At 32.9% G+C, this 497075-nt stretch overlaps 4 protein-coding genes across 9 annotated transcripts; 1 reads left to right on the top strand and 3 right to left on the bottom strand.

Moving 5' to 3' along the window:
* Window positions 1-42735: 42735 nt before the first annotated feature.
* Window positions 42736-489378, top strand: LOC124539275 (protein madd-4). Of its 6 annotated transcripts, none has more exons than XM_047116602.1 (31): window positions 42736-42915; window positions 97018-97054; window positions 235434-235466; window positions 307419-307518; window positions 357687-357785; window positions 370983-371126; window positions 396053-396235; window positions 398890-399006; window positions 431098-431242; window positions 444000-444129; window positions 445453-445568; window positions 446483-446583; window positions 460729-460881; window positions 461029-461153; window positions 463187-463429; window positions 465389-465509; window positions 466301-466422; window positions 468623-468704; window positions 469162-469329; window positions 473726-473908; window positions 474674-474826; window positions 478119-478297; window positions 478658-478764; window positions 480970-481079; window positions 483436-483528; window positions 483908-484173; window positions 484248-484356; window positions 485259-485415; window positions 485607-485752; window positions 486122-486290; window positions 486736-489378. In XM_047116602.1, the coding sequence occupies exons 4-31, from the start codon at window positions 307471-307473 to the stop codon at window positions 486840-486842; spliced, it is 3876 nt and encodes a 1291-aa protein (XP_046972558.1). In that variant the 5' UTR covers window positions 42736-42915; window positions 97018-97054; window positions 235434-235466; window positions 307419-307470; the 3' UTR covers window positions 486843-489378. The 6 variants fall into 6 exon arrangements, with proteins under 6 accessions (XP_046972558.1, XP_046972559.1, XP_046972556.1 ...); XM_047116603.1 differs by having other exon boundaries at window positions 465386-465509; window positions 483457-483528; XM_047116600.1 differs by having other exon boundaries at window positions 465386-465509.
* Window positions 253968-260527, bottom strand: LOC124539214. The gene is made up of 3 exons (XM_047116511.1): window positions 260518-260527; window positions 256822-258301; window positions 253968-254164 (listed from the first exon to the last, which is right to left on the bottom strand). Exons 1-3 carry the CDS (start codon window positions 260525-260527, stop codon window positions 254074-254076), a joined length of 1581 nt encoding a protein of 526 aa, XP_046972467.1. The 3' UTR covers window positions 253968-254073.
* LOC124539277 (cilia- and flagella-associated protein 298) lies at window positions 348063-351857 on the bottom strand. The gene is made up of 4 exons (XM_047116608.1): window positions 351609-351857; window positions 350627-350797; window positions 349294-349537; window positions 348063-349106 (listed from the first exon to the last, which is right to left on the bottom strand). The coding sequence occupies exons 1-4, from the start codon at window positions 351813-351815 to the stop codon at window positions 348850-348852; spliced, it is 879 nt and encodes a 292-aa protein (XP_046972564.1). The 5' UTR covers window positions 351816-351857; the 3' UTR covers window positions 348063-348849.
* LOC124539276 lies at window positions 463404-465062 on the bottom strand. The gene is made up of 2 exons (XM_047116607.1): window positions 464216-465062; window positions 463404-463922 (listed from the first exon to the last, which is right to left on the bottom strand). The coding sequence occupies exons 1-2, from the start codon at window positions 465014-465016 to the stop codon at window positions 463473-463475; spliced, it is 1251 nt and encodes a 416-aa protein (XP_046972563.1). The 5' UTR covers window positions 465017-465062; the 3' UTR covers window positions 463404-463472.
* Window positions 489379-497075: the final 7697 nt, after the last annotated feature.

Genomic DNA, 497075 nt, shown 5'->3' with positions numbered 1-497075 from the left:
AAAGTCGCTTACCGCTGTCTGTCTGTCTACCCTGTGTATGCTTAGATCTTTATAATTACCCAAAGGATTTTGATGCGATATATAGAGTGATTAGAGAGGAAGGTTTTTATATACAATATATGGATAATATCATAATATAGTAAAGAAACAAGTAAAATTCTGTAGTATATTTAGTATCAGCATTACAGTCGTGCGAAGAGAGGGCGGGTCGCTAGTGCAATAAAACTACTCCATTTCTGAATATGTTGGTCAACCTATCATATCAGGTTTGGTGGTAGCAAATGTTTTCATTTACACATATGACTTTTTGGATTCTTCGGTCGACTAGTCAAAAGACTGTTACTTTTATTTACACAAAATAATGTGGTTTCTCTTTTTAAATATTTTGTACGTGATGGTTTCAAGCTCAAAACAATGTTCTTTTTTTAAATAATTAAATATATTTTTTAATCTTATCAGCTGCTTGATCAAGATTATGAAGCATACATCCAAATATACGGCCTCTTCTATTTAATTTCCACTACACATAAAGTTGTATATAATATTGTCATCAAATTCTTCTTTTGAACATTATATAACAGTACTGTTTAATATTAATTTAATCTTTGTAGCCTAATCATTTTTTATTAAAGCTAAACCCTACATAAACGTTGGGCGTTTTATTAAAATTTTCTCATCAAAGTCGTAACGAGAGATTCAATTACCTGTAATCTGTGTTATTAAGGAAATTGGCTTCTTCGACATTGATTTTAATAGTTTAAAAAAAAACTGAACATCTTTAACAAAAGATTATAGAGCCGCACCGTAAGAAAAAACTCTTCATAGAACACGATCGTAAAATATTAAAAAATATATTCGATACTGACTACTATGATTACATCATTTAAAGGATATATTCGTGTACGTATCAATATATCTTGTGACCTTACGTCTTGTGAAGTGAAGTTTTAATTTCTCATAGAATTGATGTTTTGTTTTTACGAGCCGAGATGGCCCAGTGAAAACCAAGCAAGCATCACTGACTTCTTATTTGCTTAATTAGTGTTTAAAATTCATCTTGTGCTTAGCGGTGAAGGAAAACATCGTGAGGAAACCGACATGTTACTCATTTCGACGAAATTCTGCCACATGTGTCACATCTATTATTATTGGCTTGACCGGAGGTTTTACTAGAACTTAGTAATCTGTGATCTTATGTCCAGCACCTAGATCGATGAATCGACAATTTTATTACATATACTTTACTATACTTTATAGTACAGCACATAGAGAAAATAAATACAACAAAAAATAATTACAACATGGGTCCAGCCTTAATAAAAGAGGCGTACAATTTTGGCAACCTTATCGCTACATAGCGATCTCTTCCAGACAACCAACGGTGTAGGTTAGGTTAGCTCATATATATAAAATAAAGCCTACTATTAAAATTATTTACAACACATAGTATAGATAAGTAAGTATAATAAGCAGTAGTGTTATAGATATAAAAATAAAATGTATAATTTGTTTGGTCTTTTAATCCTTCATCCGCTTTATAGAGACGTTATTCGGACAGCTGCGGGGATTGACACATTTCTCACACAACAAATACCTGGATCCATTATAACGAATCGTTATTTTTAACGTTGCGTATAATTTATATAACGTACGTTATTTATGTCATAGATAACGATTGCTGAAATACTCCACGTTGGACCTCTTTATTGAAAATAACCGTTTCGTCTATTTAGTTTAGTTTATGGGCAATCTCATTTATCGTAGCCAAGAATCCAATGGGTTAGTGGTAATGAGAGTACATTTTAAAAGGTATTCAATTATAGTGCATATCGTTTTGAAGTAAATTGTATCTGAAAATAAAAGTACGATATCAGTAAATTGATGTTAAATATGAGTACAGTAAGATGATGTTTGATTAACTTTTTCTTTCGTTTTTGTCGCTTATGCTTTGGTATAATTATGAAATACTAGTAATCGCCCGCGATTTTGGTTGTCATATGTATATTAGGCAAGAAAGTAGCCTATGTCCTTTCTTGGATTTCAAGTTTGCATCATACAAAATTTCATCAAATTCGGTTCAGCGGTTTGGACGTCAAAGAGCGACTGGCAGACAGACAGATAGTCAGAGTTACTTTCACATTTATAATATTAATATAGATAGTCCGGATTGCTATCTTTGTGTGCTCACTCACACACTCACAATCTGTAACAAAAGAAATCCCTGTGAGCTATCACGTTGAGGGTACGTAACGTACAAAGATACACGTATTGTGTAATAATTATGTGCACAAATACATGCACATAATCACCACACACATTCACAATCTCTCTGTCTCATGCAATGGGACAGCAAATAGGAAAGAGTTCAGTCGCAGTACCAATATTTCTCTTGTTTCCAACTTTCAGACTCCAGGATGTTAAGGCGAATTTTTCGCTAGAATAACTCTGTAATTCTATCGGCTCGCCTTAACTCGGGGTCACATCGGTCGTCGTCTATAAATCTCAAAACGATATACTAACATAACTCTTTTTTGTAATACTAGTAAACCCCCGCCTTTGATCGCGTTTTAGGGTTTGTTGTCATGTGTCAAGCAAAAAAGTAACATATGTCCTTTCTTGGAGTTTAAGTTTGGTTCATACCAAATTTTATCAAATTCAGTTTAGCTGTTTGGTCGTGAAAGAGAGGCACACAGACAGAGTTACTTTCACATTTATAATATTACTATAGATAGAACTGGCTTGTATTTTCAAATAATTGAACAAACATTGAGGTGTCATTAAATGTATACTTACTAATAACATAAATACGAAAGTATTCAACTTTTAACTCTTTATGACTTTACAATTGGATCAAATTTGATGAATTTTGATATGAGCTAAGCTTGAACTACACATTTAAAATAATATAACATTAAAAAAAAACTTCTGTCAATACACACTTTTCAAAAAGGACAACAAGCTCCAACTCCAAGGAAGATCTATCGCTGTTATTAAATAAGAAAAATCGCAAATCGCCACTTAAGAAAGTCACAGGCAACTGTGAGTCCGTGAATGTTTTTTAGTTTAATAAAAAATAATCAAATAAGTATGTACTTGTATTAATTTCATAATTAGAACCTACGACCGCCTGAACAATCAAGCGATCCCGTGGGCGAAAAATATTTCTTAAGCATAAAATATGTCTGATTGGTATTTTCAAATGGTATCAATGTGAACAAACTTAGATGTCTCATTATTCCACTATATTAAATACAATATATTTACAAAAAGAGAAATCAATTGTATAAATCCGATTAGTGTTACCGCCTCGGATCACGTCACGAATTATATCGATTTAACGTGAATCTATTTTATATTCCAAACTTCAAATATATATTCCAAACCGTGAATAATATATTACTATTGATGGTATTTCTCTGGAAAGATTTATTAAACGTTAAAGATTAAATGTAGTTTAATATTATTAAGCATCGGATTTGATAAGAAAATTTTTTCATTAGAAAATAAAATTATGATATTTTTGCATGAAATCTATATCATAGACTCCGACTCCGCAAAGACAATAAATCTTTCTTGGGCAAGGTATCCCCCAGGAAATTTAAGGAATATTTCTATAATAAAATTCCGCAGACATTTTTAACTTTGCCGTCTCGTAAATTCAAATCGTTTATAAAAAAATACATTGGTAAAAAGGCGTATTATTCGATACAAGATTTTGTAGATGATAAAAAAGCGTGAAATTAATACCTGTTGACTTCCAGGCAGGATATATTAATTTAAATAATTGTATTAACTAACATGACTGTATTTTTTTAAATGTTGAAAAAGAGTAACTACTGAGTTTCTTGCCAGTTCTTCTCGGTAGAATCAACTTTCCGAACCGGTGGTAGCTTCACTTAATTATTAAATGACGATTCAAAAGTGCTTGTAAAAGCCCACTTGAATAAAGTTTATTTTGATTTTGATTTTGAAAAGTAACTCTGCCCATCTATCTATCGCTCTTTCACAACTAAGCCACTCAACGGAATTTGATGAAAATTGGGATGAAGCAAACTAGAAATCCAAGAAAGGACATAGGCTACTTTTTTTGCCTAACACATGACAACCAACACCCTAAAATGTGGACAAAGCCGCGGGCGACTTCTAGTAATTCATAAATTGAGAACGAATTGAGTCAAATTTGAGTGGTGGTATTATTGTAAAGTTTAATTTAAAAGTTTCAGAACCAAAAAGGCTTCAGTACTGATACGCCTATTATATTCTTTTGACTTTCCTTTTTATGTATACAGCAGTGGGGGTTTATAGTAGGAAGTAATTATTTACTTATGATAATGTGCTTAATGTCTCTAATGTTGGTTTAAGTGATGAGTTTATTCCACCCAGGTCTGTCTTCAAGGTGAAGCGGGTGAAAAAATCGTTGATCAAGTCTTTGACTTTTCTTTGACCGATGGTCTTATACTTAGACATGGATGGACAATTTTTCGTATATCAGTGCGGCAGCCCAAAAGGTATCTTAAAATATTATTTAATTGGAGGGAAGATTCATAGACATTCATTCATCAACACTTATTGGGCGTTTGCTTTGATTACAACACGTTGCTTTAATGCGACTTATATAAGCGACACTTTTATGTTTCTTCACAGAACACCAGATTTGTGTTTGCTCAAGTTTAAGAATGCAATCATTGGTTGCAATGTTTAAGCAACCTTATGATGTTGGCAGATTTTTTTTTAATGGTATACATAGGTTGACGGACGAGCATGTGGGCCACCTGATGGTAAGTGGTCACCATTACCCATAGACAATGACGCTGTAAGAAATGTTAACTATTCCTTAAATCGTCAATGCGCCACTAACCTTGGGAACTAAGATATTATGTCCCTTGTGCCTGTAGTTTCACTGGCTCACTCATGGGTGGTACCTATCCAGGCGGGCTTGCACAAAGCCCTACCACAAAGTAAATTTTTATTTAAGTTAATTTTTTTTCAATTTTTATTATTTTGTACCCAAACATAACAATATATATTGCTATATAATATTTAAAAGAAGTCACCAACAATCCAAAACAGTTCAATCTATATATTAATATCTGTAGATCATAGTGAGCTTGTCGTTCTATCACGTGAATATATCTTCGTGTTATTAAAAAACTTTATCACATACGGCGGCCGAAATCCGGCTTACAACTGTCAAACTTAAATTGACTGTGTGAGAAGTTTGTTGTACTTTGACGCGATTGTGTATTAATTATTTTACTCGACGATTATAATCATGTGTGTGATTAAATTTTGTAAGAACGACCTTTTATAGTATTGATTTTGAAATTTAAAATAAGAACTCATGGATGTTTCGAATTTGAACTTGGAACGTTTTAAATTTTGTTTTTATTACCAGCAAAATACAGCTAGGCAATGTTTACAGGGCTTAACTATTTTTCAATATCTTAACACGACACTCACACTCTCACTTTGTAGCTTAGCCTCACATTGATTGTAATAAAATAAATAAATATGAGACAACATCACATACATTACTCTGATCCTAATGTAAGTAGCTGAAGCACTTGTGTTATGGAAATCAGAAGTAACGACGGTACCATAGACACCCAGACCCAAGACAACATAGAAGACTAATGGTAATCTACATCGACTCGGCCCGGAATCGAACCCGGGACCGGGAGTGGCGTACCCATAAAGACCGGCGTACACATTACTCGACCATGGAGGTCGAGGTCGTTCCATGTGTTAGAGACACAAACATAATCCACTTGGGGTTCTTTGTGTATGTTTGTCATCAACGCTCTTAAAGTATATAAAAAAGGAAATTTGGCTTAATCTAAAACTCTTTATTAATAAAACTTAATATTTGTGTGTCGGTCTTATAAGCGTGATGAAACTTTGATTAGTGTTTCTGAATGCCGAAGACAAACAAAAGACAGAAAACATGAATTTACATTTGTTTTTTTCTACTTTAATTTTGTTTAAACTTTTTATGTACACCATGCTTGTTTATATGAAACTAGCGACCCGCCCCGACTTCGCACGGGTGCTATACTGATTCCAAATGTGATACATAATTTGTTTATTTCAGATATCACATTAAAAACGTCTAAAATTGTCAGTGTTTCATTACTCCATGTCCATGTATTATATACAAAAACCATCCTCTCGAATCACGCTATCTATTAAAAACCGCATCAGAATTAGATGCGTAATTTCAAAGATCTAGATTCTAGGCTTAGGGGCAGATAGCGGTAAGCGACTTTGTTTTATACTATTGTAGACCCAGCTTCAAATGAACAGGAACATCAAATAATTAACAATATTTAATATGGTGTACAATAGTTATTTTTACAGTTTTCTTTACAATCATCCATTATCTTCCGTATTTAAAAGCAGATTAACAATTCCCATGTCAAATTTAATAATATTCTATTTCCACTTTTATTTATAAAAATGTCAAACCAAAAAGTATTCATTACATTTATATAATTCTGTGACAGAATATAGCTCAACAGCTAGAAGTTATATAACCTTTAATGATTACTTATAAATATTATATTTAAAATACTTTATAGGCTTACACTATGTAATGATGTTTTTGTCCTCGCGTAAATAATACACGTGACTTGGAAGCCGGGAGACATTGGTAGACAGTCAGTGGGACCAAATCCTCTTATGATTTCCCAACTTAAATTAACTATGTGGGAAAATCGTCTACTTTGAAGGGATCTCGTTTGAAATATATCTTTTTTTTTTAAGGTATACGTTGGAGGACGAGCTGATGGGCCACCTGGTGGTAATTGGTCACCATCACCCATAGACAATGACGTTGTAAGATATATTTACTATTCCTTACATCATCAATGTGTCATCAACCTTGGGAACTAAGTTGTTATGTCCCTTGTGCCTGCAGTTACACTGGCATCTATTTAAATTTAACAAGATTTGTACATGATTTTGTTTGATACTCTGTTTCGATGTGGTGTCATAAGGTCGCAGACCCGAAAGTCTCAGTGTCTCTGGTAGCCAAAATCAATCAAAATAAACTTTACTCAAGTAGGCTTTTACAAGCACTTTTGAATCGTCATTTTGCAATTAAGTGAAGCTACCATCGGTTCGGAAAGTAGATTCTACCGAGAAGAACCGGCGAGAAACTCAGTAGTAGGTAGTAGTACTCTTTTTCAACATTTAAAAAATACAAAGTTATGTTAGTTAATACAATTATTAAAATTAATATATCCTACTTGGAAGTCAACAGGAACGTAAAAAAACGTTATTGGGGTTTTCTGTTAAGAAAATTTTGGTAACAGTCTGGAGTATGGAATTTCGTATACTTACGAGGAATAATATTGTTGTATATCTAAAGCTGAACTCTGGTCTTGTTGGATAAATTTCTTATTCTGTAGGATTGAGGAAATAGTGAGAGTTACGGCATTTTTGTGTGCAATATGTGTACATTAACCCTATATAGATAGACTTAACGATACACATAAAGAACTGATCTTTATCTTCGAAAGCACCATTATTTAAGTTAAAGTAAAAATCCAATCATAAATATATATTTAGAAATGTTTGCCATTTTGGTCAAGCAAATGCGCCACTTGATGGTAAGAAGTCGAAGGTCCATAGGTATTTGTACTGTAAGAAATATTTATTGTTCCTTAGATCAGCAATTTTAAATAATGCTGTTTGGCGGTACCTACACCTATCCAGACGTGAGGCGAGATGGCCCAGTGGTTAGAACGCGTACATCTTAATCGACGATTACGAGTTTAAGCCCAGGCCAGTACCATTGAATATTCATGTGTTTAATTTATGTTTATAATTCATCTCGTTCTCAGCGGTGAAGGAAAACATCCTGAGGAAACCTGCATGTGTCAAACTTCATAGAAATTCTGCCACATGTGTATTCCACCAACCCGCATTGGAACAGCGTGGTGAAACCCTCTCCTTAATGGAAGAGGAGGCCTTAGCCTAGCAGAGGGAAATTTACATTACTTTACTTACTTACCCAGATGTGCACAAAACGCTACAGAAAAAAAGAAACTAGGAAAAAGTAAAAAAAAAGATATTAGATTTTAATAATATCATGTTTTTATATATGTCGTTGGAATTATGATACTTTAATAATAACGAAACAAATATTGACATCACATGGGCAAATAAGCTCGAGAAATAACCCAAAACATGTCATAGCCATTATATATATCGTTTTATCGGGTCGCTCGTTACGGCCCGATCACAATCGTCAACTTATAATGATAGAGGAAACTTTGTATTTGTCATTGAACGAAAATCGAAAATATTGTACGACGTACATTTATAAAGAAACACGAAATTCACAATACAAATGTTGAATTGAATGCAGATAAATCTGAAGCAGAACGGCTTATAACTCATATTTTAAATGCGAAACTCTGTATATCTATTTGTTGTTAGGGCATAGGCTACTTTTTGATACAAAAAAATAATAGACAACTATGATACATGTAGTATATTGTAATCTTCCCTGAAACGCACACTTTAATTGATATTGTTTTAGTAGTTTTTGATTAAAATCTTCAAACAAATAAAAAAGAGTCTTCTAATTTATTTGTTAGCAAATAAGGCGATTGGTGATAAGTTATCACCAGCGTCTATAGATATTGGCGTTTTAATAAATATTGTCTACTATATCGCCAATGTGCCACCAACCTTGGGAACTAAGATGTCCCTTGTGCCTGTAGTGACGCTTGTACCTGTGTATACTTCTAACAGTAATACAAGAATACTAAGTCTTGCTATTTATGGATACAATAAGTGATGATAGCATAGGACCTATCCGGATGGATTTGATAGGACCTGGAAGAAAATACTCAATGTCAAAATATTCTTTAAGCATCTGTATCGTTACGTTAATGGGTTAAATTAAATGTAAAGCAATCAGGAATCCGGATTGTAGATTCTAAGGACATAAACTATCAAGAAACTTAGTAGTTACTCTTTTTACGAGATCATGAAATATGTACCACCCATAATCATTTTCATATTTCAAACGATACAAAGACTCAGTAATTAGTTCAAAACCGCTTAAACGCTTTCCTTAGTTTGTGACTGAGTTTCTTAATAAGTAACTATGAACACCGGAATAAAAAATTGAATATCAAAACTCAAATTGAGATTTTACCCGGTATTAATCATGCAGGCATATTAAACATAACATAGATACAAAATAAAAATAAATAATACTGAAGACACGGACCACATATCTATCGAGATACAAAAAAAAGGAAAACAAAATCATTTTATACTTTGCTCTCCTTGTATCTTCGTTTAATTAGCTACAATCAGGTCATCTATTATTCTATCCCCAAATGGAAATAATAAGTATTCAATGAGGAAGTATAATTAAAGGCATCTTATATCTCGTATTTATATAGATTAATTATTCTTATAATCTGCGGTATAATGTCAGTTCCATTTGGCCATTTGCCGTCGTTCATTAAAACAAATCTGATATCCACCAGAGTTTAGAAAACGTCAAACAACAATAGCAGATACGAAATCGGCTACCGCTGAATTATACACAAACACCCGTACGCAAAACAGCAACGCAAATCTGAAAGGCCGGCAACGCACCTGCAAGCCCCCTGGTGTTGCAGATGTCCATGGGCGGTGGTAGTCACTTTCCATCAGGTGAGCCTCCTGCTCGTTTGCCACCTATGCCATAAAAAAGCATAGAAAACTAATGATTTTTTTCTACATCGACTCGGCCGGGAATCGGAGTCGGGAACTCGGAGTGGCGTACCCATGAAAACCAGTGTATGCACCACTCGACCACACAGGTCGTCAAATACCTATTTCTGAAACATGATACATAGGCATTAAGAGCAGTGTCGGGGAATAGGCTGCAAAACGACCTTTGACCAGTCGTGAGACAATCTTACTTTTACAACTTTATTGTCTTAAATCTATATTAGTTTTATTCTTTTTAAACCTGCATATTATAAAGCTTAAAATATAAATTACAAAAGATGTAAGATCAGATCAAATGCTTAATAAGAGCAATATTTGAAGCCAGCCAATTCTAATAGCAATTAAATTCGAGGAAACGTCGACAGTTTTCGAATGTGTATGTGCCTTGGGATTGTCGCAGTAATGTAGTTTGCCGGCAACTCTATCACTATCTACATTATAACAGACTTCAATAAAGGAGGTACTTTATTTGGATGTTGTATATAATATATTTTTTCTTGTGCGTGAGAGGTTTATCCGAAATGGTCCCGCCCAGTTTCGTAAAGATCTGATGACGCGTTTTGGAAAAAAGCGGAACTCTTCAATAAGTCCCGGTAATCAACAGCGATTAATGGTTTTTTGTTGCTACGACAGTTTACTAATTTATTTTTTAATAAGTGCCAAATTCAGTCGGTATTTACAAGACTTCTAGTAATTTAAATGTTGGAAAAGAGTAAATACTCAATTTCTTGTCGGGTCTTCTAAATATAATCTATATTCCGAACCGGGGGTAACTTTAGGTTTATTACAGTTTTGTATAATGATGATTCTAAAGTATTGAGTTGAGATAGGTCTAAATATCCTTAACAGCGCATAGTCCTGTAAACGATTCTAAAATGCTCAAGATGCTTGAATAATCCTTGACAGCCCATATATTTAATAAAGATTTAATTTATTTATGTATTCATAAAAATGTACTCGTACCTTCTAGTAGTCGAATTGTTTGTAACATAAAATTTAATCAGAAATTCGTAATAACTGTCCATGCTAAGGTTCGCTGTGAACCCTTTTCCTTTAATGAAGCCGGATTCAAATATAAATTGAGATGCATTTTTATCTAGTTACGAAGCTGAATGACGTCGATCCACTAAATTTGTAAGATCCAGATACATCGTCGTAAAATGCATCCAAATGTAAATATTTAAATTTTTAAGTAAAATTTTACTAAAGTGACCGCGCTGCTCAAAGACTTTAACGGTCAGGGTTACAAACTATGAGAATGTAGCGATTTCATTTTCTACATTAACTATAGAGGATATCGTAATTAATTATTGAAATAATATAATATTATTTTACTCAAATACCTACTTATCCTCCATTTGCTTAGGAATTGACTATTTTGATGATGTTAGTTATCATTTTAAATAGCATATGATAAGAATGCTTCTAGTAATAATCAAGTGTGTTTTTAATAAAAAAATAAATTATGTTTAGCGTTTTCTTACGCGATTCTTAATTCTTAGACATTTTTGTGGTAAAAAATAAAGACACTACACACACCTCAAATCACTAGTTGGCAAGTTAGTGCCAACTAATGGTTTGAGGTTTTAATTGGCAGAATATTTAATTGGCAAATATTTACACGATAAATTGTGTTTGCGTAGTTACTTGTGTGAATTCTTTATAAAATAATATTTATGATCTGTGTCTTAGTCTTTAACCTACCGAAAAAAGGAGATTACTATACTATTTAAATTCGAAAAAAATACAAGAATTACATCCTAAAAATTGAAAAAAGCCGCATGTTATATTTAAGGTTTTAAATTGTATTTATTTATTCACTCAGAGTTTCTATTGTTATATATATAAAACATTATAATTATTTAAGAATTTCAAATAAATTATATTTAAATATGTCTAATTAATCTCTCGTCACTTAAGGCACACACTCTAAGGTGATCCGAGTGATCGTTCCGTCGGTACAAATAAAAAAAAACTTACCGATCCAATTTCATTACCGGACTATTTTACGGCTGGAGGGTCCTTTTGATTATACAGAATGATTTTCAATATTACTTTAATGTTTGAAGTGAAATTTATTATATTTTTTTTAATATTTCAAAATTGGAGAGGTTGGTAAAAGTGCTCGTAACACCTAGGCGTCTTTGTTCGTCTGCCAACATCTTTAAATAGTATAAAACAAAGTCGCTTTTTGTGTCTCTTTGTACTCTTAAATCTTTAAAACTAGATAGTGTGATTCAAGGGGAGGGTTTATGTATATAATACATGAACAATATAGTAAAGAAATACTGATAATTTTAGAAGTTTGCAAAGTGATGTCGTAAATTAACTAATTCTTAGTATGAGTATTGCACCCGTGCGAAGCCGGGGCGGGTTGCTAGTACTTTATAAAAGAAAATAAGATTAAGTTTTTAAAAAATACGTTAGTATTATTCGTATCTACATATACCTTATATGACACGTAAAGTATGTTTAGTAAATAATTTCTCACTATATGTTTTTGAATAAAGAACAAAATATATAACTTGTAAATTAAATTTAAGAGCTTATATACTCTATACTTTTATTAATTCTTTATGAAATTTATTAGAGCCAGTGATAGATAGGTAAATTGTCAATTGGATGGTGAATTCTTTCTGCTCAGCCTGTGTCTACGACAAAGCCTGTATTAGGCATATATTATAAATACAATTTTATGCACTGTAAATGCACTTCGAATCACACTAAGTTCCTCCAGTTTCCTAACTTTAATTCCTTGTGCCTATATTTTTATCTTACTTGTCTTTCAAACAACAATACAACCTTAGATTATTTATATATCTAGAAAAAGTGTCACACTACAAAACTAACTGAAACAAACGAATCAACTTTATTGTGTTAGTGTGTAACAAATAAATGTTTGATACTATTTTTTCGACGCGGTCTCAAAACTGACAGGCTATCTCGACGATTTTTGTCCCAGTGATTATGGGACGATAGTTGCACGTTGAAGAACGGGTATGGACTTATTTTGAAGAGCTGTAGCCGTAGATGTGTAGAAAATTAAAGGTTAAAAAAAAAGTTTTAGAGAGCGGAAAAAAATTACTGGCCGGGTAGAGAGCTGTGCTTTGGCTGTATATAGAAGATATAAAAAAACAACGTAAAACGTACGAATAGACGTCAGTTTACAATGAAAGTAAATCGAAACGAGACCTGTTGTAGGTTTCGTAAGTTATATTAAAAACTATTGAATAAACGCTAAGTTTCGCAGACTACCCATTGGAATCAAAGAGTAAAACAATAGGGTATTAGTGGCTTAGTTGTGGCAGCCCTGGGTTATATCAAGTGCTACAAGCGAATCATACGCCATACAAATTCTAAGATTTTACAAGATGATTATAATTCGATAAGGTTCTAAATTGTTAGAATCTTTGAAAATCTTAGAAATTTTGAATGTAATTTAAATGATAAAAAAACGATCAATGTTCGTGACGTAATTATAATTGAAATTTCAACATATTTTTAAGCTATCATTTTCTTTAATTATTTTATATTTTGTCTTGATCATTTCATATTTAATTTTTAAATATTTTACTAAGTTGCCGATAATCTAGTGACTAAAGTTACAGATTCTTATGGTTCATATATTAAATAAATACATATTGGACAACATTACCAACATTACTCTAATCTCAATGCTAAACGCACTTGTGATATGGAAAATTAGAAGTAATGACGGCACCAAAAACACCCAAGACAACATAGAAAACTAATGATATTACTACATCGACTTGGCCGGGAATCGAACCCGGGACCTCGGATTGACATACCCATGAAAACCGTCGTTGCATGATGACGTCATCTCAGAAGCAATCAAATCTGTTGTACATTGGTTAATTTTATATATTATCATACGTAAATACTTGTATAGCATTTTTATATTTCAATGAAAACTTTCCTCTCGAGTATAAAACAAATGATGTCAGTCACATTGTATAAATTCTCGTTTTAGGTTAAATAACTTCTTGAAATTTTATAATAGGCTTAATAAACAAAGCTCTAGAGAATTTCGATTCTATAATTCAATTTAGGCAGCGCTCCTAGCGGTGGTCGAATTCAACTCGGAAGTTTGTTTTTGAAGTCCTTAATTACAACGTAACAAAAGTTATACATACTTTTATAATTACTCAATTATATAAAGTGTTACAGGGCAAAAGGCTTCTCTTCTCATAACAGAAAGCTACGCTAATACGCTGTTCTAGCTTGAATCGTTTTCAACCGACTTCCAAAAGGAGGAGGTTATCAATTCGTCTGTATTTTTTTTTTTTTTTTATGTTTGTTACCTCATAACTTTTTACTGGGTGGACCGATTTTGATAATTTTTTTTTTGTTTGAAAGGTAGTGCTTCCCGTGGGGTCCCATTTTTTTTTTATTTTTTTCCGATGATGGTATCCGTATGAAAACGACATAAGTCTTAAATTTGCATTATGTATGTGCGCGATAAATAGGTGAATAACTCAAAATTGGTTGGCACAATTTTGATGATTCTTTTAAAATTATAAAGGACATACTTTAAGGGTAGTTTGGTGAAAGTTTGGTAAGGTTCTGAGTATAGGATCCATGACAAATTAAGGGAACGGGAGGGAACGGAACAATTCTGAGGAGCACGTTAGCAATACTCGGTCGAATCTTTTATTTATGGGTTACTTGGATATTTAAATCATCTCCCGGAACGTGGTTATGTTCATGTAATTGTCATAATCGAATATTATAATTAACTAGCGACCCGCCCCGACTTCTCACGTTTGCAATACTGATACTAAATATACTACAGAATTTGTTTAGTTACGACAACACATTGCAAACTTCTAAAATTATCAGTGTTTCTTTAGTATGGTGTTCATTTATTATATACATAAACCTTCTCCTCGAATCACACTATCTATTAAAAAAAACCGCATCAAAATCCATTGCGTAGTTTTAAAGATATAGGGACAGAGAAAGCGACTTTGTATACTATGTATTGACGGAACTCCTAAACGGCTTACAGTTAGGGTGCGATTTGGGGCAGAATTTCTTACTGTCTTTAATCAAATTTTGTGTATATGATGTGATGTCATATGATGTACGAAATATAGTTGGTCTTTTTCAAAGTTTTTTTGCTGAGTTCGATTACAGCTCTTTCGAGGGATCCTTGTAGTTTACGCCGCGTGACGTATTAAATCCGCATTTTCGAAAGTCTATTTTTGCTTTATTCGCAAGTTTCCTTTGAAATTGTCCTCGAAGTAGTTTCTGACTCATATAAACGGAACGCTTAATCTATCCATATTAAAAAAAAATTAGTTAGTCAACATCAGCTTCACTTAAAATCAAAAAATAAATAAAATTTTAACAAAAAGAAAAACCGACTTCAAACAAAACACTATTTTAAAACAAATGAATATGCACGAAAAAGTAATAAAAATAATCGCGTATTCAACATATTTTTTAGAGTCTTCCTAAGTTAAATGAAATGAAAAATATTAGACTACTTAAAAGTCGATTAACGATTATATCATGTAGTTATAATTATTGTTATATTTGGAGTCGGTGTCAGCCAATAAAACCCTACAGTATATCTATCAAAAAACAATACGAGAATACTTTAACAAATATGTTTTTTACAAATTACCTTTTACACAATAATATACTGGATCAATCAAGGGGCTCGTATCGCTTCTTTCTTTTGATTGTTGGGACAAGGGCACCGTGGCTGACACCGGCTCCAAATATACCAATAACTATAACTACATTATATAATCGTTAATCGACTTTTAAGTAGTCTAATATTTTTCATTTCATTTAACTTAGGAAGACTCTAAAAAATATGTTGAATACGCGATTATTTTTATTACTTTTTCGTGCATATTCATTTGTTTTAAAATAGTGTTTTGTTTGAAGTCGGTTTTTCTTTTTGTTAAAATTTTATTTATTTAAATATAATTTAATAGGCACGTTTAATATTTGTCTTATTTATAGCTTGCCATTATTATAAAATAATCTCTAAAAGATCATAGATAACATATAGAAAATCACTATAATCTCGCTCAGAGAAGTTTCTCTTCACAACATTTGTACGTAAACTAAATTTCTAAATGTCTGTGAAGTTACTCGAGACACAGTACTATAAAATTAGATGCTATCGAGTGATCCATATCACTGTTATTCTTACACCCCATCACGAAAAGTGTGTGAGAAGCGTTTATGTCATATGCAATGCTGATACTAAATATTTTATAGAATTTGTTTATTTACGACATCGCATTAGAAATACCTAAAATTATCAGTGGTTCTTTACTATATTGTCTATGTACTATGTACTGAAACCTTCCTCGCGAATACTCTATCCATTAAAAAACCGTATCAAAATCCGTTGAATAATTTTAATGATTTAAGCATGCATAGGGACAGACAGTGGTAAGTGACATTGTTTTATACTATGTAATGATAATGATTATTCTTTAACTGACTTGTAGATAACTGACTTCAATAACCTTCCGAAGATATGACATTATAATGTATAAGTAACTATTATTAAACGCGGCTTCGCAAGTATTACGATGGCAAAAAAGGAACCTATGTCCTTCCTTAGGGCTCAAACTCAAGCTTTAGATCTTGAAGAATTTCTTCAAGATCAAGCATGAGTCAATTCCATCCACATTTCATTTCATTTCAAATTCGTTTCAGCTTTTACAATTAGATAGCCGGATATACAGTTACTTTTTCGTTTATTATGAATGATAAGATAAATTTAACGATAAAAATAAGTCGTCATAACAAAACAGTCAGATAATATTCTAATATTACCGTCCACGTATCGACTTCTCTCTAAAATAAGAAACTATTCTAAAAGGAGCAACCTGTATAACAGATATAATTACATGCACGGGTTGTTCAGAGTTTATAGTATCATCACGATACAGTATCAGTCGCTTGCTTTAAATATGTCTTACAAAGAAACCTCTTATTAAACAATTGTAATTTCAGTAGTTCGGGATGGCAAAATGAAATCCAGTTTTCCAATAATGTTCCAATCTCTATATATATTTTGTTACAATGCCTTGCAATCGTCCATTTGTTTTTTAATGACAATTTAATCATTTTTAAAATTAGAAATACTGTTACATGTCAGTACTAAATATTATGCTACATAAAATGATAATTAAATAAAAATATATTGATCAATTACTTACAAACATAATTGTATATATAATAAAGTAAATTTAATCGTTTCTGTTATATTCATAATATGTAATAATAATTACAAATAACACCGTATTGGAAGCTAGGGTTACTCTCTAACACTATGTGAAACGAAAATTTAGAAATTACCATTAAAACAGTAACTATGGTATAATAATATTTAACATTTTAAATAATACTTACAATTGAATATCCTAATCAAAAAGAAAGAATCTTCACGAGCCGGCGTTTTAATTCAAAAAGCTTAGAAGACGGTTCTACCGAAACGAGTCAGCATAAATGTCCTTGTAATAATTCCCAACAAATATTCTACCGCCAAACAGGCAAACATAATAATGTTTTGTTCCAGTTTGAAATCGGTGTGAGCCAGTGTATAGCCACAAAGGATATAGCTTTTTAATTTCCAAGGTTGGTAGTAGTTGGTGATTGGCGTTTGGCGGCATCGGTCATACATATATACTTACCCGCCCATAGACATTAGCCATATATGACGCTTTTAAAATTTCTTATACAGCCAATGCGCCACCAACCTTGGGTCAAATCTATCAAGATATGGTTACTATTTCTTAAAGCGCCAACGCCGGTTATTTCTCTTTTGCTGATCTCGATAATCTCTTATCCAATCTAGGCTGTTTATACTAATTTTATAAATATGAAAGTAACTCTGTCGCTCTTTGATAACCAAACTAACGAACCGAATTTTTAGGATTTTTTTATGCAGTAAAAGATATAGGTAGAAAATATTGGTTCCCACGGCTTTGCTCGCGTTTTAGGGATTGGTAATTGGTTGTCATATTTTAGGCAAAAAAGGAACCTATGTCCTTTCTTGGAGTTTAAGTTTTCAAGTTTTACTTGGTGGTAGAGCTTTGTGCAAGCCCGTCTGGGTACCACCCACTCATCAGTCATTCTACCGCCAAATAACAGTACTCAGTATTCTTGTGTACCGGTCTGAAGGGCGAGTGAGCCAGTGTAACTACAGGCACAATGGACATAACATCTTAGTTCCCAAGGTTGGTGGCACATTGACGATGTAGGGAATAGTTAATATTTCTTCCAGCGTCATTGTCTATGGGCGATGGTGACCATTTACCATCAGGTGGCCCATATGCTCGTCTGCCAACCTATAATAAAAAAAAAAGTTTGCTTTGTTGTAGTAATTCCTTCGTATTCTACAAGATCATCTATATCAATTCTTTATCATTTAATATCCTTTATATTTGTTGTCTCCATAACATTGTTTTTTCAGGCAATTATTCAAGCTGTAGAAAACTTATGCAGCTAATATGATTTCACGGTCGTGTCCAACTTGAATTAAATGTCCATGCAGTGCCAGGTGGATTCCAGCTACTTATAAAAAATACCGCAGCGCTACGTGCATGAAATAATACAACGTTTAACATTGACTTCGCAATAAATTGAATTAAAATCTACAGGCTCATTGTCAAATACAGTTAGTAATTGTATTTGAACTAAAATATGTATGGATTTCTGATTCTGCTAAATGAGATGTTAAAATAAAGTAAATACCTCAGTACTAGGGATTCTCTCTATTGAAAAGATGATGTAGAGGCTAATTTGCAGTTTTGATGTGGTAAATATACCTTACACATGTTATGGGATTTGACGACCTCCGTGGTCGAGTAGTGAATATACCGCTTATCATGGGTATGCCACTCCGAGGTCCTTGGTTCGATTCCCGGCCGAGTTGATGAAGAAAAAAATCATTAGATTTTTATATTGTCTTGGGTGTTTATGGTACCTTATTTATGGAATTTGTGAAGTAGCGATACTTCAGTTTATCCATAACTCAAGTGCAAACTCAAACTCAAACTCAAATTCCTTTATTCAATATAAAAGCATTACACTTACTTATTGATTGTCAAATAATCACTACCACCGGTTCGGAAAAAGGAACACCCTGACCTGAGAAGAACCGGCGAAAGAAACTCAGCGGGTCTTTTTTTTCTGTTATTTTTTTTTTGTCAAATTTATAAGGTACATAGTAGTATATGATTAGAAATAGCCAGGAGGCGATCGTTTCATTCCCAAGGTGTGCTATCAAACATAAACTCGCTAATTGTATAGTAACCTTTTGCACACAAGCGTTCCTTAACATTTTTTTTAAATTTGGCAACAGAAGCATTTTGAACGCTTTCTGGGATCCTGTTGTAGAAGCGTATACATTGCCCCACAAAAGAGTTACTGACTCTATGCAGTCGAGTAACAGGAGTAACAAGATTGTGTTTGTTCCTTGTACCAATGTTATGAGAATCACATTTTCTCATAAAAACATTAATATTTTTCCGTACATACAAAACATTACAAAATATGTATTGAGAAGCAACAGTCAATATCTTAATTTCTTTAAATCTATGCCTTAATGATTCCTTGGCTCCTAGGTTATAGATTGCGCGAATAGCCCTCTTCTGCAGCACAAATATAGTTTGGATAGCGGCTGCGTTACCCCAAAGCATAATACCGTAGGACATTATACTATGAAAGTAACTAAAATATACTAGTCGAGCCGTATCAATATCAGTAAGTAATCTAATTTTTTTGACCGCAAATGCCGCAGAACTCAGTCTACCCGCCAATCCGTTTATGTGGGGGAGCCACTGTAACTTGGCATCAAGAGTAAGGCCAAGAAATTCAGTTGTTTCAACTGGATCCATCGATTCCCCATTGATAAGTACATCGGGTTTTACATTTTGCACATTTGGTGTGCTAAATTTTACAATTTTATTTTTTTTATTATTCAGTCTAAGATTATTTACGCTAAACCAATGTACTATATCGGACATAGCATTGTTTACATCGTCATACTGAACCTGTTTCCTATTAATTTTAAAAACCAAAGAGGTATCATCAGCAAACAATACTATATCATGTTTGTTCCCAACAAGAAAGGGCAAGTCATTTATGTATATGAGGAATAGAAAAGGTCCAAGAATTGATCCTTGTGGGACCCCCATACCAACTGAGACCCCAGGAGACCTTGTCCCTTTAACGTCAACCCTCTGAATTCTATTGTTAAGATAGGAAGTCAGAAGGTCGAGTGCACATTCTCTAATTCCGTAGTGATATAGTTTCCTGACCAGAGTTTCATGCTGAACACAATCAAAGGCTTTGGATAAGTCGCAGAAAATCCCCAAGGCATCCTGCGACCCCTCCCAGGCCTCATAGATATTTTTTATAAGTTCGATACCTGCGTCGGTAATCGAGCGACCCCTCATGAATTCAAATTGTTTTCTGTGAATCAGATTGTGTCTATTGAAATATGCTAATAATTGATTTAAAATAATGTTTTCAAATATTTTGCTGAGGGTAGGTAATATTGAGATAGGCCTATAGTTATTAGGATCTGAAGTGCTACCAGATTTAAATATTGGAATGACTTTACTATGTTTCATCAGGTCAGGAAATATACCACGCTGAACACAATCATTGAATATTATTGCAAGATAAGGTGCAATCACATCAATAATTGAGTTTATCACCTTTACAGAAATACCCCATAGATCAGCAGTTTTCTTAATGTCTAATGATTTAAATGCACAAATTATGATATTGGTGTTTACAGGGGTAAAATTAAATTTTGATTTGCATTCTCGTACATTTTCTTTCATCAATGATTCGGCAACAGCTGGAGAAGAAATAAGTAACCTAGTTGTAGAAACTGGTATGTCAGCAAAAAATTGTTCAAAAACTGAAGCAACTTCCCGTTCACTATTTATGACTTTATTATTATAATTTAAGTTTAATTCGGAGCTCCGATTACCACTTCTACCAGTTTCACAATTTATAACTTTCCAGGTCATTTTTATTTTGTTATGTGCATTCTTAATTCTATTTTTTATAGTTAAAGACTTAGCCAGAAAGCACACTTTTCTAAATAATTTTGAATAGTTACTTACATAGTTGGCAAAAGTGGCACTATGATTGTACGTCCTTTCATTATAAAGCTCGTACATTCGTTGCCTACTTTTATGAATTCCAATAGTAGCCCAATCATTGAATTTCAAAAAGTTATTTGTATTAACTGTTTTAGAAGTGAATATTGCATTAAACTTGTTTCTAATTAATTTAAATAGGTTATTATACAAAACGTTGGGATTATCACTAAGAGTTAGGTGAAGGAGATTGGCCATAATATTACTTCTAAACTTCTCAATACGACTTCTGGTCAAAGGAACAAACATTATTTTTTCACAATTGCTTATTTTATTAATATGAAAATTAAATAAAGCCTGTTGTCCACAGTGATCTGAATTTAGTTTATTAATAATCATTTTATTTTGTGGAATATGGGTTGCAAATATATTGTCTATGCAAGTTGCTGTGGAATCTGTTATTCTAGTTGGTTCTAAGAACAGATTTACCAGATTATATGAATTTAACAATGATCTGAATCTAATACTTGTGGTTGTATTATGCAGTAAATTTATATTAAAATCTCCACAAACAATAATTTCCTTAAATTTAAAGTGTTTACTCATAAGTATTAAAGAGCCACCGCGAATAGCTTTATTCCTACTGAACAAACTAGCCAACTGGTGCCCACTAAAGTTAAACATGACCTGATAATTCAGAAGCCAATGTTCAGTTAAACACAAAATATCAATATCATTACAGGTCAAAAATAATTCAATATCTAGGTCCTTCCCTAACATTCCTTGAATATTTTGGTGCACCAGGTTTACAATTTTATTATTTGTTATTTTCCTTTTCTTTTTATTGGCTAATATGGTAACTATACTATTGGTGCCAGAGACTACCTCTATTGTCTTAGAGTTTAATTTAAATTACTTGGAACATATTCCAAAATATATGGTCTTGTATTATTATACTGCTCAATAGAAGCAGTTGTCTGGTCAACCAAACAGTTGGTTGATTTTGTAACAATAAAATATGATAGCGTGCTTGCTATCTGTCTCTTATAAAAAATTGATAGGTGACACCTATCACATGTCAATAAACATGAACTATTATTAATTATATTATTAATATCACTAAATTCAATTTTATTATTGATGTCATTTTTTGATACATAATAACTATTTGTCATTATATGTAACCTATTATTTAATTTAAACCTAATTGCATTTTCCTGTGGCATATCTTTAATATAAGGAAATGTGAACATTAATATTCTTTCTACATTTAAATTTAATAATTTAGTGTAATAATAATCAAGAATTTTTTTGTTCACATTTCCCCTTCTCCCAACTAGTATGATTAGTGTAGTAGAAGGACAATGAGTACAATTCAAAATACTATTCATTATATGTGAGTAACTTGCACCTGGCATACAATTATTTGTTACTAATTGTCCCCTACACATGTCATTGAGCAAAACACCCATATCTCTTCCCATTCCATCACTATAAATTTTAGTACATTTTTTGGGAGGAACATGATGTGTTTTGCTTGGTATGGCGCTGACATGAGCTGTTGACTGAGATGGAGGCACCATACCAGAGCACAGCCCAGAACGATCCCCAGAGTCAGAAGCGCCCCGACAATCACAAGCATAGTGGTTTATGAGAGAGTCAAAGCGCTCCGAATTATACTTACTTAAGTCTAGTAGATTGTTCATGGCTGCGATATGACCAGTAATTTCATTTTGGGACAATTCATATTTTTTTGATATGGTGTCTAAGGAGCTTTTTAAATATGATATCTCAGCCTGAAGAGCAGTCACATCAGCCTCATAACCTTGTCTCATATCTTTCACATTCTTATTATACTCAATCATTTTTTAATTTGAGTGTATTTCTTTCCTTACAGATTTTTTCATAATTAAGGCAATTATTTCTAGATTTTATCAATTTTTGTGTTTTCTTAATATACCTATCAATTTTAATATATTTCTTGAATTTATTATTACTTAATACTAGACTGGAAGAACCCATGTCATCACCAGTCAAATCAATTGTCGAAATGTCATTGTTACTGGTGAGCGGGGACACTAATGTGGCTTTATATCCAACCAGTTCATCATATAGACACTGGGTTTGAGAGGCCTTCAAGTTGAGGTTATTGTTTTCTAATTCTGATGTATATAGTTGGGCCTTATGTAATTTAGCTTTTAAGTCATTGGTGAGCATAAGAGCTTGCTCATACTCATCTCTGCAACTATCAAACCCACTGACTATTTCTTGCAAATTATTATTTTGTTCTTCCATTTCTACATATCGTAAATGTAACTGCGAAAGCTCAGATTTTAATGCGTTGTTTTTACTAAGAATTTGCAAGAATTCTTGTTCATTATCATCCCTTTCTTTTAACAGTAGATCACACTGAGTCCTGGATGCTTTTAGTTCCTGGAGCGTCAGCTGGAGTTGTTCCTCGGCCTGGCGCGCCTTGGTGCTACGAGTCATCATGTTTTATAAAAATAGAAGTTATTAGATAAAATAATATAGACGGCGTCAGTGTGATCAAACAGTTGCTATAATATTGCTAGTGCTTTAGCTGCTTACATTGGGATCAGTGTAATATATGTGATGTTGTCAAATATTTATTTATAGAATTTCAACAGGCTCATGCAGGATTTTTAGAGCATATTTTCCTCTTCAACACGTTTTTATGTAGTTCCAAATTCGAATCCTCCTAATCACGTTCATATTCGTGTATTCCATTCACGCAGCCAACTAAAAACACGCCTGCCATGAATGAATGAATGAATTTATAGCCAGTGTCAGTCGGGACGATAGAAGAATTTAAGAATTCTTATTATAGTATTATAAGTAATATTTTACCTCCGAATCGTTTCAAACATAAAAGTTGAATAAAAGTGACCCATAGTGAATGACTCAATGATGCACTCGCCTTTTTGGACATTCGTGTAAAGAATAATGGTCACGTCCCATCCATCTGGTTCCTCTCCAGTCTTTGGTATTTTCTAAGCCGTGGTAGTTTGTTACAAGTCAGCCTCAATGGTGTTTGACACTGACATTATAGCTCAATTATAGGATTTGTAATCATTATCAAATTACAATAAATTCAAGATACCTATAAAGTCAAATTAAATCAAAACAAATCTACTTTATTTAAGTTTAATTAGCACTTTTAAATTGTCATTTTAAAAACTGTATTAAGTGAAGCTACCATCGGTTAGGAATGTAGTTTCTACTGAGAAGAACCGGCAAGAAATTTAGTAATTATTCTTTTCTTACACGTAAAGAAAATCGTGCATGTATTTCTTTACAATTGATTTTAATGTATGAATCGGAAAAGTTAAAATTATCAGTGGAATTTTATTCTAGAAACGGATAGCTAGTTAAAGGATTTTTACATATTTAGTTTTAAACAAAAAACAACGATAAATTACAACCTCCAAAAACCGAATCATAACCAAAACGTGTATGAAAGAAGTTACGAATATACTTCGTCAATAAATAAGTCTGATAAATTGTATCGAATGGATCGAGAAATGTAACAAGGAAGTCATATTGCTCGTTCATGAATGAACGAAATTCGTTCGCGATGTGATTTGTAGGTATTAATAAAAACTGTTTGATTCTCATATCGAAAATTTATTGTTAAGCTTTATTTTTGGAATGGTATGACGAGATTTTCGAGTGAATGTAATAAGATGTATGTAGTTAAAGATATATCAGTTATCTTAAGAGTGATTGCCTAGTTCTATCTTATATTGAAATTGAAAAAAAATAAAAAAAAAATAAAGAAAAGGATAACAAGGGTCATAACATGTTAGTTCCAGAGATTTGATTTTAAGAATGGCTAATGCTCCTTACGATTCCAATATCTTTGCTTCACTTAATTGTTAAATGACGATTCAAAAGTGCTTGTAAAAGCCCACTTTTCAATAAAGTTTATTTTGATTTTGAATTTGATTTTTTGAGTGGTGGTGACCTCTAACCATCGGGTGGCCCATTAGCTCGTCCATCTACTTATATAATATAATATGTAATACTGTAACAGGTGAAGAAATAATGTGCTATCTTAGTTAAAGCCAGAAATATATGAGTTTGAATATCTCTTATTTTTGTGTTTCTTAGTGTTCACTTAACGTAAGGTAAGTACCTTAATATTTCAAAATCTATCTTCCATAGATAATTTTCCAGTAAAAAGAAAAATATATCGTATATAAATAGACCAGAAAAACAAACGGTATGTGTGACCGCATATTACACGTATTACTGACTGCTGACCACAGGACTGCGTGCCACGGTAACTGTCAAACCGCGGAAACAGTGGATATCATGGTTAATTGTTAAAGGATTCATAATTTCAATACTATATTAGCTTTGTATGCGGTTTTATACGCTTTACTGTTTAGTTTATACAGGTAACGTGGAGTTATAATCAATTTTAGCTAACCAATATTGGTCACGGAATTTATATGGTGAACTAAATTGAATAGAAAGGGGTGAATATTATTGAATATTTATTTTATTAAGAGTTGATGGTTGATGTCGATGTTTCTAAACGTTTTATTTGTAAGTTGTTGGAGGGATTGATTCTTGTATGATCTTCTAATTTAAATGAAAAAACATTAGGTTAGTTGTTTTTTAGAGTTCCGTACAAATGATAAAAAAATGTAACTCTTCTAGAATCATCTTTGTATCTGTAGCTTTTGGTTGTTGTCATTTCATCTGTCATTACCTGAAAATGATTTTCATTCTTGGATAGATTTAATAATAGTGGAAAAATTTGCATATATTATCATGACATATCTTTACGAGAAATTAATTATTTTTATGTTATAATTTAAAATTAAAATTTAACTCATCTATAGATTATATTTCAAAATTAAAACCTATATTTCATATAACCAAGCCTAATTTTGTAACGAAAAACGTTATATCACGTAACTCAATTATATTATAAGCCTTAACGAATGTCTGTCCGTGTATGATAAAGAGGAAAGCACTGCCTGCGGAGCCCTTAACGCGAGTCCGACACCCACTTAACCCTTTTTTTAATTAAATACTAAATTAAAAATTATTACGTTTACTTATTTGTGCAATGAAACGTTTTACGAATCAAAATCAAAACATACTTTATTCAAGTTGTCTCTTTAAATTAAATCATTTTTGAAACGAAATTTTTAATGAAGTAAATGTAAAAATGATAAAAAAAGGCCGTAGTTAAAATTAATTACATCTTTTTATAAATATGATAATTTTTACGCTTATTTCGTACTACCGCTATTGCACAAAGTAATTTTTCTTCAGGGAAGGTCATTCGACTGTAAAACAGCAAGAACATTGTTGTGTTCCGGTTTGACGGGTGAGTAAGTCAGCTTAACTATATTAAGGTACCTACATATTTTTGCGGTATCAATGTATATATCGTAACCACTTATAGGTCTAACTTCCAGTTGACCTACCTACTTTTGTAAAAATCATATCTACGGGTTAACGTAGAAATTATTAAATTATATTTTGAGTTTTTTGATGATTGATGGATGAATATAGAGGTGCTTAATTAGAATAGAGGTGCTTAATTATAAAATTTGGTTTCTTTAACTTTTAAAAGCCGCCGTTCATTGTAGTTTAGTCTTTACTAGGGACCCGTCCTGGCTTCGACTGCAATACTGATACTAAATATACTACAGAATTTGTTTATTTACGACATCTCATTACAACTTGTAAAATTATCAGTGTTTCTTTACTATATTGTCCATGTATTATATACAAAAACCTTCCTCTCGAATCACTCTATCCATTGAAAATACCGCATCAAAATCCGTTGAAAAGATTTAAGTATACAAAGGGACATAGGGACTGAAAAAGCGACTTTGTTTTATACTATAAATTATACTACAATTTGATTCGATCTTTCGTATATAAAAGGATCATAGTGACGAGAATGTATACAATATTGATAGAGCAATAAATACCCCTGAAACGTGAAGGACGCTTTCGAATTTTGTAGATGACAAGATCATTTTAAATGTTAACGAAGGTTTCGGTGATATTTCAGCATGAGTTATAAATAAGGAAAATATTTATCCCATAACAAATATTTTATAACTTTATTTTTTTTTATGGCATAGGTGGCAAACGAGCAGGAGACTTGGACATCTGCAACACCAGGGGGCTTGCAGGTGCGTTACCGGCCTTCAAGAAAGGAGTACGTTCTTTTCTTGAAGGTTTCCATGTCGTATAGGTTCGGCAAAACCGCCGGAGAAAGCTTTATTGTATTTTACTGTACTTGGGTAATTTTTATTCTCAAAACTTGCTCTACATAGAATTACATCATTCGATTTACACGAGTAATTTGTGTTTGTTTCTTTGCCTAATGATATCATTATAATATACTTTTGTACTTTTAAATGTTACAGTGTTACCATTTTGTGTTTTGGTGGTTTTTTATGGTATAGGTTGGCGGACTAGCGTATGGGCCACCTGATGGTAAGTCACCCATAGACAATGAAGCTGTAAGAAATATTAACTATTCCTTACATCGTCAATGTGCTACCAACCTTGGGAACTAAGATGTTATGTCCCCTGTGCCTGTAGTTACACTGGTTCACTCACACTTCAAACTGGAACACAACAATACTGAGTACTGTTATTTGGCGGTAGAATAACTGATGAGTGGGTGGTACCTACCCAGACGGGCTTGCATAAAGCCCTACCACCAAATACAAGTACAACCGACATACATATATGTCGTGAACGCATACGGCATGACGCTCTCTTAATTATCATGTCCCGTCATGTACAGTCAGAGTAAGAAAACCTTTGTTAGTTTTCAAATTCATTCCTTTATCAAGTTTTAAACTCTTAGTACCTTTTGAATCCAAACATCAAATCATTGCGACGCAATATGTTATTCTCAATCGGTGAAGCAGATTACCGCTCAAACGAAGCACACTTACACGAACTTTTCCTTACCCCGACTGTACAATATACATACATCGTCTTTTTTAGTCGAGATGGCCCAGTGGTTAGAACATGTGCATCTTAAGTGATGATTGCGGGTTCAAACCCAGGCAAGCACCGCTGATTCATGTGCTTAATTTGTCTTTATAATTCGTCTCGTGCTCAGCGGTGAGGGTCAATCGTGAGGAAACCTGCATGTGACAAATTTCATAGAAATTCTGCAACATGTGTATTCCACCAACCCGCATTGGAACAGCTTGGTGGAATATGTTCCAAACCTTCTCCTCAAAGGGAAAGGAGGCCTTTAGCCGAGCAGTGGGAATTTACAGGCTGTTGTTGTTGTCTTTATTCCATGTGTGTGCACACATACTATAAACATGTATATATTATTAACAAAGTTAGGTTATTAACAAAGTTTTTATTTATTGGTTTTCTTTAATAATAAATACCTTTAAACTAAATTTCACAACATCGAAATAGATGGATGTCGTGATAGTATATTTTCTTATCTCTCCACCAAACTATTGCAGTTTTATTTTTTTCTACTACAGGTTTTACTATAATGGTACCTGTATATCTATAGTGACATACAAAAAGTGTTGACTACGACAGATAAAACAATGGCTAGGAAAATATAAATTCGCCCGAATTCCGCAGGTCAAAAAACCCGAATCCCGGGTTGCGGGATACCTAACTATTGTACACATCTGACATCTAGAATATTCTATTCCGGCTGACCTGATGTTTGAATAGCAAGATTTAGAGACATTTTGAAATGAAATTAATTCCTCTATTTAATTTGGACGAAGCTAGCTTTGTACAAAGTACATTGAACTAATTTAAATAAAGGTGGATTCCAGTATTAGCATGAGATATCAAGGCGATGTAATATGTGGCTTGAATATCATAGTGCAAAATCTAATTCAAATTTAATACTTTATATTCATTTTATATTATATAGTTATATCAGAAATCAAAATCAAAGTATACTTTATTCAAGTGGGCTTTTACAAGCACTTTTGAATCGTTATTTAACAATTAAGTGAAGCTACCACCGGTTCGGAAAGTAGATTCTACCGAGAAGAACCCGCAAGAAACTCAGTAGTTACTCTTTTTCAACATTTAAAAAAATACAGTCATGTTAGTTAATTTTTAAGTTAATACAATTATTAAATTAATATATCCTGCCTGGAAGTCAACAGGTATTAATTCCACGCTTTTTTATCATCTACAAAATCTTGTATCGAATTAATAATCTTGTATCTTTTTCACCAATGTATTTTTTATAAACGATTTGAATTTACGAGACGGCAAAGTTAAAAATGTCTGTGGAATTTTATTATAGAAATGGATACCTTGCCCCAAGAAAGATTTATTGACTTTGCGGAGTCGGAAACTTGGCGTTATAAGCTTATCCTTACTTCTAGTGCATATACAATGATTATCACTGATTTTATCAAAGTTATCAATGTTACTGTGAATATACATGACATTGTTGTAAATATATTGCGACGCAACAGTAAGTATTCCTACTCTGTTAAAAACATCCCGAAGAGAGTCTCTAGCTCCAAGATTATAAATAAACCGAATTGCTCTTTTTTGTAAAATAAAGACAGATTCAATGTCTGCAGCGTTACCCCAAAGTAATATGCCATATGACATAATACTGTGAAAATAACCAAAATAAACTAAATGAGCGGTATCAATATCAGTTAGTTGTCTAACTTTTCTAACCGCGTATGCTGCGGAGCTGAGTCTCCCTGTTAGGGACGACAAATGGGGACTCCACTGAAGTCTAGAATCCAATTCTATTCCCAAGGACACGGTAGTATCGGCTACATCAAGCGGGCCACCGCTTAAAGATATATTATAATTTTGCTTCCTAACATTGGGTAGGGTAAAAACTACACACTTTGTTTTTTGAGTATTCAAAACAAAATTATTTACATTAAACCAATCTTGTATCTGTGATAAGGCACCGTTCACATCGTCATAGTCAGTTTTTTTCCTGTCAACCTTAAAAACCAGTGAAGTATCGTCAGCAAACAATACTATATCACAAATACCTTTAACAAAGAAAGGAAGGTCATTTATATATACTAGGAATAGAAAGGGACCCAAAATTGAACCTTGCGGAACACCCATTTTTAGCGTAGATCCAGTAGACTTTATTCCATATATATACATATTACAAAAGAGTATCCGTCGTTTTTTCTATTAAACATAATATTATATTTTTAATCTGGTAAGACGAACATTGACTGGTGCTCTTTATGGCGAGAAAATTGATTTTCGAATATTCATATTTAAAGTAAAAAAAAATGATGGATGAAAACAATTAAATATAGTTGGTGATAGGGCTTTGTGCATGTATTGTTGTGTTCCAGTTTAAGGGGTGAGTAAGCTATTATAATAACACATTTTTAATCCCAAGTTTTATGCACATGTTATGTAAGGTACAGTTAATATATCTTAAAGTGCTAATTTCTATGGGCAATAGTGACAGTTATATCATTATTAGTAGTCGCTCGTGGCTTCGCTCGGCTTTTGGTTGTTGATTGTCACTTATTAGACAAAAATAATAGCCTATTTTCTTTCTTCTAGTTAAATTTTGCATCGTCATGTCAACAGACAGACAAAGTTGCTTTCACATTTGTAATATTAATACACATATAGATTGTGGCCAATAGGTCAATGTGTAAATTTATGTTCCATAACGAATGAGAAATAAACAGAATCAATATAAAAACGATCTGAATAATAAACAAATGTGGTCGCTAAAAACTCATTGCGCTCTCGACCGCAGCGAAGCGAATAATTTAAAATTTTATTAAAAACAAATTAAACTTTCGCAAGCATTCAAATACGATTATAAGGAAGGATCCGACGGATTTAATTACTTTTATATATGTACGGCTTTAGAGGTAATTTTTGTATATAACGGAGTAGCATGTCAGAGCCCGTTTTTAAAAACATGACGTCAGCATTGCTGACGTCACGAGTTTTAGGGTTTCGATCTTTAACCATCTTTGGTGTTATGAAATTAAACTCAGCAAATAATCCTCTCTGATTTATTTCAATATGAGATCCTATCGCTCCGACGGCTCGACCAAGCCTGTCGATACCGGCGGGCGCTTGGTCTTTTATAACAAAAATAGGTAGGTAGACTTATTCACTCAACATAACATCTGTATACAAACACTAAAATAATTCACTAAAAATTATTAATTTAACAATCAAACAGTTTTAAATTATTAAAATAATCGTTTCTGGACACGTGTTTTTCTTAAATTCGTGGTTTAATGCGTAGTTACTATACGAGATTCTTTTTTCAAAACATGTATAGGCCTCGTCTCGGCAAACGTAGTGTAGGACGCCCTCAGGCACGGTGGAGTGACGATATACGCAAGGCGGCAGGCAGGAGCTGGATGCGAGTAGCCGGAGAAAGACCACAGTGGCGTGCACTTGGAGAGGCCTATATCCAGCAGTGGACAAAAACGGGCTGATGATGTGATGTGATGTGATGTATATAGGACTAGCCAACGGACCACGGAATGGCAGGTGGCAGGCATATACTGATGTTATGTGACTTGGGTCTTCGTAATCGCCGTCTTACAAATTTTTCGACGTCTGTTCTCGGTGGAAGCTTTCCGAAACAGTGGTCGAGTTGATTTCAAAAATGCTTAACAGTGAACTTTATTTAAATAGGATGAATTAGGTTATTTGTATTTGGAAGTAGCAAAAACACGCTACTGATTCTAAACTTACTATTAATACAATTGCAATGAGACTCTGTTTGAAAATTCGTTACTCAATCACGCATGAGCGAATGTATTCTGATTAGAGTTTAGTTTAGAGATTTAAAAGCAACATCCAAATATTTGATACAGTAGGAAAACTGACTGACTGGTTGATTTAGTGGCTATAGGGGGTGTTCAGAGGTATTAAGTAAAGGATTTCGGAATAGCAGTGCACGTTGTTTTTTTTTTACACATAATATTACAACAAACAGAGTCGAGATGGCCCAGTGGTTAGAACGCGTGCATCTTAACCGATGATTGCGGGTTCAAACCCAGGCAAGCACCGCTGATTCATGTGCTTAATTTGTCTTTATAATTCATCTCGTACTCAGCGGTGAAGGAAAACATCGTGAGGAAACCTGCAAGTGACAAATTTCATAGAAATTCCACATTTGTATTCCACCAACCCGCATTGGAACAGCGTGGTGGAATATGCCCATATCGAATATGCTTTAGCCCAGCAGTCGGTAACTTACAGGCTGTTACTACTTCTACTACTACAACACACATACTATTATTATTTATATTCACCTACCCGGGTTTGTGTATAGGAACTCAGGATCTGCGATCTTATAAGCTATCAATTAGACCAGCGATATATATACAAGTATATAATTATATACTTGTATATAAAACAGGGTCATGATTTGTACATTGCCAAATATCATTTTTGTTGTATTAGTTAAGCCTTTATGTTAATAAGTGTTTTACTAAAGACGTAGACATTTTTAAAACGTTTAAAGCAGGAAAGTGAGTGATTCCCCTATTAACCTTTGAACTGCACTAACTATAGCGTAGAACGCTCTGTCTGTCAGACTGTCAGAGCTTCGTTAACTAGCTCACTGGCGATATAAAATACGTAAATAGCACTTTCGATGCACAGATAACATTTTAAAAATGTTTACTAATGTTTATTTATTAAGAGCGACCCGCCGCTGTTTTATACAGCTGCAATTTATTAATGAAGAAAATAATATTATATAAATGCAATGAATAATTAATAACATTAAATGCTTAAATATACAAGTATGAACTAAAACTAGTTACTGTATATACAAATCTTGATCGCGTGGAATGGTGGCAAGAATGCTAGCAGTTGAATCGCAATTCTGATCCTCTGGGCAAAAAACGAACCAGCCCTCCTGTCACCAGTGGAGACACGTGCGTTTCGACAGAAAAAGGAACAAAAAAGTAATTAGACACAAATATTTAGATCTCTTTTTTGTTTCGGCTTTTAACATTGTTTCCCGGATACGAGAGATATGATATGCAATAAACTGCTTAGGATTAAATTGAAAATTGCATTCTTATTTTTGCTATAGTACCATCAACGTACAATAGATGGCGCGCGAAAGTACTTTACCTAAAGTGATAATGCATACTTTCTTAAAGTGATAATGCAATACATGAAGGTAAAATCACGTGGAGTATCTATTCGGTTTTTATTTTTTTTAAATGTAATAATAGCTTAAACTTAAATACTAAGTATAGGCTCATCCTTTTGAGCTAAGGCTAAATATTTATTTGCTTTTTTTATTTGTAATTAAAAATCTGTTAATTGAAGAATGCAAACAGGTTATGGTAATTTAGGATTTTTAAAATATCCATTGAATGAAATGGGTGAGAAATATGTTTCATGTTAAAGAACTTTTATTACTCATAAAGAACCTTACAGTTCACTTTTACAATGAGCAATACATATAAATTGTATACAAAGTTGATTTTAGTGGTAGAATCTGTAGCAGAACATGTCCACACTGACAAAAAAAAAAGAAAAAAAATTTAAAAATAGAATAATATTTACTAATTGTATTCACATACATATTCACTTACGAAAAATTCGGTTTCTTTTGTTTTATTATTAAATTATCTGTATTACATGGAAATGCGGAAATCCGCGTTAATCGTGCTTGGTACACGGTAAATATACCAAGAGTTCATACCAATTATAATACATAAACATTTTGGAACATTGCTCTGTGGTTCGTTAAGTTTATTAAACAAATATTATTTTGTCTGTTAGTGTAAATAGTAAAAACAAAGTCGCGACTATGAAGCTAATGATTTAGTGGAAATTTGAAGCGTTTTGTCAATTTGATTCTGATAAAAAACGTCGGGTGATTTTTTGGTTTTAGTTAAGATAAGTTCTACATTTCAATTATGTAACTAAACGTTACATTATTTTAATATTTATCATATCTATCTGTCAGATTGTACATTAACATCCTGGCACTATGAACTTAGGTAAATTAAAAAAATATATAAACACGAAAAAAGTCTTAATCAGTACATTATCTTATATTTAATTGACATTTTAATTTACTTCGAGCTATTAATGTCGGAGTTTCGTTAATTTTTTTATATAAAACCTATTTAATAGTAAATATAATTTTCTTTATTAGATATTGTCAAAACTCTTTTAAAGCTCTTATTTATACGCATATAAAATAATATTTCCTCTCCGATGCGTATATTTTACACTACTCATGTTAAATGCTAATCTAGTTACAGGATTATAAGTATATAATCTAGTCTCTAGTAGATCTACCAATTTACTAGATACTAGTTCCTAGTCTTGTACTATTAATAATGCGTAGACAATAATTGGATCTGAAATGTTATAGTAGTATAACTAACCATTAGTTATTTTACTATTACGCCATCTCAGATATGAGTTACTAGTATTTTTTATATAATTTACAACATTTATTTAAAGTAAAATATGTATCCATAATCTATAATAAATAATATATAAGTAATTCTTTTAATTCTTTATATGCCAATCAAGCGTGCCCTGCTCCGTTAAGGTAGCATGCGTAAGCGATTCTGTGGCGTCCGCTGAAAGACGGAGAGGGTACCGCTGGTTTTTTAGTGAGTAAACCCGGTGTGCTTGGGCGCACTCGGCGTCCAGGGCTCCGGGGAGTCAACTTTCCATCACGTGGGGGAAGCGCGTAAAGCGTATTTCAAGCAAAAAAAAGCGTACCCTGTTCCGCGCTCGATCTGAGACAGTACAATCACCATCGTCTCACATACAACAGAAGCACAAGTGTAATTCAGCGGTTATTGTATGCACATATCACATCATATCGGATCAGAACTGATGTTTCCTCGTGAACTATGTGATGCTACGTCACTTTGGTACTTGACTAAAGGGATAAATTATAAAAGTACACCTAGCCCTTGGCAGTAGTGGTGCAAAAAGCTCCATTCAAAGTATAGCATTATTGCTTCCACTGGTATTAGGTTCATTTTTTGTTCAGAGGATCGGAATTTCGATTCAATGCGGAAATACTGCTAGCATTCTTGCCATCATTATAATTATCATTTTTTTTAAGTAAATATGAGATAACATCACATACGTTACTCTGATCCCAATGTAAGTAGCTAAAGCACTTGTGTTATGGAAAATCAGAAGTAACGACGGTACCACAAACACCCAGACCCAAGACAACATAGAAAACTAATGATAATCTACATTGATTCGGCCGGGAATCGAACCAGGGACTTGAGTGGCGTACCCATGAAAACCGGTGTACACACCACTCGACTACGGAGGTCGTCAATATTTCTTCAGTAAACATATTTTTAGCAATCAGAAGGAAAGTAAAGTAAAGTAAAGTAAAGTAACAGCCTGTAAATTTCCCACTGCTGAGATAAGGCCTCCTCTTCCATTAAGGAGAGAGATTAGAACATATTCCACCACGCTGTTCCAATGCGGGTTGGTGGAATGCACATGTGACAGAATTTCGATGAAATTAGACACATGCAGGTTTCCTCACGATGTTTTCCTTCACCGCCGAGCACGAGATGAATTATAAACACAATTAAGCACATATATATAGTGGTGCTTGCCTGGGTTTGAACCCGCAATCATCGGTTAAGATGCACGCGTTCTAACCACTGGGCCATCTCAGCTCAGAAGGAAAAATAATTAAAAAAAAATTAACGAAACAACCTATAGCTAATTCACTTGAAAATAATGTTAATTTTTAACAATAATTCAAATTGTAATCAAATTTTGAGCAATGTCAAACAACCGTTAATTTCAGATATGACAAACACATAAATAAACACAAAACCACAATTATAAATAAACGATCTTACTGCTAAGCAGTGAAAGTACCGACACTCTTACCGACCGACGACTGATGAGAAAGTGACCTGCAGTCTATCGAGCGGTCGTTTTTATACGAGTCGGAAGGTACGCCAACTACCCGCAATAAGTTCGGCTTATAATATATTTAAAGGCTTAATGTTTATAATTTTTATACAAGCGATAAATTGTACTGCGAAAAATGTTTCATTCAAATAAATTGGACACAAACACGTGTTATAGAACCGAGGGTTATTGAAGAACGTAAATATCAGACTACACAGTTACCCTGACTGATCGTTGCTACTATATGGTCTTGTTCAAGCGTAGGAGGTTTGCTCGTGTGTCTTCCTACGTAACGGCTAATAGATCAAACAAATTAAAGTACTGGATTCCTTATCCCAAAGAGATCTAAACTTAAATTGTATTTAATTTAATCTTAACTATTTTTTTTATTGTATAGGTTGGCGGACGAGCATATGGGCCACCTGATGGTAAGTGGTCACCATCGCCCATAGAAAATGACGCTGTACGGAATATTAACTATTCCTTACATCGTCAATGTGCCACTAACCTTGGGAACTAAGATGTTAAGTCCCTTGTGCCTGTAGTTACACCGGCTCACTCACCCTTCAGACCGGAACACAACAATACTGAGTATTGTTATTTGGCGGTAGAATAACTGATGAGTGGGTGATACCTACCCGGACGGGCTTGCACAAAGCCCTACCACCAAGTAAGCTACCCGCCCTAGATTAGCACGGGTGCAATGCTGGTACTAAATATACGACTAGATTTTTCTTGTTCTTTTCTATATTGTCCATGTTTTATATACAAAAACCTTCCTCTCGAATCACTCTATCTATTAAAACCACATCAAAATCCGCTGCGTAATTTTAAAGATACAAGCATACACAGGGGCAGACAGCGGTAAAAGACTTTGTTTTATAGTTTATACTAATTAAAGATAATCTGTAGTCAACCCGTACAATTATTTTAGCATATACTGTCTTTATATATTTATTACCAGTAACACATAAGTGACATACGAGAGCCGAGATGGCCCAGTGGTTAGTACACGTGTATCTTAACCGATGATTGCGAGTTCAAACCCAGGCAAGCACCACTGAATATTCATGTGCTTAATTTGTGTTTATCTCGTGATCAGCGGTAAAGGAAAATATCGTGAAGAAACCTGTATTCCACCAACCTGCTCAAAGAGAGAGGATGCCTTAGCCCAGCAGTGGGGAATTTACAGGCTGTTGCTGTAGTTGTTCTAATTTTTCGCAACTCATGATGTAGATAAATCGTTTTAAATTTGTATCTAAAATTATGTTTGGTGTATCTCAGCTTGGAAATATATATGCGTGGAATTAAGATACATTCAAAATTATATTTGTAAATAAGTTTAATTTGTAAAGTAAAATGATTCTGAAGTAATCGAGTCACAAATAAGACCCTGTATAAATAAACAAGGGCGCAATCAACGCTTCGCAGTAAACCTACCGGTCCTAAGGGAAATATTGCATTTTCGCAACGAGCTAATAAGAGAGAAATTAGAAAAAAAAGCGAATTTACGAAGTAAGATAAGTTACTAGAACACTAATGTGTAAACGGCCTTCCGTATCCGTACGATCCTTTGTTCATATAAATGTATACGATTTTATCAATCAAAATACTAGTTCACGTCTACGGTTCCGCCCATTTTAGATATAAAAAGTAACCGTGAAAATGCAATAGAAAGATGAGCTGAGTATCTTTTCTATGTAATATTAGTAATAAATAAAGTTATTAATATAATTGTGAATTGAGAACATACGATAAAAATGAATAACAATATATATTATATAGAAAAGTCATGATCGATAAATTTAATCAAAGTAAAAGTCAAAGTAAAAAATCTTTATTCAATATGGAAATGTTACACTTGCTTATTGATTGTCAAAAAACTACCACCGGTTCGGAAAGTAAACACTACCAACACTCTTTAAAGTTCGATTTTTAAAATATTTTAAAAATCGAATAAAATTATTACAAAAATTAATGAATACAAAATAATCATAAATAATCAAAGTAAAATTAACATGATTTACAATAAATGTTTTTCTATATTCATATTATGTGAAACGAACCTTATAAAACAATATGGCCGACGGTAGTCATCCTATTTTGACGGATGAGCTAATTTATATGCAGGAATTATTATGCTTTCTGTAGTACTTTTATATTACACCAGCAACAGACTTAGTCTAGGACTCAATTATTTATCTCATGATCTAGATACTTGACGTTTTGTTTATGTCTTTCTTATTTATGATTTATATTGTATATTTTTCATTTTGTACTAGTATGCTTATACGTCAACTTGACAAATGATACATACATATATGGATACTTGTAGTCGAAGGAGCCTTAGAATTCAAGTGTGCCTCATACCTATATGTATTGACTATAAATTTCATCAAATTTGTTTGAGTTGTCTGGAAGAGATGGCTAATAAGCCATAAGTCCGCCCGTTGTACAACACTTTTAATGTACTTCTTTTGTTTTTTTTGTTAAATTCGTTTTTTGTTTTTGTTTTTTATTTATGGTGTGCAATAGAGAATAATCTATTCATTCAAATTCGGATGAGCTTTTTGGTCGTAAAAGAGCGACAGAGAGACATAATTCCTTTCTCATTTATAATATTAATATAGATTTCAATAAATATTCAAATATAAATACAAATATTTTCTATTCAATTGAACCTTGTATTGAACAATATAACTTATTTATAAATTTAATTTCTACATACAAAATCTAGCTCAAAAAGAGCTGAGATGGCCCAGTGGTTAGAAATCGTTTTACTTTACTTTTACCTATTGTACAAACAACAGTTGGTTACCTTAAACGCATTAATATATCGTTGATTCGATTGAGTTAAAACGTTTAGTTTATGTCATGTAGCGTATACCACTCGTAGAAAAATTAAGTTAAAAAAATCTTAGATTTATATATTTTAGGCGATTGGCTAATAATATTGTTTTATTATGTACTACAAATAGTTCTCGATGAAAATATCTTCATTTACAACACTTTAATATACTTTTTTAATATGTGCCAAAAAGGCACAGATTAATTCTCCAATGACAGGTGTGATATCTATTATTCACAAATATTCAGAATGCCATTTCCACGAATCCGCAATGCATATTATATTTTTTTTACGATTTCGACCAATGATATCAGTTCAATTTAACATCAAAGATGTTCATTTGTCATCCCGACTGGAATAAGCCTTAAATACTTTTTGCAATAGTACCATCAATGTATACTAGATGGCGCTAGTCGTTAATATTTTATATTTATGCAAAAATATTCAACGAATCCTTACTGATCATGCTAAGTATTATAAAAATTAATTGCAATAGATTAAGGTACGATGGGACCGAGATGGCTCAGTGGTTGGAGCGCGTAAATCTTAACCGATGATTGCGGTTTCAAACACAGGTAAAATCCACTGAATTTTACTTAATTTGTATTTATAGACATCGGCGGCGAAGGAATACATCATTAGGAAACCGGCATGTGTCTTAATTCGAAATTGAAACGAAGTTTTGTCTCATGTGAATGCATCAGCCACCACTGGAGTAGAGTCCGAAACTTCTCCTTATCAAGAGGCTTTAGCCCAGCTGTGGGAAAGTAACAGGCTGTTACTACTACTACTAAGGTAATTTAAAAAATCCTAAAATTACATAATTTACATTACACATTTTTGATTATGTGGGATATAAACACGTGTAAACAAAGCAATTAAACTAATCGATTGTAATAAAACTGATACTTTATGTTCAAACTGGTTTTAAAGGAAATTGAATTTCTATAAGGTCACCCGTAACTTCATAACATTATGTTATTAATTGATTGAGAAAGACATATATTATGTTAAGATGTTTCAAGATTATCTGTGCCCATTTAGCACAGACATAATAATAAAGATTTATAAATTGCTGTAGAATAAAAAGTTTTTAAGGAAAATTTATAAAAGTATAATTTATATTTTTGGCATAATACCAGTTGAGACAACATCAGCCTATTAGTTTATTGACACCGACTATAAAAAGAAAGAATACCTATATATTTTTGTTTCATACATTAAAGTCATTTTTTGTGAATTTTGTGTACTTAGTTTAGCTTACTAAACACTGATCTGATCTGATGAAATGATCTGATCAAATGAGGAGACTAATTTTAACTCCTGTGAAGGAGTGAATCTTTTTTATTCACTTGGAGCGTAGGAAGAATCAATAAAAATATAATCAAAACTGAAGCTGTTACCCGCAGCTTAGCTCGGGTAGAATATGAATATATTTACAAAATAACTATATAAATATTTCATTGATGTAAGACCATTTGATTTACAAAACTCTTTTCCAATTGAAAAGTGGCTTTGTAAAGGACAAAGGGCTCAGGCTCTAGACTAAAAAAAAAGTAAAGTAACAGTCTATAAACATTCCCACTGCTAGGATAAGGCCTCCTCTTCCATTAAGGAGAGTGTTTGGAACATATTCCACCATGCTGTTCCAATGCGGGTTGGTGGAATGCACATGTGGCAGAATTTGGATGAAATTAGGTTTTCTCACAACGTTTTCCTTCACCACCGACCACGAGATGAATTATAAACACAAATTAAGCACATATATATAGTGGTGCTTGCCGGGGTTTGAACCCGCAATCATCGGTTAAGATGCACGCGTTCTAACCACTGGGCCATCTCAGCTACAGGCTCTAGACTATTTGTGTACCAAATTCCAATCCTATATTTGTAGCTTTACACTACCACATTTATAATATCAGTACAGAAGTATGAATAGAATCGCCCGAAAAAAACGAATAGAGGTTTCTTGTCAACATTTTTCTATATTTAAGGCGCCAATACATACTGACTGACAGAACCCGATGGCAAAGCTTTCCTCCCTAGTAAAACATTCTGCAAGAATAAATTCGTCTGACCGCAGAAGAAGAACGTGAAATACCAACATATGATATACGATATTGAGTTTATTAATTATGTAATTTATAGGATACAAGTATCAGAATGGCGTGCCACTGTAAATCTACTGCCAAATTTTCAACCTTCAATGCAGGTTTGCAATTCGGTTACGAAATTGATTTAAACCGACCAGTTAGTACTGGAAAACTCACACTGCTCCATTTTATCTCATCATTCGATTACGATATATGATTAAGTTCTGTTTTCTATCTCAACTTATTTTTTATGACATATTTGCCCAAAGAGAATGGTGCTGTAAGAAATATTAACTATTCATTGCATCGCTAATGCGCCACCAATCTTGGGAACTAAGATGTTATGTCCCTTGTGCCTGTAGTTACACTGACTTACTGGAATCCTACAAACCGGAACACAGCAATACTGAGTATGTACTGTTGTTTGGCGGTGGAATATCTGATGAGCGGGTGTTACCTACCTAGACAGACTTGCACGAAGCTCTACCACCAAGAATAAAGTAAAGTAGCAGTCTGTAAATTTCCCACTGCTGGACTAAGGCCTCGTCTCCCATTGAGGAGAGGGTTTGGAACATATTCCACCACGCTGTTCCAATGCAGGTTGAGCCACCAAGAATGCTACGATAGATTTACACATTTTTCAAGTTTAATTCCAGTTCTTATCCATATATTTATATTTATTTTAAACATTTGATCTATGTGAAATAAAATACGTTTGAAACCAAATGGATGTTTATATTACATTTAAATCTACAATGAAAGGGAAAGAGTCTGGAAGACTACTTCGTTTTATTGTTAGTTTTTTTTGAAAGCTCTTTTATGCGGCTTACGGTAGCGAGTGCACTGGCAGAAATCGTCACGTCAGGAAATAACGTTATGCTCTCTCCAAGTAACCTTTCTCTTTCATTTATAGACGGTTTTGTTTTTTAAATTAATTCACATTAAATTTCAGTAAAAATAAATGCTATATATTAATAACGTCAGCCGAGTTTTAAATCTTACAATTAATTTTAGAGAGCTAAAAAAATACTGGCCGATTATAGACAACTAATGTATTTGACATTAAGAATTACCTTTAAAAAAGGTCTCATTACATTTCAATTAATTTAAAACTATTGTCATAGGATTTGAAATACTTAAATAATCTTTTGAAAAATTGCTAAGTTTCGCGGACGACCAACTATTATTAGCTAATTTACTTGATTGATATTCAATACATCACACATTTTTTTATGTTCATATTTTCTTCGTTGCCACAAATGTTTTTGAAAAAAGAACTAAATTTGTTCTAGGCTCAAACCTATTCAGTAACAACCGCCACTGCATATAAGTTATTGTTAAATTAATTATTTAGTAATAAAACCTCCTTTCTGTCAGATATTCGCGAATTGTTCCAATTATTTGTTTTTCTTACATCTGAGAACGATTTAATGAATCCGTCAATGGTTGGGTTGGTACCTTGTTTTATACATAACACTTGTTTATTTTACTTACATAACTCAAAACAATAATTTGCTATGTCGTGACATACATGTCCAAATATATTAATTATTATAGAAAATTATTTAATTCTTATTTCAGACTTTTTTTTTTTTTGCTTTAATTGGAGTAATTAATGTGTAATTTGAAGTAAATAACTGTTTGTTACTTAATTAAAAGTTTTTCTAAGTCGGATCGTTAAAACTTTTTTATTTATATTATAGACAACAATTATACACTTTTTTAAAGTTTAGAATTTAGTTTTTATTCAAATTATCTCTAATATTAAAAAAAGAATCACGACAAAGTTTATTAGCATGTATGTAACACCGAACGCTATAGAATGTGGCAAAGAAAATCAATGTACAGCCTAATATTAAAAAAAGTTTTTTTTCTTTCCAAATTTTATCATAACGTAACTAAATCTTTTCGTTTTAAAACGAATAAAAATTTTGAATTTTACATAAGAACAGATAACGCAATGCGACGTATGTCATTTCGTAGTACTACTACCATGCGCAAACGGCAATCGGCGGAGAGACGTCTTCGCAGTCGGTCGTGTCGCGAGCGTGGCGTGAAATAGAAATATTCCGTAACGTAATATTGTGACTTCGTTTACGTGAAAATAAAATAAGTGAAAAAGTATTTACAAGTGAAGTGATTTATTAAAAGTGTTTGTGATTTAAAAAGGATTTTTGTTTTCCGGCTGATGTAAATAAAGGTAATTTTTAAATGTTTTTATATTTTAATAGTTCACACAGATTAATTGGGTTATTAACTTATGCTATTATAATATTTACAATAAATCCTACGTTTGGTATTAAAATGTATGGTATATGTAAAAATATTAAATTCTATTTTTAAATTTGAAGTTGAATATGCTGTAATAAATTTTAAATATATCAAACTGTAAAGAACTTTATTTGAATGCAAAAATATACCATTCAGAACTTCACTTCAAATATCGTGCTTGTTTATTATATAAATTAAAAAAAGTGTAGTAAATAATAAAAAAAGAGTCTCTATGAAGGAGTTTTCATAGGCACCTTAATTAATTATTAAGTTGGTATTTTGTAAAACTCATTCCAAAAATGTATTTTACGAGCTGTTACTGCCTTAGTTAATTGCTTTCTCTGTAAATAGTCTTGTGACCTATTTACATTCTTCGCTAATTTTCTAAAGACATTTTGAGTACCGAAAATTGTTTACAGGCTCTATATTAATTTCTTTAAAAAAGTTTAATTATAATTAAAGAAAGAATACGCATTCGTTATTTTTTTTTTGTGGTAAATAAATATCAAGTTCTATTTTCAAATTTCTCTTAAAAGACTACAGATTGTACAAATGTTAGTTTTTTTTAATACCGTCAGATTCTACGATAAAATTTATATTTATCGTTATCTCTTATTAATTTAAGACAGAAATTAAATAACTTGTAACTTTAAGTTATATGATTTTATTCGCGGTAATGTGATCTGTGATCGTTGTTGGAAACAATTCGCTAATTTTAACCACATCAATGATAATAATTAATTAATGTTTGAAATCAATTTATACGTCTACGTTCGCGGTATAATATAAATGATAAAAAGCTGTGGAGTTTGTAATGTTTAATTTCCGTGCCGGATAAGCAATCATGCAATTATTTCATAATGTAACTTATTTTAGAAAAAGAGCAACTCATTTACTGATAGGTTTTCTCCAGCTCCTTAAATTTACTTGAAATAATGAAAAATGACGATTCAAAATTTCTTCTTCCTAAGAGCGTAGTTGATTAAAATATTTTCTTATTGAATGCTTATCAACCTTCTTGGTTTAAAGACCTGACTTTAATACAAATGTGTCATATATTACCTGTAGTAATAACTACATATAATATGTTTAAAAAAAAACAGTATTTCGCGATCTTTATGTCGTAACAACGTAATAGCTTTGCCACGCCGTTTCGTTTTCGATGAATAAATATAATGGACGTGCAATAAGAAATGCAAAGTTTATGATAACGTTTACTGCAATCGCATACAAAACAAGAGATTCTATCTTTATAGTACGACTAAATTTAAAATAATGGTCGCATAAAAAAACTCCATCGAGTTTACCGCCTCCAAAATTTGACGTCGTACGCCTCGTCTAGCGAGCCTGGCTGCCTTAGCGAGCGAACTCCGTAATCCTTTTTCGTTTTTTGTCTCGAAACTTGTTGAGATTTACATTACACCATTAATAAATGAGCTGAGATGGCCCAGTGGTTAGAACGCGTGCATCTTAACCAATGATTGCGGGTTCAAACCCAGGCAAGCACCACTGTATAATTGTGCTTAATTTGTGTTTATAATACATCTCGTGCTCGGCGGTGAAGGAAAATATCGTGAGGAAACCTGCATGTGTCTAATTTCATCGAAATTCTGCCACATGACCATTCCACCAACTCGCATCAGAACAGCGTGGTGGAATATGTTCCAAATCCTCTCCTTAATGGAAGAGGAGGCCTTCTCTCAGCAGTGGGAAATTTACAGGCTGTTACTTTATTTTACTTACTTTACATTAATAAATAAAAAAAAAGTTAAATCTTTATTCAATATAAATTTTTTGTATGCTTACTTATTGATTGTTAAAAAATAATTTTACAATAAAATTGTATGTTTATATCCTACTCATATTATAAATGAGAAATTTTCTGTAGATGGATGTATTTATGTTTGTTAGTCATTCACGAAAAAACTACGAAACGGATTTGCATGAAATTCCACAGTAATATAGGTTGTACATCAGAATAACACAAAGGCTGCAATTTGTAACGATTTTATGTAATTTTGTCAAAATATTATAACGATACATATCAAGTAAAGTAAGTTAATATAAAAGGTTAGCATTAGGTTAGTTCTTGATAATTTTCATTAAATTTAATTATCGCTCTACATTTCAATACAAACTACTTAATGTTATAAACTTAAGATTATTACGATATACGAAGATTGTTAACACTTCTAGTTCTTACGCTGGTTACAAAACGATACCAAAGTATCATTAATTATATCATTACAATAAAACATGAATGATTTAGGAACGCGAATGACACGTTTATTATATTTATATAAATCAATCAATCAAAATAAACTTTATTCAAGTAGGCTTTTACAAGCACGTTTGAATCGTCATTTAACAATTAAATGAAGCTGAACTTGGTGGTAGGGCTTTGTGCAAGCCCGTCTGGGTAGGTACCACCCACTCATCAGTTATTCTACCGCCAAACAACAGTACTCGGTATTGTTGTGTTCCGGTTTGAAGGGCGAGTGAGCCAGTGTAACTACAGGCACAAGGGACATAATATCTTAGTTCCCAAGGTTGGTGGCGCATTGACGATTTAAGGAATACTTAATATTTCATACAGCGTCATTGTCTATGGGTAATGGTGACCACAAAAAAAGCTACCACCGGTTCGGAAAGTAGATTCTACCGAGAAGAACCGGCAAGAAACTCAGTAGTTACTCTTTTTCAACATTTATAAAATACAGTCACATTAGTTAAATACAATTATATATGTATGTAATGTATCCTGCCTGGAAGTCAACAGGTATTAATTCCATGCTTTTTTATCATCTACAAAATCTTGTATCGTAACAGAGATTTAAACATTTTAGGTACTGTGTGGTGAAGTTACAAATTATTGTTATATTATTGTTATTATGTCAATACGAATATCACGATTATTAATTTATGCAAAACATCCTAGTTTCGGTGAAAGGGTAACTCTGCATTATTTTATAGGGAAGGTTTGAAAGCTATACCACCGCTTTGCCGTTATTGATAGTCATAGGTACTTGGTATATAGGTCCAAAGTTCACCGATAAATTTATACATGCATATAAATGGTTTAATAGTTTCATAGTATTGCCAGTTATTTCATTTAAAAATTCGCATCGCGTTTCAAAGACATTTTTATGTACACCCACAACCTGCAAATAGATTTGAGGGTCTCCATATCCAAAACAGAGGCCCTCCTCTTCCACGGTCCACGTAAAGGACCCCCACGAGGGGCGAGTATCACCGTCCACGGGACGGTGATCAAAGTGCAGGCCCAGATGAAGTATCTGGGCCTGATCCTGGACGGACGATGGAGCTTCGGGCAGCATTTTGTTCATCTCGGCCCGAGGCTCATCAATGCCGCCGCCGCTCTTGGTCGCCTCCTTCCGAATGTGGGGGGGCCGGGGTCGCTATGCCGGCGTCTTTATTCCGGCGTAGTGAGGTCGATGGCGCTGTACGGTGCCCCGATCTGGATAGACGCCCTCACCGCTAAAAATCGGGCCCTGCTGCGAAAGCCGCAGAGGGTCATAGCGGTGAGAGGCATCAGAGGGTACCGTACGGTGTCGTGGACAGCGGCGACACTTCTCGCGGGTGATCCGCCCTGGGAGCTCCAGGCGGAGGTGCTCGCGGAAGTGTACCGGTTCCGGGTCGAGGCGAGGGACCGCGGCGACCGTCCGGGGTCGGCGGAGGTCGGGCGGATCAGGGCTTTAGCCCAGCAAGCCCTGATCGCCCGATGGCAGGAGGATCTGGGGTCTCCCTCGGCGGGCCTAGCGACAGTGGAGGCGATCCGTCCCCACTTGAGTCGCTGGGTCGAGAGGAAGCACGGCACACTGTCGTACAGAATGACGCAGGTACTTACCGGACACGGGTGCTTCGGTAAGTACCTGCACGGGATAGCGCGGCGGGAGGAGTCACCCTCCTGCCACGAGTGTGGTGCGCAAGTGGACACGGCGTACCACACCCTGTACGAGTGTGCTGCGTGGGGGCCCCAGAGGCACACCCTTACGGCAAGTATGGGCGGAGACCTCTCGCTGTCGAGCGTTATCAACGCCATGCTCGGTAGCGAGATGTGCTGGTCGGAGATGCGCTCCTTCTGCGAAAGTGTCATGTCGCAGAAGGAAGCAGCGGAGCGGGAGCGGGAAAAGAATGCCGCCGCTGACTCGCTCCGCAGAAGACGACCAGGGAGAAGGAAAAGGCGCTACGCGCACCTTCTCCCTCCGCCTCAATAGGCGCCGTAGGGACCAGGGGGGGTCCCAGTACCCTGGGAATCCCCCCTAGCTGTTGGAGGCCCGTATAGACGGGCCGACCGTCAGGGCGTCACGGTAGCATGCGTAAGCGATCCCGTGGCGTCCGCCGAAAGACGGAGAGGGTACCGCTGGTTTTTTAGTGGGTAAACCCGGTGTGCTTGGGCGTACTCGGCGTTCAGGGCTCCGGGGAGTCCCACACACCCCCCCACTTTCCATCACGTGGGGGAAGCGCGTAAAGCGTTTTTCCAGCGAAAAAAAAAAAAAAAAAAAAAAAAAAAAAAAACCTGCAAATAGATTGTCTAGCTAAAATTTCCAATATCGGTTCGCTTTGGTGCCGACGTGCCCTAATTTTTCGTTTAAGGGCCAGATTATACTTAGTCAAGTCCAAGACCTAGATAGCTTTAAATATTGGTATACGATCTACCTAATAGTTTTTTGAAGTTTAAACTTCTTTGGAAGTTTTCTCTGAAAGTTCAGTGGCGCTCACCTGGGCTTGAACCCACAAAATATCGGTTAAGGTATACGAGTTCTAATCTTTTCATGTCGGCTTGTGATAAAAGAAATTTGATTATTTACTGCGTGATCATATTTAACTTTGGCTATTTAGGATATCGTACACATATTAACAATATTTACAAACAATAATAATTATTATCACCCGAAATAAATGTTACATGTACTTACATTATATGGCACTAAGTCATAAAATATATTCGCAGCAAATGAAGAAATCGAAAAAAAAAAAACGTATTAATTCTAATACGCTGCATACAGATAACGTATGCATAAAACATTTTGTTTAGGCTTTTGTCAGATTTTAAGTTCTGACGATTATAACATCGATCAGACACAAACATGTCTCATAAATTATTTTCAGTAATAAACCTATTTTGTTATTATACGTCAACCCTATTAAATCTCGCCTTGATACCATAAGCTACTTTGTCAATTTCGTGTTTATATAATAATTATCTATAAATAGTTTAACGAATTTGAAGGGCCTGTTTCGAAAATGACAGCTATACTACAGACTAAATAGAATGCTATGAACAAAATAATGAAACCCATTAAACTGTCGTTTTTTTTTTAATTCATAATTTCGATTCTAGCAATTTGGCATTAAAAATATATATAGCAGCAATGATTATAAAATTATTTTTCATGTAATTCCTAGAATTAAATATTAATCGTATTACGTTTGATTAATTTTGTGAAAAAAATTAATTTATTATTATTTTACTTAAAAGTAATTCTGAAATATAGGGATATAAGGTTATAAGCATTTACGGAATATCTCTCACTCTCTTTGTTTTCTCAAATATTACAAACGTTTATGTCTACTATGTAGGTTACCTCACGACGTATTTCTTCACAGCTAATGTGAAGGAAGACGTCGTGAGGTAACCTGATGTCGCCCTAAAATTGGAGCGTTTCGGGATTTTTAAAAAAAATGGAAGCTTTCGTCCATTAATGCCCAACAAGAAGCTGAAAAAAAAACAAATGTAGACCCTATCTTGCATAGTACCTAACATAATTATAAAGACTTATGTAGCAGTCTTTATCTGTACGTTTTGGTAGCTTTTTTTATTAAATATAAAATATTCTCTTGGTAAGTGGTCAATACTATAGACAATGTCGCTGTAAGTAATATTACACCCGTCATCATCCCTTAGGGATGATGGTGTAGGCATTATCGTTACCAACCTTAGGAAATAAGATGTTATGTATAGAGTTCTACTACACGATCGAAATTAAAATTTGTACACATTTTTTGGTTCTGGTAAATATATTTCTAATTTATTGTTTATTCATTATTTCCATTATTCATTTGTTCTAAATTCAAATATACCTCATGAATGAAATGAACACAATTATGACATAGGAAAATAAAAACTCGTCTGATGATCTACCTGAACCGGTGATAGATTTTTACTTTGACTTTAAATATGTAAATATAAATTACCTTTTATATTGAGAATTTCATAAACTGAGTTCAATTCAAACGAATTGAAAAAGAATGAATATTAAACTAATAAATAAAAACTCGGTATATTTTTGTGTACCAATTGCTTATATCCTTATTACTTATTAATGATGAATTTAACTTGACCTATTCATAAATTCAAACAATTTGTTAGAAAACCATTAGTAATAAGGCATATTATTCCATATAAGATTACATAGCTGATAAAATATCGTGGCGCCAATACTTTTTCTTTTTCAAGCAGGGTAAATTACGTAAATTTTATTAATTGACATAACTTTGTACTTCACATATTGGAAAAGGATAACTGATTTTCTTGCCGGTTCTTCTCGGTAGAATCTTTATTCCAGCTAGTAGTTTAGTTTTACGTTTTGTACATTTTTTTATAAAATTATACCTCAAAAGTGTTTGTAAAAGCCTACATGAATATAGTATATTTTGATTTTGATTTTAAGTCCATGTTTTGGTTAAGAAAGAGCCCCCCATCCCTACCCGTGGGTGTCGTGAGAGTTACTAAGGAAATTGTTTTTAAGCTCACCTATAAATACCATCGAAAATTTAAGCTACTTAAACGGTTACCAGGCGCCAACCTTATTAGCGCTACTGAGAGTTACGTCAATACTTGTACTTCTACTAATTATTAGTTTATGAATGTTAGGAATTACTTATATATAATAATTAATATATTTGTATAAAAAAGTATGGTACACAACTTAGATGTAGTATCGGCATATTCAATAAAAACGATTACTGCCGATTTATACAACCAACTGAAAATAGTACCCTATCGCGCCATTCGACGCTATTCGTCGCTACGACGTTACGCGTCATTTCAACCTGAGAAAGCAAGCGCATGTTAAAATTGATGAATATAATTAGGCCATATGATGTTCCAAGTTATTACGTTTGCGTAAAGATCATATTCACATAAGAAATAAATATTGATAATATGGGATAGCGTACTGAATTCGGATGTGATCGGATTGACGAATTTTGCCGATGCTACATCTAACTTTTGTCGTACTATAATGTGATATTTTTATGATATTATGTAGTTGTAAAGGAGCCCGGAAAGGCGTATTTTAACGACAGATACTAATTTACGGAAGAAAAAAATATATAGTTTGTTCAGTCAATCTGTGTCGATGTACAAGAAAGAATCTCAACTCTGATCTAAAGTTTCCGCTCTAATGAGATAAAAGAAACATTTTCCTCTTAGTAATGATACAAGTTTTCGTATGACATCTTTACGTTGGAACTACCTACAGACTTGTACGGTGTGGGTATTATTTATTCTATAGTTCTTGCTTCGTATAGGTAGCACAAGAACCCAGTACTATAATGTTTAGATATTGAAGTATAAACAAATCCTAGTATTTATTCAAGGCTTAGGTCGGTGGTCAGGCTATTAGGCAAAATTATGGTGAGTGGTTACTGCTAATAGACATAGGCTCTGTTAAGGAAAACTATTCTTCATAACATTAATGTGCCACCAATTTGCGAATGAAGTTGTTATGTTCCTTGTGCCTGGAGATAACCGGGCGTACACAATTCAAACCAGAACACAATTATTCTTAGTATCGCTGGTAGGCGGTAGAATGTGTAATTAATGGGTGGTGTCTACTCAGGCGGGCAGGCACAACGGCTTACCACCAAGGTAAAATGTCTTTGCTAACGTATACAAATGATCAAAGTATCATCAAAATCGAGTCTTATGAATGCATAGAAGACAAACATATCAAACAATACTGTGTAAGGAAAGCTTTTCTCGATCGAATTAATTAAATTATATATTATCATTGCTACCACTTTTTATTTCAACTAGGTTAAATATTTCCATCAAACATTCCTTTTTTTTATTACATTCCACTTTTAATTTTGACATTTGTTAAATAATACACGTGGCGTAGAGTAAAACCTTTTTATTAAAACATGCCAATTTTCCTCTTACTGTACCATAATATTCACTTAATGCTACTCAATAAAAACAATCGTTGATTAAACATAAATACACACGTCAAACATAGATTCGCTAAGACGCCCTTTTACGACGAGATGGGCGCTTATGATAAAGTTCGCTTAATTAAGTCTCGCAAACAATAACCATGAATTCGAATGTATTTGGGATATTCCTATATTAACTCCAGTCATCTGTGTAATACTGTCAAGTTAAATAGTGTATCACTTACTTGTCATGCCTTACATTAAACCTATCTTTTCTAACTAGTGAATAATATATAAGTGAAAGTTTGTTCGTTATGCGTTCACGTCTTAGCTACTCAATCAATTATCATGAACTGTAACGCTATCAGGGGTAAGTAAAAGAAACGGTGCCTAATAATACAGACCATCACACCACTTCTCATCCCTTATATGCCTTTTATATTTACTTTATTCAATTATTAAAAGAAGCATTACATTAATTATTGATGGTCAAATAAAACAGTACCACCGATTCTGAAAATAAAACCTGACCTGAGGAGAACCGGCGAAAGGAACTCAGCGGGTCTTTTTCTTTTTTTGTCCATTTTATTATACATATACACATTTGAATACGAAAATAAATAGTATTTAGCATTATTTCATTATGAATAAGTAATTATCATTTTTATTTTACTAATGTAAAAAGTCATATGTTCATACAATGTAACAATTAATAACCTGTGTTTATTCACGTACTGAGTTGATTGAAAACTGTGAAAAGCAAAAAAGTCCTTTTTCAAAAATGGCTGATCCCCCGCTGACTACACCACTACCATTAATCTCATTTAAGCCTTAAAAGCTCAACAGTACGCCGTCCGACTTTCGATATGAAAGACAAGTTTGATATTAACTCATGAGCTTTTGGCTTATAGGTAAATGTAAATATATAGAAAAATTTTATATATGTAATTAATAATTTTATTATATATTTTAGTCATAGAAAAAATCCATGATGATGCTAATATATTAAAACCTGCAAAATTGCATTTTATTTAAACCGGTTCTTGCTATTTTAAATTAAAGATAAAACATCGATCCTTGATGTAGATTCTAACAAGTTTCTTTCACAAAATATAAAAATTAAAACTTACTTAATACGATGAAATGATGGTGATGGTAGAATGAGGCTCATTGTTCTATTAATAATATTAAATATTCCTATTATAATCAATGAACGATACGAACGAACGAAATTTATCCATTCATTCATCATTAGCCCGTGTCATTTATCGTGCTCTCATATCACGCCATTGAGCTTGATCTTCAGCTCTCTTCATTCAATCCCTGCCCGCTGCCTATCGAATGATTGAATGAAGTTAGTTAACAAATGAAAGTCTGTACAAGGAAGGTATTTATATTGTTTTTTTTTATGGTCACCCCAATTTGAGAGAATTCCTTTTCTTGTCATTATAATTAATTGGTATCTCTTTACAGGAAACGTTTTATATACATTCGTATTTAGAACGTTCTGATTTCGATCGAGACAATTGAAATACAATTAAAACGTGTTATTTTATTATTGTTTGTAAGAATACTGTTTAATTAAATTATATTTATAAATAAAAGGAAATAGGTCATGGGAGCTTTTTTTTAAATTTACATCATCCACGGTCTCACAGTTGCCTGTGCTTTTTTGTATTCTATTTTTATATATGTTAGCGTTTTATATTTTATATTTTTACTAAACATCAGCTGATATTCGCTGGACTTCAGTAACTATTATATAGCTGTTAATAATAGTTAGGGTAGATATTGAGGCTATATGAATTAACAATCATATAAACATAATAACAATCATACTCATAAATATATGCATAAGTATGAATTGTAATTAAAAAATCGAAATTAACTTTTTCTTTCGGAGGATCTACGGGAAGTATACCGTATAGTAACCTCCCCAAAACAAAAAAAAGAGATATTCGAATCGTTTCCATCATTCATCTCCTTCGTTTTGTAGAGTTGGTTTAAAAGCCTTATCTATATTCATATATTAATATATAAATGTGAAACTCTGTCGGTCTGTCTGTCACTATTTGCAAACGTGAACTCCAAAAAAGGAAAGTCCTGTGTTAGGCTTCTTTTGCCTAACGCTGGACAATGTTACAATCAACACTTTACAACGCAAGCAAAGGCACGAGCGACTAATATTTTAGTATATTATATGAGAAAAATAATAATTCCCAAACTTCTCAACCGTATAATATGCATAATATTACATAATCGTACAAGAAGTTTATGTACAGAGCTCTCAAAGATTTTATGTCGGTTTTTATGTCAGACTAATGTGATGACTTTTGAAACACAACCTAGTGAAAACATACAACGCCGACCCTAAATAAATGGGAAAAGAGTGAGCGAATACTAAAAAGGTTTTATGTTAATAAAATACATTTTTATTATCTGTTGAAAATAATAATAAAGATTACAAATTTCTAGTCTATAATATAGGGTTATTAAAACAAATAATCTATCAAAACTAAATTTCTTATTATACTAAAATTTGTCTTATAATTTTACAAAACAAAAAAAATATATTACATATTTTTTTCCAAATGAACTTAAATATTGATACAGGAATATATATTATATACCCTTACCCTGAAGAAACAACCTGATTAATATAAGGACACGTTGTAACCTTGGTATCCCGGAATCTAATCCCGGGTTGGCCCAAATAAATTGTTATTTAACTTTTTGATCTAAGGCGGGATAAAAAGTATCCAAGCTCAACTCATTGAATTCTTAGTAACAAACAAGATAATTTTATCACGAAAAATTATGTTAAAGTGCAGTAAATAAATACCGCAAAGCAGTGTTACCATAAAAAAAATAATTATATTAATGTCGTTATAAAATTTGTTCTTAAACAAAAACATGAATTAAAAATTTCTCAGCAAAAGAACGCGGTTCCGAGCCGCATATTGAAAGTACGAAAGTATTTATAATTATTTTTGACCCAGGTAACCGTATTACTAATAAATTTCTTTTTTATTTGAAAATGTATTTTTTAATGAAGATTATTTTTTTAGAAGTATCAATGGTTACTCTTTTGCAGAAAATAAAATGAGCTACATTTAGAACTGTTAAATTTGGAAAAAATATTTTTAATTTATAATATATTATGGAGAAGGCTTTTTTTATTATTAGATAATAAAAAAAAAACCCTTAACTAACTAACTCTTTCTAAACTCTTGCAAAGAACGAACGCTGTTTCAAAGATGTATGCCCAAAAAGTGTAAGAAAAAAAAATTATTAATTAGAAAATAATGTAACGAAATATACGTAATATTGATATAATTATAGCAAAAGCGTCTTAAAGTTTGGCAAGCAAATGGCGGAATGATTATCGTGCCAAAAGTAATTGGGCCAGTAATCAGACGGATATTCGGATATTATTTTAAATTTTCTTGAGACACTTACATACATAGTTATATACACATTAAGTCGATTTTATTTATATAGGCTGTACGGAGATAATCTTAGTATTATGTATTTAAACGGTATATTCTGGAAGAACAATCTCGAAACTCACCTTGAAACGTTAGAAAGTGATAGCGACTTCTACTGTAACAATTAAATCTTTTCTTATCTTTAATTCATTAAAGTGTAATATTTACTTTACTTTTTAATCAAGATTCTACAGAAACCGCTTATTCTAAATTGAGATTTTATGGTTCGATGACTTTAATATTAAATAAGGAAATAGTAATAATAATTTAAAAAAGGCGTTATTATATTAACATCTAAAAGATAAATATAGTACGTTAAAAATAGATTAAACTTTGTTGATAAAGATTTCTTTAAATATCCAACCTTAATAATAAGGCAAAGGTACAAATGTTTTCGTTTTCAATAAACTTACACATACGATCTCTTTGGTCCGAAAACTAATTGTATAGTAACAATACAATTGAAACGTACGTCTGTCCACACATGTCTATCCCGCCCCTTTGTGTGCTATTGATAAAGTCTGATTGTTTGACAGTTACTGTTTGTCAGTAGGCGCTGGGATAGATACATTTGTTTATAAGTATGTATGTAGATGTGTGTAAATTGTACGTGTTTAAACGAAACGTATCATAAACAAACGTATCGTTCTATTTAGGTCTAGATGTACGATCTTTTTTGTTGTCTTTCAATGTGTGAGTGAGACAATGTAATTAAATTACCATCAATTAACTAGATAATAAAAAAATCTGAGCGATACACATTAATAAAATAACGATCTGTAGATTAAAAAATATTATCCTTACTTAAAATAATATAAAATTAATTATTTTTATAAAAAAAATATTCTTTAAGTAGAGTGGCGTGACAAAATGTCCTGTTGGCCTAAGGCCTCCTCTTCCTTCAAGGAAAAATTAGCTAATGACACCGTTGCTGTAACGAGGGTTGGTGGGTAAACGTGTGGCAGAATTTCACTCTGATGGTTGCACAAAAAAAAATGAATAATTCTAATCTATTATTAAAATGTATACAGATATAGTTATTTAAATTTGTAGATATTATAGATATTAAATTTAATACTTGACGTATCTAATATGAATTTATAATACTATTTAAGATTAAAGTAAATACAGGCTAAGCTTAATAGAAATGAAGTAGAATTTATCGAAGTATCTTAATTTAATTTGACTAAAGTAGCAAGACCACAATGTTGTCAAAGTCTACCAACGAGATATTTGACAAGATTTACACTCCAAATTACAACTAATTCCTTGTTATGCCATTTTGTCCTTTACCTTACCCTGACGTCAAAGAGACAAGATATTAGGGTGTAAAGGTCTTAAAGGATTTCAAAACGGTGTATAGTTAATAGCAGAACTATTAAGGCATTTTATTTTTATATTTACTCGTAACTTATGACGTTTAGTAGTTAATATATACGCTAAACGCTCATTGGTCTCTTTTTTGCATTATTAACTGAACTGACCAATCATAGCATTGGTTTGACTTACAGAGTTTTGAAAACTGTAGGTGATATGGTTTTCCAATAATTAAGAATCATGTCAAATTTGGGAGATGGTGTCATCTTATATTTAAGTACCATTTTGCAGTCCTTTTTAGTTTTGTCCAATAAACTGACTTCGGTACATCTACTACTAATGAAGTACCCTGAGTGTCAGATATTAATTACAAACATTAATAATACAATAAAAACTACAGCCTGTAAATTTCCCACTGCTTGGCTAATGAGGCGCCTTTCCCTTCGAAGAGAAGGTTTGGAACATATTCCATCACGTTGTTCCAATTCGTGTTGGTGGAATACACATGTAGCAGAATATTTATGACATTCAACACATGCAGGTTTCCTTACGATGTTTTCCTTCACAGCACAGGACGTTAATAATAATTTATTTTAATTTAAAAAAAACTAGTTCTATAACGGTGTGATCTATAGGTGAACCCTATATAAATCTTGACTGAAGGTCGGAAACCCCGATCGTTTCAAATTCGGGTTAGTACTGAGTTTTCGTGCGTATAATTTGTGTTAAAAATTCATGCGTTGTGGTGAAGGACAACGTCGTAACCTGCAAGTATATGATAAAATTTAGTACAGTCAGGGTAAGAAAAGGTTCGTCACCTTAAGATCTAATTTCGTGTGCTCAGTATGCGCGATAATCTGCTTTACCGATCGAGAATGACATATTTCGTCGCAATTATTTGATGTTTAGATTCAAAAGGTACTAAGAGCTTAAGACTTGATAAAGGAATTAATTTGGAAACTGACGAAGGTTTTCTTCCTCTGACTGTACATCCTATTTGTAACCAACCCAAATTTAAGCGTGGTGAAATAAACTACAAACCTTTAATAGGTAGAATTTAGCCCAAGAGAGAAAAAAATAAAAAGTCTCTTATTAAAATAAAATTAACATATCCTATACTCTTAAGAGGTACTACATTAATACATTGTTGACCTCGCTCGATTAAGCGTTACCGATAAATATGCTCGAGTAGGTATCACACCTCCTATGCCCTGTGTTTATGGAGAAAAGCATCATAGGTGTCCTAGGCACAAGGGCTCGTGACGCATTAATTATGTAAAAAAATATATCCTTCCTTATTTAATTCCTTCGATTTATATTATTAAAAAATGTTAATAAAAAACGAATAATATAATTAACTAGGGTACTAACCATATTGATTTATATTAATAGCAATCGTTTTTAAAAACAATGATTGTGTCTTGTAAAATACAGACCAATCCTTTCAATATTGTTGTTTAACATGTTTTTTTTTTTATTTTACAAAAAGGTTTTATTGCATATGAGACCTCTTTACGTATTCATGCCTTGATATTACTGTTCTAATATCTTTATAACAGTGACGCAAACTAGGCTAGATCATATATGTCAGATTCCAATAGGCTTAAGGTTATCAAATCAAAGACCGTAAATTAACGCTAATTCATTAGAAGCGCCACACATCGCGCGTCGACGCGAAACTAAAATTAGCTTAATGACTCCAGTGTATTCAAAACCAACTGTTCTTCTGATATCTTATACCAATTACCCGTCCTGATTTCACACGGATATAGCAGTTATTTATAAAACGTATTACATACATTTACTTGGTGATAGGGCTTTGTGCAAGCCCGTCTGGGTAGGTACCGCCCACTCATCAGTTATTCTACCGCCAAATAACAGTACTCAGTATTGTTGTGTTCCGGTTTGAAGGGTGAGTGAGTCAGTGTACCTACAGGCACATGGGACATAACATCTTAATTCCCAAGGTTGGTGGCCCATATGCTCGTCCGCCAACCTATAACAAAAAATAAAATAAAAAAAATAATACAGATATAGCCTGCAAGCGACCCACACCGGCTTCAATATATATGTATACTAAAAATACTACAGAATTTGCTTATTTACGAAATCACATTAGAAACTTCTAAAATTATCAGTGTTTCTTTACTAAGTATAATTCATTTATTATATATAAAAAACTGCATCAAAATAATTTGCGTAATTTTAATGATCTAAGCATACATAGGCACAGCTTGCGGTGACTTTGTTTTATACTATGTAGTAGAAATTAACAAACATTCCTCCTGAATTACTCTATCTATTAAAAACCGCATCAAAATCATTTGCGTAATTTTAAAGATCTATGCATACATTAGTACAGCTTGCAGTGACTTTGTTTTATACTAAGCTGTACGTATACGTATTTCATGCGATTTGCATTTAACTCAGCTGTACACTGCCCTACTAAGGGATTATGATTAATATATCTTTATTTATAGTACAATACTATAACACTAAACTACTTATATTCACTTTGATTTTCTTTCCAAAATTCCGTTTAGCTTATCATGTTCAGAACAGACAGATGATAAGGCGAGTTTTGTTCTGTAATATGTAGTCATCTTTATAAGAAACAGAACTTATTAAAAGAGGATGACGATTGAATCAAATCTTAAACCTTATTATAATATTGTATAAAAAGAAAAACATACTTATAGAAATAACGAGAACCTGTTTTTATTTATAAGCACCAAAATTAATCTTTAATCATAAATTCGTTCAATAATCATCAATCGTGTTATTTCCCCTGGGCTTCTTGTGACGGCCTCTTTTTTCCTTCTGAATTATACCAAAATTTCAGAATACAATTTAGTATACAAAATTTTATTAGTTTTTAAATGAATCGAATCGAATTATTTGGATAATTTTCAAATAGTGCTGCTATCCAAAAGTCTTGTTAATATGAATGCGAAAGATTCAATGTATGATTGTTGCTCAATCACGCCAGAACGGCTGAACGCAACTAAATGAAATTTTGGCACAGATCAAACTCAAATTCCTTTATTCAATATGGAAGCAATACACTTATAGTAAGACACAACTTAGATGTAGCATCGGCAATTCTATAAAACCGATTACTGCCGATATATGCAACCAATAAAAATAGCTCCCTATCGCGCTATTAGTCGCTATAGATTCTCGCGTCAGTTCAACCTGAGAAAGCAAGTGCATGTAAATCGATGTGTCGTATTTTCTCAATCTTTTGTCCATCTCAAGAGATGTCTTTTTCGAAATTCTGTTTGTCTAAATTGCTTTCTTATCTATAAGGGCGCTTTCTCTGTATTTAGTTTTGCTTGTAGCTTTGCTTGTAGTTTTGCATAACACATATCAAATCAGTGCAGCAAAAATCAATAGTAAAATGTCCTCTTGTAAAATCAAAATGGCGTCCTTAATCATGATCAATACTCTCTGTATTGGCCATGAGTTAGTTCTCATCGGCTGGGTAATTGACATTGTATGAAAACTCCTTACATGTGCATCAAAACTCCTTACAGTAAATATATCGTTTAATATTAAGGTTCAAATGGAGGTGATGGGTAATCATACCCAATTCGTCATTTTACTTAAAACAACCATTCCTTGTACATTAAAATAACTCGGGCTTAAAAATCCTTTAAAGAAATTCAATTCTCCCAACGGTTTCATCTCCTTAACAGAACACGAAATGAATTAAAAACATAAATTAAACGCTGGAAAAACTGAAAGGTGCTAAGTCGGATTACACGACCTCCGGTCAAGATCCTCGTATTTTATATCTGCCTGGTCATCTGGGCTCGTATTATAAATGATTAAAATATAACTCTATAATAAAATAAAAGTTAGTACAGTAAAGTAACAGCCTGTAAATTTCCCACTGCTGGGATAAAGCCTCATCTTCCATTAAGGAGAGGGTTTGGAATATATTCCATCACGCATTCAATGCGGGTTGGTGGAATGCACATGTTGAAGATATTTCGATGAAATTAGACACATGCAGGTTTCCTCACGATGTTTTCCTTCACCGCCGAGCACGAGATGGTGGTGCTTGCCTAGTTTTGAACCCAAAACCATCGGTTAAGATGCACGTGTTCAAACCACTGGACCATCTCCGCTCTCTGTATGTCTGTATGTTCAATATGAACTCCAAAACTATTGAACGGGTTTTCATATTATTAAGGTTTTTGTGTAAATAAATGTGTGTGTAATGTTGGAATAGAATGACATTTGTTTATTGTTACAAATACAAATTAAGCACATATATGTATATGGTGCTGGCCTGGGTTTGAACCCGCAATCATGGGTTAAGATAACCACTGGGCCATCTCAGCACAATAAAGCTATTGAATAAATCTTATTATAATTGCAAACGCCTCAAGCTTTGTTAAATAAAGTCATGACTGTACGGTGGCATGCATTCCGTACAAGCAATTAAATCCTGATTTGAATATTGTGTATGTAGCCGGAGATCTCGAGTAATGTATTAATCCAGGGCTATTAGTTTATTGTGTTCTTTATGCCTCGAGGGTAAGGCTAAGTCTTATGCCGTGACGAATATATAGAAGCGCGAAGCTCATACCCGCCGCACTTTAGTGTACAAAAATCAAAAATTAAAAATCAAGGTATACTTTATTCGATTGCAAACACTTTTTAATCGTCATTTAACAACTAATTTAAGTGAAGCTACCAACGAATAACCGGCGAGAAAGTCAGTAGTTACCCTTTTTCAACATTTAAAAATACAGTTACGTTAGTTAATTACAATTATATATGTATTTAATTAATGCAGGTAGAATAAAGATCTTAGACACTAAAGTAACAGCCTGTAAATTTCCCACTGCTGGGCTAAGGCCCCCTCTTCCATCAAGGAGAGTGTTTGGAACATATTCCACCAAGCTGTTCCAATGCAGGTTGGCGGAATGCACATCTGGCCGAATTTCAATGAAATAAGACACATGCAGGTTTCCTCACGATGTTTTCCATCATCGTCAAGCACGAGATGAATTATAAATACAAATTAAGCACATATATACGGTAAAGTAAAGTAACAGCCTGTAAATTTCCCACTGCTGGGATAAGGCCTCCTCTGCCATTAAGGAGAGGGTTTGAACATATTCCACTGGGCCATCTCAGCTCATATATATGGTAGCTTCACTTAATTGTAAAATGACAATTCAAAAATGCTTGTAAAAGCCTACTTGAATAAAGTTTATTTTGATTTGATTTGCCTGCCTGGGTTTGAACCCGTTTAAAATCATCGGTTAAGGTGCACGCGTTCTTACCACTGGGCCATCTCAGCTGTGACAGTGAACTAATATTATTCTTCAGAAAATTACAACGAAAATCATGAATTTTTTGATTGGATTGAAAGGATAAATTGAACGTGCTCTAAGTCGCAGGCGACAAGAAATTCCTATAATATGATGCTAAATAAAATATATTTTCCGACGCTCCTAGATACACAGCTATAATGAATCAAGTTTATGATGCGATGTGCCAGCTGCATTATGATATATTCGCGCTGATAACATTTTATATTATCATATCATATAATATATAGTGATGTTTCGTTTGTTTGCGTGTTTGTTTCGGATTATTGTTATTATAACACTACTAGTGACCCGCCCCGGATAGCAATACAGATACTACATCACATTAGAAACTTCTAATATTATAAATGTTTCTTTACTATATAGTCCATGTATTATATACAAAAACCTTCCTCTTGAAACACTCTATCTATTAAAAATCGCAACAAAATTCGTTACGTTATTTTAAAGATTTGAGATAATTTTGATAATTTGTTTTACTATATAAAATAAAGTATACTATATATAAATAAATAAAGTAGACTTTATTCGTAGACATTTACAAGCACTTTTGAATCATCATTTAAGAAATATATTAAATGAAGCTACCACCCTTTCGGAAAGCAGATTCTACCGAGAAGAACCGTCGAGAAACTTTCTTTAAGCTTTTTTTTATGTAATAGGTAAAAATATAGCAATTTTAGTTAAATACAATTATATATGATTGTAATATAGTCTGCCTGAAAGTCAAATGTTACTATTAAATAAATATTAAATTTTACTATATTCATTTCAATTGCGTTCTTTAAATCAATAAATGCTTCACCACTGGACGTAAACTTTTATTCATATTAATATTTGAATCTCAAATTTCTCTGCTTAATTTCGGTTTGGTGAATATTGCATATATTTCAATCCTTGCAGTTTTTCTTGTAAATTTTCTCTTAACAAGCATCACATTAATTAAGAACGTGGAATGTCACACGTTGACCGGATTGTAACAAGTGATCTTCGCTTAAGAATTAAGATTCACGTGTTTTATACAAGTAGTTATCACGTGTGTTTATTTTGCATAGACCATAGATTTAATATGCGTATAGAAGGGACAACAAAACATATTACTTTTTATTTATCTAAATTTAAAATGAATGTGTGTTTAATGTAAGAGATTTTTTTTTTGTTTTAAGATCTATATTTTGTCTGTCTGACGGCTAAATCGCTAAATCGAATGTGATAAAATTTCGAATTTCGAACTCCAATAACGAACAACTTTTCGTGCCTAGCACTAGACGACCAACCCGTTAAAAGTAAGTGTAGCTGTGGGTGACAACTAGTATTCTATATTTAGGTATATATACAATAAAGTATTGGTAGCGAATGGCGATTATCTATTTCGCGGATTCACATTTTAGATTGTCAAAAGTTCTTTTCTATAAACAAGACAGCGTATCAAAACTATCTATAATATTTTGAGTAGTTAAAACCACAAAACGTCATAAATAAACAATCAAACTCCATTCCACTTTCGCCATTATAGTTTAAGCAAGGATTGTTCTTTATTTGTGTCCAAATATAAGTAGGTGCTAGTATGCAATTAGGTCTATTTTCGCACAACGCACGTACTTTTTATACAATGCGAACTATTTAAATCTATCTCATGATTTATTCCTTTTACACCGTCTGCGTATGTAATGAAATATGTCTTAGGATTCATTGATGTATAAAGTGACTGGAAACGATCTTCTATTTTTTTACGCGACTGTTAAAATAAAGAGTGTTATGTTTTAAGAGATCGTGTAGGTTGTAAGTTTCTTTATTCCACGATAGTTTTTAATACCTAAGCAAATTGGATGTGTGGCTTACGATCTTAACATGATTTCGAGTAGTCGTCAATGTGAAAAGAAAATTCATTGTTTTTTTTTTTTATTTCAAAGGCAAAGAATCGTTTATTATATTCAAATTTCGAACTAGTTCTTTCGCATGAAACAAGTTGCAATAAATTGAATTCTTTTTTCCTTTTTATTTTATATTAATGATTTAAAGATTAATTTCATTCATCTCTTATCTTTGACCACACAGAAATAAGATAAATTTATTACATATAAAAGTGCCACGAATAATTGACCTTTAAAATAATGATGACATACTTGATTATTATCACCCTAAATTATAAGGTGTTGAACATAAAATTGAATTTATTGTAAACCGGATTTTTGAACGTAATTTTTTAAAAGCCTTTCCGTGGTTCACATAAAGTTATAACGGGAACAATTTTACGGCCGTACTTAACGTTTTATGTTTACTCTCGAAGGATATTAGATTCGAATCCTTTTTTTTGTTGTAGAGGTTTTAGTTTTTTTTTTAATTCGTTACTAAGTGTCTATTCGTTTCTTTATAGAAACTAATTAAGATATTGGAAAACAAAACGAGGCAACTAATGGTAAGTCACCATCAACCATAGATATTGGCGTTATAACCAACCATAGGGACTGAGACGTATGTGCCTTGTGCTTGTAGTAATTCTGGCTTAGCCACCCTCCAAACTCTTTAAATTGGTATTTTTTTAATTTATTCTTAGTGAAAATGTTATTAATATCAATTCATTAGATTCCATTAAAAATATTGACCTCTCACCCGTATCTTTAAGGTATTTGGTATAGCTCTACAAATGTAAGTCGTGATTGTTGAATACAATTTTAGCTATGTAAAGATATAGAAAGCTATAAAAAACGTGATTCTCGGGGCGACCACTATTTGAAATAAGCCAAGCGCTTTGGTTTAGAGTAAGGAGGAGATTGCCTGCTGCGTGAGAGAAAGGGAAGCAAGATAGGCGCCGTAACGCGTTACGTAACGAAGCGGTTCTCCCTCCTATAAGAAGTTCAGTCAGTCTGTAGTCATTAAAAACATTTTATATGAATTTTGCAACATCAAATTAAAGATTTTAAATGTAGATTTTGAATGAAAATTACTTTTGTACTCAGTATTGTTGTGTTCCGGTTTGAAGAGTAGGTGAGCCAGTGTAACTACAGGCACAAGAGAAATAACATCTTAGTTCCCAAGGTTGGTGGCTCATTGACGATGTAAGGAATAGTTAGTATTTCTTACAGCTTCATTGACTATGAGTGATGGTGACCACTTACCATCAGGTGGCCCATATGCTCGTCCGTTAACATATACCATAAAAAAAAGATTCCACTAAAAACCTCAGTAGTCTACTTTGATGATTTAATTGCATAAGTATTTTATTCTATATTAATTTAATATTATAAATGTGTAAGTAACTTTGTCTATCTATCTGTCGCTCTTTTACTACCAAACCCGAAATTGATGAAATTTGGTATGAGGCAAACTTGAACTCCAAGAAAAAGGCTACGTTTTTGCCTCACACATAACACCCTAAAATGCGAGGAAAGCCACGGGCAACCACTAGTTAAGTATAAATAAACAATAAATAATCCTTCATTAAAATTAAGTAAATCAAACTTTCATTTCTGTAAAATCTTTTTTTATTATTTATCGAGCAATAGTTTTTCAATCAACGTTTTCCTAACATGATAATTCAAATTTTTAATTGAACCACCAATTGGAAGAAGGGAATAAACGTCATTTTTCGACATATTCACTTCTATACATTCTTTAGACGTAGGGCTAAATATTATACATTTAAGGCAGGTCTGTTGGTGAATATATCAGGATTGTTTTTTTTTCTTAATAATCATTGATGTCCTATAAGTTTATAAGTTGAAAGCAAAAAGTTGTGACGTTTTTTTTTATTATCTCCGTTCCTATTTTTTGGATTTATTCCCTTCTTCCAAAAGGTTGAATTGCCAAAGAAGTAGTAATAGAGAATGTTAAATTATTAATTTTCGTACGTGTAACACATCCATTGATTTTTTTTATGTTATAGGTTGGCGGACGAGTATATGGGCCACCTGATGGTAAGTGGTCACCATCGCCCATAGACAATGCCGCTGTAAGAAATATTAACTATTCCTTACATCGTCAATGTGCCACCAACCTTGGGAACTAAGATGTTATGTCCATTGTACCTGTAGTTACACTGGCTCACTCACCCTTCAAACCGAAACACAACAATACTGAGTACTGTTATTTGGCGGTAGAATAACTGATGAGTGGGTGGTACCTACCCAGACGGGCTTGCACAAAGCCCTACCACCATGTGATTTTGATTCGGTAACATAACTCATCGACGAATTTTATTTAAGTTTTCGTTTACAGGAAAGAATCAATAAAACTTCGGTCCAAATATGACGTGAAAACTTTTGCCTGTGTTTTATCTCGCTGTTAAGATTGCTGGCGTGCCAAGACACAATTAAACGGGACGAGCGTCGTTAGCATGTACAACGCGCGCTTCCTACCAACAATGCGTTAGCGGGTTTTAAAATTAAACTCGAATTAATTGTTACTTTGCGGGGCGGGATTTGACCCGGTTCGTTTGTAAACTTGAAACAACGCCGTGTAACTATGTCAATTGATATATTATGCTATTTTAAGGGTGTTTTCTTTCTTTGATTATGTATGTACACATATATTAATATAGTTTCTCCAAAAACATGCAGTCGTACTTTGAGTTACATTACGTTGTTATTAATTTGTCTAAATATATGCTCCCATTTTAAAAAATAACTATAAAGTAATTACGCGATAAAAGTGATCTATTACGATTCCAAAGTTTAATCTATAGGAGAGGAGGCCTTAGCCCAGCAGTGGGAAATTAATAGGCTGTTGTTGTTGTTGTTGTTGTTTTATACACTAACGTTTGATATAAAAACGTCTTACATAAGCTTACAAAGTTTCCACTGTTACATTAAAACATTAAGTGAATTTAATAAGAACAGGCTTTTGTAAAACGTATCTAAACACAAAAAATATCAAAGAATATTAATGACAAAAAGAGTTATAATATTATTAAGATCGAACATACACTAAACGTAATTATTTCTTTATTCTAATTACACAAATAAACTTAAGAGGAACATTTCAGAGTTAGCCTAATGTAATCTTACGTAAAGTTACGAATTCCGCACACAAATATGCTATAGTCTAGTGAAATGTAATTATGCTACGTTACTTTATTAGTGTCTTCAGTACGCTGAGACAGACATATTCCTTGAAGTGTTCTCCTCTAATTTGTCGAAATGAGACAGTGGCGGTGACACGTCTTAAAAGACACACAGTTATTCTAAAAACTAACGCTTTGTAAAATAATCACGTGCGAAGTTGGTAACTTTTCGTGGAAATCTCGGTCGAGTTCCCCGGGAATGTTTCAGCGTATTCGTCTATGAGATTTGGTGCATTTTGAGTAAGGATTATTGTTTTATAACCCGCTAACCAACGTGACTTTGGATCGATAAAATATTTTTAAAAGAATTTATTTGCTACGGTCCTTTTGTCGAAAACTCTAATTTACCGATTTACTTTGACAAGGTTACACCTCACCCTGCTTGTACGCGTATTATTATAAATTAAAGTAACAGCCTGTAAACTTTCCGCTGCTGGGCTAAGACCTCCTCTTTCGGTAAGGAGAGGGTTTGGAACATATTCCACCACGCTGATCCAATGCGGGTTGGTGGAATGCACATGGCAGAGTTTCAATGAAATTAGACACATGCAGGCTTCCTCGCGATGTTTTCCTTCACCGCTGAGCACGAGATGAATTATAAACATAAATTCAGCACATATATATAGAGATGCTTGCCTGGGTTTTAACCCGCAATCATCGGTTAAGATGCACGCGTTCTAACCACTGGGCCATCTCAGCTCTCATTATAGACAGCCACATTTGTACTATTATGTCTTTTACAATATATTACGTTCAATTCAGCTCTATCCCAATCGCTTGACCATAGCTTGCGGTCGCCTGTATCTAGCCTCTTTACCTTTACGACCACCTTTCCCAGGTCATCGGTTCACCAAGCGGTTTTGTAGTTTAGGGACCATTCGTTAATTTTGTAAGACTATTTTCACTATTTTTTTATGCCTTCCCCTGTTTAATATGTATTACATAAGAATATATGGAACAAAACGAATAGACGTTTGGTTTATTTTAATGTATTCTATTTTTAAAATAACAACTTTTTTAAATATTTTTTATAATTTCAAATGTTCTAAAGGTACGCATTCGAATAAATGTTGGAAATCGCGTGGTTTACCGTGCTTTTTCAAATAACTTCAACCTTGCGCATTTCTTTGATCTTCTGTGAGACCTATCGAAATTCCTTCCTTTTTTATGGTATAGGTTGACGGACGAGCATATGGCCCACCTGATGGTAAGTGGTCCCCATCACCCATTAACAATGACGCTGTAAGAAATATTAATTATTCCTTACATCGTCAATGTGCCACCAACCTTGGGAACTAAGATGTTATGTCCCTTGTGCCTGTAGTTACACTGGCTTACTCACCCTTCAAACCGGAATACAACAATACTGAGTACTGTTATTTGGCGGAAGAATAACTGATGAGTGGGTACCAAGTAAACCTACCCATCCTACCCATTGTTAGAAAATATAAGACATGATCGACCCCCTCCCCCCAAAATCATCTTACGTAATAAATGAATACCCCCTGAATGTTAAAGAAAGAAATAATTCTTAATACCGTAACAAAAACAATCCCTAATATGTAAATGTTTTCAAATGAAAGTTTTAAATTTATTTCGCTTAAATTGAATGATACATCAAGATTGTAATCGAAATATAAATCACGCTATTGAAACAGAATTTAAAGTAAACTCTAATAATTGAATTAGGCTGAGCATATTTAAAACAATTAATGCAAAGTTGAGATGAATCTGTAACGATATGAAAATAACTTTGCTCATATACGTACGTATCCATTGTACTAGAAACTGAACGAAATATTTGCTAACGACACAGCCTGTAAATTTCCCACTGGTAGGCTCTAAGGTCTAAGGTCTCCAAGAGTTTCTCCAAGGTCAAGGGCTTCTCCCTTTTGAGGAGAAGCCAAGCCGAGAAAGGGCGGTGGAATACACATGTGGTAGAATTTCTATGAAATTAGACACATGTAGGATTCCACACAATGTTTTCCTTTACCGCCGAGCATAAGATGAATTATAAGCACAAATTAAGCACATGAAAATTCAGGTGGTGCTTGAATGGGTTTGAAAGACTCCGAACTGTAACTGAGATTTCTTTGAAAAAAGAAGTCCCATTAAGTTAATCGAAATTAAAAAAGTCAAAGGCACATTTATATTTTTAATTCATATTGTGCAATAAGATGGTGCATGGTGGGACTACCTGTAAGTAGTAGAACTTTTGCTTTCATAATTTTGTTTCTTTTTTTCGATGTGATTTTGTATCTACTGTTGGTTGTCCTAATATTAAAAATTAAATTAATACTTGTAGTCTAACGAGGCTGTCTAAAATAAGTTTCTTTTGTGAAAAATTATATTTTCAAATATAACGTGCGACGACTTCAAACAGCAATGGAAACGATATCTAATATTGTACGTCGCTCGTGAGGACTTTGTGATTTGTTTGAGAATGGTAACATTTTAACAAAGCTTTGTTAATCAAATCCATGGCTGATTTTGACTGCGGTTTATAGGGGTGTTACTAAGGGTACAAAGGGAGGGGTGTGACGGCGTTACATTGTGATATATATACCATGAAATAAATTACGTAACTTTGTACAAATCAGTCATTATTTATTCTACCATTTACTATACTATTATTGTGTTCCGGTTTGAAGGATCAGTGGGTTAGTGTAATTAAATCCACTAGGGATATAACATCTTAGTTTCGAAAGTTGGCGGCGCATTGCTACCTGAGCTGTGACCCCTTATCATCAGGTAGAACATTTGACTGTCAGCCAATCTTTATGCTAAGTAACGGATTTAATAAAAAATGTTTTTTTTTTTATTTAGTAGGTATGTTCTGAATTTGAAAAAGTAAAATATAATATGCAACACTAGGTTTTACTTTATATGCGTTGGTGTAACGATTTGTAAATATTTACCGTTGAAAATCAACTCGATAATGTTAGGGTTCGCGGTATTATTGAATTTTTAATGATAATTAATTGAAAAACTTTCATACACGAAACAAACTTTGTTTGCTTTTCGTATTAATTAACGAAACTTCTATTGTACTTGTTACATATTGATATTATAAAACTAGTAGAGACCGCGACTTTGTGTGCCCTTGAAATCAACATAAAAAATATTGTGTTAGCCTAAGTTACTCCTAATTAAATCAGCTATCTGACAGTGAATGTCCCGTCAATATCGGTCGAACAGTTCCTGAGATTAGCCGCAACAGATAGACTAACAAAAATTTTATATAACGTTATTTTGCTTTGATTAATTGTATAAAAAATCGTTTTAACTGAAACAAAATAATTCACAAGGCACATAACAGCTTAGCTCTCAAGGTTGGTGGTGTACTGGTGTAATGGTTAATGGTCTTACAACGTTAATGGTGAGGAATTATCGTCACTACCTATAAATAATTATTTAATTGTAGTTTTTGTTGTTATGATAATTTCTTTTTCAAATTACTATTATGACATATATTTACGAACTTAAACACTCACAATTGAAATTTGCTTATAAAATAAGATAGAGTGTTAAGTTGTCTATTTAGAGCGACTTAGCGATTAATTCGCGGTTTAAAATTTCATCATTCATCAATTCTTTTCATAATGGTCCGAAATAAGTATGACTCAAAGAATAGACCAAAATTCATAAAATAGTTTTATACGTTACTAACTAGACAGAATTTGCTATCTTTTTCAATCCCTCGCTGCAGAAAAGGAAAGCAATATTTCGAATCCTGTCAAAATAATTTTCCTACGATATTGTATGCAGCACAGTCGGATTTATTAAGTATTTAGACATGGGTTCAAATATTAATAAAAATTAATTTCGTACTCAATGGAGTCGTGTGTGTTAATTCCTATGTCTTTGTGTGTATCTATTTGGATGTGTTAGTTTATATCTTAATCATTTCTTACGATTCTTTTTGTAGTTGTGTGAGTACCACTAGTTCAAAATATAATATATTAATGCTTAGATGGACAGATAATAAAGTTGTTTGTATGTTTTGTTTTCAGTCATGTCAATGAACCCTGAATGCGAGCCATTTTTGTGTTCTTTATTTAAAATTTAAAATGTATGAAACTATATTTATGTGAAAATATGCTAAGTAGATATGCGTTTTCATTATGTTATTTGCATTCATTTTTCCTTTTAAATTTATTTTTGAGAAAGCTTATACGTTATATTAATTACACAACAAATTTCGCTAGCGTTCCTACGAAATTCTATAACGTATGGCTGTTATTTATTTACTCGTACTAAATATAACTGACACACGTTTTAAAAATATACCGTATTAACAACGTGATATGGTTCACATTTGGTTGACATAATTAATTAAGTTGAATTAAAAATTAAATGTATCTGTCATAAAAGAATCTTATGATAAGCGTGAACTCTCGATTTCATCTACAAGATAAAATGGACTAACTTAATACTGCGTCTCGTTTCATATCAAATGAACTTTATATAAATAGAGATAAGATTGAAATTTGTACGATTATCAGAATCTTATGTGTCATCAAATTCGTACGGAAAAATTTACATGTTTATGTGGAATTTTTGATTTGGAATAAATAATTATAAGGCTGTTCGGAAGACTTGTTCGTTTTATATTCTGGGTTGACACGAAATGATGGGTTTTCATTAAAATAATCACCGTCCTATCACGATACTTGCTAAGATATCAATCTTAATGTGTCATAAATAACTTGATATTTGTTTATCGAATATAATCATCACCAGTCCGAACTCGTCCACTACAGCTGGAAGACTAATCCTAGGGTATGCTAGTCTGCCTGATCAGCCCGATATTTGCATGAGACGTAAGGATAAGCTTATATCGCCAAATTTTTGAGTCCGCAAAGTCCTTGTTGGGGCGAGACATCCATTACTATAATAAAATGAACCCTAAAATCAGTAAGTGATATTTTAAATAGTCATATACAGACGCTTTTATTAACATAAGAATTAACAACATTAAATGCTTAAATATATATACAAATATGAACTAAAACTAGTTACTGTATAAATCTTGACCGCGTGGAATGGTGGCAAGAATGTTAGCAGCATTTCCCCGTTGAATCGCAATTACGATCCTCTGGGCAAAAAACGAACCAGCCCTCCTGTCACCAGTGGAGGCAATGAGGCGAGGTGTTATACTTTTGATATACTATATATATAATATGTAGGTATGAATATACATTGTCATTGGTACGATTGAAAACAGACGAAAATATGATTAAAGAATTAATTGAAATCCTAAAGCAGAATTTTAAGTTTTCGAATTCTTGATTTCAAAAATATTTCAAGTATTAATTTCATGTTTCTTAATGAATTTTATTAATTTCGTTTTCGTCTAGTCGTTAAAAAGTTTAAAAAATCCACAAAGGCGATGTATATCCCGTAATCCGGGATAGCGCTCAGCGTTAAGATACCGTCGTTTATATTTTATACGCGTTTAAAATTCATACTCGGTGTCATGTTGAAAGTTCACTTTGCTACCCTTTTCGAGGTTTTTGGTAAGGACGCGTTCATAACGGCGTCGAGAGGTAGAGACAAATTGAAAAATTAAAATTTGTTTCTTTCGAGATTTTCAGTCCACCATTGTTCCTCGATGGAGCAGGGAATACTAGGTTACACGTGTATTTTTTACTTACTAAAACCCTGATGATGTTTTTCTTGGGTGCAGCTACAAGCTTCCTTCCATGCGATCTAATTTTTTGCAGAAAAAAAACATCTATATTTTCTGTCTTAAACGACCAGTAATAGATTTCAGGAAACCAACTTAAAAGCCAAAACAATACTCAGGGCTATTTGTAGACGTCCGGCAAAATCCTTTCTTGTATTTGTGCCTAAACACAGAATTTCTGCTCTGATGATCCTATTACATGTCAAATCCGATATGACCGTAAATACAACACACACATGACAATGGATTTTACGCGCTTTTTGAGTTATTGAAACGTACACATTTCGAAAAAGCTCAGGTTGTTACTGAGAAAGTTTTTATCTGCTTAGCCTGGAGTCCGACCTCTATACTTGTGGCTGTATCCCAAAAGCAACCAGGCTGATCCTAAAAAACAACATCATGAGCAAGCGAACAAGAAAATGATGATGACGATGAATGTAGTTCTTTCAACCTTATAATGATTATAGGTGATCTCCTCATCGTCATCCTTCTGCCCTTATCCCAATTTTATTTGAGTTCAGCGCAGTCTTCTCCTTCCATACTCCTCTGTTGGAAGTCATCTCACGAGTAACAGTAGTTCTAACCATATCATCTTTCACATATTCATGGTCAAAATTCAAATTTTAATTCTGATCAAGCTCTCATTATATAATTGATAGATATTGATCCCCTTGTATATATACTATATCCTTAAATTAGGCGTGAGTCCATTCAGATTACGTGATTAGATTGAACAAAGAGACAATGATCGGGTATTGTTTTGAACTGAGCCCAATCCTCTGCAATCTCTTAGATGGCTGATTTCAATGGCAAACCACCTGGAGGCATTATAATGTACAAGTATTCACACACACCGGACTGTTAAGGAGAATACTTTACAGGAAAATCCTACATTTTGGTACAGTACCAAATTTAATCCAGGTTTTCTAAAGTCTAATAAGTAAACTGCTGGACCAATGGGATAGCGTAATTTAATGCTATCTTCGCCTCTTGAGAATATCTGTTATTTGACTTTTGATTATTTTGTAACATACAAATATGAAGCTGGTACTAAATGTCTTCTAACAATTTTTGGTACAGACTATTTCGAATGAATACGTAAACTTTAATATACTACCATATACAATACAACGTAAGAAATTATGATATGCAGACGGCTGCATGGCTCAAGTTATATTTGGTGGTCACCATCGCTTATAGACATTTGCGCTGTAAAATTTATTAACTATTCCTCACAATCCGCCCCCTACCTTGCGAACTAAGACGTTAGATCCGATATACCTGTATATACTAAATATTTGATGCGGCATTTGTCGGAGTATTTCTTTTGTAACACCGTAAATAAGATAAAAAATTAACAGATCTAAAGTGATCAATACTATTCATCCGAAAAAAGTCTTAATATTTAAACTATCTTCTTGTCTACTGATATTATTATTATTTTTTGTTTCTTTTTTTATGTTATAGGTTGGCGGACGAGCATATGGGCCACCTGATGGTAAGTGGTCACCATCACCCATAGACAATGACGCTGTAAGAAATATTAATCCTTACATCGTCAATGTGCCACCAACCTTGGGAACTAAGATGTTATGTCCCTTGTGCCTGTAGTTACACTGGCTCACTCACGCTTCAAACCGGAACACATCAATACTGAGTACTGTTATTTGGCGGTAGAATAACTGATGAGTGGGTGGTACCTACCCAGACGGGCTTGCATAAAGCCCTACCACCAAGTAAAGTTTTGTTTTAAGACGAATTAAATCTTAAGAGCAATTTTATTATATTTAATTAAATGTATTTTTCATGTTGCTTTATTCTATGCGATACTTGAATAAACGAATTCCTGTAGAACAGTTTCGCCTTTCAGTGTTTCGTTCGAGTCATCAATCAGAGAACTGGTTTCGGAATTTCCTTAGTTACGAAATCACTTTCAGGATATTGAATGAAACAGTCTATGCAACGTCTTGTTGCAAGGAAAATCATTTCTAGAACAATTTCAATTCTGACTCAGTTCTACAGAGGAAATTAATAGTTGTAGTATATATTTTAGTACTAGTTTTCGCCGATATCTTCACCCTCTTGTTAGGTCGTAAGATTTGAGTAAGAAAGTAGACTAGGTTCTTATTTTATACAAATACCTTGCTTTATACATAGTTCTATCAAAATTGATTCAGTGATTTAGTCGTGAAAGCATAACAGTTAGTTTTACATTTATAGTTTATTAGTGTAGATTTTCTTGTATTAGATTTATTGCTTTCTCGTATATATTATGAAACTTAAGTTAATTAATTTAGGTTTAAGGTGAAAAAATTAGTAATTAATAAATATCCCATGATTTATTTACATTGCATATATTTTATGCAATGTAATTTGCATTAGTGACTTGAAATATTACATGCATGATAAAATAGTTATGTTATATAATAGGTTGGTTACTTTTAAGACGTGCTGGAATAAGTTAAAAGTTCCTACCAGTTATAATTTAAATTTAGACTTAAAAATATAACTGAGATTCCATATATAATTAATTAGATGTGATGTAAATAACAGTTATCCACCTACGTATTCAATTGGCTTATATCCGCTAAGGTTGTAACATCAGCCATTATTCAATCTTTAAAATAAACCATCTGAATTACAAATCCAGTGTCATATTCTTTATTTAAATAAGCTCTTAAAGCATTTTTTAAAACTCAGTAGTTACTCTATATACTATTTTAATTACAGAATATGTAATTAAAGTACAGTCCACGTATTTTTACCTTTAATAACATCTTGTATTGAATAATATACCTTATTTGTCATGGGCTTTACATTTTTAGTAGGGTAAGTTAGAATAACTGAGGAATCTTATTATGGAAATGATCATCGTGTCCCAAGAAGGATGTATTGACGTTGCGATGTCGGAAAATAGTTGTTATTAGTTTATATTTTCTCCTCGTGTGATTACAATGATTTTCATCCTTTTTTCAAAAAGATCTATATTTTGTTGTGGATACACGTAATGTCATTGCGTAATACTCAAATATAATGAAATCTACATATATTAATCTAAATTAATATTATAAATGTGAAAGTAACTCTGTCTGTCTTTTGCTCTTTTTCCGACCATATCACTGAATTGAATTTGATGAAATTTGGTATGAAGCAAACTTGAGCTCCAAGAAAGGACATGGCGACTTTTTTGGCCAACACATGACAACCAACACTATAAAACGCAAGCGAAACTGCAGGCGGCGACTAGTATTTTATAGTAAATATTATATTAATAATTATTATCTATGTACGGAAGAGAACTCGTGCATCTTAACCGATGACTTCGGGTTCATATCCAGGCAAGCACCTCTATATATATGTGCTTAATTGTGTTTATAATTCATCTCGTGTTAGGCGCTGAAGTAAAACATCGCGAGGAAACCTGCATGTATCTAATTTCATCGAAATTATGCCACATGTGTATTCCACCAACCGTCATTGGAACTGGAGAGCCCAGCAGTGGGAAATTAACAGGCTGTTACCTTACTTTTACGGAAGAGTATCTGTCACTTCGTCTATTAAGCATTATATTTTTAATTTGGTAGCATATACATATAGTACAGATACTCGTAATGGCGTGAAAGTTGATTCTGATATATAGTTCTAACTATCGAGCAAGACATTATTTATAACGCTTATGTAAGTTCTATAAGAAAACGTAAATGTAAAATATAATATAAATATTGTTTAATTTTTGATTTAAAACTAAGTTCTTACTTTTCTGAAAATATTGAGAAGCAAAAGTTAGTATACTCACTTTCTTAAAGCCAATAAATTTCCTTTAACTATTGTTTTCATCTCTCTAAATACTTATTTGCATTTGTCTTTCATCAGAAAAATATAATTACCAGGTTATAATTTGCAGATAAAAACGTTATATATATTAATATATACATTATACATTAAGGCCTTCTTGGAAATGCATCGCGTATTCTGGTATAATTTTATTGTATGTTGGTAGCATTGGTTTAGCAGTTTTTCAATTTTTTTTATTTAAACGTCAAAATAGCACCGCCGTCAAAAATCAAACGTATGTGACTACACCCTTGTCCGGCCCTTTCGGTCGCTTAATAAATTTATGAAATAATCCGGGACTCTTTCCCGCTTTCCGGGACGTTGCAATTAAAACGGCACGACTTCACTTTTGTTATTTTTGCATTTGACTTTGTGAATTTCCAGTTCTTTTTAATGAATGGACAAGTGTTTTTGGTTTGACTTTTTAACTGCATATTTAACTTAAATAGGTATTTTTGAGGGTAGTCAGTTATTTAATTAAGTTACTTAAAATATTAAAGGTAGTATCTTGTACTAGCCGGCCGTCCCGACTTTGAACGGATTGGATAGTAAATTTCTTTCGCGACCTTAGCGCCACCGGTTTTAAATATACACAAAACTTTTTATCAAAATTCGACTACATTTAAGTTAAAGAAATACGTATGGTGTCGCGAATTATTCATTCATTTCATATTATTGGATAGTCGTGTTATATACCGCCATTGAGTCAAACAGCGTACTGTTTGAAAATTATATTGTTTTGTTGCTTTTTTCCGACATGTGGAAACAATTGTCTTTCTATTTCAACTTATGTCCACAAAAACCTTAATTAGTTGTATACGTAATGTAATAACATCCTTATGAAAATTCGTTCGTTTGGTTTTAGAGTCATCTTGAACAGACAGACAGACGCGGCCGGAGAACTTCGCTTTATAATATGTATTGATATTACGACTATTTCTCATTTTCAATCTTTAAATTTAGATCAGTCACGTGACAATAGAAAATTTCTTGATATAAGAAAGAAACGGTAACAATCGTTGTACAGACACGAGGAAAAAAGGTAAACTAATAAAACCTAGTTTCCAACTTCGCGAAGTTAATACATCCTTCCTGGGACACGGTATTCTTTTCTATAATAAGATTCCACAGTTATTTTTAACTTGGCCTATTAAGAAACTAAGTACATCATGATTTCTAGGCAGGATTTAATTTAAAAAAAATAATTGTAATATATACTGTGCAATTAAAAGCGTGGAAAAGAGTAAGTTCCTTGCCGGTTCTTCTCGGTAAATTCTGAACCAGAATTCAGATTTTAATAATAAATATTGGACATCACATACATTAATCTGATCCCAACGTAAGTAGCTAAAGCATTTGTGTTATGGAAAATCAGAAGTAACGACGGTACCATGATAACATAGAAAATTAATGAACTTTTTCTACATCAACTCAGCCGATGTACTCATGAAAACCGTCGTACCTACGCATTACTCAAGCACGGAGGTCGTCAAATTTAATTTAACACTTTAAGATATATTAAGCATTCTCTACATCGCCAATGCGCTAGCTACCATCTTTGGGAACTAAGATGTTATGTCCTTTGTATCTGTAGAGATGAACACTGATGTCTCACTCTTCAAACCGGAACACAAAAATACTGAACTTTTTAGTGGTAAAATATCTTATAGTGTACCTATCTAGTCGGGCTTTTACAAAGCCCTACCACCAAGGATGATTATCCTACTTCAGTAAAAATTGTTTTAATTTTTGATTGTGTGTGCTTGGAATTAAATACGAGGTATATTGAATTTAATAATCTTATCACACTGTGCATAGACACGCCTAAATGAAGTTACAGAACATTTCCATTCCGGAGCTCAAATTCCAAAAATATCGACCTAATATCCGAGATGCTGATAATTATTTCAGATAAGTGCGTAATGGGACTTTATTCGAACAAGAATCACTCTATGCTACATTAAACCGAAGGTCAATTTAAATATAGCAATATGCTAGCAAAACGAGCTCCTTTATAAAAGCAAGCCTCTTAGTGGTGTCAGTAATATATTCTGATATCGATGAATTTTGCGATTTTACTTATGCTTTTTTTAATCATATTACTTATGTATCAAGCTCGAGATGAGATAGCCCAGTGGTTAGGCGTGCATCTTAACCGATAATTCCGGGTTCAAACAAAGGCAAGTAACGCGAAATTTGTATGTAATTTATAATTATAATTCATCTCGTGAAAACTACATTTAATTAATTTCAACGAAATTCCGCCACATGTGTGGCCACCAACTCGCATGGGATAAAAGTACAAACCTTCTCCTCAGAGTGAGAGGAGGCTTAAGCCCAACAGTGGGAAATTGACTGCATCTAGCAGTTATGTTATTACTGAATATTGCTATTAAGTCCTAATATCTCGTATTTAAATGAATAAAATACTGAATCTTTATTATCATATACAAAATGAATACTTCAAATTATTAATTATGAAACGAAGTATAAAATATGTCAAAGCGGCGTTATCGCCTAACGCGATCTCTTTCAGATTATCTCCTTTAGAGTAGCGAAAGAACGAAACAGGACATGCGCTCTTTCGATTAAAGATAAAAACTGTGAAATAACTTCAAAAAAACATTCATATTATTTGATTAAATTGCATCTGAACATTAGTGAAACAGCAAATTTTTAACACACAAACTTCAAACAGCCGTTTCACCCCCTTAGTGGGTTTCATAAAATCTTAGCGAATCACGCCTTTAAGGAGCATACCTGTTTAATTTCAAGTTTGTAGGTGTTAAGGTTTCTGTGATTTCATGATTAATCAAGGACTTTTTTTATGGTATAGGTTGGCGGACGAGCATATGGGCCACCTGATGGTAAGTGGTCACCATCACCCATAGACAATGGTACTGTTAGAAATATTAAGCATTCCTTACATAGCTAATGCACCACAAACCTTGGGAACTAAGATGTTATGTCCCTTGTGCCTGTAGTTACACTGGCTCACTCACCCTTCAAACCGGAACACAACAATACTGAGTACTGTTGTTTGGCGGTAGAATAACTGATGAGTGGGTGGTACCTACCCAGACGGGCTTGCACAAAGCCCTACCACCAAGTGGACTGGTATTTCAATTATTAATATGTTATAAAATCCAAATACAACACATATTAAAATAGACACGTCTTCATTTTATACGGTGTTTGCTGTTACATTGTCTTTTAATATCTAATGACATATATCAATATGACAACGAACAAACACCATTGTTATGATTATTTAATTTTCTTCCGGTATTAAAATAGTGACAACCTATTATGAAATAGAATGTACATACTTGAAATCAATAAGTTAACATTAATGAATAGAAGACGTTACAGAAATAAAATACACACAAAATAATTTGATGTTTTACCGTAAAACATAACAATTTAAACATTATGACGATGTCAAGAATTGATTTTTTTAATTTTGAACGAAACAAAAGAAAAAGAAAATAGAGCCAGTGTCAATCCAAGTCACAAAGTTAGGTGTTAACCGATAAATTATATATATATATGTCTGTTTTATTTTTAGATACGGTGATAAAATATAAACCCTTGAAACATAAGCCTTCTTTATTGGGCAGTCGTGAAAACATGTGAAGTGAAATAGAAAAGGCGTAAAGTCGTCTATCACAGGGACTTTACATTTAATTGGTGGTGTAGCGAGCCACTTCATCATCACTACTTGGTGGTAGGGCTTTATGCATGTCTGGGTAGTTACCCCACACACAACAGAAATTCTACCACCAAACAACAGTACTTAGTATTGTTTTGTTCCGGTTTGAACGGTTAGTGTAACATTTTAGTTCCCAAGGTTTGTGGTGCATTAGCCATGTAAGGAATGGTTAATATTTCTTATTCAGTTATCGATAAACTTTATAAAGTACCAGCTCAACACTAGACTCTATCAAGAGTGCCGGAATTATGCAAAAACCCTTTTTATAACTGATAGCTTAATAGGATATCTTAATTTTGATACGGGTGTGATGCTGTTAATATATTTCTTATCATATTCTCATCTCTATGATTATAAGTATTATTTTTTTACATCAATATTGTTATAAAAGTAAGTACATAGAGGATCTTTTATTCTTTATTTGTATTATCTATATTATTTATTATTACTATTATTAATAAGAAAGTAACTCTGTCTGTCTGTTTGTGCGTCGATTTTTTAACGATGACCACTGAAGCGAATTTGATGAAATTTGGTATGAAGCAAATTTGAACTCCAAGAACAAGGACACTACTTTTTTGCCTAACACGTGACAATAAACATCCTAAAATTATTATTGAACATTTTTTTCGTAGCATCTGATGTGCGAAGTACTCCTATCACTTCCTTCCTTTGAGGTTGAACTTTCCAAAAATCATAATGAGCGTTTCCAATGCCTTTTAAATAACATGACCACAAATGATTGAGATCTATCAACTGTCATTTCGAAAGGTACGCCTGGCAAAGATTATTCATGAAGTGTATTCAAGTAATAATTACATTTAAAAATAATTTTAAACAGCTGTGACGTCACAAGATGGCGTCAAAGCTTTCATTGATCAAAATGAATATTTGTTGGATGCGTGTTGCTATTGCGTTAGTTTGCTGAGTTTCAAGTCAATTCGACTTATGTGAGTTATATATCTCGTGATGAGTCAGTCGTATTTAGCTTAACTCTATACATATAATAAAATTGGAGTGTCTGTTTTTAATATTAATAACTGCTTTTTAATACATGCATATGTACATATACGGTACATACATCAAAATAACATTTTTTTGACTATCATCTATCTGTTTGTTCCGGCTAAGCTCCGGAACGGCTTGACCTTTTAACGAGATTGACACCGGTGCTGCTGCTGTAATTAAGAATAGCTCAGGTTACTTTTAGAATTAGAATTATACATAAAGTCACGATGAACTGCCATGCCACCACTCCACCTACACCTCGGATGCCTTCCACCAACGACTTCAATATCACTAAAGCTGCTTAAACATAATTAATAAGGAATAGTAAAAAATGCGAACTGAACAATACCTTTTTGATAAATTCCAACGCGCGAGGTTGCAGGCACAAGTAGTTTACCTATATACATAGATTATTAAAATATTTTTTTACATGCTTAATATTTCATAATTCTATGTTATATTATTAGTATTGATACTTAGATAATTATAATTGAACCATTTTTTTTTGTTAGTATATTTCGAAACACAAATAAATAATTATTTTGTTACTCAAAACATTCAAATAAATGTATTATTATTATTTTATTACAACGTCCACAAATAAGTCAATTGTTGGAGTACGATTCTGTAAGAAGTGTCATAGCTTATTCTAGACGAAGACTGTCAACTTGACTTCCCAAACTAAATCTATTTATCAGCTTGATATGCGAACGCGAGCCCGAAAGATCTGCAGTCTAAACCATCTCTATCTGACAATATAACTAGTGAGACTAAATTTCAAATATCTAACACAAGCCTATGAGACAATTTGTATATTACTAGCGACCCGCTTCGCTTCGCACTGGTGTAATGCTAATATTAAAATTGTGTTAACGACATCACTTTAAAACCTCTAAAAGTATCAGTGTTTCTCTGCTATATTGTGCATATATCATACATATAAACCTTCCTCTTGAATCAGTCTATCTATTAAAAAGAACCGCATCAAAATCCGTTATGTAATTTTAAAGATCTAAGCATACATAAGGACAGACGGTAAGCGATTATACGATTCTATACGATGTAATGATAATTATAATGTTATAATGTTGTCTTAAATTTTCGCGATTATTACACATTTAAATAAAACTAATTATAACGGATGAATCGCGTATATTAATTATTTTTAAACATCCCGACGTTTCGAGCACTTTGCAGTCTACCCGTGACCACGAACACTGCAAAGTGCTCGAAACGTCGGGATGTTTAAAAATAATTAATATACGCGATTCATCCGTTATAATTAGTTTTATTTAAATGTATAATGTTATAATGTCTTATGTTCCGTAACGATATCTGTTTAGCTTATTTTAAGATACGATAAGTTTCTAAACCAGAAACGGTAATTGTAAAGATATTCTAATATAATTTCACTCGAATTTCTATCCAAACGAATATTAAATACATAAAGCTGCTCATTATTACCGTTATTATTAAATATTCCACCCTGAACATAGCCTCGGATTGTCCCTAACAGCAAGAATTCACTTAATACTCTCAGGGTCTACAATGGAATATAATATTTGCTTCCCTTAATAATAAACCTAACGTTGTAATGGGAAGATATACCTTCAACTATAGCGAAGCTATATGACGTATGAGTAAGAGGAGACGAGCCAAATAAACAACTTTTGACAGCTAACTTAACTTTACTTGGTGGTAGGGCTTTGTGCAAGCCCGTCTGGGTAGGTACCCAGTCATCAGTTATTCTACCGCCAAATAACCGCCAAATAACCGCTTTAGTGAGCCAGTGTAACTACAGGCACAAGGAACATAACATCTTAGTTCCTAAGGTTGGTGGCACATTGACGATGTAAGGAATAGTTAATATTTCTTAAAGCGTCATTGTCTATGTGTGATGGTGACCACTTACCATCAGGTGGCCCATATGCTACGTCAACCTATACCATAAAAAAGCTAATTGAAGCGATTTCATTGGTCGAGAGCTTGATGACTATGATATAATTAATACTATGGTTTTGCTAGAAAATGGCGTGTTGAACGTCCACGAAACTGTTATCGGAATTTTTCAAGTAAAATAAAAGTGCATGTAAGTAATTACGTATAATTGTGTTATGTTATAAGTAAAAATATATTCATCATAAATTCTGAGTTGTGCATAATATAGCTGAGTTGTTAGCTAATCGCATGAAATACGTTAATAAAGGTTTGTTTACTTTTATTCCTACTACGATTGGAATAGGCTTTACATATAAAAATGAATTCATATTATTTGGTTATAATCTAAATCGTTATAAAAACTGTAGCAACACTTTCCATATTAAAATTAACTCGCGTATGTCACTCGCATATGTCACAGGTATGGCTGCAGCTTTACAGATAATTTTCCGCCTAATTCTCCTCACTGTGTTATGCTTCGCACCTGCGATCTCTAAATCTACGGTCTCACTGACCGATACAACAATGTTTGTTCTAATTATAAAGTTTGGGATCGTAGTTGTGGCTGCAACTTTATATCAGATTTTGTCTATATCAGTGTCGCGTAAATATCGGACGGATAAGATAGTATCAGGGATTTTACCCTGAAACTAGAGTATTACGATTGTGTCATGCGAAATCTCTTCGTTATCTTGCGTTGTCCAGGTGAAAGCTTTATTGAAATTGAGGTGAAGGTTAGAAGTAGATATATTTTTGTGAAAATGAAACAATATTATTAATTTTTTTGTCTCCTAAAGGTCTTATACGCCTTCTAAAACCTTAAGGAAAATGTGTTTTGTTAATTAGTAATTAGGACGACTGTGATAAAAATAGTATTCAAAACCAAATATGGGTACCTCAAGTATTGTATTTCTAACAATTCAAAATAATTATAATCTGTTATAATTTTTTAACACTTCCATTGACCACTAAAAATATGAATCCTAAAGTAATGTTTCTATCATTAATCTTACACATACTTAATCTAACATGGACACATTTAACCGCATATTTCATGTTCAATTCATTAACTAGGCAATTAATATTACAAAATCAAATATCTAACGACCACTCGCATGGGCCCGCATAAAAGTGAGCTTAAGGATGTCGTAATCCCTCTGACGTAGCTTCTTTCATCTACCGGACACTAGTCAAGCCTTGACGAATAATTTGAGGGTACAAAATGCTGGCTATGTTTCATTTCCTTGCAAAGTCTCTTAGAATACTTAAACTCAATTATTTAACACATTTATTCGATAAAGAAGAATTAAACTTACTTATTGACAGTCAAATAGGACACTACCACCGGTTCGGAAATGAAAAAACCCTGCCCTGAGAACTGGCTAAACTTACTAATTGTATAATACATTTTCTCAAACCAGCCTTTTTCAAAAAAAATTAAAATTAAAATCATCAGTAGCATTTTGAACGCTTTCTGGGATCCCGATATAGAACCATATACATTGCCCCTCAAAAAGCTTACTGACTCTATGCATTCGAGTAACAGGAGTAACAGATAGAATAGAAAGTTTACGTTTCTTTCTTGTACCAATAAATGAGAATATAAATATATGTATTATTAAGTTGTTCTATTGAATTGAAGATCAAATTCATTTAAATCGGTTATTCGTTCAAACGTGACTGAGAGCTAGATTTAACTAAAAGGTATAACAAGGTAGCATCGTCTTAGTGCTGTGAATGAGTCTGGAAGTATTAATCAGAGTATGAATATAAATATTTTACGAAGACATTTTTATTTATCTGAAGATGATTCTTTTATATTTTGATCTTTGATTTTGAATTTCGAGTCTTACATGTCACTGTGTACTTAAATATTTACTTTTGTTAATAGTGTTGATTAGGGAATTGTTAATTTAAAAATATATCAACGCTTTTTTAGTTAAGTTAAGCTCTAAATTTCCATACTAACAATTTTGTGTATTTTAGTCATCTAACAAGTGATAAATCTAAACATTTAATTCAATATTTTATTTAAATTTTGATTCAAAGTAATGAAAAATTTTATAGCATTAAATATGTATGCGCTAGCTACGTTACCGGTGAAGAGTAAACCTAATGAAGGATGACTAGAGGATTACTGCCGTATTTTAAACGGGCACGCAGATATTTTTGGGAAGACGTTTTAATTCTATTTTATGACATATAATATTTTATTGCTATCATAACGTAACCTTTTGTTTGAAAGGTATTGTATTCGTAAAATGTTTTTATCTCCCACTGCTAAGCTTAAGTTAGCTTAAGGAGACTCCTATTAATGAGAAGACTTGTTTAATCTAAACTGTTTCCAATATGATTTCTTTGACACGTTATCAGTGGCAGATTATCAAAAAAAATTCCATCATCACAGAGTACGAAATAACCACAAATTTCAGCCCATGATTCATTAATCGTTTACGTGTGATTCACGAATCATTTACGTGTGATCCAACGTGTGTACGAACTTATGAGATACTTCACTTGGTGGTAGGACTTTGTGCAAGGCCGTCTGGGTAGGTACCACCCACCCATCAGTTATTTTACCGCTAAATAACAGTACTCAGTATTGTTGTGTTCTGGTTTGAAGGGTGAGTGAGCCAGTGTAACTACAGGCACAAGGGACATAACATCTTAGTTCCTAAGGTTGGTGGCACATTGACGATGTAAGGAATAGTTAATGTTTTATACAGCATCATTGTCTATGGGTGATGGTGACCACTTACCATCAGGTGGCCCATATGCTCGTCCATATACCATAAAAATCTATACCATAAAAAATAAGAAAATAAAAAGAAATTCACTCTTAATCATAATTCGGAACATTACTTTTATTTTTATTCAAAATTGCATCCGTGCGAAGCTGGTCTGCTCGCTTGTGTTACCAGTAATAATATACATGTTAATTCATATGCAGTTTCATTATCAGAACAAAAGTGTTATGATTTTATCGCATCAAATAATCGTGTTCTATTTTTTTCATAATAGTATACCGTTAATAAAATTTAATACTTTCACTACATGGAATCACGTAAGAAACAAATTTATTTTATCGTCGAATTAATTAATACTATTGAAGCTCTGACCCATTTTGGTATTGTTACGTCAATGTAATTTAATAGTTCTATCATTTGTTCTCGATTAAAACTCGAATAAGTCTGGTATTCGATTTTTGAATTATCTGCTTTATGTTGTAGCATGTAATGTTTAAGACAAATTCAAATTTTATAGTTGCAGTTGGTGTGTTTTCTTAAGAATATTAATTTTATTATTTTTCAATGAAACTGGTAGCCGACTAATCACATCTAAGTAAGTATTTCCTAGCTAATCGGAAATGGTGATGAAAATGATTTGATGGCAAAGTAACAAATGATAGTGCTTATCAAGAGTGTAAGATAGTTTTTGACGAATTAAAAATATATAGTATGTATAAATTTACTTTTACAAATAAATTTACTTTTACAATACAAAACATATTTATTGCGACATTGAACGTCAGTAAATATATACCTATAACAATGGTTTTTAACGCATGATTTGTCTTCCCAGAACACTACTAAATAAAAATGGAAAAATTCATAGAATCCATGAAACATTCGTCAGAACCTACAGTTAAATAAATTAATTGTGAAAAACGCACATGGTCGTATAGCAAAACAGCAAATTTCTGTTGTCAAAAATCTTTTACTATTCAAAGTATTTCCAATTTAGCCTCAAACCCGTATACTTGGTATTATTAAACCTTATATAACCTTCGTTTCACCTTTAACTTATATTTAGGTCAAAATAAATGTTAAGCGAAAAAATACAGAGATTCTTTTCGAGCTCCGAAAAACAAAATATATTCCTTTGTAAATATTCTTATTTATATTTATTATTATATTAAATAACTTACTTTTTAATAAATCGAAATTCATAATATTTGCGTTGAATAATATTTCGAGTTATGAATTTGGAAATTCATTCGTCGATATTCAAGCTTATATAAGGCAGTTTTATTATAATGTTTATTTATAAAAATATTGGAGCATTATTGTATTTGATTTACTAAATACATAGTCAAGTAATATTCATTATAAACACCCAATGAATTCGCAGTACTTCATAAACAAAATTTGTCCACAGTAAGCATTTTCAAAGACCAGGTATTAGTGCACAAGGTTGTGCGCCAACACAGGTGTTTTACGTCCTTTCTCTTATAGACCGATAGGATAAGACCTGCGACTATGTTTATGTAGTATTCAAAGAGCACAGGACTCGGGTATTGATAAGGTCTTTAACCTCAGTTTGGATAAGTCATCAGTGTTCTTTTACTGACTCTGAAATTAATTTACAGAATTCTTGATGGAAATTGTGAACTACTTGAATACACGAGGTAACACAGATAAACAATAATTCTCATAGTATTTAAAATCATGTCGGTTGGGTGTTATAAGATTAAGTGTAAAGTTACTACAATACTAAAATTCTAAATGGACACTCTGCTTTAATGTCAAACTTCTCGTTAACTATTAATTGTTGGTACTATTATACTATCAATTTGTAAGCGACTATTCTGTGACTTCTAACTAGCACATAGTAGTGAATATTCCCAAAGGCCATGATTACAGCACCAACTACAAGTAACTTAGAGTGAGTTTAATTTGACACAAGTACTTATCGACCGCACCGTTGATTTTATCGTATGTTCTAACTTTGAACTCGGGTGTCCTTCCAGGAATTAATGGACTTCGATTAGTATTATATAGAAAATAGGTTTTATGTAAATCTATTTTTAAATCAACGTGAAGTTTTGATATAAATTTTATATGACCAGTAGTTGCTTGTAATTTTTTTTTGTATAGGTTGGCAGACGAGCATATGGGCCACCTGATGGTAAGTGGTCACCATCACCCATAGACAATGACGCTGCAAGAAATATTAACTATTTATTAACTATTCCTTACATGGTCAATTTGCCACCAACCTTGGGAACTAAGATGTTACGTCCCTTGTGCCTGTAGTTACACTGGCTCACTCACCCTTCAAACTGGAACACAACAATACTGAGTACTGTTATTTGGCGGTAGAATAACTGATGAGTGGGTGGTACCTACCCAGACGGGCTTGAACAAAGCTCTAACATCAAGTATAGAGTGCTACATCTTATGTAGACTATTTTATTGTCCGAAATAAAAATACCTTAATTACATATAATTACATTTTTGATTAACAAGAGAATTAAATTAAAGAAATAGCTGTAGAATTGATCAAGGTAGTTATCGAAATATCAATTGATTATGTCGTCTTGATGGGTTTGGTAGCCAATCTCAAAGAAGACCAGCCAATTACAAATGACATATTATAGCGTTGTGCAAAAGTTTGTATGCAAAGGCTAGTACACTCTCATAATCCTATGGGACGGTAAATCCGGTGCGATCGAATAAAGTTCAGATGCAGGACCAAAGGCGGTACGTGCTCTCCGCGGCAGTCGAATGTACACAATCGTTTTTCCGAATCGATACGACTTGGGAACCTTGAAGAAAAGAGTGTACTTCTTCCTTAAAGACTGGTAACGCACCAACTAGCCCCCCAGTGTGTCAGTGATGTCTATACGCGGTGTTAGTCACTTTCCATCAGTTGAGCCTCCTCCTCCTTTGCCGCCTATCACATAAAAAGTCATAAAATTTCTGAACATAAAATCCAATAAATAATCGGCATAAATTGGGGTTTAAACCCGTAACCTCGGGAACGTAGGCCTTATGTCAATACTTTAAACCAATCAGGCAGTCTTAATCAGTTATACTATCACTGAACATCAATGTTTTGTATTATTACGATCCAGTTGAATGGATGAGTGAGCTGATGACGTCGAAGCCTCAAGGGACCATTTTCTCAGATCCCATGGTCGGCAACACATGACAGCGTTTTGAGATGCAGTGTCTGTGGTTGAATTAAATTTATCATCAAACCATTACTTCCCTTGCCTTTCATATAATTAAAAAAAAAACCATAAACGCAATTAAAGAAAGAAATGTTTTCTAAGAGTTATTTTTTGTCTTCTTCCTTGTATTTTTAACGAAATTTATAGAACGATCGCTTTGAAATGTGTCTTTGATATCTTTCTATTATATTCGTTTGTTTTTCGATTGAATGAATATTGCGGGAATGGGAGGAATGAATTGATGGGATGGGTTTAATTTCCTTTAAATAGAATGAATTTTAAGTGTCACTTTATTACCAAAATAAGACGTCAAAGAAAATGTCAACATGAAAATTCTTACATCGTAAATTATTTCTTTATATTATTATTATTATTAAATGTTTAATTAGTAACAAATATATTAAGTGAAGCTATCACCGGTTTGGAAAGTCTATCGCGAAGAACCAGGAAGAAAAACAGTAGTTACTCTTTTTTTAAATTTAAAAATACAGTCATGAATCTTACTATGTTATTCATATCACAAATACGTTTTTGATTAGTTAAGCTTGGCATTAAATAAAATTGCACATTGAATGAATGTAATTTTTTAACAATAACAAAAAAAAAAAACAAATCCAATTTCCTCAAATTCGAGTGCTACGGTAAATTTTCGTAGAATCCTCCAGCGATTTGAACGTGATTAACAAACATCTAAATATCTAAACTTTTAAGTGCTTACCGGACCTGGGTTTCGATTTTAACAGTTTACTGCCCAATTAATGATACTGCATCCATAATTATTCTTTTTTTAAATTAGGAGCAATGAAAAAAAAAAAACAATTAACGAATAAAAACTTTGATATTTATAAAAATTAAATTTGAAACCAATGTTTCTCGTTCGAAATACAAATAAAGAGATCGCCTTACAGAAGTCGTTCTAATGTCGATAACGACAGAAAACATTCGTAAACAAGACTTGCTTAGTGCGTTGTTCGAAGCGACGCGAACCATACACAAACTAATATTTTCTTTGCAACTTGTAAATACTTCTTACTGGGTGTTATCTTTCGTTCTTGCTCTTGTATATTTTCTTTACTTATTTCTTTATGGCATTTATAACACTTTGAGAAGAATATAAATTGTTTTCGCTTTGTAAGAATATACTGCGAAAATTATTTACGTCAAATAAACTGTGGCTACAAATACATAGTATAACTCTATGTAATATCTCATGTTACTATGATTATTTAAGTCCATAACATTTTTTAATTACAATTATATATAGCAAATATGTAAGAATTATTAATAAAAACATTTGTTTATAAATTTAAAATAAATATGAAATGCATAAAATGAATGTACTTCAATTAAAAAGTTTCACAAACTAAAAGAAAACATAAGTCAAATCGTCATTTGACATCGAATTGGCGCGAAATCATTTTTTGAAATCTTTAATAATGATTATTTGCGATAATATTTCAGGATTCTGTCCTTATCATTCATCCTCACAAAGAGGTCCCTGAAAAGAGTTTTTTTTTTTAAATTTGTATTCTAATAATTGTGTAATCTGTAATTCGCAGTCTTCTGCTTATGAAACCGGCGAAACGCCGTAAACTAGAGATTCCATTTGATCGAAATCCATTGGATGCTGCATGATGCACTGTAGAACATGCTGTGTGTGCTGTGCTCTGGTTTAGAGAGTGTTAGTTTTTAGAGAGGACTAGCTTATTAAAACTTTAATTAGGCAATATTACAAAATGATTTACTTATAACTTAGCTATTAAACTGCTTATGTATTTAAATTTTATTTTAAACTTTTATTAAGTAAGTTAAGGGAGTAAGTAAGATTTTTTCATCGGAAACTATTTTTAAATAATTTTGTGGGAATTATAACCTTTTTTTTACCTTTAGTACAAATTTGTTCATGTTCGAATACAAATTCCCACCAGCATCCTTTCTGGTAATTTTATTTTAACTGATTTGAAATAAATTCCTAGTTTTTATACATTTTTGGAAAGCTAAGAAAACGGTTATGTTTTTAAAATAATCCGCAGAACAAGTTTTATATTGATTATTTTAGTTTTTAAGGCATTTTTGAGAGAAAAAAATTAGAAATAATAACGTTTCCCGCCTCCCATTTTTTAAATTTGGGCTCATAATGATTTTTTAAATAGTGACAAATATCCAGTGTTTATTCGTTTCTATAAAACAGAAGAAAAAAATACATTTTTATTTATATTTTTTTCTGAATACATTTATGAAGTTGCATTTTTGACAATTGTTTGAAAAAAGCTAAAAAACGTGATAACACAAAAATGGTTCACTTTTGGATGATGCATATGGGGGTTAAAATTATAGCAAATAGTCACCCCTATCACGTCCTAGCGGATGTACGTTGAATTACCACTAACCCTGTATATTACAATATTCTTTAATATTATACCTTTATTGCATTTTTTATTCTTGAAGTGTATTTTATATGGTATAATAATATGGTTAGTATGTAGATTTATGTTCGGTCCTTCTGTTTTCAAACATTTCGAGAATTCAATTCATTCATTCAATAATTCCGAGATATTGATTTTCTCTAAATTTGGAGATAGCTATTTTCTCCGCTTCTAAACAAGTCTGTGTCTTTGACTATTCTGGTTTAACAGCCAAAAATGTACATTTTTAAATACAGAGCTATTGGGATCACTGACCCCATTACTTTTGTCCCAATAAAGATTCAATAACCGTTTTTAATTATTATTTTTCTTCAAATAGAAACGGGGAAAGTAGGTGGGAAGGCCTTGGTCACCTTCCAAAATTGGAAACACTGACGAATATTAATAACGCCTTAAAACAATATGTACCCATCTACGGCATTAAGATTTACATTGTGTCTAATATAATTTAAACCGGAACTTGACAATATTTTGTATTAATCTTTATGTGCGGTTTGTTTCAAATATACGAAAATATATTTATTGTTAAAATAAAAATCGCGCTGAGTTTCTTTCGCCGGTTCTTCTCAGGTCCGTGGTCTGGTGTTGATTTCCAAACCGGTGGTGGATTTTTGACTATCAATAAGCAACACTTTTATATTAAATAAAATTTTGGACTTTGACCTTTGTAGATTATTGGGTATACCCTGCCCAGAAGCTCAAAGATTTACCACTAAGTTAATATTCTAAGACTTCTAAATTTGAGACTTATAATTGGTTCTTTCAGTCATTAAATTTTGTAATTTTGAGGTCTAAATACGTTTAACTAGATGCATCTGGTTAATTGGGCTGATTTCCATGCAATATATTCCTTATTTCTTAGCTTCCAGTCCTGGCTTCACATGGATAAAAGGGGTTTACTTACAAAAGGTGAAATTTATTATGTATATATTGCCTTTCTTTATTTAACATGCATATTTTATATAAAAGTCTTGCTTTCGAATCGTTCTGCTTATTTACGAAAACTATATTAAAATCCGTTCCTTAGTTTAAAAGATCTGAGCCGACATATGACGTAAACGATTTTATGTTTCACGAGATTTTGTAACAGAATAGAATTGCATATTTCCTCCTACCTGGTTCCATATAATAAAATTATACACTAAAAAATTATGTCACAGTAAATAAAATATCACGAAATGGAAAGAGGTGGTAAAGGAGATTAGAATAAAACGAAATTCGGCTTATAAAGGTTATCGATTGAAACGATTCCTAAATCTTTAGCACCCAATAAAATCGGCTTACGTCGCTTGTTGAGACATTACTGTAAGCGTAATAAAATAAAGATTTTACAACAACAACAACAGCCTGTAAATTTCCCACTGTTGTTTTATGGCCTCCTCTCCCTTTGAGCAGAAGGTTTGGAACATATTTCACCATGCTGTTCCAATGCGGGTTGGTGGAATACACATGTGGCAGAATTTCTATGAAATTAGACACATGCAGGTTTCCTTACGAAGTTTTTGAGATGAATTATATACACAAATTAATCATATGAATAATCAGTGGTGCTTGCCTGGGTGAACCCGCAATCACTGGGCCATGTCGGCTCAAGATTTTACAATCACAATAGAAATTTCTATTCCGTTTAATTTTGAAGTAATTTCATTATTGTCTTCCTTTATCTTATAGACAAGCGAGCTAGGACAAAAATCTTGTTTTCTCGCTGACTTGAATAAACTTTTTGAGTACCATATTTCTTTTTTAAGTAGCTTAATGAAAATCTGTTTCAGTTGTTGTGTGATTTCGTTTAACCGCGTGGTAAGGAACGTTTATTTTTAGGGTACGCAGTAGTAGTAGAATTTAACTTATTTTTTATCCTTTTAATTTGGTTGTTTCTTTGCTATATTGAGTATAAGCGATTACAATCACAGGTGGTAAAAAAAAACAAAATACTCGCTCACATTCCTTCTGCTTGTAGTTTTTATTTTCATCAATAAGTAAATGATATGTTTTTATATCAAATAGATTTGAATTTACTTAAAATGTCCCATTGACGTTGACTGGCGTTCTCATTTATGAGTAGATTTGGTTTTTACATTATCCTGATACACCTTTGGCAAAACTTCATTCAAAACATTCCTTTCCTTACGATCCTTACAACCGAAAATAAAAGATGAACACAAATTTAGTTATAGCATAGCATGGAAACTTGTATTTGTCCAAATTCAAACCTCTAAATTTTTGGTTAAGTCACGTGTTATAATCTCTGGGTCGTACGTGAGTAAATTGAAATATATGAATCACTACATAAATTATAGTTTTCACGTGTGTGAAGTATTGATATTGAAGTATGAAAATACTGCACTGGCTTCATTTTGTTCATTCAAAACACACATCAAATAAAGTCATCCAATTTTGAGTTGGTGGACTTGGATCACTAATAGTGTAAATTTTGAAAGTGACGTCATTTTTTCTTTTTATTTTGTATTTCAGCTTAGTATTGGATATATTATTATTGGAACTTTCCATATTGGGGCAGCGTGGTGGAATCTCCAAATTTTCTCCTCAAAAGGAAGAGGAGGTCTTAGCCCAAAAGTGGTATATCCTGTGTGTTTATTTGAATATAAAACCATTTCATGTAAGTCAATTCCCAGCGGTAGAATAAAACAAAAATAGTTCCAACAACTTTTTTCGTTCAGAAATCTCTCGAGATTTTTTTTACGCTTCAATCCAAATTTCTCCGTGTTCGAGTAATAAACGAATTTACTAGAAGACTTTTATACGAGGCAAGTTTTAAACTTTCGATTCTTGTGTTATGCGAAGATATTATTCTTGCTGAGTTTGTTTGTTTGGAATTAATATTACCGAACTAAGTACAAGAGTACATGTACCTCGTACATTATTAAAATTTTGCTTCGAGAGTCCACAAAACCTACCTATCCATTGGATAATGGTCGATTCAATTCAACTGGGTAATATTTCACTCTTTAAACTAGCTTTGCTTTTTGGCAGCGTAAATGAAATAAGTGTGTGTAAGAGGGAGATCAGAGTTAGGCGTCTTATGCTTTCATGGTGGTCGGGTTTTGTGCAAGCCCGTCTGGGTAGGTACCCACTCATCAGTTATTCTACCGCCAAATAACCGTACTCAGTATTGTTGTATTCCGGTTTGAAGGGTGAGTGAGCCAGTGTAATTACAGGCACAAGGGTCATAACATCTTAGTTCCCAAGGTTGGTGGCACATTGACGATGTAAGGAATAGTTAATATTTCGTACAGCGTCATTGTCTATGGGTGATGGTGACCACTTACCATCAGGTGGCTTATATGCTCGTCGGACAAAATATACCATAAAAAAGGATTCTACATAGCGACTTTGATTATTACTTACTATTGCATTACACATTAGTTAAGATTCTACATAATTAGGTATTATTAATTGTATATGTTATTAATGATTAAAAAAATATACTTGAATGAAGTGTATATTGATTTTAATTATGTTTTTATAGCTCATTATTACCTTCCGTCTAATTGCCTCCACTGCATGATCTTTTTTTCACTTAACAAACTTTCAACTTTCTTTCTTTTCTTTAACTTTCTGAGAGAGCCTTGTTAGCGATTCAACATGGAAATGCTGCTAGCATTCTTGCCAATATTCGTGTCATGTCATCTGACTGAGTTGTTTTGAATTTTTCAATTTATTAACAAATAAATAATTGTGTAAATTCTTAAAGTATAAATGTTATACATAATATTAATAAGAATTTAAAGCCTAAAATTATAAGTTTTTAATCAGCTCTCCAAAATAATTACTTCGCTTTCCGATTAAACGTTTTGTTTGATCAAACGTTGAAATTAGTTTCCATAGTTATAGTAGTTGAAGATTGTGTTATGATGATTCGAAGCAAATATTTATGTATTTCAAAGCATAATTGCTTTCTTAACTATATCATTAATTGAATTCTTGAAGAACATTCAACATATATTTTTAAATGTACTATGTATGCTGCTATTGGAGAGGTGGCTATAAAAAAGAAAAAGTTGGTAGGGCTTTGTGCAAGCCCGCCCAAGTCATATCACCCACTCATAAGATATTCTACCGCTAAACAACAGTACGTAGTATTGTTGTGTTCCGGTTTGAAAGGTGAGTGAGCCAGTGTCGTAGCATTATAATTCCCAAGGTTGTTGGCGCATTGACGATGTAAGGAATGGTTAATATTTCTTACAGCGTCCTTGTCTATGGGTGACGGTGATCAATTAGCATTAGGTAGCCCATATGCTTGTCTGCCAACCTTTTTTATAAAAAAAAATATCCGCTAACAGACAGATTTACATTGGCCCGTAAAATTGGTATGGATTAAATTAAAAATTTCGAAGTAATGTTTGTAATCGATTATTTTGTAATTGTTTTTGATTTTCATTCTTATTTATCTCAAGAAGGTAGCGGTTCCGATTGAATAGTGAACGCGGAGATCCGGAAGCTTTGACGTCTGGCAATTGTTTTGATGATATTCATATAGATTATTCATATAGGCATAGATTTAATTGGTCATCCCTTTGACATTTATACGTGTTAAGTCTCATCGATTTCGGAATATTAAACCGTAACAGATTTAATTGTTATTGTTGTTGTTTTGATTGAAGTTATATAATAATACTAGTAGACGCCCGTGGTTTCGCTCGCCTTTTAGGGTGTTTGTTGTCATGTGTGGAGCGTATGTCTTTTGTTGGAGTTCAAGTTTGCTTTATACCAAATGTCATCAAAATCGGTACAGTGCTTTGTTCTTGAAAGAGCGACATACAGGCAGACAGAGTTACTGTCACATTTACAATATTAATATAGAAAGTAAATTAAATATAAATAAATATGAGACAACATCACATTCATTACTCTGATCCCAATGTAAGTAGATAAAGCATTTGTGTTACGGAAAATCAGAAGTAACGACGGCACCACAAACACCCAGACCCAAGACAACATAGAAAAACCAATGATAATCTACATTGACTCGGCCGGGAATCGAACCCGAGTCCTCGGAGTGGCGTACCTATGAAAACCGGTGAACACACCAGTCGACCACGGAGGTTTTCAAATTACCTAAACTTTTCAATAAAATAAATACAATAGAATGCCACGTGCTCTTTACTTAGTCTGAGAGTATCTTAAATTCTTCTCACTGTATTCCTTCTTATAAGTGGTAGGCATGGTATAGAGAGTAGCGTACCTTCTAACACTTCTTAGTCCGTAATTAGTTTAAGTGACGTTATAGCTGAGTGGGGCTCACTATTATTATTTATTCCATGATCAAGCGTTGCTGGAATTTATTGGCTATTAAATACAATGCTACTATTTGTTTACGATGTATCGAGTTCGAGGTGAGATCGACTTATATGTGTGTTCTATAATGGAAGTATATCAACAAAATATAACACCTTAATAATCTTGATGAAATCAAAAACAAGATGTGAAGTAATTGGTTTGAGTGGTTACTTCCGACTGTAATCACTATGTAAGGCGCTGACTGACCAAATAATCTAAATCGTCATGTCATGTAATTGTTCTCTTAACCGCATGCTTTTAAAACGTATTGCACTGAAGGTAATATACGAGTAGTCATTCAAATGTCAATAATAAAACATGCTTTATTTAATTTGGCTTTTTATAAGCGCTTTTGAATTTGGAGTTCCGAGAAATTCTAAATCAATGAAGATTTGTCATAGAGTTCAACGTAAACTGCAAATGCAATCTGTCATCATTTTGCAATCCAAAATCTCAATCGTGATGTCAGCAACATCAACAAAATTGTGATGATGCTGGGTTACAAACCCAGATATGTATACTGAAATAACTTACATCAAATAATAAATAAGGTACAGCAACGTCACATCAGCACGGCTGTGGAGTCGTCATGATAAAGATTTTTAGTAGACGTAAATTGACCATCAGATTTTAGATGCTATGGAGAAAAACTCAGAAGTTACATTTCCACAGCTACAAACACACACAAACACAATAAAGCGTAAACAGATAATCCGCAAAGAGTTTTTATTCAGAGCACGTAATTAATTCACTTATCTTTTTTTCCAGATAACGGCCAGTTTCTTCCTGGATCAAGCGGATAGAGGTAATTCTAAATTATATTCATTCTATATTTAAATGTAATATATAAGATATGCAACTGTTTATATATACATTGATATCTCAATGTATATATAAACAGTTGCATATAGACAGTCTATCTACAGTCTTAAATTGAAAATCAGAAAATATTAATGAAATGTGGATCTTGACGTTTTACTTCACCATCGATCACGAAATTACTAATAAATCCAGATTAAAGCCTCATCCTGTAAGATTCGTATATTTCCACCCTTTGTTCACTCAGGGCTTTAATAAAATATCTTAACCAATAATTGCGGTTTCAAACCCAGGCAAGCACCACTGAATATTCACGTGCTTAATTTGTGTTTATAATTCACCTCGTGCTCCGCGGTGAAAAAAACACCGTGATGAAACCTGCATGTATCTATCTAATTTCATAGAAATTCTGCCACATGTTTATTCCACCAACTCACATTGGAACAACGTAGAGAGGAAGCCTTAGGCCAACAGTGGGAAATTTACAGGCTGTTGTTGTTATATTTATTTAATCATCATAACAAATAGTAAGGGTATCCTCTAAAAGGATTCCAGCCGAACGTTACGACTGTCTCTAAGTGGCTTTCTGCCCGCGTTACAGATCTCCCCCTATTTTATTATAACCGCTATGATTACATTCTCTCGTTTGCAGTCGGCGAATCAATATTTCTGCCTATTTAGATGCTTTGCTTAACCGTGGGGGTGCTGATAGAGGGTAACGTTTTATGTCATGATACGTGATAAAACGAAAATTGATTTTTCTTATTAAGCAAATCTACATATATGTAAAATAGAAATAAAACGCATTGATTATACAAACTCCTTAAGGGTGTACATATCCGCTAAGAGAGCATTTTACAAAACTCCCTAAGAGGGTTAAAACGGGGGTATGAATTAAGTGTGTGTTTCTCGTTATTTTATAAAATATATTTCGTGGTAATATACTAGAAGCATTCACGTATACGTCAACAACACGAAATTCTCTACACGATTGGATGAATGGTACAGGAACGCTTTTTTACACGAACTTTTTAACCCTTTATGTTTTTTGGGATAAAAAACCGGTATTCTATTACATTCTCCGTACTGTAAGGTTTTTCTCTGTAAAAAATCACTTCTATCAAACTCAACGTTGTTGATTCATGAAAAAAAAAAACAATAATATTTATCACTGATAATGTTGTATTGGTAAGTATTTCATTTTAAATTTAATTTTTTCTACTGGGTAAAATTTTACTTGAAATAATTTATTATGGGTCTGGGTTAGTGTGGCCCACTTTTCAGATATTCTATGGCCAGTAATACTAAGTATTGTTGGGTTTTTGGTGGCTCATCTGACCGTCAGCACACCTTTTTTTGAAAAAAAAGTTGGTTTAAAATACTTAAGTACGGGGATTATTGTGAGGTCTTCTCTGTAGAATTTACATTTTAAACGTGTAGCTTTACGTTTCATTATTCTAGCAAAATGATTTTTCAAAAGTGCTTGAAAGCCTTGAATAAATCATTTTTTGATTTATTGTTATATTAAACTAGTATATTATACGATCACTGGATATAATGTTTTGTAATAATGTGCTTTAATATTGCTATAGCTTCTTTTGCTTGGTGGTAGGGCTTTGTGCTTTGTTTGTGGCCTTGGTACCACACATCAAGTATCGCCAAACAGCAATATTTATTATTGTGTATCCGTTGAAGGACATTAGTTCCGAAGGTTGATAGCAACATATCAGAAATAAATTAGTATGCAAACTAATTTAGCATACAAGAAAAATACAAGTTTATATTTAAGTACTTTGCAATTAATATATTATTGGCAAATTACTAAATAAAACTTTAAATATAATCAGAGCTATTGCTGAATATGTTTCTTTAACCGAGTTAATGTTTCTTACTTCCATTTAAAAAAATATATTTTACTTATCATAATTTCGTATAGGATCATATGTTATGAAAAATTTAGAAAGCACTGCCTTATTGTATTCATCCAGATTAAAAGAATGAAAGCGCGTGTTTCACAACCGAAATAAAATCTTTTCACATACATTCAGATATTAACTCAAGAATTCTAGGTTGCACTATAATTCAAAATAAGAATACAATTTTAAAATCACTTCAATTAAAGAACCATGCGTTGTTAAATAAATGAATATCTATAAAAAAAGAACGTAAAGGGTCATTTTAAAATATACAAGGCGCACTTACAACAAACACTCGTAAAGAAAACCGATAAACCAACTAATGACGTTATTATGTAGTGTTCGTGTTAAAAGCGGTAGTAAAATTGGTTAAGAGAGAGTTTAAATTTAAAACGTTAATAGATTTAAAGATAAAGTAAACGAGAGTAACCCAGACTTGATAGTGTGAAGTGCCGATGTATTGATACATTAAAAAAGACATAGTAATAATAATTTAAACTAAAACAAGCGTGACGTCGAACACACGTTTTTTTTTTTAAATAACTAGCAATGCTCTGAACTAATTAAGGAATTACTGAAAGCCTAAAGTCAGGATCGTACCTGCGATTATTTAGATCGATAGGCGGTCCGTAAACCATTGCGCTATTGATGCTTTAATATGCGCTTGTAACGAAGAATTTTTAATTGTATATTGTATACAATTTAATAAATAAACAGCTTTAGTAAAGTGTTACTCACGGCTGGGTCCTTCTCCTAAAATGAAGTGGTTTATCAACCACGCACCACAAATTTGACTGCTTTTCTTCACAATGACAGATGCAGGTTTTGTCCTTATCCGTCGAGCACGAGATGTGTATAAACACAAATTACATGGAAATTCATTGGTACCAGGATTTGAACCAAACCACTTGATGTTACCATTAACAAAGGTTTGAAAGTAATTTCGTAAACAATCATTTTGTTTTTAAAGAAAAGATGCAGATATTTGTTGAGTCAAAAATTGTCTTTCATTGAGTTCTGTCTTTGCGCACTATAATAACTCCTGCGCATCGTCTGACCGTCATTATAAAACCAGATAAGTAGAGGTCTGTTACTGCGAAAGTACTAGATGATAATATTTTTTTTTTATGGTATAGGTTTGCGGACGAGCATATGGGCCACCTGATAGTAAGTGGTCACCATCGCCCATAGACATTGACGCCGTAAGAACTATTCCTTACATCGTCAATGTGCCACCAACCTTGGGAACTAAGATGTTATGTCCCTTGTTCCTGTAGTTACACTGGCTCACTCACCCTTCAGACCAGAACACAACAATACTGAGTATTGTTGTTTGGCGGTAGAATAACTGATGAGTGGGTGGTACCTACCCAGACGGGCTTGCACAAAGCCCTGCCACCAAGAAATAATTTGTTTGCAAATAGATACCTAAATTTAGTAAGCAATGTGGAGCAATTTTTTTCTAAAACGGCTTCGAAACGTCCAGAGTTAGAAAAGCGTATACAGTACGCCCATCAGGAATCCATTAGGATGTCGAATGCGTTGTTTCCGAACTATTTTGTTCAACGTATTGTAACGAAACGAAACAGTAGGAATGCCAAAGGCCTTTTTGTTCGCGTTCCCTCCCGATGTTTCGGAGTCGATAGATTGTTTTTCGCTTGGTTAATTTTTCGTCTGGCTTCTATTGCAAAAACTGTATCGTGTGGAGTTGAAATTCATTGAATGAAAGAGAATATTGGTACAGTTTGAATACGATATAATGTGATTACGTTTATCTGCTTTTCATTTTGGCCAGAAGTACAAACAATAAGTTTGTTTAAAAACTTTAAAACCAAATATTTAACATATTTTTTATTGGTATTTGGTAGAGCTCGATATTTCGACATTGTCTAATAAATGTCTTGTTCACGAGATATATAATCTTATACCTAAAAAAGAAAGCTCTTTAATGTATTTTTTTAATTAACATTTAATGCTATTTTTTCGTATTTTTGATAGGATTTCACATGTATATTTTCGTGAGAATTTAATTTAATTTAAAATATAATTTATATCTAACTAGACACATACACATATGTATGCATGTTAGTTATTAGTTATACATTATTTCATTTCAATTATATTTTTATTAGACTGATAGTATTTTATTTCTATATTTATATCTGTTACGTACAACCCTACCTCTTTCTGTTTCTTTCCTCTACCTTAAGGGTTGCCTGAAAGAGATCGCTGTTTTAGCGATAAACCGCCTCTTGTGCGTCTTTCTTAAACGTGACCAAACTGACAACCAACTGACGTGACAAATGTGTTTACTAGTGTACAAAAAGAGTATTTTGATTTTGATTTGGCTTTATTGAAGCTGTTTTCCATGGAGCCGAGATGGCCCAGTGGTCCAATTAGTCCAATTAGTGGCCCAATACGTGCATCTTAACCGATGATTTCGGGTTCAAACCTAGGCAAGCACCTCTATACATATACATATGTGCTTAATTGGTGAAGGAAAACAGCGTGAGGAAATCTGCATGTGACTAATTTCATTGAAATTCTGCCACATGTGAATTCCACCAACCCGCATTGGAACAGCGTGTTGGAATATGTTCCAAGCCCTCTCCTTAATGGGAGAGGAGCCCATTAGCCCAGCAGTGGGAAATTTACAGGCTGTTACTTCACTTTTTTTACTTTTTTTCCATGGTCAGTGGTGCAAAAGCGATGCAAATATATGGTGCTTACAGCGTCAGTATTTATGGAGTATGATGATTACGAATATTTAGGTGATCTGTTTGCCTGTTTGTCAATATCATGACAAAAAAAACTAAGTATAGAAGGCTTTAACCTAATAGCTGGACGTTTACGGCCTGTTAATTTTGTTCTTTCAATATGTTTGGATATTTTAAACGTTTTAAATTTTAATATAAAGTGTTTAAATACATGTTGATAACATTTCAGTTCAAAAATACTTTCTAAGGATACACTGTTTTTCTATGGGATTTTTAGAAGTAAGCCGCGATTTTCGAACGTTAAACGGCACCGAGGGGAATATAACCCGCAAAATTACATTATCCCTTCAAGCTGATACTGAATGTTTTTATAGCGACAACTTTTCTGCGTGTTGGCATTATAGGGTCCGATTCAGGAATGTTTTAATGTATGGATATTTTTGTCAATCAATAGTTGTTTTTTCTAATTGAGAGTGTGTTTTGAAAACACGGAGTTTTCAGTACCCAGCATCACTCTTAAGGGGAAGAGCAACAGGTAACCTACGAGTATATTTTTTTATGTTACCACATCATTACATAGGACTGAAATATTGAAAAGTTTGCATTAGTTATTTCAGGATTGATATGTACAGTTATGTGGTGACCATTTACCTTCAGATGATCCATTTGCCAATCCTGCTTTTAGACAAAGTTGATTTTATTAAATAATTTAATTGAAATATATTTATTGCATGATAAATGAAATGAATAACACTATTAATAATAGGTATAAAGATGAACTTTCCCCCTTTTTTCGGGGGAATCACCGCTTAATTTTTAAATATGAGACAACATCACATACATTACTCTGATCCCAATGTAAGTAGCTAAAGCACTTGTGTTATGGAAAGTCAGAAGTAACGACCGTATCACAAACACCCACACCCAAGACAACATAGAAAACTAGTAATAATCTACATCTACTTGGCCGGGAATCGAACCCGGGACCTCGGACTGGCGTATCATTGAACACCACTCGACCACGTTTCAACAACATTTAATATTGTAATATGACATTTCAATAGCCAATAATATATTATTGTATACCAGACTATTTTGAGGTGATTAGAGCATACAAATTAACGAAACAAACACCAAATATGAAAGTGGAAAAAAGTTTTACTCTACATTGTCCATTGTCTTACACTTGTCTCTGGTTTTTAAATATTTATTTTATTCTTAGTTTTTTTCTTTTGCTGCTATATCAAAGTTTGAAAGTAAATTGGCATCGGCGTGTGTTTTCAAAGGGCCTCGTGTTTTTTATCCGAGTCATACTCTAATCGTCGAGTTGTTTACGAAAGTGAGTTCGGTGGAGGGTTCGGCCTCATAGATAGCGATTTAGTGGCGGATTTACAAATTTACTTATTTATTTTAAATTATAGAAATATTTATTATATTTTTTATATAAATATAATAATATTGTAGCATATTAAATATATTTAAAAATATATATCGAAAACAATCCAATTTAGAAGATATAATAATATCTCTTTGAAATCACCTTTTTATCAACTATAGCGTTCTTCTATTGAAATTGCCAATGTTGTATATTGTCTAATATCACTCTGGTCCCATCGGATTGTAAGAGTAAAGTTCCTGTGTTTGCGTTACATACTACATAGCCTTAAAAAGGATCATTACCATTATTGTGACAAAATTATAATGAATTGCATAAATTTCCAAATACTACAGACATCAATGTCCACAACACTGAATTATAGCTAATTTAACACGAAGCAGCACGTGCCAAAATGCAGCTATTACGTTGGCATGATGTTAATCGTGTAATAAGAAATGAGTCATATACGAAGTTACAGCTTGCGTAGACCAGTTGATAGCTAGCTTATGTCATGGCTGTGAGTTTGTGAGTTATGGACGCTATTGTATCGTTGGTTGTGTTGGAAGTTTTTGCTTCGTGTAGTCATGGTTAAATACTGTTTTAAATTTAAATTTATATTCACACATACAATTTATTTTCGCAGTTACAATTGCTTTTGATTTTACATAGATTTATATAAATTATACAGGGTTGGTAATTCGACGTATATCCGTTATGAGGTGATAGGGGTGACTATTTGCAATAATTTTAAGCCCCATATGCATGGTGCAAAAATTAACCATTTTCGAGTTATAGCGTTTTTTAGCTTTTTTCAAAATTTGTCAAAAATGCAACTGTTACAACAAAAAAAAAATTAATAAAAAGTTAATTTTTGCACCATACATATGGGGCTTAAAATTATTCAAAAACTGTATAAACATAATATTTTTCTATTTTTTCAAACGTTATTATTTTAAATTCGTTACATAGAAGAACCTATCAAAAACGAGATTCATTTGCATTTTCATAATTAATTTGTATTAGAAAACTATGTTCTGTTATTAGTTATCGGTTACACTCGCGTTTTAGAGCCTGACCAGCAGGTATTAGGTTTAAAATGATGTCCTTCTTAAGACTTATTTTACTTCATAACAAACTCTATTAAATTTGGTTGAGTTAGGCCGAAAAAGACCAAAAAAAAGAAGGAACACTAAAATTTTAGAATAAAAATAAAACAGGGCATAGTATCCCTTAAAATTATTTTTTAACATTAATAATTAGCGGGTTCGAGATTTGTGCCGAATAATAATAGAAATACGTAAATCTCTTGCAGTGGCACTCCGCCTTTAGCTGAGTCATAGTCTGAGGGTAAATTACGTACAAAAGGGTACAGTCAGCAGAAAACGTTTCTTATAATGTTGCAAAAATGTATTTAGTAGACTAAAGTTTATACTGCAGTTGACGGCTCTGTATTAAAAGCTTTGTTTAATAGTACAAGATACTTTTATAATTTAGTAGGAGTAATATTTCTGAGATACTGTAATTTGCTTGTTATACTCTGAATTTTAATATTGTTAAACAATTTTGCATAAAGTATTCTTAGTTAACCTCAAAGGAACATCTGGATCTGCATCATTGATTTAATTCGTTTTTTTTTTGTTTTTTTACAGTCCCCAGATTTTTCACCAGGTTTTGTCTTTGTTCAAATCCAAAAAAAAAATAAATAAAAGGCTACCTTATAATTTTTTTTGTAGTATTTTGAATGAATGATATATACCTAAATATATTTTAACCTTCATATTTGTTTAAATAATTTGTTTGAAACAAGACAACCTTTGACTATATGAAAAAACACATAAAACATAATTTTGTTCTTCTGAGATTTTATGAGATTTCCTTTATTTCTATAAACTCCTTTGTTCCTAAAATATCATATTTGGTCATAAAATAGTCGCCGATCCAGTTCTTAATATTTAAAAACTATGAAATAATATATCAGAGTTATCATAAAAAATATCCCTTGTTCAAACGAGTTACATTATTGTCGAAATGTGAAAAGCATTCGATAAAATATACAAATCAAATAAAACATTTTGAGAATTTTCCGTTAACATTTAGAATAACGCTCGAACATAACAGAATACTTCAGTTTGAATTTCGAACGAAACAAATGACAGCTAACGGGCGAGAGCCCGCGCTTGGCGGAATTCGAAAGAAGAACGTTATTTTTTTCACGACGCCTCATTTTCTGACGCAAACAAGTGTAGAAGCACTTGTGTTTTTCGTGTTTTCACCTTTTTCTAAGATATTTTTTTTTCGAGTTCTTTGTATGGGCGTAAGCGTTCACTTTCTCTAATGTGTTGTCGGACTATCACAGCTGATTGCAATGTGTGAACGAAATCCTTTGGACTTTTTCTCCGATAGCGATTTTCTTTTTTTCAGATATCAAACGCTTTTCGTGTATATGCCCTGAGAGTAATGCTTGCAATAAAGGAATAAGTCTTTTTTAATCAAAGAGTGCTTCAGAAAAAGGTTTTTCTATAATTTTATTAAATGCTTCTCGTTGATGAAAACTTCGAACTGTTATATTTTTTACATTATATTAAGAAAACTGTGCTTTTATGATGTCACTGCATACTAAGGGTGACACGTCATAATCTATTCATCTTTCTCCAAGGAAATGAATCAAACATGACAATTTTTCGTGCTCACAACACACATACACATACATAAATATAACACAACATATGAGAAATATTTTTGAATAAAAATTCCTTCTTGTAAAACAACTGACAGTTCTAGTTTAATATAAAACAATAGAATATTAAGTCTGTTTGGTTTTTTGTTACAATTTCCACAACAATCAGATAGAATACTGGGCTGATATCGGCTACATAGGTAAATCTATTAACAGATCAAGCAAATCGAAGTTGACCTACTTCTGATTAGCGCATCAGCATAAAACAAGCGAATATGCATCCGCTCATTAAATACATACAAAAAAATATTGTTTCATTATACACAACTTGAAAATAGTTGAAACAGTCTTATGCAATATAGTTCAATTGGGATAATATCATGTATTGAAACGTTCATAATTGTCCATGGTATGATTTTGTCGTGTCACGGTAGCATGCATAAGCGATCCCGTGGCGTCCGCCGAAAGACGGAGAGGATACCGCTAGTTTTTTAGTGGGTAAACCCCCACCTGGGTGCACTCGGCATCCAGGGCTTCGGGGAGTCCCACACACCCCCCCACTTTCCATCACGTGGGGGAAGCGCGTAAAGCGTTTTTCCAGCGAAAAAAAAATGGTATGATTTGTCGTACGTCGTACTTCCCTTCTCGTTTGGTAGTTACATACGCCAGTTGCCGCGGCCCACAGTGAGTGCACCGCACTAAACAGTTAAATCAAATCTATTTTATTCAAGTAAACTTCACAATGAAGCGTTTTTAAATCGTCGATATTTAAATACCACCGTTCCGGATAGCAGCCTCCAGCGAGGAGAAACAACAAGAAAATTGTACAGTTGCTCTTTTCAAATAAACATTAGCTAATGTAATTGACTATTATCCAACTACCATCCTACCAATTATATAATCAATCTCTTGGCTGTGTTTTTCAAGTGTCTGAAGACCAAACGAGCACTATCAAGAAGAAAGTGATTTTCAGTTAACCAACCCTATTTTTATCATATTAATATCGTCGAACTATGTATATCTTGTGCTCACATAATATCGCTGCTTAGTTTCGCATAGCCGAAATTTATACATAATTACCTCCCTAATAAAAATAAAGTTGAAATTTGCAAAAACCAAAAAATACTTTCTCATCAGATGCCCACGATGTATTACTAAAATAATGTATGAATTTCAGCTTTCTCGGGTCAGTAGTTTAGGATGTGCGTGGGTACACAGAAAACTATTTTTATTTAATACAAATTATTTTATTAGTATAAAATAAGACTTTATTTGAATGTATATATTAGAAACTATTATAAAGTAAAACGTGCAAAAATTACACACTGTGTGACGACACGGGATAGATACTCAGTGAATGAATGAACGCTAAAGCGCCAAAAAAGTACTATCGAGAAACTAACGCAATAGTAATATTTTGTCTCTTAAGCTTGTCTTCGTTTTAGTGAGCCCACTGAGTAGTATATCAAAATATTATTCAAATGTTTCAATTCTTTCTCATATTTATTATTTTATATTTATTATAGAATCAGATATTGATTCGACCTTTGCCTTTCATTCTAATGAATTTGAAAGAGATATAAAGACAGTTACGATCTGACATTTGAACTTGGAGGTGTTATTGGTTGCATTACTAATGTAGAAACGCTATAAAAGGCAAGCTTTTATTGAAGTTATAAAGTAACTAGCGGCCCGTCCCAGCTTCGGTGGACATAAGTTTTTTTTACTTTTTATTTATATATTTTTATGGAAAATGTTGGCGGTCGAGCATACGGGCCACCTGATGGTAAGTGGTCACTATCACCCATAGACAATGACGCTGTAAGAAATATTAACTATTCCTTACATCGTCAATGCGCCACCAATTTTTTGAACTAAGATGCTACGTCCCTTGTGCCTGTAGTTACACTGGCTCAGTCACCCTTTAAACCGGAACACAACAATACTGCGTACTGTTGTTTAGAGGTAGAACAACTGATGAGTACTGGTGGTACCTACGCAGACGGGCTTGCACAAAGCACTACCACCAAGTAAAAGAATTTTTAACCATTGTCGTTGTATTACAACTTATTTACACAAAAACCTAAATAAATTATGTACCAAAACCTTCCTTATGAATTCTTTTAGTGAACACTACATGACAATCTTTTCTCTAGTTTTGTGTTACGTTCGTGATAAACTCCAGACAGACGCGGCCGGAGGACTTGGTTTACAAATAACAACAACAGCCTGTAAATTCCCACTGCTGGGTTAAAGGCCTCCTCTCCCTTTTGAGAAGAAAGGTGTGGAACATATTCCACCACGCTGTTCCAATGCGGGTTGGTGGAATACACATGTGGCAGAATTTCTACGAAATTTGTCACATGCAGGTTTCCTCACGATGTTTTCTTTCACCGCTGAGCACGAGATGAATTATAAAGATAAATTAAGCACATGAATCAGCGGTGCGTGCCTTGGTTAGAACTCGCAATCATCGGTTAAGATGCACGCGTTTTAACCACTGGGCCATCTCGACTCACTTTGTTTTATAAAATAAATAAATATTATATTATTATACTTTGTTTTATAATATTTATTTATTTTATAATATGCAATGATATGTAGTGAAGTGATAAAATGAAAAGAGCTCAAGTACGATTACCTATGTTGAGAGAGAAGTTTCTTTGGTTATCTCATCACGAGACTTTGCTGGCATCATGTATTGTAACTAAAGAAGAACAAATATTCTAAATTTCAGCTCAATCGACTGGTGAGATAGTAGATAGTAGGAATATTAATGACTTTTACTATACAGTATAAGAGTCTGCACTTGAAAATTAGGCCATACCTATAGTTCAAATTATCAGCCATGAGTGACTCTCAGTTCATTTCCTTGTAGACTGGTATGACTTTAAGTCGTAAGATTTGAATCCGAATTGAAGCGAATCCCACATACGACCCTCCACTTAACGCATTATATCTTTCCTGCAAAAAATAAATGCTTTCAGCTATGGCTGGTGATGTTATGTAATCCTTTCTGCTATGGACAATGGCTCTATTTTGTATATAGTCTATATTTAATAAATTCAAGATATTTAGCGTACACATAATTATAATAGACTGAATGTTTATTGCGTAAAAGTAAAGTTAAGTAAAGTAACAGCATGTACATTTCCCACTGCTGAGATAAGGCCTCCTCTTCCATTAAGGAGAGGGTTTGGAACATATTCTACCACGCTGTTCCAATGCGGGTTGGTGGAATGCACATTTGGCAGAATTTCGATGAAATTAGACACATGCAGGTTTCCTCACGATGTTTTCCTTCACCGCCGAGCACGAGATTAATTATAAACACAAATTAAGCACATATATATAGTGGTGCTTGCCTGGGTTTGAACCCGCAATCATCGGTTAAGATGCACGCGTTCTAACCACTGGGCCATCTCAGCTCAGTTTATTGCGTATATGTATGTATATTTGAACGAATTTACGGAATGATAGAATGTATTTACGTAAAGCCATCAGATCAGATCCGGACGCATTTGTGGTATACAGTGTATGAGCTACTCTTACAGATTGACTCCCTTCATATCCATATTACACAGAGTATTTGAAATTAGAGACATTGTTTTTTTTTTATTTGCAATAAAAGTTATACCATTGATAATTATATTTAAGACCTTATAAGAAAACTCAATGTAATTGTGGTTGAAAATTGAAATAATTATCACAGACAAATAGGGATTGGAATCTTTCAACTGTTCTGTATAAGTTGTAAACTATTTAACCCTTGCTATTATCCGATCCATTAAAGAGACTTAACTTTGATTTTAAACAATGACAAAACACATCAATGTCAAGTGTAGCTAATATAATTTTGGTATAACTGAAAGAAAACAATCAATAATGCATAAAATGCCAGCGGGGCTAAGGTGAATCTTGTAAGGAGATTTTAGAAATGTTTCTACCATACCTACTATAAAAACTCCAATATGGTTTGTTAGATACACATAATAGACCTTTGATGTTTTCCTTCACCGTCGAATATGAGAATAACCTAAAAGCACATGTAAAATTTTGTGTAGCTTGCTCGAATTGAACCCACAATCATCTGTTTAGCTTGACGTATTGAAGCCACTGATCAGATCAGACACTCAGTGAGTGTAAAAAAAGATATGTGTACCTTTATTTGACGACATCCATGAAAAGCGGTGTACACACTACTCGACCATGGTGGTCCCGGGTTCGATTCTTGGTCGAGTCGATGTTGAAAAAGTTCATTACTTTTGTATGTTGTCTGGGAGTTTGTGGTACCTTCGTTACTCTGATTTTCCATAACACAAGTGCTTACATTGGGATCAGAGTATAATGTTAGTGATGCTGTCCAATATATATTTATCTATATTTATTATGTTACATTATGCAAAATCATGTCAACTCATTATATCCACACCTAGTAAAATATGTATATTTTAATTCAGACTTTAATATATAATGTAGTCTTTTTTTCAAATTCATGCTCAAATAAATATATATTTTCTCTGTACAAAAGTTGTCTGTGTTCGAGCAAATATGAAAATATTCATGATTCGACCAGATTTTCCTCTCGGCCAATGATTTTTAAATTTATCTTCGGTAAGGGAGTGTTTTTTCATACGAGCATGGGATAAAAAATAAATTAGACTCTATATCCCTCGGTTTGAATAAAATACGTTGTGGAATAAAACTTGGATGTCCGTTGATTTAACATTTTGTGAACGTGTACCGGCATTGATGTATTGCTAAGCCTTTTTCAACGAGCCAATGAAGTTAAAAGGCGATATTTGTAAGCGATATAGTCTTGTATTACTGCAAGACTATATCGCTTCCGTAAAACGAACTTTTGACGACCTCCATGGTCGAGTGGTGTGTACACCGGTTTTCATGGGTACGCCACTCTGAGGTCCCGGGTTTGATTCCCGGCCGAGTCGATGTAGATTACCATTAGTTTTCTATGTTGTTTTGGGTCTGGGTGTTTGTGTTACCGTCGTTACTTCTGATTTCCATAACACAAGTGCTTCAGCTACTTCCATTGGGATCAGAGTAATGTATGTGATGTTGTCGCATATTTATTTATATTTATAAACTTTAAAGATGGTTTTTAACTTAAAAAAAAAAGTTTAATGGAACATAATTAATTGCATCGGCAATGCGCCATTAACTTTGGAAACTAAAATGGGTATAAGGGTATGTCACTAGTTAAACTACCGTTTTTTATGTGATAGGAGGCAAACGAGCAGGAAGCCGATGGAAAGTGATTTTAGGTTATATTTCTACCACCACCAAATCATGATTCATTAAAAACATTTATATACATTTACATAAACATCATGATAATCTATTCAAACTTTTGCATTTAAAATATTAGTAAGATAAGTTAAAACAGCTAAACGTCAGCATGGTAATCCTAATAAACTTTGTTTTCACGGAAACTTTCATTAACGAGTCACTTGAGATTGAAACAGAACGTGGTTCAAGTAATCTTCACCAGTCTAGTTGACATTATTGCCCCCCAGGGAGATTATATCATGTCATGTGAACAGATTTCACACGATTTTAGACAGATGGATTTAGCTTATGCGTTAGATAACGGTTGATATTAAAACGTCGTATTTTTCAATGAAAAGAGCCCAGATTTTCCAGAAGAGCCGGGATGGCCAAGTGGTTGGAAGGCGTTCATCTTAACCGATGATTGCGGGTTCAAAGGCATTCATGTGCTTAATATGTGTTTTTAATTTTTCTTGAGCTCGGTGGTGAAGGAAAACATCGTGAGGAAACTTGCATGTGCCTTTTTTCATAGACATACTGTGAAGTCTACCAACCAATCGGAACAGCTTGGTGAAATATGTATCAAACCTACTCTTCAAAGGAAGAGGAGACCTTAACCCAGCGTGGGAAATTTACAGGCTGATGTTGTTTTTGTTGTTATTTATCAATGATAATGACTTAGCTGAGTTAGCTCAATAATAATATAATGTGATATAAGTTTGTGTCTAAATATACCACAAAGCGGCTGAAATGTATTGAGCCTATCGTACGTGCATTCCAGCTAATTACTCATCCGATGAATAAATAGTTGAGCGACATCTACCTGACATATAAGAAAAATATCATGTCATTAACTTCATTTCGCTTTGGGTTATTGAAGCACGAATATTGACATATCTGAGTCATCGCTGTGGTTAGCGAAGGTGGAACATTGCGCCGCAATAATATTCGTCATAAAAGGGAAAACCAGCAATAGAAATTTTTGTAGAAACAAATAGTGAATACGGAAAATTTGGATTCTCTTTAGCTATGGAGACGATGGACTATTTGAATAAGGCTTTGGAAGACGAACCTAACTTGGGCCAATGAAACAGTTGTAATGAACGAACGTTGAGTAAAATTGTAGATAGCAGAAGAGCTGAGCATCAGCAAGGACCGAGTTGATACATGCCTAATCGTTTGTATATGAAGAAAGTCAAGTGTGCGTGGGGTCCCTAAAATGTTCACGTCACTTGACGAAAAGCGACGAGTTGAAACTGCCAATAAAATTATAAACTTGTGCAACGACAATTTGGGAGATTTTTTTTCTCGTGTCATTATTACCGTTAATTAAATATGAATCCGAAAATATAACATTTATAAAAAACCAATAAATGCAGAATATTATGCTGGACTTTTAAATATATAAATTAAATATAGTTCGCGAATGTATTATTGAAAAAAGAAGAAATAAGTCAAAACCTGCAAAAGACATTGGTTTCGGCAAGACTATACGCCAGCTCACACAGTGACTGTGACTGTGAGCTTGCCTCACAGTCATTGTGAGGCAAGCTTTGACTTCGATGAAGAAATCCACCTTACAAGTAGTCTAGCTCTGGCCTCTAGCAATAATTTTATATTTATATTTATTTTTAAAAATAAAAAAAAAAACATTCAGATGTATACAAGCTCTCTATAAAATGTGTCGAAACTGCATTGTAGTCCAGGGGAGCTTTATTGAAAAATAATTTTTATTAAGACTTTTAATGTCCTGATCTCAAAACTTTTCTACCAACTTTCGTATATAAGAACAATGGGGCCAGTTTGAGTTATCAGCAGTTCTATTACTTGCCTTATAAGATCGACCTCTTCCACTTCATACATTTGTTAGAGAATAAACATTACACATTATGATATAATGAATATTAAACATATAAAATAAGCAGTTGTATACATACGTGTTTAGTTTCACTTAAGATGATATATAATACATCACTAGTACACCAGTACTTGTAAATAAAAATATATGACAGTCATCGCATTTTATCGCATTAATCAGCAGAATTTTCCTCTAGCCCAAGGGTATACCTGAAGGTTCAACCATTTGTCCTGAAAGCCTTACAAAACTAATTCAAATTCATGCTATAGAACATACTGCTTAAAAAATTTGCCATTCATTCATTAATCATTTATATCAAATGGAGATATAAGTCTTTTCAAAGAAGTTAGCGTGTATTCGTCACAGTAGGCACCAGGAACATATCACACATTCACCAAAATGCTATTGTATTTTGTGTAAAGCACTTACCCAAGACATATACATTTTTAGTTGATGTTGGTTTGTTTTGAGCTAGTAAGAGAGAGTAGTTAATATATCTTATCAGTGCCAATGTTTTGATGATTTACCATCAGACCTATCCGTCCGTTTAATTATCATAAATTCAAAAAGGGCAACTTTGCCAGATTTACAAAAAAGTGTTCGAATTCCATCCACGAAAACGAACATCGTCGAAAAAAGCATCGTTTAAATATTCTTAAAGCATAAAAGTGTAATGAATTTCTCTGATTCACACTAGAATCGGTTAAAAATTCATGTGTATTTTTCGTACAGGTCTGAATTCGAGGTTGAATCGATAAAAGCCATTGACGCTGAGTGGTTGGACGTGAAGATAGGAATGGTGATAAATACAGAATCATATCTGCAAGCTGATTGACGTACTAAAACTCACCAGTATTCATCTCTTTAAACTCGTCACATATTAATTCGCTTATCATGAGTTTAATACAGCATCCAATTTTAACACCATTGCTCGTTGGTGTTCACAGGATAGCTCTTAATATGAAACAATAATTGACCGTTCAAGTACTGGGAAGTGAGTTATAATTAGTCATCTCTTGTTTTTAATGAGAATTAAATTAATTTTTAATCATTTATTTTAAATATGCAATGAAAAGAGAAATATATTCGGTTTATTTTTGGCCATTACGATTGTGATTTAACAGGAAAATGCTGTTAGTATTCTTGCCACTATTCTAAGCGGTCATGATGACGCACATTTAAAGCCTTAATTTGATCAATTATTACACTTTGACAAATATTTAAGAAGTTTTTTTTATGTATAAAAGTAAATATAAATTATGTATATTTACTTTTATACATATAAATTAAATATTATAATTATATATATTGTTCAAAAAAGTATTTTTAAGTGTGCAATTAAATCATTAGGCTTAAAGTAAGAAGCAAGTTGACTTATACTAATTCATTATCAGTAATCGTGTGTTCAAAGACATTTTTTTTAAATTGAAATGATATACATAGGCCTTTGTATTGATAGCTGTGGATCTCATGCCAGACTTAGTCTCCGGAGTCTGTGCCTTTCTACGTACCAATAGCATTTCGTCATTCGGTCATATGTATTCAAAATGAGTCTCCGTTTAATTTGATAGCACTCGCTTCTATCGTATTGGCTGTCATTCAAAGGATATTTGAGAAATTGTACAGAAGGTTTAGTTATTTGGTTTCCAAACGCACTACTCCATTGTTCAATTTATACACATTAATTTTATATGAATGCAGCTCCTATTTATAGTTGTCTTGCCGGTTCTTCTCGGTAGAATCTACTTTCCGAGCCAGTGGTAGCTGGTCACTTAATTGTAAAATGTCGATTTAAAAGCATGTGAAAAGCCTACTTTTATTTTGATTTTGATTTTGTCTTTTATTATTTTATTGGAAGTAGCTTTTCAGTTATTCTTACTATTAAAATTTCTAAATTAAAAGACACTATTAATGGTTCTTTAAATTGATTCAGCTAGTATTATCTAAACCTATCTGGCAGTAAAACTTTGACAATTGTTCTATCATCATTGATTCAACGATTGGTAATTAAACAAAGGACTTGAATTTAATAAAACGTTGCGTGTCACCGACGAGATCACTTCAATTTCAGCTACTTCATCACTTTATTCTTGAATTTCCCTGATTTTGCAAATATAATCCAATGCCTATGATCACCAGTCATTCCAACACACGATAATAGACTCTATTACATACTCGAAATAAGGTCTAAAATAATTTAAAACGTTCCAAGCTTTTTTGTACTAACACTCCAAAAAGTCGGCATGCAATAAAATCGACAAGTGAAAATCAATAGGTTCTCGAACGCACCTTCTTAAATAGGGGCTTAAGAAATCCTTAATTCAGCTCGCAGAATACACATTCAAATGCCAACGAATCTACAGAGCAATTTTAACTGTATGGCATTGAATTACGGTTCTTTATATATTTTTTTAGATAATACACTTGTGACCTTATGACATTATCGTTTTGATGTATTCTTTCAGTTGCGAGTATATTTTATGAAGGTCTCTAATGGGGGTTTATTTGTGAGATAAGAAATGCCTGTTAGGAAATGAGAATTTTATTGAATTGAAATTGAGCAAGCCTAATAGGGTATTGGAAAATACTACACCAAAATAGTTTCTTTTTTGTTTAAACTATTGAATCTCTACGGACCTGTGCCGGACCTGTGCCTGTGTTGTCTGTGCCTTTGACTGAGTTTATTTCTATAAACATATAACATTTAAGGTATGACATAATTTTGAGATGTAATATGATTTTTTGCAATTATCAGAGTCAGTATAGGTATTAAGTAATATAATATTACCATTGCTACAACTATTATAAAAGTTTAATAATATTTGTGCTTCATGTAATCTTTTATTGTTTTATAACCCAACAACAACAGCCTGTTAATTTCCCACTACTGGGCAAAGGAGTCCTCTCCCCTTGAGGAGAAGGTTTGGAACATGTTCCACCACGCTGTTCCAATGCGAGTGTGAGATGAAGTTAGACATATATTTATATACAGTAACAGCCTGTAAATTTCCCACTGCTGGGCTAAGGCCTCCTGTCTCGTCGAGGAGAAGGTTTGGATTATATTCCACCACGCTGTTCCAATACGAATATATTATATATATGTTGGAATACATATGCAGCACAATTTCGATAAAATTAGACATATGCAGGATTCCTCACGATGTTTTCCTTCACCGCCGAGCTCGAGATGAATAAGCACAAATTAAGCACATGAAAATTTAGTGGTGCTTGCTTGGGTTTGAAACCGCAAGGTAAGATGCACGCATTATAACTGGGCTGTCCGGCTCACCCAAACCCAAAAAGGAAATATGATTTCTTCATATTGTAACGTACTGTGTTTATATACTATAAACAAATCTTACACGCGAGTCGACGCAATTTCATGATGGGTAATATTTTGTTTCATTAATTTGCTATCAATGAGCTTAAATATACGAACGTATCAAATACCTCACATTTTCCATCAAACATATAACATGATACAAATATAACTAAAAGTCGAATCCACATGCTACAAGATATAAATTATATTTCCAGTGATAGTATTTACGTTTGATCTTGAACATTCGTGATATTGAAATGTCTTTGAATGTATCTGGTGTCGGCTCCAGGAAGCAAGGGTGCTCATATTGAATATCAAAGCAAATTAATTGGTACCAGCTAATACTTGCTGGAACGAATGATTACGTATTAAATCTCTAAACATTTTATATACAATATAGATATATTTGAATACCTCATTATTTTGTATATTTATGAACGCGGAGGTGTTTTTAGGAATATCTATTAGAAATAACTATGAATTTTGAATTGGAACATGATGTTAATTTATTTTTTTCATGTATTCACGATTAGTTACATCTAAAGTATTTGAACTCCAAGTTTCTAAATGAAAGTTTTATAAACAGCAGAGCGTTTATGCATTTGAAGGTCAGGTTTTAAATTTTGTTTGTTATTGGGGGTAAATACATGTGTTCCCTTTTTCAATGGTGGTGATCAGCTTAATGGCAGGGTTGGGCGTATCAGTTAAGTTACAAGAACAAAGGGCATATTAGTATTTTAGTTCTCTTGGTATATTGGACCACCATCATTATCGATATAGTAATAGTTTGCCATAAAGTGTGTGACTATTTGCCACCAGAAGACCTATTTTCTTGAATATTTCTATTATTAAAAATATATAGCAAAGCTTTTGAATGATTTCTTGATGTAATCTTTTGTTTTCGTAGTAGAACACCAAACAGTTCGTCATAAATTCAGCCTTCAGGTCGAATATTCTCGAAAATATTACTAACAGCAAGATGCTAACGGTTTTTTATTCAAGTCTTAATGAAAAATATGAACAAATAGAACTCTTTCTCAATAAGGCTTTGTCTCCATGAACGCTGAGATTACACAAGGTATAGCAAAACCCGATATTGGATCATCACGAATACCATTATGCGAGTTTTTATTGGAAAACTTTCGGAAACAAATTCGCTGTGACTTGCGAAGAAAAATCGGAACCGCTATTCTTGGGGAGAATAGTTCCTTTTAAAGTATTCAGAACTGGGTGTGCATTATTCTGAAGAATTTATCTTCGGCAAAATGTTGGGTATTGAGTAGAAATTATTTCTATTCAATGTTACGTACTTGTATTTTATTTTATTTGAATTATTATATCCTATTCATGTCCAAAATTATAGTCTTTATAGCTTAATCCTGATTAAACATGAGAATCACCATTATATGACTGGCTGCCTTGTTTTCCAAGGCCATTGTTCCTGGCAGAGTGGGTTCGACCATGAAATGTTATTGAATTTTTCTGCCCAGAAATTCTCTATAAGAGCTTGGAGATTTTAAGGTGACGGTATTAAAATGCCACGCTTTTCCTTAAAAAGTAGAGCTTTCTTTGGTTGGACCGTATCACGAGAATAAGGAGGAAAGTGAATGCACTCAGGTAAGGTTTTGGTACTGGCCAGCTATGGTCATAATTTAATTACGTATCTTCATCATTATGTTTATATAACTAATATATTACCTTTTTTAACAATAAAATTAGTATTTTAATCTTGATAGTCACTTGAGTCCAATGTGTCTTTTATAATTAAACTAATAGTGAATTTGTCAGCAACGTTTTCATTTATAAGTGACATTCATTTAATAATAATCATTTAATGTACTTGCTGTACAAGTTTAACTTGGTCATTTTTTATCTCAAGACTAACTCAACATAATCTGTGTAACAACGAAGCGGGAACTTGTATTCGAAGTAAGGAAATTATTCTTAAACTTTCAAGAAGAACATTACAGTCTAAACGCTATCACTAATATAATGTAGCAAAGAAACTAGTATCCTAACTCTTGGAAATTCTTCTAATTATGTATCCGGTCTGAAGCATCAGAGCTTATTTGAAACATAACCTGGATTTTTTCTGAGTTAGTAAGTATTGGCTCTTTATTATAGGTATGTAAATTGAATTTGGTTCTGAAGGAATTACTAGGAACGTATGAGAAAGTTTGAAATTGGGACCAGTAATCGAAGCTATGCGGAAACCGGCTGTCATGGTATGGACATATTATGCGGAGGTATGAGGACCATGTTGTAAGGTAGGTCTTGCGCATGGATGTGCATGGATATATAGGTAGAGAACGAAAAAAAAAACCGTTGGATGGATTGTGTGAAAGAAGATATAGTAAGAAAAAATGTCACTTGTGAGATGACGTCCGAAAGAGAAGTATGGAAGGAGAAGACATGCTGCATGAAGGGGGATAAATGATGATTGTGCCTGTTGGTCAGCTAGCTCACTTACCTATAAACCGGGACACAGGAATAAGACAATAAGTATTATTTAGCGATAGAATACGCTCGCAAAAAGTCCTACAAACAAGTAAAGTGGTAGCTTTTTATATTATTAATTCTGGTCTAGTGGTTTATCAAGTTAAAAAATCCAATATTTACGCACACAAAGAAACGTATACAGTACAGATAGGCTAGTACGTGTGTACTTCTTTCTTTTTTCCGTTTTATGGCTTTTAGCTGAGCATTCGCAGGTAACTATGTAATTCTATTCGCTTACATTGAGTGATGTGTCTATGAAAAGATAGCAGGAGTTTTTATATTTTTTTATTCTGTGTTTCTTTGTTACTTAGTTTTTTTTTTTAAATTATTTTACAAAACCTGAGATACAAATTTTATCTGATGGAAGTGGAGTTAATTTTCATTTTAATCAGATTTTTTTTATTTTAAAATTTCGATTTACAAGTACTTTGTATCAAGCGAGTTTTAATAATCTTTAAGTTAACTTTGATATGCAAAATTGTACTATCAATTGGATAATTGAAACCTATAGTTCAAATATATATTCTATGTCTTCCTATTTTAATAAATAAATGGAAAAGCTTTGAAATGATCTAGCCTTACTCGACTTTTAAGAACTGCCAAAAGTATTAGGCACATACATTTTACTTAATACTTTTTGAATTGGTTTATTACCATATTGTATTCGAAGTGATTTCAACTTCATTATTACTACTAGCACACAGAATAGGTTCTATTTAAAGAAAACATCCTAAGACGATTTAAATTTATTAAAAAAAAAACATAAAATTTAAATGAATTAATGACCGAAGTTACTCTCCACCCTCTAAGTAAACGACCAAAGGCTTTTGACATATCCTTTTCTCAATTAGCACAAAATAAAATTAAGCAAATGTGTGTTTCCCCCACATCCTCCAGACACGGTCGATTACGCACCGATCGCACTGAAAGGTCGTGTTTAGGGTTGCGGTTAAACATCAAAGGGTTGTTTAATGTACCCACAACCCGTGAAGGTATGGGCGGTTTTTTTTTATAATTCTTTAAAACTTGATCGTCCGTAAGTATCTTGTCTGTGGTATTTATTTAGCATTTTGTACTCTAGATATTTAGAGATACTCATAAACAAATTTAATAATCACATAATAAAAAAAAACACTTAGTAAACGACAAATTTTGTTCTATAGGTTGTCGGTTTGGCAAATGGGATCTGATGTCAAATTGTCATCATTGTTTGTAAATATTGGTGGTGCAAGAAACATTTGCCGTTTCTTATATCACACCAATACACCACCAATCTTGAGAGCTAAGACAAACTAAGTATTAGTGTTGGACGAATATCTAATGTGGCCAAGATTGGCTTGCTCAAAGCTTTATTACTTTTATCAAATAGAATTTTAATTATTTAACACCTCGCCTCATTGCCTCCACTGGTGACAGGAGGGCTGGTTCGTTTTTTGCCCAGAGGATCGGAATTGCGATTCAACGGGGAAATGCTGCTAGCATTCTTGCCATCATTCCACGCGGTCAAGATTTATACAGTAACTAGTTTTAGTTCATATTTGTATATATATTTAAGCATTTAATGTTGTTAATTCTTATGTTAATAAATTATTTGCCAGTTATATTGTTGGTTTGGCAAATGGGATTTGATGACAAATTCTCATCACTGTCTGCAAACATTGGCCAGTTCTTATACACCAATGCATTACCAATTTTTGAGGCTAAGTATTGGTGTTTGAAGAATATCTAACGTCGCCAAGTTTGGCTAGCAAAAATGCCTGCCCTATCATTATTATTTGATAATATTATTTTAATTGTTTGACAGTCGTGTTGGCATAGTGGCCATATCGATAAGGCAATTCACATCACATATTATTACATTTAATATAACCTTTTATGAGTCTGGTCTATACTTCCAGTGATCGAAGTATTGGCTACGACTTAGTTCAAATACCTTGCAATTCAGAGGCGATACCGTCAGCGTCTTGGATACAATGGCCCAGCGCAATCAGCTTATTTTCCAACAGACTATTTCGAAATATGTATTCCTTGAAGATCATTTTGAAGCATCAATATTATTTTGTAAATATTATAAGAAATTAATGTATAAACAAAATTTGACTGGACGAGCCACCTATTTTAATTAAACTTTTTAATTCTGTGAGGATGTGTAATTAAAAATTTCTCCTTTCTTTAAGTATTTCGTTATTAAAGATAATGAAATACTGAAAGAAAATACTTTAAAAATTGCATTGAAAATGCGTACATTACATTTTTCAATAGTTTTTCATAATTTTATTTTCAGTATTAAACCATTAATTTTATTTAAATTTACAATTTTGTTCGGTAAACTAAAAACTCCCATAGGTTATTTAGAGAAGTGGAGCAGTACAAGCGAAAGAAACTCAGGGCACTTATTAATTATCAGAGTACGATAGATAAAGAGTCAAATACTACTTAATAAGTAGTTCAATTATTTACAAAAAAAATAATCGATTTTATGTACCTTAATAGTACTAATATCAAATAAATACAAATATTAAGCATTAGTCTGGTTTTCAAAAATTCGACATGTTTATAAAAGATTTTCATGAAATCGTCCAAATCCTCTTCTCCACAAATCCAAAGTACACTCACCAACAATTATCCACAAGCGTAAAATCCACATAACAACGTATGTACAAACCAGGGCTATAAACTCCAATAGTACCACCAATAGTACTGAACAAACCCCGTACAGTCCACTACATAAATCACTATCCATAGAACCATAACATCATCAGGAATTAGACACAACGACGGGCGATCTGATTGCAATTTACGATTAAGGACTACACATCTATGTACATATATATGTATACTGGACAAGATCTTTGATAGCTTTGGATAATGGTCCATGCCGGAGATTTAGTAATAAGAAATATGTCAATATATCAGTGATTAAGGAACTTCCTCGTGTAATATATTATTGTCTCTTTTGTCTAATAGTAATTTGTTAATATTTTTGACATAGTGCTGAGTTTCCAGTCTGTTCTCATCGGTAGAATGCGTACTCCGAACCTGTTATAGCTTCACTTGCAACAATGTTGTAAATTGACAAAAGTTCTATTCCTAAGCATCTATACGACTAAAGTATATTTTGTAGGGAGTCACACAGATATTCCTTTAAAACTTGACTCCGATTTTATTCGCCATATTGGACATAAATTACGTCATAGAATTAATACGCCGTATGTATTTGGATTTTGTCTAAAGTAAGTTAAATTTTTTATTGATTAGCAAAAAAAAAAACTTTGAGAATTTAACGTCATTCCAGCCAACTAAAGAGATACGACTTGGGAACTTTCAAGAAAATAATCTGCCCATAATTTAGACAGACCATACACCTGGAACCCCTCTAGCGCTGCAAATTTATATGAACCGTAGTCACTTCTAGACGGCAACTACTGGCCTTTCACGTCATTTATTTATGTTCCTTAATTCTGGACTTTAGTTTGGACGGTTAGATTAATTGCGTGAAAATCTACATGTATGCGATTATGTGCGTTACATATAGCTTAGATGACGTAATCTTCAATATATTCCCCTTAAAAGTAGAGGTTCACGGCTGCCATTTGGATCAATCAAAACGTAGTCTTATAGTTCATTGGCTTACTTTATATACAACAACAACAACAGTCTGTAAATTTTCTACTGCCGGGCGAAGGCCTCCTTTTCCTTTGAGGAGAAGGTTCGGAACATATTCCACGCTGTTCCAATGTGGGTTGGTGGAATACACATGTGGCAGAATTTCGTTTGAATTAGACACATGCAGATTTCCTCAAATCATCTGTTAAGATGCACGCGTTCTTACTACTGGGCTATCTCGGCCCAGTAGTAAGAATATATATATTACTTATAATTTATGTATTCTATAAACGGATTGAGATGCTTGATTCTATCATCTATATCACATATTTTCATCAGTCCAGATGAATGGGTTCTATTCACCAGAATTACAAATTGTAATAGTGTTTGAAACGAGAATAACTGATTATATTTTTAAAGAAAATTATTACAAAACAAGGATGCGTTTCATTTTCTACTATGTATGTTAAGAAGTCTTCTACTGTATTCTTGTGTCGAATCATTAAAAGCACTTGCAACTCAACACGTGACCCAAGTAAAACTCTTATTTGTATAAAAAAAATTTGATTTTTAAATGAAATGATGATTTTTATATATTAATCGCCGCCGCACAGCTTAACCAGTCAATAATTGTGTAATAACATGGCAGGCACTTATTTACCACCCTACCATCCTGTGACTTACCATCACACATAACTCCATACATCTCTTTGTATTAATAATTGTCTCGCGCGAGTCATTTGTTTGAACACGAGGCGAAGACGTATATTGGTATTGTAACAAATAACAACCATCCCTCAAGACCGCAGATCAATGTAGCATGGCGTGTACAACGCTGGGAATATGCGTATGGTGCTAGTTACAGCGGGGACCATTTTAACGCTAATTTATAAACGTCGTATGTGATTTTATTAATATCATTTTTATTGAAATTATAAAACGTATGTCGCATTTTGTAAAGTACGCCGTTTGCAATAAAGTATCTTGAATAGTATTCATAAATAAAGACTAAATTCGACGTGATTATTTGTTTTTAATATATGAAAAATACTGAAATCGTCGTAATATATATTTATGTAATCAATTATTATATCAATATCGTTCATTTATTTCATGCTATTTTTGTTTTGTATTTTCTGTACATTGTATTGTTTGTTTCTAATAATACTGTACTGTTTTGTGTTTTAAGTGCTCATATACATACAAATTAATTTAAAATTGGAACAATTTTTTTTACATACCACATTATATAACAGTAACAATATGACAAATGAATTTACTGAAACCATATAAAAAGTTAATGATTGCGTTTACACATCCCTGAGGCATCATAAAGTACTTTATGCTTATCGTCGTGTGGAAAATTCAGATTTACTTGTAATTAATCTTGCTTTGTTAAAGCCCGTCTGTGAAGGTTCCACTCTAAATATAGTTTACTAAACTAGCGACAAAAGGCTATTTCAGTTTCCAAGGTCGAAGACCTCATTGATGAGGTAAGTATGGTTATTATTTTTTTAATTGCAAATGTGACTTGGCGATCCGCTTACCTTTCCTCATTGTCCGTCTGCCTATAAAATGTAATAAAAAAATAGTTAGACATCAACATCATTTTATAATATTTATATATAGATGTGGGTATTTTAGTATTATATAATATACATATTATTATTTATTCAAAATTCAAAATAATTGTACTCCTTCCCACATTAGTTTTATAATCGCATCTTGGCTAAAGGTTGCCTGGAAGATTAAATTAAATTTAGTTTTAAGTATTGGTGTGCAACGGAAATAAATAAACAAGAACATATTAAATAGTTTTATACAAAACCGCATATAAAAGAAAGAGATAGGGAGAAAGAAAAGAGAGGGAAAGGTTATGCGCCCATAACGGCTTTTTCTTCCGTGATGGATTCTGTCAGTACACTCAACTGTATACTGGATGTTATTTCTTTTTCTGAGTTTGATTCTTTGATTACGCTGTTTATAAAATGTATAAATGTGAAATTATTAATGATGATAACATAAAAGCAAAAATATTCGCGCTCTCAATTTGATCGCAACTTCACGGTATAAAGTTACGGTACTAGTTACAGCGTCCATAATTTCAACTTAAAGCATTTCTGTAAAATAGTCGTATTATTTATTGATTAAGTTTCTAAACTTTGTCTACACAATATGTAACATAAGAAACTGAGATAACTTGTGGTTTCTGACGAGCAAGTCATACCGCAGGATCATTAATCAATATAACCTAATGAATGTGGCGTGGGTAATGTTTGTACAGTGTTAGTTGTAGCGGGTAAGACAAACATGAAGCCCGCAGTGAGACCACACCCCTCGCTTTATTGCAAAAGTTTGAGATCGAGAAACAGAATGTGCGTTTTAAGTGGCAATTTCGCTCATTTGTACGATACAACATTTTTCATGTTACGAATTGAAATATAACACGGATACATGGTGCTTTTAATGTAATCAATATTAATATTATGTATGAGAGAGAGCAGAGATGGCCCAGGGGTTAGAACGCGTGCATCTTAACCGATGATTGCGGGTCCAAACCCAGGCAAGCACCGCTGTTTCATGTGCTTAATTTGTCTTTATAATTCATCTCGTGCTCAGCGTTGAAGTAAACCATCGTGAGGAAACCTGCATGTGACAAATTTCATAAAAATTCTGCCACATGTGCATTCCACCAAACCGCATTGGAACAGCGTGGTGGAATATGTTCCAAACCTTCTCCTTAAAGGGAGATGAGGCCTTAAGCCCAGCAGTGGGAATTTACAGGCTGTTGTTGTTGTATTATGTATGAGAAAATAACTCCATCTGTCTGTCGGTCTTTCACGACCTAACCGCTGAACCGAATTTGATGAAATTTGGTATGAAGTACACTTGAACTCCTAGAAAGGACATAGACTACACCCTAAAGTAAAACAAGCGATCGAAGCCGGGGCGACTACTAGTTTTCCATATTGAAGTAATAACTTCTAATGGAATAGTAAACTGCTCCGTTACGTAACGCGTTACGGCGCCAATCTGTTTGACTTTCCTCATCTTCTTATACATTCTTAGTCACAGTCCTTCAACATATACATTAGAATTTCGTCTATGTACATTGTATATACATAAAATTCAAATAATGCAGCGAGTCTTTTTCTTCCATACTTCTCTGTCAGATGTCATCTCACAAGTAACATTCTTCCTAACTATATCTTCTTTCAAATAATCCATCCGCTATTATCATATGTATCATTATAAACTAAGCTTTTGTCAAGTGTTGGAATAATACAAAAACTCTCCTCACAATCAGTACTTTATTTCTCCTGAAGTGGTTCACAAACAAAAATGATTATTTTACGATTAAAGTAATGACCATTTCTAGGCTTACTCCTAGTATTTAATGTTTACACGCCCATTCTCCGACTGTAGCAACATCCGGTTTTGATTTGTTTAAAAAAACAATTTAGTTTAGTCAAAACCGGATGTTGACGATCAACGTAAATTGTAACAACTATTTAAATCTTACTTTAATACATTAAAACAATTAAATATGATCATATTAAAATATATATGCTAACACAAGTTAAAAAATTTCAAAATTAATGGTTCAATTTAGATTAGTTTAAGTTATTCACTTATGTCGCGTCCCGAGACTCACGAGTAAGCGCGAAAAAAGTTTTAATTTACGACATCACTTTCGAAACAAAAATTATCAGTGTTTCTCTAACATGTGTGCATGTGTTATACATATAAACCTTGCTCTTAAATCAATCTATCTATTGAGAAAATTTGCATTAAAATCTGTTGTGTAATCTTACAGATTTAAGTATATATAGGGACAGACAGCGGTAAGTGACTTTGTTTTATACTATGTAAAGATTTCGCATATTAAATGTTGTCAGACATCTCAGGCTCGTCTTTTGCGGTGAGTTTCGAGTTTCTTATAGAATACGTGTATAGAATAGTGTCGATAACGTTAATTAATGAAACTAAAAGTAACAGTATTATATTATGCATCACGTTAACATTGAAATAGCATGTGATATCAATATTATAATGATGTTGAATTATAATAACTCATATTTTTTTTGCCATGCTTTGCTGTGCTTTGGAGACTTTCAATATATAAAATGGTAAGTTTATTGTAGTAACTATGCACAATAGATTATCAAAAATCTATGTCACAATATTTGATTAAGACCTCCTTCGTTGAAATTACCACTTGATGGTGAGGCCTTGTGCAAGCTCGTCTAGGTAGGTATCACCCAGTGAAACAGATTCTATCACCAAACAGCAGTACTCAGTATTGATGTATTCCGGTTTGAAGGGTGAGCGAGCTAGTGTAACTGCAGGCATAAGGGACATCTTAATTCTCAAGGTTGGTGCCGCATTGGCGATGTAAGTATTGGTTAATATTTCTTTCAGCGCCCATGTTGGCGCCCAGCTATGGGTTGAGGTGACCACTTACCATCAGGTGTCCTATGTGGTGGCAAATGGTGGTCACCATTTGTTCTACCGCCAACTCATAACAAAAAAATAACTTGTCCTTGCTTTACAAGTAACGTTTAATTGAATGTTTTCTAAATATAAAATTGTTGTTATAGCCAACTTACTTTGAGCTAACGGAAGGTTTTTAAGAAACATTTTGAAGTACACCTCGTAATGAATAAACTAATTACATCAATAGTCCCACAATCAAGAGTTCAAATCTGATTGGTTAATCTTTCATCGTACCAATTTCTGGTACAACATTTGACATGGTTACCAGGCAAGGATTAATCATCCCATCGGATCATAAGTGCCAAACCTTCTTCTGATAACATGCTCTACGCAGTTCACTAGATGACCTCCAGAATGTCCCCCGTGGCCCTTGACCGAAATCAGTCAGTCCTCCTGACCAATTCATCGCAACCATCTTTAGGCTTAATTCGAGGAGAAAATTGCAATTTCCAGAATTCCTTGAAAACAGGTAATTCTCAAGCTTCTTTATAAAAAAAAATGTCGGGAATTCAGTCAAGAAAAGTTAGGCGAAACAGTCATTACAAAATATACAGTAATAGATGAAGACTCATGAAGCGAAATAGGAAAATTTAAACTTTCGTTACATTGACTAAGTTACTCGAATCGACGCTGAAAGTATACATTAACGAGAAACTTCCACGGCTCCCTTGATTAAAATTGCCACATTTTTACATAAAAAATATGCCTTTTATACATCTTTTCCACTTAATCCTGACGAAATTCAGACAGTCCTATGGGAATTCAATTAATTTTTCTTCTTCGAAGTAGATTCAGAAATACTACGCTACGTAATTTATTTATTAAGGCATTGTAATTATGGAAGATAAGTATTGATAAATAAATATGTAAAGTAAAAAAGTCATGATGATACCATATTATGTTTGTAGGTATGTATACTTTTGAAATATGTCGGATTACCGTTCCTTCGGTCTGAGAGTGAGAATATAGTGAATATTTTTTTATAAATGCCCACTCTCAATATTCTCTACTCTCAAAGCAAAAGTCCAGTGCTACTTATTATCAAGGGAAAAAACTAGGGGGAAGTGAAAAATATTTTTATACTTTTCTCGTCTCCCAAAATATAATAAAAAAATGATAATAAGTTGTTTACTATGAATGAGTAACTTTATTTAATAATCGTATATCTACTTTCATACTATGAAAAATTTAGAAAATATGGCGGCATTTTTATATTGCCCACGGGCAGCGTTGATTGATCATATATTAGTACATACTTATCTAACATCCTCTGGCAATTGCTCTTAATCAGGAGCTTGGTTTGGAGCTTAATCGTTGGTCATTCAGGAGAATATCATCATCATATCTTCCACTATTACGAAAAAAATATGTACAGATATGATAACAAAAATCCTTATTCCTTTTTATGTATTTGCTTTGGTGATAATATTTTACCTTCGTTTTTGATCTTGTTCAATTTATAACAAAAGAATAAGGTCGTTTTCATTAGAGTTACGGGGTTCTTATTAAGAATCATTAAGTCCCCAAATACATCTATAAAAAAGTAAAGTAAAGTAACAGCCTGTACATTTCCCGCTGTTGAGATAATGCCTCCTCTTCCAACGAGAAGAAGGTTTGGAACATATTACACCACGCTGTTCCTATGCGGGTTGGTGAATTGCACATGTGGCAGAATTTTGATGCAATTAGACACATGCAGTTTTCGTCGCGACGTTTTCCTTTACCGCCGAGCACGAGATGAATTATAAAAACAGATTAAGCACATATATATAGTGGTGCTTGCCTGAGTTCGAACCCGCAATCATCGGTTAGGATGCACGCATTCTAACCACTGGGCCATCTCAGCTAAAATATATATATGCAACAATGAATTAAAAATAGTTACGGTAAAAATCTTGACCGGGTGGAATAGCGGTAAGAATGCTAGCAGCATTTGTCTGTTGGAACGCAATTCCGATCCTCTGCGAAAAAAACGAAACAGCCTTTTTATTACTTGAGTTATATGAAACTGTCATATCTAATATAAGTTTGATAATGTTTTGTTTGTTTTTACAAATCTAATATATCAATTTTATTTATTTTCTCGGTGACTTGGTGATAAACAAATATTACGAAAGAGCTTTTACATCAAATATGTTTTAGAAACAAGCTCTATTTTCTGCTTCAATTTTAGCATGAAAATTTCCTTCTATCATCTCAAAGCGCTTAACCGCACATAAAGCGTTTCGAAAGTAAAGTTTTAGAAATATTTTTATTTAAAAAACAAAGTTTTGCTCGAAATTACAATATATTTTTGATATTTCTTGGAAAATTTTAAAAGCATAGTGAAGATAATACGCAAAGCACTGGCAATTATTTCTTCATAATCAAGATATTTTTAATTTAAATAGGCGTTAAAGTCTGTAGCAGTTTTAAATCAACATTTTACAGATATATTGAAACATAGCTAAAGATTTAACAACGATTTAAATCTTTAGCACTGTCTTCAAGATAATTTTGTTATAAATATGTCTGTATGACTTTCGCCCCGAGTCTAGTGAAAATTGAGTGTGTGCACTTTTAAAAGCTTATTCACTATAACTCCTTAAAAAACAACGATACAATTGATTTTGTGTTTTCGGTTCCGAAGTGCTTGTTTTTTAACTGTTTTTGAACGCCATACAATACCTTTACTAAGTTTATTCTTTAAGATTTTTGTTTCACCCGCGTTGAACTTAGCTTATCAAATTTCATTGTCATCGGGGTATTTAAATGTATTCCCGTCCTTTACATTTCATCCCTTTATACCACCTCTTTTAGATATATTTAATATCTTTTATAATAATATTGTAGTTTATATTCCCGTACATTTTTATTTTTAAAATTTTAATGTATAAAAATATCCTTGGATTATCCTTGAATATTCATTGGAAATCAAGTTTGCTTCAAATTTCATCAAAAACGGTTGAGTGGTTTAGCCGTGGAAACGTAACAAACAGAAAAACAAAGTAACTACAGCATTAAATATTAAGATAGTTAAACACGCCATCTCATTTCCCACGATTATCAGGAATCAGTTAACAGTAATTTATTTAACGTTCTGATAATCAAATAAGTTTGTGCGTGATCTCCTATACTTGTAAGTTACGGGTGCTTACTAATAGGAAAAAGTATTTTTCTAGTAATACCAAAAAATACGCTTCTAGTATGTGCTTGTTGTGTATCTTATGTCTGAATGCCTATTCATTCTATTAAACTTTTACTGGGTTCCTCAACCTCTACTAAACAATATAAAATGGATTTTAAAAACCAGTGAAATAAGGCTATTTCACTGGTTTTTAAAATCCATTTTATATTGTTTAGTAGAGGTTGAGGAACCCAGTAAAAGTTTATTTTTTTATTTCTAGTATACATATTTGCCGAAAAATATCATATTTAAATAGCGCGCGAAAACGCTACTTGGACAGTATGACACTGCTATAGGGTCGGTGACGTCACTTTCCCGTATTTTAATCTGTGGTACATATAGCAGAAAAGCTAGGTTAACAAGTAAGTGACTTCGTTATAAGCCCGGCCAATCAGGAGCGTTTTGTGTCACGTGACAAACATTTGAAAAAATGAATTTTTCTTTATGGATTTTTGAATAAATTATGTATTATTTTCAATTTTCAAATAGCCTTTTGTCAAATAGCCCATTGTAGAGAGATGTTATAAAGTCTCACTTGATGGTAGGGCTTTGAGGAGGTCTTAGTATTTATCAATAACTTATCATATATTCGACTTACCAACTCATGACGACCTCCGTGATCGCGTAGTGTGTACACCGGTTTTCATGGGTACGCCACTCCGAGGTCCCGGGTTCCCGGCCGAGTCGATGTAGATTATCATTAGTTTTCTATGTTGTCTTGGGTCTGGGTGTTTATAGTGCCGTCGATAACTTCTGATTTTCCATAACACAAGTGCTTTAGCTACTTACATTGGGATCAGAGTAATGTACGTGATGTCCAATATTCTACTTGCAAACTTCAATACTTACTTAGTGAGGCAATATGAGTGCAACTACTCACTTTAGTACCCAAGGTGGCATATTGAAGATGTACTTGTTGGTCGATACTTCGAACTTCCAGGGCTAACTATGTGTGTTGGTGATCACGTAACATGAGCTGGCACGATACTAGTTTTTCTCCGTTTTTTATATCAAATATAATAAATCTGTTACTATGACGCATTTTTTTAACTATAAGAAACTGGGTTTTTAGCGCAAACCAACATGTTATATATTTACTTGTAGCTGTACCGGGTAGATTTTTCAAGTTTCAATTTTCGAAAACGATTATCCATCAGAAAAGTAACTATGGCCTTGACAATTAAACGATGTCTACATCAGTTCAATTAAAAAATATAATTTTATTAATTATAAAAACAGGATTATATTTCCGTAATGGTGGCAGATTTTAAATTAAACAATTCTCTCTACTAAAATATAAAAAAAAAACTTTTAAACTAATTTACATCAAATTCAACACAATATTCGTAATTAAATAACTTATTATACAAATAAAGCACTTATATGTGTAAGTAAAAAATACATGATGAAGCTTAAAGCGGTTTAAGCTGAAAGGTCTGGGATATCCATTATCCGAGAACTGTAATTGTATAAAACTCACCAAACCAGCATTTTAAACAATGAATGGTATTATTAAAATTAAATTTAAAATTAGGCATTTTATCATTAGTCCTGACATAATAGGCACTCGAAAAATAAATGTAAATTAAAAAAAAATCGACGAATGAATTTGAATTTTAAAAATAGAACACAATAATAAATTATGTCCAATATCCAAACGCGAGCCAATAAACAATCACCAAATCTGTTTCAGTAATTGTGCAAACAGAAGTACACAATGAGCGATGTTAGTGAAGTTATTCGTTCGGTTATTCTGATATATTCATTTGTCTCACTCATCTACATAAAGGCAACTACTGTTATACAAACAAACGAAGCGTTTAGGAGCATCGCTTTTGGAGCCGTAAATACTAAACGCGACATACGGATACACAAAACGAATTCGATATTTATTATATAAATTTAAAATAAGACAGTGTGTTTTCTAGTTATTGTACGACACAACTTAGATGTCGCCTCGGCTAAATTCGTAAAACCGATCACATCCGAATTAAGTATGCTATTCCAAATTATCAATATTTATATCTCATGCGAATATGATCTTTACACAAACGTAATAACTTGTAATATCATATGACCTAATATATTCGTCAATTTGACGCGTCGATTTACATGCACTTGCTTAACTTAACAAATGGTTATCTAAGTATTATGTGGTCGAAGAGAATAATGCTTTAGCAAATGTGTATATTTTACCACTTGTAAACTTTTCATATATATTTTTATATTATATGGGTTGGTGGACGAGTATTTTACAACCTGATGATAAGTGGTTACCACAGCCCATAGACAATATTTCTTATATTAACTGTTTCTTACATCGCCACCAACCTGAGAAGTAAGAAGAAGCTCACTCACCCTTCAAACCGGAACACAACAATACTAAGTACTGCGGTTTGGCTGTATAATAATTGATGAGTGGGTGGTACCTACCTAGACGGGTTTGCACAAGTTATTATTATTATTAAACCTCTACCACCAAGTATATTAAAAATAGTTAACTCAACACTAACGGTAAAGATTTATAAAATATATAGTCGTAGTTATTTTTTACCTATATATCAAAAATCTTCGAATTGACCTATATGTGTGGGATAAATCAATACATTTAAATATGTCAGATAAATTAAATTCATTTTTGGCAGAAAGCAATAACATCACTAATATACTAATAAAAAAAATATATATTGATTTCGAATTAAGAATGTTAATTCATAAAACTCGATTAATTTAAAATCCGTGTGTCATTCGTCGTATACTTTTTCATCACGATGTAACCAGTTTGTTCGTGTTTAGTTTGACGTTTATTTCTTCACTGGCAGTTAACGCGTTGAGATTAAGACGTGTTTTTGTTTACGATTCTGTTATCCGAGATATCGATTATCGATTCCGAACTCGCTTTATAGTTATCGTTCTGTTATCGTTCCAGTTTTAATTCGGAGCTACTTTCGTTTGAATTTATAGTATTATGATCATTCGACGCTGTTGATTTCTTTCATTGCGACGTTGGACATGGCAAAGGTTTTGACCTTATTATCTCACCATGCTGAGATCATTATCAGGTAAGCGGCATGAGGCTTTGATGCCATCGCGCCCCATTCATGCCACTCAAGATTCACTTGTACATATATATGTGAGGCTTCTGTGTATAAGCTGCGTACTGTCATTATGATTCTACTTAAAATAATAAGAAAAAGGAATTTTTAACTTTTTTTATTATTTTTTTTTTTTTTTTACTTTTAATGCATTTATTTTTATAGTTTTTTAGAAGTTGTCGATTGCGTAGTATTCAGGCACAAATTCGAATAAAAGAAGAATTCTGTTTTGTCCATTTATTAAATTAACATTTGAATGATTATTGCCGAAACTTATTGCATGTGGGTTACAAATTAACATAACAGCCCGCCCGAGCATCGAACTTCCTACCATTATGCAAATAGAAATGTTAAATAGATCATAAATATTAAAACCAATACGTATCAATATCAAATATTGAAGTAAATAGCTTCCAATTTTACTATTTATTTGCTCATATAAGATAAAGAAAATATTCGTACAAAAATATGTTAATTTATTGAAATATAAAGTGTTAAGCATGGCAATAAATACTTTTTTGTTTACAAATTAGTATTTCATCCAAAAAGTTTTTTATGTATTAAAAACATATTTTCGCGAATGCTTGCCAGTATTTATGTAAAGACATACATACATGCAATGTTATCCCTACACATTTATAATTCTAAATTTAAATATAAACAGAATATTCGAATCGAAACATTTGTAGATTTGTTAAAAATACGGTGTCTGATTATGTTAATATATCGATTTAAATTCGATATTTAATCGACTCGAGTGATTGATTGATGATAACATCGCTTCGGATCAGTTATTCAAATAACTATTAATTATTATAATTTGATTGGATCGTAGACGTGATAGATTTTTTTTAAACTTCGGTTTTTTATTTATGGTATCGTAGCATGCTAGAGTTATGGGAAAAAAATCTCGACAAATTATTATCAACAAGTAAAACTGTCGTCACACCACACCATCTGTTATTATACTAGAACCTTCTTCTTATTAATAACGGAAACCCAGAATACGGTTGCTTATTTATTAATGTAGACTTACATTTGACTCAAACACGACATTTTGAAATTAAATCATTTCTTTTTATTTAATTTTACAATAATTATATAGTAATTGTAATTTTGAATAAAATAAGTAATAATTAGTAAATAAGTAAAAATTATATTCGATAAGAAAATTACTACTTAAAAGTACTGAAAAGTTTGTTTATTGTATTTTATGACAAAAATAAATTTTGTATAACATAGTAGTTAAACGACTAATAAATAAAAATAAACAGAGTTGTAGTTTATAGCTTGTATAGCAATAAAAAATGCTAGCTTCTGTAAATCAAAAGGCACAGATTACAAATTATAATTTTAAATTTATTAATAAAAGATCGATTATTGATTGCGATTAGATTATTAGAAAATTTATTGCGCTCGCCTTATGTGTTATAATTATACCTCATAACGAGACAAATAAATCAAAAAGGAAACTTAATTTGACATCGTTTAAAGGTAAATATTAACGAAGATAATTTAGTTACGTCACATTTTTTTTTAAATTACTGTGATCGTTTTTGGTGAGTTTTGAAATCAACGTTCTAAAATTAAAAATCTTTTTTTTTTTAAATCAAAGTCCTTTAACATTTTTGGTTCAGAATAGGTAGAGCATTAATTATTATTATTTTTAATTTCCTGTCTCGACTTTGTACTGATAAAATTCAAACTAATTTAAAAGAGGTCCTTTCCTCCCGGAATCGAAATGTCTAATAATCCTTTCTCATTGAAAGGACTTACTACGTTTTGGTGCTATTTCTTTTATATTTACAATTATACATATTCTGGGTAAGTAGTGGTAAGTGTGGTAAGAATATTATGTACATATTTACATATTTAATCATCATCAACATTATTTTCTAATATTTAATTGAGACCAATTGGATAAGTCAGATATTCTACCGACAAAGCAGAACTTAGTATTGTTGTCTTCCAGCTTAAAGGGTGAGTGAACCAGTGTAACTATAAAGAAAAGGGACATAATATATTAATTAGGGTGGGGGCATTGCTGATGTAAGAAATGTTTGTTTCAAAGCGCCATGTATATAGATGGTGGTTACCACTTAGAATCAAGTGGCCTACTTGTTTGACTGTATAATATACGACGATAACACAACTGTAATAATAAAATTCCGCAGACATTTTTAACTTTGCCGTTTCGTAAATTCAAATCGTTTATAAAAAATACATTGGTAAAAAAGGCGTATTATTTGATACAAGATTTTGTAGATGATAAAAAAACGTGAAGTTAATACCTGTTGACTTCCAAGCAGGATATATTAAATTTAATAATTGTATTTAATTAACATGACTTTGTATTTTTTAAATGTTGAAAAAGAGTAACTACTGAGTTTCTTGCCGGTTCTTTTCGATAGGATCTACTTTCCGAACCGGTGGTAGCTTCATTTAATTGTAAAATGACGATTCAAAAGTGCTTGTAAACGCCTACTTGAATAAAGTTTATTTTGATTTGATTTGATTTGTAAACTCAATAGCTTGGTGTCCGTATATAGTTGAAAGAAATATTTTTATATACGTAAAAATATATCGATTTACAAAAACACTTAAAGAGAATTGGTCGGTTCAGTCTTGATCGTTATTTGTTTATTAGATACAAATCCTTTTCTTATTTTCCTTTTGTCAAACTTGCACGACCAATATGTCGCGTTATTGCTTCTATTTATTTGCTAACGTTATTTGACAGCTTGAGAGTAAACGCCGACAGAACTCTTAGACCAGCTTACCACTTGAAACTAGAAATCAACTCGTGTAGCTCCATATATAGAACTTAGGAATCATTATTTTTAAAATAACAATTATTACATGAAAATGAAAACTGCTTAACTCGAGTGAAATAAATATAACTAAACAAATAAGGTTTATCATTTATTAATATTTTACTCGTATGTTTCCTGCGAAAATTCGAAAGAATTGGAGTCGACACAAATTTATTTTTATTTTATTTACGTATTCCTTTTTTTTTTCGTTTTGCCGCTCTCTAGCTGGCCAGTATTTTTCCGCTCCATGATATTAAATCTTTGTTAAATTGCAACATTTTAGAAAATTACAATCAAGAATCTTCTTTATATTTCTGCACTATAGCTGGAGCAGCTATGTGCAGCTATTATCCCATAATCAGTGGGACAAAATCGGCTTACGCTATTAATAAGATTGTTAAAAAGTTTTTATTAAGTTTATCGTACCTTTTTACGAAATTATTATTTAAAACACAAGTTACAGAACGCATCCGAAACGTCAAACATGGCCGCTCGTGGAAATACATGTCATTGAATTTTATGGTCTTAGTACAGATTACATGAATTTTGCGGATATGTGTTGTCGACTAAAAATTAATTAATTTTTAAATGTCTATAATTGTGGATTGGGCACGATTATGTGTGTCATAAATCTGCACGAAATTATTTGTACAGAAGATAGCATTCATAATTTTTTTTCGGAATATTAGTGGTAGTAGTCATTTATTTATTTAACAATATTTTAATAAATACATAGAGATACTTTGAGAGAGAGCCGAGATGGCCCAGTGGTTAGAAACCTGCATGTGTCTTATTTTTCATCGAAATTATGCCACATGTGCATATCACCAACCCGCATTGGAACAGCGTGGTGGAATATGTTTCAAACCCTCTCCTTAATGGGAGAGGAGGCCTTAGCCCAGCAGTGGGTAATTTACAGGCTGTCACTTTACTTTACTTACTTTACTTTAGAGATACTTTATCAAATATTGTCATTAGCTCAGTTTTATCAAATAATCTAATATTAATTTATATAAGAGAAAAGAAGAAATATATGTGTGTGCAAAAATGTATCTCTAGTTTATTGCTTATAAAGTCGTACAACTAGTAACATATGACGACCATAGCTCTATGAAAGGACGTCGCAACTTTCACAATTACACTAAGCACTAGTAAAGGGCTTTTCACATTGACCTGAAACATTTATTATCTGTACCATTTACTCGATATTACTCGCCTGTGGCTAAGTAATGAATAAAGATATAAGAAATTATTAGAATTGACTAAAATTGGGCCGACATGACCCAGTGGTTAGAACGCGTATATCTTAATTGGAAATGAATTAATGTTTATGTGCTTAATTGTTATGTTGAGGAAACCTGCCTGCGTGTGTCTAATTAACTAAATTTTGCCACATGTGAATCCATTAACTATTGTTGTTATAAGACCACCGGCCGAGATGGCCCAGTGGCTAGAACACGTGCATCTTAACCGATGGTTTCGGGTTCAAACCCAGGCAAGCACCACTATATATATACGTGCCTAATTTGTGTTTATAATTCGTGATATACATCGTGAGGAAACCTGCATGTGTCTAATTTCATTGAAACTGCCATATGTGTTTTCCACCAACCTGCATTGGAACAGCGTGATGGAATATGTTCCAAGCTCTCCTTAATGGGAGAGGAGGCCATTAGCCCGGCAGTGGGAAATTTACAGGCTGTTACTTTAAGACTATCCATATTATACAGGATAAACAATTATATAGATTAAGCAATTAATAACGCAGATTATTTATGTAGATGGTCGGTTAGGTTGGACTTAATATTTATTGACTTTTAGGCAGGATATATTATATGAATTGTCTATTACTGCCATGACTTTTCTTCTCGTTTCGTCTCGTTAGCATCTTCATCCTGAAGCTGTAGCTTTACGTTTAATACAGTTTTGAACCGACTTTTTAAAAAGGAGGTTATCAGTTCGACATGTGTGTATGTAACATTGTTAGAATTTCATTATATTTGAGTTTGGTGATTGATAATGAATTTCGTAAGTGTAAGTTTGTTCATGAATTTCTCGAAAATCAAAAGTAGTATTGAGATGATCATTTTTAATCTAAGTTACGTACATTTCAACTTAGGGAACAGTGTAATTTTCATTAAAATCGGTGTAGTAGTTTCAAAGACAATTTTTTTTATTTCACTAGTTGTTTCTAATTTCGAAGTCGGTTTAATTTGTTACAATTATTATCTTTAAACGACGATTCAAAAGTATTTATAATACTACTCAAATAAAGTATATTCCCGGTAGAACCTACATTACGAAGCGGCGGTACATTCAAAAGTGTTTTCAATAGCTCCCTGGAATAATGTATATTTAGATTTTGATTTTGAATGTACTTTATATGTATGTATGTCCACTTGTAGCATCGATTTTGACTTATCGTTAGTTTCCTCCATTTGAAGGGTAACTAGTTCAAGAGAACATAGCTTTAATGAAATAATAATTGTTCTATGGAGATCATTTGATGACCTCCGTGGTTGAGTGGTGTATACACCGGTTTTCATGGGTATACCACTCCGAGGTCCTGGGTTCAATTCCCAGCTGAGTCGATGTAGATTATCATTAGTTTTCTATGTTATCTTAGGTCTGGGTGTTTGTGGTACCGTCGTTACTTCTGATTGTCCATAACACATGCTTTAGTTACTTACATTGGGATCAGAGTAATGTATGTGATGTTGTCTCATATTTATTTATTTATATTATTTAGTTTTTTTGTTGTTTAGCAAGTAGAAGAGATGTTTAATGTATCAGAATCCTGTGGCTTAAAATATATTATGTTACAATTATTTTATATATCAAAATCAAAATATACTTTATTCAAGTAGGATTTTACAAGCACTTTTGAATCGTCATTCAGCAACAAGTAACCGATGACAGCTTCTATCATCGGTTCAGAAAGTAGATCCGAAAATAACCGACATGATATATATATTATTTTGTAATATATTTTCTAATTATATTAAAATATGATTCTGTAGAATCATATCGAAACATATGTCGTTAGAAAAAGCATGTTTAAAAAGGTTTTATGTGTCTAAGTATTTTTTTTTTTATTATTTAGTTGTAAGCATGATGACATACTAATTCATGAATATTATGGCGCGGAATCAAATCGCGATTGTCAAAAGGTAAGATATACGATAAATCGAGGATTCAATTATTTGGAACATAAATTTGGAGTCCATAGAACTCCTTATATAAAAGTTACGATATAAAAATAACAACTCCATATAAATCTTTATATCCCAAACTTTCCATATATATAAAACATTTTGAAGTAATATATTATCCGTAACAGCTAGAATATATTGTACCGTTACGTTGTGGAGCCGTCAACGAGGATATGTCAAAACTTCTACAATTATACTAAGCACCGATAAAGGAAACACGAACGTTACCCTGCGACGGGTCAGGGGACTTTTGGGTTGTTCTGATGAAATTACGGTTCGAAAAGTGTGAATTATTATATGTTTTATATAAATTAAAAGAAAAAAAAAAACTTTCTATAATGTTTTGGTAACAGGCTGGTTAACTTTTCGTCTGAAGTTTTGCGATATATGTATATTGAGGTTCTAAATGTGAATTAAAGTTTAATTTTAAATTTGGATCAAGATATTTTTTTTTTTAATTCTACGGTATGTATGTATGTTCAGAATGTGAATAATTGTGTATAAATAGAAATATGAATATAGGAATTTTAAATTTAGAACAAGACATTTTTTTAGTGATAAATATGGCGGATGGAATTCTGGAGTTGAATAATTGTTGTATAAATCGAAATACAGGAATTTTAAATTTGGAACAATAGATTCTTTTTGAATAATTCGTTTATTTATTTTGATGTTCTGAACGAGTAATTGTTATATAAATAGTATTTTATTTTAAATTTAGAACAAGACAAACGAGGTAATTAATTTCATGTGCTCTCCTTAATTGCTATTGGGAGCTTAAAAATTATAGTAACAATATGTTTGTTGTATTTCCTATATGTGAATATTCTTCTGAAAATATTTTAACTTATTTGATAGTATCCATAGAATGGAAAAATCTATACAAAGCACGTGTAAGTCAAAAACTCTCATAGGCTTTGCAGGTTTCCATTGTGGAGTTAATAATAGCTGAGAGCCCATCGATATTGATTTCAGCTTTGTTTGTAACGCTGAAAGGAATATCGTTTTAATTAGTATTTGGTTTTCTTTATATTATTTGTGTAAAACAATTTATTTTTGTTTAATTGAATAAGACGTCAGAAATAGCCTATTGACCTATAATATTGTTATAAACGTGAAAGTAACAATTCTGTCAGTCTGTTTGTTGCTCTTTCACGAAAAACCAATAAACCGAATTTGATGAAATTTTGTTTGAAGCAAACTTAAACTCCAAGAAAGACCCTAGACTACTTTTTTAACAGCTAGTTTGAAAAAATGAAAGTGAAAAAATGTTTATTAACAAAAAACAACATTATACAATGAAATGTCCGGTGGTACCCACACTAGTATTCCTGTGATAGTTTTACAGTACATGTTTATTGTTGTCGCTCGGCTTAGAATATAAATTATATAATTCTTTAACATAAATTGCATAATTTAAGTAGGATTAACTTACAGATGGTGTTATGTTAACGAATAATTACTATACTAAGTGCAAGAAAAGTTTTTTGGTGGTATCATAGGTCAATGAGAGTCAAGAAATAATTTTTGTTTTGGCTTGTTTAACGGAACAATGTTTAATATCACATGCGTTGCCTACTTTATTGTAAATAAAAAAGTTTATATAGTATGACGCAGTTCTAACAAAGTCATTGCATCGAAAATCCTGGAAATAAAATATTATGCACAGAACTTATAATAGTGCACAAATTTGTGCATTATCTTTTCTCCCACCTACATAGCCTAATTGGACGACGAATCTGACAACACTCTATATAACTCTAGGCCGGGCATGGGGCTAGGAACATTGTCAAGTTCAAGACTCTAAACTTCCAGGCCAAATATTTTTTATCAGCACAACTCGGGGTTTGAACTCTGGACCACGGGATCTGAGGCCGTATATTTAAAGCAGTTGACAAACGAGTCAGTCAACATACAAAACATTAATTCTGTAATAAAAACCATAACATAACCATCTTTCACTCTCCTCTGCCCTTAGACCCGTAAATTTTGCCGAACTTTCTAAAACGAAATGATTTTACAAATTGCTTTTAACATGTTTCTTGTTATTAGTAATAAATGTTTGTAAAATATATTCAACTGTAATCTCAGTGGAATAAGGTCTCATTTTGAATACAAATACTGAATAACATCTGATGATTTAAGGTAAAAATGTAATACGTTTGTTTAATGTGGGTCTTAATTAATATAAAAAGTGGAATTAATTCATTAGTTAAGCCAGTGCTTTAGAGTGTGTTTGATCTGATTAAATGTTTTAATTACGGGATGAAGTCTTTTAAACTGTTGGAAATTAATAATAATTAAATATTTATTGATAAAAGTCTACCTTAGAACATATGATGGCGACATAAACTTATGATGGGAACCTAGTCGATTTTGGGCATGCCTCATAAGGGAGATTATACCTATTATTGTACAGGAGATTTAACTTCATTAGTGCATAAGAATGAATAACATTAAATGCTATAACATAAAATATGAATTAAAACTAGTTACCGTATAAATCTTGACCGCGTGGAATGGTGGCAAGAATGCTAGCAGCATTTCCCCGTTGAATCGCAATTCCGATCCTCTGGGCAAAAAACGAACCAGCCCTCTCGTCACCAGTGGAGGCAATGAGGCGAGGTGTTATACTTTTGATGAAGCTTTTGGCATTACTATTCCAACTACTCCAAGGGCCAAGCGTTTTGATAGCAAATATAATATTCTATATTAATATTATAAATGTAAAAGTAACTTTGTCTCTCTGTCGCACTTTCACAAACCAATGAACCGAATTTGATGAAATTTGGTGTGAAGCTAATTTGAACTGCAAGGAAGAACATTGGCTACTTTTCTACCTTGCACATGACAAAAAACCTAAAAGGCGAGTTGAGAACTATTATATTATAAATTTATTTTTTCATAAGCCGTTGGGACGAAAATAACACTGTGACAAAAGACCTCAGACGACTTTACTTTTTCACCGAGATGCAACTTTAAAGACGATGGTTTTTCTTTAAATGACCTGATGTTTGGTGATTGCCACAGGTTATAGCTAGCATTTTAAATAATATCAACCATTAGTAATGCACTGCCGAACTTGGGAACTCAAATATTATGTGCCTTATGCTTGTCCTTACTTGTTCACACAGATTTCAAACCGGAATACAACTATATTAAGTTTGTTGGGTAGAATATGTGAGTCCTTAACCAGCAGGGTTGCAGAGTAACCTATCAACCGAGTACAAGGTTGCTAGATGATATAGATTTAGAATTTTTTCAAAGATAAACAAAACATTGTGTATTGTCCCGACGGATCGAAGACATGTTCTGAAATTAACCGCCTACTAAACTCTATCATTTATTTTTATCGTTTATTTCGTACTCAGCGGGGAAAAACCTTGTAAGGAAACTATGTGTTCGTTGATAGCCTGTGAAATTATTTGGGAGAAAGATATTTTTGAATCAAATCTAAAGAAAATATCTGCGTTCCGGATACATTTCATTAAATAAGTTTAGATGTTTGAAGAAAGTTTCTTCTCCTATATCTCTCGATTGCAGGTCTATAATGGATATATGTTAATGGAGTGGGTTCGTAGCGAACCCCTTTTATCACAATTAATAGATAGATCAATGACAAGATTATAATCTTACTAATATTTCCCACTTCAGAAACACCCAAAATTGTGTATTATATACTTAAACATAATATAAATTGGCTAAACTAGGTAATAAAGTATAAATGAGCGACGTAGTCACCCAAATGTCTCAGCGCTTTATATCAGAATAAATAAATGAAAATGTACTTTTGATACAAAGTTTTGCAGAATTGTATGAAATATATGGCTGCCACCGATTCGGATAGAGTCTACCGAGATCAACCGTCAAATAACTCAGTAGTTATTTTGCTACAACGTGTGTAGACCAAGCTATTTTTTTAAATAAATAAGAGACAACATCACATACATTACTCTGATCCCAATGTAAGTAGCTAAAGCACTTGTGTTATGGAAAATCAGAAGTAGCGGCGGTACCACTTTTCAACATCGATATGGCCGGGGAATCGAACCCCGAACCTCGGAGTGGCGTACCCATGAAAACCGGTGTACGCAGCACTCGACTACGGAGGTCGTCTAAGCTATGTCACAAAATGTTTTGATTTAATATAATATGTACTGACTGAAAGTCAACAAGTATTAGCTCCATGCAATTTTGCCCTCTGAATAATCTTGTATTGAATAACATATTTTATTTATTAATGTTTCTTTTGAATTTAAGAGAAAAGTTATTGACTCATCAGAAATTGAATTATAAACCAAAATTTTTCTAAAATGTCATCAATTTCCCGCTAATTTATTTTAAATTTAATGATTACATCTGCATCTCATGTATAATGTATGCCTATATGACACATGGGGGCCCGCACCATCATTCGCCATAACTACGAAGTTTCATAACGATATATTTATTCGTGCCACCATGTTGAAATATTGGAGTCAAACTGGTTTTGAATGGTGTAAAAATTCACTCGGTATAATATCGTCGCATATGGAATTTAAGAAAAATAATAAATTAATTTAAGATAATAAATTCAGATCATAACATTCTTTGTTATTTTAAGAAGCAACAGTAATATTTTAGGTATGCCGTTATTCGCTGATTAGAGTTCTTATCAATTATAACAAAACGACAACAACAACAGCCTGTAAATTTCTGACTACTGGGTTAAGGCCTCTTCTCCCTTTGAGGAGAAGGTTTGGAACATATTCCACCATGCTGTTGCAATGGGGAATTTCTATGAAATTAACCACATGTTTCACGATGTTTTCCTTCACGACCGATCTGAAATACTAATAAAGAACATGAAAATTCAGTGGTGCTCGCCTGATTTTGAACTAGCAATGATCTCTAACCACTGGGCAATCTCGGGGCTTTAGTTATTAATTTAATATTATTCGTTACATTAGGGAATTGTAGGTATATCAATGGCAATAGGTAATCGGTTATATAGCCTTTGGTAGGGAAAAACTCGCAGCATTAAAACGAGGCATTGATATTCATTAAAACACCACAAATTGTCAATTTGAAGTTCAAAAAAAGATATAAATAAACAAATATATCATGTATGTTGTTTTAAAACCGGATCTTTAAAATATTTCTGTTATGGTTAATTTAATCGATGGTTTATTTACGAGGGGACAGATTAAAACAAAATCGGCACATTTTATTGGCCCTTGTCGCTCAGCGGGGAGTTCGTTGTCCCTCCTTCGCATGTGGCGAGACTACACGGGGGAAGTAGTTACATCAAATTTAGTCAAGTAATTTCGACACTAGCGACACAATATTATTTAAAAAAATAATAACCAATATCGAAAAGGAATGATTTCAACTTTGAGTTTCTTTTTAATTTAAGACATTTTTAACTTTGCGGTTTAGTAAATTCAAATCGTTTGTAAAGAATACATTGGTAGAAAAAGCATATTATTCGACACAAGATTTTATAGATGATAAAAAAGCGTGGAGTTAATACCTGTTGACTTGCAAGCAGGATATATTAATTTAAATAATTGTATTTAACTAACATGACGTTGTATTTTTTAGATGTTGAAAAAGAGTAACTACTGAGTTTCTTGCCGGTTCTTCTCGCTAGAATCTACTTTCCGAACCGGTGGTAGCTTCACTTAATTGTAAAATGACGATTCAAAAGTGCTTGTAAAAGTTACTTGAACAAAGTTTATTTTGATTTTTGATTTTTGAATTTATCTCAGTACATATATTTCAAACTGTAGGCAGTATATATCAATTGCTAGTAGTCGCCTGCGGCTTCGCTCGCGTTTGATAATGTCGGTTTTCACGTGTTAGGCAATAAAGTAGCCCTTGTCCTTCCTTTGAGTTCAAATTTGCTTCATATCTCACAACCAAACCCCTAAAACACGCGAAGACGCGGGCAAAATCAAAATCAAAATATACTTTATTCAAGTGGGCTTTTACAAGCACTTTTGAATCGTCATTTAATAATTAAGTGAATCTACCACCGGTTCGGAGAGTTGATTCTACCGAGAAGAACCGGCAAGAAACTCAGTAGTTACTCTCAGTACTCTTTTTCAACATTTAAAAAAAATACAGTCATGTTAGTCAATACAATTATTTAAATTAATATATCCTGCCTGGAAGTAAACAGGTATCAATTCCACGCTTTTTTGTCATCTACAAAATCTTGTATCGAATAATATGCCTTTTTTACCAATGTATTTTTTATAAACGATTTGAATTTACGAGACGGCAAAGTTAAAAATGTCTGCGGAATTTCCTTATAGAAACGGATACTTTGCTCCAAGGGCGACTACTAGTATCAATATAAAACATAATATAATTTGAAGTGAGACAAAAAACAACGTAAAATCGCAGTTATGTGTATCGTAGTTCATTTCATGTAGACACACTGGCATGAGTGAAAAGAAAAACAGAATATCGAATTATTAAATGTTATATCCTTATCAGCGTGTGTCAAAATAGCTGTTTATAAAAAATAAAGAGAATTCATATTTGGCTGAAATATTTCAAAGCCCGATAACCTTTATGTGTTCTGCGGAAATTCCACCACGTGTGATCGAGCATTCTTTGATCTCCCACCATATCGGTCGGACAAATTATATTTTTATGTCCCTTTTGACAAATTGGGTATTTTACGAGGTTCGTACCTATGTGCCGACGGCCCTTTAGATAATAATAAACTTTTGTGTTATTGTAAGGATCAAGACTTATCAGATTCGATGGCTTGCTATTTTCTGGTTATCCCTCGGTGTAAAATAAATTAATCTTATATAAATTCTCAATATTGCTTCTCACTGTTATGGTACACGTATAGTACGACACAACTTAGATGTAGCATCGGGAAATTCAATAAAACCGATTACTGCCGATTTATACAATCAATGGAAATAGCTCCCTATCGCGCCATTTGACGCTATTCGTCGCTATAGGTTTACGCGTCAGTTCAACCCGAGAAAGCAGGTGCATGTAAATCGACGAATATATTAGGTCATAATATGATATTACAAGTTATTACGTTTGTGTAAAGATCGTATTCACATAAGTAATAATTTGGGATAGAGTACTTAATTCGGATGTGATCGGTTTCACTAAGTTTGCCGGTGCTATATCTAAGTTGTGTCGTGCTATAATTAATGCAGCTTATAGTTCGATGAGGTTATGTCAAATTATAGAAATTTCTGCATCGCGATGGCAAGATTCCCGTATTGTTTTATATAATGCTAATAAATTCCTTTATTATAAACATGGTTATCACCTATTAGTTATATTATTGAACAATACTATCGTGAAGCATCTTTCGGATGATTTAAGTGGTTCAGTTATAGAATGAGATTCTATTTTAAAATAAATATGAGACAACATCACATACATTGCTCTGATCCCAATGTAAGTAGCTAAAAACTTGTGTTATGGAAAATCAGAAGCAACGACGGTACCGCAAACACCCAGACCCAAGACAACATAGAATACTAATGATAATCTACATTGACTCGGTCGGGAATCGAACCCAGGACCTCGGAGTGGCGTACCCGTGAAAACCGGTGTACACACCACTCGACCACGGAGAACGTCGAATATATTTAAGTTGCAATATTTGTTTGTTTAAACTAGTGAGTGTGATTAGATTTACTATTTTACACGTTGGATTAGTTTAGCTGAAAATACATTTTTATGGTAAGACTACACACAGATTTAGTACCCGGAATTGGCACCAGATAAGGGATTCTTCAATTTCTGAATTGGCGCGAATTGTACTTACACGAATTAATAATTTTAGTTTTAATTATTTATTTAATTGTTTTGATTTTATTTGTGTTTAATAACAATATTATTAATTTATTGAAGTGTCATAATCTTGGTGTCCAAATGAGATGTCTAATGTATTTCATTTATTTACAACTTAATTTTATTTTATTATATATTATTTATATAAGAAACTTATATAAGAAATTTATATAAGAAACGTATATAAGAAAAATATAATAACAATGGAATACTTTTGTTTCAGGTAAGCGTCATATACAACGGATCGTTTAGCTAAGACCAAGTGATCGTAAGTAATTATAAGTTTTATAACTGTTGGGTTTAATGACTATTAAAATACTCTATGAAGACTATCAATTCAAATTCCAAAATAGGCGTTTGTGTAACTAACAGATTTATTTGTAATTGTGGTTTAATTAATCACCAACCTCCCTCTTTCTGACATCATTATTTTTTCGTTGAAAGAAGACAACGACTCACGTTAGTTTCACATTTTCTTAAATACTTTATCACTACGGTTATAAAATGACTCAAGATAACCCAGTGGTTAAAACGCGTGCATGTCAATCGATGACTGCGGGTTAAAACCCAGACAACCCCATTCTATTTTCATGTGTTAAATTTCTGTTTATAATTCATCTTGTACTCGGCTGTAAAGGAAAACATCCTGAGAAAACCTGTGTCCATCATGAACATTGAAACAGCATGGTGGATATACTCTTAACCTTTTCCTCAAATGGAGCCTCCATTTGAGGAAAAGGTAACTGTTTGTTGTATAAAGCGGTGTATGTTAAATGATGTATAACTTACATGTGTTCCTAATCTATTTTAAATACAAATAGATTTTTTTGCAATATTAATGTGAATAAAAGTTACCAATTTCTAATATTTTAAGTTGACGGTCAATGCTCTATATTGTTATGTTCGGGTTTAAAGGCAGAGTGAACAATGTAATTACATGACGCCATAGACGCTAGAACATGACGTCATAGTGACAATATTAGGACAGGTTTATATTTCTTGCAGTGCAAGATACATAATTGTATTTAATTAATATGACATTGTATTTTTAAATCTTGAAAATGAGTAACTACTGAGTTTCTTGCCGGTTCTTCTCATTAGAATCTACATTTCGAATCGGTGGTAGCTTCATTTAATATAGTTGTTAATTACATTTGTATATATAGTGGTGCAAAAAGCTCCATCATAAAGATAACTCCTCGCCTTATGGCCTCCACTGGTGACAGGAGGGCTGTTTCGTTTTTAGCCCAGAGGATCGGAATTGCGATTCAACGGGGAAATGCTGCTAGCATTCTTGCCACCATTCCTCGCGGTCAAGATTTATACAGTAACTAACTTTAATTCATATTTGTCCGTATTTAATTAAATGTTATTAATTCTTATATTAATTAAATTTATTGTTAAGTGAAGATTCAAAAGTGTTCATAAAAGCCAGCTTGTATAAAGTATATTTTGATTTTGATTATCTGACGAGCTGATCACTGGACCTTGTTTCCGAAAAGTCTTATGAATCCGACAGCTGACCTTCATGATCTGATATATATGTAAATTTTATGGACTTAATTAAGAGAATTTTTAAATTGATGGCAAATTAATTACAACCATCAATAACCGAGATTGGATACGGAGCCCTTTGATCCGAATTAATATTGTACAATAGCGTATGCTATACGAAAATAAAAGTAACAGCCTGTAAATTTCCCACTGCTGGGATAAGGCCTCCTCTTTCAGAATATCGATGAAATTAGACATATGCAGGTTTCCTCACGATGTTTTCCTTCATCGTCGTGTACGAGATTAATTATAAACACAAATTAAGCACATATATATATAGTGGTGCTTGCCTGGGTTTTAACCCGCATTAATCGGTTAAGATGCACGCGTTCTAACCACTGGGCCACCTCAGCTCTTTTGCGTATGCTATACGAATTCATAATTTTTACGTAGATACTAGATACTTGATTGCAAGAAATTACTAATCATCATCATCATAATAGTATAAAATAATGACGCTTACTTCTGTCAGTTCCTATGTATGTTTATATCTTTGAAATTACACAAAGGATTTTGATACGATTTTTTTTGAATAGATAGAGTGATTCGAGATGAAAGTTTTTGTATACGTCACCGTAAGATTAAATACATCGTTAGATCACAATCTATTTGGTGAGATTGTATACTGTCAAAAGATTGTGAACGTTTATACAACTTACAATGTAACAAAAATATACAATTTCGATAGTTCATAATATTTCGATTAGATTAGGTGAGAGTGTTTATAGTTTAACTGAAATTAACTTCGATAGATTATAATCTACCGAAAAGTGTTAAATTGTGAACAGTATCTTACGGTTCACAATCTTTCGACAGTTCATAATCTCTTTATTTACAATTTTACGGTAACATTACATGGTCAATATAGTAAAGTTAAAAAGATGTACACGTTGGCAGGATAAGCATATGTATTCTAGTCGTATACGTCGTTTAAAGTCAAAATATGATGTCCTTACTTTGTGCTGTTGTAGCAATTTATAGTATTTGTAAAAAAGGCTTTTTCTTCCGCCGAAAAGATTTTAGAACAGATTGGTTTAAGCTTGTGTAAAAATAATAACGATATCGAAACACATCAAGGCCGAACCTGTGCCTTTAACATCGCTAGGCGACCCGTATACCTATTCAATCGAATTTATTTTATAAATTACTAGCGACCTGGCTTCGCACGGTTCAATTTATCCCATACCGGTGTACGTTATAGTACTAAGAAATAATGTAGCTTTTACTGGTGACATGTTTATTGTGACTTTTTTATTCCGGAGATTAAACCAAAGTAGTACTATATCTATAAAATATTAATAAAGATCTAGATAGTATATAGAAGTGTCTATAAATTCGAGATAATTTCGTTATATTTTCAATCGAATTCAAAAGGGGAAGGTTATCAATTTGTTTGGATTTTTTTTTGTTACCTCATAACTTTTTACGGGGTGAACGGATTTTGATATATTTTTTTTATTATTTTATTCAATGGAAATGGACCAAACCAATTGGTGGTACGTTTAAAGTATTCGTTCGTAGAAGGTAAACAATATTTTGTTTGCTATGTACACTGTGGTAAAGAAAACATTTTTTTCTTTTTTTAATAATAGACAGTACAAAAGCTCAAGCTATTTCTTAAGCGATCAATTCTCCGCAATCTAAGTAATGTTCAATATCTTTTAATTTCGTTTACTATCTCTTTACAAGCAGCAATAGGATAGTGTTCGTTTTATTTTCATAAGTTTACATTTTATTTTTATGAAAATTAATTTCTTACTTAGAGCTCTTGCTTTGTCTAGGTAGGTACCAGATACTGATTATATATTCTATTGAAAAATAGCTATGCTTAGTAATGTCTTCCAAATATGTTATTGAGCCAGTAAAACTACAGGCATAAGGGATATATTATCTTAGTTCTCAGGTTGATGGCGTATAGGCGAAGTAAGTGATGGATAATATTTCTTACAGTGCTAGTCTTTAGGAGAGCACGGCTAATTACCAGCAAGTGGCAGATTTGCCAGCTAACCTATTTAAAACAAAGTTTTCGATTTAATTTTTTTATACTTAGCTCACACAATTTCATTTAAAAACGCAAATTCGCAATTACGGACAGAATTTATTTAAATAATACGGACCTGTTAACTTGTTTATTTTAGTGACGAAATAGTTTTGTTCCAAATAAATTGAATCGACACTTATAATTAAATTCTGCCGTCGTACTATCTATTGTATTATTTTATATTGTTCTATGTTAGTAAACACATTTATAGAATTATTGCAATGTAGGTACATCACTTTTATATAATATGTAAAAATAAAAAAATAAAAACATAAAAGACTATTAAGCCTCTGATCCACTGCTGGGTAAAGCCTTCCTCTCGTTTTTTAGCAGAAGGTTTAGAGTTTATTCCATCACGCTGCTCCAGTGCGTATTGGTGGATACACATGAGCCATATTTTCGTTAAAATTAGACATATGCAATTATGCAGGTTTCCTCACGAAAATAATTATAAAAACAAATAAAGTACATGAAAATTGGTTCAGAGATGTGTTGTACTAGGTCATGTCGGCAATTCAATGTAATAAAGTTATGTTACATTTACGAGAATTAATAAAGGATATTTTTAATTTGCATTTTTAATGCATTGAAAATAATATTTTAAATTAAAATCTCGATGCTTGTATGCCCGTTTTTATTAGATGGGTTTTATTTTTTCGCTCTCATGGATGATTTTTTTAACAAGGGTAAATATGAATGAAACTTTTTTTATTATTTCTTATTTTTTACTTCACTGTTAGACGTGGATTCTAATAAAAAATATACTTTATACGTACAAACCTGTATATAACTATATATAGTAATAGATATTATGTATATATTTATTTAAATTATACGATATAGTAAAGTAGTATCTAGTGCATTTAATCTAGTATAGACATTGGCGTGAATTTTAAACATTCCTTGCGTCAACAATGCGCCAGTGGAACTTAAGATGTATTCCTTGTGCCCTTAGATACACTGGCTCAATAAACCGGAATACAACAAAACTAAGTATTGTTGTTAGGGTGTATGAAATTTTGATTAGTACTTAGGTACCACCTTAGAATGACTTACACAAAGCCATGTAAAATTTTAGTCTTCTTCTAGATTTAGAACTTAACCAAAGTGAATATAATTCATGGTGTTCAATCAAAGATTGCAGGTTCGAACCCCGGATATTATTTTTTTGTTATAGATAAATATTAATATTTAGTTACATTTTTTTTGGTATAAATAAACTTTAAGCTTCCATATTTACAGAACGAGGGAACTACGGTGAATGTATTCTCTAGTAACATAGAACACGATTGTCACTTGTCTAAATGGGATATACAGAAACGTCGATGACAAAACGTCGTATCACCCGAAGTCACTTGTCAACATTTCATGCGTGAAATACGAAGTGAGTTTTTACAGGCTGCATTGGCTCTGCACTGCAGTAACTAATACTGCTACGTTTTGTATTGGTAAATAGGCATATTATTTAAAATGTATATAAGAATGTATTATTATGTAGAGTCGAGATGGCTCAGTGGTTAGAACGCGTGCATCTTAGCCGATAATTGCGGGTTCAAACCCAGGCAAGCACCGCTGATTCATGTGCTTAATTTGTCTTTATAATTCATCTCGTGCTCAGTGGTGAAGGGAAACATCGTCAGGAAACCTGCATGTGACAAATTTCATAGAAATTCTGCCACATGTGTATTCCATCAACCCGCATTGGAACAGCGTGGTAGAATATGTTCCATAAAACTTCTCCTCAAAGGGAGTGGAGGCTTTTAGCCCAGCAGTGGGAATTTACAGGCTGTTCTTGTAATGTATTATATATATCTACATATTATAAAAGAAAGTAACGTCACGATGTTTATACTCTTAGATCTTTTAAATTATGCAACGGGTTTTAATGCGTTTTTCATTAATAAAAAGAAATGGATTCAATAGGAATTTTCAATTTATATGTAGACGATAATTTCAATTTTTCTAGCCGGAAAAGAATTTTTGTTTATTTTAATATTTGATTTTCAGTCTGAAAGTTGTATAGCCGAGATGGACCCGCGGTTAGAACGGCTGCATCTTAATTGATGATTGCGGGCTCAAACCCGGGCAAGCACCATTGATATTTCATGTGCTTAATTTTTCTTTATCATCTCCTCATCGTTATTAAACCTGCCTGTGTCTTATTTCAACGAAATTCTGCCACATATGTATTCACCAACCTGCATTGGAGCAGCGTGGTGGAATAAGCTAACCTTTTCCTTAAAGATAGACGCTTAGCCTATAAGTGGGAAATTTACAGATTTACTGTTGTCTTACAAGTTAAAAAAATGCAATGCAGCGCTAACAGTTGAAGATTATCGCGGGTTCTGCATGCAACGGTTTTTTTCCGAAGAAACAATAATCCATATACCAGTAATCCTGTGCCAACCATAGTCTTTTGCTCCTGTATTTGTGTTTTGCTCACCCTTTCAAAGCCAAAGCAATACAACACATTGCACTTTATTAAAAAAGAGTTGAAATCCGGGTCTTCCCTCGCGTTTTGGGGTTGGTTGTCATGTGCTAGACAAAAAGGTAACCTATGTCCTCCCTACGAATTAAAGTTTGCTTCATACGAAATATCATCAAATTCGGTTCAGCGGTTTGGTAGTGAAAGAGCGACATACAGACAGAGTTGTTTTTGTATTAGGCGGTAAAATAATTGACAAGTGGGTGGTAGGTATTTAGATGGTCAAAGTTATACCACCAAGTAAATGATTGTATATTTAATTCCATTAAATTCCAGAGTGTGTGGGCTTGCGCCACCCGCTTGGAAATGACTATAAACATTATACAGGATGATTATAATTAAATCGATGTATGTCAATTTATATCCTACGTCTGTGGAGAGGCGTCTCAGCGGGTGATAGATTTTTAATACTTTTTAAATTTACAATTAATTCCATTATCAACGAGGTATGTAACTTGTAGGCCCATGTGACTTATATTTATTTTTTTCATTGAAATTATTATCTATGATAAAAGAAGCTACCCACCCGACTTTACACGGTAACTGATACTGATTAGACCTCAGAATTTGTTTATTTACGATATCACATTAGAAACTTTTGATATTATCAGTGTTTCTTTACTTCACTCCATATATTAAATAAAAAAGAATCAAAATCCGTTGCGTAATTTACACACACAGTGGTAAGTGACTGTGCTTACGTAAACGTAACAGCCTGTAAATTTCCCACTGCTGGGATAAGGCCTCGTCTTCCATTAAGGAGAGGGTTTAGAACATATTCCACCACGCTGTTCGTTAATGCACATGTGGCAGAAGTTTGATGAAATTAGACACATGTTTTCCTTCACCGCCGAGCACGAGATGAATTTTAAACACAAATTAAGCATATATATATATATATATATATATATATATATATATATACATATATATATATATATATATAGTGGTGTTTACCTGGGTTTGAACTCGCAATCATCGGTTAAGATGCACGCGTTCTAACCGGTGGGCCATCTCAGCTCAGACTGTGTTTAATACTATGTAATGATAACCCTTAATTAAAAATAAGTATGGTAAGAAATAGCTAATTGACGTAAGAAAGATTTAAATAATTTCAGCAGTGCGGTTCTGTAAGAAATCACTTTGAATCTCAATCGGTGTCAACTGACTTACGTTGATACGCCATTTCGACCCGTGTATCCTATAAATTATACAATTATTATAATTAATGTCGCATATCACATTCTGACAACTTAAGCTCGTGTTATTCTGTGAATTTCAAGTTCATTTTACAGAATACCTCTGCAGCAAATGACAGCTTATATTTTTCAGAGTGTCAGAGTTTCGATCTTTAACCATCTTCGGTGGTATGAAATAAAACTCAGGAAATAATTCTCTCTGATTTATTCCAATATGAGACGGTCCGATCGCTCCGACGACTCGACCAAGTCTGTCGATACCGACGGGCGCTTGATCTTTTATAACAAAAATAGGTGGGTAGACTTATTCAATAAACATAACAGCTGTTCACAAACACTGAAATATTTTAGACTAATTTAACATTTCAAAATTCACTAAAATATTAATTTAGCAATGAAACAGTTTTAAATTATTATTATTATTAAAATAATCATTTCTGGACACGTGTTTTTTCTTAAATTCGTAGTTTCGCGCCGACATATATAATTGTAATTAACTAACATTTCTGTATTTCATATGTCGACAAAGAGTAACTACTGAGTTTTATACCGGTTATTTTAGGTAGAATCTACTTACAGAAAAGCTTCACTTAACATAGTTGTTAAATGACGATTTAAAAGTGCTTGTGCCTTCTCGATCTTTATTTTGATTTGATTCTAAAACACAGTGAGGCTAGAAATAGTCTAGATTTAGGTATGAAAAGTATGTGCCTATGTCCTTATTGAAGTTCAAACTTCCTAAATACTAAGTTTCATTAAAATCAGTGCAGTGGTTCAGTCGTGAAAGCGATAAAAGTGTCACTGAGTTATTTTACATTTATAATATTAGTATCGACATTTTTTTTTAGATTATATTTTTCTTAACACACGTGTCGCATTAAACATCAAATACTTACTGATTATTCTCTTGTAAGAAGCTTTTACTTGAGCAGTGCTAGTTGTGAGTATAATTTGAAACAGACGTAATCTCACTTTATTTATATTGTAATAGTAAACGAATTTCTGTTCTACAATTCAAGGCTAACATTTCCTCAAAACACTCGAAACTAGATATTTAACTTAATTAGATTATTCTAAAGCGGGCCGGGAATGTGCTCTACTGATTAAAATATTAAGTTTCACGTCTTACAAGATTAGCATTTGATCGGGGTATTAACGTAGCTTCGGATCGCCTTAAGAGGATCAACCTTTTGTTCCTACACTGCTGGAAGTTTCCAGCCTCAAAATTGGCATGTGTTCATGTCTTGAAATTATTGGATCATCATTCAAATGACCTTGAAAATTGTATCACTGTCAACGGTACATGACAGTTTGACTAATACATAATTACAAAGCTGTTTGCTATCGATTTTAACTATATCACCATATATTATAAAACAAAGTCCCCAGTCGTGTCTGTCTGTATATTTGCGATAAACTCCAAAGGTTTTGAACGGATTTTCATGAGGTTTTCACTAATGGACTGAGGGGTTTATAAAGAATGCTTAGGTATACAATTTATGAAGGTTTTTGTTTAAATCAGTTGAAATAGAAAGACAAACGTTAAACTTTTCGCAAAAAAGCAACAAAAGAAATAAAAATAAAGGATAAATGTATAAAAAAACATTTTACCCGTGCGAAGCCGGGAGGGGCCGCTAGTAATATTATAACTGTCATAATAATAAGTTTAATATGTAATTCATTGAAGTGTATTCATGGATATTACTAAAGACTTCAGAGGAATCATTCAACATCTCATTTGTTTGATCGAATCGGTCATTTTTATCGGCGACAAGATCGCTTGATTTACGATGCAATTAAATGCACGATTTTTAAACTGTAACATAGTATTAAGCGTAAAAGCGTTTTATGATGCTGTACTAAGCTATAAATGTACTGACGTTTGACAGAATGACACACAAAGACCGAACTATTTAGTTTTAACACTTCACTTAAGAAATATATTGAAGCTATAATCGAGTTAATTATCCCATAAATACAACTTAATTTGAATGTATAATTAATTAAAATGCTATGTCGAGCAAACATCATTACGGTTGCACAACCTGCAACGTGTGCTTGGGTATTATTGTAAATTTTAAAGAGCGATTATTGCCTTTATTTCTTTCTATTTAGGGTTATATTCGATTGTATGTATTATTAATATAATGTTAGATACTTCGACTAATATTTTACGATTGTATAGTACTTTGTTTAAATAAGACAAGCCGTGGGTGTACTCGGAAAATTAAGATTTATAGTTCGCATTAAGTTTATTATAAAACATGTTTTGTTTTAAGTGGCAATCTTTGCATTTCATACGATTATCATTAATTAATTATAGTAATGTTTTCTATGAACCAACAAAAGGATGTAAAAGGATACACTGAAATAAATACTATTGAAATAAATAATGTTTAATATCTCTTACAAATGTTTTTTCATCATATTTATAATGGTATATTTATTGTTATCTAGTAATAATTTCAATACTCTTAATTTTCTTTCATTTCTCTAAGACTTTTATGAACGAAAAATAATTAAAAAAGACTATTTTTATATCAAACAACTTAAACTTACTTCGTGCATATTATACATTGATAAATTATAGCACATCATCAATATGGTGGATCCTATCAGAGGAAGAGTTCTATTTTATGTATAATGAATATCTAAAAAATATACTTTAGTTGTACAGACCCTGACGAGTAGAACTACTTCTGCCATTTTATAACTTTGTCACAGTGAAGCTACAACGGGTTAACAGAACAGAAAACTTAGTTTTTATTCATAATATTAATCGAATTATTGTAATACTAGTGTGTGTGGGGTAGCTATCGTAGGGCCAGATGGTACAGTGCATCCGGGCCCCGGAGTTCAGGGGGGGCAATAAACTAAACCTTAATCTTCTGAAGCTAGACAATCACGAACCTGCGCACAAGATTTCTAATTTGGTATCTGTAATTTTAAAGGGTAATTGTTAGTAAAAGAGGGGGTGAGGGCCCGATTCTATTTCTATTCACCGGGGCACTAACCTAACCTAACTAACGCCACTGAATACTATGTATATATGTATATCATGTAAGTTTGTATTGATATAAAATATAACAACAAAATAACACAATATCCTCTAAGACGTGATACAGTGTAACTTTCGCGTTAACCAGATTTAATAGCGATGCAGGGATTTCCGTTGCGAGTGTTGCTAACTTCCTACATTAATTTTGAACAAAAACGTTCACGCGAGAACTGCCACTTTGCCAGTTTCGGAGTTATTAGTTGACAAATAAATGCACAATTTGTGTACTAGCTACTGATGCATATATATTCAATGCGTTTTTTTTTTTTAATTTATTAAGAGAATTTTATCCTCTGATCCTTAATGACCAAACCTAAAAATTAAGATGTTATTCCCCTGTGCAGTGACGGACTCAGTCCGTCAGAGGCCTGACGCCAAAGCTAATACATAATTGTGTATAAATAAGTGTATATATTTATTTATCAAATTATGTGTAGATTTTGATCTTGATGTAATCATGTAAGCACATTTTTAAAGTATTTTTGAGGATCAGTGAAACGTGAATGCATTTAGGGGGGCCCCAAGACTGGAGGTCGCTTCCGCTCCCCTATTAGTCCAACATTGACCCTCTGCCTAAAATTGGAAAACAATAATATCAAGTAATGTTTTGTAATTTTAGATGTCAATAGTGTAATTAGTATTTGTCATAAAATTGTCATCATTACCGACCACTTACCGTCAGGTGGTCCAGAAGCTCGTCAGCTTCTATAATCTATGATGGAATGATCCTACATAATGCCTTTGATGACTAAAGTGCATCGTCTTTCCGTAGTACAAGGATAAATATTATGCTTCACCCACACATCGCTACTTATACCGACCACACTCAACGCTGCGCTAAACAAACACTTCAAATATTTATACTATACAATCGAAAGTTTGTGTGTTTGTCTTGCCCTATCATAAACAGGACTTTAAACAATCGGTCTGTGTAACTATGGAGGTTTTAATCTTATTTTTAATTAATATTTATTAATTTATTACACATGGAGCTGATTATCCAGTGGTTAGAATGCGTGCATCTTTATCTTAACATTTACTATATAAATGTATCACTTTGAATAAAGTAAAAAAAAGTAAAGTAACAGCCTGTAAATTTCCCACTGCTGAGATAAGGCCTCCTCTTCCATTAAGGAGAGGGTTTGGAACGTATTCCACCACGCTGTTCCAATGCGGGTTGGTGGAATGCACATGCACATTTCGATGAAATTAGACACATGCAGGTTTCCTCACGATGTTTTCCTTCACCGCCGAGCATGAGATGAATTATAAACACAATTAAGCACATATATATAGTGGTGCTTGCCTGGGTTTGAACCCGCAATCATCGGTTAAGATGCACGCGTTCTAACCACTGGGCCATCTCAGCATCTCACTTTGAATGTTACCTATTATTATTATTAAATATTATTTTAAGTGCGCAGTGACAAGTCGATGGTGTAACTTTTACTAAAGAAAAATAAATAATAATGGATTCATAATCAGTGTTTATAATTCATCTTGTGCTCGGCGTTGAAGCAATACCTTGTGTCGTAACCTGTATGTCTTATTTTAAAAAAATCTGCCTAATGTGCATCGATCATCTCGCATTGGAGCAGTGTAGTGGAATATGCTCCAAACCTTATCCGCAGTGAGAGAGGAGGCCTTAGCCCAGAAACGTGTTTTTGAGGCTGTTACTGTATTTCATTGCACAATAATATTTTATTATAATGTATTGTGCGTAATGTTGTCTTAAATTTTCGCGATTATTACACATTTAAATAAAACTAGTTATTACGGATTTTAATCGCGTATATTAATTATTTTTGACTAGACCCGGGTCTACATGAGACCACGAACGCTGTTAAGTGCTCGAAACGTCGGGATGTCAAAAATAATTAATATACGCGATTAAAATCCGTAATAACTAGTTTTATTTAAATGTATTGTGCGTTTTGTATTAGTTTATGTCGTCTACCGATTTTGGCTAAAGCGGCTAATAACAAGGAGTCAAGTACTGATAAATAAATAAATAAATATGAGACAACATCACATACATTACTCTGATCCCAATGTAAGTAGCTGAAGCACTTGTGTTATGGAAATCAGAAGTAACGACGGTACCACAAACACCCAGACCCAAGACAACATAGAAAACTAATGGTAATCTACATCGACTCGGCCAGGAATCGAACCCTGGACCTCAGAGTGGCGTACCCATGAAAACCGGTGTACATACCACTCGACCATGGAGGTCGTCATAAATATAAATATGTACTTATATATGTGCTAAGGTTTAATTTAATAATAGTACTACTGCGCATCATAGCGTGTAAAGAGTATGTAGGTAAGTCAGTCTGTGACTGGGTGTGCTTGGATGTTTATTCTGTGTGCCGATAGTCAAGTGACTTAATATGAGGCTATAGATTATAGAAAATTGTTATTTCATCTTCAGCCTGTATTAGTCCACTGGTTATAGGCCTTCCCCAAAGCGTGCCACTGAGACCGATCTTTGATCTTTCTCATCAACTTGCCACCAGCTACCTTCATCATCTCTCCACTGTGCCATAAGGACTAAGCTTGCCATTCGCGTTCTCCACTCTAGAACCTTCTCGCACAAACTTTGCCATTTAACGATACCAAATTAAGATGGTACTTACGATAAATTTCAACTTGTATGAAAATGTATAGAAACTTAAAATCGACGAGTGGACTTTCAAAGTGTTCCTAATATACATCCATTAATTCTAAGCAAAAATGCTAAGAGCTCCGTGACGTGTGGCTCGATGACACTTCGTGATTAATAGCGTTATTTTATACAAAATAAACGGCGAGGTTAAATTTAAAAATTAAATAAAAACGCGCCTTAAAAAGTTACGTAAATAGAATACGTATCAGTAGAGATATTATGTAATAGTCTTTTTACGGCGTTACGGTATTTTGATACGCGTATCCTTTTTTAAGAGCCGAGATGGTTTAGTCTTTAGAACAAGTGCATCTTAACCGATGATTGCGGGTTCAAACCCAGGCAAGCACTCTATATTCATGTACTTAATTCATCTCGCGGTGGAGGAAAACATCGTGAGGAAACCTGCATGTGTCTAATTTCATATAAATTCTGCCCCATGAGTATTCCACCGTCCCGTATTGGAACAGCGTGTTGAAATATGTCCTGACCTTCTTCTCAAAGGGAGAAGAGGCCTCAGCCCAGCAGTTGGGAATTTACAGGCTGTTGTATCCTTTTAATATAATTATTGTTATAGTCAATGTTATAAAACAATCTTTATTAACATAAGAATTAACAACATTAAATGCTTAAATATATATATACAAATATGAACTAAAACTAGTTACTGTATAAATCTTGACCGCGTGGAATGGTGGCAAGAATGCTAGCAGCATTTCCCCTTTGAATCGCAATTCCGATCCTCTGGGCAAAAAACGAACCAGCCCTCCTGTCACCAGTGGAGGCAATGAGGCGAGGTGTTATAATTTTGATGAAGCTTTTTGCACCACTACTCCAAGGGCCAAGCTTGTAATAATAAATGTTATAATAATTTCATTAGTTTATATACTTATATCCTAGCTAGCCATCATTAATTCGTGTGGGTGATTCATGTTGTTTTGATTGAAAAATAAACTATTTGATAGTAAATAAAATGTTTTCGTTTTCACCGCCCTCAGCGAATGTTTATTTAACACCAGACTTACAAAAAGTTTAATTACATCGTCAATGCCCATCTGACCTTGGGAACTAAGATTTCCCGATGTAATTACACTGGGTGACCTTCAATCCCGAACACAACCACACCATATGGCGGTATTTATTTTATTATTTCTGTTAAATATATTCTGTCAGTGAAGGGATGTCTGAAACTTTTGTTAAAACAATCCTCATTCTCCATAATATTTAGAATCAATACCAGAGTATTTAGTCTAACAACGTATTAATTTATTAATAAAAGTCCTATAATAACAGGCCTGTTCAAACTAAGGACACGGGTTTGATTCCCAACGGAGATAACTTTGCTCAATAACAGCCTTGTACCCGACAAATTATTCAAATCATTTGCAGACCACGGATAGTATAAGGCTGGACGTCCACATGAAACACGCGATATCAAGCTATATATCTTGTTAAAAAATCTACTCCTAATATTAGAGGCAGTGGTTTCTTTATTTAAATGACACTTCTTCGAGTCGAGATGACATGTACATCACACACGTACATCACTGAATTTTCATGTGCTTAATTTGTGTTTATAATTCATCTCGTGCTCGGTGGTGAAGGAAAACATCGTGAGGAAACCTGCATGTGTCTAATTTCAAAGAAATTCTCTCACGTGTGAATGTGAAATCTACCAACCAGCATTGGAATAGCATGGAGGAATATGCTTCAAACCTTCTCAAACGGCGAGGAGGCCTTAGCCCAACAGTGGGAAATTTAGAGGATGTTGTTGTTGTTGTTGCGGACACTTAGTCAGTAAACATATTTTATTGATAAGTAGGCAGACTAACAAATGGGCCTGATTTTAAATAATCACCACACATCTAGGTATTGTGACGGCAAGAAATATTAACCAACCAATAAAAGTATTGGTCCAGCAACTGATGTTCTTCTGTATATGCCTAGATACTGACATTATGATCTCTTCTGTCGTAGTAGCCATTTCGTTAGCCGAAATAATTTTAGAGGTCATCATATATCTCAGACGCGACATTTCAAACCTTCTTTATCTTCCACATCACGATTTTCTGATAGCCTGTTTTAACGAAGGCGAATAAGATTCTAATCATATTTGTGGAGGACTGTATTTATTTCAAAGGTTGACCAAAGGAGAGGGACAGTTGTTTGAACGCGTCCCGCGGGAAATGTCTACGATTATCGAAAACATGGTCACCGTAAGTAAATGTTTACGCCAGCTTTTGCCTTTGATTTGCTTAAACAGCAATAAACACGTACGAACCGATAACACCCTGTATAAGGTTTTAAAATTGACTGTATACAGCTTTGATTATTTGTTGAGGATTGAGTTTGGTCTATAATTATTCCGTTTGTTAAATATGTTTTATAATATATTTATATGTTTGTAATATATTCTAATTTGTACTGAACTGTGGTTAGCTACTTATACAATCTATATATACTTTAATACTTATATTATTTATTTATTTATTTATTTATAAGGACAACTTACAAAACATACACCGTCTATAGGTTTTAGAATAAAGGTAATTACATTTTAGCTAAGTGTTGTTTCAATTAAAAGTTATCACGGCATGGAAAAGAACAGTTTTTTCTATTAGGTAACTTAACACAACTTTTTTTTCTACTTAGAAGTAGTTATACAAAAGGGGAAACAAAAAATACTACCAAAATAATACAATATAAAATGCAAATTATAAAAGGCACTAACAAATTACCAACTGATTGCTATACAATTAAAAAATTAAAAATAACGTAATATATAAAATAAGACGTAAGCTTGAAATTCAAGAAAGTAAATAAAAACGTGAGTAAAGACACGGGCAACAATTTGTTTAATAATTTTATTTCTGAACCAATATATGTGGAAAACACTTAGGCATATAAATCTAAGTATAATATATTACAGTCGAAACTCTAATATAAAAATATAATCAAAAATCAAAATAAACTTTATTCAAGTAGGCTTTTACAAGCACTTTTGAATCGTCATTTTACAGTTAAGTGAAGCTACCACCGGTTCGGAAAATAGATTCTACCGAGAAGAACCGGCAAGAAACTAAATTTATATATTTGTTTATTATGAAAATGTTTTGTCACTCTTAGAGAAAATAAAACTACACACAGACAAAGCTACATTTTATTATGTATGTGTAAGTAGCGTTATACGGCTGTGCAATTAAGCTAGTTGGGGTCACAGGGTCTAGGGTCGTTACAGCGAATAGCACACAAGTGTCTGAGAGGTCTGCCTCCCTTCTTTGTAATCATTCTTGGTTAAACACCGTTTGTATCTGACGTTTATTAAAAAAAACTTTTGTGATCATATAAAGTAGAGCTTCCATTTATCAAAACATTATATATACAAATTCTTAAACATTTTAAATCGTAATATAATATTTTGAATTAGATGTAAACCTACCACCGTTTCGGAGAGGAACTCAGTATCTAGACTTTTATAGAAACTTTTTAATTATTATATTTAATAATATTTATACACATATATATTATATATGCTCTGAATGTATTTATATATTCTACAGAGAAGAACTAACAAATCTCAGTAGCTACCTTTTACTACAACTCCAAAATATAACTGCGTTAATTAAATTCGATAACATTTTTATTAATATTAAAAATCAACCCGAGAAACGAACCCAATCTTTCACGTAATTTTATTGTTGCTGTTATAAAGAATATACACACGAGGTAGACTTGAATGAAAAAGTCTGCAAGTGAAAAATTCAGCATTTCACATGTTACGTGCTGAAGCTGGTCGTAATACGCGTCATTTTCGTCTCGTAGGCGCAAGGCAATTCCACTTGAATTCTCTCTCGAGCATTCGACCTAGTTCCGCAGTACAAGTGACAACGTGGAGCGAGAACATAAATGATATGCTCGAATTTTTACCATTGTCTGGACTTAGGGTTAATTACTGGGTTTAAAAATCGTCTTAATATGTGTTATTTAGAGCTGAGATGGCCCAGTGGTTAGAACGCGTGCATCTTAACCGATGATCGCGAGTTCAAATCCAGGCAAGCACCACTATATATGTGCTTAATTTGTGATTATAATTCATCTCGTGCTCGGCGGTGAAGTAAAACATCGTGAGGAAACCAGCATGTGACTAATTTCATCGAAATTCTGCCACATATGCATTCCACCAACCCGCATTGGAACAGCCTGGTGGAATATGTTCCAAACCCTCTCCTTAATGAAAGAGGAGGCCTTATCCCAGCAATGGGAAATTTACAGGCTGTTACTTTACTTAATTTACTATGTGTTATTTAATTAATTAAAGTGTGGTATGCTCTAGTTTTTTGGAGTGTCGTCAGTTATATATATTTTTTGTGATATAGGTGGCTACGAGGCGAACGTTATCCTTATTTTTCTTTTTTAAATTGGCCGAGAAGTTATTTGCAAGGCGACTATCTTGGTATGAGTATGTTATGCGGATGAATGAGGAACATATTGTGAGGAAGGTCTTGGATATTTACGTGGATGGATGTAGATGAAGGGAACAGAATAACGATGGATGGATTATATGAGGAAATATGGCTGGAAATAATTATACTTGTGAGATAACGTCAAAAAGAGAAGTATGGAAGAAGGAGGGTTAATTATGAATGTGGGAGTGACAAACGAAAAGAAGGCTTGCCGGATGGAAAGTGATCATACAGTCCTTTATGTTATTCAGTATTCTTTTTGGGCTTAATAGATAATTATTGGGAATGTAAGTAATGTTGGTTTATCAATAAATAAATTTTTAATAATGTAAACACAGCATTAAATGTGGATTAAATTAAATCTATGACTTGACAAAATATGTGTTCAGAAGCTATACGATCTCTTACAGAACTACTAAACTATGCCAAGATTATTTCTCAATACTTACTACTTATTTTGTAAAAGTTTAAAGTCAGGCAGTCATCTTTGGAATTTAAGAAGATACTAGAAAGGTTTTCTTGAAGTTCTTTGGAAAAATTTCGCTCCATAATTTTATACTTGGAAATATTTGACTGCGGTTGCGTGGCCCTTATAAGCACCGGACGATTTTGGGTCAAGATTCATGTAAGATTTTCAAAAACACTTAATGTACATAGACCGACTTAGTATAATACATAATGTACTAACGACCCGCTCCGACTACGCACGGGTGCAATTAAAGTGAAAAAAAATTTAAGACGTCACCTTAAAACTTTTAAAATGATCAGTCTTTCTCTAATATATTGTGCATATATTTTACATATAAACCTTCCTCTTGAATCAATCTATCTATTAAAAAAACTTCATCAAAATCCGTTGCCTAATTTTAAAGATATACATATATACTTTGTTTTATAATATATTATGTATTAAAATACAATAAATACATACATAAAACGGTATTGACCACAAAAATCGAAGTTGCTATATCTGCTTAAAAAGTTCAAGAAAAATCGAGAATTTTTTCAGATATTTCAGCAATAAACGCTGTAATCTTTCCAGTTGCTCCTTAACTAAAACGAGACATCAGTCATAAGGTCTGGTAAATCCCTTATCTGTCAAAATCTGCGCGATATGCCAACTGCGGTACTCTATGCGGTGACCACGATGTGATTCATATGAAGGATAACATTCTTACAGACAAATTACATTGTGGTAGAAACTTTTAACTTTGTGATTGAATAATATTTTATATTTTATACTTTGTCTTCTTGAATGTAAGTACTACATTCAAATACTAAAATTTGTATAATAGTAGTAGCCTGTAAATATCCCAATGCTGGGCTAACGTCTCCCCTTCTTTTTGAGGAAATGGTTCGGAGCATATTCCACTACGCTGCTCGAGTGCGGGTTTGTGGATTTACATGTAGAAGAATTTCTTTAAAATTACAAACATGCAGGTTTCCTTACGATGTTTTCCTTAATCGCTGAGTACAAGATGAATTATAAACATAAATTAAGCGCATGAAAATGCAGTGGTGCTTGCAAATTGAACCCGCAATGATCGGTTAAGATGGACGCTTTCTAACCACTGGGCCACTGGCTGGTCTTTTGATCGGAACTTTTAATTTTTCTTTAAGTTTTTTGTTTAAATACTAAGTTATATAATTGCATGGGTATAGTCTTTCAATATATATATTTAAAATTAAATGTAATTGAAATTCATTTCGTGATCGGCGCTCAGGGAAAATATCGTAAGAAACGTGTCAAGAAGGCGTCTTGTTCCAGTCATGTCATGTCATGGAATACACTCTGAATCCCTCATTTTAACATGAGATTTGTCCGTAGCGAGACATTTATGAAATGAAGTCGCGTTTTTTCACTTCCCGAAGTTAAACTTCTAATGGCGTGATAAGAAATTTATTTTTTATTTATAATAGGTTTTTTTTATGATATAGGCAGGTCAAACAAATGGGGCACCTGGTGGTAAGTGGTTACCACAGCTCATAGACAATGGCGCTGTAAGTAATATTAACCGCACCACCAACCAAGAAATTTCTCTTTTATGCCTGTAGTTGCACTGGCTGACTCACTACTATATGGCGGTAGAATATCTCATGGGTGGGAGGGACCTACGCAGTAAGGCTTTCACAAAGCCTACTAAATGAAAAGTTAGGCGGTGTTCAATGTACTACCTAATGGTAAATCAAAATCGCCCATATACATTGTGGATGTAAGAAATATTAACCATCGTTTTGCTCCAAAAATCATGGAACTAAGACGTTACATCCTATGTGCCTGTTATTATAACAGGTTCACTCATCCCTAAAACCAAAACAGCAATACTAAGTATTGTTATGGAAGAAAAAGTAGGGTGTTTCACTTATTCAGATGTACCAAGTAATTTAAAAGTAAATTCTGTTTTGATTTATAATTGAAAGGAAAATATATTCTTACGTTTGAATTGTTTGCACGCGTTTTTCATTTGTTTATATAATAATAAATAAAACAATATTTTTTAAATAACTCACTGAAAATGAAAAAAACAACTCAACGCAGTAATTGTGACGCTCTTAATATATTTAAACTCGTCGGTATTTTTGTGACAATTATTTTTCACGATCTCCTTTCAATTATACAGTTGTGGTTTTTTATATTTAATTAAACGTTCACACTTTTAATCAACAGTGAGCTGTATATGTGTGTGTGTATAAAACATTCATTAAAGTAAAACAGTCGCTATGACCCGGTGACGAACGCGTTCATCTTAAGCGATAATTGCGTGTTCAAACTCTGACAAGCACTAAGTTTCATGTGCTCGAATTAAATTTGCATGTAACGAAAAAACATTTTACTTTAACGATACCTAAAATTAACTCAAAAAATCAAGCTCTTAGAAAATACTATTATCTGTTATTTAATTAATTGCAAATCAGACCAGATCAGACCAGATTAAGATCAAGAGATAAAGTTTAAAGTCATCTATATTTGTTAGCAAATATGACTTATCTTAATCTTTATATAGTAGCAAATGTAAAAACTGATTTTTCACATCGCTGTAAGACTTCTTGTTTTAAGCGCCGATTACGTGAACAAACATTTGGGTAAACTGTGAGAACGTTCGCAGTTAAAGTCGATGGTAATTTATAAAATCACACATTGTTATTCACGTGAAATAAATTCGTACGTGTCTTCCTCTTGTGCCTTTTGACGACCTCCGTGGTCGAGTTGTGTGTACACCGGTTTTCATGGGTACCACTCCGATAGGGTTCGACTCCCAGTCGAGTCGATGTAGAATTAGTTCATTAATTTTCTATTTTCCTTTGGGTTTGGTTATTTGTGGTACCGTCGTTTTGTTCTGATTTTCCATAGCACAAGTGCTTTATCTACTTACATTTGGATCAGAGTTATGTATGTGACGTCCAATATATTTTTTTGATTTTCTAAGGGTATATTATTGAAAAAGTTTATCTAGCCAAATTTTACGTCGCAAAACTGTCCCGTGTTTTGTCTGGAATGGTGAACAAGCAACTATAGGAACAAGGATCATAACATATTGGCTCCAAATGTTTGTGACGTATTGGCGAAGTAAGGATTATTGACCATCATACGAAAAATACCCCTCCTTTTTTCTAGTTCTAGTATCTAGTATTGAAGACACAATATAATTTCTTGTTATCTCTATAGATTCTAAGTGTAATGGAATCTTTATACTGATATAAGGATTCCATTACAGAGATCTGAATCTCTAGTAGACTTAGGACTTCGGGCTTAGCTGTGAAAAAAAAAGTGTTAACCGGTGTAGATACAGCTTGCCTTGTGCATTTTACTTATTTCTACAGCATAATTTGTCCTATGAAATTTTAATTTATGGGGAATATGCGTGCAATTTCTGAGTTGGGACTAAACGATTTCTTAAATTATAATTTTAGGATTACATCTCCTTTCGGTATATATGTGACTAGAAGTCGCCCGCGGCTTCTCTCGTTTTAGGGCATTGTTTGTCACGTGTCAGGCAAAAAAGTAGCCGATGTCTCTTCTTGGAGTTCAAGTTTGCTTCATACCAAAAATTAGAGTCGAGATGGCCCAGTGGTTAGAACGCGTGCATCTTAACCGATAATTGCGGGTTCAAACCCAGGTAAGCACCGCTGATTCATGTGCTTAATTTGTCTTTATAATTCATCTCGTGCTCAGCGGTGAAGGAAAACATCGTGAGGAAACCTGCATGTGACAAATTTCATAGAAATTCTGCCACATGTGTATTCCACCAACCCGCATTGGAACAGCGTGGTGGAATATGTTCCAAAACATCTTCTTCTCAAAGGCAGATGAGGCCTTTAGCCCAGCAATGGGAATTGACAGGCTGTTGTCATACCAAATTACATCAAAGTCGGTTCAGCGACAGAGTTACTTTCACATTTACAATATTAATATAGATGTTATCTTTGTTCATAAAAGTAGAAAATATTTTTACAGAAATTGCAACATGCTGTTAACATTGAGAACAAGAATAAACTTGTAACTGCTTTTACCCACAGGGTCAATAACTCTTTCGTGGGACGTATACCTACACTCTTAAAACGAACTATAAACGACTTATCCCAGAAAGCGCTTAAAAATATTCAATTGAGAGAATCGTTAAGCAAAATTTTGTGTTAAATGATAATTAAAAACTAATGAACTTTTAGACGATTGGCAACCTTAGGAATGGAAAGACATTAGGGTAGGGTATTCAAATTAAGAAAAAATTGGATTTTCTTATTGTAAAAACCCATAATTGTTTTTGAGATAAAAACCGCCGAGTTTCTTTCGCCAATCCTTCTCAGGTCCGAGGTGTTTATTTTTCGAACACTTAGTACAGTTTTGACACTCAATAAGTAGGTTCTATATTAAATCAATGTTTTGCCTTGACTTGATTATTTTTTGGGCTTAGGTGTTTCAGAATTGGTTGTAGATTATTCTATTTGGACTTTATCTTCCAATGATTTGTAATTAAAAAACGAATCAAACCATTACAATAGTGTTACGGTGAATGGGTCAAATGTGTTAGTTAGTAATTTTAATGAAATAGAATAATATACGTTTTCTTGATTTTGAGTTACCAATTTTTGAATAACAGCTGTCCAAGAAACGAAATTCTATGATGAAATATATTTGATAAGAACTCTTAAGATATTTATGAAGTATATATTTTTTACTTGAATATAACGAGTGTAATATTTAAGGTTGTTAAAGTCTTGTAAGGTATCTCGTCAGCTAATGAGGGGATTTGCGTCTAACCAACCATGCTGAGTCTGAAATTACGTTAGACGTACACTAAATATACTTTTCTGAAATATAAGTAATACCTCATTTTTTATAGAAAATGAATTTCATAAGGTCTTACTAGAGCTTTATATTTCGTTTTGATTTCATAAATTCTATTGTAATTAATTATTTATATTTCGTTTGCTGTTTGTTTTTATCAGCAGCTTCGATGTGGGCATCTAAGTGAATATTTAATTTATAAACTAGCTGTGTGCAAGACTTCTGGATTTTATCTCCTTTGTTGTAAAAAAACATTAAACATGTATTCTTTTTTTAATATTTAATTTAAGTTTTTTAGTCTATAGTACAATAAAACTTGTAGATGTTACACTGAACTGGGCTGGTCTTCCTCTCTCATTTGAGAAGAAGATTTGGAATTTATTCCAGTCTGCTCCACTGTGGGTTAATGTAAAGATATGTAGAAGAATGTTAATGAAAAATTAAATAGATGTAGCTTTCCTCACGAGATAAATTATATATACAAATTAATTACATGAAAATTAAGTAGTTATTTGTTTGGTTATACTATTAAAATACTGGACATTTTGTAGATTAATTGTTTGTGTTGGATTAATTATTATCATTAATAAAGAGTGCTTTTGGAATCGATAGTTAATGATAAATACTTGGATATCGAATTCTTTTAGATGTTCAATTATTTTTTTCCTTGAGATTTGTTTTAGCTTGTGAATGCTTTAAAGAACCGAGATGGCCCAGTGGGTGGTGCATCTTAACCGAAAATTGCGGGTTCAAACCCAAGCAAGCACCGCTGAATATTCATGTGCTTAATTTGTGTTTGTAATTCATCTCGTGCTCGGCTAATTTCATAGAAATTCTGCCACATGTGTATTCTAACCCGCATTGAAACAGGGGACCTTCTCCTCAAAAAGGAGGGGAGGTTTTAGCCCAGTAGTGGGAATTTTACAGGCTATTATTGTTGTTGTTGGCTGTTTGTTAATGCTCTATTATCACGCTAATCCATTTGTCCTGACTGCTTCATACTAATGCTTTGACCGTTAAAATTATAGCAGGATGAAAGGCCATTGATTGAGTTAAATAGTTGTAAACAAGTTATCAGCAGTTTGGTTGGTATGAATTAATTTCGTATCTCACTCGTAAAATATTGACAACGATTAACGGTGATACGCCATTTTGATATGTGTATCCTAAAAATTGTTTTATTTGAATTACTATTATCAATGTCGCTTATGACATTTTGAAATTTCACGTTCGTTTTCTGCGGTGAGTGTCGACTTTCTTCTTACATAGTACCTCAACAGATACAATAGTAACACGTTGATCTAGTAACTAATAAGTAATAAAATGCTGCAAATTCCGGGTTATGCTAGTAAAAATCTATTAAAATTTTCGTATCAAATAAATCAATTAAAATTTATGAATAGGGTGACCACCGTTTCTTATTGACGTGGTAATATAAATTATGAATATATGATTTAATTAGTATACAATATATAATTAATATACGTAAGTCGACGAAAAAATGTCAAACTGACTGTAAATAGTACCGCCCAAAAAAAACTCAAAGAAATTTTGACCATTCCTTCCATCACCAAACTTGGGAACTAAGATGTCCCTTGTGCCTGTAGTTACACTTGCTTACTCATTTTTGAAATCGGAACACGACAATTAAAATCTAAATTACTTGTACTCAATAATAATATGTCTTCTTTACAAATGTATTTTTTACAAATTATTTAAATTTATAAAAGGGCAGAAACGGATACCTTGCCCCAAGAAGGATTTATTGACTTTGCGAAGTCGGAAACTTTGTGTTATAAGTTTATCCTTACTTGTGCACATACAATGATTATCAAATATTTTATCAAAATGGTAAGTACTACTGTTTGGCGGTAGATTATCTAATGGGAAAGTGACATTTATCCAAACAGGATTGCATAAAGCCCAACCTAACTTAGTAGTATTAATTAGATATATGTTTATTTTAGTTTTTGTACATTCCGTGCTGGTTTAAAATGAAATCGTATCGAATTAATTTAACCAAAAATCAATCAATTTCCGAGTATTATTTCGAGCTCTTTATAAAATCGACAATAACAAAACGTGCAGTCCTGATAGCGGATATCGCGTCGAAACGTTCTGATTTTTTCATACAACAAAGGGTTTTTGTTAACGTGTCATAATTTTTTTTTAAATGGACAACAATTGTTCATATTTAAACTTGAAAATATATATGAATCAACGACCGGCTCCGCCTTCACACGAGTGCAACGCTGATACTAAATATACTACAGAATGTGTTTTTACGACATCACTTTAGAAACCTCTGAAATTATTACTATTTATCTGCTAAATTCTACATGTATTAAATATATGAACCTTCCTCTTGTATCAATCTATAATTATCCTTACATGGTATAAAAAAGTCGCTTACCGCTGTCTGTCCCTATGTATGCTTAGATTTTTAAAATAATGCAACGGTTTTTTTAATAGATAGATTGATTCAAGAGGAAGGTTTTAATATATATATATCTAATAATATATGACCAATATAATAGAGAAACACAGGTAATTTCAGTATCTAAAGTGATGTCGTTGGACGCAGCGGTTTGTTTTGCCTAATTACTGGAAAACTGTGAACCTTGTAAGAGATTTTGTAGTATATTTAGTATCAGCATTGCATTCTATAAAATAGGGAGTTTGCCAAGTATTTCCTATGCTGTACCATTAAATGTTTACCATTAAAGACGGAGGCGAATGAGCACGAAAAATTTAGCGTAATAGGTGTGCCATTCGAGCTGAGCTCGCGTCTACTCGCAACCATTTAAACATCAGTCTTATTTTTTTATTCCCGTCCAAACTTCCGCCGATAACTCAGAACTCGTGTGACTTCGCATTCATCACACAAAATCCCTGTCCAACAATTTGCGTCAGGTTTATGTAAGACATTTTCTCGTGTAACTTAAGTAACAAATCTCTTTGGTTAATCGTCGAAATTTAGAATTTTATGCGCGCAAAAGTTATTAAGAAGGACATATTATCACGGTGAAAATTTCATTGTCACAATCTTACAAAATATCTCAACAAACTTTTTGCTATGCTTTGGAAAACATTACGGGAGGTTGTTTGAGCTATTTATGTATTTATATTATACTAGTAGACAACACGACTTCTCTCGCGTTTGATAGTGTTGCTTTTCATGTATCAGGCATAAAAGTAGCCTTGTATGTCCTTTTTTGGAGTTTGGGTTTGATTCACAACATATTTCATTAAATTCGGTTCAGCGGTTTCGCGATGAAAGAGCGATAGACAGATAGAGTTACTTTCACATTTTTAACATTATTTTTTTTAATCTTTTTTTTTTAAGGAGTTTGGTCACATGTCACTCCTATAGGAGCTAAAATTATTACTATATAAGCTATATAAATTTGCATTTTGTGGATCAAAGAATGCAGCTCCTGTATCCTCCCGACTTTTTGATGCATCCGTCAACAGATAATACTCGTGAGGAAATTTTAGTTTTTTAATATTAATGTAGACATATCTATCGCAGATTGTAAAATCCTCTTTAAAATATTTTTAGGAAACCAATATGAAAAATATTTCCTATTCGCAGAAGTGTGAAAATAAGCTCTTATACTTCTTATTAGAAGCAGTCGTAGATTTACGGGTTTAATCAGCTTTTGACAAGAGAACGAGAAGTTAAGCAATTAGTCGTACATTTAGTACGACTAATTGCTTAACGCTTCTCGATCATTACTTTTTTATAGGTCTTAAGATATCTCTATAGAGTTCCTTTTACCTTCTGATAATTGTCGTACCCAATAATTCCACTAGTTCAAAATTTGTATGGGAATTCTTGAAAATTATTGGTAACATTTTTTTGTTATTGTACAAATGTCAAAGGACTAAAATCAGTGTTGCCAGAATTGCCACGACTATTCCCGAAATCGATCATCGAATTATTACCCAATATAAACAAATGGAAAACTTGGCTGAAAGTTTAAAGCGAGTCCGCAGATATAGCAATTCAAAAGGATATATATTTCCCGACCGTGATGTTCGTTTATCGGACCAAAATTTATTGTCTTTGCCTTGAGCAAGAACATTTACTCTTTTAAAGAAACATTCGGGTGCTTTTTTCTATCTGATTTTGTCTCACAAAGGTATTATAAAGAAAGCACTAATATGACGGTTTCTTTCATGTAAATGGCTTTTTTTTCGATATTCAAATCCAGTCATTATCATTGATTAAATTTTCTTTGATTTTTTTAAATTTGAACCATAAATTTCAAACGACGTGATTTGCGTCTTGACTATAACTAATCATTACCGTAGTGCATACCATTTAAAATGAAATTAAAATGTATAAATAATATAATATTTCTTTAAAAATATAGCGACTTATTTATGACATATAGCGGTGTGATTCCGTCTTTATCTCAGCTATCTTCGTCTGAACGTTACGGATTACTAATAGAAAGATCGACACCGAGGAAAAGTTAATTATAAGTAATAAGTATTAACTACCAAATGGCCCAACTGTTATGCAGTTTTTATATACTAAGTAAAGTAACAGCCTGTAAATTTCCCACTGCTGGGATAAGGTCTCCTCTTCCATTAAGGAGAGGGTTTGAAACATTTTCCACCACGCTGTTCCAATGCGGGTTGGTGGAATGCACATGTGGCAGAATTTCGATGAAATTACGCCGAGCACGAGATGAATTATAAACACAAATTGAGCACATATATATGCTTGCCTGGGTTTATAGTTTATACATATACTTAGGTAATGTTATTTATTTATACTATTATTTATTAAATCCGAGTTCGCACAGGTGTACATATTGATACCAAATATAGTAGAGAACGTCTAAATGATCAGTGTTTCTTTATTATATTTTCCAGTATAATACGCAAAAACCTTCCTCTTGAATCGCTCTATCTATTAAACAAAACCGCATCAAAATCCGTTGCGTAATTTTAAATCTCTAATTATATAGTTTCCTACGGTCGTTACGTTCAGCGTATTTCCTATTATCTGAAAGACAAGCGTTACTTGCGACTTTGTTTGCGGACTTAAAGACTCCATATAACAGTTATAAAACTGTTTTAATTACGAACAAACTATACTAATATGTTACTGTTAATCTACACATCTATACATCTAATAAAATTGGAGTGTCTGTTTGTAAAATTAAAATAGCCCTTTTTTACTACATGAATATGTATGTATACACGGTACATATGCCAAAATAACATTTTTTACAATTTTTGTCTATTTGTTGCAGCTAATCTCTGGAACTGCTGGACCGATTTTGACGGGATTTTCACTGACAGATAACTGACGTAATAAGGAGTAACTTAGGCTACAATATTTTGTTTTTGTTAAATTCATATGCGTACGAGGTTGCGGACACAGCTAGTTATGTATATAAAGACGCTATATATTTAAATTGTTGTATGAGTTGCGTTGAGTTTAGTGAGCTACATATTATCATTACGTCGCTTACCGTTGTCTGTCTATATGTATGCTTAGATCTTTAAAATTATGCAACGGATTTTGATGCGGACTTTTTTAATAGAGTGATTCGAGAGGAAGGTTTTGTTATACATGGACAATATAGAAATATAAAGAAACGCTGATCATTTTGGAAGTTTCAACAAACAAAGTAGTATATTTAGTATTTAGCATTGCAATCGTGCGACGTCGGGGCGGGTCGTTGGTAAAACATAAAAGAAATGGAGTACGTAGAAAATTCTAATAAAGCAACAAAGTCAATTACAACATTAAAAGTCAATGCGTTTATTGTTCAAAATATTTTGCCAGTTCGTTTACTTAATTTTTTTTTGAACCATTCGATGTCCAGAATCTCTTCCAATACAAGAAAATTCCGATCGGTTGCTAATGAAAGTCTATTCCACGAAATGAGCTCCCAAAGGAAATGGCTCTTGTGTACTCATTGGTTAATGCGGGTGACCTTCGTTAGTCAAATATTTTCTTAGGGTCGCTTTACATGCCGGATTTGTCTCGTTTATCTCGAATCCACCAATGAGGTGCGAGCATTTTGTTTCACAGGAGTTAGACTCGTGGAATTATGTAGTGATAAAGATTACTTGCTAATTCTAGTTCTATTCTGATGACCTCCGTGGTCGAGTGGTGTGTACACCGGTTTTCATGGGTACACGCCACTCTGAGGTCCCGGGTTCGATTCCCAGCCGAGTCGATGTAGATTGCCATTAGTTTTCTATGTTGTCTTGTCTGGGTGTTTGTGGTACCGTCGTTACTTCTGATTTCCATAACACAAGTGCTTCAGCTACTTATATTGGGATCAGAGTAATGTATGTGATGTTGTCTCATATCTAGTAGTATAACAGTTTTCAATTTATATAAAAAGTTTTATAGGTGTGTTCAGTTGCCTATCTAATTGGAATTTGGTGTTATCAGTACTGATTAAATTTGTACTGTAATAGATATCAGTGATTATGTGTTCTTTAAGGTAATATTTACTTTAGTATTTGAAAAAATATATTTATAGCGGTGATATTGACGGTATAATGGGATTAATATTCGCAAGTGATCATTTCCATACAAACATATTAGCAAAGCGCTAACTGTCATACAAAACTGACCTTTAAGTATATAGATGTTGATGTTTCGTGAGTTCAATGTCCCATACACTTATAAGTGTCTTACGAATATCCAAAATAACAAATAAAAATACTTGTTCTGTTATTTTCCCATTATCGTCAAGTGTGACCGGTGACGAGCGGTGGTACAAGTGGTATTTCCTCGTCTGCATTCCTATGTATATCATAAGGAAAAATAAAATAAAGTCTTCACAAACAGTGTATAACAGGTCTAAGAGGCATCTTAGTTCTTACGTTTGATGTCTCTTAGATGATTTAATGAGTGGTTATTATTTCTTACGACTCTTATATCGATAGACAATTATATAATATTTTCTACATATCGTTAAATCTGTTAAATACTACGAAAGTTAACCCAAGATTGTGGGTTCAAAATCCAGGCCATCTCGCCTTAGTGATAAAATTACTAACGAATTTTATGAAACAATATTCAATGAATACAGTGTGTTGATATGAATAAATCTATTTGAATTTACTTGCAAGTTCAGCGGCAGCTAAAACACAAATATTGTCACAGCTCTGAGATTTGTTTAATTTGACACGGCGTCATTGCGTCTCTTGTCAAAGACTGCGTTACAGATATGACAAACTGATTATTTGACCATTATGATGACGAATTAATGTATAAAAAAAAAAAACTCATATACGTAAACTTTTTAGACTAACCTTTTTGGTTAAGTAACGTTTAATGTTGATAGATAATGATCTAGAAATTTTCTTTCCTTTAAATGATTAAATCTAATGTTCTTAGTAAATAATTTATTTCAGAATATTTAAATTAAATTTTATATACATATATTTTCGTGGTTCTGACTACTTTGTAGCTTGTAAGTACAAAGATATATTAGATACAGAATATAAAGGGCTATTTATGCATGAGTTTTCTATAGTCATTCGTCTACAAATCGCCTGGATTGAAAATATGATAATTTTTTTTTGTATACAATATACTATATTGAAAGCGTATTCATAACCCAAATAACTAACACTTTTTATTCGAGATCGGTATTTTTTTAAATAAATATTGTATAGTTTTATCTCGAACCAACTTTACACAGTTGTTTTTTTTTTTTTTTGTTTTAAATAGAAAGAAGGTATTTAATATGCTCCCCAAAAAGAAATGATTTTACAAATTTCACCACAGAATTTGAGATGTATTTATTAATCTTTGGTCTGCATTGCGGTTAAAGATAAGCTAGCCAAATAGAGAAGGAATCTCGTGGATAGTTTATGATTTTATTACGGGTAAACGACCTACTTAATTTGGTTGGATTTGATCTATTTAATGTATTCATCTTCGTGACGTAATGAAATGTTTGTTATTGTTTACATAAACTGGAATAATAAATTTAAGGAAGAGATTTATTAAGACAACCTTTGCCATTAAGGGTATGTATATATTTCATAGTTGCAATTAATGTTAAGGATTTCCAAAAAGTATGTATATGTATAAAATAAAGATAAATTAAAATATTACAACTGGCTATTAAACTGTCATAGAGTTTGCTTTTTTTAAAAGTAAATATGATTTCTTCGAACCAGTTTGAGCCGGTTAAACACAGGTGTAACTATTCGTCTTTGTGTCCACAAATTTCTCAAGAACCGCTACATTGATTTGAATTAAACATTGCATAGTCATTATATACATACAATCGCGAAGGTTCATTTATAAAACAACGAAAATTAATTACAATTACCTTTAATAATTATTTTTATAATTTATTTTATTTTATAAATATTTATAATAAAAAAAATACTCAAAATATAGTTAAATTAAACATTTAGGTTCATTAGAAATTCCTTTAATATATATATATATATATATATATATTTTATCATTTATTTCACTCATATATTTTATATTATAACAAAAACAATACATATTATGGTCATATGTTTCAATATGTTTCAATGTCATATGTTTCAATATCGTTTTAATGAAACTTCGAGGGTGTGTTACAAATGGCTTTAATACATATTTTTTATAACTTAATTCACTCGTGTATTTTACAAGAAAAAATTAGAAAAAAAAGAATGCGTCATAACATAGGTTATTACTTCTGGTAGGATGTCGTCACAATAACAGCTTTTTGACACTGTCTTGAATTGGCGAATCGTATTGATGATGTAAATACAGAAACTCTTCTGATAAACTCTTTTATGCTTGAGGCTTCTCTTTTCGGAGCATTAATGGTAAACAAAAATTCTAAGTCAGTTCAAACAACGCCCACGAATTGAGATAGAGTGATTCTATTCTACATTGCCGGAAACACACCACAATTAAATAAATTACGCGTGTACGTAAATTTTGCCTAACCACAAATCTGCGTGTGGCTTAAGGATCTTTTGTAAAGAGAAACCGCAATAAATAATATGAGGCAACACTAACGTACTCAACTTTGATTCTGTATATAAACTAGTTTCCCGTCCTGACTTCGTCTAGGTAATTTAAAAAAAAGTGGTCACCATCACCCGTACACAATGACGCTGTAAGATATATTACCTTACATCGTCAATGTGCCATCAACCTTGGGAACAAAGATGTTATGTCCCTTGTGCCTGTAGTTACACTGGCTCACTCACCCTTCAAACCGGAACACAACAATACTGAGTACTGTTATTTGGCGGTAGAATAACTGATGAGTAGGTGGTACCTACCCAGACGGGCTTGCACAAAGCCCTACCACCAAGTAATAAGAATCTTATCTACTATCTGATCGCATACATATTTTGTATCGAAATCAATGCAACTATTTAGATGACACTGTAAAAATATGTCGGATGCGGGGGTGGCGGGGGCACATAATTTTCAACCAATCAGCGCGCGAGATGCATTCCGTTCTACGCCAGTTCACAATTTCACTGCTTCCCATCGATAGATAACAATATAGCTAAAATTAAACTTTAAATTGCAATTATATTACACGGTTCACGATATTTCGACAGTTTACAATCTCACGAGGAAGATTATTACAATCTTTCTCGTCTCATCTAACGATGTTTGTAATCTCACGGTAACATATATATGAAAAGTTGATATATATCTCGTCTGTATGAAATTATATATATAAAGATAGGCAAATAAAAACAATGAAAGATTTGGGCAAGTGAGTTCTTTTTTTTTATTTTTTATAATAATTATGATCGAAAGTCGCCCACCGGTTTGTATTATTACGTGTTTAGTAACAAAAAGCTTTATCTGGTCGTAAAGTTAACAAATAACCCATTAATGTTCTACTGCTTGGCAAAGACCTCATTTCCTGGTTAAACGTAATTAAACAAAATATTTGACACTAAAATATAAAAACTAAATTTATTACAATGTTTCTAAATTTTACGATCTTCTCAATTCTTTTAAATGAGATGTTAATTAATGCTATACTGATCTTCCAAAATGGACGTGACCTTCAGAAGGACGTAACTACCAGAATCATGTTATGCTATTTTTGTCTTAATTAAATAAAAAATTAATACATTAAATTAAGTTCTCATTTGTTCTATTTGTCAATATTGCGAATGAAACTTTCGACCGGCTCCGGCTTCGCGCGGGTTCAATACTGATACTAATTATGGTACATGTTTATTTACGACATCACATTACAAAATTGTAAAATTATCTTGTTTCTTCACTATATTGTCGATGTAATATATATAAAAACCTTCCTCTTAAATCACTCTATCTATTAAAAAAAACCGCATCAAAATTCGTTCCGTAATTTAAAATTTCTAAGCATACACAGGAACAGGCAGTAGTACGCGACTTTGTTTTATACTACTCGTATGTAATGATTCACTCGTGAAGTCGCGCCCCTCCACTTCAAATTACCGGCGTGTATTAGTATCAGTTGGTCTCACAAGATCTTAGTGTGTGTGAGATGACTTCACTTTTTGAAGAATCGAGCCAAAGAATACAAATTACATTATATTTGTTAATGCACACTAATACATTTGTGGAACGTGAAGGGATGTGCCTTCGAGAATGAACAAATATATGCCAATTGTGCTGTTTCATATCTCACACATTTGTGACAGTACAGTAGTGAGATATTTTTTATTTCATGCGTATCGTTCATACATAGTTAATGGATGTAAGGATAGGACTTCATCGACGACTCTTCGTGTACACCGGTTTTCATGGGTACGGCACTCCGAGGTATCGGGTTCGATTCCCGGCTGAGTCGATGTAGATTATTTATTTAAACCTTCTCCTCAAAGGTAGAGTGAGGCCTTTGCTCAGCAGTGGGAAATTTACAGGCTGTTGTTGTTTGTATATTTTAAAATTGTCCATTTTTAAGCCTCGAAAGATGAATCTACATGATTTATATAAACATGACGAGAAAACTTAATATTTACTTCACAACAATAAAATACAGTGAGCTTTTTCGCACTTCAAGTTTGTCGTTGAATTTTATGTTATTTGAGTTTTTCTCAGCATAATACAAATAAAGATTTTTTTTCTTCAATCCACAAATACCAAAGCACAAAGCAACGCGTCTGATACTGTGAACAAACAGACAGACAAATATCACATTTCTTCTATCGACAGTAAACATTTGGCTTGGCTACGCTCATTTACAAATAACGTGGTCGCGTTAAATCACGCAGACGAGCGTTTATTAAACGACGAGCGTTTTAAAAACGTTATTAGTATTTGTAGTAAACAGCTTCGAAAACTCAATAGTGGTTGCTTTCGTTACACAGTATAAAACAAATTCGCTCAGCGCTGTCTCTTCCTATGTATTCTTTAAAATTATACAACGGATTTTGATGCGGTTTTTTTAATGGACAGATTGATTCAAGAAGTTTATATGTATAATATGCACATAGTAGGAAAATACTGACAGCTTTAGACGCTAAGCCATGGTTGCTAGTAGTAATTAAAAATTATATCTACGTAAAGGACACATAACACTAGTGAGTACCTTTATAAAATAATACGTTTTGGATTTGTGTTTTGTGATTGTGAGGTAATTATTGTCCTCTTTAACTTTTATTATAAGTTTGTTTACAAGTGACAAATTAATTTCAAATATCATAACGAACTATTTATTAAATAAATTGTTTTTTTGTAACCAGTATTTTTCACCACTGAAGAAATTTTTAGGATGAAAGTTTTTTAGGATGAAAGTGTAAAAACCGCTCGTCTGCCTCACCCCAAGTTCGTTAGCCTAGCACCTTAACTCTAATGTGAATTCCAGCTCACTTTATCACTTCCTAGTAACCGTTAGTAAACTTTTACATTGTGAAATATACTTATGAATCTCTCCTACTAGTTATAATAGACTTGGCTTGACAAATATTATCAAAATTTTCGGTAAACATACTAAAGTTATAATATTACTTAGATGATAACGTTCACACACATTTATACTTATTCGAAGTATAACTACAAGGTTATAACATCTTAGTTCCCAAGGTTGGTGGCGCATTGGCGATGTAAGGAATGGTTAATATTTCTTAAAGCGTCATTGTTTCTGGGCAACGGTGACTTACCATTAGTATATATATTATAGTCGTCGAACTTTAACATTAAAATACCTATTTATCTATAACTAGCGACCACCTCCCCGGCTTCGCACGGGTGCTATGCTATAAGTATACCTACTACAGATTTTTTCTTGATTCTTTACTATATTGTCCATGAATTGATTCTACTTGGTGGTAGGGCTTTGTGCAAGCCCGCCTGGGTGGTTACCACCCACTCATCAGATATTCTACCGATAAACAACAGTACGCGGTATTTTTGTTTTCCGGTTTGAAGGCGAATAAGCCAGTGTAACTACAGGCACAAGGGGCATAGCATCTTAGTTCCCAAGGTTGGTGGCGCATTGACGATGTAAGGAATAGTTAATATTTCTTACAGCGTCATTGTCTATGGGTGATGGTGACCACTTACCAACAGGTGGGCGTTAACCTATTTCATAAAAAAAACTAGTCACCAGACTTTTTCCAACATACGAAATTATATGGAGATCATAATTTTTATCAAAAAGCTTCCTCTTGAATTACTCCAGCCATTAAATAAAAACCATAGGGAAAGACAGCGGTAAGGGACTTTGTTTTATACTATGTAATGATAATGATGATTCTTTAGCAATACATAGGATGACATCCACATATAAAACAACTTACCTTCTGAATTTTATTACTAATTGCACACTTTATGTCACATCTCCTCTCGATTCGAATTTTACTTGAAATCGTTTTACCTAGAAACGAATTAAATTCTCCGTGCCTTGTTCAAATGCCTTTATCGGCCATTTTGCTGTATATAGATAGCGGTTTAACATAATTGAATTGATTAATTCATTTACAAAGATCGAGTCATCTCGATTCGGCCGGCTAATTTATTCTCACAACCCGGTAAGATCGTAAATACAATCAAACGAATAAGATGTAACCACTATGAAGACTCTATGCCATAGAGTAGGAAGTGTGTTAGAAGTGACATTGTTTAATATAGGTATTTTAAAAATTTAACAGAGTTTACTCCAATATAAGCACTTTGATCTTATGAGGATTGTCATAGAAAATGGGATTCTTATGGTAAAAAATTTAAAGTTTGAATACATCTTTGTTACCTAATCACAGCAGAATAAATAATCAGAATTATGCATGGCACAGAGACATGTTTTGTTTGAAATAACACAAAGATACTTTTCGGCTCGGAAAATATACCAAAACTTCTCGGGTTGCAGAAAGTAGTCTTTAATAAAAACAAGATTATACAGACGATAAATATAGATAAGCGTGGAGCTAATACTTGTTGACTTGATATTTGTTACAGGCAGGATATATTACATACATATATATATTTGTATTTGACTGCTGACTTTTAAATGTTGGAAAAGGGTAACTTCTGATTTTCTTGCTCGTTTTTCTCGGAAGAATCTACTTTCCGAACCAGTGGTAGCTTCATTTAATATAGTGAGACGTGTAGACGAATCAAAAGTGATTTTATATCAAAGTTTAATTTTATTTATGCGTGCCACTTCTAAACCATTCCCAATTCTGTGCTTCGAGACCGAATAATATAATTCGTGAGAATGAAATAGAATTTGTTTGTTTGTTGTTGATGTAACGAGTTTTGAGGAGTTCAAATCGTATAATTCCAGTTTTATTTTCTTTAAATTTTGATCGTTTTCGAATGATACATTGTTTACTTGAAACTTTTGTTTTGTTCGACAAATTGACGTATTGGCTACATTATTGTTGCCTACTCTGTTTTAAACTTTTAAAGATAATTGATTAATTCGTTTGGTGAATTTATTGGCTTTGTGCAAGCCCATGAAGCTAGGTACCACCCACTCAGTAGTGGATTAGTTGTTGAGACTGAGTGAGCCAGTGGATAGTGGTGAGCCATTAGCAATAGGTGGTCCATTTGCTTGTTTACCTATGCTTTAAAAAGTATAGATTTAAATTCGTATGAAATACTGATACTCAAAATATGTTTCCTATGATTATTAAAAATTTTTTATCATTATTTCGTTAATAATTACACGTAATATGAAGTTTTCGCTCTCATCACTTTTTTTAACGGTCCAAAGAAGTAAAACTTCAATAACTTTTATATTGTAGTTGTTAAGACAATATTTGGTACGTCTATTTTATGTCAAAAAAGAAAGTCAAAGAAAGAAAGAAAAAGAGTGTAATTATTAATAATAATCACAGCCACACATTAGATGAGTTACATTGTAATTCAATACAAAATATAGATCTACAAAGTATAGAGAGTATAAGTCTAATAATTAGTAAATTTGTTTGTTTCTTAAAAAGTCATAGAATAAAATTATTTACTTATAATGTTACTAATGAAGTTAACTTGTATTTCAATAATGTTCGTTTGTATTATACGAGTATGCGTATGCGCATTGTTAATTCGATTGCGTTGAAACTTTGTAAAGTTATTGTTAACACTTGTGTAAAGGTTTCTTGTTTGTCATAAACGGATAATATGTAACCACGAGTTGTATGGGATCGTTTCTAAAAAAGCTAGTAAATAAATAAACAATTAAGAGATAACGATCCAATAAAAACAATGTTAAAAGTTAACAACAACAACAACAACCTGTAAATTTCCCACTGCTGGACTAAGGAGAAGGTTTGGAGCATATTCCAACCCGCTTTTCCAATGCTGGTTGGTGGATTACACGTGTGACAGAATTTCAATGAAATTAGATACTTGCAGGTTTCCTCACGATGTTTTCCTTCACCGCTGAGTACGAGATTAATTATAAATACAAATTAAGCACGTGAACAATCGGTGATGTTTGCCTGGGTTTGAACCCGCAATCATCGGTTAAGATGCAGGCGTTATGGATTTATTGTTCTAATAATTTTGGTGCGCTGGCCGTTATTTGTAAATGTCTTTCAACAAATTAAATTTGAACGAAATGAAATATGAAGTCATGTTCTTATCGCTACTAATTTTCCCATTTGTGTCGCTTACGGAGGGCAAAGGACTAAATATAAATCAAATGACGGTACGACGCCGCTTGACGGGAGCTGCTTTACTTGCAAATAATATATCCAACAGAAATTTATTATCTCCGACGATTTGTTGCTGGAAGTGAGAATTGTATTATGTTTCGAATGGTCCCTAATTGTTTTTTATATATTTATGATATAGGTAGGTTGGACCAATGAGCATCTGTTGACATGTGGTCACCCCCATATACAGGGGCACTGTAAGAGATAAAAATCATTTCTTACATCACCAATGCCATAACCTTATCAACTAAGACTTAGCCTCGGGTGCTAAGATGTTGTGTCCCTTGCATATGTAGTTACACTGGCTCACTCACCGTTTAAACAAGAAGACAACACTATACAATAATATACTTAAGCAATGAGTATTACAAATTCCATTTTTTTGCTCAACTTGCTTATTGAAACACAGTAACACTAATTATTGTTAAAAATACTATAAAGTTACAGGGCTGAAAAGTTTTCTTTAGACGTTTAAATGTACTAACATCCGCTATGCAAAAAGTAAAATAAGTAAAAAAAAGTAACAGCCCGTAAATTTCCCACTGCTGGGTTAAGGCCTCCTCTCCTATTAAGAAGTGTTTGGAACATATTCCACTACGCTGTTCCTATGCGGGTTGGTGGAATGCACATGTAGCAGAATTTCGATGCAACGATAATGAATTTTCCTTCACCGCCGAGCACGAGATGAATTATAATGAGGTTGGTGCAAAAAATAATACTAAATAGCAACAATAAAATCAGTAATAAGTATTCAATCACTAGATAAAATCCCGGAATTCAAGACATATTATTTCCGACAATTTTGGGACACAATTTTAAACTTTGTCAATTAAAATATAAATCAACAAAACATTTAAAAGTAAAAAATGAAAGAAAGCGATTTGCATCCAGTCTTAAAAATGGTGCATTGGCGCGTATCCAGACGACAAATACGAAACATTACGAATAACGTTTTAGTGAAATAAGAAATTTCACTAAAACACCATGTATCTACCATTGTGTTAATAACTTGCAATTTCAACTGTGGCACTAATCAAGATTTTATAATGATGGCTGTCTAAAAAGACGTGTATATAGAGGAAGTTTAGCACCAAAAATGGGTCCGCTCTTCATAAAATCCTCCTACGTGATTTTTCGATTGGATTATATCGAAAAATATCAAAAATAGGGGGAAAAGTTTGGTATAAAAAAGATGGGAAATTTTGTTCTCTACAAAAAAGATCTCTTTGGTTTTTAACGCAAAACTTACCGTTTCCGAGATATATGCAAAAAAACGTTTTCCAAGATGGCGGCTAACGCTCGCAGTTTCGGGCGACAGAAACTCGGTTTTATACTTGGGGGGTACCGTCCGACATGATCCAATCGAAAAATCACGTAGAAAGATTTTATGCAGAGCGGATATCTAAAAATCTTGGACTACATTGTTTTATATATAATACGATATCATTCTCTATTTAGATGGACTCAAAACTGTGTGCCATTAAAATACTATATAGTATCTCGTTAGACCAGCTCCGATTGTCTTGTTACGTCTCGCTGAAGTTACTTTGGTTATTTAACAAACAAATGATTCAAGACTTCTAGAATTTTCCGCGTCTGTTTTATTTTACTTATCGTCTAATGAACTCTGAGGAAATGTAAAACTTTAAGTAAAATATTCTTTAAATGTTTACGTCTCGTTTTTAAAGTTTAACTTTGTACGAATTTAAATATTTACAAATGAACCATTCTAGTCGTAATTTATGAAATATTGTATATAAAATAAAGTCGTAAAGTAACGTAACAGCCTGTACATTTTCCACTGCTGGGATATGGCCTCCTCTTCTATTAAGGAGAGGGTTAGGAAAATATTCCACCACGTTATTTCAATGCGGGTTGGTGGAATGCACATGTGGCAGAATTTCGATGAAATTAGATATATGCAGGTTTCCTCACGACGTTTTCCTTCACCACCGAGCACGAGATGAATTATAAACACAAATTAAGCACACATATATAGTGGTGCTTGCCTGGGTTTGAATCCGCAATATTCGGTTAAGATGCACGCGATCTAACCACTGGGCCATCTTAGCTCTTTATTGTATATATTATGATTATATATAAAAAACCTAAAGTATAATCAACCTTAGTAGGTACAGAATTGGCCGTTTTAATTTTGTAAGTTCTAGTCTAGACTAGCCGGAACCGAAGTTCCTCTTGGATCAACAATAGCTTAAATAGATCAGATATAGTAATAGCTTTAAGAATGCGATCTGGTCGTATCATATTGAGCAAGTTTGCTTATATGATGAATAAGACGGTATCCGTATTGTGGGGAATGTGATAAAATCAATCATCATCATCATCAACAGCCTATTTTTGTCCACTGCTGGACATAGGCCTCTCCCAGTGCACGCCACTGTAGTCTTTCTCCGGCTACTCGCATCCAGCTCGTGCCTGCCGCCTTGCGTATATCGTCACTCCACCGTGCCTGAGGACGTCCTACACTACGTTTGATAAAATCAAAGCTTTACGGAATGAAATATTTGTGTGCCATGGAGTGATTGGAAAAGTCAGGGGATTCAATTGCGCCCTGGAATGTTCCAAAGGAGTCAGGGTTCTCTAGAAACTTATAAGGATGTTTGAGAGTAAGAAGATCCAGATCATCATGTCTTAAGCCCAGTTTTCTGATAAAGGAAGACGTATACAGTGTCATAGTAATTTGTGTGACCAAGCTCTTTAAAAAGAAAAAAAAGTGCGCGTGTGAGAGGATAAGTTGACTGTATTAAGAGGAATAAAAAGAGATATGTTGCCATAAATAACCTCACATCCGTGATAACGGTAATAATACAACCGGCGGTAAATATATGGTCACCACTGCTCATTTATATCGGTACTGTAAGATATATTCATTCCCCCCGGTGTTGCAGATGTACATGGGCGGTGGTGATCGCTTTCCATCAGGCCTCCTGCTCGTTTGCCCCCTATAACATCAAAAAAGAAGAAAATAAACAAAAATAAATACACTTAGATTATTTAAAGTGTTGTTCTATTAGAAACTAAGCTTTTAGTGAAGCAATACAATCGATATTTGTTTCGAAAACAAAGGGCTTGTTTGATAAAGAAATATATGTTTCCCTCTGCCAGTAGTCAGGAATACTGCGTACCGTCTCAAATTCCCTGAGCAGATATTACCATAACACAACATTTGAGCGGTAGCATTACAACTATATTGTTTAGAAATGTTGTTTATTTTGTGCGAGATAAAGATAGATATAGACAAAGAGAGATAGACGATAAGATATGAGTAAGCCCGTGACTTTGTTTATGTTGAGTATGAAGATACAACTATTTGTTAATCTTTAAGATATTTTGTAATCACTTTACAAGATTATATTAAGCTAGCTGTCCTAGGGAGTCCCTATGCACAGTGGACTAGTGGAGTGTAGTGTACAGTATTTGGACTGGATTTTATTTATAATTCTAAAATAAAATTGGCCTATGTTACTTTTTATTACATGTCAAAATCGGTCCAGCCGTTCCAGGCAGACAAAAATAGTAAATTAATTTGGTGTATATGGTATATGTACACATACATATATATTAATCAGTAAAAAGCTTTTACTATAATATTACGTAGTTTATACGCTAAGAAAATCGATCGTATTCTTATACAGTCCTTAACATTATGTATTTTTTGTTAATCTCATTCAATTAATGTTTTTAGTTCAACTGTGTAGTACAGTATAATTATGTTTCAGCCACTGCGGCTATCCTCAAGAGAGACTAGCCAGCTGTACAGGATATTTTACAATAAAAGAGTTTGTGCGCAAACACAGGTGCACAGGTATACATTTCCAAGGAAGTGGAAATACTGCTGAATTTCCATAATTTTTTAAACTTTAGTCTGGGCCTGTACAATGTCATATGGGTCCAGAAAAGTTTCATTCGCCCTTTGAACTGGAATAAAATGATGTAGTGATGCCTACCCAAACTTTCCAAACCATCATTTGATATAGTATATTATTTTATATGATTTAAAATATTTCACAAATTTGTTTCGTATTATTTTAGTGTCAACGAAACTCTTTAATGGGTAAACACTTACCCTACACGTGGGCACAACATAAATTAAATTCAACTCGACCTCTTGTTCAGTGCACTTTCTTTCTGATTATTTTAAGGTCAAGATTTTAAAACCTACACAATACTCTACTTCATTATATAAGAGCATTTTTTGTTTCTAAAGTGATTATATTTTGCAGTTCATTTCACTTTATACTTTATTGTACACAGAGTATATAAATAAATACAACATGAATCCAGCCTAAATAAAAGAGGCATACAATTTTGCGACCTTATCGCTACATAGCAATTTCTTCCAGGCAACCAACGGTGTAGGTTAGTATAGCTTATAGAATATAAGGTGGGTGGTACTGTAATAATAACAAATATAATAACATGAATCTATAATTAAAACTAATAAATAAATGTAAACAGAGAATAGACAATTTATATATCAATTAATATAAAATATAAGTATATAATCTAAATATGATTTTAATAAATAAAAATTTTAACAAAAAAAAACCGACTTCAAACGAAACACTATTTCAAAACGATGAATATGCGCTAAAAAGTAATAAAAATAATTGCGTATTCAACATATTTTTTAGAGTCCTACTAAGTAAAATGAAATGAAAAGTGTTAGACTACTTAAACGTCGATTTACGATTATATAAGGTAGTTATAATTATTGGTATATTTGGAGCCGGTGTCAGCCACGGTGCCCTTGCCCCAACAATCAACAGAAAGAAGCGATACGAGCCCCTTGATTACTCCAGTATATTATTGTATAAAAGGTAATTTGTAAAAAACATATTTGTTAAAGTATTCTCGTATTGTTTTTTGATAGATATATTGTAGGGTTTTCTTGGCTGACACCGACTCCAAATATAACAATAATTATAACTACCTTATATAATCGTAAATCGACGTTTAAGTAGTCTAACACTTTTCATTTCATTTTACTTAGTAGGACTCTAAAAAATATGTTGAATACGCAATTATTTTTATTACTTTTTAGCGCATATTCATCGTTTTGAAATAGTGTTTCGTTTGAAGTCGGTTTTTTTTTTGTTAAAATTTTTATTTATTTTTTGGTTTTGAGTGAAGCTGATGTTGACTAACTATTTTTTCTTAATATGGATAGATTAAGCGTTCCGTTTATATGAGTCAGAAACTACTTGGACGACAATTTCAAAGGAAACTTGCGAATAAAGCAAAAATAGACTTTCGAAAATGCGACTTTAATACGTCATGCGGCATAAACTACAAGGATCCCTCGAAAGAGCTGTAATCGACCTCAGCAAAAAAACTTTGAAAAAGAGCTAATATATGTCGTACATCATATTACATTACATCACATACACAAAATTTGATTAAAGATAGTAAGAAATTCTGCCCCATATCGCACCCTAACTGTGAGCCGTTTAGGAGTTCCATCACTACATAGTATAAAACAAAGTCGGTTTCTCTGTCCCTATATCTTTAAATCTACGCAACGGATTTTAATGCAGTTTTTTTTAATAGATAGTGTGATTCCAGAGGAAGGTTAGTATATATAATACATGACCAATATAGTAAATAAACACTGATAATTTTAGAAGTTTGCGATGTGATGTCGTAAATAAACAAATTCTGTAGTATATTTAGTATCAGTATTGCACCCGTGCGAAGCCGGGCTGGGTAGCTAGTTGATTATAATATTCGACTATGATAATTACATTAACATTACCGCATTACGGAAGGTGACTCAAATATCCAAATAACATAAAAATAAAAGATTCGACCGAGTATCGCTAACGTGCTCCTCAGAATTGTTCCGTTCCCTTCCGTTCCGTTACTTTGCCATGGATCCTGTGCTCAAAACCTTACCAAACTTTTACCAAATTATCCTTGAAGTATATATTTTATAATAAAAAAAGAATTATCAAAATTGGTTTACGTGATTTTCAGTTATTCACCTATTTGTCGCGCATATACCCAATGCAAATTTAAGACTTATGTCGTTTTCATACGGATACCATCATCGGAAAAAAATTTAAAAAAAATGGGACCCCACGGGAAGCACTACCTTTCAAACAAAAAAAAATTATCAAAATCGGTCCACCCAGTGAAAAGTTATGAGGTAACAAACATAAAAAAAAAAAAAAAAAAAATACAGACGAATTGATAACCTCCTCCTTTTTGAAGTCGGTTGAAAATATATATAAGAAAGCTAACTAATTCATAAAATGTTATATCTATAAATGGTATTTTTTGTAATTGTAGCTTTCTGTTACTCTGTTTGGAGTTCGAATATTTAAGGAGTGGATGATACCTACCCGAAGAAGCTTGCTCAATCCCCATTAATATGTTTTAGTTGACGACCTCCGTGGTCGAGTGGTGTTTACACCGGTTTTCATGGGTACGCCACTCCGAGGTCCTGGGTTCGATTCCCGGCCGAGTCGATGGAGATTATCATTAGTTTTATATGTTGTCTTGGGTCTGGGTGTTTGTGGTAGTGTCGTTACTTCTGATTTTCCATAACACAAGTGCTTTAGCTACTATCATTGGGATCAGAGTAATGTATGTGATGTTGTCTCATATTTATTTATTACTTATTATTATTTATATGTAACATTTATATTTATTTATATCTCATTTGCAGTCTATCTATAATCAACTTTAAGCCGCGTTCTAAAATCCTTGTGCAACGATATCCGCATATATGATTCGTTATTATGTATCAAATTCCGGCACAGTCGAATGCGTAACGAAAATTGGCAGCGATAAGTAGTTCTAATTATCTTTAATTAGCTGTTATCGCGTTAACCAGTGGAATATGATTTCCTGGTTTAGCGGACATGCATGTTGGTGCTTCGTAATATGATTAGCGTGTTTTGCATAACACCATAAATCGGATTTCGATCCAATTAACGCTGGTAACAAAGGGATGTGTTTCATCGTTTTACCGTTATGGAAACTCGGTGGTAGGGCTTTGTGCAAGCCCGTTTGGGTACCACCCACTCATCAGTTATTCCACCGCTAAATAACAGCACTCAGTATTGTTGTGAGTGAGCCAGTTTAACTACAGGCACAATGGACATAACATCTTAGTTCCCAAGGTTGGTGGCACATTGACGATGTAAGGAATTGTAATATTTCTTACAGCGTCATTGTCTATGGGTGATGGTGACCACTTATCATTAGGTGGGCCATATGCTCGTCCGCCAAACTATATCAAAATAAAAAAGTTATAACAATATTATTAATTTATTGAATTGTCATAATTTTGGTGTCCAAATAAGATATCTACTATATCTCAATTATTTTATTTTATTATATATTATTTAATAGTGCATATATAAGAAAAATATAATAACAATGTAATATTTTTGTTTCAGGTAAGCGTCGTACACAAGGAATCGTTTAGCTAAGACCAAGTGATCGTAAGTAATTATAAGTTTATTAAGTGTTTTGTTTAATGAATATTAAAATACTCTATGCCGTGCGATATATTGACGATGTAAGGAATAGTTAATATCTCTTACAGCTTCATTGTCTATGGGTGATGGTGACCACTTACCATCAGGTGGCCCATATGCTCGTCCGCCAAATTATACCATTAAAAAAAATTCTAGAGATGAATTAAAGAATTTTAAATTGATTTCAACCCCAAATAAAAAGAGCAGGGTGATGATGACTTATCAAGTTTTCAATGAATGAATTTACAATAAAATAAAGAACGAAAATAAGAAAAAAATCAACTAGCGTGCTAGCTATGCTGTCCGTATGTCTTCCATTCAGCTTCCAAGTTGAGTATGAGAAGTAAACCACATCTGGTTCTAGGTAGAATCTATTTTCAACCGACTTCCAAAAGGAGGAGGTTATCAATTCGTCTGTATTTTTTTTTTTTTTTTTTTTTTTTTTTTTTTTTTTTATGTTTGTTACCTCATAACTTTTCACTGGGTGGACCGATTTTGATAATTTTTTTTTTGTTTGAAAGGTAGTGCTTCCCGTGGGGTCCCATTTTTTTTAATTTTTTTTCCGATGATGGTATCCATGTGAAAACGACATAACTCTTAAATTTGCATTATGTATATGCGCGACAAATAGGTGAATAACTGAAAATCACGTTAACCAATTTTGATAATTCTTTTTTTATTATAAAATATATACTTCAAGGGTAATTTGGTGAAAGTTTGGTAAGGTTCTGAGCACAGGATCCATGACAAAGTAACGGAACGGAAGGGAACGGAACAATTCTGAGGAGCACGTTAGCGATACTCGGTCGAATCTTTTATTTATAGGTTATTTGGATATTTGAGTCACCTTCCGTAATGTGGTTATGTTTATGTAATTATCATAGTCGAATATTATAATCAACTAGCTACCCACCCCGGCTTCGCACGGGTGCAATACTGATACTAAATATACTACAGAATTTGTTTATATACGACATCACATCGCAAACTTCTAAAATTATCAGTGTTTCTTTACTATATTGTTCATGTATTATATACACAAACCTTTCCCTTTAATCACACTATCTTTTAAAAAAAACCGCATCAAAATCCGTTGCGTAGATTTAAAGATATAGGGACAGAGAAAGCGACTTTGTTTTATACTATATAGTGATGGAACTCCTATACGGCTCGCAGTTAGGGTGCGATATGGGGCAGAATTTCTTACTATCTTTAATCAAATTTTGTTTATGTGATGTGATGTCATATGATGTACGAAATATAGTTGGTCTTTTTCAAAGTTTTTTTGCTGAGTTCGATTACAGCTCTTTCGAGGGATCCTTGTAGTTTACGCCGCGTGACGTATTAAATCCGCATTTTCGAAAGTCTATTTTTGCTTTATTCGTAAGTTTCCTTTGAAATTGTCCTCGAAGTAGTTTCTGACTCATATTAACGGAACGCTTAATCTATACATATTAAAAAAAATTAGTTAGTCAACATCAGCTTCACTTAAAATCAAAAAAATAAATAAAATTTTAACAAAAAGAAAAACCGACTTCAAACAAAACACTATTTTAAAACAAATGAATATGCACGAAAAAGTAATAAAAATAATTGCGTATTCAACATATTTTTTAGAGTCTTCCTAAGTTAAATGAAATGAAAAATATTATACTACTTAAAAGTCGATTAACGATTATATCATGTAGTTATAATTATTGTTATATTTGGAGTCGGTGTCAGCCAATAAAACCCTACAGTATATCTATCAAAAAACAATACGAGAATACTTTAACAAATATGTTTTTTACAAATTACCCTTTACACAATAATATACTGGATCAATCAAGGGGCTCGTATCGCTTCTTTCTTTTGATTGTTGGGGCAAGGGCACCGTGGCTGACACCGGCTCCAAATATACCACTAATTATAACTACATGATATAATCGTTAATCGACTTTTAAGTAGTCTAATATTTTTCATTTCATTTAACTTAGGAAGACTCTAAAAAATATGTTGAATACGCAATTATTTTTATTACTTTTTCGTGCATATTCATTTGTTTTAAAATAGTGTTTTGTTTGAAGTCGGTTTTTCTTTTTGTTAAAATTTTATTTATCCATACTGGTGTTCTATTAACTTAATGTAGATTAATTTATATTAATTTTAATAATGGTATTAACTAACATGACTTTGTATTTTTTAAATGTTGAAAAAGAGTAACTACTGAGTTTCTTGCCGGTTCTTCTCGGTAGAATCTACTTTCCGAACCGGTGGTAGCTTCACTTAATTGTAAAATGACGATTCAAAAGTGCTTGTAAAAGCCTACTTGAATAAAGTTTATTTTGATTTTGATTTTGATTTTAAGGGGGATTTTGTAACAGAACAGAATTTCTGTTAATGATTTAATCGTGAGCAAATTTTGAAATATATAATAATAAATTGCATTATATTTTTCCATATTATATTATCAAGCAGTTTTTTATTTTTATTTTTTTTTATTTTATTTAAGATTCACCAGTGGTAAATACATCAACACGTACAAAGGTATACAATTTTAATACAACTTAAAACTAAATGCATTACCTATTAAGGTGAATACCACTTGCAAAGATACAGTTGGAGATGACGAACTTACAAAAGTTTGAAAGTCTTTCATTACAAAGTTAACTCACGATGGTAAGTTACTCGACAAAAATCACCATGAAAAGTAATTATCCACCCAACCTATTCATTACATTGTAACTTAACAAACAAAATCACAATATTGAAACAAAGAAATACGTACTGTTATTTAGCCGGTGAATAATTGCCAAAAGTACAGAGTATTGCAGAGTTTCTTATGTAATTTATTTAATTGGTTACAGTTTTAATCTAACAATCGATAGCAAACTATGTTTCGTTATAGAAGTTATAAAAAAATATGTGAGTGAATTTTATTCATGGGCGCCTATATATGCATATATATGTATCATGAATCCTCTTTAATTTTCTGCACATATATGAGTGGAGCTCTTATAAATGAGACTATAACCGATTTTATGTGCTTTTATCGGACGATAATCATCGGGATAAAAATCGGCTTACGGTATTAATGTATAAAATTTTAATTATATATTAAAGTAGTAGTGGTTTTTTTTTCTTTGAAGTGCCGAGATGGTCCAGTGGTTAGAACCCGTGCATCTTAACCGATGATTGCGGGTTCAAGCCCAGGCAAACACCACTATATATATGTGCTTAATTTGTGTTTATAATTCATCTCGTGACGGTAAAGGAAAACATCGTGAGGAAACCTGCATGTGTCTCTTTTCATCGAAATTCTGCCACATGTGCATTCCACCAACCCGCATTAGAACAGCGTGGTGGAATATGTTTCAAAACCTCTCCTTAATGGAAGAGGAGGCTTTATCCCAGCAGTGGGAAATTTACAGGCTGTTACTTTACTTATTAAAGTAGAGGTGAATAATATTACATTTATCATAATAATAATAAAAATTTGTTTATAATAAATTTTGAATTACTCCATAGAAGCAGACCATAATGCATAATTACACCTACCTTATATTTTATTTAAGCGCAGAGGATTATAGCTGGAGAGTTCCCGGATTGATATATTATCTCTAGCCCACGTTGATATAATATATGACATATGTACATACAATATATGATACAGAAAAATATATTTAAATCGCCTGTAGCAGCTTAACGCAATTCCATTATGATTTCCGATGAATACACAAATCGGATGACAAATTTTGTTCGAATTATAAAAACAAGAATACAATGTCATTGACTTATGAAGAAACTAGCTAGTGCCTTCAGCTTTGCTTGCTTGGATTTTTTTTATTGATAGGTGGAAGGAGGCTCACCTGAGGGAAAGTGACTACCACCGTCCATATACATGCCGTATGCCATATGTTGCCGGCCTTTGATTACATTACCTGAAATTTCAAACCCTATTTTACCCTGTTACGGATAGAGTTTCCAAAATTTCTTCCTTAGTGGATGTCTATTCAATAAATGAAAAAAATAACAAAAAGAAAAAGTGAATTCAAACAAAACACTATCTTAAAACCAAATTAATATGCACTGAAAGTAATAAAAATAATTAAGTATTCAAAACATTTTTAGAGTCCTCCTAAGTCAAATGAAATGGAAAATATTAGACTACTTAATAGTCGTTTTACAATTAAATAACTTAGTTATAGTTAGTGTTATGTGTGGAGGCGGTTTATTAATCAAAATCGGTTCACCCAGTGAATAGTTTACCAGTTACCTCATGTAACAAACATAAAAAAATATATAGACGCATTGATAACCTAACCTCCTTTATGAAGTCGGTTGATAAAGCGATTCTACTCACTAAATTTCATAGCTCTAACTTTTATAGTTAACGCTTGGCAATGATGAATCAGTCAGTCATGACTTGATATTGGACAAATATTGGACAACATCACATACATTACTCTGATCCCAATTTAAGTAGCTAAAGCACTTGTGTATGGAAAATCAGAAGTAACGACGGTACCACAAACATCCAAACTCAAGACAACATAGAACACTAATGAGTTTTCTACATTGACTCGGCCGGGAATAGATCCCGGGATGGCGTACCCATTAAAACCGGTGTACACACTACTCGACCAAGGAGGTCGTCAAAATATTATATGTATATATATGTATAATGTTATTCTACCGCCAAATAACAGTACTCAGTATTGTTGTGTTCCGGTCTGAAGGGTGAGTGAGCCAGTGTAACTACAGGCACAAGGGACATAACATCTTAGTTCCCAAGGTGGTGGCAGATTGACGATGTAAGGAATAATTCATATTTCTTTCAGCGTCATTGTCTATGGGCGATGGTGACCACTTACCATCAGGTGGCCCATATGCTCGTCCGCCAACCTATACCATAAAATATATATATATATATATATAGATAGATTGCAACGTTTCCTTTTAGAGAACACGTAGTGAACCTGCACAGTGCTTCCGAATATTTTATTTCTACAAAACAATGTTCGGTGTCGACGATGTTAATGTAAACGTCACGCCCACACACGAATCTGCTCCAAAAATTATTGTTTGTTCAACTGTACTTCGAGAATGCATACTAGAATAATGGGCATCAAGAATACATCATGAATACTTATATCATAAGGAAGTAAGATTGCTTGTTTGTATATAATTGTTGGCAAAAGTATAAATTCTCTATTTTAAGTACTATTAACATATTAAGTAAAGGTTATATTATATGTTTATTTATTGTTACATTTATGTAATACTAGTTGTCATCCGCGGCTTCGCTCACGTTTTAGGGTGTCGGTTGTCATGTGTCTCTTGAGAGTCGAGATGGCCCAGTGGTTAGAACGCGTGCATCTTAACCGATGATCGCGGGTTCGAACCCAGGCAAGCACCGCTGATTCATGTGTTTAATTTGTCTTTATAATTCATCTCGTGCTCAGCGTGACATCGTGAGGAAACCTGCGTGTGACAAATTTCATAGAAATTCTGCCACATGTGTATTCCACCAACCCGCAGTTATATACCTACCTAATAGTAACTTAAGATTAACTTCGCATGAATTTAACCCGTACAAATCTAGTAAGGGAAATGAGCAGCAATAGATAAAGTAAAATGATAACAAAGATAAAAGGTAAAATACTCTCAACATCCACGATAAAGTACAACCTCTAGCCAATAAAGTCTAGCTAAAATTATACCAAACGATTTTAGCTCGTGAACTGCGCTGATGACCCACTTGCCTAATCTGACCTGAAGTTAAATTTAAGTAATGACATTATATCCGGGGAGTTGTTTATTCAACCGACGTAATTATTAATAAGTAATATAACGTTAACTGCAAGATTCAGCTAGGATGTAGTCCAGGGTCGGATATATTAAATATGTAATTGTTTTATTGTATATCATTAAATAGTATGAAACAAAGTTGCTTACTTCTGTCTGTCCCTATGTATGCTTAGATCTTTAAAATTATATTTTGATACGGTTTTTAATAGATAGAGTGATTGGAGAGGAAGGTTTTTGTATATCATACATGGATAGTATAATTAAGAAACACTGATAATTTTAGAAACTTTAATGTGATGTCGTAAATAAACAAATTCTGTAGCCGTATTAAGTATCAGTATTGCATCCGTGCTAGGCCGGGGCAGGCGCTAGTTTCATTACAAAGTACGTTTTCATACACTGGTTTTTGTCCAGTCGAAATCTGACCGTAATTATTTTATTGAAATGCTTACAACTATATAATTTTTGCAATTAAAAAAAAAAAAAACATTCTTCTACTCTTATCCATTTTTTCAATTGGTGACACTGAAACTCACCAACAATTTTATGATACATGCAATAATGCAATTGCCATCTATATTGCTTGCTCGGATTTAAACTAGCTACTTTCGTTTTAGGCATGACGTGTTCTAACAACTGTTTCACGGATATCCTTAACAATATCCTCATCTTATTGTAACATTTACGTTCCATTTTAAAAGTATTTATCTCTAACAAACATTCCTGGAAAAATTGTTTACAATTTTTATAGAAATTTAAACTTTATGATTACAATATTAAGGTTCACTTTCAATTGACATTATAAACATGACTCTACGGTTCAGAACGCATCAAGTGATAACTATAATATTGCATTTATATAGTCCATATTGTTCAAGAAATAAGTGCTATATTGGCATTATCATCATGTGATCATTTATTTGCTAAAGGATTGAGTGTGAAATGTGGTTATAACTATTATGATAAAGTTTTTATGTGATTAAGTTAACGTTAAGTTACTTTAAAACAATTATTTAAACAGCTTGGTTGTATTATGTTACGTTTTGTTTAAGACTATCAATATTTGTATCATAATTGTTTTATGAAATTGAAACGTGCAATGTTCAATTTAATTTGGATTTTTATATACTAGTGATAACCTGGATCATCTCGTTGTCATTATCACCGATGATCGCGGGTTCAAACCCAGGCAAGTTCAACTGAATTTTCATGTTCTAAATTTGTTTTTAGAACTAAACTCTGGCTCAGCGGTGTAGGAAAACGTCGTGAGGAAATCTGCATGTGTCTAATTTCAACGAAATTCTGCCACATTTGTATCTATTACCCCGCATTAGAGCAGCCTGGTGGAATATACTCCAAATCCTCTCCTCAAAGGAAGAGGAGGCGTTAGCTCAGTTGTGGGAAATTTACAGGCGGTTACTGTATACTTATAATCCGCCTTTGCACCAGTAGAAAAAGAGTTTATAAAATTTTCATTAAAATATATTTATATAAACGTCGTAGAGTTTTAATATGATGTGAGAGAAAAGCGACCACTTACCATCTACCAGGTACATCTACAATGGAAGAAAACCTATCCCAAAAAATCAGCATCCCATTACGACTCCTTTCCAATCTTAATATAGCTGACCCATTTTTCTAAATGCGCCCGTCACATTATTTATGAATGCTTAACATTCCAGGACATACCATTATGACCTTAAACACAACACGATAAGATTCACTTTCTCGTGGATTAACGTAAGGCTCCACACGCAAAGGCAAAAAGGGTTTCCATTTGATTAATCACATTTACGCAAATAATGCCCCCAAGAAAATAACTACAAAAGATCTAGAGAAGTTTCTGTTTCTCTAAGAAATTCTCGGTGACCTTTTTGTTATTTGGGGGTCATACGTGTAATTTCGGAAGTAGATATTTTGTTAACAAAACACGTCACATTATTACAGTTCGAACTTGTGAGTATAGTACGACACAACTTAGATGTAGCATCGGCGAAATTCGTAGAACCGATCACATCCATTATCAAAATTTGTTTCTTATGTGAATATGATCTTTACACAAACATAACAACTGGTAATATCATATGACCTTATATATTCGTCAATTTGACACGTCGATTTACATGCACTTGCTTTCTCGGGTTGAGCTGACGCGAGAATCTATATCGACTAATAGGGTCTATTTCAGAGCTATTTCTAGTGGTTGTGTAAATCGGCAGTAATCGGTTTTATTGAATTTTGCCGATGCTACATCTAAGTTGTGTCATACTATACTTTCATATATAATATAATAAAAACAACTTCGGGATATTTCTATTTACTTGTAATATATGTTAGAAACATTATGATTAAGTTGATATTATGAATACTTTGCTTTAATCATGATTAAATAAATACGAGAATGTAATTGGTGAATTGGAGGTTATGTGGAAGGAGAGAGCGTATGATTTATTTCTGGATATTTCTATATTCGCTACTCTTCACATATATATACAATTCGCCTTCGGAACTATACTAATATATCTTGTACTTACACTGGTTTACTCACCTTTCAATAATACTAAGTATTTTGTATATAGTATTCCTTACATCAAGAATATATTTTTTTAAATTAAGAACTTGTTAAATTACGGTAAATTCATCACCACCATCGTCCAAGCAGGTCGGTATTATTTTTTTTAATTTACACAAAATATATTTTAGGTTGTATAAATCATATGCCTTTGCCATACTTATACTATGCCATTTGTCATTATCGTCAGACATTTCATTCTCTCATTCGTTTATATGACCGAAGCTTAGCTTATGTTCCATGTACTTGAGTAATCGTTTTGCACTGGATTTATTGTGGCTTTCCTAACATTGTGCCGACGACTATCACCAATTTTTAAGGAATTTGCAGCATTTCTGTTACACAGAACAATGTTATTGATAAAAATGGTCTAGATGTATGCACGGGAGGTGAACATTGTAATCGATTGAAAGAATCATCAAAGGGAACCAATAAATTCGAAGAAAATTAAAAAAAAAAACAAAAATATCTATGTATACTTTTTACTTTTTAAAATAATATTAGGCAGAATATTAAAGTACATGCGCCACTAACACAACAAAGAAGAGAACGATGCCAGTTACGGTCATCCCTTCATGGTATAGGAATCGGTTAGGGTTATCCCGTCACGGTATAAGAGTTGGTCTTAACCCAATATGTTTCAAACCTTTTTAGTTTCTATGATAGACTCCAAAATGATTTAGAAGGCATGAACACGTTCTTGATTCATTTCTTCAGTGGTTAGAACGCGTTTTAGCCGATGATTACGGATTCAAATCTAGACACGCACTGCTGAATTTTCAAGTGGTTAATTTGTATTTAAAAGTCATTTCGTGTTCGCTGGCGGTTAAAACATAATGAAACCTGGATGTTTCTAATTACGTCACGTGTATCCAAACCGCATTATAGCGATAGATTAAGTCTATTTAATTGTAGAAGACATTTTTTCACTCACGAAGACACGTACATTGACGTTAAATTATAACCATGTATTAGTATGGGTGACAATCGTGCTTACAAGATGTCTTAGTGTGTGTGAGATGTAAAAATGACTTATTTTAGAAAAAAATGTATCGATTGATGCACACCGATAATTTTACATAAAGGAACACGTCTCCGTGAGTGAACAGATCTGAAAGCATAGCTAAGATACTGGTATGTAATATACTCGTAGGATTGGTATTTGCGGATAGATGAATGTCGTATTGGCCGATTATATACACACACATACACAATCATATATATACACATATTCACACACACATATATATTCTTACTCAAATGGAAAATCTTTCTTCACGCTTGTGAATTGGTAACATTACGGTAAATATTTCTTACAGCGCCAATATATATAGTTAACCGCTGACCATCATTTCCAATTTCCCCGTCCAACTACTACTAAAAAAGGCAGAAGATAAAATACCCTTTTTATTTCAATACAAATTCACGTAGTACGAAATATTAGCTACGAATAAACATAATTCAGACCATATTAACGATTAGCTGAACTATTTATTACGACACTAGGGACCGTATATTACGGCCACCTGCTTGCTTAGTTACGTATTTTTGAATTATGTTACATTGAACGGCTGAATTTTGAGATAGACCTAAAATATTCGGATGATTTTACAATGTTTAAATAGCAAAAACTCGCCAGGCACTCCCCTCCCCCTGCCTTATCAGCGGAAGCAATAGAGCGAGCTGTTATATTTATAATAAATAACCTAGTTCTGACAGCGAACTAAAAAATATTTTTATATAAATAAGATTAAGACGAAAGCGTCTTAAATAACTAAATCGGTATTATTTCAATATTAGCGGCCCGACCCAGCTTCGCACAGGGGGTCATAAGTACTTAAATTTTAGTAAGGATTCCTAATCGTTTCTAGCAATAAAAATAACCTATGTTACTGGATAATATAGCTTTCGAATGATGAAAGATTTTTTTAAAACGGTTCAATAGTTTTTGAGTCTATTCATAACAAACAAAGTTTTCCTCTTTATAATATTTATTATTTTTATGAGTATATGGGCCACCTGATGGTAAGTGGTCACCATCACCCATAGCCAATGACTCTTTAAAACATATATAACTATTTCTTACATCGTCACTGTGCCACCAACCTTGGGAACTAAGATGTTATGTCCCTTGTGCCTGCAGTTACACTAGCTCACTCTCCCTTCAAACCGGAACACAACAATACTGAGTACTGTTATTTAGCGGTAGAATAACTGATGAGTGGGTGGTACCTACCCAGACGGGCTTGCACAAAGCCGTGCCACCAGGAATTAATTAATGAAGTAATTAGGTTAATCTTTCAATAAATTAAATATGTATGCTTATAATCTCGGTGCTACAATAATTTGGTTACTTAAATTGGTTCAGCATCTTGGATATAACGTGATTTTCACTTCAATCTCTGTTGCCTTGTAATTGTTCAAACGTTAATAATAAGCTTTGAGACAAAATAACTTCAGTAAATTCGACGGAATTAGTATATTTCATGTGGCTGTTTTTTGTATCTATTTAAATCTCTATCGTGACCGTTTGGAGGAAATAGACCGAGCTCTATCTACACTCAAAAGTCGTTTATCTTGACTTGAAACGCGCAGCCAAAATTACAGGGTCGATAGAACGAAATTTGGAACATAAGTTTAAAACGCAAACATTCGATAAGGACGGCTTTTGGAAAAATTTTCTTTATTGGTGTGTCGAGGCTATTTAGGTTTTTCCTATATGTCCCACTTTGGCGGAGATTATTTTTCCTCTTCAGGAGACGTTTAATAGTGCTTATTTACGTGTGACTGGGTGGTACTAATTATCATTATATCCGAAACAAGTTACTTTCCTCACAAGACAAAATGTACAAATACAAATCTTTTCTGAACCCAAATGACTTGGAAAACTTCAAGAAAAGATCCTAATCATAATCTAAAAGCCAGCACCTGCCAGTCTTTTAGTCTTATATATGTCCATGGGCGGTGGTTGTCACATTATAACACGTGATGCAAAAAAAAAAACAATTGAAGCGCACAAAATTGTGCTAATTGCTTGGATTGCAACGTCAGATCCTCGGTTGTGATCCAAATATACTCTAGGCTAACCCGGTTCTAGGGACTATATGTACTGCAGTATTTCGTCAATAGCAGTTAATTTTTTTTCAGTGAGATTTTGTAGTGCGAATTTTACAACATTAAAATTGCCCGAGAACATTATCGGATACGTGCTTCATTGTATACTGTTATGTACTTCTTATTTATAGCTAATATAGCTGGGTATAAACAATGTATTTAACAAAAGCGCATCGTCTGCTTGTGTGAACGATAAGTTTACGAGTTCGAGTCCGATCGCGCGTAGGCGTTGATGTTATCTTAACACGCTATTGGGTCTTGCATCCATATAATGCTATACATTTTGTTCTTGGATTAAAGTTTAATTAGAAAAAACTACTTAAAAGACGACAGATACCTGATTTACCGAATCCAATTTTCTGCGTCATATGTTTCTGTATTCAGCTCATAAATCAATGAATGCAAATCATGTAGCTTACTAGTTGTATGTAAACCTATTTTGTTCAAAATTATATATACCAATTTATTCATGTCTTCAGGATAACTATGTGATATGAACATTCGGTAAGAAAGGTTTTTGGAAAATTTTACTTTATTGGACTAGCGGGGCTACCTAGGTTTTTTCTATGAGTTCCATTTCTTGGCAAAGACTGTTTTAATCTTAGCGTTAATGATAATATGCTATAGACCACAGGTCTTCAAACTTTTTTCTCTTAGACAACTTCATCTGCTTAGTTAATATCATTAGTCCATTCATTATAACCGAGTTATTCAACAATTGGATGTAAAAATACATTTGCATTCTTTGTCTCTCATGGTTCTTCAAGTCTTCAATCCTACTCGTCTTTATTCTTTATTTTTACCTTTACTTTGTATAATTTTTGCCCGTATGGGTAAATTTTTTTTATTTAGTATGGAAGTGTTACCCTTCCTTATTTATATACAAAAATCTATTTCGATAATCTGGTTCGAACATTAACACCTCGTACCTGAAAATAACCATCGAAAGAAACTTCTTTACTACTGAATATTTTCAAAATATTCAATTGTAAAATACAAGCTTTTTATCAGCCTTACGTGGGTATTTGTACTCAACATTGATTACGGCCTTTATATCCATCCCCTATACTAACATATATATTGGACTATACAAATTAAAGCCATCAAAAAACTTGTACGTATTTTACTAAACCCTCAATGACTTCGGTTCATATCGTATGTAAGTCAATTTATATAGCGTTATCACAAATTCACAGTAAAATATCGTTAGCCGAACTCACTGTTCTAAATCTCAAAATTATCAGAAGTTAAATCGGAACATTGGTCAAACGGTGGGCGTTTAGAATAGATTTGTTCGTAAAGCTGGTTTATCGGCATCGTGTGAATCTCTCGGATAGTTTTATCAGATCTTACGTACTGGTTATAAATTATTTTATATACTACACAAATATTTGTTGAACCTTGCGCCGAACTTGGCGTGCTTGTTAATTAACGGGAGTTTGAATAAAAATAATGAATATTTTTGAATAAATTGCGCTACTTTTGACATTTCTTTTTTGCTTTTTTTTTTGGAAAGGCAAACGAAGGAGACCTGTACATTGACCAGGTTATTGGAATTGATAAGTAATTAATGTTTTTCATTTAAGAGTACAACATTTTTTTTTGAAGTATACAATATTTATAAATAAATTGTTGTAGAATCAATAATCCTTTTGTGGGGCCTAAACGGTTATATAACAGGATCCAAAGAAGCGCCCAATATACCGCTGTTGTTAAATTAAAAAAAAATTAAGGGGTGTTTGTTAAAGTGTATCATGCAATTGACGAATTGATGATTTCTTTTTTAAATTGAGAATTTGTAAACAAAACAACCCGCTGCGTTCTTTTCGGCGATTTCTCTCTGGTCAGGATATTTTCGTTTCCAATCTGGTGGTATTTTCTAGTTTGACAATACGACTCTGCTTTCATCATTTGGATATTCTAGTCCTGGAAAAAAATGGTACTACACGATAAAAATCATCAAGATATTGAACAGACACAAATTTTTGATAATTTGTTCGTTATTCGTGTGAAGTGTACAACAAATTGAATAAATTTATCATCGTATAAAACAAATTGTACATCTCATAGTCAACTATCCTGATTGTCTGCTGGGAGGCACAAAACACAAACAGAAGCTCACTAACCACGACAAACAGTTGTAACTACAATGTATTTGACTGCAGCGGAGATCAGGACGAAGTGATTACCTCCAACTCACTCCGGAGTTTTCGACGTTTTGCTGAATCCTGAATAAATGGAAGCTGAAGTCGTTTTAGAAATGTCTTTGTATATTTATACATATATATTATGTCTTATTTTATGTATTATAATAGCGGCCCGTCCTAGCTTCGCACGAGTGGACGTGTTTTTTGTATTTTTAACTTTTATTTAAAAAAAAATCCTTTTTTTTTTCAACATTTAGCTTATATAACTAAACCTGCCTTATAAATTCCTCTTTATTGAAACGGCATGAAAATTCCTCAGAAGTTTTAGAGTTTATCGCGAACTTACAAACTTGCGACTTTTTTTACAGTATGTAATGATAACGAGTTGTATTGCTTATTTGGTTGTCAGCCCAGATATTCCCCAAATTTTAATTATTATAATAAATAATTAATAATTACTTCCTGCTCAAAAGAGTATTATGTCAAGCGGCTTTAGATGCTGGTGTTGCTGCTGAGAACTAGCGGGCATTTGGAAGAAAAACCATTGTTTTTGAATAAGGTATATGAATGATCTCAAACCTTTTCTTTAATTAGGTCATATAATAACAAATAAATATTGGACAAAATCACATATTATGGAAAATCCGAAATAACGAACGCACCACAAATACCATCGAGTCGGACGTGAATCGAACCCGGGTCCTCGGAGTGGTGTACCCATGAAAATCGGTGTACACACTACTCGACCACGGACTGTAGGTGGTATACTAGATTGTTTTTGTTACAGCTACATATAAGTAAGTTTCACTCCATCAATATAGTTCATAACGTTGCTCAAATTACAGATGAAATGATCAGCACTAGAGGTGTGCCGAGAATCACGGTAATAACATTCAATCCGGTAAAAGCGATCATATTATCTTGTCCAAGTTAGAAGACGACAGCGGTTCAGAGAATTTGGGAAAAACAGCCTGGAAAATTTTGCTATAAGTAATTTCTGAAACGAATTCGAAGAATTCATACAAAAAGTGATACTAGCTGGTGTAAAATTAATTATTTAAAGAATGAGATTAATCTTCATTCAAAACCATCGGTTCGAATTTTTAATTATACGGCGAAGAAATTAATTTTATTTTTATTAAAATCTATTTTTGAGTCTACCTTTATTTGTCAAAGTTACATTATAAAGCTTAATAAATATAAAAATTATACCTTTTTATATAATCATATTTAAATAGGATACATAATAAATAGGCTCTCAATAACTGTCCTTACATATTGTTATTTTACTGATAGTTCATTAATTGAACCATTTCTGTCACAAGTCGCTATATTCTCACTCCTTGCATCGATGAGTATGACCTAGGTAAGTAATTTCGTTGAGCGGTAATCATATTCTTTTTATTTCAGCCTAGATCTTGTAAGGGCTGTAGAAAATTGAGTGGATCATTGAAAATTGTTAGAAAATTATTTTTGGTAGGGACTAATATAAATGTAGAGATTTTATAATCTTTATCACTTTAATTCTTAATGATTTTATTTTAAGGGTTTTTAAAGAGCTCAATGGGATTTGAGGTTTTAATTTATTTAAAAGACGTAGACTTAGTTTGTCTTGGGTTAAGATTTACCCACTTTAGACGTAAAAGGGTACTCGAATGGAGATTTCTTCTATTCCTTATAAGACTTGGAAATCTGCTTAATGGTAAATGATCATCATCGATCATAGGCATAAGCTTTCTAAGCAATATTAACCTTGTCTTAAATCATGCCAATCCTGTATCATCTTGGTAATCAAGGAGTGACGTCATAAATCCCTTCAGTCTATTCTTACATTGGGTCACTCTTATTATTAATTGACGTCGGACGGTAAATATGTTTTGAATGAGTGATACCCTACCCTGATACCGTTGTACTACTACTAAGCAAATTGAAAGGTAACTTCAGTAAATCTTTAGTAAAAATTAGTTTCTGGCGTAAAAATAAACTTGGTGGTAGGGCTTTGTGCTAGCCCGTCTGGGTAGGTACCACCCACTCATCAGTTACTCTTCCGCCAAATGATTACAACAGTACTCAGTATTGTTGTGTTCCTTTTTGAAGGGTGAGTGAGCCTGTGTAACTACAGGCACAAGGGACATAGCATCTTAGTTCCCAAGGTTGGTGGCACATTGACGATGTAAAGAATAGTTAATATTTCTTACAGCGTCATTGTCTATGGATGATGGTGACCACTTACCAATCAAGTGGCCCATATACCATAAAAAAGCAATCGGAATATAAGATTGACACGTTCAAATTCCATTCAGCTTTATATTATTCATATGATAGAAGGGAAAATACTTGGAATCTTATCACATTTGAAATGAAATATCCTGAAACTAGAAAAGTAAAGAGGATTCGAATGCTCACTGAATTCGAAGTGATCAATGCACGAATTCCTGCTATTTGTCACCTGCTTTTGTCCAACTGTTGAGCAATTCCTCGAGAAATGTTATATTGAAGTGGAAGATCGATCTCGAATGGTACGATTTATAATCTGAGTATTGGAATTGGTTTGAAAATATATTGGACAACTTGGAAATCTTATTAATGTTAATTTTGTTTATGATTTACTATGTGTCGTTTTAATATGACCAAATTCCACAAAATTTTAATGAAATCCGTTCAGTAGTTTTTTCGTGAAAGAGTAACAAACATACATACACAGTAGCGGATTTACAAATCTGCCGCTAGTGGGCTAGTAGGCTATTCAATTTTTGCCGCCCCTACTTTTTTTGCAATATTTATGATTTGTGTTCTATCGTCCTCATTACATCGGTTTATTCCCATTATTGGTATGATTATAAACTAGGTGATATTTCTGTCAGTTACTAGATTACTTTTCCAACCCGCTACGTAGTGACGAGTATACAGATTACGGACGTAATCTGTATACATATAATTATAAGTTCTTTTTTATTTCTGTAATAACAAATTTGGACTGAGTTTGCCGACCCTCTAAATCTGCCGCCCTAGGCGCCTACTTAGCCTATTGGTAAATCCACCACTGTACATACGTATGTACATCCATCCTCACAAACTTTCGCATTTATAATATTTGTAGGATTAGTAGGACTCAAAAAATTCACAGTACACAGTGCATATTGATTAAGAGTTATACATTAAAAAACATGTCTACCTTAATACAGCTTTTAAGTATCAAATATAATTATTATTGATCACTTCATTGAAACAAACTCATTCATTTATGTGAAATAAAATAAAAAGCGACATATTTAAGCCTCGCCAATAAAAAAACAAGTGAACCGTATGAAATATTGCCGCCAGTTTTTACAACGTTTATATTTATTACGACCACAAAGATTTTATTATGAAATCGCGGGATCTTTCTACCTGCTTGCCGACAATCTTTACAGCTTTCTCCTTTACACTTATCGTTATTGTTATTGTGCGAAGAGTATGAACGATAAAACATTTTATTGAGGCAATCGCAGGTCGAGTTCTTTTAACAGTGTTTACATTCTGTGATAATTTTTCACACTTACCCCTGTTTTTGTCGTCTCCTTTAAAATTGTCACTTGGGACTAAGTAAACTGTCTTATCATTAAAATGAATGGCATCTGTTAGTTCGTTAGCGAGTCTGTTTCCTTGATTTACAACACATACTTTATTAAAGTGCAGAACATCCGCTAGATTTCTTTTTTTTTTTCTGAATAGATTTGATATGTAAACAATACTAAAGGTCGTAAAAAAGACCACCCTTTCGTAACTTTTTTAAATTAGTGCTGTGCCATCTCGGTTCAGATAAAGGTGCTTACCTATATCTGAGCCGAGATGGCTTTTTGGTTAGAACGCGTGCATCTTAACCGATGATTGCGGGTTCAAAACCAGGCAAGCATCACAGAATATTCATGTGCTTAATTTGTGTTTATAATTCTTCTCGTGCTCGACGGTGAAGGAAAACCTCGCGAGAAAATGTCTAATTTAATACAAATTCTGCCTCATATATATTCCACCAACCTGTATTAGAACAGGGTGTTGGAACATGTTCCAAACCTTCTCCTCAAAGGAAGAGGAGGGCTTAGTCCAGCAGTTGGAAATTTACAGGCTGTTGTTGTTGTTTGTTGTTGATTTCTGTTTCTTCTAAGATATGAAGGTTTGTTTCAATAAGCTTGTTTTAGTACCATTTACAGGATTGAACCTGCGATTTGTAACTTATTAGGCAAACAAATGCTACTGATCAGTTACAGATTCATTTCGATAAAAGATTGGAATTTTGTCAATGTATAGGACATTGACACCACTATCATTTAATTAACTCGTTGAATCTAGTACTCCATTCATTTCAGTCAAAACACTGCTATTTAATGATTAAACATCTATGTAATAGATTCAACCATCCAGGTAGCCTTTGCACTAAATCTAACCAACATGCCAAATGTAATTTGATTAATAGAACATTTGTATGCTATTGAAGATATATTTATATCGTACGTGGAAAGGAATAAAGTCTAAAGCGCCAATTTGCACTTTTGGGAAATGAGACTTAAAGTTAAGTTAGTAAACCTTACTTTTGATTGTCGATATTGATATTAGTAATTCTAGTTTCAATTTATAATGGAAATATTTCTACCATGATTTCCATCGTCATTCTATTGAAGATTGATGCAGGACAGATGCAGTAGCATTTAATGGATACAATACAATGAGATAAGGCCTCCTCTTCCATTAAGGAGAGGATTTGTAACATATTCCATCACGCTGTTCCAATTCGGGTTGGTGGAATGCACATGTGGCAGAATTTCGATGAAATTAGACACATGCAGGTTTCCTCACGATGTTTTCCTTCACCGCCGAGCACGAGATGAATTATAAACACAAATTAAGCATATACATATATAGTGGTGCTTGCCTGGGTTTGAATCCGCAATCATCGGTTAAGATGCACGCGTTCTAACCACTGGGCCACCTCAGCTCAGCACAGCTATATGTATATATATTTTTAATGAATAAGTTTTTACAGTCACACAATCTCTTGCTTCAAAAAGCAAGTTGAGTTCTTATGACGACCTCCACGGTCGAGTGTTGTGTACACCGATTTTCATGGGTACGCCACTACGATGTTCCCGGTTCGATTCCCGACCGAGACGATGTAGATTATCAATAGTTTTCTATACTTTGGGTCTGGGTGTTTGTGGTACCGTCGTTACTTCTGATTTTCCATAACACAAGTGCTTAAGCTACTTACATTGGGATCAGAGTATTGTATGTGATGTTGTCCGATATATATATATATATATATATATATATATATATATATATATATATATATATATATTCTTGTCCTTAGTATGATTCTAAATAAATAGTCTAGAAAATTGTCATAGAAAGGAAAACACATACATCCTGATTTTTTTAATTAATCACACCCTCTTGTACATACTATTTAATACAATTATTGTGTTCTAGTGTAATGAAATACTAACTACAATTTATTATGAAACTAAAACTTTAAAACAATTTCAAATTAGGATTCGAAGAAAATTACAATTTGTTTGGTAATAACCGATGTTAATACGATTTTAATGATGAGAAATGGGCCCTTTTCCGGCGGTTATCGTTAAAACTAACTAATATTAAATATTGTTGTAATTTTGTATTTTTACCGCGCTCGGACACTAAACACACAATAAATTATATCAAATCTCTACATTGGTGTGAGTTATAGGCGTTTATACGGCGGGTTTGACTTTCAAGTACCAAGAAATAAGTGTAGTACTGTTATAAGTAAATATTTTAAGTGAAACATTTATTTTATATAAACATTAGACAAAATCACATCCATTACTCTGATCCTAATGTAAGTAGCTAAAGCACTTGTGTTGTGGAAAATCAAAAATAGCGACGGTGCTAACAACACCCAGATCCAAGACAACATAGAAATCTAACGATTTTTTCTATATGGACTCGGCCGGGAATCGAACCCGGGAGCTCGGAGTGACGTACCCATGAAAGCTAGTACACTTACCACTCGATCACGGATAAGTTATGTTTTATCATATCTTAAACAAAAAATATAGTTTATCATAAAAAATTTCTATCACTTAGATGGGATAGATCTTTGACCAACAGCAAACACAGCGTTGCAATACTTCTTTGAAAGCGAGTGTAGTCAGGAGTACAACAAATTAATCAGCATCAATTTCTAGAAAAAAAAAAGTTAATGTCTTTGCTAAATGATAATTTTTATTGACGTGTACTGGCCTAGCTAATTGATATACATATTCTTACTAAAAGGAAATACTTCCATCAACTACAGAAGACTGAAGGGCTCTTATATGTTTTCAAATTCGATTAAATCCTGTTATTTGTAACTTGTACCACTTCAAAGGAGCTTTGTTACTTCATAAATTAAAATAACGCGTTTTGTTGATCGTTATTAGAGATCGCTTTCAGCAATTAAGCGAAAGAAATCTTTTAATATACGAGCCGAGTGTTTGGATACAAGACGTGTTGTTTAACTAGAGAATGAAATTTCAAACCCAGACACAACACTGAACTTTTAAGTGTGTGTAAAAAAAGTAGCTGTTACCCTTGTCTTTGCTTGTATAGAATATGTATATTTACAAATTAACTTAAAATATTATGTTGATGATTGGAAACAACTTTACTACTCTTACCTTTGTTTCCAACAATGTAGCCTATCCTTTCTCGGACTCTAGAATATTTGTATACTAAAATTTAATTTCGAACCAGCAGTTTTGGCGTGAAAGACAGACAGACAGATTTGCTTTCACATTTATAATATTAGTATGGAACTATGGATTGCACTTGGAGGCAAAAAAATCATTCCTTGGAAACACACATGGAAAAATTGTCAGATGACTGTCTGATGTAAGTGTATCCACCATGGGAGCAGTGTTGTAATAAGTTCTTGTTAAAAAGGAGGTCTTTCTCCAGAAGTGAAATATTTACATGCTGTTATTAGTTTACCTCTTTACTTTAAGCTGTGAATAGAGAATCACATATCACATTCACAAAAGAAATAAAATATAGTGTTTAAAGCTTTTAAGAATCACATATATCCCTTTATTGAACTTTGAACTTGAGATTCCGAAGTATATTTAATGAGTCATATCAGCTTAGAATTTATATAATCCTTATGAACTATTGACGTGTACTATTAAAAATTCTCAGTTCATAATGTATTCACCCGGTCACAATGAAAGGTGAATGACCAGCGAATGGGGATATGACTTGGATTCCAACGTTGGTGACATATTGGCCATAAAATACACGTCTAATATCAGTCATGTGAACGGTACCAAGTACCAGGTTATCATAAATTCTCGGTACGATTACAGCTCTACTATGCTATAATTGTGAAGGCGTATTTTTGTCCTTCTGTTATGAATATTTTTGACAATTGAATTTATTTTGTTCGATCCAATTTCAATGACATTGAATATTTAGAGGATTTAAATAGCGTTTGATTTTAATTGATTGAAAACGCAAATTTAGTAGTTTAATTCCCAAAAAATTAACAGCACTATTCTTTTCTTTATAAGAATACATTAAACTAGTAACACGGCTCAGCTTTGCACGTCTAAATCTTCTGTCAGTATTTCTCTAGTATGTTGTGAATGTATCCTATAAACCTCCTTCTTGAATCGAAACCGCATCAAAATCTAGTGTCTTATTTTAAAGATCTAAGCATACATAGGGACAGATAGAGGTAAACAACTTTGTTTTATAATATGTAATGATAATGATGATACAAGTAATCAAGTTAGGTTACGGTAATGTAGGGCGTATTATAGCTTATTTGAAAATATATTTTAAAAGTATGACAAAATATGTAAATGTTGAAATGTTAATTGGATAATAAAGATTAATATTGCTATTAAATATTTAATATAATTTAATTAATTAGAGCGAAATTTCCATAGCACTTACCAAAACTTAATACATTTATAAATCTCCAATTCTAACATTAATAATGGCTCTTATACCGGCTCGACCATTTCGTTATGACCGAACAAAGGCCCTTATACGTAAGAACTTTGCCTCCGAAATTTCCTTTCAATTGACTTATTGATTTTATTAAACCACTTTATCATCGAGCGCTCTCGACACAAACCGAAAATTGTGTTAAATTACGCAAGTACTTTAGTTTCAAGTTATTCTCAATAATGATCATTGGAAAACGTGTATCTCTTTGATTTATATTTGTGTGTTGTTTTAAATGTTTTATTTGTTTTATTAACGGTGTCAATAGATGGCGCTGAATGTCGCTAATCTAAATCACGCTATCAATGTTTTTAGAACAGTATATATATATATAGCTTGGAAAAATGTAAGCTTTTCCAGTGATAGCTTCGTCTGTATTTGTTTATTTATATGTGATATATCGCAGTTGTGTTATTACTATCTTGTCTCTCTTTCTGAATATGTAATTAAAAGTGATAAAAAGAGATAAATCACTTAATGACTATTCGCCGTTGAATGGTTTTTACTGAGGCGAACGATTTACAAACGTTTGCCTTTATATTTAAAATTTACATTTAAAAAATCAGGAAAGTTAAAAGGGTCATAAGCGTCCACTGATCGTGTGAATTGTCCGCCGTTTTTGCGATCATCACGTCTGTCAATAGCACGGTTTTTATTAATACGCCACTTTTTTCCGTATATCTTAAAGCTGAAGTACATATATTATCAGATACTTATCATTCCTTCCTATTCCATTTTCAAAACTATGATCTTTACTATTTAAGTTTATTATCTTTTGGATTTTTTTATGGTATAGGTTGGCGGACGAGCATATAGGCCGACTGATGGTAAGTGGTCACCATCACCCATAGACAAAGACGCTGTAAGAAATATTAACTATTCCTTACATCGTCAATGTGCCACCAACCTTGGGAACTAAGATGCTATGACCCTTGTGCCTGTAGTTACACTGGCTCACTCACCCTTCAAACCGGAACACAACAAAACTGAGTACTGTTATTTGGCGGTAGAATAACTGATGAGTGAGTGGTACTTACCCAGACGGACTGGCACAAAGCCCTACCACCAAGGAAGTATACATGTGTTATTATAAAAATACTAGTTGTTGCCCGCGTCTTCGCTCGTGTTTTAGGAGGATTGCTGTCATGTGTTTTTCAAAAAAAATAGCCTATGTGCCTTGGAAATTTCGTGCAATTCGGTTCAGTGGTTTGGCAGTAAAAGAGCGACAGACAGACAGACAGACATAGTTACTTTCACATTTAATATATTAGTGTATAGATAATATATAGATAGTATGGATTGCGAAAGAATTTTAATTTAAGTTTGAATTTAATCATTATGACAGTGGTATTATGTTTTATAAAGTATTCTTGTAACTTGTTAGATCTATCACTGGATATTAAATTTATACTGAATGACTGCTGAAGATTATATGTGTCCCAGTTGATAGTAAATGTGGATTTTAACTGAAGATTACAATTTAAAATCTAGACAAGGACTGCTCATGATCTATGTGGTTAACTTGTGTTTTTAATTCTTCTCGCGTTTTATTGTGAAACATTGAACTGAATTTCTTCCATGCGTTCCAATAGAACGGTGAGGTGCCATAAGTTCTAAGCGTACTATTCAAAAAGAATACTCTTATTTTGACATTCATGGAACATTTAACAGCTGTTCATTTTGTTCATTTTACTTTTAGAAATTCACTTTAAATATCAGAAACAAGTTAAGTCCTTTACTTCCGTATTTTTGCCTTAAATTAATTAAAGTATAACATTTTAATGGTAAAGGTTAGTGATGAAGAAAACCATTATTATCCTTTTTTTACAAGGATTTACCAAACAGACTGTTTAATTAATCGGCGCGACGTAAAACATAAAATCACAATGTAATTTGTTAAAGCGTAAACATCGGGGAGACCTTTACAAAAAAAACTTGTATAAATAAATAAAAAGAAAACATCCTCCGATACAAATCTCGTATAATCTGAGTGGAGGACAGTTTACGAGGATAGCGCCATCCCTTTATACCCTAGCCCTGATTGCCTCACCCTCAGGGTACCGACAGAAAATGAAATAGCCATACCGATTTATGAGTTTTTTTTTCGCGTCCTCATTGCTCGTGACAACGGTCTTACGTCAAATTTATCGTTTGTTGAATTCAATTATCGTAAATAAGAAAAAAAAAACTTTGGCCCACTTTTTTTTTAGGGCGTTTTTGTCCAAATTAAACGGTTTCAATCGTTGCGACTTTAATTGTTTCAACCGTCCGCTTCGTTTTGATAATTGAGATTAGAAAAGTATTCTATTTTTAAAACGATTTCGATTTATCGTTTTTTTTTTTTGAATATTTAAATACGAGAGTTGAACTCGAATCGATTCGTTCACGTTTATTCAATTTAGGAACACCAGTACCAAAAATATTTTGACGCAGTTTTTTTTTATGTTGTCAATCTATATTAATGTTATAAATGTGAAAGTAACTATAGCGCGTCAAGTGTAAGTTGGCGTGTGGCAAAAACATGTACTAATTTTTTTTTGTTCATTTAATATCTTATTTGTTTATTTAGCCTTATTAAGAAAACTTACTTAAAATCTATTAAAAATGAGACGTAGAGAATTATTTTCTAGGAAGATATTGATAAAATAAACAAAAACGTGGCAAGACAAAGGTCGCCAACTTATACTTGACAGTCTATATCTATCTTTCCGTCTCTCTTTCACGACCAAACCGCTGAACTGAATTTGATGAAATTTGGTATGAAGCAAACTTGAACTCCAGGAAAGGACATAGACAACTTTTTGCCTGACACGTGACAACCAACAAACTAAAACGCGGTTGAAGCCGCGCTCGGGTTCTAGTTTTATAATGGCTTACAATTATCAAAATAAGAAAGAAATAGTCAGAAGGCGATCGTTGTCCGCAGACATTTTTAACTTTGCCGTTTCATAAATTCATATCGTTTATAAAAAATACATTGGTAAAAAAGACATATTATTCGATACAAGATTTTGTAGATGATAAAAAAGCGTGGAATTAGTGCCTGTTGACTTCCAGGCAGGATATATTAAATTTAAACAATTTTAGTAACTAACATGACTTTGTATTTGTTAAATTTTGAATAAGAGTAACTACTGAGTTTCTTGCCGGTTCTTCTCGGTAGAATCTACTTTCCGAACCGGTGATAGCTTCACTTAATTGTTAAATGTCGATTCAAAAGTGTTTGTAAACGCCCACTTGAATAAAGTTTATTTTGATATTGATTTTTGAACTCATTAATTGTTTAACCATGTTGAAAACAACACAAACTTTCCTTTATATTTTTGTAACTATTCAATGTTTAGTTTGACGCTACCGCCATCTTTGTGTTCTCTGTCTGAGCTCTCATTTAACAACATACCCAATTATCATTTTCAGCCCTTATTAACTTTACCAGCTATTGGAAAGTTTCAGTTGTCATTTGAAATAAAAAAGTAGCTTATTATTTTATTTATAGCAATTAGAATGTTAAGTTAAAAATCGAAATATACTTTATTCAAGTAGGCTTTTACAAGAACTTTTGAATTGTCATTTAACAACTATATCAAGTAAATCTACCGCTGGTTTGGAAAGTAGATTCTAACGTGAAAAACTGGCAAGAATCTCAGTTTAATACATCGTGTTAGTTAAATACAATTATATATGTATGTATTATGTCGTGCCTCGAATTCAACAAGTATTAATTCCACGCATTTTTATCGTCTGTGTAATCTTATTTTCATCTAGTATTTAATAATATGCCTTCTTTAAAAAAATTTTTGTACAAAGGATTTAAATTTAGGACGTTCTTTGAACTCTGATATAAGAAAAAAACTCTGAGAATAAATTTCATAATAATATATTACATAAGAATAATTTTAGATACATCTCTACATAAGCAAAATAAAGCTAATATACTATACAGCGTTTCTCCGTTGAATCGCAATTTCGATTCTCTGCGTGAAAAATTGACTTCCTGTTACCAGTGGGGGCAATCTGACGGGTCGTTAAGTGTCTTACAAATTGCTTATCGTGGCTTGTAATTGTTTTTTTATTTTAGTAAATAATGTTATGCTGACAAATTGGATATGTATATGATAACCGGCTACTATGTTCCTTCAAACACAAAGGTACAGATCTTTCGATATGTCTCTGATACTATAAAATTTACATTCTATTGGACCATGAAAGTGGCAATAGAAAAGTCACCTGTGTTTGTATTTACACGCCTCGCTGTCTTTTTCCCTATATCTTTAAAACTACACGACGGATTTTGATGCGGTTTTTTTAAATAGATAAAGTGTTTCGAGACGAAGGTTTTTTGTATATAATAAATGAACAATGTAGTTAACAATCAGTGACACTTTTAGAAGTGTTTTGTGTAATGTCGTAAAGAACAAAATTCTATTGTAAATTTAATATCAGTATTGCACCCATGCTAAGACAGACCGGGTCGCTAGTTTTGTTAAAAAGAACGAAGATGGTACAGAAGGGTCGAGATAGCCCAGTGGTTAGAACGCGTGCATCTTAACCGATGATTTCGGGTTCAAACCCTGGCAAGCACCACTATATATATGTGCTTAATTTGTATAATATAATAAAATTCATCTAGTGCTCGGCGGTGAAGGAAAACATCATAAGAAAACCTGCATGGCACATGCAGGTTTTATTTAATTTCATCGAAATTCTGCCACATGTGCTTTCCACCAACCCGCATTGGAAGAGCGTAGTGGAATATATTCCAAACCCTCTCCTTAATGGGAGAGGAGGCCTTTGTCCAGCAGTGGGAAACTTACAGGCTGTTAACTTAAATTTTCGCGATTATTATTATATATTATTTATTATATACACATCTACCCGTGACCACGAACGCTGTAAAGTGCTCGAAACGTCAGGATGTTCAAAATAATTAATATACGCGATTAAAATCCGTTATAACTAGTTTTATTTAAATACAGGCTGTTACTTTACAGAAGAGTAAATTATCAATGATTAAGGGTTGAAACGATGCAGGTATCATTTCATTTTTATGTTATTAGCTTCCTTCATCAAAGCGCAAGGGAAAAGTGAGAGCATTTATCTCATAGCCGTTGGTCAAGGGAATCATCGTAATATTGAGTCTGTGTCGGATAAAGTCTCCCACCCAACACAATAAAGCCGCGTGGTGGTTCAACTATTTATTACTTAAATTATATCATAATATTTATTTTACAAAATATTTGAAAACAGTAACAGTAATATCCTGTAAATTTCGTACTGTTGGGCTGAGGCCTCCTCTCCCACTAAGGAGAGGGTTTGGAACATATTCCACCACGCTGTTCTGATGCGGATTGGTGAAATCCATATGTGGCAGAATTTCGATGAAATTAGACACATGCCGGTTTCCTCGCGATGTTCGCAGACCACCAGATGAATTATAAAAATATATCACATAAATGTATAGTGCTTGCCTGGGTTTGAACCCGAAATCATCGGTTTAGATGCGTTCTAACCACTAGGCCATCTCAATTCGTATCTGTTCGATATATTCGAAAAGCGACTAAATAAATAATACCGAGCGACCTTAGTCGATAATTTATGACAGTGTAAAAATAACTTATAAAATTCGTCACAAGACATCGGTATTTTGAGCTCGTAATTTCGTACTGTTTATTTGCACATCAATTATGTTGATAGCCCTGTCCCTTCCCGCTAAATAACAATAACAGTAAATAAGTCTAAGTGTTTAACATACTAAATACATCTTAAGATACATTTGGGTTACTATGATGTTACACACGCATTTTATTAACACATTGCTGTGTGATTCTGACAGAATTCAAATTGAAATTTTGGACCCTTATGGTTAATATAGTCAATGTGAACAAGTCATACCCTGTGAATGAAAAGGCTACAAATAACGGATAATAAATAATATATTCATATAGGTAGTTGAAAGAAAGGTAAGTTTATTTTGAACACGGCACAGTTGTAAAAAAAGTATAAAAATATAGAAAAAAAAAAACGAAAATAAATGACATATTACTTAATTTTTTACTTCGTGGTAGGGCTTTGTGCAAGCCCGGTGGATACCACCCACTCATCAGATATTCTACCGCTAAACAATAGTACGCAGTATTGTTGTATTCCAGTGTGAAGGGTGAGTGAGCCAGTGTAACTACAGGCACAAGGGACATAGCATCTTAGGTTGGTGGCGCATTCAAGATGTAAGGAATAGTTAATATTTCTTACAGCGTCATTGTCTATGAGTGGTGGTGACCACTTACCATCATGTGGCCCATATGCTCTTTCGCCAACCTATTCCATAAAAAAATACTAAAAATGAACTAAAAATTATAGTCAATGTGTTATAAATAGGTGTACAATTCAGCTTCGAAGTAAGGTTCCGAGGACCCAAAGCTGAATTTCAATCAGTTGCTACAAATTGTAAACGCCAATAAAGTAACCAAAAGTCAAAGTCAAAGATCTTTATTCAAAATAGAAGTGATTACAGTTTCTTATTGACAGTCCAAAATCTACCACCGGTTCGGAATTTAACACCTCAGACCTGAGAAGAACCGGCGAAAGAAACTCAGTTGGATCATTTCTTTTTGTTATTTGAAACAGTCTGTAATCCGTAAGCAAAATTAATGACAATATATATTTTTCAAATGGTTAGACGTAAGATAAAATTAACTGCGAAATAAAATAACGCTGAGAGTTATTAAATTCATTTCAAATATAAATTTTAAAATTAGAATCTATTCCAATTCGATTTTTTTTTTTTCAAGAATATAAAACAAATGAATAGGGAACTTGTATTTCATATATATTTAATTAACCAACGAAGGGGGTTAAACGGTTATTATAACAAAGAAAAACAATAAAGAACGCGGTTACAGAAGAAATTAATTTCAGGAGTAATCGTTGGACGGCTGCTTTTGACGCGCAATTCATTACTGTATAGAAAATATTGTGGGAATGAGGGTATGGCGCGACTGTTCGAGATTAAATATATTAATTTCGATTTGATGGATGTTAAGTTGCGTTTAAATTTGTTACGTACGTTGAAATATTTCTGACGCCATGTTTTACTATATTTTTAACATACATAGATTTATGTGCTCTTTTCTATTGATTATTTTTAATTAATCAAGATATTGAAGTCACCTCAATCAAACCACTGTTTATGGATATCCATGATATGTTGATACTTTTAAAAGTTTGTTTGAGTATTTACGCGTCAATTTGTACAAAAGAATATGTAAGATGATTTAGATAACGGTTAGAATACTTTCATTAATGTTGCGGGTTCAAACCCAAAACGGCACTACTAAATTTTAGTGTCCTTAACTAGTGTTTATAAATCATCTCGAGATAGTAAGTGAAGAAAAATGTATCGCAAGGAAATGTCTACTTGTGTCTTCTTGCTACGTGAGTTTCCACCGACCAGCATTGAAGTAGCGTAGATCAATAACCTTCAAACCTTACCCTGAAATGAAGGAGGCCTTTTACTTTGCTATTACTTAAAAATATTATTCATTAAAATGACTTAATTCCCATTATTTTTATGCTTTGTTCCAGAATTGTGGAACAAACGGATATGTTGCTTTCATTTAATACTGGATGTGAATCATAGTAATAAAAAATACAGCAAATATTTAATGTTTACTGAGCTGGCTGACAAAAGCAATGTGTTGTGTCGATTTTCGTGTCTTTTTTTGCAACCTTTTTGTTCTTAAATAAATTATTCTACTCAAAATTGTAGATCAGTCTTCAGATATCGGATTTGTTTCTAAATATTAACAAATGGATTCTCAGTTATACACAAAATAGCTGACATACTATTAAATCGCTCTAAAGCTCGCTCATCATTGGACGTACCTTTACCTGGCCGTAGTTATTAATATTTTCTTGAACATTTCTTTTTTATTAAATATTTTGATGACTCTACATTAATGGATTACATTCTTCTTTCTTAAACTATGACACTCTTTTTTCTATTTAATGATGTATTGTTATAGAATTCGATTTATTTTTAATAATATATTAATTATCCGTTGTTAGCTCGGCCCCGTTATGCTCCACAAAGAATTTTCAGTTATGCAGGACATATTATAGTGGAATAAAGTAAACTAAAGTAACAGCCTGTATATTTCCCACTGCTGAGCTAAGGCCTCCTTTTCCATTAAGGAGAGGGTTTGGAGCATATTCCACCACGCTGTTCCGGTGCGTGTTGATGGAATGCAAATGTGGCAGACTTTCGATGAAATTAGACACGTGCAGGTTTCCTCACGATGTTTTCCTTCGCTGAGCATAACATGAAATATAAACACAAATTAAGCACATATACATAGTTGTTCTTGCCTGGGTTTGCGTTCTAACCACTGGGCCAACTTAGCTCAATTGTAGTGGTGAAGTATAAATAATTTACTTGCTAGGAAGCTAGTAGGCTGACTCTAGTGTTAATGCATTTTTTATGAGTGGCAAAGGTACAGGAGGCTCACTTTACGGAAAATGACTACAACCCTACGGACATTGACAACAACGGCATTCACGGCCCAGGTTGCATAGGTTCTACCGGTCTATACGATATAAGTACCCACTTTTCTTGAAGGTTCCGAAATCATATTTCGATGTCTACATGTTTGTAAATTTCTGTCATAATAAATATATGAAGCTTATGTTTTATATGCCTAAGAAAAAAAATGCATAAAAATTGTATGTTTGTTTCCTTAAAGTTAATGTTTCTTGAAAAAAAAAGCATAACTAAATGCTAAACCTTATATTGGAACACGGCTGTCTATATTGCTATTATGTTCTTTCAATATCAAAACACAATATACTATTTAAATGAATCAATCGAAATTCACATTTCTGCCATATAATTAGGGTTGTTTTTTCTAAATCACTCCTACGATAACATTTTGTTTCAGATGACAAAAGCGATTTAGTTAATACTTTCAATTTTATTAGACCTTAAGGACAATGTAATAAGATTTATTATTGTTTGCTATCTTTGAATGGGTAAATAAAATTTAGTTTTCTCTATGGTGTTTGATTTTGACAAGCCTATTGAGAATTGAAGATTCTTGTGAACAAAGGAAATGTCTGGTCTTGAATTTTAGGTCACTTGTTCTTTGGATAAGGAAGGAGGATACAGGGCTGAGGGGTCTCTATTACTGGTCGGTCGTTAGATTTGGGAATTCATCTCTGTCTGAAGCTGTACCGAATTTTATTTCTGTAGACGTCACTAGGATTGAGATATCCGTTCCGTATGTTTCGTTTTCGTGATTGTTTCTCTCTCATGCCTTCGAAATTGTCCCTTAAGAGTTGAGGAATTCATTAGAATTAAACTCATACAGAATTTGTTTTGACGTAGTGGTATTAGCTCCAAGTTTTCTCTTCAAACAAAGAGGAGTTCTTAGGCTAGCAGTAAGACATTTAAAATAAGGAAACTCAGAAAATAGGTTACCTGGTGCTAAGTGACAAAGTTACTAGACCAGAGCGCTGTAAATAATATTTAATATTCCTTACTTCACCACTGCGCCACCAACCCTGGGAGCTAAAATGTTGTCCCCTTGTTCTCATTTCAAACCATAACACGATTGCCAGTTTTCTGCTTATGAATGCGTTGGGTACGAATATACAAACATTAATTCTCAATATATGTCATGTGTCAAAAGCAATAACTCTTTGAAGTCAAAACCAATATAATAACCGCCCAAAACTACCTAAAATAGCTTAAACGAAAATTCGTGATAAGTTAGAACCAAATTGCACTTACGTTCTTTTATAAACTGTATACATATACATGCCTTAGAACTACAATGTCTTTTGATTAATTAAATCATTAAAAGGTCCATCAATTATTTTCACCTTAATTTTTTTCAAACAATTTTCCCAATAACGGTACTACTTCGTTATCCAATCTTATTAAGAAATTAATTCATTTATTCCGATAATTAGTATTCGACCTCCGTTCGCCGCATCTGGCCTTTATTAATGTCTATTCCCTTAGGGTTCCGTATAATTAACCGATTTGTGAAAATATTGGTACTCTTTACCTTGAGTATCGCCTCCATAATAATGAAACAGTTTTATATAATTTGTTGTTCTGAAAGAAAAGAAAATTCTTCTATTGTTACATTCTTGACGACATGGTTAAAATTTCCCCTGTCCTAATTGACGAAACCAAAAGCACAGATCCTTTCCAAGAGCGTAAGCAGTCTTGGTTTTGTGCCATGTTGAATGGTCATTATATAGATATGGTTTCACTAACCTCATATATGAGACAACATCACATACATTACTCTGATCCCAATGTAAGTAGTTGAAGCACTTGTGTTATGGAAAATCAGAAGTAAACCAAGACAACAAAGAAAACTAATCTTAATCTACATTGAATCAGCCGGGAATCGAACCCACCTCGGAGTGGCGTACCCATGAAAACCGGTGTACACACCACTCGACCATGGAGGTCGTCTAATAATATACTAAGTACTATTGCGATAACTAACTACTATTGCGTATTTTGCAAAATAACTTGTATAGATTGGGTACATCTACTGAATTGCACGAAGCCTTAACATTAATAAAGTCATAAATAAAGTCATAATTTTGATATACCTTTTATCTTCTCCCTTAATTCCTAAAGGTTATATGTAAATAAAATTAAAATAACACCCATAAACAATAAGAGAATTACAGGAACATTTTGCTAAGCCTTTGGGTCCTCTGAACATATTTATATTTAAAAGCGACTTAAATCATAATTTATTGAAGCAAATGTTTCTTTCAAAAAGGAAAAATTTATACGTATTAAATATTTCACGTATTTTGTATCTCGAAGGTTAAAATTCTGCGAATTTTGTTCCTAAAATAATAAATTGTTTTCATGGACAAATAAAACGTTTAAATTATTGTGCCATGTAGAAAAGGATAAAATACTACAATTATTTTATTAATATGAATATGTAAGGAAAATATTTACGTATTCTTTATAAATATCTTTCAATGCATCGTCCTATAAATATAATAAATAATAATAATAAATATGAGACAACATCATATACATTACTCTGATCCCAATGTAAGTAACTGAAGCACTTGTGTTATGGAAATCAGAAGTAACGACGGTACCACAAACACCCAGACCCAAGACAACATAGAAAACTAATAGTAATCTACATCGACTCGGCCGGGAATCGAACCCGGGACCTCAGAGTGGCGTAACCATGAAAACCGGTGTACACACCACTCGACCACGGAGGTCGTCAAGTATATAGTATCCTATATAATACTGGATTAAAAAATAAATAATCTATATTATAATATTATAAATGTAAAAGTAACTCGGTCTGCCTGTCTGTCTGTCGTCTCTTCACTACGAAACCGCTGAAACGAAATTGATGAAATTTGGTATGAAGCAAACTTAAACTCCAGGGAAGGACATAGGCTACCTTTTTTGCCTAAAACATGAAAACCAACATTATTATAAACGGCCGAAACTAAATGGTTTGTATTTTCTTTAGTTGTAAAATGACAAAACCTTGAGCTGATATAAGATAATATCGAACTGAAAATTGTACCACAGTATTCTAAGGAATTACTAAAGATTCAAAATCCCAGTGGAATTCTTAGTAATGAGATGAACTAAGCTCAGCATAGGAAAATTATACATTGTTATAATACTCGACTAATATATTTTGGTTATTTTAGGATAATGTATTTTATTATTTTAATTTGGTATAATGCTTTAGATGTAATGTTATTTTCAAATATTGTCTGGCCTGTATGTAAGCTTGAATTTGATGTCAACATATGTCCTACAAAATCGAAGATTTTGATTAAAATAATGACGAAATAAATTTGTAATATTAAGTTTACGGATTCACGGAATAACAATTTGAAAAACATATCACACATCTTTCCGAAGGTTTTCGATTCAATAATAAAATCCCACAGATAATTTTACGATTTTGAAACAATAATATTTTAAAAATGTGGTTTCTAAATTGTTTTCCTCAAACTTACTTGGATAAAGTAAATGTTTTGATTTTGATTGAAACATCTGACAGTTCGATCCAGTATTTGCTATTGTTAGCTGTAAAACCTTTGTTATTTCTGTCCCTATAGTTCCAACGAAGGTTCATCAATCAGCACCCAATCAAGGGATAATAGAGTCGCAAAAAGTTACTTTGTTTAGATAAAATTGAATATTATTAGAAAGGACTATTTTGGCGCCCAAGGTGGGACTTTGAACAATTTAATTGTTACTGAGAAACTATTATCAATATTGTTATACCATGAATTCATAATATAATTTGTTATGATATGACACCTACATCCATAGCGAAATGAATATAAATTAAATATAAAAAAATCAATTCGATCAAAATCAAAATTAATTGCAGGGCATTTTATTCTACGTCTTTTAGGAGGTTTAAAAACGCTGTTATTTTATATTTGCTCCATGATGAAAACCTATTTATTGACTTCCAAAAATCGTGTCGCGCCTTGATATACATAAATTAATCGCTGCTATCACTGACCGTTCGTTGTTTTTTTGATATCTTTACATAATTTAATGAAACATGTGTTTTGTTGTTGTTGTTAATTTCTTGTTTAGTTAATATCTCTTATTTTATTATACATATTTATTTTTATTTGTGTATTGTGTACTATTATATTACTACTAATATTAGTATTTATACTACATATAAGTAAATAGTTACTGTAGCCTTCACATTTATATCAATATTATGATCCTTTATTTTTCTTGGTGGTAGGGCTCTGTGCAAGCCCGTCTAGGTAGGTACCACCCACTCACCAGTTATTCTACCGCCAAATAACAGTACTCAGAATCGTTGTGTTCCGGTTTGAAGTGTAACTACAGGCACAAAGGACATAACATCTTAGTTCCCAAGGTTGGTGGCAAATTGACGATGACGTAAGGAATAGTTAATATTTCTTACAGCGTCATTGCCTATGGGTGATGGTGACCACTTACCATCAGGTGGCCCATATGCTCTTCCGCCAACCTATTCCATAAAAACAAAAAAAAAATTACCCAAACGTGATCGCGGCTTAGCGATAAGGCCGCCTGTTGCACCTCATGCAACTCTTGTGTAACAAAAATGTTAATTTTTGTTACACAAGAATATATAAGAAAAGAATATAGAAGAAAAGTTTTAAGATACCCAATCTTAGCAATAAAGAATAAATAAATATGTGTTATGTAACTAACATTTATTACTTAACATTATTCTTGTTTTTCAATGAGCAGTAAAAGGATACAGTCCAATTACCACAGTGAATTTAATGGAGGTCGGCATTGTCTGTCCAATACTGTATGGTTGTCAGCACAATGATGCTTGCGTACCATAACTTTTTATGATATTGCAAAATATTAGGCTTACGCCTGTCATGTTACGAACAGATGAAATGTGTGAAACATTATAAAATTAAAATTGGGATTATGAATTTAGGATGACAACTTTGTTTAATTATTGTTTTAGTTCAATATGTAGGCTGTATGTAAGTTGATTAAATTTTACTTTATCATCATACCCGACCCGGCTTAGCAAGAGTGCAATAACTGATACTAAATATACAGAATTTGTTTATTTACGACATTACATTAGAAACTTCGGAAATTATTAGTTTCTTTACTATATTGTCCATTATATACAAATTTTTCCTCTTGAATCTCTATGTATTAAGAAAAACGCATCTAAATCTGTTAGGTCATTTTAAAGATCTAAGCATACATACAATAATAGTAGCAGTGTCTACTGTATTTTAAATACGTTTGTGTTATATTAAGCTCTTTAGTTCCACTCAGCAAATAATTTAATTTATATAAAAATATTATGGAATAATATTGCGCTTAGTGTAGAGAACATTTAGCATGTTGAGCATTACATCTCGGAAGTTGAAAGCGTTTAATGGAATAGAAAAAAGAATGTTTTTTATCACGAGGAATAAATGCAATGAAATATTTAAAAAGTATAAAAACCACAAACATTAAAACCTCCTTGCAGTCGACTTAAATAAGCAGAATCACCCTCATAAACCGTTACTATTGTAGCATAACAAGTTGAATTGACCGTCTTTTTGTACGCTCTCAACGCTCAGCAGTTTACAATGGAATCAGCGTATCCTTTAGTTGACAATCCAATTTCGCTTCACAAGCCTCAGGGGGCTGGGTTATTCGAGCCACCGAGATAACGCCGATGAGGATTCTTAGTACGTGATATTATTTTTTCGAAACATAAGCTAAATAGAATTTAACAAATTTCTCGATCGAATAAGGCATATTTGTTTTGTGTTCTCCAATTAAGAATATTCCAGTACTTTAAATAAAACTAGTTATAACGGATTTTTAATCGCGTATATTAAATATTTTGGACATCACGACGTTTCGAGCACTTTACAGCGTTCGTGGTCACGGGTAGACTGGACGGGTAGTATACCAAAATCATTAATATATAATCCAAAATATTTAATATACGCGATTAAAAATCCGTTATAACTAGTTTTATTTAAATGTGTAATAATCGCGAAAATTTAAGACAACATTATATTCCAGTACATTTGAATTTCAAATTTTTGATTGATATGTATTCTTATATATAAGTTCCAATAATCAATTAATCGAACTAACCAAATGAACGGTTGGTTTCTGATTTTTGAATTGAAGTTATTGCGTTAGTTTTTAATCGTTACAAATCTCGATTCTCAAGATAACCGTTTTCCGAATTTTGTAATAGCGTCACGAATTGCTGGATTGGAAGGATTGTGTAAACTCGAATTTTCACGCAGAAATCTCGAAAAGTTTCTATCGTCTTATTACAAGTGTAAATTTTAATAGATTATAGGTATCAGAAGGGTTAGATAAAATGCTTTAAAAATAACATAAGTTCTAACAAAATATATCTGATTTTGTTAGTGCTTAAAACTGTAGATTTGAACGTCCTTAGTACACACTAAAATGTTCTTAATGTATAAATATATTACAAACATGACAATTCTTCTTTCGTAGTCGCCTTCGCTCGCATTTTAGGGCGTTAGTTGTCATGTGTCAGATAAACAAGTAGCTTTGTCCTTTCCTGGAGTTCAAGTTTGCTTCATGCTAAATTAAATCAAAATCGGTTCAGCGGTTTGGTCGTAAAAGAGTAACAGACAGAGTTACTTTCACATTTATAATATTAATATAGATTTATTACTTGGCTTAGAAAAAAAAATTAAAATATTTCAATAACGAAAAAATTAATCTAGTACTTTACATTTGTTGTATACTTATATCAGAATTTTTTTCCATTCGATTACCAAAAATAGGCGAGTTGTTATCCGTCTCATACAGCTTTTTTCAAGTCATTATTAAAAAAAAAAAGACAAAAAGTGAAGCTTGGCGCTTAAAGTGTCTTATCGCGACCCGCTCGGCCAACAAAACGGGCCAAGTTGAGGAAGGCTTCGATGTAGGTTAAATCATCTAACAACTGACCCGGTTTGCACGTTAGAAAAGATTACTACCATGCATAGGCCTCTTTGTAAAATTGGACATAATTGACATGTGATTGACGCAGGGCTAATTAACCTGCCTTTGAAATGGCTGTTTATAATTGTGGACCTATGTCATTTCACCCCATGGCTTGGGGGTGATGAAAAAGACTGTAACTGTTGAGTTTCTTGCCGGTTCTTCTTGGTAGAACCTACTTTCCGAAACAGTGGTAATTTCACTTAAAAAAGTTGTTAAATGACAAAATATACTTTATTGAAGTAGGCTTTTACAAGCACTTTAGAATCGTTATTTAATTTTTTTTTATAAAGTGGCGCTACCACCGTTTTAAGAAGAACCGGCAAGAACCTCAGTAGTTACTGTTTTTCAACATTTAAAAATACAGTCAAGTTAGTTAAATACAATTGTATATTTATGTATTGAATAATATACCTTCTTTACCAATGTAATTTTTTACAAGTGATTTGAATTTATGAAACGGCAAAGTTAAAAATGTCTGTGTATATACCAATCAGCGTGTTCAAATATGTTACAATGTTCTTCCTTAAGAGGACACTGTCATCGGTGGGATACTTGTTTACTTTACTTTAATAGAAAAAACAAGTCAAACTATAACTTAATAATTTAATTACTGTTGGATACGACAAACAAACAGTTTCACTTTCACATTAATAACGTAAAGTAGAGTAACAGCCTGTAAATTTCCCACAGCTGGGATAAGGCATCCTCTTCCTTTAAGGAGAGGGTTGGAACATATTCCACAACGCTGTTCCAATGCGGGTTGGTGGAATGCTCATGTGGCAGAATTTCAATGAAATTAGACACATGCAGGTTTCCTCACGATGTTTTCCTTCACCGCCGAGCACGAGATGAATTATAAACACAAATTAAGCACATATATGTAGTGGTGCGTGGGTTTGAACCCGCAATCATCGGTTAAGATGCACGCGTTCTAACCACTGGGCAATCTCAGCTCACATTAATAACATTAACTAAACACAGATATTTCCGATAATGCTGTTAATTCAAGCCATTTATTACGATCGGAAGTCAGACGGCTATCGGTCATAATCAATTGCTAAACTGACAGTTATAGAATAGAATATTAAACAGTTCTCAGGTATTTGGAATTAGTCATGTAAAATTTACTAAAATCTTAAATTAAAATACCAAATGTTGTAGCGATGGAAAGTTCTGGAAGATGCTAGAAAAATAGAAGTATGAAATTCAACTAGGCAAACTAATGTATTCTATTTCAATTACAACTCATTCTAACTTAGAAATGTGTCAAATTGTGTCACGACCTCGTCTTTAAATTAAATTGTAATAAAAATAGTCTTTTAAGAACATAAAAGTATATGATAATTATTAGTTTTGTTTAAAAATTATAAACATAATTTGTGGTAACCTTTCCTTGGAACTATAAGAATCATCAATTCACCACAAATCATATTGTGTTGTTACCCTTTTTTACTCCAAACTGGGTTACAATTTGTACAAAAAAGTCTTATTCGATTGTAGTTTTTTTTTTTTTTATTTAAAAATATCATGTAGTACTTATCAATTGTGTTGTTATCAAATGTAGTACTTAAAACTACGCATTAGTTATCTGGGATATTTATGAGTAGAGTGCAAAGTATTATAATTAAGAATTATTTAAGTAAGTAATATGGATTATGTCATTGCTGTTCTGTTTTCAGTTTTATTTGGGTCATATTCTTTGTGAACCCATGAAAGTAAGTCCCCTGTAAGAACTCGCAGAATGTCATAAAAATCTAAACTGGAGTGGTCAGTGACAAATGCAAGGGTCAAACGGTTGACATCTTGAAGGCGGAATTAAAGAAAAATGGCGGAAACAAGATGGCCGACAACTTGACTTGACTTCTTTTCTTTTAATGTAAAATTATATTTATTTGTTAAAAAACGATGGGACTATTTAGTTCTATATATAAAAATAAAATATATTTTTTCCTAATTCTTTATTTAAATTCTCAAAATTGAAAATCTTACTTTCGCCAAGGATTTAGTTAAAATCAATTTAAAACTTTCACCCTGACACAATTTCATCCTAATAAAAACGTGTAGAATGATAATGCGAGCCCACTCATCATCCGAATCGACACATCAGTACCATCAATGACCTTTTACGGTAGATTTATTGCTGGATTGTACAAAACCTACCAAGGATAATTTGTACAAATCCCTGTCATATATAGAACATAGCCTTAAGTAAAGGAATTATCTTTTCAAGTAACTAATAAAGTTTGTCACAAATTTCGATACAATTTTATCAGAACTTCGTCGTCGAAAATTTGCCGATAAACAATTGATTTAATCTTACTTGGTCCCAATTTTAAACATGATTTTTCAATTTGCATTCCCCTTAAACGTAAATAAGCATTTATGGGTTTGAATAAAAACTTTTTAATACTTTGTCGTAGTAAAGATTTTATAGATGTCTTTTTTTTATTAAATAAAAATTGTTAATGTACTCTAAACACTCATATTGTATCTCATTCTCGTAACGTTGGAAAGCGACTTATCGTGTGATATGCGATTTTAATACTTATATTCTATATATGTAATAATCATAATATTTAATGTCGCATATGACCTTTTGATATTTCAGTTTTTAATTCGATGAACAGAATTCCAAACCAAAATACGTATTTCCAAGTATTAATTCTTCAAACAAGTATGACGTATTTTCTCTTTAGCTTTTCCTTTATCGAAATTTTAATTAGAAAAAAACAGTAAGAACGTAAAACCTAGAAACGACGCTGTAATTAACAATCTTGATTTAAATAATAATACGCGCGTTGAGGAATATGACATTTGACTCGTGAAAAATATTAAAAACGAGAAAATTAATTTGAATCGTTCGAAATTAAAACGGAGCACATTGCAACGCTCTGACGACTGTTACACCGTATTGAGTTAGAAAACGTTTATTGCGTTTAGAGGTTTGAAACTTATTTGTCTCGTACAAATAACTGTGTAATTAAAACGACTCGAAATGTATTTTACAAATGAAAAACCGAGATGAAGAAAAAACAGAGTCAGTTTAAATGAGTCAATTGAGATACTGTAATTATTTATCTGTGTTTAGTTGAAAATTTAGTCAGCTTTCTCAAAGGTTTATTAATATCGATAGAGAGGATATGTATGTAACATATATTCATAGATGGTTTTGATTCTTTTGAGACCAGGGTTTTTGATTCCATCTTTCTTGGAACCAGACGGAATTTACTACATATTTCTTTAAATATGATAATCAGATGGGAATTGATTATTGCATATTTTTAAGGCCAAGGACTTTGACTCTATTTGAAGTTATATTATCAGCATAAATAAACCAGACAGATTAAAGTAACGTAACGCGTTACGCAACAAAGGGGTACAAATGCTACAAACCTTTCCATATCACTTCAAAATTACTTAGTCTTATTTGTAATATTTAAAGTAAACAATTGAAATTAGTTATTAGCTACTTTTTATTAGGAAATATATACCGAATATAAAGTCATTTAATTAAAGGATAATTAATATATATATACATAATGATTCGAGTTACTCGTGTCGGTGTGATAGGGTGTAAGTTTAATTTGTAATTCGGAGTTCGTTTGTGGTCGGGGCGCACTTTAGTCGCGAGTGGACCGATGACCTTTTCATGGCACGACGCAAAATAATTAAGCGATGTTTTGGGAAATTTGCCGTATGTTACTCCCGATGCTCCAGTGTAGGATTGCCTTTATACGTTAACTTTAAAACTATTTTGATTATTTAGTTACGTGGAATGATGTCTTTGTCAATCCTGAACTGATTTCATTTTTTTATAAAATCAATAAAAGAGCTTGATGTATTTAAGACTACAATATTGATTATTCGTGTCCTTTTTTTTTAACGCCGGAAAAAGGCATTAAACGCTTCCCCCGCGTGATGGAAAGTGGGGGGGTGTGTGGGACTCCCCGGACCCCTAAACGCCGAGTACGCCCAAGCACACCGGGTTTACCCACTAAAAAACCAGCGGTACCCTCTCCGTCTTTCGGCGAACGCCACGGGATCGCTTACGCATGCTACCGTGACGAAAGCTATTCGTGTCCTATGACATTATTAAAAAAAAATTATAATGATTAGTAAAAAACAAAAAAACTAAATGTATTTTAATCACACTTACATAATAGTACAAACGCATGTGCAAGTAAACATTTAAAAGGCAATAAAATATATGTAAGGTAAAATGCGTATGAATAAAATTAGTAAATATTATTCTATATTTAAATTTTAAATTTAATGTTGCTTTAATATTGTACTGCCACAGAATCTTCCATTGACTCAACTTTGTATATAATAAATAGTAATAAATAAATATGAGACAACATCACATACATTACTCTGATCCCAATGTAAGTAGCTAAAGCACTTGTGTTATGGAAAATCAGAAGCAACCAAGGTACCACAAACACCCAGACCCAAGACAACATAGAAAACTAATGATAATCTACAAACATTGACTCAGCTAGGAATCGAACCCAGGACCTCAGAGTGGCGTACCCATGAAAACCGCTGTACACACCACTCGACCACGGAGGTCGTCAATACAAGTTATATGTGTTGCTCATTATACAAGTTAAAGGTTCTTTATGACTAATAAATTTATTTAACCTGGATTCAAAAATTAAGTGGTAAAAAGCTTAGTCCTTGACTACTATGGTGTATGCATTATATTTACATCATATCATTTTCGGGTCGCTAAATAGTCTGTGTTGACAAATTGCAACTCGCAATCGAGTTTGATTTGTGACCTAAGAACTGTATGTTTGTGTGTGTAACTGTAAACGAATGGTTGCATTGATTGTTAATATGTATAAGATATACTAAAATATTATTCTTATGATTATAAGGCATATATTATAATACCTTGATCAAAATACAATTATTATTAGACATATTCAACTTTGTTATCAAATTACTTTTTCATAATATAGTTAAATAGAAAACATTTAAATACATAAGCTTTATAATATAATCGAAATCCATTTTTTAATACACAATAAAGAAAAAACTTAAACTCGAAAAGCCACAGGAAGTCTGCAGAATTTAAATAAAAATGCAATTCGTTGTTCTAATAAAATTCGATGAAACTTATACAAACTATTTCATTAAATTGACGGCTCTGATATTTGTATTGTACACAACTTAGATGTAGCATCGGCAAAATTCGTAAAACCGATCCTAATTACGTACGCTATCCCAAAATATAAATATTTATTTCTTGTATGAATATGATCTTTACACAAACGTAATAACTTGTAATATCATATGGCCTAATATATTCGTCAATTTGACACGTCGATTTACATGCACTTGCTTTCTCGGGTTGAACTGACGCGAGAATCTATAGCGACGAATAGCGTCGGATGGCGCGATAGGGGGTTATTTCTATTGGTTGTATAAATGGAAAGAAATCAGTTTTATTGAATTTACCGATGTTGCATCTAAGTTGTGTCATACTATAATATATAACAGCAATAACATATAAACCTTATTATTTTGGTATAATACGCCTAAATTGAGTTGGACTCTTCAAATTTACCTAATTTTAAACGCGTAATACTACCAAAGGTGGTGTTCTAAGGGTTGAATCTTATTTTATTGCGGGTACAAACCCAGGCAAGTACTGAATTTATTTGTTTTTACGATTCATTGTTATTAAAGGTGGAGGAAATAAACGTAAATAAGCCTGCATGTGCCTAATGAAATCTGCCACTGTCTCCAATCCACATTCGGAGTCAGCTAACCTCATACCTGTGATTAATAAGTAAAGTAACAGCCTGGAAATTTCCCACTGCTGGGCTAAGGCCTCCTCTCCTATTAAGGAGAAGGCTTGGAACATATTCCACCACGCTGTTCCAATGCGGGTTTATATTTAATTAATAAGTAGTATTGATTATTTTTTTTTCTAATTTCAGATTTTGCTGACATCCACCGTATAACAGTGTCATGTAAGTATCACTTTTATTTTCTCCTGGTTTAGGTATCTATATTTATAAAATAACAAGTCCTGACTAACTGATTCGTTTCCGAGCGTAAACTATTAAAGTTAAGGCTATGTAATTTGGTGAGAGGTGAAAACTTATATTTTTCAACTGACTTCAAAAAGGAGGAGGTTATTAATAAGTCTGTAATTTTTTATGTTTGTTGTTTAAAATATAACAATAATTATAACTACGTTATATAATCGTTAATCGACTTTTAAGTAGTCTAATGTTTTTCATTTCATCTTACTTAGGCGGACTCTTAAAAAATATGTCGAATACGCAATTATTTTTATTACTTTTTAGTACATATTTATTTGTTTTAAAATAATGTTTTGTTTGAATAGGGGTTGATAGTTAGTATGGAAGTCAATTTTTTTTACGTTAGACACAGGAAACTTTATTTTTTGGAGACCAATTACTAATGAGTAAATACTTATTTTAAGCGTGTATATTCTATGCTAATTAGTGAAACACGGTGTGTATTTTGTAATGTGGTATACAAAGATGTCTTAAAATAACGCAATATTTTAAGTTAATCTGTAAATATATTCACTCAAATGCGATCAAAGCTGCGGGCGACAGCTAGTATTATATAGAAATGAAAAAAGGCTTCAATATTTTTTGTTCTTATATTGTATGCGATTTAAAAGGGCGTATGTAAAAGGTCATAGATGTGAACGATGATCGAGAATAGATTTTCAATCCAAGATCATCGTTTGTGATGATAATCTTCAAGAAGAACTGAGACTTCACTTAGGGCAATTCCACTAATATATTACAGTTATCATACGCTTCCAATTATATTACGATCTAACTTCGAAAAAGACAAATTGTTAGTAGAATAACCCCAAGTTACTGAACTGACAAAATATAATTAAGTTTTCAGCGTCAAATATTTGTATTCTTAAATTAATTGAGTTTCTTGCATTCGTGCCTTCACGGGAATTTGATTTGTTAAACTTTTTATGTTAATTTCATATACTGTTGAATATTAATAATTCTTATGCCAATAAAATTGTATCATTTTGAGTTAAAGTTAACATATAATAACATAATTTTTATAACGCAAGACCCTTAAAGTGGATATATCGTATCAATTGGAGCATATTGTGCATTAATACTAATATGAAACTTGAAAGAGCTGCTACTTTTATAATAACAAATTTTATATAACAACAACAGCCTGTAAATTTCCCTGGGCTGTGCTAAGGCCTCCTCTCCCTTTTAAGAGAAGGTTTTAAAACATATTCCACTACACTGTTCCCATACGGGATGGTGGAATACACATGTGGCAGAATTTCGTTCGCGTTCTAACCAGCCACATGTGCGTTCCACCAACTTGCATTGGAACAGCGTGGTGGAATATGTTCCAAACCCTCTCCTTCTAATGCGGGTTGGTGAAATACACATGTGGCAGAATTTCTATGAAATTTGTCACATGCAGGTTTCCTCATGATGTTTTCTTTCACGAGATTAATTATAAAGACAAATTAAGCACATGAATCAGCGGTGCTTGTCTGGGTTTGAACCCGCAATCGTCGGTTAAGATGCACGCGTTCTAACCACTGGGCCATCTCGACTCTACTGGGCCATCTCGACTCTTTATTTTGCGTACAACAAATATGCACCCTCTATTTTAATTCACTACAATGCTTGTTCTAAAATTAATTATATTATGTAGTAATGTCAAACTTCAACCTATACTAGGTTCTAAAGGCAAAACTTCGCCTGTAATTAATATAGTGAAACAAGACGCAGGTAACATTAGCAATTTGAATGTTTAATGTGACGTCACAGAACTTGTCAGTCCACTGGGAGGGCGGCCATTTTGAATGCGGCTCCGAGTAGGTTATTATGAAAACATAAGGAGTTGAAGATTTTTTCTCGTTTGCACTATGGTATGTTCGTACCTACACGTACGTTTCTATTCGATGTTCGTAATATTCTCTAAATTTAAAATCTATAGTAATATTATAAATGTGAAAGTAGCTCTGTCTGTCTATATGTCGTGACATCCAACATGACAACCAACACCCTACAACGCGAGCGAACCCGCGGGCGAAAACTAGTATGAAAATAAATGGGCTTGAAAACCGATTGTTAATAAAAGATTAATAATTGAAGACATCCAATTAATACATACGCAATAGTAAAAAATAATATAGTATACGTGTCACATATAAACGAGTAAATGGAGGGAAGTGACGTCATTAAAGAACGTCATAATATTTTCCGGCACGACGTGCTAGGCGATCTAAATAAAGAGTACCAATAGATGTTTCACATACATATCGTCGACATAAACCATACACATATAATTTAAATGAATAAGAAGTAAGTTGCTCTCATGAGCCGAGATGACCCAGTGGTTGATTGATGATTACGGGTTCAAACCCATGCAAGAACAATGTGTGAGCAAAAGTGAAGAAAAACTTCGAGATGAAACTTGCATATGACTAATTTCAATGAAATTCTGCCACATATGCATTCCACCGACCAGCATTGGAGCAACGTGGTGGAGCTTCAACCTTTTTCCTCAATGGGAGAGGAGGCTTTAGCTCAGCATTGACATTTACAGGCTGTTGATAATGGTGAGTTTCACTCAACACAACTTATCTTCAGAACACAAGATGTAAACTCAAATTAAACGCCGCTTATTATGAATCAGCTCGACGATATATTAAAAGGAGGTTTTATGTAAAAATTAAAAAAAATCATTTGACTGGCATTTCATTGTCCACGTCCCTTTAATACCACACACATCTTTCAACCAGACACATAATTAAAAAGTGTTCAAATCATTCACGGTCTACTTAAAATATCCGTCATACATATTATTGTTGTACCACCTACGTGACCCAAAAACATTAAAGCGCTTTTATCAAAGGAGCGCTACATTTTTTTCAAACAAAACATTTTCATTTATTAAAAAATATCTCATCAGCCGCTTTAAGCGCTGAAGTTTTACGATACAGGAATGACCTATTGATGTACTGGATAAAGACGAAGTGTACAAGAGTGTGACCTGAAAAACTTGCACTCCGCCACAAAGGGGTAAAGCGCGCCGCGGTCATTAGCGGGTAACTGCGCGGCTATTAAACCAGCGAATTATTTTCCCGATACACAAAACGGAGGTGAAATTTAAAATTCATATAAAGAGGTAATTGCTGTTCGAAGCTTTCTTTTTATAATTAAACATTTTGTTCCAGTATAATAACAGTTTAAAAACTCATTTCGACATATATTTATACATCGATTTGATTAATAATATTTGACACTTGATATCAGGAATCCAATGATTATGTATGATAAAGAGACATGAGAAATGAAAACATCATTATTAGTAGTCGCCCGCGGCTACGCTAGCGATTTAGGATGCTGGTTGTTATGTATATACCTGTTAGCTTCCAATGAGGATATATTAATTTAAATAATTGTATTTAACTAACATGACTTTGTATTTTTTAATTTTTAAAATAGAGTAACTACTGAATTTCTTACCGGTTCTTAGATGAATCTACATTTCGAACCTGTGGTTGCTTCACTTAATTGTGAAATGACGATTCAAAAGTGCTCGTAAAAGCCTACTTGAATAAAGTTTATTTTGATTTTGATTTTGGATTTTATGTGTCAGGCAATGATATTCTAATAAACAGATATGTTATATCCATACTAAACAATAGAAAAAAGTGTGCCGCGCAGGGGACCGTTTATTTTAGTTTATTTTTACATTTCGTTAAAAGTAAAAAGGATAGCTTGATAAAAACATTAAGTAAACGGGATAACTAGATGTTTTAATTACGCAAAACGTATTACTACGTAATTATGACGTATTATAACGTATTACTACGTAAAACAACTAGAGGCAAACGTCCCAAGTAGGACGTTTTCTAGTGTACACTTTTTGCGCGTTAATAACATATATGTTTACTACAACATCATTGGTGTCAGGCAAAAAAATTGCCTATGTCCTTCATTGGTGTTCCAGTTTGCTTCATACCAAATTTTCAGTTCAGTTCAGAGGTTTAGTCGTGAAAGAACGACAGACAGACAGAGTTACTTTCACATTTATATAGATTTATAGTTAACATTATAGCTATTGGTAGTTAAGCTGTATATTCAATTCAACAGCTTTAACTCGCTGTACCATATAGACTTAATGTGTTTACCGAAAGTAATCTAGAAACTTGCATTGCTACAAAGCGCTGTAAGGATGTTAGTGGTTCACATTATAGTTATGATGCAATTGTGTGTATTTAATCTGATTGTTAATGTTTACTTAATGTTTTTCTTTTGAGTGAATTTGCATATCGTTATTGGTCGTGATTTTTTCTCAATGCAGGCGAGAATGATAACCATCAAAGAGTGAGTAAAATATAGTGAAGTAAAAAGTAAAAGTAACAGCCTGTAAATTTCTCACTGCTGGGAAAGGTCTCCTCTTTCATTAAGGAGAGAGTTTGAAACATATTCCACCACGCTGTTCCAATGCGGGTTGGTGGAATGCACATGTGGCAGAATTTCTATAAAATAAGACACATGCAGGTTTCCTCGCGACGTTTTCCTTCACCGCCGAGCACGAGATGAATTATAAACACAAATTACGCATATACATATTATAATGGTTCTTGTCTGGGTTTGAACCCGCAATCATGGGTTAAGAGGCACGCGTTCTAACCACTGGACCATCTCAGTCTAAGAGTCATATATACTATATGTTTACAGTACATTTTAAAATATTTTTTAAGAATCAAATATACTATAAACATATGGACATACACGGTCTTAAAGATATAAAAAGAAACAGCAATAAAACTTAAACATTTCGATCTTTTTGAAAATGATGAATAAAAACTTATTTTGTGTTCGTATTTCATGGCCACACAATTAAAATACTTTTTACGCTCCGCAAACAATTTTTCATGTCACGTGAGAATATGTTTACCACGATTCCAGTTCAAAACATCCAACCGAATATAAATATAATATACAAACCTGTTTTATGCTCTACTTTTTACATACAAACATATTTATAATCTGTGCCTATAGTACGCACATCGGGATGATAACACACTTTTTTGGGAATAAGAATTTAATTTTATGATTATTGATTATGTTAACTGGTAGAGCCTTTTTCAAGTCTCTCTTGGTACGTTAAGTCAAAGTGAACCTTTGTCAGTTTTCAAATTAATTTCTTTATCAAGTCTTAACTCTTAGTACCTTTTGAATCTAAGCGTCAAATCATTGCGACGCAATATGTCAATCTCGATTGGTTAAGATTGTCGCTCATACTGAGCACACGAAAATAGATCTTAAGGTGAAACTTTTCTTACCCCAACTGTACATCACATATTTTACAGAAAGCACAAGGGACACAACATCTTAGTTCCCAAGTTTTGCTGCGCATTAGCAAATTACTTCTTAAAGCTCTGATTTATATAGCCAACTAGCAACCCGCGTCGGCTTCGCACGAGTGCAATGATATGACATCATGTGATGTTTCTTTACGAAATTGTCCATATGTTTATATATAAAACCTTCTTCTCGAATCACTCTATCTAATAAAAAAACCGTATCGAAATCCGTTGCGTTGTTTTAAAGATTTAAGCATACATAAGGGGCAGAAGGCTTTTTCTGAATTTGTTTAATACTATGTAATGATGATGACTATATAATATAACCTCCTTGCGCAATTTTTCAATTAATAAAAAAAAACACATCAATCAATATTAGAATCAAGTTTAAATTTAGATCCTCAATGTAACAACGAAATTTTCCTTACTCATTACCTGTTTATTTATTTTTATAATACGATTTGATCACGAATTTCGAAGCGTAATTAGTAAGTCCAAAATAGATGGAACCAAAGAAAACACGAAAGAATTTAAATTCCAATAAATCACGTGGATGTAACTACAGCTTTATTTATTGCTTTAATATTGTAAAAGCGTTTGTTATGGCCGTCTTTAATTCTATAATTTACATTTAGAATCCGATGTGTACTAATCTTTAGTGTATTGTTAGGAATGATTGATTTTTTATTTGTAACTATAAAATTTTAGGTTTGTATTGATTATTTGAAATCATAACAATGTTTACAAAGCTTCCTTTAAATTATTATTTCTTAATGAAAAATCACTTACCCTTTTTCATTTTTATTGTTGGAATAGCGAAAGAAAAATAAATGATATAAATTTAATTTAATTTTATAGCTCTCAGAAATAATTTAAATTTCCAGAGATTTTTTTTAAATTATTGGATCATATATTTTAAAACAAATTTGACTTCTATATCTACGTGTTTCAAGAACACCTCAAGTTTTCGAGCTGCAGTAGCAAAAATGCGTGAAATTTCAACGAAGTTCAAACCTGATCGAAAACTTTATGTGTTTATGCGGTCACAGTAAACCTATCGAGAAGTAAAACACAAGTAGCAGTGCTCTAAAAATTCAATCTAATCCTTACTTCTCATCTCAAGACGAGATGGATATTATTGTACATCAGCGGGTGATGACAGTTGCTTTTACGGCTTCCAACATCATAAGACATATAGTTGCGACGTTATTTTGAAATATCGAGCATTCTTAACGCAAGTTAACAACCTCTAAGAAATTTTAATGATGACTTTATGATATGCTTAAAACGAACCAGCCCTCCTGTCACCAGTGGAGGCAATGATGCGAGGTGTTATACTTTTGATGAAGCTTTTGCACCACTTCTCCAAGGGCCAAGAGTTTCGACAGCAAATGGAACAAAAAAGTAGTTTGAAAAGTACTTAAATCTTAATATTATAGAATGTGATAACCAGAATGACAACTATTGATGGATTTAAAGCCCTGTTAAAGCATATTAACGAAGCATGTATGACGCACTGTAATTTATCTCAATACATTAGAAAGTTACATAGTTCTAAATAAGTGTTAATTTTTTTTAAATAATAACTATTCTTTGCTTGTTAAACATTTATATGCTTTTTTAAAGAGTAGTGACTCATATCACGACTTGGATTCGACCATAATAAAAAAATATATCATCATCTAACTTAAGGTTCGACATCGAATAAATACGATATTGAGGGCTATTGAAAATCAATCATAGTTTAAAAGAATAAGTTCAGATCTATGTATAGAAAAAACTGTTTTTTTTTTTTATTTTTTTTATGGCATAGGTGGCAAACGAGCAGGAGGCTCACCTGATGGAAAGTGACTACCACCGCCCATGGACATCTGCAACACCAGGGGGCTTGCAGGTGCGTTGCCGACCTTTCAAAAAGGAGTACGCTCTTTTCTTGAAGGTTCCCATGTCGTATCGGTTCGGAAAAACCGCCGGCGAAAGCTGGTTCCACAAAGTGGTTGTGCGAGGCAGAAAATGTCTGAGAAATCGCGCTGTTGTGGATTTTCAGACATCAAGGTGGTGCGGGTGAAACTTAGAATTTTGGCGAGATGTCCGAAGGTGAAATTCAGCAGCCGGGATTAATCCGAACAATTCCTCGGAACATTCCCCGTGAAAAATTCGGTAGAAGATGCAGAGTGATCTGACGTCTCTACGCAAAGCCAAAGCATCAAGGAGATCGGAAAGGGCTTGATCGTCGATAACTCGAGCCGCTATACGTTGGATGCGGTCAAATAGAAGGAGCTGGTACTGGGGAGCACCCGCCCAGAGGTGAGAGCAGTACTCCATGTGAGGCCGAATTTGCGCCTTGTAAAGTTTTAGGCGATGGGCCGACGTGAAATACTGTCTCGCCTTGCTGAGCACGCCCAGCTTTTTTGAAGCCAATTTGGCTTTGATCGGAATATTATTTTATTTGTTTACAAATATGATTTCATTGATATGAAATTTCAAGGTCGAATTCTGGATGCGTAAAGATAAATATTTACTTTATCAACCGACTTCAAAAAGGAGGAGGTTATCAATTCGTCTGTATTTTTTTTTATGTTTGTTACCTCATAACTTTTCACTGGGTGGACCGATTTTGATATTTTTTTTTGTTTGAAAGGCAGTGCTTCCCTTGGGGTCTCATTTTAATTTTATTTCTTTCCGATGATGGCATCCGTATGAAAACGACACAAGTCTTAAATTTGCATCGAGTATATGCGCGACAAATAGGTGAATAACTGAAAATCACGTTAACCAATTTTGATGATTCTTTTTTATTATAAAATATATACTTCAAGGGTAGTTTTGATTTTGATTTGATTTGATTCTTCTCCTTCCATACTTCTCTGTCAGACGTCATCTCACAAGTAACATTCTTTCTAGCCATATCGTCTTTCACACAATCCATCCATCGTTTCTTTGGTCGTCCTCTACCTCTATATCCATCCACATCCATGCTCAAGGCCTTCCTCACAATGTGTTCCTCATTCCTCCGCATTACATGTCCATACCATGATAGCCGCCTTCCAAATAACTTCTCATAATGTTTATGTAATTATCATAAAAATCATATTTGTTAAAGTAATCTCGTATTGTTTTTTGATAGATATACTGTAGGGTTGTCTTGGCTGACACCGACTCCAAATATAGCAATAATTATAACTACATTATATAATCGTAAATCGACTTTTAAGTAGTCTAATATTTTTCATTTCATTTTACTTAGGAGGACTCTAAAAAATATGTTGAATACGCAATTATTTTTATTACTTTTTAGTGTATATTCATTGGTTTTAAAATAGTGTTTTGTTTGAAGTCGGTTTTTCTTTTTGTTAAAATTTTATTTATTACAATCCACCATATAGTATAGATGGATATGACAATCGACTTCATACGAAAATCTATTTTAATTCGTATTCCAAAAGAGTCAATTATTATATCGTGTCGCTTATAACTTTCTGACATTTCAGAATCGAATATATGGTGAGTTCTAAAATTGTTCTTGCGGAGTATCCTAATGTTCGTGGCACTTTATTCCTCAGGGCGGAAGCAGTTATTACATTCCGAATGTGTTATCAATAATGTGTTACAGTGCTTCTCAGTAGGTCCCGCTGCGGATGAATATGGGGCATAATTTATTCGGTAACTTATCCCACAGTCATGCCTCCAATAACCGATTACATTAAAAATCGAACGACTTAGATAAGTTTGAGTAACCGTATGAGCATTCCACACTTATCTTGGAGACATACTGGAATATTTTCCATATGATTCATTATATTTATTGGACGTCAAGTGAAACAAGAGTATCCTGTGTAACACTTGGATTTCGGTTCTGAGATATTTGATTAATATTGCTTGATGTACTAATTCGATTTCGAAAATTCATTTTGACAGCCCACTTTTTAGGTCACGGGTTCTATAACTGTAAATTACGACTTATGATAAAACAATAATTTATGTATCACATCACATTACCATGATCATCAAATTACACAACTAGGATCTGCAACAATTTGCCGATTATTTCACTTTCCAAACTCCAATATTATAACTTTATTTAAAACTAGCGACCCGCCCCGTCTTTCCATGGGTGCAAGACTGATACGAAATATACTACAGAAATAAAAATATTGTTGTTGTTTCTTTTCTATATTGTCCATGTATTATATACAAAAACCTTCCCCTGGAATCACCACTGTATCTATTAAAGAAACCGCATCAAAATCCGTTGCGTAGTTTTAAGGATTTAAGCTTACAAGGGGACATAGGGACAGAATAAGCGACTTTGTTTTATACTATATAGTATATAAACATTTAAAATTACATATTTTCAAAGATAGGCCTTACAAAGCTTTTTCCTTGTAATTATAATAAGTCATTAAACTAAAAATTATATATTTACCTGTACCGTTATGTAAAGCACGTTTTATTCGCGAAATGAAATGGTTAAAATTCTTTGAACGGCTTAGATGTTTAAGGGTTCAGGAATTTTTAATATATTTAGTTAGCTTGTCACACTGTTTGACAAGTATTTCTAAAATGGATTATTATTTTAGTTATTTATTAGGAAAATGTTTTGAATTTATTTATTTTAACAGTTGAAATCGTCCAGGAGGTTGCAAGTACATAATTGGTGATGTTAACTCAGTTTAAAATATCGTAAAACCTACCTATTTATCAAAATATTTTCAGAGACTTTCTTTATATATATATTTTTTTAAATATAGAACAGGATGTAAAAAGAAACAAATTAAGTCCTTTGATGGTCAGTATTAATTATATTATATCAAATAACTTTTGGCGGTTTGGAAAAAGGGCCTTCAGGCGGTAAGTGGTTATATGCACTACCTGTAAAAAATATAAACCGTTCTTTACATCGCCTTGTTTGAAATAAAGACTAGCTGTACGCGTTTGAATTTAACAAAAAAATATATTATTATAGCCTGAGTTACTCCTTATTTATATCAGTTATCTGCCAGTGAAAGTCCCGTCAAAATCGGTCCTTTATCCGCCGGATTAGCCGGAACAAACAGACAGACAAAATTTGTTAAAAATATTATTTTGGTATATGTACCATGTACACATACATATGCATTGAGTAAAGAATGGCTATTTTAATATTACAAACAGACACCTTAATTTTGTTATATGTATAGATGTGGTACTTACTGTATATATGTAATCGAGAAGGATTATTATTGCAATGAAAATCGTGATAATAACGATAAAGTAATGCGTTACGTTATTGTGTTACTTACACTATAACTTCCTCAACAATCGTTCCATAGTTTTTCAATTACTTAACGTATCGTTACTACAATGAACGTATACAAAGAACGAACTCAAATTAATGTTCAAACAAGTTTCATTGTTTGAATACACAATCGATTTAACGAGATATAATAGAATCAATTATGACAAGAATTTCATTATACTTTGGGATCTTGTGGTACTTTTATACGCCAAGAGCTGGCGAACAAAATACAAGTATGTGAAAGATATTTCTCGGTAACCTAAAACGTGTCGATTAAATTCCTAATTTAAATTTTAAGAAATTGTTGTAGTCAACTATATAAATACATTCTTAGATCTGTTTTTATGCAACAATATAGACGAGAGTGCACAATGGTCAGAATATCTTTACCGATGATTGCGGGTTCAAACCTGAGCGTATATCACAAATTACTGCTTATTATTGCTGCTGTGTGAAATAAGCTTAAAAAATTGTCCTCAAATTTAGAGTAAGCCTTAGCCCAAGAATAAGACATTTACAGACCGTAATCTCCTTTGTAAAACAAATAACTCTTTAATTATTTTATTCCATAATTCATCGTTTTAACGAAAAAATAAATTATTTCAACTTATATATTATAACATGTATATTTTGAAGCATACGAATTATATATATCTAAAATATATTCGAATTTTATTCTGAGACTCTCAAGTATTCACAACTATTATTATTTTAATTATTTAATTCGTTCTAATATTCAAGATAGTGTTTTGATTTAGCCCATCGTTCTTCGTTTGAGCGCTATAATTCAATGAATTCTAAGAATCTAAGGATTTTCATAATTAAACGTAGTGTTAATTCAATTAATAAACGTATCAAGACTAATTCATAATGGATTTAATTTATTTCAAATATCAAAGAACGTTATTATTAATGAAAATGGTTGAGGAATTATTAATTTTCTTTTTTTTTTCGGCTTATGGCCAACTATAGGTACGTAACTACATATATATGTAAAATAAAAGAGATATTTTATAGCCTAGATGAAGTAGGTTATCTAGGATCTAAGTAGCCACAGTGAAATTGGCGCCAGAAGAGTAACAAAGCAACTCTTTCATCACCAATCCACCGCCAAACTTTGAAACTAAGATGTACTTCCTTTGTGTCAGAAGTTATATTGGAATTAGACGCTCTTAAAATCGAAACACCGCAACCCTACTGCAGTTTGACAGATTATCATACACTATGTTAATCATATGAAAACATCTTTTGGGTTTTGCTAGTAATATATGACATTACATACATACTATAGTTACTTCTGTAGAAGGGATCTTGTTTTTCTGACAATTTTCTCAAAACGCTCGTACAGGGTTAACCACTAATCGTCCTCCTACAGCTTAAAACTAAATACGGGCACGCTATCTGGGTCTGTTCACTGTAATTTCTTGTTATTTGCTGTTCTTAAGTACATCAGGATGTATATCTATTTGATTTTATTCTTTTTTGTTATTGTAATAAGGTCGATTATTGAAAGTACAACTTTTGATATATTGGGTATGCAGTTCTTTAATTCAAAAATTGATTGTTTTAAGTATGAGCTGTATTCGAACCTGCTATTCAGATACAATCCGTTGTGACCACTTGACGACATGTACCATAAATCAGTGGCTTTCATTTATACATAACAGAAATTTAATTGTTTACGTAAAATTTTGCCGTTGGAAATAATAAAGCGCTTTTCATGAAACAATGAAGAAACACTCATCAATGAAATGTATTATATTTTCACGTCGACATTTTTATATTGTGTTCGAAAACAATTATTTAATACTTATATGTATAAGGTTTAATATTTCATTGGTATAATATCAAATCTGAGCCGAGATGGTTCAGTGGTTAGAACACGTGCATCTTAATTGATGATTCGGGTTCAAACCCAGGCAAGCACAACTATATATAAGTGCGTAATTTGTGTTTACAATTCATCTCGTGCTCGGCGGTGAAGGAAAACATCATGAGGAAACCTGCATGTGTCTAATTTCATTGAAATTCTGCCACATGTGCATTCCACAAACCTGCATTGGAACAGTGTGGTGGAATATGTTCCAAGCCCTCTCCTTGAGAGGGAGAGGAGGCCATTAGCCTAGCAGTTTCATCAGCTTGTCAACTAAAAATAATAATCGTTATGCTGTCCGGTAATAAGAAAAAACACGCAGGTACAACAACATAATAAATCAAATATAACAACACGTGTGGAGATACAATAAAGATTATTTAAAAAGTTATTAAATGTTTTAGACAAGTTATAATTTAGCAGTGCTATAATTTGTCGCCTCGGTATTCACAACTTCATTTTTTTTAATAATTCTTTCTTATATAACTCAATGACTGTTTATAATTATTTTATTTATCAATACATAATATACTTTTTTGGAACGTATAAACAAACGAACAAATCGTAAGGTTCGTAAAGATACAATAATTAATAGATGTCAGCTCTTGTACTATAATTAACGAAGGCCAATGATTTACACGGTTTAGAAATTAGGCTATTGTTACATCATAATCGGCTTCGTCGACGTCATTACGTTACTAAAGTTCACTTGTGATTTATGACTGAATTCGTGACTAAGACATTTAGTTCAAAACTTTCGATAAATATAATGAACAATTTTCAAAACATATTCGATGTCAATAATCGTCAGTATTAATGCTAGAGGTAAGAACGCGTGCTTCTTAACCGATGATTCCGGGTTCAAACCCAGGCAGGCATCACCGAATTTTTATGTGCTAAATTTATGTTTATAATTCATCTCGTTCTCTACGCTTAAGGGAAAAATCGGGAGGAAGCCTGCATGTGTCTATTTTCAACGAAATTCTATCACACGTGTATTCACCAACCCAGTGTGGTGGAATATCTTAAAATTCTATTCAAAGGGAGAAGAGGCACTTAGCCCAGCAGTGACAAATTTGCAGGCTTTTACTGTGAAAAAACAAATAATATAATAACAATGAAAATACATTAGTAGTACTACCTCAATGATATTCTAATAAACAGATATGTTATATCCATACTAAACAACAGAAGAAAAGTGTGCCGCGCCGGGGACCGTTTATTTTAGTTTATTTTTACATTTCGTTAAAAGTAAAAAGGATAGCTTGATAAAAACAATAAGTAAAAAGGATAACTAGATGTTTTAATTAAGCAAAACGTATTACTACGTAATTATGATGTACTATAACGTATTACTACGTAAAACAATTACAGGCAAACGTCCCAATTAGGACGTTTTCTAGTCTTCACTTTTGGCGCGTTAATAACTTATCTGTTTACTACAACATCATTGTACTATCTACTAATGTATTTTCATTATAGGCGTTAAGCCGCGAATATAGTAATAAAATATAAAACAAATTCATTTGGATATAAATAAAGCAGACTCTTAAAGTGTCCTTTTATATTGTACACGGATAAAGTCGCATGCTCAGTTATTTAGTAATAAAATGCATGCCTTATCAAGAACAACTCCATCCGATATTTAAGCGTCTATTTAAAGAATTTAAAAACTTGAAGTCTCTTAATCTTAGAGTTTTATAAACGTAAAAGATAAGATTCAAAACAAATATTTCATTTAACCCTTCCTTACTTAACTTATATAAATATCGTTATAGCGGGATTAAGTAATTACATTTTTGGTTATGATTATGACGGGAAATTCAGTGATGTCGACGTTTTTCAATTAAAGAGAGCTAGGTAAATATAGCCTCTCAATATCTTTTTGGACTAAGGCTAATTTTTTAAGAAGATTTCTAACTTCTTCATGCGCTGCGCTATACTGTTACAATGCGTTTTAGTGTTGCCATATTTTAATATGACACATGGTCTTTCTTGAAGATGGTTTGTTTGGCAAAAAGAAAAGAAATTAAAAAGAAATCATCAGTAAAAATTGACGTCTTTTAGTCACTGGGCCAGTTCAGAAGGTTCGATAATCTCAAGAAATAATAAGTGTTTCGATTTCCGATATGTTAAACACTAACTACAACAACAAACACTGATCAAAGTGCAATTAAATAATTCGAATTTAATCTGAATCGTCATTGGTTGATCGTAACTGCTAACATAACTTACGACCAATGGGCGTTAAGTTTAAAATCTAATTAGCTAATCAGAGTTTGACCAGTGTTGCAAGGTTTGTTGTTTATTCCGAATACCACAAACTGTGCCCTTTTATAAAGAACTTACTAGTTTAACTTATGGTTCCGTGCATGCTTGCCTAGGTAGGTTATCATTGATTATTCAATAGCCTTTCTTTGAAACGCTGTGTTGGTTCGAAGGGTAAGTGAACCAGTGTAATTGAGGCCTTAATATTCTAGATCCCATTACAATGTATTGATATGGGGATATGATTATGTTTTATAATATGTCGATGAAAAGAGACCACAAGAGTTGATTTTGATTTGAACTCCATCTCAATTACACTAAGTGTTCGGCTCCTTGCTGTATAAAGTTTTTTTTTAAGTAAAACATACCCAAAAAAGTGATAAAGGACTGATTTTTTTAGACATTAGTCTCTTATATATAAAAACTGTTTTGTTTAATCTCAGCTTCAATTTTTGGCAATATATAAATATAATATGATAACTAAGTTTTGTTTCAGTGATCAGGCTGAGTGAGCTTACGTAATGTAATTCAATTTAAAACAAACTTAAGTCAGTCATTATATATTGCAGATAATATTATGATCGCAGTCGATAGTTCGTTGTTCGAGGAAACAAAAGGATAAGATACCTCTAACTAAATATTACATATATATTTTATGATATTGGTAGGTAGGGGAAGAGTCACCTGAGTACCTAGTCACCACCGCCTGAAGATATTAGCGCATTAATAAATTCCATACATTTCCAACGCGTTACTGTTGTTTTTTTCGGTAGAAATGAATGAAAAACGATTTAAATAAAACTAATTATAACGGATGAATCGCGTATATTAATTATTTTTAAACATCCCGACGTTTCGAGCACTTTGCAGTGTTCGTGGTCACGGGTAGAACACCACTTAGTTTTATTTAAATGTGTAATAATCGCGAAAATTTAAGACAACATTATGAAAAACGATTACATAGAAAATGCAACGACATATAATGTAAGAATAATAGTGGTACAAGCTTACATGTCAATTAAAAATATTTTTAAACTAAGAAGACATATAATTGTCAACTACTAAATAAAGTAGGTTGCGTTCTTATATGCCATGCCAATCATATTGGTAGGTAGAGGTCACCTGTTGCTAAGGGGTCATCATCCCCTGAAGATATTAGCGCATTTAGAAATTCCATACATTGCCAATGCGTTACCAACCCCTGTGGCTAAATTATGGCATACAATCCCTTGTTACTGAACACGGCTCACTCAGCTTTCGAACTGAAACACAAATATACCAAGGATACTTTTTCGGTAGAATATTTGATAAGTGGGTGGTACGTACCCTACTCCTACAGGCTTGCACAAATCCCTACCATTAAAAAATCAAATCCAAATCAAAGTATATTTTATTCAAGTATTTTACAAGCACTTCCAAATGGTCATTTAACAAACTATTTTAAGTCAAGCTACCACCGGCCCGAGAATGTAGATTCTACCGACAAGAACAGACAAGAAACCCAGTCAATCATATACATACATACAATAATGTTCCTCAATAATTTGAACAACTGAAACGTAACATTATCTCGTATGAAAGGTTACAAAACCCGAATTTTATATTCTCCCTTCCAAGATAAGTTTCTTGAAAGAACGAGACATATCTTTATTTGGACGTGCCGATAAAAAAATAATGTCCGACATTAAGGGGAGGGCTTAATTTAAATATTTTTGACGCATCTCATCTCCCTCTCGCTCTCGCGGTGAATATGTATTTGCATTCCTTACGTTGGTTACAATAAGTCACTCGGCCGCAAGGGTAATGCTTTTTTAAGTGAACCCAAGTCGAATTTCGTTCGGGTTCTTTATAGATTGTAAGGACATTACATTCACGGTCCATTAGGTCGATCGAGTTTTTATGGTAAAGTTTGAACGATTCGATTTTGAATGGACATCGATACGTTTTATTATAAAATGTTATTGCTTTATAAAAAAGGGTTGGGGAGTCGTTACTATTTTTTTATACTAGATGGCGTTATGTTCTATGTGCTTTGTTTAGTATATATTTTTGTACGGGTTGATTATCACTACATAGTATAAAACAAATTCGTTTTCTCAGTCTCTATATCCCTATGTTTAAATCTTTAAATCTACACAATGGATTTTGTAGTATTGCACCCGTCCGAAGCAGGGACGGGTTGCTAGTAACTTTACAAAACAATATGGAAATTCCAAAAGTGCACTACTCATAATGCACAATGAATAAAAAGTATCAAAAAATATCGTCCTAAGATTATATAGAAAAGGAATGGCGAGGAACCCAGTATTCACTCTTTCTACTAGTTCTAATGGATTTGTTAATTTAAAACAATTAAATATTATTTATAACGTATAAAAATCAAAGATTAACTCCGAATGATTTAGTCATTAGGTATTTTCTTATTTATTATATCTTAAAGTAAAATAAGTGGACATATAATTTACTTATTTTTCCAAATTAATTAAATTCTAAAAGTAGTTAAATTGCATCGCATTGGTTATTTCTGTAACATAGAATATACAAATTTTAGTTGTTTGTAGTGTTTTTATAAACAGTTGATAAAATTGTGTTAATTAAAATTGAAAATGAATAGACCTTATTCAGTAAAAAATAAGGACTATAATGCATCAAAATCTTCATCTCCTTGTGAGGCGTCCCATACAATCTGATTTATTGTATTTTTTGTGTATTATTTTAAATTAGCCGCTATCACTTCGAGTCGGTTAAATGGGGTTCTGTAGATTGACTAATGGGTTTTTAACAAATGTCGTTACTAGTTAGTGGTTTGAAGTTGAAGTTTGAATATTCTTGAATAGTTAAGATGAATTATACAAGCCGTGAATGAAATCTTTAGACAAGGAAATATTTATTCAAAACTTTTTGGTACAATATTTTAATTTATTTTATTATAAGTATTAAAAGCTGTTTATTACGTTAGTTTAGTTTTTTTTCGGTGCAAATTTTTTTACAGATCCGACTGTGCCCAGAGTCTAAAACATTGTTATCAATATATATGTGCATTAATTGTTGTTATTTGTTATTATTTGTTTATTAGTAAAAAGAAAATATTCCGAAATGTTTTTGAAAGAATAAAAGAGGCTGAAAAATATTAATTATATTCAGTAATTATAAATCGTAACGTGACAGCTTCATTTTTAATATCTGTCTGACTGATCTACATTTAACGACGAAGTGTGACATTTCTGGTTCATTAGCTATTTTTAAAATGACTTTGATTTCGAGTCCTTATAAATTGGGATAAATCACTCATATTTAAGGTAGGATTAACATAGGTATTTTTTTTTTATTTCCATCGCGCAAGCAATGCACAGGTAATATGTACAAAAAATAATAAATAATTATGAACACATGTACTAAAAAATGAAACTTTATTTAAAACTGTGTTTATATTTGTATACAAACCGTGCATAAAATAAATGCGAGAAATTTATTAGTTATTATTTTATTTCTATTTATTAATAAATTTATTTAATTGTTAAATAAACTGTATTTACGATTTGTTAGGAATATTAATCGTTTTAATAGCGAGATGCCGGGGCAAACGTATCGCTCATATTAATTAAATGCAACGTTTTTCTTTTCTTTACAGATACTACTAGTACCAAAAGAACATATGTTTAGTATAAAAATATCACATATAATACATTATTATTTTTATCACGACTTCGTCTGATAGACGTTTTTATCCTATATTTTTTAACGAACGCATCCGAGGTATTAAGACAATAAATAAAAAAGGCTTAATTAGTGACGGCGTTATCAGCTGTTTATCCTTCGTGGGCAGCACGCGGGGTAGGGCTCCGTCTCGTTTCCAACACTGAAGTAGCCGGGTTCCAGACTCGATACGCACCTTGAGAAAGAAAAGTGTTTTAAATTTTTTTTTGACTGTGTTCTAAGGAGGTTTCATTTAAAATTTGTAACGAATAATACAGAGTTCTTAATATTTTATGCTAATTCTCATAATATCTATTGTAGTTCTTAATGGATGTTGTAACTTTAAACGAGGGCGTAAATGAGCAATGTTATTCTTATTTGGAATTTTTCATTTTATTTATGAATTTAATTGGTATTTTACTTCTCGGTAAGGTTATACAAAACTTCATGATATCTAAATGGTGATGATATTCATGGTAAGGTCAGCAAAAAAAGTTACAAATTTCATATGATCAATCGTAAAATGGTATTTTGTAAGAACTTTATAATTAATTATTAAAGTTAGCTTTATATCATTACTCTTCACGACCGTAGTTTTGCGGTGAGTTACAAGTGCATTGTTACAGAATAACTCCACTGTCTCTTATAAGGATCACATGTCTAAAGCTTCTATATGAAAAAAAAACTGTTCTTGTTTTGACTTAAAAAATATTTGGTATTTTTTGTTCATATAAAAAAACAGAGATAAAATACTCGAAGTAACAGCTGTCTAGACAAAGGGTCGACATTCCAATGTTTTTTTGGTGCTAATTTGTCAATTTTTTCAAACCAGCCGCTCCTAATGTCAGTTCTTAAGATTTGTCATCTTAAAAAGTTTGTTTTTTGTTAAGAGTTCTTAAGGATTATTTTATGAGAACTTATTTATGAAGTCTGTTACCAAGTTCTAACTTATCGTTGTCTTACAATTGTATAAATATTATTATATATCAGTTATTTTCTTGTCATTGATACACCTTAATTTGAAGAACATTCCTTTAAATATAAAGGCCATATTATATTTATATATACATAAGTCTTACTTCTTAATTTACACGGATAATATTAACCCAATCGACAGCGCACAAGTCATTGTATATATTTTTAGGTCTTAAAGTTAACAAATTAAATAAAGTTACTTTAGAGAATGGACTGTATGTTTCTGGTATTATAATGCTGTGAAGACAAAAACAGAGTTATGTTGATAGCGAAAGAAGAACAAGGACAGATAGATTACTTTAAGTTCTACTTAAAATATCTTCATACAGCATATTATAAGAAAATAAATTATAATGTAATTACTTTAAATCTGTATTTACATGTCTTCAATTTTAATAGCAATATACACCCTAAATATCATAGATTTATTATATATTATATTAGATTATTCAAGATATTAAAATAACGTATAGAAAGACACACAGCAGTCATTAATACATAAAATATGTTAGTACTATAAACTTTTTATCGCTTAGTAACAATTTAGTCCAGAAATTACTAGGAAGGAGATTGGCAGGTGATGCAGAATATCATAATGTGATTTGCAAATACTCTTAATATTTAAAGGTACTCAAATGGAAGAGCTATGTTAAAGTACTACCTTTTCCAAGCATTGGAATACTGTTGTCCTGTCTCCTAAAGATTGTAAAGTAAAAAAAGTAACAGCCTGTACATTACCCACTGCTAGGCTAAGGCCTCTTCTTTCATTAAGGAGCGGGTTTGGAACATATTCCACCACGTTGTTCCAATGCGGATTGGTGGAATGCACATGTGGCAGAATTTCGATGAAATTACACACATGCAGTTTTCCTCACGATGTTTTTCTTCACCGCCAAGCACGAGATAAATTATAAACACATATTAAGCACATGAACTGTAAGCGGTGCTTGTCTAGGTTTGAACCCGCAATCATCGGTTAAGGTTCTAACCACTGGGCCATTTCAGCTCTTATAAAGTAATATAGGGTTACAAAATTTAAAAAGACACATCACGTTGGATATGAGATATCTAATGAAATACGAATAGTTGCTACGTTCGAATACGTAGTTTTATGCATAAAAAACTTCCAATTGCAAAAGTTCACGTAAGGAAATTCATTTCGGAGAACCTTGGGCACGATTCTTTAAACATGTACAGTCGGGGTAAGAAGAGGTTCGTCATCTTAAGATCTATTTTCGTGTGCTCAGTATGAGCGATAATCTGCTTTACCGATCGAGAATGACATATTACTTCGCAATGATTTCATGTTTAGATTCAAAAGGTACTAACAGTTTAAGACTTGATAAAGGAATGAATTTGAAAACTGACGAAGGTTTTCTTACTCTGACTGTACCACAGTTGTGATGGTTGGCAGTTTTTATGACCTCAAATTATTGATACGTCATTTTTATCGAAACGAAACTCCTTATCACACGATATACACTCAGGTTGCGAGAAAAATAAGTGCATACTTTGATTTTCAAATTTATAAAACTTTTTGCTGTATGTATGTGTTGTGTGTTTATAAGCATGTCTATGTATAGGTATATTACTAAGTATCAAATTGTATTATACAAAGTTCTCGTCAGCTGTATTTTAGAATAAGTAATAATGAAATGTTTATTTTTATAACTTAAAATATTTATTCATGTATTTTTTTTATTTGTTAATTATTTATTTCACATTGATTTTTTTCATTTGTTATTTTTTACAACTGGAACGAAGTTTTATTGTAACCGAGTGACATTATTTTTTATAAGTATCAAAATAGCCAATATAAGAAAAGTAGTATAAGTATTTAAACTAGTATGTACTTCAAAAGCGATCAATTTTACTTACGTTGTTTTTTCAATGTAAGTTTCATACACTTCCTCTGATATTCCATCATGATGTCTAGGATCAATGACATCGAGTACACCCCGTTTACTTCGAGTTAATTCATCTAATTTAATAACCTTCCCCACTTTTTCCAATTTCAATGTTTTTCTCAAAGACAGCGGCTTCAAAATTTTTGATTTTTCTAACATATTAGCTTTGACTTCATCCAGTATCTTGGCAGATAGTGGTTCAGTTTGCCATTCAGGTAATTCTTTATTTACAGGTTTAACATCATCTATTCTTACATCAATTTGTTCATCGTAATTTCCTTCTAATTCTTCTGGATTTGCAATTATAGCAGTGCGAGGTTCTTGAGTAGCATATGTCCCATAATACGGTTGAAGATATTGCTTATTTCTATTGTAAGCATTTAATTGTGCCCAGGGATAATTTGTGTAGTAGTAACTAGCTGGATGTGTTAAATTATGGTGTACGTAAGAAAATGGATAGGGCAGAAATATAGGTTGGGTATCATAAGGTTTCTTATATGATTCTGCATTGTTATTTGAGTAAGGATTGTACCAAACGGGTACAACTGTATTTGCTAGGTTTTTATTATCATTTCTACACGGTTTCGTTTCTTGACGACTGATTTGTTTTGAATTATACGGGTTATGTAAATATGATAACATTCTATGGAAGTTCGATGCTGGGTAATAATGCGACAATTTTTGGAAGGCTCTCTCTTGATCCGGTCTCTTGTAGTAAGCGTCACCGTTTGGATAAGGGTAAGCTGTTTGTACAACGTTGGTTCCCTGTGTTTTCAAATCGACTGGTTTATTTTTACTGGTGTGTTGAAGGGGCTCATACCAATAGGATATTGAATCTTTTTGTGCTTGAGATGGAATTTTATTTTTAATCTCATCGTTTTTAATACTATTCATCGTATCGTTGACTATTTTTTCAGCTTCTGCCATATCTAATTCTTTGTGAATTTCTTGCGCTATATTGTATATATCAACAATAGCTTCTAAATCGCTTTTTTTAATCGTATGGAGTATTCCAGTAATCTTTTCTATTTCTGATTCGGTTAAATATCTATCGGCCTGTTCAGATTTGTTGTTTTTTAATTCTTCTTTTAAATCATTAATCTTATCATCAAAATCTCTGTGAAATACTGGCTGTTTCTCAGGGTCCATTTTTTTTAAAACAAATGAATTTTCACTCGGACTAACAGACATATCGTTGCTGTCGTCGTTGCTTGTAATACCGTATCCTTCATTAAGTTGGTGGGAAGTTATGTTTATTGTTATGGGAACGTACTCGGTTTCCGTTAAATTCCTCTTCCTGAGCTTACAAGTATAGTTCCCGCAAAATGTTTCTGATCTCCAAGTAGAGTTGACCGGGTACAGTTTCTTCGTATCTGGATCCTGGCAATATAAACCTGAAACGTGAATCGTTCGAATATTTTTAAATATGGAATAGTATTTTGAAATACGAACTTAAATTGTCAATTTCGATAAATGTGACGTCAGAATTAATGACAAGTTAATACTATTGTTGAAATGCAACGTGACGTTGTAGAATCATTCGTTTATATTTTGCACAATTAAAAGCTTTAGCGAAACTATAATTATAGTTTCAATATAATTGAATACTTATTGTGTATTATAATTAAAACAATAACATTTGTTGCAATTCTTTTTTTAAATAGAATTGATAGAATATGTAATCACTTGCGCTGTTTTATCTGTGGTATTTAAAATAGAACATGACAATAGAAAATTGTCTATCATCATTTATACATTTATAGTACGACACAACTTAGATGTAACATCGGCAAATTCAATTAATCGGTTTTAATTAATGTCTATTCAAACAACCAATAGAAATCTCTCTATCGCACCATTCGACGCTATTTGTCACTATAGATTTTCGCGTCAGTTCAACCTGAGAAAGCAAGTGCATGTTAATCGACCTGTGAAATTGACGAATATATTAGGTCATATGATATTACAAGTTATTAAATTTGTGTAAAGATCATATTCACTTAAGAAATAAATATTGATAATTTGGGATAGGTATAGTACGACACAACTTAGATGTCGCATCGGCAAAATTCGTAAATCCGATCACATCCGAATTGAGTACGCTATCCCAAATTATCAATTTTTATTTCTCATGCGAATATGATCTTTGCACAAACGTAATAACTTGTAATATCACATGACCTAATATATTCGTCAATTTGACGCGTCGATTTACCTGCACTTGCTTTCTCTGACGCGTGAATCTATAGCGACGAATAGCGTCGAATGGCGCGATAGGGAGCTATTTCTATTGGTTGTGTAAATCGGCAGTAATCGGTTTTATTTTCATTCCATTGCATTTTCCGATGCTACATCTAATTTGTGTCGCACTATGCGTACTTAATTCGGATGTGATCGGTTTAACGAATTTTGCCGACGCTACGTCTAAGTTGTGTCGTACTATACGTTGTTGTGTTTGAATTATTTGTCAGTTAAACAAATAAATATTCGAGTATAATTCCAAATAGTTTTGTATCAATTATTTTGTTCTGATATCGCAAATAAATCAACTAAGAAAATATCGTGCTACCTTTTATTAATTGAAATATCGCAAATTGAAGGAGAATATTCGTAATTGGAAATATATATTATTTTATCGCATTGAAATGTTATACGAACGTTTATATGATTTCAGATACAATCTATCTTTTGTCTGTCTGAATGTAATAAATCTATAACGCTTTGCTTGTGAACATGAGATGACATGATTAATATCGGTCATCAGTATAGATTGAACAAAACATATATTACCTTGCTTCAGAAAACTAGTATTACAGATTTATAGAAAAGTAATTTGTCTTTTTATAAAAGTATTCCTAAGTAAACGTAGTGTTGTTTTGAGTGAAATTAAAGGTAATTATAGAGTTCGACCACAGATAACCGAGTTAAGTCAAACATTACAGTGGACTTCTAGTGATGTATTTTCAAACTAGGGGTGTGAAAAGTTGTAACTTATAATATTTGTATATGACAGTTTCAAGAGTACAAAGTACTGAAACAAAATGATAAGCTTATTTATGTAAACACCGCATGCAATAAGGATTTAAATAAAAATTTGAAAACAAGAATAGTAGAAAATAAGTAAAAATAAAAAGTAAATCAGCGCTAGACTTAATTATCAGAATAGTACAAATGAAAAAATTACGAAAATCTGCTTAAAGCTACAAGGACTAAATTCGGAATTCAGCAAGAAAGTTCATTTCACGCCCAAATGTAATGTGACTCTATATTTGTTTGAGTTAAAAATAGAGCAGAACCCTTCAATACATATATATATATATATATTTTAATGTAGATAGTATATATATATATATATATATATATATATATATTTATAGTGTATATATATTAAATATGATAGTAAGCCACCACTCAGGCGCTGTAAGAAATATCAACCATTCCATACATTGCCAATGCGTCACCAACATTGGTAGAAAAATGCCTTCCATACTTCAAACGGCAACACAATTCGAATTATTGCCGCTTGGCTGTGGAATGTCTCATATGGTATTTATCCGAACAAAACCTTACCACCAAGTAAAATTACTAATATTAATATTTAGATGTACTGATGCTATTTGTATGGCGAAGACCATCCACATCAATTGTTTTACCGCCAAATACTAACTTGATATCATTACGATAAGTCATCAAAAATTGCAAATTAGATCCTATGGTTGGTAGTTTTTTTTATGGTATAGATTGGCGGACGAGCATATGGGCCACCTGATGGTAAGGGGTCACCATCACCCATAGACAATGACGCTGTGAGAAATATTAACTATACCTTACATCGTCAATGTGCCACCAACCTTGGGAACTAAGATGTTATGTCGCTTTGTGCCTGTAGTTACACTGGCTCACTCACCCTTCAAACCGGAACACAACAATACTGAGTACTGTTATTTGGCGGTAGAATAACTGGTGAGTAGTGCATTGATGGTGCTATTACTACATTAATCTTACAGTGCAATTCGCTTTGGGTTGAAGTAAATACTCTTTTGTATTTAAAATGCTCGTCTTAAACAAATTAAAAAAAAAAGAAACAATATATACTGAATTTTATAGGAACCTCTTTTAAAAAATTATTATTTAGTATTAAACTTACCCTTTATATATGGTGTTGCATAAACAATATGTATGAACATAAATAAACTGTATATAATGTAATAATCAGTCATTTTAGAATTATAATTTCGAAATACCTACGTCAGGCTTTGATAGAATGCGAACGGTAACTGCAGAGGTGTCGTTTTGACATATTGTTATGATTTAAACGTGTCTTATACAGCGCTTCTCAATGTGTTTTTTTTGATATCCAAATATGAAATAGTTTATTAGTTATCTTTTGGTATAGACATTAGAATCGTTAGAGGTGTTAGTGAGGTTTTAATTATTAATTTCAATACAAAAATATGTGAAAATATTGAAAATAATTTAAATATCACTGAAATATTTCTCACGATACTGACACATCGGTGAAAACTTTATGTAAAAGTAAAGTAGTAAAAAGCCTCCTCTTCCATTAAGGAGAGGGTTTGGAGCATATTCCACCATGCTGTTCCAATGCGGGTTGGTGGAATGCACATATGGCAGAATTTCGATGAAATTATAGACATGCAGGTTTCTTTACGATGTTTACCTTCACTGCCGAGGACAAGATGAATTATAAACATAAATTAAGCACATATATAACATGGTGCTTGTCTGGGTTTGAACCCACAATCATCGGTTAAGATGCACGCGTTCTAACCACTGGGCCATCTCAGCTCAAAACTTTCTGTATATATAATGATATGTTATATAATATATATGTTCCTTTTAGTTTGGTTACACTTTGTATGTAGTTCGAAACCATTATACATAAAGAACTTGAGCTCTCTTTATCAACTTAAACTAGAAATTACTTAATTCCACGGAGCATATTACTGATCGTGGTAATTCTAAACACTACGCATATATGTTTGAAACTTAATTTTGGAGTGTTACAAAGTTAATAGAAACGAACGTGATAAATTTGAATTTCGAAGGATTTGAACGTCTAGAAAATTCTTAATGTCTGACATACGAATATCGCAAAATAATGGCGATGAAAATAAAAAAAAAAAACTCTTATTAAGATTCTAAATTCAAAACATCCCCTTACATACTCACTGTAAAAATTAATCAAATACTTTAAAAGAGTATTTACTTTTATGTATTCTATATGCATCTGATAATTATAATGAAACCATTATTCGCGTAAAACCAAATGAGCTTAAGTTGATATTCTAAATTTAAATCTGACACATGAAGAAATTCGATGTAATAAGTGTAATTAAATCGAAATTTCAGTTCATTGCCAATTTAGTTTGACCCATTTAAAAAAAGAATGTTCTATTATTGACCAAACTCTGAGTACGTATTTTATAAGTTTGAGAATCGCTTCGCCAAGTAATTTCGCGAACGTGTCGTAATTCGATATTAATAATCGAAACGTACTACGCGTATTGATCGAATTATTTTAAGATAAGATAATTAATTATAACACAACGTTACAATAAATTTATTATAACAGTATAATACATTAGTTTTATTAATACCATATTAGGTAATTTATGTCATTTTCGTGTTCAATTAATTGGAATATTTCGGTGAAATATTATTTTATTGTGTATATAATTGATTGTCCGAAGTTTGAAAGCCGCTGATAACATACACTAACGTGACATAATTCGACGCTCGTAATCAAATACAATACATTCCGTTTAGTGATAGTATTTTATATTAAAGAGTTACTTATTTTATTTCCATTATTATTATTAATCAACAAATTCTCTTTGTATTTTATTTAATAAAATAAAGCGTTAGATTAGTCATGTATACATATAATAAAATTGGAGTGTCTGTTTGTAATATTAAGATAGCCCTTTTTCACTCAATGCGTATGTAACATTTTTTACAATTTTTGTCGGTCTGTCTGTCTGTTTATTCCGACTAATCTATGGAACAGCTGTACCGATTTTGACGGGACTTTCTTTTGGGACTCGACAAGAGTGACGTCACAACAGTCACCGTGACAAAAGTTACCAGTGCGCGCTAGTTCTAAGGAAAGAGTTGCTCTTTACGTTAAAACATTCGTAAATGAAGGATTGACACAATCGATTAGCTAGTTTTTAACAAAAATGCATATAATATTACTTGATAACTTATGTGCTTAATAGCAGTTTACATTTCTGTGTAGCGGTTTATGTGTGTGTGTGCAAGTGTATACATGCACAAGGGACATTAACGGTTTGCTTATGGAATGATTAATGGTGTTTGTAATGCTTGGTTAATGCAGTGAGACCACATATATTTATAAAAATCAATGGTTGTATGATAAGTCGACTATGAGTTCCATTGTAGGTATATATAATTGAAATTAAAATATACTTTATTCAAGCGCCGAGATGGCTCAGTGGTTAGAACACGTGCATCTTAACCGATGATTTCGGGTTCAAACCCAGGCAAGCACCACTATATATACGTGCTTAATTTGTGTTTATAATTCATCTCGTGCTCGACGGTGAAGGAAAACATCGTGAAAAAACCTGCATGCGTCTAATTTCATTAAAATTCTGCCACAAGTGCATTCCACCAACCCACATTGGAACAGCGTGGTGGAATATGTTCCAAGCCCTCGCCTGAGTGGGAGAGGAGGCCATTAGTCCAGCTGTGGGAAATTTACATTTACCTTACTTACAAGATTTAACGAATACTTTTTAACTGTGAATAGTTACGCTTCGCAATAGATATACATTATGTTATATTACTATTACATTTATATTATATTTTACAAGTGCAACCAGCCTTAATGCCAACGAGTATTACCTCCACCCTTATAAATAGGGATTTCTTTTTTATAATACTTTTTAGAACTTTTTAGGGGAAAACATTTAAGAAATATGAGCAGAAAATTCAATATTTTCAGTGAACTTAAGAGCGTTAAAGCCGTGTTAGTAGGTTACACGCTTTTTGTTTAGTTGTGTTCGAAATAGACATACATATCTAACATATAACATATATATAATTATATGTTATAATGACATCAGGTCAGCTATATATGTACTGTATTGTACTGAATATACTTGCTCGGGATCGATATAATTAAAAAAGAATATTTGTATGTTTGTCTATGAGTCCAGCTTCATAAATCTGTGTGTGTATGTGTGGATAATTTAGCGGGGAAACTTTCCTGTCTCATATAAATGTTTTTTTTTCTTTACATTTTTATTTAATACGTTTTGATGTAGATTTATTTACCTGTGTGAAGCCGGAATGGGTAGCTTACAACTGAGGAGATATCTGATTTTCTTTGTATACATAGTGATTAAGATTTTGTATAACGTTTCCAGCTCTTAATAAAAAAGTAAAGTAACGCATCCAAATATCATACAAATACATCGAGACCTCTCGTTTACAGGAGCTCCTTCCACCACACAGAAGTTTTTTTTTATCGAAATTTTTTGCCGCTTAAATTCCAAATACGAATTAAAATTAAGTAAAAAAAAAAGTGGTGTTTTCCAATTTGAACCCACAGTCTGGCTAAAATATACTTGTTCTAACCACTGGGCCATCACGGAACTACCTTTTATTAAATTGTCCTTTCCTTCCATCCATTAATTAATTAAAGCATTCTATTGTACTAAATTATCTCTTAGGCATTCTTTGTATTTTACTTCGAGTACCTTAACAAAGTGTTAAATATACAACATATCACATAATTAATGTTGTAGCTTTAAAGTGTTATCTTTATCTATCTTTTTTCATTCGCTGCATCGTAATTACTCTTATCTGTGCTGGGCGTGGGTGGAAGTGAGCGTTGAGTTTTGTTTCGCAAAAAATACGAAGATAAGTTTGCGAAAAGATTTAAACCACATGAGAAATAGTTCTTTTTATCCTTAGTTTGTATAAACTGGTTGTCTTGCGGCTTCGCTTGCATTTTAGGGGTTAGGCGCGAAATGATATGTATAAAAAGTAGCCTATGTCATACCTTGAAATTGTAGCTTGCTATATATAAAATTTTATCGAATTTGGTTCTGTAGTTTAGGCGTGAAAAAACAAAGAAACTGAGTTACTTTTTGCATTTAGAATATTAGTGTATATTGTTTCGCTTGTGTTTTTAAATTCAGAATTTAAAAATAGAACACCTCTTATTTATTTTTAAAATCGGTTCATTGGTACCGCAGTTTAAAAACCAAGTACATACAATTTTAAATCTATATAATATTGGTATAGACGATATCAATGATATAGAATATCTGCGATTTTTTACGTGAAAGTGACAGACATACACAGAAACATGAAATCTTTGAATGTCGAAAGAAATGCCATATGGAATTTGTTTATAATTAAACAATTAAACAACATTTCAAAATCAATAAGTCATTTTGTTATTAAACATATAACAATAGAAATATATACAATCAATAACGCTACATACCGTGATCTTAAATCATTCAATGATTGATTTAACTGCCTCGGCTTTACAGTAATCATTTTATTTTTATCAACCGACTTCAAAAAGGAGGAGGTTATCAATTCGTCTGTATTTTTGGTTCTTGTTCGGGTGTTCTTGGCTGACGCCGACTCCAAATATAACGATAACTATAACTACATTATATAATCGTAAATAGACTTTTAAGAAGTCTAATATTTTTTATTTAATTTTACTTGGGAGGGCTTTCAAAAATGTGTTGGATACGCAATTATTTCTATACTTTTTAGTGCATATTCATTTGTTTTAAAATTGTGTTTTGATGGAGTCGGCTTTTTGTTTTTGTTAAAATTTTTAGTTTAAAATAATTTGTAATGTGATCGGAATTGTGCCCTGAATTTGGTCTAACACACAAAAAATATAATCAAGTCTGAAAGTCTGAATATCAGTCAAACCGTTTCAAAGAGGAGATATGCTTTTTTGGCGTCTCATCATTAATATTTATAATTCACTGAATTGCTTGTTTACTGTTATATATAAATTAGTTTTTTGTGGAAGCTTGATTGGTTTTTGCACGAGTTAATTGTTATACAGTATATGTGTTGTTTACTGTATGTTTCCTAAAAAAAAATAACCTAATCTATCTTATATTGGCACATACTTTTTTATTCCGCTGTACTTAATACCCCTAAGTACCGTTAATTCCCTCCTTCAAAAGTCATCCTATGACAAATAAAGATACATTTACAAAACGTCTTAAAAGCAGCGGAAACAATACGAAAACCCTCTTTAATGATTCCGTCATTAACGCTTTGAATCCCGAGCTAATTCTATCGTATAATTCAACCATTAATACTTTTATCTTCGGCCTGACCTTAAAGTTACAAGCAATTTGTGGCCCTTCTGAGAGCTAATTTGTTTTTTTCAACACCTTCCAGTGTGAACCCCCGCTGCGAAGGGAAACGGTTCGCCCAATAACTACAGGTACAAATCCAATTCACACAATTTACTCCTTTACTTTAATAGTTATATATTGTGATTACTTTATTTTTTTATTGTAATTAACGAGAGGCGGTTACAATTTTAAAGTTTTTTTTTTTTATGGAATAGGTTGGCGGACGAGCATATGGGCCACCTGATGGTAAGTGGTCACCATTATCTATAGACACTGACGCTGTAAGAAATATTAATTATTCCTTACATCGTCAATGTGCCACCAACCTTGGGTACTAAGATGTTATGTCCCTTATGCCGGTAGTTACACTAGCTCACTCATCCTTCAAACCGGAACACAACAATACTGAGTATTGTTATTTGGCGGTAGAATAACTGATGAGTGGGTGGTACCTAACCAGACGGGCTTGCACAAAGCCCTACCAGCAAGTAATACCATAAAGTATATAACTATTTTGCCTAACACGTTACAACCAACCCAGAAAACGCAAGCGAAGTCACAGGCAACAACTAGTTATAAATATAATAACATAAAAATAATGCTTTTACAGTTCATTATTGTACAAGAAACGATGTAGTGTAATGATATTATACGTTCGTTTACCTTATTTCACGCCATATCGTGTAGAACTAGGAAGTTAGCTATAGAGTAGGGTTTTTTGTGCATATTTATATGGAATATGCGTTTGTCTTCCATCTCACCTGATGGAAAGTGTAGATGAAGACGAAGGTGGTACACGCCCATCCAAAAGAAACCTGTTCACTCTACTGTTAAAGGCTCCCGGAGTTCAACTTGTCAGGAAAAATAGACGCAGGCAGGTCGTTCCAAATCTTAGCGACTATTACCAAAAACGAGCTGACAATGAGGTTTCTAATAGAAACAAAATAAAAAAAAACTTATTTAACGAAAAATATTCCAATGAAATGAAGGCTTGTCTTTAGTAATTTTAGTCAATAAGACTCAATTTGGCTTGCATTAAATGATATAATTGCCCGTGCTGTATACCACCCGCTGTTAGAGATATCCTTTTTGATTCCTTTAAGAATTATCATTGAGGCTTCGAACACTTTATTATTAAACCATTTAAGGATCTTGCATATTAAAGTACAAAATATTGTTGATTATAAATGGTTCTATATTTTTTGTTTTTGTATGAAAATGGAAACGTTTAAGCTTATTAACACACATAAATTAGTAATTGAACTTTTTTTGTTTAACTTACGAAGTTGATCAGTAGTGCATAAGGAAGTTTACTTAATTAAGCTAGGCCTTTGTAGAAACTAGTCTAGTTTACCTATACTAGCAGTAAGTCGTATCGACATAAACAGTAAATACTTAGCCCATTTGTAAGTCAACCTACCTATTTTAAATAAAAGTAGTAGTCGAAACGAAAGACACATCAAAAATCCTGCGATCAAATGTCATAAATATTTATAATATATCCTGTATTTTTGACCAATGTCGTATCTTAAATAACTTTTTTATTACATAATTGTATGTAAAATCTACAAATATTTTAACATGAATAACAAAATAGCAACTTTGATATTTGTGCAAACAAAAACGATTTATGGCTTTAAATATACAATAGGCGTACCAGAAAGCGATTTTCATGAGCGTGTGTGTTCGTAAAAGTTGGCAATTCGATTTTATGTCAGATATCCATGCGATGTCTGACATATCGTTGACAGAACTGATAAAAAAATAATAATATTATAAATTTATATACCTATCTAAATATTAGGTTCTAAATATAAATAAATATGAGACAACATACAACAGTAATGTATGTGACATTACTCTGATCCCAATGTAAGTAGCTAAAGCACTTGTGTTATGGAAAATCAGAAGTAACGACGGTACCACAAACACCCAGACCCAAGACAACATAGAAAAGGGAAAAAAATCAAAAGGGAGAGTTAGTTTCAGAGGCTTGACATTATATTTTGTCCTAAACTTTATTATTGACGTGTTTGATTAATCGTTTGTCGTACTATCCTCCTTAATGATGGCCACACTGGTCATAATTGGTGGTAGGGCTTTGTGCAAGCCCGTCTGGGTAGGTACCACCCACTCATCAGTTATTCTACCGACAAATAACAGTACTCAGAATTGTTGTGTTCCGGTTTGAAGGGTGAGTGAGCCAGTGTAACTACAGGCACAAGAGACATAGCATCTTAGTTCTCAAGGTTGGTGGCACATTGACGATGTAAGGAATAGTTAATATATCTTACAGCGTCATTGTCTATGGGTGATGGTGACCACTTACTATCAGGTGGCCTATATGCTCGTCCACCAACCTATACCATAAAAAAAATAGATTTGAATTACATTTCAGTTTAAAGAAGCCATATTCACCAGAGCTTAAAAGACGTGTTTATAAATGCATTATTCCGAATACACAACCCGGCCAAGCACTGAACTTTCATGTACTTAATTTATGTATAATCACTTGCATGCAGCGGATAAAAAATTTTTCTAGTGTTAGCAAACCAAACCGTAATACAGCAACATAGAGGTAGAGTAGTCAAAAGGGAGAGTTAGTCTCAGAGGCTTTACGTTATACTTTGTCCTAAACTTTACTATTGACTTGTTTGATTAATCGTTTGTCGTACTATCCTCCTTAATGATAGCCAGACTGGCCATACTAACTGATCAGAGTATATAGTACTAATAGGTTACTTATGGGATCCTTCCATTTCATCGTTAACGCGACCGATTTCCTAACTTAGAATTTCTTTCCTTTATTATCTCCTATAACCTTTATTGACGACCTCCGTGGTCGATTGGTGTGTACACCGGTTTTCATGGGTACGCCACTCCGAGGTTCTGGGTTCGATTCCCGGCTGAGTCTATGTAGATTATCATTTGTTTTTTTATGTTGTCTTAGGTCTAGGTGTTTGTGGTACCGTCGTTACTTCTGATATTCCATAACACAAGCGCTTTATCAACTTACATTGGGATCAGAGTAATGTATGTGATGTTGTCTCATTTTTATTAGCCCAATATTTATTGTTGAGTGGGAGTTGAGTTTTTATCCAAGACCCGATTATCTCCAGCTGTACAAAGTATGATTAATGAGGCAGTTAGATCAGATGCTATTCTCTGAAATACTAAATGTTAAGACAAAGCGAAACTATTATATAAGAGAGCCCATTAATACATCAGAACTTGTTCATTAAATGAAGACACGTAACAATATGAATTACAGAAACAAGCAACACGATTAATAAATATGAATTCAACTCGCTTAAACCAAAAGGAAAAGCAGTCGTATTTGGTCCATTTACAGAGAATCTGTTTAAGACTAAAACGCTGTGTTAAGACACTGTGTTTTAGTTGGAATACGTTCGTGTGAGGTTTCGTGATACCAACAATAACCGCTAATGTACAATCGTCACGCCATTCTAACATTTCGACCTGGTTCCCAACGTTTATCCACCGATTTGTACATTTGTGTTCAGATTTGCGAGTATTGTTTTTTGAAAGGGTCACGTAAGGGTACGGTTGAACAAACTTGGAGCTTTTCACGAGTAAAATGGTTCTATTGACGGTAATAGCAGAAAAAGTACGTGGAGTAATTCCTTTTGTTATCTGAAGTTGTTTGTTATGTAATGCCTTCGTATTTTCCAGTTGATTTATGTTCGGATTGGCCTATACTTAACGACTATTTCGCTTTGAACGCGTGAAGTGTTTGATGCACTTGACAGGAAATTCGGACTGATTGACCTTTTAAATCTCTTTGACAAAGTTCTCGTACAATCACTTCTTGTATTATTGCTTTAAGGCTTTTAAAAGATCAAGATGTTTTTAGCATAACTGCCATTTTTTATTAGACAAAATATAGATCTAAGAAAAATTAGACAGTACATCACTATATATTTTTATAATAGATTTTTTAATAGACTTATAAAGATTAAATCTAGTTATCAGCTGATTTATTTGCTTCATTAAATATTATTTTAATATAAAAAGCATCGATATGGCGAGGATCTTTGTGAATATTTTCTCCGTCTGAGATTTTTATCACCTTAAATGTATTGGATTAACCGGTCTTCGTAACCACCCACTCAACAATAAATAAGGACTGCTAAGTGTAAAAACAGAAAAACTGTAAATAGATTGGTTTATGAGACACAAGCAATATATTCACAGGCTGTATTATATTTTATCATTTTTTTTCCAGTTGATCTGAGCGCCATTCTGCCAATTTCACGTATGAGATTATGATAGGAGTTGAAATAATGCAAAGCAAAATATATCTAAAAAAACGTGATGAGGATTATTAAGTTTTATTATTGTTTATGGTAAATAATAATAGGCATGTACGGTGATATGTTATATCGCTGTATAGCAGGTGTTGTCACCGTATTGTCTTTGGCTATGAATAGAGATGATTACTAAACACCTGCCTTGTTTGTTTCGTCTGAGATTTATAAATATTTTTTCTTATTTCGTCGATACGAGAGCGCTATCTCGTTCCGCAAATTGTATAAAAATTTATATTATTCTTAACACTTGTTGCTGGTGAAGAGATAGACGTTTCCTTCCAAACAATTTACGACAACTCGAGCGAGTCACTCGCCTCGATAAATTGTGATTTATAGATCGCTGGCTGTATTTTTTGTATCATATTTAAAATTTCAAAATTCTATATTCTTTGTTATACCGTCATTTAAAAATTAGTAGATGTAATTTGTTTAAAATATAAGTAGGTAACTGTCAATGGGATCTGGTGGTATGTGATCACCACCGCTCACAGACATTGGCAGTATAAGAAATATTTTGATTCCAAAATATAAGAAGCTATATCTTACACTGGCACACTTTTAAACTGGACCATAATAATACTAAGTTTTACTTTTTGGTGGTAGTTGTGACTGGTATCCAGACAAAATCCATCAATCCACAAAGGTACCACCCAGCGGAGTGTGTAAATTAAATTTTATATAGTCGGGTAAGAATTGTTTGTTTACATACTTAATTTGAACCGTGGATATCCTCATAGATTTATGATGGTATCTCATAAAGCGTTTATTTGAGAGTACATGGTTGAAGGTCTGTCTCTAGTTGTAAAATATGTTAACCATTAAAATTATTACCAGTCCTTAAATTCTATGTCGTTAAATATTTTATGTCTGTTTGTTTCAAACGTTCGTTAATATTCTCCCGAATAAAACCTTCAATTAAGGATGTAACTTAAGCTTATTTCACCAAAGGTTCAATGCGGATTGGTGAAATACGTATCAGAATATGCAACCGACCAGCGAAATTAATGGTTAAGCAAATTAAATCTTCTTTTTTCTCGCACGGAAAAGTCTTGAATGTATAGTTACGATCCTTTTCACTTACCGGAGTAACTTACCGTAGAATTAAATGTTCTAGAAGTAGAATACAAATGGACTTAAAGTGAACGATAGATAATGGTGTGCTGTAATTTTAGCTCGTTTCGTCGCATAAACATGACCGTAGCTTTATACCGCTTTCGTTTCGGTAGCGCAGGTGTGTCTCAACAACAACAAACAAAAACAACAGCCTGTAAATTCCCACTGCTGGGCTAAGGCTTTCTCTCCCTTTGAGGAGAAGGTTTGGAACACATTTCACCACGTTGTTCCAATGCGGGTTGGTAGAATGCACATGTGGCAGAATTTCTATTAAATTTGTCACATGCAGATTTCCTCACGATGTTTTCCTTCACCGCTGAGCACGAGATGAATTATAAAGACAAATTAAGCACATGAAACAGCGGAGCTTGCCTGGGTTTGAAACTGCAATCATAGGTTCTAACCACTGGGCCATCTCGACTCTAGGTGTGTCTCACCCCTAAGCATTTAAGGATCTGAACTTTACGAGTCGCCTCGTAAAACATTGCGAATGACATATTTATTTATCTTCTCTCATTATTTTAATTAAATCATTCCCCTGGCCCGAACGGAAATAACTTAATTTACCCTAAATAATGTTCTTTACAATCCAATTAGGCATAACAATGTATGAAGCTAAAGTAATTTATCTTTAAACCGCTCAATGATTGAGTTATTCGACCCTATATTTTCCACTGGCAACCGTGGGAGTAACCGCTAAAGTTATGGCTGAAACTTGAGATTCTTTATCGATGACTGGCTGTTACCTGTGGCTTTGGTCGCGTAGAATACGAATATATTTACGAATTTACTTAAAATATTACGTTGATGATTGTTGATATAGAGGTCTTATCCCTTTATTTTAAGAATAGTATAGCCTATGTCCTTTCTGCCTGAGCCTGAGAGGTCCAGCAGTGTTACTTTTGTATTTGTAATATTCGTATAGATTGCGGGTTGTAACCCACACATGCTTATAAATTATCGTATTATGCATACGATTCATCTTGTATTTGTATGTGTGTGTCCACAGTGAGTATCGAAGCTGAGGTAAGCAAAAATAAGTGGATTCAATTCTAAACCTTTTCAAGAGAGGGGACACCATAGCCCATTAGCGTGACAGTTATAGGCTGTTACTTCTGTAACGGAGTACTTTGCCCTTGTTACAGTGAACTGGTAAAATCTCTACGTAAAGAAAAATCGGTTCCCCCTTCGAAATGACCTTTCCCTCTCTTTCTATTTCTCTCTATCTCTTTTTAACTTATACGTTACATCATTTAAATAAATTTGTTGTCCTTGTTTTAATTTTGTCTATTAATGAATGTAAAACATGGTTAATTTGTTTCATTGTGACTTTTTTATTTCAAATGTAAATACATAGTAAAGGCAGCTTCGTTCTAGCCGGGTATTCTATGATGCCTCTGTTTTTTTGTATTAACAAATTTATTAACTCGTGTCCACGAGTAATAAATTTGTTCTAGAAGTAATATATTAAAACAACACGTTACAATAATAAGCGACACACACAAACTTAAATAATTATGACGTGACGAAAATTTCATTAATAATGACTGAAAAATTTACATATTTAATTAATAAAATAAATTCAGTTAACTAATAATTAAATAATAATTTTAATGACGTTCATTTTCAAAATTCGTTTACAAATAATGAAATGAGGTTTTATGTTATTCTTTTTTTTTAAATTAACTACTGATAGAGGCATAACATCATAGTTCCCAAGATTGGTTACTGACAATGTGATAGATAGTTGATATCACTTAAAGAGCCAATGGTGGTGGTAACACTTACCCTCAGGTAGCCTGTTTGACAGCCTACCCATTTAAAATATATACTGATATTATAAGTGAGTGTACCTGTCTTTTACGCTTTTACCACACAACCACTGAACATAAATTGATGAATTTTGTTACGAAGCAAGTCTGAACCCTAAGAACATACCCTACTTATTATGCATGATGAACGAAATCTAAAAAGATAGCGGAGTCGCGGGCAATAACTAGCAAAATATGCAACAATTAAAAGTGCTTCATTGACCAAGTTACCTTTGTTCGCTAATTTCGTACTTTATATAAAAAAATATTAAATTGACATAATTAATTTTATTTTTCTGTAACATATTTGAATTGAGCTGAGATGCCACACTGGTTAGAACGCGTGTATCTTGACCGATGATTGCCAGTTCAAACCCTGGCTATCACTAATATATATGTGCTTAATTTGTTTTAATTCAACTCGTGCTCGGCGGTGAAGAAAAACATCGTGAGGAAACCTGCATGTGTCTAATTTCATCGAAATTCTGCCACATATGCATTCCACCAACCCGCATTGGAACAGCGTGGAGGAATATGTTCCAAAACCTCTCCTTAATAAAAGAGGAGGCCTTATCCCAGCAGTGGGAAATTTACGGGCTGTTACTTTAATTTTTACTACTTTATATTTAATTTCATTAATACGATTTAATGAAAATTTAATATATTATACCATCAACTGGCATTGAAATACCACAGTAAGTCACCATATTCCATACCATTTCATTTCTAAAATAGCCTATGCTCCATCAAGACTAGTCAAACTCTTATAATATTAGTATGCATATTTGTTTCATATTATATGAAATAATAATTATGTTTCATATGCACGTTTTAATTAAAAACGTAATTCGAAATTCGAACGCATTCCAAAATGGAAGTATTAAATATGGCGTGAACAATTTTGACACTTGACACGACTTTGATCGTACCGGCTACATTTTGTATAATTATGTTTTGAAATATGTCATGACCTTTGAACATTTTGACGCAAGGCTCACGGGAATTCAGATAAGCATTAATGTTGAATCAAAGCGTTGGATCGCAGTGCATAACGTTATGAAGACAAAGTTTGTGTTTTTAATGCATTATTTATACACGAGCTTTAAAACTTTAATGCTTAATTTCATAGCAATATCTTATTTATAGTTAAATAACATTTAAATGTCTCACAAATGAGTAAATGCTTATTTGCTTAGAAAATAACGTTTGTAATTTATTCCACCACGCTGCCCCAATACGGTTTGGTTGGACACAAAAATATCATATGATTTTTTACGAAGTTTTCCTTCAGTGCCGATTCCGACACAAACTCGGATAAAGCATATGAAAAATGATTAGCGCTTGCTTGCTTGTATTTCAGCTTTAAACATTACTTAAGGTGAGCATGTTTTAATAACAGTTGGTTGTTAATAGTAAACAGTTGTTAAGATTTTTAATTAATTCAATCCCTAATGAGCCAGGAGCATATTATTATAAGTTTCTGCTCATTCTATACCTAGACTGTTTTGTAAAATACTTGAAATATATGGCAAAAATTACATTTACCTGAATCTATATATATCTATAAATATATATGTACTAGTAATCGCCTACGGTTTAAAGGCAAAAAATAGCCTGTATCCTTTCCGGTTTGGATGCTTTCAGTGACTGACAGACAGACAGTCAGACCGACAGTGTTACATTAACATTTATCATATTAATATATATCTATCTATGTTTGTTAACAAAAATATATAGAAATCGAACTCACAAGCTCTGCTTTCATAGCAAGCCTAAATAAGGTATCGTCATTTGTCACAAATAATATTTATCAAAACTTTGACGAGGTATCTTTCGTGTATAATAATTTCCTCCTAAAATAAACAAATAATGTTCTCGATCGAATTAATTTATCTGTCCAACGGCATCGTTATCCAAATTGGAGTCTTTTGTACTTAACTATTTTAATTAATCAGTCTCTTCCTCCTGTCAACCTGTTGAAAAAGATTCCATCAATAATATTCCAATAAAAAACTCTGGAATGCAAGAGGGGAGATAAAATCGGTGTGATAGTTTTATAAAGTAGATCATTTCGAAATAAATGTTTACAATTTTGTGTTTAGGTTCGTGTATATTGGTTTTTTTTATTACTTAAATTTATTTAGTTGAGTGCTCAGGTTAATAACAATAACAGAACTACGTTGAGTTTTGAATAAAATTGTTCATGTTTTAATTTTCTAATTATAAATGAGTGTTTCTATATTCATTACTTAACGATTTATATAGATTTAAATAAAACTAGTTATAACGGATTTTAATCGCGTACATTAATTATTTTTAAACATCCCGACGTTTCGAGCACTTTACAGCGTTCGTGGTCACGGGTAGACTACCCGTGACGCGATTCAAATCCGTTATAACTAGTTTTATTTAAATGTATAATAATCGCGAAGATTTATAGACAGATAATATTAAACCGTATATACCTATAGTGGAATAAAGGCCTTTTTCATTATTTTCCAGTCAATGTTTAAGTTAAAATGAACTCGCTTACAGCCTTGTCTTAAGCACAACAAGTGCTTAGAAGATATCCGTGTTCTACCAATATAGTTACCAGACGTGGTTTCCATACCAATGCTAAAGTAATTGGTGTGGCTCAGACTTTACAATTATCCGCGAGGCGCATGAACGCGTGACGTCTTACATCCAAACCATACGATGATTAAAACCAAGCCCGTCTGAGAATTAATGAAATAAAAAAAAGGAGAAATTTGAAAAAGGAATTGTCAACAAATAACACGGTGACGTGTGAAAGAAAAAAGGAATATGTAATAAAGGACAATAATTTGTGACGTTCGAAATGAGTGATTTCGAATGTTTCCAAATATAATTGCCAGTACTTTTTATACGTAACAAATGGGACCGCACTAAATCTCAGTAAGTATGTAAATGGGTCATCTATTTTAATTAGTCGACTCGATTGCGCCTACATTTGATGTATGGACTCAGTAGAGTTGCATTAGTGGTAGACATGGCATGGTATTAATAATGTTTAAATATAATTTATTTTAATAATGATATTATTAATATTTCTGTCAATATGCTTCATTATCAAATCAATCATTATCGATATTACGACTTCAGCGTTATTATTATCACTACTCATTTGAAATAAAATGATAAATATATACAAATACATACATATTAGTCTAGTATACCAGCGTTTGCCATATGCGAGTAATAGCTACAATATGTTACTATGTAATTATCTTTCCCTCTGTTTGTGTGTATTTATGGATATTTTGCGATTTCTGTGATTAATTTAAATAAAAGTTATAATGACGAAATGTATCCATATTGTAAATGACGCACAAATGACTATACATTTATATAACACCTAGTCAATATAAAAAGCTTTTTTGTTGTTGTTTTGCAGGAAAATATTATATAAAAAATATATTGTACATTCTATTACTTTGTTATGTCTATGGCACCTCGTTACTCCTTTCAATTTAATAGGTAGATTCTTCGAACGATATCGATTCTGACGCCCTCACTAGCTTCTTAAGCAATTGTATGGTATTTATTGCTTTTACTTTAACATTTTTATGTTAATTAAAATAGTGAAAAATAAATATTTAAATTTGGAATAATAGGTTTTAATTACATAAATTCAACTTCATAGTCTGTTATTACTCTAGCAAAAAAATTTTACTAACGATCGTAATTTATTTAATTTTTTTTAAGGTATAGGTTACGAACGAGCATATGGGCCACCTGATGGTAAGTGGTCACCATCACCCATAGAAAATGACGCAATGACGTATTCCTTACATCGTCAATGTGCCAGCAACTTTGGGAACTAAGATGTTATGTCCCTTGTGCCTGTAGTTACACTGGCTCACTCACCCTTCAAACCGGAACTCAACAATACTGAGCACTGTTATTTGGCGGTAAAAGAACTGATGAGTGGGTGGTACCTACCCAGACGGGCTTGCACAGAGCCATGCCACCAAGTGAATCCATACTAAAATCCATACTTTCTAAGAAATGGGTATTAATTTGGTCTGTCTGGATAGATTCAACTAACCCATCATTGTTGTTATGTTCCGGTTTAACTGTAAGCACAAGCAATATAACATCTTATTTCCTTAGTTAAGTTTGACGTTATAGCTTATCACGAGGGTACATGGGCTGTTTGTTAAAAAAATAATAAACATTTCTTGGAAAGCTTGGGAGCTGTTCAAAATCGAATCATAATCAGAATATACTTTATTGAAGTAGGATTTTACCAATGTATTTTTTTAAGTGATTTAAATTTATTAAACGGCAATGTTAAAATGTCTGTGTAATTTTATTATTTTACATCTATTGTGCCAATAGCTACACCTACCAAAATAGTCTTGCATAAAGCCGTATCACCTAAGACTTTGATTAAGATCCTAACTGGTTTTGGCTATAATAAGAAATCTATCTCAGGAATACATGAAAGCAATTTGACGCAACGCTGCGCCACTATTTCATAAATAATTAATTCTGTTTGTAAATAATGGTTATTATCGGATACTATTTGTATACAAAATCATAATATGAAAGCAATTGTAATAAACGATTAAACTAATAACAATTAAACTACAAGCCAGTGAATTCGCTATTGTCCGTGTATTAATTTATCTTGTTAATTTAATTTTATTATATTGTATTTCAATATATGTTAATGTTTTGTGTTTGACAGATGAACAGTTACATACTCATTTATATATAGATCTGATCATGTTGCTTTGCTCGTGAAAATGTAAAAATATTTTTGATTCTTTAAAAGCGATTTTAATATTGGGTCTTTACTTTATGTTTTTTTTTTTATTTAGGGCTAAGGCAACATATTTGTCAGTTTGATTTATTTGATAGATAAATTAATAATGTGATATCAATGTACTACAGTGCTAACAAAAGTATACTTGTTTTATATAAATATATAAATGCTAGTCCGACTTCGCACGAGTACAATGCGGATACTAAATATACTAATAAAATATCTTGTTCCTATACTATGTCGTCCATGTATTACATACGAAAACCTTCCTCTCGAATCAGGCTATTTATTAAAACCGTAACAAAATCTTTGCGTAATTTGAAAGATCTAAGCATACATACAGACAGCGATAAGCGACTTTGTTTCATACTGTAATGACGATATAAATGTTAACAATCGCGTCAACAAAACAAATGATTTGCTGACCATACTCAACTCCGTGATCAGCTTGTATCTTTGAAGATATTCCATGGTGTAGACATTCAATACTATTTAGCACACAATGTTAAACGATGAAACTGACTAGTCACTTCCAAAATGTAAATAATATTATTAGATTGAGAACACAATATATATTGACTTGTACATCAGAATTAGATAACAGATGCTATCTGGGCAAGAGTGGCATGCCTCAACCATAGACAGAACCCGCATAAAAAAAGATGCGTCGTGAGACACGCTGTTAAACAAAGCTTCTTAAGCTATATACATATTATATTGTAAGGAGTGTCATCCCTACCACACCAATCTACCTGCTACAGGCTTTATAAGGTGTGCGATTCCAAGACTAGGGTAGACTCTTCTGTCTGTCTTTCCAAGACTAGGGTAGACCCCCCACCGACTTCGTTCTGAGCCGAGGTGCGATCTTATAGGGACATCCTTAGGACGAACTTTAAATTCGAGCCCCGCGCTCAATCTCAGGGCAGGGGACATTAGTTCTCGCTAAAGACCGAAAGACCGGTGACGCTGTAAAGGCCAGTAGGGCCAACAGAAATACTACACACATAAAAAAACAAAAAAAAGACCAGAGCCCACTTATCATCTCGCGCTAGACGACTAGTATTTCGCTAATTGTTATTATTGTCAGCTATTTTAATAAAAGATACTGTTAAATTCTTTATTTTGATAAAACATAAAATAAGAGTATTTTGTCGGTCGATTGTTTTTTTTTTTTTAATAACTAACCACTTCTGATTCTTATAATATATTAATTAACAAGACATATTATATCAGGCACGGTGGAGTTAAGGTTTACGCAAGACGGCTGGCACGAGCTGGATGCGTGTAGCCGAGTAGCACAGTGGTGTGCATTTTAGCCTATGTCCAGCAGTGCACAAATATGGGCTGATGATGATGATGATAACATAATGTATTATATAATTCACTAAATTAACATTGTTTGGGAAAAACTCAATGACAATTATAAGTATTATAATATAATTATCATAGAATTATTTTAATAGAATATATAACCGTAAATATATGTATGTAAAACAAAGAGGAAGAGGAGAAGATCGCCTGGAGGGCTGACTTTTTCCTTATGTGACGATAATTGAGATTTCTGTAAGCCGCGTAAAATAAATTCGTACCAAGAATGTATAAAATGTGAATAGCATCGCAATCTTTCAGGTCACCAAGGAGTTACACGATCAGTAACAGATATATACTACGTAATACCTACATTAATTATTTAAATTTATAAAAATTATATTAAAACTTTTTGTCGAAAACTTTTTTATTCCTTTAGATTTTTCATTAGTCTATATTCTGCATGAATAATAACTGGTAAGCTCATTAACATGATTTCTTTACTTAACTTAATGTGACGTAAGTTCTTGGTTAATTATTTTATGGTTCGTGATGTAAGTACAACAATCTATTTAATTTAAAAATTCTTTAAGTAAATAAATTTGTAGTAAGTAAAGTAAGTAAATTACCCACGGTTGAGCTAAGGCCTCCTCTCCCATTAAGGAGAGGGTTTGGAACATATTCAACTATGAGCGTATTTCTGATACTTTTCATAAATTCCATACCTCAAATTGCAACCTTTATGCTTAGGAACGATTTATTGGTAAACATAAAAGTAGAAAAGTAAAGTAAAGTAACAGCCTGTACATTTCCCACTGCTGAGATAAGGCCTCCTCTTTCATTAAGGAGAGGGTTTGGAGCATATTCCACCACGACGATTTTGACGATTTCATGAAATTTGTCATCTTTATGACGTCAGGTGTATCAGAACTGTTTGATGTTTTTCATTTATCTTTTAAAGTGTACATGATTTAAAATAATTGAATGAAGTGTTTTGTTTTTTGTATACATGGTTAAAACATAAATAATATACGATGATTTAACAATGATTACGTAACGATACGCCTGATTTGTCCGGTCATGGAAAGTCAGATTATTTATATGACGAAGAATTGTCATTCACACTTTCTAAACGTTTTTCAAAAAGCAACACCAAATTTGAACAGAAAATTCGCATATTTTAGAAGACCGAGCACGAGACTAGATCAAGTTAATCTTAGAAGATAATTGAATGTTCGTGTTTTGTTTTGTGTCTGATTCGTCTTGTGCTCGCTCAGCAATAGGAAAACATGTAAGGAAATTTACAAATGTTTGATATAATTCGGTCAATTATGTATCCACTGCATTAATCGTTAATTTCAAGAGAACAGAAAGCTTTTGCCTTGCTTTAAATAGAAGGAAAAGAATGTCAATTTGGCTATGATATGACAATGGGAATATTGTCTATATAAATAGGGTAATGCTTGTATTTTGTTTATATGGAGATTCAACGAAAGCCTTAATGAGCTACAAATTTGGCATGTCTCCTCATTTGAGTCGTCATATTCGTGCTTCGTAACGATTGTTTGGTATTAACTGGAATTTAATGGGACAGTGCCAGTGCAAGCTACATTATCAACAGTAAACTTACTTAATATACTGGTACCAGTAAAAACTCTATGATTCTCTATTTCTGTCATGATTTTGTATTTGAAAGAAGAAAACAAGCATTTTGTTGATTTTATGCAACAAACCACGTTATGGAAAAATAGGTGCTTTAAATATGTTACGTTAAAGAAAAGCGTTTTTGTATTATTTATTTTTTTATTTTAGTTAAGTTAACGCATCATAGTATATAGAAATAAAGTAACTATAAAATCAAGAGACTTTATGTGTAAGATTAAATGGCTTGAAAACCAATGGCGTAATAATCTCTGTGGCCAGAACTGTCTTAAATATACAGTACCTATAGTATTCTTGGTGAGGGCTTTGTGCGAGCCCGTCTGGGTAGGTACCACCCACTCATCAGTTCTTCTACCGCCAAATAACAGTACTCAGTATTGTTGTGTTCCGGTTTGAAGGGTGAGTGAGCCAGTGTAACTAGAGGCACAAGGGACATAACATCTTAGTTCCCAAGGTTGTTGGCACATTGACGATGTAAGGAATAGTTAATATTTGTTACAGCGTCATTGTCTATGGGTGATGGTGACCACTTACCATCAGGTGGCCTATATGCTCTTCTTCTTTTCGCTTGAACCTGAACCAATTTAGATGAAATTTAATATGTTGATTGTTTGAATTTCTAGCACGTAGTGTACTTTTTTTTCACTTCTGGAGTGAAGAACTGCGTGTTATAAAGGTTTCCAATATCCTATATATATGTATATACTAAATATTAATTTGCTTACATAATCATCTATAATAATTAGATATTTAATTACATAGTATATTGTGTAAAATGCCTGGTTTAGGGCCTCGAAGCGCCCACTTGAATAACGAATAATTTAATTAAGATTTTAATTCGTCGCTAGAAATATATTAAGAATTATTTTTTTTTCAAATTAATGTCTATTCAAACAAACGTAGACAAAATTAAAATTAATTCAAGTCTTTTTGAAATGGAAAAGCATTTTCCTTACCTTTAAGTTACGAATTTATATTCATGAATTCTTCTTGTTCGAAACAAACATTTAAACGATACAAAATCATAAGTAACTCAAAAGTAATCCATCAGAGAGAGGCGAGTGCTGTATTACTCTTCAGTTTGCAAGCCGTTACGAGTTTTATCTGGGAAGTTTATTGCTAGTATAAATCACGGAATATCAAGGCGTTAACAGCCAGGAAACACTATTACTGTACACTCGTAAATGAACAATAAAGAAACGAAAATTTTTATTTGCTTTACGTGTATTTCGCTACCCAAAAACAGCGTTATCGTGGAATTATTTCAATTTACTATTGGCGTCAGGCGTGCGAATAGAGCAAGAGCTGAGTAAGAGCGATAATTGGAAATCAATAATGAGGATATTTGTACTCGTATTGTCATATCGTGAATTAGTTACAAAATGATTTGTTTTTGTTTTATATATTCAATGTTTTATGATTAATTAATTTAGTCGATTGAGATTGGGGTCGATCTTCTTAGACAAGTGGCGAGCTGATCCTAAAGCTATTCTTACTAGGTTAGCCGATAAAGTGGTCAATTTCTTCGTAGCAATCCGAAGTTTGTAAGTAGAGAGTGTTAATTCTCGTGCCTCGGAAAACACGTTAAGACGTTCTGGGTCTGAGCTCGATTCGGTATTATGGGAGTGAGGGTATGGAAAGTGCACCTCTTTACATATTCTACCAATTTTCTTGGTGGTAGGGCTTCGTGCAAGCCCGTCAGTGCAGGGGAGGTACCACCCACTCATCAGATATTCTACCGCTAAACAACAATACGCAGTATTGATGTGTTCCGGTTTGAAGGGTGAGTGAGCCAGTGTAACTACAAGCACAAGGGACATAGCATCTTAGTTCCCAAGGTTGTTGGCGCATTGACGATGTAAGGAATAGTTAATATTTCTTACAGCGTCATTGTCTATGGGTGATGATGACCACTTACCATCAGGGGGCTCATATGCTCGTCCGCCAACCTATTCCATAAAGTAAATAATCGAACTATTTTCCAGTAGCCTCTTATAAATGTGTCAGTCAGTTTAAGTCATATTTCTGTTTCGTTAGTAACACAAAATCTAACTGTCATTGGTCAGAATCTTCAATACGACACGCTGTTAGTTCATTTGTTTGAATACAGCTACACCGGAAACGGATGTTGCGGCGACGGTTAGCTTCCGCCGACATTGTAGAGCTTTCGCAAAGCTCTGAGCTTTTGGGGATAATTTCATTTATGTTGAGAAGCTGTCACTTGTATCGGACGGGAAAGTCTTTGTGGATCTTTCTGTGTTTTCTTATTTATTATGATATTTAATATTCAACAAATATTATGTAATTATTTGGGTACATAAATATGTTTAAAATATTTACGTTGACCATTATTGTTTATCTTAGTCATTATTATTATTTATTACATCGTATAAAGTCGCTCACCGTTGTTTTTTCTTATGTATGCTTAGATCTTTAAATTTACACAACGGATTTCGATGCATTTTTAATAGATAGATTGATTCAAGAGGATGGTTTATATGTATAATACATGTAAAATACAGCAGAGAAACACTGATAATTTAATTAAATTTACGACGGTATTTTATATATTAAAAGTCTTAAAGGTCTTCAAAAAGTCCGACATGGTACATAGTGTATATAAACTCTTGGATAACCCAGAATAAACATTTTTTATCTTTTACTTTTTACGAGACATGGCTTACTTTCAAAGATTTTATAAATACAGCATTAATCCTTATCCAATTAAGTATCCTAAATACATTATGCATTTAATATTGATCAAGGCCCTTTGGAGCATGTAATTTTTATGAATGCTTTCGAAGATATTACAACTTTAAAAAACATGGAAATAGCGGAAGTAATACTCGTATTGTGTATGTAAAAAAAGCTGAGAACGTTGCAAGACATTCTGTAGTATATTTAGTATCAGGATAGCACGCGTGCGAAGCCGTGGCAGGTTACTAGTTTAGTTTAAAAGTAAAGTTTAAGGGTAAATTATTCGTATAATGGATCTCATTATTCTAAATTTTATTTAAAACATAGAACTACCGACGAATCGATCAAATACCAAACGCTAAGTGAGTGCTTTCTATTAGATATTGCAAATATCCAAAACATATTTATATACTCGCCTTAATAAGCTATTGTGTGGAATATTTTGAGAAATCTCGTTAACAATAGCACGAGAACGAATCTTTGATAACAATGAAGCCATCACGATCTGACCTAAAGATCTGGTTACTTATTAAGCGAATATCGTTACCCTTTATATTACCAAACGTGTCTCTAAAGTATTTTATTTGATGTCAAAATTTAGGTCTGTAACGGTAAAAATATTTTCAAAAGAATCGTTTTCTTAGATTAATGTGATTGGTACTTAGAAAAATATTTTTAACACTGTCCCATGTGCTGACTACGGGTAGTACAATAGTTGATAACATTAGTATTAATATTTAGTAATATTAGTGTGTATTAACTATCAATGTATACGATTACTTTTATTTGGTGATGACGATTTGTGCAGACCCGATTGAGTGAGTACCACCAATCTGATACCTCCAAACAGCAATACTTAATATCATTGTGTTCCGGTTTGAAGAGTGAGTGAACCGGTATTTTAATTCTTTAATTGCCAATCCATAAGAAATGCACTTAGCAATTGAAGAATGGTATAATTTTTATACGGCGTCAATGTAAGTATAACCATTACCCACATTATTGGTGTCACATAAAATACAGTTTAGGCGTATTACATTACCTTTGCTTTGAATAAGAGCAACATCTATGTTTCTTTCTAGTTATTTTGCTAGGGTCTATATTTCGAACTATAATATAGCTTTACAATTAAATTGTCTTGCAAAATATCAATACTTTTATAAAAACCTAGTAGGAATTAAGTCCTATAATTTCACATTCATTTTTTATATTTATTTCTTATACATGTTGTTCGTGCCTCTGTCACAAAGTTTATGGAGTTTTCACGCTAACTTATGATACGTTTGATGTGCGCAGTTGTTGAAAACATGTATCCCAACCGAAAGTTTGGAGATCAACTACAAAGACGAAGGACGTGTGGCAACTCAAGTATTCAACGGCTGTTGCAATAATTAATCTTATGCAGTGAGGTCTATCTTATGGAAATGCATAATTCTGGATGCTAATTGTGTATGACATTTAGTAAAGTAAAAGTAAAGTAACAGCCTGTACATTTCCCTGGCCTTTAATTAAGGAGAGGGTTTGGAACATATTCCACCACGCTGTTCCAATGCGGGTTGGTGGAATAAACATGTGGCTGGATTTCGATGAAATTAGACACATGCAGGTTTCCTCACGATGTGTTTCTTCACAGCAGAGCACGAGATGAATTATAAACACAAATTAAGCACATATATATATAGTGGTGCCTGCCTGGCTTTGAACCCGCAATCATCGGTTAAGATGCACGCGTTCTGACCACTGGGCCATCTCCGCTCACGATATTTAGCTTAAACCTAATTTATGTGGAAATCTTAAATAATTTTTTTGTCCCTTTCGCTGCCAAAACAATGAGGTCTTGGAGAAGTGGTGTAAAAAGTTCCATCGAAAGTATAACACCTCGCCTCATTGCCTCTGGTGGGCACAGGAGGGCTGGTTCTTTTTTTGGCCAGAGAAATGGAAATGCTGCTAGCATTCTTGTCATCATTCCCCGCGGTCAAGATTTATAGTCAATATTTTTTTTATTTCATATTTGTATATACGTACATAATGGTTATTAGTTTTTATGTTAATAAATAATTTATGTGGATAGTATAACGATTTATACTTTTTTCATTGAGGTTATGAACAGATAATTTTCTTCCAATAACTCGTACTTCAAGGATTAATATTTTTTGTTGATGGTAATTTGTATTGTCAAATGTAAATACTATTCTCCATACTAAACTTGTATTAGCTAATACTAATTTAATAGCAACAAAAAGGTTTGGCGCCCCTGCACTCGACGCGCAAGTCTCATTGTCTTACCTAAAACTCGCACCAAGTTCGGTCAAACCGCAATAACATATGACGGTGCGCAACTTTATAACAAGATACCCTCAGTTATAAAAAATATTGATTCGCTAGATAAATTTAGAAAGCAACTGTCTCATTACATTAATACAAATACATCTGTCTGAGTGAATGGAGTAATGGTATTTTAAAATCGAGGTGATTTTTTGTTTATGTATTTGTGTGTTATTTCCACAAATGATAAATGTAAGTACGACAACGAATGTTTGTAAATTGTTTGTATTTATTTTTTTCAATTATGTTCTCATGTAAGTGATGTACATAAGTGTCTTTATGAGAATAAAAAATCTTTAAACCTAATATTATAAGAGGTAGTTTTTTTTATGTACAGGCTAATCTACAAAATACTAACAATTAAAAAATTGTTACTGATTGGTTGCCAGCGAAACTTCATGTTTATTCAAAGTGTTTTTTTGGAATTTCGTAATTTTATTTTAAACTGCAAGTCACACATCTACATTTGGCGCTAAAACGATGAAACCTTATTTAAATATTTTTTGAATGGCAAATAGTAATTCATTAGTTCAGTTAGAATTGAGTCGATAACAATTTAATTTGTTAACGTTTTCCGTTTTTTTCATACAGCTGTAACACCGCTCTCTGACCGACGTAACTTTTTGCGCTCTCTAAAACGAATTATTTGTTCAATTGTATCAATTAAGTAAATTACAATCAAAAATACTCTCCGGCACAGCGACGACTGGAGCTCTTCAAAATGACAATTTTTTTAATGTGCAGCTATGGTGCTATGGTTACTGGGACAAAAATCGGCTCACGCTATTAATATACTTCCTTTGAGTGTAGTGTAGAGTCGAGATGGCCCAGTGGTTAGAACGCGTGCATCTTAACCGATGATTGCGGGTTCAAAACCAGGCAAGCACTGCTGATTCATGTGCTTAATTTGTCTTTATAATTCATCTCGTGATCAGCGATGAAGGAAAACATCGTGAGGAAACCTGCATGTGACAAATTTCATAGAAATTCTGCCACATGTGTATTCCACCAACCCGCATTGGAACAGCGAGGTGGAATTTGTTGCAAACCTTCTCCTCAAAGGGAGAGGAGGCCTTTAGCCCAGCAGTGGGAATTTACAGGCTGTTGTTGTTGTTGTTGTTGCTTGGAGTGTAAATTTGCTTCACAACCAATTTCAACAAATACGGCGACGGCAAAAATACTGACAGAGTTACTTTTACATTTATAATACTAGCAAAGAAGTATAGCTTAAGTAACCTTCGTTTTATTATTATTCTAAATTGAAGCATATCACAATCAGATCAGATTTTGTATTATGACAGCATATTTTGATTCTTAACTGATAACCCTTTACTATTTTCCTATTTACCCTACAAGACAAAATAGATCTAAGTTTTATCATATAAATATGATAAACAAAAACGTTTGTAGTGAGCGAAATACAATTTGATAAGGGATCTAAAGAATAGAGGATGAAGCCGGTAAAAATAAGTAAGATCATAAAATAAACACATGATACAACCGAAACAATGATGAAGAATATGTATGAAATAAATAATGAGCTGGATGATTGATGATCATGACAGTTTGCGACTCACCTTCGCTTGAGAGGGTGAACATATAGTGATAAGCGGGAGCGGGTGAGCGATTTTCATATTCGTCTATTGATAGATTAATGTGGAAAAGCAAAGAAAATGTAACGATGTCAAAGGATTTTAATGTCGTACTAACTTATTCGAGACTATTCTAGAATACAATTAAACTCGTTTGACACACAAACGAAAAAAGAACAAAAAAATATATAGCCAGTAAACATTATTAAAGACCTATTTATTGATAAGTCATTTTGTAAGACCCAATGCCTTATGACATTGTTTATATTAGACAGCTCTGATATCTATTAGATAATTATGACGTCATTTTAAGCGATTTCAGCCACGACAACCAACGTTACGGGAGACTAGCCAACTAGGAAATTGCAGAGCATTTTTCTTTCGATCACTCTCATAAGTGACGGTGGGATGGCAAATCTAACATGACCGAAAGCAGCCTTTAGTACTATCGTATTTTGGTTTGAAGGTGCCTGAGCTAGTGTTACTACAGGCACAAGGGACATCACATCATCGTTCCCAAGGTTGGTGACGCATTGGCGTTGTAAGGAATTCTTAACATGTCTTAAAGCGCCAACGTATATGGCCAATAGTACCAATATTAGTACCCATTTGCCTGTAACTTAACTATATAAAAATGTACGCTATTCTGCCAATTAAACAATACGCCCGAGTATCTATCAAAATTTGTTATGATACATTTATTCAGTCTGAAGTGAGTGCTTAATTGATACGCAGATTGATGAACGCCATCTAACTGCTTGTTGGTACAAATACAACCGCATTTTTTTAAATTTGAATATAGAATATTAATTCTCTAAATTTATTTAACGTCTTTATGAGATAAGCGTGGTACAATTTTTAAAATATCCAATGAACAAATTAATTATTTTTAAGGGGATATTTATATTTTAATAATTGTAATTTTATTATATTAAGCCCTTGATAAGCTTTGAACCCATTTATAAAATTATACTAGTGATGGACCGTGGAAACGAACTAAATTTAATTAATTTAATTTTTTCATCAATAATAATTATTATTTATACTTAATAAGACTTGAGTAAATAACTTTAGAATACTAAATCTAACGTAACATATATTTTTTAATTTTTTACAACTCCGGGCTCACAGTTGTCTGTGACTTTTTTACCATTTATTAAAATACATTTTGGCGTTTTAAAGTTTTATTTTAATGAACATCTTCAATATTCGCTGGACTTCGAGCTAGTCGTCTTCTTGGAAGTATCTCTGGCGTAGTAATTTTTATTTCTTAAAATGTTAGTTAGTTTTCATAACAATCATGGCTTTTTTACTGGAATTTTGTATACAAGATAATACTGAAAGTTTCTTCGTACTAGAGCTCTGTGCGAGCCCGTATGTGTAGATACCACCCACTTATCAGATATTCTACTAAACAACAGTATTCAGTATTGTTGTGATCTGTTGGCTGAAGGGTGAGTGAGCTAGTGCAATTACAGGCACAGGGGACATAACCTCTTAGTTTCCAAGTTTGGTGGCGCATTGGTAATGCAAGGGATGATTAATATTTCTTACAGCGCTATTGTCTATGGGCAGTGGTGACTGCTTAGCATTGGGTTACCCATATGATCGCCCGTCAACTTATATTATAAAAAAGTATGAACATTTCTGAAGTCTCAGCTAGAACTCGTCTAAAAAATGCCTAAAATTTTAACGAGCCGACGTATGCCGTAACACGCTCGCGTCGAGTGTGTGGCCCCGCCTTGTGCCAAGTCACGGCTCCATCATAAAGTACACGAAACCGTGCAGTTTTACACACTTTTGACTTTGATAATAATAATGTAAGTCATTACTTACCTTGTATAGAATTTGCCTAGTTACATATTTACTCGACGTTAGGTAGATTAATGTATACAATATTCAACTGTTTACGCTGCACAGTAGAATAAGTACTAACCCATTCCTGAAACATATAAGGTATTTGCCCAGTAATGGCACATTTACGGACAATTAGTCTTTACTCTATATGCAGATTCACAAATCAAAAAATCTGGTTAGCGTGGAGCATTATATGCCTTTCTTGTCATAATCCATTTTTATTCAAACGTCGAGTTAAGCAAATTGTATGCATGTCTTGTCTTGTTTTTACACAAGGACGTTTGAAGTTATGACAGAGTTAAATAAAAATGTTTTTCTAATCTATATAAAAGCTTTTATGTAATGAATGTATTATATAAATGTTATTTCAGTTTTTGTATAAATCTTAAGTTGTATGTATTTGTTATATGTCGCTCAAGGGTGTTACCGAAAACGAAATAGTATTTATGTTGTAGCTTGGCGGAGGAAGTATGGGCCATCTGATGGTTAGTGGTCACCACCGTCCTAAAGAATAGTGCTGTAAGACCAAACCTCCAACCTTGGGAACTAAGATGTTAGGTCTCTTGTGTCTGTAGTTACTCTGGCTTCCTCACCTTTCAAGCCTGAAAACAACAACATTGTGTATTAGCGGTATGTACATGTTGTTTAGCGGTAGAATATCTGATGAGTGGGTGGTTCCTACCCAGGTGGGCTTGCACAAAGCTCTACCACCAACCAATATATATTATGTATTGACAAATATAAATATACAACAACAGCCCGTAAATTCCCATTGCTGGGCTAAAGGCCTCCTCTCCCTTTGAGGCGATGGTTTGGAACATATTCCACCACGCTGTTCCAATGCGGGCTGGTGGAATACACATGTGGCAGAATTTCTATGAAATTTGTCACATGCAGGTTTTCTCACGATGTTTTCCTTCACGGCTGAGCACGAGATGAATTATAAAGACAAATTAAGCACATGAATCAGCGGTGCTTGCCTGGGTTTGAACCCGCAATCATCGGTTAAGATGCACGCGTTCTAACCACTATGCCATCTCGACTCAATATAATGAATCGATAATTATGAATAATTAATCTGAATAGATCAGATAAAACAATCATCGTATTTGTTCCAAGTTTGTAACCGCTAACGATCTCATGTCGTACAACGTCACAGCAACGCATTAGCTATATCAATCACCGCTACTCGATAACAGATGGCGTTGCACTTTGGCCGGTTTCCAGCTCTCTGATTGGCCATTCGGCTTATATGCTATATATATTACTGAAGTACTGATTTGTTACTCCCGAAACGAGACGGTTATGAGTTGTGGTTGTTATAGCTTGGTTATGTGATTAAAGATTTTCAAATATGTTAGTTAACTTTTGATTACATTTAAAATTTATATTAATATGATAAATGTGAATGTAACACTCTTTGTCTGTCTGTCTGTCGCTTTTTTCACGAACAAACCCTGAAACGAATTTGATGAAATTTGGTACGAAGTAGACTTGAACTCCAAAAAAGGACGTAGACTACTTTTTTTGCCGAACTTATGACAACCAAACCCCAAATCGCAAGGGAAGCCGCGGGCGAAAACTGTCACTGTGACTTAATTTTTTATTTTTGATATATGTATTAACAAAAGGCGTCGTTTCATAATCTCGGGATGCAGTATTCGCTTTTGATTTTGTTCCTATTTCGCTTAGCTGCTTCACTTAATCTTACAAGTTCATTGACGCTCGTGATCTATTTTTTGTCCGTTGAATAAAATCTTAACATCAGAAATGGGAAAGTAAGTTTCTTTGTCTGTTACGCTTCTACGTCTTAACTAAACAGAGATACAGGACATAGAGTACCTGACACCTCCCATCCCATATAGACATGAGCAAAGCTTCGTGCGAAAACTAGTTATTGAATATTCTAAAACTGGTTTTGTTTAATTTAGTAAGTAAAACGGTAAATGAGTTTATCACGTTAACCTCATGAGGATACACACATACAAGTCAATTAGTGTATCAACCAGTAATTATGTGTCCTACACGTCCTTGCACATTATTATATCAATCGTAGCTATTCGATAACAGATGGCGCTACAGTTTGGCTGCGTTCCAGCGTTTTGATTGGTCATCCGGCGTGTATTGTTTAAAGTCAAACACATTTTGTGAATTATTGGGACGAAACCGTTTGTTTGAAAATATCTGATTAACGATTATGTTGATGATATATCATGTTTGTCTTCACAGTGCGATATCTTACTTTTATTTAGTACTAGCTTTCGCCCGCGGCGTTATTCGTGTTTTAGGGTGTTGGTTGTCATGTAAGGCAAAAAGAGCGTTGGTCTTTTCCTCAAGGAAACACAAAAACAAGGACAAGAAAAAATAAATAAAAAAAACCTATGTCCATCCGTGCGAAGCCGGGCCGCTAGTAACTATTATATTCAATACTAGCAATCTACCCCGAATTACACGGATGCAAATTATTAATACAGGAAATGTTGTATGTATACTCCTAACCTATAGAGCACTCAGAAATAATGTAGCTGTTTTAAAAAAAAAAAATTAATTACTTGTCTTTTATACATACAAATAATCATTTTTTTCCTTCTCATAAGATTGGTATAGATTATGTTTTCTATATTGGAATGCGTTCGCGGTATGAACTTTGTACTTTTTTTTTCTTAATTAATCATAGCGATTAATTATTTTATCACCCAGAGGATCGGAATTGCGATTCAACGAGGAAATGCTGCTAGCATTCTTTCCACAATTACACGCGGTTATGAATTGTATATTATATTTTTAATTTTTACTTATATGTAAATAAATTAATTATTATGAATAAATATATTTTTTTATCTAATGCAATTGGGAAATGCCACTATACTAACAAGCGAGGCCATTAAAAACTATTATTACAATTCAAACAAACAAAACACATAAGTTAATAAGCGAAACACTATATAATAGTTTGTAAGCTACTGAAATATCGCTCATACACAATGATTTCAAATTTCGCTATTGTAATGGCCCGATCACACTGAGCCGGTAAAGGCAATTAGAATTGCCATTTCAATATTATTTAATGCAAATGTACGATAACGGTTATGTTAGAGTGAATCGTTAAAACCGATATTCTGATATTGTGGTTCGGATTTCAAAACGTTTTATTGTAACTTTTGTATCAATATTTGATTTTAACATAGGTTATATAAAAAAAAACTTTTTTTAAAATCGAATTTAAAAATATTCTTTTTTCGAATAGGCTCATAAAAGAACTTTTGATTTGTCATTTTGTAGTGTTGATATAATGTAATGCTTTTAAATTCCTTATATACGCTAGCTAATTATGAGCAAAATAAGTTTTATTTTAGTAGGCCTTTACAAGCACTTTTAATGGGCATTTTACAAAATATGCTATATATAGTTATGCTACACATAAGAACCAGCATAAAACTCAGTCACTTTATTTCAAAATTTAAAGTATAAAGTTATGTTAGTTAAATACAATTATACTATATGTATTTAATTCAACTGTAATATACGTTTATAACATAAATGCTCGGTTAGCGTAATGTAGGACGATATCCGACCCACTGGTCCGACGACATTCGCAGGATCGTCGGTGGAGGCTGGATGAGGAAGGCAGAGAACCGAGCGGCGTGGAGCGCTCTGCGGGAGGCCTATGTAAACAGTGGACAGCAAAAGGCTGATGATGATGATGACATAAATGTTTCGACATAGGATTGAACAAACATATAAAGTTTCAGCCACATAATTAAAGAGAAAGTGACTTCAATTCAGTTTCCAAGATTTTACAAAACATACTATCAAGCATTCCATAAAAAAATCATAACTGCTCGAGATGATTTCGTACTATCTAAAGAAAATAAGAAGAAAAATTTCAGTCCTCACTTAAGGATATTGCGATCGAAAGTTGTAATACTAAAGTTAAAAGTGAAACCTCATGCTTAACGAGAACGCATTAAACTAAGATAAAATAAAGATAAGCAGGAGTGTAAATTCAAAGTTATTACACGAATATACTAATACAAAAAATATGAAGTAAAATAATTAAATTAGATAAGATCGCGCTTAAAATGCAGTACTAACTATTTTTGATAGGTCTTTGTTATTTGCCATCGCACCGTACAATTCGGCCTTCCCCCAAAAACGCCCATGAAATCAAAAACAATAGTTGTATTCCATGTACTAAAACTATATTCGATTATATTGTCAAAATCAAATAAAACTATATTATTGGAGCTCTTACACTTACCCATTAATCTGGTACAATAGAAAACTACTTCAAAAGCTATTAACGATAACACGCAATCACTAACATTATTTTTGATATTCTGCACAGGAGTCTATACGATACACGATTCCCTGACATAGTCTGATGGTTAGGTGATCAGCGATTTTATTTAAAGAGATCATGTCGACGAATTAAGCTCCCTCGTACTACTAGGCGACATGTAGCATTTTGCGTAGAAACTCAGTTGCCGATTACGACCTAAAACAATCATTAATGTCCAAAAGAAGTTACATATTTCAAACCGCAGAATAGTATCGATTTTTCAAAACAACGACTAATTCGCCGATATGAGCCCGTGTAATTTAATGGATTTTATGTGTAGATTACTATTTATCATATTAATAAACAACTAGCTTTTGCCCACTACGATGCCCGCATTCATTCGTTACAACGGAGTTTTTACATGGAGATGGTTTGTTAGTAAGATCACTAAAATGTGACTCGAAGATTATGAATCCATACCTGGGTAAGTCCTTTTGGATAAAATTATAACAAATGTGTTTCCATTCATATTGGAGTCGCTTTGTGGAGTAAGCTTTTACCAAACACGACTCTTCTACCAAGGCATGAGTCCTTTTTTACATGAAGAGTGTGAAGTCTAGGAGTGAAATAATTAGATTAACCGTTACTGTTACTTCAAATGACCTTGTTATTTTTGTTCGAGTGCGGAGCAGAGTCCACTGGATTGCAGTTAATAGGATTAAAATAATTACTTATAGAGTATTTATTGTATATTATTTTAAAATTAAAAAAGACAATGTGGACCGCGTCTTCCAAGAAGGCGACAAGCTTGAAATCTAGCAAAGTTTGAGTTTGATCAAAATTTAAATTATAGAGCGTCAAAACATATAAAAGTAAAAAATAATTAAGTCACGGGCAACTATGAGCCCGTGGATGTTGTAAATAAAATAAATAAATAACCTTTTGTTAGTTTAAGGAAAATGCGAATATCTCCAGCACATAAATGTATTTAAACAGTTTTAGTGGATTTCCGTGTATCATTTTTGCATATTTTATTTGTCTTGATAAAGTGTTATCTAAAATGATAAGTCATTGTTCAAGTACGAGGGGTTAAACGAGATTATTATGAATATAATAATGTAACGATATTCTTATCGGTTTGGCGCTTTATGGGTTTTTTATCACAATAAAAGTTACGTTCGCAAGATAGGTCGTTCCTCTCTGGTCTAAATTAATCCGGCTCGATGGACCAATTTGAATACCGAAATATATCGTTCACTACTTAAGAATCTAAAGACTATTGAAACCATTTTACTAGACCTATTGAAGTTATTTATTAATTTGAGTATAAGTGAACATAATATTCGCATAGTTAGTGTGACACAAACATTATATGCGATTTAAATGATAAGTGCTGCCATCTATTATTTTGTCGGGAAATCTTACAATTTGTGAAGTTACAATAGTTTATATGATTTTGAAGAAATAGAGTAGTGACTGTTGGATCAGACCTCTTTATTTCGGTACCAACAGATTGTGCAGTAATAATATTTTGTATAGCGTATCGTTTGTGTATCGATTTGAGGTGAGTTTACAATTAAGCTTATTAAATTTCCTCCCTTGATCTAATAAACTGATAAAATTGATTTCCTATACAACTTAAAAAATATTTTTTTTCGTGTTTCTACATGAGTAATTTTGTTTGAAAAAAAAGAAGATATTTTAGAAGAGATGTTATATATTACAACATTTTTTGTGATTTTATTACATCGTCTGGACTTCGTTTGGCTGTATTAAAGATTCTGTACATACATATATTTCTATATAATCTCTAACCTTCCTTGATAAATGGACTATCCAACACTGAAATAACTTTCCAAATCTAACACACATAAACAAACAATGCCCTTATTTTTATAATATTAATAATACAGAAGCATTGATAATTATTATCAAATTACCGATATTATTAGTAATACAATAGCTATGGATTGATTTACGAAGAAACTGCTGAATTTTCTATTTCAAGGCAGTTTTTCGAAGCAGAATTAACATTTCGAACCGAAGCTATACAAATAGGCTTTTCACATATATTTTTTTACATTTTTGTGTTATCTTGAAATCGTGATACTATGAAAACTATGATATTAGTAATAATAGCGTAAAAATAACACTCCTGTTCAAGTTGGGTTAAGAAAAAAAAATGTCTGTTCGTGTATTTCTGTTTCGAGTGTTTCCAATTGTGAGAAACAAATAAACATCAATCAAAATAAGGATACGAGTGGAAGTTAGAAATACCACTCGTCGTTGTTTGTTCGTTCTGAAACTTGACAAACTTCGCCATCGTACCAGCGATTGGAAAGAATCACTTGAACTATTGATTCCGTACACTTACACCGAATTCAGGCAATCGTTTCTCGACAAGAGAACATCTAGATCTATATTCAGATATCTTACATCAAAGGCCTCTGTTAAGTATATGTACATTGTACACGCTCACAATAGAGAAGTAGAGAGTAGTAGTGTAGGACACAGAACCTATTTACTTCCCTATTTATATATATGCATTGTATTGTCATCTTATATAATAATAGCGTGAAGTGATTTTTGTCCCAGTGATTATAGGACGATAGCTACACGTAAAAAAATGATAATAATCATTTTGAAGAGGTCTAGTCGTAGATGTGTAGAAAAAGAAAGAATGATATATTATAGCAATCAATAATAATTGATAGCAATCAATGTAGCTCTGATTTAAGAAATAATTAATTTAAGGGAGCGAAAAAAAGTTACTGGCCACGTATAGAGCGGCGTTGGCTGAAAAAAAAACCAAATGTAAATCGTGCGGACAGACGTCGTTAGTTTAATGACATTAAATCAAAACAAAACATATCCTAGTGTTCGAAATTTAAAAATTTAAATCGTTTGAACAAACGAAAAGTTACGCATGCGTACTAGTCGGGGCTGAACGAACGTGTAAAATTGAAGCTTTTTATGTCATCAGTAGGCAGATATTGGGGCCGTTCAAAACTTTGATCGCGTTTTATATAACCAATGTTCCATTATCATTGGGAACTAAGATGCTATGTTCATGCTCGTTACGACCAAGTAAATAAGAAGAAATGATTCTAGTTTGAACGAATTGACAAACATTATAAGTTAAATAAAACCATGCATTAACCTGAATGCTAAATATTTACAGTTTGATCATTAATTAGAATTTATCCAGCGGTATCTAAGCGATATGCCTCACTATACAGTACGGAACAAATTTTGAAGGAACATAAATCAACCGCTTGCTAGTCCGTATTTTTTAAATCAGTAAAGCTGTACTCTAAGAAAAAAACTCGTTATTCAGCGCAGATATTGAAATGTCAAACAGTGGTGTGCGATATTGAACATAATAATTATAAAGATATAAGTATCAAAATAGAGGATCAACTAAATCAGCTGTCAAAATTTCAAGAGCTATGTAAGATATTACGAAATAGAAGAGCTGTTCTTTATATAGCCGTTTTCGGCGCGGCTTTTACATTACTATAATCTATCACTGTGCCAAATTATGTATATTTGGATTAGTTAAGCCATTTCAAACTTTCCAAGCTTTCGTATTCATGATTTCAATTAGACAATAATGTACATTATAATTATGTAAAGTCATTGACAAACGCAACCAGATTAGTAAGCTGAAGAGCCAGTGCGCCGGCCATATTTGTCGTAGAACCGATAACCGTTGGGGAAAACGTGTTCTAAAGTGGAGACCAGTCTCGGCAAACGTAGTGTAGGACGTCTTCAGGCACGGTGGGATGACTATTTACGCAAGATGGCTGGCAGTAGTTGGATGCGAGTAGCCGAAGAAAGATCAGAGTGGCGTGCACTTGGTGAGGCATATGACCAGTAGTGGACGAATATGGGCTTCTAATAAGAGGTCATGTATTTAAATAAATAAAATAAATATAAATATTGGACAACATCACAAACATTACTCTGACCCCAATGTAAGTAGCTGAAGCACATGTGTTATGGAAAATCAGAAATAACGAAGGTACCGCAAACGCCCAGACCCAAGACGGCATAGAAAACTAATGATGATGATGAATAAAGCACCTTCTAATTATGTAAATATATATAATTTAAAATAGGTGGGAAGCTTTGCTTATGGACCTCATGGACAATGTCAAGCGGAAAGTACCGTGTGGGGCTCGCCCCTATGAAATATTTACTAATGATGCATAAACGTCCCCATGGGAAGTTAAGGGTCAAACAGACGATTGTAATTCTATAGTTGTATTCTATTCATTTTACAAAAATATTAATAAAAGTAAAACTCGTTACAGTTCACGTTCACGTAACAATATATTGATTTAAATAAACCTCGCGTGACTTCTGTTAAACCTCCTTGCTGACATATTGAAATTTTCGAATATAGAATCCATCAGATCGAGTTCTGCCATTTTTTAAACAAACAGTACACATTGAAATAATAAATCAATATGATTGGTTAAAATGTACGTGAAGTGACATCTTATCGCGAGATATTTATTTCACTCTGACGGTACGTATAGAAAATTTGCACTAAAATTCGATTTTCAAATTTAGTTTGTTTTTTTTTTTTTTTAATTTATGTTCCAAGTTGTTGCGTTTTCAATATAGAGGATACAACATAATTACCTACTTGTCCGAAGAATATCCAAACTGACTGTCAGTTGGAGAATTATCTAGTGGTGACGTAGAAACGGAAAACGTAGCTTGGACATGCCGGAATAAGTGGATTGACGATATAGTTAGCGTCGCGGTAAGCCAGTGGATGTCGTTGTAGTAAGACCGGATATTGCGGAGATTCTTAAAGGAGGGTTTTGTCCAGCAGTCTTCTGGACATCTTCTGTGTGAAATGATGACACATTTATATTTCGTACATCACTTTCATCATTTTACTTAATTTTCAAAATTAAAGTCTTGATTAAAACAGAAACATTATACTTACTTAAATTTCCTCTGATCTTTATACTTCGAAGAGGTATCGAAATTTCATTAATAAAATAATGTTCCATTCCAAAAAAGTTTTCTGTTTAATCGCCTTTTTTAAAACAAATGCCTAAAATGATCAGCGATCGTTAGAACCGCGCGTGACGTTCAAATATTCAAAATGGCGGATACTGGAGCTGTCATACTGAAATATTCAAAAATGGAACTGCGAATTCGCAGTTTCACATATGGTATATTTTTCAATGAGTGTTTGATTCTTTCTGTTCAATAACCAAGAAATAAAGCATAAATTATATCAATAAATAACTTGATAGACTCTGAAATAAGATAGATACTAAAAATATGATTAATTAAATCATACTAACAAATAATAAAAAGTAATACTTTTGGACGGTTTTCAGCTACAGCGCTTTTGCCAGTAGACAAGTTTAAACTAGTTAACCATGCAGGTTATATTATAGTGCAAAAATGTAATAATGATAAGTGCATTGTTATAATCCGATGAGCTGATCACGAGAGAGTAAACACTCGGAATTTGAATCGCTCTGCTATTGCAACCCCAACGACGAAGTGAGAAAACAGATATTTTAATAAGCAATATATGCTATTACGTTTGGAGGGTGAGCCAGTGTAACTATCATCTTAACACTCAAGGTTGGTTTACGAGATGGTGACCACTCACCCGCCTACTGTTATTAAAATATCTGTTACTAGTAGCCGTACTTTAGATCGTTGGTTGTCATGTGCTAGGAAAAAAGGTAGCCTAGAAGTCCAAGTGTCCTTCATACCAAATTTCATCAAAATTGGTTCAGCGGTTTGGTCGTGGAAAAGCGATAGACAGACAAAGTTACTTTCACTTTTTTGTAATATTAATAAAGATTAAATAACTTTCAAAGAAAAACTGACATATATTTTTAATCGTGGTCTGAAACCATACTTTTATAAAATCGGTACAAGATCAGCGAAATACAAAAAAAGTATCATGTTCTAATTCCCAATAATAAGAAAGTATAAATTACACTTGACATTCTGATTTCAATGATTTATTTAAAACGTTCAATCAGAAGGAATGTAATTTAGAGAATTTCACGAATTTAATGAATAAATTTCGTAAAAATATCCATCAATCAGGCATTCAATCACGCTCTTTGGATATAGACGAGGCTCACTTAGTGTTAAAAATTCAGAAGTTTCCAAGTATAGCGTTTGGAATTATACATGAGGAACGTTGTAGCGTCGAATAATCCAGCTAATATAGTTACGAAGGAAATGTTACACGCTATGAAACGCACGCTATATTGTTAATGGGACACACCACTGTTGGTATAGTAACTAAGTATTCCGTAAATCCTGGGTTTAAACCCAATGTCGGGACGATTAACGTTATTGTTTTTTTTATGGTATAGGTTGGCGGACGAGCATATAGGTCACCTAAAGGTAAGTGGTCACCATCACCCATAGACAATGAAGCTGTAAGAAATATTAAGTATTCCTTACATCGTCAATGTGCCACCAACCTTGGGAACTAAGATGTTATGTCCCTTGTGCCTGTAGTTACACCGGTATTGCTTTTTTCTGTCGAAATTCTTAGTTCTTGTCCCGATGGTTGTTGGAAGTGCATTAACTCGTGCGTTGGAAAGCTTTTTAGGAAATTGGAGAGATATATTTATATAATATGTCTTACGTACGTAGTTGACTGGTCTCATTTGAGTTTGTCTGACGTGCCGATGATCATAATCAGTATATAACATTTATATATTATATAATAAATATGTTTGTAATGGATATACTTCCTAACTACTTTTTATTAGTAATAATAGAATTTCAGTATGTATATACATATTTTTGTACTCACAACCTGAAATAAACACTGAAAAACCAGACATGACTGGTATATGTATAAATGATTCTTGATTTTGAATAAAGTCAAATCATTTACTTTCGATTTAAAGACAGATTCAAAATTAAAAGTAAAGCACTGCTTTGTTGAGGCTCATAATATGGGGTCTTTTAAATTGGCATGGTTGAGGATTAAGGTAACCCATAAATGTCTCACAGGTGGGTCTTTCGACAATCATCATATATTATTACTCACATGTTCTTATTATTACGGGATTAAATTGAACGTAAATCTCGTTGACATTATTTAGATTTACCAATCTAATTAAAACGCTGATCTGTAATTGGTCGCCTATAACGTCATCGTTTGTTTTAGACCAATGACAATCATCATAAGACAAATAACTGACTCCTGTGGGTGACGTGTTCTTGATGTAAACCATCCATTTACCAGATATAAAAACAATGGTAAGTGGGGTGTGGTTTTATATGAAATATTTTTCACAGTTTATTATCACTGTTGGAGCCAAATGATCTTTGCAAACAAGTCCAAGTATGTTTCTTTATGGTTATGTATGTAATGGCTTTTGAATGGAATTTTATGATGGTGCCTGGCATCGAAACGTAGCAAAAAATACAATGATAGTACAAGTATTAACTATTCTTCACATATTGACGACCTCCGTGGTCGAGTGGTGTGTACACCGGTTTTCATGGGTACACCACTCCGAGGTCCCGGGTTCGATTCCCGGCCGAGTCAATGTAGATTATCATTAGTTTTCTATGTTATCTTGGGTCTGGGTATTTGTGGTACCGTCGTTTCTTTTGATTTTCCATAACACAAGTGCTTTAGCTACTTACATTGAGATCATAGTAATGTTTGTGATGTTGTCTCATTTTATTTTTATGTTATGCACGACAACTTTATCCTCATTGTAAATTCCACGGTTATAAAGTAATTGAGTTGTATGCGTATTGAAATTGATTGTTTATTATTTAAGTGGCAAATTCCGAAGTAAATAGATTTTTCTATCGAGAAAATTGTTTACCAGTTTTATAAAATGCTGACACTACTATAATATCTTCTGCAAAACCTGTGAGCAAACTATACTCCGTAACGCGTTGGTAATGCAAGAATACTTAAAATCAAAAACACAAAATCAAATCAAAATCAACTTTATTCAAGTAGGCTTTTACAAGCACTTTTGAATCGTCATTTTACAATTAAGTGAAGCTACCACCGGTTCGGAAAGTAAATTCTACCGAGAAGAACCGGCAAGAAACTCAGTAGTTGCTCTTTTCCAACATCGAAGAATACAGTAGTTAAATACAATTACATGTGTATGTAATATTTCCTGCCTGGAAGTCAACAAGTATATACATATCATGAGTAGTTATAGACAGAAGTCAAAACAAATCTTATTACAGAGCAAATAAATTGGATAATTCGTGTAATACATTTAAAAGATAACAACAACTTTATGTAGAAGTATAAAAAATAACGCTATTTGCGATGCGTAATAAAAAAAGTTTCAAATATTGTGTTACGTAACGAAACGGCGTATTTGTTACAGTGAAATATTACCCGCCGAACTTTCGTGATAGATCGCGCTATGTAAATATTAGCCTTCACTATAAATACGCCGCATAAAGGGATTGGGCGTGAACAATAAAATATTGAATATCAGTTTTGGCCGTTACTTTAACTTTTTTTTGTCATAAAAAATAATCTATGCCATTCTCTTGCCAAAAACTATATCTCTGCAAAAACTATACCAATTCTGTAGTCGAAAAAAAAAATTCTATAGATGTATTCACTCACGAAGGCGCGCCCATCCATGCCAATCTATAGCGTTCTTTTACAAGAGGTCTTAGTGTGTGTGAGATAGGTATCACGCACACATCAACAGCAATACTTATTCTTGATGTGTTTCCATTTGAAAAATGAGTAAGATGGAGTAATTACATGTACAATGGATATAACATCTTTGGTCCCAATATTGGTGGCGCATTGGCGATGCAAGAAATGGTTAATATTTCTCACATTGCCTATTGTCTATGGGCGATGATGACCATTTACCATTAGGGGGCTCATTTGCCAGTTAACTTACCGATATCATAAAAAAAAGTAGATAAAGACGGCAAAAAATGGGAATAAAATTAAATTTGTCAGTGCAAGCCAATGATTTAAGATGGAGGGGCATGCCTTCTTCAACGAACACATTTATACCAGACAAGCAAGAATTTAGAGTATCAGGAGTTTTTCCGAAATAAAATTTATCCTAGTCACTCCAGTCACTCTTCCGTTCGATACAGGATAAACTTTTAGCTTAAGTATAATAAATAAAAATTCACATCCGATATTGACAACATCCGTGGTCGAGTAGTGTGTACACCGGTTGTCATGGTTACGCCACTCCGAGGTCCCAGATTTAATTCCAGGCCGAGTCGAGTAGAAAAATCATTAGTTTTCTATGTTGTCTTGGGTCTTCTCTGTGGTACCGATGTTACTTCGATTTTCCATAACACAAGTGCTTTAGCTACTTACATTGAGATCATAGTAATGCATTTGATGTTGTCTAGTACTTATTTATTAAAGAATTTTACTATAAAAAGTATAAGTAAAGAAAAATAAAGGTAACTAATATTATTGTTTTAATAATTCAGTTTTTTTAAACGCGACTGCATTGAGTTGATAACGGCTACATGTCGCTCTTGATAAATGACTGTTTGACTCCGTTATCCAACGTTATTCAAATATGTTAAAATTTATACGCTCTGCTATCAAATATATATTTCACTTTACTACTATTTCTAATGATTTAGTTTAACACACAGACAGTATGTGTATATGCTATGTAAATACAAGGGAAAATCTTAATTTGTGGTAGTTAATGGCGCAATGGTGTTATAAGTTTATGATTTCTTAGAGCGCTTATGTGTAAAGGCAATGGCCACTTGCCAATTTGTTATCCGTTTGCCAGCCTATTTAATAAAAAAATCTGGTAACTTAATCATTATCATTACATAGTATAAAACAAAGTCGCTTAAAGCTGTCTATATGTATGCTAAGTATTCCGATCCAGTTATTTCTAATAGATAGATTGATGCTTGAAGAAGGTTTTTGTACATAATACGTAGAAAATATAGTAAAGAAACACTGATAATTTAGATATTATCTGTATCAGTACCAGCATTGCATCCGTGCGAAGCCGGGTCGGGTCGCTAGTGTATTTATATTTGTGAGAGAATGAAGTTGATTTCATCTCATATCTCCTGTGTCACATATAATTTTCTTAACATTATTGATTTATTTGTCACCAACTTCAGTGTCATCAGTTCAAGCACAAGAGCACAACAAAGAATTTTGGTTACATGTGGTTGAAATAGTATTAATTGCCTTCATTTCACGCGGTCATGATTTGTGTGCTACCATTTTTTAGTATCTAGTAATTTATAAATAACTCTTTTTTATATGTATTTATGGATGTTACTTATACTCTTTCACGCCAAATGTACTGAATGTTTATTAATGATTTTTTACAATAACATAGCGTTTATATCAGAATAACAGATATGTTTCATTTTATAAATATATTGTATGATTAATACCTGAAAACCAACCCCTAAATCGCAAGCAAAGCCGGGCGAAAACTAATTATGAAGTTAGGTGATGTAAAGTTAAGAAAGTGATGCAATGGGTAATAACAAAAAGCGCAAGGTTGTTCTACAATTCAGAATCATATTTCAGGAATTATTCAAGGTCGTGTTTGAAAATATGATATTCAATAAATCTTTAAGTATCTGACTGAACTAATCTGACTCTCCAAAATTAACTTGAATATTGAATTATGTTCAAAAGTACACTGAGGTAGAAATACCAGTCGGTAATGTAGTTGAAACTTACCGATTGTTGAACTGGGCTGACGTGAACTGTTGTGTGCGTTCATTATAGCAGAAACAAGAAATGTCTGTAACATTTATTGAAATTTTCGACATGGATGTACAACAGCAGAGCAGAGATGGCCCAGTGGTTAGAACGCGTGCATCTTAACCGATGATTGCGGGTTCAAACCCAGGCAAGCACTGCTGATTCATTTGCTTAATTTGTCTTTATAATTTATCTCGTGCTCAGCGGTGAAGGAAAACATCGTGAGGAAACCTGCATGTGACAAATTTCATAGAAATTCTGCCTGAAAACCCGTTCAGTAGTTTTGGAGATTATCGCGAACATACAGGCAGACAGACGAGGCCGGGGGACTTTGTTTTAGATAAGTTCAAACACACAATGAGGTAGAAATACGAGTCGACAAAATACTTGTATTAATAATCTATCAATATATCAATTGTTTATGAACTTGGCTGAAATGTTTTGCGCGTTTATTATATTAAAAACTAGCTGTGCCCTCGACCTTGTACGCATTTGAATAAAAAAAAATAATGTAGCTTAAGTTAGTCCTTATTATATCAGCTATCTGCCAGTGAAAGTCCCGTCAAAATTGGTCCAGCCGTTCAAGACATAAGCCGGAACAAACAGACAGACAGACAAAAGTTGTAAAAAAATATTTTTGGTATATATACCGTGTATACAGACAGTGAGTCAAAAAAGGGCTGTTTTATTATTACAAACAGACACTCCAATTTTATTATATGTATAGATGAGAAATGCCTGTAACATTATTTGTGAGTTTCGACATGGTTGTACAACTGGTCTATTCTGTAAAAACTCGGAATGAGTAGTAACGTTCGTGTTATGTTGAAAACTTATGAAGAAACATTATTTTGATGCGTATATTCTTTATTTATTACAATGAATGAATCTCTTTTACTCGCGTTTGCGGCGATTATAACATTTCTTACAGTAGCTCTTAATATAAAACGTAAACGAAAATTGGAACGTTTGCGTTAATGTAAAACCTTATTAGAAAAATATACGCTTTTGATTCTTTATTTTTGCACAAAACGTTAATTTTCGTTACTAAGAATAAAGAGTGCCCTTAATGCTTGTTTTTTTTTAAGTTATAGTTTCCAGTTAATAAATGAATTAACAATTTTGTATTTCTTTTTTATTATTATATTGATACTAGTTTATGCCCGCGGATTCGCTCGCGTTATATGTGTCGAAAAAAAAAAACATTGTCCTTCCTTGGATTTCAAGCTTGCTTCATAGCAAATGTTACGAGACTAACCTTAGCATTCAATACGATTTTATGACATTTGATTCAATATCATAATTTATATCACATTACTATTGCATATTATGAATATAGCAGGGGCTATTGAATTTACTTTATTATACTATTATTATTGTATTTAATTGATCAATAATTTGTAAAACTGTATATAATATTATTTTATACGGCATAGCATTTAATACTGGCATGTAACACTATTTCTTATGTTTAATATGATTGAGCTGTCATTAGCAAACAATTGAACGATAGAAAACAATTGGACTACGAACTACTGAAATTACTCAAATTTTGTCAAATTCGGTTCATTGATTTGACAGCGAAAGAGTTACTTTCACACTTATAATATTAGTATATATTCTATCTTACATATAAACATACAATAAACACACACACACACACACACACACACACACACACACACACACACACGCACACACACACACACACACATACAAACACACACACACAAACACGCACACACACACACACACACACACACACACACACACACACACACACACATTAACAGGCATTCTGAAGATCAAGTAATTTATACGATATTGGTGAGCTCCAAAATATATTTTGAAAGCAATCAAAGTAATTTGAGTTCCTTTTAGCAAGCGGCAAAAATATCCTAATTGATCACCAAGTAATGTAATATCGGCAACCTTTAAATTGATTTCGTACAAAACAAAATTTTATTAATCAATCAACAGAATAAATATTTTGTTTAGTTCATTTTATAAAAATATAGTCTAAAATAACTAAACAATCTTTGTGTTTATAGCTTTACTAGTCGTTTCCCGATTTTGTTTGCATTTTTTTAAATTTATTTATTTTAAGTCACTTTTTAACATCTAAGGTCATTAGCGATCACAGTTGCATAACAACAGCAACAATTATTGTTGTTAATGTATTACTTATTCCAATGGAATCAAGAGAAATTTAGAAATATATATATTTTAAATGAGATATAACATTAATTAAATGAACTTGGGGTGGTTGGTTTTTGTGCAAGCACATCTCGCAACCCACTTATTATATACTCTACCGACAAAATGCAATACGTATGTATTGTTGTTTCGATTTGTAATTTGAGTGAGCCATTGTACCTTTAGAAATGAGGCATATTAAATAGTATTTCATAAGATTGGTGACGCACTGGCGTTGATTTTTAATAACTCTTTCAACACCAATGTCTAAGAGCAGCATACTTACAATTTCACATCAGGTCGCAAACTCACTAATCCATGAACATATAACAACATAAACTGATTGAAACATGCCAATTTACAATAATGATTTTCAATAGTTAATACTTATGTCATTTGTCATCAATATGCTTTTCTCAAACGATTTGGTTTTTTTTTTCAAAATAAAGCTAATGATTATTGTATTTTGTTTCAGGTTGATATGTCGTGAAAGGAGAATATGAAACCGTCAATAAATTTTTGACAAAATGGCGGCAAGGATCTTCTTTCTCCTTCTAGTGCTTCTGGTGACTGCTGTGAGTATTAATCACATTAGTAAAATTTAGTTTATAATTATACAACAAAGGAACCCTTGTTAAAAACAAATTATTATCATAACCGATAACAATTTAATCAGTAAATTTAAATTAACTTTTCAACTATTCCTTACATCATTAAATCATCAACTATATTATAATCTAAGATGTTATAACCCTAGTTCATTTAGTTACACAAAAAAACAAGAAGAACAAGGAGAAATTAATTATATAAAGAATTGATAAAATTATATAACATGATGATCTTAAGGCAATACAATAACGACAATGATTGTTGTTATTGTATTGCTTTAAGTAATATTATTGTATTATAACAATGATTGTTGTTATTGTATTACTCATTTCATAGGTATCAAGAAACACTTAGTATAATATTTATATAATCAAATATATTACGCCTTTGTTACTAAGTATTCCTGTATTATATGGGCGACACCTACTCAAAAATATTACTTTTTTTTAGGTGAAACTCTCAATTATTTGTTAATATCAATATCCGGAATCCATCTTGAGTTATGTGTTTGTTATCATCTGGTGCTAATAAAATAAATTTTATTTCATTGACGCTATAATGTGTAGTAATGAGAATGTCTAAGTAAAATAAATTACATTCATAATTATAGCTATGTACTAACTGTTATGAAATTAAAATGACATTCAATCGCACACATAAACTAGTATTTAATTTTTTAAACTAGATTAAATTAATAAGAAAAACTTTGATAATTAAAGTATTGGAATAATGTTGATTATATATGTTATTCATTAGCAACGTTGAAAAAGTTTTTATGCAAAGAGTTTTTATGCAATACTATTTTCATTAACACACTGATACTTTTGCAGGCTTAGCTGAGTGGATTATACTCTTTATTGTTCAGTTCTATTTTCAATGGGGACTATACAAGTGTAATTAACGGAGCAAGGGACATAACTTTACTCCATGGTTTGTTATGCATTAGATATGTATGAAGTGGCTTATACTTTAACGTGGCACGGGTGCTACACTGATACTAAACTGTATACTATATCTAAAATTATGACTGTTTTTTATTATATATACAAAGATCTTCGTCTCGAGTCACTCTATCTAATAAAAAAATCCACATCAAAATCCGTTGCGTAATTTTAAATATCTAAGAATACATAAAGAAAAGACAAGTAAGCCAATTTTCTTTAAACTATGTAATGAAGACACTGACTCATAGACCTGACAATTCAACACATACATTTTTTTAATACTTTCGGAGTAGGCATGACTCCAGCTTTTCGTAAGTGGAAGTGGAATCCAAATCCAAATGGAATCCATATGTAATGACGCGAACACTTAAAATCAGTTGAGCCTAATGCCTGTCAGCTTTCGTTCAATAAATTTAAATATGGAACAATAAAAAAACAATGTAATATTTAAATTATCTGTTCGCAGTCGAGGTGACAAATACACAGCTTTAGTTAACAATTTAGGTTCGGGAATTACTCGAACGTCGAAAAGCGAACCTGACAACAAATCCTATGGGATTTTAGTATCTATTGTTTTGATTTATTCATAGATCTATAATCTAAGAATATATTATTCATAGATCTATAATCTAAACATTTAAGAATATTGTTTGTCTTGTAGTACAAGACTAAATATTACTTAATTTTAATGCTAAATATTCCTAACTATACATATAAACTAGGCAGCTCGCGACTTCTTGCGTTTAAATTTAACAAAAAGGTTACTGCTGTGGCCAAAGTTACTCCTTATTACTTTAGCTTTCCGCCAGTGAAAGTCATGTCAAAATCGGTTCAGCCGTTCCAGAGATTATGCGGAACAACAGTGAGAAAGAAACACTAAAAAAATGAAAAAACAAAATTTTGGTACAGGTGTATCGTGGAACATACATATGTATTTAATATAGGTATGTATAGATAAATAGTTATTAAGTTTCGTAGTGCGTCAATTATAAATATAAATTCAGTTTAATAAACACTGCAAGTATAAATGAAGTTATGAACCTGATGAGACCACATGAAAACATTTGTAAGTTGTTAGAAAGCTTAATTTTTTTTTATTCCGTAAATCCTTGGCGTTTTTTAAATAAAATTAAACGCTCAGCGAAGCAGACGCGACGGTCAGTCGGAAGAGTTAGTAATATTATGAGTGCGTAAATGATTTAATTTGTTTGATTAACTGTTTGTAATATTATGAATGCGAGTTTTATTTATCTATGTTTGGTACGCTTTCACGAATTAAATACTCAACCAACTCATGATAAAATTTCAAAGTAGCTGTGCCTGTGAAACTTTACGCGTTTGCATTTAACAATAAAAATATATTATTGTAGCCTAAGTTACTCCTTATTATATCAGTTATCCGCCAGTGAAAGTCCCATCAAAATCTGTCCTACCGTTTCACAGATTAGCCGAAACAAACAAAAGACAAAAATTGTAAAATAAATAAAAATTTGGTATATGTACCGTGTATACATACATTGAGTAAAAAAGGGCTATTTTAAAATTACAAACAGATACTCCAATTTTATTATACGCATAGATATACAATGTGTTGTATTGCATACACAAAGGCGGAAATAAATTTCAAATAAAATTAAGTTGAAAATGTCTAGCACATAGTATGTACCTTACGTATAGTTACTGTACTTAGAATAACTGTCAATTTCATGTTATAGATTTTGATTCATAATAAGCAATGTAGGCTTGTATAATTATTGCCCGTGTGTTGATATATCGTATACGAGGTTGAATTTCCAGAAAATATCTGTGAGCATGCCTTCCGTTTTCCGATATTCCACGAAATGAATATAAATTGCTCAAATATTTCTCGCTTGTAGGACACATATCGAACTTAACTCCCCTTTTCATCCACATTCCGGAATGTCACGGCTTTTAGTCTACTGCGAAATTATTTCAAATATATCGTGAGGTACTAATATATTATGTAATAATGTAAAAATTAATACTAAATTAATCAAGGTGCAAATTATAATGAAACCAATTAAAACCAATCATAAAATAATTTTCCAAAACGATTCTTAAGTGATGGCGTTCAGTGGAGGTTTTCATAAGATGAAACTTAAAACTCATCGCAGAAAACGTATGTGATATGTCAAAGGATGATATGCGAAATTGATTGTTAAAAATATTTAATTTATAGAATACACGTATCAAAATTGCGTATCGCCGTAAAACGGTTGTCATCTTTTTACAATTGAGATCCGAAGACTACTCTTACTCGCTCTGCTAAGTAACGTACAACAAAAAAGAAACCAATATGATACTTATTTTTGGAATCGGTCAAAAATAGACAGCGTTTAATATTAATTTATTTTGCTATCAAACACATCTTCATCAAACAATAATGAAAACAAATCATTTACTTTAAATTATCTTAAGTAAAATTACTTGTAATGTTTTAATTCATGTCGAGTTCCTCCGCTTATATTATTTTTTTCATGTAATGTAATTTAACTTTCTATTAAAACGATACATTTTACTTAATGTAAAATAAAAAATATGTTAACTTTGTGTATTTAATGCAACATAGCATTAAATACACAAATATAAACCTTATAATTTAAATTGAATATGTTTGCAACGACATTGCTCTCATATAGATGTCATTATAAGTAACAGCTTATACGACACCTTTTGACGAAAATGTTTCTATCACTCTTCTCCTCTAAGGGTTTGCGTATTCATATGATGTATCAGAATTTGAGTGTAATTATATACATACAGGTTTTCACACAATATTTTTCCAAAACCCCAAGGACGATATCAATTATAAATACGAATTAAGCTCATTTAAATTCCTTGTAGCTGCATAGGTTTGAACCTGCAATCATTAATTAAACGTGTAAAAAAAATAGAACATATAAAATTAATATTCTGTTTTTACATTCTTTCTTTAGTGCCTGTAAAACTCCTTCAATGTTCCACTGCGAGGCTAAAACCTCCCATTCTTTTAAAAGAAAGTAGGTATTTTATTTTGTAAAGCATTCTATTTCCTTTACGATTTATCTGACCTGCAGGTTTCATCACGAAATTTTTAACACAATTTAAACATATAAAAAATCAGTGATGTGTTCCGCTATTAAATAGCCATGACAGGCTAAGAATCACAGTTTCCAATTCCTGAGTTATCGGCATTTTTTGTAACATTAACTACAGGCACAAGGGACATAACATCTTAGTTCCCAAGGTAGGTGGCACATTGACGATATAAGGAATAGTTAATATTTCTTACAGCGTTATTGTCTATGGGTGATGGTGACCACTTACCATCAAGTGGCCTATATACTCGTCCGCCAACGTATACCATAAAAAAAATAGGTGTGACAAAATTAACGATAAATTTAACGAAAAATATAACGATATAAAAATAACGTTATATGAATTTCACGCGTGACTTGAACTAAAAGCACAGCGCCGATGTAAACCAAACACGCCATTATCGAAGATTTTCACATATTCTCTCCCTTCAAACATACGGAACGATTGAAATACTTCTCTTTGATTCGACGAAAAAGATCAAAGATTTTTCATGGAAAAATGAAAAATTGCTCAAACAGATTCAACGGTCTTTGGCTGATTGCAGTGAAGTAAAATATTCTTATTGAGTAAATACTTGTGATGTCTCCTCGAATGTCGTTGTCGATAAACGATAAATTTAACGTTAAAACATCGACAATTTATTGACACAATTTAGCCCGTCTGGGTGGGCACCACCCACTCACCAGTTATTCTACAGCCAAATAACAGTGCTCATTATTGTTGTGTTTCGGTTTGAAGGGTGACTGACCCAGTATAAGTACAGGCACAAGGGACATAGAATCTTAGTTCCCAAGTTTGGTGGCGCATTGACGATGTAAGGAATAGTTAATATTTCTCACAGCGTCATTGTCTATGGGTGACGGTGACCACTTAACATCAGGTTGCCCATATGCTCGTCCGCCAACCTATATCATAAAATATGCTTAAGCAGCTTTATTTCTGATATTTTTAATCCTATTTTATTAACTTAATCTTGCTTGTATGTAGGTAATTTTAATTAATTTTTCGACGTCAACAGAATGTTGTAATTATCTATAATTAAAATATTTAATAAGCTTCTTGCTGGTAATTTAAATATAATAAATAAAATCAAAGTAAATACATCACGAATTGCACTCATATTTTAGTATTATTTTCATCTTTATTTTATATATATACAAAAAAATCATGTCATATTTTTCAAAGATAATTTCATAGGCGTATCTAATAACTAAAGTATATTTCGATTAAATATAATTTGCTGTCCACATGGGTAAATCATGAGGTAATTTTGTTTACTTAATAGATCTTATATTTTTGCCACTTATTTAAAAATACAACATCCCATACTTCCAAAATAAAAAAAAAAAACAATAATATGAAAGTAATATTTCTTATCGATATCTCGATTACTTAGAACGACAACACTACCCCATATTGATTTATTGCACAAACTTTATACAGTGTGTCTAAAATGGTTCCATGATTTGGCGTTTATTGACGTCTTTTGAAAATACTTGTTTTTGACAGGGCTTTATGTTTGTAATAAGCTTTTCGAATAAACTGAAAATAAACGTCATGATAATAATTAAGCTGTTATATTGAGAAATATAGAGTATTTAAATTCCTTTAGTACTCAAGTTAATACAAAGAATACTTGTATAATAATATAATAAATTTGAAAGTAATTATGTCGCTCTTTCACTGTCAAACAAGTCAAACGAATTTGACTATATTTTGTTTGACGCAAACTTGAACTCCAAGGAAAGGCGTAGGCTAATTTTTTGCCTAACATATGACAATTAACACATAAAATGCGTACGGAACCGCGAACGACAACTATTAATATTGTTACAATCTTACAGAGGCACGAAAGATCTACAGACACTAACTTCGTGCCTCTTCTGCGTTGTATAAATAACACAAAAACCTAAAAGTTTTGTATTTGTCTATTTGGGGCTTGAACTCAAGAGCGGAATTATAGCTAGCCACAAACAACTCGGTCGGTATTATACTAGAGAGTGACTTTTTGACTAAGGCCATTTAAATTTTGAATCCACTCATAATAAAAATTAATAAGTTATGAAAATACCTTTGAAGTGATTAAGAAATCAAATCAAATTAAACTTTATTCAAGTAGGCTTTTATAAGCCCCTTTGAATTCTACCGAGAACCGACAAGTAACTCTTTTCCTTCATTTGTAATACATTATGGTTGTTAAATACAATTGTGTACATTATATCCTGTACGAAAGTCAACAAGTATTAGCTTAACATTAATCTAGAACTAGAGTATGAAGCATTATCAAATCAAATCAAAATATACTTTATTCAAGTAGGCTTTTACAAGCCCTTGAATCGTCATTTAACAACTTTTTTTATATTAAGTGAAGCTACCACCGGTTCGGGAAGTAGATTCTACCGAGAAGAACCGGCGAAAAATTCAATAGGTACTATTTTTCAACATTTAAAAAAACAGTCATGTTAGTTTATTACAATTATATATGCTTGTAATATAGGATATATTACTTGCCTGCCTGGAAGTCAACAGTCAAGTCAAGTCAAGAGACATGTAGGTTTCGTCACGATATTTTCCTTCACCATCGAGCATGAGATGAATTACAAACACAAATTAAGAACAAGAATATTCAGTGATCCTTGCCTGTGTTTGGACCCGTAATCGTCGGTTAAGATGCTCCTTTAACCACTGGGCCATCTCGTGTTCGTGCATCTCTCCAGCTATTTATAGTTCAATACTTACTTTGACGACTTCCGTGGTCGAGTGGTGTGTACATCGGTTTTCATGGGTACGCCACTCTGAGGTCCCGGGTTCGATTCCCGGCCGAGTCGATGTAGATTACCATTAGTTTTGTCTTGGGTCTGGGTGTTTGTGGTACCGTCGTTACTTCTGATTTCCATAACACATGTGCTTCAGCTACTTACATTGGGATCAGAGTAATGTATGTGATGTTGTCTCATATTTATATTAATACTAGCTTATAATTTCACATAGCTTATCATTAGCACATAGAACTCTCGTTTAGTGAACGAAAGCTGTCGTCTAAATTATTCGCCTTCCCCACCCATTCCAGTCTAGCCGCCTACTTCAGATTATATTATCTATTTCAATAACTTTTTAAAATTGAAAAAGAAAAATTTTAATATTAAATGGCAAATTAATAGCGACAAAGGAGATCTGATGAAAAAAGGGTCTATATTAATATCTTCAAAACGGTGAACTTAACTTCTGATAGTTCTGGAATCGTCGGATTTCTAAGCGAATCAGAACAAAAGTTTATCGTAAAAATACTTTATTTCATATCTTGGACTCCAGAGTGAACTGGACACAGTTGGCACAATGCCTGCGATTTAAACTTTTCGAAAAGTTCATTTTTATTGTTACTTCCCCGTTCCGCTTATGACAATCGCCGAATATTTCACTTCTCATTTCGACGTTTTATCCTTGGTCAGATCTCATATTTGAGACATAAATTTGGATAAAGTTGTCTTTTAAACCTCTTCATGAACCTGCAGTCTTATTCTATAATATTTACCGTAGTTCGAATCTTATGAGTTGAGAATTAAAGACGCATTTCACATTTTTACATATGACTAGTTGTGAGTTTCGAGTTTTGTTTTGTTGTTACAGAATAGTTTTATTGTGAGTGTGTATAGTACTTCTAAATACCCAATGTTCATTATATTTTTTATATTAGGCCTTGAGCATGGATGTGGATGGATATAGAGGTAGAGGACGACCAAGGAAACGATGAATGGATCGTGTGAAAGACATTATGGTTAGAAAGAATGTTACTTGTGAGATGACGTTTGACAGAGAAGTATGGAAGGAGAAGACATGCTGCGCCGACCCCGAATAAAATTGGGAAAAGGGCAGGAGGATGATGTCTTATAATATTATTTTAAAATCTATCAGCTTTTTTGAGTTAAATTATTCTTTATTAACGTAAGAATCAATAGCATTAAATGCTTAAATATATATAAATATGAATTAAAAATAGTTACTGTATGAATCTTAACCGCGTGAATTGGTGGCAAGAATGCTAGTAGCATTTCCCCGTTGAATCGCAATTCCGATCCTCTGGACAAAAAACGAACCAGCCCTCCTGTCACCATAAGGCGACTTGTTGTATTTGTATTTTATTTTCTGTCAGTTTATTTTAAGAAATAAAATATTCTTAAGTCTACAACTTCAGAGTTTTAAATTACCAATGTTAAATAATATATTTTTTATTTTAATACTTCTTTAATTTTTATGCTGACTGGTAAAAAATACATGCAAATACATTCAATACACACACATACAAGTACATCATACAAGTACACAAAAATACAAAGACATAAAATAACTTAAAATCTTAACGCACACACAACATGTCGGAAATACGAACACAGCTCATACATTTATGTATAAAATATCTATGTAATCAAATTTAGTATCTAAAAAAAGGCCTCAAGACAATTTATATACCCGTATAACTATTTAAAAAAATAAAGAAGCCTTTATATAAGTCTTTATATAATTAAATCAAAGCGAACTAAAAACACTCTGTATATAAAAAAAAAAAAGTATTGTTGAGTTTGTTTAACAACTACGAATGTCCATTAGCAAAGTTGACTTCGGGTTTCTATAATTTCCATTTCACGTTCGAAAAAAAAAAAAAATTGGAACTAAAAATTAATATTTAACGAACGTTTCAAACCAGATGTCGGTTGAACATCGGTTGAAAAGTCAGAAACTAAAAACGCGGTGTGTTAATTAAAAGTTTTCTACACGCTTATACCGTTTATTTGCAAGCGAGAGGTGGTAAAGCGAATTTTTCGACACGAAAACAAGGTGCGAGCTAAAAGTCGACTACAAAAGTATTATTGGTTCCGTAGTTTTTGTATGCATAATATATTTATTGCAATAAGTATGCAATTCATTTGATTCGTACTACTCTTTTAAATTTATACTACTTTGAGTATACTACTCGCGTTTTAAGAATTGGTTACCATGTGTTAGGCAAAAAAGTAGACTATGTTCTTCCTTGGGATCAAGTTTGTTTCACAACAATTTTCATCAAATTCGGTTCATTTGTTTGGTCGTTAATGAATGACAGACAGACAGACATACAGAGTTACTTTAATATTTATAATATTAGTAAATAGTAAAGATTAATAAATAAAGCTGATTTTCTCCAGAGGTTAAAATAAAACAAGAATTTCCATTTACAAAATTAATGATTATAATTCTTCTCGCAAGGAAAATATCTTGAGGCAACCTAAATGTATTGGGTGATAATGGAAAATATATCCACCAATCAGAATTGGAGGAGCGTGGAGGAAAAAGCTGTCGAAACGAGGAGGCTTTGCTTAGCAGTGAAACATTTACTGGCTCGTCTACTTCTGTTATATGAGCGTATTTTTGATACTTTTGATAAATTCCATACCTCAAATTGCAACCTTTTTGCTTAGGAACGATTTATTGGTACAAAAAAGTAAAGTAACAGCCTGTACATTTCCCACTGCTGAGATAAGGCCTCCTCTTCCATTGTGAAGAGGGTTTCGAATATATTCCACCACGCTGTTCCAATGCAGGTTGTTGGAATGCACATGTGGCAGAATTTTGATGAAATTAGATACATGCAGGTTTCCTCACGACTTCCTTTCCTTCACCACCGAACACGAGATGAATTATAAACACAAATTAAGCAAATATATTTAGTGGTGCTTACCTGGGTTTTAACCCGCAATCATCGGTTAAGATGCACGCGTTCTAACCACTGGGCCATCTCAGATCATTGGTAAACATATGTAGTATATATTCCAATATATCTTTGTATGTTAAAATCATACTTAATTGCTGTATAAATTCATTTTAGCCGAATATTATTGTACACACTATATGAATTGGTACATATATATAATTTCATAATTAGAATTTAAATATACTTTATTCGAGTAGGCCTTTACAAACACTTTTGAATCGTCATTTTACAATCTACATTAAGTGAAGCTACCACCGTTTTAAAATGTAGAGTTTACCGAGAAGAACGTAGTTTTCACATATTTTTTGATATCTGTTAAACTAAGACATTTAATACCTAAGCTGTCCAAGACCAATTTTGACCCTCACATTCCTTGAAAATCACGAAATAATTAATGGCGTGAATTGTCTTATTATTTTTTTGCTTTGAACATGTTTTTAAGTTTTGACATTTAAAATATTAAGTTATGTTAGCCAAATGCAAATAAATTAGTATATAGCACATCCTGTTTAGAAGTCAACAAGTATTATCTCCACATCATATTGTCATTGTACTCCTGTATTTTATAATATTATTTTTTATTAATGTACTTTCTACAAATGCTTTGAATTTATGAATCGGCAAAGTTAAAAATATCCGATAGGAAGTCAGCCGTAACTGGCATAAAAGTGCACACAGACGTCAAGGCCCTTATGTGTTTTCTGAAGCATGGAAGCGATACTGATACTGAGAAATGATTAACGGAAAAACCAATTTTTCTTACATGTTCTGAGGTTCAATGCAGTGTTATAAACTGGCTAATAGACAATCACAGCTATTAAATATACGTATATGAATTATATATCACATAATGACGACCTCCATGGTCGAGTGGTGTTTACACCGGTTTTCATGGGTACGCCACTCCGAGGTCCCGGGTTCGATTCCCGGCTGAGTCAAGGTTTGTAGATCATCATTAGTTTTCTATGTTGTCTTGGGTCTGTGTGTTTGTGGTGCCGTCGTTACTTCTGATTTTCCATAACACAAGTGTTTTAGCTACTTATATTGGGATTAGAATAATGTATGCGATGTTGTCTTATATTTATTTATATATTTATTATTTGAAAAAAATAATCTACCGAGATATCGTACCGGTAATCGTCTACCGAGGTACCGACTTAGATACTAGTATTGGCCCTCGGCTTCTCTCGCGTTTTAGGGTGTTAGTGGTCATGTGTCAGGTAAAAAATTAGCCTACCTTAAGGAAATTTGGTATGAAGCAAACTTGAACTCCAAGAAGCGACATAGGATATATTAATGCCACATTAATGGAAACTGTGTTTAAATTAAAAAAAAATAGTATCCAAATGATAGATTTTAGGTATAATATAAACAAAAAACAAAGACCAATATTAATATCCGAACGAATTTATCATTTAGTATAAATAAGACGTCCCATTAAAGATGATTGGTCCAATTCTCATCCCAGCATTACATAAGTCGTATCGCACCCGAATTCGACCTCACGCCAATAATACTTAATGTTATGGTCGGAGTAGATTGCGCGCCATCTATATAATATTTACGCGAAGCCTTATTCGCAACGGGTAAAGGATATTGCTCTGCCAAGGGAATCGCCAAATCATGGTATTATGGCCTATCTTTAAACGACTTTGGACGGTTTTATACGAAAAGAACAATTAAATTTAAAAATAATGTTTTTGTTCTATTTTATACGAAAATGAACGATTGATTAGTTATTGTAACAATGTCTCGCAGTTTACATTTACTTCGTAAGACTTAAATTTAATTGCGTTGTAAGAGGGTTTCCTTTAAAAATATAAGATATTTTAAACAAAATTTCATTTTGTTAAATTAAAAAGAGTTCTGAATGAAATTTTAATTTATAACACATAGCGTATTCATTGAGATCCTTCTTCATAATTAAATTCGACTAAAATTTGAGTTTTTGTGCTGACGTTCATGAAAAGATTAAACTATTTATGAAATTTGAGTATTTAAATACCCAAAAATGTTATGATATTAAAACAGAGTAAGAATGTGATACGTTTTATAAATTCTAATTAAAATATTTACTCACAATAAGCCTCAACTAATATGACCCAGTCGTTATAAAATATCTTAATCGTAAATTGCAGTGACATGTGACGAATTAGCGATTGACACATTTTCAATATAGTTGGTTAAATAACGATTGAAAAGTGCTTGTAAAAACCTACTTTAATAAATTATACATATTTGGATTTGATTTGATAGCATTGAGAAATTTTAGTTTTCGTGTCAATTTTCAATCCAGATATCCTCCTGCCCTTATCCCGATTTTATTTGGGGTCGGCGCAGCATGTCTTCTCCTTCTATACTTCTCTGTCACACGTCATATCACAAGTAACATTATTTGTAACCATATCTTCTTTCACACAATCCATCCATTTTTAAGCTGACCATTTGACCAAATATCTTCTTTGCTAATATTTAATTTCGTGCTAAACGGAGAAGGGAAACATGGCTAAAAAACCCGCATCTATCGGATTCAAATCTAGCACATGTGCATTAATCATTGGAGTAGTGTGGCATTAGCTCTAACTTATCCTTAAGGGAAAACATTTCCAGCAGTTTTACAATTACGATTTATTCGTTTCAAAATAAAAAGCTACAGAATATTTTAAAACCTCAACAAAAATAGTTTTCAGAACTTCCTTGAAGGTGTATTCAGCTCTTTAAAACTACCTAGAGATGTTTCTGGGAAGTTTATTCGAATCATTACAGAGTTGTTAAGAATTTAAATCAAGATATTTTAATCTGAATAATACTATTAAATGTTTAATGGTATATTTTAATATTAATTGTTTTTTGTGCTATATAGTAGTAGTATACTTAGTAGTATATTTGGTAGATTTACCGCCTAATTTTATTGTCACACAACAATTTGTGTTACTGAAACGGTTTAATTACAAGCGCAAGGGATACACCATCAGATCACATGGTTGTCAGCACATTAGCGGTATTCGACCACTTATGCAAACAGGTGGCCTATTTGCCAGACTATCTGCATTACAAAACAGAGCCACGCTTTACGAATTAAAGGTCAAGTTTCGGTGATTCGAAATTTGAACGCCATTTAGCATTGCTTAAATAATCAGTTGTCAGTTTGCCTTTTATAGGAATACCCGACTCGACCCGGCTTCGATATCACAGTAGAAAGTTCTTAAATTATGAGTGTTGCTTTACTGTATTGACCATGTATTATAGGTGAACAAAAACCATCCCATCGAATCACTCTATCTATTAAAAAAATCGCATCAAAATCCGTTGCGTAATTCCAAAGACCTAAGCTTACTTTGGAACAGACAGCGGTTAGCCACTTTGTTTTATACTATGTAAAGATACAAAACATAAAAAAATGTTTAGAAAGCACAATAAATGTGAATAATATAAAAAAAAATTACAAGAAGTCGTTACAGCATAACACTGTTATTTTTAGTAAACGGTTACCATGTCGCTTCGAAATTGGGGCTCACAAAATTTACTCGGCGCATTCGTTAATATTATCTTTTGTATTGTGATAATTCCATAAGTTTCCCGTTTTAATTGTTTGTATCGTACAAGAGCGCACTTGTCGTTTGTCACATGTTTCTGACATTGATTTAGTATCTTCGGTACAATGGGGCCGAGCTATTGTGTCCCCTCGTACAAGATTATTCGCTTAGTTCAAATGAGGGTACTTTCAAATACATTATACACTGGACAATGATGCCTTTATTGTATTTTGTCTTGTATCGTTCTTTGACATATTTATGTCACGATTTTTCTAAATATACTTATATAATTTTAATTGAAATAATAATATTTAGTACGGCTTTGATTTTTAAATACGTAGTAAAGTAAAGTAACAGCCTGTACATTTCCCACTGCTGAGATAAAGCCTCATCTTCCTTTAAGGAGAGGGTTTGGAACATATTCCACCACGCTGTTCCAATGCGGGTTGGTGGAATGCACATGTGGCAGAATTTCTATGAAATTAGACACATGCAGGTTTCCTTGCGATGTTTTTCTTCACCGCCGAGCACGAGATGAATTATAAACACAAAATAAGCACATATATATATATATATATATATAGTGGTGCTTGCTTCGGATTGAACCCGCAATCATCGGTTAAGATGCACGCGTTCTAACGACTGGGCCAGCTTAAATGTTATTTCATTTAAATACGTTATTTAAATGAAATAACATTTATTAGTATGATTATTGATACGGTTATCGACACCTTATTGTGGGACGTCACTTCCTCTCGTGACGTGGTGTGTCGAGCTGGTACTGCCTGGCACGAGAAAAACAAAAGGCGTTGGATTTTGAACGGGGATGGAAGAAGAAAAGGAGATTCGGAAATGGGCGGTAAAAGGATTAATATAATTAATATTCAATTAGCGGATAATTATTAAATGTATCGATTGACTAATTAATATACATATTAGGGACATAAATTAATGTTATGTATATTTAATAATAACATTTGTTTTAGTATTATTACTATACAAGATTTTTTACTAGCAATTTATAGTTTCGATATATAAGAAACAGTGTTTTTACCGATGACATGCGATCCAAAATCAAAGTATCCTTCAATCAAGTAGGCTCTAATAAGCCCTATTGAATCGTCATGTTACAGAGTTGAAATAAATATTAAGCTAACTCCGGCTCAGAAGAATTCGACCAATTAGAACCGAGAAAAAACGCATGGTTACTCTTTTTTATGATTATTTAAAATTACTGAAAATATACAAGTCCAATAAAAAAAACATGAAATTGTATATAGTTTATAAAACTTTTTCGTAGGTATTTGGTACATCTATTTGTCAGTTACCATATCATATCCTAGTAAATGAAGTATAAGTATAATAAATGAGTCGGTCATTTCAAATTGAAGAGAGAAACTTCGTTTTCTTCTATTTTTACAGAATGATAAACTTCATTTATTTTTATATTTTTTAATATAAACTTAATTTTTTTGTACTATGATTTGCAAGATTTATAATTATATAATCAATACGCTCATATTTTCCCTGAGGATGTTACATTGACTTCGGAAATTTAAAAGCTTGATGTTATAACTTTCCATGCTTATAATGAATTTCGCTAATTCCATTTCATTTATGAAAAATGTATTTACTATTCATAGATACATAACTGTATTATGGAATATTGTTGTTATATATATTTTTTATGAGAAGAAACAGTCTCAATACCCCAGAAGTAATATGTAGTAAGACATAACTAATATTCGTTACTTGTCTAACTTTTCAAACCGCGTATGCTGCTGAGCCGAGTGTACCAGTAACGGTTGACAAATGAGAAATTTATTGGAGCTTGAAATCTTAAACAATTCTTAGAAATACCACCGTAACATTTGTACTAATATTTCCGTTGCACAATATCAAATGTTCTTATTGTCATTACCTTTGGCGACGGTAAGAAAATGGTCAGAATTGCCTATGGGCATCGGCAAAGTCAGAAATTTTATCCATAAAAACATAAGATGTTATGTTTGTGCCTGTAGTTACACTGACTTACTGACCATTCAAACTGGACACATTACACACAAATTTGACATATATAAAGAAGTCCTATATGTAATGTTCACATGTGAGATCCATTTACCAATTAGATTAAATAGATATTGTATCTTAATATCAGTTCACCGTATACACACACCGTCCTCACAAAATGGACGCGCGCCATTTTTAATATACATGTATTCTTTTCCCGCGCTTTGGCGATGTGTGTCACTCGAGATGACAGATGCAAAATTACACAGATAATATATATTTATACAAAATTTAAATCTAATATTTAAAAGAATATATTAGTATAGATCTGTGTAAACTACACTATACTCACGTAATATTTTGATTAACTTCCACGCAAGCGAAACCGCAGACAATAGCTATTAATTATATAATAATTACATAAGAATCATTAGTTAAATAAATCACATAAAAATATATAGTTTACTTCCAGGATTCCTACAAAAGAAAGTTTCCAAGAGAGAAGTTTGAGGACTGTAAGACAATACAAAGTTTTACGGATTAATCCCGTAGCAAGTTCCTTTAAGGACTGTGGTCATAAATATTCAGCGAGCGGGTCAAATACATTCTCACGGACGTGTAAGAATTACACGAATATCTTAGCCGATCATTGAGCTTAACTGTCAAAATCTTTTGACATTTAACCATGTTCTTTTTTTAAATTCGATATGGATTCGACAATAGAAACGTGACAGTATCTGAACGTTACTTCATAGATGTTATAGATATAATAAGGCCTTAAGTGGGCTGGACTTATTTGTCGCAGAACCGATAACCGTTGGGGAAAACGTGTTCAAGAATGGAGACCGCGTCTCGGCAAACGTAGTGTAGGACGTCCTCGGGCACGGTGCTGTGACGATATAGGCAAGGCGGCAGGCAGGAGCTGGATGCGAGTAGCCCAAGAACGATCTCAGTGGCGTGCAATTGGAGAGGCCTATGTCCAGCAGTGGACGGAAATGAGCTGATTGATTGATTGATTGATTGATTGACTGAAAGCCTTATACTATACTTATAGGTACATATAGATGAAATTTAAAAACAGATACTGTATAAATCATGTACGCGTGGAATGGTGGCAAAAATGCCAGGAGCATTACCTCGTTGTATCGAAATTCCGATTTACTGGGCGAAAAATTACACAATGAATATATGTATTTGATATATTTTAATATTAAATATAATACGTATAATATTAAATGAAAAATCTTATTCATTTGCGGTAATTAAAATAAATAAAAGTAATTATCGGTCTGCTGGAGGTCGGCACTTGGTTTATTTTTGCCATAGGAGTGTCTTTATTCATCATCATGATAATGATGATGTGTCTTCATTCGTATTATAAAGAGATATATTTGTTTCTAAGAGTGGAGATGGTCCAGTGGTTACAACGCATGCATCTTAACCGATGATTGCGGGTTCAAGCCCAGGCAAGCACCGCTGATTCATGTGCTTAATTTGTCTTTATAATTCATCTCTTGCTCGGCGGTGAAGGAAAATATCGTGACGAAACCTGCATGTGACAAATTTCATAGAAATTCTGCCACATGTGTATTCCACCAACCCGCATTAGAACAGCGTGGTGGAATATGTTCCAAACCTTCTCCTCAAAGGGAGAGGAGGCCTTCAGCCCAGTAGTGGGAATTTACAGGCTGTTGTTGTTGTATATTTGTTTCTTTATATGTAGGGGGTAATCTCCGGAACTTATGTTTATGTTATATCTGATTCTATTTTTTTTTAGTAAATTTCTAAGTGTTATATGGTGTTATCAATAATATTTTTTCATTATTATCAAAAAATAACATTGAGTAATGATGATACCTTACTTATCTCTGCTGATATTGGTTTCGTATAAATTCTTGAATAAACATTAGATGTATATGTGTAAGATAATAGTCTGTAAATGTTCCACTGTTGGAATAAGGCTATTCTTTTCTTTTTTGAGGATTTTTGGAACTCATTTTATTTTACAGCATTGAGTCGGTGAAAATGTGTATGGCATATTTTTATTGGAAACATATAGGCTATAATTCATCAGAAGATAAGTAATTAAGTCGTTCTAACCTATGCTATAAAATTAATTATATAAGCTAACAAGATACATACTTTATATGTTTTATATTATGAATGAAATAAATAAAACAACTCGATTCTCGGTATATAAATAAAATAATAATTTTACATTCATGAGAAATAGTTACAAGATTTGAATATAATTTAAACATTCTCTATGAGTCAAACTTTTTCCTTTTCACAAAAGCGGTTGTAACTACGGACGTGGTCCGAACGACGATACAAAACAATTTTCTGTGCTGATTTTATTTATATTTCAAAAAGCTGAGTCTGTTGGCAAAACTATTGTTTCGACGAACTTTCACGTTGACTGAAATGAACATTTTATTTCGTTTTTATGAATACCGATTAATATGACGTGTAACAAATGTTATATAACATTAAGCTTGGTAATCCCATCGCTGGGATAACTCCATGTTTTGGAGCTGAGTCTATCCTTAGATTCGTAGACACAAATTATTTATTTCTTATTAATTGCATCAATTTAAAAGTGTCATATTTAATAATTCTAAACGTTCAGAGCACAAGTATGTTTTTGATGTAAGAGAATTACTTTAATTTTGAACAAATTTAATTAAAATCGTTTTATACAAATCAATCAATATTGTCCAGGCTTCATAACAGAAACAATAACTGCGGTCGATTTGATGTAATTGCAGCGTATTCTGCGAAAAAATGTCGGTAAATAGAACAATTATTCATGTAGAGATAGAAAAAAAAGTTTGACGATTATATATATTTTTATAAGGCACTGTAAAAATAATATTATTTATGATCCCTTTTGTTTACGAGGATGTATGTATAGTAAAATTAAAAATGCATTTGTTATGTATTTTTACATTAATTCAATTATGGATGGTATGTTCATTGATGAGTTTAGGTCTATGCCTGCGTGGTAATTTTTGTTTTTTTTTTATGGTATATGTTGGCGGACGAGCATATGGGCCACCTGATGGTAAGTGGTCACCATGGCCCATAGACAATGACGTTGTAAGAAATATTAACTATTCCTTACATCGTCAATGTGCCACCAACCTTGGGAACTAAGATGTTATGTCCCTTGTGCCTGTAGTTACACTGGCTCACTCACCCTTCAAACTGGAACACAACAATAATGAGTACTGTTATTTGGCGGTAGAATAACTTGTGAGTGGGTGGTACTTACCCAGGCGGGCTTGCACAAAGCCCTACCACCTAGTGAGTTTTTTAATAATTTCAGACCAAATAATTAAATTTTTGAAGAATTTAAAGTAACTGTCGATAACATATTGAATAAATAAGGCGTATAATTCAATACAAGAATATATTAAAGATTAAAAGCATGGAATTTAATTGTACTTTACAGACATACTCTGTAATTAAAATGGAGGTCTAATAATGGTCTATACGTAAGAATCTACTTCCAGAATCGGTAATAGGTAACATTTAAATTTACAATTTAACATGACGTTTCAAATATGCTTTTGTGAGCCCACTTGGATAAGGAATATTTTAATATTGATTTTGGTCAAGGGAAGGAAAAGCAACGCGATCGTTTCGAGGGTTTTTCCATAAAATGTTATTGGAATCAGGGAATGAAGGAAACCTCAGCTAAATGTGGAATGTAACATACATTCCACAAGTAAGTCCAATTAGTTATTAGTCTATAATAAATCAAGATACTTGGTGGTAGGGCTATGTACCCGTCTGGGTAGGTACCACCCACTCACCAGTTATTCTACCGCCAAATAACAGTACTCAGTATTGTTGTGTTCCGGTTTGAAGGGTGATTGAGCCAGTGTAACTACAGGCACAAGGGACATAAAATCTTAGTTCCCATGGTTGGTGGCGCATTGACGATGTAAGGAATAGTTAATATTTCTTACAGCGTCATTGTCTATGGGTGATGATGACCACTTACCATCAGGTGGATCATATGCTCGTCCGCTAACTTATACCATAAAAAACATATGTGCAAATCTATACTAATATTATAAAGACGTAAAATTTGTATGTTTGTAAACTTATATAGGGGGTAATCTTTGGAATTCATAATCCAATACTAAAATTTTTTTAACTGAAAAAAGCTACATTATTCCTGAGTGATATAGGCTATAAATTGTATATTATATAACATATTATGTTTGCACTGAATAAATAAATCATCAAAAGATCAAAGATCCAGCCATGGAAAAGTCAAAGTCAAAAATCAATAGAGAAGCTTTTCGCTTGCTTGTTAATTGCTGAAAATCTACCACTGGTTAGTGAGTACTTCGGGACCTGAGAAGAAGAAAAGAGTAAACATATTGGTATTGATTTCTTAAAAACAGTCTAAAAGCAATCATCTGACTCCCTAAGGGTGCAATCAACTACGAAGTCATTAGTGTAATATCTTTTAGAACACACACGCTCTTTAACGATTCTTTTGAGTTTAACAATCCTAGTAGCTAGAGTTGGATGTTAAATTTGCATAAATACCTTCCTAAATAAAATTTGACTTAACACGAAATTGCTCAAACGAAAATTACGTAATAAATTTTCTTACCTAAATCTGTTTCTCCAAATATTACAATTTCATAATCACTGAAATCCGAAGTTACAGTTCAGGTTAAATTGAGTTATTTAGTTTCGTTGCTTTGAAATTTAATGTGCTTTATATTACTGCTAAGAGGAAATGCTGACGAATATATTTTATTTAGTATACAAGCAGCTTTGTAATATCCAACTACGCGTATAGTTTAATCTACTATTAACACATCCTGAACCAATTATTGACTTTAGACGTCATAAAAATTATAAATATAAATTATTATTCATAAATTCGAGCATTTATGCTTTAACAACAGATTTGGGTCAAATAAATTAATGTTCTCATTTGGTTCTAATTTTATAACTTAAAAATGAAATATATTAGAGGCACGTATTTCGTAAACGTTTTTAAATTTAGCATTTCAAATAAATGTAAATAATAATTGGAAAATACATCGAATAAGAAATGTAAAGTTGTTTATATACACACACTGAAACGGTCTATTACTCACACATACGTAACTAAGCAACAAACAACAACACTTCAAACATTAGATTTTTTTAATTTATTTACAAATTCTAATTTGATAAGAATCATACAATTGGAACACTAAAATTTTATAATTTACAATAGAAATTAAAACGTGGGACGTTTAGTTTATTGAACTGTACACTGCTTAACAATATACAGACAGATAACTTGGCTTAACTTAATTTTGCTATAATAAAAGAAAGGTGATAAATATATAATCATATCCATAATGCTTCTCAAACAAAACAAAAACAACACTTTGTTAAAAAAATATATATATTTTTATGTCAACGCTACTCATCAATATTCATAGACGTCAGGTAGATTTATTAGGGCCAATCATATGATAACGTTATCGGGCCGGGGGTAATTTCGTACGATACCCTGGATTACGAAGGTAAATAAAGAGTGATGTATGCAAAAAGCTTTATCACTAACAACCGACCGACCCTGGTTTTGCATGGGCTTAATACAAATGTAATCGAAACTTGAAAATAACTTTTAATGTACTTCTGCTGAAAAATGCGTTTGGAATTTGAATTTACCAACGATGGCTTTACAACTTTTGCTATATATTGTAAACAGTCTCCCGGCTGCATCTGTCTGTATGTTCGCGAAAAACTGCAAAACTACTGAACGGATTTTCATGCGGTTTTCACTAATAATCAGACGGATTCACAAGGAAGGTTTAGGTGTATAATGTATTAAGGTTTTTTGTAAATATGTTGAAATAGCACGACGAAATAATTTTTCAACGTCGAAAAGTACCTACTCTTATTTATGCTATGGGTTGGCGGACGAGTATATGGCCACCTGATGGTAAGAGGTCACTATCGGCCATAGACAAAGGCGCTGTAAGAAACATTAACTATTCCTTTCAGCGCCAATGTGCCACCAACCTTAGTAACTCATGATTCCGCATAGGTTATTAAAGTTGACCAAAAACAAAAGCTTTCATGCTAAGACGATAATCGAAAAAGAATTCCAATTATCTTCTCGTGATGAAATAATTTATAATACGTTAGGCGTCAAACGCATTCGCTTCTATTTTTCTACGACAATACGATATGACCGCATAACACAAGCCGCATATTAAATTTTTCCCGCTCGCTAAGTTTATTGAAAGAGATTTCTTATAGTAATAAGAGTACCTACCAGTTCTAATGCATACGAGCTTCTAATTCCGATTTTGACTTTTTAAATAGATAATGAGACAACATCACATACATTACTCTGATCCCAATGTAAGTAGCTAATGCACTTGTGTTATGGAAAATCAGAAGTAACGACGGTACCACAAACACCCAGACCCAAGACGACATAGAAAACGTAACAAATACTCTACAACAACTCGACAAGTAATCTACATCGACTCGGTTAGGAATCGAACACGGGACCTCGGAGTGGCGTACCCATGAAAACCGGTGTACACACCACTCGACCACAGAGGTCGTATAACGTTTTACTGCAATTGTTTGATTTTTGGAATAATGTTCTTTTGCGCAGCTTACAATAAAGTGTATTGGTAGAATGCGTCACGTGAGTGAGATGCCGTATGCATTCAGGACTTTTCCCCTTTTCTCCCTTTTTTACTCATACGGTTTCATATTATATATTTTTTTTTAATATTTTATGCAAGTAATTCAATATACATAGCGAAAGGAATTCCATTTCAAACGTGTCACGTGACTTTAAATTTCTTATACTGATGCTGGTGGTGATTTATACATTTTATACGTATCTCAAAAATGTAACAAATAGATTTCCAATTCAAAGCGTTTATCTAACGACATCTAAAACTATACTACTACTATTTGACATGTATGTAATACTCTTTAATAAATAAGGCAACGCACTTTTGTAAATTCTAACTGAAAATAATTTAAACTCTAAACTGACATGAATTAAGTATCTGAAAATAATAAAAGGGACGAATAAAGATAATGAAGGTGTAAGGAATGTTAAAGGGCGTCAATTGTCTAGACGTGCTTAATTATAAAATTCTTATGAGTGAAAAATCTTTATTCATCGTGCCATACGTGATTCTAATAGTCGAAGCTATGCCTCGTTCAGTGACTTGAGCGAGTCGCGTTATTTCTTTTATCAAGTTTATTATTTTGTTGTCTTACTGTTATTCTGCTTAAACCTATCTCACTTTGTCAACTGACTGATGCATGATCGTTCACTGTTAATGCAGCTACAAAATATCAAATCAAATCAAAATAAACTTTATTCAAGTAGGCTTTTACAAACATTTTTGAATCGTCATTTTACAATTAAGTAGATTCTACTGAGAAGAACCGGCAAGAAACTCAGTAGTTACTTTTTTCAACATTTATAAAATGCAAAGTCACGTTAGTTAATACAATTATTTAAATTAATATATCCTGCTCGGAAGTCAACAGGTATAAACTTCAAGCTTTTTTATCATCTATAAAATCTTGTATCGAATAATATGCTTTTTCTAACAATGTATTTTCAACCGACTTCAAAAAGGAGGAGGTTATCAATTCGTCTGTATTTTTTTTTTTATGTTTGTTACCTCATAACTTTTTACTGGGTGGACCGATTTTGATAATTTTTTTGTGTGAAAGGTAGTGCTTCCCGTGGGGTCCCATTTTAATTTTATTTTTTTTCGATGATGGTATCCGTATGAAAACGAGATAAGTCTTAAATTTGCATTATGTATGTGCGCGACAAATAGGTGAATAACTCAAAATTGGTTGGCTCAATTTTGATGATTTTTTTTTTATTATAAAGGATATACTTTAAGGCTAGTTTGGTGAAAGTTTGATAAGGTTCTGAGCATAGAATCCATGACAAATTAAGGGAACGGGAGGGATCGGAACAATTCCGAGGAGCACGTTAGCAATACTCGGTCGAATCTTTTATTTATGGGTTACTTGAATATTTGAATCACCTTCCAGAACGTGGTTATGTTCATGTAATTGTCATAATCGAATATATTAATCAGCTAGCGACCCACCCCGACTTCTCACGGGAGCAATACTGATACTAAATAAACTAAAGAATTTGTTTTTTTACGACATCACATTGCAAACTTCTAAAATTGTCAGTGTTTCTTTACTATATTGTTCATTTATTATATACACAAACCTTCCCCTTGAATTACACTATCTATTAAAAAAAACTGCATCAAAATCCGTTGCGTATTTTTAAAGATATAGGGACAGAGAAAGCGACTTTGTTTCATACTATGTATTGACGGAACTCCTAAACGGCTTACAGTTAGGGTGCGATATGGGGCAGAATTTCTTACTGTCTTTAATCAAATTTTGTGTATATGATGTGATGTCATATGATGTACGACATAGCATACGAATAGCTCTTTTGCAAAGTTTTTTACTGAGGTCGATTACAGCTCATTCGAGGGTGGTACCTCGTAGTTTATGCCGCATGACGTATTAAAGCCGCATTTTCGAAAGTGTATTTTTGCTTTATTCGAAAGTTTCTTTTGAAATTGTCCCCGAAGTAGTTTCTGATTCATTTAAACGGCAAGCTTAATCTATCCATATTAAGAAAAAAATGTTAGTCTACATCAGCTTCACTTAAAATCAAAAAATAAATAAAATTTTAACAAAAAGAAAAACCGACTTCAAACAAAACACTATTTTAAAACAAATAAAAATGCTCTAAAAATTAATAAAAATAATTGCGTATTTAACATATTTTTGAGAGTCCTCCCAGGTAAAATGAAATGAAAAATATTAGACTACTTAAAAGTCGATTTACGAATATATAATGTAGTTATAATTATTGCTATATTTGGAGTCGGTGTCAGCCAACCCTACACTATATCTATCAAAAAACAATACGAGAATACTTTAAGAAATATGTTTCTTACAAATTACCTTTTATACGATATTATACTGGGTCAATCAAGAGGCTCGTATCGCTTCTTTCTTTTGATTGTTGAAGCGTGTGCCCATGACTGACACCGGCTCCAAATATAACAATAACTATAACTACGTTATATAATCGTAAATCGATTTTTAATTAGTCTAATATTTTTCATTTCATTTTACCTGGGAGGACTCTCAAAAATATGTTAAATACGCAATTATTTTTATTAATTTTTAGTGCATTTTTATTTGTTTTAAAATAGTGTTTTGTTTGAAGTCGGTTTTTCTTTTTGTTAAAATTTTATTTATTTACAAACGATTTGATTTTACGAAACGGCAAAGTTAAAAATGTCTGCGGAATTTTAGTATGGAAACGGATACCTTGCCCAAGAAGGATTTATTGACATTGCGGAGTCGGTATTATTGACGTATATAATTATATACATCAATTATCGAGTGAATTTCTATCTGTAGAATGTATTGTAATTGAGTATTGCAATACCACATACTGATACAATTTACAATATCATTAAAACCCCAAAGATCCACAACGGTCATTTTTAATATTATTTTATTAAATAATTACCAACGACAATTATACTATATTAGTAACATCCAAACCCACACAATAATAAAACTTGGTGCATATAATGTTGTCTTAAAGTTGTCTTAAATTTTCGCGATTACACATTGAAATAAAACTAGTTGTAACTACCCGTGACCACGAACGCTGTAAAGTGCTCGAAACGTCGGGATGCCAAAAATAATTAATATACGCGATTCAAATCCGTTATAACTAGTTTTATTTGGTGCATATAAATTTAAAAGAATCGATTGATAATGATTTTTTTTTCCAAATCGGTGGTAGTGTTTAATTAGGCTATTAATAACTAAGTGTAATGCTTCTATGTTGAATAAAGGAATTTGAGTTTGAGTTTAATCTTACTTGGTGGTAGGGCTTTGTGCATGCCCGCCTGGGTAGGTACCACCCACTCATCAGATATTCTAACGCTAAACAACAGTACGCAGTAATGTTGTGTTCCGGTTTGAAGGGTGAGTGAGCCAGTGTAACTACAGGCACAAGGGACATAGCATCTTAGTTCCCAAGCTTGATGGCGCATAGTCGATGTAAGGAATAGTTAATATTTCTTACAGCGTCATTGTCTATGGGTGATGGTGACCACTTACCCTCAGGTGGCCTATATGCTCCTCCGCCAACCTATTCCATAAAAATATAATATACTCTTCAGAGAAATACTAAATTATCGTTTAATGTTTGCATTATTCTATACATAAATACATTGCTTTGATTTACTTTTGAAGTTCTACAAATCAAACGAACAAAGTTATCGTGTATTTGTTATAGTTTTGGCAGCGTTCGCTTGGAAAGCGCCCAGGCCGACAATTTCCTCCGACTATATTGATATAACAAATAGCCTATCGTAGAAATTATACAACGAATAAAACATAAGCCATGTTTTTCCTAAAACTACATGTTATCATAATGTAAGAGTTATATATCAATCGGATTAAAACATTAGTTGTGGTTAGAAAATATAAAAACAAAGCACGACTGTTATTCTGAATGCTATAACAAATAAAAAATTCGACGATATTTTAATGTTCAATAATAATACTTGTAGTAAAATAAGTCGGTTTATTATAATTAATTTATGTTTTATTTATTAATTTTTATGTAAATAAAAGGAAAAAGTCGGTGTAGCAGAACATAAAATTCGTTCACTCATGTGTGTGAGGACATTTTCAAGCATTTGATAGGAACCTGTTAGCGTAGCTTTAGTTATTCGTTTTTACGTATAACTTACCGCAGATCTGAAATATTTCAGAAGACACAGCGTGTTTCGGAGTATATTATTTGTATATACGTACTAAAACATTCCTAGAAAAGCGCTGCATTTTTAATATAAGTTTCATTTATGTAAGTGTAAATAAATCAATTATTAGATTTCACTCATTTGGTTTATTAATACACGCTTATTACATTAAAATCACTCATGAATATGTAACAACAATAATTCTAGCGAATTCGATAATACTTAAATATGACTCATAAATTTGTCATCCAGTAACTTACACAAGTACACCGACGCATGTGAATACAGCACAGCCGTTTGGCACGTTCTCCTGATCACGTATACTCGGTTACCGTGAAATAATTATTCATTACCGAACCACCAAACTCCTCCGATATTCAATTCAAGCCTGCATGCTAATTTGAATAATACTCGCGATTGTTAATCACGATTGTCAAATGTCAAATGTTTATTATTGAATCGATGTGTTTGTGATTTGCAAATTCGTGTGTAAGTACACACACATATGCATAATATACACGCACATAATGATAGGTACACACTAATTAAGATTAGATTTTCTACCAATTTTAAAAATAGAATAATAGTTACTTTACTTGAAGGTAGGGACGTCACTTTTCATATACAGGGTTATTGGTAATTGGAGTAAATTTTGTAGGAATTTTAAAGAGCGACCTTTAGTACGAATTCCTTCATGTTCGACTACGAATTTCCACCAGCGTCCTTTCTGATCATTTTATTTCGATTGATTTGTTCTTCTTTTTAAACATTTTTGGAAAGCTAAGAAAACGGTTACGTTTTGTTCATGTATTTGTTTAGACACAAAGAATAATTGACAGACCACGATCATATAAGTTGAAATAGCATTAAAATACTCGCGATTGTTAATCACGATTGTCAAATGTCAAATGTTTATTATTGAATCGATGTGTTTGTGATTTGCAAATTCGTGTGTAAGTACACACACATATGCATAATATACACGCACATAATGATAGGTACACACTAATTAAGATTAGATTTTCTACCAATTTTAAAAATAGAATAATAGTTACTTTACTTGAAGGTAGGGACGTCACTTTTCATATACAGGGTTATTGGTAATTGGAGTAAATTTTGTAGGAATTTTAAAGAGCGACCTTTAGTACGAATTCCTTCATGTTCGACTACGAATTTCCACCAGCGTCCTTTCTGATCATTTTATTTCGATTGATTTGTTCTTCTTTTTAAACATTTTTGGAAAGCTAAGAAAACGGTTACGTTTTGTTCATGTATTTGTTTAGACACAAAGAATAATTGACAGACCACGATCATATAAGTTGAAATAGCATTAAAATAATATATGTACATACAACGGCGAACTATTAACAGATTACGAAAAAAAAAAAAAAAACAATTTACAAAATATATATTTTAGAAATATGTATCGATAAAACAAGTGTTTTTTACAATGGTGTTGTGAGAAACATTAACCGTTCATTACATCGTCAATACGCCACCAATCTTGGGAACTCAGATATTATATCCCTTGAGCCTGTTACACTGGCTCACTTACCCTTCAGACCGGAACACAACAATACGAGGTACTGTTGTTTTACGGTTGAATATCAGATGAGTGGGTGGTACCCAGACGAGCACTTACCATATTACAAACCGTTTAAATTAAATTTAAAAATCGTCAAGTTATATACAATATTTATTTATGAAAAATAAAAAATGCATTTTAGTAAAAATATCAGTTTTCCAAGTTCTTGTTAAATTTTAAACCATATAATGTTATAACGAAACCATTAAAAGTTCGCGCTTGGAAATCTAGACGAGCTATTGCACTATACTGAAATTTCTAGCTGGTACTTGCAGAAATTATTAAGGAATATTCCTAGATTTATGTCGAGTTTTGGTTAAAACTTACATTATTAAAAAAAATCTTGACACTTATTTAATATAAATAAATAATAAATATGAGACAACATCACACACATTACTCTGATCCCAATATAAGTAGCTAAAGCACGTATGTTATGGAAAACCAGAAGTAACGACGGTACCACAAACATTCAGACCCAAGACAACTGATGACATTGACTCGGCCGGGAATCGAATCCGGGACCTCGGAGTGGTGTACCCATGAAAACCGGTGTACACACCACTCGACCACGGAGGTCGTCAAATATAATAAATATAGATTATATTTATAAATGTAGATGAATATTAATATTGATGGTTAAAAGTAAATTTTATACTAAATTACAGATAAGGTAAACCTTTTAGAAAAGAGCGTACTCATTTCTTAAAGGTCTGCAACGCACCTGCACGCTGATGACAATAGACGGTGCCCATGGTCATCTGCCATCTAGTAGTCACTTTCCATTTTGAATTTCCTGCTGGTTTGCCACCTATTACAAAAAAGTACATTTTCCATAACAACGGCTTTTTATAGACTACAATTTTCCATTTTAACACTACGCAAAATAATCTCAATCTAAGAAAAAATAGTTTGCCAATAACCAATCAGTATTTGTGGTCTAGTTCCGCAGTTAATGTCCACACTTCTAATTAAAAAAGATAATACATGACTACACTTTATGCCGAGTTAGCTAGTAAAATAAAAAGTTAAGTCTAAAAAAATCTGAATATATTCTTTAAAATAAAAAAAACGAATTACCTAGCCACTCGGAATTTTTAATGTAACTTTACAAATTATTGAGTTTGTTATTCACAGTTTGCGCTATACTATACATAGATATAATTAAAATATAATCTGTAAAATATGCATTTTATTTATATAATATAAATATTGATAATTCGGATGATATTAGAAAGAATGATACATGTTTTTTGAAAATTAATTAATCTTACTATAATATATATTCCAATAATATATATTAGTCATAATAATACGTGATAAGTTTTTAGTTTATTATGATTTTGCAGTTACTTCTTTGCCCGGGATCTATCATTCTGATAATAGGGTCAATTTAATATGCAAAAGGCTATGTGTCATATTATTATTATATAAAGTCTGTCGTGTAACACTAGACGCACCGTACAGGAGAATCCATTTATCTATATAAGTAAAAAAACCAACAATAACATATGAAAAATTACAATTCCATATACATACTAACATACTAATTGTACTTTATGTTATAGGTTATAACCACAAAAACATCAAAATTATAACTTTACGAACAGTATCTATCATTCAATGTGATTTAAAATGATCTAATAAAAAATATAAACATATATAAAAGATATGATAACAATTAAGTTTATATTAAATTTAATCATTATTTTTACGTCTAACGATAACAATATTTCGGTATAAAGGGCACAATACAATTTACTACATAACACGTGAAACGATTATTTTTTATAAAATATTTTGTAATAATAATTATCCTGCAGGATATTTTCGCATAGCATGGCTTAGCAGGTTAAGTGAAAGCATTAATATACCGTACATTTATAATTATTTTGCAGCAAAATGCAATGTCGGTATTTCGCAGAGTACATGTTTACTGTAAGAATTTCGCCAGCACGAGTTAATGTTGGTTTGTTTAAATTTTATTTTAAGCCAGTGTTAAGAGAATAACTTAATTCCGTAAAGGATTTTCAACTTTATTTTCATGAAAGCGTAGTTATGTTTACAATGAAAAATTACTGGGCGTAGTATTTTCTCGTTGATGATTTTCATTAGGTACCCTTTCATACAGTTTACACGCAGTACAGCTAACATCCCACATGTTCGTTGTACTAAAATAAATAAAATTTTAACAAAAAGAAAAACCGACTTCAAACAAAACACTATTTTAAAACAAATGAATATGCACGAAAAAGTAATAAAAATAATTGCGTATTCAACATATTTTTTAGAGTCTTCCTAAGTTAAATGAAATGAAAAATATTAGACTACTTAAAAGTCGATTAACGATTATATCATGTAGTTATAGTTATTGATATATTTGGAGCCGGTGTCAGCCACGGTGCCCTTGCCCCAACAATCAAAAGAAAGAAGCGATACGAGCCCCTTGATTGATCCAGTATATTATTGTGTAAAAGGTAATTTGTAAAAAACATATTTGTTAAAGTATTCTCGTATTGTTTTTTGATAGATATACTATAGGGTTTTATTGGCTGACACCGACTCCAAATATAACAATAATTATAACTACATGATATAATCGTTAATCGACTTTTAAGTAGTCTAATATTTTTCATTTCATTTAACTTAGGAAGACTCTAAAAAATATGTTGAATATGCAATTATTTTTATTACTTTTTCGTGCATATTCATTTGTTTTAAAATAGTGTTTTGTTTGAAGTCGGTTTTTCTTTTTGTTAAAATTTTTATTTATTTTTTGATTTTAAGTGAAGCTGATTTTGACTAACTAATTTTTTTTTAATATGGATAGATTAAGCGTTCCGTTTATATGAGTCAGAAACTACTTCGAGGACAATGTCAAAGGAAACTTGCGAATAAAGCAAAAATAGACTTTCGAAAATGCGGATTTAATACGTCACGCGGCGTAAACTACAAGGATCCCTCGAAAGAGCTGTAATCGAACTCAGCAAAAAAAAACTTTGAAAAAGACCAACTATATTTCGTACATCATATGGCGTCACATCACATACACAAAATTTGATTAAAGATAGTAAGAAATTCTGCCCCATATCGCACCCTAACTGCGAGCCGTATAGGAGTTCCATCACTACATAGTATAAAACAAAGTCGCTTTCTCTGTCCCTATATCTTTAAATCTACGCAACGGATTTTGATGCGGTTTTTTTTAAAAGATAGTGTGATTCAAGGGGAAGATTTGTGTATATAATACATGAACAATATAGTAAAGAAACACTGATAATTTTAGAAGTTTGCGATGTGATGTCGTATATAAACAAATTCTGTAGTATATTTAGTATCAGTATTGCACCCGTGCGAAGCCGGGTTGGGTAGCTAGTTGATTATAATATTCGACTATGATAATTACATAAACATAACCACATTACGGAAGGTGACTCAAATATCCAAATAACCTATAAATAAAAGATTCGACCGAGTATCGCTAACGTGCTCCTCAGAATTGTTCCGTTCCCTTCCGTTCCGTTACTTTGTCATGGATCCTGTGCTCAGAACCTTACCAAACTTTCATCAAATTACCCTTGAAGTATATATTTTATAATAAAAAAAGAATTACCAAAATTGGTTAACGTGATTTTCAGTTATTCACCTATTTGTCGCGCATATACATAATGCAAATTTAAGACTTATGTCGTTTTCACATGGATACCATCATCGGAAAAAAAAAATAAAAAAAATGGGACCCCACGGGAAGCACTACCTTTCAAACAAAAAAAAAATTATCAAAATCGGTCCACCCAGTGAAAAGTTATGAGGTAACAAACATAAAAAAAAAAAAAAAAAATACAGACGAATTGATAACCTCCTCCTTTTGGAAGTCGGTTGATAAAGAGAATCATATTATATATATTGCATAACATATTGGAATATGAGATAATGTGATGTGTATGAATGTCCGAATGTAACTGACACAATCATATACGTTTTTATAGAAATATTACTCTTATAAATACATTTTAATATTTTTTGTATCTATTTTATTTTGGCATGTAAAAGGCAATGTTAACAAAAAGAACTAGATTTTAATTTTACTTGTATCCTCGCGGCTTCGCCTACGGAATTATTAGTATCCATTAATTACCCGTTGTATTTTTCTTGTACTTCTTCCAATGTTTACAGAATGACAGGAACGCTTAAGCGATTGCTAAACAGCAATATTTAATATTGGTTTGTATCGGTTTTAAAGGTGAGCGAGCCAATATACTACTAACAACTACTTCCAAAGTTAGCGGTGCATTGTTAATATATAATAAATAAATTTCGGATATCGTTACATACTTTACTCTGATCCCAATGTAAGTAGCTTAAGCACTTGTGTTACTGAAAATCAGAAGTAACTACGGTACCACAAACACCCCGACTCAAGACAACATAGAGAATTTATGAACTTTTACTACATCGCCTCAGCTGGGAATCGAACTGCACACACTACTCGATTACGGAGATCGTATAGTGTGTGCAGTAATAGTATTTCTAATACCTCTTGTTTGATATATGCACTTACCATCAGGGTGTCTTTCTTCGCCTTCCTATTACTTAAAAAGAAGTTAAAACGCGAGGACAATTCATACAACAAATCATCCAACATATAAACCTATGAAATTTAATTGACACTTCACTTTATCCGATGAGGGGATATTTAAGCACATTCCTGTTGAACCGTATAACATACCCTTGCATTCATCACTGGATTACAGGCTTCCGTATAATACCTGTAATCAACCACAACCGGTTACATCCGGTTGCGACCGGATCCGGCCGCTAATGAGCAACGTAATTATGAAAACGTCAAATAAACCATACGAGATGATGTTTAACTAGAAGAGCCGTATTCGGTTCAGAGATTAAGGAGGCTTACATGAATTGATGGGTACGCTAATGACGTCAGTTTGTTTAAAGATTTTTAGAATTCTAATAAATTTATTTGGAATTTGTAATAACATTATCTATTGAATATAATGAATTAACAAAATATTTATTAACATTAATTAATAATATAAAATGCTTAAATAATAATAATAATAAATATGAGACAACATCACATACATTACTCTGATCCCAATGTAAGTAGCTAGAGCACTTGTGTTATGGAAAATCAGATGTAACGACCGTACCACTAACACCCAGAACAACATAGAAAACTAATAATAATCTACATTGACTCGGCTGGGAATCGAACCCAGGACCTCAGAGTAGCGTACCCATGAAAACCGGTGTACACACCACTCGACCACGGAGGTAAATATATACATATATAAACTAAAACTAGTTACTGTATAAATCTTGACCGCGTGGAATGGTGGCAAGAATGCTAGCAGCATTTCCCCGTTGAATCGCAATTTCGATCCTCTGGGTTATAAACGAACCAGCCCTCCTGTTACCAGTGGAGGCAATGAGGCGAGGTGTTATACTTTTGATGAAGCGTTTTGCACCACTACTCCAATAAATATATAATAAAATGTATATGTTAATCTAATATTAGGTGAATTTTTTTTTTAATTTGTTGTGAGCAACATGGTGAGTGCACTCCCAATTCTTGTTAACTGTTGACGAGGCACCTGACACAGCATTGGAAAATACACAGATTATTACATTCATTATATTTTTGTTAAGGATTTTTTTTTTTTTCAACAAAGTCAAGGTATCCGATTCTCAATTTTCTAAATTCATGTATTATGTTTTTTTTTTTACAAATCATTTCCGAATCTCGATTAATGAGCGACTGTTTGTTACTAATAACATTATGTAAATTACATTGAATATTTAATTCTATAAAACAAATCCTATTAATAAAATTTTATTTTAATATATTATTTATTCGTTTGATATTAATTTTATTTCTACTACCGAACATATCATCACTATTCTTGGAAAAGATATATACAAGTTACATAACGATTTTTTTTGGTTTTTAAGGCATTTTTGAGGAAAAAAATATTGAAATAATATCGTTTTCCGCTTCCCATTTTTAAATTTTGATCGAAAATGATTGTTTAAATATTCACAAATATCCAGTCTTTATTCGTTTTTATAAATCAGAAGAAAGAAATATATTTTTATTGATATTTTTTTTCTAAATAAATTTTTGAAGTTGCATTTTTGACAAATTTTGAAAAAAACAAAAAAACGTGATAACTCAAAAATGGTTCAATTTTGTATCATGCATATAGGGGTTAAAATTATTGCAAATAGTCACCCTTATCACCTCCTAATGGATGTACGTCGAATTACCAATAACCCTGTATATATACTGATTAATATATATCACGAGTTGAAAGCTACGTTATTCTTAAGTGCTATAAGGCGCACCTGTGCCGTATATATTATTTCATGTGAAGCCGGGGCGGATAGCTTGTAAATAATAAGCATATGTTTATCATTGTTTTTTTTTTCTTTGAAGATTAAACCTCTCTTTCTTAATATGAAAAATATATTCTACTAATCCTTACCTTAGTAGATAATAATAATGTTTATTTCTCTTGAAAAAGTATACCTTACATGATTAAAAAAAATATATCCTACCATATTGTACCCTCAGAGTAATAAAACCTTCGTCAGTTTCCAAATTAATTCCTGTATCAAGTCTTGAACTCTTAGTACCTTTTGAATTTATACATCAAATCATTGCGACGTAGTATGTCATTCTCGATCGGTAAAGCAGATTATCGCTCATACTGAGCACGCGAAAATAGATCTTAAGGTGACGAACCTTTTCTTACCCTGAATGTATTTATTTGGGTCTAGAATTTGTGAAGCAAAAGGTTTTTTTTTTATATAAAATATTCATATCAGCATCGAAATGAAAACCGGCGAGGCGTTGTCGTATCCAGTTACTAAAATTCCATATCATAATGAGAATGTATGGAAATGTTATTAATTTAAAATTGAGTTTTACGCGTAAACATTGTTTCGTTAACGACTTACCTTTGTAACAATAAAATTTGATTATTTGTATATTCAACAAGCAACCCGCCCCGGCTTCGCACGGGTGCAATACTGAATTTATTTTATTTATGACATCACATTAGAAACTTCTAAAATTATTAGTATTTCTTTGCTTCCCTCCTCTCGAATCACTCTATCTATTAAAAAAACGCATCAAAATTCCCTGCGCAGTTTTAAGGATTTAAGCATAAATAGCGATATAGGAACAGAGCGACTTTGTTTTATACTATGTAGTGATTACGACTAGGCATAAAAATTGATACTTTGACGACCTCCATGGTCGAGTGGTGTGTACACCGGTTTTCATGGGTACGCCACTCTGAGGTCCCGGGTTCGATTCCCGGCCGAGTCGATGTAGATTACCATTAGTTTTCTATGTTGTCTTGGGTCTGGGTATTTGTGGTACCGTCGTTACTTCTGATTTCCATAACACAAGTGCTTCAGCTACTTACATTGGGATCAGAGTAATGTATGTGATGTTGTCTCATATTTATTTATTTATTTATTTATACTGTATATCCTGTTAATATTCTAATATTTAATTAATCTGGGAGAACAAATTTAGAACTCGCTGTTGAAAACGTATTTATAATTAATGTTCCTGTGTCATTTATTATTCAGTAGTGTTTTTATCTTCAATTTAAAAATATTCCTTGTCATATTCCTAGTTATTTCCTACTTGTACTAGACATACTTCACAAAATCTACCTAGAGCCCATAAGCTATAGATAGTCTGACGTGCAACCATCCACTCATCAGTTATTCTACCGCCAAACAACAGTACTCAGTATTGTAGTGTTCCGGTTTGAAGGGTGAGTGAGCCAGTGTAACTACAGGCACAAGGGACATAATATCTTAGTTCCCAAGGTTGGTGGCGCATTGAAGATTTAAGGAATAGTTAATATTTCTTACAGCTTCATTGTCTATGGGTAATGGCGACCACTTACCATCAGGTGGCCCATATCCTCGTCCGTCGCTTATACCAAAAAAAAAATTACGCCTAGGTATATTTATTTTGTATAATTGCAATGCGAATGTTCTTTGTGAATGTAGTTAAGACTAACAGACGCAACGTTTTAACAAGAACACAACAACAGCCTATAAATTCCCACTGCTGGGCTAAAGGCCTCCTCTCCCTTTGAGGAGAAGGTTTGGAGCATATTCCACCACGCTGTTCCTAAATTGGTACACATGTGGCAGAATTTCTATGAAATTTGTCACATGCAGGTTTCCTCACGATGTTTTCCTTCAACGCTGAGCACAAAATGAATTATAAAGACAAATTAAGCGCATGAATCAGCGGTGCTTGCCTGGTTTTGAACCCGCAATCATCGGTTAAGATGCACGCGTTCTTACCACAGGGCCATCTCGACTCTCTCGACAACAAGAACACAATATTAGCTAATTGCTTCTTGGCGGTAGAATATGTGCGTTTAGTCCGTGTCTTAATTTATTATTCCATCTCTAAAAACGTGCAGTGAGTAACATATTCTCACTCGTATTACATTTGACGTTTCTGAATGATTGCCAGACAAAATGAATTGCCATCAATTAAATTGCAATCCAAAAATTTAAACAATTGCATTGAAAGTCAACGGCGTCCATTTCTGTGTCTTAAGAACTAACGCGCACTGGTAACTTTTGTCTCGGTGACTGTTTCGTCACTCTTGTCGAGTCCGTGAATATGTACAGATGCAGACACAAATGTCACGTCGTAATGCGCGCACCTCCATACATATTCATGGACTCGACAAGAGTGACGAAACAGTCACCGTGACAAAAGTTACCAGTGCGCGCTAGTTCTTACTTTATAGCCAGATACATATCGAAAACTCTTCTTGTAATTTCTTATGATTTAATCTAATGTTTCCTCTGCATTGAATGTACATATCCTTATAATCACTTTCCTTTTAGATATAATTTAAATATGAAAACTTCTCTTACATGACACACTAGCTGTTGCCCGCGCTTTTGTAACATTAGCTTTCAATACGGTGTTATGACATTTGATTCTGTATCATAATTTATATCACATTATTATTGCATATTATGAACAAAACAGTGGCTATTGAATTGACTTTATTATGTACAATTATTATTCTAATTAATTGATCTATAATTTGTAAAACTGTAATTAATGTTTGTTATATGGCATAGCATTTGATACTGGCATGTAACATTATTTCTTATTTTAAAAATGATTGAGATTTCATTAGTAAACAATTGGACGATAGCTTGGCATTGTAACAAAAGATAGAGAGGTTGGAGCATCATTGTAGAACAATAGTATTATTTTGATCATCCCAAACTACTGAAATTACATTATATTTACAAATTAACTTTAAATATTACACTGATGATTGGTATACCTCTTTGTTTCCAAAAAAGTCGTTTATGTAGTAGTGATATGATCTCTCTCGGGCTCAAGACTATTCATGTATCAAATTTCATTTCAATCGGTCCAGTAGTTGTTAGACAGACAGACCGAGTTACTTACGTATTTATAATATTAGTATGGATTTTATATACCTAGTCATCTCAGCATACTAAACTGAATGTAGTTCCATTCATTATGTCATCGTAGCCTTACGTTAAAAACGTAACCTATTTTAGCAGTCCTATTCTGGTTAAAGTTAAAATCGTGACTGTTGTTCTATCAAAATCGGCTGAAGTTAGCTTTCAGTGATACACTATTCCGATGCTTGTATCTTTGAAATGTTATAATTATAGTAATCAATATCGCATATAATTTTCACATCCCGCGGTGAGTTTCGAATTTAGAATAGAATTCTCAAAATTACATCTTGACAGGTAATTTTCGTATAATTGACAGTATCAGAATTCCAAATAACTCACAAATGAAAACATACATGTCGTTAATACACGAACGAGAACATTTACAACGTCAATATACAAAACTGTATAAGAATTTGTCGCTCCATTGATGTTAAAATATAATAATGACACTCATTTTATTTATAAATTGCGTTCAATTGAATGGAAAATTTGTGTCGCTGCCGTGTTACCAGCAACTTATCATTTTCCAGTTGAATTTTATCGATGGCGAAATAATTAATCAATGTTTTTATTGATATTATTAATGTAGACAATTAAATCGTGGCGATGATATAAGAATAATTAATTCTTTATACTGGCAATACCGCCTTAAATAGATAGCTAACACAGAAACAAAATTGGAACGTAATTTGAACCGGGTTAGCTAAAATTATGCTCTACCAGAGGATGTTATGTGCTACTAAGTGTAACTAACTTGGATGGCTTGATATGAGACTCTTTTTTCGCCAAGAACTAGAACCAAAGAATTGTTTTCGCCTTTTCGATTCTTTAACTTGTTTCATAATCCATTTTCTTCTCACTATATCAATTACTAGTGACCCAGGTTTCGCACGGGTGCAATGCTAAATATACTAAAATAATGTGTTTATTTAGGACATCACTTTAAAACCTCTAAAATGATCACTGTTTCTCTACTGCATTGTGCATGTACCATACATACAAAACCTTCCTCTTGTCTTCTTAAAAAAAAGCGCATCAAATTCCGTTGGGTAATTTTAAAGATACATAGGGACGGACAGCGGAAAGCGACTTTGCTTTAAACTATGAAATGAAGACACTGACCCGTGGGCCTGACTCTACAACACATACATTTTTTTAATACTTTCGGGTTAGGAATGACTCCACTCCACCTTTTAGTAAGTGGAAAAATGAGCTACACTAGTCGCCTTCGCCATGCCAGCCGGCAAGAAGCCTTTTGACGCCTCATTTCTTCAAATGAGGTGTAAAGAGGTTATAACCACCAACAAGAGGACACGTGTGCTGGTAGAGAGTTCCATTTTTTGGTAATGCGACGAAGAAAAGAGTTTCAGATTTCTGCACTTGAGAAGTAGTATATTAAAAATAGCAATTCCTAGTAAAGTTCTAAGTTAAGTTCCAAATATGAATTATTTCTTCTATCTCTCTTCTTTGGAATTTCTAATCTGTGAAATAAAATCGTCTGTATTGTAAAATCAATAAATGATGGATTCGAGTGTTATGAAAATAGAACTGGCATTATTGAAAATTAATTGATTTGAAGTGGCTGGTCGGATGTAATTATGTATTGTTTCTAACAATCATTGGAAAACTATATTCTATTCAAGCATCGCAAAGAATTGAGAACATAAAAATGTGAATATCAAAAATGAATGAAATAATTTATGACGCGTTGAACTCGCCATATGTATTTATGAGAGTGACATGGAATTCCCGAGATGTCGTAACTCATGTACAATTTCTTATTAAATTTTGTTGTCAGATTAATGCGTTTTTATTAAAATGATATGAGCTTGTACGTTACTTTTTTATGACACAGCTTGACAGACGAGCAAATAACACAGCTGGTAAGGGATCACCATAGACAATGGTGCTGTGAGAAATATATCATTCCTATATCATGCCTTACATCACCAATGCGTGACCAACCTTGGGAATTAAGACGTTATTCTTGAGCCTATAATTACCCTTCAAAGCGGAACACAATCATCAATAATACTGGTGTGTGAGCACAGTTGGTCGTAGAATATCTGATGAGTGAGAAGTATTCACCCAGACGGATTTGCACAAAGCCTTACCATCTTAGCTATTTTATTGTAACCAATGACAAACTGTTACCGAGACACAAAGCACAAACGTTACGAGCAAACGGCCAGATACCATCTAATTAGCCGAGAAAGGCCATTGGTTAGAACGCATACATCTTAACCGACGATTACGCATATGAAATAAAGATAACTGAATTTTCATGTACATTTTTGTGTTTCTAATTCACGTTGTGCTCGCTGATGAAGGATAAAACCGTGTAAAATTTTACAGAGTAACCCTAGGATTCCATACGGTTTTATGACATTTGATTCTATATCATAATTTATATCACATATTATGAATATAGCAGGAGCTATTGAATTTACTTTATTACATACAATTATTATTGTAATTAATTGATCAATAAGCATAGCATTTAATACTGACATGTTACACTGTTTCTTCTTTTAAATATGATTCAGCTGTCATTAAAAACAATTAGACGATAGCGTGGCAATCTAACAAAACACAGAGATTGGAGTATCATTGTAAAACGATAATATTATTTTGGCCATTCCGAACTACGCGATTAAGCCTACATGTGTCTTATTTCAACGAAATTCTGCCACCTATGTAACCACCAATCCGCAGGAAATTTTATCCCGAGTGTATTTTGTTAAAATACATTAAATTAAGTAAAGAAATTTGTGCGGGAGATTCAAGACAAAAACTTAACGTCATGAAGAATTTTCATCGATTGCTTTGTTAACAGTCACCATAATATTCGCTGCTGTTTATGAGTAAAGTAGTAAAGTGAAATGGGTTTAAACTTTTCGCTGATTAGTTTCAAACATAAATTTCATTTTACTACTTCTCTACCTATTTTCGTATAAAAACTTTAAAGTAAATTAACAGTTTGTGTATGTCCCACTGATGGTTGAAGTCCTCCTCTCCTCATGAGGGAAGGTTCAGAGCATACCCTACCTGTTCCAATATGGGTTCAGTATTCACCTGTGACAGACTGACATTGAAAAACACATGCAGGTTTCCTCACAATCATCGCTTCGATCTCGGCTAAAACCTTATTATAAGGAAAATGGTCTTTCTCGCAAAATGAGGACAAGAAAATTGATTCAAAGCCTTTATTAAAATATGTAAAAGAAAAACAAGACATAATTCTTCAGTACGTCAATTATATATAAAAGCATTAACGTTACCTGTCCAAACCCTTTTTCAGTTGGAAATGTGTATGATCGATGGTTTCCAAGGAACAAGAGATGAAAGAAATGACGGAGATGACGTATGACTTTTTGATTAGGATTCAATGACATTGTCATTTGGGAATGAAAAATGTTTTATGATTACAACAATGTATTTTATACGAGCATACGAAGATATAATTACAGTCATTTACGAATCTATTTGTAAGAAAAATTTCATTAATTATGAGCTGTTATTAGGTAATAGCCCTTGTAGTATGTATTACATTGATGCTAGGGAGTTGATTTGTTTTCAAGCTCTTGCTGTGTGATTTCTATAAATATAACTAAAAATAGAGGATTTATCAGGTGATCCCTAAATTTCCTTTAGTATGGATTTCGTTAAAATTTTAATTTTATTTGAATATATTTATTAATTTAAAAATGCACACAATATTAGAAAGCATTAGTGAAGATTATTTTTTGCACAATATGTTTTATGTTATTAGAACAAAGCTTTTTTGTATTAAGTAGGTGAATACGAGACAAGTTTAAAGCAATCATTAATTTAGAGTTGGACAGTTATTTTTCAACATCAACTCAACCAGAAAACGTATCAACACTGAACAAACTCGTAAAAAAGTTCAGCTTTTATGGCATACATTGGACAAAGAACACAATACTCCATACTAAAACTTAAAACAAATATGTTCTAAACATTAAAAAATTATTGCACTCATGCTTGATACTACTTCTTCGTCAGAGGTCTCCATGAAATATTGTTTAAGCCATGAAATTGACGTTTCAAGTTTTGACCATCAGCCCATTTCGAGTTCAGATAGTTATCATCGTCGTCCTGTTCCAATTTCTTCCATTCCTCTTGTTTCCTGTACGCCTGCAGCATGAGCTGCTTTCTCTCTTCTTCAGTCATGATGGGTTCTCTTCCAGGAGCTCCTTCAGACGAGGAGCATAATTTGACTGTCACTTTGGATTTATCATTTTTACCTAAAAATAATTCGTTATTAATAATTTTGGCATTCTCTAAGGAATAAATGCTATCAAAAGCAATACACAAAATAAACTTACTTACATAAAATAAATTCAATTAAAATCAAAATGGTCTTTATAAATATTTACACGAAGCTTTAAAATAACACAACTTTTAAGTATCGAATATTTTGCTCATGCTCACCTAAGTGATCGCTCAACTTGTTACCGTTGAGAAGTTTCTTTCCACACGCCCAGAGGCACGCTCGAGACGGGTCGATGACCTCATTAGCTGCTTGAGTTCCAGACAGATCTTCAACATTATCTAGCTCCATCCGAACAGGGTCGTGAGGTGGTAGACCGGCTGGGAAAACGATCTTTGTAGCCCCTCGAAGCTCATCGAGGGCTCGGCATACGTCTTTTTGGGTCAAGCACTTACGAAGATCAACCTGTCATTAAATCGTTACTATTATTTTAAGACTATACTCCTGGCTCTCTGTATTTTAAAATAATAACATATCACTGTTGGGTTCAATAATTGTAATACACTTGTTGTGTTTGCTACACATGAAATTTTAAATAAATATTTACAACTTAAAAACAACAAAACCCAGATAGAAATATCTGTCAAGTCCCTAAATATTTTACGGCTCTTAATATATATTTATTCATAGATATTAAGTGGTATGTACGTACGTACAGGATATGATAATTTTTATGATTATTTTTATTATTTAGATGCCATTACTATTTTAAATATGAAAAAAATAATTTTACACGTTGATAATATATAGATATATAAAGATGCATTGCCAAAATTTTTTCATAACGTTATAGTATTAAATTAATTACGTAATTATATTACGTAAGAGATGCTAAATAACATTGCGGTTTTATACCTTGCCAAATATTAAGCAAGATTGCTCCAAGACAAAAAATTGCTGATAACTTTTATTAAATAGAACAAATTTGTCAGATATTTGGCAAAAGTCACGGACGTCTGTTAAAAGAATTGCACCGACGGAGCGATTTCTGGGAAATGGAACTTGGCGAGATCTGGTTTAATCTGGTTTATGCTCAGTAATCAATATACCGCAAACATTTATAGTTATTATACCAATTATATGTACCTATATGTCTTTTCAATGACAGGTTGTGTATTTTTTTTAATTTAATAACAATTATCAAAATATAATTTAATTATAAAAATGTTAACAAAAAGAAAAACCCACTTCGAATAAAACACTATTTCAAAACAAATTAATATGCACTAAAAATAATTCCGTCTTTAAAAATATTTCTTTAAGTTCTCATGTGTAAAATGAAATGGAAAATATTAGACTACTTAAAGTTGACGATTATGTAACGTAGTTATAATTATTGTCATATTGAAGCCGATGTTTTAAAAGCACTAGCTTTCAAAGGAAAAAAAACACCATCTGGTCACCCAATAAAAAGTTATGAGGTAACAAACACAAAAAAAAATCAAGACGAATTGATAACCCGCTCCTTTTTATAGTCGTTTGACAAATACTCACGTGTTTCTTGCTGATAAATTCTTTCGCGGCTTCGGCAGCTTTCTTTAATACATCTTGGAGTTGAGGTGGTGGTGCCAGCCCACATCGGCGTCCCATCTCATCTTTGGATATTATATACTCCGCTGGAGCACAACGCTTAGCCCAAGGGTCTTCCAGTTTCAATTCTTTTATCTGCAACATTTTTATTAGTAAAATACATGAAAGTCATTCCATAATATAGTTATCAGTTGTTCATTTATTTTATTTCTGATCAATGAAAACCATTGAATGGATTTTTATGAAGTTTTTTTTTTTGCAACTAAAGAATACGACCATGGTCAAGTAGTGTGTACACCGCTTTTCATAGGTACCCCTCCGAGGTCCCGGGTTCGATTCGACGTAGAAAAAGTTCATTAGGTTTCGATGTTGTCTTGGGTCTGGGTATTTGTGGTACCGTCGTTACTTCTGGTTTTCCATAACACAAGTACTTTAGGAACATTGGAATCAGAGTAATGTATGTGATGTTGTCCAATATAAGAAATATAAAAATATAAAAGTATCTATGAACATGAGCTGAGATGGCCCAGTGGTTAGAACGCGTGCATCTTAACCGATGATTGCGGGTTCAAACCCAGGTAATAATCACTACTATATATATGTATGTGCTTAATTGTGTTTATAATTCATCGGCGGTGAGGGAATACATCGTGAGGAAACCTGCATGTGTCTAATTTCATTGAAATTCTGCCACATGTGCACTCGACCAACCCGCATTGAAACAGCGTGGTGGAATATGTTCCAAAACCGTCTTCTTAATATAAGAGGAGGCCTTATCTCAGCATTGGGAAATTTACAGGGTGTTACTTTACTATGAACATTCCAAAATATATATGTAGATTCATGACTGTTTTAATGAATCAACATTGTGAATAATAATTATATAAGCATAACTATTCTATGCCTAAATTACTATTTTCTTTGGAGTATATTTAAATATACATACTTGTTCCTCCGTCAATCCTTGCATTTCCTGCGGTAGGGATGTACCGTGCTTTTGCAATTCTTCCAATTCGTAGCAGATTCTTGTCACTTTTAACCTTCCATTGAATATGGCTATGATATCAGCAACGACATCGTCGACTGTATTATTCACGTCCGTTTCGTATAAAAATTGGCTTTCGTCGCCCCTTTTTATATGAAGAATCACCATTTTTAGCTCTCTCTGTTTTATCTATTCACTATAGACTTTTCGTTCGAACTTTCGAATGCAAACACGGGGCACTGCTATCGAACAAATAACCGTTGCCATGGATACCTGTTACGTTTCTATGGTGACATCTTTTTTCTTTTTTTTTCAATTATGCGGCATATTTTTTTAATAGTTCATCGGTATGTAATTGAGGAAAAACTTTTCTATGGATCGTTAATTGAAAAACATACTATGTTTGTATAGTACGACATAACTTAGATGTAGCATCGGCAAGATTCGTTAAACCGAACACATTCGAATTAAGTACGGTATCCCAAAAATCAATATTTGTTTCTTATGTGAATGTGATATGTACACAAACGTAATAACTTGTAATCGTATGACCTAATATTTTTGTCAATTTGACATGTCGATTTACATTCACTTGCAGATTTTACATATAAGTGGTGTCTTACTATGATAAGAATAAAATTTTCTGGATATTCTTCTAGCATTAGAAATATAATATAAACAAAGATATCTTTAAATCAAATAAAGTGTATTGAAGTAATTGTAACCATAGTGTATGTAACACACTAATTTTTTTTTATCAGCTCTTCGAAATTACGACCTCCATGGTCGAGTGGTGTGTACACCGGTTTTCATGGGTACGCCACTATGAGGTCCCGGGTTCGATTCCCGGCCGAGTCGATGTAGATTACTATTAGTTTTCTATGTTGTCTTGGGTCTGGGTGTTTGTGGTACCGTCGTTACTTCTGATTGACATAACACAAGTGCTTCAGCTACTTACATTGGGATCAGAGTAATGTATGTGATGTTGTCTCTCATATAATAATATATAATAAAATAATTCACACCTGAGTTCAGGTTTTTGTGCTTTTATCATACCGCTAGAGTGAGACAATATTATATTTAACGTATATTTATCTTAAAAAAACGCGACAGAATTATAAAACGAACCACCTGCATCTCGCTAGAACAGGTGCAGCATTTAGATGTAGACTAAAGTAAAGTTTTGAATGGCCCGAGCGGATATAAACTTAGCGAATAATTTTATATGCGAAATAAGAACTTAAACTTCTAACTTGAGAATGTAAACGATAAAAAGTTAGACTTAAAAGCCTAATGTACAATTGAGGTGAACTTCCTTACTTATTTTCTAACTATATTACTATATGATAGCTTGTAGCTGTATTAAGTTTTTTTTATACTTCATTTTTACTTTAAGAATTGTAAACTACTGCAAATCAGGCCGCTCTACATTGTTAACTGAGATATTTAGCTGTTTTTTTTTTTATGAAATAGGTAGACGAATTGAATGGGAATTATGGTGAGTGGTCTATGGTTGCTCACATTAACGGCGTAATTTTTTTATCATTCCTTACATTGGCAATGCGTCATTTAGTTTGGAAACTTAGATAATGCCTGATGCTAAGTGGTCACCACTGCCCATAGACATTGGCACTGTTAGAAATGTTAACCATTCCTTACATCGCCAATATCCCACCAAACTTGGAAACTAAAATGGTATGTCCCTTGTGTACACTGTACACACTGGCTCACTCACCATCCAAACCGGAACACAACAATACTAAGTACTGTTGTTTGGCGTTAGAATATCCGATGAGCGAGTGCTACCAACCCAGACGGGCTTGCACAAAGCTCACCAAGTGTCATAAACTCATGTCATTTTTTTTTTATAAAATGTTGAATATTTCCGTCGTTCCGTCACATTGTGTGGACAGCGCGGCTAATGGGGGATTGAATTTTTATAAAGACCTCCTTTTATTCCACTGACGTAACATTCAGTACCATTTCAGTCGGTCTATTGAAATATTGAAATATTTATGAAATGCGCGTTTCAGCGTCCGCCATATGAATAGTAGAATAATCTTTTAAATTTCCTCTGTGTATTTATTTATTAATGTGTTTGTATTGTTAATTAATCGTATGTTTAATAATTACAATATACAGAGTCGGCTATGTTTTCTACGGTGTATGAGGTTTTACAACAGAAAATGGTGAAGTTGATTCCGTTGCAAAATTTAAAAAAGATTTACCGTTTATATTTAAAAGATCATTTTACTATTAGTGAGTTTAGATACGATAAAACACTTTATGAATTAAATTACGTTTTGGTTCTTTAAATATTGGAAACAGTAAGCAATTTATAGTGTCATAGGTCGAGCAAATGGGCCACCTGATGGTAACTGCGCACCACCGCTCATACAGAATGGCGCTGTAAGAAATATTAATCAATTCTTATTATCTTATAATTATCATTATAATTATCATTTGGAACTAAGATGCTATATCCATTGTGCCTGTAGTTACACTGGCTCACTCATCCTTAAAATAGGAACACAATACTACTACTGTTCTTGTTGTTGTTGTTGTTGTTGTTGTTGTCTGGGTACCACTCATCAGAAATTCTGTCGCCAATTTCTGATGAGTGGTACCCAGACAAGCTTGCAAAAGCCCTACCAAATTATTTAATTGTAAAATAAAATAAAATAAAAACGCCGAATTTCAATTGCCTGATATTCTCTGGGTTATTTCTTCCAAATCAGTGGATATACTTACCATAAATAAGTATAATGCTTCATATAATACATCAATTTAAATTTGAATTTAGAGTAGGCGGTAGTTGACAGGTCTAAACTCCTGTTAGGTGTGGTATGATCTTTATTTATAAACCACGAAATAGAACGTAATAATTCATTATTAAGGATAAATATAGGGTAACTTCGTTCAAGCATATTTTTTAGGAAAGGCATTAAAAATAGGACTTTCCCTTTCTGTCACATGTAATTTAGTATTTGTCAGAAGAAGACAGATGTTAGTCACTACACAACGTTTATAGGGAGGATTATTGAAAGGCATCGTGTCAATACCTGTCATATGAAAAAGGTATTCTATTTTTGAAATAAAATGTTAAACAGTCGTTTATAAAATGAATTCTATTTTTGAAATATATTTAAATAAAGAACGAAGTTGCGGGTAGCGCCGCTAATGGACTATATAACTAAACACTCATCCCTTGTCCCACGAAGCATCGAATTACTCAGCCCACTGAGCACTCGCGGTACATTAGACAAAGGTTCCAGTCGAGATGAGGATAGCAATTTATAAAATATTGTATCGAATTGATGAACCAATAGCTACCCCTTGAAATACTTAAGAGAAAAACGATAATACAGTTCTGTATTGTTAAGATAGTGAACGAGAAACAATTGATTTTGAAATAATTGAATTTGAACTCTGTGCTATTGTGAATAGATAACCAATTTCGTATATAGATTTATAGGTTTATACGATGTTTTGTTTGGAATTTAATTGAAAAATAAGGAATAAAGAATGCCTCGTTAATTATAAATATATTATTTTGTCTTATTATACTTTTTTGTGCATCTACTTACAATCAATTGTGTAAATGTGTAGGTTTGCTGGTAGAGACAATTAGATGAGACAATATTTTATGTAATTTAATTTTATAGTACAATAAAATACGTAGATAAGTAAAGATATATTAAAATATATTACCATACCAGTAAACATTTACAAAATTTCAGGCACTTTACTAGTTACTGTTCGATTGATTTTAAATTTAATTTTTGGAATAGGTTGGCGGACGAGCATATGGGCCACCTGATGGTAAGTGGTCACCATCACCCATAGACAATGACGATATAAGAAATTAACTATTCCTTACATCGTCAATGCGCCACCAACCTTTTGAACTAAGATGCTATGTGTTCTGCCTGTAGTTACACTGGCTCACTCGCCCTTCAAAGCGGAACACAACAATACTGCATACTGTTGTTTAGCGGTAGAATATCAGATGAGTGGGTGGTACCTACTCAGTCGGGCTTGCGCAAAGCCCTACCACCAATAGGCAATACGAATATTCAATAAGGATTAAATTGACAGCTACTACTGGTACAAGAGCTAACAATTCCGAGAAGTAACGCCATGAAGTTTATATATTCCTAGTATATTCTATATATATATATTACATATATTAAATAATTATAACGAATTAATATGCTATTGAAGTATTGTTCTACGGCCAAACAGTAACACCCAATATTGTTATGTTCTGAATTGAAATGAGCCATTGTAACACAGTTCTGGAACAGGTCTGTACAGGCCTAGATCGTAGTATCTTGGCTTCCAAGGTTGGCGGCGCATTGGCAATGTAAGGAATGGTTAATATTTCTTACAGCGACATTGTATAGGAGCAGAAATGATTACAAATCATTTACCAGGTGACCCATTTGCCAAACCTATAAGATAAAAAAAGTTATGGTTGAAGTTACTACAATAAATAGAAAGACTTCTCATTATTTTTTAACTATGTTTTGGTAAAGAAGATATAATTTTCAATACTAGATAATACAGACGATATAAAAGTGTGGAATTAATACTTGTTGACTTATAGACAGGATATATTACATACATATAGTAAAAGCATTCTTGAATAACGTTTATTTTGTTTTTGTTTTTTTTTTTTTTTTTATTCGAAACTGTAAGAGTGTTATTCAATACGATATTAAAATAGTATTTGACGGCGCCTCACTATGTAATCGCGTGTTAAAACATCAACAATATAACGAATATTTAATATAATTTATCACATGATGAATGTAAGCAAACAAAACAGTCGACAGAATCATTTGCCTATAAATTTGAAACTCGTGTATCTGGATGCGAATTTAACCAATACATTTCGACGGCAATATGAAAACATTAAACTGCAACCGACAGCTTTATCGATATTTTCTTTAGTCCACGCTCCATTGGCGATACACACGCTGCATTTAGGTCTCGATAGAGGAATTTGCAACGGACATCGCTTCAGTGTGATTAGATTTACTTGTATTTCATGTTCAGGGATGGATGGGTTTAATTAGAAATTTATCTGATCAATTGCTATCGAATTTGCTATGTATTTTTTTATTTATTTAATAAAGGATATAAAGCAATACTAAAATCTACATTTACTTGTACACAATTATGATGTAAATCCCCTAAGGGGTCTGGCACAGCGTTCTTGCCTTTCCGGGGACTGAAAAAGCAAGAATTCTGTACAAACTTGTAATATTAGGTTTAAAGCGTAGAAAACTAATTATATAGTTTATATGGTAATAATTTTAGCTCCTACAGGAGTGATATGATCACTATGTGACCAAACACCTGAAAAAAAAGGTTAAAAAAAATCTACTTTTACTTTCTGAAATAATCCATAAATTCAAATTAAGAAGCTCTAGTTATTAATTATTGAAACTACTTAACTGTAAGTATCGTAATGAAATACTAGCGTTGGATTATAGTTGAACGAAAATCATCGTGATCATCAAAATGTTCTTTATTTAAATTGGCTCAGTATGCACTTTTTAATAGTCATGTAAAAGTATTTAATCATTTGTGAAGCCCTCATAGGTTCAGAAAATAGATTCTATTGAAAATATATTATATTCCATTTATAAATAATTATATCCTGCTTTCAAATTGACAAATCCTACTTTTACTTTTACAATTTTATACTATTTCAAATGATAGCGACCAAGTACGATATATATGTGTATATATATATCGTACTTGCTCGCTTTTTAAGTTGATACTTAGTTTCTGAGAAGTTATGAGGTCAACTCGTATCTAACAAACTCACTCTCGTTTATAATATTAGTTTAAGATTTAATCGTCTTTTTATTATTATGTATATATTTTTATTTAACATGTACAAATGTTGTAATTGCGCAAATGTTGCGAATTAATTTGGAATCGGTTTCACCTATTTAGTGGAATTACACAAAACTAGAATACTTTTCTGATTTACCTTAATTACAATATTAAAATTGCTTGTTTCAGTTTCCTGGTCGTTGTGCGCACAGACACGGTCATGATATATCCACGGATTTCCCAGAAGTATTAGATATTCATCGTGATAACACAACGCATCATGAAAAGGTAAGTTACAGCGCTTATAGACATAATATTTCAGACTTACCTGAGATTACCTCATGGTAAGTTTTAATTTGACAAATCATTTCTGTATTTATTATATCAGCTAAGGTGTACCAGCCAATTTAATAGTAGATACATATCTATAAATGAAGGAGGAAGAATAAGATGTGGAAATGCATAGTTACACTGACAATAGGCTGTAAATTATTAACCCACGATATTGTATTAGTCTTAGTATAATGGAACCCGTTTCAAAACAAACTTAAATTCCTTAATTAAATATTGAAAGATTACACTTATTTATTGATAGTCAAAACAAAAACTACAACTGGTTCGGAAAAGAATACGAAAGTAAAAGTTACTTCGAGGGAAAGAAATATAAATAACTCAAAATTTCTGTGAGCTGAGATGGCCCAGTGGTTAGAACGCGTCCATATTAGCCGATGATTTCGGGTTCAAATCCAGGCAAGCACCACTATACATATGTGCTTAATTTGTGTTTATAATTCATCTTGTGCTCAGCGGTGAAGAAAAACATTGTGAGGAAACCTGCATGTGTCTAATTTCATCGAAATTCTGCCACATGTGCATTCCAACAACTCGCATTGGAATAGCGTGGTGGAATATGTTCCAAACCCTCACCTTAATGGGAGAGGAGGCCTTAGCCCAGTAGTGGGTCATTTACGGGCTGTTACTTTTATTTTATTTTTAAATTTTGTTAAACATTCTACAATAAGTAAATGATCTCGAAACACCAACGCTGCTAAAGATGAACATCACGATTGTGTTAGATTGTATGGATTTATTTGTTTAGGTAATCCAATATTATATGGGATGTATGCTCACTGGCTTTAAACAAACAAATTGTTACACAACAAATATTAGAACATTCTATGCTAGTTCAATAGATTATGTATTATATGTACTATCTAATTTTGGCAAATAAATCATAAATCCAAGGAAATGTTTATCATCTGCCAATTTTCCACAGCTGGACAAAAAACTTCTTTTAGAGAGAAAATTCTCTAAACTAGACAGTTTTTTTCATAAAGCGCTTGCATAGGGATATCTTCATATTTAAACCCGGTGGACCTGGGCGCACTAGGCGTTCAGGAAACCGGGGAGTGCCACCCCCCCCCACTTTCCATCACGTGGGGGAAGCGCGTAAAGCGTTTTTCCAGCGTAAAAAAAGGGATATCTTAATGTATCTCAATGCTTGATTAGTTTTGAATCTACAATCTTCGGGTTTTTAGCCATTGGACTATACATCAGCTCTACCGAAAGCTCTGGCAAATATTTTGATATAAAAATCCTGTAGCCAGCGAAGAAGCTCAGTGACAAGTTAAGCTCCAATATTTTTTTTAAAAAGAAGGTAAAGGTTTTGCTCATCAGAAGTTCGCTTAACGTTAGCATAAAAATCCGGTAGTATATCTTTTACACAAAGTGCTATAAAGACATCAAAAACTGTAGCAAAAACAGTGGAGGGCTGACAAATTGGAGTCGACTTTGGAGTTGAAAATTTGCATATGCCACTGTTGCTACTGTTGTTACGAATCAAGTTGTTTATTTATGGAGAAAGTCATGAAAAATAGCGTTGAATTGAATAAAATATACGTACTACTTATCATCAAATAAATTGTCCATTAGATGAAAAAAAAACTGGTATTTAAAGATTTAATTTTGGAATATAAGTGACTTAAAAACTTATAACGAAAATTGTTAAGATTTTTTTATTCCAAATTGAGGACATCAATATATACTATTATTTTTAAAGGTTTTTTGAAGCTGATTAAAAGCAACCATCGTACAGACTCCTTACAGACTCGTTCTCTCAAACAAAATACTGTGTCGTATTCAACATTAGAGCCACGATACACTTGTCCTAATCTATATCTGTACAATATAATATAATATATAAGTTATGTCTGACAATCTCCAACTCTTGAGGGTGTTTACAATTAGATGAGATTCTACAATTGACTAAGACATGACATTGAACTAAGGTACATTTAAGGTACTTTATTGAAATAGTTACTACGAAAATATGGAAGGCCAACTAACATTAGTATTTGAGATAATTTTTTTCTAACGATTAAGTGGCCTAGCCTGAAATAATCCAAGACATGGTTTAATACATTTCTTTGGCATAATTTTGAAATTGACTATCTTGTTATAGGTGGGTTTATCTTTGGCTTGTTTGAATTATATTTTTTTAGGAAACATTGCATGACATTAATATACCCGTGAACTAACAGTTGAAACGATTGATAAGGTAGTGTTCTATAGCACATTTAGTATTCATATAGTTCCGATTGACTTGGTAAATCTAGCATAGTTACGCATTCCTAGACGTAAACGCTCTAGAAGGGTTTTAGAAAATTTCGACTCCTGAACTTCTCCTTTCAATTTCACTCGTACGAAGTCGGAGCGGGCTGTTTGTCTATGGTATCAGTGAACTAAACACTTGCGTTGTCGTAAAGGAAAACTCAACAAGCAACATATCCTAAAGTCCTGGGTCAGGACGCCGGGCATCCTCGGCCTTGAAATGCTCAAAAAAGTCTGAAAGCTCACTTCAAACTGACTTCACTTAAAACTGAATCCTACATGTGTCTAATTTCATATAAATTCTGCCACATGTGTATTCCACCAACCCGCATTGGAACAGCGTGATTCAATATGTTCCAAACCTTCTGCTCAAGGGCAGTGGAGGCCTAAGCCCATCATTGCGAAATTTACAGGCGGTTGTTGTTGTTGAATTACTATTATACTTCTAGTTAGCATTAATCCGCTCGTCGACACGACTTGTACCAACACCTAACCCTTTGATATCGTACGTTTTGATTGTAAATGTTGCTTGGTTGTTTTTATTAAAGCCTTGTTTAGCGCCTGCGATGATAATACAGCAAGACAGGTTGTTTTGCATGTACTCAGGATTACGTTCGCTCTTCATGGGAAATTGACTGCTTTAGCTTCGACCTATTTAATACGGGCTCATAAGTTTTTGTTTAGGAGACGATTATGTAATATATTTTAGTGGCTGCCAGATTCAGCTTTTCGCCTGCAAACTAAGGGTCTTCATAAAATGTTCAAATAATATACATCTTTATTCGTCGGTATTGTATTTGCGACAACCTAGCAAGCATACTTAAAGATTATTGAATTATACAAACTCATGAATCATTTCATTTATAAAAATCGTATAGTATCGAATAGTTTTTGCGTTCATCTCACGTAAATGCGGTGGAAGAACTTTATTTTATAAGTAACTAGCGACCCACCCCGTCTTCGCGCACGGGTGCAATAATATGACATAATAGTAAATACTTCTAAAATTATCCGTGTTTCTTTACTAAGTTATCCATGTCTTATATATACAAACCTTCCTCTCAAATCACTCTATCTATTATATATAAAAAAACCGCATCTAAATCCGTTGCGTAGTTTTAAAGATTTAAGCATATGTACACAGGGATATAGGGGTAGATTGAGGTTTTTGTTTTATACTATGTAGTAATTATTATCTTGATCAGAATATTAAAAGATACAATTATGTCAAGTTAGAAATAAAAAGCATACTTATTCAATTTCGTTGAAGCATTTTCACACAGCGTCTCTGACTGCAAAGAAATGTAAATTGAAAAATAAGGATAATCCTACATTCATACGTTTTAATAAAATACAATCGTATTATTATTACGGTTCACAATTATCTTAATAATAATTAATAGTACGAGTACGTTGTTACTTTTTTATTAGATTGTACAAGCGGGCGAAATAATAGAATATATATTATTTATAATGTGCTATAAAATCTAATTTAATTCAAACTTTATAGGAGTTGTATTAATTAACATCATCATGGTAGTATGTTGATGTGAATATTAGGCCTGATTAATGTAAAGGTCGTACCGATTATAAATATAAAACCTGTTTGATTTTATTGATATTGAAACAACTTTTGCTTGTTTAAATTAGATTAATATGTATGATTTTCAATTAATCAATATATTATAATAATAGATCGTCTGGGTAGGAACCCAATATAAATAGTCTGGCACATAACAACGTAGCTCCTAAAATTAGTGGGAAATGTATGAAAAAACAAAAAAAAAAATTTTACAATATTTTTTTATTTACAATAATTAGTGCCCTGTGATGGAACCCGAGCCTAATTCCGATTTTTTAGTTCTATAAGAAATGGCTCATATTTCTTACTGCGCCATTATTTATGATCGATGGCCATTTGCTTACCGACTGCAAACGTTGACTTACAAGTCGAAAAGAGATTTTTTATATGACATGTCTACCACATTCGTAGTTCTATAGCCAGTTATCTGAATTACGACGATGTAAGAAATGAATAATATTTCATAAAACGCATATGTCTATGGTAGTGACCACTTACAATCACAAGTCCGATTGTGACTCTACCTACAGATATTTTAAAGAACGAACATAATTTAGGGGAGAGTTATAATTAAGATTGCGATAGTAATATTCCGAGGCAATGTAAGCCAAGAATTAATTAAATATCCTTGTTATTTGTTTATCAAGGATAAATCTATACTAAAATTATAAATGTGAAAGTACCTCTGTCTGTCTGTCGCTCTTTCACTACTAAACCGCTGAAGCGAATTTGATGAAATTTGGTATGAAGCAAAGTCGAACCCCAAGGAAGGCTTTTTTGCCTAACACATAACAAACAAAAGTCTAAAACGCGAGTTAGCTAAACATTAATTAATCTATGAGACATCGTTTGAGAAAAGACGTCGTTTTATTACCTCAGCTGGTGGCAAACGGTCATTTACCGCTCTGAGTATCAGAATTTCGATTCACCGGACAAATACTTCTTCTATCCTATCACCATTAATGGTTAAGATTCCAACAGTTGCTTTTGTTATTTCTTGTGCACAATAAAAAAGAAATGATACGTTTTGTTTACGAATAGTAGAACTATGCGAAGCGTTATTTAGAAGCTATCAAGGTAACGGATCAAAAGGTTACGAAAAACGGATAAATCTTAAATTTTTTTTCAAAGATTCAAATTTAGAATGTCCAACGATTGGTGTTAAAAAACGCGAGGCTTACATTCATACAAACCTACTTTCTATCAATATAATAACTGAGATGGCCCAGCATGCATGCATCTTAACCGATGATTTCGGGTTCAAACCCAGGCAAGCACCACTATATATATATGTGCTTAATTTGTGTTTATAATTCATCTCGTTCTCGGCGGTGAAGGAAAACATCGTCAGGAAACCTGCACGTAGACACATGTTGTCTAATTTCGATGAAATTAGACAATTTCATCGAAATTCTGCCAAATGCCATGTTCCAAACCCTCTCATTAATGGGTAGGGAGGCCTTAGCCCAGTTATGGGGAACTTACAGGCTGTTACTTTACTTACTTTACTTTACTACTTTCTATCAAAATGTAACGTTGGAAAGTCCACCACGGATCTGTAACGATGATAATAATATATATGAAATAATTTTAAAAGCAAACATTCCACGAGCTGCGCTCGTAATACATAAAGAGCGTTTCTTTTGGTTGGAAGGCTTGAAACCTCCGGAGGCATAAGAAATGTATACTCACATTTACAATACAGCCGTCGTAATAATCCGGACCACATTTCGGTGTTCTTTTTTACATTACAGAAATGTTTTACTGGGTGACGTATTGTGTGTGATGTTCTTTGTTTTGTTTTAAATTTAAAAAAGAACGATAATTGAATTGTTGTAAAAAGGGCTTATGTGCCAAGTTGTTATAGCTTTTTTGTATCTCTGCCTATCTATCCTGATTAATGATAATGTTGGTCTGATCTATTTCAGCCTTGGTGGTAAATCTAAGTTAGCCTAAACTAGTCTATCCGTGGTAGAGAGGTCATCATAAACCTAACCTGAGGTAATTGATTTCTCCATTCTCATAGCCCAATGTAAATCTGACAGCTCCGGCGTAGTATATAATAGTTCAAGCGCAGGATCACGAACACTCTTTTCCATCCAAATTCCGGCTCTTATCTTAAGATTTTTTCCTGACCTGAGTTTTGAATCCAGATTCTCGAGACCTCGATCTTATCACTCATTATACCAACGAGAAAGTTAGTTGACTGACTATCAACACATCGAATGCTGTTTGAGGAAGTTCTGAACATATATTTATTTATAATGTAAGCATAAATTTTGCCTATAGGAATTCAGACTAGCTAAAAGCTAAGTTGTAATAAGTACAAAAGATTTTTGAACTGGCAATATTCATGATTTCTTAACAACAATATAAAAAAATATGTTCCCTGTGAAGAGCCGAGACGGCCCAGTGGTTAGAACGCTTGCATCCTAACCGATGATCGCGGGTTCAAACCCAGACAAGCACCACTAAATATTCAAACTTGAATGTGTCTAATTTCATAGAAATTCTGCCACATGTGTATTCCACCATCCCACATTGGAACGTGGTGGAATATATTCCGAAACTTCTCCTCAATAGGGGTGGAGGCGTGCTGGGCTACGACAGTCGTAAATTATAGGCTGTTATTATGGTTGTTGTTCTTGTATAAAAATATATATAATAAGTAGGTACATATATCATTAAAAAACAGCATCGAGTTAACTAAGGAGATGTTCTTGATCGCGTTTCAGAGCGTGTTGTATTTAATGGTTTGTTAGTAGGTACATACAAAATCACGTACAAGAATAACTGTAAAAAATAATAAGTTATTATTTTCTATTCTAGTTCCGACGAAATAAAACTTGTCCCTCTTCAACTATGAAAAGACGTACGAAATGCACAGCATAATTGGATTACGTTTGATTCAAGAATTCTTTGTATATTTTAAAAGAAAATTCGAATCATTTTGTACATCTATAAATTGTTTTCTAGCACTTTTATTTTGATATCATCTTGTAGAACCTTGTCTCTTTAAATCTATGGTAATAAATCAGATGGTTTTTCGTTATTCGTAACTGAAATAACTATAATAAAATATAAAAAGATTTTAGTATACTGCAGCTATTATACAGCATTTTTAATAGTATTGACCTCTCGTTTCCTTACATTGTTTTTCGTTGTATTGAAAAGAGAAAATCATCGACATTATAGGACGTATCGTATCGTAGTTGGCGGGAAAATGGGCCACTGATCATAAATTGTTATCACTATCAATAGACATTGGAAAGAAATTATAACGATTATTTACATCATACCAATGCGACATAAACCTGGGTAGAAATATGTCCTTTCCCTTGTTCCTCTAGTGATACTGGGCCAAACGCCCTTTAAACCAGAACACAACAGTATTAAGTATTGCTGTTTGGCGGTAGATTATTTAAAGGGTAAATGGTAGCTATCCAGATGGCCTTGCACAAAGCCCTACCACAAACATTCGAAATGATAATTGTTTGTAACGATGAAAATGTTTATAACTATAATTAAACGCCTGTATAAGAATACCGATTATCCGAAAGCTGATTAGGATTGCAAATTAATCTGATCGAGTCTGATGTTCAAGTGAATGTTATTTCAGTAATTTATCCCATCTATGACACTTCGTTTTTCTTTATTAACAGTCTATGTCCGATTATCCGAATTCTCGATTATCCGAAACGACCCCGGTCCTAATTAATTCGGATAATCGGGGTTCCACTGTAATAGGTAATATCCAAGAATGGAAATTTAATGATTTCATTGAATAAGAAATTAAATACGTTCCTATTTAAGCTAGCCTATCGTTTTCATGTCAAGTTAATTCTACCAAAAATAAAATCACAGTTTATTTGTAGGAATTCATTCCTTATTTCCAACCGTTTAAGGTTAAAATCCCATTTCGACTATCAACCCGTTAAAGCTTTGAAAATAATTATTATTCCGGTCAGCGGTATGTAAAAAAGGCGCGTGATCAAAATCTCATATTGTTGGGATCGAGAAAATACAAATATGTTAAAGAGAAACTCACTTAGATTGATATTGTTTGTATATTTATAGCTATATAAAGTACATTTAGAACCCGACCAAATTAGCATAAAAATAATTTTCTTTTTGAAATAACAGCACCATTATGGGTATTTGGTTTGACAAAGTACTTAAATACCGTGACGAATATACAATAAGACTGTTTTGTGTTTGTTTTACTACAAATATTTATTTTATAGTCACGTAAAGCAAAGAAAATAAAGAAATTTGATTGGTCGAATTTAGAATTCCTATGATTGCTGATACAGATACAACCAATCTAAGTATCAGCTACAAAAGGATCTATGTAGATCAACCACGCTTTTCAAAAGAAAAAATAAATATTTTTTCATTATTTAGTTAAAATGCCTTTATATCTATACTTAGGTATGCAACCTAAAATTGTTTCACAAATGGCCTGATCCCATTTTGGAAAAAGATACAACGCTCATTCTATTAGCTTCAGTACTATGTATATGTGGAGACATACATTTTGGGTTTCCTGGGTATGTTTTCTTTTACTGTTGATCATAAAGAGAGATGGTTTGTAAGTACCAATTAAGACCAACAATATTCATAGCTGCTTGACCAGGTTTTAGCCTATCTCGACTCTTATGGCTAATTCTCCTTGTGGAATGCCAGTAAAGGTCTAATGAGAATATTCAGATAAAACGTTATCCAATTTTATCTTAAACTTTGCTAGCCAAAACTATCGTTAAATGAATTTCGGTAAATTGGGCTATTGCAGCATTCTTTAAATTAAATCAACAGAATTTATGTAACTGCACAGTATATTTTACAGTTCATAGTCACGTTTGCATACAGTCGCTCTTTCCACTGTGAAATGATCGTATTTCGAAGAGATCAATCTACAAACGGGAACCCATCACGCATCCAACAAGCGATTTTACGTACTTTCCAAGAAGTGGGAATATACAATTGTCAACTCCTTTGTGGGCTGTTTATGTGAATATTTTGTCGAAAAACTCAATCATTTATACATATAGACATCCATATATTCATCTACTGATTAAATACGAAACTACTACAGAAACCAATACTTATATATTTTGATCACTAAAGCTTGATAAGCTGAGATGGTTGAGTGGCTAGAACGCGTGCATCTTAATTGATGATTGCGGTTTTCAACCCAAGCAAGTACAACTGAATTGTCATGTGCTTAATTTTGTGTTTATAATTAATCTCTTGCTCGGTGGTGTACGAAAACATTGTGAGGAAATCTGCATGTGTCTAATTTCAACAAAATTTCTACCCCAATCCCCATTGGAGGAGCATGATGGAATATGCTCCAAACCTTCTCAAAGGGAGAGGAGGCCTTAGCCCAGCAGTGGGAAATTTAGAGGTCCTAGTCGTTCTATTGTGAGATATTTTTATTGGTATAACTTAAATTACAACATACGCTTAATCTTAAACCCAACGAACTTCAAACTTGCTTCGATAACAATTTAAATTACAACCTCTTGTTATCCCTATCGGCCGTATCAAACATCTGTTTCGTGTATTAAATTAAATACCAATGCAATATCGAAACGTTTTTTATTTAGTACCTCTTACTTATAATATTTTCTTGGTCATCATTTTGCGATATTTGCTGCTCACAGACTATATATGTTAATTATTTATAACTATTAAGTTGTAACTGGTATTTATTATGTTCTAGTCTTTTAATTGTCTTTTGAGAATTTAATGCCAGGTATATCTAACTACAATAGACATTATGTCATAGTACAGTTTATTTCGACGGCATTCATGGTCGAGTTGTATGTATACCAGTATTTAAGAGTACGCCACTCCGAAGCTGCGGGTTTGACTCCCGACCGAATAAAAAAAAAAGTAGAAAAAGTTCATTAGTTTTCTGTGTTATCATGATGTTTGTGGTAATGTCGTTACTCCTGATTTTCAATTACACAAGTGCTTTAGCTACTTACATTGAGATCAGAGTAATGTATGTGATGTGGTCCAATATTTTTATAATATCTGGTGTTTTTTTTTAATATTTTGCTTCTCTTTATAGGTTGAAATGCGGCCCATCAACAGAGCAACGCTCTGTCTATTTACCGAAAATCTAAAGCTAAATTACCAGACAGTTTTCCAATTCTAACTCCTCGCCAGACACAATAATATTTGCTATTATATTATACATGTTTTCCACCAACTTAAGTATAGCTGAAATATGAATAAAATATACAGTGATTGTCGCAAAGAACTAGAAAATAGTTTACTAGACAAAAAACAACATACCATCCCGTTTTGAGACTCCAGATCTATATGCAGATTTGATAGCATAGTGATATCATGATATCATATTTATATAGTATAAAATGTTCAATATCTTTAATACTACTTAAACTTAAAGTTAGTTCATTGTTCATATAATATTTTTTTAAATAGTGTCTGGTGCGAGCTAGAAACGGCAATACTGTCTAGAAATTTGACCCGATCTTCCTAAATGAACATAGAAAATTCTGCTAATAATTCAACCTAAAACGATTTAAATTTGCACTGATATTAAAATATGATCCCAGCAGCCATGCTCATTCCCATCAAGTTTTAAAAATATAAATATGTATTTATGACTGTAAAGTCATGTAAAATATCTGACTCACTCGCGCAAAAATGAAATTAGAAAAAATGTCACGGCCATTTTAAAGAAATTTCTTTAGAACAAATTATGTCCTGTCGTTTTTAATATTGACGCTGTAACGAGATAATCATCTAATCTTTGCTGCGCTGAAGCATAATCTAGTGCTTCAGATAGAGCCTAGCTTGTCACGGAATCCTAGGAAAATAGCCAGACTCCATTACTCAGTACTTGAATCTTGGCGGTAACCCAAAAGAGATTAGCTGAGAATATTACTTCTAGCTAAAATACTTACTGTAAACAATTTATTGATTTGTCTTTGAGAATTCCAGAACGTATTTAAAAATGTAATCTAGAGACGAATTAATCTAACAAATAGATTAAATTCTTTAACTCTGTCTACAGAGAATAGATTATTTTGACGATGTGACACAAAGTGGACGAGACGCGAACGAGATTGATTGGCCAAAAATACAAATTCAAAAACATTTTGAAGGCAAATATAAAATTTGGAAGTTCCATGTTATTAATCATTACAAAACACAATAATACAGTATAGTTAGTATTTAGACAAATTGTAATTATTATATATATTTATATATCTTGTTATATTAAACAAGCTTTGAAATCCCGACGGTGTGTGATCCGTACATCCTGTGTATCTTTCCATTATTTGATTTGGCTTAGCTGTTTGATCGTTGAGTAGTTTGATTCATCTCTTGGAAACCTCCATTGGATCAAGTTGTTGGAGTAAGCCGAACCATCTCCTCTTTATTATAGTCCCTTTATTCGGAAAGGCTATATGCTATCACTGTATGACAGAATTTGTAATATAGCCGAACGTAGTCGGGACAAGAGACTTGTCACAACATAGTATAAAACAAAGTCGCTTTCTCTGTCCCTATGTCCCTTTGTGTACTTAAATCCTTAAAGGAAGGTTTTTGTATATAATACATGGACAATCAAATCAAATCAAAATAAACTTTATTCGAGTGGGCTTTTACAAGCACTTTTGAATCGTCAAACCGCCAAGAAACTCTTACTATTTTTCAACATTTAAAAAATACAATCATATTAGTTAAATACAATTATATATGTATATAATGTATCCTACCTGGAAGTCAACAACAGGTATTAATTCCAAGCTTTTTTATCATCTACAAAATCTTGTATCGAATAATATGCCTTTTTTACCAATGTTTTTTTTTTATTAACGATTTGAATTGACAAAACGGTATAGTCAAAAATTTATTATTTTATATTAAATAAGTTAATATAGTAAAGAAACACTGATAGTTTTAGAAGTTTGTAATGTTTATAATATAATGAAATATTTAGTATCAGTAGTGTAGCCGTGCGAACCCGAGGCGGGTCGCTAGTTAATGATAAAATTGGAAATAGTTTTGCTACATTTATTATCAAATTAATATTAAACCGTCAAAATAGAGGAGCATTCACAATTGGGTGCTGTTTAAATTTAATTCTAGCAGCTGAATAATGTACTAAGATATTTAAAACGTAATTATATTAACCCGAAGTGATATTTAGAACTTTGGTACATACTAATTTAAATATGTGACCGTTATGGTCTATAAAAAATATCTAAAATGTTATTGAACTAAGAAGTAGTAATTTTTTTTTAATTATTTTAAATTTCGATTAGCGTTTTGCAACTGGCACAAAAACCAATTTTCGTTTTATTTTTTATTTTTATTATAAAAATAATCTATACATATAATAAAATTTGAGTGCCTGTTTATAATATTAAAATAGCCCTTTTTTACTCAATGCATATCTATTTATACACGGTACATATACCAAAATAACATTTTTTACTATTTTTGTCGGTCTAATTATTGCGGCTAATCTCTGGAACGGCTGGACCGATTTTTGACGGGACTTTCACTGGCAGATAACTGATATAATAGGGAGTAACTTAGGCTACAATATAATATAATTATATTCAAAGGCGTACAAGGTCGCGGGCACAGCTAGTCGGCAATAACGAAGTACATATATGTATGTTCAGTCGTTCATCGTCACGACATATGAGTCGGTCTTACCTGGGACCGAATCGATATATATTTTTTTTAATAATAGTACCAACGCCCCAAAATTTTGAAGGAATTACTAACTACTACTATTATAATCATAAAACACTTACTAATATTCTTATTTATTCCTCCTTTTTAAGCTTACCACTTAGGTTAGGAGTGGGTACGATAATAGGCATTCAGTTAGGATCCTGCGACTTGTTATATCGCCAAGCTCCACGTATACGATTGCGCTAATAGCATCAAATTATGTGTTACACAAAAATTTGATCTATAAACTTTGAAGCCACCTTTTCTATCAATACCTAAGTGTTTTTTTCATACACTAAATAATATATTAATTTCTTTAATAACACCTCGGCTCATTGCCTCCACTGGTGACGGGAGGATGGTTCGTTTTTAGCCCAGAGGATCCGAATTCCGATTCAATGGGGAAATGCTGCTAGCATTCTTGCCACAGTAAATAGTTTTAGTTCATATTTTTATATATTTAAGCATTTAATGCCATTAATTCTCATGTTAACAAAGATTTCTTTATCCTAGAGATTTTTTACAGTGTTATTGCGCAAATAAAGATATATAATATTTAACAGGAAAGAGGCGGATGGTCACAGTGGAGCGAATGGTCACTTTGCTCGAGAACCTGCGACGGTGGCGTCTCCAGACAGCTCAGAACATGCTCCTCGCCTTCCGGCTGTCGTGGAGAGCCAGTACGATACAAAATATGTAACATGCAGGTAAGGCATCTCTTATATAAAAATTATGTTGTTCACTACAAAAAATTTTTACACATTTTTAACTTTAGGTACTTTAGTTTACATAATCCCAGATTATACAGCATGTTGGTATTTATGGACTTTCAAGCAGAATATATAAATTAAATTGTATTTTTATACTTCTGTTACATAAATGGTGGAAAATACATTACAAGCACTATATTTGTATTGGGTTTTTTGATATTATTTTTCTTTACTGTCAGCTGAAAATGCAGACTGCAACCATGTCAACAAACAAAAGGAAATGAACAAATGGCATACTCTCTATTCCCTTCTCACATTTACTATACTAGAAGAGAGAGAGAAACTAAGAGTATATTGGTGCAGGATTACTACTTTACATGTTTTTCGAGTCAGCGAAATAATACTGCGAACTATCAAACTTCGGGCTTCAGAGAATTTCTTGACGGAAAAACCCGATAACTTTTTAATGGTCCGACGTAGGATTTTAATTTTGCAGCCCAAGATCTCTTAGTCTAGCTATACATACATGTACAGCTGTACAGCTAGCTAGATAGACCAGTGAAACTGTTTAATATTAGAGAATGCGAATGGTGGAAAGATACCACACCTTCCAATAGGGCTTGTTCAGAACATTAGTACCAGTTAAAGTCTAATTTATCATTTAATTTCCACTCTATTTTGAAAGTAACACTAATGTGGTTTCAACCTATAAAACTTTGATTTATACCAACACTTACCGGTTACCTGAAAATTAGTTTCAGAGATCGTAAATTTTTGCTGAAAATCGTTGAAAAATTATAGTCCGTTTTCACTAATGACGATTTTTTACATCGAGTTTTGGTTTGACCTAAATAATTTTTTTTCGTAATGTTTAAAGTATCTAAGTATAGTATGACACAAATTAGATGTAGCATCAGAAAATGCAATGAAATGAAAATAAAACCGATTACTGCCTATTTACACGACCAATAGAAATAGTTCCCTATCGCGCCATTCGACCCTATTCGTCGCTATAGATTCTCGCATCAGTTCAACCCGAGAAAACAACTGCATATAAAGCGAGGTGTCAAATTGTCGAATATATTAGGCCATATGATATTACAAGTTATTACGTTTGCGTAAAGATCATATTTACATGAGAAATAAATATTGATAATTTGGGATAGCGTACTCAATTCGGTTGTGATCGGTTTAACGAATTTTACCGATGCTACAACTAAGTTGTGCCGTACTATCCTTACTAATATTATAAATGCGAAAGTATCTCTGTCTGTCTGTCTGTCTGTCTGTCCCGCTTTCACGGCAAAACTACTGAACCAATTGTAATGAAATTTGGTACACAGATAGTCTAAAGCCTGAGAAAGGACATAGGCTACTTTTTAACTGGAAAAAGGGTTATAAGGGGGGGGTAATGGGGGGTCAAAGTTCGTATGAAACTTTTTTTTGGAATGGACTACGGCTTTGAAATTTGGCTTAAATATTGTTTATTGAAAATAAAGAAATATGTGCTCAGCGGTTTTTGTGTATTTTTCTTTTATAGGGGGGCAATGGGGGTGGGGGGTCAAACGTTTTTCGAAGCTTTGAAATTGATACTTTCGCGTTTATAATATAAGTATGAATTTAAAACAATGAAATATGAGCACCACAGTTATTGGGTATTTTGCTGTTAAGGGAGGTATTGGGGGGGGGGCGGTTCAGAGCTTTGTAAAACCTTTGACCCCCGTCAAAGCTTTGAAATTTGACACAAATATTGTCCTTTTAAAGCAATGAAATATGCGTACCGCGGAAGTAACTCTGTCTGTCCGTCTGTCTGTCTCTCTACCTGTCTCCTCGCTTTCACGCGAAACGCGAAGCAGATAGTTTAAAGTCTTTAGAATCTGCGGCTGCGAGCCTGCGAATCGCCACGCGTGGAGGCAGGGCTTGGCGCAACGCGCCGCGTGGTTTAGTGGGGATAACACTGTGACACACGCATGCGAAATTGAAATTTTTCCGATACAAATTCATTGGTATTCACTTCAAATTGATTACAAAATCGTGAATCAAGTATCTTTTCGTTTTTGGTTTTCTTTAGTTGGGTCATCGCATTGTATTTTATTCGTTAAGAATAACGAATAAAATACAATGCGATGAATGATGTTGGTACATTTGGATACTATAATTTCTTGGTTTTGGTTTTTTGATTGTTGTTATTAAATGTTAAGTAGGTCTTTATTTCGCGTGTGTATTTTCGTAAAACATACGTAGTACGTACTTTTGTGTTTTTAATGCTCTCAAAAAAAAACCTGTAAGTTTAAATTACATATTAAGTTTATTTGCTTCGACTACTTTCTTGAGTTAAATATATATTGTAAGTTAATAGTATTAAGATTTTGTTCATTGTCAATAACAATAGTTAAATAAGAAAAAAACTGTAAGCTTAAATTGCATATTAAATTTATTGTTTCGACTATTTCCTTGAGTTAAATATATATTGTAAGTTATAGTATTAAGATTTTCTTTATTGTCAATAAAAATCTATACTTATAATAAATCAGTAGGAATGTCAATTCTGTACATGAAATATTTTTCCAAAATAACTATCAGAGGTTGAAAAGGGATCGATACTGATGGCAAAAATGCAATCAGTAAAATTTTTGTCTGTCTGTCTGTCCATATAACCGCTATGGAAACAAAAACTACTCGACGGATTTTAACGAAACTTGGTACAATTATTTTTCATACTCCTGAGCTGGTTATAGTATACTTTTCATCACGCTTCAGTCAATAGGAGCAGAGTAGTGAAGGGAAATGTCAGAAAATGGGAGAAGTTACTCCATATTTTAAGATTTCGTCGCGTGTACAACCTTAATGGTTAAAGCTACATAGAAATTGTGTATTACGGAAATGTTCTCCTTAAAATTATGTAAAAAATATCCCATGACAGCCTTTGTCTATCTTTTATGGTTGACTCACAATAACACGCGTCACTCCCAATAGCTTAGTAGTTCAAAGCTTTCTGATTATATTTGTCTATTCCTGCGTTTATAACACTCTCAATCATCCCAAATAAAAAAAGTTAACAGTATTAACTATTAAATAAAAAAGAAGCATAGAAATCGGTATAGAAACACCAAAGTTATACGTGAAATACGCTACTAATAAAACTATCGCACGTGAATACTAAATCTATACTACTATATAAATATCTAGAGTCTGTCTGGCACTTATTTTTGTAGTAATTCGTCATAAGTATTGTTTTTATGATTGACTGACATAATTTTTACCATTTTAGACATTTTTGTCCGTCTGTATGTTCTGCTATAACTCGAGAACAGATGCACCGTACATCTTTATAAAAATTGGTATAAAGGAAAAACATGTGCTTGCGCAAATGATGTGTGGATGTGTATGTATGTGTATCATCGATAAACTCAGAAACTATTTGATCGATCATTAAGATTAAATGAATAAAGAGATTATGCTATCCCAATTGATGTAACTCGCCACTAGGTAGCGCTGCGATATAAATATATCAACACCGTTCAAGTGATTGTCACGAAAATGAGTACTTTTTTCACGGAGAAAGTGATTATTTCATCCGTATTATTAAAAATAACCAACAGATGACCCTTACGAGTATCACGATGCATTTCTATGCCGTTCAACCGATAAGTATAAAATATGAAATAAAAAATGAAATCATCATTGAATCAAATAATTTATATAAATAGAAACCACGATGCCATTGAAGAAATAAAAGATCGAAACATCAACAATATATGAGCAGCGTCATCCAAAAGAGCTACGGAAACAACATACCAACAAGAAATACGTTAAGAAACAAATAGAATCCGAATTTCTACTTCGAGAGTTGCTAAAACCGTTAGTCAACGTAATGATCAAGTTCCAGATCTTCGAACAAGCATCTTCATCAAGAAATACTGAAAAACCTGACGAGCGAGCCCAACAACTAGATGATCAACGATTAAAATAAACTAAGTCAAGAACTAGAACCAATCTCAATAAATCCCGATGTGATCATTGGTTCAATGAATATAGTATGCCCATATTATCACGCTATGATGTTTAAAATAAACTGCTGGTATAGCGCTACTCCACTGGCAAAATGTATTTACCACAACTGGTTGAACCAACAGAACCTCTTCTTATCTACGTTACGGGAACTACTGAGGAGTCTGAATATTTCCTTAAGAATATTAGAAATTACAATTCTTCCTTTGAAATGACATCATTTGGAGCAACAAATATTGTACAATTCAATAATTTCGCGTCTACGTTTAAAGTGTGTCATATGATTGGTTCACTTCTTCCACTGTCTTAATAAAATCTCCAGTTTCTGGACATTTATTCCATGGACAACGTAGAAAAAGATTGATCTTCGATGCATATTCAGTACCACAACTAATCGAGAAATCATCGCTAAATTTAGGATTAGGTATGCTTTATCAAAATAAATGTTTAGTTAAAGATTTTAAAACTGCTCTGGAAGGTGAAACAACAAATGATTCAAAGTCATTATTAATGCAGATAGAACGCCATTGAATGCAGAGCATGAAAGGCGTTTTAATGCTGCCGTAGCTCCTGAAGTCACAGCTGTAGTTGTCGGTACAGAATTTACAAAACGAGGTGTTGTTATCATTAATCGACACAAAAACAATCAAGGTGTCGCTGAAACACATCAATCGTATGACAATTATTACGATTATTCAATTATAGATGGATATCACCTCGGACTGTATCATAATATTCTCACGACAGGCTCTGTGACATGGAAGAGTTAGTTGTATGGATTTTTTTGCATATCGTATAATGATTAGAGATAATCAATCTAACCATATTCTGAAGTGTCGTCAACTGTTTTAACAATTCATTGTTGACATGTACGCTATGGTCGAGAACGAACGATTAAACTACATTCGATACAACCTATCAAAACTCTGAGCCAAAGAGTACATTTATTTACGAGATACAATATCGAATGATATAGTATCTTCTGATATTGGACAAAGATCTTCGTACAGTGGAAGTCCAAGACATTACACGAATATACTTAGGATGCTTTGATGTACGTTCGCAAGTATTGACAAGGTTGTAAATGTAATAACATCGATATTCGATAGAACCGGATAAAAGAAGACGTGTTGGTTTGATGCAAACTTTTACAGACTATAGTAATTTAATTAAAATTTTTATCGTACCTATATAACATCGTATAAGTTTATGGGTGTTATGACCAATCTGCAACCTATCCTATCGAGAACATCATTGAAGAAGATGAAATAGATGACGAATATTAAATATATTTTTTTATAAGAATTTGATTAGATCTCGAATGTTTCTTGATTTGTTGCTTTATTATTTGTACATTGTTGATGATCAGTAATTAATTACAAAATGAAAAATTAAATATTTATTTCTGCGACTAATGCCCAGCGAAGCGGGCGGGTATAGCTAGTACCCATATAATACAACAGTAAAATCCTATCAACTTTCCACTGCTGGGCTAAGGCTTTTAGGCTTTTAGGAGAAGGTTTGGAGCTTTACACCACATTGCTACAATGCCGCTTTGTGGATACAGGTGTGACTTTTCTGAAATAAGCAGGCAGGTTTCCTCACGATGTTTTCCACGCCGAGTACGAAATGAATTATAAAAACAAATTAAGCACATGAAAATTCAATAGCACCTGTGTTTAAACCCGCAATAATCGTTTAAGAACGCGTGTAGCATTCTAACCAATGGGTTATTTCTGCTTTATCATAAATTTCGAATTTACTTTGGTATGTAACAATTCAAAAAAAATTACCTGACGTGTTTAATAATTAAAGATCTGAAACTAGGTCTGCAATAGACTTTAGTAGTTTAATTTCAGTAAGTGTTTATTGTGAAGTGAAAACGACCCTTTGCGCAAATATGGGTTAACTGTAAAACGCTCATAATATTATTATTATTAATTAACCTGAATTCACTCGCGTAATGTATCGGAATTCATGAAATGTTTCAGAGAGACGATACTATAACAACTGGATGCGTTATTAACGCGTTTGTCCTTTGTATGTTATAATTATCACTAAGTATTCGAAATGAATCTTATTCATGAACTAGCGACCCGCCCCAGCGTCGCACAGGTGCAATACTGATACTAAATATACTACAGAATTTGTTTTGTCGACATCACATTACAAACTTCTAAAATATTATCAGTGTTTTTCTACTATCATTATACAAAAACCTTCCTCTCGAATCACTCTATCTATTAAAAAAACTACATCAAATTCCATTGCGTGGTTTTACAGAATTAAGCATACATAGGGCAGAAAAAGCGACTTTGTTTTATACCATGTAGTGATTAATAAAAAAAAATATATAGTATAAATTTGTTTTTTTTTTATTGGTAACACCGTACTCGTTAATAGCGACGAAATTATTTCGGCTTGTTGACGAAACCCAGAAACTAAGAAATATTTATGTGAAAGAAAATAATAGTGTTTTTGTTTTTGTAATTGCTTACCATTTTCAATATAATAAAGAAAATAGCTTGGAGGCAATCATTTATCAGAAAGATGCATTATTTCTATGAACTAATTAACTGTATTATAGCCGTTCACACGCAATCGTTACATTTTTAAATAAGGATCCTTCTTTTCCTGCATTTAAAATCATCTTTTTTTTTAAATATATATTTATTTTATGTCAAGATTATGGTATCACATCAACAGCCTGTAAATTCCCACTGCTGGGCTAAAAGCCTCCTCTCCCTTTGAGGAGAAGGTTTGGAACATACATGGGTTGGTGAAATACACATCTGGCAGAATTTCTATGAAATTTGTCACATGCAGGTTTCCTCACAATAATTTTCCTTTACCGCTGAGCACAAGATGAATTATAAAGACAAATTAAGCACTTGAATCAGCGGTGCTTACCTGGGATTGAACCCGCAATCATCGGTTAAGATGCACGCGTTCTAACCACTGGGCCATCTCGACTCAGATTACTTTATTATGGTATATTCAATCATAATTTAATATGTTCTATGCCGTATGTTTATTAACAAAACAGCTTTACTACAATATTAACAAATATAATCATAGTAATTATTATGAGCATAAGCCCTTGCATGCCATTGTAAATATATCAAATCATTATTTGTGAGGTAATGCAATTAACATAATTAAAGCATTAAAGCTAAGGACTAAAATCGCTTAAAGACTATGAGATTTTGATATATGATGGAGTTACTGCAATTTGCAACGTTATAACAATTAAAATAAGGATCAAATTGCTTTGATAAGTTTACTAGATATATAACAAGTTGCGTTAGTGTTTGGACGTTTAATGTTGTCTCATGCAGGCGTGTAAGCTTTATTGCGTCTCAGGTGTAGATATTATGATGTTGGCCCAAAAATGTATGGACACAAGTGAAGACTACAGTAGGTTTTACCCATAAATATTGCTTAGAGGGATTATTGAAACAATTATGTCTCTTTCTTTCGCATGTGAAACCAGTTATGTTGGAAAGAGATAATCTTTATGAGTATGGCCATTATTTCGTTCTAAATAATTGTAAATATCTTCGATACTTTATTAATGGTTTGTAAATGTTGGCCTGAGGAGAGCTTGGACAACTGCTGGGCTAAGAAGTCCTCCTCCTTTAAAGCTAATTCATTACTTTTAATTTAAAAGTCTTATTGATTGAGGGTACAGAATCAAATCTTAGACGAACGTAGTCTCGACAATCATTAAGTTTAAAAATCGAATTTCCAACAATCCAATAATACGCGCTTAATATGACGAGATCAACCGAAGTTCCTATTTGTTAAAATAAAGTAATATTTAAACGCACCAATCGCAAATCTTAAGTGGATCAGAATAACACCAAGTAAACCAACTACACGACGGAGCTGTAATGACGAATCTTCTTGGTGATTTATTTATTTACACGGTCTAATTTTGTAACGGGCTTGTATTATCTCGTGGAAGAAAATGCTGGTGCTGAAATGCCTCTGTTTTTAATTAATGTCTGCATGTAGCGTGTTCCTGTGTTTTAACAACTTAAAAAAAGAGGTTCTCAATTCTCCCGTATATGTTTTTTTATGGGTTCGTGTTTACTCTTTTGTTTATGAATCGATTTAGTCGATTGTACTTTCGTTGGCTTCAGTATAGCGTCCAATTTCACCTCAATATCATGGATATAAAAGATTGAGCATACATCCAGAGTATTTAACATCATTTGTTGTCATTACATAATATAAAACAATGTCGCTTACCGCTGTCTGTACCCATGTCTGCTTAAATCTTTAAAATTACGCCACGGATTTTGATGCGGTTTTTTTAATAGATACAGTAATTCTATGAAGTTTTTGTATTCTGTATAACACGTGGACAATATAGTAAAGAAATACTGATAATTTAGGCATTATCTACAATGTTAAGTGTCAGTATTGCACCAGTGCGAAGCATCGGGTAACTAGTTTTTAAATAAAATTTAAAGAAAATCATATGACTATATTTTTACTGTATCCGCACTAAGCTTTACAATAGCCTAGCTGACGATATAATCAGAACTCAGAGATACATAAAAAATAAAATACTTGGCAATCTGTAAATCCGAGAAAATCTAATTTTATTTACATACATAGAGTATATGCAAGTTAAAAAAGAAAAAGTACCTTAAAATTGTTAAATAAGACTTGCTTGTCAACCTCAAGCAGCGCGCCGACTTGGATCGCAGTAATGCCAGTTAATCCTGCCTTAGATCGTTAGGTTGTAAGAAGTGGCTTAAGCCTCCTTCACGATATAATATTACGTCTATTCAAATTCTGTTCTTCCCTTAATTTTAATTTAGACCCTGGGAATTTTGAATTGATATTGATCTTTTTTTTATGATTTTTTTTTCTAGCTGAACGACATTCTATAGACAAGAATATAGAGTTGTATGAGAAATTAACACACTCAAACTCAAACTCAAATTATTTTATTCAACATAGAAGAATTACACTTACAATATCAATTAAAATACTACCAGTTACCACTGCTTAATTACCACTTACACACAATCCCTTAAATTATCAATGAGTCACACTTTGGGAACTAACATATTATCTCTTGTGCCTGTAGTTACACTGGCTCAATTACCCTTTATACTAGAATACAACAAATCAAATCAAATCAAAACACTCTATTGTACACAAGTACAAACGTCGTTTAGTCACGTTTAAGAAAGATGCACAAGAGGCGGCTTTGTCGTTAAAACAGCGATCTCTTCTAGGCGACCTTAAGTTACAGGAAAGAAACAGACATAGAAAGAATACAGCTGTTTATCGTTAAAATATCTAATGTGTGATATCTACCTAGGCTTGCACAAAGCCCTAACTAAAAGGTGCACAAAGCCACCAATGAAAATGGTTTTAAAGATTATCTGAAGAGTGTTTACTGTAGTCAAATGTCAAGATTAATTTTACAAACATTGACTCCATGAAGTGACAGCGTTGCCTGATGGATAAGACTCCAGCTTTCAACCATTGAATAATATCGTCTATTGTTTATTGACATTTGATTTACTCTTGGTTCATAGTTTTCGTCACTTAAGACAATTCGACATTCTTATCTCAGTAGGTTCCCTTACATTTCATCTATATCCCTCGACTCCACCGTGACTGATTTCAGTCATAACATCATCGTACGTCATATAAACTTTCGACCATTTGTAATCTACAGACTCCAATAGATTATATTATCATGACGTAAATATAAACTCAGTAACATGACCAAAATCAATATCCAAATATTCAAGTTGGCTTTTATAAGCATGAAGCGTCATTTAACGACTACCTAAGCTACCACCGGTTCGGAAAGTAGATTCTACCGAGAAGAACCATTAAGAAACTCAGTAGTAAACATTGAGTAATATGGTATAGTCCGACACAACTTAGATGTAGCATCGGCAAATTCAATAAAACCGATTACTGCCGATTTATACAACAAATAAAAATATCTCCCTATTATGTCATTCGATGCTATTCGTCGCTTTAGATACTTGCGTCCGTTCAAAAAGTGCATGTAAATCGACGTGTCAAGCTGACGAATATATTAATTCATATGATATTACAATTTATTATGTTTGTGATCATAGTCACACAAGAAATAAATGTTGATAAGTAGGGATAGCGTACTTAATTCGCATGTGATCGGTTTTTTTTTCAATTTTGCCGATGCTACTTAGTTGTGTCGTACTACACTACTTTTCAAATAGTTACCTTAATTTCAAGTTAATTTAAATGATATTTTTTGTTCTAAAAGTCTTATTACTTTATTTCGGCAGCCATATTATGCCTTTTTATTTTACAAAACATTAAAGTAATTACTTCGCCTTATTGTAGGTTTTTTGAATAAATCATTTTGCTATTTTTCTTTTCAAAGTTATTTAATATTAATTAAAATTTCGCTATAATAGCTCAACTATTTTTTATACGATCCACGCTTCGACTTAATTAAAATATTTAAATAAAAATCGTAAAATAAACAGCATATAAACTATGTACAGAGTATGTTTATACTAAATTAATTTAATTGAGTTGGTTCCTTTTTTATTATTCTCTATGTTACATTATATTTTCTATTAATAACTTTATTTATTTAAAATATTTACAGTTCGGTATTCACTAAACAAGATATTAATTAATTAAACAAAATATATTTTAGTATGGATATGAAAAATAGTTTGGCTTTTATCCAAAAAACAAATACATATTCCTTTTATTATTATTATATAATAATTGTGTTACGTTGTTTATTGAGAAATTTTCTATATTGTACAAGTGGTACCTTGTCATAGTGGGGAAATCGACGAAACGCTTTTTCTAATGATCAAACATTGGTGTAAATAAAGGAAGTGACGATGTATTTATTTTGAAAATTCAATATTTATTTAATAGTAGACCTTATTGCTATATCATATAAGTGTGATATTCAGTTGTTTGGGGGATTTTCCCAGTTTGAAACCTTTAAACCATCTGGGATCCACGTTTATGATTACATTATAAATATGTAAAAATTAATAAATCGAAATCTAATTTTAAAAATTGTATACTATTACAAATAGAACAAGAATTCGTCTTTCTTTTTTATTTGTTTGATTTTTATACAAGAAGTGATTCTTAATATATATTTTATATACATTGACCATGTATGTCATTTAAGAATCTAGAAACTAGTGAGTTATTTTTTTTATAATTTCGGACCCTAACACACAATATGACAGTACATTATAATAAATAAAAATATATCAAAAGAGCGAAAACGTTCATAAGAAGTTGTTAAAAATGAAACGAATGAAACACAAATCATGTTGTAAGAAAATATAATAAAATATATGTCTAGCTGTACAACATTACTTCTTAATTATTCTTAAATTAAATCTTCATTACGAAGTTGAATTAGCTCTTACTTATCTATCTAGATAAACAGACAAATTGGATAACGGAATAGTAGCCAACAAATGTCAATATGTATACGCACACTAGTAAAGTAGTATGACGATTGGCTAATGTGAAGCGTAGCTGTCACATACACCAAGACAATTATCTCGTTTGTTGTACTCTTTCACTGTAACACACATGTATAAATAGTCTTAGTGTTAGTTATATAAGAAATTTCATTTCGAACAATGATTCGAATTTGAAAAAAGAATGTTTTAATTTTAATTATGAATTCGATAGTCCAAGAAATATCTTCGATGGAAATTAAAAAAATAAATATATAATACGACCAGAATATCGTATTCAAGTCTCGTTCAGAGGTGGATCAGACTAATGCCAGTTAATCCTACGTCGGAATAGGCTGGAAGAAGTGACTTAATCTTCCTGGGTGATGTATGTACAGTCTACTTACATTGCTCTTATATCTTTTGAACGATTTATCTCATTACATTTTTTATAACATTTTATGGTAACCATTTTACTACTGATTTTTTTTACAATTTTATTATAAGCTCCGTAGATTATGTTTTACACACAAACAAATAAATTTTACCTCTTTATAATTAAAAAAAAAATACGCCATCATTGCTAACGTGATATGACGTCACCAGTGTCAGTGTTTCGATCTCTATCCATCCGCGAAGGTATGAAATTAAACTCAGGAAATATTGTTCTCTAATCGATTCCAAACTGAGGAGGTCCGATCGCTTTGAGGGCTCGAACTAGTCTATCAATACCGGCTAGTGCTCTGCCAAAAATGGGTGGGTAGACTGTTTAATATGACATATGGACGCTAAAATATTTCATACTAATTTAACACCCCAGAATTCACTTTATTCTATTAATTTGATAATCAAACATATGTTTGTATTTATGCAATATATATAACTCATTGTCTCATGTACACGAGTAGCTGTCAATGAAGCTGTCAGGGTGCTAACCACCGTACGTGCGCTTGCGCCTCTATTGCGTGTAGTAGTGAGCATTTTCTGCCTCGCACAACCACTTTGTGGAACCAGCTTTCGCCAGCGGTTTTTCCGAACCGATACGACATGGGAACCTTCAAGAAAAGAGCGTACTCCTTTCTTAAAGGCCGGCAACGCACCTGCAAGCCCCCTGGTGTTGCAGATGTCCATGGGTGGTGGTAGTCACTTTCCATCAAGTGAGCCTTCCGCTCGTTTGCCACCTATATCATAAAAAATAATCATTTCTGGACACTTCATTTCTTAAATTACATACTAGTGAACATAAAGTAAAATAATTATGAAAGATATTATTTATTAATTAACAGTTGACCGCTTATACAATCGTGTTTAAATGTATAAATATTATTCATTTAAGTATGAATATAAATATACTTTACTTTATTTTCCGCGGCATACGCCTGATATGTGTATATAAACATAATTTATCTTATTTAAAATCTGAGCCGAGATATCCCAGTAAATAGAACGCTTTTATAAAAACCGATAATTGCGGTTTTAAAACAAGATAAGCATCAAATTGCATTTGTTTAATTTCTGTTTTTAATTTTTCTCGTGTTCAGTGTTGAAGGAAATCATTTTGAGGAAACCTGGCTTTGTCTATAAGATTCATCCACATTCTATTTACTATATAAACACGAAAAAAGTACTTTGCAAGTATTCTAATAGGTATTAATAAGATAGAAGTGGTGTTTACTTAAGTATCTATATCATAACTTTTATTTTAAATTTCATCCAAATCTGACCAGCTGTTTTTTTTTCGCATTAGTGTAATAAACATCCACACAGCCGGACGATCACATTTTATACTGTTTTTATTTTAATTGTACAAATACAACCTGTAAATCTTAAATACAGAATAATATCAGCTCCTCCCTGTTTCCAACTTAAAAAATCGGTAAGTTGGTAGGGCTTATCCCAACTTGAAACCACAAACTTCCAACCATTGGTACGTATGTAGACGAGTATATGAGCTACCTGATGGTAAGTGGTCACTATCACCCATAGACAATGAAGCTGCAAGAAATATTAACTATTCCTTACATCGTCAATGTGCCACCAACATTGGGAACTAAGATGTTATGTCCCTTGTGCCTGTAGTTACACTGGATCACTCAACCCTTCAAACCAGAACACAACAATACTGCGTACTGTTATTTGGCGGTTGAATAACTGATGAGTGGGACCAAGAAAATATCAAAATAATCATTCGAAAACCTCTTAATATTTAATAAGTGTAAATAAAACTACTTAAAATACATTCTACTACATATAATATATATATATATGTTTCTATTACAAGTCGAACAACTTTAAGTCTTTGTACTCAATAGTTGTAAACAATTTTAAAGTCATTCGACATACGAGGTGTAAACTTTGCTTTTAGCGATTTGTAACCACCAACCATGATTAATTATAAAGCTAGCATTAGATGAGTAATATTTTATGCATTGCTATTTAGGTATGTAATTGAAATATTGCCCATAGTAATTGTGCCTTAAAAAAAGTTAATCAATCCTTACCAATGTGTCATTGACCTCGGTAACTGAGAAGTTATGTCCCTTATACTAAAAAAACATGGAACATGGATACAATACTGTTTGGCTCTAGTATATATGATGCATATATATGTGTGAGTTCATTTGTTTTGTTTTGATGTTGTCTTAAATTTTCGCGATTATTACACATTAAAATAAAACTAGTTATAACGGATTTGAATCGTTCGTGGTCACGGGTAGACTGACATGACCACGATCGCTGTAAAGTGCTCGAAACGTCGGGATGTCAAAAATAATTATTATACGCGATTCAAATCCGTTATAACTAGTTTTATTTAATTGTTTTGTTTTTATTGCTGTATGAAACGAATCGCCATACTATGTTTATCACTAATCTTTCCACATTGGGATGTTATGGTGGGTTATCAAATCAAATACATTCCTTCATTCAAGTAAGCTTTTACAAGCACGTTTGAAGTGTCATTCAGTTGAAATTATGTCAATAAATCAATTAAATTTATATCAAATATTCTGCATGTGAGGTTTTTTTTAGAGCTTTTATAATATCTTTAATATTTATTTGAAACACCATCGGCATATTCATAAAAACACTTATGTAATAAAATTAAACGGATCAGTGCAGTGTGATACACCACTACAGACATTTACAGCACTGTTGAATGAAATAAAAAGTAAGCTAGAACAAACATAGACAAATGTGGTTTAAGGCCATACAAATACAATACAGGCAATACAAACAAAATAATACAAACAAAATAATTATAAACCTTTATAAAATAAATTTTAAAAATAAAAGTATAATAATAACACAATAATGTTACTCACTTACAGCGTATAATAACGATTAGTACTGGTGCCAATGATTATCAGTGATTCATAAAAAAAAAAACTTTTATTTAACAAGATTTAATTTTAATTTCATTACCCAACAGTGGGGCATTGTTAGTTACTAATAATGTTATGTAAGTAATGTTGTCTTAAATTTTCGCGATTATTACACATTTAAATAAAACTAATTATAACGGATGAATCGCGTATATTAATTATTTTTAAACATCCCGACGTTTCGAGCACTTTGCAGTGTTCGTGGTCACGGGTAGACTAAGATGACATTTGTCTATTTGAAGAACAAAGGAAATATTATTAACAACTACCGCCAACGATTTCTCAATTGATGTCTTGAGTAACGTTCCGGTTGCACGCAGAAGGCACTAACTGTATCTTTAGGTCTTGCAGTCTGTTGGATTTGGGATTTTAAATTTTTAATAAGTGGATCCCAGGTGTTAGAAAGTCTCCAACCATCTTCTCTATTGAAGTTCGGATGTTTTTGAATTTCAATAGCCTCGCGTATCATTCTAGGAATGAATCTGTGTTCTCTAGCGAGGATCTGTGGTTTATCAAATCGGATAAAATGGTTAGGTTTATCCAGAGCATGTTCACAGACTGCAGACTTTGAAGAACGCCTATTTTTGACATCTCCTATATGTTCCTTGACCCTGGTACCGATGCTTCTCTTTGTTTGGCCTATGTAAGATAAACCACACTCACATTCGAGTTTATATACTCCTGCAGTTTGTAAAGGGATATTACTCTTGATAGGTCTCAAGAACTGGCTCACTTTCTTATGAGGCTTGTAAACGGTTTTAATCGAAGCTCGCTTCAAGATGTTGCCAATCCTGTCTGTAACTCCTTTCACATATGGTAGAAATGCAGGTTGTCGCTCAACTGTGGGTGGCTTGGTACGGCTTCTGCGATGCTGGCGAGGCACGGGCAGCTTGTTCTGGTGGAGTGCAAGCTTGACCTGACGTAGCTCGTCCTCTAGGTGTTCAGCATCGCAGAGATGGTGGACCATACCATGAGAGACCATATGTGAAAGGAGTTACAGACAGGATTGGCAACATCTTGAAGCGAGCTTCGATTAAAACCGTTTACAAGCCTCATAAGAAAGTGAGCCAGTTCTTGAGACCTATCAAGAGTAATATCCCTTTACAAACTGCAGGAGTATATAAACTCGAATGTGAGTGTGGTTTATCTTACATAGGCCAAACAAAGAGAAGCATCGGTACCAGGGTCAAGGAACATATAGGAGATGTCAAAAATAGGCGTTCTTCAAAGTCTGCAGTCTGTGAACATGCTCTGGATAAACCTAACCATTTTATCCGATTTGATAAACCACAGATCCTCGCTAGAGAACACAGATTCATTCCTAGAATGATACGCGAGGCTATTGAAATTCAAAAACATCCGAACTTCAATAGAGAAGATGGTTGGAGACTTTCTAACACCTGGGATCCACTTATTAAAAATTTAAAATCCCAAATCCAACAGACTGCAAGACCTAAAGATACAGTTAGTGCCTTCTGCGTGCAACCGGAACGTTACTCAAGACATCAATTGAGAAATCGTTGGCGGTAGTTGTTAATAATATTTCCTTTGTTCTTCAAATAGACAAATGTCATCTTAGTCTACCCGTGACCACGAACACTGCAAAGTGCTCGAAACGTCGGGATGTTTAAAAATAATTAATATACGCGATTCATCCGTTATAATTAGTTTTATTTAAATGTGTAATAATCGCGAAAATTTAAGACAACATTATGTGAACCAGTACGGACTGGAAACATCAAATCAAATTCGCCGGTTGGAGTACCTAAAAGTCAAACATGCCCGATTCGTAACGTCCATGAACTTCCTGAAAAGATGCCGTGACCATAATCTTATTCCGGTTTGTGTAAGGATCGCACCTAAGAAGGACATAAGGCATGGTGATAAAATACTCAATCAGGCAAGTAAGAAATTATTATTACAACTCATCCGAGAACATCGATTTGACGCGCAACGGTTAACGGATCAAATTGACAACCTAAGTAAAGAACTCGAGTCGCGATTATCAAAAACAGATTGGCAAAAATGCAACGATTTTACCAATAAACGAGCCGCTACAAAATATAATAACTTAAAATTAAAACAAATAGAAAAGTTCGAAAAACTCAGCGGGGTAAAATCAAATTATAACAACTTCAATAATGGCAACACCGGGGAAATTCAAAAACCTGCGCGTACGTCACTTGTCAATCTGTCAAAACAAAGTTTAGATGAATCGACTGTTGCGGTATTAAATAAAGGCTTAAATTTTGCACCGGCTCCATCCAAAATACCGTTTGAAGACATTATTTGCAATGTGGAGGAGTGTCTTTTCAAAAATAACATCACAAAGGAAGACTCGGAAGCTATTCGACAGGACATCTCGAGTGTTTTACGTCGAAGCCGGCCACCGAAAAGAAACCTTCCTCGTGATGAAACTATTGCTCTGAAGAACCTACGCAACAATAAAGACATTACAGTCCTCCGAGCAGATAAGGGAAACGCGACCGTTGTGATGGATACGTGTGATTATAACCAGAAAATTTCCGCGATTCTATCGGATGTTAAAACTTATAAAAAAGTAAATAAAGATCCTACAAATAATATTCTTAAAAAGACATCCGCGTTAATATCAAAACATCAAGAGAAATTAAATCTGGACAAAAAATCACTCGTGCCTACATGTGCAAAGCCGCCAAAACTGTATGGGTTACCTAAGATCCATAAAACTGGTGCTCCGCTGCGTCCTATTGTAAGCCAAATCGATACACCAACATATAGATTGGCTCAACACATAGCAAGGATATTATCACCCCTCCGAGGACACACTGCGGCGTATGTCAAGGATTCTTACCAGTTTGTTGGTGAAATCAAAGACCTTAAATTAACCAACAACGAGAAAATGGTTAGTTTTGATGTCCAGTCATTGTTTACATGCTTACCCATACAAGACTGCATCGAAATTGTTAAGAGGAAGCTACAGACACACAACATGCCTATTGAATATGCAGAGCTGTTACATCACTGCCTCACATCAGGTTATTTATTGTGGAATGATGAATTCTATGTACAAGTTGACGGGGTAGCCATGGGTTCTCCAGTATCCCCCGTGGTCGCCGATTTATTCATGGAAGACCTGGAGGAGAGGGCTCTTCGCTCCGGACCAATAACACCTAGGTTTTATAAACGGTACGTAGATGACACTTTCACAATATTACCTAGTGATCTGACATCTGCATTTTTAGTACATCTTAATTCTATAAATAAAAACATTCAATTTACTATGGAATTAGAGGCAAATAATTCTTTAGCTTTCCTTGATATCCTTATTATCAAGAATCCTGATAATACATTAAGTCACACAGTTTATAGGAAACCCACACACACCAACAAATACCTCAATGGTGACTCGCACCACCACCCTAGTCAGTTAGCTACCGTTGGCAAATCTTTGTTTCAGAGAACCCACCATCTCTGCGATGCTGAACACCTAGAGGACGAGCTACGTCAGGTCAAGCTTGCACTCCACCAGAACAAGCTGCCCGTGCCTCGCCAGCATCGCAGAAGCCGTACCAAGCCACCCACAGTTGAGCGACAACCTGCATTTCTACCATATGTGAAAGGAGTTACAGACAGGATTGGCAACATCTTGAAGCGAGCTTCGATTAAAACCGTTTACAAGCCTCATAAGAAAGTGAGCCAGTTCTTGAGACCTATCAAGAGTAATATCCCTTTACAAACTGCAGGAGTATATAAACTCGAATGTGAGTGTGGTTTATCTTACATAGGCCAAACAAAGAGAAGCATCGGTACCAGGGTCAAGGAACATATAGGAGATGTCAAAAATAGGCGTTCTTCAAAGTCTGCAGTCTGTGAACATGCTCTGGATAAACCTAACCATTTTATCCGATTTGATAAACCACAGATCCTCGCTAGAGAACACAGATTCATTCCTAGAATGATACGCGAGGCTATTGAAATTCAAAAACATCCGAACTTCAATAGAGAAGATGGTTGGAGACTTTCTAACACCTGGGATCCACTTATTAAAAATTTAAAATCCCAAATCCAACAGACTGCAAGACCTAAAGATACAGTTAGTGCCTTCTGCGTGCAACCGGAACGTTACTCAAGACATCAATTGAGAAATCGTTGGCGGTAGTTGTTAATAATATTTCCTTTGTTCTTCAAATAGACAAATGTCATCTTAGTCTACCCGTGACCACGAACACTGCAAAGTGCTCGAAACGTCGGGATGTTTAAAAATAATTAATATACGCGATTCATCCGTTATAATTAGTTTTATTTAAAAGTTATGTAAGTATTTTTAATTCTTATTTTTTTAATAAATATAAATTTTTCTATGATAAATTTGTTATTATTGGGAACTTGAACCGTTAAAAATATTCAGCGTAAGTCCGGGAAGAATTCGGGTCCAAAAAATTAAGATATTTTAGTTTTTATTCTTGTATAAGCAATATTAATTTGTAATCTACGAAACCATATAGAGCCCGCGCGAAGTTGTAAGTGATTTTTAATTAAAAACTATGATTAATTAGATCGATCTAGTTAAACACGTACAGTATTAATGAATATTCGCAAAGAAGTGGTGGGCGTTATTCACTTTCTATTTTAATAACATCCCACACATTGTAAACTTCGCTGTAGAATATCATGAGTGGGCTGAGTGTTTGTCTTTCATATACGAGACACGAATTAAACTTATGTGACGTTCTTATTTTAAGAAAGAACATATTAAAGGTTAATAAATCAAGATTTCATTAAATACGACTTAGATCAAATTATCAATTTATGTAAAACAATATAGTTTGTGGGAGCGTGGCTGCAAGTAGGTCAGTCACAGAACATTTAATTAGTATGCACGTACAGTTACATTTATGTAAATATATTACATTTATGTAATTTCGGAAACTATTGGTAACAAGAGCTCTTATCAATATGCTAATACACATAACGATTTGATTCTAAATGAAACAAGATTGTAACTTTGATAAGATTGATTTATTTTTATTTTCTTTTAGGATATTAGTTTGACTGTTAAGTTACATGATGATAAATAGTCATTATTAGAGTGAGTTATCATTGCTAGATCATCTCACTAGGGATTTTATTTTATAATTGGATAGGCGTTTTGTTTAATGGGCCACCTCATGGTAATTGGTGACTACCGCCCATATGCATTAGCAATATATACGTCAATGCTCTACCTTGGAACTGTAACAACCTGTAAATTTCCCACTGCTGGGCTAAGGCCTCCTCTCCCACTAAGGAGAAGGTTTGAAACATATTCCACCACGCTGTTTCAATGCGGGTTGGAGGAATGCACATGTGGCAGAATTTCTATGAAATTTGACACATGCAGGTTTCCTCCGATGTTTTCCTTACCGCCGAGCATGAGATGAATTATAAACACAATTAAGCACATATATACAGTGGTGCTTGATTTGAACTCTCAATCACCGGTTAAGATGCACGCGTTCTAACAACCTTGGAAGCTAAGATGTTATCTCTTTGGCGCTTGTAGTTCACGTACACGGGCTCATCCACCATTCAAACTAAAAGTAACAGCAAACTATATTGTTTGTCTATATATTATGTGTAGAAAGACAACATTATATATTTTCAAACTACATATTTAAATCATATATAGCCCTCAATTTTAAGCCTGTTTTTAATTTTTTTTAACTTCTCTATAGAATAGCTATTATCAAGGTGATTAATTTACAAAATTGTTTTCTTTGAGGTACATTGTTTGAAAATATTACCCATCCTGTACGGTTTTGCCTCACTTTCAATGTGACATGGTTCTACATAACACGAGATTATAATACATAGAGAATTATGTCAACGTACCCAACGAGAAAATTGTTAGACCAAGAGCTTTAATAGCGCACGTTGTTTAAACTAACGTCTAATATTAAAACTACGTGAATTTGTCGGTCTAAAAAAATATTAGAGGACGTTACTTTTTGTGTTTTTTAAGTTAAAAAAAACTTTAACTAAAAAAATGTAATGGTATTGGTATATATAAAACAATAAAATATTGTACATATTTTCTGATCAAGTAAAGAGTCCCTTGATAGATGATAATGATTTAGATTTTTCTATTATTATATTATATACTAGCTACCGGCTTCGCACGAGTACTTGATAGGTATCGTTATATTATGACCAAATTTTATCAAATCACTATAAATTGTAGCTTATGTGCTATTCTGTATAACCTATATCACTGTAAATCTTCATCCACATCCGTCTAGAAGTTTACATATGACATCCATCCTCAAAAACTTTCGCGTTTATAATATTAATAGGATATATAATATTCACTCAAGAGTAAGCCGAGTAAAAGCATGTGTTCTTCAAATAGACAAATGCCACCTTAGTCTACCCGTGACCACGAACGCTGTAAAGTGCTCGAAACGTCGGGATGTCAAAAATAATTAATATACGCGATTCAAATCCGTTATAACTAGTTTTATTTCAACGAGTAAAAGAAGTTCGTTCCAAAAACATAACGATAGTCTAGAAGGTTATAGAATAACAACAACATTATCTATCACCACGTATATTATACATATGCAAATTAGAATAGTTTCTATTAAAGTACACTCATAGAAGTACATTAGAACGTCTTGTTAAAGTATTGATTTAAAGATAAACTTAGTATCGTTTCGGAAAGTGGATTAAGAGGAGAAACACGAGAAAATCAATAGTTAATATTTTCACCGTTTTAATTATACATTATTATACAAAGTACATAAAGTACATAATGTATATAAAGTACAGAGTCGAGATGGCCCATTGGTTAGAACGCGTGCATCTTAACCGATGATTGCGGGTTCAAACACAGGCAAGCACCGCTGATTCATGAGCTTAATTAAGCTTGTCTTTATAATTCATCTCGTGCTCAGCGGTGAAGGAAAACATCGTGAGGAAACCTGCATGTGACAAATCTCTTAGAAATTCTGCCACATGTGTATTCCAACAACCCGCATTGGAACAGCGTGCTGGAATACGTTTCAAACCCTCTCCTTAATGGAAGAGGAGGCCTTATCTCAGCAGTGGAAAATTTACAGGCTGTTACTTTACTTACTTTATTATTATAGATAATATTGGTATTTTTATTATCAGGTCACAGTGTAATTTTACAAGGTCATCCTATCGAGGACCATCAACGAGAATCACGGTTAACACTAAAAAATCTCAGCCATATAATAAAATACACGAGCATACTCACACGAAGCGGTTAAATTCACGATGGGATAAGCACAACTAACTCCCTCATTTACGGAACCTTCGTTCTAAGTGGCACATTAGTGGGATGTTACTATAGCTCTTACTTACAGCGACGCTCGATTGCGTTTTGTATTCGACCGTATTTATACCTACGAAGTCAAAGATAGTTATATAAATATATATCTATACTTCTATATTATTATTGTAAGTGTGAAAGTAACCCTGTATGTCTGTCTCTCTTTCACAACCAAACTAATGAAGCGAATTTGATGAAATTTGTTATGAAGAAAACTTGAAGTCCAAGAAAAGACATGGCATAATTATTATAATAATCATCCACGGGTGACAACTAGTATGATATATGTATATGTATAAATATAGTATTTGTTTACACTAAGGGGACAGCATTACTGCATGGTATCTTAATGTAGTTTTATTAAATGACGATTCAAAAGTGCTTGTAATAGCTTACTTGAATAAAAAATACTTTGATTTTAATTTCGACATTATAGTACTGTCAAATTAAAAACTTATTTTTATTTTAAAAATATTCATTGTATTCTGGTTTAAAGGGTGAATGAGCCAGTGCAACTATACTAACAAATTAGTTGACAAGTTGATATGAGAAATTATTAATACTCATAGTATCAATGTCTAAGAATAGTTACGATAATATAACATCAGTTGGACCGTTTTCCAGTCCACCTATCTATGCCATAAAAATGTACTTGGACAAAGCCGAAACACAAATAAACCGCACAATAAAGACTCCTTACAATTGTGACGTCATCGATCCAAAGCATTGTTTAATATTCACCCTTGAAACTTTATAAGAAAAAAAATTCGTCAAACGAAATTCGAGAAAATCTCGTTGGAAAAACAAAGCATGCTCCAATCAGATTTAAAAGCGTCAGCAGTCAATAAGAAACGGCAAATAACAATTCTTATTGTCATTCAGTGTAGCACCCACTTTATGTAAACGTCGGCTTATATAGCCGGTCGACTTTTATTAGTTTGTTGAATGAAATTTACTTGAATAAATGTTCTAGACGGATTAAAATGTGGAATCGCCGCAACTGCACAGAGAAAATTGAATCTTTTTCAAATGTATATAAAATTGATTTTCTAATGTAACATAATCTTGACTTATTTCGAATCAATTTCAGGATCAAATATAAGTCAACAATACCGAAAAAGTAGTCAGTAGTTATTATAACAACAACAGCCTGTAAATTTCCCACTCCTGGGCTAAGGCCACCTCTCTTTGAGGAACATATTCCACCACGGAATACATATGTAGCAGAATTTCTAAGAAATTTGACACATGCAGGTTTCCTCACGGTGTTTTCCTTCACCGCAGAACACGAGATGAATTATTAACACAAATTAAGTACATGAATATTCAGTGGTGTTTGTCTGGGTTTGAATCCGCAATCATCGGTTAAGATGCACGCGTTCTAACCACTGGGCCATCTCGACTCCAGTAGTTATAATAAAACTTAAATAAAGATTAAAAATGTGTCTTTTATTCACAACTTTTGAAAGCATAATGCTAAAATAAATTTGACAATAATATTAAAACCGTTTTCATAGAAACTCATCCTAAACAAAGTCTCGTCTGAAGGAAAATTCGGAATGTCGATTAAATTCATAAATGGTACGTTTGTTCTCTTTCCTTTTATAAACTCAGAAATCTCGAAGCAAAACGTTTTCAATCTAATATCAAATATAGAATATAATATCTAAAATTAAAATCAAATATATAAAAAAATATACGAATTTCTCAATTTATTTATGAGTTATTTGAGAAATATTTTAATACCGAAATGGAAAAAGGTGATATCTACAAAATACGATACAAGCGAATATGGGATGTATAGAATGCTAACAAAATAAATTTAAATTAGGTTTACCGTGTTCCTTTTTTCAAAACTAAAACGAAATGGAAAAAGGTAACATCTACAAAAATGCTACAAGCGAATATGTTGTATACCTATAGAATGCTGACAGAACAAATTTAAATTAATTTTACCATGTTCCTTTTTTGAAACCTAAAACTGGTCACTGAGACTTATGTATATATAAAAAGATATAAGATCGTAGGTTCTTCTGAAGACATTTTCAAGCCCTACAACGTCGTACTAAATCCCTTTGATGCGGTTCTTATAATTTAGTCAGCGTTCGCACTATTAGGAGCCTGAAAGCATGATTAAGCAACTTGACTATATGATGGTAAAAACCGCATGAAAGCAGACAGATGCAAAAAATATTTAGATCGAAATACATACATGTCGTCGATTACCAATAATTAGTAACTAAGATGTTTTTTTTTGTATCTGTGGTTGAGAAAGCCGTGACGTCATTAGTTACGTGATCAGATTGTATGAAGGGACAACCGTCACATATTTAATTTTTTTTATAGCGGTGAGTTGGAAGCTAAATTTGATTATAGAGAACGATACAGTTCTATACTTCCAAACGGATCCGTTAGACGTAGACGTTTGATAAATACTGTCAAAATGGTGTACATACTTTGTAATTTGTGATTGCTGATTACTTGCATAAAATCTATGAATTTTCATACTGTATCTTTGTAATTAATAGCTGAGACCTACGCTAAGAACCCTTTACAAGAAGCTCCTACCGATAACAAACGAACGGCTGATCTATCACTCTCGTAAAACATAAGCTCTTTTTGAACTTTCACATTCAACGATTACAGTACATTTATTTAAATTACAAAAAGTATTTTATTAATTTTGAAATGTTGGTATATTTAAAACAATGCAAAACATTATTGAATTTATGGCTTTTGTTTCAGCCCTGTCGTGGCAACGTATCCCTGCTAGAAGAAGATATCTGGCGGGAACAGCAATGTAGCGCTCATGACAACACCCCATATGGAGGGGAGCTCTTCCATTGGACAGCACACAGAGACGATGACGAACCCTGTGCTTTAACTTGCCGCGGAACTCCGCAGCACTCTGGACAAAACCCCGAACCGGTAAGCATTAGTGTACACACACATACACGGGGCATATGCCCAAGGTCTTCGTCCTGAGGAGGCACCGAAGAATCAACAATTTTCCTCACACATTTGTGCTCACACTGACCACGATGACCATGATCCTGAAACTGCCATATTTGTAAGAAAAAACTAACGTATTTATATATATATGCTAGTACATAAGCAGTGCCCATATGATTGTACAACCAATCAGATTCCTAAAAATTTACGATATTTAGCGAAACGTTTATTTGTACATGTATACTCCAAAAACAACAAAAACCTTAGATACTGAAATTGTATTTCCTTAATACATATAATAGCACTGGCTCACTTACCTTCAAACCGGATCACAACACCAAGGGTAACTTTGTAGCGGTAGAATATGCAATGAGCTGATGGTACCTATCTGGATTGGTTTGCACAAAACCATGACGTAAATATAAATTTATACATTCTCACGAATTGTATCAAGATAATTATAAAATTTTGCATGTTTCATATTTCTCCGAAATAATGGTTACGTTCTTCTTAAATTTTATGCATTAATAATGGAAAATATTCAAGTCCAGCCGGAAGATAAGAATGACGCAAGGCTGAATTCTTGAAAATATACACAGAAACTTTATGAAAGAAATCTTGCTATTGTTGCAGCAATACTTTTAAAAGCATTTAGTTTTGAAATGTTTACGAAAATCGTCTTAAGAATTTTGCTCAAGTTGTATGTAGTACAATAAAATATTGAAGAACCGAGATAGTACGGTCTGTAGGATACGAGGATCTTATCGAATGATTACGGGTTCGAAGACAAGCACTAATTTCCATGTACTTCTGAGCCTTAATTTTAACCACGTTTTTTATCAAACTTTTATTATTATTAATTAAAGTAGTTATACTGTCATTGGGTCATTGGCTTTGTAAACATTACCAACCATGCCTTACAACCTAAGAAACAAGATATTACCTCTCTTATGCCGAACTAATATGACTTGGGAACCTTCAAGAAAAGAGCGTACTCTTTCCTTAAAGGCTGACAACGCACCTGCCAGCCTGTGTTGCAAATGTCCATGGGTAGTGGTAATCACATTTATCAGATGAGCCATCTACTCATTAACCACATATAACATTAACAAAAACCCTTCTAGACCTTCCCTTCCAGCTATTCTCCCTTCAAACCAGAACAGAACAACCCAACCAAGTAAAATTTTGCAAAGATTGGCTCTAAATATTATTCTTGAGTAGACTTTTGTGAAAATTAGTAAAAATATCTACACGGTTTTATTTGAATTTTTAATTTCTCTTAAATATAGAAGTAACAAAACATGGCAAAATGAATACCGTTCTCAATTCCGTAACTAATTAGGTAAATTTCCTGGAGAATTCATCTCGTTGAATTCCTTTTTTATTGAAATATTTATATCAACTTTCAAGTCAACTGCGGTCGTTTCAATATTTACAATTTCTAACATTCCTTTGACTTTATTAAACGGTGGAGTATTCCAGATGTCTGAGTGGACTATTCTGATTTGATAAAAGTTGCACCATTAAATTTGTTACGAAGTTTTATCGAAATTAAATGAAATATTTGTTTATTTCATAATTTATTGCATAAAATCAAAAGGTATATAACTAGTGTGTATCGATTTAGTTCAGCACATCAGCAAATTTACGTATATAGAAATAATTTGCGTGAACGTTAATATTGTAAGTAAATATAAGAAAAGGTGCATTTCTTCAAACAACTTACAGTGTACTCTGTATTAACGGTTTTACCTATAAATAATGTTGTCTTAGATTTTCGCTATTATTACACATTGAAATAAAACTAGTTTTAACGGATTCAAATCGCGTATATTAATTATTTATTTAGTTTTATTTCGTCTATAAATGTTGCTGAAAGAGCGATTTATTGAATGATGCGTCTTCTTCTTTCAATTTTCAAACCAGCTATGTCAAAAAGAGATAGATATTATTTAATGAAGCACCTGTTTCAGTTCTGTTCACTCATGAAGCCTTCTATGTTATATAGTTATAGGAGTGCATTAAAAAAGTAAAGTAAAGTAACAGCCTGTAAATTTCCCCCTGCTGGGATAAGGCCTCCTCTTCCATAAAGGAGAGAGGAGATTAAGGAGAGAGGGTTTGGAACATATTCCACCACGCTGTCCCAATACGGGTTGATGGAATGAACATTTGGCAGAATTTCGATGAAATTTGTCACATGCAGGTTTCCTCATGATTTTTTTTTTCACCGCCGAGGACGAAATGAATTATAATCACATAATATAGTGGTGCATGCTTGGATTTGAACCCGCGATCATCGGTTAAGATGCACGCGTTCTAACCACTGGACCATCTCAGCTCTAGGAGTGTCACTCGTGCCTATAAGATGTCATAATATATAATTAAATTAGTTTTATTCGTGGTTTTGCTGGCGTGAGATAAAGGAAGAAGGTGCAAGTATGTTTTTGGGATAATAAGTTACTTATGTATCATATTCAGACTGCCTATATATAACGATATCTTTGCCAATTTTCATTAGCTTAGCCGCTTAGCCTTTGACGTGATCGAGTATAAAAAATAAATAAAAACACTTTACATTTATTGGTAAGGTTTTAATATACGGAGGTTATAAATTACCGAATTTTTTGCAGACGGTGTCTTTAGATGAAGAAGACAGGGTCGTTGTAGCGGTTCTAGCAGCACGGGTATCTGATGGTACTCGGTGCAGACCGGGTAGCCTGGATATGTGCATCGATGGGAGATGTCAGGTAAGACTGTAAACAACATACCAGCGATCCGCCCCGGCTACGCACGGGTGCAATGCTGATACTAAATATACTACAGAATTTGTTATTTCCGACATCATATTAGGAACTTATAAAATTATCAGGGTTTATCTACTATATTGTGCATTTATTATACATATAAACCTCTTGAATTTATCTATTGAAAATAACCGCATCAAAATCTATTGTATAATTTTATTTACTACATACATAGGAAAAGACAGCGTTAAGGGACTTTGTTTTATACTATGTAATGATTCTATTTAAAAACATCTAAATATAACTTGGTATTAAGAATCTGTATTAAAATAAGGACTGTTTTATCTAAGTCGTAAGTCATACAGGAGGAGGCTGGCAGGCGCTGCTGTAGAATGATATCGTAGCTTAAAAACTTTTGCCTAGAGCTCAGAGTCCGCTCTGTGGTACTAAAAGTTCAAATCGTATAATGATCGGCTAAATTATTAAGCACATCTATATATGTATCTATTAAAAGCTTGCTGTTTTATTTAAACGCACGTCACGGTCGTAATAATAATCTGTCGTTATTATAATATAGGTAGACTGACAGGGAAATAGGCCACCTGATGGTAAGCATAACCAATAACCATTCCATGCATTACCAACGTGCCACCAACCTTGGGTGATTAGATGTGATGTCCCTTTTGCCTGTAATTACACTGACTTACCATTCGAACCTTACAATTTTTGTCCATCTGTCTGTCTGTGTGTTTGTTCCGGCTAATCTCTGGAAGGGCTGGAGCAATTTTGACGGAACTCGTGAGAGCTGTTCCATATTACATCAGCTATCTGCCATCACTGGCACAGAACAGCTAGGGCTGCTTTTATTTTACAATTATATATAAAATAATAATAAAGTCACTCTGCAATGTTTAAATACGCGGTACTGGATACCGCGCACAGCTTTTACGCACGCCATCACTCCGCCGTCATGGCGGATGCCTTCTGTCAACGACTTATTATCATAAAAGCTGTATTATACAGAATTAATTATTTTTAGTAAAATTATTGAATGATCAAAATTCTTTAGTCAACTAAAATGCGGGCGAAATCGTGGGCATAGCTAGTTATTAATATGTTAGTTTCCATAGTGACTTTGGGGAGATACAAGTATAAGGTACCCTGTTCTCTATGTCATATCATTTTATATCCCTAACAACGTATACTAAATATAATAATGATCAGTAGAAAGACTGGCAAATAAATTCAAGTTCCATTTTTAAATCAGTTAGGATTTGAGAAATATTTTTTTTTATGAATAGACCCCGTATTTATATTAAAATAATATTATATCTTCAAACGAACGCTTCCAAAATAAAAGAATATACTTTTTCGCCCAGAAATAAGCCGAACAATTCTCTTTTATTTACACTCGTATTAACAGGAAGGTCTCGAGTATTTTCCTATTTTCCTTAAAAATTCCGAACGAGCACGCCCTCGTGGTAAAATCACCCTTGTTTACGACAAACGCGCTGTTTACCGAGATATGAGCAAATAAACAATCCTCTTTAGCGTCTTCACATAACTTACCCGATAGGACGTGAATATTTTACACTAAGTTCCTCCTCATTACTCATTCAACGCATGTTGTAACAGCTTATTAATATTTTAATAAACAATTTGTTTATTTTGAAAATTAACGTTCCATATTTGAAAATAGTAAAAGTATGTATTGTCTGTTTTAAATTTAATTTGGACATCTTTGTTCCAAATACAAATATTCATTTCAAAAATCTGTTCGAAAAATCTCGAAACGCGTGATAATGCCTCATCGTCAAATAATTCTATTATATATAGCCTACACAAATTTGAATCTACAATAGTATGGAAGCAGTATACAGAAATAAGCTTATAGGCATCATAGTCATAATCGCTATTAAATTAGTAGTCAATTTTTCCTCACCAAGTTTTTATTTTGTCTACAAAATAGTTTTTGACGACCTCCGTGGTCGAGCAGAGTGTAACACCGGTTTTTATCGGTACGCCACTCCGAGGTCCCGGGTTCGATTCCCTGCCGAGTCGATGTGGAATAATTTCATTCGTTTTCTATGTTGTCTATCTTACTGTTAATGTTCTTCTGATTTTCCATAACACAATTGCTTTAGCTATTTATATTGGGATCAGAGTAATGTATGTGATGTTATCCGATATTTTTATTTATTTAGCTGATATCAGATAGAATGAAACAAACAAAAATTTCGACTAACTGAGCTAAGCTTGTATCTTAGCCGGTAATACCAGGATGAATACTTTCCTATAAAACCCTTCTCCATGACACAGTCTACGTGTGTCCTGAATTTCTTAGATAACTCGACGAGCGTATACGTGATTCGGTAACAAAATAAACACTTTCGTATACGACACTTATTTTCTTATAAGTCTTTTGAAGATCCTTCTATATGGGTAACAACCACTTAAGCCCTTTTTAACACGAAATAATAAGTATTATTAAGAGACCAATAAGTCTTTTGAAGATCCTTCTATGTGGGTAACAACCACGTAAGCCCTTTTTGACACGAAATAATACTTATTAAGAGACCAATAGTATAGGAATCAAATATTTCGAGTTCTATTTATTACTTTCATAGAGTTGACTGTTACTTTCTGTGTTGGCCTTTCTATTTATTTTTAGACTTGTAGTCGTTTTTTAGGGTGTCGGTTGTCATGTATTAGGGATAGGGAACATTGGTATGGCTGATTGGAATGTCTAGGTATCAATTCCTACAACCTATGTAGTAGTAAAAAAAGTAAAGTAAAGTAACAGCCTGTAAATTTCCCACTGCTGGGATAATGCCTCCTCTTCCATTAAGGAGAGGGCTTGGTACATATTCCACTACGCTGTTCCAACGGGTTGGTGGTATGCACATGTGGCAGAATTTCGATGAAATTAGACACATTCTGGTTTCCTCGCGATGTTTTCCTTCACGAGATGAATTATAAACAAAAATTAAGCACATATATATAGTGGTGCTTGCCTGGGTTTGAACCCGTAATCATCGGTTCTAACCACTGGGCCATCTCAGCTCTCCAACCTAGTAGTAATGATGTTAAACTCGATACCTATGTCTTGATCTAGTAGGAAGTAGTACTGTCAGCATCTCCAGTAAAAATATATTTGCCAATTGTAATTTATAAGGCATTACTCCGAAAATATTGCATGTGTTACTTGAGTATCAAGCTAGTTTTAAGTACAAGAATAAATCACATATTATAATGAAAATGATGAATGTACTCGTTTATAGTAACTAAAATTTTAATTAAGTTAACGAGGTTAATTCAATTATTACCTGAGTTACTGCTCCACTAGAAGTTATTAGAATAATTAAAACGTGAAATTGTCGTATAAACTTTATTTATTTATTAAATTTGAACGTTAAACTTATTATTGGACCCAGTGTACAATCGTTTGGAGTTACTGTAACCAAAATAATTTAAATAATCGTACCAATATATATTAGACTAGCTGTGCCCGCGACCTTGTACGCGTTTGAATTTAACAAAAAAAATACTGTAGTCTAAGTTACTCCCTATTATATCAGTTATCTGCCAGTGAAAGTCCCGTCAAAATCAGTCCAGCCGTTCCAGAGATTAGCCGGAACAAACAGACCGACAGACAGAAAAAAATTGTAAAAAATATTGTTTTGGTATATGTACCGTCTATACATATACATGCATTGAGTAAAAAGGGCTCTTTTTAATGTTACAAACAGACACTCCAATTTTATTATATGTATTGATTATAAACTTTAAAATGACTATCATACAACGTAGTTATCACCAAGGAAGAATATATGAGGTATCACATCCATTACATGCAAATCTACTTGGCGGTAACTAAGTAGGCTCTACTAAGGAGGTTTTGCCATATATATTTTATTCATTTATTTTAGATATTATTAATATGTACTGTTTTTAAATTAGTATTAGGTATTAGGTTATACTATTTTCGTTAGTTTTTACTTTTTTATTGAATAGTTATAAAAATTGTGTACTTCTAAATTTTGTGCTGTATAAAATTATCTAACATCTAATTTAAATAACACTAATCGTTTTAAAGTAGTTTAGAAAACAGTACTCCCAGGAGTAGCCCAAGGTATTATAAATTTAGGTTTTAACTGGAAATTAATTGTTTAAATGTAAATGGAGTAGAATATTCAATAAGGTTTTGAAATAATATAGTTTTTTTTATTGTACTAGAGTTAACGACGGGAGCATTTTAACCAATGGGCGGTCAGGCATCACTAAATTCAATTGTGCCTATAATCACTATCACTACATATTATAAAAAAAAGGCCCGGCCGCGTGTGTCTGTCTGTGTGTTCACGAGAAACTCCAAACCGATTGAATTGATTTTCATGCAGTTTTCACTACTAGACTAAAGAAGGTAAGGATAATTTTTTAAGGTTTTTTTGTAAATAAGTTGAAATAGAACGACAACTGTTAAACATGTCGGAAGAAATCAAGCTACCAGTTATCATCGGAAACGCTGCCTTTGAGATATAATAAAACAATGTATGGGGAGAATATAACTTATATATATCTACATATCTATAGAGACGTTAAAAATTTTCATGTTCATTCGTGCAAAGCCTGTTTAGGCTGCTAGTGTGTTTATAATCAGCGGGGTGATGGAAAACATCATGACATTATTATCCAGTAACAGCCTGTAAATTTCCCACTGCTGGGCTGAGGCCTCCTCTCCTACTAAGGAGAGGGTTTTGAAACATATTCCACAAAGCTGTTCCAATGCGGGTTGGTGGAATGAACATGTGGCAGAATTTAGAAATTAGACACATGCAGGTTTCCTGACGATGTTTTCTTTCACCGCCGAACATAGGATGAATTATAAACACAAATTAATCACATATATAATGAGAGTTCAAGCTTGCTTCGTACCAAAAAACATTAAATTTAAATTAGTGCTTTGGTCGTGAAAGAGTTACTTTTGTATTTTTAATATTAGTATAGATTACCTTTTTCTATTTAAAATATGAAAAAACTTCTCCGAATGAGTTCTACAAACGAAATGAAATCAAAACATTTTCATGAAATATTTATTTATTTTTGGTTTACTAGCGATTTCATATCAGTATTACTAAAATAACATATAAATTGAAACATGTTCAGAGTGATGAAAAATCATTTCAAAAGCAAACACGGCTTACTGGATAGAAATTGGTGTAGACATTTAATTACAATTTAGTTAGAAAAAGACAAAAACTGCTAATATCCGCAATGAACTTAAGTCCTTTTAAATTGATCACTAAAAATAGAACTGTTTAACTTACTTATATAAATAAATAATAGGACTTGACATTCTAAAATAATATAATACTCCCAACTAAAACTATTATAACCACAAATACCATATAATATAAGATACGTATTAATTTTTTAACAGTTATAAAATATAATAAAACAGTACATTCAGTTATATACTATAAACGATATATTTGTTTAATAAATAGAAGATAAGTTTATCTATCTATTGAATAGATAAGGAAACAAATGTCCTTGTATATTTATTGAAGCTACAAGAGTCTTGAACAATTTATTTCGTTTTCCTTATAAGCTAAATATGGCGGAGATTCTTTAAATCTGTAGTACATTTCAGATAACGATATTTCGTATTGAATATGGATTTGTATTCTTGTATAGTTATTATACTAAAAAAAGTAATATTTAATTATATCAACAATAGTGTTTTTAGTATTTGACTAGCTGACCCTACGAATTCGTTGAATTTAACCAAAAAAGTTATTGTTGTGAGCTATTTTGACGGCCTCCGTGGTCGAGTGGTGTGTACACCGGTTTTCATGGGTACGGCACTCCGAGGTCCTGGGTTCGATTCCCGGCTAAGTCGATGTAGATCATCATTAGTTTTCTACGTTGTCTTGGGTCTGGGTGCTTGTGGTACCGTCGTTACTTCTGATTTTCCAAAACACAAGTGCTTTAGCTACTTACATTGGGATCAGAGTAATGTATGTGATGTTGTCTTATATTTATTTATTTATTTCTTATTACATCAGCCATTCCACCAAACAAACGAACAGCCTAAAAACAAAAATTGTAATTCCATTATTATATATATATATATATAATAATAATATTCCGTATATTATATCATTCAAGATTTCAAATTAAATAAAAAATAAATTTGAATTTTCAAATGTCGAAATTGTAATAAAACATTCCAAAAAAAAACTTAATGAAACGACAACTGCTGATACTGAGATATCATTAATAAAGTAAAAAAGAGAAGTGCTAGAACGCCTTATTGGAAATTGAAAAGGATTGAAACTAATTCAACCAGGCTGTTCCAATGTTGGTTAGTAGATACACCAGGGGCAGGATTTGATTCGACATATGCTGCATTAGCACTATGAAATAAATTCAAGAACAATCTTGGCGATCTCAGTGATATTAACTATTAAAGCGATAAAATTATGGAATTCCAAGAGGACGAATAAATAAATCAAGATATTTATGTTGAATTGAAAATGCAATCTCGAATCCGAAGATTAACAAAAAGCCACAATGGTTATGTCGGTACTTAAGAAACTAGTGAAATTGTTTGGAAAGAATCCAAAAAGAATTGCCGCAGAGACGGAAAAGCGCAGGCAATTTTAAAAATGAACTTAAGTAATGCAAGTGATAAAGATAGTTGAATCATACAATCTGATTAAAAATCTTTCAAGTAGAATCTTTCATACTTGGTGTTCTATTTTATTTTAATTTCTTTTAATTTAAAAATTGCATAGCGGCTAATAAACTAATTGATGGTTATTTGTAAACGCAGTCCATATATTGATATCATCCTCCTGCTCTTATCCCAATTTTATTTGGGGTCGGCGCTGCATGTCTTCTCCTTCCATACTTCTTTATCAGACGTCATAACACAGGTAACATTTTTGGTAACCATATCGTCTTTCACACAATCCATCCATCGTTTCCTTGGTCGTCCTCTACCTCTATATGTGTATGAGAAATCCAACACCACCAATCTTGGTTCCTGAGATGTTGTGCCTTATGTCTATAGTTACCTATGCTCTTTAAGCTGGAACACAATAATACTAATTGATACCCAAACGGGTTGGCACAAAGTCTACAATCAAGCAAATAAAGTGCTTTAAAGCTAAGTATTTTCCGAAATGAAATCGTACTGAGGATATTTATCTATGCGAAGTATGTTATGATTCGTAATCTTTCGATAGTTTGCTATCTCGAGATATAGATTATAATCTAACGGTATTCACAATTTTTCGATGACATATATAATAAAATTTTCATAGAAACGCACTGCGTTTTCCAATACAAATTCCATCTATATTGGTTTAGTATATTTTTTAGTTTAGTTTTTATTAGTGTGGATAATTTAAAATAGTCCATTATGCAGATATTTTTAGAACAATATAAATTGAAAACATTGCCAATTATACTTTGTAAATAATATGTATCATTGTCATAGCGTAGCCATTGCATGTGTGCCACTGATAATGTCTAGCTAATACATTAATTATTATATTTGCGTCATTATCATTTAATACGTTTGAGGTACTAATGCAGAATTAGTTTAGTTATCGAACACTAGTTGGATTTTGAACTTTATTTTATTTATCTCTAGCCACGCGCACCGGCTTCGCACGGGTGCAATACTGGTTCTAAATACACCACAGAATTATCAGTGTTTAATTATTATATTTCCATGTATTACAAGATATAAATGCATGTATTATAAAATAGAAAACCTTCTCGAATCTCGAATAACTTTATTAAAAAAAACGCATCAAAATCATTGCGTAATATTAAAGGTCTAAGCATACATAGGGGCAGACAGTAGTAAGCGACTTTGTTTTATACTATGTAATGATTAGTATTTACATAAAATTATATTAAATCACAATAAAAACATTTCAAATAAAATTTCAAAATTAACTAGGCAAGACTTCTACTACTTACTGATAGTCTCACCATGCACTATCATATTACACAATATGTATCAAAAATATAAATTAGATTATATTATTATAGTTATAGACTGATACAATACATGATCTGCAAAGTTCAATGGAGAAACAATGTTAAATAAATTAAAATATTAACTGTCGTTTCTCAGTGTAGCGTACTTGATACTGAATGTTTCTAAAAATAGATAAATAAATTGTAGAAATTCTGATGCATATATAAGTATTACTTCTAGGAAGCATAATCTCATTACGAATGTTACTCGACTATATAGGGTTAATGATTCTTTTGTTCGTATATTTATTAGCTTTTTAATAAGATATTACAAAGCATTTAAAATGTTTTAATATCGAAATTTAAAAGTCTTTATTCTTTGTGTATTAAGGTGTATTATAAATGACTTCTTAGATAATAACACACATTGAGAAAATACTATCGTTTTGTTCCCAATATGTGATCCATCTAGGTTTCAAATGGAAATATATAAATTGCATGGTAAATTGAATAGTTGAAAAAAAAATATATTAAAAAGAAAGATACAGCCCCGCTGAGTTTTTTTCACCACTAGTTCTCAGGTTTTCGAACCAGTGGTACATTTTTTTTTATTACGATCAATAAACAAGTATAATCTTTCTATATTGAATAAAGATTTCAGCTTCCACTGACTGCAGCGCTGCACTGACTCCAGTGTAACAATACACTTCGATGATTGTACAAATAAAATATAATTAAATTAAAAAAAACGTACTTTCAGCTGCTGCCGTTTTCAAATTTCGAATCAAATATTTACTGTTAAATCTTTAACGAGTGTTTAGTTAAACATTATTTCTTTCCGTGTTCATTCATTTGACTTTAAAAAAGACACGATTGCTTAAGCAATCACGCCCAACATTTTCCTTGCTTTCGTTTAATTTCATAAAATCTCGTGTAAGCAAAGGCCAGCTTATTAAAGGAACTTATTCAGATTGACGATACTTCAGCTGAAGGCGTTTCCATAGCTGACAGTCAATTTATTTGGAAAGTGCCTTTGTTGCCCAAATTCGTCCCGTGTTAGGGATGAAAATTGTCCAGGTAAGACCTCATTTTGGCTTGTCGATTTCTTTTCATAATTTCGTTTATATCGGTACTGATTATGAGATACGACTTTGAAACCTTCACGAAAAGAGCGTACTTTCAAAAGGCCGGTAAGGCACCTGCAAGCCCCCGGTATTTAAAATTTCCAATAGTCACTTTGCATCAGGTGAGCATAAAAAATACAAGAAGAATAAAATTTACTTGGTGGTAGGGCTTTGTGCAAGCCCGTCTGGGTAGGTACCACCCACCCATCAATTATTCTACCAAATAACAGTACTCAGTATTGTTGTGTTCCGGTTTGAAGGGTGAGTGAGCCATTATAACTACAGGCACAAGGAACATAACATCTTAGTTCCCAAGGTTGGTGGCACATTGGCGATGTAAGGAATAGTTAATATTTCTTACAGCATCATTGTCTATGGGTAATGGTGACCACTTTCCATCAGGTGGCCCACATGCTCGTCCGCCAACCTATACCATAAAAAAAATTAAATCAAATAAAAATTTGTTAACTAAACTGATTTAATGTTCAAATCAGTTAAAAAAGCTAACAATTCTGCAACTAAAGCCACACGTGTGTCCGAGCTATCCTAGCAACATAGTATGTTAACCGACGTCAACTTAATGTACCTTCATACATCGTACATACATTGCACATGAAAGGGATATTTTGAGCTCTTAAATCAATTTTATTAGAGGAAAAACCAGATTATTCGTATCTAATAAGACTTTGAATGTGACTGGAGAGTGTATTTTATCTCATATTTGTAGAGCTGTTCAAAACTATTGTATATATCAGAATTAAACATAACTAACCTTCAAAATCGGCTGGACCGATATTGAAACTTGTACGTACGTGGATGGCACAGCAAATAAATCTATACTTATATTATAAATGTCAAAGTGACTCTGTCTGTCTGCCTGTCTGTCCCATTTTAAGACCAAACCGAATTTGATGAACTATGAGGAAGGACATAGCCTTTTTGCCTGTAACAATCAACATTCTAAAACGTGATTGAAGCTGCGGGCGAAACAACAAGTCCCAACCTTTTTTTTTTCAAAATATTTAAAAAAAATAATTTGTATGTTTACATACGAAGTCGAGGCGGACAGCTAGTATATTTACTATGGAAATATATCCTATTTACATCGAATATTCCCCGATCTTGAGTAACGAGAGGATATAAATAAGTATTGGACGTTTCGTTGAAGTTCTATTAGATTCCGGATTTGAAACGATTTACCATATTACCTATTCCATAATATTAAAAATTTAGATATCTGTATTTATAATAATATTAGAAAAATATAAATATATAGTACCATTTTTGTGTGGTTGAACACACTACTCGTCCGATTTCAAATAAAAGTTACTGTGATACACAGCCCATCTATCGAGAAAGGCTATATTACATTGTTTTAGGACTAAGAAGAGTATTAATGTTGCTTTAAATTATTCTTTTGAGAGCTTACTTTGCCTGAGTTCCATAAACGTTTAAACAAAAATTATATTCGTATATGACAGACTTGCAGCCAAGCGAAGTCGGGATGAGCTAGTCTCATAATAATTATACTCTAGAAGGTAGCAAAGGCAAGAGGCCTTTTTTCTATAAAGATGAAATTTATTAAAATCTCTCCGTACCGGATGCGTCTTTATAAAGCAGGGTATGTCTCAGTAGTTTTATATAGGTGTTGATAGTCATGAAAAACGACTAAATATTGATTAATAAGAATAACAATAAGAAAGAATTGCAGAGTTCAATTAGGAATTAATTCGTTTAAATATTAGGCTTTGGCATTTTTTTATTCAACAAATGTGCTGGTTATTAATTGGAAAACGATTTGAGAGCAGTTGTTTTAGATTTCACCTGTAAATCAATCAATTCAAGTATAAAACATAAACACTACCCACTAAATCCTTGCAATGGCCGTACTCATCATAAATACTGTTTTTCTCACGAGCTACCGTTTCTGTGTTATGACGTTTTAAAAATTGACGTGGAGAATACCACCTATGAGATTCCTATTCTACAGAGAGAAGTATTCCACAAGTCAGTTATATTCCTGTTAAATTTGTAACTATTGCAAAGTAATGGAAGTTACGAAAGAAAAATTATATTTTAAACAATTTTCACTGGGTGGTAGGGCTTTATGCAAGCCCGTCTGGGTAGGTACCACCAACTCATCAGTTATTCTACCGCCAAATAATAGTACTCAGTATTGTTGTGTTCCGGTTTGAAGGTTGAGTGAGCCAGTGTAACTACAGGCACAAGGGACATAACATCTTAGTTACCAAGGTTGGTGGCACATTGACGATGTAAGGACTAGTTAATATTTCTTACGGCGTCATTGTCTATGGGTGATGGTGACCACTTACCATCAGGTGGACGATATGGTCATCCGTCAACCAAAACCTAAAAAAAAAATTACCAATTTTTCAGCTTTTCTGATCTAATTTGACCGGATTCCATTTATAAATTTTCTTTTACAAGTCTTAGAAGTTAGTGACCTTCAAACAATGTTGTGTTGTATTCATTACGTTATGAAAATGTTATAACAGAAACTGGAAACGTAAAAGTTTTTTTACGGAAGGAAGCGTATTACGTCGTAACGGATACACATACCTTATTATAATGAGGTCGGGTGACCTCCAGTTTACTTGCTATACTCTTGTAAATGAACTAAGAAGATTATACTCAACTTCAAATTACTTATTTCAACGTAGAAGTATTACACTTTCTTATTGATGGTCAAATTAAACAGTACCATCTGTTCGGAAAAAGAGACACCCTGACCTGAGACAAACCGGCGAAAGAGACTCAGCGGGTCTTTTTTGTCAAATTAGATAGATACATAATTGTATATGTTAAATTTGTTCTACATGGTATTATAAAGACGTTAGTGCATTATTTTATTCAATCCAGGCATACTGGATTCCACCTGATGATATGTGATAGTGGAATTAAACGCGAAGTCAGCGAGGTTGAACTGCATGCACTATGTCGCTGGAAATTAAAATATCGCCTCCTGACTAATTCTTTCATATTCAACGCGATTTTTCTTTGTTAAGTTTTCACGTCCTCACTGATTTTATCATAATTTAGCAAAACGTCATATAAGTACTTAGGGTACCTAAGACCACACTTAGTAGAAAAAAATAGCGGAAAATAATTAGTTACATAGAAACATTAAGAGAACGCATGTAACTCAGCACATGTGACAAGAGGATTGCACGTAATATATGTATACATGAGCTGAAATAGACCAGTGGTTAGAACGCGTGAATCTTAACCGATGATTGCGGGTTCAAACCCAGGCAAGCACCACTATATACATACATATATGTGCTTAATTTGTGTTTATAATTCATCTCGTGCTCGGCGGTGAAGGAAAACATCGTGAGGTAACCTGCATGTGTCTAATTTCATCGAAATTCTGCCACATGTGCATTCCACCAACTCGCATTAGAACAGCGTGGTGGAATATGTTCCAAACCCTCTCCTTAATGGAAGAGGCCTTATCTAAGCAGTGGGAAATGTACAGGCTGTTACTTTATATGTATACTTCAAACACATGGAAGCAAGCAAACTCAGTGCGTGTCAGCTATAAGCCCGTAAACGTTAATAAAGATCCCCTGGCTCACCCATGAAGCGATTTGTTACAAACATGCAATGTTTTAGATATGAATTCGTTCGCAATCTTGTTTTTCCTCTTATGTATATGTTCAGCTAAAAATTGTATATTCTGTTTGTGGCGCCGCAAATATTTCGCCAGTAATGTACAAGTTTTCCCATTTTATGACATTCGATTTCTTTTTCTTGTTCGCTCTCCGACTATTAATAAGGCGGAGCGTCTCGTTGAGGCAATTTTTCAGTTATTTTATTATTGTTAGGTCTCATTGCTAGATCATCTTACTGAGGCTTTTTTACCCTACAAACCAGAAAACAAAAATTCAAATTGCTGTGTAGCGGTCAAATGTCTAATGAGTGAGTGACACCTACCCACGTGAACTTCTGATTTTGATGATTATGGATTAAGATGATGTTTAGATAACAATTCAGTAAAGATAGACTTTTAAACAAAATAGGACAATACGTTTGTTGTCTTACGTATTTTCGCGATTATTACACATTTAAATAAAACTAGTTATAACGGATTTTAATCGCGTATATTAATTGTTTTGGACATCCCGACGTTTCGAGCACTTTACAGCGTTCGTGGTCACGGGTAGACTAAGGTGGCATTTGTCTATTTGAAGAACAAAAGAAAATATTATTTGCAACTACCGCCAACGATTTCTCAATTTCTCAATTCTCAAATTCAAATCGTTGGCGGTAGTTGCAAATAATATTTTCTTTTTTCTTCGGGATGTCCAAAATAATTAATATACGCGATTAAAATCCGTTATAACTAGTTTTATTTGAATAGGACAATACGAATTTGCTTTTTAGGATGGTTAGATATTACATTTAAAATAACATCAACAGCCTGTAAATTTTCCACCTTCTGGCCTGAGGCCTTCTCTCCCTTTAGAGGACAAGGTTTGAAGCAAATTTCACACACACTGCTCCAATACGGTTTGGTGCATACACATGTAGCAAAAAAACCCCAATTATTTTTTGTATGGCCAGTAATGAACCTGAATCTGATCTTTGAACCTAGGACTTTGTAAACTGGCCAGACCAACACGGCATTCAGAGTCCTATCTTCAGTATAAAAGTATTAAATTGGATGAATGGTAAAATAGTCGCTTATTATAATTTCCTTTGAGCTTGTTAAGTTTGAAAATGAAAGAAGTTTGTTAGAAAGAAAATTCAGAAGCCGCAAAGACGATAAAAACTTTTGGTAAACTTAATGGTTTAAAATGCTTGCGTTTTTAAACGAAAAGAATCAAAATTCGCCTTTTCTATTAAAATATTTACTTTTTAACGACGTCTTTTAAAACATTATAAGCATTCATTATAATGCTAGTGATGGGGCTGGTTCATTTTTCGCCTTCAGAAACGGAATATCGTTTCAACGAGGAAATGCTGCTGTCATTCTTTCCTCCCTTTTTACGCAGTCATGATTTGTACTCCCATTTCTATACGTATTAATTTCCTCAATATGCAGTATTCTTAAGTGGGTATCTATACCCAATAAATATATATTTATACCATTATAAAGTCTTTATCAAATATAAAGAGTTCCAATAGGTTGCAAGCACTATTGAATCATCAAATTACAGAAATGAGTGAAATATAAAAAAAGGTACGTGTTTGAGGTTGGTAGGTCTTAATTACTGTTAAGAGGAATATACAAAATTTTCACAAAACATGTTCTTATTGTACAACTTATTGTCGTAAAAAATAATCGTCCCGAATTTGATACAATTCATGAAACAATGTAAATTGCAAACTTCTATAATAATCTATTTAAAAACAGATTGTTATATAAATATAAGAGTCTATTTGAAATAAAAGATTTCAATATCGTTTGATTGATAACAATAAAACTAGGCTTATGCGGGATGTAAGAGACAAAGTTAAAAACAAAAGAAATATTTATTTGTATTTGTATCCTTAAATTTTACAAAAATCTTCCATCTCGCTTACCCTTACATAACTTGTCATACTGTCTCCGTCATTACTACTTATGGTACTACCGCTCTACTTCTCACAACCAACATTCGTAATTTTATACTTTTATCAACAAGGTTTTTATAATAATATCGGCTGATTTTGAGTCACCAGTATAACAACCTATATCGCAAAGATATATAGTCTACCTTCTAAAATATAAGCAGGATCACACCAGGCGAATTTTCCAAGTAGTTCATAATTATAATTAAAATTATTGTTCACTCAGAATCCGATTTCGAATTATAATTACTACTGACTTTTATAATTTGTCGAAAATTGCAAATTAATTAAATATACTAAATAGAACATTTATGCATTAAATTATACAGAAATGGAAGTCTTTTAAAAAAATATACCTCACCATTAATCTGATACGAAAATATTGCTTTTACGATATGAAAGATTGCTGCAAGCTTTCAATATAAAATATGTATAATGTATTAAAATCATAACGCAAAACCTTAAATTTGCAACATCATCAAGATATTTAATTCAATCGCTTTAATCGTCTTTCGAGACTGTCTGCTTCATTCCAAATATATCTTACTAGCTACCCGCCCCAGCTCCGCATTGGTACAATGATGATACTAAATATACTACAATTTTGTTTATTTACGATATCGCATTATGAACTTTTAAAATTATCAGCGTTTCTTTATTATATTTACCATGTATTATATACAAAAACCTTCCTCCAAAAAACCGCATCAAAGCTCGTTGCGTAATTTTAAAGATCTAAGTATCCATTTAAACAGCGGGTTGCGACTTTGTTGTATACTATGTAAACTGAATACGATAAATTACTATATTATGATTAGTTCATTATTTTTAATTTAAGATATAGTTCTGTTATTTTTACTAATTCCAATGAACGTATAGTAAATTAATTTACTTTTAGTAAAGCCTGTACATACTGGTTTAAAGCCTCCACTCCGCTTAAGAAGAAGGTTACGTCTAAATACGATAAAAATTTTGGTATGGATTATTAAATTATGCTATTAGATCGTTCCAATTACATAGATACATAAGGACATACGAGACGTAGTTTCTTCACAATATTATTCTTCACAGCATATACGAGATAAAAACATAAATTCCAGTCCAGGTTTGTACCCGCATCTTCCATTTCACGTTTTTTATCTATTGGACTATAAGCCTTAGATAAAGGTTATACTGAACTTTGACGTTTAATTATAAACAGATGTTTCTATGAAATCATTAGAAGTAAACTTGTTATTCGTTTCACAAGCACGTGTTATCAATCGGTTACTTCCTTTCATACTTCGAAGCGCCGATTTCATAAAAGCCTCCATTTCGGTTTCGATCGGGATTGAATCAGTCTAGAGTGGTCTTTTGTTTATAAACAAATGATGCCACGAACCATCGGCCTGCGATTGGCGTTAATTAATTATAGCGAAGATTAAAACAGTCTCCCGTTGAATTTATTATTTCGTTGGTAAAATTGTATTCGATTCGCTCGAAACATTTTATTTTATAATGAGAATTTGGATGAAATTCATTGTGAGGATTGACGGGCTCTTTGTTTAACTAATAGTAACTGTAGCGGTTTTGTTTTATTATTATTTTCTTTTAACGTGTTCGCAATAATTTATGAGTATATCCTGAGTGGAGACTAGAGAAAAGGTCATTGACTCTTTGGCTGAAATGTGCGTCTTAGCTAATGATTAAATACTCAAATCCGTCAATCACCAACAACATATTAGGTACCACACATGTACTTGTAAATTCATTTTGATATTAAGGAAAGCTGACTTCTTCCATCTACTGCACCCAATGAAATGGTTCTTCTGGATACCGAAACAAATTCGCATATTTGTACTAGTACAGTTTCCGCTGTCGATTTCACCCGTGTATCCCCCAATGAGAGGGCAGGTAACTGAACATATTTCGTTTTCTTTCACCTACAATATTTAGTATGATTTCATAATTGATTTACAAACTCAAACCCTCTTTCACATTTCTGCTGCTGGACTAAGGTCTTCTCGCGCTTTGAGGATTAGATTTGGAGATAATTCCAGACACGTGTCAGAATTTGATTGGATTTAGACACTCGCAGGTTTTCTCGCGATGTTTGCCTATACCGCGAGCATGAGATAAATCATAAACACAAATAAAGCACACCCAGTGACTGGTTACAAGAAGGTTGACAAAGATTGTATAAAACCTCCTCCGTGGAATATTACGTACCAACTTTACGGCAATAATTAAATAGTATCGAGGTTTGGTATCAAACGGATATACCATCAATCAATTTTATGTATAAAGGTATCCGAACATTTAACTGATAAATCCATTTAATTCCGTAATAGGTCTAAATATGTATATTCTATTTTCAAATGTAACATTTCAAATTAATTAATTAATCCAATATAAAACATTGCTATTTGATTAGGAAAATCTCTGAGCGTTAAAATGAAATATGAAGATGCGATTTGACGTCTTGGGAATATCTTTCTAAATCCGTTGACGTAATAGCCGGAAATCCATCTTGGCGAGTGCATTAGTTGATTTATCTAAGATCCCCAATGTTTGTACAAAAACGCTTGAGTATATTTTTAAATTTAAGGCGTAGCATGAAGGTCTTATGGCATTTATAAAAAAATAGCCAATGTTGTCTTAAATTTTCACGATTATTACTCATTGAAATAAAACTAGTTATAACGGATTTGAACCGCGTATATTAAGTATTTTTTGACATCCCGACGTTTCGAGCATTCGTGGTCACGGGTAGTCTCTACCCGTGTCAGTTAAGTTATAACTAGTTTTATTTCAAAAATAGCCAAGTGCAAATTAAATAACAGTTGGTACACAAATTTCATATTAGATACGGAATTCTAAATAAGCAAATAACGTGTTACAGTAATTATTTAATCTATATTAATATTATAAATGTGAAATTAGCTTTGTCTGTCTGTCTTTCACTGCCAAATCAATGAACCGAATTTGATGAAATTTGCTGTGAAGCAAGCTTGAACAACTAATTGTTATATATAACTAAATATTCGGTGGATACAAAATATCTGTTGCTGATTTTAATATCGGACAATATGCGACAAAATGCAACACTTTTTTTGATGACAGACGCATCCTCTCCATTTTTTGTTTAAATTTATTATTAACTGACGTCGCCAATGCTTAACCCACCAAGCCCTAAGATGTTATGTCCGTCATCCTTCTTACACTGGCTCACTAACCCATCAAACCAGAACATGGAAATAAACAGATGTACAGTAAACCACATCAAGTTAAGTTATATAGTTAGTATCTTGTTAAATAAGATTTAACTCAGATTATGCTTTTAACTCAATTTGATCTCCGGATTTTGTGTATGATGAAATTTGTTACGAAGAAGTTTTGTTTTAATTCACCCTACTACGGCGGTAAATTTGGGGATGATGAGTTTACTTGGTGGTAAGGCTTTTTGCAAGCCCGTCTGGGTAGGTACCACCCACTCACCAGTTTTCTACCGCCAAATAATAGTACTCAGTATTGTTGTGTTCCGGTTTGAAGGGTGATTGAGCCAGTGTAACTACAGGCACAAGGGACATAACATCTTAGTTACCAAGGTTGGTGACGATGTAAGGAATAGTTAATATTTCTTACAGCGTCATTGTCTATGGGTGATGGTGACCACTTACCATCAGGTAGCCCATATGCTCGTCCGCCAACGTATACCATAAAAAAATATATGTAATCTTCAGTTTTAAAAATAAAAATGTACAAATATGTGTAACCTACACAAAGATTTATGCATTGCCAAAAGTCGTGGTGATTACAATGTGATAACCTAAATCTTCAGCTATTCACCTGTATAATCTTGTATTCTACTATAAAATACTACTAATTTATTATTATAAGATTAAATTTGTTATTCGGATAAATTAAAAAGCCATATAAGACACTAAGTAGTCACTCGCGGATTCGTTCGTATTTTAGGATGTTGGTTGTCATGTGTCAGGCAAAAAAGTAGTCTATGTCCTTTCTTGGAGATCATCATTACTTGATACCAAATTTAATCAAAATCGTTTCAGCGATTTGATCGTGAAAGAGCGATTGACAGACAAATTTATAATATGAATGAAAGTAACTGTGTCTGTCTGTATGTCGTTTTAATATAGATACGGATTAATATTGAAATATCAATGTAACAAATGATAAACGAGTACCTTTTAAAGATTGAAAGAAGCTGAGATGGCCCAGTAGTTAGAACGCGTGCATCTTAACCGATTGCAGGTTCAAACCCCACTATATATATATATATACATGATGCAAGCACCACTATATATATATACATGCTTAATTGTGTTTATAATTCATCTTGTGCTCAGGAAACCTGCATGTGTCTAATTTCATCGAAATTCTGCCACATGTGCATTCCACCAACCCGCATTGGAACAGCTTGGTGGAGTACATTCCAAGCCCTCTCCTTAATGGAAGAGGAGGCCTTATCTCAGCAGTGGGAAATTTACAGGCTGTTACTGTACTTTACTTTTTAAAGATTCATAAAGATAAAAATATTAAAGATTCATAATATGTTAATAATAGTTGAATAATAAAAAATTAAACTAACGCAATAATCCGTCTAAACAATTAAGTGAAGCGATATTCTACAACGTGCAAAATAATGGGTTTGGCATGTAGGATGGTATTCGTATGAGTTCAGGCGATATTTGTGTTTAATTTTAACGAATTTCCAGTCTTTAAATGTAATTACGCTGTAGTATTCTATATTAAATTTAGGTTAATACGTATTGAGGGGAATATATATCGGAGTAATGAGCTTAAATCGAAATTTCTCTAAATAGCTCGCATTGAAACCCTTGCAAATAACTTTGCTGTACACGTTTTAGATGTTACTAAATTGTACTGATTATTTACTTTCAAGTAATATGAATATACGTATTGGACATCACATTCTTTACTCCGATCCCAATTTAAGTAGCTAAAGCAGTTATTTTATGGAATATTAGAAGTAACGACGGTACCACAAAAACCAAGACCCGAGACAACATAGAGAACTAATGAACTTTTCCTACATCGACTCGGTGGGGAATCGAACTGAAGTCGGAGTGGTGTACCCTTGAAAACCGGTGTACACTTTACTCGATCACAGAGGTCGGAATATATATGTAGCATTTTTCGGTATGAAATTAATTTCTTTGCTTCATCGTGAAATAAAGAAAGGTGCTATACTTTTATGTAGCCCTAGTAGTGGGGCGATACCAAATAGATCAGGTAAGAACTTTATGGAGGCTAACTCACCCCATTCCAGAGCCCTAGAATCGTTGACAGTTATTTTTAAATTTAATAAATCAATTATTTTCTATTTATAACAATGCAAATATATATTATATGTAAGTAAGCTTGGAGTTAATACCTGTTGACTTCCAAGCAGGATATATTAATTAAAATTTTTTAAATTAATATTAAATATATTAATTTAAAAAAGAGTAACTACTGAGTTTCTTGCCGGTTCTTCTCGGTAGAATCTACTTTTCGAACCGGTGGTAGCTTAACTTAATTGTAAAATGGCGATTCAAAAGTGCTTGTAAAAGCCTACTTGAATAAAGTTAATTGGTTTGATTTGATTTAAGTAAGTACACTTAAATATGACAGACATGTTCGTTAAATTTTCTGCCCAAAACTTTTTAATATATCGAAAAAGGTTATTTTATTCTTGACTAAGGAGTCAATGAACCTGAACCCCTTTTGCCACAAGGCCCTGAGCCCACGTCGCCCACGCCTTATGTCACCTCCTGTATCCTTAAAATGTTCCAAAGATTACAATCGATGTCGCATACCTCTATACGACATTTCACGATCGTCCTCTGCGGTGGGTTTCGATTTTATTCTTATATAATGACTGATTTTACATAAACAAGAAAGCGAGATCCCCCAGTGGTTAGAGCGCGTGCATCTTAACCGATGATTGCGTGTTCAAACCCAGACAAACACCACTGAATATTCATGTGCTTGATTTGTGTTTATAATTCATCTCATTCTCGGCGGTGAAGGAAAACATCGTGAGGAAACCTGCATGTGTCAAATTGCTTAGAAATTCGGCTAAATGTTTATTCCACCAAACCGCTTTGGAACAGCGTGGTGGAATATGTTCCAAACCTTCTCTTTAAAGGGAGAGGAGGCCTTAGAAAATGCTGGAGCATTAGGAAATTTACATGCTGTTGTTGTTGCTACATAAAAAATGAGTCTCTGTATCAACATTAATAAAAGTCGTAGATTTCGAGTTTAAAATTTAATAACGATTTAAGAACCTTCTTAACATTTAACTTATAAATAATTTAAGTGAAAAATTTAAATATAACCCTTTTAAATAAAACACTGAAAGAACGCAGTCGTGTATAAATGTAAATGCTTGAAAAATTAAATTCATCACTCCTTCCATTTAAGTCTCAAGGCGAGTCTTAAAACAATTTGCATAGTGGACACTGCGCTGCCAAATTTAATTATAATTAGCAACTCCGACCAAACACGAAGATCTTCGTCTAAAACGCTCGTATTATTTATAGCACATTGCAAATTTATTATACAATACTAATACATTCAAATATAGAACGCGTTCTACATACGAGTACATCGTGTATGCAATATCGTACTTAATTAATTTGCGCTTTATCAAAGATGAAATTGAACTGTTGTTACGGGTAACAAACGCTCTACTTTTAATTTCGAGTGACATTACCGTTTAATATATTCGAATATAGAACGAGAAAAACAACAATCGTTATTTTAAAAAAAGTTTGTTTTTTTTTTTTTTAAATTGCCTTCCATTTTATTATTAAGACAAGCGAATGAGCAGACTGGCCACGTGATAGTAAGTGGTCAATAAAAAATATTTACCATTTCTTACATCATTAATGCGCCACCAACCTCGGGAACAAGATGTGCCTGTAATTACACTGGTTCACTCACCCTTCAAACCGGAATGCAACAATACTGAGTACTTCTATTTGGAGGTATAATACAATTGGGTGATACCTAACCCTTGTTATGTCATATATAAATTTATTTCTAAGTTCTTGTAATCGGTTCGATTTTTGAAAGTTCGAACTTTAACGAATCCCTATTATTCTTTTGATATCACCAAAGAGAATGCATATGGTCATTGTAAGTTTTACATAATTATTGACCTCGTATACAACAACAACAGCCTGTAAATTCCCACTGCTGGGCTAAAGGCCTCCTCTCCCTTTTGAGGAGAAGGTTTTGGAACATATTCCACCACGCTGTTCCAATGCGGGTTGGTGGAATACACATGTGGCAGAATTTATATGAAATTTGTCACATGCAGGTTTCCTCACGATGTTTTCCTTCACCGCTGAGCACGAGATGAATTATAAAGACAAATTAAGCACATGAATCAGCGGTGCTTGCCTGGGTTTGAACCCGTAATCATCGGTTAAGATGCACGCATTCTAACCACTGGGCCATCTGACCTCGTATATTGTAAGAAAAACCTCTTAACCTTATCACAAAGATAACCTATAACAGGCAGGCTCTATTTTCAGTTCAGTAATATACCAGCTAAGAAATTAAAAGGTACAAAAAATCCTTGCTTAATATATTCTTCGTACTTTAAAGGAAGATCCTAGACGATTTGCATAGGGCACTACGCTGCCAAATTTGATTATAATTACGAACTCCAACCAAACATCGAGATGTTCTTGTCGAAAACTTCCCTGGTGTTAGCGCACTGTTTTCCCAATTATACCGCCGTTCCGTTTTATATTAAGATAAATAAAGGAGTTATGTTGTCTTTTAATTTTACGTCTTGTGAATTTCAACAGCCATTTTCGTCACTTATTGTCATTTGGAATACAGCTACTAGAATACCTACATTAATAATATAAATGCGATAATAACTCTGTATGTGTTGTCTTTAATTATTTTCCAGCTAAACTACTGAACCTTTTGATGAAACTGAATATGACACAAATTAGTTTCAACTCCAAGAAAGTACGGTGGTTACTTTTCTATGACAAAATACTCGAAGATCGTCCTCTAAATCGCAAGCAAAATACCGCAGGTGTCCTATACATATATATAAAGACAAAATCTTTTTCTTCCCTATAAAAGTAAAGTAACAGACTGTAAATTTCCCACTGCTGGGATAAGGCCTCCTCTTCCATTAAAGAGAGGGATTGGAACATATTCCACCAGGCTGTTCCAATGTGGGTCGGTGGAATGCACATGTGGCAGAATTTCTATGAAATTAGACACATGCAGGATTCCTCACGATGTTTTCTTTCACCGTCGAGCACGCGATGAATTATAAACACAAATTAAGCACATATATATAAATAGTAGTGCTTGCCTGGGTTTGAACTTGCAATCATCGGCTAAGATGCACGCGTTCTAACCACTGGGCCACCTCAATAATCAATTGGAAATAACAATAGATAAAGAAAATATTATTCACGGTTACCCTAAATTTTCCTTATCGTGGGTTATTTTTTTTATATATTTATTTACGTGCATTAGAACGGATATTTAAATATGACCAATAATCGGGCCTGTTCATGCATTACTCCGTTATGATTGGTCGAATAAATATCACGACATTAAAATGTCTTGCCATTGGTCAATGAATGCGATTACTATAGATCAAACTATTCATTCGTTTTACAAAATAGCCCGTCCTTTAATATAATTTTTAATACCGAGCGTAGTGGAATCCAAAAAATGGCGTCTCGTCTATGAATTTTTTCAAGCCTTTTAGATTCTTTTGGAAGCACCAAGTATGTTGGCTAGACGCTTTAGTCGGCTTGTGTGAGAAAATTGCTTTTTCATACAGTCTTTAAAGAAAAATGATATCCTTTGTAAGCCGAAAAGCTATACGTTTCACGCTATCCCATTTTCATAGGGATATGAGAGGAGGCGAAATTCTTTAAAACAATTTGTTTAATTAAATTAGCATTTTCGTTTACTTTGGCTACATACAAGACTTAACGACAATTTATATTGCGAACTAACTATTTTTCTACACATTACTGGTAATATATGCAAATGGACCTGGTGCTAAATCGTTACCTTTTAAAATGAGTCCTCTGTGTTTAATTATTAGCTTGAATCAATTGTATTTCTTTTTCTTTATTCGTTTCTTTGCTATGGAAGATGACGAATTGATCACGAGTTGAGGGTCCAACCAACTAAAAAACATGAAGGCATTAAATATTCCGACTGCCCTGAGACAAGTTGACAAAGGGAAGGTGGTCGAGCTATCAATGTAATCATTTCAGGATAAGCAAGACCTTTAGCAATGACGCGTACGAAGAAGAAGACTCTTACATTTGTCATCTCACGCACACTAACACATCTTGTTACTCATACTAGTGTGCAGTCAGAGTAAAACCTTTGTCAGTTTTCAAAATCATTCCTTTATCAAGTCTTAAACTCTTAGTACCTTTTGAATCTAAACATTAAATTGTTGCGACGCATTACGTCATTCTCCATCGGTAAAGCAGATCGCTTATACTGAGCACACGAAAATAATTCTTGAAGTGACGAACCTTTTCTTACCCCGACTGTACACCAATATTTCTGAATATTGTATAATAGATATAAGGTACGGATCTCCTGGATATACGAGTACAGTCAGCATTGTAAGTTAGTTAAAATACTCTTTTATAAATAGTAGATTATAATTATGTCGACGTTCGTTTTAATACTGAGAGTACTTCTTATGTAAACACGTATAATGTTTTAATTGTTTAATAGCGTGACTAACATTATTACTAAAAATAAAATAACTTTTTAGTATTGACATTGATAGCAATATTCTGGAGTAAAAAGTCGACAGTGTTTTATAAATATTATGAAATTATTATATAGCTTATTCTGTATTTTAATCGCGTGAGATAACAAAATACACGACATATTTATCTCGCATCGTTGTTTTATAAGAATTCACTTCGTACCTCACTTGTGAAATGTTAACTAACTCACACTGAGACGCTATTCTGATGCGTGTGTCCTTTTAGACAGTACAATTGTTACTTTTGAATTTCGAATATGTTCTTTAATAATATCGTTTTTGGGTATTTCCAAATTCAAACTTATAAATTTCAGCTACATGAGGGTTGTAATAACTGACGAGCGAGTCGATTATGTCATTATCAGAGAAGATAATTACTAAATTCGTTTCTTCATTTAATGTTCTAAATTATTTCTATATTAGTAGTTTTTAATACGTTTAGTCTAATAATTCTTATTAGTCAAAAATCAAAATCAATTTAAATCGTCATTTTACAATTAAGTGAAGCTTCCACCCGTTCGGAAAGTAGATTCTACCGAGAAGAACCGGCAAGAAACTCAGTAGTTGCTCTTTTTTAACATTTAAAAAATACAAAGTCATGTTAGTTAAATACAATTATTTAAATGAATATAAGCAGCTTAGTATTCTTGTGGAGCGGTTTTAAGAGTAATTGAGGCAGTGTATCAAGGATGTAACTTTATGTTCTCAAGGTGGCGTAATGGCGATGTAAGGAATGGTTACATATTTCTTATAGCGATCCGATGTATATGCGTCGTGACCACTTACCAACAGTCAGCCCCAACCACATGATCATATAAAAAAATATAAGCCAATATTTTATTTTTGGTTATTTTTATGACAATAGTAAAATATGCCTTGTACGTATTTTTCAAATAACACCAAGAATTCATTATGTTTATTTTAAAATATTAAACAGACTTCTTTCCTTGAAACTATTTTCAACTTTACATGAAAAATAGCTTAAGTTGTAACAAAGGCTAGAATTAAGCTGGTCGCTTTAACTAAATCTAGTTTATTCTCGTATTCTGTTAGTAAAACTTAAGAAGACATTTTATTTAACGGAGTCTGTTTTCACAGATACACGACCAGATAAAGTTGATATATTAAACGTCCAAAAGAAATACAGTTGTTCTACGTCATTAAGAATCTGTCATTATTAATTATGAGGTAAAATCATTTTTTTTATTTTTATTTATTTGCCGGTTCTTCTTGGTAGAATCTACTTTCCGAGCTAGTGTTGGCTAAAATTAATATAGTTGTTAAATGACGATTCAAAAGTACTTGTAAAAGCCTACTTGAATAAAGTATTTTTTGATTTGATTTGATTGGAAATCTAGATAAAGATAAGACTTACATTTAAAATATTCACTATTAACAAAATATTATCATCAATTATTACTAAGTACATATGCAGTATAAAACATAGTATATTTCTCTTTCCCCATGTCCTTATGTAAGCTTAAATCTTAAAACTACGCAACGGATTTTGATACAGGTTTTTTTTAAATAGATAGAGCGATTCGAGAGGAAGGTTTTTGTGTATAATACTTGGACAATATAGTAAAGAAACACAGATAATCTTAGAAGTTTGTAATGTGATGCCGTAAATAAACAAATTCTGTAGCATATTTAGAATCAGAAGCCGGGGCGGGTCGCTAGTTAACGATAAATTGTTCACATGCAGTTCACACAAACAAGCTTTGAAACACGCACACATAGATACGAGTAACATTAAATTACCACGAAACAGTTCCAGAATAAGCGTACAAAAGTTTATATGGCGCTGTCCCGAATACACGTAATGCGCTTGTTACATATTTTTACGTGCAAAAGGAGCACCTTATTCGAGCAAACGAAATATTACAAACTCAGCATTCCAGGCCGCATAGTTTTAATTTTAGAAACGGGAGCAAATAGTACCGAGACAAAGGCGAACTCAGTATGGCTGCGGGTTGTGGTCCAAGAATAAACTTCGAGCGTTTTAAAACAACTAAACTAACCTAACGGTGATAAAAATTGATTTCCTTTAAAGTACTTTGTCGTATTTATATTATTTCTGATTATACATTTTTGTTAATGTTGATTTTTGTTTCAACAATAAACAGTTTTGTTGATTAATTTGCCAAAAATTATGACTCGCCGTTTTTCTTTAGATTTCTTGTATTGATACCTCGCTATCTTTGATAGGTTTTATGTTACAGCGGTTTTTCTGATTGCGTTTGTGAAATCGCTTCATCTTATAGATGAAGACACACCCAAGCCTTATTATTTCGCAGCCCCATTCCCTGATGATGTCAGGTCGCATCCGGCATTGTGTCACGAGGTTTCAATCCGCATTTTTTGTTCACCATAAAGGACTGTTTGCTTGAAGAAGCTTTTAGGAATTATTCTCGCGTAAGTAGTGATTTTGACGTTCGCGTCGTACCGTGGATATGTGATCACTTGTAAAATCGTTGCTGTGAACAATGAAAACACACAACACTACAATGGAAACTTATACGTTTTTTATATTACGGATTTTAGTATGAACGAATAAAAATAGCTACTGTACTAAATTTTGACCGCGTAGACTGGTGGCAAGAATGCTAAGAATATCATTCAAGTAAAATTTTATTACAATTCTATTTCATTGTTTAAAATATTAGTGTCCGCCTTTATTGAGAGACTGTAGGTGTCCCAAACCACATATCAAAAAATCATAATGATATTAATTACTACTTTTATTCGCGGGCTTTATTGACTGGCCTATATCATTTTCGGACATCTCAATAGTTAGTTTCGAATTTGAATTTCGAATATGTTCTTAAATAATATCGTTTTTGTATATTTCCAAATTCAAACTTACAAATTTCAGCTTACACCAGGCTTGTAATAATTGACGCGCATCGCTGTCAAGTACGTCATTGTCAGCGAAGATAATTACTAAATTCGTTTCTTCAATTAATGTTCTAGTACTTTTGGTAGCAATGCTAAGAATATTATTCATGTAAAATAAAAAATTTGGGCGCTATTATATCTACAAGGTAGTATTTTTATATACATATATGACTAAAGAACTATCTTTATTCAATATATTATACATACTTGCTGATTGATTTTCAAAACCCTCAGGCAAAAATGAATGAATGAAAGACGTCAAAAGAAACTCGTCAATTCTTTTTGTGTCAAATACGGTAATAATAAGTATCACAGTAATGATAAAATTATATTTCGTATTAAGACTCGAACATATATTTATTTAGATATATGCAACGCTTTAATTATAAACAAAGTTTACAGAAATAAACACTTCCCTATTCAAATGGCTAATGTTTTATTTTGATCAAATTCGAATATCGAATAATAACTAAATTATTAAAATAATTATTAGTTATTACGTGTACGCTAATTAGGTAATACAATACAATTAATAAATAAAATTAATTAGTGTCAGTGTTATTAATACGATCATTAATTGAAATTCACGAAACTAATAGATATGGATCATTTAACTTTAAATCGACTGTGTTAATTTAAACGAATATTTTAACTTGGTTAATTAATTAATTTTAATGTCATATCAAAATATCATTGATAAAAAAGGTGAGTGATTCCTTTTTTATCAATAAAACTATCGAACCGCCCCGGCTTCGCACGGGTGCAATACTGATACGAAGTATACTACCGAATTTGTTTATTTACGACATCACATTACAAACTTTTAAAATCATAAGTGTTACTTTACTTTATTATCCATGTATACCATATAAAAAACCTTCCTCTCGAATCACTCTATCTATAAAAAAAACCGCATCAAATTCCCTTGCGTAGTTTTAAAGATTTAAGCATACATATATGGGATATAGCGACTTTGTTTAATACTATGTAATGGCATAACATAATAGACTAAAAATATATATATATAAAAGATAAAAAGTTTCAGAGTTTCCTGTTTGTCATGTTTGAATTCGATATTCAAACATAATCATACATCAACAATAACAACACCAAAATCAAAAAATCAAAATCAAAATAAACTTTATTTAAGTAGGCTTTTACAAGCACTTTTGAATCGTCATTTTACAATTAAGTGAAGCTACTATATAGTACATCGATTAGAATTTCAAAATTAATTTTGTAAATAATTGATTCATTTTTTTTGTGTCTTCTTAGTCTAAACAATTTTACACTTTAAATATTACACTTGCGTATTGGAAATAATTAGATCAGATCTGATAGACCCTTAATTATTCCTCTCGAGATTCTTTCAAAGAATTTATTAAAAAATAAATAAACAATTCTGAAATATGTACATTATTTTTACTAAAACCCTTTGATACCACACAAATTGGAATTATTGAACCATCAATGCCATCCAACGCCAACTCCGAATTAGTATTCGTTAGAAGCAAACAGGATTATGCAAATGTCCCGCCGAAGTTTCCACTTAAATAATATATGAAATTATGTAAAATACGCTAAGAGAACTCGGAAGTGGCGAGTGAAAAGTTATATGACTTCTTGGACATCGACTTCAGGAACTTCTTGGAATACGTGAGGTTTTGCTAATTGGGTATAAAATATCGGAGTGCCCATTCCACCAATATTGGTCAAAAAGTTCGGACCTGTAAGGTTTTTATCGTCACCGTTTTAAAGTTTTTTGATTACATTTCCAAAGATTTTTTTTCCAATTTGGTCGTCTTTAAAAGTCTTTAAACTACTGCTATTGGAAACTCGGGTGTGATATCCTAGAATTTTAAATAAGGTTTATCAGAGGCCCCATAACTTTCATCGATACTCAAACTTTTTGGACAGTACCAAATTTCGTTACAAAATTATAATTTAGCAGTTGTTTTGAGAGATATAATGAAATTATTTTTGAAACAGACAATTTACATAACAAAAGAATAAAATATAGCTCGTTCTTGTATTCTTATTTGTTTTAAAAATGTTGATATTCTTTTGTGAAACTTGCATTTTGGGTTTTCCACGTATGAAGAGCGAATTAAAATTTCGTTTGTTGTAATTAAATCCGGTAACTGTAAATATGAATTGCATGTAATAAAACCGCGCAATATTATACCCCTCTCGTTCTCTCATACCTGGCTTTCGTAGGCCGAAAAAGGATACCGAAGCCTACTTAAATATGATAATCGGAAAATTCGGCACATTTGTGTGAAAAGCAGCTCTCGACTCGATTTCGGAGCGCTGAATAAATGATGAGGTGCCTCATTGTTACATATCACAGTAATTTATTACTTGAATAGGGGAGAAACTGATTTTGAAGCTTCTGAATTATAGTATCATCCAGTTTATGGTTTGTAGCGAATTGTTCGAAACATTGACAATATTTGTTTATTTACCGATTAAAATATGAACGATCATACACGCTGTTCTATAAAATTTTAATTAAAAACAAATGAGTGAAAAGTATGTTTTCATGAAAAAAAATTGTTACGTTTGTAAGATATAATATCGTTGACCTTGAAAATGTAAGATGAATTTCAACGCAAAGTTTTAACATAACAGATATACTTATCTTACTACATATTATACTTACACTCACTATTATATTTTTTTTTACATATTTATATGGAATAGGCGTTTGTCTTCCATCTCACCTGATGGAAAATGTAGATGAAGACGAAGGTCTACTCTTAAAGGCTCCGGAGTTCAATTTATCAGGAAAAATAGACGCAGGCAGGTCGTTCCAAATCTTAGCGACTCTTACCAAAAACGAGCTGACAAATCGTTTAGTTCGACTTTTGGGTATGTCAACAATGAATGGATGAAACTTTTGTCTGCGCCTAGTAGTCTGATCAAGGATGGAGATTATATTACTATGTATAATTTAAGATACTCCATAAAATATTATCGTATATAAAACTATCTGTCACTTCACTGGTCATGATATAAGAAAGGAAGCATCAACGGAATTCAGAAAATTAGCCCTAAACCTACTATGGACGATTGATTTATTGGCCAATATCAGACCGATACGTTCAGTACCTCTCTCGTGATTGGCTAATAAAGTACTTACAGCGTTTTATATAAAAAGTAACGGGATGGCTTAGCACGGGAGCAATGCTGATACTTAATATAGTAGAGAATTTCTAAATTATCAGTGTTTCTTTACTATATCGTCCACGTATTCCATATCAAAAACCGTATCCAAATTGCGTAATTTTATCTGTATTGGTTCACAATATCGTGGAGCACTTTCTATGTATTGAAATAAAATCTAGAACAACCGATGTTCACTAAAATACTAATCTGTTTACCAATTAAGATTTTATTCCAGTATGCTGAAACGCTATTAGCATTTACTTGGTGGTAGGGCTTTGTGCTAGCCTGTCTGGGTAGGTACCACCCACTCATCACTTATTCTTCCGTCAAATAACACTACTCAGTATTGTTGTGTTCCAGTTTGAAGGGTGAGTAAGTCAGTACTTACAGGCACAAGGGACATAATATCTTAGTTCCCAAGGTTGGTGGCACTTTGACGATGTAAGGAATAGTTAATATTTCTTACAGCGTCATTGATGGTGACCACTTACCATCAGGTGACCCATATGTTTGTCCGCCAACCTATACCATAAAAAAAAACAATACGTATGTCAATGTTATCCCCAAATAAAGTGCGTTCAGTTAGAATAAATTCTACAAAATAAAAATCCAAGCCAACGAAAGTGGGCATGATAAAAAATTCATACTAATTAAGATTATTCTCGTCTGTGACACATTTGACCTTTGGCGCTCGCTCACCTTAAATAATTACAATGTTTAATGACAGGGACAAAATTAAATATAGATTTATAAAGGTCTAGCATACCTTTATATAGAAAATTCCAGACACTAAATTACATAATTACTCAGTGTTGTTTAACAATTTTGTGATAATAATAAAAAGATACAAAATATGAACTGTAATCATTAAAAATTATGTGCTTAATTTTATAGTAAATCTTATTTTTTTGTAAACCTTCACATGCAATTCTTTAATAATAATAATGAAATAATTTCATAATCAGAATTTAAAGTATACAGGGTTGATGACAGTCATTATTTTTTATCATGTTGTGTCAAATACCAGTGTTCCAAACTTCTAAATTAACATTTCAATTGCTAAACTAATTGCTATGAATTACATAAAAATGTAATGTAGTAAGTCCATTGCCAAACTTTTATCAGCATTTAACTGATGTTACATATCCAAGAAAAATAAGTATCCCATATAAATATATATGCTTTAACTAGAATTAACTGGATCTCAAAAAATATTGGGTTAGGATATGGCTGGATAAGGCGTCCTCTCCAAGATAAGGACTATATTACACCACGCTGCTCCAATGTGGATCCACATGTGGCAGAATTTCTTTTGAAATTGGACACATGCAGATATAATAACGACGTTTTCAATCACCGCCGAGCACGAGATAAATTATTATAAACACAAATAATGCACATGAAAATCAAATGGTGCCTGAGTTTGAACTCACAATCGTCGGTTAAGATGTACGCGTTTTAACTACTGGGCTATCTAGGTTCGGCATGAAAGGGGTCCATAAAAATTGTGTATAATATAATGTATTTTGTCACCAGCGAGTTGGCTGTGACCTCCGCGTTGGTTCTACTCGACGCGTGGACGAATGTGGTGTCTGTGGAGGAGACGGGTCTTCCTGCTCGCGGCCGAGATACCATTGGCTGTCAACACCCGGGTCACTTTGCTCTGCGACGTGTGGTGGAGGTAAGATACTTTTTAATAAGCTATACTATTATATAATATACTAGCGATCCGCCCCGGATTCGCACGGGTGCAATATTGATACTAAATATACTACAGAATTTGTTTATTAACGATATCAAATTGCAATTTCAAAAATTATCAGTGTTTCTTTAGTATATTGTTCATGTATTATATACAAAAAGTTTCCCCTTGAATCACACTATCTATTAAAAAAACCGCATCAAAATCCGTTGCGTAGTTTTAAAGATTAAAGGGTACAAAGGGACATAGGGACAGAAAAAGTGACTTTGTTTTATACTATGTAAAGGTAAAGAAAAGTTTATTTGAACTCGTCTTTCATGATTATCCCTATTTATAGAGAACTAGCGACCCGCCCCAACTTCGCACGGGTGCAATGTTGATACTAAATATGCTGCAGGATTTGTTTATTTACGACATGTCATTGCAAACTTCTGAAATTATCAGCGTTTCATTACTATATTGTCAGTCCTTCGAAATAAGACAACTTCCATTTGTATAATACTTGGGCCCATGAATGTATGAAACGGTTGTATCCTCCTGCGATATTCATACATCAAAATTTCCTTATATTGAAGTAACGATTAAATCGGTAGCAATCGAAAAATATGAAATCAACACATAACGACTTTTGCAGAAGCAGCAACGATATACAAAAACTTTTCTTTAAAATCACTCTATTTATTAAACACCGCATCAAAATCCGTTGCGTAATTTTAAAGATCTAAGCATAAGAGACAGACAGCGTAAGTGACTTGTTTTTATACTATATAAAGATGTTAATGTACTATAAACATAACACTATGACTTATAATAAGAAGCATTAACGTTTAACGCAAATGAAACGGCGCGAAACAGCTAGTTATATATGCACTATTTATAAATGCCACGTACATCGTACACCCCTCCTCCTCCCCTTTTTAGTCTACTTTATTATAGTCTGGAAGAGATCGTTGTGTTAATGTCTTAAGTATCTTCCATTTGTATAATGAATATTTATATTGTATTTTAGTAAATTAAATATATAACCGAACCGAGATGGCCCAGTGGTAAGAACGCGCGCATCCTAAACGATGATTGCTTGTTCTAACCCAGGCAAGCACCGCTGATTCATGTGCTTAATTTGTGTTTATAATTCATCTCGTGCTCGGCGGTGAAGGAAAACATCGTGAGGAAACCTGAATGTGACAAATTTCATAGAAATTCTGCCACATGTGTATTCCACCAAACCGCATTGGAACAGCGTGGTGGAATATGTTATAAACCTTCTCCTCAAGGGTAGAAGAAGTCATAGCCTAGCAGTGGGAAATTTACAGGCTGTTGTTGTTGAAATATATAACAGCGTCATTTTCCACCCATAATTTGAAAGTAATCTGTGCAACGATGATAGTGATTTGGAAGGAAATATAATTATTATGCAACGGTTTTAACTACTAAGCCTATTTAAATGACAAACATAATCTGTAATATAATTATGTGATAACTAATACGTATTTGTTATTAATAATACGCTTTCAAATTAAGTATTACAAACACAGATAACACAAGACATTTAAATCGTCTATAAAAGACATAAAAGAGGATTTATATGTATTTGGAAAGATCAAGGACTATTTACCAGGAATCTACTTGACATTTCTTATGTGAGAATCTATCCAGAGACTGAAGTACTATATTTTTAGATAGTTCAAGCTTCAAATATACTGATTACGTAAACAATTTTCATATAAAATAATACAGAACCGCTGTAAGAGAATATACTCAGAACCATTACATCGTATAAAGTTCAAGCTGAATTCATAATATTCACCCCAGAGCTTCTGAAATACTAATGGGTATCCTTTGTTTTCCAAATTATTAGGTTCAGCTAAAACATTATCAGAAAAATATTTTCCTCGAGAACCTTTAAATAAGGCGTCTGTTGAATGTCGGAGTGAAGAAGAGCAAACAAAAAGCGGTTTTCAAAAATAGTATAATGTTCAGGAATAAAGGAAAATAACGCTTCCTCATTGATAATAAGTATGAAGCTTATTTTATAAACCAGCTGTAATTGTAAATGGATTTTTTATATCGGTGGATAAAGAATAATACCATCTCCTAGTATGTGGTGACTACCGTTCATAGACTATAAATCGAAATCAAAATAAATTTATTCTTCTTAATATAATAAATATTATATTAAGTAGGCTTTTACAAGCACTTTTGAATCGTCATTTTACAAATAAGTGAAGATATCACCGGTTCGGAAAGTGAATTCTGAGAAGAATCGGCAAGAAACTCAGTAGCTACTCTTTCTCAACATTTAAAAATTTACATTCCTTACATAATGTACATGGCTAACGCATCTCCAACCTTGGGAACTAAGATCTTAACACCTTTGTAGCCATAGTAACACCAGTCTACTCATTTTTCCAACCGAAAAATATCAATACTAAATATTGTAATTCGAAGAAGAATATCTACAACAACAAAAACAACAACAGCCTGTAAATTACCACTACTGGGCTAAAGGCCTCCTCTCCCTTTGAGGAGAAGGTTTGGAACATACTCCACCACGCTGTTCCAATGCGGTTTGGTGGAATACACATGTGGCAGAATTTCTATGAAATTTGTCACATGCAGGTTTCCTCACGATGTTTTCCTTCACCGACGAGCACGAGATGAATTATGAAGACAAATTAAGCACATGAATCAGCGGTGCTTGCCTGGGTTTAAAACCGCAATCATCGGTTAAGATACACGCGTTCTAACCACTGGGCCATCTCGACTCTAATCGTAGAATATCTAACTTAATAAAAATTTCAAAAGACGTGAACGTGAGTACACACGTGTGTTTTCGTATTTAAAACTGTTTCAATGTTCACATTTTCTAACCACCTAGCTATCGAGTTTATATCCTGAAAGACCACAATTATTCTGTCAATTTGCTATTCTCATATCTATTCTTGAGATTTTCATCAGCCATTCGAGATGTCGCTGCTCCACTGAACATCTAATAGTACCCTCATTAGATTAGCCATTGTATTGTGAATTATCTTGATTTAATCCAATAGCTACAGTAACTAAAGGTCAATCCGAAACATTTAGACCAATTAAATACAGAAGCTCTACTTACATATAAGTTTTTGTTTTAATTAAGATAAGACCTTTGTTAATTAAATACACCTCGAATGTAATTGGTCATTAATTATGTCAAAAACGTTAATTTATATCATATTATAACGTCTAATAATGACACTCAGTTGGATTGATAGAAGTAATACTATTATCTGACTAAAACGTTTTACGAAAACGTTGCACTCAAATTCGAAATTCAAATTCAACTAAAAGATTTCAAAGAAGTTTAAATTAAAAGGATTTACAAAACAGGCAACGGTAACATTACTTCATATAAAAGTAAATCATAAATATAAAACTTAACAAGTTCAAGTGATACTTAGCAAAAGTAACGTTTTAAAATCTCTTCGCCAACTTTGTATCTCTGTGAAGTTGTACAAACTTGCTTCAATCAAGTTAGCAATAAAAACGGCAATTAACAGGAGTAGTGAGCGGCTGAATTTGTTAATTAAAACGATATTTTACTTTTAATTGGCGACAAGTAACCCCGTTTCCGTTACACCGTCACGACATTTTATCGTGATGAAGATAATGTCGGATGACGTAACTTAACTGGTTTACAAGGGACTTCGCTTAATATAAATGATAACGTAGACCTTTCCTTTACATGTAAGAACATTTTAGTCTTTTTCGAATTTCACGATATTGACTGTAAACATGACATTTTGGGACTATTGGTACTGAATACTAAGATATAAAATATCGTAACTGCTGACAAATATATTGATTATTATTATTATTATTTTCCGGTATGTGTAATTCAGCCTTTTTCAGTTTAACAAGTGTAAGGAAAACATATTAGTGGTGCATTCGTGATGTGAGCTGAAATAGCAGAGTGGTTAGAACGCGTGCATCTTAACCGATGATTGCGGTATCAATCCCACTGAACTTTAATGTGCTTAATATATGTGTCTCTAACTAATCTTATAAGTTGGCGGTGAAGGAAAATATAGTGAGGGAATCTGCATGTCTAATTTCAATGTAATTCTGCCACTTGTGTATCCACCAACTCGCATTGGAGCTGACCTTAGCCCAGCAGTGGGAAATTTACAGGCTCTTACTATATGGTAAACTTACACATAAGGCCACCAATAAGTAAACTTACCTGTAATATAACGTTAAGTCCTACTTATAATCGTTTCTGTGTTGTGGAGTTGAGTCCTTAAAGCGACCTGATAGGCACAGAGTACATCACGGAAATGATGTCACACCAAATAATGGCCTGATTGTTTTGCCTACGTTATTTTTACTATCATTAAAATTTCATTTTATTTAAAACTCACATATGTTTCTATGATTGATACAGATACATAGTAAGTAGTAAAGAAACGAGTAAAAATCTGTAGTATCCTTAGTATCACTATTGCACCCATGCGAATTCGCTACTACTATTATATATTGTTTTCCAATTTAAAGTGAATCCATTTGGAATTTATCAAATATTGCTCTACTTAAATTTGAAGATTATATCTCAAAATTTCATCAAACTGTTTCCGATAGTCCGAAGAAAATTATCATTGATTGCCTTAATCAACTTAGCCTTCGTGTATTGTATCTACCGCGCATCTAGGTTTCGTTCTATAAAAGTATGAAATGTATTTAAAATTCTAACTTTCTGCTTAAAAATACTTGACACTTACCCAATGCTAATAAAAATGTTTATAAATGAAATACTTTAAAATAATATGACAATACCTATATATTTATAAACAGTTCAGCACCTTGTTGTTTTATGTTTGTCTGTTTGTTTGAAGTTATCATAGTATTAAAAACTTCTTAAATGAAATGATCGTATTCAAGCCGCTTCAAAAGAAGGCATATTATTCAATACAAGATTATATAAATGACAAAAAAGCGTGGAGCTTTTAAAATTTAAATATTTGCTTATAATATTAGCTTTTAAAATATAAATTAATTACATAAACTCTGCCGGATATATTATATACATAAGTTATTGTATTTAACTTACAAGACTTTAATTATTAAATGTGAAAAAAGAGTGACTACTGAGTTTCTTGAGGTTTTCCTCGGTAGAATCTGCATTCCGATCGAATGGTAGCTTCACTTAATTTAGAGGAATAAATGACGATTCAAAAGTGCTTTTAATTGAATAGAGAATATTTTGATAAATAATTATCATTGTTAATACAAATTTCTTAAAACACAAATACCATTGCGTTTCTGACACCTTAACGGACTTTATTAGAACTTGGCAGATATTTAAATTTTAATTTTTCAACCTGATTCCTTTTTAGTACAAGAAAACAGTACAAGTATTTATATACATTTTCATATAATTTTGAATCGTGAGTAAGATCAAATTTCTAGCGCCGACTGAATACTAATTTAGCAAAGCAAATCCCAAAATAGATAACTAAAATGAAATCCATCTCAATATAACACCGCAGCGTTTCAGAGGCTTCAGAATAAATAATTCACTCCGATCCGTCCCTATCAAACTATACTACATAATATAACTGTTAATTGTGCCGGCGTTGTAATTTATACCGGATCTGCCATTAGTCGGCCGGCTGATAAATCAGATGCCTTTGTCTCCGAGCAACAGATCTTAGACGAACGAAACAAACGGTCGGCCGGGTTAAAAGTAATATTATATATCAACTTTTTAATTTAAATAATCTTAAAGTTCAACAGTGAACGAACCACTTGGAATAAAAAAAAACAATTCTGATGACACTGATTGTCAAAGTTTAAATTCAAATGAACTATAATAAATAAGCTGCAATTTAGTTTTTTTGTTGACTTCCAGACAGGATACATTACATACATATATAATTGTATTTAACTAATGTGATTGTATTTTATAAATGTTGAGAAAAAGAAACTACTGAGTTTCTTGCCGGTTTTTCTCGGTAGAATCTACTTTCCGAACCGGCGGTAGCTTCACTTAATTGTTAAATGACGATTCAAAAGTAAAAGCCCACTTGAATAAAGTTTTAGATTTTTGACTAATGTAAAGTAACAGCCTGTAAATTTCCCACTACTGGGCTAAGGCTTCCTCTCCCATTAAGGAGAGGGTTTCGAACACATTCCACCACGCTGTTCCAATGCGGGTTGGTGGAATGCACATGTAGCAGAATTTCGATGAAATTAGACACATGCTAGTCACGATGTTTTCTTTCACCGCCGAGCATGAGATGAATTATAAACACAAATTAAGAACATGAATATTCAGTGGTGCTAGCCAGAGTTTGAACCCGAAATCATTAGTTAAGATACACGCGTTCTAACCTCTGGGCCATCTCAGCTCGATAATAATTCTGATTTACCAATATGTTAGAGTTCAATGATTTACTTATGGCATACTACAAACTGCCTTATATTTTTAATGTGGTAAAGCCAGGGAGGCATTTATATTTGTGACATTCTCTGTATATGATGGTGTATGTGTGCGTACTTATACGTGTGTGTTGAGAACGCAGTCTAAGTATTTGTTACTGTTTCTTAAACAAAAGGTCGTTCATCATACATCATAGTTGAATCGTCTCGTGATACTTGAAAATTAAAAAGTTATATTGTGTAATTAAAAATATAGGAAAATTATGTATGGCTTTGAAATAATTGCGACAAAAAAGTCGCACGTCTATAAATATTGACCTTTCCAAACAAATTCCGCGAGCTGATTCTAATTAAGAACGCCGTGAAAGATGAAGTTGGAGATAAGAATTAGCAGCCGATGTCGTTCTATGTAATTTATATGATGGCCGATAGGTCGAAGTTGATTGAAATGTTTGATCAAACGTTGGCCTTAATCTACGGTAGCATTAATTGCGTGATTAACATAGTTTATGCTTAAGAAACTTATTGCAAATTTCTTTTGAGATTAAATATTCGGGCAGTTCTTGAAGATTGACAAGCATATTTTGCAAAATACTGAAAAGTAACAAATGGTTTTCCCTTCACATTGTTGGTAAAATAATTGGTCATGGCAGTCAAATCACAAATAATTTGTAAAGGATTTTTTTCCAATTTTTAATTCGTTAATTTGTGCATTATTTATTTGCCATTATTATCATACTACTCAACATACTCTATCAATTTTTACATTAAAGCAGGTAATTTTTATAGAATATAAACGCAATTCCGTACATTTCCAATGAGCCGCAATCTTGGAAAATAACGCATATATGTGTATAGCTACACTGACTCACCCTTTAGATGGAACACAACAATACTAAGTATTGCTTATTGGTGATAGAATATTGATCCGTGCGTAACGTACCCAGAGGGGACCGCACAAAGCTATACACCAAGAACCTACATTTAAAATAATCAACATACATAGGTAAGTAAATGACCTGAGGAATATATTGGAATACTTTTAATTGTGTCAGTCTAAAGTTAAATACGTAGTCTATATAAATTAAAAATAATCAGAGTCACGTCATCAGTATCCCAACATGGCGTCAGCTAGATAGAAGATAAATATGTCGTTTTCTTTTGTTCATTAGCAAAGTATTAACCCGTTAATCTTACGCAAAAAGTATGAGTTATCAAGAATGATTAGGGCAGAATCAACCCTACAGCGTCCGACAGCCATTTATCATTGTCCCGGCACCTAATTAACAATTGAAACGCCTGAGCAAGACTGGGTCACTAAGACCCGGTAGCTCTGACCTTCCATTTATATTGTATAGCTTAGCGTTGAACAGGTTTTTTAGATTAATTTTTAATTAATTTATGTCAATTTTGAATGGTGATAATTTAGCTTCTTTTACATCTTATAGTAATTGGACTATTAGCTAGCTTAGAGCGATGTCGAATGTAATATCGAATACCCAAAGTTTTAAGTTTCAAAACTGATTCAGGCATGTAAAAAATTACTGTTTGCTACTTTTTTCATCAAGAAATCCCAATACCTTTTTGGAGTCTGGAATTTGGCAGTGGACATTCCTATGCTTTTTTCTCCTGTGCTTACTTTGGAATGCACATAAAACATTGGTGCTACGTCAAAACTTCATCCTTTCGTGTTACATTACCATGTTATGACATATATGAGTGAGTACAAAAAAGTGTACTTGCAAAATTTGGGCAAACAATCTTCTTTTCTGATAAAGAATATTTTAATACGATTTACAAAATCTACTCAAGCCACTAATTTAATTTAAATGCTTTTCAGTTGTGTCATTTTATATATCGTAAACATCTGGTTACCAGTGGATGCCCAGCCTAAGTAATAATATATTATTTGCGGTGGCCTTTTGTTTCTGAGCATGCACGTTTTTGGTCGATGCGTATAATTGTTCTAAAAGTTAAATGGGCTAGTTAATCTATATAAATTGTATAGTAAAAAAAACCTCATCCATGAAATAATGAATATACATGTCAAACAAGGTACATATAACAAAATAATATCCTTTTTTTTGGAATTTTTGCCTGCCTGTTCCGTCTAATCTGTGAAATGGCTGGACCGATTTTGATGGTACTTTAACTGGCAGTAAGCTGATGTAATGAGTAACTTAGACTAATTAATAAGTTATAAGTAAAAACTGCGAATTGACTTTTTTGTTAAATATAAATGCGCACAAAGTCGCGGGTAGAGCTAGTAAATTAAAAATTCGTCACAAGTTAAATATAGCCAGTGTAATACAAGCACAAAGGGCATAACTTCTTATGTCCAAGGTTATGCAAGCCCGTCTGGGTAGGAATCACCCACTTATCGTATGTTCTACCACCAGCAGTATTTAGTATTGAGTTAAAACTCTATATTAATAAATATAATTACCATAAATATGAAATCGAATCAATCACAATAAAAATAAACAATATTTCCAGTGACGCTAAAATGATTTAGCAAAACCGACATTGTCTACGTGTTCTCAGCTATTTTGCCGACAAATTCAAAACGAACGTACGTAACAATTTTTACAAGGAAAATGCATTTGAAAATGGAATTTTCACCAGCTCGTAGACCGCAGTCTGTGGTTTATTTTTTGATTTCACTCCGGTATTTTCGACCGACCTCTGCTGTTGCCTGTCTTTATTTTCACCTTTCACTTTCGAAGGGTTATGATTTAAATGGTCGATGGAGTAAATCGGTCAAGGGAATATGTTTATTTTTCTTATAACAAACAACAGCTTGAAACGCAAACACGCAAGTCTTGTAATAATGAACTAAATACTGTTTTTAACTGACTTACAAAACGAAGTAGGTTATATATGTATTCTTATATACATGTGTTTGTTTACTGATTACTTAATTCCAATGCTACCAAACCTGAGATTCTAGGTTCAAATCGTGGGTCGGAACGATTGTAAGGCTATTCTGCCACAATTCTGTGTAGCTCGGAGTTTAGAAGGTGGAATTATGAACATTATGGGCGTGTTGGATATTCGATTCCATCAGATTATGAGAGGAAACAGAGAGTGCACCTATGTTTTCATACACTTATATACTATAGTATGTCCTGTGTAATCCTGATCTTTCTTAAGAATGAGCACCATGCACGAAGTCGGTCAGAACGCCACCATCATTCGAATACCGCTGAACTAATTTAGGTAGCAGCTTCGAACTATCCCATTGCTGAGCTAAGGATCTGTTCTCATTTTAGAAGATATTTGGAGCTCCGTCATACTTCTCCAATGTGAGTTGTTGATACATATATGGAAGATTTCGGCTTTTGTTTATGTCGCATTTAACATTTCCTCAATTCACTTGCCTTAGTTTTTGGAAGTCAAATGTCATTCAGCGATAAGATACTGAGAGTCGAGATAGCCCAGTGGTTAGAACGCGTGCATCTTAACCGATGATTGCGGGTTCAAATTTGTTTATAATTCATCTCGTGCTCAGTGGTGAAGGAAAACATCGTGAGGAAACCTGCATATGAAAAATTTCATAAAAATTCTGCCACATGTGTATTCTACCAACCCGCATTGGAACAGCGTGGTGGAATATGTTCCAAACCTTCTCCTCAAAGGAAGAGGATGCCTTTAGCCCAGCAGTGGGAATTTACAGGCTGTTGTTGTTGTTGTTTGTTGTGATAAGATACTAAAAAATGATAAAGAGACTACGTAAATTTGGTAAAACACTTCTATTTGTACTGTTTGAGTGATTGTTTCTCAAAACTATACAAAACATTTGAAAAAAGAATGCAAGCTTTACAGTTATTCAAAATTAAATGACAGCTGCATTTTATTAAAACTTCACCAATTTATGAATAATAAATAAATTCGTAATTAGAATTTTGTTTCGGAAACAAATCGGAAAACTCGAAAACTTCAGAAAGAAATACCAAAATTTTGATATCAGAAAATTATGAATACAACGACGAGAGAACTGAAATAATTTTGTATTCAAGTGAATCTGGGGATAAATTTACTTATCTTTATTTACATATTTTTGTATTCAAAAGAAGTATCGTCTTTTGCTTCGTTAATCGCTCATTACTATGGCTTGGAAACTAAGACCTAAAAAAAATAGAAGTGACTTACCAATTATTAATTTCATACACATATAATCCGTGGATTGTGATACATAATATATGGGTTATGTAAACAATCACAAAATTACTATTATAGGTTTATATTACCCAAATAATTAAATCAATTGACCTTGATAAATAAGATATTATGTTCCACGTGCCTTTATTTACACTGGTTCACTGACCCTTTATATAAAACAACTATACTAAGAATATTTGATGAGTGTATAGTACTTATCCAGAAAAACAACGGACCTGAAAACATATCCCACAAGTGAAAATATTTAAAGAAATGGATTGTTTGTCAAAGTTTTAGAGATTAAAATGTAAGAAAATTGATTAAAAAAAATGATCAAAATACATTATAGGGAATGATCCAAGATGACCGTTTATATGTGTATATAAGCATATTAAAAATAATGTGGTTATAAGCATATTAAAAATAAAAGCCTTGAATTTCAAATGTGTATCAACAAACCTGCATAGAATCTGATCTGGTGTAGCTGGAAGAACACATTTTTTCTTTTTGTGTTCATTCTTGAATTTAAAAGCATGTCTACTCTTATTGTTCCTGTGCGAAGCTATTATTTAATAATACTATTTTCACCCAGTAGTCGAAATTCGAGTAAATCATTTTTGTAGGAAACGTATACGAATTTTGTTAGTAAAAAAAATAAAAAACTAAAATCGATGGATAAAGATATAAAAGTACCGAATCGTATTATTTTGTCTTTTCCTGTTTAGACGTAGATGTTATTTAAGGAGTAAAAATGAATGGCTGCAAGATAAACGGTCAAATTCTTGGTCGAACTCATTAAAGCAAAATTCCATTTTCCTATTAAAAAGTCTATAAACTCTAGTGCCTAACGTCGGTATGCAAAGTTAGATCGCAGGCAGTGTACTTGGTGGTGAATCATGGTGTGTTTGAGATTGACTGCCACGCCCAAGACTTGGAGTTTAATCTGGGGTTGGGCCAATACCTTATTTGGTTCTGAAATCCAAATAACTCGTTGGCCCAATCCGAGACTGTGCTAAGGTCCTAAGGATTGACGAACCTATATTTTCCTATATAACAGTTAGCCAAAAAAACCACCTGATGTGAACTGGTCAACACTGTCCATAAACATTGGCAATGTCATAAATTTCAACCATTGCCAACTTAGGGAACTAAGATGATATGTCCCCGGTGCCTGTAGTTACAATGTATTACTCAACCTTCAAACTGGAACATAAAAATTAGTATTTATTCTAACTTGGTAGTTTGGACGTAAAGTACGTGTGGGTGGGTGGGACATACCCCACCACCAAATAAAATTATTTATATTTTTTTATTTAAATAATCATTACTAATATATATTTATTTGTATGTCTGTTCTAGTAAAACTTTCGTTCGTGTTCGGTAATTTTGATTCCGAAAGCTTTTCCTAATGGTTATTTAAACACTGCAGGTTTTACACAATTCTTTTTTCATTATCAAAACAGAGCTCGGGAAGTAGTTTTGTAGAAATTCAGAGTTTTTCAAATAAAACTAGCTTCCGCAAGCAACTTCATTTGTTTAAGAACCTACAATTACAGTTTTTTGTGTGTATTTTTATTTTTTCTTAACTGAGAATTTTGTTCACTTTGAAAGCTAGTTTCAGAAATTTTACAATTTATTTTCAGATTGTATCTTTGATATTAAACAGTATTTCAATTTTGAAGTATTCTCTTCATTCTTATTTTAACTGATGGAAACATCGAACATCTTTTCGTCGAAATTAAATTACTGACTACGTATTTTTAATTACAAATGCATCAGATATATATGCATACTAATAATTTAAGTAACTTTTTTTTGTAATACTTCAAAACTATTTTTATATAAATCTTAGAATAGAAGATGCAGAGAGTTTCCAAGAAGATCTTATATAATTCTATGAATAGTTGACCTTTGCAGTTACACTCGCTTTATATTTTAATTATTGTTATGACAGGCATTTTTTTTAGTGAATTTATGTATATGCTGTATCCCACCAAAAACATTAAATGTAATAAAAATGCCAAGCCTCTCGCTGCAGTCTTTCCATCGTAAAAAGTTGTGAGATGTCATAGAAGCCGAATTTGAATAGGACTTGGCTGGGGCACTGCCGTGCCCCCAGATTTCTGACTGTTGTCTTATATTTATGTTTTATTGTTAACAGGATATAAGATGTCATTAGCGGTTTGTCGAGATCGTCTCACAGGTCTCGACGCGCCTGAAGAACTGTGCGATGGTTCGAGCAAGCCAGCATCAGCTGTGGTGCGATGTAACACACATCCGTGCCCGTTTAAGTAAGTATTAACAAGAATATTAGTTTTAAAGTTCTTTTAAGTAGTTGTAATTAGAATAGATGAATTTTAATCGAATAAGGCATACAAATGGAGGACTTCTTAATTTGCATGTGTTATATTTATGGTTATTATTCATTAATATCGTGAAATACAAAGGTGTAACTCGAGATAAGCCTACATGGGTCAATCTGCTTTAGAGCAGCTGGATATAAAAACTCCTTGCTCTTGGGCTCCTTAACTTATCATCAAATGAAGAGCAGGCTGAAAAAACTATTTACAAAATGTTACTTAATTGTAAATTAGCGACCTAAAGGACAGGTTCTCTGTCCAATAGCAAAATAGCCGATTAAATTTCCAAAATCTAACACACGACTATTCAACGCAATACACATAAACTATCTAAGTATATAATATAAATAAATATCTGTACCAAACATCGCTTGTAAACATTTTTGGCAAACAATGATATCGTTTGCCTTTTATAACCAACTTCTCTTTAGCAAGACTATTTAGTTTGAGCATAACGTTTTTGGGTATTTAATCTAAAAAATAGCTCCATAAATTGTAAACTGTCGTAAACCTTCGACTCGGTTTTATTTCGCCGTTTAACGCGCTACGTAGAATGTGAAATAGCTACTTTTTGTTTTTCATAGAAACATTAAACTGCAGCTTGAAATACATTATAATACATGTTTCTCTTGCTTTTAAAAATATATTTATATAGCAGACCGTGAATGTTCTACTGTTGGGCTAACGGCGAGACATTTTGAAGACAGTTTGAAGTATATTGTACCAAGATTGTAGTATTTACCTTTACTATAACTAATATGGAATGAATTCTGATGGCAGTACTTTTTGTATCCCGGCTTGAAAGGTGAGCAAGCCAGTGCCAGAGTCACAAATGTAACTTTGCAACCCTTGTGTTTGCTGAAATTAACTAGTTATGGCCCATTTTCCATCCGCAACTTTTAATAAAATAATATATTTTCTGATGCTGATGATGCTGACCAGAACAAATAATACAATGAATTAAATAAAAATAAATAATAATGTATTCAAAGTATTCAGACAATTTGACTCTTGAGTGCATCAATTTATCATTGCTATGTATATAACAATTATTAACATTAATGCTACAATTATATACAAATAAAAATGAAAAACAGTTACTGTACGAATCGTGACCTCGTGGAATGTTGGCAAGAATGCAATCCGCATTTCCCCGCTGTATTGCAATTAATATTCACAATAATTATAAATAAATTATCGCATTTAAAATACCAGCTAAATATATTTATATAATATGATTATTTGTTTACACAGATGGTACGTCGGGGAATGGTCTTCGTGCAGCGTGACGTGTGGAGGTGGAGTGAGAAATAGGCGTGTGCTCTGTGCGAGATCCGCGAACATCACTCGTACAGACACATATGACCCAGGTATTATTAAAATTAAAAAAAAAATCGATAGGAAGAAATTTTAAAAATAGAACAAGTCATCTTTCATGCCTAAACTGGGTGCAGACACTTGCGATCCAGGTATTATTGATATTAAAAAGTAATATTTCTATGATAAAAATTTAAAAATATGACAAGTCAACCTTCATGCTTAAACTGGGTTTTACATCACTCTACTTCGTACAGACACATACGATCCAGGTAATATTAATATTTAAAAACAAAATCGTTAGAAAAAACATTCAAAAATAGAACAAGTCAACTGTCAAGCTTAAACTGGATTTTGCATTACTCTACTTCGAACAAGATATATTTTTGTTTTATATGATAACATTCATTCTATTTATTATTTCTGAGACTAAATAGGGCCTTAGGGAGTATCCTGAATTGGCAGATATTTTATATAATAAAATATTTCATAGGTATACATTTTTATATCTTTTTTATATTATATCGGTATTAATTGTATATTACATATTCATGATTTTATTATGTAGCATAATTAACATAATATATTGTGTTTGCAGATATTAACAATATCTGCTAAAAGATGAACCATCCTATTCTTGTTTTTTATTAATGAATATTGTAAGTAAGTGACCAATATTTTCAAATGATTGTATCGTAATTCTCAATAGAAAAGTTAGTGTGCCTGTATATAATTTTTAAACATTTATTTAGTTTTTGCTATGTGTCAATAGATGGCGTTATACAATTAGTATGATTTTCTAAATCACGCTATCCTTTGTCACTAGAAAATATCTGTATGCGACTGGAAATTCAAATTAATAAACTCGTCTTTGTCTTGGGAACGAGTGGTGTTATATTCAGCCTGTATATATCAAAGTTACCCGTAGGGTACCATAGAAATTATAAATTTCTATTGTATTTCGTAGAAACCAGCTCAGAACCGGGCTGCATGTCTCCCGCTCCGAGGTCATCTCAGCCGTGCAACGAACATAATTGCCCAACTTGGGTTACTGGACCGTGGTCTGGGGTAAGTTCTTTAATAATATTTAATATTGTAGGAAGTTCTTCCAATAGGTTAAAATTATAAATCGAATTCGGAATTCTCTAAAGAAAAATTTGCGATTGCAAATGTTCAATTCTGATACTTATAAGGATATGTATGTATCTGTTTAAGTGTGCGTGTGTATGTGTGTGTGTGTGTCTATACTATAGATACACGGCATTACAATAAGTAAGTTTCCAAGACAATATTACAACTAATATTACATAACAACCGTCCTAATGAAATATATATCTTACCGAACATATATTTATGTCTTTAGCTCAGAGTAATATTAAATAAATCAGCGTCTAGATGATGATATATTTTATTTGAGAAATAGAGTAAATACTGAGATGGGCCAGTGGTTAGAACGCGTTCTTCTTGACCAACGATTGCGGGTTCAAAGCCAGGCACCACTGAATATTCACGTGCCTAATTTATCTTTATAATTTATCTCGTGGTTGGCGGTGATGAATGTTTTCCACATTGAGAGGAAACCTGCGTGTGTCTAATTTAAAAGAAATTCTGCCACATGTGTATCCACTAACTCGTATTGGAACAGCGTGGTGGAATATGTTCCAAACCTTCTCCTCAAAGGGAGAAGAAGTCCAGCAGTGGGAAATGTACAGGCTGCTGTTTACCGTTGATATACAATTTAACGTGGGGATCAAAATAACTTATAAAAGCAAACTTAAAAAAAAAAACATTTTAATTTTCATACGTCATCAGTATGCTATCAAGCATAAGCTAAGTTAGTACGCAAGTTCTGTCCCTCGTGCATTAAACTGTGAGACAAGACTGCCTTGTTAGTATACTATAAATATACTTGGTCACTCTGTGTGTTCTAACTTTAACAGTTACCGGACTAGTTAGAGAGTTATTGAAGGAAATATTATTTAGATTATGTGTTTACAATAATCTCGTCACATAAATAATTGAAGGGGGGGGGGGTGTATGTAAATGAAATAAATTGTTTACAATATATGGCATTTTTTTAGTTATCGTTTAAATGTCAAATATTCGGTAGTATATTATTATATACTACTAACAATTTACGAATAAAACAATGACATATACTTTATTCAAGTAGGCAACATACTACAACTTTATTTAGTGAAGCTACCACCGATATCTGATGAATGGGTGGTACCTAAGGTGGTATCTGAAAGTTTTCCAAATACCTTTTCTAATCAACTGGATCTGGGGTTTGAACGCAAACCTCAGGATCATCAGCCTTTTTATATCTAGACACTTAACCAACGGGGGAATCATATCACATAGATATATTCCTTTGAAAACATATGTAAATAATCATTTTTAATTTTTATTATTCTTTCAAGTAAATCAGTTTTATCGTCTCTACCCGAACGCTGTGACGTCAACCCTTCGTCACTATGAATGACTGACACCGAAGTCATGTCACGTCACTCGTTCTGGATTGACACTTTCACATTCATGTACAGTCAGCTTCAAAAAGATCCATTCATTCTATTTTCTATTGTAATACAAGCAACGTATCCGTCAGTATGTCTTTTGTCCCAAAACATTACAAACATTAAACAACTAACTTGTTTACAAAGGAAACCAAAACCCAAGAGATATTTGAGGTAAAATAATCTATAATAATATTATAAATCTATATTAATATTATAACAACAACAGCCTGTGAATTCCCACTGCTGGGCTAAAGGCCTCCTCTCCTTTTGAGGAGAAGGCTTGAAACATATTCCACCATGCTGTTCCAATGCGGGTTGGTGGAATACACATGTGGCAGAATTTCTATGAAATTTGTCACATGCAGGTTTCCTCACAATATTTTCCTTCACCGCTGAGCACAAGATGAATCATAAAGACAAATTAAGCACATGAATCAGCGCTGCTTGCCTGAGATTTACGCGTTCTAAAATTGCGCATGAAGCAAACTTGAACTCTAACAAAGGACATAGGCTGCTTTTTTCTGCCTGACTTGAAACCAACACCCTAAAACGCAAGTGAAGCCGCATTGGACCAGCGTGGTGGAGTACGTTCCGAACCTTCTCCTCAAAGGGAGAGGAGACCTTAGCCCAGCAGTGGGAAATTTACAAGCTGTTATTGTGTTATATACACATTACAGAAGTAAATTTCTTTCAGATATATTTATCTTACGTATAGAATCGATAAACTCAAATTTGACCTTGAAATTTTAATTTGAAACATAGACTCGTTGTCAGATCATAAATAAAAGGCAGATAGAGCACGTGATACTTTAAAAAAAATACGTAAAGTAACAGCCTGGGATAAGGCCTCTTCTTCCATTAAGGAGAGGGTTTGGATCATATACCACCACGTCATTAGTGCGGGTTGGTGGAATGCACATGTGGCAGAAGTTCAATGAAATTAGACACATGCAGGTTTCCTCACGATGTTTTCCTTCACCGCCGAGCACGAGATGAATTATACATACACATTAAGCACACATATGTAGTGGTGCTGGCCTGGGTTTGAACCCGAAATCATTGGTTAAAATCACGTGTTCTAACCATTGGGCCATCTCGGCTCAGTGATACTTTATAGTGAAGCAAAAAAGGTGATCAAAACTTTAAAAATTCGCTTCTACTTATGTAAGATGTTTTGAATTAAGAACGAAATCACGACAAAGATTCCTAACCAAAGAGTTAAAATAGAAACTTAAGTTAGTACCCACATACTTAACTTGTATGTACATTTACATTTGTAAAAACTACGGTAATATCAAAAATTAAGCATTGGAATTGTTTAAAAGAATACAAATATGTAATATAACTTAACAAGAATGACACTTGGTGGTAGTCTTTCTGAGTAGATACTACCCGCTTATCTAATTCATTCAATTCTATACCCATACTGTCTGAGAGCAATACTTAGTTTTGCGGTGTTTCAAATTTAAAAATGATTGATCCTCTGTAATTTCAGAAACATGGGGTATAGGGTATAGGGTATATATATTATTTGGCTACAGTTCCCAATATTGGAGGTGCATTGGTGATAGAGAATGATTGTTAGTGGTGGTGACCACTCAAAATAAATAAATAAAAATATACATTCAATATATAGCGACATTTAGTTAAAATAATCTATTTTTATGTACGGATACAATGTTTGACAAGTTGAATGATTTTCTCATCGAACTAATTTTACGTTAAAATATGAAAAGAAATTGATTTCCATATATATCTTTATTTTTTATTTTCTAATATGCAGGAATTAATAAACTATAAATTTAAGTTAAATTAATGGCATGGCAGTTTTAGCACAAAAAACCTGTTCAATATTTAGGTTAAGCAAAATAGTCTAGCCTTGGCCCGTAGAAGAGAGAGCAATAAAAAATAAAAATATATCAACAAATAAGCTACAATGGCGCAGCATTATTTATCTCGCGTAGCGCTTCTACGATGTCAGCGCTACGATACGTAGCAAGCAACATCGTAGCACATTTTTACGTAGGTCGTTTTATATTGAAATTTTATGTTTATAACTTTTATTTTATGGTTAATTCAAACTTTCATAGTTTCTGTTTTAGTACGGGGTTATAGGTTGTACGTAAAAGCATTTTTAAATGTATCGACATGATTTTATCATTCCCGATTTGAATGCTCTATTAATATTCTTATTACTTTTTTTAAGACTACGAGAGTTTAAAAAATAACCCAATAACGTGCAAGAGATAAGACGTAGCTAGATTTGCGATAATAGTCAAAATATATAAACATGAGCTCTTAAGGTGTGCATATATTTGACTTAAGATATCTGCCATATAATTTCCTTATGACTACAAAAAAACTAGTAGATGTCATATATGTGTCAAGATTATATAGAGAGACATAGATAATTACCTCACGATGTATTCTTTCAATGGTAAGGGTACACTGAATGAAACTTGATGTCATAATGTGCAAGACTGCCTGGGTAATGATATTCACCCAGGCGGTCCTCATCACATATCTAGCGTTAAACCGTTTGTTTCCATTTGAAGAGTAATTAAATCTGTAATTAAAAGTGTAAAGTACAACTTAAAAAAGTACTATATTACTATGCCTCGGCAATAATGTTAAGGCTTTTATTCTTAAACAAGCTCAAATTCGTTTTTGAAAAGAACAAATAAATTATGAGAGAGTGGAGAGTGCATGACTTAAGTATTTTTCCCGCTGTGAATATTCCATTAAAATTAGCTACAATAGCCGAAATTCAATGATAATATTATTATTTGATAACAGTGAAAAATATATTTTTGTAAAATGTTTTTTTATCTGTGAAATCGTAACATCCGTTGTGTTTCGTCGTCATTAAAAATACATAACAATGAATGTTTTTATTACTTTCATAACTTTTTATGTAAAATATAAAATAACACTTTGGAACTGAAAAATAAAATTATTGAATTCCCTTTACGTTGTAAGTCAATGACTGAATGTTTACTTAGGACATATTCTGATCTCAGAGATGTTTTATTGAAGGGAATACTTACGATACATATTTCACGACCTTTTTTTTCGAACTAAGCTTAAATTATGTGGTAGAAATAAATATAATGATGATAATGACGTCATTCACAAGGGAGAATCGTTATTTCCACATCTTATATTCAAGTGTGTGCGCAAACACAGGCCCCCTTTATAGTCCTTCCTTATCATAATCTGATATGACACTAAGACTGACACGACCATAAGATTATAGGGTCAGGACCTGCTTATGTAATACCCAAGGTATACACATCCCACTTCTACGGTCTGTGCTACGGATTTTTCGTCAGAAAAATTCAGTAACTCCATAGCGACATAACTCGGGGATTAAACCCAGAACCAGCATAAACAAATAGAGCAATCTCATACGACAGAAAAATCAAAAGGCTGGCATAATTGCTTTCAGAAATATAACAGAATTGAATGCAATATATGTATCTAAAAACCAAAATGTAACAAGTATCATAAATTCAATTCAAAATAAGAAAACAGATCTGAAAATAGACTACCTAATTAGTGCTTACCATCATTCATAGTCATTCAAACTGTGCACTTACATACATAAATCGCCGTGGGAATTAACATTTTAAATCTCTAGAGTCCGTAACTGGCTTACTTACCATTCAATTTAAAACAAAAAAATACAAAGTGCTACTTGGCGGTACAATAAGTAAAATAAATCGCACACCCAATTAATGTGTAAAAGCGTAAACGCCAGCACATTCTGAGTACATGCTACAAAGTCATTTAAAGCAATCTGCACCTGCCTGCCGTCGCACTAGCGTTAAGTTTGCTTAGTTAGTCTCTACAAACTTAGCTAGTTGAAAGATCTTGAAAGTTCCAAGAGTAAATAAACTTTGACGTTGTCCGAAGCAATGTTATGTCTAACGATAATGGACTGGGGGCGTTTTGAATTAATTCACTCTTTATAACCTACATTGTTTTTAATTCATAAAATAAACAACAGCATATTTATATGCAGCGCTGGAATTTAAATTGAAACCTAAAATATCGTAGCTACGAGTTTTATTATTGGTTATCGATTTTAAATAAATTGAAAAGGGTATTATTACTTTTTTAATAAATATTCACGACGACATTTATGTTGTTCAAAGCTAATGACATAAATTCTAAAAACTTTTTTTTTAATAGTTAAATCCACTTTGTTGTATCGTTGTTTTGTCACTAGATGGCATTAGTTGTATTCTGAATCGCGCTATGGTTGGTTATCTTTAAACTATATAAACTTTATAATCTTGTCGCAATTCCAAAGTGTACATAATATGTATTTGAATGTAAGTTTTATTCAAAAAGTGCAAAGTACAGTACAATTAGATATTATTGATTCAAGTTTCAATAAAGACGTTTAGTAATTTTTAGAATTATAATAATTTAAAAATGGAACTCGTTTGTCATTGGTTCATTTGGTATAAGAAAAGAAATTGATAACAATACTAAGAAATTTAAACCTATAATATCTTCAAATACATAAAATAGATAATAACAAAGTCAAAAGCCTTTATAACTTCAACACAATATTAAAGGAACAAAATTGAACAAAGCCTTCTAAAGATAATGCTAATTATACAAGCGAATTCCCATCTAAGCTCGTCTGAAACTATAATACAAAATAATTACGCAGTCTCAATAAAACTCTATTTCAACACTTAAAACTATTCACTACAAACGTTTCAACAACAACGCGCTCAAACAAAGTTTAGGCTAATTTCTAGATCTTGTAACTTCAAGTACATTGCCTTATTGTAAATGTTAAATGGTCACGAGAAACTTCTGTGTCTTGATAGTTGGATTTCTATTTTCAAAAAAAATAGTTAACTTGTGTATTGATGATCTAAGAACATTATCAGTCCTTCTATACATATGAGAGCTGAGATGGCCCAGTGGTTAGAACGCGTACATCTTAACCGATGATTTCGAGTTCAAATCCAGGCAAGCACCACTATATATATGTAGTTAATTTTTATTTATTCATCTCGTAAACATCGTGAAGAAACCTGCATGTGTCTAATTTCATCGAAATTCGGCCACATGTGCATTCCACCAACACGCATTGGAACAGCGTGGTGGAATATGTTTCAAACACTGCCTAATCGGAGAGGAGGCCTTAGCCTAGCAGTGGAAAAATTACAGGTTCTTACTATTACTGTATATAAATATATATTTATATGTGAAATATGTCTTGGATTATTCTTGCAATTAAATGATAAACAAGAACAAACCTACCCCTTTGAACTCAGAATTTGAAGCATTTAGTATCTATGACAATATTATTACGTACTAAATTAATTAATTTATTTATAAAGGGTTGTTTTGTAAAGTTTTGATTTCAATGCTTAGGATGGGTTTCCCTGTGAAATATCATAATATAAATTTGTTCTGAAGTTAGTGAACAGTCCATAATGCTCCACCGCTGGGCGCAAACTTTACTTGTTAAAGCTTAAGTATTCTACACGAAAATATTTGTTAAGTGCCCTGTGTTAGTCCGACTGAGTAGATACCAACCGATCAGATATTTAAACAGCAATACCCAACATATTGTTGTCTTCCAGTTTGAAGGGTAAGTGAGCCAGTGTAACCTCAGATATAGAAGAATGGTTAACATTTTCTATAGCGCCTTTGTCTATGAGCAGTGATCAGCTCAATCGCCACTGATATCAACAAGAAAATTAATAATTTTTTTGATAATATTCTAGATGAAAATATTTCATTTTTTTTAAACGAAAGTTTGAATAAATAAATATATGCATGTCTTTCGTCACAGTAACTAAATTGTAAGCTCGAATATGGCGCGAAAGCTCAGTCATTCTTGCCTGAATTTAAACTGGCAATATCCGGTTTTGTCCTAGGTTTTCTCGGCACACTTTATAGCTGGCTTATTTGCATTCATTTTATATTATTTTAAAATGAATAGAGATATACTGTATGAAATTGTATAGATACTAATATGTACGTATAATATTTGTAATATATATGTTGGTGATTATGAATTTACATGTATACGAACTTATTTATTAGAAAGACAACGTGATTAAGTTAAATATGTCTGTGTGTTCCTTTGTTGAATGAGGCTCTTGGTCTCTTAGTCTTGGGACAGCAACAGCGCCAGACGTGCGTTCTGACTGAAGTAATAATTTCACCATGTCCGATGATAATAATTAAGATACATTGGAATCCACGACATATTATATACAATATGTTAATTAATTACTAAGCTATATTTAGCAGGCCTCGTCCTTTTATAACGTTAGTTCTATTTGCAAGAAATTGATCTCCTTCTTTTCCTTCTAATCTTCATTTATTTTTCCATGTTCTATTATATTTATTCAAGCTCCCAGAACAGAACAGTCTTTAACGTCATCCTGTGTTGTCATGTTTTTTTTGGGGGGGCTTTTGTTTGTGCCAAAAAGGCACAGATTATTTCGCCAATGTCACGTGCAAGTGTTATCGTGTTCTGGTTCGTGATATCCAGCAAATATATTTATACAGAGCCAGAAATTTATATAAAAATAAAAATAAAAAAAAAGAAGACTCCACCACCAAACAGCACCACTATATATTATGTGCTGAATTTGTGTTTATAATTCATCTTGTGCTCGGCGGTAAATAAAAAAATTGTGAAGAAGCCTGCATGTATCTAATTTCATCGAAATTCTGCCACATGTGTATTCTACCAACCCGCATCAGAACAGCGTTCCAAACCCTCTCCTTAATGGAAGAGGAGGCCTCAGCCCAGCAGTGGCATATTTACAGGCTTACTTTACTACTTAAATGTTAACTGAAATCTACACAATGTCGCCTTTCCCATTCCCTAATGCTCAAATTCTGTCAATTTCAGCACGTATCTTTTTACATCGTGTTCGCGGTTTTAACCCAGTTCTTGCCACTTCGCTAGCTGTAAGTTAGTTTTTAACTAGTTAAACTGAACTTGGACCTAATTAAAAGATTCAAGCGTACTCCCAAGCACTTACTATCTTAATTATTTAGCAGTCGAAATTTGTGGGTACAGTGTTTGCATTTCGATAGATAAAAAATGTTCTCTTAGAAAACCGAAACAGCTCAGTGAAGACTTAACCTTTAAATAAAGTCGCTGTTTGGAATCTGAACGACCAGTAATATTCTTGAGCGTAATTTGCGTATGTTCATCGCCTTGTATTGAAAACACATTGTTGATCTGCATTTCTTTTAGTATGTCACATAACACGTGCTGAACAAACTGAACTAGAGCTGCGTGACGGGATAAGCTCCATACTAACTCCTTAAAAAGACAAACGGCTTGTTCCTCAATGTGACATTTATCTCCTGTACTATTTATATATCAATGTATATATGATGATTAGATACAAGCAGCCGAGAAAAAGCCATGATGGCCAAGTTGGCAAAAGGAAGAACTGATGTGGCCCTGTGGTTAGAACGTGTACATCTTAACGAATGATAGCAGGTTAAAACTCACGCAAGCAACACTGAATTTTCATATGTTTAATTTTTGTTTATAGGAAACCCACATTTGTCTAATTTCAACAAAATTATGTCATATGCGAGTCCATCGACCCGGATTGGAGCAGCACTCCTAACCTTCTCCCTAAAGGGATAAGAGGCCTTCCCCCAGCAAGCCCAGGGAAATTTACAGGAAATTTACAGTTACTATAACATACATCAAAGGAAACACAACAAGACTGTAGAATAAACGAATGAGTATAAATTAATAGAAATTCCTAGAATATATATGATTTCCAAAATAGATACGTTAATATGTACTTTTCCTAGGAAATCTCTGCATTTCCTAAATCAGAAACATATAATATTACATATTTCAAAATGGTATCCGATTGACGTATCTTACTTGTGAAACGACGAATTTTTTGTATAAATGCATCAATATATATATGACGGCAAGCAGGAGCTGGATGCGAGTAGCCAAAGAAAGACCGCAGTGGCGTTCATTTGTAGGCCTATGTCCAGCAGACAAATATGGCGTGCTACTGATGATGATGATGAAGATGATGCATCACGATTAGTACGCTCAGTAGAGCCTTAAGGCGCCATCGATAGCACAAACAAACTTACACACACACACACACTAAGGGTACGACCGACAAAAACCCATAGAGTTCGCGGAATATCTTTTCTTAAATATATATTTATTTCCTTGTATCAGGAATTACATGAAATTATTCAAAGTACATGCATTTCTCAGGAAATTTGTTCATTAAAGAATCTTTGAAACTTTATTATACACGTATCCTAAGTAAGCTCGAAGTTGTAGTACGTAGAATTGAATAGAATTCCTAGATTTTATACATTTCATTCCCGGTAAAATATATAATAACTTGCATAAATCTGTATCTTTTAGTAAACATTTATGTGTATCGAAAGATCTTAACTATATACGATAAGAATTAAATGTTGTATAAATTGTTATTGTAAAAATCTTGACCACGTGCAATGGTGGCAAGATGCTAGCAGCATTTCCTCCGTTATATCGCAATTCCGATCCTCTGGGCAAAAAACGAACCAGACCTCTTGTCACCAGTTTCTTATAATAGTTTTGAAAACCATGGGCATTTGATCAAACATTTGATCCCTGTAGCAGTTGTTCCGAAACCTTCATTAAAATTATAACACCTTATTGCTTGCATAAATAAAATTAAAATGTACTGAAATAAAATTATGTTTTTTTTTTTTTAGTATACTTAGACCATGTCGGATCTGATAGTAAATGATCACCACTACCCATAGACTAGAAAAATTCCAAAAAAACTTTATTTATGTCACCCCTTGAGAACTGAGATATGATGTCCTCTTGTGCCTGCCTAAGATTATTTACGCTAAACCAATGTACTATATCGGACATAGCATTGTTTACATCGTCATACTGAACCTGTTTCCTATTAATTTTAAAAACCAAAGAGGTATCATCAGCTAACAATGCTATATCATGTTTGTTCCCAACAAGAAAGGGCAAGTCATTTATGTATATGAGGAATAGAAAAGGTCCAAGAATTGATCCTTGTGGGACCCCCATACCAACTGAGACCCCAGGAGACCTTGTCCCTTTAACGTCAACCCTCTGAATTCTATTGTTAAGACAGGAAGTCAGAAGGTCGAGTGCACATTCTCTAATTCCATAGTGATATAGTTTCCTGACCAGAGTTTCATGCTGAACACAATCAAAGGCTTTGGATAAGTCGCAGAAAATCCCCAAGGCATCCTGCGACCCCTCCCAGGCCTCATAGATATTTTTTATAAGTTCGATACCTGCGTCGGTAGTCGCGCGACCCCTCATGAATCCAAATTGTTTTCCGTGAAGCAGATTGTGTCTATTGAAATATGCTAATAATTGATTTAAAATATTTTTTTCAAATATTTTGCTGAGGGTAGGTAATATTGAGATAGGCCTATAGTTATTAGGATCTGAAGTGCTACCAGATTTAAATATTGGAATGACTTTACTATGTTACACAATCATTGAATATTATTGCAAGATAAGGTGCAATCACATCAATAATTGAGTTTATCACCTTTACAGAAATACCCCATAGATCAGCAGTTTTCTTAATGTCTAATGATTTAATGCACAAATTATGATATTGGTGTTTACAGGGGTAAAATTAAATTTTGATTTGCATTCTCGTACATTTTCTTTCATCAATGATTCGGCAACAGCTGGAGAAGAAATAAGTAACCTAGTTGTAGAAACTGGTATGTCAGCAAAAAATTGTTCAAAAACTGAAGCAACTTCCCGTTCACTATTTATGACTTTATTATTATAATTTAAGTTTAATTCGGAGCTCCGATTACCACTTCTACCAGTTTCACAATTTATAACTTTCCAGGTCATTTTTATTTTGTTATGTGCATTCTTAATTCTATTTTTTATAGTTAAAGACTTAGCCAGAAAGCACACTTTTCTAAATAATTTTGAATAGTTACTTACATAGTTGGCAAAAGTGGTACTATGATTGTACGTCCTTTCATTATAAAGCTCGTACATTCGTTGCCTACTTTTATGAATTCCAATAGTAGCCCAATCATTGAATTTCAAAAAGTTTTTTGTATTAACTGTTTTAGAAGTGAATATTGCATTAAACTTGTTTCTAATTAATTTAAATAGGTTATTATACAAAACGTTGGGATTATCACTAAGAGTTAGGTGAAGGAGATTGGCCATAATATTACTTCTAAACTTCTCAATACGACTTCTGGTCAAAGGAACAAACATTATTTTTTCACAATTGCTTATTTTATTAATATGAAAATTAAATAAAGCCTGTTGTCCACAGTGATCTGAATTTAGTTTATTATATAACATTTAATAGCTGCTTAAATTTTGTATTGAAATAGTACAAACTATTTACTACTAAAATCTATCTAATCTCACGGAATTATCTATTAACGACAATTTAATTCATAAACTGGAACAATGCCAAGAGCTATTAAATTAGAGCTATTTTTTTATACAGTCATAGTGAGAATTCACATTGTATTTAACAGTCAGTAACAGTAACAGTTAATTGTGTCTAACAGTGTACAAGTACGTATATGAACAAATCGCTTCTATATTTCCAACGGGTTGGCAATCCGACACTGCTGAAAAGTGTTCAAGCATGGAACTAGCGGCTGTATATGTTCCATTTCAAGGACCAAAATCCATCTCTTTTTATCTTCTCAGTCTATTATATACGGCTTAAAATAACTTAAGCTTTTTCATTTAAATATTCTCAAATTGTATTAATCAATTCCATTTTATCTATTTTTTAATGTATAATAAAGCGAAAACTTATTCAGCCGGATTTCCACAATATACATATATACTCTTTTTCTTTTTCTACCTTCTGAGACATTATCCTGATGGTAGTTGATCGTAAATTCGAATGAATCTCCTTAAATTTACTACATCGGATTACATTATACTATCTATTATTGACGACCTCTGTGGTCGAGTGGTGTGTACACCGGTTTTCATGGGTACACCACTCCGAGGTCCCGGGTTCGATTCCTGGCCGAGTCAATGTAGATTACCATTAGTTTTCTATGTTGTCTTGGGTCTGGGTGTTTGTGGTACCGTCATACTTCTGATTTCCATCATACAAGTACTTTAGCTTCTTACATTGGGATCAAAGTAATGTATGTGATGTTGTCTCATATTATTGCGTAACACATTATCTATATTAATATTAAAAATGTGAAAGTTACTCTATCTGTCTGTCTGTTGCTCTTTTACTGCTACTTTTATGCCTAACATGACAACCAGCACTCTTAACCGCGAACGAAGCCGTGGACGACTACTAGTAAAGTATATTTAGATTTAGATTAAATTGTAACGTTCAACAAAGTCATAACATTTCGCTATCACGTTTCTGGAACAGTTTTGACTTTTACCTTTAGCCTGTGGACTCAAACTAGAGGATAATTAGTCGGAAGTTCGTAGCAAACTGTCAACGAAGTCAACGGACGAGCTATTAACTGCTTAGTTCCTGCGAACTTGTTACAAAATCAACTAAACAACTAGTCACGACAAACTGGAACTCAAGAGACGTAGGTGGAATCAAAGCTTGCTCTCACTAATGGCTTAATAAGATTTCTCTTTAAAGCAAATTAATTGACTCCTCATTTCGATGAACTTTCTACGCCCTAAGTAAATATTTACGTCTTCAGCTGAGCCGAAATGACCCAGTGATTAGAGCGTGTACATCTTAACCGATGACTGCGGGTTCAAATCATGCACTTGTCAATTTTTATATGCTTAATTTGTATTTACAATTCATGTCGAGCTCGGCATTGAAAAACCACTATGAGGAGGTGTTGACACATGCACCTCCCATGTGTCCATTCTCAACAAAAGTCAATGTATTCTCGAAAACATATTTGAACAGCGTACGGTAATATGGTCCTAACCTTCTCCTCAAAGAGAGGGGGGGGCTTACCCCAGTTGTGGTGAAATTTTCAAGCTGTTATTATAGTTGTGACAAGCTATTCGCCTCAGTTTCATACGTATGCAAGTTGTCAAAGAAAATTATATAATATAAATATAATTGATATACTATACTACTCAGCAATAATGTTTGTTACCAGTGTATATAAAATATAAATTATTGTATCTAATTGAAGCATAAGTTTTAGATTACCCCCTTCACGTCAAAGAACTTTACCTCTTTATGATATTAGTATGTTTTAAATATTCATTAATTTATAAATGTCAAATTGTTTAATCAATTTTAAACAATTACATTATTTTATATAAATAATTATTTATTTTTTATTTCAAACAAAGAATTTATAAAGTCTGAATTAATTAAAAAATAAACTAGGTTTTAATCTGTTTTAAAATACATCATATTTTTTTTCTCTTAAAAGTGATAACACCCGGTTAGTATAATAAGGAGATTTTATCGGTCGGTTTAGAGTTGAAACCGGCATTTCATTTTCACTGTTATATTTATGTTTACAACTTATTTCTAGCTTGGAAATGAAGGAGAAAATATCCAGCTATTAGAGGAAATTCCGACCTTCATTATATGAAGTATACGTATACTTGAATTGAAGGCAATATTTCAGAAGCTTAAATTGTTACTCCTTAAAATGATAGTGATGTGCATTTACGTTTACTTAACTTTTTTTATTTTATTTTTAGTGTTCAGTGTCGTGTGGCGAAGGTGTGCAAGTCCGTGGTGTGGAGTGTACCCCAGCGGGTGGTGGCTGTGACCCAGCTACCAGACCAGAAATCACCAGACCCTGTTCAACTGGCATCAGCTGTCCTGCTTATAGAGAGGCTGAAGAACCTGAGGTGAGATTGATATTTTGACCTTATTAGATAGATTTCGAAATTCGAATTATAAATTAAACATTTATTTCTTATTTTTATTTAATTTAAAAAAAGAACTAATAATTGCCAATATTTTGTTTCGTGTTAAATATGGTTCGATTTCCTTAGGACGATATTGAAGATCTTTTACCTGGAGTGGTATATCATACACAGCCTTTAATACAGCCTTACCCACCTCCGCAAGCGAAAGCTGAACAGCTCATTGGCGAACCTGATGTTCCGGTTGAAGCCACGTAAGTACCATCAAGTGCTGACACATCAACGACTGTTCACCAACTTTCAAGCCATCTCGCTCCTGCATATTGTACTATTATCTTCTTATCTACTCGCACCTCGAGAGATGTGAGCGAGCATAGACTAATAAAAGTTAGAGGCGGCGATGCAAAAACGAGATCTAGGTTTTGGTGAATAGTTCGTTACATTAGTTTTGGATGAAGACAAATGTACGAATTGATTTCCTTTATATCTCTACTATAAGTATTCTTAATTATTATTAAATTAGATAGAATTAGATTCCATACATAAAAAATACCGTTGAAATAGTAACCAATGCTTTATTTTATTATTATAATGTTTGCTTTAGTTTCTCGAAATTAATTTGATAAATAGATTACTATATAAATATTTTAAGCATCCAAATAAATATACCTAATATATTTGTATCTGAAATATCAGTATTTACAGATAAATGATAAACATTTGTCTCCATCCATAAAAACTTACCTTATGTTAATTTTATTTTCGTATTTATGTTACGAAATCCTGCATGTTTATTTTTTATTGGCAATTTACAGTAGGATTAAAAATATGTTACAAAAATGACGTATTTATAATTTTTTTGTTTGCTTAATAAAAAATAATGTTTAACGAAAGATTTCTTTTAATTACGAATATGATTATAAGGACCAAAGTAAAATGCTTATTCGATTGACAGTTAATTGTATTTTTTAATATAGAAATATATTTAAGTAAATTATTTCAAAATGTTACTAGAGTAAAAAAATACAGAATATTTTTATATTATTATATTTCTTAAACATATTTATTTTTCTAACACAATTAATAACTTAAAAATTTAACTTACATAATAATATTTGTATGTAATAAACGAGCTCAGAGTATTTTGTTGTTGTTTTCAGCAATTACAAAATATTCTTTGCGTGTGGCTGGTTGTATGTAAGGTATTGTACCTTAACCAGTATTAATTAAAGGTTTCACTTTTGAATTCAATACAACATCACATCTTTTACAATTAATAACATTACCCCGCTCCATACACACATCCAGTGGCTATTGTCCCTTTTCGTTCATAGCTTGTATATTTTATCACTCTGGAAACGTCGTCTTCAAACCATTTTCGATCATAATAAAATGGCTTAAGGACGATTATATAATAAACGTTCACAGATATAGCTCCCTTTAGAATTCAGAACCGTTTCGTGTTTTGAGACGACCTAGACGATAGGTATCACATTAAAATTTATTCAAAGGAAAATGGAACGTATACCACTTATTATCTTAGTTCAACTCTGATCAATTTCGTGTGCACTCTCTTCGATTATTTCACGAGAACCCTTCAGTTCATTACCTGTCATGGACCATTACTTTATCAACGATTAAACTTTTTCTACTCTATGCACTGCACTATAAAATTTATATTTCCTTGCACATCTTACACTGACTAAAGTTTGTCTACTTTTTATTTTGCTTCGAAACACTTTTCCGATACTCTAAGATACTATACATCTTTGCACTGACACTAACAATGCTGTTTTTTCCTCTGATCATTCACAGAGTGGTTTTATATTAGCATAGTTATAATTCGCTTAACGCTATATACATAAAAAAAAATTTGAATTAAGATTCCAGGTACAATTGGCGTTTACACACAGACACACTGGTGCACATACTTCTACATATACCAGCCAGAATTAATTCTATTAGGATTGGTAGTTGTCAACATACATATATCGAACCCTTCGCACCTAGCATGTGTTATCATGTGTGAACTCCCTTTAGAATTTAAATAGAATTATGAATATTAATCACGATTTCAAGGCACTTAAGCATCGATGTAAGTAGACGGTGAATAAGAAAGAAATTTAAATCGAACGAAAAATCTGCCAGTGTCTTGATATTTAATAATTTTTACTTATAAAACATTTGAATTACGTAGTCCTAAATATTTTCGCATCCAATCATGCACGTCGTCTAAAAATAGTACTGTCATCGTCATCAAATACAAAGCTAAATTGTTTTCTCATAGTTACATCAAAGATGATGATTGGAGTCCGTGCAGCGTGACCTGCGGCGAAGGTTGGAGGAAGAAGGAAGTTCATTGCAAAATATTCCTAGAATTCAGTCGGACAATTGCAAAGTTACCTGATAGCAAATGTATGGGACCAAAACCGACCGAAGAAACTGAAAGATGCGTAATGGAACCATGTTCAATGGCGTATGGAACTTCATTTGGAGATTCTAGTGCACCGGCTTATAATGGGGGCGACAGGTAATATTTTGTGTTATTAAGATTAAGATCAATTTCATATAATTCACTTAACAAGATCTAAAAGCTTATTCAACGTCCCGTTATTGACTGAATCGTCTACTACGTCATTCACTCGTTTTTCATATAACTTTACACAGCCTGGTACTGCTTTATTTATATCAGTGCTATCATTAGCGTCTGTGGAATCGTTGGATAAAGTTTCATCTTCAGGACGAGTCGTGACTATTCTCAATTCTACTAAAGCTATAAGTAGACCAAAAGGAAGCATTTCTGTTATGTCTTTTTCGAATTCTTCTTGTGGATAAACAGTATTACCTTCTATGTTGAATTGTTTTAAGAAATTTGTAAAGGTATCGTAATAAACTGTTTTAAGATCTTCAAAATATTCAGATCTAAAGGCAGAATCCGTGCATATGTACATGAAGTAAAGGATGTCTGTTGCAGGACTCGCGTATCTCATAGCTTGAAAGTCCAAGAAACATAATTTATTTACCTGAAAAGTAAAAAAGAAAATTAATTATATTATATTTTTAACATAAACGACACTAACAATCATTTATTACTCAATATTTTAAATTTATGTATATAATATTAATTTCGAAAAATATTTAAATCAAAATACAACTAAACAGACTATTATATATACATACATACAACCGATGTTTTCGATTTTAATAAAACACTACAGAAGACATATTACTATTAATAATTACCTATCATTCAACAAAATAATAGACATATATAAGTTAGGTTAAAATAATTATGTATAAGATTTGATTGACCTACCTCGTCCTTGAACAAAATATTATTGATCCAACAATCTCCATGACAAAATACGTTGTACCTCCTTGGTTTAGTATACATTCTTAATAATTCTAATAAATTATCCTTCACTCCTTCTAGCTTTTTCTTAGCGTTTGCATCTTTTATGAGATTCAAAGACATTTCATACGATTCTTGAAAATAATTTCTCAGTTTAGTCTTATTTAGAAATTTGTCCTGATAGATTAAATCTTTAAAATCATCTAGTAAATTATCGAAATTTTTTTCCTCTTTATTTCTAAACACAAATGATAACGCGTGAAATTTCGCTAGTTCCGTCAATATTAGCCGTACTTGAGGATAATCTAGTTTTTCATATTTGTTAAATTTACTTTCAATTACAAATCCACTTAGAAGTAAATCTTCCAAGATGATAACTTCATTATTTTTCGTTGTACTAGCAAAAATATATTTCGGTAGTATAGTTCTTTCGTTAGCTTCTATATCGTTTTGTAACACAACAAATTTATCGATAACATTTCTATAGGCATAAACTTCCCTCTTATGCAGTTCTCTAAACAAATCTTGTCTCGTCGTATTGATGAGAGTTTTCACAATAACGCTTACACTGTTATTTTCATTATTAGTTTCACTAATAGACACTCGAAATACATTCGCGATATAATTTTCACCTTTACCGCAGACAATGTCAACGTGGTAAACAAAATCTTCTATATTGTAAACGTTCGCGACACTTTTAATACAATTATGTAATTCGATACAGTTGAACTCGTCTGGTTCACTTATATTTACATCTAAAGACATTTTCGTCCGTCTTATCTTCCTTGTTCTTTACGCCGTGACATTAACTGAAGTGACTTCGTAGGGAATGAAATTAACTGATAACAATTGATACGAGAAATCTTATCAATAGACGATAAAATGCAAACAGAATTTCGGTCGTAATCGTATGATAATTTAAAACACTTTAAGATATTCCATACATTTTGAAATTATGCTATTCGGATGAATCTATTTAAAAAAAAAATCAGCTAATTTCTACTAATGTTGACGTTTTAATTTCAAGATGCTACTATTACGTCACTACTTAAAGAACTACTTAATACTTTTATATACTAATATATGTGTATTGTCATCAAAAAATAATTGGTAAAGAGAAGATTATCACTCCAGCAGATCACTAGTCTTCGGTACTTCAAGTAACATTCGAGTGGCTCCTGGTTCACCTGGGAAGTCCTATTCTTGGAAAGAGAAGGGATATACCAGCTGTAGCGCATCATGTTTAAGTGGAGTTCAGGTAAAATAAACCAAGATTAAGTTATAATTATATTTCTTTTTATTCATATCGATAAATAACAACGATTATTGTGTATACAATTTGTTTTGACAAGTTTTCATGTATCTACATTTGTAAAGATAGATATGATAATATCACACAAATTATCAACTTGAAAACAAATTCAGAATTAATTTTATAAGCCTTGGAGACTAAAACGACATTATTTAGTGGTAGGACTATATAGGCCTGAGTAGATAATACTCAGTCATTGCTGTATTCCAATTTGAAGGGTGAATTAGTATAATTCCAAGCATAAAGGACATAATATCTTAGTTCCCAAGGTTGGTGGGTTTTAGCTATGTAAGGAATAATAAATAGGTAGACAAGGTCTATAGCAGTGGTGACCACTTACAATCAGATGGCCCTCTTCTTTTCCGCCAATCCGTTCTATATGAAAAATCTTCTAAATATATAACTGATAAATTACGGAATCTCAGAAACTGTAACACCTACAAACTTGAAATTGGCGGATGTCTAATGATGATGTGATGTGATGTGATGTGATGTGATGTGATGATGATCAAATCTGGATTTTGTAGCGGATGTCTACACCCTATAAGGGTGTAGACATCCGCTACAAAATCCAGATTTGACGATACTCCACCTCTGAGTGGGTAAAACTGAATCTATTGAACCTTTTATCCAGAAATAACATTTTATTTCATTTCAGTAACAATGACACTCGCACAGTCACAAACTGAAGTTCCAATACAAAACAATATAATAATTTATCTATATTTTTTCTACAGGAACTCATCATACAATGCGTAAGAGATGAAGATGGCAAGAACGCGTCACCCTACATGTGTGATCCACACACGAAACCGGAGAACCGTGTGCGAACCTGTAACGATCACCCGTGCCCACCTCGGTAAGGCCTTATATACATACCATTGAATCGTAATATTGCTTTACTTTGGTTGAAAAATGCAACATGCAAATGACTTTAAGTGTTTTTTCAATAATAATGGCATACCTTTGTAAATCGCAAAAGCTTGCACACCAAAGAAAAATTTCGGTAAATAATTTTGTGATTCTTTTAAGGATAAGGGTACAATGTACACAAAGAAAATTACAATAAAATCCAGTAATAATGAAAGATATTATATATGAATTTATAAAAAAAATTCAAAAAGTAATTAAATAAAAACAATCGTTCCTTTCGTGTTAGTAAAGCCACATAACTGGATTGTAACATTTCCCTAAAACCTTTTACTAAATATATTTTATATATCTGGCACATGTTACATCAAAATGAAAACTTTAACCTAGAGACCTTATATAAAATATTCGACGCTATGACAAACACATCGTGAACAACAAAATAAACTATAACGAATATTTAATCTTTAACAGAGATCAAAACAAGAGTCTTAAACAACGAAAGTCGTTCCACAGACGTCATATTTCACGTGTCAAAAGGCAGTTGTTTATTTTTAATACATTACCCTATAGTAACGGTAACTAGCTCAATTTATATTTTAACACGTTTACACTGCATTATGTTAGTGTATCAGACCACTGTAAATTTTATTTAATTTAAAACTCTATTTATATCGCGATAAGATTGAAATTTACTCGTCTCCTTGTATTTCGCGTTCGTGGAAATAACATTAAATTACATATAAAGCTCCCTGGAATAGTGTTTAACCAGTGCATTGCGTTAAAACTACTGTTACGGTTTAATATATAAGTCTGAAATATATCGTCTGTAAATTGTACCTTACATAATAGTGTTCTTTATTTGATTGTATTTACATTTCGAAATAGTATATAATAATCTAGCGACCGGGCTTTACACGGGTGCAATTCTGATATAAATAAATATCATATCATGTAATAGTATACTACAGATTTTTCTAGTTTTTTTACTATATTGTCCATGTATTAAAGAAAAATCTTCTCGAAAAAGTCTATCTATTAAAAAAAAACCGCATCAAAATCCGTTGCGTAATTTTAAAGATCTAAACATACATAGACAGACAGCGGTAAGCGACTTTTTTATACTATGTAATGATAGTCATTATTTGTTTTACATTTAAAAAAATGGAAAAATAAACGCGTTTCAATTTTGAGTCAATATGGGCAAATTTTAATTTTTTTCGGTTTTTAATCGATATATAAAGGTATGCTTTTATTATAGAGTCAGCTTGTTACAACTACAAGTGAAACTGTATTATAGCGTCTACACGTATACATATATACTACACGTCTTATAGCGTCTAACTGTATATACGATGCGAATATTTAGACAATCCACCTTTTGTATTTCGTATACCTTATTAACTAAAATAAGGTATCACTTATATGGGCATAATTTAAGTAACCTCTCAATTTTACAGCACAATAATATTTTAATAATTATATACTACATTGGGGTATGTAATAAATAACCTTATAAAACACAAAGTGTACCAGCATGATATAATAACAGGCCATGCTTGTCAAGTAATCATTATGTCCTGACTGATTTCGACCACAGCTGGCATTCCCAAGAGATACTACAAATCGAGCATAAAATAAATTTAAAGTACAAATTAATTAAGTACTCCTTTTCTGGATTTGAACCCGTTATATTCCATTATAATTCACGTGTTCTAAGTTCCAACTATTGGTCCATCACGATTCTTATTACGACTGACAATTTAACTAATCAAAGTCCGCTGATATATAGGAATTTAAACAGAAATTAAAAGTAAATTAAAATAGATTATAATCATTCTAATAATGTTGTCTTAAATTTTCGCGATTACACATTGAAATAAAACTAGCAATAACGGATTTGAATCGCGTATATTAGTGGTGTTCTACCCGTGACCACGAACGATGTAAAGTGCTCGAAACGTCGGGATGTTAAAAATAATTAATATACGCTATTCAAATCCGTTATAGCTAGTTTTTTTTTATAATCATTCTATTTAAATCATGATTCTATCTATGATTTTCATGAAATCAAGTCGTCGAATTCACAATATAATTTATAATATACAATATAAAATAAATCATTCAGAGTACATCAATGTCAAATCCACTGTCTGGAAGCGTTTAAGTATACATAAGTATCTTTGCAGGTGGAATTACACGGAGTTTTCTCAATGCACCAAGTCGTGTGGAATCGGTATTCAGACTCGAGAAGTCACATGCATTCACGAGGTAAGTTGGAAAATCTCTAGCGAGTTGCGTTTTCATCTTACGTTTTGTTGTTTTATTTTGATTCGAATCGAATCTGAATAACGTGGAGTACACTTGAAATATAAAGTGTTTTAAGCTAATTTGTTGTGATATATAAATCTAAATAAATCTAAAAGATGTATAAATCTAATTTTTTTTTTTTTCACATATCGAGTACTTTGCATAAAAAGTGATATATTTGGATTAAATAGTGAAAAATACTATTTATATTCCTGCCTTACTTACTCACTATTTGCGTGCGTACTTTATCTTATATTGATGCATTATCTGTCGTGCAAATAATTTTAGATATTCTTTAAGAAACATAATTAAAGTAATTAGTTCAAACTAATCGAAAATATATTTGATAACATTGCGAATATTCTAGTAATTATCTGTAGTAAATGAATGAAAAAATATAGCGTCTCTATCTTATCAGGTAACCCGAGGTGGTACCAACACGGTGGTCGTGCCAAACAGTATGTGTCCACAACCACCGCCACCAGACAGACAATACTGTAACGTCCTCGACTGTCCCGTTCGATGGCACGCTGCTGAGTGGTCGAAGTGCTCTAAGACTTGTGGTGGTGGGATGAAGCAGAGAGAGGTATGTACAATACAGTGGTATCACATCATCACATCACGTGGAAGATCATAAGATCTTCTTTTTTTAAATGCCCTTATCAATATCATCAGCATTAAATAACTTGGATGCTATGGTAACGAAACTAAACCAATTTTACTTCGTGGTAGGGCTTTGTGCAAGCTCGCCTGTGTACAGCCAAACAATAGTACTCAATGTTGTTGTGTTCCGGTTAGAACGGTGAGTGAGCCAGTGAGATAGGCACAAGGGACATAACATCTTAGTTCACAAGGTCGGTGGCGCATTGGCGCTATGAGGAATGGTTTATATTTCTTACAGCACCATTGTCTATGGGCGTCACTTGCCATCAGGTGGTCCATATGTCCTTTCATCAACCTATAGCATAAAAAAAATCATTACCAAAGAAGCTTAAAGTCGAGCATTGAACTTTCCTCCTTATAAAGATCTGCTCGATGATTTTATAAATAATATCATTAAAAATACCCATGATTTGCGAAGACGGTCTAGGCTCACAATATCAAACAATTAAGCTACAAATACAAGTTCATTCGAAGCCTGTAAACATTTCGAAACGATACATAGTGTCTTTGTTATGGTACTCAACAGATCTCTGAACAATGTAAAGATCAAATATCTTCTGATAAACAATTTCAGCTTTGCACTCCTTATTAGAATAACGATAGGTGACTATTTTTATTAAAAAAATACATATAAATCTATAGAAATGCATGTATAACACTGCATATATTGTGTTTGAATACCGAGGTACCACCAGTTTACCATATTGATAACAAGAGTACGAGTAATTGTTACCCGCGACTTGGTTCACGTTTTAATGGTACGTCGCCAGGTATTAGGCACATAAAGCCGTTTCTTGAAATTCAAGCTTACTTCATAAAAAATGATATTGGATTCAGGAGTTTGAAATAGTAACAGACAGTCAAATCTACTTTCACATACAACAACAACAAACAACAACAACAGCCTTTAAATTCCCACTGCTGGGCTAAAGACATCCTCTCCCTTTGAGGAGAAGGTTTGGAACATATTCCACCACGCTGTTCCATTGCGGGTTGGTGGAATACACATGTGGTAGAATTTCTATGAAATTTATCACATGCAGGTTTCCTCACGATGTTTTCCTTCACCGCTAAGCACGAGATAAATTATAAAGACAAATTAAGCACATGAATCAGCGGTGCTTGCCTGGGTTTGAACCCGCAATCATCGGTTAAGATGTACTCGTTCTAACCACATTTCAAACATTTCACAACATTTTCTCATGAAATCATTAATATTTTTTCGTACATACATAACATTAGAGAATATATATTGAGAAGCAACAGTCAATATCTTGATTTCTTTAAATTTATTCCTTAACGATTCTTTAGCTCCTAGGTTGTAGATTGCGCGAATAGCCCTCTTCTGTAGCACAAATATGGTATGGATAGCGGCTGCATTGCCCCACAGCACAATACCGTATGACATTATACTATGAAAGTAGCTGAAATATACTAAGCGAGCCGTATCAACATCGGTACATAATCTAATTTTTTTGACCGCGAATGCCGCAGAACTCAGTCTACTCGCCAATCCGTCAATATGAGGGCCCCATTGCAACTTGGCATCAACAGTAAGGCCAAGAAACTCAGCAGAATCAATTGGATCCATCGATTCCCCATTGATGAGTACATCGGCTTTTACATTTTGTACATTTGGCGTACTAAATTTCACAATTTTAGTTTTATTATTATTTAGTTTAAGATTATTTACGCTAAACCAATGTACTATATCAGCTATAGCATTGTTTACGTCGTCGTACTGTACCTGTTTTCTATTAATTTTAAAAACTAAGGAGGTGTCATCAGCAAACAATACTATATCATGTTTGTTCCCAACAAGAAAGGGCAAGTCATTTATATATGTGAGAAACAGAAAAGGTCCAAGAATTGATCCCTGAGGGACCCCCATACCAACTGAGACCCCAGGAGACCTTTTTCCTTTAACGTCAACCCTCTGAATTCTATTGTTAAGATAGGAAGTCAGAAGGTCGAGCGCACATTCTCTAATTCCATAGTGATAAAGTTTCCTGACCAGAGTCTCATGTTGAACACAATCAAAAGCTTTGGATAAGTCACAGAAAATCCCTAAGGCATCCCGTGACTCTTCCCAGGCTTCATAGATATTCTTAATAAGCTCGATACCAGCGTCTGTAGTCGAGCGACCCCTCGTGAAGCCAAATTGTTTACTATGAAGCAGATTATGTTTGTTAAAGTGTTCTAATAATTGATTTAGAATTATTTTCTCAAATATTTTGCTCAGGGTAGGTAGAATTGAAATTGGCCTATAGTTGTTGGGATCTGAAGAACTACCAGATTTAAATATTGGAATGACTTTACTATGTTTCATCAGGTCAGGAAATATACCACGTTGGACACAACTATTGAATATTAAAGCAAGATAAGGTGCAATCACATCAATAATCGAATTTATCACCTTTAGAGAAATACCCCATAAATCAGCCGTTTTCTTGATGTCTAATGACTTAAAGGCGCGTATTATGTCGTTGGGGTTTACAAGGGTAAAATTAAAGTTAGAATTGCAAGCTCTTACATTTTCTTTCATCAATGACTCGGCAACATCAGGAGAAGAAATAAGTAACTTAGTTGTGAAAACTGGTATGTGAGCAAAAAATTTTTCAAAAACTGTAGCAACTTCCTTTTGACTATTTACTACTTTACTATTATAATTCAGGCTCAATTCGGAGTTGCAACTGCCAACTCTACCAGTTTCACAATTAATAATTTTCCAGGTCATTTTTATCTTGTCATGTGCATTCTTAATTTTATTTTTTATAGTTAAAGATTTTGCCAAAAAGCACACTTTTTTAAATAATTTTGAATAGTTACTTACATAATTGGCAAAAGTGGCACTATGATTGTATGTCCTTTCATTGTAAAGCTCATACATTCGTTGCCTACTTTTATGAATTCCAATAGTCGCCCAATCATTGAATTTTAAAAAGTTTTTTGTATTAACTGTTTTAGAAGTGAATATGGATTTAAAATTGTTTCTAATTAATTTGAATAAATTGTTATACAAGACATTGGGATTGTCACTAAAAGATAGGTGAGGGAGATTAGCCATAATATTACTTCTAAACTTCTCAATACGACTTGTGGTCAAAGGAACAAACATTATCTTTTCAGAAGTACTTACTTTTTTAACATGAAAATTAAATAACGCTTGTTGTCCACAATGATCTGAACTTAAGTTATTAATAATAATTTTGTGTTGTGGATGGTATGTAGCAAATATATTATCTATGCAAGTTGCTGTGGAATTTGTTATTCTAGTTGGCTCTAAGAACAGATTTACCAGATTATATGAACTTAACAAAGATCTGAATCTAATACTTGTGGTTGAATTATGCAATAAATTTATATTAAAATCTCCACAAACAATAATTTCTTTATTAGATCCAGATAATTTCGATAAAACATTGTCCAACATATTTTCAAATAATTCATATAATCCACTAGGGGGCCTGTATACGCATACAACAATGACACGCTCAAGCTCTGCACAGGCTATTTCAATAGTTTGCTCAATAGAAAGGCTCACAATATCTTTACGTTCTTTATATTTAATATTTTTACTCATAAGTATTAAAGAGCCACCACGTATAGCTTTATTTCTACTGAACAGACTAGCAATCTGGTGCCCACTAAAGTTAAACATAACCTGATAATTTTGAAGCCAATGTTCAGTTACACACAAAATATCAATGCCATTACAGGTCAAAAATAATTCAATTTCTAAGTCTTTCCCTAACATTCCTTGAATATTTTGGTGCACCAGATTTACAATTGTATTGTTAACTATTTTCTTATTATTTTTTTTGGCTTCTTTAATGACTAATTTTTCACAAGTATAGTTATTATCGTTGCCAGAGACTACCTCTATTGTCTTAGAATTTAATTTAAATTACTTGGAACATGTTCCAAAATATAAGGTTTTAAGTTATTATTATTATTACAACTATACTGCTCAATAGAAGCAGTATAGTAGTGTAGTGACTGTTTGTAGTCTTAAATAAATAAATAATCTAAACTAATATTATAAATGTGAAATTAACACTGTCTGTCTGTCTGTTGCTCTTTAACGACAAAAACCTGAACCGAATTTGATGAAATTTGGTATAAAGCAATCATGAACTCCACGAAACGACACAGGCTACTTTCTTGGCGCATGACAACTAACATCCCTAAAACGTGACCGAAATCAGGGGTAACAAGTAGTATTTTTAAGATTAAGCGATTATGAATGGCTCAATAAAAAATCAAGGGAGTATAATGAAAAAATACTGTCAATTTGTTTAACTACATTTTTATATCAGGTTGTATGTAAACAAATCATGGCGCAATCTCACGTGGTGGAACGTCCAGCATCCCAGTGCAACTCGCCACGACCAGCTACCACCAAGTCGTGCAACAGCCGACCTTGTTTATTGGATACGTCATCTCCAGAAATATCTTTGGCGAATTCCTCGTATATACAGCACGATCCTAAGAAAAAGAAGGTACGTTATAAGCAAAGACTTTACTCGTAATAAATTTAAAAAAAACACAATCGTCATTTTTCAAAACACGCCAAAGAAATATAAATATCAAAATTATTATTGATAGCAATTTATTAATAAAATCAAAATTAATTTTACATATAACATAGAAACTTTACACTTCCTTATGTATGAAAGACACATATCTAGTACATTTTTATCAGAAAGACACATGCTTTAGGCAAAAAAAAATCGACAAGCTCAGCATCAACTCAGCAACAAAGCATTGTATGCAATAAATTTAATTTGTGTTTGTAATTCATCTCGTGCTTGGTGGAAATCATCGTGAGGAAACCTGCATCTATCCAATTTCTATAAAATATAGTCACATGTATATCCGCTAACCAGCAACAAATAACCATGGTGGAATAAGATCCAAACCCTTTCATCAGAAGGGAGAAGAATCTACTCTTACATCACAGCTATTATTTTCTTAAGTTTAATTTTTTATAACATAGACACAATTTGACACTCACATTATATTATCATGTTAACTATTAATAATATCTATGTATTGATGATTTGATCAGAATTACCAAGGTTGATGACATTATGTTATGGTATTTACTTAATAAAAAAAGTAATTTCCATTAAACAAGCCATTCGCCTGATTACTGATTACGATATAAACCGTTTAGTAATTTTGGTAATATAACATTAACTACTACTTGAAAGATTACAATAATCAAATGGCATTTTTTTCTCATGTAATATTGTTATCTGCAGGTGACCGTAAAAGTTGGGGGATCAGCGACAATATTTTATGGAACGCAAGTAAAAATCAAATGTCCGGTGAAGGGATACAATAGGACGAAAATCCAGTGGGCGAAGGACCATCAAATTATTACGAAGTCGAAGAAATATAAGATATCTAAAAAGGTAAGATTATTTTTTCGCTGTTTCTAATAATAATAATATTTTTTGTTTACAACAGTCAAAGTTATCGCGTCGGACTCGTGGATGTTAATGGAAATTGCGAGTTCAAATCTGAGTTGACACCTCTATTAAATTTAGTTATTTTGTATTTATAAATTCAAATTGTTCATTCAAAGTTTGAAAAGATATATCCTAATTAGAATAGAAATATACTGTATTCAAGTGAGCTATTTAAAAAAAAATTACACAACTGTATTAATCGTAAAAATAATTCTTGACGTTTCACACGCTCCGTGCATAAAACTAGATGGTGATGCTGTCTGGAAATAAAAGCGACTTGGTCTGGAATTAAAAAAATCTTAAATTCTTATAATACGAAAAAAACACCAAACGGACAACACATTTGAAAAATAAAATACAAAATCTTGAGAAAAAAAATTTAATTATTCATTACATTCTCATAAATATAATAGAAAGCGTTTATAAACTATAGTTATTCTAAATACAGTTATCTCATGTCTTCTAGTACTTTATCGATACAGATAACATAATCTTAATACCTTAGATCACGTAAACTATATTCTCATAATAGTAACGAATATAAACAGTTCGGTGTCCGAAATTCATACCCAAAACTGTAAACTGGCCGAACCCCAAACTAATTCATTCAACCTGTCGATAGGACCAAAGGTTTTTGTCAACTGCCCCAGGATAAGAAATGGTTCGCAGTTGGCAACAACTGCCTATAAATTACCCCAGCAAAAAAATTTCACGATAAATTTTGTCACAGTTTAAAAGTATTTCTAGCTTTTAGTTACGGTCGACTAATGCCCACTTCCTATATTTAACGCATGTTACTACTAACACGAAAGAAGTGTATATGCTTAATATAGTAGCTAATAGCAAATCCAGTTGCGTAGATAATATCATAGGATTAGAAGGTACGGTGTGCCAGGGTGTGTAAGAGAAGGCCTCTTACTAACATGACCAAGTGATTTACTAAGCTAGATTACACGAAAAAGAAAAAAGGTTTTATATAATTGTTAACATTTGTTTCTGAACTTTTTTCTAGCACTGACCCTAAATCGTATGACAATAAATTTAGGCCCCACACCTGAGCCTTTATTACACTTACATCACTTAACAAATCCTATGAAATGTGTAAAAGTGATATCATAACATATAACACAATTGTAATTCGTCTTATCTATTTCAACAAATTAGAAATTAAAAATGTCCTAAGTGTAATAGAAAATATTTTCACTCGATTAATATTTTATGTATTTAAGATATCACTATTTACTTTGTACCAAAACATATTAATAATTCACAATGTTTTGAGTATCGTAGAAGGTTTAAGTAAATTGCCTTAACTTCGTTACCAATTTTGTCACCTCCCTAATTATCGATTATCGATACGTCGTTAAGATTGTATCGTCTCGTGTGGCGTGCTGGGTATCGTCACTAGAAAGCCCTGTCATCTAATATCACTTATTGCCGGCTTATTGCCATAATCGATTATAGTAGTTGACATGATATATCTCATGGTCCTTAAGCTAAATTATTGATAAAGCCTATCTACTACTTAGTTGTAGATCTTAATATGGTTGGTTAATACATAAATCGTCTGTAAAATAATTTACTGCTAGGTAAGGTTACATCTAATTCCGCTATACTATTCTGCAGTACACCTTATTGAAAATATTTTTTATTAATTATACACACACGATTATATTATTTATATGTATGTTTAGATAAGACGTCACGAAACGGGTTCAAAAAAATTTACACGCACACTAATAAAATACTATGACGTTTGGTAAATGTTAAGCGTAGTTGTCACGCACACTATAGTAAATTTGGTTCGTTTGTGTTAGTTCTTTTGTAGTGCGATATTTTATCGTTAAGTTTGTTTTCTTAAAACCAATTATTTGCATCAACATTGGATAGAAATAAAAAAGGCTTAAGCGCCGAAATAGTACATTTGAGAAATAAGGGTTATGATTAAGGGATTTTACTTGAGGTGAGGACATGAAAACATAGTGTTATACTTGACTTCGAAAACGCTTTCATCGATTAAGATTCACGTGTCCACTTACCAATAGGTATCGGGTCAGTAAAGTAGTTATTTAATTTAAACGTAAGCTACGTCCAATTTTAAGATACATAAACTGATATGGCACATCAGGATTTCAATCAATTTTGGTTTATAATTACACTCCTGCTCGCAGAAACACACCTTCAATAAAACCTGCATGGGTGGGATGAAAATTGGCTACACTTTCGTCCTTTTCAGGGTTCCGTAGTCTACTAGGAACCCTTATAGTTTCGTCATGTCTGTCAGTCTGTCCTGGCTCGTTCTCCGCCGTGTCTGCACCGATTGCCACGAAAATTGGTGGAGAGATGTATACTGATAATCCAAAAATTGGTTTTTGAAATTATCGAAATTCTTTTTTTAAATTAAAAACTAAAAATATAGACATACTATAATTAATTAATACTTGGTTAATACAGCCCTTATAAAAAAAAGTAACTTTTATATTTTACACACTTTTTCCCGATATCATATTTAATATAAACGACCTTAGCTTAAACCAATTAAAAAAAGTTTTATTTAATTCTCTATGCACGTCACTAGAAAGGCAATTTCCGCTTTTATTTAATTATAAATTTTCTCAAACTAAATATAAACACTCATACTACGTACAAAGCTTTTACGAACTATTGTTCAAATGAATTAATTAACTTCGTAAAAGCCTTTTTGGAACTATTTTAATAAATGTGAACGAGTACTAAGCCGGTGGTTGGATTTGCAAGGACATTATAGAATAGGAACAACTGTTCGAGTGAAATCATTTAGGTTTATATCTATGTTTGACGATCCCTATGCTCGAGTGCGGTACGCCACTCCGAGATCCTGGGTTCGATTCCCGGACGAGTAGATGTAGAAAAAGTTCATTAGATATGTTACCTTGGGCCTGGGTGTTTGTAACGTCGTTAGTTCTGATTTTCCAAAACACAAGTGCTTTAGCTACTTACATTGGGATTTGGGAGTAATGTATGTGATATTGCCCAATATATTTATTATTTATTTATTAGATCGCCGAAGTACACACAAATAAATGTACATATAATATACAGCTTGAATTGGTTTTTTAGTGTTATTTTTTATATTGTTATAATTTATTAATATAGTATTTAAAAAAACATGCTTATATCTGGCCGGTAATAATATATTACAAAAAAAAGCAGTATGACATAAGCAAAAGATTAAATCTCTCTCTTTCTATCACAGGGTGCTCTTCGCATTACATCTCTTTCTCTCCGAGACCACGGAGTCTACACATGCGTGGCGGGCAGATCAAGTGCTAATTTAACGTTACTTGTCAAACCGAGACCTGGAGAGTTTCCGTCGAGTGAAGAAATCGAGAGGCATAAAGCCTTGGATGAACCATCGTCACCACTGTCTGATAGGTATAATCATATAAAAATGACACGAGTATCAGTCTAAGTGATATAATTAAAACCTCTTTGCGTAACAAACTTTTTAGACATTGATATTCAACCTTAAAATTTCACTCTCAATGTATTAAAAAAATATATCAAAATTTTACATATTTGTTTTACTTTAAATTTTAAATATGGAATACAATGTATATTGTTACAACGTAAATGTTGATTTTTTAAATAAAGAATTTATTCTACATTCAAATAACTTTATTCTATTTAAAGTACATAGTTTATAGAATGTTCAGATTTTCAGCAATTTATTATCTCAGAGAACTGTTGAAACCACTTTAATTATTTATGTATTAATTTGACCCTTTTTGACAGCAGAGCTGATGGTCGGTATCGAGCCATGATAGGAGGAAGATCTGATGACCAGTCGCATGAACAACGCCCTCCAGATCAGAAGAAAAGCTATAAAAATCGTCAGAAAGGTAAATCAATATGAAACGAATTTGTTGTTGTTGTTGAATTGTAAAACGAGCACTCTGGAAGTAGTACAATAAAAATGAATATTTTTTAAAAAAATTGATTTTTTAAAAAATCTAAATTTTCAGAAAACTTAAGAACTTATATATATTATAGTCAGGTTACACCGGCTTTCTCTCAGTTTTTTACGATGTATGTTTTTTTAAGTATGTAATTACAATAGCTAACTCATTTGTATAATACAGTTCGGTCATGTGAGATAAGCCGTCCAATCAGATGATGAGAGAGAATATAGAAGGCACCACTGTGCACGCACAAACTTCTGCGTTGTTATAAGAATTCATCCAAACCATATCATTACCATCAACAACAACAACAACAGCCTGTAAATTCCCACTGCTGGGCTAAAGGCCTCCTCTCCCTTTGAGGAGAAGGTTTTGGAACATATTCCACCACGCTGTTCCAATGCGGGTTGGTGGAAAACACATGTGGCAGAACCTCTATGAAATTTGTCACATGCAGGTTTCCTCACGATGTTTTCCTTCACCGCCGAGCACGAGATGAATTATAAAGACAAATTAAGCACATGAATCAGTAGTGCTTGCCTGGGTTTGAACCCGCAATCATCGGTTAAGATGCTCTTATCATATACTCTATCATTAACATACTTAGGAAATATTAGTAGTATCTATAGATTTTATTTACCTATTCACTGTTTTGGCTATTTTGTGTGTATCTGTTAGTAATCTGAAATTGTAATAATATAATTTCAAAGACTCTTCTCTTTAAAAACTTTGAATAGAATTAACACTTCTGTACTAGTTGAATGTGTCCAGTTTTATTTGCTTTTTGGTGACTTAGTTCGTGTTTTAAATGAATAAATGGAATACTAAAAGCGAACTGCCTCACTGCATTACGGGATTTAAAACAAAATCGCATTTCTTTCGATATTTCATTACATTACTGTAGGAGAACAAAAACGGCTTAACATTTTTATTATATTTTAATATTGAATATAATTTCGCGAACAAAATGGCCTGAATATTAAGAGCACTTTATATTAGGAGCTTGTTAGGATAAATTTTATATTCCGCAATATCAAGGGACGTAGCAACCTTTGGTATCATTTTTCTGTTTTAACCTTAACAAAATATAAAAATTCTGTAAATATATATGTATAATAATAATTATTAATAATAATTTATTTCACATGAGGCTGATGTATTTAGTAGTTTAGTCAAGCCAAGATATAACTTTAATTAGGAAAGTTTACAAATATCATTTAGAGCAGATGTAATCATAACATATGTATAACTATAAATAAATATGAGACAACATCACATACGTTACTTTGATCCCAATGTAAGTAGCTAAAGCACTTGCGTTATGGAAATCAGAAGTAACGACTGTACCACAAACACCCAGACCCAAGACAACATAGAAAACTAATGATAATCTACCTCCTCAGCTCGGGACCTCAGAGTGGTGTACCCATGAAAACCGGTGTACACACTACTCGACCACGGAGGTCGTCAAATGATATGTATATATGTACATATGTTATAAGAATAACTTGTGTTAAAGATTGCCATACTCGTGCAAGTGCTATTAATAAGTTGCAAACACGATTACATTTTTTAATACTATATAAATATGAGAAATATATTTACATAGTGGTAGGGCTTTGTGCAAGTCCCTCTGGGTAGGTACCATCCACTCATTACATGTTCTACCGCTAAACAGCAGTACTCAGTATTGTTGCGTCAAAGTTTTAGGAGTGAGTTAGTCAGTATAAATACAGACACAAGGGACTGACATCTTAGATCCCAATGTTGGTGGCGCATTGTCGATGCAAGAAGAGGTTAATCTATCCTACAGCGCCTTGTCTAGAGATTCAGGCATTTAGGGAATGGGTTTACGTGATTTCCAAAGCACTAATGAGGTTATACCGTCCCCTTTCAAATTATCGTGCTATCAGACTGTAGAAGTAAAGGATGAGCTGGACGAGCTCGTAAGATATATTGAGATGGTATCTCCTGAAATCATTTCAAAGAAAAGCCAATAGATCGCTGGCTTTAAATTGGCTGTCTTGACTAAAATTGTGTCAGACGAATATTTTATTTTACTGATTAATATTAATTGCGTTCAAGAAACTATTTAATATAAATACAGTGTACACGTTTTGACTGTTGTTTTCTTTAAATTATCAGGCAAAATAGATAAGGTTCGAGACGCACTATACGGCAGCGCTGGTACCACAAGCACGAAAGCCTCACCAAGCTACAATTCACAAGCCCGAGATATCTACGATGAAAATGAGGTAAGAAGGCTTTAATATGTGTATAACACAGAATCCTTAACAACAGAATATGTATTATGCAAAGAATATCGATGTTGAGTACTGTAATCAGGTCAAATTAATAAATAACAATAAAACTAATCAAAGTATACCAATTATCAAAAATATATTCGTATAAGAATTATGATCTATACATGTAATAAAATTGAAGTATCTGTTTGTAATATTAAAGTAACCGCATACTTACTAAATGCATATGCATTTAAAAAAATGGTTTAAACGGTTTAAATATGTATGTATACACGGTCAGGCTAATCTCTAGAATGCCTGTACCGATTTTAATGCGACTTTCACTGGCAGATAGCTGATTTAATATTGAGTAACTTAGACTACAACTACATATTTTACTGTTGAATTCTAACACGCACAATTTCATTGGTACCAATAGTCAATTTATAATAAAGAACAACAAAAATTTGGTTGTTTATGCAACACTAATAATATATTTAAAATTCGTAGATATTGTATTCACTAATATTATAGAATATGTTTTTGTTTACTAACAACAAAAATATTATCGCGGTAATTATTTGTAATGTATAATACGAAAAAGATTTTTCTTAAAATAAATATTATATACACACAAAAACTGATCATTTATCGAACCATTGAAAAGAATGTACGACAATTTGTTTTTTTTTTTTTTGGTTTGGGACTGATATCCTGTTTGTTCCCGTTACAAATACAAAATATTTTTGGAATAGATTCTCTTTGTTAACATTTTATATCGAATCAAAATGTTCTCTATAACTTAAAACATATAAACAGAATGACAAAGATAAATAATATTAACGGTACCATCACAAGCAATTTATGAATATAGTAATAAATATTGTACAATAAAAATCATAACTATAAAATTTATTGGTATAAAATATTCTAAGTCGTCCGCTGAGAAATAATGAAAATAGTATATCTCTTTTACGAGTACGGAATATAAAGTACAAGAATTCATAAAGGCCAGTTACACGCTCGTAACGCGCTTAGTTGTGCAAACGTTTGCGCATTACAGCACCATACCAGTGAACAAAACTGCGTAAACATTTTAATTGACAGTATGATCATGGAATTAAAAAAAAATGCTGGCTATTTTTAGTGTATCAACTTTATTAATGTTACATTTACGCGATTTAGAAACAAATCGTCATATATATTATATAACCAACGAACGGAAATACGCGCTTAAATGCGCAAACTAACTGCGTAACAGAGTTGCGTGTAAACGATCCATTAGAAAGTCTAAAATTATTGAAGGAATATTATTGCAAAGTGTAAGTTTATGGACATTTTCAGACTATTCGTGAATACTGAATATCTTATCAGAACTAAATACAATTTAATGCGTCACATTAACATTCTAAATACTGTTATAAATACTTTTTTACCCTTTAAATCCGACTAAGCTAGTCTAGTCTAAGATCTAGATTAGTATGCATATAATTATGAAACTTCTTTAACTAAAAGTATTAGTGAACAAAGATAATGTTATATTTAATAATTAAATTCAAAGTATACCTTTTTCTTAGTCGAATTTTCTCGAAATAAATAAAACTATACATTGTTAATTAAGTTCAATGACCTTTACAAATAAGGTCGTGAAATTTAACAACAATTCTTTTCATTTACAATGCGACAAAGATGAAAATCGCTTTTCGGCCTTGAAATAACCTCGTCCGTAACGTTCTTTATTGCCCACTAGTATAATATACATTCAATAATAATTTTATTATAGCTATAAAGTCAGCTATAAAGTTTACTGTGCCCCTTTTATTGTTGAACTTAGCTGAATTACAGTAGATAGCAAATCATTGTATTATAGACACCTATACAAGTCACTGGTTTTATTCAGGCCAGACTTATGAAGCATTAAAGCGGCACTTAAATTTCTGATAAGAGAAGAATAGTATGGCCTTTAAATATATAGAATAATATAAAGAATAAAATTACTTTTTATTTAAAGGTCAAGTATATATAATTTATATAACAATACGTGCTAAGGAAACTGTTTAGATATGTACGATTTGATATCATATATTAAATCGGTTCATTACACATGGTATGTTACGTTTGCAATTACTCTACATTAACTTATTAAATATTAATTGTTTCAATCGTTTACCTAGTGGACCATATCTCATGAATAGTAACGAAAACATACTATGAGATGTTTCAAAATTGGAAAAAAAACTACACATACAAAATTAATCTTTCGTACACTGATATTAAAGAGCTAAATCGTGGAAAATTGTAGCAATTTCGTAACCAAAATTTAAATTAACGTAAATTTTCTCACACGCTGCTATTCGGATATTTAAAGAAGACTGCTGTATCATCTCAGATGCTTCCACCAAAACGAAGCGGTGCGTCCAGGCTATTGCCGTGTCTGCATTACCTTGTAATGCAACTACAGGTGAGCCGTTACCAGAATAGAGCATGGCTCATGGGATTTTAGGTTCTATTGGACTAGAATTTACGTTTAGTTTTCCATGGCATGTATAATACGAAAAAGATTTTTCTTAAAATAAATATCTTTGGTGGTACTATTTCATTATGATATTGGTTACCCATTTACAGAATGTAACCAAACATATGGGCTTCATGACTAACTCTTACGTCAGAAGGGTTTGATAAAATTTGGGTTTCATCATATTCTAATATTTTAGCCAATTCATCGTTTTTATGACTAATGTTTAAATCTTAAATTGTGGTTTTCAAATTGGTTTGACTTTTTATGTGTTCTCATAGCGCCTATTTAGAAGTCCAAGAACATTTTTCATTGATATGTTCAGATGTTTTGGAATTTTCAGACCATTGGAAATTCGAGGGGTCAGAGAATGGTGGACCCGATTATAATGTATCAAAATTATGGAACGCCATCCCAAGTGCAAGTTGTCAACCTTGAAGATAAACAAATAGTCTTTCCAGAAGATGACGATTCTGATATAATTATAGTCAATGAGGACTATAATAGAAATTCTGTTGAAGAAGCAAGAGTTGAAAGTGTAAAACAAAACATCGGCGACTTAGTGGAAACTACAACAGAATCAGTTACCAAGTGAGTTACTTCTACTTAACTCTTACACAAGAACATTTGACATATCGAGCTTACAATTTCCTTTTTACTCATAGGTTTACAGCATTCGACATAAATGAGTACACATGGAAGACCACTGATTGGTCTTCATGCAATGCTCCCTGTGGCCAAGTTGGTCACCAAATAAGAGGTGCTGTTTGCCATGTAAGTATCAAGTAATTTTGGACAGAGTTTTTGTTTCTCATAGTTTGCCATATAAAATTATATCCTTTGTGTCGCTTAATTTGACCCACATATACCCAAGTTTTTTTATACTCTTTAAGTAATTAATGCTGATGTTATTTTAAAACATGTAAGAAAAATACTTGTATTTCTCATTTACAATTTTGCTTGTTATTCAAAGCTAATACAGATTTGAATTTAATGAAAGGAAATTTCCAACCGAAGAAACTCACTGAAACTATTTAACTAAGAGCAGAGAAACTTTTCCAATATTACATGAATATGAATTTAATTTTACGCTGAATTCAATTATTACTTATGATTGAAATTTTTCATTAACATCGAGTATTCATTTGAAACTTAAGCTTTTAGAATTAATGATATGGTGAACGGTATAACGAACATAGTTTTAATTAAATTAAAAATAGTAAATAATTCTGGTTCTTCTCTGGTCAATCTAGTTTACTTTTTTATCTGTGGTAGATTTTGCATGGTATTTGTTTTATTTTATTTCTAAAATACCATTACCTTATTAGATTTAATTCATTTCTATTTCATGCAGAATGTTATAGATTTTAATTAGGAACCGTTTTTTAATTATTAATTTTACTAGCATTTTTGTCTTCGTTATATAATCGCGCTTATAATTAGTACTGAAGTTATTTTTAAATAAAATCTAAAATTTTATTGATTTAGTTCTTAATGTTAATAATAATATTGCCCCCAAATATCTCAATTATTTCATAGTATTTCACTTATATGTAAAATCACCACAAGCCCAACCAAAAACAATTATATCGATCAAGAAAAAGTTGAGAATATTTTCTTTGACATGATTACTGTATTAGACAACTTTAATTAATTAATTTCTTTATTACAAACAGCACAAATTACCTAATCAAACAACTACAGTCGAAATTGATGAATGTCTGTCGAGAGGACTGACACCGCCGACCGTGTTACGTGATTGCGCCAGTAATAGCTGTGCTTCATGGAGAACTGGGCCTTGGTCAGCAGTCCGATGCATGGCTTCTGGAAGTGGTAAGAATTTCATAACTCTTTCTGTTTCATTTCAAGATTAGTTTGAACTTGATAAATGATAGAAGTGTTCACTTGAACTTAATTCACTAACACCGACATCAGATTTTTTTGGAAAATTGTTCCAAAAATTCTGACATGCAAAATCATCATTATGAACTGACAGCTTTCTTAATAATTTTCTTTAATCCTAGCTATCGTTCGACGACGCGTTGAGTGTGTTTCTGACAACGGAACGCTACTTCTCGATTCAGATTGTGTGTACAGTCAACAACCTGAAAAGACTAAGAGAGAAGCCCAATCTTGTAAGCCAGTTTGGGCTGTGGGGCCTTGGAGTAAGGTAAATATATAATTTTCATCAAAAAACACTTCTAGAAAATTTTAAATGAATTTATTGAACACTGAAGACACAGACAGACAAAAACATCAGTATATTAGATATTAGATTTGTGTTAGATATCAGAGAAAACATGAATAAATAGTCGAAACCAGACAAGACTTTTTTATTTTATATTTGATCTTCAATCTAAAATTTGTGTTAAGTATTAAAATATTGACCCTTATTGTATATGTGAAGCCTCGATTTGTAACTAGTAACTATATTTTCATTTTATTATTACGCAAGCATAATATGGTCTAATAAAAAAGAGACCCATGTTTTAAAAAATTGATAATGAATTTCTCTACTTCAATTTTTTCCCTACAACAGTGCAAGGGTCCGTGCGGCCAAGGCTTGCAACACCGCGTACTACGCTGCGTGTGGCGCGCGAGCGGAGCGACGCGCGCGGGCCGAGAGCGCCGTGAGCGCCGCGCGGCTGCGTGCACGCGCGCCCGCCCCGCCGTCGTCAGACCTTGCTCAGACGAACACTGTGCTAAAGGTGGGTTCCCGTACACCTAGGCTATGGATATACATGTATATATTATTATTTCAATGTAAATAACTTCGTAATGTGTTTCATTAAACATGGAGGTAGTGAATATTCACTTTGTTGCAAATCATTTAGCCGATTTTCTATTATACTAACACAAAGACCAGTTGCAGTTCGACCGCAGTTGTATCGGGTCACAACCGCGCATGTACTTCGAATTCACTTTTATCATTAGCACTGCTAAACGGTTGAATTCTTTGCTTGAGTCTGAATTATCCGATAGGATTAAATCTAGAGTTAACAGGTATCTTCTATGCAAGCGTGCTATATTGTAGACTGAGTTGATGCTTAACATCAGACAAGGCAACGGTCAAACGCTTGATCTTCACATTTGGTAATATATTGCACTCTGATATGACTTGTATATAATGTAGGTAATAATTTCCTCCAACAGATGGCGTTTGCAGAGACATGTCGAGGTTTTGCGAAAACGTTCGCGCAATGAACTTGTGCGCTCTCAGGCGCTATAAGGAGCAGTGTTGCAAGACATGTGAAGACTAAGTTAGGACATTTTAGAATGAGAGACTATGATGTGTGACTTTCAGTGAAAAGGCTATTTGCGTCTCGAAACGGGTTTTATTCTAATATGTAAAAAGTTTAGACTGAAAAAGATCTTATGTACATTTCAATATTTTTCGTGCGATTTTTTAGAGAAATATTTGATGCTTATAATTTTTTTTATTTAAAACAAAAATATGTTTTAGTTTCCCTAAAATCATTTTTTTTTAAATATCGACGGTAACCTAGTATGTGCTATATGCACATGAAATGGATTGTATGTCGTTGTGAGCACGAAATAGTTTCTAGTCGTGATAGCACTATAAGAAATATGATCACTTAAATAAATAAAATGTATATTTATTCGATTATAAAGTTATAAATCGAATAACATAAGAATCGATTTTCTTAAAGTTGTATAAAGGTTTTAAATAGGCCAATAAGTTTAAATAACATATTCTACACTCTTAACAGCAATTTTAGCAAAATCAATTCTATGAAGAAATTAACATACTTTTTTATTTTTGTATTTTGAAAGATTTTTTGTCTGTATTTTACTTTCATTTTGAATTCTCAAACCGTACTTAAATTCGAGCTCTAATGAAAGATGTAAATTATTTCAAATGATAGATTAAATTTATTTATGTATAAGAAACAAAATATTTAGTAAAAATGTTTTGTACTATATTAATCATAGTTAAAATGTAAATAAATTAAGCATAATCGCTACGCTTAACAGAATGTAAGAAAATTGCACAAGTACTAGTTATGCATTCAATGTATAGGAAAATATAAAAAAAAAATATGCCAAATGTATAAAAAATACAGTGACGTGAAAAATATATAAAAAATTTAGCGAAATTATTAAATACAATGCGTTGGGTCGGTTATATCGAGAGCCTTATTTTATTATAATCGATTCGCTCCACAATCGACTCGCAGCTTTAAAAAGTTAGTCGAATAGCGCAATTGAAAAAATAAATTAAAATATTTATAATCTATAATTAAAAAAATATACTTATATGACACATCTGATTAAAAGCAATATCGATACAGCTTAAAACTATTGTATATATCTATATAGTTGTATTGTGTGTTTGTTACCCGTTCATGGAATGGGAGATAGTAAAGTTGTCGACCATTTAGTTAGAAATATTCGATTGTTTATTATAAATATAATCGTTCAATGAATTTAGTACAGCCCGCGCCAAATAACTAGAATCAAGATGGCGCTGACTGCGCATTCATTTCAAGCGCGGGAACATTCGCCTCGTTGCCATGGTTACGCGCGGTGTTGCCAACAAAACGACTTATGCACGTATTTTAGTTATTTGACGCGTATTTTAAATAAAGATTGACAGTATTATATAGTGATGTTTGTTGTCAATTTTTAGATGTCTACTATTTAGTTTTTATTGAATCTTGTTTCGCTAAAGAAGGCTTTAAAAATATATACGAATCAACTAAATTAGCTCAGCTTATAAAAACGCTGATAGCTCAAATATATTAATTAGTGTTTCACATGTATATCACATCGATGATCAACGGAGCTATTATGTAATTATGTACAATTCGATTATTAAAATCGCCTTCAATGAATAATATTTAATTAACCAAAACAACACCACGATAGAAATGTTATTCGCTTTTTTGCACAAAGGAGACAGCAACATAAACCTTATTGCTGTCTCGTTCTATAACTGGTATCAGGTATAGCTGTCGAATATAATACATATGGGATTGGACCTGCAAGAAAGATCCTAGCGGGAATGACACGAGATCCTTAACGCTACGCCCTCAAATGCGCGACTAAGCTAGAAGGTTATAAAAAAAAACTACGTACTAGTACATTAGCGCTAGTGTTGCCATGCGTTTAGTTTCGTGATTTGTAAGTCCCGCTGCATCTTTCTTAAATATTATGATTATCATGATATTGATCCTTAATTAAACGTGTATCTGAAATTAAGCGTAGATCTGTTTAAAGTAAATATAAGAAATCTTTCATATCGATGAACTGCCATTTATAATAAATATTAATTTCGCTGGAAATAAGCACTGTATCATTACCGCCTCTGATGAACGTTTTTCACGTGTTGTATTGAAATATGAATCTTATTACAATTAATAAAAGGTTTCTTTTTATATACACATTGACTGAAAATTATATTTTTTTAATTATCCATTTCGTTTACACAACTACGTAGTAGCAGTAAGCTGCGTATTTGCTCTCTCTTTCTGCCGCACATAGTAATACATATACGTTGTCTTTATTACGCCGTGCTTCGAAACGTGATAAATGTTTTTACACGCAATTTTAAGTATTCGTTACACGTATAATTTGTTAAAATATTTAGGACTGACCTATTTGAATAATACTGGATAACCTCCACTGATAAATACCATTTCAAACGTGTGATCTCCAAACACCCTGATGAGATGATTGGTGATCACACTTTCATTAAATATTTCGGATCGCAGGTCTTATTTTATCTTATTTTATCTTAGTTATTTATGGATTTATATGATATATAGACATAATTATAAATCATATTTCAATACAATACATACATAGCTTTCATTAGTAAATCCTTGTATTTTTGTTTTAAAATTATTAAAAATTAAGTCCGAAATTGTAAATTGTATCAAGAATTTTCAAATATAAAAATATATTATATGAGTAAGTTACTGAATTCATTGTTTTATTTTACACTGTAACACAATTCTTCCATTAATGATTTTTGGTTCTGCCAATAAGGTACAAATTATTTCGCCCTTGTCACGTAGGTTGGAGACACGAAGATTGATCGATGCGGTCCAAGTCAATTAAATTTTGAAGACAAACACTATTTAGTAGAAATTGTTAACCCAAGGCGATATCAAAATAAAGTACCTCATTACAACTTAAATAATTGTTAGTATCGTCCAAGCCAAGAATTAATAGTACCAAGATTTTTGGCACAATTTTGAAGAACGTTTAATATTTCGTACAGCCTTCTTACAGTCTTGGTGATTCCTTATAATCCTGTAACCCATTCGGCAGTAGACCTATTTGTAATAATTTTTTGGCTATAGTGGCGTGACGCAACGGAATGCGCTAAAGGATAACAGTACAGGTATTTGTGCAGACAAATTATGAAATCCCAATACGGTAACAATTCTGACACGGCCAGAAATAGGTCAGGACCAAGTTTTATATTATGTCTGTCTGAAATGTATAAACAACTAAGCTTCAAACTCAGCTGCTGGTAGTAACTCGAAGGAATACTGGTTTTAGTGAGGATCGTTAAAATAAAAGAATATTTTGTAGTTCAATTCGAAAAATGCCACCACCACACCACATACATAGGATCATTGTCAGCAGGATACTGGCAATAAGTGTATTCTTACCAGTATAAGGGCTGCTATTACTTATACTGGTCGGTTAAAAGCCTAAGCACCAATATCAAAGGACGTTAGTGACCAAATGTTTTACTCTCACAAAATTATAACCAAGTTTGGTATTTGTGTGTTTAGTGTTGAATAAAATAAATTTATTTGACTTCCACATCTTATATTAACCTCCCCACACCACTTTTCCCCCGAGAATACAATATCATTGAAACTTGTTTGATTGGCTGTCCGCTCTGCCGCACCAGATGTGATTGGCTTAATGGGTTTTCGAATTGATTGGCATACGAAACGGGCTTTGAACCCTGGAACTTTGTTTTATAATAAACATTTCAATAATTTATAGTCAAATTACAATAATGAGTGTTTGCATAATTTTGTTCTACGTGATTTAATATAATAAAATTCAATAAATACTTAAAAATAAATAAAATTTTAACAAAAAGAAAAACCGACTTCAAACAAAACAGTATTTTAAAACAAATAAAAATGGACTAAAAAGTAATAAAAATAATTGCATATTTAACATATTTTTGAGAGTCCTCCTAGGTAAAATGAAATGAAAAATATTAGACTACTTAAAAGTCGATTTACGATTATATAACGTAGTTATAGTTATTGTTATATTTGGAGCCGGTGTCAGCCACAGGCACACGCTTCAACAATCAAAAGAAAGAAGCGATACGAGCCTCTTGATTGACCCAGTATAATATCGTATAAAAGGTAATTTGTAAGAAACATTTCTTAAAGTATTCTCGTATTGTTTTTTGATAGGTATAGTATAGGGTGTGCTGACACCGACTCCAAATATAGCAATAAATATAACTACTTTTTCTTAATATGGATAGATTAAGCGTGCCGTTTATATGAATCAGAAATTACTTCAGGGACAATTTCAAAAGAAACTTTCGAATAAAGCAAAAATAGACTTTCGAAAATGCGGCTTTAATACGTCATGCGGCATAAACTACAAGGTACCACCCTCGAATGAGCTGTAATCGACCTCAGTAAAAAAACTTTGCAAAAGAGCTATTCGTATGCTATGTCGTACATCATATGACATCACATCATATACACAAAATTTGATTAAAGACGGTAAGAAATTCTGCCCCAAATCGCACCCTAACTGTAAGCCGTTTAGGAGTTCCGTCAATACATAGTATAAAACAAAGTCGCTTTCTCTGTCCCTATATCTTTAAAACTACGCAACGGATTTTGATGCGGTTTTTTTTAATAGATAGTGTAATTCAAGGGGAAGGTTTGGAATAAATGAACAATATAGTAAAGAAACACTGACAATTTTAGAAGTTTGCAATGTGATGTCGTAAATACACAAATTCTTTAGTATATTTAGTATCAGTATTGCACCCATGAGAAGTCGGGGCGGGTCGCTAGTTGATTATATTATTCGATTATGACAATTACATGAACATAACCACGTTCCGGAAGGTGATTCAAATATCCAAGTAACCCATAAATAAAAGATTCGACCGAGTATTGCTAACGTGCTCCTCAGAATTGTTCCGTTTCCTCCCGTTCCCTTAATTTGTCATGGATCCTGTGCTCAGAACCTTACCAAACTTTCACCTAACTACCCTTAAAGTATATCCTTTATAATAAAAAAAGAATCATCAAAATTGGTTAACGTGATTTTGAGTTATTCACCTATTTGTCGCGCATATACATAATGCAAATTTAAGACTTATGTCGTTTTCATACTGATACCATCATCGGAAAAAAATTATAAAAAATGGGACCCCACGGGAAGCACTACCATTCAAACAAAAAAAAATTATCAAAATCGGTCCACCCAGTAAAAAGTTATGAGGTAACAAACATAAAAAAAAATACAGACGAATTGATAACCTCCTCCTTTTGGAAGTCGGTTGATAAACAACAAAGTAAAACACGAGAAATCATTTTGATTGGCACTTTTTTTGATCTTTTTATACACCTGTGTTAAAAGTTTTAGTGCAAGTTTAACTGGACTAATCCAGTATGTGTATCAGTCAGCCAGACAAATTCATCTGCTATAGCAGAGACTAAAGGCATGTTTGATATGAACTAAGGCACTCAAACACGTTGGTTGGTATTAACATACAAGCGTGACTATACATTGGGAAACTTTAGTTCAAATAAATCTTTTGCTAAACATCTCTCTACTATTTTAGATCAAAGCTGTTTCTAGTAATTTTGCGTCTTTAATAAATATGAGACAACATCACATACATTACTCTGATCCCAATGTAAGTAGCTGAAGCACTTGTGTTATGGAAAATCAGAAGTAACGACGGTACCACAAACACCCAGACCCAAGACAACATAGAAGACTAATGGTAATCTACATTGACTCGGCCGGGAATCGAACCCGGGACATCAGAGTGGCGTACCCATGAAAACCGGTGTACACACCACTCGACCATGGAGGTCGTCTTTGTAAGATTAGATAAGATAATTGGCATATCCTTTATCGTAAAACTGAATACACGAGGACACTTATCATTTATTAGTGGTTTGACTACCGACTTCTGATTTGATAGCTCACATTAGGGCCATCATTTGACCAGTGTTCCTTTCGTAATGGAACGTTTTATAGAGATCTCTAATTAATTACGACATTTATTTTGACGGAGACTGTAACTTTGATTGGGTACGTCTAATAAAAATGGACACTTCTTCTGGTGTAAGATGCGGTCCTAATATAAAAAAAGTAAAGTAACAGCCTGTAAATTTCCCACTGCTGGGCTACGTCCTCCTCTTCCACTAAGGAGAGGGTTTAGAACAATGCGGGTTGGTGGAATGCACATATGGTAGAATTTCTATGAAGTTAGACATATGCAGGTTTCCTCACGATGTCTTCCTTCACCGCCGAGCACGAGATGAATTTATAAATACAAATTAAACAAATATATATATAGTGGTGCTTGTCTGTGCTTGAACCCGAAATCATTGGTTAAGATCCACGCGTTCTAACCACTGGGCCATCTCAGCTTAATATATATGTATAATGAGTCATTAAATCTTTTGTGGTATTCTGGAAATGTATCGAAGACAATACTATTCAGAAAAATATAGCGTTAGCAGTTTCACGAAATTGGCAAAATACTGGTCTGGTATGTCTAATTCAGAATTCCTTAACGATGACACAACTCCTCTGGTCGACAAGATAGAGTCCTAATTGGATTGGAATCACGCTGACTGAACCAAAGAAAGTTTATTTTGGTGATGAAAGTCGAATGAGTTATATAGTTTTGATTGTCGTCATAATATTTTGCTTTTAGAAGTTGCTTGAGCTAATACTCCCGTGTCTCGTAAAACACTGACAGTCATTCCTCGACCGACCGTATAACGATAGTGAAGGTTTCTTGGTTGTAGGGCTTTTTGCACACTGTTCTGGGACGAAACAGCAATACTTAGTATTACTAATATGTTTCAGTTTAAAGTGCATTAACTAATGTAACTTCAGGTACACGGCATATAACATCGTAATTTCCAAGGTTGGTGACATATTGGTGATATGAGAAATAATTTATACGAGTATATACTAAAATTTACAATAAATTGGTAAAGTACATATATGGGCAGTGGTGACAACTTAGCATCGTGTGGAGCATTTGCCAGATCTCTCGATTTTATAATTTAATCAATCAATTATTTCAATCACTAAACCATATACGATCCAATTATATATGTTTATAAAGCGAAATACCACATTAATATTTAAATGAACAATCAAAGAATTTAGTAAGAATGCCATTGATCACCCTATCAATTTGGATCTTGAAGTAATTGTGCAAGAACTTTTGTTAAAAGTATCAATCCTTCTTCTATTGTTTTTTTAAAAAAAACAACCATATAACAACCAACCATATAACAACTATATATAACATATAACTATATATAAGGCTGAGATGGCCCAGTGATGATTGCGGGTTCAAACCCAGGCAAGCACTAATTTGTGTTTATAATTCATTCATTCTCGTGCTCGGCGGTGAAGGAAAACATCGTGAGGAAACCTGCATGTGTCTAATTTCATCGAAATTCTGCCACAATTTTTAAGTATCTGTACTGTAACTGTACTGTAACCGCATTGGAAAAGCCTGGTGGAATAAGTTCCAAACTTTCTCCTCAAACGGAGAGGAAGCCTTAGCCCAGCAGTGGGAAATTAAAAGGCTGTTGTTGTTGTTGTAGGTTCTATGACCGACCTGTGATGTTTCACACAAATGTAAATCATTCATCCCTTTTTAAATTTAAGGTTTGAGTTAATTCTACCACATTGGTGTCACCGATGTCCTATAAACTGACAGTATTTCATATTAAACCTGCTTATTGTCTAGGTTAGTCTTAAACAAGAATAATCATACTCAAAACCCCTCACTGCTCGTCCAAAATCTTCTTTCACAAGAATATATTGATAAATATCAACTAGTCGGGAATATTTCGTAACATTACTTACTGGTAAAGGCTTATCATGATCTAATTGGATACATACTATGCCTAATCCTGTTTATTTGACATTCAATCACAAGGCAAAATGCTTTGGATAATTGTGTTTCGATGTAGTAATTGAGCCAGGGTTTAATTGTGTTTGTTACAAACCGGTAGCGAGAGAACCAGCTCTAATTGAATATGTCACAATTCTGTAATGTGATGGATATTCGGAAGTGGGTATATAATTTTTTTGAGTCATATGTAGGTGTAATGGCAAATGGGGAATCTGATGTAAGTGAGCCCTGCCAATAGAAATTATTACTGTAAAAAGTATCTGTCATTCCTGATATCACCAACGCGCTATTTTGACGACACCTGTGGTCGAGTAGTGTGTACACCGGTTTTCATGGATACGCCACTCGTAGGTCCCGGGTTAGCCGGCCGAGTCCATGTAGAAAAAGTTCATTAAATTTCAATATTGTCTTGGGTGTGAGTGTTTGTGATAGCATCGTTACTTTGGATTTTCCATAACACAAGTGCTTTAGCTACTTGCATTGGAATCACAGTAATGTATGTGATGTTGTCGAATATTTATATTTATTTATATTTATCACTAACGCAGGTTCACTCACCATGGAGTACAATAATACTATTACTGTACGGCGATACGATACATGAGTGGGTGGTTCTTCAGACAGTCTTGCACAAAGCAATGCAAAGCGATATTTGGCTATAGTGGCTTGAGTGTTTTAACTCACCTTCCCGTCCGAGCGCTGTTAAAGTCATAAGGACTTGTACAACACAGTACAAATACACTAATTTAATAATTAGAAGTCAAACCATGGAAATCGCCCCCATAGAAGGGCACTAATAGGACGATTGCCGAACATAGTTTGACATAAATGTATAAATAAGTTAGTCTGAAAAATAAAAAATGTACTAATGATATTACTTTTCCGCCAATTCCAAATTTTCCTTTGACCAAAAATATAAGTAGATATGCGAAAGAATCTGAATTAAGCCATGAAATTTTACTATCAGTATACTGTGCCATTGAGGTAAAAGTATATACATACAGATATAAACTGCCACCAAATGAGCATACTGTTGTTACCTTAAGATTAAATGGAGCTAAGACACGAAAAAAGTTTGGTAACATTCTGGTCAGCAGATTATTTAACAAAGGATCGAAAACAAATTCGAGCGCGCACGTAGTTAATAATGTTATTATTTAATATTCATAAAGAAATAAAAAAATATATTCGGAATTTCACATGATATAAACGCATCGGATCGTAATGAACGCACAAATTGATTTAGCGCCGCAATGGATATCCGAATAATTCGGTTATTCAACGATATTGTTGCTACAGAATGGGCGAATTAAAAAGAGGATATTTAAAAGAGGTTTGTTATTTTCAGTTGTTTGAAACGAGTATTTAGTTAGGTTACATTTAGTCTTGGATTGAGGTTAGTATATGATCAACAACGTACTCTATCTGAAAACTACGTGTTACTAATAAATGTACGTATAATATATAATAATATATAATACATAATAATAAATGTATGTATTTGTAATATGAAAATATAAAATTTAGGATTTGAGTTCCGAGATCTCTCGTGCCTCGATGTCGATGGCGGGATATTTCGCCGATGAAATAGTGCTTACTTTTTATTCTTTTTTTAGGTATAATAATACTATATTATACTTTAAAAAAGAATAAAATTGCTACTTTTTCTATTCAAATAGAAATAGTAGCAACCAACAACAATTATTGAAGGAACTCTTAATATTCCCATTTACCCTGAGACTTTTTACATTGCTGGTCCGGCCTTAAAGCATTGCGCTATTCATCACTTATCTTTTATATACTCGAAATATGTGTGTGTGTATATGTATGTGTGTGTACAATACTGCCTGCGTAATGTGCCATTTATAGATATAGTCCAAAATAAAAAGAAGATAGATTGTACAATTTTAGTGAAGACTATATATCCAGGAAATATTAATTCAATCCGAAACAGAATCAGACCGAACCCAATCTCCTTATCTGTGATAATCTGGAATTCAATTATCAGAACAATGTATTATGTAACGTGTTACCAGCATCTTAGTGATAGCAATATCGGAGATCAAAACACTTACTAACAGTACGACGATAAATTCAATACTCAAATAAAAAGTATTTAACTAAGACCTAATAAATAAATGTCGTATTTAAAAATGGAACATTAAAATATAATAGCTTGATCTATAAATATTGTCAACGTGATTCAAACAGTATGTTGTCTTCTTCTTTCGAATGACAATTCAATGATGTCAGAATGAGAAAAACATAGTTTATAAGTGAAGCCGTATCAATATATTAAGAAATTGATTATACGTACACATTACGGGTTTTGTATATGTGTGAA

The sequence above is a fragment of the Vanessa cardui genome, chromosome 22 (genome assembly GCF_905220365.1).
Source record: "Vanessa cardui chromosome 22, ilVanCard2.1, whole genome shotgun sequence".
NCBI lineage: Eukaryota > Metazoa > Arthropoda > Insecta > Lepidoptera > Nymphalidae > Vanessa > Vanessa cardui.
This window is presented reverse-complemented; position numbering and strand designations above follow the sequence as displayed.

Bases quoted from the DNA above. Each gene is read 5' to 3' on its own strand.
- LOC124539214 (XM_047116511.1), bottom strand. The intron at 254,165-256,821 runs GTAAGTAAAATT...TTCTTTCTCAAG, and splicing joins ACTTACATTGAAAAAACAAC to GTGCGTATCGAGTCTGGAAC.
- LOC124539275 (XM_047116600.1), top strand. From the start codon at position 307,471: ATGGCGGCAAGGATCTTCTTTCTCCTTCTAGTGCTTCTGGTGACTGCT. The intron at 371,127-396,052 runs GTAAGGCATCTC...CTTTTGTTTCAG, and splicing joins ACAAAATATGTAACATGCAG to CCCTGTCGTGGCAACGTATC. The intron at 468,705-469,161 runs GTAAGTTGGAAA...CTATCTTATCAG, and splicing joins AAGTCACATGCATTCACGAG to GTAACCCGAGGTGGTACCAA.
- LOC124539277 (XM_047116608.1), bottom strand. From the start codon at position 351,815: ATGGTGATTCTTCATATAAAAAGGGGCGACGAAAGCCAATTTTTATAC. The intron at 350,798-351,608 runs GTATGTATATTT...AAAATGTTGCAG, and splicing joins AAGGATTGACGGAGGAACAA to ATAAAAGAATTGAAACTGGA. The intron at 349,538-350,626 runs GTGAGTATTTGT...ATTTAATGACAG, and splicing joins AATTTATCAGCAAGAAACAC to GTTGATCTTCGTAAGTGCTT.
- LOC124539276 (XM_047116607.1), bottom strand. From the start codon at position 465,016: ATGTCTTTAGATGTAAATATAAGTGAACCAGACGAGTTCAACTGTATC. The intron at 463,923-464,215 runs GTAGGTCAATCA...TTTACTTTTCAG, and splicing joins ATATTTTGTTCAAGGACGAG to GTAAATAAATTATGTTTCTT.